The sequence below is a fragment of the Natrix helvetica genome, assembly GCF_964273705.1.
Source record: "Natrix helvetica genome assembly, chromosome: 4".
NCBI lineage: Eukaryota > Metazoa > Chordata > Lepidosauria > Squamata > Natricidae > Natrix > Natrix helvetica.
Window position 1 is genome coordinate 31,923,897 of NC_138550.1, and position 495,000 is coordinate 32,418,896.

General features: G+C 38.6%; 14 protein-coding genes across 29 annotated transcripts; 8 read left to right on the forward strand and 6 right to left on the reverse strand.

Moving 5' to 3' along the window:
* Positions 1 to 63,596: 63,596 nt before the first annotated feature.
* LOC309391228 (protein spire homolog 1-like) lies at positions 63,597 to 88,318 on the reverse strand. 4 transcript variants are annotated; one of them, XM_081951450.1, is made up of 13 exons: positions 88,003 to 88,318; positions 86,955 to 86,998; positions 84,284 to 84,448; positions 82,267 to 82,392; positions 82,035 to 82,091; positions 80,308 to 80,433; positions 79,827 to 79,956; positions 77,971 to 78,011; positions 76,903 to 77,034; positions 74,907 to 74,968; positions 70,140 to 70,167; positions 69,699 to 69,835; positions 63,597 to 63,976 (listed from the first exon to the last, which is right to left on the reverse strand). In XM_081951450.1, exons 1-13 carry the CDS (start codon positions 88,235 to 88,237, stop codon positions 63,799 to 63,801), a joined length of 1,461 nt encoding a protein of 486 aa, XP_081807576.1. In that variant the 5' UTR covers positions 88,238 to 88,318; the 3' UTR covers positions 63,597 to 63,798. The 4 variants fall into 4 exon arrangements, with proteins under 4 accessions (XP_081807576.1, XP_081807575.1, XP_081807574.1 ...); XM_081951449.1 differs by having other exon boundaries at positions 76,903 to 77,013; positions 87,970 to 88,318; XM_081951448.1 differs by having other exon boundaries at positions 87,970 to 88,317.
* Positions 88,319 to 90,403: 2,085 nt separating this feature from the next.
* RMP64 (ribonuclease MRP subunit p64) lies at positions 90,404 to 99,681 on the forward strand. Its single transcript, XM_081951447.1, has 9 exons — positions 90,404 to 90,873; positions 91,988 to 92,142; positions 92,769 to 92,845; positions 93,879 to 94,010; positions 94,301 to 94,378; positions 95,385 to 95,755; positions 96,787 to 96,854; positions 97,911 to 98,164; positions 98,555 to 99,681. Exons 1-9 carry the CDS (start codon positions 90,774 to 90,776, stop codon positions 98,928 to 98,930), a joined length of 1,611 nt encoding a protein of 536 aa, XP_081807573.1. The 5' UTR covers positions 90,404 to 90,773; the 3' UTR covers positions 98,931 to 99,681.
* Positions 99,682 to 100,052: 371 nt separating this feature from the next.
* Positions 100,053 to 105,155, reverse strand: TAF13 (TATA-box binding protein associated factor 13). The gene is made up of 4 exons (XM_081951452.1): positions 104,954 to 105,155; positions 103,503 to 103,581; positions 102,280 to 102,377; positions 100,053 to 101,665 (listed from the first exon to the last, which is right to left on the reverse strand). Exons 1-4 carry the CDS (start codon positions 104,978 to 104,980, stop codon positions 101,495 to 101,497), a joined length of 375 nt encoding a protein of 124 aa, XP_081807578.1. The 5' UTR covers positions 104,981 to 105,155; the 3' UTR covers positions 100,053 to 101,494.
* Positions 105,156 to 107,818: 2,663 nt separating this feature from the next.
* GTPBP8 (GTP binding protein 8) lies at positions 107,819 to 117,080 on the reverse strand. 2 transcript variants are annotated; one of them, XM_081949930.1, is made up of 7 exons: positions 116,987 to 117,080; positions 115,777 to 116,187; positions 111,684 to 111,782; positions 110,714 to 110,844; positions 110,144 to 110,243; positions 108,367 to 108,485; positions 107,819 to 108,040 (listed from the first exon to the last, which is right to left on the reverse strand). In XM_081949930.1, the coding sequence occupies exons 2-7, from the start codon at positions 116,122 to 116,124 to the stop codon at positions 107,956 to 107,958; spliced, it is 882 nt and encodes a 293-aa protein (XP_081806056.1). In that variant the 5' UTR covers positions 116,125 to 116,187; positions 116,987 to 117,080; the 3' UTR covers positions 107,819 to 107,955. The 2 variants fall into 2 exon arrangements, with proteins under 2 accessions (XP_081806056.1, XP_081806055.1); XM_081949929.1 differs by having other exon boundaries at positions 116,961 to 117,065.
* A 7,117-nt stretch (positions 117,081 to 124,197) lies between these two features.
* Positions 124,198 to 138,347, forward strand: CD200R1 (CD200 receptor 1). Of its 2 annotated transcripts, none has more exons than XM_081950626.1 (6): positions 124,198 to 124,455; positions 128,185 to 128,490; positions 130,618 to 130,860; positions 132,689 to 132,803; positions 133,366 to 133,426; positions 137,942 to 138,347. In XM_081950626.1, the coding sequence occupies exons 1-6, from the start codon at positions 124,371 to 124,373 to the stop codon at positions 138,023 to 138,025; spliced, it is 894 nt and encodes a 297-aa protein (XP_081806752.1). In that variant the 5' UTR covers positions 124,198 to 124,370; the 3' UTR covers positions 138,026 to 138,347. The 2 variants fall into 2 exon arrangements, with proteins under 2 accessions (XP_081806752.1, XP_081806753.1); XM_081950627.1 differs by having other exon boundaries at positions 133,369 to 133,426.
* A 54,259-nt stretch (positions 138,348 to 192,606) lies between these two features.
* CCDC80 (coiled-coil domain containing 80) lies at positions 192,607 to 210,677 on the forward strand. Its single transcript, XM_081952924.1, has 8 exons — positions 192,607 to 193,066; positions 193,581 to 195,449; positions 201,464 to 201,620; positions 203,147 to 203,283; positions 204,320 to 204,468; positions 206,360 to 206,463; positions 208,127 to 208,207; positions 210,108 to 210,677. Exons 2-8 carry the CDS (start codon positions 193,587 to 193,589, stop codon positions 210,461 to 210,463), a joined length of 2,847 nt encoding a protein of 948 aa, XP_081809050.1. The 5' UTR covers positions 192,607 to 193,066; positions 193,581 to 193,586; the 3' UTR covers positions 210,464 to 210,677.
* Positions 210,678 to 210,814: 137 nt separating this feature from the next.
* Positions 210,815 to 226,084, reverse strand: SLC35A5 (solute carrier family 35 member A5). 3 transcript variants are annotated; one of them, XR_014175374.1, is made up of 8 exons: positions 225,805 to 226,084; positions 223,588 to 223,740; positions 222,701 to 222,799; positions 221,739 to 221,872; positions 219,826 to 219,893; positions 218,356 to 219,145; positions 215,934 to 216,056; positions 210,815 to 215,204 (listed from the first exon to the last, which is right to left on the reverse strand). XR_014175374.1 is itself a non-coding variant. In XM_081952925.1 (7 exons), the coding sequence occupies exons 2-7, from the start codon at positions 223,715 to 223,717 to the stop codon at positions 215,988 to 215,990; spliced, it is 1,290 nt and encodes a 429-aa protein (XP_081809051.1). In that variant the 5' UTR covers positions 223,718 to 223,740; positions 225,805 to 226,084; the 3' UTR covers positions 210,815 to 215,987. The 3 variants fall into 3 exon arrangements, 1 of the variants encoding a protein (XP_081809051.1); XR_014175375.1 differs by having other exon boundaries at positions 210,815 to 213,646; positions 213,682 to 216,056; XM_081952925.1 differs by having other exon boundaries at positions 210,815 to 216,056.
* A 239-nt stretch (positions 226,085 to 226,323) lies between these two features.
* Positions 226,324 to 243,556, forward strand: ATG3 (autophagy related 3). Its single transcript, XM_081952926.1, has 12 exons — positions 226,324 to 226,555; positions 230,722 to 230,763; positions 232,418 to 232,467; positions 233,036 to 233,106; positions 233,943 to 234,050; positions 234,335 to 234,384; positions 235,706 to 235,784; positions 236,533 to 236,567; positions 236,732 to 236,890; positions 238,684 to 238,811; positions 241,135 to 241,203; positions 243,269 to 243,556. The coding sequence occupies exons 1-12, from the start codon at positions 226,484 to 226,486 to the stop codon at positions 243,348 to 243,350; spliced, it is 945 nt and encodes a 314-aa protein (XP_081809052.1). The 5' UTR covers positions 226,324 to 226,483; the 3' UTR covers positions 243,351 to 243,556.
* A 6,507-nt stretch (positions 243,557 to 250,063) lies between these two features.
* F5 (coagulation factor V) lies at positions 250,064 to 305,092 on the forward strand. The gene is made up of 25 exons (XM_081952706.1): positions 250,064 to 250,365; positions 251,756 to 251,847; positions 254,947 to 255,069; positions 264,368 to 264,580; positions 267,318 to 267,461; positions 267,544 to 267,765; positions 269,456 to 269,621; positions 270,845 to 271,022; positions 273,712 to 273,814; positions 277,348 to 277,559; positions 278,952 to 279,102; positions 279,342 to 279,554; positions 282,031 to 283,984; positions 286,612 to 286,771; positions 287,563 to 287,799; positions 288,399 to 288,606; positions 295,315 to 295,494; positions 297,108 to 297,224; positions 297,592 to 297,663; positions 299,044 to 299,138; positions 300,374 to 300,529; positions 301,801 to 301,945; positions 302,201 to 302,349; positions 303,460 to 303,642; positions 304,690 to 305,092. Exons 1-25 carry the CDS (start codon positions 250,199 to 250,201, stop codon positions 304,834 to 304,836), a joined length of 5,787 nt encoding a protein of 1,928 aa, XP_081808832.1. The 5' UTR covers positions 250,064 to 250,198; the 3' UTR covers positions 304,837 to 305,092.
* A 4,109-nt stretch (positions 305,093 to 309,201) lies between these two features.
* On the forward strand, positions 309,202 to 321,907 carry SLC19A2 (solute carrier family 19 member 2). Its single transcript, XM_081950202.1, has 6 exons — positions 309,202 to 309,550; positions 311,642 to 312,250; positions 315,723 to 315,945; positions 316,772 to 316,964; positions 317,821 to 317,962; positions 319,894 to 321,907. The coding sequence occupies exons 1-6, from the start codon at positions 309,353 to 309,355 to the stop codon at positions 320,017 to 320,019; spliced, it is 1,491 nt and encodes a 496-aa protein (XP_081806328.1). The 5' UTR covers positions 309,202 to 309,352; the 3' UTR covers positions 320,020 to 321,907.
* Positions 321,908 to 328,098: 6,191 nt separating this feature from the next.
* On the forward strand, positions 328,099 to 339,382 carry CCDC181 (coiled-coil domain containing 181). Of its 5 annotated transcripts, none has more exons than XM_081952712.1 (6): positions 328,099 to 328,186; positions 332,026 to 332,186; positions 332,780 to 333,766; positions 334,777 to 334,923; positions 337,273 to 337,424; positions 338,233 to 339,382. In XM_081952712.1, exons 2-6 carry the CDS (start codon positions 332,049 to 332,051, stop codon positions 338,393 to 338,395), a joined length of 1,587 nt encoding a protein of 528 aa, XP_081808838.1. In that variant the 5' UTR covers positions 328,099 to 328,186; positions 332,026 to 332,048; the 3' UTR covers positions 338,396 to 339,382. The 5 variants fall into 5 exon arrangements, with proteins under 5 accessions (XP_081808838.1, XP_081808837.1, XP_081808839.1 ...); XM_081952711.1 differs by lacking the exon at positions 328,099 to 328,186 and adding an exon at positions 328,193 to 328,292; XM_081952713.1 differs by lacking the exon at positions 328,099 to 328,186 and adding an exon at positions 328,193 to 328,228.
* On the reverse strand, positions 338,882 to 353,711 carry BLZF1 (basic leucine zipper nuclear factor 1). 2 transcript variants are annotated; one of them, XM_081952721.1, is made up of 8 exons: positions 353,572 to 353,624; positions 352,992 to 353,094; positions 350,300 to 350,367; positions 347,546 to 347,979; positions 345,807 to 346,006; positions 344,120 to 344,248; positions 340,739 to 340,961; positions 338,882 to 339,860 (listed from the first exon to the last, which is right to left on the reverse strand). In XM_081952721.1, the coding sequence occupies exons 3-8, from the start codon at positions 350,325 to 350,327 to the stop codon at positions 339,678 to 339,680; spliced, it is 1,197 nt and encodes a 398-aa protein (XP_081808847.1). In that variant the 5' UTR covers positions 350,328 to 350,367; positions 352,992 to 353,094; positions 353,572 to 353,624; the 3' UTR covers positions 338,882 to 339,677. The 2 variants fall into 2 exon arrangements, with proteins under 2 accessions (XP_081808847.1, XP_081808848.1); XM_081952722.1 differs by lacking the exon at positions 352,992 to 353,094 and having other exon boundaries at positions 353,572 to 353,711.
* Positions 353,712 to 353,759: 48 nt separating this feature from the next.
* On the forward strand, positions 353,760 to 425,767 carry NME7 (NME/NM23 family member 7). 4 transcript variants are annotated; one of them, XM_081952718.1, is made up of 13 exons: positions 353,760 to 353,916; positions 376,699 to 376,806; positions 380,097 to 380,263; positions 383,209 to 383,319; positions 383,738 to 383,788; positions 386,267 to 386,474; positions 390,038 to 390,143; positions 395,896 to 395,960; positions 398,002 to 398,070; positions 399,987 to 400,088; positions 411,959 to 412,066; positions 424,031 to 424,124; positions 425,496 to 425,767. In XM_081952718.1, the coding sequence occupies exons 1-13, from the start codon at positions 353,914 to 353,916 to the stop codon at positions 425,612 to 425,614; spliced, it is 1,311 nt and encodes a 436-aa protein (XP_081808844.1). In that variant the 5' UTR covers positions 353,760 to 353,913; the 3' UTR covers positions 425,615 to 425,767. The 4 variants fall into 4 exon arrangements, with proteins under 4 accessions (XP_081808844.1, XP_081808845.1, XP_081808843.1 ...); XM_081952719.1 differs by lacking the exon at positions 353,760 to 353,916 and adding an exon at positions 354,033 to 354,054; XM_081952717.1 differs by lacking the exon at positions 353,760 to 353,916 and adding an exon at positions 364,135 to 364,245.
* Positions 425,573 to 450,207, reverse strand: ATP1B1 (ATPase Na+/K+ transporting subunit beta 1). Its single transcript, XM_081952723.1, has 6 exons — positions 449,647 to 450,207; positions 445,150 to 445,278; positions 430,930 to 431,082; positions 430,266 to 430,450; positions 429,263 to 429,343; positions 425,573 to 427,189 (listed from the first exon to the last, which is right to left on the reverse strand). Exons 1-6 carry the CDS (start codon positions 449,744 to 449,746, stop codon positions 426,923 to 426,925), a joined length of 915 nt encoding a protein of 304 aa, XP_081808849.1. The 5' UTR covers positions 449,747 to 450,207; the 3' UTR covers positions 425,573 to 426,922.
* Between the last annotated feature and the right edge of the window lie 44,793 nt (positions 450,208 to 495,000).

The window sequence follows — 495,000 nt, forward strand, 5'->3', positions numbered from 1 at the left end:
TTAAGACTTGTGGACTTCAACTCCCAGAATTCCCCAGCCAGCCATGCTGGCTGGGGAATTCTGGGAGTTGAAGTCCACAAGTCTTAAAATTGCCAAGTTTGGACACCCCTGAAATAGAGACTACAAGTAGCTAGTCCTCACAACCCCAATTGAGCCCAAAATTTCTGTTTCTAAGTGAGACATTTGTTAAGTGAATGTTGCCCCATTTAACTTCCTTTATTGCCACGGTTGTTAAATGAAACATTGCACTTGTTAAGTTAGTAAAGCGGTTGTTAAATGAATCTAGCTTCTCCATTGATTTGTCAGAGGTTTTGCAAAAGGTAATCACTTGACCCCCCAGGACACTGCAACCTTCATCAATGTGAGTCAGTTGCCAAGCATCTGAATTTTGATCCCGTGACAATGAGAATGCTGCATAAGTGTGAAAAACAGTCATAAGTCACTTCTTTCAGAGCTACTGTAACTTTGAACAGTCCCTAAGTAAACTGTTGTAAATTGAGGACTTCCTGTAGTATTTGTACTGTAAACAAGTGGTTTGGTTTAGCTTATTTTATACTTTGCCTCGTTCTGTGTGTGTGTTCTTTTAAATAATGGAAAACCATGAGGAAAATAAGGAACACTTTAGAGCTGTGATTTCATGTCTATTCGTTTTTTCTACAGTAGTCCAAATATTCACCGAACCTGTGTAAAAGGCTGAAATCTGAGGAATTACAATCAAGTGAAAATACAACTAGGAAGCATTTTGGCTGTAGAATGACTGCCAGTTAGCAAATTTCTAATGTGGATTAGGGAATATTCTTCTATGCTGATTTTTTTTTAATTACATGGTTGACTTATTTGAGTCTTTAGTGCATGTTGTTCATGAAGGGATTAAAGAGATTTCAGATTTCATCTTGAAGACAAGCTAATCTGAGAGAAGCAACCTGCACTACATAGAATGAGAAGTCATTGCTTCTTCTGTAAGAGAGGCAAGATCTCGTTCATAAAGACATGAATAAGAAACCCTCAGCTTAAAGATTTTAGAAGTTGGTTTCACTTGTTTATTTCTGTTTTAAAGCTACTTGTTGGTTTGATAATCTACAGGAAATGGGATTATTGTTTTCTTGAATTAAATAAATAAAACTTTGATCAGTGAGAGGATTACAAAAGTGTTTTAGTGCAGGGACTCAGGACCTAGATGTAGTTTGACTTAAAACCAATAGAAAAGGCAACAAGAGAAAATCAGGGAAGGGAATAGTAATTGAAACAGTATAAACTAAAAGTTAATATTTTGTGGAAGAGTTCTCTTCCGGCTATATGCCTCCCAGATCATTCATTGAGAATATTTTATTTATGGTAGTCATTTTTATCTGCATTCCTATAAAAAGCAAGCAATATCACAGATTTTAAGAAACAACATAAAGCATGACATTTAAATGTGTTTGCTTTAGATTGTAGATATCTAGTATGTAGTAAGACTACTTTAAAATTAATTTGATTGGAAAACTCATTTACGGTTTTTAACCTTCAGTAAAACCAATGCCATTGATCTATTCTAAGTAAGTACAGGTAGTCCTCAATTTAGAACATTTGTTTAGTGACCGTTCAAAGTTATAACAGCATTGAAAAAAAGTGACTTACGATTTATTTTTCATACTTCCAACCATTGTAGCCTCCCATGGTCACATGATCAAAATTTGGGCACTTGGCAAATGGCATGTAATTTATGACAATTACATTATCCCTGATCATGCAATCACCTTTTTCCATCTTCTGATAAGCAAAATCATTCAGGAAGCTAGAGTTACTTAACAACTGTGTTACTAACTTAACTGCAGTGATTCACTTTACAACTGTTGCAATAAATGATTGTAAAATGGATAAAAACTCACTTAATAGTCTTGCTTAGCAGTGGAAATTTTTGGGCTCAATTATGGTCATAAGGTCATATGGATTAGTTGTACATAAAGTAAATCCATGCATGTTCTGTGCCTGTGTACATTATTAAAGACTGAACAGTGTGTTCAACATTTACGTAATGAAACAGTGAGCTGAAAAAGTTATGGAAGAAAAGGCAAATAAGTCCCATACATATTTTTTGTTGAATTCTGATCAAATCAGCCTTTTACTGTCCCCGTCCCTGAAACAACAACTTAAAACTGTGGCTATAAATGGTCTGAAAGATAATTAATTTCTTTTTCATTTGAATATTGCACAAAATCTTGCCTGTAATAGTTCAATCAGTGGAAATAGGAAAGTTTAATCATATATACTTGAGGTATCAACAAGATTATGAATGTTTAAACAAAGGAGTATTTTCAGAGTTTCAGTACAGTGCATACACCGTGTACCATGTTGACTTGCAAGGTTATTTTTGGATTAAAGGTGACATCTTGCGTAGATTAGCATTAGCATTCCTGGGCTAAAACTGGACTTCAGTTATGCATGTGGAATAATGGTCAAAATACGTCCCAAACTGAATAGCATTGTCATTTTAATGTTACAAGGTATGCAGCATTTGACATGATACAATTTAGGTGTGTAATCTCATCTATTTTTTCCTTTACCTTTCTAAAAAGCATTGTGAAGACCTTGATATACACATAGCAAAGGAATGAATGTACATCTTTTAAAAATTATTCGATTGTTCAAGATGAGAGTGAGAGTTCAAACCTTTCAAACAATTATTGAAAGGTACATGGGTAATGAGAGGTTCTGAACATTGGGCAAACCATTTTTAAGTAATGTCAAGACTGGACCTTGAAAAAAAAAACAGGGGAAAAATAAGCACAATAAATTAAACTGAAAATAGAATAAAATGCAAAAAAGAAAGAATGAGATTTGTAAAAAAATAACTGTTAGAAATTAGATTCAACTGGCTAATGGAAAGTGGGTATTAAAAAAGGACAATGTGGAAATGTCTTCTCCATTCTTTTTGTTCCATCTGAATGTGAATCATAGCTGAATTAATCCTTCAGGAAGCACATTGAGCTGCATACTCAGTAAATTTTAGAATTCTGATGAAAGCAACTTTGATGCTTTCCATTAGCTATCTCACAGAAATAATATTGAAAAACTCCATCACTTCATGTACTATACTGCTGTGGCAGTCTCCCACAAAACATGAGAAAGAGAGAAGAAGAGGGAAATTAAAAAAAAAACCACCACCTTGATAGGGCCCTCAGCCTACCTCAAAAAAAGAAGAAGAAAAAAATCTTTGCGAAAACACCTGTCTCTTTCTTTCAAACTAATCCAAAACATTCCAAAGACTGGAAAATGACCTGCACAATTGCTAGGTCAAATCAAATTCCATCACTTCTCAACCAGACGGTTGCCTCGGCAAAGCTGCCCTAAATGGTCTCTTTTCTATGTTGTGACTAGGGAGAAAGGTATACAGGGATGTTAATAGGTTTTCCAATCCCTCAGAATAGGAGGTGAAACAGACGTCCCAGGTCTCTTAATTCATCTTGAAATGGAGAATATTTTCTTTGCATTTTCTGGTTCTGCTTCAGTGCATCAGCTTTGCCAGATCTCCTTACACAAGGGAGCCTGCTTCGGTTACCTGACTTAGAAAAAAAATATTGGCTGTTCATTTGAATGTGGTTGCTTTGCCACAGGAGTTGTCGATCTACTTTGGTTCAGAGATTGCAGTTCAATTTTTGACCTACTTTGGATCAGAGATTGCAGTTCAATTTTCTCAGAAAATTTATTCTCAGTTCTAAGTTGGGTCTCTCCTTGATTAGTTTCCACCCATTGCTTCTTGTTCTACCCGTAGGTGCTTTGGAGAACAGCTTCTTAAAGAAATCTGTCAGGCTGATTTTCAGGAATTTTAGGTCAAGGAAGTGTTAGAACAATTAATTAGTGGAACAACTTGACTCCAAAAGTTGTGAATGCTCCAACACTGGAAGTTTTTAAGAAGATGTTGGATAACAATTTGTCTGAAGTGGTGTAGGGTTTCCTGCCTAAGCAGGGGGTTGGACTAGAAGAGCTCCAAGGTCCCTTCCAACTTTTTTATTCTGTTCTGTTCTGTTCTATTCTATTCTATTCTATTCTATTCTATTCTAGCTTCTGTCCAGTGTCTATGCCTGTTTAAGAAAATCCTGTTCTAACTGAGGTTAAAGTTACTTCATGCCCTGATGTTAGAACTGGCTAGCAAACGTTTCTGAAAGGAAGAATCAGACATTGTCATCTTGTCATTTCCTATTCACCCTCAAATAAATGTCGGTACATATTTTCCTGCTCTCCTATGTTGTTTATTCAAAAATATAGATTTCTGCCCTATCTCGGTTCACATGCTCCTGTCTGGGCTACAATGCAGGGGTGAAATTCAGCAGGTTCTGGAGAACCAGTAGCAGACATTTTGAGTAGTTTGGAGAACCGGCAAATACTACCTCTGGCTGGCCCCAGAATGGGGTGGGAATGGAGATTTTATGGTATCTGTCCCCCAGGAGTGAGGAGCGAATGGGGATTTTGCAGTATCCTTCCCCTGGAATGAGGTGGGAATGGAGATTTTGCACTATCCTTCCCCTGCCACATCTACCAAGCCACACCCACAGAACCGGTAGTAAAACAATTTGAATTTCACCACTGCTACAATGCTTCAGTTTGCTACAGATCGGTTCACTCGGTGCTTTGCAGCAGACAGACTGCTGCTTCAATTGAGTCATGGTTTATCATGAAGGGTAATAAATTCTATAATCTCCCCTCCTCCCTATGCCACCTGCAAGCAGGATGCATTAGTCTCGAAAGGATAGGAATATTTGAGGCTCCAGCAAAGTGTAAGTAAGAAGTACAACAGAGAAATGCACCCTGGAGTCATTTTGATGGTGAGTGGATGATTAATAATGGGTGATATCATTCATTTCTACCCTCCAGAAAAAAAATGTTGCATGTTTTAGTGATGGACAACAGGCAACCATGGAGAAAAGCCCTTATTTGATAAAGTTTATATCCACAAACCACTTAATATGATCCACAAATGCTTAGTTTTCTCAAGGCAAATGTACTGCTTGAGTCAAAAAATGCTGGTTATTCTCAGTTTAAAAATGCAGCTGATGTTCTTTCCACAAAGAGTGAATACTATATGGAGAAAGAAGGAGAAGATGGTGTTATGGTTCTACTGCCACTTCCTTTATCACAGGAGGCTGAGATACTGAGCAGCTACTATTTACTAACTGCAGCATTTCAGCAATGTGATATAATTCCCAGCTAACAGGTGGGCAGAGCAGGATTAAATCTAAAAAAACCAGCAAGGAAGGGTACAGTATATGTCAAGAAACATTGCTGGAGTTGCAGTCTGTTCATAGCTTCTTGAGAACAAACTCTTGAATTCTGCAGACCTAAGTCTAGCAAATTGTAGGAACTCAGTGGCTAAGAAGCTGAGCTTGTCGATCAGAAAGGTTGGCAGTTCGGCAGTTCAAATCCCTAGCGTTGCCTAACGGAGTGAGCTCCCGTTACTTGTCCCAGCTTCTGCCAACCAAGCAGTTGGGAAGCATGTAAAAAAATGCAAGTAGAAAAATAGGAACCACCTTTGGTGGGAAGGTAACAGTGTTCTGTGCGCCTTCAGCATTTAGTCATGCCGGCCACATGACCACAGAGACGTCCTCAGACAGCGCTGGCTCTTTGGTTTTGAAATGGAGATGAACACCGTCTCCTAGAGTCGGGAACGACCAGCACATATGTGCGAGGGGACTGTTTACCTTTATAAGTCTAGCAAGCGTACATAGAATGTTACTGTTAACCTTATCTTAGAAGATAAAACTTTTTCTAAAGACAGTATATTACTAATGAAGTGTTTGCCTGTTGAAAAGAATGATTATGCCCTTATTTTATGCCACATGAATCTGATATCTGTGTGTTGATGCTGTAAACAACTGGACGTTAGGCACCAATGCAAATGGAAATGTGTATGTCTAGACTAGTGTGCGTCAAAATACACACAACTTTTAGTGTAGATTTTAAAAATCTTTTCTCAAATTCACAAGGATGCAAATTTGAGAACTCCGAAAAAATTTAATTTAACCATTTGGCAAAAATAGGAAACCAAAGTTCTATTTGTTGTCTTGAGTTATTTGTCAAAATAATAAAGGCAGGAGACAAACAAACAAACATTCTCCCATTCCTAGCAACAATAAAATCTTAAACCAGCCTCAAAGCCCTGCAAATCTGAAGAACACAATGTTGGGAAATCTACCTTAAGTAAGTCCATTATATCGATTTGTGCTCTCCATCTCCTGGACAATGAAGAATAAATCAGCTTAGAGTCCTTTAGGGATACAGCATGCTTTGTTAAAGAATATTAAAAGAAGTCATATGTTTCTCCATGCCACCCAGTAGGCTCAACCCTAAAATACCTTTCAGGCCTCCCTTTCAAAGCAGTTAGGGGCATCAAATTTCTTCAAAACGTCAACAAATATTTCTGTCTTGGACTTAATTCTAAGGAACTTCTGATACTCTGCCTACATTTTCCTTTGCTTCATTTCATTTCATCATATTGCTCCAAGTTCTTACAAATAAGGGCCACCCAAAGCAAATGCTTTTTCTTCTTGATGTCTACACTTGCTCAGTCACCTATGTTTATTTAAGTATTACATCTTCAACATTTTGGAATAATGTCAATTTGGATTGGCATGAATATAAAATAATATAGGAGAAGAGAGAATAAAATCCCACCTTACGATATAATGGTTTTACATAAATAAGTCGTTTCTCTGTACTTTAGACATCTTTGCAAGCCAAAATGTGATACCACAACAATTCAGCCAAGCGTTGGGAATAAAATGTCCTTTGAAGTTTCAAAATGGTTGGTACAGTAGCATTATATCGCCTTGTTCCAAGTGAAGTCCAAGATGTACAAGGACATGTAATGGACTTTATTTTCAGAATTTAAGTCAACATGAAGAAAATATCTTTATTTCAAAACACAACACTGATACTGGTTGGAAAACATTGGGCCCATGTTTCACCAAGAACGAGCAATAGGAACTATGATTAGCTGACATTTAAATATTTTCATCTCAACTAAGGAAGATCATCATTTCATAATTGTATTTATAATTGTATTTTATAGTATTTGTATTTTATATTGTTTTATTCTTATTGCACACATGTTGTTGCATTGATTTATTCTTTTTAAGACTGTAAGCCACCCAGAGTTACCAGAGCGGCAAACAAATTTAATAAATCAAAATAAATAATAAATGTAAAACTGTTGGGGTGCCAATTTTTAAAAAATAGCAAGAAAGCTGTGTTGAGGTGGCAATGTTAAAAATTTTGTGTACCTGGATACTGGATATGTAATCTGCTCTGTTCACACTTTTAGGCAGTGTAAGAGTTGATTTCCATATTAGATATAAACATAAAAACTTAAAAAAAACTTGTAATACATGAAATAGGTTTTGTGTGTATCATGTGAGATCCAGGATTGCTTTTAAAATTTGAGTTGTTTTATTCATAATTGTCTTATGGAATTATTGTACATTGAATGGGTTAGGAGCAATCAAATAAATACATTTATTTCTTTTTACATTTGCAGAAAACTAATGTACTATATACATAATTCACACACACACATATTCAACATCAGGGGTGTCAAATTCGTGTTGTCACAGCGTTGTCACATGACATATCAGGACTTTTCCCCCCTTTGCTAAACTGGGCGTGGGCAAATTTAATAAAAATTAAATTGGGCGTGGGCATGGCAAGCACATGACACATCCGGCCCTGGCCAAGAGTTTCACAGCTTTGCTCAACATGAATCACAAACTATAAATCAGCTGGTCATATTTTTATCTGATTTGTTGTGTGAAGCCAATTTATGGACTTGCATCTTGGAAACGTAGAAAACTATGTCATCTGAATAAACCATTTGTAAATGAGAAGACCCCATTTGTTATATAACACCTATGCATAATGCAACTCTGCATAGCAGCTAGTTTCTGATCACTCAGCTCACTGGGAAATCTCCAACTGAATACATGTTAGACAAGTGTTTCTCAACTTTGGCAGCTTGAAAATATATGGACTTCAACTCCCAGAATTTCCTTGTTAGCATGCTGGCTTGGGAATTGTGGGAGTTGTAGTCCAGACATCTTCAAGTTGCCAAGCTTAGAAACACTATGTTAGACTTTCTGGATTATCATTCAGCATTATAAACTGTGGACCACTGGTTTTCTTAGCATTCTAAGAGCAGCTGCATGGGGTCTATTTATTGTAATGTAAATATCACTGTTTCTATACTCTCTTACTGTTATGTGGAATATTAAATTGAACACTAGAAATACTGCTATCTATGCTGAAGAGAGATGTTGCTCACTTTTTGTCATATATACCAAACAATCTATCTTTTAAAAAAACGTGTGTGTGCACGCGCGCTTGCATATATTCAATTATTGTTCATATTTTAATAATTGCAGTAGGAATTCCTCCAGATTGTTCATTGGTACCCTTCTTACCACCAGGCTTCCCAGATAAGCTTATTTAGAATTGTATTTCTTAAAGCATTTATTTATTTATTACAATTTTATGAAACCCATCTGCCCTATAAGGTGACTCTTTGACTCTCTCTCCATTGTTCTAAATTCAGTAGGCCAATGTTTCTCAACCTTAACAACTTTAAGATGAGTGGAGTAGACTTCAACTCCTAGATTTCCCCAGCCAACCATGGGGAGTTGAAGTCTACTTATCTTAAAGTTGTTAAAATACTGAGTGTGTAGCCTTTTCTCAGATTAGGCATGCATAGGAGTGAACTAGGAAAAATTTGCATAATCTGGAGATGATGAGAACTGTAGTTGGCACATCTGCCCAGTGGTGGGATTCAAATAATTTAACAACCGGTTCTCTACCCTATGATTTCTTCCAACAACCAGTTCACAAAACTGCTCAGAAAGTTAACAACCGGTTCTTCCAAATTGGTGCAAATTGGCTGAGTCAGCCTCTCTGAGTTAAAGGAGACAACTCTGGTGATTAGTTTTTTTCCTGCGGCTTTCAGATAAGCATTTCTCTTGCTTCTTCTGTAGAAGCCCTGCGACCAATCCGCTCTCACAGAGAGGGACTCCCCCGGGTGCCGTCCACTAGGCAGTGCCAGAGGGCGGCACCCAGGAGTAGGGCCTTCTCTGTGATGGGCCCAGCCCTCTGGAATGACCTCCCCCCAGATATCAGGATAACGACGGATCTCCGCTCCTTCCGCACGAAACTCAAGACCCACCTGTTCCAACTAGCCGGCCTGGCTTAATCAGAACTTCTAACCTCCCTGGCAATTTTAAACTGTATATTTAAATCTTTTGGGTATTTTAATTGTTTTAATTGTATTAATTTTATTGTTATTTATTTTAACTTTGTGGCTTTTACTTTTTGTATTGTTAATTGTTGATGTATTTACCTCCTCCATGCCACATGCCTTTATATTTGATTGTACGTCGCCCCGAGTCCCTTCGCGGAGAGGGCGCGACTGATAAATTGAATCAAATAAATAAGAAGGCCTGAAGGTTCACATTTGGAAATATTTTAGCAAAGTTTGACTAATATTTGCCATTCCAGCATCATGCTGTTCATTCTTTGATCAAAGCGCACAGTTTTAATGATAGTTACTGTGTGACACCATTTAAGATCTGTAAATATAATTGGAGGTGTGATATAGAATCAAACAGGAACGTATGAGCAGCACGAAAAACGTCTCCTGTACTGTTGTTTCCATCTCTATCTGCTGATATTAATGTGAGCCATTGACAACTAGAATACAAAGTTTTTAAAAATATAGTAAAATAAGCTCTCGTTTATCCCTTTTAGTATCTTCAGTCATTTCCTTTTTTTCTTTCTTCTCTTCAGCCTTAATCCAAGCTAATGCCTTCCAGATGAGGTGTGAGCAGCTGGTAATTGCACTTGGATCCATCTTCATTTGTGCTTCAGTCAGCACGGCACCTCACTAATGGAACTGAGTTCTGGCAGAGATCCCTGAGACCCCTGTCAAAGAAAACACACTGAAGGGGGAGAAGGAGAGCATATTCAGAGGGGAAAAGGAGGGGGTCTAGCACAACTAGAATCTGAATTCCGATAAGGTCTGGGACTCCTGCAAGTGAAACGGTATGTGTGGGATTTCAGACAGCACAACTTCACTTCTTTCTGCAGGCAGAAACCTGACACCTGCTTTAACTGGCCCTCCATGGCTCTTTGCAATCACTTGGCAAGAAATACTTTACTCTGAGGGAGGCTCATGTTCTAAAGCTGACAGCCACACAGAGCTATAACACACCTGGATGTTAAGAAACACTAGTCCCATGCAGGGCCTCTGCTGGCTTGACCTACTGGAAATGGTTTTCTTGGAGCTGAGCTAAAAAAGAGGCCTTTTCAAGGTGTAGGGTTGTGGTGTGTGTGTGTGTGTGTGTGTGTATGTTGCAAACCTGAAGCTAAAGCACTTTTCCTTTTATCAATAGCTAGCATTCATTGCTGTTTATAAGCTCAGCAGCAGAAGATAACATCAAATTAGTCCAGGAAGATTTAATTCTGTTCTCCCAAGACTTGGGGTATCATGATTGTAGGCCTCTTGCTAGATGCGTTCTTGTATTTATAGTGTGTTGTTTAGGCACATCCTGATCTTGTATAACTTTACATTATATTTTCAATTTTCCATATTGTTTTTTTTTAAATTGTGAGCCTACTAGACTTGTCTTGGAATTGAGTGGCACCTAAATTTAATGAAGAAAAATCCCAACCAAAAAATTGTAATTGAATAGAAGGGGATTCTATTATTTTACTTCTGTTACACCCCTTTCAATTTTCTTCCTTTTTATTATTGTAAACTGCTGTAGAAAGTTAGCACCCACCATTCTCTTAGACGAATGAAAGGCAGAATATTTCCCCTAAAAGAGAAATAGAAATCTTAAAACAGAAATTCAGCCCCAGCACCCTGCCCCCAGCAGATATTTTGGTTATCTACAAGACAAAAGTCCTCCACCCTCACTACATGGCACCTGGGAAGATTGCATCATTCAGCAAGGTTCAACCAAGCCTGTGACTAAAGACAGTCAACAAAGTTACCCCTGCATACCCCCCTGGGCGTCTGACAACAGATCAGAATACATGCCCTTGCCACAGGAACAGGAAGTTTAAATTCAAAGCCCAAGACAAGGGGGTCTCTCCCCCTCCCTCCCACCATGTGCTCATTTGCCCAGGACACAAAAAAACCATGCGGTCCTGTCCACCATTAAACCATCTTTCCAAACAGCCTCCATGTTTCTAGTGTCTTTCTTTCCACTTGGAACTGAACCCAGATGGACATTTCTTCCAACACTGCCTAGAATAGCCCCATGGTGACATAGGTGGCAAATAAGTTTTATAAATAAACAATATTTCGTAAATAGAAAAAGTTCATTTCCTCCTAATATTAAGAAATGGATTCAGGATACTAGTCTTCTCTACTTCTGAAAACAATTATTGTTCTAAAAATGAAAAAGAAAATGAAGCAATATTGTTTCCATATAGTCTAAATTAAATGATAACCTTAAGGATTTAATAATTTTGTACTAATACTATAGAGATAGCATTTGTTTATTTATATCCTGCCTCTATTATTTTAAAAATAGTCAGTGAACATATCCTGGACATTTTTTTCTTTTTTAAATTAATTTTTCTAATTAGTCACTACCAATATATGTTGATTTTTCTTACTTTATAATCAACACTTTAATAATTTAAAAAATGACAGGTGTGATTCCTGAAGGGTAGCAACCTGTACTGCCTGGACCACTAGACCTCTTCTGTATATTTATGTGCACACATCTTAGCAAACTGTGAAACCATACATTCATGATTCCATATGTCTTTACTTATACTAAGCCAACAGAAACTTACAAATATTCTTGCTTGAAAAAATTGTTCTTTCATCAACTTAGCAATTGTTGGCAGATCTTATAGGGAGTTTCCACTGTAGACTGTGATTCATTTACCAGATGAAATCTGATCTTGGCCAGTAAGAAGGAAGAGGCAGAAAAACAGACAGACACGCTACAGAGTTTTAAAGTTTTAGAAAGAAAAAAAAAAGGCAATCAGAAGAGCAAAAGTAGTATGTTTGGATACAAGAGCAGTAGAGGATTACAGAAACACCTCAGTCTGAAGATATTTGTATGTACCTATGAATCCGTCCATCTTCCAGGATTCTCCAATCCATTTTTCTCTCTCTACAAAGGGACACTAATATTTTATAAGTATTGAACAATCTCACTCTTACTGATCTTTACAGATGGGCATTTACTTGGTGTTTACATTTTTTAACTTTATTATTTATATTTCTGTAAACATTGACATTCTTTCCAATAGTTGTAACCATAGAGCTATCAAAACTCTGATAGTCTGCTGGTGTATTGCTAATATAATAGTTGATAAATAATATTTTGTATGTATGGCGTTATCTTATGTGTATCACACCTAATAAGATTCTAAAAATGGTCTCTTTTCAATATATAAGAAATGGTGTTAAAATGTGAAATGAAAAAATGTCATGATGAAATTGACTTGCATACTTTTAGTTTTTCCCTTGAGAATGTCCATCTCTGGAAATCTTTAGTTGTTCTATGCCCCTTTGGTCTACTCTTAAAATTTTAGAAAAGTTGTTAACAGCCCAGTGTAAACATCAGCACAGTATTAAGGGTATTAATGGACAAAATTATAGATTATGTCCAAGGTTCATAGTTTAATATTCAAAATGAGCAAAACCTAGTACCCAATGTTCAAGGGACAAAGCAGAGAGTTTTGTCACATTACGGTGAAGGGCTGAAATTTCTAGGCAGGCAAGCATGAGTTCATACAATGTGTTTTGTCACAGATAATGTTCCAACATTTCACTCTTCTCAGACAGAGTCCTTACATGGAAGTTCTCAGTCTGTAATGATGCTCATTCAGCTCTGATTGAACTTGGGCATAACATACTTCTCCTCAAGACACATCTCTACGCTACCAGGTGCTTTTGCACCTCTTCTGGCTTTTTATTTAAGGACATGATGGTAGCAAAGCTGTCAATAGTTGGCGAGTTGGAATCAGAGCCTGCAGTTGCAAAGTCAGAATCAGTGGTCGTACCTCACCTGTGTTGCGGCCAAGGACTTAGACATGTTTGCTTATTACCACATCTTGGTTTTCCCCTTCCTCGTTCAGTAGTGATTCCTATGTCAGAGGCATGAGATATATCATGGTTTTTTTTTTGAAGGCACATATTTCTGGTGTGAGGCCTATATTCATTAACACTAGGGACAAGCTAGTTCACCAGATGTAAAAGGCAGTAGAGCATGCATTTTTATTTTTTTTTAATAATAAAATTTTATTGGTTTTTCAAGATTTATAGGGAAAAGGGTAAATGGACAGGTATACAAATTTTGGCAGTTGCAAAGTGTGTGAGGACCCCCTCCCTCCATACCCATAGTATACATTAATATATAATGCATTAGTATATAATTGATTACAATCAGCATATTAGTTCTATTATTAAATTCGATCAAATTAAACATTACAGTATAAAATCCAAATATAATTCCATTTTCACTTTCGGTCAGTTTATAATAATATGATTTTCTTGTTTATTTTTGTGATCTGAGTCTTCTTGCTATTGCCCCATCTCCCTCCACTGGCAGAGCTCTGGCCCCTCCCGTGTCCTGCGTGTCCGTTGTGGTGTCTGGTGGTTTCTCTAGGAGTGTTTTATTTTTTTCCATAAAGGCCTGCGCCTCTATGGGTGAATTAATTCTAATTCTTGTCTCGTCCCAGAATATCAGCATACCTTCAGGCATCAACCATCTAAACCACACCCCTTTCTGGTATAATTTATTCGCTAATTGCGAATAATTTTTTCTTTTTTCTCTAATGTTCTTAGGGATCTGCTTCAGAATGGTTATCTCCATATCATGATATGTCAATGCTTGCCCCCTTTGTACACCCAGAATTTCATCTCTTGTGCTTTTTCTAAGAAATTTAATGTGAACCTCCCTGGGTACATTGTGTGTTCTAGCATAAGCTGAGTTCACTCTATAAACCAGGTCTATATCCCACCCCATCTGTTGTTTTTCTTTGTGTGTGTAGTCAGCCAGGATGTTTGTCATGATGTCCCTTATATTTTCCCCATCTTCTTCTATAACATTTTGAAATCTAAGATAATAGGACATTCTCTCAAATTCTAATTTCATCTGTTGGATGTCAAGATCTTTGTTCCCTTTCTGCACAGCTTCCACCCCCCCCCCCTCACCTCCTCCACCCCCCCTTCCACAAGATCCAGTCTCTGTGAGTTCTTATAAATTTGGGCTTGATTTTCTTTAATTTCATCTTTCATTTCCCTTAGCTGTTTCTTGATTTCCTCCTGGCCCTGTAAAATTTGTTGAAGCATTTGTTGAAAGTCCATCTCTATAGTCTTAGGTTGCATCAGTTCTGTTATCTTTGACTGTGTGGCTGGACTGGATGTTACAGATGTTGGAGCAGACGTGGCAAAGCCAGGTTTCCCAGGAGGTGGTCTTTTGGATGCCATCCTTTATAACATTAGAAGTTCAGTCCATATATAAGATAAACAGTTAGAAAAGAAGGGTAGCCAGGTGAGGTCCGGGAGCAGAAGAACCAGGCAGAAGAGAATCTCTCTAATAAGTCTGGCAATAGATGAAAGGTTATCCCTAGAAAGTTCAAAAAGTACCAATCCACAAGAGATTCCTCTGGGAGACACGGAGACAAAGACCGGAAGCCTGAATTTTAAAGGTGGAGTCAGGTTTCACAATTCATAAAGACAACGGAAGTGTGCCATCTTGCCCTGCCAGTTTTGGGCACAGAGGCATAACAAAGTTTTAAAAAGTTCCAAAAGTCCTCAAATCACAGTAGAAAGTGAAATTAAGTTGAAAAGAAAATCATCTCAACCTGGGTGAGGCTTCATTCGTTGGCTCTCCCCCCTCCTCCTTCCCCGGGGGCTGAGAGCAAAATTATTCCTTAGCGAGGCGCGAGGCGCAGAAACGCGAGGCGCCCTCCGATCTAGCTCCCCGGTGCCTTGGGCGCGCGAGAGACCTCCCGCCGGCCGCCGCCGCTGCAGGAGCTCCCCGCGATGCCGCCCCTCCGGCAGGACCCCTCTGAGGGGTGTCCTGTGCCCCCCAAGGAGTGGGGAAGCCCACCGGAGAGCCGGAGCGGGCAAAGAGCTGCCCGTCGCCGCTGCAGCCGGAACCGGAACTCAGTAGAGCATGCATTTTGTACTTGATGGAGATAGCTGTGTAGAATTGGGTGACAACTTGGACATGTGCAGAAGCAAGGGAATATTGGACTAAGTTAAGAGTGTGGTTAAAGAAAATGTTATAACAAGAAATAGAATTTAGACCACTGATATTCTTATTAGGTATTATTCCAGAGAAATTCAAGAAAGGGGATACTTATTTGATTATACACGTAATTACAGCAGCAAGAATTGTATTTGCCCAAAATTGGAAATCAAATAAGCTACTAACAGATAATAAAAAAGATATTAGATTGTGCAGAGATGAATAGGTTGACAATGAAAATAAAGGATAAAGAGGAATCAGAGTACTTCAAGACATGGGGAAGATTCTATGACTGGCTAGAGAAAGGAAATTAGAAAAGAAAATAGGGAGAAGATATAGAACCCAGACGAGGCCCTGTTAAATGGAAAAGGGGGGGGGTGGAAGAAGGGAAAAACAGAAAATAAAATATTAAATATATAAATATACATCCAAAAGCGAGATATAAAGGGAGAGGAAAATATAGCTAGGATAGATTAATGAAGGTAAGGGAATAAGAAATGATATCAAATTATATTTGAGTCTGCGGAAATGCCATCCCAAGGAAATATAAACTGAGACCGGAAAAAGACACCTACAATAATAGAAAAGAAAGAGAGAAAGGAGGAGAACATGAAAGGAAGATGGGGGAAAGAAGAAAGAGGAGAGGAGGATGGAAGGGAGAAGAAGAGAAGGGGAGAGGGTAGGAAGGGGAAGAGGAAGAGTAGGAGTGGGAGAAAGGTAATGGAAGAAGGAAGGAGAGGAAGAAGGAAGAAAGTAGAGAAGGGAGGGAGGGAGAAAAAAAAGGGAAAATAAGGTGGTGTTACAACAGGAGGAAGGGATGGTAAATAAAGCAACCCAAACGGTATATTATAAGCTATTAAATGAAATAACAAATGTATAAGAATGATAAATGTATAGAAGAATAACAATTATGTGAATGTATACTTAAATTGCTATGTAAGAGAATAAAAAATAAAAAAAAATTCTGGAAAAAAAAGAATTGGGTGACAATGGACCTCAGTGTGGCATTGGCAATGTGAATGAAATAAGGTAGCTCAGACCAGGAATGCTGGAGTCTTAGAGCACCTGACGTCTGTGGGTTGCTGACTGTGGGAAAAGGTTGATGTCTGTGCTGCTTGTTTGACCTGCATCCTGAGACTGCTTTACCATTTTACAGTTTGGAAGTGTGTTCATTTTGTTACCATAGTGTGGATCCTGGAGTGGGATATAATGGAACGCCTGCCAAGGGTGTGTTTGGCCACATATCAAGCCTTATAGACTTTTTCCTCTTCCCTTGGAGATCACTGGTCTTTTATCTGGAGGAATTTTGTTCTGAGATTAGAGCAGAGGTGGGTTCCTGCCAGTTCTAACCTCTTCTATAGAAGAGGTTCCACAAATCTACAGTGCCGTTTAGAACCGGTTCCAGCTCCCTCCCCCCGCCCTTCCGCACATCATCAAGATGAAGAGCGAGAGGAGGAATTCTGGGAGTTGAAGTCCACAAGTCTTAAAGCTGTCAAGTTTGAACACCCCTGGGTTTTTTTTCTAAAGGGTTAGTGGTGCAAGGGTCTTGTAACTTGACAGCTTTAAGACTTGCGTGCTTCAAATGCCAGAGTTTCTGAGCCAACATTTTGGTTGCTAAGCAAGAGCGTTGTTAAGTGAGTTCCACCACATTTTACAAGTTGGCCACGCCTACCCAGTCACATGGCTGGCAAGCCACTCCCACACGGTCACATGACCAGCAAGCCACTCCCGCAAAGCAGGCCACACCTACAGAAGAGGTGCTAAAAAAATTTGAAACCCACCACTGGATTAGAGGTATTGTAAACTGGATTGGGAAAGGTTGAGTGTGATGCTATAGGTGTCTCCATGTGAGTGAAAGGAGGTGGAGAGGAACAGCAGCCTGTAACTCACTTTTGGGAGAGACTGTGCATTCTTAAGGGCCTGGTGGGAGCAGGCATAAAGTTGGGGCTGCACTGTGTGTGTAGGCATGTAGAGTAGAATTACCTAATATTTTAGAATGGTAAATTTAAGAAAGACTAAGAAGCAGCATGTAATGTTCCAATTATTTTCAGAAGACGTTCAAAGATACAGATGGAATTACAGCTCCAAGCAACCCCGTCCCCCCAAATCACCCTTCTAAAATTAGCAATAAAGCCACCAATTGTTGGCAGCATGATGTTCCTTTTTTTCCTCTCTCACTAAAAAACACAAAAGAGGGATGCTAATTTTTTGGAAGGCTTAACACTATTTTGTACTTTGCGTTTCCAAACCACCAGAAAGAAAAAATAAATAAAAGGATCAAATATTTCCAGTCTCTCTCCCGTGGAGGAATTGTGTCACTGGATATGCATATTGCAGCCCACGAAAGCCAAAGAAGTCATTTAAAAATGCCCCAAAGTTATTGTAAGCCAAATGGGACTTGCTGTCTCCATTTCATCATTCTTGTTTTGTAAGTGATTATTAAGTTATATTGAGACTAAGTAGCTTGAATTAAGAAAAATCTATACCAAATTGTTCTTCAGATACTCTAGATTATTGTATGTCTGAGAAAACTTTTCTCCCCTCTTCATTTCAGGGACGTTGAGATTTTACTACACTGTTTCTTTAAAATTACCCTAAGCTTTCTTGATTTATTGCACTATATTTTTAATAACCAAATACTTATGGAGAAGTCATCTGTGCTTGTGAGAAAGGGGCCTTGTGTGTATGAGAGACAGAAACAGAGAGAAAGGTTTTTTTTTGCAGGAGGGCGGAAAATGATGATTTTTTTTTTACTATTTTTGTGTATCATTTTTTGTAAAATGTTACGTATTTAGATACAACATTAGAGAATTTTTAAATTGATATGTTTATTAAGATACGATGAGTTCTGCACTTGAACTCAAAGTCCTTAGCTCGCATCAGATAACAACCTACAGTATACCGAGTAGATGCTATTAGTCCATAGACTTCATAACATATTACATATGTGATCCTGTATAATACTTAGATAGCTGCAGCCGAATATTTTGCTTTGGATAGTAAATTAATTGGTTTCAATTGTGTTATTAAATTAATACTAGGCCTCACTGCTACTCTTCACAAGTGTTGGCTTTCAACTTCCATTTCTATCCAGGGCAGCCAATTGCACAAATTCATCCAGTGAACAGCCTCTTCATTATTTATTATTACAATTATTATTTATGTAGTTCATATCTTGACAGCCTTACTGAAGGCTGGCAGGTTAAATGACAACCATATGCCAGGAAGTTCATTCCATATTTCTTTCTTTATCCTCATTTTTGGAAATGTGACTTAGATAGCCTTATCAAGGTGAATGAATGGGATTGGTTCTCCCAGGTATCTTCATAAAGGCTTCAGCATCCAACAATCTCTAACTTTTATACCAATGGATTGGTGCCATTTGTTTTATAACTGACTCTAATCCTACCCTATCTGAAAGAAAACATTCTCTAAGAAAACTTCTTTCTCCTTCACATTCAAGAATATTCTGTTTTACGGGCTTGAAGTTATAACTGTTGGTGCATAGCCCTTCCCTTAGTCCAGTTCTTCAGATTTGCCAGATGTTTCAGTGCCAACTGGCATTCTGCAGCAGAAAGAGAGAGAGAGAGACTACTTCATAGTGAATTGGCAGACATTATTGTATTTCTAGACTATGAAAGAGTAAAGGAAATTCTGCCTCAGCAGGCCAAGTTAAGCTGCCATGATAACAGAAACCGTGCCAAAGAAATATTAGCACACCCACCCACAGAGACATCTACCCACATGCATTTTTGTCCTGAGACATGGATAATACTGAAGGGATAGTGAATGAAAATGGGAAGGGTAGAAAAAACAAGGCACAAGTAACTTCGGGTAATTTCTGATTAATTAAAAAAAACATGTCAGTGGACTATTTAGCTAGAACTATCTTATAAACTGTTCTTTGGCACTGGGCTTATTTTCATAGACCAGTTCCAACCAGTACATTTGGAAACAGGTATAAATATATTTTTCTAGCTTGATTATAATCCAGGCTACCTTGCCTCCACTTGTTTTTTCCATCACTGTACATGTACATGCGACTCTGAGTGTAAATATTTTTGATGTTCTCCCAAGCACTTTCTAAGTGACAGGAAGTTCTGGGCAATTTTACATAGGGATTTTACTTTTATGGATGAAAGGACAATGAACAATTATTGCTTTTTAAAATAATATATAATATACATATTATATGGATAGGTATCAAGCAAACAGGCAAATGCTTTGATTCTTCCAAGACTACATCAGTTCAAAAGCAATGCACTGACTTTGAGCCTATGATTGTGTCTCCAATTAGCTTTTCAAATATAATTCCCACTAAACTGTTTTTGGGTTACCTGATCTGGATAAAATTATCTTTTTAAGTCCTCAAAGACCACAATTCTTATTGATAGCTGATTATCTCAAAGGTGCAGGGACGTGCGGTCAGGGGAGGCAGGGGAGACAGAGCCTCACCGCTCTCATCATGAAAATTTTAAAAAAGGGAAAAGGCGCAGAGGAGCCTTCTGCACACATGGTCCGGGAATGGGACCACATGTGTAGGAGGCTCCTCTAGCTTCAGCCTCCCTCCTGCACACGTGATCCCATTCCCCTCCTTCCTGAGTCAACATGAAGGGGACCGCGGCTCGCACTGATGACATCACCAGCCTCACCAGCCATAAACCTCACCGCACGTCACTGCAAAGGTGCTTTTTCAAAAGGCAACTGGACATTTCGCTTCTCATCCCAAAAGCTTCATTCAGTTCTGATGAAGCTTCTGGAGATGAGAAGGGAAAGTTTTCTTCCTCAAGGAAAAACATAGTCCAGTTCTTTTTGTAAAAGCACCTTTGAGACAACCATGACCTGGATGATTGAAAGACATTGATACTTGACTAATTGATACTTTACAGTTCTTTGGAGAAATTTCCTTAGAACTGTTTTATTAATGCTATTACAAAGCACACTCTTGTTATGTAGAAATAATTAATTATTAAATTTAAACAAAGTTTTGAAATGTGTGGTGCATTATCCTAAATCATTATCTCTGAGTGCAAAAGAAGGGGGGGCACATGAGAATAAAATATGTGAAAAAGGTACAAAGGAAATGTATTCCAATATTTTGATAAATACTTTTGGAAAACTTTCCTTTGAAAAAAGAGGGCAGGAAAAACTCAACCCTTTATACAAGTAAACAGTTAAAGAAAACACCATGCCACCTTAACCCAGGTAAGAAATTTATTTTAAAAATTCAGAATTATAACAATTAAATTTATACTCTCTTATTCCTTATTATTGATTAGAGTTTCTGGACAAATACATAGTAACAAGCATAACTAATTAGGCAGCTGTAGCCACTACCTTTAAAACTCTTTATGTGGGGATGAGGGAACAAGAGGGAAAAAAATGGAAATAGGTTATTTTTTTTAAAAAAGCCTACTATTATCTCAATTTGCTTCCTTTCAATTCTGTTAGCACATTATTGAGAGATCTACGGCTGCTCATTCTCTCCCAATCCTATAATATAACATTTTCTCTGTTATTGCTGAACTGATGGAGATCAGAATCACGTGAACCAATAAGACAGCTTAATTGGATTTATTCTGAAACAGTTCTAAATTAGAAATAATTAGATAAATAGAAAGAGTCATCTGCTTCCTTGGTCAAGAACCTCGAACCTTTGCACTGGCAACATATAATCACAGATGACTCAGTCAGTGGTCTCATAGCCATCTTTTTAATCCTCCAAGCAGCTGCTAAGGACACTGGGAGGATTTCACTTTTCAGTTCCCTCCCCCACCCTTTGAGGAAAATTCCTTAAAAACCCACAACAACAGTGGCACAATTAGTGTTGATGCCACTTTGACAGTTTAAGGAAGACTTATCCATTTCTCCCTCCCTCCCTCCTTTTTCCACACTTCCCATGTGGTTGTGGGGACATGAAAAGAACAGTTAAACCTCTGCTAAGTAGTTTGCATAACACAGTTGATTGGCAGGAGTTAGTTTAGCCCCAAACAAACCCAATAGTGTTTGGGGTTAAAATTAACCTTTTCTTTATCAATTACCGGTATCTGCGTTAGAATATTTGTACAACACCCTAATTTCTCTATTTCTTTATTCAAGCAAAGCTGCTATTGAATCCCATAACCTCCCAACTGTTTTCTGTGTTTTTCAGAAGTCTCCCAGAGTGTTGAACCCCAAACAGTTCTACCACACTCCTGTTTTATAGACTTCATGAGCTTTGATAGAATGTCCTTTATGGGTTACCTATTATATATGCCATCTTGCTAAGAAAATTGCAGTCACTAGCCCAGGCAATCCCCAGGACTCAAGACTGAATTGAAGGCATAAAATAAATAAATATAGCCACTGCCAATATATCCCTACACTGAAATGTTATTTCATTAAGATGTATTTGCCCTCCTTGTTCTTGGAAATGATAGTGCTACCACTTGCGTCTTAAACGCTTGTCCTTGGGTTCAGGGGACAGTAGATTTTTCTTTGACTGAGGAATTGGTTTCACAGACTTTGAAGGAGATGGTATGGCATCCTTTCATGAGGTAGCCACCTGTGGACCCAGAAGCACTAGATAATTTTTAATTATTCAAATTGCCTTTCTAGGGAAGTGGTAGAGGAAGTAGTAGGGCTGTAACTATAGATGGCCATGGATAAAGAGGACCTTTTGCAGCCAGAGTTCAGGCCTGGGTAGAGTACTAAGATTACATCATCTCTGTCTGAATCAGGAAAGGAGTATGGCAACTTGTCTAAACTGAGTTCAGTACCATAGTTTGTAGTATTCGTCTAGATCAGGAGTGTCAAACTCTTATTTCATTGCGGTGTCAGGGTTCCAAATAGCATCCGAAAGTAAATCAGAGTCCAAGGCAAAGTATTACTCAAAGTTCCTATTTATTAAGAGAGCCATGTTGGCACATCTGGGAAAACCCGAATCTGAAAGCTTCCCGGTTTTCCCCACCTAGTTGAAAGTTCAAGATCTTGGCCCCCACACCCACAAGTCCATCACATGATCCAATCTCCCATTACCATGCTGGCAGTTCCACCCCTCCAGTTCCAGTCAGATGCAGAGACAAAGGATGACCTTGGCGTTCTAGAAAGAATTTTGTTATGGCTACATAGTATGTAACTCCTTACAATCCCCCCTCCCATTTCCCCACAATAGAAAATGCATAGTAGAATAATAGAAAGTGTGGCAGGCCAAAGATCCAAAAAAAAGATGGCTGCAGGGGAGACATCAGGGTTGTCTTTGACCTTGGGGGCGTGGGGGCGTGACCAGGGTAGGTGTGGCCAGCTCAACGTCACTCATGTCCTATGGCGGTCCAACTGCTCTGCCATCGAAAACGGGCTCCTAAGCTCCATTTTCAGCTGCTATGGCCTCCTGCAACCCTCTGCCAGCAAAAACACTTGCATTTTTATGCTTGTAAACACAAGGTAGAGAGCTGTGTGCGGTTCCATTTTCCAAGTTCCATTTTCACTGGTAGAGACACTGTGGAATGGTCCTTCACTGTTTCCAGGGCAGCTCTGTGGGCCAGATCTAAGCACCCTGCAGCCCAGATGCAGCCCCTGGGCCTTGAGTTCGACACCTCTGTTCTAGATTATCCTTGACTGATTGAAATAGAAGATAAAAGTATTAAAGTGGTTCTCCTTTATTTGGGATTAGTTGGGGGAGAGGAGGTGATATTGCTGTAACTTCATATAATATAGTAAGTCATTTTCTCTTGGAGAGATTTTTGCCAGTTTCTTGCATCAATGCACTTAGCTTGACTTTCCCATTTCAATGGGAAACAAGGAAGGATAAAGCAATTGTCCTTTCTCCATCCACATAGATCTTCAATACATTAGCTTGTTGATGAAGCACTCATGTTCTCAGTTTTGCAGCACCAGCATATTGCCCCCAACAATCTGGGTCCTCATTTTACGAACTTCGGGACAATGGAAGGCTGAGTCAACCTTGAACTGGTGACATTCGAACTGACAAATTGCAGGCAGCCGGCAGTCAGCAGAAATAGCCTGCAGTACTGCATTCTAATCACTGTGCCACCATGGCCCATGGTCATAAGTCACTTTTTTCAATGATGTTATTACTTTGAATGGTCACTAAATGAACTGTTGTAAGTTGAGGACTACCTATATTTTTATTAAAGTTTCTGAACGTGGTTCTAAATCAGGATCTTTAAGCCCTGAAATAGTTTCCTGGCCACATCTGGAAACCATCAGTTTTAGAAAACTATATTAGTCTTTACTTACTGATTATTGTTTATACCCAGTGTAACCTTTCTCCTACCTTAAAATTCTTTTTAGTCAGAGAGAATCCAGAACAATTTTAAAATGCTGACCTTTGTCCAGAGAGATAAAACTATATGACAGTAAAGATAAATGAGAATTTATTCTTCCTCTTTTCCACCTGTTTTGAGTATTTATCTCCCCTCCAACGTGCCCTCCCTTTCCTGTCCTCAATTTCGGTTCTTGGAAATAAATGGCTCCATGCAATGTTATTGGCTGCTTTCCAGAAGCTTATGAGCTCTGCTCTGGGCCCCTGGCATTAACTGAAATTTGAGTTCCATAGGGCACTGAAATCATGGTTATCAAGGCTATAAAAACATTAGTGTCTCCTGGAAAGAGGGTTGTAAATTCTTCAGAATTCCCACCAAGAGTGTTAAATATTTCTTTCTTTTCCCCAAGCGCCATGAAAGAGGCTCTGCAATAAATTTGGGAACTGCAGATGTCATTAATATATCTGAGCATTTGTGTTTTTGGCACAGCAAATATTATGTGCCTTAAAATGTTAATTCATAGTCTTATTCTTGAACAGGTTTCAACATTGCTTTGATGGATCCTTCCCCCAATGCACATGTTTACATAACCACACATTTCTTACAAACACACATTATAATTAGATGCAGTATAATGTTTGACAAAGGTATCCTAATATAATAAAAGGTAAGCAACATATATAATGTATATAATTTTAAAAAAAATCTTAACATTTGCTTTCCGGCAAAAATCTACCTAGACCCACTGGATAGATTGATTCTTCCTTCTGTATAAACAAACATAAAAATGATTTGTAAAAATAAGACAACTTATATATTAATAAATCAGGTTCCTTTGGAAAAACTCTGCATAAATTTCTTTCAATTTAAAAACACAATAGATTCCTCCATGCAATATGCTAAAATAAAATGTTATGTTCCAGAAACCCAGCATGATCTTAACAATAGTAATATTATGATATTTACATTCCACAATTTTCCCAAAGATTTCAGATCACTATATGAGATCCTTGTTTAATCCAGTCTTTTTTAATCTATATGAGGTCAATTCAAACATGACATAGGTGTCATTCAATTTCATTAGTACAATGACTTCTAAGAACTATATTTATCCCTCTCTGCAACTTTAACTTTTCTTCAGTCAAGTATTGCACATTTTCTTTATGCATTCCTGTTTTTTACATGATAATCTTTGACACTGTTTAAGAAAAAACACATTGATAACTGTACATGATGCATGGGAGCTTAATGGTTGGTGCAATTGTACCTCAGATATGTTTAATGGTTGATAATAATCATCTGCCCCATCCTAGACTGGAAATTTAGAGGCACGCATAAAGGTCTCCTAATGGTTATAAAACTATAATGACTATCCTAATTAAAGCAACAGTGGCCTTCATAGCTGCTCTGTTTCAGTTAAAGTTTTGGTGACTTTACCCAATTTATTCAGAACAAAGAATAATCATATATCAGCAGAAAGCTCCTTTTCTCCTTTCCTTCTCAATTTATCTCTGTCCCTGTGCCCCCTCTGCTCTTTTACCTCCCCCTCCTCCCCATAAAGCATGCATCTCAATTACACAGTTCCCAGAGTAATTTCTTAGTTTTGCCTCAATCTAGTAGCAAAATCAGGCACAGCATATCTCTAAACTTGAAGGCAGGAAGAGTTTTTCTGATTTGGACCAGAAGAACGAGAAAGGGCAGAGCCTTTTCTCTTGCATCATATCCTCCCATCCCTTTGCCAGTTTTTAGAAGAGAATTCTCCATTAAACCAGCCTCTCTGGCTTCAACAAATTCCTTGCACATGTCAACAAGAAATAGTATCGTGGAATTTGCAAGGATCTTTTGTTCTCACTTTCCCTTTGTTTCCTAAACTCCAAAGCTCCCTTCACAAATGGTTCTCAGCAGTATTCCATTGGTCAACTTATGGCAATGAAAAAGTGCAGTCTAAGCTTACTTTCACTTAACAAAGTCAGTTGCTTCTTTGTTTATTTGTTTTTGAAAGCTGGTATTTCAGTGATGTTTCCAGCCATTTCAGAATCAGGAACGAATCTTACAAAATACAAGTGTTTTATTTAAACTCAATTGTTTCTACCACTACCAAGACTCTATTAAAAGACTCAGCATGCCATGAAAATCTAAATGTTTCTGGATTATATTCCAATTAATATTGGCAATTTACCTTAAACAATCTATACCATATGGTCTAAACCATGAAGAAAGAGGGAAGCGCAGTGTTTAATGCAGTGTTTTTTCAATTTTGACAATTTAAGAGTTCAATTCCCAGAATTCCCCAGCCAGCATAGGGAGTTGAATTCTGCATGTCATAAAGTTGAAAAAGTTGAAAAACGCTGGTCTAGTAGCTAGACCCAAACATCATAGAGTAGTGTAGTCCTGCAAAAATAGTGTCCTTCCAAACACTTTAGCTCTATCCCTTAAAAAAAAATCATTTTCAAAATCCCTTATGGTATGCAGGGGTAAGATGATATCTGGGTAGAAGGGGAGTAGGGTTGGATATGCCTTGTCCCATTCTTCCAGAGTAGCTCCCTTCTTATGCTACTGCAAGTTTCAAAGAATTTTTCTCCTTTAAACTGGATAATCACCATTTTTGAAAGTGAGATCATTGGTGAGATAGTTGAGTTACCTTCCACTACTACATAAATCAACATAGATCTTAGTTTGTTTGATGATCTAACTACCGATAGATCATCAAGAAAATATTATTTTAAGAATAACACCATTCCTTGTTAATGAGTGCTGCAAATTTGTGAGCCACAAAAATATGAATGACCAACAAACATGCAGCAAAAAAGTATAAAAATTCTCTGCCTGTGGTCCAGATCTTTGTAATCCAAATGCAGCAATCCAGTTTAGTCTCTATAGCAATGAACATATTTTCTAACTAATAACCATTTCTGCAATTTGTGTATCTAACTTGCCCTTTCTATCTTCTACATAGTTCTGCCTATATTATTATATCTTCCTTTCATAATATTAAAAAATTAAAATCCCATTACTTATATAGCTTCAAATCCCCCCTAACCTTAGGCATAATTCCACTTATCTTGGTCCAATTGGAAATGTTTCCAAATGTTCTCCTAGGCACCCCCAATTTGTTTGCTTTTGCTTCATAAGAATTTCTCTTCATGAATATAATCTCAGCTATGTTCTAGAGAATAAAGATGTCAGCAAATGTCTGAAGCCTGCACACTCACTTTGAGGCAATTTTGGCCATCTCTATTCCACTTCTACTCTTAAACTGGCAGTAAAATCAATGTATAGGTGAATCATAGATCAATATAGGGGAAGTGTCCAGAGAGAAGGTAAGTGACTTAGAAGTTTCTTACATGCTGTACAGTATATGCATTATATTCAAGAATTATGCATGCATTGCTTTAAAAAGGAATGAATAAGAATATAAACCTGAAGATACATGCATAGCCTGAATGTCTTAGACTTCAGCCTGAATCCCTGTTACCAACCTCTAATTAGGCATATTATTGTTATGACACTTCTGACTGCATGATTGGAAAGTAATAGGTACTGGTAACTTGGTTTCTCTTACAATAACTTGAGTTATAATGTTTACAGGAGCTGAAGGAGAGGCTATTTGTGTGTGTGTGTGTATTCAAAGCACAGGGACGGGGACAGAAACTGATGCACTCCTTTAAATCTTAATATTCAGGTGCACATAGCACTAGGTTCCTGTACCTCTATATCTAAAATCTTGCATTTCATCTTGTCTCTTATCCACATGTACTGCTGCATGGCAATAGTTCCACTAAACTAAACACCATATGGAAATGAGAGATCTCATATGATAAATGCTTATGAGAATTACCCAAATACTCTATCAATAGAAATAGTGAGTTGACACGAAGACACCACTATTTCCATGAAGATGGGTTTCTGTTCACATAGCCTGATCACACATATACACAAACCACATAATGACTTTTGGCCACTTCTGACCTCGGCTTGACTCTGAAAAAGTAGCCCAGATGTGAAAGTGACCATATAATGTGGCCTATTAATGACATAAGAGACCAGTTCAGACTCTGAATACTGAGTCTTGGGATTTCTGTTTGTTTTCTTATTTGATAAACTCAAGTCTTAAATGCTAACCCTTGAAAGCAATGCACAAGAGTCCATGAGCTGAGGAGGCAACAGGCATACCACTTTCTTTTTCAAGTTCACACACACACACACCTCACCTCCACATCTTCTATACTATAGCATAATACAAGAGAAATGGGGAAAGGAGACAAGGAAGGCTACCCACCCACCCCCATGCTGAGCCTGAGTAGACTTTGTGAGAAAACTTCACTCCATCTGCAGCCTAGCCCGGTGGGAGTCAATTAATTCTGAATAACCTAAACCGACAGAGGTATTTGCATTCACAACCTGACTGATGACCGTATAAAATTGATTTATGAAATGAAGTGCTTCCCCACCCCTTATCCCCGATTCAGGCCATAATTGATTATATGTGCTGCAACGAAATTAAAGAAAAGGGGGAAAATTTAAAAAAAAAAGAAAAGAAAAAAGGGAGGCCCCCCAGACATTGCTCTATATTCTCAAAGTTTCCTGGGATTAGCTGTTCTATTCATCACTTATCATTTTTTATTTAAAATCTTGCTTCCCATCCCCATCGCTGATGCCCAACCTTTGTTACATTAGCTGCTTCTCACGATAACGTGCTGCACAGCGAAAACTGCAAACAAAAGCTCTAGCAATCAGGATAACTGCAATTTGGTTGGTTTAAGAAATAAGAACTTTATTTGATATGATCTCATGTTGCATGAATGTGTATCAAAAAGACTTTTCAGCATGACGCGTCAGGTAGTGCCAAGCGATACTGGCATGATACTATGGTCCTTAAACTTGGACAAGCTGTCTTAAAATGACACATCAGTGGAGTGCTTCATGCCAAGTTGCCCAAAAGTTTTATGGTATGGCTACCTTTGTTCAGCATGTTGGTGAAGGTTTGTGTGGCTGTTATCCTTACAAATTTTTAAAGATTATTTTGAGAACTGCATTTTTATGCTACCCAGAGGCACAAATTACTCAACTTCATATTCTTTAAGTGCTGTTAGAAGAACATCTGATTTTTTCCCCCTCATCCATCTAATGAACCACATCCATACACAAGTGGCTCAAGAGGTCCAAGAGGACTTGCTGTTTGATGCAGGAGAATCGCTTGCTATACACTTGATCTTATGCCACAGTGGCAGCACTGGCACTTAGTCTCCAGCTAATTATTCTAGATGCATTGCCTAGAAAGGGTGGCTGCAGAATGAAGCAATCCTCACAACCGTTGGCAACAAGAGGATATGGCTGCTGGTGAGAATCTAGCATCATTTTGCCTTGTATCAATCTGCTGCCTGTAGAATGACCGTTTCACTCTACCTAATGGTGGGCTGATTTCATTGTAATGCCAGGACTAATAGACCAGGATATTTGTAGCTTGGGGTTGTAGTCCTTGGCATTCTCTGACCTTCATGGTTTCCTTGCAGACGTTTCATTAGTTAACTAGATAATAGTGCTAGGAACGCTAACATTGATGTCACCTAAGTGGATAAAGAAACATCTGCAAGAAAACAATCAGCCTCAGCGAGTACCAAGGTCTCTACAATGCCAAGATTTTTATTCAGTATTTTATGTGTGACAGAATTTATACACAATGTTACATGGGCTCATTACCTCTCACTAACACCAAACCAAGTGTTTTGTGTTTATCGTGATATGTGAACAAGCGTATTGCTTGCAGGTATAATTTAAAAACATATAGTGGAATTACATTTTGTATAAAACTGAATAAAACCAAAGGCAGGGTTTTTTGTTTTTTTTTGCAAGGGGAGATAAGCTTAGTGTATTTGAAATAGCCACAACAGTCCTCAAGTTTAACATAAGATTTATTTTCCCACATTTATTCTACATTTTAACTTTCTAAAGTGGACAATAAATAATTTGATAAATCTGGATGGTACATTTTAGCCTGCAGAAAATTATTTGGCATGGTTAAGTTCCAGGGGAAAGGGATTAATATCCTTGCAAGTATAAAACTAATACTGTAGATGTTAATATAGCATGCTTTGTTCTGGGAATTTAGTTGTCTGCATTTAGATAGATCTTTTCTTTCTTGTAAACTGAAGTTTGAAGAGGACCCAGCCTTGGAATGATTTTAACCAGTTTCTCTATTTGTTAGAATTATCTCAGGGGCTGTGCTTCGTTACTATTGTGAGAAGTTAACGGCTGCTCATACTCAATTCAGGAGTCAGCCTGTAACAGTGAGACAACAAGTAAGGAGGAGGGAGAAGAGACAATAGGCCCAAACAGGCTGATCTCATGCAAGGAAGGACAGCAATGCTGGCTTGAGACACTGGCTGCCTCAGCCAGACTCCCCTCCCTCAAGCCAGCACTCCTAAAAGTTTTATGGGAACATGTTACCGTAGATACTTTTCAATGCTACCCAAAGCAAGCTACATCCCCTTGTTTTATGTAGGCAGATTCTAAATCAGTGGCCCCCAAACTTTTGGGCACCAGGGACCAGTTCCATGGAGAGAGGTTTTTCCACAGACTGCAGGGCCATGGTTTCATGTGCTGCCTGCATCCCACACATGGGGCTTCACTTGTTTGCATGTCCTGATTTCTGGCATGCCGTGGCCCAGTGCTGGTCCACAGACCGAGAGTTGGGGACCCCCTGCTGTAATTGACAAAGTTTGCTTTTGTATGGGAACCCTCCTGCCCCAGTTTAAATCCAGCCTAGAAATTACCCATCAGCCATCTCAGAAGGGTACTGTGGTCTCCCAAGAGAACTCTTAACTTCTGCTCTTCAGTTGATTGAATGTAATAATGTAATATTTTCCACGCATAAGACTTTGCATCCCTGAGGTTGGAAAGCAAAGTGCTATTGAAGAGAAATAGTTGGCAACTATAAGAATATCAGCTGAAGCAATTTATGTCATCTGTGCAAGCCCAACAGCAACTTCGTCACTAACGTTAAAATGATTAAGAAGTCGCCGTTCTTTCATATCTGCTCTGTAAACAAACAATAGGTTTTCTCTCTATGTTTATTGCTGTCTCCATTTCTCTCTGCCCCAAATCTGAGGTCTGGGAGTTGTTGTTTTTTACTGTTAAAGGGTCACCTATAGGGGATTTTCAACCAGTGAGGTCTGTTGTCAGCAAAACGTCTTCCAATTTAGACTATTCTCAGTTGGATTTGGGGTGGGGGTGGGGGGCTTGTGAGGAAATTCCAGCTAGGGATACTTTCTTCGGATTGCATTCTCTTTAAATGGAAATTCCATCTGTTTCTTCCTTAGGGAGGTCGACTGCCATGGAACCGAATTACCATGGAAAGCAGACAAAAAGCGTGCAGCACATGTGTTGCTTAATTTTAGAGAAATCATGTTTCTCAGAAGTAACGTTGCTGCTTAGCTCTCTTCTTTTGCCTCTGATTTCTCTTACAAAAATGGGAAAGAAAAGAATTTAAAGGGCATTCTTTATTTTCCCTACAGCTGCCTCCTGAGCCCCCCCCCCTTGCTCCTTCTTGCCCAGGCATGCTGGGTAATGCCATGTATTCTTAGACTCCCAATGGCCCTCCATTCCTGTCAATTAGTTACGGAACGCTCTTGGGATTCATGCCTGACAGCTCTGGCAAAGCAGGAAAAATGGTCTCAGTAGGGAGCAAGGGGCCTGCCTTCTTTCTTCCACAAGAAATACCTTTCTCAGCAAGGCTTTGTCACAGCTGCCCCTGCCCCCCTATCCACACACATCCACACACATATGTGCATGAATATTGTGCCTGATTGTGAGAACTTCTGGTACGATACAGAACCAACTGAAGAAGAAATGTTGGCGGGCTGAAATAAAAGTATCTAAAAGCCTCCTGGTTTCCCTCAGCTCCTCTATGGTCACTCTTACGAGTGATTCCTATTACAAAACTTCCTCTCAATTATGCAGCCATAGGACATTTATCTCCTTCAGTGTCCGTGATTTCCACTCAGTTACAAAAATAACGGGGGGGAGGGGTTGTTAGATGAGTACAGGATCTTTCTGATTGTTAGAAAACCAATTTTAAAGTTATTCTGTTCTTTTTCAATAGAATGTAATTCAAATCGAGGGTAAGAATGTGTTCCTATAAGTCAGTGATGGGTAACTTTTTTGTTGTCGCGTGCCAAAAGCAATGAGCGTGCAACTCCCTGTGCTCCCCCATCCCCTAACCATGCACGCATGACCCCCCCATGCTCACATGCACCCTGCATGTGTGAACAACCCCACACATGTGCGCACACCCCGCACACACACAGTGCATGCCCACTGCTCTCCGTACATGCACGGCAGAGACCCAAAAACCAGCTGGCCAGCAGGAGGAACTGAGTTGGGGCATCGGCTTGCGTGCCCATAGAGAGAGCTCTGCGTGCCATAGGTTTGCCATCGTGGCTATAAATTATAATTAGAAAATGTTCACTTCTTTGTTGCTAGTTTGTTTCATGTACATTGACTTCTTTTGCATTATTTCTATTACTTCTCTCTTAATTTCTAGATCACCTATTCCTTTTTGTTTGGATTTTGGGGAGAGTTTTTCAGACCCAGGTCCCATGTCACTCATAAAAATATTGATAGAAATTTCCTAGCAAAGAAGACCTTCACCCATCTGAAATATATTAAGATAATTTTAGTTTTGGGGAAAGTTTTATCCATATTTCCTTGCCATTTGCCTCTCAACACCCCCTAATTATGCTGCTCTATACCCTGCCCCAGAAAACTCACAGATGTCATCTTACTCAAACTTGGGAAAATGGCTGGGTTAAGGAATTTGCCAGTGAAATGGAACTTCAATGTGCCTTCTCCCAATCCCCCATGACCCAACATTAGCACTGCAGGTGGGTTTCTACAAAATGAGATGCTCTCTTCTTCAAAATATGCCCTCCGCATTTCCACAGAACAGTTGAAGCCACTTAAACCACACAGGGAAAATATCCAAAGAACCGGTGAGATTCTTCCTTGTTAGTGTCCATTTATTCCTATCCTCAATTTAGCCAGCTGTCTATCAGTGGGAAGACCTCATCTCTTCAGTCACAATTACTCAAAGACCTTGTTGAGGGACTCAGTCAGAAGCTTTTGGGGAGTATGGCATCCTCTGGTTCACCTGTAGTTCCATGCCAGTCATTTTCTCAAGTAGTCCTAACTTTCCTTTGTCCCCTACTCTCTAGGCAAAGAAGGCCTCAAATAGCATAGAAGAAGGAGAATGCTGGTCTGTTATTGCTGTGATGCTATTAGAGCTTCCCAGTGTCATGCGTATGTAGTAGTGTTCGGACCTAGGCTTCCGGATACAGTAAAACACACATGATTAAGTAAAAAAAACTTTTTATTTGAAAGGCTGTGAATTATATTCATTCACAGCCTGTAATGAGTTTCAAATAGTAGTAAACAGTTCTACAGCAGGCTGCCAAAGTCCTTCGGGATAAGGCTGATAAGCACTCACCTTTATCTTGTTTGAAAACACTGCCAAAGGCTTAATTTGCAATTAACTTGGCAAGGCCACACAGAGTAAAGAGTCCAAACGTATTTTCAGAAGGTAAACTGACTAGCATGAACCAAGTTGTTTCCTGCAAAGGCTCATGTGCCTTTGCTCCTTCTTTATGTCCTATGGGAGGGGCCAATCACCTCCAAATCTTACTCCCGAGTCGTCCCTTCTGTTTTAACTGTTCTTGCCTTATGGTAGCTCTGCGCATGTGTGCACTGGGAACAGGGGGAGCCTGTTCCTCTGTCTCACTGCTGTCCGACTCTGGAGGTTCTGGAGGCAGCACATAATTCCCAGATGGCACAGGCCCCCCTCTCTGCCTCCGACACAGAGCCCTCGTCCGAGACTCCAGGACTGGCCCATGTTCCTCCCCAATCTCCTCACTGTCCAACTCTGCTGTGAGTTCCGCAGGCCGCCGGCAAACCACAACAAGTAGCAGGGCAGCCATGATGGCAGGGAAATATTCTTCTCAGAGCTTCCTCAGTCCTGACAGATGGGAAAAGGAATCTGACCTGATCAGGTCATACTAGATCAGTGATGGCGAACCTTTTTCGCCTCGGGTGCCAAAAGCACATGTGCGCGTGCTATCACATGAACTCGAGTGCCCACCCACATAACTTAATGCCCCCAGCCTCACCTGTGTGGACCACGCATTTTTACACAAGGCTTCCTCGCCACTCCCTGCTCTGGCTGCTTCCCCTTGGCTAACACCCAGTGAGGGGAGAAGTTGCTCTGCCACAAACGGGCAGAGATTGGGGTGGGGGTGGGGGGATGCTCAAGTGTGCTCCTGTGTCAAAAAAACCTTCCCGTATCATTCTCCTGTGTAAAGATTGGGCCCTTTTTACTATGGCAGGTGTGATTCCAGTTGCTAAATTCTCCCCTTCTATTAAAGAGGATCCTGGGCACTACAAAGGGCAACAGCAGCCACGTTGAATGAAAGAAGCCTCTTTTCTTCTTTCCTTGCCGCTTGTCTTTCCCCATGCTGGCAGCTCTCTCCTCATTTCCCTTTGGATTCCAGCGATCAGGCAAGATCATTTTTAGTAGCAGGGGGAGGGGGGAACAGAGCAGCCAGCATGAGTGAAAGAAGCCTCTTTCCTTGCCGCTTGTCTTTCCCCCATTCCAGCAGCTCTCTCCTCATTTCTGGTTTGCATTGGGCTGTTTTTCACCCTTTGGAGGCTTCAGGGAATCCTCCGGAGATAAAAAAAAACCTATTGAAATCAGCTGGCCAGTGGGCGCATGCGCACTGGAGCTGACAGGGCAATGCCTCGCGTGCCCTCAGAAATGGCTCTGCGTGCCACCTGTGGCACGCGTGCCATAGGTTCGCCATCATGGTGTCAGGCCTGTAGTTATGTTCTTTTTAGGATCTTTGGCCTGCCACACTTTCTTATAATTTTCTATGCTGTTTCAATAGTGTAGTAGTTGGGAGGGGGGAATAGAAAGGAGTAGGATTGTAGAATGGATTGTTGACATTCTTTTGTAGAAGCCAAGGTCATCTTTTGTCTTCGCATCTCGACACCTGGCCGGAAGAAGATGGGTGTACATGCCAGCGTGGAAGGATATGATTGGAACATGTGATGGATTTGTGGGTGTGGGGAGAGATCATGAACTTTCAACTGGTTGAACTTAGAGGATGTAATTTAGAGTTGAAATTTCTATAGCCGTACTAACATGCCTGCGGAATAAATTGCACCATTAAGGATGTTTTGCCTTGGACAATGATTTATTTCTGCATGGTATTTAGAACCCTAACACATGGTACTAGATGGTGGATATGCAATCCAGGAAGCTAAACAGTTAACCTTTTTTGCAGTTTTGGGGGATAGCTACCAGAATAAAGTGTAGTTTTGCTTCACTATTCTTTACTACACCTTGTCATTTCTTAACTTCCTTTATTAATCCTTACCATTTTTTTCATCCTATATTTTTTCTCAGGGGAATACTTAACAATACTACAGCATAGTCCCTGGTCAAAATATCCCTCATATAGAAGTGGAAAGAGAGGAAGAACTCATTTTCATTAGTCTTGCATTTAAGTGTAGCTTCTTTTTCCAGTCTATCATTTTTTAAAAAATTGTAATCCCCACTTTCCTGCTTAATTCTATTCTCCAGCAACATACTGCAGCCTGAAGCTGTCAGGAAAGATGACACATATGATCCTTATCTCTATTTTCTCTCACTTTTTGAATTTAAAAAAAATCCCTCTACCTCTTCATAAGATCACAACCTTTTCTGATAATTCTCCATTCCCAAGCTATGCTGTTTCATATGAAGTGTTCCCCTTAGCATGTGTTTAAGTGGGCAGCTCGTCTTGTCTTTCTCACTGCAGCATGAAAATGTCCTGTGATTTTAGACACCTGACACAATACAGACTTCCTTTCACTTCACATCATTCCTCCTCTCCAACCTCCAATTTTTCAACGCAGGTGTATTGGTCTTCTAGAAAACTAGTAGATCTATGTTTAGAAATTGCTCGAGTGACAGATTACTGGCACAAAGCATACCCACGTTAACATCCTGTCACTCAAGCAGCACAAAAAAATATCTAAAGCTGCTGTCCTACTTGCTAAGGGGAAAGACTGCAAAGGAGTTTTCCTGATGGTTAGAAATAGATGATGAAGCCAATAAATGGTTACTGTTAAAGTTTACATTAAAGTTACTTTTAGTTGTCCCACAGTAAAATGTACAGTAAAATATATAGGGACAGGACCAGAGCACATTCAGCAGGTTCTGACCAGTTCTGGAGAACTGGTAGCAGAAATTTTGAGTAGTTCGGAGAACCGGTAAATACTACTTCTGACTGCCCCCCCCCCGCCATCTATTTTCTGCCTCCCGAGTCCCAACTGATTGGGATGAAATGGGGATTTTGCAATAATCTTCCCCTGGAGTGGGGAGGGAATGGAGAGTTTACAATATCCTTCCCCTGCCACACCCACCAAGCCATGCCACACCCACCAGGTCATGCCAACAGAACTGGTAGTAAAAAATTTTTGAATCCCACCACTGGACAGGACCTCTGATGATTAGATTAGAATTGACAGTTAGGAAAGCACAAATTATGCCAGCATATTTTTTGTCAACTCATGGATAGCAGGAATGCATATTAATATGATTATGAAGAAGAACCCTATGTGTGTTTGTGTGAATGCTGGCTCTTAACCAGTCTCTTGAACCACGGCAAGAAGGATTAATTCCCAAGCTTATACTGTACTTTTCAGCTTGGCTCCACCTTAACCAGAAGATGAGCTGTCTGTTGAGTCTCTATTTTTATTTCTCTAAGTTCTCTGCCTTTAGCTGAATTATGTGTATACTCCATTGAAGTATAAATGGACCTCAGCAACTTTGCTAGTCTCTGCCTTTGCTAGTTTTCATCTCCCCTCTTTCTGCAGTGGGTTTAAAATGTGCTGGCTGCTGTATTCAGTTGGTTGCCCATAGTACTATTAACAATTTGTTGGGTTAAAATTCCTGTTCCAACCTGTCCATGGTTAATTGTCATGACTGATTGTTATGCAATTATGTGGTTGCCTTATATATCAACTATTTATTTATTAGCAGCAACTGTATTCATTTTTGCACTTAACCAATACTATTTCCCAAAGCACTTGAGGGTAGGAGAAGAAGCAACGGGTGGAAACTAATCAAGGAGAGAAGCAACCTGTCAGGCCTGCAGCCATGTTCCTTTTCGATCTTTGGCCTGCCATACTTTCCATTATTCTACTAGGGCTAGGCTGTTTCTATGGTGGGGAATTGGGAGGGGGGAAATAGTACGGAGTAAAATGCTATGTAGTCAAAATAAAATTCCTTTCTAGAATGCCAAGGTCATCCTTTGTCTTGGCACCTCTGCACCTGACCGGAACTGGATGGGTGGAATTGCCAGCATGGTAGTGGAAGATTGGACCATGTGATGAACTTGTGGATGTGGGGGCAAGATCATGAATTTTCAACTGGGTGGGGAAAACTGGGAAGCTTTCAGATTCGGGTTTTCCCAGATGTGCCAACATGACTCTCTTAATAAATTGGAACTTTGAGCAATACTTTGCCTTGGACTCTGATTTAATTTTGGATGCTATTTGGAACACTGACGTTAACAGGCTCTTGCCCAACCTCAGCTGCAGGGAGTGATCCAACAAGCAGGGCCACTGCCCCAAGCAGCCACCCAACTGCCCGCTCAAATTCAGCCACCAGCCCCGCCGGCTCCCATGCCCCCTCGATTTCAGGCAACGCTTGATGGGACCCCAGGGAAGCTAGCTCATTTCTAAATTGAGTCTGGGCACACATTGATTCATTTGGTGATCAATACCCTTCTGATAGAGAATTGATTTCAGCAATATCAGAAGGGATGAATGTGACAGTTAGAACAATTAATCAGTGGAACAGCTTGCCTCCAGTAGTTGTGAATCCTCCAACACTGAAAGTTTTTAAGAAGATGTTGGATAACCATTTGTCTGAAGTGGTGTAGGGTTTCCTGCCTAAGCAGGGGGTTGGACTAGAAGACCTCCATGCTCCCTTCCAACTCTGTTATTTTATTCTATACTTAGGCCTGTTTAATAAAGTTGAGGATCTATCCCTGCTCATCTTGCAGTCCTCTGCATTATGATTTCTCTGTTGTCTGCTGGCCTTGTACCTTCAGATTGTTTAGGACTCCATAGAATACAATGGTCAGCTCAGTCTGCAACACTGTAAATGATTGTGGGGCTGCAAAAGGTGTGGGAGGAACCTTTCTAATGATCAGAGGCAACTGGGAAGAATGGGGTCCAATGCAGTTGCATAAGTTGTCATTCCCTTGAATTGCCACTGCTGGAAAAAATTTTTTAATTAGAAATAGCAGGAGGTAATGATTTCCCCTCAAATGCATGATCAGTGCCTGTAGTTGGTGCATTTTTCTTAAACAACAACAACTCTGGAGGACATCTTGACTTTACTGTACATGTCATATTTACTTGTACCCTGAAAAGGCTCCTGACTGGAACCAGTTTGTACATATAATAGAAGTAATTGGATCCCGTACTACCTGAGATGCTTCAGAATCAAATCAACAGCTCTCATATACCTTAGTTCCATGCAGTTACTGTAGTTAATAGATGTAGGTAGACCTCGGCTCCCAGGATTTTCTAATCTAGAGACAGAGAACTTCCAGACCTTTGCTGAAGATGGCTTGCAAGGTCCCTGATGCAAAGACCTTCCCCTCTAAACTCAAGACCACCTATTTAAACAAAAGCCTGAGATATTTGCCCTGCCTGTGTTTAGGAAAGATGGCCAGAAGGGGGAACAGATAGGGTTTCTTTTCATGAAGCCATAGTTTCTGTTATAGTCCATCCTATATGCAGAGGGACATGCAGCTCTTAAGCTGCATTTAGTTCCTCAGCCATAACAATTCTTATTTAGGAACCTGCTAAGCATGATGCTAAGGAACTTGGTGGCTCAGTGGCTAAGACACTGAGCTTGTCAATCAGAGAGGTCGGCAGTTCAGCGGTTTGAATCCCTAGTGCTGCGTAACAGAGTGAGCTCCCGTTATTTGCCCCAGCTTCTGCCAACCTAGCAGTTCAAAAGCATGTAAAAATGCAAGTAGAAAAATAGGGACCACCTTGGTGGGAAAGTAACAGCATTCTGTGTGCCTTCGGCGTTTAGCCATGCTGGCCACATGACCACAGAGATGTCTTCAGACAGCGGTGGCTCTTTGGCTTTGAAATGGAGATGAGCACCGCCCCCTAGAGTCGGGAATGACTAATGCTTATGTGGGAACCTTTACCTTTACTTTTAAACATGATGATATCGGTCACATGTGAAATCCTTCCTTTCTTCTTAGATGGTGGAAGTTTATTGGCCAGAAGGAGGGGAAAAACTGGAGGCTTTTCTTCTGCGATTAAGACCTGCTTTACATGCAATATTGGATTGTGATATTGAAGTAAAAGTAGATTAAACCCATTATCTCTGTGTGTGGCAATTATATAACTTTTCTCTGACATATACAATGGCACACATGCAATTTAAAAAACATTGATGTCATTCCAAATGTTATATATAACATTATAGCTACGTTTACCCTAAGCCAATAGCTGTCCCTCATCTTGTGACAGTTAATTCTCAAAGTTCATTATGTATTTTATTTTATTTTATTGGGATAAAATGTTTACTTTAGATTGAGCAGTATCAACTGGTGGTCTAGTTCAGTTGGCTGACCCTGAATTATGAGACACCAAAGATAAAAAAACATTTTTTACGATATATTTGTCCAAATGCTATTAAACGTGATCATGTCACCTTTATCCTAGCTGTGGAGAAACATTTCCAAACCATATATTGGAATGTATTTTATATGTATTATGTTTGCTGCTAAATAAAACCCATCAGACTTCAGTATACAGTATTTTCATCTTTGTTCCAGAGGATCTAAAGTTGCTCCTGTATATCTTAATCCCATCATCATTAATATAATATAATCATTTTATTAATGTTTATTCATTCCAAACAAAACAATTCATTGTGGAAAATTCATGGAATTTTATATGAGTTTAACATGAAGTTAACTCTCCTCCTACTTCTTCATTTTTTTCTTCTCAGTTTAGAAACCTGCTAAAGAAAGGGGAAAAAATGCCTCCGTGATATATATCATTGGTCAGATCAGGTGTCCCTTGTTATCCCGGCTTTATAGATGTGACTAGTCACTAATAAATACAGGTAATCAGGGCCGGATTTTCCTATAGGCTAACTAGGCTTCAGCCTAGGGCCTCAAGATCAAGAGGGCCCTTTTATTTTTATTTATTATCCGTGCCACATTTTTTATAAAGGTTAGTACCAATTACAACATGTTTCATTTAATATATTGATATATATCACAGTAATGATGTATTTTATTATCTCTCATGTAATTTACAAACTTAAAAATGGGAGGTGAAAGGGCCCCATAAGTGGAATGGCCTAGGGCCTCTTTTCATCTAAATCCGGCCCTGCAGGTAATCCTTGACTATGATCACAATTCAGTCCCAAATTTCTGTTGCTTAAATGACATATTTGTTAAGTGAGTTTTGTCCCATTTTATGCCTTTTCTTGCCACTGTTGTTAAGTGAATCACTGCAGTTGTTATGAACATCGTTGTTAAGAGAAACTGGCTTCCCCATTGACTTTGCTTATCAGAAGGTTGCAAAAGGTCTTCACATGATCCTGGGAGACGGCAACCATCATAAATATGAACAATTGCCAAGCATCTGAATTTTGATCATGTGACCATGGGGATGCTATGACAGTTATGTGAAAAATGGTCATAAGTCACTTTTTAAATTGCCATTGTAACCTTGAACAATCACTAAATGAACTGTACTACTACCTGTACTTGCCTGGGATTTCTGCTTTCAAAGACAACCAACAAACTATAGACGAGTGAGAGAATTGTGGGAAATGTATTACTTCATCTTGATTGTTCCCATATGAAACATACTGATTTTCAGGACTTCAGCATATGATTTAGTATGAAATGTGCATCTATTGTGCTTTTTATTCCTCAAGGCAAGACTGTCCCTATCACACATCAGTCTTTGTTTCCTGGCATGGACTAGAGCCAAGAACATGAGGGAACAAAGGAGGCTCATAGAAGAAGGAATTCAGAAGAAATAATATCAATAATAGTGATGCCTCTGGAACTGTCAACGTTTCTTCAAAGGCAGTTTTTGTAATGAATACAGATATGATGAAAAAACCTCAGCAGGCATAGTTGTCACAAGTCTGATTACAGGGGCAATCTGTAATCTGGTATGAATAACTATAATTCCCCTATCATACAGGATTCTTCTGTATCTTTGACAAATATTAACCTTGGGAAACTAACATTTGCAATACAAAGTGACTATTTTTACTAGCATATCATTTGGTAAGTTTTTGTGTTTTATATGTAAGTAGATATCTTTTCATTTTATCTAATTTTTAGATCAGGAATAATTACTTCAATAAAATATGTTAAACATATTGAATGAATGTTCTGAGGAATTGTTTCAGCACAAATTTGATTGAAGCTACTTAATATTGTAACAGGATTCACAGATCATTCAGTTCATGCTACCTATTCTGAAAATATTTGTAACTGCTGTTTGATAATCCACCATTTCTGAGCAGACACATCTTCTTTCAAAAATCAAGCAGTCCTTGACAACTACAAGCAAAACTGAGTGTGTTTATCCTTTATCTTTTACTCAGTTTGGTTATGTTAAGCAAACTGAACAAAGTTGCCATCTGGCCAAAAAAACAAGCAATATCAGTTGGATGTAGAGAAAGTTGACTGTGGCTTTTCATGAAACAGAGCCCTCTATGTAGAAGAGCAAACTAATCAAGGAGAGAACCAATTTAGAACTGAGGAGAATTTTTCCAACAGTTAGAACAATTAATCAGTGGATTGACTTACCTCCAGAAGTTGTGGGTGCTCCAACACTGGAGGTTTTAAAGAAGAGATTGGACAACCATTTGCCTGAAATGGTATAGGGTTCCTTGCTTGACTAGTGGGTTGGACTAGAGTACCACCAAGGTCCCTTCCAACTCTTTTATTCTGTTATGTTGTGTTTCAGATGTGGCCCTGAGAAAACAGAGCATACTTAGCCCATAACTTGGTTTATTTACTCTCATTTTTGTCATTTATGACCTAAAATGTTGTGTGAACCTAGCTAATAGTCAGGTAATAATGAATTGTGGTTCCAATATACTTGGTTTGCAAAGCCCATAGATGACATTGGCTGGTCTATAGGCATCTACTGTAAATCCTTGGCAGGAAATGTAATTGCATCAGCTCAAAAATATTAGCATTAAAATATCCTTAAAATATCCTAAAATATCCATTATAAATATATATTTTATAATTAACAGTTAAAATGAGAATGTTTTTATTAAATTTCCTGGTTCAACAGGCATTCTATGCCCCCACCCCCACCCCAAAAATGCAAGCTGATTCTTGTCTATTAGGTGAAATATTGGAGATTTAGTTCTCTGAAGCTGTCTTAAAAGAAATGTCATCAAATCCTAGCTCCCAAACTTTATCTACCTCATATATTTCCTAAAGGTGGAAATCCTAAAGAAACATTATTGTGAAAACTTTGCCCCAACTATTAATATTTTCATGAATTTGCATAGCATGATGGGGTCTGAGGCCTAAAACACAAATATACTTGCTTGGTCATGGGATTTGAAGATTAGATGAGTGGGTCATTGTGAGTTTGCCTTTTCTGTGATTGGAATTAAGTTTCTGGCCGCCATTATTTTTTTCTATATTGTCTATGTCTGTTCGTCAGGTTTGTCGACATGTGCTATATAATCAATCAATCAATCAATCAATCAATCAATAATACATATTTTAACTCATTCTCCATGGGAATCTTCTTATGTTTGGGCAATCTTCCGTGGCTTTCATAGAAATAAAAAATTCATGGAATGGTATTAAGATGATATTATTGTATTGTATATTGTGTCATCTTAGGAATTTGAAACAAGGTGCTTATTTAAAAAGAAAGCAAAAAAGCCTTGATTTTAACCTAACTATGCTCCCTTCTTTAGTAGAATATTCGAGCTATCATATTACAATGGAAATGGGTACATAAGAAGTACTAACTATTATGGTGCCAAGATAAATGTATGAGTATTCATCTGTCAAATGAAGAAAGATTTAAGAATTTGACACAGTCAAAACCCCATATCATACAAGTGGCAAATTTGAAAATAAAGGTAGTATGTCAACTTAATTTTTGAAGGTTTTTTTCTGGAAACATTGTATTGCTTATTAGAGCTTATAAAATTTATGCTAGACCAATTTTAGATGTTCAACTGTTTGGACTCCCCACTATATATCTGACATCAGTACAATCGAACGGATTAAGAAATACTTCACAAGAAAAGTCTTGCACTCTTCTGTACACAACTTAATACTGTGTCGCTTGCAGTCAGACCTAAGTATTGCATACAAAATTATATGTAGTAATGTTTTACCTTTAAATGACTTTTTCTGTTTTAATTGCAATAATACATGCGTGAACAACCGCTTTAAACTCAATGTAAATCATTCTAAACTGTAAAAAATGATTTCTGTAATAGAGTTGTCAAAGTCTGCCTGATTCAGTTGTCTCAGCTACAAATTTTCACAGTTTCAGTCACAAATTGACTTCCGTGGACCTTACTTCATACTTAAGTGGTCAGTAGAGAGGGTGTGCATAAGTGCACTAATGTGTCTATCTTCCCTGTCTTTGTATTTTTATTCTCTTATTCTTGTTCTCATTTTTGTTTGACAAATTCCAATAAACAAACAAACAAATAAATAAATAAACAAACAAACAAACAAATAAAATTGAATAGAAGGAGAAGTGCTGGGGGGGGGGAGAATCACAGACCCATAAAATGATAAATTGTATGTATCTGAAAGGGGAATAAAGAGAGTTGGACCAAGTAAATGCCAACAAACAATTTTATTTTTGTTGACTGCACTCTTCTTAAGATATTTCAAGCTCATTTTGTATCTTTGGTGTTAAAAATCTCCTTCTCACCACCTTTTACTGCGGGGAGGAAAGGGAAATTGCAGAAGGAAGGATGAAGATTGCGCAATCAGAGTGGAAGTTAAGAAAAAAAATAAAACCTCCCTTCTATTGACTCCTGAATAGCAAGAGATAAAGAGAACCACATGGGAATCATTGTTTAAAATGAGAGCTCCTAGCCTCCCCTTTCTCATTATTGCGCTATTGCCCCCTCCCCAGTCCCTACTCTTCTTACCCAACCTCTGGACATGGCCCACCCTCACCCACCCCCCATTTTCTCTTGTAAGTCCCAGAAGTTTTTTCTCCCTTCAAAATTTGCACAACTCCAGGCCCCTCAATTTAGCCTGAAAGTCCTATTCAGAGTCACTGGATTGGGGAAAATCCCTTATTCACTTCCCTTCCCAATTTGCCTCATCAGCTGAGTTGCAGTTCAGATCCCACACAACAAAACGAACAAAACCCTTTGCCATATAATTGATGGCTCCTGTAGGAGGACTCCCTTGCTCTCAAGGGCTCCTGCTGTTGTTTCTTCTGTTTGCAGTTGCTTCTCTCCCTCCTCTATTTTGTGTTTGTGTGTGTGTTGCCCTTTAGTTAATCAGAGTGTACTGTAGAGATAAGGCCTGCCCAATCCCATTTTTTATTTTCTTTTGCATCTGACTTTAAGAGTTTGGCAATGTACAGACAACTTTTTTCCCTTTTACCCCTGGCTGCTGTCCAAGTGCCAAGAAGCCACATTTCATTGGGCAGAGCAGCATAATGTAGCCTGGTGATGGATGGGGAGACGCATAGAGGACCTACCTGAGACAATAGAGGAGACAAAAGGGAAATATACAGTAGAACGTGGCACAAGGGAGAAAGCATTGAAAGGCAGCTTGGTTAATGGCCTGGATCAAATTTTGCTGAGTTTGTGTCTCTGTTTGGTGCTTCTGTGCTTCTACTTAAGATGAGCAGACATCTGGGGGGGAGGGAGGGGAATCAACATTAAGGTCATCTCCTATCAGGCACAAGCAACCAAACCCACTCTTGAAAGGTTCAAATCAGTTATTTTAGTGCATTCTACTTCTATTACAGGAGGGACGCGATGGCTCAGTGGCTAAGAAGCTGAGCTGGGTTTTTTAAAAATGTGTTTATATCCTATCTGACCATTTCTATGGCAATGCCTGGCTAATTTCAAGTTACTCTGAAACTTCTCAGGCTGATTTAATTCTTGCCAGAAGGCAATTCCACACAGCAGCCTGAGCTCCTGGTTTCCATATTGCTCCAGGCACTTTCAAAAGCCAACTTCAGAAATTCCAGTCTGGCGATCTAGATTGTGGTAGGTTGGTTTTTCAATCCTACAATTCCTCTTTAAGTCTATAGGAAATTCTGCAGCAAGAAAGAACTTGCTAGAAAGGAAAGAAGTAACATTCCTATTTTGCAATTTACATATTTTGTATGTGTGTCTCTGTGTGTGTGTGTGTGTGTGTGTGAGAGAGATGATAGATAGATAGACAGATGGATGGAGGGATGGATAGATAGCTGAGAGAGATAAAAGGGAGGGCAGCAAAATTTTGCAATAAGAGAAGCAAGTGAAGATGGAAGGGTTGAATGGAACATGAATTTCTAATGCTGTGGATAATTATCCCTAACCCTAACTCTCATGAAGTTAACAGTCAACTATTGAAAAAAAACCATAATATTATTAATCACAAACTAGGGAAGAACATCGCTAATTGGCATCCCAGGACAAAATGGCTGTCCAAGTCAGCAACCAGAAATTCCCAGGAAGGAAGGAAGGAGCGCAGATGTACCAGAGACAACATCCAAGTGAAACTGGTCCTCTACTAGAATGAAATGAATCATTGGAGACCATCTTCTCTGAATTGCTTGGACTGGAAAACAGCAGTTTTGAATTGTAGCTGGGAATGACAAGTGTGAGATGTATTTACAATAGCCTTGGCATTGGAGGAGGATGACATCATCCATTCCTGCTCTTCGGCAACAATGAGCAGCCAATTCTTCTGGTAGGCCAAACAGGAAGCATAGATTTGCCTAGGCCTAGAATTACTCTTCAGTAGAATTACATATGTAGAATTCACCTGAGCGTAGTATCAGTTGGTGGAGGAAGGATCTAAAAAAAAAAGTTCTAAAACATTTTGTCAAATCAAACTGTAATCAATTTCCCCCTATGGATGCAATCAACATTTCCCCAATATCGGGATCTCCTGTGTCGGCGGCGGCTGGGGGGGCCCCTCCGCATTGCCCTAGGCACCGGGAGGCAAGAGGGGAGGCGCCGTGGCGTCTTCGCGTTGAGGCAGCCGGATGAAACTCAAGATTCGAAGGACGCAGTTGCTGTCCGGTGAGATGGAGATTCCCCCCGTTCCCTTTGATGATTGAACGAAAATAAACAGACTGTCAGCTATTTGGAAAGATCTTCAATTCGTGGCTGGGAAGTGTGATTGGAGGGAGGGGGATTTCCCCCCCCTTGGACAAGCGGCTTGAAACTGTTTTGCTCCCTGCCCCCAGAAGAGGAGGGGGGGAGCCTTGGAATGGAATCACCCTCGTAGCAAAAAGCAGATTTCCTTTACTGCAATTGTGAAATGAGGTGATGATCTGTTGTATTTTGAAAACTTTGAAAACTTTTGCCTTGGGATCCCGGAGCTGGCAGGGCAAGATGGCACACTTCCGTTGTCTTTATGTACTTTGAAATTTGACTCCACCTACAGAAGTTGCTGGCATTTTGTCTTTGTCTCTGTGGCACTCAGAGAAGTCTCGTGTTACATCTTAACCTGGAGTTGGAACAAAGGACTTTATTGCTTTATTACCTAGGTCCCTATTTGTCTGGGCTCCTCTACCTCGTGATCTCTCTCGGCTACCCACCTCCTTAGTTGCTTCTTTTCTGTATTGACATTTTCATCTCTGAGCTTTGATTACCACAATGCCACCCAAAAGACCACCATCGGGGAAGCCGGGATTTGTGGGCTCCGCCCCAACATCCTCAACATCCAGCCCCAGCGGACAACAGACACTAACTTCTTTGTTCCAGCCCAAGCCCTCTGAGGTGGATTTTCAACAGATGTTTGAACAACTCTTAAAGGGACAGGAGGAATTAAAAAATCAACTGAAAGAAATGAACGAGCAGATCAGAGAGAATAAAGACCATGTGAACCAAAACTCACAGAGACTGGAACTTTTGGAGGAGGGAACGGCTGAGATGAGAAGAGAGGTGAAGGGAGTGCAGAAAGGAAATCAAGAACTGGAGAACCACCAGATAAAAACGGAATTTGAACGAATGTCCTTCCTTCTTAGGTTCCAAAATGTAATTGAGGCTGATGATGAAAACTTGAGGGATATTATGGCAAATTTATTGGCTGAATTTATTGGAAAAGACAGACAACAGATGGGGTGGGACATGGACCTGGTTTATAGAGTAAACTCAACATATGCTAGAACACACAATGTCCCAAGGGAGGTACACATCAAATTTCTTAGAAAGACCACAAGAGACAAGATTCTGAGTGCACAAAGGGGGCAAACATTAAAATATAAGGATAGAGAAATAGCCATTCTGAAACAGATCCCAAAGAAAGTTAGAGATAAAAAAAAATATTCGCTCTTAGCAAATAAATTATACCAGAAAGGGGTGTGGTTTCGATGGCTGTTGCCAGAAGGTATGCTAATATTCTGGGAGGACACGAGAGTTAGAATCAACACGACCACTGAGGCTGAGGCCTTTATGGAAAAAAATTAAGTCCTCCTAGATAAACCTAATGACACTACACCAGACATACAGGACACGGGAGGTGCTGTGGCCCTGCCAGGGAGGGGAGAAGAGGCAACATTGAGAAAACTCAGATCACAAAAATGAACTTGAAAATCTGTGTGATATAAAATGATTGAAATTATCTTAAGATAAAAGTTTATTGCTGACAAAATAGTACTTAGTAATAACAAACCAATGTGTTAGTAAATGAAAGTTATGAGAATGGGGGGGAGGGCCATTTCCTGCATAATGTAACTGTCAAAATTTGTACTTCATCCATTACCCCTTTCCTTGAATATTTTGTTTTAAAAACCAATAAAATTTTGTTTTAAAAAAAAAAAAAACATTTCCCCAATATTTCCCCCATGGAAATTTCCTTGCATGACAACTGTGTTTCATGTTCACATCTGTTAAGTAGTCTATTGTTTTAAAGAATTCTGTTCATTCAGAAATAACATTTATTTTATTAAATATTCAAAAGTCATGGCCTCATTAATGCATTATTATTATGCCTAAATACATGGACTTCTCCATAGTTATTAATAATAAACTGTTCTTTATCTCATGCAATTTCTCTTTCTTAGACTGTTCCATTACAGAGATAGTAGTGTGTGCGCACACACGTACACAAACACGCACACACACAAACAAACACACTTTGTCCAATGTATCCGTCGGCTCCCTGAAGCTGCTGACTGACATACTCCAAGGGCCTTGTCTGGATTTCACAAGAGGTCACTTGAATTTGGACTGTAATATAGTAGAGTCTTCCAGGATTGGCTGAGGTTTGCAAGAAATGTCTGACACTAAGGAGTTGGTGTCTCCACATTATGGAATATTTGCCATACATGGAAATCAGTAGAAAATTAGGGAAGTACTTTATTTGAAGGAATGAAAAGTTTATAATAGAAAATGAGACATAGACTCCGGCAAGCATTTTTGTTTTGTTTCCTCTTTTTGTTGTAGCTCCAAACTTTATAAACATTTATCTCTTTTTCAGTGGGGTCTAATAAGTTGAACTAGGACTGCTCGCTAAGCCAGTTGTCTCCCTGCCCCCAAATCTAAACGTGTACAAATCAGTGTAGATGTGTTCTGTACCACTCTTTTGAAAGTTGAATATTTTTCATCTCCTGCCAGGCATTTTCTGAACACAGAGTTCTTTCTTCCATCCCTTCTAATTAGAGTAAACAGGAGAGTCCTGAAAAATAATCTTTATAAATGGGGTTTAATGGGCTTTTGACATTGTAGGAGTCAAGGAAGACATCAGACCATAATCTCAGTGTATTATGTGGCTCAACTCTTGATTAAACTGTCTCCTTTAAAACAAAGCAAAACAAAACAGCAAAGAAAAAGATCATTACTTTGCAAGGCACAGCAGATGACCTCAAACACAGCAGGTTGGGGATTGGACACACATACACAAATCACAGATTTGAATCCCATCCGTTTCGGCAGGCTCGAACAAGAACTCTGGTAGGAAAACGAAACAAGCGGTTCTCCTATTTCCCAGTGAACTATTTGCAGTTCAATGACTCTCACTGTGGATATTGGGCTATTTTGAACAAAGCCACAATATAAACTTTTCACCCTAATTGCCAGTGATCCTACTCAAGGTATTATGATGTAATTAGTAATGAAACAACAGTGATCTATTTCTCACCATTGACTGCTGATCAAATCACTCGTAGGAAAAATGGTCAGGATGCACTTAGGTAATCCATGGGCCATACTTTTTGGGAAAAGATCATCATGTCAATTGCAGGATACGTGGTGTACTGCCAATAATCGTTTTAATATAACTTAAAATAAAAAGGAATCATAGTCATATTGGTTCATAGGGGGAAAAGATATCTAAAATCCATACATAGGTAAACTTATAAGATGTAAGGTTACAAATTAAAGGATCAAAGTGACTAAGCGATCCAAATTTGAGTTCCAAACTGCCATTTGTTCTCTCAGCATTTAATAGTTCCATTAAAAGACAAATTTGGGGGAAGCTCATAAATAATGCATCTTATCCAGCACAGGTGATTTCACCAGTGATGTGCGGTGAGGTTTATGTCTGGTGAGGCTGGTGATGTCATCAGCGTGAGCCGCGGTCCCCTTCATGTTGACTCAGGAAGGCGGGGAATGGGACCACGTGTGCAGGAGGCTGAAGCTGCCTCAGCCTCCTGCACACGTGGTCCCATTCCCCTCCTTCCTGACTCCTGAGTCAACATGAAGGGGACCACGGAGTGTGCTCCGCGGGACCGTGGCTCACGCTCCGCGGTCCCTTTCATGTTGACTCAGGAAGGTGGGGAATGGGACCACGTGTGCAGGACGGAGATTGAGGCTAGAGGAGCCTCCTGCACATGTGGTCCCATTCCCGGCCCACGTGTGCAGAAGGCTCCTCAGCACCTTTTCCCTTTTCCCTTTTCCCTTTTTTTATTTTCATGATGAGAGCGGTGAGGCTCTGCCACCCATGCCTCCCCTGACCACACGTCCCTAGATTTCACTATAATAAAACATGAATGATCAATTTTAGGATTGTCTCCTTCAAAAAGCAGATATCTCCAATGAATCAGATAATTTGAAAAGCCTAGAGAAAAAATGATTTGACAACTTGAGATGTAGCTGAGATTTTCATTCTCAGAGAGCTGACAGAGAAAGATCATGGGTGCTGAGAGCCAATCTGGAAGGGACACAAATGCCATATGTGGAAATTTTCATGGAATTCCTGAAGGGATCATCCAATGAAGTTAATTGATGGAATACTGAGGAGAAAAAAAAGGTGGGGGAAGCCTTTTCAAACAGCACCCAATGTATGGAATTAATTTCTATGAAATGCAGCAATGGCCATAAATTTAGACTGCTTTAAAAATGATAAGATAATTCATGTAGTAATAATTATTGTATATTATTTCTAGTCTTGGAGACTGCAAGACTCTAAACACCAGTCAATGGTGAACCAGAACGAAAGAAACTAGGAGATTTTGTTTTTATTTGTCTGGCCACTATAAGAAATAGGACGCTAGAATAGACAGACTCTTCCTCTCCTTATACTGCTAGATTATTCCCATAATTTTAAAATTACATTAAAAATCCTTCTTTCCTCCTTTGAGTACAATAAACTTTTTGATTGTATTAAACATTTAATAGCCAATTTATCACAATTATTAATTGAGTAATAATTAATTTAACCTCTCTAAAGAGACTCAAATTTTGACTTTGATTTTCAAAGAAAAAGTCTGTTGTTGAAGAATACATTAGATGAAGAGTATTTCTTTTCCATTTTGGAAAATATAGGAATTTAGATTTGACACCTGCATAGGAATGAATGAAAAGAAGCAGTCACAAAAGAAAAGCCAACTTTCTAGTATTTGGACCCAACTAATTTTTAAGATTTAAAAACTTGTGAATTCAATACATCTGAAAAGTACTGGAGTAGTTGGTATAGGGCCCGGTCTGGCGGTATTCATTCCTAATGGTGGTGTAATCGTTAAGGCACACAATTCAGTTTTTCTTGGACACAAAGCTAACTGGTCACTCTTTCTGAGCCCTAAGGAGCAGGCAATGGCACACTAAAGAAATCTTGCCAAAAAATTGCAGAGACATGTCTAGGCAATCACCATAAGTGAACAATGACTTGAAAGTGCACAAACCCATAAAAACAACCTAACAATTAGTCCAATGCATCTTCAGATATAATATAGTTTAACTTGCCCCCAAATGCACATTTTTATGGACATTTCGGTAGATAGTCTGAATAGTTGGGAGTAGCCTATTCCAGATGTGAGGGAACATGACCAAGAAGGCAGGCCTGTAGATGATATCCTAAGTACTTCTCTTCCCCAGATCTCAATGGACACATTGAAAAGAGTTTGCCAAGAAATAGAAAACATATGTTGCTTTACTGAGAATGACAATGTTATAAAGCATCAACTATCCACATTCAAAACTTTTTTCTAAAGACTGAACATTACATAAAATGTTAGACTACTGTAACTATGAGCCTTATCCCATATGGGGGCAAAAACCATGAATAAAGTCTGAGTCTTGACCTCTATAGGAGAAACAGCTTCTTCTCATGTCTTTCTGACTCACAGCTGGATGCAACATGTGTTCTTATGTGTTTCTATTTTTCCTTAATTAGAGTAATACATTTCCATGATTAGCTGCTATGCCACCCGCCCCATCACAGTGGCATTGACAGTTTTAGGCATCACTACCCTTTGAGCTCCCCACTATTCCAGATATATCTGAGATCCTCTAAAAGTGAGATTATCTGGGGAAAACTGGACTTGAGCTGCACTGGAGGCTATCTGGTAGAGTCCAGTGACTCAAACTTTAAAACAAACAAATAGAAAGATACAAGGGGAAGAGACTGAATTGAGACAGTTGACATTGACACTTTTAGGCATCACTACTCTTTCAGGACTCCAAATTAGTCCTGATGCAAGTTGCCATTCTCCTCATTTGGGATGAAAAAGGCAAGTATTCCCAAATTGTTTTCATTGCACATCAAGGGGTTATTGGCCCTTTGGAGGAGGTATGATTTCAATCTGGGAAATGGAGGAGGCGAAAAGGTTAAATATCCCATCTCTCAATGTCATTGCCCAAATCCTGTTCTCATACTCATAAATTCTCCTGCAGGCAGCTGTTACTGAGTTTTTCAAAAGCTTTCAGGAAATTTAATCACAGATCTCCCACATGATGCATGATTTTGCTGTTATTTTATAGTCCAGCCACATGGAATATATTATTCATGCAGCAGCTGTAGCCAAATATAAAGTATGTAAAGTAAATATTCAAGGAAGAGGGATATTGTAACCTGATACAGAGATTACAGGGTAGATTGCACTATAATCCCCACATTTTCCTCATAATATAAAACTAATATATTTTCTAAATCATTTATAAGAGAACATGGATTCTAATAGTATCTCCAACAATGGCCACACAATCAGATTTTGGACCAAAAGATTTTTTTGTGTGTTTTACTAAACTTGCAGCTAGTAACTCTTAACGGATGAGCAAGCTTGTTGGAACTGAATGCTTTAGAAAAATAATGGTGGGAAAAAACATTGGTTTTGTGGATCACTGTAGGAATATCATTCTCTTGGTTGAGATTTTGTCAGTCTTTGTGGTGTACTAACATTATGTGTCCTTTTTGTAAATTGGAAGGGACCTCAGAATCCTGCTCAACTTCACATCCCATGTTTTGTCAGTGTGCAGCTTCCAGAAGTCTTATGTCATAATTCCTAGGATTTCTTTCAGGTATGACCACCGCCTAATTTTAACACTCCAGTTCTAAGAATTCCTTTTTGAGTATCTTCATAGCTATGCATATCCTTAAAGTTTTTCCTCTCTCTATTAATTTACTTTGCAGCTAAACCCACATACCTGATTGTTATTAAAGACTTTTTAAACAGAGTTTCCTCCTGTAATGTGATGTATATATTATCTGTAGGTCAACCTGAATCTTACCAGTGGAAAGAAATAATATCAATGCACTGAATCAGTCTTCTCTTACTCAAAGTTATCCTGATAGGATTGTTTTACAATTCCCATTATTTCTAGCCAGCCCAGGTCTCCCTTCCCTAAACAGGAAAATGTTTTATCAATTTGCAGAAGGAAAAAAAATCAAATCAAATTATATACAATGAAAAGACCCTTTTCCTTTTTAAGCGTATTTCTGTACATATGCCAGAAAAGTGGTGAAATAAAGATGATCTTATTGGTGCACTAGAGAGCTTGGAATTCAGAGGGAGGACAGCCTTTATCTTAAAGATAAGTTAATATATGGATGCCTCTTTCTTTTAGAGCTATTTCTGCATCTCAATACAAGCATGCCTCTATGTCATGGGTTCATATCACATGTTCTCATGATTTTGCTGCCATTTCATCCCTTTCCCTAGTGGATGCAGCTGAAAGTTGTCTTCAACTGTTCCAGTTTTAAACTAGTGTTTCCCTTTTCTCTCCACTAATTTTTGCCATAGACATTTGGGATCCTTGATGCAGTCAAAGGTTGTTCAGTTTCTATTGACAACCGTAGCTGCTGTACTGTAGGCATAATCCCAACCCTCAGTGTGTGGGCATTGTTTTCCTTCGATCTCTTTTATGAGACTACAAAGCCTATGTTTAAAATAGCAATAAAACAGCTGCAGGGTGTGTGTGTGGGGGAGAGGTAATCTGGGAAAGAGCTGAAGAGTTCAGTGCTCTTCTGAAAGAGTACTAAATCTATGTTTCAAAGTAGTCTGATATAAATTGACAAGACTATTCCTATCCTGTCAGGTATTTGAGCTGGATGATAGATGCTTATGAACCATTGCTTGGCTTCTTTTTCCAAACTGGGATGGGTGGAAGGCAAATCTAGGAGTGGTCACTTTTTACCTGCCATGCAACCGATCTCCAAGATGGGGAAGGGCAACTCTTGGGTCTAGCTGTCCATCTTGCCTCCTCCTTGAGCCTTAGCTCATATTAGGGACGGTGATTGGTACTTGTTTTCCCTGCTGCAGTGATGCTTCATGGAAAGGTAAACAATGCTGGTAGCAGCCATCACATTTCTTTAACTTATCTTGTATTAAACCTACTTTAAAAAGCATTGTTTACTAGCCTCATTCCTGAATCAGAGTAGGAATTACGGCATAATCTACATGCTAATCTACATTTATCTTGGTTCAAGGACTGAATGACTGTACATTAATGTAGCCATCTGGCAATGCCCTTAAAAGCATTTGCATTCAAAACAGTATCATAGTTCACTTTACTGTTTGATATGCTAGCCTGAGACTGCTATTATTGTGTACTAAAAGAAATCCCTATTTTAAGGAAAACAATGCTTTAGCCATCCCTACTTTCCATTCCATATCACCACACTTTCTTTATAACTAGTCACAATAAATGGTAAAGCGAGTAAAGCCTTCACAGTGCCTTTAACAGACATGACTGTGAGCTTGATTTATCTCCACAGATTAGTTTGACAGATACGGTCTCATAAAAACTCCAGACAACAAAAGAGCTCTGGGTGAGAGCTTATGAGCTAAGTGGTTATGAGCAGTACTGGAATCAAGCTAGAATGTGTTTCTCGGTTATTTTGCAAAGCTTTGTGCTGTCGATCTTTCTAGAAAAGCAATGGAATAGAAATGTCTGTAACAAAAAGATGGGGCACATTAATAATTGGAAATTTTTCTTTCTGTCTCATGCTACTTTGCATATAGTAGTTTTTGGCGTTTTGAAATTACACAGAACCCAAAAGGAAAAGTTGTGGAACACACACAATTTAACAATAAAATAGATTTAACCCATTTATTTCTCCATCCCCCTAATATTTAAAGGCTGATAAATAAAATGCAGCAACCAAGGAATAAAAAGAAAATGCAACTGCATACAATAGTGAGCTTATGGAATGTATTGCTTCCTTCTATATATTCTGTATTATGTCCTCCATTTGAAAAAGCTATTAGAGTATTTTTTTTAAAGAGCAATCTTGCCAACTATATGAAAACAGATAAAGAATTATTCTTCCAAGCCTTATCGGGGCTATGTTGGGGTCCAAACTGAATGAAATTGGGGTCCCCACATATTTACCCAGACCGGTGCCGAAGACGTCCTCAAACTCCTTAAATATGGCCTCAGCGCCGTTGTCCTTCGGAGCGTGCGATGTAGGAGCGTTCGTCATGGCATTGATACCGGTTACCTCGAAGCCCAGGGCTTGGAACCAATCTAGCCCTAGGAGGCTTTGCAGGTTGCCGCTGACCACTGTTACTGGGAGTTTTCTGCTGAACTGTTTGAAGTTTATCCAGAACGTGCCTTGGCCCACGATGGGGAGTCGGGTCCCCTGGTAATCTCTTAGGCGGATGTCAGAGGTGCGAAGGTGTTGCTTTGTGAGGCTAGGGATAGCCTTCTTCAGGGTTGACCATGGTATAATAGTCAGAGAGAACCCCGTGTCTATGTCCATTTCACACGGAGAATCCTCTATGAGGACAGTGACCCTCAGCTTTTTTTGGCCGCCTGGTGCGGACTTTTATTTATTTTATTTATTTCTTGGATTTCTAAACCGCCCCCTCTCCCAAAAAGGGACTCGGGGCAGTGTACAGTCAAATGCAGATAAAAATACAATAATATAAAACAGTTAAATACATTTGGGTGGAGGAGATAAGGCTGTACAAGAAATAAATATACCATAAAAACCCTAAAAACATCCCCAATTAAAATACCCAAACCCAATTAAAATATATCCCCAGGAGGTAAAACTAAGAGAGTGCCAGGCCAGCTGATTGAAATAGGTGAGTCTTTAATTTTTGACGGAAGGAACGGAGGTCGGTGGTAGTTCGAATATCAGGGGGGAGGTCATTCCAGAGGGTTGGGCCCATCACAGAGAAGGACCTACTCCTAGGTGTCGCCCGCTGGCATTGCCTAGCGGACGGCACCAGAAGGAGTCCCTCCCTGTGTGAGCGGATAGGTCGCAGGGACGTGTGTGGTAGGATGCGATCTTGCAGATAACTAGGTCCTATGCCATGGAGCGCTTTAAAGATGGTAATCAATACCTTGAAACGCACCCGAAAGGCCACAGGTAGCCAGTGCAGCTCGCGCAGGAGAGGTGTTACGTGGGAGTAACGTGTACTCCCCATGATAACCCCCGCGGCTGCGTTCTGAACTAACTGCAGTCTCCGGATGCATCCCAAGGGAAGCCCCATGTAGAGGGCATTGCAGTAGTCCAGGCGAGACGTCACCAGCGCATGAGTGACCGTGCGCAGGGCACTCCGGTCCAGTAGGGGGCGCAATTGGCGCACCAGGCGAACCTGGTGGAACGCCCCCCTTGCCACGGCTGCCACATGGTCCTCCATTGACAGCCAGGCATCAAGGAGGACGCCCAAATTGCGCGCCCGCTCCACAGGGGACAGTTGTTCGCCCCCTATGGCCAGCGATGGTGTCAGCTGACTGAATCGAGGTGCCGGTACCCACAGCCACTCGGTCTTGGAGGGGTTGAGTTTGAGTCTGTTGTCCCCCATCCAGACCCCGACGGCTTCCAAACACCGGGACATCACTTCGACAGCCTCGTTGGGGTGGTTTGGGGTTGAAATGTACAGCTGAGTATCATCAGCATACAGGTGGTACTCAACCCCAAAACCACGGATGATCTCACCCAGCGGCTTTACATATGCGTTGAACAGGAGAGGCGAGAGGACCGACCCCTGTGGCACTCCACAAGTGAGTGGCCTCAGGGACGACCTCTGCCCCCCTGTCAACACACATTGCTTCCGGTCGGAGAGGTAGGAGCCGAACCACCGCAAAACGGTGCCTCCGACTCCCATCCCCTCCAACCGGCGCAATAGGATACCATGGTCGATGGTATCAAAAGCCGCCGAGAGGTCTAATAGGACCAGGATAGAGGAACAACCCCTATCTCTGGCCCTCCAGAGATCATCAACCAACGCGACCAAGGCTGTCTCTGTGCTGTGCCCGGGTCGGAAGCCGGACTGGCGTGGGTCTAGATAGTCGGATTCGTCCAGGTGTCGTGGGAACTGCTGCGCCACCACATTCTCAACAACCTTCGCCAAGAAGGGGAGGTTGGAGACTGGACGGTAATTAGCTAGCTCCATTGGGTCGAGCAAAGGTCTCTTGAGCAAGGGTCTCACCACCGCCTCTTTCAAGGCGGTTGGTAAGTATCCCTCACCCAATGAGGCGTTCACCAGGCCCAGAAGCCAGCCTCGTGTCACCTCCCAGGCTGCCAGTACCAGCCAGGAGGGGCACGGGTCCATTGAACATGTGGTGGGCCGCAGCCGTCTACGCAACCTGTCCAAATCCTCGGGGGCAACAGAGTCAAACTCCTCCCAGAATGGTCTCTCAAGACTCGCTGTTGACGGCTCGTCTGGTCCACTGATGGAGGTCCATCCGCTCTGGATCTGATCGATTTTGTCCTGGAGATATTCCCCAAACTCCTCTGCTCTTCCCTGTAAGGGTGTCTCGCGCGTCCCTTGTGATAGAAGGGAGCGGGTCACCCGAAACAGGGCGGCAGGGCGGTTATCCGCGGACGCAATAAGGGCGGCACAATATCTACGCTTGGCCGCTCTTATTGCCACAAGGTAAGTCCGCAAATAGGCTCTTACCTGTGTTCGATCAGATTCGGAGCGTGAGGACCTCCACCTGCTCTCTAGACGTCTCCTGTGGCGCTTCATCACCCTTAGCTCCTCAGTGAACCAAGGAGCCCAAGTGGGTCGATGTCGCAGGAGAGGTCGCAAAGGCGCAACCCGGTCCAAGGCCCCAGTCGTCGCCCTATTCCAGGCAGTCACTAGGTCCTCGGAGCGGGAGCGGGACAGGGCTACAGGTATTGGCCCAAGCTCCGTCTGGAATCTGTCCGATTCCATCAGGTGCCTGGGGCGGTACCAGCTTGTAGAGTCTGGTTCCGCCTCCTCGCGGTGGGGGATAGCGCCAGGGAAGTCCAGCCGGAGGGATGAGTGATCTGACCATGACAGGGGCGTGATGACTAAGTCCCCTATTCCCAGATCACTCGTCCACTGTTCAGATACAAAAATGAGGTCCAGTGTGTGGCCCCCTTCGTGAGTGGGGCCCTGAACTAATTGGGTCAGGTCCATGGCCGTCATGGAAGCCATGAACTCCCGAGCCACCTCGGAAGCCGCTCCCGTTGACGGCAAGTTGAAGTCCCCCATGACCAAAAGTCTGGGAGTCTCAACTGCCGTCGCTGAGATTAGCTCGAGGAGCTCGGGCAGGGCTGCTGATGCATAGCGAGGAGCCAAGTATACAATCAGCAAGCCCCACTGCCTCCCTGGGCCCCAGTTCACACCAAGGGACTCACACCAGGGTATCTGAGGGACAGTGAACTCCCTCGGCTCTAAACGTTCCCAAATAACCACCGCCACCCCACCACCCTTACCCAGGGCCCGGGGCTGATGGAATGCCCGGAAACCTGGTGGGCACATTTCCACGAGGGAGTTGTCCGATCGATGTGTGGTGGGTGACTCTGTTGTGTTTGAAGGTTTCAAATCTTCCTTTGCTAGGTTCGATTTTCCCGCCGGGAGCGTGAAAAATAATTTGAGCGGAACAGCTGCATGGAAGCCAGGTATTTTATTTTTCAGGAAGGAGGTACAAGCAGCAAGGTACAAGCAGCAATGACATCGTTCCTGGGCTAGCTACTCATCTGGGATTGACTCGATATTTTTATACTCTTTTTACCTTTTGAAGTCTGATACTAATGATTCTGGCTTTTGCGTGATTCCTGTGTTAATGGTTTCATTCCTGCTTTGCTCTTTGATTGGCAAGGAGGTGTTTGCTAGTTTGTGTTTGTAATTTTAGCTTTATTTGCCCCAAGTATGTTTCCCAAAACTGATACTATCTTTATAACCTGTCTTCAGCACCTTTTTTCTTTCTTCCTTGTCATTCTGGCCTCTCTTTAGCACCTTTTGCTTCCCCCTTGTCACCTAGCCCGATCTCCTCTTTCCTGTTTTGTTTTCCTCCACTATACTGGAATTTTAATTACTTTGGTCTCCCTTCTTGGGCTATGGGGGCTTTAGATGATTATCTATTCCAGTGTTTCCTGTTTTTCCTAAAAAGCTTCTAGTGGTGCCTTTGTTTCTGAATTTAGGATTTTATTCCTTTTTTTCTTTTAGTAGTGGTAATTTCCTCCCATTTCCTTCCTACAGTTGTCCCCCTTGGAACGCCTTGGTGGCTTCTGCCAGGCCCCTTGACTGGGCTTCGGCTAGCGGTGTGGTGCGCTTCTAGTCTGCCAGGCTGTGGCAGGGAATTCACTCCGGCACACCTTGGCGATGTGCCCCATCCAACTGCAGCGCTGACAGGTTGCATCTCTGAAACGGCAACCCGATCTGGCATGATCTCCACCACAACTAGCACAAGGCGGGAGATGCTGCTTGAATTTGTGCACCGGCTGGGCGCGGCTACTGCGCATGCAGCAGCTGTCATCTTCTTCCCCCTCAGAACTCTTGGGCTCTGCGACCTCACGATGAACACATGTGTTCTTCTGCACCTCTGAGGCCGCGCTCTGGCGCTGCAATGCCTCGGTCGATTTGAGGGCTGATTCTGATGCCCTGGCTTCGTCCAGGGCGATTTGCAGAATGAGGTTTGACCTTGCCAGCAACCTCCTCTGTAAACTAATGTCCCTTATGCCACATATTATGCGGTCCAGAATCAGCTCATCCAGATCTTTGAACTCACAGTATGCAGCAGCCTTACGGAGTGCCGCCACAAACTCGTTTATTGTTTTGCCCTCTCTCTGGTTTCTGATATTGAATTCATGCTGCCGAAAGTGCTTGTTTGTTTGTTTGTTTGTTTGTTTGGATTTATATGCCGCCCTTCTCCAAAAGGACTCAGGGCGGCGTACAACATTAAAAAACATACATCCCAAAAGTTAAAAAAAAATTTAATCCATATCCAAAAAAACAAACCGAATTTAAAAGACAATACATTTAAAATAAGTTAAAAATTAACAGGCCAGGCCGGATGGCTTCGGTGCATAATGTGTTTTTAGCGTTTGCTGGAGCACGGACCAGGCGACCGATTGCAGCGGTGTTGGCTCCGAAAGGTTCTTTGCCATTTCGAACACTTCCTGGCCACAGTACCCAAGGAACATGTTTTTTTTTTTGGCCGTCAGGCAAGCCCATGAGGTCGTTCCCCTCTAGGAAGCAGTTGAATCAAAGCATGTATGATTCCCAGTGCTCGGTGACCGGGTCATACGGAGTCGGTGGGGCATGCATAGCCATTTTTGTGTATAGAGGGCGATTCAAGTTTGCCGCTCAAAAATGGCCGCTTGAAGCTGCGCTGAGCTCTGGGCTGGATATACTTGCTGGATTTCTGCGCTCTTTTTGGTTTGCCTAGTTGCCTTCCAATCCCCCCTTCGTCGCCAGTGTTAGATCGGGCAATGGATAGATAGACGCAGGCTAACAGTAACAACAGCAAAGTGTGAACAATCCAGCGAAAGCCTGGGTCTGACAGCAGCCCTTTTATAGGGAACTGTCAGACCTCTCGACCAATAGAATCAAACCTCTGTTCCCGCCGAAACAGAGGACCTTGGTGGAAACCATAGTTGCTATTGTAGATATCTAACAGGCAGGATGCTTCTTATGTACAATTACATCTATATTAAAAGTGCTCCTTTAGTAGGCTTCCTGGCCAAATTCATATTGCTGGTTATTATTGTAGGAAGTTAAAACTCATCCCTCTCCTAGAAGAATGAAATATCCTAGGAAATATTGAAAAGGCAGAATATTATATTTTCCTGGATGTGAAAAGGGAGAAACATGTTTTAAAGACAAAGTAGTTCCCTGCAGCTTCCTGCCCACCTCCCTTTGTCAATGGGCCATTAAGAAGCCCAAGCCAGTCTATTCTACATAATAAAGAGTTCTCCCCTTCAGCTCGAGGGTGATGGGATTAAGGCATGATAGTATTAGCCCTTTACCCAACTCACCACATGGCATCTGAGAACTCAACCCAACTTGAAACTCAAAACACAGTCCAGAAAGTTGCCCCTGCATGGCCCCATGGAAGTCTGACAACCAGTCAGAATACATTTTCTTACAGGAACAGGAAACAGAGAGGTGGGGCCGAACAGAGAGTATAAAGCCAGAATTTTCAGCATCTCATCCTCTTTCTTTTTCTTCACCCAGCATTGAAGCATGTGATCACCTTTTCTGTTCAGGATTCAAACCATATGGTCCTGTCCATCATTAAACCATCTTCCCAAGCAGCCTCCATGTCTCCAGTGTCTCTTTCCCCACTTGGAGCCGAACCCAGAAGGACATTTCTTCCAACATTATCTTCAAGGCATTATGAAGCACCCATTTTTATTAGTCGATGCCTTACTAGAATGGATTTTCTGGTCATCTAGAAAGGGTCTGTTGAAAATGTCCCATCCTTGCAAAATAGATAGTGTGTGGACATTGCTTTGTTTGTATAATCTCCATCCTGTGGAATATACTTGCAAAATATATTCCCAAAATTAATTAAAGGCATTTTATTTCAATGAGCTTTTGACCCTGGCCGATAGGCCCAGAACATTTATTTTGGTTTTGTATCAGATGTTACTGTTATAGGTTCGTGTTCTCTTTTGCTTACTTGTTTTTGTGGATTATTTTTTACTGTATGCTGTGAGAGGTCCTTTGGATTGAGGCAGTTATTAAACAAATGTTTTCATTAATACAGATCAAGCTAAAGCATGCTGTGTTCATAGACATGTGGAATGCCCTATGCACTAACAGCAGGCAGATTATTAATCAAAGAATAATTCCACATGTTCTTTGGAAACAAAAATATTGAGTGAAGTGTAGTAATATAATTTTATTAAATGCTTTTCTTGGTAAACCTTTTCCTTTTCCTTTGATGTAAGACTTGTGTAGAAATGTAGATAGTTCAAAAGACTGCCTATTGTTCGGTATATTTTAATTTGATATATGCCATATACAATAGTTATTGATAATTTCAAAACTACATTCCTTTTGAAACAGAAATATCAAAAGCCTATTTTAAACCTCTGCTTTGATGGGCACAAATGGATCAACTTTATCATCTTCTAATTTGCTGCCTCTCAAAAAATTCTAGCAGCTGTTTGACCAAGAGGTCTAGATTAATATCTGTAAAATGCTGAACAGCATAAGAGAGATCACAAGGCCCTAAATAGCAGAAATGAAAATTTCAGGGTTTGTTGCCCTCTTGTGGAGAACTTCCCATCAAGCATTTCTGAAAACAACAGGCTGGTGAAATTAGTTTTGTATCAAAAAGCCCCACATGGAATGTTAAATAATTTTAATTTGTTCTCTCAGCACACCATGGTTAAATCTTGGAGAGTTGATTTTCAACCTGTCAGAGGAATACATTATGCTAGGTATTTTTCCCCATGTCTAATCACCAAACTCAGAGAGTGGCTCAGTGGCTAAGAGGCCTGAGCTTGTTGATTAGAGAGTTTGGCGGTTCGAATCCCTAGCGCCATGTAACATAGTGGGCTTCCGTTACTTGTCCCAGCTTCTGCCAACCTAGCACTTTGAAAGCACGTAAAAATGGTGTTTCGTGTGCCTTCGGCCTTTAGTCATGCCAGGCATATGACCATGGAGATGTCTTTGAACAGCGCTGGGTTTTCGGCTTTGAAACGGAGATGAGCACTGCCCCCTAGAGTCAGGAATGACTAGCACATATGTGCGAGGGGAACCTTTACCTTTTTAATCACCAAACTCATATTTCTTAGGTTGCCTAAGAATTTTTTCTCAAAAGGAAGACTGGAGCTTTTGCCCCTCCAGATATCTGCTGACTCTGTTTCAGCCTTCCTTCCCCTTAGCCACCCTTCTGTAGTTGCGAGAAATTATAGTTCAGCAATCTATGGAGAATTCCCTTTCTTATTCTAAATCAGGAACCACAACTGTAATGGCTATGCCAGTTCTAGAGAACAACTTTACACCAGTGGTATTGGGACATGACAAAAGACGTCAAAATCCTGACTTTACTAATGAATGTTTTTACTATGTCAAATTCAGATTATGGGATTACAAATAAATTAGAAAACAATGCATAGAACACTGATAACATGTACTAAGAACACATGTAATGTTCATATTTCGAGGCAATACACCTGTAGCGGGATTCAAATTTTTTACTACCGGTTCTGTGGGCATGGTGTGGCTTGGTGGGCATGGCTTGGTGGGCATGGCAGGGGAAGGATACTGTAAAATCTTGGTATTTACCGGTTCTCTGAACTGGTCAGAACCCGCTGACTACCACCTCTGCAATACACCATTTAATTGCTGGAATTCCAGAGTGGAGAAAAATGTATAACCTAAGACAGGTGTCTAACTCACGGCCCAAAGGCCAGATGTGTCAAGCGCTGACCATGCTCGCCCGTTTTAGTAAAGGGGGAGGAAAGTAGCGATATGTCACATGACAATGTGAGTTTGACACCCATAACCTAAGATCTTCTTTTACATTTTCCAAGGTTTTGTTTAAAGTGACAATTAGGAAGCTAAGTGCTAAACTTCATGGTGTCTGAAATAGCCAGGAATTGAAATCTGAGACATCTGGAGGACATAAATTTAGAAAGGCTATTCTAATTTCTTAAAATCCTTATTGCAGTCCATCAGAGCAACTTAACAGTAACATATTTAAAGTCAATCAATTAATACATTCTGATAAAACAAATTTACCTTAATTTTGGAGGCTCTTATCCAAGCAAATGAGAAAAGGCAAAGAGACACTTAACATTTAACTACTCTATAATCTTCTATATCTTTCCTTGGTGACAGTCCCTTATTTTAAGTGTATAGTGGCATGCACATAGGCTTAACATTAAATGCATAGATTTAAATTGTGACAAAAGACTTAAAGCAAGGCTTTTTAAAGTATTTATTGATTACATGTAAGAAGATCAAATATGTATAGGAAGTTTTTCATTTCTTTATGTAGTTTTCCAGATCAGGTTAATAGAATTTGTCCCATTGGGTGAGAAGAGGGGAGGGGGAGTAATAAGGATCAATTTGTTTAAGTCTGTAAGATCACTGGTTTACATTTGTCCAATTTCACACAGCAGTAAAAACCATTATTTCAATTCAGTCCATGACAGGCGTCTTTTTCTACATGGAGGATGATGGGACAGCATCTCCAGAAGGTATTGCTCACATTTGATACAGATGTCCATGGAAGGCCAATCCATCATACTTTTTATGCGGCAGGCAAAGGGTGGTGTTAAGCAATGGGGTTCAAACACAAGAGGTACTCTGGAAGTCATGAGAAGAATTCAGATTATTTTCAAATAGGTCTCTTTCATATCTTTATGTTTTGAACATCTAGTAAGGGTATACATTTAAAAAATGTTTTTGAAGAAATGTGTGAATGCATATGAGTGCAGGCTAACTGTCTTCATTCAAATAGGCATATGCTTCTACAAAATGAGAGAGGTTACAGGATGTCCACAACATTTCTTCCAAATTATTATTATTATTATTTTTTATTGAAAAGTTTTACACAAAACAAAAAAATTTTTTAGACATTTTCTCCCTCCCCTCCCCCTCCCCCCACCCCCCCCATTTCCCCACCCTAACCCTCCCTAACCCAACCCCTGACTTCCCAGATAGAGACAGAAGCACAGTTACCAGCAAATCTGAAAAACAAATATCCCAATAATAATATGCATATATCAGAATAAGAACAGGATAATACAAAAAAGACAAAAAAGGGAAAAAAACCATCATAACCTCCTTTCCAAAACCATTACTACATATTTATGAAACATTTCTCAACCAAATCCCATAGACACTTCCTTTGAACCGTACCTTAATTTTACAAAATCAATCCAGGGATACCAATCTTTAATATACTTATCGTAAGAGTGATCTTTTAGATATACAGAAATTTTATCCATTTCGGCAAGATTTGCTACCTTAAGTATCCATTCTTCTATAGAGCATAATTCTGCTTTCTTCCAATATTGTGCTACCAGCAGTCTAGCTGCTGTAATCATATACAATATTAATTTAGTTTCAGCAACAGTGCAGTCAGGTACTATGCCCAATAGAAAAAATTGGGGAGCAAATTTAATTTTTCTTTTAAGAATCTTCTTCTGCATTATCCACCATATTTTAATCCATAAAGCCTTAACTTTCATAAATCTACAGGCAAATTACATCATTTTTATGCTGTTTCAAATAATAGAAAACCTTTCTTCTTTTTTGTGGGGAATTGAGTCCATTAACATTCCAGGTCCGCAGCCTGACCATCGTCAAGCTTAGTTTGAAGCTTCTGAAGCATAGCCCTCATATCAGTAGGAAATCTCTTAGGCCTTGCTCCTCCCACGGCTTCAGATTGTGTAGGTACATCAACAGAGATACTCGAAGTTTACTGTATAGTCTTCTCCATTTTCTTTGCCGTTGCTCTAGTAATTCTCTGTTCTTTAAATTCCAATCCCAAGCCTACTGCTTCTTCCAGTCTCTCCACAAGCTGTTTATCAACTGACGCAAGTGCCGAGGCTGCTATCTCTATTGGCTCCTGCTGAACAGGCTGGGTCTTTTCCGATTCCAATCCTGGCTCGTCAGCATTCAGAACCTTGGAATAAAAATCTCTGGCCTTCTGAGTAGAATCCAATCGATATCTTTTCCCAGAGTAAATCAAAGTAACGCCAATTGGCAACTCCCATCTAAATTGCAGGTTACGTTTCTTCAGCTCATCCGTCAAAAATTTAAACTCTTTGCGCAGCCTAAGCATTTTCAATGGTATTTCTTTCAAAACTTTCACCTCCTGATCTCGCACAGTACATCTCTGATGATATGCAGCCTGTACAATCTCATTACGCAGGTATCTCCTTTCCAGATGAACCACCACATCTCTTGGCAAGTTTCGCTGTCTTGCATACCAGGAGTTAACTCTGTAGGCTTTCTCAATCTGTTGGAGAATCTCTTTTGGATCCACTTGTAGAAGGGGGGCAAAAGCCTCCGCGCAAATCACCCTCAAATCTTCTCCTTTCCCGCTGTCTTTATCCTCTGGCAAACCCCTTACCCGCAGAACAGCCTCTAACTGCTTGTACTGGAATAGCAAATGCTCAAGCTCAATTCTATCCGCCCTCTCTTCCAACTTGTCTGCCCGGTATTCCAATTTTCCAACATCCTTCTGAGTCTCTTTAACCGCATCATCCAGGAATTCCAAATTTACAACCAGTCCAGAAAGGGCAGAAACTACATCATTTCTAATATCTTGATTAGCCCGAGCTGCCTGATCCCTCATCTCTTCCATAGTTTGGTTCATTTGATCCATTTGGTCCTGTTGGCTTCTCATTTGTTGTTTCAAATCCAACATATTTTTCTCCATATCACCAAACTTAATGTTCAAAGTCTCCAATATTTCTTTATTGGTAATTGCTGCAGGTGGTGGATTTTGGGATTGAGATTGAGGTTGTGCCAACAAGGACAGCTGAGATTGTTGTAAAGGAGAGGAGGTGCCCTTGGGCTTGATACCTCTCTGTGCAGCCATAACTTGCCAAGGCGTCAAGCAAGTCAAAAAAAAAAGGAAAATCCTCTTTTCTTTTTTCCCCCCCTCTTTTTCAATTCCAACCACCAGATGGCACTGTTGTATAAGGTTTCAGTAAGAGTCAATTAAGGAGAACAAGCAGAGAAAGAAAAGTAGCCATTTTAAAAGGAAAAAGTTCTCCGTTTTTTTTCCCCCAAAGTGAAAGTCTTTGTTATAGAGCTGTAGAATAATAAGAGAAAGCAGAAAAAAAAAACCAAAAATACTTGCAGCCACCGTTTCAGTCTCAGTCTGTCCGTTACAATTCAGCACCAATCAACAATGTAAACGGAGACGTGCCTTCCAGAGCTTGCCCTGCAAAGCAGGGGGATCCAGCTGTTGGAGCTTCCTCTCGGGCTACATGGGGAGCACCGCTTCTACCTCCAGGAATTCCTTCCTGGAGGGTCCAAACGGGCTCAACCCAGCCCGAAAAAGCTCTCCTCCACCTCTTTGCCGGAAGCAGAGGATTTTCGCCCCTGGGAATCGCCGATGTCAGCTGTAGATCAGACGCTCTAAAGGGAGCGTCCTTTGCCCTGGTGGCATCCGCCGGAAGTCCTCTTCCAAATTATTATTAAAGATAAAGATAAAGGTTCCCTCACACATATGCGCCACTCATTCCCAACTCTAGGAGGTGGTGCCTATCTCCATTTCAAAGCCAGAAGAGCCAGAGCTGTCCGAAGACATCTCCGTGGTCATGTGGCCGGTATGACTAAAGGCCGAAGGAACGCTGTTACCTTCCCCCCAAAATGGTCCCTATTTTTCTACTTGCATTTTTGTGTGCTTTCGAACTGCTAGGTTGGCAGAAGCTGAGACAAGTAACGAGAGCTCACTCCATTATGTGGCACTAGGGACTCGAACCGCTGAACTGCCGACCTTTCTGATCGACAAGTTCAGCATCTTAGTCACTGAGCCACTGCGTCTCACACCATTATTATATATGTTTAAATGTTTAATTTTAGACATGGAAAGTCTAATTTGGAAAACAAGAACAAAACTAAAGAATTTTCTACTTTGTAGTTTAATTTGCAACACGACAGGAACCAAAAGCTACTGTCTTCACATATCACAATTATAATAAGTTTGTTTGGCTTAGACTCAGCACAACTGGTGAACTCAGCCACTGTAGCTCTAAAGCAGGGTTTATGGTAGAGCACAAAAGCTTCACTTTTTTAGGACATGCAAAAAAGTAGAAGCAAAACAAGTAAGTGACAGTGACAAACATCACATTTAAGTTTAAATAGTAAATTAATTAAAGTTAGTAATTCCCTGAAGGCAGATGAACTAGTTAGAAGTTACTGATTTATCCTACCTCATTAAAATTATTATTTGATGCCAACTTTTGGAGAGTCTCTGGATGCTTTTGGAGATCCTTTTGTGGCCATAGTTTATAGCAGCGATGGCGAACCTTTTTTGGCTTGCGTGCCATAAGTGGGGGGAGTGCAGGGGGGTATTGTGCGGGCATGCCGCACCCATAATGCAATGCGCAACCCCCCCCAGTGTGCATGCACGCACTACAGGCGCTCCCCCCCATTTTTTGCATGCTATTTTTGCCCTCCATAGGCTCCAGAGGCTTTATAGGAGCCTGGGGAGGGCAAAAACAGCCTCCCCCCCCCCGGAAGCCCTCCGGAGGCTTGAGGGACCTTCAGGACACTTCCCTGAAGCCTCTGGAGCACTCAAAACGAACCTCCGAGCAAACCGGAAGTGACTTCTGGTTTGCCCGTAGGGCCGTTTTTTTGTGCTCCGGAGGCTTCAGGGAAGCTCATGAAGCCTCCGGAGGGCCTCCGGGGGGGGGGAGGCTCTTTTCACCATCCCCAGGCTCCTATAAAGCCTCTGGAGCCTGAGGAGGGCAAAAAATGGCTTTAAAAAAGGGTGAACTTAGCTGGCCAGCGCGTGCGTGCGCACTGGCCAGCTGACAGGGCAGCGCCTCGCGTGCCCTGACAAATGGCTCCACGTGCCACCCGTGGCACGCGTGCCATAGGTTCGCCATCACTGGTTTATAGCATAGCGTAATGTGTAAGCCAGGCCATTAGGGCTTATTCAACAAACAGAGACCATTTTTTAAAAGGATATAAAGTCATATTTTAAATATTCCACTGGATCTTTTAAGTATGCACAATAGTACTTTTTCATGCTACCAGATAGAATATCTGTCACAGGGGAAACATGGATGTACACTTTACAATGGTTTCTGTGATTCTTTTATAAGGTTCTGTGCTATGCTTGCACAAAAGGCCATTTCAAGTGTGAAGGTCAAACCCTGGGATGGCAGGTAGAGGTTCTCCAGGACAATAAGCCAGGGGAACGCCACTGGGAACCCTGAGATGGCCACCACCAAGTCAGGCAGGAAGGTTGCTATGTAACAGTGGTTTAATTTCTATTAGAAATTAATAAGTAGATAATAAATAATATATTTATCTCTAGAAATAAAAAAATAATCAACACCATAATTTTCTGATTTATGAATCATGGAATGCGGAAGCCATTTTCTCAGCATAGAAGCATCATCTTATCAGCACAAGTTTATTATGGACTACCAGTCAGTGTTGGCGAACTTTTTCAGCACCGAGTGCCGAAATGGGAGAGTACGCATACATGCGCATGTGTGCCGGAAACCAGAAGAACAGCTGCCCAGTGTGCATGCACATGCTGGGAAGATAATATTCCCGGTTTCCAGCATGTGCACCGGCCAGCTGGTCTTTGTGCAAGCATGCATGTATGCCAGAAACTGGAAGACCAGGTGGATGGTGTGCATGCGCATGTCATAAACCAGAACATCATCTTTCCGGCGCATGCATGTGCATCGGGCGGCTGCTCTTCCGGTTTCCAGCACTCCCTCGCATGTGAAGACCATTTGGCGGGCACACCGAAACCTGGAAGAGCAACAGACGCCGGGTCACATGCCCAGAGAGATGGCTTTGTGTGCCACTTCCGGCATGCATGCCATAGGTTCGCCATCACGGACTAGTAGATGTGAGATTTGGCAAGGTAGAGAAGAGAATGCCTGTATTATTAATGTACTGTATTTTTCAAAGTATAAGACGAACCTTTTTCCTTCAAAAAAGAGGGTGAAAATCTAGGTGCGTCTTATACACTGAATACAGTGTTTTTGGCCTTCCGAAACCCCGCCCCCTTTACAAAAATTCCCGCGCATTGCCTTTAGGAGCCTTCCAGAGTGCTCCTGGGGGCTGGGGACGGCAAAAATGAGTGAAAAATGGGCTGTTTTTTGCTCTGTTTTGCCCCCCCCCCCCAGTCCCTGGGAGCACTCTACAAGCCTCCAAAAGGCTATGCATGCCCTTTTTTTGACAAGAACCAATGTTTTGGAAGGTCTGCAGAATGCAAAAACTTTTTTTAATTTGTCTCTTCAAAATCTTTGTACGTCCTATACTCCTGTGTGTCTTATACACTGAAAAATACGGTAGTTTCATCTTCACAACAAACTCTCACCTTGATGAATCCCACTTTTCTACTTCAAGCTGTGCAGCTTTCTGGTTGTGCAGGCCCTGATCATCTTCCTTGCCCAGTTGTATCCCTTTAAAGAAGTTAAGCGGAAGGCGTACACAAGCTCTGACTGGCATAGACATCTAGAGAAAAATACCAGGATAATTAACCCATCGATCAAATCCTTTAAATCAGTTAATATAAAAAATGAAAAAGGGCTTCACTATTAATATTAAATAAAAAATGAAGCTGCATGTTATTAAATAGGACAATGCAACATCACTCAGATACAAAGTACCATCAAGCGATTTGATAAATGCTTTATACATTAATTGCTTGATGGCTCCTAAACAAAACTTTATAAATATGGGTTAAATTTACACAATGACTTATTGGTCAATTAGACAAAGAGAATTAATGAAAAAGAAAATAAAGAAAATAACTTACTTTGATGCAGCAATCTTTGCAGATCACGCTAAAATTAAAAGGTAATGCCTGAATTATATCAATAGCAATCGAATAAAATGAAATAACAGGAGAATTGAATACAAAGAAAAATAACAAAGGAATTGAATAAAAATAAAACAGGAACCGAATAAAAGGAAAAAAAATAACAAAGGAGTTATAAAATAAACCACAAACATAGGTACAAAATAAGTTGCAGGACTGGGAAATTGGCTCGTTATTTTTTCCTTATGCCTGCATGATCAATTGCAGGCTTTCCCACAAAGAAAAGATCCCAAATGCCACAACGGCGAAGTCTTTTATGAAATGCTTTACTGCAATTAACTCTGAATTTAATCAACATGTGCTGAGGAATTAAAATCTCGTCTCATTTGGGAGGAAACCAAACAATAAAAATAGTATTTGCTATTGCAGTGGTAAACAATTATTTTTTTGGCTTTGAAACAACTGGAAGAGAGTGTCAAATTTTCTGGGAAATACAATAAAAGAATAGGGTTTGGAAAGCACCACTTAGGCAGTGTTTTTTCAAACTTGACAACTTTAAAATGTGTGAATGTCAATTCCCAGAATCTCCCAGCCAGTTGAAGGGTGCTGATGTCCAGATTTTGAGCACAGAATCCAATCCCTGCTCTGTTGAGGAATCGCTTCAGATTTCATAACAAAAGGCAACCATGTTGTATTGGGGGAAATAGCCAAGACTTTTCTTTTCTAAAGTCTTGGTTACTTTAGGATGGCAGATCGAGGCTGGGAGTGTACAGATAGTCCTCGTAATACGACCACAATTGAGCCCAAAATTTCTGTTGTTAAGTGAGACATTTGTTAAGTGAGTTTGTGCCCCATTTTATGACTATTGCAGCAGTTCTTAAGTGAATCACTGCAGCTGGTAAGTTAGTAACCTGGTTGTTAAATGCATCTGGCTTTCCCATTGATTTTGCTTGTTAAAAAGCTGCCTAAGTTGAGCACATGACCTTGGGACACAGCAACAGTCATAAGTATGAACCAGTTGCCAAGCATCTGAATTTTGGTCACATTTTAAAAATAGAATGACAGAGTTGGAAGGGATCTTGGAGGGTCTTCTAGTCCAACCCTCTGCTTAGGCAGGAAATCCTACACCACTTCAGACAAATGGTCTGAAGGTCATGATCATGGGAATGATACAAAGATCATAAGTGTGAAAAATGGTCATGTCACTTTTTTCAGTGTTGTAACTTTGAAAGGTCACTAAATGAACTGTTGTAAGTCAAGGACTACCTGTGCTTTGATGCTCTCCAAATATTTCCCCTTGGGAAATAAAAGCACAGCCATGGTAAATATTTCTCTGCTGTTATTGCATATTCAGAGTGCCGCCTGGCAGTCCTGTTTAGAGCTACCCAATACCACTTTTGGTAAAGGGCCTCTGAGGCTCATTTTCAGGGCCTTGCGGAGGCATTTTCAATAAACTGGGGGATAAAATTGCTCAGATCCATTCTCAGATGAAGACCGAGCATGGGTCAGATCCATTGGAGATCCTTGAAGAACACTCTTATCAAGCTATTTGGGAATGGTTTGATCTTGTGGGATCTGAGGAAATGGACAGGTTCCTTGGGACTGTATCCATGACCTTGGTCTTCTGGAGAACCAGTAGTGGAAATTTTGAGTAGTTCGGAGAACCTCTGACTGGCCCCGCCCCCATCAAAATAGATGGGGGCGGGGTCCCAGCTGATAGGGAGGAAATGGGGATTTTGCAGTAACCTTCCCCTGGAGTTGGAAGGGAATGGAGATTTTACAGTATCCTTCCTCTGCCACGCCTACCAAGCCATGCCCGCAGAACCAGTAGTAAAAAAATTTAAATCCCACCACTGGTCCTAGTGACAATTAATTCATTCTTGAGAGAGAAAGTGTTCCCAGTACCATTTAAAGAGGTGTTGCTGCACTCCCTCCTCCAGAAGTTCTTGATGGACCCTACTGCTCTGGATAACTTTAGTGCAGCCTCTCATCTTCCTTTTTAGGGGTGATAGTTGAGAAGCTGGCCACATTGCAGCTCCAGGGGATTCTGAATAAATTACCTGGACCTCTTCTAGTTAGGTTTCAGGCTCAGATATTGGATGAAAACAGCATTGGTTGAACTTTTGGATGACCACACATCTTAAAGTTGCCTTTGTTATTTTCTTCTACATTAATGGAAGTTTGCTGTATTTCCCTCATTCTGAAATTTTTCAATTCCCATTTCAGAGAGGCTTCCTGAATTCTACTGCATATTTAGAAGAGTGTCTAAGAGCAGGAGTGTGCTTCAAAAATTTCAGCAATGGGTTCTCTGCTGGGTTGCTGGGTGGCCGTACCCATGATGGGTGTTCTCCCGCGCCATGGGGGAAGGGGGTGTTTTCGCCTTCCCCAGGCTCTGGGTTTTCCTCCAGCCTCTGGGAGGGTGAAAATTGCCTCCCCTGGGCTCTGGGGGATTTCTGAGAGGCCTGTTTCACCCCCTCCCCAAGCCTCCGTGTGAGCCCTGCACTTACCTCACATCAAAAATAGACTGTGTGGAAAGTCCTGAGGGGTGGGGTTGGGTGGCAGGGGCGGAGTGTGGTGGGCAGGGCCAGCCAGGGGTGGGATTTGGAGGTTCTCCGAACCGGCCATAACATTAGCTATGGGTTCTCCCAAACCCAGGCAAACCTGTAGCAGCCTACTCCTAAGAGAAGTAATATGTTTCCCCACTAATTCTGTGTTGCTGGCAGGCTGACAGTCCTAAATTAATTCACAGAATATGAACTCTGTTTAATAGTTTTTTTTATCTTTCTAGTAGAGTTTTCTAGATGAAATATGAACAACTCACTCCTACATTTGTATGCCGACCTTCCTCATTTATCATCCAGAAGACTCAAATTCAGGAAGTTCCCACTCGTACTTTCACAACTTCTGCCCCACAACTTTAACATTGATTTCTAATTGCAGCCAATGCTGAATGCCCAGATATAGGGAGACATATAAATGACCCCACAAAAAAGCTGCCAGGCTTCGAACTACCATGTCAGCAATGGACAATCCTAAATAAGATTCACACCTCACATGGTGTCTGCTGGGACTCTATGAATAAATGGATCATAATCTCCCTTCAGTGTGACTGCGAGGTCAATCTTGGTGATGTCAAACTCTAGATCATATCATGCCGGCTGTAAATTGAGGGCTTATACCAGTCCAGTATCTGATTTTTTAATATGCATGATGCTGTGTTTCAATGGTTAGATGGCCTAAGGCAAGTGATGGCTAACCTTTTTCAGACCGTGTGCCAAAAAGCAGGGGGGGAAGCACAAGGGGGTCGCGGGCGGGCATGCCCATACTCATAATGTTATGCGCACAAGCCCCCGTTTGTTCTCAAACTTCCGGTTTGCGCGTTGGGTGGCTTTTTGCCCTCCGGAGGCTGCAAGAAAGCCTCCAGAGGGTGAAAAGTGGCTGAAAAATAAGGCCAAAGTCAGCTGGCCTTTGCACGCATGCGCGCTGGAGATAACAGGGCAATGCCTTGTGTGCCCTAACAAATGGCTCTGCTTGCCACCTGTGGCACACGTGCCATAGGTTCACCATCATGGGCGTAGGCTTAGACATTGGTATTTGAACTTATATATTTTGAACATTTATATTTTATTGTGTTTTAATAAGCTAGATGAAACGTTAATATAGATTGCGAGTCCATGTATAACATGCCATATGCTAAATAAATTAGAAGGGAATTAGAAAATTGAACATTTAAAACAGCAAAGCAATTACTGTCAGAGGAAATTTCACCCTGAGCTAATGAGGTGTAGACTGTCGGCTTTCCTAAAAAGCATATCTTCAGAAAAAGCGAAAATAAGACCCGATAACATGTTCTAATTAAAAACAAAATCTTAATATGAAAATAAAATAAAACAAATCTATCTAATTGTTACATTTTGGCAAGAGCAATTGTCGCCCACCTTCTTGGCAGACGAACAGAAGATTAAAAGGGCAGAAGTCTCTGGAATGTGTGATGTATTAAGGAACGTGTTAAGAAGCATGCGCAGTAAATCATTGTCAGATAAGGCCTATGACCTGCGCAGTAACTCTTCAGTTCAGCTAGCAAACAATTAACACAGTGACAATTACTACATATCAGTAAATAGGGTGGCACAAAAATTTTGAAAGGGTGCTTCTTAAAAGGTATTATTGCAGGGGAGACACTCGTTCTTGACAGATTAAAACTGTCATATCCTTTCAAAAGCTCAGGCAAGTGTTTTAAAGCTTTCCCCAGTTCTTTTAAATGCTTTGCGTAGCCCTAATAAATGATAGCGCTGTTATCCTGTTTCAGATACAGGAGTGGTAGAATGTATGTGAGTATGAACATAGCACCCGTTTATAGCTCATTTGCCAAGATTGGAAGCTTCTTCTAAGCCAGAGTTTCTCAATCTTGGGGAAGTTTCTCAAGCATGGGGAATGGCTGCCCGGGGAATTCTGGGAGTTGCAGTCCTCAGGTCTTAAAGTGGCTAAGGTTGAGAAACACTGTCTAAGCATCCACGCAGTCCTGGAAAATGACATAGCTACTTTAATCCAAAGAATTCAACAGCCCTAATAAATAATAATGAAAGACATGAAAAGAAATACATTTAAAAGCTATTACCCGGGGTAACATAAGTATTTGTTTTGCCCCCCAAAAAAGACTTAACCACACAAATTATAGGTAAAAAGGAGAGCTTTTCTCTTACACAGTAATTTAATAAGAATTTTAAAAAGTATATAAATTATAAAAAGGCTCTGTTTACTTACCTACTGCAGAGATGACACACATAAGGCCATATAAAGAATTGATTGTGACAAAGGGGACAGAGCTGTAGATAGAAAGTTGTGACAAATGGTCCAATTTCTTTTTATAATATGATAAAAATCAATGCAAGTAATAACACACTCCACACAAAGAATGAAGAATGTTTGGAGATTAAAATGTGAGCTGCAGTTTCTGCAGTAATTTTATAGCTAGATAAACCATCCCTTCCAATCACTGAAAAGACTGAAAATAGCTTTGCATTATGGAAGCTTTCCCTGCACGCAAATGTAAAATGAGAAAAAGACAATCAATCAATCAATCAATAAATCCTATGCTAGACTAATTGCCTTCTTCAAAATATTTCCACCAGAACATTGACATTATTTTGTATGCTTAATCAGAGTGGGAAAAAAACCTGTATGCGATACAAAAACACTAATAGGAGTTCATAAAAATTAAATAGGATAATAAGGGGAATGGAACTTTTTATCTCATTTTCCTCTCTTCTGAGATGGTGGGTGGTTTTCTTTTTTTAAAAAAATAGGGCATATTAAACATATCTACCTGTTATTGGGGGAGGAGAGTAAATGGTGAGCAATCATAGGAAAGAAGCTTCAGAGTTCTACAAAAAAGTGAAAGTAGGGACAGCCTATGATCCACACATTGTTCAACCTGCTCTATTGGCAGAAGGATTAGTATAGGACAGCAATGGCGAACCTTTTTTGGCTCGCGTGCCATAAGCGGGGGGAGCGCAGGGGGGTCGTGCGCGGGTGTGCCACACCCAAAATACAATGTGTGACCCCCCCCAGCGCATATGCGCACATGATAGGCGCTCCCCCCAATTTTTTGCATGCTTTTGCCCTCCCAAGGCTCCAGAGGCTTTATAGGAGCCTGGGGAAGGCAGAAACAGCCTTCCCCTCCCTCCTGGAGGCTCTCTGGAGGCTTCAGGAACTTCCCTGAAGCTCTGGAGTGCAAAAAACCGCCCCTGCAGGCAATGTAGGGCCGGTTTAAGCCCTCCAGAGCCTTCCAGAGGCTTCCCTGAAGGCTAAGGAGGACGGAAAATGACCCTACGAGCAAACCAGAAGTCCAGTTTGTCTGTTGGCCCATTTTTAGTCCTCCGGAGCCTTCAGGGAAGCCTCCAGAAGGCCCCTGAAGGCTCCAGAGGGCTTAAACCGGCCCTACAAGCAAACCGGAAGTCACTTTCAGTTTGCTCGTAGGATCGTTTTTCATCCTCCGCAAGGCCCCTGAAGACTCCAGAGTGCTTAAACCGGCCCTACAAGCAAACCGGAAGTCCATTCCTGAACTTCTGGTTTGCCCGTAGGGCCAGTGTTTTGCGCTCCTGAGGCTTCAGGGAAGCTTCTGAAGCCTCCAGAGGGCCTCCGGGGGGGGGGCTGTTTTTGCCCTCCCCTGGAGCCTGGGGAGGGCGAAAAATAGCCTCAAAAAAGTCGCGTGCCCTGACAAATGGCTCCGTGTGCCACCTGTGGCACGCATGCCATAGGTTTGCCATCCCGGGTACAGGAGAACAAAGATAACTAGACAGATCAGTATTGCAAAAACAAGATTAATTACTAAACATTTAACTGTATGAATACTCATCTCTGTTTTTAATAAATATTAACAAACCAACGGACGAGTGGTGGGATTTCCAAAATTTTTACTATCAGTTCTGTGGGCATGGCTTGTTGGGCGTGGCATGGATTGGTGGATGTGGCTTAGTGGGTGTGACAAGGGAAGGATACTGTAAAAATCTCCATTCCCTCCCCACTGCAGGGGAAAGTTACTGCAAAATCCCCATTTCCTCCCAATCAGCTGGGACTCGGGAGGCAGAGAATAGATGGGGGCTGGGGCCAGTCAGAGGTGGTACTTACTGGTTCTCTGAACTACTCAAAATTTCTGATGCCAGTTCTCCAGAACTGGACAGAACCTGCTGAATACCACCTCTGCAACCAACCAACCAACCAACCAACCAGCCAGCCAATCCTCTTATTAGAAAATTACCTCAGCCCTTGAAAGAAATTTGCTTGTTTGTCGTCGGCAGGAATCTTTAATTTCTAAATATCTTGTTCCCATTAAATCTGCAATGCTTGGTAATGACCATCTTGGACATTTCTGTTTGTAAGTAGGTGACAACTATGAATCAAATGAAGACATTCATGAATTGCTCACTGTCTTTTGGTTTCTGGCCATAACCACTAGACCAGTGGTGGCTAACCTTTTGTGCAACAGTGCGGGCGCGTATGCCCTCACCCATAATTTAATCGCCCACTCACCCACCTCTGTGCATGCGCACATGACCCCACGCCACCCTAAAGCCTGGAGAGGGCAAAAACAGCCTCCCCCCCCCCCCCGAGGCCCTCTGGAAGCCGGAAGCACCCTATTTCAGAACTTCCTGTAGGCCAGATAGGTCCATTTTTCACGCTCCCCATGCTCCGGAGGCTTTCCTGAAGCCTAGGGAGGGTGAACACAGCCTCTCCCGGCCCTCTGGAGGCCTTTCAAAGGCCAAAAATCAGCTGGCTGGCGCATGCATTCGCGCTGCAGCTGACCTAGGACAACAGCTCGCATGCCCTTAGAGATGGCTCCGCATGCCACCTGTGGCACACGTGCAATAAGTTCGCCATCACGGCACTAGACTATATTGGCTCTCTATTTTATAATATATTAAATGAATAACTGTTAAGGTAATGCTATGTTAATACCCTCTATTTTAAATTCCAAGGTTTGTACGTCTTTAATTATGTGCACATAGGGAAGACACAATGCATTGTAGGGATTTGTGTGGCTTCAGAGTCAAATCCCAAAAAAGAGGAGCAGTAGCCGCAATAATTCCCCAAACTACTGGACCTTTCTCTACCCTTTCAATATGAAGATTTGGATAAATGAATGGGTGTTGAGAAAGAACAGATAAGTATCATTTGTTTGTTCTTGCTTTGGTTTCTGATCCCCTACCATCCTCCCATAACTCTCCTGGTTTTATTTTTAGTTCCAAATCTGAGTGACTGCTTCTCAGTTGTGTTTTTTTAGTTTTTGAGAAGTTAATGCTGATGTTTTGTTCAGAGATTATACTACCGTATTATGTGGAGAATTCAAGACGAACTTCTGAGAATCTCCTGTAGAAAAACAACAACACAGAATCAAAAAATGTAAACAGAAATTTTAAACTATTTTGACTTTCTTCAGATGATAAAATACTTACAGTTAGTTCTCACTACATACAGCACAGAATATATGACATGATGATGTACAATATGTCTGGTTCAAATATTTCATTTCATTTCTGTTATTTAAGATCCTCTTATGTTTCTTCCAGGATTCCATGTGGATTAAGCATTTTTTAATTTTTTCCTTTATTAATATGTTATTATTTTATTTTGTTCCAGTAAGTGTACACATTTGATTTGGGAGAACTGTACAAATATAAACTATTATTTGTAGTTTAGAACTTAATTCTATCAAATGGATATAATTTTTTTCAGGTATATGCTAGTTGGCTTTTTAACTAACTAACTAGAAATAGTTAAACTATATCTGCAAGAAAGCTATTCTCATTACTAGACAACAACTGACACTTGAGCCGTATGAGGATATTGTAATTTTATTGTTGTATCACTTAATTTGAGAAAAAAACATATGCTTGGAGTCAATAACTTCTCTCTATAATTGTAGTTCTAATGACTTAGAGAAGTTGAGAAAATAAAGGTTTGCATTTGATTTCCAAAGATTAAAATAATGGATAGGATAGTGAATATTCTAGAAACTAAAAAACATAATTAAAAATAATCTACCTAGGTTAGATAGGCTATATAAGTGAACTGAAAGTAACAGAGTGAAATTCAGCAGAGATATAGGCAAAGTTCCTAAGAAAAAGAAATAAAATGTACAAGTATAAGAAAACAGAAACATGACTTGGTAATAGCATCAATAATTCCTGAAGGGGTGTTACGTAAAAGATAACCATGACCAAGTCTATTGTCCCAGAGTCCAGGACATAGAATTAAGGCCCTAAAGTATATCAATTTAATTATATGTTGTTGTTGAACACAGGAAAGGAATTTGAACATGGTACCAGTTACCAAAGGTGGTAGCAAATTTCTTTTCACTGTATGTTTTTCAACAGAGGCTCTACAGTCATCTACTGGAAATATTTTATTTTGGATTCTTGCATTGAACAGGGCATTGGATTCAAAGTTCTACATGCTTCTTTTAAATTATTATTCCATTTTAAGGCATTTGTTTATATAGACCAAATTCATGTGAGGATCTGGTAAGCATCACTCTTGTTTTATACCATATCAATATATTAGAATCTTTATCAACAATATTTGCATATGCTAGCTATAATATATCTTGAAAGCAAAGTTCTTAACCAAGAGGAGAAAGATAGAGAAAAACTTAGAACTGTTCCATTGAATATGCATTGGATATGCTGGGATTTCTACCCATAATTTTGATTATAAAAGAAAAATTCATTGATGAAAAAGCAAAATGATTTATGTATTTTTTTACCCATTTACTGGTGTAACAATTAAAACTTAGATCTTAAAAATAAGTTTATTAACAGAGGAGGGATTTTTTTTAAAAAAAATGAAAAAACAAAGGAACAGGTGAAAAAGATTGGAATACTGCCTGCCCTGTTCTCCTTTTTAGCCCAAGTGAGAAGAAAAATATTGAAATGGTGTTATTTTTCAGGATGGTAGGAAAAGAGGTATCCATCAATCAAAATAATCATAAATGTGTTATGGATGGGACATGGCTGGCTAAGCCAAAGAAAGAGATTTTTAAAGTTGGCTTCATTTCCAGCCTGTTTATCCACTGACTGGAAACGAAGTTCAACAGCTTCAGTTTGCTGAAAGTCCCTGAAGCTCTAACCAGAACACAATAAAAATTCCAAGACATCTACATTATCAAGAATGTTTCGAATATACCCTTATAATTGTTGACACTTTTCTGTTCAAAGATCGGTCGAAGTTTAGGTGGATTTTTCACTTCCATCATAAGCTGCTCATGCAGGCTGAATTCTTGACAGGTCTTCTCCTTCAATTTCCGTATGGATACCTAGCGAATAACAGTGAGTTATAAATGAAAGATGGCGGGAATCTAGGGCCCTGCAGCCCAAAAGATTGCCAAACCCAGCACCATACTGATTTTTTTTTAAAAGAAAAGAAAAACACTCTCTGGCATGACAGGAAAGTCCAGATAGAGAGAGAGAAAAAAACATAGTCAGCCAAAGAAGCTAGTAAAATTGAAGAGGGAAAAACTTGCATATGGGGTGCCAGGAATCAACCTGCCTGGGGCCACTTCAACCATCATCACATTGATAGAAGATGTCTCACAAATGAGAGAGTCTCACATATACTGTGTATCTCTCACATATACACAATAAATCTGATATGACTCAATACTTACTGCATGGAGGCTGTAGCGTTCGTTTTTGATATCATCAACCACCATACTGTAGGGTGAAAGGATACCTTCTCCTGGAGGAATGCTGTGCAGAGTTTGCCCCATAACCTTCTGCAGCCTCGTACTTTTCTGTAAATAACCAAATACATCTTACCACAAACCATCCTGAAATGGGGAAGCCCAACCTGAAGGATTTATATTAGCATGCACGTGTAACATATTGCATGAGTCCTAAAATACAAATTGCACGTATTTTAAGAAATATTATTCTTGTGCACACCATCTTATAATATTTGGAATATAATATGCTAAAATGTTAATAGATGGAAGGGAGTCATAATCTGAAACAAAAATCATTGGCCTTATTTCATAATGCAATCTTTTTTTTTCCTTCCTAGCATTTGCCTGCAATTGCTGGATTGAGATTTTTTTTCCTGGCTCTATCAAGTATTGAACAAGGTTTGGAATTAAGAACTGGAAAGTTCATAGGCTCTTTGTAATTCTCTCTGAACAAGGAGAGGACTTGAGAGTGTCCACAAGTGCTCCATACACTTGCTCCTTGTGAGAAAACTACAAGACAGTGGTCTCCACTGGGTTTAGAGCTCTGGGAGACAAAGGAATCCTTGTCTTATCAGTTAAATGGGATATGCAAATAACATACCAAGAAAGGACCTGGATAATTTTTCTATATTGGATTTACAAAAGAGACTTATTAAAGCTATGAAGAATTTTATGAGATGGAACAAAAAAAGAAAGAAATCAAGTTTTAGGACATTATTTGAAGGGACTAAAGATCAAGACTGTTAAAAGTAAAAGGAAGGAATAAAAATCATGTTTCCCTGAAAATAAGACAGGGTCTTATTTTCTTTTGACTCCAAAATAAGCACTTGGCCTTATTTTCGGGGAGGTCTTATTCTTTTTGAGGTGCAGGAAGCGGCGAGCGTGGTCACCTCACGGCTGCTGCTGTATTGCAATATTTTTGGGGAGAGATTATTTTTGGGGAGGGATTATTTTAGTGCATGCATTCAAAAGCCCAATTGGGCTTATTATCCTTATTATTTTCAGGAAAGCAGGGAAGTTATTTAATTTGATCAAGGATAAAACATGTGTTGCTATCTCTTAATGGACTTTTGCTGCTGATCAGAGCTGAACAATGGGGTTTTACAGATTTGTTTTTAGGTATGAGATGGGATATGGAAAAAAGAGATCATTTATTGTATTTTATGAAGTGATAAATTACTAAAATTGTTTATACTACCCTGTTTCCCTGAAAATAAGACCTCACCAGATAATAAGACCAATCTGGCTTTTGAGTGAAGCTGCTAAAAGAACCCCTCCTCTGAAAATAAGTCTTTCCCCGAAAATATTGTAACACAGCAGTAGTCATGAGGTGGCCACGCTTGCCGCCTCCTGCGCCTCAAAAATAATAAGACCTCCCCGAAAATAAGGCCAAGCACTTATTTTGGGGGTCAAAAGAAAATCAAACCCCGTCTTATTTTTGGGAAAACACAGTGGTGACGAAGGGGTTCACTGCTTTTTTATATTTCTTCCTTTTTTTTTACTATATACTTTTTCTTCTTTCTATTCTTTCTGTTTTTCATTGCTGCAATTTTTTTATTCATTTTTAGTTTGTATTAATTTTTAACCTTTTGAATTGTAATTTTTAATAAAATTACCATTAAAAAAAAAAGAACACTGGTATTGAAAATAACAAAGTAGACTCTCCCTACCCAATTGTTTGTCTTCTGTCTGGCAGAACAGTCTTCTACATCCATTCTTCCCAAATACTGAAATACATTTTAAAAGATTTTTTTGTCTACTCAGCATAAAACCCTTTGATTGCCTTTCCAACCGTCTGCACATTTCCCCTCCAATTTCAAAAGAAAAATTATGATGTGATGAAGTTACTGAAGTAGTGACAAAGAAAGATTTGGCTACTGTGTTCTCGCATCCCCCAAATACCTCTTTGCAACTCTGTATGGTTAACATAAGTTTCTGAAGCTCAATGTACTCAGAGAACAGCATTTGGCAGATGACTGTATAATGACTGGCAGCTTCGGATGGTCTGTGAAAGTGATCCTCACAGATCTAAAATGAAGAAACATTTAATCAGTTCTGGACACACATTCAATGAAATTCATTAAACTAACCAAATTTATAGACCTGAAATGCAAATCATGCTCCATTTCCACTGAATCTCTCTCTATTCAGGGAACAGCTTATAACAATAGATTAAAAAACATTAGAAATTAGAAATGTGTTTTGGCAACTATGGAGCATAGCAGCTTTTGAATGTTACTCAGCATATAAACCTGTTTGAGACCTACGTATAATACAACTTTCAATTTAATACAGTTCTATAAGAGACACAGTAAAAAGAAAACTGAACATATTAGCCAACATATTCTAGAAGAAAATAAAAGATTAGACACTGCAAACCATCAGACTGCCTTGTCTGCTGCATTTCAAAACTAACACAAAAAGAGCAAATAAAGAAACTTCATATCAAGAGGTTTTCTTGCCTTGGATAGTGTACTAAGGAAGTTCTCTAAAACATAGGCAGAACCAAATCAATAAAGGTTCAGATCAAGTGATAAACTTGAATTTATATAAAATTAAATGTTAATAAGTGCAACTTTTATGTTGTATCTTAGATATTTACCAAACAGAAGTAGAAATCATTAAATACTTACAGTATAATAATTACAGTTTTATTGGAAAACATAAACATGGACCATAGGTCCATTTTATATTGGTTTAGCATATAAGCCATAGCTTGTAATGACATAGGAAGATATTTTAAAAAGCAACCATCTTCAGCTTCCAACAGAAGAGAATATATGTATTTCAGGTAGAAATGTGGTCCTTTCATTATCCAACTAGGTTACTTCATCAATGCTAGGGAGTGTGGGGTTTGCTCCCTGTTTATATCTGGTAGCTTGCCCTGTCAGTGTTGTTGCGGTATAGCTTTCTCCTTGATAACTCCTTGATATTATTGGGTTTTTCCCCTGTTTGATTATTTTTTCTGTTTTTAATCTATTCTTATCTGAGTAATGTTTGCTGGAGAGGATGTATTCTAGTCTTTTTTTTTCCTTCTTAGCTTTTTTGTTGTCTTTTTTGAATGGCATGTAAATGCTGTTTATCTCTGTATGTCTATTGATCAGGGTAAGCTACTTATTAACTAAAGATGTTACCTAATCAGGTAATGAAACATGTACAAGCAAACAATCAAGCTCAAAGGACTCTATATATCCAATTTGCTGCTCTGCAAATGTAGTAGACTATCAAATCAGTAGGAATTCAGGGCCAAACTGCCACACACACACACACATAAACACACACACACACACGCGCGTGCACACACACACACACACACACACACACACACAAAGAGAGAGAGACTTCAATTCTTTATTCAAGAACTACACTAAAATAGCAAAACTCCAGATTAGCAGATCTACATTGAACACAGAGGGTGTGAACAAAACAAGTGAAACAAATCTAAACAATCAATATGCTATGAGATTTAGTATTGGCACAGTTTTCTGTTTGACTATTTTTATTTTCCCAACCATTGTGGGTTGAAATGAATTTATAAAACAAATTGCCTTTATAAGTATTTAATTATGTTATAAATGTACATACTTCAATGTGAAAACATGTTTAAAGGTACTACATCAGTGTTTTCCATTAATTAAAGTATTTAAGTTAACTCATTGCTAAAGTTAAATAAACAATTATTCTAAAGCTGAACTTTAAATCTAATGCATTCAAAGGAGATTAGCATATTTAAGGAAGGAAAGAAGGAAGAAGGAAGGGAAGAAAGGAAGGAGCTTTTTCCTATATTGACAGATTCATTCCATCTCCGTTCTTCTTTAAACATACTTTATACTGAATGTGTAACATTATTTTTTCTAGTCATCCAAAGAACATTTAGAACAAATGGCTAAAGATATAAATTATGTGAAACATACAAGACCTTGATTACATCCTGTAAAGCAACTGCAGTGTTTGAAGTCTCTGCGTTCAGTTTGAGCATAAATGTTATTAGCTTTGCCAGGGACTCGCTCAGCTCTCTCTCCATATGGCTCTCGATTCCCCAGTCCAGAGCTTTGTAGATCAATTTTCCTAATGATTCTGTCAACTAGAAAGGAAATACTGAGTGATTAGTCAATTCTGAAAATCTAGGACAGTTTTGACAAAATCAATACATGGCAAAAAAAATGGCTTCCTGGGTGACTGTTTTAGAAGAAATTAGCTACCGATTTTCATCTGCCTAGGCATTTTTAAAACAAAATTATCAATAAAAACAAATACAAAAGTAAAAGTAAAAAAACGTATTAACTAGAACAGTAACTTGAGGCAGTTGGCAATGTTAAAACTAGAAGATAGTTAGAGCCTGGAAATATCCTGCTATCAACTGGGCGAGGAAACTATTTCACTGAGATCCCATCTACTCCACTGCCAAAGAGTATAATCAGCCACACATTAAGCTTAAACTAGAAGGAAGGTTCTGTATCCCTACTTCCAAGTTATCTTATAAGACACCAAAAATGTCTTGAAGATATTCAGAAAGGATTAAGCAACAGGTACAGTGCCACTAGCCCAAGTGTTCAATATACAGCATGGAATTGCCTTGAGTAATCTACCTCTTCTGAAATCATTTCAAGAGCACACCCTCATACAGCTTGTTACAATAATCCAGTCTTGAGATAACCTATATACAAAATTATTGACTGAACTCTGATGCTCCTCTTCATGAGGACTTTATGACAATTCAGAATCAGTTCTAGATCTGTGCTATTATAAAAACATGAGCTGGAGTTGAGAATGAAGAGGTTCTTTTCCTGAATCTGCTGTGATATATCTAAAATCAAAGCAAAAGTAGTGTTTGTTTTGGTGGTTCTTTTTCAACACTGAAGCTCTGTGGCCAGGCATTTTTTTCCATTGTCAAGAGCTCTTGATTGATTCCACTTCCCAGCTTGTGGATTCAATTTAGCCTCTCTTCTAATAACGTATGTTTCTATTGCTTTAAAAAAATGCAACAGAATAATGACATGATGGCTTGATAGTTTTTCCTTTTACCAACTAATATGCTTCTATGCTGCATGAAATAGCAATAGCACTTAGACTTATATGCCACTTCATAGTGTTTTACCGCACTCTGGTTTACAGAATCAGCATATTGTACCCCACAATCTGTGCCCTCATTTTGCCAATCTTGGAAGGATGGAAGGCTGAGTCAACCTTGAGCCAATCAGGATCAAACTCCTGGCAGTGGGCAGAATTCGCCTACAGTATTGCATTCTAACCACTGTTCTACCATGGCTCCTGAAAAATGTTTCATGGGAGAAAAAGAGCAAAAGCATCCATAGAATGAAGGGAACGGAAATTTATTTACCAGTAGTAAGTATGGATAGGATGCTGATCAGATTATATTTCTTAGATTTGAGAATTATGAATAACAATTATTGCCATCAACTGTATAAAAATAGAGGAGTGGAAACATTATGGATGTGGAAATATTCTCAGCTTTAGCTATTCCATTAGATTTTTTTGCCATAATGCTACACGGGCCGTCACTAATTAAGACAAGTTCATGAAAATCACAGATATTTATTCATGGTTACAAGAAGAATGAAATCCAATCCAAGATAAATGAATTATCTAACAGCCAAACCTAAGTATAGTCATACCAAATCACTACATTATTTTGCAAATGTCAAAAGTATGCCATCAATTGTGTCAAGCACCTGTAGGAAGTTAGCACCCAGCCCTCTCCTAGAAAAATGAAATATCCTAGGAAATATTGAAAAGGCAGAATATTATATTTCCCTTGATCAGAAATAGATAAACGTGTTTTAAGCAGGAAACAGACTCACTCTTAATAGCCCCTAATGAAGACTGGACTGATTAAGAGACATGGAATGGCTGAGGTAAGTAGAACAGCTTTTATTGCAACGGAACAGCAACTAGAATAACTATGTACAGAGTTCAGCACCTCACCCTGCTTGATAGCTATTTATACGCGAGCTGTCAAGCAGGGCGACAAATGGAAAGGGTGCAAACAGCCCGCACTCAACCAGCCGCGCCTTAGCCAATCAAACACGGCTGAGTAGTTGCCGGCTGTCAATCATAAGTCAAGGACTTGCGGCCGGTCATAAGTCAAGGACTTAGGACTGGTCGCAAGTCGAGGACTTAACAGTCCCACTTTCCTTAATGGGCCATTAAAAAAGCCTGGGCCAGCCTATTTTACATAACGAAGATCTCCCCCCTTCAGCTCCATGATGAAGGGATTAAGGCAGGATAGTATTAGCCTTCCACAGAAATTCACCACATGGCATCTGGAAACTCAAACTTGGCCCCAAGCGATTCTGGTAACCAATCAGAATACATTTCTTATACAGGAACAGGAAACAGAGAGGTGGGAGTGAACAGAGTATAAAAAAACCAACAAGCCCCTTCTTCTTTCTTCTCTTCTTCACCCAACATTGAAGCATGTGATCACCTTTTCTGTTCAGGACTCGGGCCATATAGTCCTGTCCACCATTAAAACCATCTTTCCAAGCAGCCTCCATGTCTCCAGTGTCTTTTTCCTCACTTGGAGCTGAACCCAGAAGGACCTTTCTTCCAACACACCATAATCTTACCTTATCTTCTAAAATCTCTCTTGGCTGTTGATTTATGTGATCATCTGAAACAAATGTTTTCATCAATTTAAATTTAATTTGCATGTTCAGGGTGATCCTAGAAGATATTGATAATATATTGACTCCTGATTATTTTTTTAAAAAAGACATCTGAACAGCACTCTGTGGATCTAGTGCAAATTGGATAGGCACACATTCCCTAGTTATTATGTGAAGGTGTACTATACTTCTATAATAATTACTTCTATAAATCAGCATAAATACATTATCTGAATACACACATTTTTCTAGCTCTTAAGTGTGATGATAGACTTCCAATTTTTCGATATATAATGCATACTCCACTGTTTTATTAAAGTTTTTATATAACATAACCAGTATAATTTGTTCCTATGATTTAAAACGATATATAAAACTTGAAGGCTTCTAGAGGTATTTTTGAAAGGAAAAGTTTATCAGATACCTATCATTTTAAGAGAAGAAATGAAAATCAAGGTTTTTAAAATACTTTTAACTCTCCTATTCTTACTCAGTGGAGCCTTCAAACAATAGCCTGTCATTATCAACAAATCTGAATGTAGAACTACAGGTACAAATTGCTGCCTTGATTACATTAAAAGCAAATATTCAAATCTGAATTAACAGGAGTTGCTCATATTTAATATGCATTTTTCTCTACTATAAATACATTATTTTTTCTTTAGATCTATTAACAATTTAACAGAATTAGATTTTGGAATTCTTATTTAAGAAAGAAAAATAAATCAACTTAGATGATGTAAATACTACTGCACTGAAATTTCATAATCTGTAGTCACAGAGAAACATTTGCAATGATCTTAAATTCTATGACTTATTCTATTTCCCATTGTTTCCAGGTACGTACATTAAAAATAAACATCTTAATTAAGGTAACTCATAATACATTGAAGTATTAAGGAAAATAAGAAATTGTAGAAACACATACTTGTAAATGGAAAGAGTAACTTCAGTAATTTTTGTTGCAATTTCTTACCATAGTTATGTTTGATAGTGAAAGATATACTACCGTCAGAATGAATATAGAGCTCGTCAATATCTGGAATCTTCATCTGTACTACAGAATCCAGTCCCTGCGCTAATATCTGTTTCATTTTACAACAACAGTGAAAGCAAATAGCCCAGGCTTGTTCTTCACTTATGGGCTGTTTATAAAATCTTAGAAACTGAGCTAGAGAGACCTTAGTGATATCCATTGTATTAACCATTGTAATTGCTGGCTTTGTCCTTCTTCCGCTGTTCATAGTACTAAGTGAAATCTTTACAACTCAGCAAGGACTTTCACTGTGTCGAATTTATATCCTTTGATATGGTCTTTTCAGGTTTAGTTGTTTAGAGAAAATGTGGATGTATGTCTTAAAGGGAAAGTAACTCTATACAGAGTTACTCTAGTCTATACAGTATTAATTTTGCCTGGATGAAAAATTCAAGGTCAAAAAAAGCTGAGATCTCTGCAACAGTTTCCTATAGAGGAATAGATAGATAGCTAGATGTATCTTACAAAAATATTTATTTATTAAAATAATTTTAGTTTTGATAAACCCTACATTCATCCAACACCTGAAATTTCTTACATTAATTTGCGTACATACTTGTAATCTAATTTCAAACATCACATACTTCTTTGTAACTCAAAATGTTATGGGAACTCATATTAAACAAATATATAAATAAACCATCATTTATATATTAGCCTATTTGATTATGCTAATTGCAATTTATTCAACAAACTGTGGTTCAACAAACTGTGGTTCAACAAACTGTGATTCACCATGCATGATAGTTATTTTATTATGCTCCATGAAATATAATAAGACATTTCTTAAGTGTTTAAGAAGTTATTGTTGAAGCAAAAATGTCATAGTATCAAAATTACAGCTATAATTATAATAAAATGTTTATTTTATTTTTACAAAACGGAGAGAAAAGAACTTTAAAAGAAACTCAGCAAAGACCATGTGATACCTCTTCAGGAGGCATGTAGAAAACCAGGTGAAATTCATAATGGTATAGAACATCTCATCCTCAGCCCATTGTAAAGAGTAAGTTGTCTCGGTTTATTCTATTTGGAGTAAGCTGTCTCAGTTTAAAGTATCATTTCCCTGTTATCTAAATACGCCTGTGATGATGCTGGGGTAAGTGAAGTCAAGGGATTAGTTCTGCCCAGTTTTTATTGGCCTTATATGGGCAGATCTGTTTCCCTGACCTGGCAACAAATTTTTCGCTGCTAGGATTCAGAAAAGTGGCAAGAGAGGAGGCATTGTGAAGGAAGTTCAGCAATTGTCAGCTCAGTTCTCCATTCCCATGGAAGTGTGGGAACTTGGTTATTGCCTTGTTTCCTTGATTTTCCTTCATACTTATCACCTCCTCACTTTGAACCCTTAGCAGTAATGGACAGGCTATACAGTGGTTTCTATTACAGTTTGGTCCATAAAGCTCTTAAGAGACTTAGCAGGACAGCCATGGAAAGATATCCAGAGTTCATGATTGAAGTAAATAGCAGATTCTATGAAGTTGCGGGATTGTAATTCCTTTTGTAATTTCAAAAGGAATTTCAGATTGCAACCTCTGTAGTGTAGTTGCTTTCAGAGAGGAATTGTGATGGTCTACTCTGTAATAAATTCAAAAGAAACAAAGCAAAACAGAGGAGTATTTTTTTGTAGATTACATATCGAAATGTATGTTTTAGTTTCCAAAAAGTGATGCCAAATTTCGGTATCCTTGTTGTTTGCCCTCTGAGCCAGCTTCTGTTTGGCACTTCGCAGAGATCTCATATTTTATGTCGTATCATACACAACCAGCCCTAGAATAATGGGAATTGCAGTCATTACACTTTGGAGAAATACTGTGCAAAGTTGATTCTCTTTCTCTAATCTGATTTGTCAAAATACATCTTCCTCAAATGTCTCCCTGTACCTGTTAATGAAGGTTTTCCTAATTTTTTTTCTTCTTTCAAAATTATTCTGTATCACTTTACGATGTAACTATTGTTCCTTTATCACCGCACTGTTGAAGCTAAACCTTGAGTATGCAGGGAAGGGGGAGTAAAATTAACCTCTACAGTAATTGCTATGCACCAGTTAAAGGAACTAAAAGGTGCCCTTAAAATATATGTTTAAATTTTAAATACAGCAATACTAATCTTGGGCTATTTGTGAGTTGCAAATATCTGGATGCAAAACAACCTCAGCTGGAAGCAAAACATTAGTTTATTATTTAGTCTGCTTCTTCACTGCTTTTACTGTTTGTTTGTTTACTGCCTCTCTTTGGTGCTATCTAGATCAGGGGTCTCTAACCTTTACAACTTTAAGCTTGGCGGAATTTCAACTCCCAGAATTCCCCAGCCAGCAGCTTGCTGGGGAATTCTGGGAGTTGAAGTCCTCTAGGCTTAAAGTTGCCAAGGTTGAAGACCCCTGATCTACTTGGTCGTCACGATTCCTATACCAACCATCAACAGAGCAGCATTTTTCACTCTTGATATTTTGGAGGAGAGGTGTCGAAGTCCCCAAGTCTTAAAGCTATCAACAACAGAAATACTTCGACAGATGAAAAAGGGGCGAGGGTGAAACGAAGAGAAAATACGCCACAGGAGCCTTCCCCGTGGATCAAACTAAAGCGCGCTTCCAGGTCCCGCCTCTCGGACGGAACAGCGAATCAGAAGGAGAGAAGTTAAAGGAATCCCCTTTTGTGTTCTCCCTCGCCCTATTGGGGGGAGGGGTCGTCCGTCAATCGTTCTCCTTCCGGTGACATCTCTTAATCCGGGATTCCCCGCCAGGCAAGATGGCGGCGCCCGGAGCCGGCGAGTTGGTGTGGAACCGTTGGGACGTGCCTTGGCCTGCTTGTAATTCGGCCGAAGTCGTGCCGGCCGAACATGCTTCAGGTTAGAGAGATTTCAATGCGGGACGCTTTATCTCGGGATAAAGCGGAACATCTTTGCATTCCGCGTTAAATTTGAGTGATAGATAAAAGCACGCTTGCTCCGTACTATCCTGTCTTGTCTTTTTATTATTATTATTAGTTAGGAAATGTCGTTTAACTGACAGGCTTTTGGCTGGTGGGACTAAGTTATTATCCAGCAGATTTGATCTTGATATTACATACCATATGCGTACGATTGTAAAATAAAAAGGGAGATAGCTCATTCCGGTAATAAAACTTTACAATTTTTTGCATGTATGGGATTGTAATTTGTTTCTGATTGATTTTAGGGGAAACATCTTCCTTTCTTAATGTTAAACCAGTTGTGTCTTACAAGTGTTTAACTTGGATGACTTAATACTATTAGTTTTTTCAAACGATGATTAATATGGGGATAATTGACTAAACTGGACTTAACTTGAGGGATAAACTTGTGAATAGGCACAACTCGGGGGGGGGAGCGGGGGACTAACCACATTCTACTATCCTACTGCATGGTCAGATTTTGGTGATACAGGGATCACTGTAATGCAGGGATAGAAAATTGGATTAATTGAATGAACCATGGTTTAATTAAACATACATTAAATGTGCCATGCAAAAAAACAGTAGCTATAGATGCAGCAAGTATCTGGAATTCCATGCCAGGAAGTAAGCAAAGTAGCAGAAGGATACAAGATCCTGGACAGAATCCAAATGAATTGCTGAAAGGAATTTTTTTCCTTATAATTCATAATACTACAGCTTCTTTGCTAATCTCCTGCAGACAACTAACTCTGGGTTTCTCAAACTATCAAGTGTACCTCTCTTGAAGAGATACTGACAGAATATGCAGGGAAGATGGAAAGAACTTTTTAGATGTACAATGTTACAATAAATCTACCTTTCCTAATATTGTATTTTATTGTCATTGTTTATTTGTGCTCAAATTATTTTTAGGGGGATGTACATTACATTTATACTAAAGATGTGGCAACTGAACTAACTGATCCTGGAATTTGAGAGCTTGCCTTGTTACTGGTTTATTGGGTGAATTTTTGCATCTGCCTATCAATGCATGTTTTTATATTTTCTAGTGAGATGCCTTTCAACTGCTTTGAAGAGGTGTGAGGCTGTTGGCAGCATGTTAAACAGCAAAATGCTGGTTGCAGAACAGAGCCTTCTGCATTCAATCATTTATAATTACCATTATCAGATGATTCATCAAAAGGCATATGGGAGTCTTAAACAGGTTGGTAGAATGTTGTGATCTTTTTGGAAATCTTGATTAAATCATTTTAATCTGTAGGAATCATGCATATGTGGCATCCAGCAATTCTGCTTTATGGAATAAGGCCTTCCATAATTAAAAAAATGCTGAATTTGCCCATTGTGCCATCTTTAGAACAGAAATTATTCAAGGAGTGAAAAAAGTTCCAAAAATAAGATTAAAAACAATTTAGCTAGCTATAGCCCAACAGTTAGAAATTTATATTTTTGCCATGGGAGTTATGTAATACTGACTGTAAGGATTTTGCATCTATTATATTTTATTTTGAATATATAAATAATTTCAAATAAATAGCATGCATTCGATTCTGCAGAAGATTTGCTTAATTTTTGGGAAATGTAGATTGTTTCTGTTCACTTATGGAAACCTACATTGACACTTAATTTTGAACGAGAGGAGTGCTCACGAGTATATATGCTAGAAATATTATAGTGCATATGAAGAATCTGGTTATAATTAATATGAGTTATGGAAAAAAAGATTCACTTACATCTAGAGCTAAGCATATTTATTGGAAATAATGCTATCAATTTGCTTGCTTTTTAATACAGCCCAGTAAGCAACATTTTTTATCTTCATAATTTCAGGTTGAACAGTGCTTGAAACGTTTCAAGTTAATGAATCTGGAAAAGTCGATTCAAAAAATTGCTCAGACGTGCCTCATGTAAGTAGCTTGCTTAGCATGTGCTTGTTTCTATAGTTTTATTAATACAGATTGTCCTTGAAATATGACTGTAATGGGGACATAGCACAACGATTGTTAAGCAAAATAGCATCAATTAACCCACTGGCTACTCTTCTTGATGTAACCATTAAATGAACATGAGAATTGTTAAATAGAGCACAGGGTGTCTTAGGTGGGGGAGGCCCTGATGGCCTATACAGATTTCCTGCCCTGAGCCTCTCAAGGCTACTTCCACCCTGTGCTCTACTTCTCTCTGGGGTCCCCATAGTCCTTCAGCTTCCTTTCCACCCAGCAAGCAAAAGAGAATAAGCTATCTGAAGGTTGCAAGCCTCCAACTGCCTTCACACCCAGCAAGCAAGGGGAAGGCAGTCCATACAGAGTTTTTAAACTCCAGCAAACAAGGGAAGGTTAACTTCTTCACAGAGTATCAACACCATACTCATCTGGAATTCCTTAAAGCAGATTTTACTAATACAGGTAGTTCTCAACTTACAACCTTTTGTTTAATGACCAAAGTTACAACGGCACTGGAAAAAAGTGACTAATGACCATTTTTCACACTTACCGATTGTTGCAGCTTTCCCATGTGATCAGAATTCAGGTGCTTGATAACTGGTTCATATTTATGACAGTTGCAGTGTCCCAGGATCATGTGATCACCTTTTGCAGGCTTCTGACAAGCAAAGTCAACAGGGAAGCCAGATTCACTTTATAGCCATGTTAGTAACTTAACAAGTGCATCATTTACTTAGCACTTGTGGCAAGAAAGATTGTAAAATGGAGCAAAACTCACTTAACAGTCTCATTTAGCAACAGAAATGTGGCTCAGTTGTGGGGACTACCGTCTGCAGCTACCATGTGATCCAGAAACAGCTCATTTGATTTAAAGAGTTGCAGACAGGTTGTATTGCATAATCTGTGTCATTAACATTATTACCGTATCTGTTTGTCACAAAGCAGAAGAGTAGCATTTGAGCATATATACATTTTCTTCTTTATTTATTTTTAATAGAGAACAGAAATCTGAAAATTCTGAGGAGTCCTTGGTGCCCAGCCAGCCTGTAATAGAAGTTGTTCTGGTGAAGATACTCGGTAGTTGCAAGCTTATACTACGTTTACTTGAATGTTGTTGTACGGCATTTAGGTATCCTTCCCAAAAGATACTTCTATAGTTGTTATTATCCTGTTCATTACTGGTTGTGGTGTATAATTTTTCTCATCTTACGTTTTTGCAGTTTTCCGACATCATAATTTAGCATAAATTACTTTGATTTTTACTGAATTAAAAATATAAATAACAAAAAATAAACGTGTTTTACTCTTAACTGTCTTAGGACTGAGCTCACTGAGCTGAGTAACTGTAAAATAGACATTTAACTTGGATCTCTAGCTTTTTGGGAAATATTATTTAGCCTTAACCCTCATGTTTCTCAGTTTAATTGTTAAACATCTGTGTTTGGAAGAGTATGTATTGTTCAATACTTTGATTCTGGGGTTGCTGAGTCGGCTATGGTATGTACACATCTTAAATATTTTATTGTTTCATTTACATAGTTATAATAAAGATTTTGTTTAGCCAATTTCACGCCAATTAGATTGGGAGGGGGGATACCAGTGGGTATTGTATCACAGCACAATTTATAAAGTTCCAACTGCATTTATTGCTATGGTGGATCCAGAAAAAGTGGTGGGTGAAGGAGATTAAACGGCATCTTCCGAAACTCTGGCGCTTTGTTTCAGCTGGGATAGGGAAAAAGAACATAATTTTTTATAAACTTTTATTTATTTTTCCTTAATTGGTTTGAGTGGAAGAAATTTAAATATGGCAGGTGCCATTAGTGTAGACCTGATTGTGGGTACTGTATGTGCAATGGGTTTTATATGCAGATCCCTTTTTCCAAATGCTCAATTTGGGATCTTCCTTCTATACAAAACAATGCCTGGTCGTATATCTTAATTTCAATAAAATGTTAGAAGTATACAGATGGGTTTGGCAATATGTACTGCCCAACCATTGGAATTCATTTTTTCCAAAGATGGAACTGTAGTCTTTCTCACTGTGTCAGAATTGCTCCATTATCTGGTAACTGGATCTCCTTTGTTTCAGATAAATAAAATTGCCAGACATTCTGACCAAAGTAGATAACTCATTCTTCTATGCATCCATCCTTCTTTATTTTTGATTAATGAATATGAATTCTGCTTTATGTGTGCATATGTTTTGTCTATTTAAGTAAGGCTCATAGCATTTCAGATCCTTACATTAGTAACTAGCATCTTCAAAAATCCTTGGTTGCTGTTCTAATATTTAGAAGCTACTCACCTCTTTCAAGTGACAAACCTTTTTGACATTTACTGTTAAATACTGTTAATTTTATTGCCAAAGTTTATTGTGAGTCAGCATTGGTTAATTCATACTAAATTGGAGATCTTAGTAAAAATCAGAAGCAAACACGGAATTATGTTAACCAATATCAAGTGTTACATCTCTCTTTGTGTTTTTCCTTTATTATTCTAGGATTCTTTATGAAGCAGTATTAAAAAAGCTTAGTACGTTATATAAGGATCTGTTTGAATTGCTTCAAGAAGTAGCAAAAATGCACCAAAGGCCATATATTAAAGGATTTGTTTTTCCTTCTCAAATAAATGATTTTCTGGAAACCAGTTATTTAGAGATTAAGAAGAAAATACCTAAAGCATTTATAGAAAGGAAAGCTGGCACTGGATGGATAAACACATTGTTTTCAGTACCTAAGACTATATCCCACTCTCAGAATCTGAGTGTAGCAGTTCCTCCAGCAGTCAGGAAAAAAAAGAAGAAAAAGAGGAAAGGTACCCAAAATAGTTCTGATATTGGAAAACCAGTTTTGATCAACAGAACTAATCAAGGTAAATAGTAATGGCTGCTTAATTTACTTCAGTGTTAGTAACAGTCACACTCATGCTTATATTACAACATTGTATACATTTTTAATGCTTATATAACTTGTATTAAGTTGGAAGATCTGTATTGATTACCTTTTCTCTTAATAGTGTGGAGAATGCCTGAAAAAAAAGATGGGCAAAAAGTAGGGAGGGATTAAAATTGCAAATGCTATTACCGTATTTTTTAGAGTATAAGACACACCTTTTTCCCACAAAAAAGAGGGTGAAAATCTGGATGCATCTTATACACAGAATATAGCATTTTTGGCCCTCCGAAACCTTGCCCCCTTTGCAAAAATGGACGTGCAGAGGGTTTTAGAGGCTTGCAAAGTGCTCCTGAGGGCTGGGGAGGGCAAAAAATGGGCCAGCCAGTGTCTCTCTCCCCCCCCCCACCGCCACCGGGAGCACTCTTCAAGCCTCCCAAAGCTCTCCATTCCCTTCCCCCCCCCCCCCCCAAAAAAAATGAGGCGTGCAGAGTGTTTGGGAGGCCTTTAGAGTGCAAAAAGCTTTTTTTTAAATGTACCTCTTCAAAATCATGGTGCGTCTTATAGTCCGAAAAATACAGTAATTATCTAATGGCAGGAGATCAGGATATCTGTTTAGAAAGTCAGTGCAGAGTGCACTATCTAATGTACAAAATAATAATTTATTCAACTTGCATGTTCAATTTCTAACAATTGTGCCCTAGCCTACAATAAAAAATTACAATAGAACTATTAAAATATGGCAAGCATGACAGATAAGACATTTAGTCTCACTGTCCCTCTTCCAAGGCCTGGGTGAAAAGCCAATTTTGCTTTTGTGAAAAACAACAGAAAAAGCCTGTTTTGGAGATCCCAATAGATGATATTTGTTGATGAAAGGAACCTGGAGCATGCTGATCCTGAAAGATCGAAGTGGCCAGGCTGGCATTATAGCAGATTTACTGATTTAAACCTATGTTGTTCAAGGTTATGTACCTGTTTTAAGTTTAATCTCTGTGCTTTTTCTTTTAGGTCTTGCAGAGAAGTTGGAGTTTGATCTTAAGACATTATGCAAATATCCTAATCCTGTATCACAGGAGGTATGTCTATTCTATTCTTCTAGGCTTGTATTTATTTATATTTGATAGCCAGTTTGATGTAATAGTTAAAACATTAGATTAGAACTGGAAGACCATGAGTTCTAGTCTTGCCTTAGCCAGCTGGGTGACCTTGGGCCAACCACTTTCTCTCAGCCCTGGGAAGGAGGGAATGGCAAACGACTTCTGAAAACCTTGCAAAGAAAACTGAGGGAACTTGTCCAGGCTGTCTCCAAGAATCAGACATGATCAGCTAAAGGCAATTACATAACTAATAATCCTGTTTTCTGTTTTATCCATAACAACCCTATAGAAAGAATGTAATCCAGCTGGTACAGTCTGTATTATGTTTCTTTAAATGTCAAAAGTACTATCTTGTACTTTGTAATTTCTTATGTATATGAATAAACAGATTTATCTATCCTGCCCTTGGTAAATAGGATTTAGTTAGATTTAATTGCTAAGTTTGTGTAATGGAAGTTTATTCCATTGAATATAGATTTATAGGATCTCAAGAATATTTGGGAATAGTTGATTATAGCTGGATGGTCAGAAACACTTTCATGTGGAAAGTTTAATTTTAATTCCTGTCTCATTCTTGTTTAGTGTCTTTAGAACGTGTGAAACCTTTGAGGGAATCTACTCCTAATTAAAATAAGCAGCACTAATCAATTGTTTAATTTGGTCCTAGACAATTTCATAAGTTAATCAGGTCTTCTGTGGAATTTTCTTGGTCACAAGAAAGAGTGCTGATTTTTTTTTTAATAAGAAGAGATAGCATTTCACAGTTCTTCTAGAAACTACTTTGATATGGATTTTAGGAGGCCATTCAAAAAGCAAATTTTGAAGACTCCCAAGGGGATATTTGTTCATGGTCAACATTTATCTTGTATTAATTCTGATTCCTTTTAATTCCTTTTGAAGTGGTTAAAACTGTAATCTATTTAATTTTTCAACTTCTATGAACTTTTTAGCCAAGGGTGCTGTGTGTTAAAGTTTATTCTGAGTCTTAGCTTTTTAATTGTTTTCCAGTGTTAATTTTTTACTATTTTATTTCAGAATTCTAAATTCAGCAATATGCTTCCTGAGTCAAAGAAAATCACATCTATTTCTCCTAAAGACCTGAGATCTTGGCATCTTCACTCTTTTGTGCCCAGGTTTAAAGCAGTGCAGTCCTTTGAAGAACTGTCTCAAACCCTGAAAACAACAGTTATCTGGTGTAAAAACAATAAATTTAGATCAGGGGCTTTCTTCTTAGGAATGAAGCTTTTAAAAAGCAAGAGGCTGCAGCATGTGGAAGCCCAGGGTTGCAGGTATGTAGATTGTTATTCCTTGTCTTTCCATACCTTCTAAACAGGCTCTGTGTAATCCTGAAATATGCCACTTTTTCAAAAGTGACCACTTGTTCAGCAACTGTTCAAAGTTACAGTGGTACTCAATAAAAGGGACTTACCGCCATGCCACACCCGCCACACCACGCCCACAGAACCAGTAATAAGAAAATTTGAATCCCACCACTGGTGTTAAGCTTTCTTCTGTAACCTGTTTCAGATTTTGATTAGTCAATTCAGCTCTTCCAAGCTCACTAGAACTTTGACATGTGAAAAAACAATTATGCAAAATAAATGACTGTTGGTTTTACAGACTGTTACATCAAACAATTGCTCTTTGCCGCTTTAATTGCTAATCTTTTTTCTCTTAAGATTGCAGCGGAAACTTAGATGTGTTAAAGCCACTATTTGTAAATTCCTTACGCTCCAAAATTGCAGAGAGAGGCCCATGCAACTTCTTAGAAGTAGTCCCCGGCGAAATAGTAGACTGTCCCGGAAGCAGAGCTCTGTTTCACAGGCTACCTCTGTACATCGAAGGGGTCCTCTCTTCAAAGGAACTGTATCTCCTTTCCTCAATCAGTGCTTTCTATTTCGGACTTTGGATTCCAGTGATACAAAGAGTTTTGAGGAACGTATCCATGACATTTCTCGCCCTGCAGTGTTGGAGAATCATCCCACCCATATACAGAAAGAAGCCACTGAACAGAAAGATGACATTGATGATATTTTTAAAGCTATAGGTCTCTAAGGCTACTTTCTGTTAAGTAATCAAAAGTGATGTTCCAATGTTATTTCTATTCCATTATAGCAAATGCAGGCAACTGTTCTTAGGTTTTGAGGTTTCCTTGAGGTTGTTGAAAAGCAACTTGTAATTGTTGGTGAACTAATTTGAATCATCCCTCAATTACTTATTTTTATGACAACGTTTTACTCTTTAATATCTGTAGGAGTGTTGCTACAGATCATATGAAACTTAAGTTGGAGCACTGCCAAACAAATGCTGATAAGAATAGTTGAGTAACAGTTTCCTCAAATAATTCTTTGAGGTGAATGGACAGTGAGGACAGTGGAGGGGAAAAGCACCAGAGCTAAAATGAAGTGTCTTCAGAGCTTACAGCAAATACCTGGAAGCAAAAGGTCACTTTGCAATATTAGATGGTTGCAGGAACTATCCATTTTAAAATATCCATAAGAATGTGGCTGTGAATTAGTATTCTTTAAAGTGATACACTTTGATGGCCAGTCCTAAGACGGGACAACTTAGGTGTCTCAGGTTAATGTTTCATCTCAGAAAGAAAAAAAACCTTTTTAAGGAGGAAAGCTTGCATTTTTAAAGTTATGTATGACATGTTTATACTTCCTATGACAGCACATAGAATACAGTGAAACGGGATTTGTTTATTACTGTCTTCTATTTGTTTTGTTATGCTTGCTTGTCTAGTTACTTGGACTATTGAAGTGCCTTATACATTGAATAAATACCTGCAATTTGTTAATAACTATTTTTTTTTCAAATTATCTCATTCTTCTCTTACATAAATACAGAATGTAATCTCATTGGTAACAAAGAGCACAAATACATTTTTATCAATTTAGTATCAAGTGATTCAGCTAATTTACTGCTTAATTCCTCAAAATATTTTCTGATAAATGTGATGTAATTCTCCTCTATAAATTGCTCTAGTCTAGTCTCTACTCCCCTCTGCTACTTTTGCTGATTTTCTAGTGGTTGCCATTGTGATACTTTAATCCAAAATGAAAGTTTCAATTACAAGGGAAAGAGTAGAAAGCAAGTCCACCCCCTCCCTATTGTTTGTCTTCCCAGCCCCTTAATTCTTTAAAATGGCATTCCATAATGTCAACATCATAGTCTGGCTCATTGTTTATTTTATTTTATAAAATTCACCAATTATCTGCACTTTTTAGTAGAAAAGAAAATTCCCACAAAGATCCGGTTTGTTTGTCTATTTTAATTCCATTTTTTTTTCAAAAGCACTTTCATTGAAAAACCTTTTAAAGATTTAAAACCTTTGTTTTAAACTTTCTTATAACCACTCTTTGTTAAACTTTTTGCCAAAAGTTTAAAATCTTTTATTTTCATTTTAATCCAAAAAAATTGTTGACGCAACAAGTGGAATTCTTTTCCTATCACTCACAAATCACTTTAGCTGTAAATTAAATTCAAAAGCATTTAAAAATTAGGCCTGTGCAAACTTTTTGTCCATATGAACTGCATTATAGCTGTGGACGTAGCTAACTTACAGCTGCTCAACTCAGCTTATCACAAAAATCTCAGTTCCTAAAATCTACTCACAAGGAGCAGCTGTCCAAAATGCAACTGGGTGCCCACAATCAAACTTTTTTTGGAAAGACTATTGGAATTTACTGTCCGGCCACCATAATTGCTGTACTCTCCACTCTTTCAGAGATGTTTAATTTGCCATATGTCTTCACCAGAAGTCCAATTCCTTGCATTTTCTTATGTTAAGTTGCTATCCATATAGACGACTTGGCCTTGATGATCCAGCAACTATCACCAACGTAATGCATACATTTATATAGTTTCATGTTAATGCAAAATGACTGATACATAGCACCCAAAATACTTCTGCAGATTACCATTGTAGAAGGAACCTCATTATTTTAAAATTATGGTTAATGTTTTTGGTGGATTAAATAATTATTTCTGTGCTAGTGATTTAGTTCCATTTGTTCCATTTCCTTCTGATTGATTAGCTCAATCAAACTAAACTATTCCTGCTTGTTAATATGTGAATGAAGCATAGAGTAAAGAAAGATTTAAAGCACTGGTGTCAAACTTGATCGCGTCATGTGACATATCACGTTTTGTGCCTTTGCAGAGCTGGGGTGGGCATGATGCCGGTCTATGGGCTGCCAGTTTGACACTCCCGATTTAAAAGTATTGAGATTTACAAGCACGTTTTTTTAAAAAAAAACAGTTTAATGCGAAGGTAAAAGATAATAGCTATATGGCCCTTAGAAATCTTTAGCAATATTTGAAAAAAATTGTGAGCTAAATAAGAATATGAACCTAGAATTATGACACTCAAATGGTTGCAGTCTAAAAAAATCAAGATATAATAGGGAATAATGTCCAAGAATGAATAGTTTTAAAGACAAGCAGCACAATACAAAGAATCTCTTAAAACAGTCCCCAATTAAATCTATTTCAATGTGCAGCAGTGTTCTCAATTGTTTTCCCCAGAACTTCCTTTTATGGAAAGGAAGAGTAAAAAAAATGAGATGACTCAAAGGGTGAATCAAAAAATGAGATGAGCTCAAAAAAATGCCTCAGGAGCCATAGTTTGCTTCATCAAATGCTTTTCGAGCCCGTTTTAGTTCTTCATTCATTGTTAACAAGTCCTTCACACGAGCAAATTTTCGTGGGTCTTTACGAATCAAGAAGACAATATCTTCAACCTGTACTCGACCTTGTCGTCCAATCGACATTGCTTTGTGGGTCTATTGGACAAAAAGAAAATCCATTTCAATTAAATCCAATTAAAGACATTTTCTGTGATGCTACTGAGTTGTCCTCAGTATTTAGACAATATACTTGCTTATGAAAAAAAAAACTAGAAGCTGATTATCCACTGACTGTGGCTGAGGGGAGAGACTAAAACTTGAGATATTTCTGCTTCTAGTCCAACACTAATCACTATGCTATTTGGTTCATTAATAGTCTGAGAACCAGTTTGGTGCACTGATTAAGGCATCAGCCCAGAAAACAGGATACTGAGTTCTAGTTTTGCCTTAGGCATTAAATCCGGCTGGGGTACTTTAGGCCAGTCACTGTCAACCCAACCCACCTCACAGGATTGTTATGGGGAAAATAGGAGGCGGAAGTAGTATTAGATATGTTTGCTGCTTTGAGTTACTTATAAAGGAATAAACATGTGAAAAACTAAAACAAATTGTTATTGGAAGTTAAGATGGTTGTCATAACAGCTTTTATACATGTCTCTGAACTCTTCTTGGTTTTACATAAAACATAGAACTGCAAGGAAACAAAAGCCCAAATATAGCATCTGTGGTATCAACTGTCTAATAAGTAGTAACATATTATAAGAGCCTACCATTTCTGTGATGAATTCTATGACTAGATCTTCAAGAATATCCACAGACTCTGTGTAAGGATTCTGATCATCTCCAAATCCATACATCATACACCTCACTGGAATTAAGAAAGCAAAAATCATCTGCAGGAGGGAACCGAATGAAAAAGCCTGCAAGACTTATAATCTACACAATTATTCACAGTCTTCTAAATTCTCCATTTAAGCAAATTTTAATCATATTTTTAAAAATAAATCTACTGGGGAAGGTGTAGTTCAAACTTGTAAGTAAGGGAAAACAATTGACACTATCTTAAAATATCATTTTAATAGAACATGTTGAAGGAGGAATATTCTGAGAAAAGCCTTTTATAACTCAAATGATTAAAGTAGCCAACGAGTTCTAAACTCCAATTTATGGTTCAGGAAACTTGCACCTCTTACATTATATAAGCTTTAGTACAACACTTCAGTTTTCATGCAAATGATATTTTACAATGAAACTACTTGGAGAGGCTTTTGCCTTACTATTAAAACAGTGGGCTGAAAAGCAATCTCTGCCCTTAGAACTGTCATGGAAGTATTAGCAAACACAAAAGCCCAGAATACAAATATACTGCACTGTAGTAAAAATTTAAGTATTTTATGGGTAGTTGATGCACAGTTGTTCATCACTAACTCACTGCAAGACCAACTGGCAATGAAAGACATCTTACATGACTCATAAAATGTGAAACATTATTCAATGGATATTTCATTTTTTGTGCCACAAATTGTATCTAAGGACACATGAGCAAATGTAGATAGCAATAGTACTTAGAATTATATACCTCTTCACAATGCTTTATAGACCTCTCTAAGTGGTTTACAGAGTCAGTATATTGTCCTCAAGAATCTGGGTTTTCGGAAATAAATGATATTAAGTATAACTTAACCATCTCTTAACCAATTTTTTTTACATAGTAATGCAGATTGATAGGATACAGATGCTAGACAAAAATCATTCAATAATTCCCAGTAATACTGGCATTCCAAAAGTGTACCACAAAAAGAGATTCTTCAAAAGTGGAGACTATAAAAGGGTTAAGTTTCCTTACTACCTATGAAAACAGAAAACTCCCTTATAAAAAATTAGATCATTAAAACTAATATATCTCTATTTCTTATACCAATAGATGGCAGTTCTTTGGTATTTTCAGCATGCAAATAATCTACTCTTACTTGTAAAGCTGACATCAACTTACATTCTTTGGAGAACAACCGTTTCCTTTTTCCCTGTCCACCATCTGACCCTCCTCCAGTGTCTTCAGTATCTTCTTCAAACTATAGATAATAAATCCAAAATTTTGTGTGAAAAAAGAGGCATACCCCACAATTAAGCTAAGAAACAAGGAGTCTAGAATTATTAGGATGGTTAAAAGCAGACAGACAGCAAAGAGTTCTAAAAAGATCTCTTGAAGTTGGAGAATTCAATACAATATGAAAATAAGTTTACTGTAAGCAAAGATGAAATTAGGCTTACAGACATAAACAAAATCACATTGATAAGATCTCAGTTAGAACCTTGGGATGCTACAGGCAAAGTTCATAAAAACATCAAGTATGGCAACTGAAAAAGGCATTTTCCATGCTACATATATTTTGAAGAATTTAACAAACTTATCAACAGTGCAATAATGCCTTTATAAAAGTATATGAATACTATACAGTTCTGTCCACAATACATTAAAAATGATATTAAAAACTAGAAGGGAAATCTAAATGACTAGACTGGAGTAAATTGATTTTAGAGAAAATTGTGATAAGTAAGAAAAAGAACTGAGCAAAAATAGAATACTATGAGAAAATGGATAGGGACAACTCTATATACTCCTAATTCTTAGCAGAGAACTGTGCAGCAATTTGGAATGAAACACATACATCTGTACTAAATCAAAGGCAGCCCTATGGAGCAAATCTTATTGTGGATGCATTTGAAATTAGTTTGTAAAGCATCATACCACTATGAAATGTGATTCTTCTCAAATGTTCTGGATTATAACTTCCAACAATTATAGCCAGCATAGCCCATGGTAAGTGATGAAGGAAATGCTAAACAGATGTGAATGCAAAGCACAATAATAATAATAAGAAAGCAGAATTTTAGGATCTGTAGGGAGTACATTGCTGGCCCACATCTAGTACACATTAATTCCACAATAAACTTCCTGAACAACCATTTATCTGGAATGTTAAGGGGCTCCTGCCTTGACTAGAGGGTTGGACTAGAAGACCTCAGAGTTCCCTTCCAGCTCTATGATTCTATGATTTATGAGATTACTGGGAATTACCTTGTATTTACAGGATTACATCAGAAAATATAAAACCCAATTCGAGTTTATCTACCTGTAAATTTCCTAATGCCAGGGAATCGTATTGCCAGTTTTGTTTTCATAAAATGAATTTAGATTGGAATCCTAGACTCCGAGATCCATGAACAGGATGCAGCTTTTAATGCGGATAATACCCACTGGATTAAAATTTCAGGCGTCTCCAACCGGTGGATGCGATTGACTCCAGCATCCCCGGGGAATTTAGGGGAGGCGGGAGCCGCCACTTTCCTTTTCCCAAGCCAGCCCGGCCAGCATTCTATTTGGTTCTTAATATTTTCACATATTTTATACTACCCAACACCTTATGCTTCAGCTTCACTTACAGGCGGGTCTTCTTCCTCGTCGGCCATGTTAGCATCAGGAATTACCTCCTTCCAGGTATAAAAATCTTAAGACCGTTTCTGACTAGCAACTCTCCCCCTCCGCTCCAATACGGAAGGCAAACGTTCAACTGCGCATGCTCCTTTGAGCAAATGACTCTGTAACAGGCCTTCGGTTCCTTTTCCTCCAGCTTCATTGGACAAGAGTCACGCATGCGCAACCCTGAGAATGGCCGGCGGCGGAAGGTATTCTCCAGGGGTTTTCACATCTGTTTGGAGGCACCTGCCTAGGCGCCTTAGAGTGGCGAAGAGATACAGAAAAGGCACTCAGGGCTGTTTTCTTGTGATCATCTGAATCTTTCCAGCCCTGACTTATAGCCCTAGTGTTTAGGTACAAAGAGAAAAGTAACTTTGAAATATTAAACAATGAGCGATAAATTAATTAAGGTTTGCTGTTTTGATTTCTCTACCTAAGATACCACTATCCAGTGTGCTGGTTTCATAAATACAATGCTGTGTTTGGCTTAATAATGGAATACTATACACATAAAAACTGAGTTCATGTAATAATCCTACGTAAATCACAAGAAATTCGGCTTAATGTGTTATGTAAATACAGCCACACTACTTTATTTGCCATTTTCAGTCTTTTGCAGTAGCTTTAAAAATAAAAACCATAGTGTGAGATATTAAAACCCAATTTTTATGCTCACAATTCAAAAGACAAGTCTGGTTCACAATTCAAAAGTTTTTATTGCAAAGAAATTGAAAAAGCGGTTGCAGGCGTGGCCTCCCAGACTCTTCCCAATGGCTTGACTACAAAGAGCGCAAGGACAGACTTAGTAATAAAATTTATACCGTTCTAATCATTACGCGTGATGCCTAAGAAGAACCCCTCTCCATTTCCAAAATCATTCTTTGAGGTTAATTCGCATTCAAGAGGACAGCATGACTTTTCCTGCAGATCCCTTTATCTTATCTGTGCCACTTTGTTATTTCATTCTAGATGGCGGATGTTACCATCTCACCAATTTAAATAGTATTATATTTACCGTAAATAGTAAAGGAATTTTAGCAAGTCCTCCTGTATTGACTTTACTGCTTTGTGCTTAATTTACAATCAAGAAAAACAGTGCCAAGAGTCTTACACCTTTGTGCTACATGTTACACTTTATATGAAAGAGTAACTTATTATTTACTTCCTTCAATAGGCTTGCATCAAAGCTTGTTATTTAGCCTTAACAGAATAAACACCCTTTATGTGTTGCCCCAGCAGCATATAGCTAGTATAGGAATTAAGAACGGTCTCCTTTAAGAAACGACCGCATGGGAAATGTAAGCAGACTGCCTTATGGGAAATGTAGCCCCATGACATGTGATCACATCTCTGCTTATGATTGGCCACTGGGGCATCTTGCCCACATGCAGAGTTTATAGCGGGGCAGTTTGTATGCTTTTCTGAACCGGAATAGTAGCGTACATCTCCGCTGAGCATGGGGATAAAATCATCATCTCTGCTCAGCATGGGGATAAAATAATCTTTTTACACCACGTGATGGGACAGATTATGGAAAGTCAGAAGTATCTTAACACTGAATTGTAAGTTTTGCTATTAAGAATGCCTGATAATAAACTTGGTCTGAAAGAGATTCCTAAGCATGGAGTTAACTGCATGCCCCGAGCAAGCCTACAACGCCTGAAGCAGAAGACTTTATGATTTTATATTGACATTTTTGGGGAATACCTATCTCCTCCCTGATATTCCAACTATTTTGAGCATATGAAATTAATATATCTGAGCATGCATTAGGATGCTGGAATTATACCCTGGAATTAATATTCATTGTGATGAGTACATGTGTGAATGTATGCAGGGTAACACATATTACCTCTAAATGTAAATATGAATTGCTTCTGTATTGCTCATTTTGAGTCCACAAACTGGACTTCTTTCTGAAAAATCCTGCCATAATTAAATCATTTAGCTACTGCATTTGATTTTAATTTCAAGAAACAAAGAGCAGGCTGTGCTAGAAAGGGAAAAGAGGATTGGAAATTAGAATGACAGCAATCAGGAAATGACTGCTAACCATCTGCTATTAAAAGTTAATAGAGTTGAAAGTATAGTTTTAAGCAGAGTAAAGTACTTAGAACTGCAAGCCTGAGAAGCATTAGCCATTTGGATGCTTTAGCCCTATCATATGCCTCTGCTAATTAGAGGAGTTGTGCATTTCAGGTTGTCAGATTTGAGTAGTCTTATTAACGAAGCTGACCACTTTAAAAAGGAATGCTTTTGATTGTTTTAGAAAGTCCACATTGCCTGCAGTAGAATTGTGCTGGGTCTTCTATTTTCACATAAATATATACATTTATTTTAAATAATTCAGTGCAAATATTTCTATTTTCTCTTGCTGTACAAAAAAACCCAAGCAAATTAATTTCTCTCTTTGTTCTGCCTAATGCCCAGGCTACATAGATAGGGAATTCCTAAATAGATAGTTGTTTTTGCAAAAGCTATCACCACATATCTACATAATTTGTAGAATATCACAATTATAGAATTACAGAACTGAAAAGGACTGCAAAGACCATTAACAGCAGCCGCGAACTCAGTCTACTGCAAATTAAAAGGACCTCAATGATGGCAATTCAATCTTTGCTTTAACATACAGTATCTAATAAATGAGGCTTATTACCTCACTTGTAATTGATTCCAGTCAAATGATTATTGAATGTATTTTAAAATATTCTGGAATTTGTCTTCTTTAGCTTAAATTCTTTATTCTGAGATTTGCACTCTTGAGTTGAAAGAAAAATGGTTTTGAGGTTTTGTGTTATCCATTCAGAATCTGATTGTCATGTCTTTCATCTTTTAATGTGTTTATTTACAGTATGTACATATAAAACAATATTGAATTTACATAGCATTTATTGTTCCAAAATAATTTATATTTATACTGCATCTAGCATGAAGTTTGAAACAAGATAGTTCCAAATATAATCCTTTATTCAGTGGAAGATAATGGAAGATTTCCAGTAACATGAGCTATGAAGCATCTCAATACATGGATTCCAATATAATTCAAAGAACTGTGGAAATAAAAACAGAATTATTATATTATCAGTCTCATAAAAATAAATTTGCATTTGTTCTCTATTCTTGCTCTTGCTGCCTTTGCTTGAGGAACAACTCTTCTTTAGAGTTTAGGTTCAGCTAAATGGAAGCACCTAGTCAACCTTGGCTGATATCATGATCCTGAGCAGCTTTGGTAAATATTGGGATGGGAAACCAAGATTGTAGGTTGTAGATTAGATTGATAGCAAGTAGCAACTGAAACTCACACTTCAATACAAGGCAATGGTAAACTACTTCATATTATTGCAAGAAAACAACATATGACTTTGATATCTGTTACCTGATAGGAAAAAGTTGAGGAAAACATGTATGAGCATTTTTCTTTACATAGTCTTGAATCTGTAGCACATGTTTTGCCATCACAGATTTTGGTGCTTTGTCAATTTTGGTTAATACAAGCTGTCAAAAGACAAAAACATACCCACCAAAAGTAGCTTAGAACACGTTTTTGAAACTTTAAATTATTTTTAAGTTCAGCAATGAATTACGGTAGGTTAGGGATCCTCACAGGTTGCTCTTTAAAAGAATAAGACCCCGTCCTTTCCTTTTCCAATATTTTTTTACTTTAAGATATATTTTTTTAATCTGAATTTCACCAACAGGTTTTATCCCTGCCTACAAAGCACATGGCTTAACTGAGCAATCTATGTGGGTCAAACAATTAACTAATATGATTGGATGCAGAATAAATTATAGTAGCCATATTTGAATCCTGCTGAAAGCACTAGAACAGGGATATCAAACTGGCGTCCTGTGGGCCGGATGCATCATACGCAGGCCACACCCATCACAGCTCCGCAAAGGCAAAAAAGGTTTGACACCCATGCATTAGAAAAAGTAAGTTATAATTGTGAAGTCAAATAGAATTAACTAAATTCTATGTATTTACAGTGGACATAAAAAGTTATACACCCCTCTGAAAATGAGTTTTTTGAGATGTAAAAAAAAATCAGACCAGGATAAATCACCTCAGATTATTTTTTCATTTTTAATATAGTATATAACACTTACAATTGAATTGAAAAGCAAACTGAACAGGGTGTGAGGAGTTTTTATATCCACTGTATACTTTTTAAGGAATGAAGTCCACAATTAAGTGATAAAGGAAGCACATAATATTAATTTAGTTAAGTGATTAAAAATGCATTTCTTGCAGGTAACACCATCTTTTTTAAAGCTAATATTTAGAATAGATTATGTTGGAGCAAAAGGCTTTATGTCAAGATTAAACAATTTATTTAAGATGGACGGAAATGTTGTATTCATTATGCCATTATACTTCCACATTAATTTCTATGAATATGATGGTTAAAATACTGCATACATTTTAGTACAATTTTAAAAACCCCGTTAGTGAGAGCAGCATTTTAATTACAAATTTTATTGTTTGCATGCACATCTCTGACTAAACTGGAATATAATTCTTAAAAAATTGGCTGCTTCTGTTTCTTCACAAGTTTTTTTTTAAATTATCCGAGACCAATGTTTCTTAACCTTAACAACTTTTAAGAAGTGTGGCTCGAAGGCGGGGCCTGACGTCGGTACAACACGACATGCAATCTTGGGGCTCCAGGAGTGCTGTCGAATCTCTGTTGCTGGACGGTTCTTTTTGGACCTAAACTGCCCCGAAGAGACTGTGATAGAGAAGGGCATGTCCTGCTGATCTCAGGGACATTGCAAAGTCCCTGATTGATGCAAGAGAAAGCTCTTTTTGCCAGCTACAAGAGAAGCAGCCATTTTAAGCTGCATAAGGTTGGGACAGACCCCTGAACGGAAGATGTGCAGGAGAGTGTATGTCGGAATTGGTGAGATAAACTTTACTATTTAAGAGAGAAGAGAATACCCAAAAGACTTAAAGTAAAATTAAAATTGAGGCCTCCTGAGGGCTATTCATGTCCTTTTTTTAAAAAAAGAAACGGGCCATTTTTGGGAGGTTTGCAGAGTGCAAGAACTTTTTTTTTTAATTTGCCTCTTCAAAACCTTGGTGCGTCTTATACTCCAGTGTGTCTTATACTCCAGTGCGTCTTATACTCCGAAAAATACGGTATGCTACTTACAACATAAGGGATCCCAAATTCTTCTAACATTTCTACAGCAATGTTATCCATTTCATGAATTCCTTCTTTAGCATCTACTAATAAGAATGTACGCTTCAAGCTGCAGTAAATAGAAACAGAGTCATAATTTCTCACAAACATAATACGAAAAAGATAACAGTCAAGAAAGAATGAGAAATAGGTGATTTTTTATTCTAATTTTTAAGTTCAGAAATATTTATATTCTCTCATTCTACCGTACATTTATACCATTATTATGTGGTAAATTCTCCTTTGGCAGAACAACAGAGGTAAGCATTTTGAGGGAAGATACGTTTTGCTTTTTTGAGAAAATGTGCTGCTACAGATAGAATTGAAATTAGAGCAATATGGCTTCACCCATAGTTCAGGAATTACTTTAAAATTTAAATAGTGATTATAACAGCATTGTATCTTATTCAAATTTAATTGTTGTTTCATCTAAACATTGTTTTGTATGCCCAAGCACATCTCTCTAAATTTTACAACTCTGTTCCCCCTTTCCTAATCCCACAGAAAAAAATTCCAAGAAATTATAATATTCAATCTTACTTTGTGCGTCGACTTAAATAAGGCTCCACCATCTCTGCAAAATCTTTGGGTGCTTTAAACCCGTAGCCTGGCATATCAACCAAAGTGAAGAATTTTCCCACTTTGAAAAAATTCATTTTCTTTGTGTGACCCTGGAAAAAAAGAAGAGGAGCTTTTTCTTCCTGACTTCTTTCAGGTGAAGCATTATGGAATCTATGAACTTATTTAAAATATACTTTTAAAAATATCGTAAGTTCATGACAAAGTCTAAAAAAAGTATCTGTCATATCCTGAACATGAAATAAAATATAACACAAATCTCTAGATTATTGCATATAATCTGCAACTCAAAAGACATATACAGCAGATTCATTTTTAAAGCAATACTGTAGTGTACTGCAAAACACCTAAAATGAAGTAAAAAGTGTCTTATTTATATGTATCTCACTTTGACATTCTATTAAAACAACTGAAGTAGTTTCAGTTTTCAGCCAGGATAGCCAATGGATGGGTTTAGTTTGGAGCCATATCCAAAATATCTTGAGAAAACTAAGTTTTTCTATTAAACTGTTACTGACGTAACAGAAACTTTATACATATATATATTTTAGATCTCACTGTAATAAAGGAATACACCTATGTAATATTTACAGGTCTGTCATGTAAATTCTCAATCTTACCAAGTCAAGCAGAATTTCTGTTTAGGTTTTACACACTCTCTGTTGAATAAAATGTAAATAGGTTGACTGGACAGAACAACATAGATGTTATTTGTATATTCTGTAATCCCTCATTAACACTTTAAAATGTTCACCCTGTAATTATGAAACTCTGACCAATTTAGATGTGTACGATGCACTCATTTGAAAATTTTACCTGACCTTAAAATTATATTGTTTCAGGAATAAAGTTTCACAATACAGATATAACTTGTCCTGCTTATGCTCTATTCACTTTGAAGAAATGTAATCAATCCTCACAGGAAACGTACAGGATGTTTGGAAATTCTGACTTCAACATCAGGGGCCAATGAAAACAATGCTTTAATTAAAGATGATTTGCCGACATTGCTTCTTCCTAAAAAGCAAACCTGAAAGAAAAAGTTCTAGTGATTTTACTATTCCGTTCATGATGCAATAAAGGATATATCATTTAAACAAGGCATATCAATAGTAGCCTGGTGCTCTCCAGATGTGTTGGTTAGTATCAGGAAGCTGGAGTCTTTAATACCAACCTAATATCTGCAGTATCCTGAAAAGGGGCCTGGGTCCAGCCATGGATACAGAAGGAATTGCTGATGAAAACACTTTTTTTTTGTAGCCATACAGAAATCTCAAGGTTTGCAAAATGTAAGAAGATCTATAGAAGACATGTAGTCCTTCTAGGAAATGGAAAGCATTGAGAAATTCTATGGGCTATCCAAATACTCCAGAAGCAAATTCTTAATAGCCTGTCTAGTAAAGTGAGCACATGGAAACCATATTCTAATTTTATTATTTTGTGAATCTTAGGCTGCACTGTAACATTGTATTCAGGATTTTTTGAAAGAGGAGCCAGCCAATGGGAGGCATTTTATCTTGGCCTCACATGTGGGGTTGGGACAACTGGGATCTAATCATATATTTTAAATAATTACAATTATACTTAAAACATTCCTACTGGTCTCCAATAAATGGTCCTGACACAAATTGGTTATGTTCCCTCTTGCCACCATCAAGATTTAAACTTTGCTGCTACCCAATGGAGGCTAAGCTCTCATCAGTAGTCACCTTAAGTGACTTCTTCCAAAAGACAGCCTAAGACCGTGATGGCAAACCTATAGCACACATCCAGAGGTGGCACACAGCCGTCTCTGTGGGCACAGGCACTGACGCCAGCTGCACTTTTGGGTTCTGTCATGCACATGCGCACTGGCCGGCTGGTCTGGCATGGATGTGTGTGCGGCCAGCCGCTCTCTTCCAGATTCCATTGCATGCATGCGTGCAGGACCAGCTGGCTGGCGCACATGCCTGCGACAAAACCTGGAAGTGCAGCTGGCCGATGCACGAATGCACACCGGCCAGCTGCTGTCTTTCGGGTTTTGGTGCTCCGGCACGCGCGCATGCACAAACACACACACACACACTCCTATTTCGGCACTCCGTGCCAAAAAGGTTAGCCACCACTGGCCTAAGAAATGTATTTTTTAATTACTAAAAAAATAGACTTTCACTAACTGACAGAGGTATAATCTATAAGCAAATGCTAGGTAAGCAACAAATCAGGTTGTTCAGTATTTCTTCTGGAACATAGCAAGCTGTAAGTAGTTTTCACGAGGGTAAGATTGTTGGTCCCCATTTTTGTGATCAGAAGGTGCTTAACATAATGCCTAGTACTGTTCTTGAGGACCTGATGTTGGAGCTGACAGGAATGGGATTGTAAAATGGCTTGATGTCAGTATAAATTAAGCACTCTCTTTGTAGATGAGACCATCTGAAGCTATCTTTGCAGATACAAACTTTTCTTTCAATGTTTAGTAAAGATACACTATTGATCCAGGGAAGCCATGCTGTGGAACTGCTGATGCAGTGATTTTTCTGACAGAGCAGGCTTCATAATATTTATTAAATTTACGTAATAATTATTTATTAACTTATTAAATTTATATGCTGCCTGATTCCCAAAGACTCAGGATGGTGTATGCCCTTTGGCAACCTTTATGTTTTTATGTAGTTTATGTAAAAGTGCTATGACTTGTGCTAGTTTTGGTGCCAATTTTTTGTCTAGTTTAATCAGAGGAAACCCAGATGTTCTGTTATTCCCACTGACATTACCATCACCATCTGAACAGCTGCCAAATTGACCATAGCATCTACTGTACCTAGCTGCTGGACATTTAGATATTAAGATGTTTTCTATTGCTCAATATAATAAGCTAGTGTTACATTGAGGCATAAAGTTTCTTGCTTTCTGATAGGGGAAATGGTAAGACACTATCCTTTGGACTTGTTCTGAGGCCAATCAGAGGAACCTCTGAACTTAGACATGCCATCATGGCTTTTGACCATTCCAAAAATGTTATAAGCATTGAGGATAGTTCCATTTGTGATGCTGCCTCCCTTGATGGCTGGAGGATTTTAGAGAGTCCCTTCTGTAGGGATACAGATTGTTTCCATTGGGAAACTGCTTTTCCCCAAGTCCCACAGAACCACCCTACCAAGACCAGGTATGACTTGGATTCCCCCCCCCCTCTTTTTTGCTCTGTCTACCTGTTCTTAGCAGGTGCCAACTTAGTGAAGGGAAGGCAGCAGATCTGCTTACGTGTTTTGCTTCTCTTAGGTGGGAAAAACCTTCCTGATGATCTCTGATGCTACCTCTATCTCTGTCCGCTGGTTAACACTTGGATAGAAAGTCATTTGGAGATCAAGCCTGGACCATCTGCAGACTCCTGTTAGGGAAGGGAGGTATCTGGTTTGGAAGGTGCTATAGTTGGAACCAAGCAGTTCCAACCCTAACCCTAAACAATTTCGATGTATTTAAGTACAAAGACGATAACGATTATACTTATACTACCTATCCACACCTCAACCACCGCCATAAGTGCTGATTACCTAGATCATCTTTATGCCACTTTCAGGGGGGGGGGAGAGAGCTGCTCCTGAGCTCCAAGACTTTTCTGCTTACCCTCAACTAGTATTGCTCAAGAAAGAGCAGTGAATCAGGTGAGAAAAATCTCCCCTCCCCCAAGAAGTTAAAATTTAAGATGTTATGCTCATTGTTAGCTTCTTTTACAAAATGACATTCCCATCTCTGCAACCATTACCCACCAATCCATCTCTCCTCATGACGTTATTGTGAACAAACATCTGGAGTCTTGTTTTTGTTTGCCGTCGCACATAAGCAAATACTTGGGTTGTTTCCCTATGCTTCCATCCTTCTCAATAAAATTCCTAAATCTCTCTTTTTCTCAGTTCTCAATTAAACTAAAATGAAGCCAAAGAGAAGTACTTCCTCTCTTGTAAAAGGTAGAGCTAGGACTGAGAGTTTAAACTTTCTAAAGAAGTGAACTTAACTGATTTCTGATGTTTTAGCTAGCCAGGATCAATATTTTTTTTTAATTCAAGCTCACAAAACTTGCTGAGCTGCAATAAAACGGTAGGAGTTATCTTAGTGTTTCAAGCTTGTTCCCAAATTCCTGTAAGACGAAAGTAATACTGATGTACAGAGGTTGAAAGAAAAAAATGTGGGAGAAATCATGCATTAAAATAATATTTTCACTCCTGAACTATAATTGTTTTCATTGAATTGCCAATGTTACAAGATGAGCTTTATTTATAGTTGCTATCATTTTGTTTTGTGGATCTTCCCATTTAAAAACCAAAGCTACAACAAACAAAAATGAATTTTGATTATATTTTTTGCAAAGCCAGATATGTACCTGAATGATAACCCTGATGTAAAATAGAAAGAGATAAACAGACAGTATGAATCAGCTTCTGTTTATCTTTGAGTCATTTATAAAGAAACAATAAATGATTAACCAGAAGTTCTTTTTCTTGGATAAGAAGCAAAAGTGCTTCAAAGAAAAAACAGAAAGTGCAGTTGACTCTTGAAAAAGCACTTTGGGACAACTATGACCTGGATGACTAAGAATCTCCATAGACAATAAATCATTAATGCTACCTCCTCTAGCCACACCTATATTTATTTATATTTATATTATGTATATTTATTGTTTTAATATGACTGTACACCGCCCCGAGTCCCTTCTGGGAGAGGGGCGGTCTAGAAATCAAATAAAAGTTAAAGTTAAAAGATTAAGTAGATATTTAACCCCTTAATGGTCCATTAGCTGGGTTACCTTTGCAAGACTGCTATTTGGGCAGCATTCACATCACAAGGACTAAAAATTTGTTTACAATAGAGATATTCTGCAGTTAAAAAACCCCAAAGATTTCTACAATCTGGACTTTTAGAAACTTTTTTTTTCTTCTGTATCCGAACCTCTGCTCGACATGTCAAATAGCATAATTTTGATACCTTTTGTCCTCCTTCCTCTTAAAACCTAAATAATAAAAATGGAACCTCCTTTTCACTGATCTTACCTCAGGTTCAGGCATTTCTGGAGCATGATCCATCCGGACCGCAGAAGTGGAATAATCAATGATATGTTGACGAGATGGAATGAAAAACATCTCTGCTGTCTGGATGTCCTTCTGGTTAGGTTTGAACATGTAGAAGGATGATTTGTCCACATTAGGAGACAAGAATTTTGCCAGATCTTGGAGAGGAAATGTTATGGCAGTAAACTGTTTTTCGGGGAGCTGCTGAACTTCTGTAAATGAAGCATACTGTACAGGAGTCCTGCTTTGGGCCATAAGCCGTTTCTGTAGCAGGCTGATATATCTGCTAGATTTTGACAATTGATGCACCTTCACACATAGATTTTCCATTACCACGGCAACTCAGTAACTATAGATATGTGTCTTCAAATGGGGAGTTTCAAGTCCAAATTTCTAGTGAGAAAAAAGGAAGAAAAAGTTAGCAATCATGATTGCTTTAACTCAGCTTTCTCTAACCTGGTGCCTTCAAATCTTATCATAACCTGTCCCCTGTTTTCAGTGGATGATGGAAATTATCATTCCAAACATCTGGAGAACATTTGGGTTGGGGATCACTTCCATGGGTAGTTAAAAATTGTGAGCTAGAAGCTGTACAAATCTAATAACATAATACCACTAACATTTTACTCCTGCCCCCTGTAGCATTTTTTCCCCTTTAACATATGCTGGCTAAAAGTATAGATCAGGGGTCCCCAAACTTGGCAACTTTAAGACTTGTGGACTTCAACTCCCAGAATTCTCCAGCCAGCATAGTTGAAGTCCACAAGTCTTAAAGTTGCAAAGTTTGAAGACCTCAAACTTCATGTCACATCATGTCATCCTGCATTTGCTCCTCGTGAATAAGATTCAATCACGACAAAGAAATAATTTCCTTTTGCTAGATAAAATCGGATATTTAACGGCAGATGGTTTTATTTTTTTTGGGGGGGGGGGAAGCTGCAATAAAGATTAAGCAATAAACAAAAGATAATCTGCAAGACGGTGCAGCAACAGTAGTTGTAATTATTATATAAAATCCATACATTAGAAGAGCTAAGTATTTTTTTTTTTAAGAAATGCATTTGAGGCGGCGGAGTTGCTTCCCCAATGCGATGTCCTTCTTAGGACAGAACATTAAATCGGCAAAGATTGAACACGTGAAAGAAACTTCAAAAGAAGACACGCACGATCACAGCAGAAACGAAGGTCTCACCATTCACGCTTCTATCAGTACGGAAAGCCGTGAGCACGCCTTCCCCGGAAGCCGGGATTTGCTTGCTCCGAAGTCTTTGACCCGGACACCAGAGAACATAGAGATAGAAAATGATTAGCTTAACGATCCTCTTTGAATAGGGATATTCAGACATTATTCGCAAGGCAGTTTAAAAAACAAATCACGTTTTATATACCCGTGATGGAACCTGAAGGAATTCAAAAGCATTTCCCTTCCGAAATTTTTACAGATGTGGGAGTTTGGCTTTGGCAATGATTACGAGTTCAGCTTTAGATTGATTCACCTTCTGCTCTTAGCCAGAACTCGGTTTTCGCGTAGCATGTTGTGTGAATTTAATAGTTGTGGCTTATCCATCAAACAATGGATAACTCCATAAGAAAGAGGTTATAGAATAATAGTACCATACATTTTGATGGGGGAGTATGTGGCTTTTCATGTGTAAGCAGGCTTCATAAGTTATTAAAAATAAGGTGACCAACTTTTTTACAATGAAAAGGAGGACAAAACACGTTCTATTGTCCAAAATGCTAAGGTGACCAACTTTTTTACAATGAAAAGGAGGACAAATAAATTGGAAAAAATATATCGTAAATAAAAGAAATATTTTATTCATTGCAACAATAATACACTAAAATATGATATATGCATAATAAAAACATTTGCAACATTTTATATTGTAATTATGCTTACATGCCTGTTAATTATTATTTAAATGAGTACTTTTCCATTGAATTAATATTTTTGTCAATGTATCATCTTCTAACAATATATTGGAAATATCTGAAGAAGAAATATCCTTCATATTGAATTTTACGGCAAGTGCTGCAGCTAGAGTATCAACATTCAATCTCGATTTCTCACTTGTCGAAAAATCTTTGGCAATTGAAAAAAACTCTTTCAACTGCTGCATTAGTTCCAGGGCAGCACAACATAAATTGAACAAATATAAATAAATGTTCACATGGAATATGTTCATTTTTGAAATGGCTGAAAATATCCACCCTCTTTTATCAATTTCAACATGTTGATTTTCCCATTGTATTAATTTTTCAGAATTTAAATATACATTCAGTCTTCTAATTTCTTCAGAGACAATTGTCGTCTATTTTAATGTCTAGCATTTCTTTAGATAAAAATTCAACACAAGATTCAGTATCTGTTCAATATACTTGCGATGAAGTAAAAAAAACACCATTAAAAACTGTTTAATAAAACATGAATTGTACTTACCTCTGTATAATTGAATATTCACTGAGAAAGAAATAATTTCCGTGAGTCATTCAATTGCCGACGTGCCGTGAGTCTACTGCGTGCGTATGTGCCGTGTTGTGTTTCGGTAAGAAGTAAACAAAGCCACTTGCACGCGGCGCTCTCTCTCAAGGTCTCCCGTGCGGAGCGCATGCATCTCATAATCATGTCTTATATTGCACTATACCGAGTCTTGACGAATTGTCATGTCAAATACAAATACGTCACATAACGCGCAACAGATTAGTCTTCAAATATTGAAAAGGAGGACATGTAGGAGGACACTTTTCGAGGGAGGACAGAACTTGCAAAAGAAGGACTGTTCTCCCTAAAGGAGGACGGTTGGTCACCTTATTAAAAATGAACTTATGCCATATATAAGCAATAGGAAATCATCAAAAGTAGACAAGTCTTGGAACATTTATAGCATTAATAAGACAATGGTTTAACATGAAATATGCAAGGTGTTTTCCCTACAGTCAGTGATTATGCTCAGCAACTAGCTTATCAAGGTCTATGTGTTCACATTTAACTTTTATTCAGAATTTTATTACTCAAGCAAAGCATATGTGCTCATGTATCATGTCCACCCTAAGCCAAACATATCAAAATATGATTTAGGGCTTATCAGCATTACAGTCTTAAACTGCCTGATTTTTGTATGTAAATGAAGCTGTCAGAACAAAATGTTTGATTTCAAACACTTCTGAGTCCCTGTAAGCAGTAACACAATAATACCGTAATTTATTGTTTGACAGCTAGGTGGCAATACAGGCAAAAAAGCATTTTGGGGGGAATGTAGCTATTGTAAGGAAAAAAGTTGTTGTGATGGGGAAAACTTGAAAGTTTGTGTCTGGTTGTCAATCGGCCTGATACAAACCTTCAAATCTATTTTGCTTCTGCTGGCTGCCTATATCTTTTTTTCCTATGGCAAATCTTGATCAAAAACACTATTTGGATATATTCTGGTAGTCACAAAAAGTTTTCAGGCCCTTTATCTTTCAAGTGTTTTTAATTATTAGGGATCTCCTTTGTCCTTGTGCAAAACTTGGGCTTTATCCAATCATGTTAATATGCCCGTGAGTAGGAATAACCCCACCTAAGAACTGGGATGTTAGTAAATAGACGGAACAATGATTATTATGCAGTAAATTTAATCTGGTTTACATTTGTGAATAGATATTCAGGAAAGGAATAAAAGAAAGACATATTTTTCAGAAATATAAAGTTAATATTAAATATTTGTCATTAATGTTAATATTTAGTATTCAATTATGTGTACGTACTATTTTCTATAATAAAACATCTATCTAATAAAAGATAAATCCACCATATACCTAATAGTTTCAGGTAGAATTTATAAATTTATAATTTTTATAATTTATATTTTTTTCCCATGAGAATTGTAGAAGCAATTTTCAACAAGAAGCTAAATTTGTTATCTATTTGATAATGCTACAACTCCAAGTGACTAGGGAATTCCAAGAGTCATAGTCCATACATTTTAAAGTTGATGGGGTTGAGAAGCTTGGGGCCACAATACAAGCCACTGTAGGAAATTCTGAGAACAGAATTTTTCTGCTAATGCATACAGTATGTATCAAAATGAAAGAGGAATTTTGCCTGTAAGTCTTGGTTGCTTTTTATAACTTCTCAGACAATTTCTAATTATAGGCAGATGACACAGGCATGACATGGCAAATATAGAAGCCAGATTCTGGTGGAGAGAAAAGCATTGTCAAACAGATAACAATTTTAGCTTCTTGTGGAAAATTGCTTCTGTAAGTCATATGGAAAAAAGAAATTATCACTATGTCTTTCTCTTACGTGAACACACAATGAATAAATTATTTTAAAACACTCATGCTTTTTACACAATGAAGCAGTAATGTGTATATTGTTTGTCTTTGCTTCAGCCACAATTCTTGCAGGCCTATGTTCCTTGCTGCTGTGGTTAAACTTTTTGTATATAAGATACATGAAATTTTGGGGCTTTTATTCAGCCAATAATAATAAGCCAACTGAAGCTAAATTTGAAAGTCTGAACTCTTTACCAACAAGGCTAAAACCATTCCTCCCAAAAAAGGGAGGCAGCTATAGAAATGTGTTTTTCAAGACATTTATATGTCAGTTGACATTCCCGGGTTGAGTGAAATGGAAATGCTTTCTGATATGCAGACTAGGAAAGGGGAAAATGATATCATTTTACTCATCAGAGCAAGACATGGGGAGGCAAAAACTAATGGCTATATTTGATGTTTTGGAGTAGGGATGGGAAAGAGGGACAGAGTAACCTTACAAAGTGAACAGGGTTTCATCATGTAAGTAAGCAACCAGGATTTTTCTGTTTGGGGTAGAATGGGTTGTTTTAATTGTGGCAAGCCTTTTTTGGAGATTATGTTGAACTTTTGTGCGCTTGGAACCACAAAATGGTGGGAAACCACATCATTCATACTTTTGGTCAGATAATGCTCAATCTACAACAAAAATAAGATTCTGATTTCAGCAAAGTGGAATCTCAGATAAGCCATTTTGCCTCAGAATGTAATAATAAATAATATCTATCCAGACTTAGGGCCTAAGCAAATAATGTTGAATGGGTTGTGTCTCACAAGCACTAATAAAAATATATTTGACCAAAGACAGTGATCTCAGGAAGGCTTTAAACTGAATGCTGTGGGGATGAAAAAAGAAGGTAAAGGATCTTAGATAAAGCCTTGATTCTTGTAGAGGGATATGAGAATCATGGGGTCATGGGGTCTATTAAACTCAACAGAATATCAGGAAAAAAAGACTCATGGTTCATGATCCTTACTATCTTATACTGATTCACAAGAGCACAAGAACACAAAGGCATATATAAATGGATGGGATATCTACCACAACTGCAGTATGGCAATACAATAAATTCACTTGATCCAAGGAGACAGAAGGGAAACAGAAATTGCATTGTGTGTTAAAAGTATTTTTACTGATTTAAAAATCAAATGAATGAACCTGGTGATACTCTTAGAGAGCAAATAGGTTTAAAAAAGTAGAAGAGCAAATAAAATAAAAATCAAAGCATATATAATAGCAATATTGTTAATATTAGATTTTATTCTTGAACAACTTCATTACACAAATAATTACAGTTAGGATATAATAGATAAGAAGCATTCATGGCATACTCTATGCAGCATCCAGCTTAAAATAAGTGGAAGAACAAATATCTTAAAAGGCAATTCATAGCAATCTTAGAAAACAAGAGAACTAAGCTAAAATAAGCAGGTTAAATTTAATAGAAACAAATGTACTTATTCAGTTAGGAAACTGAATCCGAGACATGAATTTCTTTTCAACTAGAGTTTGTCTTCATTTTGGTGTGCCCAAAGATAGCTTAGCGTTTGATTTAACTACCTAATTTCTTACTAATATTCCGCAAGTTCTGGAATATCAGAGCCACTATGTGAGCAATGTGGTAGAAAAGAGACAACTCTTGTCATGACCTAGTTACGTGACCAGGTCCAATGCTCCTGTGGAACTGGAGACTTGTCTAGATGGTTCTCCTTTCACCTTATTGTGGTCTTTCTATATTTAAGGTTCATGCTGAAGATGCAGACCAGATAGAATAACCTATCAGGAAGCATTCCTGAGGGAGTTTCAGGCAAGGACATTGACGGGTAGAAGGGAGAAGTCAAAAAGTGATGAGGCTTGAGTTGAAGTTGTGAATATTAATACTACACACCAAGGGCCCATATGCTGCCCAAATTAATTAATGAACTTGCTCTCATATTCCTTACTACCTACTAGCCTTTTTGCCCTACTTATTTTTAAATAATAGTTAAAGAACAGAAAGGTAGAATGCTGCAAAGCCACAAGATTAATCTATGCTTCTAACAATGTCTCTGAAATAAATGAAGGCAGGCCTCTGTTATGTTTATCTTATTGAAGATGAGCATTTTGTACTGTGGAAAGTTATCACCCAGCCCTCTCCCAGAAAAATGAAATATACTAGGAAATATTGAAAGGGCAGAATATTATATTTCCCCGGATGTGAAAAGGAAGAAACATGTTTTAAATTGAGAGTAGCTCCCTGTAGCTTCCTGCCTCCATCCACTTTGTCAATGGGCCATTAAGAAGGCCAAGCCAGTCCCTTTACATAATAAAGAGTTCTCCCCTTCAGCTCCAGGGGGATGGGATTAAGGCATGATAATATTGGCCCTTTACCCAACTCACCACATGGCATCTGAGAACTCAACCAAACCTGGATTCAAAATGCAGCCTAGAGAGTTGCCCCTGTGTGGCCCCATGGGAGTCTGACAACCAATCAGAAGACAAGCTCAAGATCAAAGGCCAGAGAGGGCATAAAACCAGGGACTCAGCTTCTCTTCCTTCTCTTCTTCTCCACCAACATTGAAGCATGTGATCACCTTTTCTGTTCAGGACTCAAGCCATGTAGTATTGTCCACCATTAAACAATCTTTCCAAGAAGCCTCCATGTCTCGTGTCTTTTTCCCCACTTGGAGCCGAACCCAGAAGGACATTTCTTTCAACAGTACTTTGTTACATTTGCTATGGCAAATATTCTATAAGAGCATCCTTTTCTTCCGCAAAAAAGGAAAAAAGATTGGCAGTGCATAAAAAAGTGTGGTCATATCATATGAATAACATATTTAAGCATACTAGCAGAGATTGGCTGCTGCCAGTTTGGACTGGTTCGGGCGAACTGGTAGTTCCAACAAGCAGCTATGCCCGTGCCCTGTCCTGACGCTATCTCGTCCTATGTAATCGACGTGTGTTTGAAGTGTGTGCGCTCATGTTTTTGGCTCTGGACGAACCACTTGTTACATTATATGACACCCACTTCTGCATACTAGGATCAGAAATAGCAAAGAGTGAACACTGTAAAAACTAATTTTAATTTCCATTTAGTGGTCTCTGCTATTTATATATATATTTATCAAAGGGTACCTTGGCAGAAACACTGTATTTCTTAGAAAACTAAACTATTGTATTCTTTTGAATCACATTAGTGGAAATTAATACAGTTATTTCTTTTCTGTAAACTTGTTTTGAACTTAAACACCCACCAGAAGCATAGAACCATTCTCAGTATCCAATTTAAGCACTGGTTTTTTTTTAATCGCACACTTTATTGTCCTACTTCATATTTTTGTTCAGAAACTGCAAAATATAATACTGTATAACCTTTTTAAAAACCTTTAAAATATTTGTAAAGATATAGAAAAAAATGTCAATAGTGACATTTTTTGCTTGACAATTGATTGTATGGTATTTTTACTGTCCATAACATCTTTCATCACACCCAAGGCAGCAAGCTAGTCTACGGGACGCTCTCTCTAACCTTGGCAACTTTAAGCCTGGTAGACTTCAACTCTCAGAGAAGTCTGGGAGTTGAAGTCCACCGGTCTTAAAGTTGCCATGGTTGGAGACCCCTGCTCTAGGGAGCTTAGAGCAGGTCATGTAGCTTCTCCTGCTCTTCTCTTTAACAGACAAAATGAGGTAGAGAGCTCAGGAGAGGTAGAATGAGGAGAGAAAATGAGGTAGAGGGCCCTCTCCCTATGAAATAGAAAACAAAGTAATTGCTTCTTATCTGTTTGGTTTTTTAAGTTGTTTTCAAGTGTTCTGATGTTTTTTTAAATGGCCAGTAAATTTATGATTGATTTATATGTTTTTATGTATTCAATCATAGCCAATTTGTTATGTAACAGCTTTTCAATTTACATGAAAATAATGTCAGAAAATGTTTGTGGAGATCAAATAGAGAAGTAGAGACTGCTTTGAGACAGCGCCTGGGTTCAGCTTGGCTGCCTTCTTCTTTTTCTGAATTTTACTGGAAAAACTTATCTTCATATGACAGCAGCTTTCTTTAGGGAACAAATGAGAAAAATGCTTGATCTGTTTCCTCAGTGATCACATTTTGACTGTAAGCACAGGAAGTCTTGCACAGTACAAAGGCAGCTGACAGATGCAAAATTGTTCATCAGTTGCTGCCGAAATGAAAGGATGTTAAAAGCAGGAGAAATGCCATCTGGAGTTTAAAAGATGCTCATGAGAACAACAAATAGTCGTACTATAGAATGGGTCAAATAGAGAAGCAATTGTGTGAACCATGGAAGCAAAATGCAGTGATTTTATTATGAAGATTTGGGGTGCTGGAACCTTTCTCACTATTATGATGGCCATGGCAGTATCTGGTAAGTTCAATATCTTAAAGTAAGTAAAGATGTTGTCTTTCCCTGGAACATTTGCTTCTCTGTTTTGGAAAGGAGTAGGATATTTTGCAAAAGATCTGGGATATATTTAAACAATTTTTAAAGATAGAATATTTTTTGTAAGTCATTGTCAACACCTACGTTCCTAAAGCAATGACCCTTGCTTTATCTTGTTGAAAGTAAGTGGTGTTATTATACGAATGTAAATTTATATTATAACCCAAATAATAACGATAGAGTGAGAAAAATGGATAATCATTCTAAGTTATCGTGATATATGTACGTAGTAATTTATTTTACTTCTTTATTATTTTTATATTATGGTTTGTTTAAGTTTTTATTCCAAAATTCTTCCAGAGTTGCACATATTGTTCTTCCTTCACACGTTTTATGTTCGCAGCCATCCAGATTATGTTAATAGTTGGGAAATGGCCATCTATTAACTAATGCTATAAACTTTACAGTGAGTAATTAAAAAGTATCACCTTAGTAATCTAAACATCATGCCATATTGACTTTGCATCACTATGTATACATGCCTAATTTAATGTAAAAACTATAGAATCCAGTTGAATGATTCTGGAAGCCACTTTCAAATTTGACCTTAGGAAATAAGATGCCTTGTTTAATATGTTTCTGAATGCTACTTGCTAAATCAATAATTTATTTAGTTTTGTAGTATAACTTGGACATTATAGTAAAAAGTATAAATTTATGCTTTCGTATTGTAAGTTTTATAGGGCTATCCCTATCAGGAGAAATTGTTTGAAAGAGTATGATATCTCACAAACATTTTATTTAGATCAAAGATGTTCTTCAAGGGTGCTATTCTCTTTGTAGGAGGTAATGCAAAATTTATTAATTTATTAATTTAATGATGTTATATGTTAAATCAAAATTTCCTTTATTAAAATAGTTATTGAGTCAACCCATGCTATGGAAAAAAGTAGGAATAACAGAATTAGAAACGACCTTGGAGGTCTTCTAGTCCAACTTGGTTTTTAATTTATTTATTGATAAATGTATAAAGAATGTTTGTGAAAATGCTAGGAAAATATTTATTGAATACGTAGGCCACCAAATAATTCAAAAATCCAATAGGTTACATTACAACAAAATAATACACAATAAAAACATCCTTCAGAGTCAAAACCAAATAATAAAACAGCTGTGATAAAAAATAAGAAATTATGCCCTATCCTTTATAATACAAAGAACTAAAAAAGCCCTAAGTTAATAGTTACAATAAAAATGAAAGCATGTAATTAAAAAGGGGTGACGATGAAGGATTATGTCCCGTAGACGCTCTGTATAACTTTAGCCTTTGGTGATTTTTGGAAAGCTATTGTGGAAGGCAACAGCCTTACTTTTGGAAAGAGATTGCATCATTGATAAACAACACTTTCTAGCCACAGCTGTCCTGACATCATGAAAACAAATGTGTGTGTTCTCTTATATAAAGATAATATGTTTGCTATTGAAAATCTGAATGACATTTAGGAAATGTTAGACACATTGCATAATGCCACAAACATGAACCTCAAAATTAATGTATCAAAGGCAGTTGTCTTTGATGGGAAATGTGAAATGAAACTTGGAAGTTATATATGCGAAAATGGTGAAAAATTAGTTATGTGGTAAAACTAGAAGATGTAATATCATTAATAAATGTGTGCTCAATAATACAAAAGTGAGTGATCAATGCAAAAGGAGTACATTCAAGCGGTTTGGCCATATAAAGGGATTGAATGATAATTGAACTTGAAAGCAAGCAAATGAGGGAAGAATGAATGGATTGAGAAAAAGGGCTGAACCATGGTTGGATAGAGTGGGTGAGATCCTCAGAAAAAGAGGAGTGAGAAGGCTAATGTACAAAATGGCAGTGAATTAATCAGTGTATCAATGTGATAGAAGCAAGAGTGATTTGCAGGCGTAGAAAAGTGGAGAGAAGTATAGTGAATGGTTTGAGGTACATTCAATTTAGTTTGGCTTCTGTTTCTTTTCTCTTTTAAATTTTTATTTTTAGTACTTTTAATATTTTTCTATTCTTTGCATACTTTAGTTTATACTGATAGGGTGTAACACATTGGGTTCTCAGAGGTCACTGTAGGATTAGGCCATTTGTTAACCATTGTTTTTAATGTGTTGCTAGGCACTGAGAATTTCATTTGTTAAATGGGTGGCCATATAAATCAATTTAACAAACAAGGAAATAAATATTGGCCTATTGGTACTCTTTTGTGAGTAAATCTTGCTATGCTGGTAGCAAAATCATCTTTTAAAATTATCTTTTGTGGGTACCACCAGGCCAAGTTACTCTGCAACATCTCTCTTACCGCCTGTTTACTTATAATAATTGTATGTATGTATGCATATATGTACGTATGTATGTACATATATACGTTTATAATATAACATACAAAGAGAATATTTGGGAAATATTAGGGAAGTTAGGGAAGGAAAAAGGGGAGTGAATAGTGGGAGAAATAAAGAGAAAAAGGGAAAAAAGGCATTGACTTCCGACTCCTTTGGTGCAGTTGAATAAGGCATTAAGATCTACGCTCAACTTTTTACTTTGTTATAATAATTCTAGAAACTAGCCATTTCTGTAACAACAAATCTATCTCACTGGTAAAACCCAAGATCAAAATTTCATCTTTTTCCACCTCAAGCACAGAAGTGGTAAAGTTATTTGTGTTTTTTCTTTAATCAAAGCAGTCAATTTAGCTAAGTCCATCAGTTTTTGCAGCCATTCATCCATTGTAGGGCTCGCAGTGACCTTCCATTTTTGTGCATAGTCTTGCTGCCGTTAGCACAGGGGTGTCCAAACTTGAGAACTTTAAGACTTGTGGACTTCAACTCCCAGAATTCCCCAGCCAGCATGGCTGGCTGGGGATTTCTGGGAGTTGAAGTCCACAAGTCTTAAAGTTCCCAAGTTTGGACACCCCTGCGTTAGCATATACAACATCAATTTTCCCCGCAAGTTTTGTTCCATTAAACCCAAAAGAAACGTTTCTGTTTTTTTCCATATTCACTTTAATAATTTTCTGTATTAAGATAGGAATCCTACTCCAATATTTCTTTGCTTTATCATATGTCCACCATAGAGGATAAAAAGTCCTTTCTTTACATTTACATTTCCAACATTCATTTGACAATTCTTGACAATTTATCTGGAGTTAAATAGCTACGGTACATCATCTGATAAAAAATTCTTTTAAATTATAGCTTAATGTAAACTTTAAACCTTTATTTCACATATTCTCCCACTGTTCAAGCATTACATTATATCCAAAATTCCTTGCCTTCTGAATCATACAATGCTTTACTTATTTATTTCCCAGATTTAAATCCAATAACACTTTATAGACTTTTGCAATAATATGTTCATCACTACCACACAGTAAAGTATCCAATTCATTTTCAACAAAGTTAAACCCACGATTCTTTTTATCTAGTTTAAATCTTTCTTTCCATTGTAAGTATGTAAACCAATGACAAGCATGATCTTCTGATTCTAACTCCTCCTTAGATTTGACGGTAGTATCTCCTAAATTAAATTATATTATTTTACCATAGGTCCACCAGTTTGGCCTTGTCACCATTTATTTTCTAAAATGTGGGTTTCCTCCTGTGGGGAGGAGCATCTTCATGGACAACGGTGTTTACCTATAATAATTCTTGATAACATTTCTTTCTACATCTTTCTAGATAAATCCAGTAAATATGCAAAGCTTGGAACAACCATTGAATTGCACTGTCCTCCGGAAAGATATAATCTGACAGTATGGAAGGTGAACTTTAACAATGGACGACATTGCCATTTATCATTTAAGAGAGAGAACAATACCATAGCCAGAAACTGCAGTAAGGACTTCATAGATTGGGTATCTAGACCGGAAGAAGATTCTGCTGTTCAGATAAAATCATTTCAAATGTCCAGTGAAGGAATATATAGATGTTTCATTGCTACCGCTAAAGGAATGTTAAACCATGAATATAAAGTATCTTTATCAGGTAAGAAACAACATATGATATTTAAAACCATTGTCTTGGATTTTTATAGTCAGAACTATTATATTTATTTTTCATACATTTATGTCATTTTGAAGGATATCTCAAAACAGTTTATAATATTAAAATGCAAACATAAAATATATTCTAATGATTAATACATTTTCTTGTACTTGTAATATCCTGTTTTCATTAATGTGCTTAACGCACAGTAGTACCTTCAGCATTATTAATGTAAGATGATACTTGGTAGACTTCCCTCAGGTGTTTCAACTGTCCTGCTTTACATTTATTACTAATGTTTGCAGTCAGCTATCCCATTTCCTGGCATTTTCTAGGAAACTCCCACCATCCTTCTGCTTTCAGAAGTGGGGAGGAGCTGCAGATTGTTATGAAGTATCAGCCGATTATTATCTTCATTTAAAACTTGCAAAATGTAGGCATTGCTCATTTTTGAAAACCTAAAGAATTTGAAGTTTCATCTTCCATATTTTTCAAATGCCAACATATATATTCAATATTCCTATAACTCATCAACAGATCTTAACCAGTTAGTTGGCCATGTATAAGAATAGAATAGAATAGTTGGAAAGGACCTTGGAGGTCTTCTAGTCCAACTCCCTGCTTAGGGAGGAAACCATATACCATTTCAGACAAATGGTTATGCAATCTCTTCTTAAAAATTTCCAACGCTAACCATCAGGTGCTTTGGAGAATAGCTTGACTCCCTCTTCTTTGTGGCAGGGAGACATTGGGAGACATCCCAATGTCTCCCTGCTCTGAGCTGTTGGAACACTGTTGTCAATGTTGCAATCTTGCTGTACCATTTCAATTCCTATTGATATTCTTAAAATATTTTGGGATCATAAAACATTTATATTTATCTGCCCATCATGGCCCCAAGCAAGGCTAGACCTCACTTATATTATCTTTTTATTACGCATGCAATGCTCACACACGGAACATTTGGCAAAACCTCCAACCCTCATGCTATTTTCCTTCAACAATCTGGGGAGAGGCTTTCTGTGATGGTTTTTATGAGCAATAGAGTAATTTTATTATCAGCACTGCAATTAACCAAGGGGATTAACTGATGATTAATTTGTGATGTTGCAAGAATGGAAAACCTGATAAGGGGAGGGGATGGAAAGGAGGGAGGGAGGGAACACCTACTTTTTTCTATATTCACAGACAGAAAACCAAGCTAAGAAAAGAAAAACTCATGCAAAACTAAGTATGTGGCAGCAATATGAGGGTATATATTATTGATTGTAAGGCCACATCTAGAATTCTGCATCCAGTTTTGGTCCCTACATTATAAGAAAAGATGTTGAGACTCTAGAAAAGAGTGCAGAGAACAGCAACAAAGATGATTAGGGGCCTGGAGGCTAAAACATATGAAGAACGGTTGCAGGAACTGGGTATGGCTAATCTAGTTAAGAGAAGCACCAGGGGTGGCATGTTAGCAGTGTTCCAATACTTGAGGGATTGTCACAGAGGAGGGGGACAACCAGTGGCGGATTGCTAAATTTTTTACTACCAGTTTGGGTGCGCATGCGCAGAAGTGTCCAGGCAGGTGGGCGGGGACTCCTGCTGCCATTACTACTGGTTTGCCATATCCGGGCCAAACCAGGAGCAACCCACCTCTGGGGACAACCTATTTTTGAAAGCACCCAAAGGCCTGACAAGGAACAATGGATGGACATTGATCAAGGAGAGATTCAACCTAGAAACAAGGAGAAATTTTCTGACAGAACAATCCACCAATGTAATGCCTTCAGAAGGGTGCTTCATCATTGGAGGCTTTCAAGAAGAGACTGGACGGTCACTTGTCAGAAATGGTATAGTCTCCTGCTTGAGCAGAGGGTTACATTAGATGACCTACAAGGTCCCTTCCAACTCTGCAATTCTGGTTGCTCAAATACATGCTTTTTTGTAGTGACCCCTACTTCTCAACATTATTTGGTGCATTTCTTGGAAAATACATGGGTATTTTCATTTTATTCTATCATGTGCTTACTGATGAGTAAATGTGGCTGGAAATCTGATAATAAGATGCCTCTCACACTAAATGGGTGCTAGCTTGGTAAATGTAATTAATTATTTCTTATATGTCCCATTTCATTTTAGTGTCTCCAGAAGTGTCCTTGACTCATGCCAATGGCACTGCTGTGTGCAAGGCAGCTGCAGGAAAACCAGCTGCGGGGATATCCTGGCATCCACCAGGAGACTCTCAAAATGTGATTGAAATATTGCCAAATGGCACAAAGACCGTCATCAGTACATATAATATCAAAAATGTTAATGAGGATAAGCTTACATGCATCATCTCCCATCCTACTGGGAGAACGTCACTTATCTTAACTCTATCAGGTAAAATTTAAGCATTTAATCATCAGTTTCAAGTCATATTTGGTTTACAGTAATCTGGAGGTCTCTGTTCTTTGCTGACTTTTTAAATAAGCAAATAAGTAATATATCAGGCTGTCTATTTAGCTCAGAGCTATTTACTCTGATGGACAAAGGGTCTTTCCTATCATCACACATGGCCTACTGCTAGGCCCGTGATGGTGAGCCTATGGGACACGTGCAGGGCCGGATTTTCCTATAGGCTAACTAGGCTTCAGCCTAGGGCCTCAAGATCAAAAGGGGCCTTTTATTTTTATTTATTATCCGTGCCACATTTTTTATAAAGGTTAGTACCAATTACAACATGTTTCATTTAATATATTGATATATATCACAGTAATGATGTATTTTATTATCTCTCATGTAATTTACAAACTTAAAAATGGGAGGTGAAAGGGCCCCATAAGTGGAATAGCCTAGGGCCTCTTTTCATCTAAATCTGGCCCTGGACACGTGCCACCTGTGGCACACCGAGCCCTTTCTGTGGGCTCGCCCCAGCTCAGCTCCACCGTGCATGCGTGCACGCCTCCCACTGGCTAGCTGATTTTTGGGTCTCTGCTGTGCATGCACAGGGGGTGGGGCGCATGCATGGGGGGTGCATGCGTGCATGAGGTTTTGCTCCCAAGAGGCTGCAGGGAGGCCTAGGCCCAAAATGGGGTGCTGGGAGGGGATCATGTGTGCATGCATGGTGGGAGTGGGGGGGGGTTACATGTGCCTGTATGGGGGGGTGTCTGTGTATGTGCAGGAGGGTGGGGCACATGGGTTATGTGTCTCACAGATTTCAATTTTCTCTAATTATTTTTATGTTATTTGCTTAAGCCATGGGAATTGAGGAAAGGGTGCGCTTATTATTAAACTATTGATATAGGTACTAATTATGAAATTATTTAAGCAAGTAAGTTGGAACTAGTAATGAATGCTATTTTTTTTATTGTTCAAATTTTTATTGGTTTTAAAAAAAAATTCAAGGGAAAAGGGTTATAGGGTTATAAAACATTTTGACAGCTACATCGTGCGGGGGGGGGAGAAGCCCCCCCAGGTCTTGCAACTTTTACAAACAATGATAGAAAAATATCAACATTTACCTAAGTATTAGCAGTTTTAAATTTAACACAAAATCATCAGTATGTTTCAGTCATTTGTTTTGTATCACTTCCATGAAAGTACATTGTAGCAACAATTGCAATAGTGTTCCAAATCACTTTTGTGATCTGAGTCTTCTAGCTGTTGCATCCTCTCTCCCATCCACCGGCTGAGCCTCAGCCCCTCCCTCCCTTGTTTCTTATGTAACATCCCCCATTTCACCTAAAAGAGCACTGTGTTTTTTCGCGAAAGCCTCTGCTTCCACTGGTGTGTGAATTCTAATTCTGCTGCCCTCTCAAAAAATCAGCATAGTAATGAATGCTATTAATACTAGAAATAAAGTACTCATTAATATTTCCTTCAAACAATTAGGGTGGCTAGATAGTGATTGCCTCTCTGCTTAAATTGCAGAGATTGAAAGTCCCAGTTACTTTTGTAGAAAGGTTGGATATTTGCATTCCTATGTGTATTTATTGCCAGGACTTCTTATAGCTTAAAGCAATAAAGATTTCGCAATGAATACTGAGTCTTGTATACAAAGTCTTAAATAACCTTTTAAATTAGAAAACACGACTTTGTCTAGGCACATATCTAAATGATAATTAGTCATTCTATTTTCTTTTCTGACCCCTTTTTGTTTATTTAATGTATTAAATAAGGGCTTTAATCTCTCCTACTGATTATTTCTCACACTTTACACTTTTCTCAGTTATTAATGAAAAAAAGGAAAGTTCTACCATGATCATTCTCTATAGCTGTCTTACTGGTCTTTTGGGAATACTTGGATTTTCACTTTCCATCTATCTCTGGAGGTTCTGTGGAAGGTATGTATACCAAGTTTTAATTTAAATCCATTCATGGTTCTTTCATTATTTATCGGAGTTGATCACGGAAACATTTGTGGGAGTAGAGACATTGGCAAGATGGCAGGCAGAGCATTGCAATACAAGCCCCTCCCCTTTAGAACCCACACAAAAGGAGCAGAGCTTGTAGCATGTCACTCTGCCTTGCAGACACTGCCGGAAGACTGGGTCTACTACTGCACTAGTGAAACCATTGCACTTTGAATGCTGCAGTGTTGCTTGTGCAATGAAGTGTAAAATGAGGGGAAAAGCGAAAGGGGAAAGAGTTATGGCAGAATGATGGTAATTCTAGAGCAGGAGACAGGACTCAGAACACGAAGGAAGTGGTAAACTGTCCCTTCATTTTAACTCTGCAACCTTGCATCTTTTCTTATGAGGAAAGTATGGTTAAACTGAAAAGACACTTTGTTGTAAGTGGTATAAATTTGAACTGCCTTTTCTTAAAAATTGAACAAAACTCGTTTGCGGCGGCATTTATTGAGAGAAGGGGATCTGACTATTTTCCTTCTTCCTCCTGTCATAGCAGCAAAAGAAAAATCACTACAACTACAAATATAGAAACAATTTCAGGACAAACCATCCAGGTAAGACCGAGGAAACAATAATTGATCTGTTTCAAACTAGCCTTTAATTTTTTTAAAAAATGATTGTTGCATTGTAAAGCTCACAATAACTTTTAGGAGGATTTACCTGTGCTTGTTTATGCCTTGACCTAGCCATCTTTTCGGAATACTGTGTCTAGCAATGCAATTTAACAGATAAAAATCACTCTTGGCTTGAAAACAAAGTACCAATATGCAAGCAATTCTAATACCAAAGTCTAGAGCTGCTGAGTCACATCCAGCTCTGTGGGTTGCAAGCACTACAGTTTCAGTCAATAGAATACTTGTAGGCCCAAAGGCCTTATCTGATGGACCACTGAAAGTGAGATACAAGAAAGGAAGCTGTAATTCTTAAGATGCAAGCTCCTTTTCTGAGTCAGAGATGTACAGTTAGTCCTCGACTTACAACAGTTCATTTAGTGACCATTCAAAATTACAACGGCACTGAAAAAAATGACCATTTTCACACTTATGATCATTGCAGCATCCTCACGATCACATGATTTATATTTGTATGCTTGACAACTGACCCGTATTTATGATGGCTAGAGCGCCCTGGGGTCATGGGATCATCTTTTGCAACCTTCTGACAAGCAAAATCAAGAAGGAAACCATATTCACTTAACAACGGTGTTACTAATTGAACAACTACAGTAAAATGAGGCAAAACTCACATAACACATTTACCATTTAGCAACATACATTTTGGGTTCAATTGTGGTCGTAAGTCAAGAACTACCTGTAGTGGATTGTAGGCACCATGCAAAAACAAGTATTTGGCAAGATGATGCTCTTTCCAAAGCAACAAGGAGACACAAGCTTACAGTTACAGTATGTTAGTAAACATACTTAATTATTATGCCATATTTCTGAGCTGTTTTTTAGACATTCTTCTTAACATTCCCTCCCATTCCTCCTTCCTTTTTAATGAAACATCCTTTATTTAATTCTTGTAACAACTTTCAAGTTTAAATGCAGAATCTGATATGTTTTGTCAACCCAAGTTTCATAAAGGAAATAAGTGCAACAAGCAATCAAGGCTGAATAATCAACAGCAAGCTTTAAAAGAATCAGCTTCCTGTTAAATGAATTGTTAAGCTATTAATATTTATTGACATCTTAGTTTTATCCATCTTATCCTTAATTTACGGTTTGAGTATTTTATAGATTACAGTTATATAGGCTTGACTCTCTGCTGTTTATCATAACTAGTTAGATGTTTGCTGATACATTCTAAGAGTTAGTTAACATCTTTCTTTGAATAAATGAATACTTTTGTCCCATCATCAATACTTCCAAATGGAATGCAGCCATATACTTTTATTTATGCTTTATAAATACGATGTCAAGCATGCCAAGTTTTTATGTTTCTTAAACACATTATTTTCTTAAGCACATGATAATAATTTCAATATTTTCATTCACTTTTAACAGAATAGTTTGCCATTTCAATTATATTACAGCCATTTCATTTATTAAAAACGTTTGATCGACAAAGGAATTAATTCTAAACACTTTTTGAATCTCTAGTAATTAATCTGCATCAAAATCCAAATAATTACATTTTGTCTTTTCTTCTTGTCAAGTAAGCTTTCCCTTCCAAAATCTTCTTGTAATTAAATATCTGCATTTCCTTGTTTGCTGTAAACAATTTTTGCATTTTTTTCTTTGCTATGCTTCAATTTTTGTTGGATAATGTCATCATATTTATTTGTCTTACTTTCAAGAACCTCCATCTGATTTGAAAGAATAGCTTTTAACTCTTTCATTGTAGACAGTGAAATATCAGTCTTGATTCTTACTGACTTTTTTCCTTTTTCTCTCCATCCAATTTGGAAGTTCTTGCAACCAGTGTTTTCCTGCTCATCAATAATCACTGGTTTCCTGTTCATTAATAATCATTGGTTTCCTGCTAATTAATAATCACTAATAATCACCAATTATCAATAGTGATGCCCTTTAGAACAAACAAAAAGCAAATCAGATAGTTATCCCAATAATACCTCTTCAACCAACAGGACAGTATTTGAAATAACATATAATATGGACCCCAATTTAATTTTTATATATAAGCATACAAGCAGAGAATAATAAACAGTTTGAACAAGCTATAAATGTCATGCACAATAATAACTTGAAATTAGTACATGAAAGCTGTTAAGATTCTGCTTTAATTCACTTAATTAATGTTATGTATTGAAGTTTCTTCAATGTTTACTTCCTTCCTGATAAACTCTGAATGCTGGATTCAACTTTCTTCAGTTTAGCTATTCAACCAACATTGTCACCTTTACCACAACTTATGCTTAAAGCATACCCACAATAGCAGTCAGCAAAGATTCTTACTTATCACTGCCATAACAATAGAAACAGTACTTTAGAATTAATACAACTATGGAGGCGGAGGCCTTCATGGAAAAAAACAATGCTCTCCTAGACAAAGCTGTTGACACTATACAAGACACGCAAGACACGGGAGGTGCCGGAGCCTTGCTGGGGGTGGGGGTGGGGGGAAGAGGCAACATCGAGAAAACTTAGATCACAAAAGTGAGTTAGAAAAACACTGCAATTGCTGATACAGGGAATTCTTTTTTCTGTTGGATATAAAATAGATTGAAAATATTGGAAGATATAAGGTAAAATATGCTGTCAAAAATTGTTAAGTAGTATTTTACTTAATGTATTAACAAGTGAAAACTATGAGAGTCGGGGGGGAGTGCCATTTCCTGCACAATGTAGCTGCCATAATTTGTACCCTTTTCCACCACCCATTTTCCTAAAATTTTTGTAAAACCAATAAAATTTTTGTTCAAAAAAAAAAAAAAAACACAATAGAAACAGTACTCTATTAGAAAAGGAGTACCACAGCAAGTCAAAACTGGTGGGCACAGTACATACGTAAATCTATCCTCCAATGTTTTCATCATGTTATCAATCATACATAACTGAGCCCTGATGGTGTAGTGGTTAGAATACAGTATTGCAGGCTAACTCTGTCCACAGTCTGGAGTTCAATCCTGATGGGACTCGAGTTGACCCAATCTCCTATCCTTCTGAGGTCAGTAAAATGACCCACATTGTTGGGAGCAATATGATGACATTGTAAACTGCTCAGAGAAAGCTGTAAAGCATCTTTGGGTGATATATAAGCCTACGTGCTGTTGCTGTATTTTTTTTCCTTTTTCTCCATATAAAAAAATGAAAATAAATTAAAACTTGTTTCTAACAGCAATACTGGACTCAGTTAGATGACTGGGCTGTCTTCCAAAATAAAATCCCCCACAGGCTATGAGGATTATGGTCTACTTTTAGTCTAATTGAACCTAGTTACAATCTTAGATAACAAGCAAAGGGGTCACAGCTTAACTCTTGTCTCTAATTCCAAAAGGATCTTCCCTATTCCTCCAGGCCTGCCATCCACTGTAGTTAATTGCCATTAGTAACACAAAGCACTGTGACAGAAAATAACAATTGGAAGACTTTTTACGTTTAAAAGATGTTCTAGTACCGTGATGGTGAATTTATGGCACGCGTGCTGGAAGTGGCACGCTGAGCCATCTCTCCGGACATGTGAGCCATCGCCTGTTGCTTTTCTGAGTTCCAGTGCGCTGGCCAGCTGGTCTTGTGCGGGAGCACCGGAAACTGGAAGGGCAGCTTCCCAATGGGCATGTGCGTACCGGCCAGCTGGTCTTCCAGTTTCTGGCACATATGTGCGCCAGCTGGCTGGTTAAGTTGTAGAGGAATGTCACCTTACTGGAGTGGCCAGCTGGCCTTCACACACTCATGCATGCCAGAAACCGAAAGATCAGATGGCTGGTGCATGTGCTGGAAACTGGAAGAGCAGACGCCTGGTGCGCACATGTACACTGGTTAGCTGCACTTTCGGTTTCTGGCACATGCGCACACATACATTCTCCAGTTTTGGCACTCGGTGCTGAAAAGGTTCACCAACATTGTTCTAGTCTCTTCCAGTAAGATGCCATTTTCAAAGTTTTCTACAACTTAATTCCAGGGTACCTCTACTTTCAAATATTCCAAACAAAATTGCTTTTAGATCTGAGAATACTAGGATTAAAAAGGAATGAAAGAAAGAATAAGTCTCTTTTGGTAAAAAAAAGAAAACAAAATTGAAATGTTTATGCTATTACCCACACTATGTAACGATGCTTGTTCATAAGGTGTCGGGGTGTAGTTTTGTAGGGCTGGAGGATGTTTAATGAGAACTCAAAATGTCACCTGTGTTATAAAACATGGATTCAATAACCAATTACAATGATTAGTATCTCAGTGTGTTGTGTAATGCAAAAATCCAATCATGGAAAGGTGATTTATGCCATATTGTTCCCATCAGGTATAAGTGCAATATAAACAGTATATATAAAATGAAAGAAAAAAAATAGACAGGGTTATTCATGCTTCCTTTTTTAAAGAATGTTTTAAAACTTTATTCAGAAGATGTCATGCCTTTTCTTCTCAAAATGTTTTCTTGTTTTATAGGAAAATGACGTGGAACCATATGCCACCTTTGTGCAAGTGGAAAATGTATTATATGATAAAGCATGTAATTTCTCATCAGGTTAACACTTACGATCTTTCATCTTCAACGTAAGACAGCATCAGATCTGAAATGAGAGGAGAAGTACGTAAGGGCAAAATGTGTTAATTACAGTGAATGGCAACTTATTTTTTTCTCCAATTTCTTGGAGACTACCTGGACATGTCCCTGAAGTTTTTCTGGCAAGTTTTTTCAGAAATGTTTTGCCATGACTGTTTTCATGTTCTCAAAATCACCAAGCGGGCTAATTTATGCTGAAGGCAGGACTAGAACTCGGTTTCTTCTAGCATGATGCCTGGACCACTACATCAGACTGGCTCAACATGAATGGCAATGGCAGTAACTTTAAACCAGGGGTGTCCAAACTTGGGAACTTTAAGACTTGTGGACTTTAACTCCCAGAATTCCCCAGCCAGCCATGCTGGCTGGGGAATTCTGGGAGTTGAAGTCCACAAGTCTTAAAGTTCCCAAGTTTGGACACCCCTGCTTTAAACCAATCTTTCCACTGAACATGAGGACATTTGCACAAATAAGTAACTATTTCTCTTTAATCACCACAGATTCTTCTAAGAACTTTACTGGCCTCTTCTGTACCAGGCACTTTTTCCTCACAAAGACTAAAATATCAGTTTAGAAAGCTGATGTGAAAATCATAAAAAAGTGGATATTCTTCTACCCTAATTCTGCCTAAGAGTGAGCTGAATTTAAAGAGCTCCAAGAATCAACTAACCACAAGATTATTATTCAGGAAAAAATTATACTGAAACCTGGCTTGCTTCCTCTCTCTGGATATGTCTAGTTTTCTATACTCACACACTGCAATCAAACACGTGCAATTTTTAAGCATTAAGTGTAGTTTGTTGCCTTTTGGAAAGCATGAGATTTTGTAGACTTTTGGACAGACTGCCTGTTTTTTGTTTACAGTGGATGAGATTAATATTATTTGAAGTGATTCAAGAAGCACACAATATACTCTAAATGACTTGACATTTACAGTCAGAATAAATGAAGTTCGTGGAAAGAATGAAGAATTTGGTCAAAACATTTTCCTTGATATTTGGTCTTGTTCTGGCATTTTTGAAGTGTACATAATTACACAAAACTAGATTAGGTTAACAGGAAGTCTTAGGCCAATTGCTCATTATGTGTAAACACATATAAATAAACCTTAATTGCTACCTTTTGTAAGTGAGATCAGTTTTGACAGAATGTGATTTTGAATGTACAGAAAGTTTGTTCAGAGAGCTCTAAAGGAGGATATACAGTGAGATTTGTTTGGACTTAGAATTTAAATGAATTTTTCAAAGTAGCTTGCCAATTTGAATGGAAGGTCTATTTGAAAAACATTTCCACAAACAGATACATAACTATAAAAGTAATATAACATGCAATCAGTTAATTTGCTTGCAAAAAGTGTACACATTAGGGAAATTGCATATACAATTTATATGATAAATGTGCAGCAATCTATGATCTAAATTTATAGGAGGAAAAATTAAAAATCAAAAGAAAACAAAGCACGTAGATTCATTCACCTGTACTTTCCTCCCTCCACTGTTCAAATACATTGTTCAAAATGGTTCCACAAATGACTTCTGGCCACTGGTCTGCTTTCTTCTGAAGCCCTTCTGGATAGATATAGGTTTGAATTCTGGGAAGGAGAGTGGCAGAATATGGAATGCATGAAAAGAACAACAAACAAAATAAGAGAAAAACAGCCCTTTTGAGATGCCAGCAGATTGTTACGTCAACAATAATGGAAACACATTATTTGCCAAAACACTGTTGCTGTGATTGGATTCAAACCTGACTTTCAATAACACCGTATATCATATCTGACTTCAAAGAGATTATTTTTTCTCTCCACAAATGATATGAATTCCAACTATTTATATGGCAACCTCTGTACCTTTTCTACAGTAAATGTTTGCACAGGAGAAATTCATTCTCTCTCTTTTGGGAATTTCTCCATGTAGAAGCCTGGGGAAAATAATTTCTACAGAACTTTTGAGAAGGGATTATATTTCCCCCCCTCACCATCGTTTCCCTCCACGGCTTCCTAGACACACTTGGCTATGAAAGCTAAATTTAGAAAGTAGCTTTGTTTTCGTCATGGTGATATTTGTTATTAGTACATTGCAACATTTCTTTGACAATATTAGTTAGACAATTCATGAACCTCTCCTATGTGATGTAGGAAGATTATAGCAGTGATCATTCACATTATCACTATAATCAGTGAATGACTATATGTTTTTCATGGAAACCAAAGTGTTTCAAATTGAGTTGATTTTTTAAAAAATGTATATCTTGCAGTTGCAAAATTACTAAACATTATGCTTTGGAGGAGAATGTGTGTCACCGCAAATTGACATTGAACTTTTTTTCTTGGTTTTACTTTTTAGAGGAAATGAAATAAACTCAGACAAATATCTGTGGAAGAACCAGGGCCTATAGATACCCAAATATACATTAGAACCTAAAGATATTTCAAGGGTTTTTGAGGCCTGTAGAAGCATTGGTGCCCAATGTGAACCAAGACAGCAGATAAATAAGGGTACTTAGGGAACTCAACTGTATTACTTTGTTTGAAAGGAAAACAGAAATGTTTAGTCATAGTACAAAAGTATACAGATATATTCTTCAAACTAACAAGGCAATGAATGGATCACAGTGTGTGCGTGTGTGTGTGCGCGCGCGCGTGTGTGGGTGCGCGCACACACACATTGTGATCCATTCATTGCCTTGTTAGTTTAAATAATTTTTGTGAAACAAAAAGTAGGATATTACAAGCATGCACCCCATTTCTAAATAGTAAACTAACGTATACAGGTAGTCCTCGACTTATGATCACAATTGAGCCCAGAATTTATGTTGCTGAGAAATTTGTTAAGTGAGTTTTGTCCCATTCTACAACTTTTTTTCCCATTTGTTAAACGAGTCACTGCAGTTGTTAAATTAGTAACACGTTTGTTAAATGAATCTGGCTTCCCCATCGACTTTGCTTGTCAGAAGGTCACAAAAGATGATCACATGAACCTGGAACCCTGTCATAAGTAGGAACCATTTGTCAAGCGTCTGAACGTAAATCACGTGAGCAGGGTGATACTGCAGTGGTTGTAAGTGTGAAAAATGGTTACATGTCACTTTTTTCAATGTAATATTGATGGATTCAGAAACCAGTCATAGCAGGGTATCCAAAATGTCTCTCTGCCTTCGCAGAGTTTATTGCTTTTTATACAGTTAGAACAAGCAGCAAAGAGTATATAGCAACAGCATCGTTATTGGTGTATTCTCCTTGTCAATCTTTAAGAACATCCCAGCCAGGGTAGAGTCTCGCATATCTTGGTGGTGCCTGGTGATGCTAATTAGGCGAGCTCATAGACATTTGAGGTAAACAGATACTGAGGCGTGGCAGTTTGCTGCACACGGCCCCTACGTAACTTTTATATGACCTCTATCTCTACATAATATGTCACTTTTTTTCAGTGTAACTTCGACCGAACTTCGATCATACTTCTGACTTAGCATATGGAAAGGCTCTCATAACCTAATGGAACATGAAACTAAATGCAACCTAGGGCTCTTCATGATTTGAAACCCATCCATTTTCTACAAATTTCAGTATCTCAGCTTACAGATACAGAAACAGTTCATTTAGTGACCATTCAAAGTTACAACAGCACTGACTGTTTTTCACACTTACAACTGTTGCAGAATCCCCTTGGTCACATGATCAAAATTCAGGTGCTTGGCAACTGACTCATATTTATGAAAGTTGCAGTGCCCCCATGTCATGTGATCATTTTGCGACTTTCTGACAAGCTAAGTCAATGAGGAAGCCAGATTCCCTTAATAACCATGGTACTAGCTTAACAACCACTGTGATTCATTGAACAACTGTGGCAAGAAAGGTAAAACGGGACAAAACTCACTTAACAACTATCTTGCTTAGCAATAAAAAAATGTTGGTGGTAAGTTGTGGTGGTAAGTCAAAGATTGCCTGTACTTTGTCTAGTACTTCCTTTTCTTTTAAATTGAAGAACTGCATGGCAATTTTCTGTGAATATTAAAGGGGAAATTACATATTTTGAAACTGTAGAATTAGAGTAAATTCACATTTAAGGACAATAAAAACACAACCCTATTACCTAAAAGATTAGGTATCTCAACTGTATCTTTTTCTACAACTCAATGGATCCCTTTCAAAACAGATCTTCTTTATTTAAAAATGGCTTCTGAGTAATTTGCATGTAGTGTGTCATTAGCCATAGCCTTCCAATTAATATAATCTAAGTTAACCTACTAGAGCAATTGAGAAATTGCTGGGAGTTTTGCCTTCCTTCTGCATTTAGGCTTATACATAGCTGCCATTATGCTTGCTTATTCCTTAAGACTTTGTGCATCAAATCACCCAGAGTCTACTGCATGTTGTCAAGTTGTTTTTAAAGGTAGCAATGCATATTTGTTGTACTTGGGGCTCTGGCAAAGCATGAAAAGAAATCTTTAGAAAGCTGTAAATAATTCACTGACGCCAAACTCTTCCTTAGCTCAAATGTGCTTATTTAGACAGTCTATCCAGAACCTTGTGAAATCTCAGTAAGACTGTTGCTCTTTTGAAAAACAGAACACTAAATTTAATTCTTGCAAAGATTAACCATTTTTATGAAATTGTTTGAACACAGAGGTATAGACATAGGCACATACAAGATGTAAAAAGATGTCATCATGAATTATTCTGGACACGGACATTTTACCCCAGTGGAATTTATGGCTGTATAAATCTGAATGTGAGCAAAGGGGGTACTCCCCTTCCTTGCCTGAGTGTTGCCATTACATATTTTTAAGTGCACAGCTGCAGAAACTCTAACACAGCTTGCTTTTCTGCCTTTTGGATTTACAGTATGAAGAAGTAAAATTCAGATGAATAGTCCAGTAGACGCCAGAGAAGGTTGAAGCCAGCATGCAAAGTATTTAATACAGCTGTACCACAAACATCCTAGGCTTTTAAAAGTTTAAGCAGAGGTAGTTTTTTTTGTTCTTCAACTATTTCACGCAATTTTTGAAAAATTTGATTTTGAACAGAGTTGTGAAAATTTGTAGGACCAGTGAAAGTGATTAAGATAAACTACACATAAAAGAATAACATATATTCCTTGTAAAAATTCCAGAAACAAACTAATAAACAAACAAAGTAATAAACAGAAAATGCTGTCTGGAAGAAATAGAATAATAAGATGGCATTTGCCATTTTTATGCTTCTCTTTGTGCTATTATACAAGTATGTGATCACCAAATCCCCCTCTAAGACCAAATTTGAAGGCTTATTCAATACTTGTCTATATTTTAATACAATTTTTTATATGTAATTTTTGGTTTGGACTACAGTGAAAATGGGCTTCCCTGAAACTGTTTTAAAAATTGTAATCCTACCTATGGTATATACCTCATAACTGAATAGAAAAATATTCAGACTTACAAATCCTAACCTGAGATTCATTTTCTCATCTTTGGAGATGTGGTGGCTGGTTTGCAGGACATATTGAATCACAAATTAGCAATAGCAATAGCACTTAGACTTATATACCACTTTACAGTGCTTTACAGCCCCCTTTAAGTAGTTTACAGAGTCAGCATATTGCCCCCAACAATCTGGGTCCTCATTTTACCCACCTCGGAAGGATGGAAGGCTGAGTCAACCTTGAGCCTGGTGGGATTTGAACTGCTAAATTGTAGTCAGCCAGCAGTCAGCAGAAGTAGCCTGCAGTACTGCACTCTAACCACTGCATCACCATGGCTCTTAATTAGCCCATTATGTTTCAGCCTTGTATTTTTTATGAACCTAATCTGTGTGGCTAGGTAATAGTTTGGTGAATTTGGATTACAACCATGGTGTTTTTATAGCATGCGTATTGAACAAAGTGACTGACCATGTAAAGGATGTTCTCACAATTAATATTTCAACAGATTTCTGATTCTATCAGATTATTTAAAAAAAAACCTTACTGCCGTTTCAACAAAGTCAGCTTTCTCTTTCCTTTTGTGAGTCACCATCCCTAACGGTGACTTTTTGCTACAAAAAAAGGATTCATTCTTTCCCGTCTAGTGGGAGAAGAAAGGATGAGTAATTTCTGCCCATTAGCAATGTCTTATTGGAGCCTCTTAGCTCTCAGTGAATACATTGCAAGGAGATTAATTGCGGTTATCTGCCCTTGTTACTACTTAAGATGTATTGCCACAGAATAGCATTCATATTGAGAGAGAGCTACTCACATGAAGTACAGAATCTGGAATAATTTAATCGGAAGGGACTGATAATTTATCAGTCTATAACAAACTACTGCTGTGAGAACGCACATTCATACAGTGCCTGCCAACATGAGGGCAACCAAGAAAAGAGATAAACAAGCAAAGCTAAAAGAAAAGCAAACTCTTGAAGAGTCTGAGTTCCAAAATGCAATCCAACTTCACAATTCTGAATTGTGAAGTTGGAGTTGGCTCATGCTCCAAATCCTCTTTCTCATCCCTCAATCTCTCCACACAGATCACACTCCCTCCAATCATTCCTCTTGCACCCCCCTCTCCCTCCCTGCCTGCCCCTCTCCCTCCCCCCACTCCATCACCACCACCACCACCTCCCTCTCCATCACTTTCTTGAACTTTCATTCTTTTAGTCATTACCAGGTTTTTTTTTGTTATTTATTGCACTGGCCATGTAACACTGCTTTGCCATATTTCTTTTCTACTCTTTATTTGGTCTTTCTTGTAGGTCTCTTTGATTTTCAGTAGGCTTTCATGGTGTACTACTTAATTGCATATTCTTCACTGTCCTTCAGATATTCTTCCAATGCCTTTTTTATTTCTTTAAGTGTCTGGTCTGCTTGCAACATTCTACGCCAATCTATGCTCCTTGATAAGTATTATTATTTGCACTTGGGTGGTTAGAATCATTTCACAATAAAATGTAGTGTAACAATAGCCAGAATTTCACTCGGAAACAAGTAACCTACCAAACAAACAAAACAGCAGACTCTTTTCCATTTGAGAGAGAGATGTTTACATATCATCTACATCCAGGATTAAACAAAGTCTACATTTCTTGTCTATACACAATTTCCTACTACTATTGTATCTAATACAAATAACAGGGAAAAAAGGATGAAACATTTTGGGCAAGTTTAGCCAGTAATACATATTTTGATTTTTTTTCCTGCAATTCTGTTAGCTCAAGCAAAGGCAGAAATTTCATCCTCCAGATGTTGGATGTCCAATTTCATTAATCCAAAAGAGCATGGATAATGGCCTGAGGTGATAAAACTGCCTCTGTGAAGCCACACGTTCCCCATCTCTGTTTATACAAAATGTGCAAACCATATAATAAGGCTATTCCCTGAACAGTTTATTGTTCTCATCACCAGATTAGAAACACAACTGCTTTTTCTAAAGAAATATCGGAAAGTGAACTCCGTGTTGATCCATTTATTTTATATTCTCCTGGAGGTTAGTTGGCCACGTTTGTAAAATAAACCAATTTTAAATTAATTTAGTGTTTGAACTTACAACAGACTAATTCTTCCTCAAATCTTTTGGGATAGCTCTCCATTCTCCATTATCATTTGGGAATGAATAAGTCTTAGTCTTACTTCAAAGAGAACAATTTATTGTATCCTGAATACATGCTGAGGTAATATACAGTATATTTGATGCCTAATTGCATTTCTCTGGGCTGGGGCGGGGGAGGATAAGCAACTTTAGAAGAAAAGTTTATTTCTCTTTAAAGAGTTATTTCAGTTAATATGAGCTTGTGTATAAGTCAAGGTGAAACATGTAATTAATGTTATTAAGCAGAAGGGTTGGAAGACATTCACTCTTTTATTCTAAAGGCAGTTGATGATACTTCTGGAAAATTTACTGGTTTGTGTGTGAGTATATAAGCTAGCAGGGACGTGGTGGCTCAGTGGCTAAGAAACTGAGCTTGTCGATCAGAAAGGTCGGCAGTTCAGCGGTTCGAATCCCTAGAGCTGCGTAACAGAGTGAGCTCCTGTTACTTGTCCCAGCAAACTGCCAACCTAGCAGTTTGAAAGCACATAAAAAATGCAAGTAGAAAAATAGGGACCACTTTGGTGGGAAGGTAACAGTATTCCATGCACCTTCAGCATTTAGTCATGCCAGTCACATGACCACGGAAACGTCTTTGGACAGCGCTGGCTCTTCGGCTTTGAAATGGAGATGAGCACCCCCCTCTGGAGTAGGGTATGACTAGTACATTTGTGCGAGGGGAACCTTTACCTTTACCTGATATAAGCTAGCAGTAGAAAGAAATAGAGCACTGCTGGAAATAATGTTGGATGTATTGGAGTATTGCACTTATTTTTTCAAAGGAACCTCATACCACCCATTTCAACAGTAATAACAGAGCCTGATTTCCTTTCAAATGGAAACAAGTCATTTTGAGCAAGTCACTGCACAGAAATATGCTTTCTACATTTTAGACAATATATTTCTAAAGGAAAACCCAGTTTCATCCTCAGAAAACCAAAACTCTGCCCACCCCTCTTTTTGAAAGATGAATGGGGTGAAGTGTATAGCAATTTCCAACAGTGTAATTATGTCACTTTTGATCATTAAAATCTGACATGAACAGTCTTAAATTCCCTTCTAAAGGTAACTTTTTTCACTTAATGCATCAAATAAGATTACAAAGGTACAAATTAATGTAGAACTCTTTTAAAAGATGATAGGCCTAAAAGCATAAGTGCAATCATGTTGGATCAGATCTACTCTTAAAGACAGTTGTTTAAAATGTTTCTAGCACATTTTGGCATTGCAACAAAAATACAGTTGAATGCATGGCAGAGCTCACAGGCTATATACATTTGATAAATAAAATAATTAAAATAGCTGTATGCATCATGAGCTAATCAAAGCATAGAATATGTATACATTTTTATTTTGTAGTTATAAAGAGCAAAAGAAGGGGAGTCTGATTCACTTTGTGTTCTAGCAAAAAATTCACTGAAATTGGGGGGTCTTTTGGGGGGGTCATTCTTAAAATCATTCTGTAAAGGAAATATTATTGCCATTTTATAAGCAGAGTTGAATTCAGGTTTATTTAAAGATGAAGGTTTACGTATACGTAAAAATACGTAATTATTTTTAAGAGGCACCTTGTTGAAAAAAATGAATGTTGAAACACACACACACACACACACACAAATGTCTACTTCTGGATGCACTAAACTTCTCAAAGATGAATATCTCCCATCAAATTTAGCAAGCACTTACCTAGAACACTGGCTAGTACGTCTGTTCATGTAAGTCTAAGACAGTCTTCACAGAAAAGAATACTTTTTATTCTAGAGATGGCTTAGTTAAAAAGTTTGCATTTCATATAAAACTGAAAAATTATATCTTTTCCTTTTCCCCCCATTTCTGAGGCACCTATGGCAAAAACATGATAAACCTGCCACTGGTGAATTTGCAGTCGTATGACAAATATGTTGATTGAATCAGGAACCTTCCTGGCTTGCCTGGATTTGGCTAATGTGGTGTTTTCAATTGTTACATAGCTAATATAACTTCATATGTGTTAAAATAATTTAATTAAAGGAGATTGGAGCTTGGAACTTGGGTTCAGCTGTGAGAAGTTGTTTAAAATGCTTTAGAATAGCAGCAGTATCAGGATTTCCCCCCCACTGTAACTATATTCCCACTAGCTATGTTCTCCCCAAACATATCCAAGGTTGTTACAACATGACCTAAATGTAGGCAGCTTTGCTGGGAGCTGAAACTTTATTCTTACAAACTGACTGCTAATTTGCTAGCTAGCATCACTAGAGGGAAGTGATTTGTGCTTGACTGTAGAATTAAATATGCTGATGGAGGAAAATGTATTAATCTATGACAGCATAAAATCAAAATGAGCCTACTGGAATATTCTAACCAGCAGCTAACAATAAGATGCAACAGTTCCTTGATGCATAGGAACAGTTCCTTGATGCATTTCATTCATTAAGCAACTCAAGGCCCTAAATACTATGGACATCACTTGGTAGACGTGACTACTGAGCCGAGCTGGTGCAGTGGTTAGAGTGCAGTACTGCAGGCTACTTCAGCTGACTGCTAGCTGCAGTTCAGCAGTTCAAATCTCATCAGGCTCAAGGTTTACTCAACCTTCCATCCTTCCAAGGTGGGTAAAATGAGGACCCAGATTGTTGGGGGCAATATGCTGACTCTGTAAACCGTTTAGAGCGGGCTGTAAAAGCACTATGAAGCTGTATATAAATCTAAGTGCTATTGCTATTGTTAGAATATTCAAGGTAAAAAGGGTTTTGAAACAGAGAACTTCTATAACAGACTAGGAAGATCTACATCTTGAACTCCTATTTGATGATGTAATTAATAAATATTACAGTACTGTATATCCAAAATAGTTATTCATTAGCCATTCCTTTTTTAGGTATCCCAAAATTTACTGAGAACAATAAACTTCCCACATTGCTTAGAGGGAAGGGCAAAATTTTTAATATAGGTTGTGAAAAGATTCTAGAATATTCTAAATCTATACAAGACAAAACTCTGAATTAAAGAGTATAGTCCATTTAGGCTACCTATGAGAGGCATAAATTTATGGTAGACTGGTCTCAAAAACATGTCCTGCTGAGAACATTTCCTGTATCATGCTGAGCAGAGCTAATGTTTGAAACAGTTTTTTTGCATTAAGTCTTGTTTTCCTCTGCACCTCTAGGATCCCATATACAGACTACTGTCTGAAGCAGTCATATATCCTCGTCTCAGGGAAAGAAGGAAAAGTGGAAAGTTGTGGAAGATTTGTGGGGAAGACAAATAAAATAAAATAAAAATGCCTCTACCTGAAGAAAAAAGCTGTGCTAGTTTTCCAATATTTATTTTATAACCACAATATGCTTTTATTTAACAATTTTGCATTACATATACATGTTTTTTTCTGAAACAAATGTAAACATTGGTAACTAAAAATTCTAAAAACCACTCTTTAGTAAATGGATTGTTTTTTTTTCCAAATCTTATTAGTTTGTATTTAAGTAATATTCTTGTTTTTCCTTATTTTTAAAAGTATTTCATTTCAGCAGATGTGTTCATTGTCCTGGATTTTTTTTAATTATAAAGAAGTATAGTAAACTACATAGAGGAAGTTCTAACAATTTTTTGCCCAGTGATATGATCTGAAATAACCAAAACAGTTTTAGCATAAGGTACGTATGTCATTTCATTATTTTCCAAAACAGAAAAAAGTTATCAAATGTAGCTTGTTTATTCATCTTTTCTTGCATCACTGAAGTAAAAATATTTTGTTTTTATCAAAGTTGGGACCATAGTTTAGCTTTATGTTTCTACATTTTAATGAGCCAACAGAGAAAACATTATTTTTTATCTAGTTTTGCTTTCTTATAAATAACTTTAATAATAGACAGCTTTGCTTTATTGTAACTGACTGAACTGTATTAAATTTATAGTTTTCATACTTCTAAATAAGTCTGATCAAATTATAGCTAATAGTTTAAGAACAAATAAAAATACATCTTTCGTTTGTGAATGGACCTATATGCTAATGAACCTATATCGTGATTTATCCTCTGAGATAGTGGATAACCAGAATATTTAAATATTTTAACGCCTTCTGTACTACAACCTTCTGAGAACCAAGTGAGTAAATTTGAGCTAATCATTCTATGACTCATTAAAGCAGCTACATGTTTCATGCAAGTGTTTAGGTCTTTTTTTTCAGGCATATGCAGACACCTAGAAAGTATGTGTCTGTTTTACAGAAGTATTCCACTCCCACACATTCCTCTAAAAAATTCTGAATCATTTTTGAAGTAGGAATAGTTCTAGTAAGATATGCACTACATAAGCTTTGCAAGTTTAAAATTTGAAAATTAATAAAAATAAGTGCAGGAATGTACAAAAGATGAAAAAAAATCGTGGAGCCCCTGTAATGTTTATCCTTTCTACTTCTCAACTATTCTGAAACTTACTCCAAGTTCATGTCTCTGCTGTATTGAACTAAATAATAGCAAACTGGAATGGCCAAGTATCTACAAATTTCACAAAAACCCTGAGAAGAAATCGCTTTATGTACATGGAAATGCTCGTTATGTTGAACAACATAATTTGGTAAATCCAAATATGGTAGAAGAAAAAAACTCTACCAAAAGAACCTATGATCTTCCCATATTCATAGAATGCTGATTGAAACTGGGACAACATAACAAAGAAGATATTATTTCGAAATGGGAAAACTGAAGATCTTAGGGTGCTTTAAGATGGATAACACTAATGAATGATGAGCCTTGATATGGCAACTCAAAATATACTGTAGTATGTATTTATTTATTAGCAACTACTCAGCCATTTCCTCCTTAAGATTGTTTTTGTATGGAAATAAAATATACAGTAATGGAAGGTGACATTTTATTGTTTGATCCCCTCCCACTCCAACTGTGTACATAAAGAGGGCATTGTTTGGTCCCCTCCCACTTCAACTGTGTATATAAAGAGGGCAGCTTAATAGTAAAAGCCACATTTGGAAACCTCCATAAACAGGAACTGTTATGCAATGCAAATTAAGTGCGGAGACTTATAAGATCACAGATTCAAAATGTGCTGGTAACAAACAAATCATGTTCAGGCTCATACAATATCTGAATAAACTAAAGAAGTCTTGACAGAAAAACCCAGCCCAGTACAGCCTAGAATAGATGATGATAACTAAATAAACTAAAAGCTTCATTCAAATCCAGCATGAAGGAAGATGGCTAGAAAACAGATGTGTGAGAGATTTTCATTTTTCTGGCCAAGAAAGAATAATGTTTATACTTCCGTTCTGTTTGAAATAAAAACCAAAGGGCTTTATTTAATGCTTCATGCTACATTTTGGAAAGCCTTTCATAAGAGCCAGACAAACAATCCCAATCTAGTAGTTGAGAATTAATGCATTTTTCTGTTAAATCCTGGTAGCTTAAGTGAGATGTAGGCTGAGGATTTCAAGAGCTAACTACAGAGAATGTTTGCGTTCCCATTTGATTTTCACAGAGAAACATTTCTTGATGAGAGGTTAGAGCAATGATGGCTAATTTTTTTGTCTTCCCGTGCTGAAAGCGTGCACACCCATAATGCAATGTGTGTGTGCCTTCCTGAATGCATCCCACCTCTGCGCATGGGTGCATGACTCCCTGCATGTATGCCACTTCTGTGCATGTGCATGGATCTCCCGCATGAGCCCCACTCCCACGCATGCAGAGCAGAGACCTGAAAACCAGCTGGCTGGTGGGAGGCCCAAATGCATGCATGGTGGAGCTGAGCTGGGACGACGGCTCACGCACCCAAAGAGAGGGCTATGCATGCCACCTGTGGCACGCGTGCCATAGGTTCGCCATCACAGGGTTGAAGAATTCAGGTTTTCCTGAGAAACAGAGAAGTCTTGTTTTTATACCCATGTAGATAAATTTATCATTATGATTAACCTTGGAAATAGATCTTATTGGAACTTGATAATCATTTATTTCCTCATCAATAGCAATGGGTCCATGCAAAGTATCAAAAGATTAACACAAGGAAAATGTGAAACATAGTTATATCAATTATATTCAAACAAAGAGAGAGCTTCTCATACAGGTAGACCTCGACTTAAAACAGTTCATTTAATGACCGAAGTTAGAATGGTATTGGAAAAAAATACCGTTTTTCATACTTACGACCATTGTAGCAACCCCATGTCACATTATCAAAATTCAGACATTTCAGAACTGATTCATATTTATACAATACAATGCAATAGCAGAGTTGGAAGGGACCTTGGAGGTCTTCTAGTCCAACCCCCTGCCTAGGCAGGAAACCCTATACCATTTCAGACAAATGGCTATCCAACATGTTCTTAAAGACTTCCAGTGTTGGGGCATTCACAACTTCTGGAGGCAAGCTGTTCCACTGATTAATTGTTCTGTCAGGAAATTTCTCCTCAGTTCTAAGTTGCTTCTCTCTTTGATTAGTTTCCACCCATTGCTTCTTGTTCTACCCTCAGGTGCCTTGGAGAATAGTTTGACTTCCTCTTCTTTGTGGCAACCCCTGAGATATTGGAACACTGCTATCATGTCTCCCCTAGTCCTTCTTTTCATTAAACTAGACATACCCAGTTCCTGCAACCGTTCTTCATATGTTTTAGTCTCCAGTCTCCTAATCATCTTTGTTGCGCCTCTCTGCACTCTTTCTAGAGTCTCCACATCACTTCTACATTGTGGCGACCAAAACTGAATGCAGTATTCCAAGTATGGCCTTACCAAGGCATTATAAAGTGGTATTAATACTTCACGTGATCTTGATTCTATCCCTCTGTTTATGCAGTGAAGAACTGTGTTGGGTTTTTGGGCAGCTGCTGCACACTGCTGGCTCATATTTAAATGGTTGTCCACTAGGACTCCAAGATCCCTCTCGCAGTTACTATTTTTGAGCAAGGTACCAGCTATACTGTACCTGTGCATTTCGTTTTTCCTGCCTAAAGTCTTTTCACCATTGAATTTCATTTTATTAGATAGTGCCCAATGTTCAAGTTTGTCAAGATCCTTCTGTATCTTAAGCCTGTCTTCTGGAGTGTTATGACAGTTGTAGTGTCCTGGGATCACATGATCACCTTCTGTGATCTTCTGACAAGCAAAGTGTCATGGGGAAGCCAGATTCACTTAACAACTTTGTTACTAACTTAACAATTTCAGTGATTCATTTAACAACTGTGGCAAGTAAAGTTGTAAAATGGCGCAAAACACACTTAACAAATGTTTCACTTAACAACAGAAATATGGGGCTCAATTGCGGTCACAAGTCAAGAACTACCTGTAGTTTCTCAAAGGACACTTCTATATTATGACTTTAATGTAGAATTAGTTTAAGGCAGATCACAAGTTGTCAGCTGCTTTTGAAAACTGGATTAATTTATTTCTGACTCATCATGCATTTGAAACCAAAACTGTTATTTTTGTCTTTCTTTGAAGGCTTGGCTCTCAGACTTCTCCCATGTAGTCTATTACCTTTGGCTGGAACTCTTGTCTCATTCTGCTTTCCATTTCTTAGATTCAGAACATTGTATACAAAAAGCCAATTTGAAGGTATTTTTAGAATATATCTTTTCCTTCCTTCCTCCATCTGCTGAGCAATATTTAATCAACCATGGCTACAGTGATTAGTGAATTGCCAGGCTCCAAAAACCAAGAAAAACACACTGAGATTCTTCTTAGCAATTTCCTTTATTGTTCGTCACCTATAGACAGAAATCTTACCAAACTAAAACAGACTACTTGCACTATAAAACATATACTCTGGGAGTATATTAGGGAGGAGGAGGAGGAGCCATCTTCCTCCTGTTTATCCTACATCAGGGTGTCAAACTCATGTCGTCATGGCAGCGTCATGTAAGTATTGGGACTTCTCCCCCTTCTCTAAACTGGGTGGAGGTGTGGCCAACACATGACGCATCTGGCCCTTGGGCTGGGACTTTGACAGACCTGTCCTACACGAACTATCTAAATTGCACTGTTACTCCTCTGAAATGCTCTTCCTCCCTCCTGGAACCCAGATAACATGCCATCACAAAAATAACTGCTGACGAACTGTAATTTCATCATCACAGATTTTTGAAAGCAAGAGGTATTTTGGCTCTGAAATTAGAAAGCTCCATGTATAGGATTCAGGATTTTTAAAATTCATCTCCCAAAGATACATGGGTAATAATTCCTACATGGAATGGGAACATGGAGTTCTTGTTACTCCAATGAAACTTAGATTATGGCACTGATTGAATTACGTTCTCTGCCTCTCCTGTTAGTTAGCTGGAGGACTCCTGATTGGCTTTTAATGCTCTCTGTCTCTTCTCAGCATTTTGAGGCCTATGGAAATAAAGATGATGAGAGGTTGGAGGCTGGCTTCAGACTGTGCACAGGGAGTACAATTTCTGGTGTGATGGAAGTGTCACAAATTTAACCAAGCTTGTCTGACCTCCTTGACACATGAGTAGTAAGTGTGTCCATACATTATGTTGAAAGAAATGTCCATCTGGGTTCAGTTTCAAGTGGGAAGAAAGATATTGTAAACATGGAGACTGCTTGGAAAGATGGTTTAATGGTGGACAGGACGGCATGGTTTTGAAGTCCTGTCCTGGCAAAAAAGAGCACATGAGAGAGAGAGAGAGGGAGAGAGGGAGGGAGGGGGATATTTTTATACCCCCTCTTGGGCCCCGCCTTAGAGCTTTCTGTTCCTGTGTAAGAAATGTATTCTGATTGGTTGTCAGAGTCCCATGGGGTCATGCAGGGGTAACTTTGTAGTGTCTTAAGTCCCAAGCTTGGTTGAATCTTGGTGCGTAATGTAATCTCCCCAGGTGCCATGTGGTGAGTTCTGTTGCTAGATGGATTAGGGCTAATCCTACCTTTGTTGGATCTTGAGTAAGAGTATTTGCTTATGAATAGACCTAGCTGTCTCTTTATCTCTTGAGTGCTGACATCTGCTTTGGGCTGGAGGAGGGTGGGGGATATTATGAGTGAGTTTGCTTCCTGCCTAAAAAAAACATGTTTCTCCATTTCTCATACATGAAGTATAATATTCTGCCTTTTTAATATTTCATAGAATATTTCATTTTCCTAGGAGAGGTGGGTGGGTGCTAACTTCCTATAATTATTTATTTTATTCAATTTATAAAGCAACAAATTACAAAACAAATCCATGCATTTTTTAAAACCATCTTTAAAAAAAATGTAGACATAAAACTCAAGAGAGAGACCAATTATAATAAAGAAAGAAGAATATACCATACCAAGAAATACAAACAATGACATCATCATACATTTCACTGGGTTTGCTACAAAATTTAGGTTATTAGAGCTTTCAGAAAAAGTAATGGGTTGTAGCTTCTGAGTGGTCTTCAAAGACCACCTCATATACTTCATGGCAGTAATTTACGTAACAGGATATCCTTCAATTTTGTTTTTTGCATTACCTTTGCTCTCTATTGTGTCACCTGGTTTTGCTCCATATACTGTTTATTGTGCAAGTGGCTATGCAAAGAACTCAATTTACAGGTATTTCTGCAGTACAGATGGACATGATAGGAGGGCTTTTTCATATTGTAAGGCTAGTTGGAGAGCTATGTGACATACCTCTGTTCTCTCTATATATTTTATTACTATGTATTTTTTTCAGTTGAAAAATGGTTTTATTCCCCATTGAATCTAAAACTCAGAAAAGTTAATAAAAATATGGTTTAGATGGTTATGCAGAGGAAAGCCAGAATTTGGAGATGATCTGGCTTATTAGCTTTTTTTGCTACTCCAAACCCACGCCAACACTCTAAAATACTTATTTTAAAAAAATCTATTTACTACAATGGTTCTTCTTCTTAAAGAAAGTGATGAATGAAGAAATAAATGTAGAAAATACACGTGGCTTTTTAAAGTTAAAGAGGAGAGGAATTTGTGGATGCACATTTATGCAATTGGACAATGTGTCATAAAAATTCGATTCAGAATTGAGAAATCTACTGGGTTTTCCTTTTAAGTATTTTTATTTTCCTTCTTTAAGTAGGAAAATAAATAAATCAGGCTTCTCAAAATTCAGGGAAAAAGAGAGGTGAATTTTTGGTTCAGGGTCATTGTTTTTATTACTTCTGAAATATAGCAATAACATTTTGGCAGGCATTTTGGAAAATATTAAATATGTATTTTTGCCCATATCTGCATTCTTCAAGTATTTGGTATGATAGAGCATCTTCATTCTCACAATTAAAAAAATATATTATATAAAGCCATCTGTATTTTCAAAAATTGAATATGATTTATGCCAAGTTGACTTCATTTCTGTGGTTAAAACATGCATGCATGACAGCCAAACCATCTGTAGTCTCATTCTATTCCAAATATTCATGCCAGAGTCCAGATCATCTCTCTTTTTGTGGGTAAAACATGAATATGAGAGTATGACCACGGAGTGGCTATAAGCAAAACCAGATGGACATAAATCTCAGAAGCCTTTAACTGAAACAGTTAACTGTACAATAATGAAGGTTCTGTAAGGCAAAGGCAGCTGAAAATTGATCAGATCAATGAACATTTTTCGGAAATGCATTACTTAACCCCACAACATGGAAATAAAAGACGAATCTTCCTGGATTTTAGGCATGAATAGCTGTCTGACTGTCTGACTAATTAACTAATGAACTAACTAAATAGGAAGAAAGAAGATTTTTCCTACTCAGAGGCACCCCTAGTATTAATGCAAGTTTGGGAGGTTTAGGATAAACTGTCATGTTGCTGAAGAGGGAATCAGTGGCTCCCAGATATTGCCATCCCTGTACCTCACTGCTGTTCATGCTTTTGGGAGATACAGTTCAGTATCCCTAGACATTAGTTCTTGCAGCATAATAGGTGAACCATTGTTATGTCATCTGAAGGAGAATCCATCTGTGCTAAATAATTCCACATTGACTTAATTTGCTGCATCCATAAATTTGATAAATGTATAGGAAGTGTATAGCTTTCTGAAAAGAACAATCTACAAGATAGCTATTCAAAGTAAAAAAAAAACCTTTGAATTGTGAGAAATAAGGAACACTTATGATCTCGCTGTTTAAGAAAAATTTTTACCAAATGAAATGAACTTAGCATTTCCTTCATAACTCAAGTTATTCCAGATGCTTTATATTTTCTGTTCTTCTTGGAAACCAAAATTGGGTTGACTCTTAGACTCTACATGAATGCTAAACAGCTTTTTGCTTTTTAAAAAAAGCAAACAACAAGTCTGTATATATTACTTCCCAAGCAATAGGGAATTATAGCATCCCTTCTCAAGCATGCATTGCCAAACAGGGGGAAACTATTGTATATAAACCTTCCAGAATAATTTGACAGCTAGTAGAACACCTTGTTCTATTTCCACTCTCACAAAGATGGGCCAATAAGTATGATGTTGTGGATTCCTTTTGCCTTCAGAGAAAAGGGGGAGATGTGAACGATAATAAAACAATGCTTTTCCAACCACCATTATTCCTTCCTTTATATTGGCGTTGCTCTTTTTTCCTTTGGATTTTTGGGTGATCTTTGAGATTGGTTCTTTGCTTGTAGACATTTAATTATCCAACTCCATAACTTCAGCAGTGCTATGAATATGGAGTTTGCTTCCTGTTTATATACTGTAGTTTGCTCTGCCAGTGTTGGTGGGATGTTGTTTTGTCCTTGGTAGTTCCTTAATTGGGTATTATTTTCTGATTGATTGTTTATCTGGTGTTAATTCTTTATATCTATGGGTTGGTTGCTGGAGAGGATATGTTTTGGTCTTTTTGATTCCAAAGCATCATAGATTTTTTTTACTACCGGTTCGGTGGGCGTGGCTTGGTGTTCATGGCAGGGGAAGGATACTGTAAAATCTCCATTCCCTCCCCACTCCAGGGTAAGGTTACTGCAAAATCCCCATTCCTCCCGATCAGCTGAAACTCAAGAAGCAGAAAATAGATGGGGGCAGGGGCAGTGAGAGGTGGTATTTACCGGTTTTCCGAACTACTCAAAATTTCTGCTACCGGTTCTCCAAAACTGGTCAGAACCTGCTGAATTACACCTCTGGTTGAATTAAAATTGATTGCCGGAATCAGGAAATAAATAAGTTAAATCTAGCTGTTTATCAATGGATAAGGGGCAAAAAGAAACAGACAATTTACAATTTACAAACATTTGAATGACTACTGTTGTGAAGATGTCCAAGACAAAAACAAAACAAGACACTTAAAAAAAACCAGACAATATTTGATTTTAAGGCTCTGCGTTCTGAAGACCGACAGAAAGAATTATGTACATTGCCTTTAGCTCCTGAATGAAAATGGGATATACATCTAATAAACAAATAAACAAACAAGTCAGAGGTGGTATTCTACCAGTTTGGACCAGTTCGTCCAAATCAGTAGCTCTGACTTCAAGCTGAGAATGAACTAGTTCCCTGTTTCTGTGAAAGTGGGCCCACTCGCCCGCCCCTGAATTATACAAACCTTTATTTCTGCTTCTGAAGCCCAGCTGATCAGGGGTAGCAGATTGAATTGCACTCCTCAGCTCTTTTCCTTACCCCTTTCCTTGTTTTCAATGTGGAAGTTCAATTTTCTCTTAACTGCCCGCGTGCTCACTGAAACAGTAATGAAGCTGGTAGGATCCCACCCCTGAAACAAGTGAATGGAGCTGGATTTGGTTTAGTACACTAAGAAAACACTCTGTTGTGCATAGTACACAGTGTCTACACCTGCGAAATAAGTTGATCTTTTTTATAGTTTCTGCAAATAGTAGCATAGAGTTGAGATGCTAAGCAGAATTGGATCTGGATTATTCTGGATGCAAGATGAGTGGGAATTGAAAAAAAATGGGAAGAAGGCAACCGCAAATAACTTTTCTTAGTCATTCTTGGGCTAAAGGCATAAGCATGTTTTACAGAGAAGACAATTTTGTCCAAATACTATTCTTTTTAGCTATCTAGCTCAGCTGCTTCTGCAATTTTAACACATTTTTGCTATTTCACTTAAGTATGCCTGGGTCAACTTATTTAGAGATGAGCTGCTTTTTTTTTGCCATAGATACGTGGTAGGGTATAAACTGTAAAACTGGTGTCTGTTGTAGTTATGATATATTATTCCCCCGAGGAAGAAAAGTTAAGCTCACTAATGGATTTAGTCAGATTTCTGTGGTATGAGGTAATTAAAACAGAAGGAATTCTGCCAACTGCAGTGTGAGTCTTTTAGAAATAAAAATTCAATAGGCACTTTATAGATTTTTTTTCTCTTTTTGTTCAGCCTGTAAGAATTTATTTTAGATCCAAAGTATAGGAATGTATTGAAGCATTCCCCCTGATAATATCTTTGATTTATTCACAGTTTAACAAATTGGTTGAATCTGCTAGTCATGTTAACTTCAAAACCAAAGCGCAAATACTCTGGTGGTCTCTATATACATTGTTAGCAATATTAGAATTCATAACCAAGGTCTTTTCTGATGTTCAGAGCTATAGCGACATCCTTATAATATATGTATGAGGAGGGCACTGCAATTCTATGAATATTCATTTAGGAAGAAGGATCCATTAAATTAGCAAATATAACTTTCTTCTGAATAAGACTGTATTCAAAAGATTAGAAATCGTGAATACACAATAATGAAAAATCAGTGAAGGAATAAAAAGCGCTAGGGAACTATTGATTCCTAATTTTTGAATATTCTGTATAAAACAAGAGTAGATGATAGTAGTGAAAACTACTATAGATATGGGATTCTGTGATGATCATTATTGACTCATTCATAACTGTTTACCTCTATAACTAACTTTGATGGTTTTGTGTAAGTAAATGTAAGACGCATAAAGTAAATACAATAGTTTTTGCTTTAACTTTTATAAACCTATATTGTTTTTAATTAATGTATCATTCAGTTAAAAGCTTTAAACTTGTACTAGGCAATTTACATTTATATTCTACCCATTTTGTGAGAATATTCCAATCTCTTGGCCATGATTATTTCAGATATGTTAAGGAAGAAGTTTGCCGTTCTATCACCATTCAAAGAACGGACTTCACACAATAATAACTTTTGTTAAAATAGACTTACAGGAAGAGTTTTTCTGCCTTTTTATCCGTTCCTCCAAATCCCCAATATAGTACTTTTCCAGAGCAATTGCCTTAAATGTCAAGAGACTACAGAGTTGTATAATTCCTAGCCAGTGAAGTCAGCTTTGTAACCATAGTAGCTGTGACTGTAAAGCTGAATTGTACAAAAGAACCCAAGTTGACAAGGCAGTTTGGCATATATAGTGAGATACACAAAAGTGAAATAGAGAAAGAATGGATAGTTGATTAAGATTATCCTTTTCCTTAACATTTCATAGCTACCTGGAACATAATGTTGCCATAGACGAAAATATATTTTTATTACCCCGATGTCACCATTTGATTATTTTTTTTAAAAAAGAGTACATGAATCAAAATTGTATTTCTAACAGAATAATAGAGTTGGAAGGGACCTTTGAGGTCTTCTATTCCAACTCTCTGCTCAGGCAGAAAACTCTTTACAATTGCAGACAAATGATTGTCCAATATCTTCTTTAAAACCTTCAATGTTGGAGCACCCACAACTTCTGAAGGCAAGCTGTTCCACTGATTAATTGGATTCTAACTGTCAGGAAATGTTTCTAGGTTGCTTCTCTCCTTGATCCATTGCTTTTTGCCTTGCCTTCAGGTGCTTTGGAGAATAGGTTGGCTCCCTCTTCTTTGTGGAAACCCCTTATATATTGGAACATTTAATAATATTGCACCAAACAAGGTAAAACAATTTTTAAAAGTCTATCCCTGGCAGAGATAAGGAGAATACCTTTGGCAGAAGCACCAGTGATAACCAAAGACAAGCTGATGGAAAGAACAGATGAAGGGTTTCAAGTCTTTAAAAGATATGCAATGAACAACAAGTTGCTAAGAGAAGTCACATAAGATTTACTAAGAAAACAATTAGAATACAAATTTTACAAATGGCAAGAGATATTGGATGGCACTATTTGTGGAAGGATACAGGATGACGAAATGAAATGTTACAACAAAAATTAAGTTAAACTTAGTTAAATTTTGAGTATTAAGACAAAGTAATAATAGTTATAGTTGAATAAATGATTAACAATGATAATAATGTATCTATATATATTAGAGGGATAATATGGAATTTAATATAAACTGTAAGTGAGAATATAAAGATGTAATACCATTGGATGATTCCAGGATGATGTAATGAAGTGCCATAATATATAATTCACTTTAAATTTAGCTTGCTTCACATAAAAATGAGGTAATAATAGTTATACTCAATGAATGTTTTATAATCATAATAATTGTATATCTATATATTTGATTGATGATATGAACAATGGAATGTGCTGAAATGAGTAAGTTGACATATGAAATTAGAGAACAAGAAGATAAATAATTGTATAGGATATGGGATTTATCTTATCTGTGGTTTGATTTAAAAAATAAATAAATACACATGGAATTGAAAATTATTAGACAATGTTACCAAAAATGAATCAGAATAGGGTATAAAAATATTTTATTATTGGATATATTGGAGATGATATAATGAACTACGACAATATGAATGAACCCATATTTAGAATATTTTGTTTAAAATGAGGAAATAATAGTGAAAGTCAAATAAATGAAGTACTATAATAACAATGTATATAAACATATTTGATTGACAATATGTGACTTTATATAAAGTTTAAGTGATGACTATGGACAGGATGCACAAAATCCTTGTAATGAACTGACACACTGTATGTAATGGAAGGTATTTTTATGTTATATGTTTTTGTCTGTCTATGTTTGTTTAAAAATAAAAAAAACATTTTTTAATAAAAAAAGTCTATCCTAATGTGGATGTCATTGGATCAGCAATTCTGATACAATAAAAAAAATGGAGGAATTGCTACCTAGGCAAAAAAGGAGCCAAAATATTCTTAAAATCCAGAACAAGAAAAATTCAGAAACCACTTCAAATTCACAGGAGGATAAAGAGGAAGAAAAGAAAGAGAAGGAAGAAGAGAAAAGCACAGACTTGTATGATTGTTATTATAGCCAATCTTAATAGAAGTAGTTTTAGCCTTCCTATAAAATTGATTTCCTAGTGTGATCTATCTAGTAGGGCTGAGGATGAAGAAGTAAATTACCCTCTAACTTAATTGCTCAACCTCTCAAATATTAATTAGCCCCTTGTATGCAGTAATACACTGCTGATTACTCTTACAAACAGTATGGATCATTTAAATTGTACGTAGTATTTTAATTAAACTCTCCTTACAATTAATTAAGGATTTTAGATAAACTTAGCTGGTAATCACTCATGGTTAGCACACCACTTTCTCTGCAATATATTTCATGCTACTGGAATGTATTATACTCTAAGAAGGCCGTACATTTGGGATTATGAAGCTGCCAAAGTGTTTTCATGTTTGAGAATAGACTTCTGTAAACTAAATCCACTTTTCCTGGTAACTGTTGAAATGAAACCCTCCTGAGTATGAACGGAATAATTACATAACAGCAAAAATGAAATGACACATAAATCAAAACTCTGCCTAGTGGTGTGGAAAGCAGGCCAGTTTTCTTCTACATTAAAACTGTTCCCATTTGCTCCTCTCAGTTCCTCCCCTTCCTTTATTCTCATGAAATCTCATTTGTTTGTTTTTTTAAATAAAGATGCTTCAAGAGATGATGAGTTGGAACACTACAAACTATATGAGTTGGTACATCTGTAAATCTATATATATAAAAGCCAAATACCACTCACTCATCATAAAATGTCCAGAACCATAAAGCCTACAAACTTGAAATTTGGGGCATGTGTTCCTCTTGGCTTCTAGGTGCTCGCTAAGAAAGGATTTTTTGAAATGACCATTAGATCAATAGTATTTATTATACATTAATTAACATACTCTGATGCTAAGGAGTTCTACTCCTCCTCCCCACCTGAAAAGAACTCTGTTCCAACTGCCAGTAGTCTTATATTAACACGGTCTGATGCTAAGTAGCTAGACATTCTACTTCCCCTCCCCAACTGAAAAGAACTCTGTTCCAACTGCTGGTTGCCCATATTCTCTTACTTCAGTTCAAACTGGCAGACATTCCACTCCTTCACTCAGTAGCGGTCTGGAGCTCCTTACAGTACTAAACATTGGTACCTTACCAAAATGTCTATGCCTTCCACCTATGGAACTGCTTCTGGACTCAAGTGGCAGGAGCGATATTCCCTTATGTGTTTCAATCACCGATCACCACTGAGCCAAAGGATTGTGAACTGAATTTCTCCTGCATAGCCTGATCACATAGTTTCGTTGTGAAGCACGGGTATCCAGCTAGTCTGGAATGGGACCTGACCCATAACTGGATTCTTCACCTAGCCATAATTGTTTCTCACCAATATCCTTGGATAACATGACTATTCTCAGTGCGCTGAATCTGCCTTTCCAGTTGGAGTAGAAAAACAAATGGGATAGCCTGAAAAAATATTTTGCTTCTGTTGTCTCTACAATGTAAACCATGCAAATATTTGGCCCCAACTATCATCTAACATTTGTTTCAGTTTCTACTGAATCCTGAAACTTCACTAATCAATCTTTGCTTTAGTTTTAGTTCTTTTCTTAAGAATGCATGTTCAATATTAAGAGGAAAGATCATGTGTTTGCCCCTTATTTAATCGTAACCTTACTTAGACATATGTTCTCCTCTGCAATTAAAAAATGGAACATATTTAATCTTATTCTTTAGTCTTCAAGTCAGTTTTTGGCTCCTGGGAACTTCTACAAGTCCCAGCAATTTTCTTCTTTTATTGTAATGTAAATCAAACTATGATTTCTCTTCAGATAATATAAATCTTTAGCCTGCATCCCTGCAGTTTCTTGGCAAGGTTTTTCAGAACTGGTTTGCTACTTTTGCCCTCCTTCCTAGGGTTGAGAGAGAGAGAGAGAGTGGCTGGCTCAAGATGATCCAAGATGAGCCTAAAATGGGATTAGAACTCACAGTCTCTCAGTTTCTAGCCTGATGTTTTAATCACTACATCAAACTGCCATTCATATGAACAGATCCCATGAAAAACATCAGAACAATCTGTCCAGAAGAGTGGAGTGTTAGGAACAGCTAAGATATAATAAAATCTCCCTCAAGCCTCTTGGTCTCTGATAGAGGACTGGAGATTGAGAAAGACACATACTAAAAATATGGGTGGGGAAGGCATTATTATTTTTTAAATTCTGCTTAATTTTTAATTTTATTTGCAAGGAGCAAGACTTCCATCAAAGCACATATTTTACATAACTTTTCTGAATAATTCTTGGTAAATTTAACAAGGTATATAAATGCTGCTTGCTTAGAAAACATTTCACAATTTTTTTCCCAGTGAAAAAAAGTCCAAGTACCCCAAATCAACAAAGGAGATGCCTATCTTTCCAAAACCATTTACTCAAGAATTTTTTCATTACCATAACCAGAACTGATGCATAATTAGTGGTTAAGAACTACTATTATAAAAGAAAAACTGACAAGCTGTAATGGAAAATATTTTAAGATAATTCTATAAAAGCTTATTTGAGGTGAGAAAACATATTTCCATCATTCTGAGGAATTCTTATTCTATATATTTTAAAAGTAGCTTTTATTAAAAGATGTAGTAAATATGCAAGATAAAGAAAGTAAAGAGGACAGGTCAGGACAGGAAAGGAAAGGTAAATGAAAAAAGATAGAATATAGAAGAAATAAAATAGAAAACATGAAAAAATATAAAGCAATGACTTCTATCTTCCTTTCAGCAGTTATGCAGTACATGTAACAGTGGTGGGATTCAGCCAGTTCACACTGGTTCAGGTAAACCGATTGTTAAATTACCCACCCCTGCTATCAAAGTGGATCCTGGGTGCTGCACTTCACTGTTCCCTCTTTCTTCTCCCTGCCCCTCCTCCTTCCCTCGTGCTGGCTGCTCCATTGCCTGTTTCTCCATTGCAGTGCAGCTCAGCACCCAGGATCCATTTTAGTAACCGGGGTGGGTTGGTGGGTGGGGTTGGACTAGAAGACCTCCAAGGTCCCTTCCAACTCTACTATTGTATTGTATTGTATTGTAATTTAACAACTGGTTCGCCCAGAGTCCGGTTAGACCATACCTCCCACAACAGCCAACCTAACCCTGGGAAAACTGGTTGTTAAATTATTTGAATCCCACCACTGACATGTAACCCTAATCAAATTTCTCAAGATTACATCATAATTTCCTTTTTCTATATGCTACTCTTTCTAAATTCCAAAGCTATAAATCATAAAATATTTTTTTTACACAAAAAGTCCATAAAGTGTTTCCATTCATTGATGAATATGAATAATGACCTTTCTCTAATCAAAGAGGTCAATTTGGCTGAACTGTGTGGAGCTTAGCTTCCTATGACCATTTTTAACAACAGTCACAAGTAACTGCAACACCCTAAGCATAACCAAAGTACACTGTGACAGGTCTTCAATATGGTTCAAAAACTCATCAGCATTTAAATCATCCCATCCCTCCTAATAGAAAAGAATGAACTACTCTGCTCATACATTTACATATCTGATTCCTTAAGCCTTTTTTTCAGTTGAACAAAATATATCAGAAATGTTTACCTTCTAATCTTCTATGTTTTGCATTGGATATAGAGAGCTGGAGATTCATTAAAAGGGAGGCTGGCAAGCAAGCTTCCTTAATGGGATTATGTAATATTTTATTTATTTATTTATTTTATTAAATTTGTCAGCCGCTCCCTCTCCACAAAGGGACTCGGGGCGGCGTACAATAAATAAAACACATATTATAAAAATTACACATTGTACACATTGTACAGAGGAGGTATAAAACACAATACAATATTATAATAACATATAAATATTAAAATAAGTTAAATTAAAACCCCAATAGAGATTATAAGTTTAAAAATTGTCAGGGGGAATAAAATGGAACTATGGTTGAGCCAGGCCTGCTAGTTGAAAAAGGTGGGTCTTGAGTTTTGAACGGAAGGAGCGGAGGTCGGTGGTAATCTTAATATCCAGGGGGAGGTCATTCCAGAGGGCTGGGCCCATCACAGAGAAGGCCCTACTCCTGGGCGCCGCCCTTTGGCACTGCTTAGTGGACGGCACCCGGAGAAGTCCCTCTCTGTGAGAGCGAATTGGTCGTAGGGATGTATGGGGCAGGATGCGATCCCGCATGTAGCTAGGTCCTGTGCCATGGAGCGCTTTGAAGATGGTAATCAATACCTTGAAATGCACCCGATAGACCACAGGAAGCCAGTGCAGCTCGCGCAGGAGAGGTGTTATATGGGAGTATCTCGTACTCCCCATAATCACCCGCGCGGCCGCGTTCTGGACCAGCTGCAGTCTTCGAGTGCATCTCAAGGGAAGCCCCATGTAGAGAGCATTACAGTAGTCTAGGCGGGACGTCACCAGTGCGTGAGTGACTGTGCGAAGGGCATCCCGGTCCAATAGGGGGTGCAATTGGTGCACCAGGCGAACCTGGTGGAACGCCCCCCTTGCCACGGCTGCCACATGGTCATCCATGGACAGCCGGGCATCCAGGAGGATGCCCAAATTGCGCACCCGTTCCATGGGGGCTAGTTGCTCGCCCCCAATGGCCAGTGTTGGAATTAGCTGGTTGAACCGGAGGGCCGGAAGCCACAGCCACTCCGTCTTGGAGGGGTTGAGTTTGAGTCAGTTGTCACCCATCCAGACCCATACGGCTTCCAAACACCGGGACATCATTTCAACGGCCTCATTGGGGTGGTTTGGGGTGGAGATGTACAGCTGTGTATCATCAGCGTACAGATGATATCCCACCCCAAAACCACGGATGATCTCACCCAGCGGTTTCATATATGTGTTGAACAGGAGAGGCGAGAGGACTGACCCCTGTGGCACCCCACAAATGAGAGGCCTCAGGGACGACCTCTGCTCCCCTGCCAACACACGCTGCATCCGGTCGGAGAGGTAGGAGCAGAACCACCGTAGAACGGTGCCCCTTACCCCCAGCCCCTCCAGCCGGTGCAGGAGGATACCATGGTCGATGGTATCAAAAGCCACTGAGAGATCTAATAGGACCAGGATAGAGGAACAACCCCTATCCCTATCTACCTCCAGAGAACCCCTATCTACCTCCAGAGATCATCAACCAACGCGACCAAGGCCGTCTCTGTGCTGTGCCCGGGTCGGAAGCCGGACTGGCGCGGGTCTAGATAATCATTCTCCTCCAGGTGACGTGGGAACTGTTGGGCCACCACACTCTCTACAACCTTCGTTAAAAAAGGAAGGTTGGAGACAGGACGGTAATTGGCTAGCTCCGTTGGGTCCAGGGAAGGCTTCTTGAGTAAGGGTCTCACAACCGCCTCTTTCAAGGCGGCCGGTAAGAACCCCTCGCCCAATGAAGTGTTCACTAGTACCAAGAGCCAGTCTCGTGTAACCTCCCAGGATGCCAGTACAAGCCAGGAGGGACACGGGTCCAATGAACATGTGGTGGCTCGTAGTTGCCCGCGTAACCTGTCCAAATCCTCGGGGGCAACAGAGTCAAACTCCTCCCAGGATGGTCTCTCAAGACTCGCCTGGGGCATCCCTCCTAGCCCACTGAGTGGGACCCATTCCCTCCGGATTTGATCGATTTTATCCTGCAGATATTTCCCAAATTCCTCTGCCCTGCCCTGTAAAGGGGCTTCCCGCGGTCTCTGTGAAAGAAGAGAGCGGGTCACCCAGAACAGGGCGGCAGGGCGGTTATCTGCGGACGCAATAAGGGCGGCACAATGTTGACGTTTGGCCGCTCTTATTGCCACAAGGTATGTCCTTAAGTAGGTTCGTACCTGTGTTCGGTCAAGTTCGGAACGGGAGGATCTCCATCGGCTCTCTAGGCGTCTCTTGTGGCGTTTCATCACCCTTAGCTCCTCGGTAAACCAAGGGGCCAGGGTGGTTCATTGCCGCAGGAGAGGCCGCAAAGGCGCCACCCGGTCTAAGGCCCCGGCAGCCGCATTATTCCAGGCGGCTACTAGGTCCTCTATCCGGGGGCGGGTCAGGTCTACAGGAGGTGGCCCAAGCTCCGTCTGGAACCTTTCCGGTTCCATCAGGCGCCTGGGGCGGAACCATCTAGGACATTCTGGTTCCGCCTCCCCGCGGAGGGGGTAGCACCTGGGAAGTCAAGTCGGAGAAGTGAGTGGTCTGACCATGACAGGGGAGTAATAGCTATGTCCCCTATTCCCAGATCACTCATCCACTGGTCAGAGACAAAAACAAGATCCAGTGTGTGGCCTCCCTCGTGTGTGGGACCCTGAATTAACTGAGTCAGGTCTATGGCTGTCATGGAAGCCATGAACTCCTGAACCACCTCAGATGATTCTCCCACCGATGGCAGGTTGAAGTCCCCCATGACCAAAAGTTTGGGGGTCTCAACTGCCATCGTTGCGATCAGCTCGAGGAGCTCAGGCAGGGCCGCTGATGTATAGCGAGGAGCCAGGTATACAATCAGCAGGCCCAACTGTCTCCCTGGGCCCCATCTCACGACAAGGGATTCACACCCGGATGTCTGTGGCACAGTGAACTCTCTCGGCTCCAAGTCTTCCCGGATAATTACCGTTACCCCACCGCCCCTACCCTGGGCCCGTGGCTGGTGGAATGCTCGATAACCTGGTGGGCACATGTCCACGAGGGGTACACCCCCCTCGTGGCCCAACCAGGTCTCTGTTATTCCTGTGAGGTCCGGCTCCCCCTCCAAAATCAGGTCATTAATGAGGGGGGCCTTGTTAACAGCGGACCTCGCATTGCATAACATCAGCCTAAGGCCCTGGCTCTGTAGATCCTGGCCACCTAGCATGCGGGGGTTGGTACAAGCGACCGGGTGTAACCAACAACCAGGGTCTCCCAACCAGCTGCAGGTTCTTAGTCTGTCCTCGCACCCACCCCTCCCCACGACCGTTGGTATAACAGAGCCCTGTACTGGAATGTTATTATCACTCTCCTCCCCCACTCTGCTCCCTCCCCTCCCGACCACACCTGTTTGCCTGGCTCTACTTTCCCTCCTGGCCTGAATCCCCTTCCCCCCTACCCTGGAACCCCTTAAAACTGTTAAAAAATGATTAATTAAAAAACCCCTTAATTTCCGCTTCCTCCACCTCTCTGGGTTAACAAACCCGTCATCAAGGTGGGACCTTGAAAGGTCTGAGGGCCATACCTGCAAGAGGGGGGACTCTCGCAGTAGTAGTAGGTCTGACCTGGAATATATAGAGTTCATAGGTTGTCAGAGGGGCGAGCTCATTTTCGGGTGCTGTTGTTAAAATCATAAGTTTGTTCGTGAGCCAGGGTTCCCCCACAAAAGGGGTGTGTAGATGGTGGTTATCCTTACCCTGGATGGGAAGGGTAGGTTGGTGAGCTGGCAGGCTAGCCAGAATGATCTACAAGTGGAGCCTCAAGGGGGAACTGGGGAGCAGTTTGTAACAAGGTGGCACTAAGGAGCAGTTTGTAGCAGGGCGTTAAGGTAAGCCTTAGTCAGATAGTAATTTGAATAGAGGAAGGAAAGTTATCAGCAAGGGTGAGAGAGTAAAAAGTCAGACCTTCAACAAATGGCCACCAGCCTTCCAAGCGTCTCTCTCCAGTCTCAGACATGAGTGGCCATTTGTCTCCTCGGCAGCCTGGCCACCCAGGGTTGTTGTTTCTGAGCCCGCAGGGCAGTCTCAGCTTTCCTGAGCTTCCCTGCAGTCTCCGCTGGTCTGCTAGCATTCTTTGGCGCCCAGAAAGCGCCTCGTTCTCACCTCTCGCAGCCCCCCGCTGGTCCGGGATTTATGGTGGCCAAAAGGTCTGGCGTCTTTAACCACCTCCACCACCGTCGTTGTCCAAAATTCCACCGCCTGGGCTGCATAGGTTGTCCAGGATTCCTTTCCTCCTCCGGCTGCCTCCGCACTGCTCCATTCCGCTCCGTTTTTTCCGTTCCGCACACGAGCCGGAAATCCCAATCGCCAGCCCCAGCCCCAGCACCAACTAGCTAGCGCATTTCTGCCTCACCGTCTGGCTCTCCGACCACCCTGGTGAACCAGCCCAAAGCCAGGGCGAAGCCAGGGTGGTCATATATGTCATATCTGATAGGTAAAAACATCATAATACACCTTATCTGGCTTTACTCTATGATGTCTATACCACATAGATTTTTGATTGTTTTCTTTGATGGCATCACTAAGGAAAACTCTTGGCAAACTCCTATTATTATCCCACCATAACCAGAAAGACCACTTTTGCTAGCAGAAATTTGGAAAAAAATAATGGGTGGTACGGAGTCATGTGTTGGGTTGAACATTGTGCATTCATATCACTGACAAACAATGGTGGAGCATTTTCATGTTAGGTCATGCAGGATGTGAGAATGAGTACTAACCAGGAAGAGTGTCTTCATGGTCAAAATAATAAATACAGGTACTGTTTAAACTTGGGGTTTTTTCATCCTTCCCCTCTAAGTCGACAGTAAGGAGTATCACAGTCTCCCTATTTCTTAGCAACTCAAGAAGTTTTTTTTTTATAAAGCACATAAAGAAATGCAATAAATAAATGTAGCTGTGCTTATCCTCCAGATGGGCAAATTGTAATTTTGCTGGTTTGTTAGTAGGCTCTTCTGAACTCACTGATTTAATTTTACTCTGAGGCTTGGCATTCTCAGTTGTTGGCTATTAGAAATCTTCACTTCTTTCTTAGGTGGTTCCAGAATTTGGGCTGGGTGGGTAGGTATAATTTTAGCCTAATACTTAAAGCAAATACTGCCTGAAAAAAAATAAACAGCAGGAAAAAGCACCTCTTGTTTCAGGATTGAAATGCTGCTTTGATTCTGCTTGACTGTTATGAAATATGGCTGGAATAAAGAATGTTGCATTAATTTTAGTTCAAATAGCTCTTAAGGCAGAGAACCTTTAAATGCTAACATTCTAAAATAAATGTTTTGTGTCTGTTTTTCTTACTTACAGCTAAGCAACCCTGGGACTTTGAAGACTTGAAATGGCTTTAAACGCTTTAAATGTCTCATGTAGGTTGTTCACATTTATTATTTCATTTTGAAAGGACACAAATTTGCACATTGTCGTAAGTCTATTTTTCTACTTTTGACATAGTGTTACCAGCCACTGTCACTTATTCTTGTTAAAAACAGCATGATTTTGATGATATTCTAAAACCCAGTAAAAACAAATATATCCAAGAAAGATTTGAAAAGTAGTAGGTAGTGTGTCTTGCACAAGGAAGATCAACATATGGAATTTGAATTATGGCCAGTCATCTTCTTTTTCTTCTTCCTAATATCTCACTACCCCATCTTCAACATATACAACTGATCTAACAAAGTTTCTAAGCAAGGTAGTGAGGGAAGTGTACCAATAGTTCATACTATTATGATGGTTACAAATTATGGCCAACTATTAATGGTCCTAAAGGGATGTGGTGGCTCAGTGGCCAAGACGCTGAGGTTGTTGATCAGAAAGGTCGGCAGTTCGGCAGTTCGAAGCCCTAGCAACATGTAATGGAGTGAGCTCCCGTTACTTGTCCTAGCTTCTGCCAACCTAGCAGTTTGAAAGCACATACAAATGCAAGTAGAAAAATAGGAACCACTTTGGTGGGAAGGTAACAGCGTTCCATGTGCCTTTCGCATTTAGTCACGCTGGCCACATGACCATGGAGATTTCTTCAGATAGCACTGGCTCTTCGGCTTGGAAACGGAGATGAGCACCGCCCCCTAGAGTTGGGAACGACTAGCACATATGTGCAAGGGGAACCTTTACCTTTACCTTATTCATGGCCCTGCTAGTTGATGACATTAAAGATCAGTTAATGCAGTCTTCCCTCAAAATGTTATAGTCTGTAGGAAGTTATCACCCAGCCCTCTCCCAGAAAAATGAAATATCCTAGGAAATATTGAAAAGGCAGAATATTACATTTCCCTGGATGTGAAAAGGAAGAAACATGTTTTAAAGATAGAGTAGCTCCCTGCAGCTTCCTGCCCACCCCCCTTGTCAATGGACCATTAAGATGCCCAAGCCAGTCCATTTACATAATAAAGAGTTCTCCCCTTCAGCTCCAGGGTGATGGGATTAAGGCATGATTAGCCTTTACCCACTCACCACATGGCATCTGAGAACTCAACCAAACCTGGATTCAAAACACAGCCTAGAGAGTTGTCCCTGCATGGCCCCATGGGAATCTTACAACCAATCAGAATACAAGATCAAGATCAAAGGCCAGAGAGGACATAAAACCAGGGACTTTCAGCATCTCAGCCCTTCTTCTTCTCCACCCAACATTGAAGCATGTGATCACCTTTTCTGTTCAGGACTCAAGCCATGTGGTCCCATCCACCATTAAACCATCTTTCCAAGCAGCCTCCGTGTCTCCAGTGTCTTTTTCCCCACTTGGAGCCGAACTCAGAAGAACATTTCTTTCAACAAGTCTATGTCAATTTCCAGAATTTTTGATTAACTTAGCATCTACAAGACCCAGATTGGGAGAACCTGAACTTGGGAATTGTAATTCTGAATTCATTTATGATAACTCTCTCATATTGTTACCTGAGTCCTTTAGAGCTAAAGGAAGCTCATGAGGGTAATTTTTTTTTACCATCAAGGTTTCTTCTAAAGAAAACATTTCCCATTTTATAACCCTGCCTGTCATACAATTTCATGTGAAATTCAGGTGTCATAATTTTCCATTTTATATTGCCTGTGTTTCTCCATCACATTTAAAAACAATGTCTGTGGAGATTCTCAGTCACCCAGGTCATACTTTTCTCAAAGGTGCTTTTTCAAAAGGCAACTGGACTTTGTTTTTCCTTGAAAATGATTTGCTTCTCATCCAAGAAGTTTCTTCAGTTCTGACTGAACGGTGAAGGATGGAAGTATTTATATTCTTGCAATCATCTAGTCACTAGCACTGATTCTGGGAGTCATTGAGGACACTTGGAGGACATTTAGATACAATCTATTAATTGTGAAAAATACAGACTAGTTGCATGCATTCAATTGAAAAGATAGCACTGACAACTCAATAACTGGAAGCCCACTAAGATTTTATAAGGTACTTGCAGAACTTTCCTATTAACGTTGATGGAACCCAGCTCTTATTGGGATGAAAGAAAGAACTGTAGCATAATATCAGAAGCCTGAAGATGCTCTGGGATTGTCTTTTCTTCTATCAACCTCATAGCCTTGAAAACAAGAAGCAGGGAATCACTGCTCACTGCTGTAAGTCCTGGAAAAATAAAATTGTCGTATCCCAAATTGCGAAAAAATAGCTTTTTACTGTGGTTTCAAAAAAAAACAAAAAAAAAACCTGCAGCTGAGCCAGGAATAAATGTACTCCACCCTTAAATAGTGCTAACGTTGCAGGTTCGTGTCAGTTCAGATATGAATTAAAACTGGCAGAGAAGCATGTAGATGTGTTTTTAATACTTCAGTTGCACTGGCTTAGTTAATAGTTCATATTTTGAGAATAAAGGGAGGAGGCTATTGGGTTTAAATGAAACCTGGTCAATTTGGGTAATCATATTTAGTGATGCTTCTTCACAGCTTACACTCATTGGTAGCTCAGTAGATAATATGTAAAGGAAGAGACTTTTTAACATGGCATGATGACCATATAATGTCCTCCCAACCAGAGGTGGGTTTCTATGATTTGCACCAGTTCGGGTAAACTGGTAGTGGTAATTTGGCTTGGGTCGCAGAGCCAGCAGTGACCGAAGCTGGCCATGCCCCCGAATCGGTTCCCTAGTCTCTGCTGCCATTGCCGGCATTATTTTTAGTAGTTTTCTCACATGCGCAGAACAATTTACAGTGAACTGTGCACATGCATGAAGCGAACTGGTACCAATGCCAGTAGAAACCCACCCCTGCTCCGAACAGTGAAACTGTGGTGTAATTCTAAGACTGCAGTCCTAAATATGTACAATTAACACAGAGGAATTTCTGTGAATTCTCGTATTGTGCTGGGCATCTTATCAGCTTTTCGGAAGGGTGAAACACACATGAGAAGAAAACACATGACTGGGATGAAAAGTGGAACACTTGGGTAAGCAGTATAAGCATTTCAAGAATGAAAGATATCTGCCGATGATGTATGAAATATTTTACAAGCTATTGCAATAATAATTGAATTTAAGGTTGTTTTTGTTCTTTCCAAAATCTAAGGTAACATTGTGACCTTGTGTCTGAGTAAAGATTGTCACAGCCCTACAAAAATAATAATCCAATATACTTAGGGCTGTGATAATTCTTTCAATTCTATGTAAAGTTCCCAAACCACTTTGATTTGTAGAAACTTAATACAAATTTTATTATGGTATGGTATCCCATTTTGCTTTGAGATAACTTTTCTACACAAGTGAAGGGATACAGGTTACAGATCCCACACTAAATAATAGGTGTTTTTTTAAAAAAAAAACTAGAGAACATTTTAAACTAGAGAAATAAGAATGCACTGGAGAAGAGCCGAATGCTGGGAAAGATTGAGGGCAAAAGTAGGGGACAACAGAGTGAGGTGGCTGGATGGAGTCACTGAAGCAGTAGGTGTGAGCTTAAATGGACTCTAGAGGATGGTAGAGGACAGGAAGGCCTGTCCATGGGGTCATGATGGGTCAGACACGACTTTGCAACTAACAACAACAGAGAATATTATTTTGGATAGACAAAAAAGAAATGCATGACTTGGAGTCTGAGGCCAAACAATAAAGGAGCTGAATAACAACAACCATCCAATACTTAAAACTTAAAAATACAAATGCTATAAGACCTTTAAAAAAAATTAGCAGAATATTGTTGTTTAGGGTACACTTCATTTCTTGCCCATAGCTAGAAAATGAAAATAAAGATGTACTTTAGAGGTTGAAGCAAATGTTCTTGCAGATGTTGCTTAAATACTATGTTCACCTCATACTTCCTTCTCCAGGCATTTGAAAAATAGATCATGAAAATCTATAAATAGCCTTAGCATTCCAATAAATTTTGCTTTTAACAACATAGAAGAAACAAGACGCTGTCACAGAAAAAGGATGGGGTGGAAAGGGGACAAATTAAACATAGGTAAATATGTTTTTGAGTGGCATCAGTTTTGACAAAAAAGGCAAAATTGGCTTCATTTTAATGACCTCATTTAGCTGCCACAATTGGGACCAGCAGTTTGACCGTTAAGTAAAGTGACTGCTGAATGAAACTGCAACTGTGCTTACGATGTTACTTCAGCTTTCCATTGTTTTACATACCTGTGAAAATGTTGTGTAAGTATTAGTCATAAAGTTACTTTTTTAACACTATTGTAACTGTGAACAATAGCTAAATGAGGCATTCGCCACTACCTGAATCATACAATTTCAAACCCTGGCAAGTAATTTTCATTATACCCAAAAGTGCTTTTTCAGAAGGCAACTGTACTCTTTTGTTTTTTGTTTCTTTTGAAAAAAAGAAGCCCAGTTGCCTCCGAAAAGCACTTTTGGGACAACTATGACCAGGATGACTGAGCATCTCCATAGATTTTCAGTTTTCATTACATTTTCCATAATGCTTGGAGACAGCAGCACAATAGCATCAGGCAAGGCAGACTACAGACTGGATGGAAGGGCTAGGAGCTAGCATTGGTCTGAAGTGGACCATTATAGCCTCTCTGGCCTCATCTGCTACTGGCCATGTGACTTTATCCTGATGTGCTGACGCCCAAGGTACTTTTTATAGCTAGTAACTACATTATCCATGGATTCTATTTGCTTAAGGAGTCCAATATCAGCACAATCAAAGATCGCATACCTGTAAGCTTTGCAAGTCCATAACTGACATGGCCTGAGACATGATAAGGCATATGTGTATGGCAGTGACGTGCGGTGAGGGTTATGGCTGGTGAGGCTGGTGACGTCATCAGGAAGGCGGGGAATGGGACCACGTGTGCAGGAGGCTGAGGCAGCCTCAGCCTCCAGCATACGTGGTCCCATTCTCCGCCTTCCTGAGTGAACATTAAGGGGACAGCGGAGTGTACTGATCCGCGTAGCATTGCTTCCTCCACCGGCGCCAGTCCCTCCCCCCCACTCCTTCAAGGTCTCCCACCAACCCAAAGCCCGATCCCCAGTTCCCTCGGGCAAGGCTTGAGCGGGGTGAATGGGAAAGCAACAAAAGGGGCTGCGCTTTCACCCCACTCAAGCCTTGCCGCCTGCAGCCACCGCCCGCCCTCGCTGCCCCTTTCATTGCTTTCCCATTCAGGCGGCTGCCCTTCCCATTCCCATTTCCCATTCAGACGGCTTCCCATGCAGGCGGCAAGGCTTGAGCGAGGTGAAAGCGCAGCCCCTTTCATTGCTTTCCCATTCAGGCGGCTGCGCTTTCATGCCTTTGTCATCCGGTAGCGCCAACATTTCTGCCTCCGCCCTCCGCAGCTCCCGGGCGCGCCCGGACGGAGGTAGCCAGAATGGCGCCGAGGCAGTCCGGCGGGCGAGCGACCGAGGATCAGGCTGCTTCGCTCGCTCGCCCGCCGGACTGCCTCGGCGCCATTCTGGCTACCTCCGTCCAGGCGCGCCCAGGAGCTGCGGAGGGTGGAGGCAGAAATGTCGGCGCTACCGGATGATGACATATGTATATAATATTATAATATTTTATATATATATATAATATTATATATATATAGTATTATATATAATTATATACTATTATTTCATGAAGAGAGGTGAGGCTCTGCCTCCCCTGCTTCCCCTGACCGCACGTCCCTGGTGTATGGGGATAGTCCCACTTTTTGTGGGATCCTTGGTGGTCTCTGAGTTCTCTGCTGGCTCTGTGATATTGTGATATGGGTGCTACCTGATTGTGGCTCAGCAGTAGGTAGGATCAGCTCATGGAGCAACTTTGTGATACTTTGACTACACTGGTGTTATTGGAAATGCAGGTGAAGAAAGTATGTCTATGAACTAAGTTCAACATAGAACTCTGAGAGGATGGCAGCTGATTTCTTTCCCCAGAATGCCTCCATTATAGAGTTCATATGCTTTAAATATATCTTAATTATAGGTTGTTTAGAAATATATTTCAATGAATTTTAATGGACATTAAAATTTTAATCAAATAGAATAAGTATATCACTTTTTTCATAATTCTTCATTCCAAGATGCATGTATTTGTTGGAACCATAGATTAATAATTTCAAGTATATTGCATTGTAGCATGATATAGTCCATTCCATTCCATTCGACCCAGTCCCGATCTTTTCTGTCTTTCTTGGGATAAGATAACTATGTCCTCTAGTAACTACCAGATCTGAGCTGCAAAAATCTGGATTACTACAAAATGATAACCAACAGATGAGTTCTGGGATTTCTGCAGTCTAGATTAAGTAGCCCTCACTTGCCGGCCAATGGTTTTCTTTAGTTGGCCTGAGAAAAGCTATTTATAGCAGCCTTACTAAAGCAGTTATGGTCCTAATGGCCGTGTACAGTCTGAGTCACACAAGGCTCAACAAACCAATATTCCAAGATAAAATTAGAGACATTTGTCTTCTTAAGTATCTTTTTGTAGATATTTAGATGTCTTAATCTAAACTGTATGTCTTCCCATATACAAAATAGCTAGGGTTAAAATTGATTGTTCCATAAGAAATTAAAGAAAATTCTATGGTTGGAAAGCAGTTCATTGAAATATGTTGCATAAACCATGAATTATATTTTTCACTACATATTTTTCACAGCAACCCCAGTTGCTCCTGTAGACATTGTAACAAGACTGTTGTAACAAGAAGGCTGAGAAACACTGTCCTATATTGATATTGCTGTGGAAATGGAACTTGCTTTAAGTAGTGGATTAGATATATTTTTCTTTATTGAAAAAGTTAAAAAAACAAGTAGTAAGTACATGGAAAAAGAACTGCATATCAACATCACCAGTGTGTTATTTTAATTGAGACTATACTGGAATTTATAGAGAAAAAAGATAAGCAATATCTGATACATAGGATTATAGAAGTATACACAAAAAATTGAATGGCTGAAAGAGATATAGACATGGTTTTCAGTTTTTTTTCTGTACTTTGTGAATTCTCTTCAGTACAAACATGATTTGCAAATGATTTCAGTTAGCTAGTTGGGTAGTTTACATACAAAAATTAATTAAAAGATTGATAAAATTCACCAGGACCAATGTAAAAAGAGAAAATAAATGACAAAGGATTCATTCATAAGTACTTATATGTTTTGTATGTTTATGAGTATAGAAATGAATAGATCTTTTCCCAATACAGGTAGTCCTTGACTTATGAGTGGTTACTTAACAATACTTCAAAGTTACAATAGACCTCTCCAGAGCTACTTAGGATTCATTTTTGGACTTACAATTGTGGCACAAACCCCCCAAAATCATGTGATCACATTTTTTTGGCACTTGACATCTTGGTAACTGGCTCATCTTTACAGTCATTTGTAGCATCCTTTGGTCACATGACTGTGATATCCAATCTTTTTTACCTCTTTCTGGTAATTACTTTGTGTTCAGAATAAATGCCTATTTGGGGAAAATGGATTTATTTAATGACCATTGCACTCAATTAATGACTTCAGCATTTGTTTAATGACCATCATAAAAACAGTCATAATTTTGAATCTGGTCACATGATGCCTCAAGTTACAGCTGCAATGATTTATGACTATAATTCCAGGCTCAATTACAGTGATAAGTCAAGGACTGCTTCTATGATATTTATGTAACAAATTTATGTATGTTTTTTAGTTGTAGCTACTTCTAGCTGGAGAATAATTTTAAAAGCAATTCATGTCACTAAATAGAGACCCTATTTTAGAGCACCCAAATAAACAAAAGAGCCTACAGTACAAAATGTAAGGTGATTGCTTAATATAAAATCCATCTGTTAAACTACTGAAGTTTGCAGATGATACAACAGTGATTGGGCTCATTCGAGACAACGATGAATCCGCATATAGTCGGGAGGTTGAACAACTAGCCTCGTGGTGCGACTGGAACAATCTGGAACTGAAAACACTCAAAATTGTAGACATGGTGGTAGACTCTAGGAGAAACCCTCTCATACTACCACCTCTTACAATACTAGACAACACAGTATCAACAGTAGAGACCTTCAAATTTCTAGGGTCTATCATATCTCAAGATCTAAAATGGACACCTAACATCAAAAATGTCATCAAAAAAGCACAACAAAGAATGTTCTTTCCGCGCCAACTCAGAAAGCTCAAACTGCCCAAGGAGCTACTGATACAGTTCTACAGAGGAATTATTGAGCCTGTCATCTATAACTGTCTGGTTTGGTTCTGTAACCCAACAAGACAGACAGAGACTTCAGAGGATAATTAGAACTGCAGAAAAAACAATGATTATCAACCTGCCTTCCATTGAGGACTTGTATACTGCATGAGTCAAAAAGAGGGCTGTGAAAATATTTACAGACTCCTCACATCCTGGACATAAATTGTTTCAACTCCTACCCTCAAAATGATGCTATAGAGTACTGCACACCAGAACAACTAGACACAAGAACAGTTTTTTCCCCAAACGACATCACTCTGCTAAACAAATAATTCCCTTAACCCTGTCAAACTATTTACCAAGTCTGTATTACTATTAATCTTCTCATTGTTCCTATCACCCATCTCCTCCAACTTATGACTGTATGACTGTAACTTTGTTGCTTGTATCCTTACGATTTATGTTGATTGTTTCCTAATATGATTTGATTGCTTATTTGTACCCTATGGCTATCATTAAGTGTTGGATCTTATGATTCATGATGAATGTTTCTTTTCTTTTATGTATACTGAGAGCATATGCACCAAAGACAAATTCCTTGTGTGTCCAATCACACTTGGCTAAAAAGAATTCTATTCTGTTCTGTTCTATTCTATTCTAAATACCACTAGCATGTATTCAATAACACAATTTTTAACAGTTTTAAAATGTTAGATTTGCCAAATACATTACAGAAATGGAAATGGAGCGCAGATTTGCTGTATTCCATAGAACATCTTAATAAGAACAAGGGAGATGGTGAAATGAATAGATCAATCTAAAGTAAGAACAAGGAGAAGCAGAACATCCACAGAAATAGAACACACCTTGTTTCACAGTTAAGAGGAACATAAAGAAATTCATTACTAATTTGGTCACAGAGTTTATTCCAGTATGGGAATTAAAGTATTAGCTGCCTTCTCCTGGGTCAGCAAAAAAGAACATTGTCACAAAATTAACTGTTTTCATTGCAAATCCCTAGGCTGCCTCAGTTGTGTCTGTTCTAAGTTACTGCTGAATACGGTGTCCTGTGTGTGGGGATAAATAACTTTCTCCTTGCCTACATGAGACTGAAGTGCTTATTAAGCAAAGCAGGCAAACTGAAGCTGCCTGATGACCCTGGAAAGAAGGGAAGAGATAACAAAAACCAAGTTGTTATCTTTTCTGTGATGAGAAGGGAGCCAATACATGGGCATAAAAAAAAACATTGTTTATGTTAGACAATGTTCATAGAAAAGATAGGTGTCTTGTCTCCTTAAAAAAGCAAAATAAGAGATCAGCCCATAGTAAGGTCAGCCCGTGTTATTATCAGATCCTACATTCTTGCATCGGAGGTCATGTCATAATTTACGCTGCTTTCTTATGTATCTTTTGTATCTTTTCAGTGGACATGCAACCCTATTGTAGATGCCAATGATGGATCTTTCTCCATTTGCTTTGATTCCTAATTTAAGTGTGCATTTCCCCACAAATGGTTTGTGATTTTTAAAAAATGTGCTTTCAAGTCAATCTTGCCATTGCCTAGAAACCAGCCCTTGCAATTTTCTTTAAAATGTTTTTGCCATTGCCTGCTTCATAAGGCCAAGAGAGAGTGACTGGTCCAAAATCACCCACTTGGCTTAATAGTGTCTAAAGTAAGATGAGAACTCATAGTCTTCCAGATTCTAGCCTGATGTCTTAACCACTACACCAGCCTGGTCCCTTGTGAATTACAAGCAGGGTGATTCATCCCCCCACTTCTGTTTCATTGTTCTTCTCCACCAGCAATGAAGCATGAATGGTAAGTTTTTACTTGGGACTCTGTGTGGAGAAGAATGGCTTGGGTGCCCATCAAATAATGTGATACAAGAGAAACATATGACAAAATACCACATTTCATTGTTTCAGAAGGATAGGAGGCATAGCTTGCCATGACTATGCAAATAGCTAAGTTCTGCAAAGCAGGGACAAATTGATGGGTTCAGAAACTAGTCATAGCAAGGTATCCAAAAAGTCTGTCTGCCTCCACAGAGCGTATTGATTTTTATACAGTTTTTCACAAGCAGCAAAGAGTATATGGAAACAGCATCATTATTGAGTATTGTTTTTGTAAATCTCTAAGAACATCCCAGTCAGGGTAAAATCTCACATAGCTGGATGGTTCCTGGTACTGCCTGGTGGTGCTAATTAGGTGAGCTCATAGACATTTGAGGTAAACAGTTACTGAGGGGCGGCAGTGTGTTGCACACGGCCTCTATGTAATCTTTATATGACCTCTATCTCTACAACAAGTCATCTTGAGAAGCTGGTAGAGTGGAGAAAATAACCTACCTATGTTACTTATTTATTTATCAAATAAATGTAGCCATCTCATGTGTGAATCATACATGACTCTGGACAGTGTACACAATTCAAACAAAGCATTAAAACAAGAGCATCAAAAAAACATTAAAACTAAAAATATGTACAAAACCACAGGAGAGTGCATTCAAAATCCTACGGACAGTATGACCATTTTGCGGGTTTCCTATTTCCATGTGATCATCAGTCTGCTGACAAAACCATATTATTTTCCTGAATAATCTTAGAATAATGTAACATTAATATGGAATATACAAATACTTTCTTCTGCAAATAACAGAAATCTAATCATTTCAGAATAGTGTTTGTATAGAATTATATAAATGTGTTCCCCTTTCTTCCCCAAATGAAATAGGGGAAAACTGCTCTCCTTTTCTCTACCAGAATGGAAGCCTGTGGAGAAATTGAGTTCAAATGGAGAAAGAAGATGACTCCCAAAGAAACTCTGGAAATGTAGTGCTAGTAGAGGGTATACACCAGAAGAAAAATGGCTGCAATAGCAATAACAACAGTCAAGGGGGAAGCCAGCAAGAAAGATTACAGGTTGCCCCCTTAAGTTGCTCCCACTACTTTTTCCTCTGAGGAGCCCCACTATGGTCCACTCTCTAGCACCCACCGACTCATGTCCTGTAGCATATGCCCATGTATTTATTTCCTCCCTAAACTTTGATATTCCTTGTTTTACTTCCAAGCAGCAAATATTGCATATGGTACACATAATAGAAATTATTAACAGAAAATAATGCATTTATTATAAAAAGAAATTATTTACTGGATTAGATTAAGAGCATGCTATCAATTGCAGACACCTGTTTTCAAACAGGGACAAGGTAGGTCTCCTGGAAGTTTTAAAATTGATGACTGCTGTATTCCCAGAAATGCACTCCCCTAAAGCTCAAAACCCTCTGTACATCAAAACTACTTTTTTACTCATACATGCTGTACACATTACCAGAAAAAAATAAAACGCTGAAAGAGGACAAAGGAAATTATGCATTACTACAATGCATGGAATGCTCAACTCTTGGCCAAATCTTTAGATCCAAATTCTGGCACATCGTTCAAGGAACTCAATGTTCCACTCAACCATTATTTAGAATGTGGAAAACATAACTCTTTCCTTACCAAAATCTTCAAATTTCACCCACTTCTAATTTGTTTTGAAGATCTGATTAGAAAGTGAAAAGATTAGAAGTGGGTGAAATTTCCTAGGAACAAGCAAAAAAAAAAAAAAGGAAAATAGCTGCTGAGCAAGTATCTTTCCGGCAGTCAAAAAGAAGACTGCGATGGAGGCACTATGGTGTTGGCAAACCTTTTTGTCCCCGAGTGCTGAAATGGGAGCATGTACACAGAGGAGCGCCAGAAACTGGAAGATCAGTTCCCCAGCACACATGCACGTTTGATATTTTGTAGGAATGTTAACGTTCAGCATATTCATTATCATTTTGGTTACCAAGAACAGAATGCTTTTGAAGTCCTCGGAATAGGTTCTGCAGTTTTGTCTGACTTATAGCATTGCAAATTGGTCAGTCTATTATTTTATTCAATATCCAGTTAATCAAATTATCCTTCTATTCCATTTTATACATTATTTCTTACATAGAGCAGCAACTCTGGATTGATTGGTTCAAAAATCTATTTGTTTGTCTTCTTGACTGTCCACAGTATCCTCAGAAGTTTTCACCAAAACTAAAGTTCAAAAGTTTAAATACTCCTTCTATCTTGTTTCTTCAGAGTACAACTTTAATTTGAATACCAAGTAATGTTATATTAAAATAACAACATTTTGATTGCATACTGAGGGTGGGAGTTAAGATAAGGCCACTAAATACACAGGGATTGACTTCAAAATAAAGCTGCGGGTCACACTGCTTCAAATCCAGATATAAAATGCCTTGTTATCTGCTTTCTATATTAAACACAATTTTTCAACTAATGCTTTATAGCTTGACTTTACAAATTTGTATGAAAAGGGACGTAGTGGCTCAAAGGCTAAGACGCTGAGCTTGCCGATCAGAAAGATCGGCAGTTTGGCAGTTCAAATCCCTAGTGCAGCATAACAGAATGAGCTCCCATTACTTGTCCCAGCTTCTGCAAACCTAGCAGTTCGAAAGCATGTAAAAATGCAAGTAGAAAAATAGGGACCACCTTTGGTGGGAAGGTAACAGCGTTCTGTGCACCTTCAGCATTGAGTGATGCCTGCCACATGACCACAGAGAATTCTTTGGACAGTGCTGGCTCTTTGGCTTTGAAATAGAGATTAGCACTGCCCCCTAGATTTGGGAATGACTAGCACATATGTGTGAGGGAAACCTTTACCCTTACAAGTTTGAGGAAAGTAATCTCTAGAAAAAAATAAATTCACCACCATATATATTGCTGATGAACTTCTCAATTCACCTAGTTCTTCTGAAAAAATAAGGGATGCTATGTAAGGACTGAGACGTTACTGTTCAGCCTTCAATATATCTTAACTTCTGCATTTTTTCAGGCACAAAGAATTTGAGGGCACGTTATCATCACAAACACTGATCCACTTCAGTAGAAACACAGGAATTTAATCTAAAAGAAGATACACATAAATGAAATGCAGGAAGTGTGGGTTAAAATTGCCTACCATTGGTGACAACGATTGGATGTTGTACAGGCATTCTTATATTGGTGGGCTAAGCTGATTATTATACTGGCTTCTTCATATAACTTCATAAATATAATGTTGCTTATTTGATTTTGGCATGAATCCAGTTTATCGCTTAGGTTTATGAAGGAAGTAGTGTGTTATAGCTTGCTCAACAATCATTGTTAAAACTGAGTGAGTTTGATGTGTGAATTCAGAGGGTTTTTTCAATTTAATGTAATAGAAACAAATTTATTTATGAATCCTAATCCAACTGTTTCAGTTATTTCTTTGTTCTGAGTTCAACTGTGATATAAAACCCCTATAATAATCTTATCATGTTGCTATCCTTTCATTGTTTATTTTTATTGTTTCATTGCTTTACTATTGCCAAGTCAAAGCTATCCACCAGTCCTTCTGCTTTGCTCATCATGCAGATGGTACCAGATGAGGGAATTGGGATTGGCAACAGGGACAGCAAAGTCTTTGCTGTTTTGTTTTCTACTAATTCACATATAGGTGAAAGAACATGGGGAAATCCACGGATAAGCATCAGAACATGAGAAAGTCCCCTAGTTTGATTTTTCCCTGCTGCTATAGATATTGCAGCCTTCCCCCAAAGCAGCACATTGCATGTACAATTGATATTTGCTGCCAATGTCAATAAAAAGCAGTCAGAAGGAACCTGAATGCATCATCACAATATAATGTCCCTAGTTAAGTCAACAGATAAGTGGTCTGTATTAGCATTATATTAATGTGATATAATCCTAGACAGATCCACTCAAGAGAAAATTATAGGGGGGAAAAAAACCTGTAGCTTGGTCTATGATCCTTCAGTGACAACAATTCTCCTAGTTCTTTTTGATGTAAGATTGCCCTTATTCAATTTCTTACCACTAACCTTTGGCTCAACTTAAAAAAAAAATTCCTCTGCCTCTTTTCGATTCAGAGTTCATCTCTTATTTATCTGTCAAGGTGCCAAACTAAACATATTTAGTTCTTTTAATCAATTCTCATAAGTCAGTGCTCTAATCTAATTACTTGTTCTAACTGTTTACAAAAAAAAGGTCAAATCCTTGTTTTTAAATCACTCTGACCTAGGACATCTTTAAGTGTGCTCCGAAGTTTATGGCATAATTATCATTTAGCTGATTTCCCAGTGCACTGTTATACATGTGCACTGCCAAATGTTATGGTCACTATTAGAAACACAGATTGTGAATGTCAAATTTTCATAGACTTAAAGATAAGAGGTAGGCCTACATGATTTCACAAGAATCTGCAAAGATCTCAGTATTCATTTATAGGCTAAGATTGCAGTGGCCAGGACTTTCTGTTTCCTGTTTTATCCGGAAGCTTCATTCTTTTGCTCCTTTGCTTCATGCTGAAAGAAGTGGAAATGTTATCAGTCACTTGGAATTTCCTCCCCAAAGGGGTTAGAGAAAGCTATCTCTGTCACACAGAATATTGCAATTCAATTTTTTGACCATGATAACTTTGTCAGTCAGCCTGCATAATAAAAAAATAAAAATCCGTGATAGCATATTTTCTCATGAAGAAAAAAAAAAGAGCAGAATCCATAGCTGAGTAATATCAAAGTGACATGAAAGAACATGCTAGATTACCCCACTAGACAAATATATGTTTTTTTTTAAAGTGAGAGAAAGAACAGAAATTTCCTAACATTAAGCTTGTTGATGCAGCCTTGAAATCTACTTGCTTAAGCCCACAAGATGGAGGCTCTAAATCAGTGTTTCTCAAACTTGGTGACTTTAAGTCACAGCACAGCTGGCTGGGGGATTCTGGGAGTTGTAGTCCACAGGACTTAAAGTCACTAAGTTTGAGAAACACTGCTCTAAATGGAACACAGTGAAACCTTTCTTCACATGCATCTAACCATAAGGTGATCCTACTTATTTTGCTGTGTCCCCATGATACTGCCTTAATCTTATTGTCACCCCGCAAGTGAGGATAACTTAAATCATTCTAATCTGTTCTGTTTTAAAAGTAGGGTTTTGGCCCATCAGTTGCTACATATTAGCCACTTCAAACTAATGTAGCCATGCTCCGCTTGCTCTGTTCCTTTCCAGGTAGAATTAGCTATGCACCTGGCAGGTCTCTTCTGCTTATTGATCAACTGTTGAGTGGGATTGGGAGTATACTGTAACTTTAGTAAGGTAAAGGTTCCCCTCGCACATATGCGCTAGTCGTTCCCGACTCTAGGGGCCGGTGCTCATCTCAGTTTCAAAGCCGAAGAGACAGCACTGTCTGAAGAAATCTCCGTGGTCATGGGGCCAGCATGACTAAATGCCGAAGGAGCATGGAACACTGTGACCTTCCCACCAAAGGTGGTTCCTATTTTTCTACTTGCATTTTTACATGCTTTCAAACTGCTAGGTTGGCAGAAGCTGGGACAAGTAACGGGAGCTCACTACGTTACGTCGTACTAGGGATTCGAACTGCCAACTTTTTCTGATCACTGAGCCACTGTGTCCATGTAACTTTAGCATTCTTCAAAAGGACAGTTTTCATAAATGAAAGATATGCTTAATTTTTGTAAAATGGATGTAGAATAATTACACTCTGATATTGTGAAGGAATGCCGTTGCTTGCTTGCTGACACAGAGATAGTCATGGCTATTGGAGAAAAGACTGTGGAGTTAATAAAATTATGGAATACCATTTGATCCAATAAATATGAAGAATCATTTTCAGAGACAATCTTCAACAACAACCCCTATTATGGAAAATCCTTTGAAGGCTATAAAATCATCTTCAATGAGTATGAATACTTGCAAACAGCTTTTTGGGTGATGATAGGAGTTGCCTATTATGACTGCACAAGTGATTTATACCCTCTGCTTCTTGGAGATTATCTGATCTCTCTACCTGTCAGTTCACACTCCCTTTCACATTCAGACAAGTGTCTTTGGATATAAACCAACAGACATCCTGCCAGGTTTAATCTGCTCACATTCTTTTAGTTTGTAGAGTACAAAAATGTGACTGAGAGGCCTTTCAGATTACTTTTTATCACACCAACAGAACTTCACATTTATATAGATTTTTTTTAAAAATGACTTAACTAGTCCAACAAGGTCCAATATACAAAACCTCAGTATTTCTACATTCCTTCTCTTAAGTCTGATTTAATTAGCCAAATTTTCTTCCTTTGAAGCTCACTCCATTTCAGACATCTGGATATTCACAACATTTTTCCTTTCTTTGCTGCTAGTTTTTCTATTACATTTTTTGAGAGAGCGTTTGAATGTTCCACTTTTTCAATGCCTTTACTGAGTTCTTATCATATCATTTTGGTGCTATACAGAGTACATGTACCAATAAAAAGGTCTTTGCAACATTTCTTCCGGAGCAGGAATAGATAATTACTTTGGCTTTCCCTCATCCAAGAAACCTCTTGATGCTCTGTGAGTCATAAGGGAGGTAGCAGTCTCAAATCAATGCGTCCCTGCATATGAAAAAGACCATAGATAAACTTTGGAAGTTGTAGCCATCACTTGTGATGTCTGACACAAGTTTAGATGGTATAAAAAGAAGACTGGACAATTTATAGAGGACTAAGTAGCTTTTAATTCTCAGTTAGCATACCATAAACAACAATTCAAATCCTGGTGACTTTTCTTAGCAACAGTATGGAAGTAGCTTGCCACTGTCTTCTTTCAATACATTTTTTCAGATTCTAGCCATGGGATTTCTTTCCCTCCAAGTACTAATCTTACCCATCCCTGCTTAGCATTTTGATATAACTCAAAGCCAGATAGTGTTACCACCAATTGTAGACATTGCCAGCGAGTGATTTCAATTAAATCTACAACATACCCTGTTTTCCCGGAAATAAGACCTTCCTGGATAATAAGCCAAATTGGGCTTTTGAGCGCATGCGCTAAAATAAGCCCTCCCCGCAAAATAAGCCCTCATTGAACATATTGCAATACAGCAGCGCAGCAGCCATGAGGTGACCATGCTCCCCGCCTCCTGCATCTCAAAAATAAGACCTCCCTGAAAATAAGGCCAATGCTTATTTGGGGGAAACATGGTAATTTGTTTTAATTTTAGCGCGATGACTAAACATTTCTGTTGTGTTTAAAACACCCACAATTTAAATTACCCATCTTTGATACCCAAAATTTAATAATCTTGATTTAGCATCTATTTGAGTACAGAGAAAGGTCTATATTTTGTGGCTAATATACAACTCTTAGATGTTTCTGCACTGCAGCCTTGAGCTGCTGGATGCCTGTGTATAAATAAAGCAAGCTTAAGAAATCTATTTTCAGATTTTACCCCTTTCACTGCTTTGGCCAAAGGATGACCTGAAGTTCTGTCTGGAGCATATTTACCATAGCTTTACTTCCTGGAGTGACAGAGGAAGAAAAAGGCTACAGCATTGTTTTACCATTTTTCCTAAGCTAGAAGGGGAACGTAGCAGAAATCTCATCCATTTCACCCAGTTTAAAAAGAAAGGAAAAGAAAACAGCCCATCATTTCAGTGAACCTATAAACAAATACGCCAACAAAATTCCTAGCTTTTCACCATTCAATTTGTGAACTTGGGAATAAAAATCACCATGGAGGGCAGAGAATGGTAACTGGAGAGGACATGGTACTCCTGTCCCAATAGTGCATAATAATCAATAGCAGTGAATGAGTTATCCTACAATAAGTGGGGCAGATGAAAAAACAGTACTGCTTTAATTGCACATGCCGGAAAACACCTTTTTTGATGTGTAGCACAAAAAGATAGGCAAAAATTGTTTCCTCTGCCTTCCATAGGGGAGATAAAGGTGATAGAGGTCAATGCTGTGCATTGCTGCCCTTGAAAAACAGTCAGTGATTTGTACTTAAGAATAAGAGTAATAACAGACTTGGACTGGACCTTGGAGGTCTTCTAGTCCAACCCCCTGCTCAGGCAGGAAACCCTGTACCATTTCAGACAAATAGTTGTCCAATCTCATCTTAAAAACCTCCAATGTTGGAGCACCCGCAGCTTCTGGAGGCAAGTTGTTCCACTGATTAATTGTTCTAACTGTCAAGAAACTGTCAACTTGTGCTGGAGCTTGCTGGTCAGTATGTGACTTGTCCACAAACTCAGCATCAGTTTATTCAACTCAAAAGAGTTGAATAAAGAAAAGAAAAAGAAAGAAAAAGAAACTTATGTATGTATAATACTACAGCCTCCCCTTTCTGCTAGAAACACACAAGGTAAGAGTATTCTGCTTGCTTAATGAACTAGAAGGGAATATCTAGGTTAACTTGGGCCAAGACATGTGTGCTAAATTTCGCATTTTTAATACAGACTGATTAATTTTGGGCTCTGTTACATCTGTCATAGATCTCTTGCAGTAGGTAAGATGAATGAACAGTGATGCTATAAGTACTGAAAATGTACACTCCCAGAAGAGTAGATCATAAAATAAGGATTAGATTAAATACAGTCTATTGGAAGAAATAAATAACCATTTATAACCAGAAATAAAACCCATTTCAGTATACGGTGAGGAAACCAAATAAACATTTGCAACCAGACCATTGTCAATATAATGCAGGGATAAGTCCTCAAGATAAGAAACTATGTAATGACTTACTGGGGAAGAACAAGAGCAGATACAAGTAGTACTAATGCTTCTTTTATTTTAACAACTTATATGGTCATTCATCTCACAAAACTACCCATAAAAACAATAAAAATTAATATTACCAAACAGTAAAATACTACACTGGTCACTAATAGTAAATCCAAGCAAAGAATCAGCCAAAACTTTTCAATTGGATATCTAACCACCCAATTCCAGGCTCTGGAGCACATCCAGGTCTTCAATGTTTTTATAATGGATGGGTGGATGGAAGCTGAAAGGATATCCAGCTGCCGATGTCACAGAAGGAAAGGAAAAGTTTGGAGCTGCAAATTCCAGATTGGCACATGGAATGTCAGAACTGTGAATAAACTTGAAGAAAACTCGAAGTTCTCGAGAGAAAAATATAAGGTCTAACATTGGCATTCTGGAATGCATGAGCTACATCATTTCAGAAGAGCGGCTACTCCATGAAAGAAAATAATAGAAGAAACTGAGCAACCATTATTATAGCTTCTACTAATAGGGTGCCATAATCAGAGCTCACTGCACCCTAAACATGACAGAAATTGAAAAAGATGATAACGATTTTGCTTTCTTTAGCTTAAGTTGTGATTTTGCAAGGAGCAACTAAGTTGCATGTCAACATCAAGTTCCTCTCCTCCCCCTCCCTCCTGACTCAATACAGCTTCTTCATCTTTGCTTTCAGAGTATATTATTTGAGTTTTGTATTGTCAGTCCAGTGACATCCATATGTAGATCATATTCTAGTTCAGGGGTGTCAAATTCAAGGCCCGCTTGCCAGAGTCGGTCCATGGGTGCTTACCAGTGGGGCTGACCTGGAATCAGCAAAGGACAGGCCTGCAGTGCCCCTGCCAGCAAAAACAGAGCTTGGACAATTGCACACGGCCCTGTCAAGATCTGTTTTCAGTGGCAGAGTGTTTCAGAAGGCTCTTGTAGACAAAAACGGAACTCACGAAGGCCCCAGGTGGCCCTCCCATACTTCGTTTTCGCTGGCAGAGAGTTGCAGGCCACCGCAGCCGAAAACGGAGCTTGTGAGGGCCACAGGCTGACGGTTGCAGGAAACTGTTGCAGGCAAAAATGGAGCTCGGGACCCTGTTTTTGCTGGCAGAGTGCTCAGGCCACCACAGGTACCCCCGACACAAGTAACGCCTAGCTTGCCATGCCCCCTGGCCACACCTATCTCCCCCCCCCCCCCGAGGTCAAACACAACCCTGATGTGGCCCTCAGTGAAATCGCTTGACACCCCTGTTCTACATTGTTGGAAGATGATCTTTGATGTAAACATTTTTGTTTGTTTATTTTGTTTGTATTCTATCTGTATTTCTCTGAATTCATTTTGGGTGCTACAGACATATGTTCCATTTACCTAGCATAACATACCAGTTTACTAAAATTAGTAGGACATGTATTTTTAATGCTATGTCAACAAGTTTAGGTTTTAAATAAAGGGTTCCCATGTAATTATTGTTTACTGTAATATTTGTAAACCAAAAGGAATTTAATGTAGCATTGCATAGTAAGTGATAAACGTATACCGGTAATAGGTAGTAGCCCAATAAATGGAATGCTAGAAAGTTTCTAGCTTAAGAAAGAAGTGCAAGTGGATTGGAAATTAAATTACTTCTTGCATTGTTCAACTTGATTATGATCTATAATTTTATGGGGGTAGCAGATATTAACTTGATAGCATAGACTCTCTCTCTATGATTGTTTTAAAAAGAGTAACAGATTGCAAACCATTATGCTTAATATTAAGAAAGGTGTTGCTTGTTTGCAACATAACCTTTGGCAGAGTTCATACATATATGCATACCATATATATATATATATATATATATATATATATATATATATATATATATATATATATATATATATATATATATATATATATATATATATATATATATATATATATATATATGGGGTCTCTATGATTAGATCCTGATTTACTTGGATTATGGGTCTTGGATTATGTTAAATTTAGATTCCTTTTTTGTACAAGGAAGGGGAATATGTGGAAGGAATATATGGCTTTATGATGTACCAATAATTTCATTACAAGACAAATAGTGAATGTTTGGTCTAAAAATCTCCTTCAGTTTCTGTTGTGAAGTTTATTAAGTAACTTTGGGTCTAAACCAGGGGTCACCAACTTTTTGGACCTCAGGGACTAAATTCATAATTTTAAATCCTGCGTACCACTAATATGATTTAAAAAAAAGATAAATAGTATTTAGTGCAATATAAAAATGCAAATACTTTTTCTGTGGACCACCAAAATTTTCTCATGGACCACCAATGTCCGCGGACCACCAGTTGGTGACCGCTGGTCTAAACTACTTCACAGGGCTGTTGGCATATTAACACTGGGAGAACAAAGACCTATTTAGTAGGCTTTTAGTAGCAAATCAATGAGTTACTATTATGTAATGTTTATTATGTATAATTTAATAAACTGTTTTATTCTGTGTCAAATTTAGATTATATTTGTAACTTGCTTTGGGGGCCATAAATAAAATTGATTGAGCTAAATTACGGATATGGACTGTCCAGCTATCTAAAACATCATAAAAGTCTTGCTTTTAGTACATTGTTGCTTTGAAGAACATTATAATCAAATGTAATACTTGCATTTTTATAAAACAATTGGTAACAAAGCTGTCATTAGAAATCAATCGAACAGTCCATTGTTACTCCTCAAATCAATAGGTCCAAATTTGGTTGTGAGGAGTTCATCCAGATGATTTCCATCGGCTACACTAAATCTCAAGAAGCCTGGTCCTCACCCAAGTCACTTCTGCTGTTTTCTTTAAAAGTGAGGACAAGTGGAAAAGAAGATAATGAGTTTTCTATCAGTTCAACGGACTGAATCTCAATCTCTCTCTCTCTCTCTCTCTCTCTCTCTCTCTCTCTCTCTCTCTCTCTCTCTCTCTCTCTCTCTCTCTCTCTCTCTCTCTCTCTGTCTCTGTCTGTCTGTCTGTCTGTCTCTGTCTCTCTGCACAAACCCCACACATACACCCACACCAACCCTGGTGCTGTTTCTTCCCCCCACTTTGGGTTGGAGCCGGGTTGAAGTTATCCCAGTCTTTCTGGGAGGAAATCCAAAAGGGGGAGGACGGAGGAGGGGAGAAAGGGTGAGTGGGAGGGAGGGAGGCAGACAGGCAGGCTTGGGAATGAAGATTAGGAAGGTAAAGAGAAGCGCGCTATGTTCCTCGCTTAGTGCGCGCTTAAACCGTTTTGCCTGGTAAATGTATTAGCTCTGATGCTTCGGCTCTGGAGGGACAAAGGAGTCCCGCTGCAGGCCAGAGAGCGGCACTGAGGTGGAAGCGGCCGTGAAAAGTGTGGAAGAGAGAGAGAAAGCGCCGAGCAGGAGCGAAATCTGCGAAATGTGCCTCTCCAGGGTTGCTCCCGAAAGGAGGCAGAGCTGCGGCTAGATGGAGAGAGGAAAGCTCCGGGCGGCAGCGTCGGTTTGCCTGCATCCGCTTCCCTGAACACGAACAAGCCTTTCGGGGGGTGGGGAGGAATCTGTTTGGCCCCCAGCGGAGCTACAGGGCAGCCTCCGCCGTCTGAAAGAGGGGATCTGAAAGGAAGTCTTGGAGAAGAAGTTTGCCACAAGAGTAAGTTTCACTGCCGTTCTGAGACTCTTGACGTCTTGTACGTGTGTAGGTCTGGGAGACGGCCAGACAGGCTGTACTAGTGGTGTGTAGATTATACCAATCTTTTTGACTTTTCTGTGTCAAGTACCCCCACGTATTGAAACTGTCATTATTGTTGAAGGATGTCTCACACCCGTTCCGTGGGACAAGAGTGCTCATCTTCTTTCAAATCATAGGTTCATCTTCAGAATCTGGATTGTGTCCCTGTAACAGAATCCGCTTAGTTTTCTTCTCACTGAAGGGGTTGCTGTTGACACATATAGCAATGTTAAGGCTGAATCTCACTTCTAAAGAGAAAAGTGGCACAAAAAATCAGCAGAAATGTGTAAAGCCGTTTTTTTTAAATATGTTTTGGGAGGATCAGCAAGGTTTCTCTTGGTGACGACTCGCACTAAGAATGTTGGATATCTTTGGTCTTTTCTAAGAACCCAGTAATCGTGTGTTTCTCCTCCCAATTTCTTTTCTTTTTTTAAAGGTCACGATGAACTGGACACCCCTTGTGAGCTTAACCGTGTTGTGGGCAACATGGCTAGTGTGTGGCTCACATAAGCCAGTGAGGCAAACTGAGAAAGGGAGTCTTGGAGTCAGAAAAGAACCTGTGGCCTACAGGAGCAGTATCAGGAGACCTGCTTCAACCCAGGCCAGGTTAAGCAAGGTCCCTCGGAGACTTGTATACCTTTCTTTGAGGCATGGGCAACGTCCCCTTGTTAAAAGGGATTCTTTGGAACCTAAAAATCCAGCAGCTTCTTCCTCAAAAAATTCATCTCGGGTTCAGAGAAGGACTGGCGAGACAAAAACACGCCAGATGAAAAGACCTAAGCTGGAAATGATTAAAGATGAAGGAACATCCACTGCAGTCCAATCACGGGTTGTGCGTTTCTCATCAGGGTCCAGTTCTCCCAATATTCTGGCTAGCTTTGCAGGCAAGAACAGAGTCTGGATCATCTCTGCTCCCCATGCCTCCGATGGCTATTATCGGCTCATGATGAGTCTGCTGAAGGACGATGTCTATTGTGAGTTAGCGGAAAGGCATGTCCAGCAGATTATACTGTTCCACGGGGAAGGTGAAGAAGGGGGTAAAGTTAGGAAGATATCCCCTGAAGGGAAAATCCTGGAGCAGCCTCTAGATCCAAGCCTCATTCCCAAACTCATGAGCTTTTTGAAATTAGAGAAGGGGAAATTTGGAATGGTGCTGTTAAAGAAGACGCTGCAAGTTGAGGAACGGTACCCTTACCCAGTAAGGTTGGAAGCTATCCATGAAGTCATTGACCAGAGTCCCATCAGGAAGATTGAGAAGGCAAGGCAAAAAGGCTTCATTCAGAAATGTAAAGCAGCTGGAGGGGAGGGTCGGATCATCAAGGACGGGCTTAGTGGGGGCAACACCACAAGAGCAGCTCCCAGTGGTGGTCGTGTCCCGTCATTCCCGAGAAAGGAGGAAACAAGGAAAGGCAAAATGCAACCAACCAGGGTGAAAACTGTGAAGAAAGTGGTGGCAGCTACAGTGCCATCTCCTTCCCCCATGACATCTACAGCCACTACTTTCCCTCCAACAACCACAACTCTCAGGCCAGTTGCCAGAATAACGACAATACCAAGCAGACCCACAACCACTATCACAACTACTCCAACTACACAGAGAACATGGACCACAAAGTCACTCACAGAGCTTCCTACAGAGCCCAAGACAACTATTGCTCCTGAGACAGAGGCCTCCCTTTCCATATGGAGAGAAAACCGCAGAGGAAAGCATCCAGGCCACACACAAAGAAAACCAACAGCTACTAAAAGACCCAGGAAAGCCAGTCATTATGACACTTACACAGAAATGCCAAGGGCCACCTCAGAGCATTACACCAGGGCAAATGCTGGCAGATTCAGAGACAATCGCACAGACAAGAAGGACAGTCAAGACCCCAGCATCACAGCTGGCCAGCAGAAGCCTCCTAAAAGCAAGCAGCCCAAAAAGAAAGCCCAGGACAAGATACTGAGCAATGAATACGAGGATAAATATGACTCGGGGCAGCTTGCCATTCCTCATTTAGTGGAAAGCATCCCCATAGGAAATATTCCACCCAAGAAAGCCAAAGAGTCAAAGAAACGCATCCCTTTAAATAAACCTGACAAGAAGAAAGAAAGGTACGACAAGAAAATTGAGAGGCAGGCCAAGAAAGACAGAGCTGAAAGGAAAAACAAGCAAGAAAAAGAGCGCAGCAAGAAAAACAAGAAAGGAAGCAAGACGGAGAATGATGGAAGCCTGAAACCTCCCACTAAGTCTTTCACACAGACCTCCAAGAAATCTGTGACAAATCTTCTGAACTTCTTTGAAGGCAAAAGACGACTTTTGGTAAGTAGATTATCCCTGAACATACGTCACTCACATTATGAATTATGAATAAGTCTAAACTTTAGTTTGGCTTCTGAAAGTTTTTGATGGCACTAAGTATTTTGACATGTTCATTTTGATGGTACCATAATATTAACTTTCCCCTTACTAAATCATGATGAACCTATAGTTTTCTAGGTTCTCTGTTATTCAGGTCCTATCATCCCTCATCTTTGGCCCTGTTAGCTGAGATTGTTGAAAATGAAGTCCAGCAATATCTGAAGGATTCCATTCCTCTGCTTGAATGGCCTTCTGAGAAAGCCAATACTATTGGAAGAGTCCTTGGGAGTGACATTTGACTGTTATACAGACATACTATCCTTGCACCCTCCTCCCCACGTCCTTCTCACTCATATTTGTGTATATTCCCGGCCTTCTCTCTATTTTCATTCCTTTTACAAGCATTGGGAATCTTTCTTTCACCAGCATGTAACTTTTAAAAAAACTTGGAGTCACCACAGAACATTTCTGCAGGGAGCTGCTAAGTTAAAGAGCATGAGAAAGGCAGGATAGGGCCTGCGATCAACTGTGGACCCCTTACTTGGTGCAAAGTCTAGATCTGTACTTAGCCGTCTGCATCCAACTGCACCACTGTAGCAAAAAAAAGTGCATTGATAGCACAGTTCTTAGGAAAAGCTTTTTAAAAACTTTTTTGTGGGAAAATCCTGTGTTTTTGTAGATCAGCCTTTACTGTCTATGTTATTGAAGTATATTAGTCAAGTCTTTTAGTTAGCTGAATCGGGGCTCCTTACCAATATTTCTTCACTGTACTCTAGTGCCAAATCTCCTGCTGAAGGGAGAGGACTTTTCAAAATAAACCGGAGGCATGGGCAGCAAGAGAAAAATGTCACATTGCACAAGTGGAGGTTCACGCATGAAATATTGTACATACCCCCCATGTTTAGGGTTTTAAAATGCATTAACTGAATTCTCAGAAACAGCTGTTACAATCTGCTACTTTTTTTCCTAGAGATTGCCATATCCAAGAAGGCTTTTCATATTCAATTTTATACCTTGGCCACCATACCTTCTGGAATAATTGACTAGGAACTATGACAACTACCAATAATGGATGAGGATAGACTCAAGAGTGGTTGGGTACCTTTCTGTCTTCATCTGAAATTTTATAAAAGAATTATACCATCCCCCGTTCACATTTTGTTTCTGCCTGACAACCTCTAGGGCAGTATTTTCAGGTGCAAAATTTTCAGGTTAGGTGCATTTGGCCTTCCCCCACTAACAGTTTACTTTGCCACTTAGCTCTCAGTCAGCAAAATAAGCGCCATTGCAAATTTGGGGCATGGCCTCCATACTGGGTTTATAGTATTTTGCTAGCCCAAATGCCTTGTGCTTCCTAATTGGGAGTCGATATTTTCAAGCGGCATAGTCAGTGGTGTGGCTGATGTATCTTGAAGCCAGGGAGCTCAGGGCAAGGAGTCTAGCCACACCTTTCACATCTTCCAAAAGTTGCTTGAGTTCCTTTCCTAACTGTTGAACACCAGTTGTTTCTATAACAAAAGGAATCAGTGTAAGAACATTTAAAACACTTCTGGATTGAGGACAGGATGTTAGCATATGAAACATTAGCATCCTCTGATTAAGAGGGAACACAGATTGCCAAGGAGTGCCAATGTAAGCTGCAAGTAAGAACAGGATTTAGAGTGGTGAGATACAGGCTTCATTTAAAAATGGATAGGTCCTGGAATTAATAAAGTACAATTAATACGATTATGTCTTATATTTTTAATAATTCCCTTCTGTCATAGGGATTTTTAAAATATAAACATTAGTTTAAAGACAGTGAACTATTCACATTCTATAACTTCATAAACAGATTATTTCATGTTCCTAAATGTTAGACAAATTAAACTAACCATTTGTTGCTTTTTCAAGCACATGAGTCAGCTTGACTATGAGATATGAAAAGTAGAAAAAGGACCTCTCCCTGTGCATGGCTAATTTAGGAAAAGAATCATAATGCTCACAGGGACCCAAAATATTGCCTACCATGGTACCTTATGATGGAGGAGGACAATATGTTGCCTTACATGTTCTCATCATTAATATACTTAATATACTTAATATACTAATAATATAATAATTAATATACTTGTTAAGAGTGATAGATAAAATTTTGAAAGATAAAGTTTTCTATCCCTACCTTAGTTTGACATTAGCATGACATGTTTCTAATAACATAATTATAAATCTTGTAGAGCAAATCATTAAATATTTTCTCAGTAATTTGCACAAGTTGTCAGAAAACAAGAAATAGAGATGGTAGAATCTGTTACCCAGCAATAGGAGGCAATGAATTAGCAATAGTTGAAAACAGGATGTTGTATGTTTATTGTTTTATAGTTCATGCTGAACATATTTATATATATTTCAACTTCCAGCTTTTCTAGTGCTAGTTTGTTCACCATATTGGTGACATCTTCTAGATCTTACTTTTTTCTGGCATTATTCTAGGATATGAATGTATATATTTGCAATATTTTAGCATGGTATCAGGAAGAGGAATAGAGTTCTTTTTCTATATAAAGTATGTGGTATCAGTGATATGATGAATTTCTGAGACCATAATTCTTTATTACCTGTTTTTGCCTTTCTCAAAATTTAACAATTGTATTATATAACATTAAACTCCCACCAAACATTATTTAAAAGAAACATGGTAACCTCCTCAGATATTTTCCTAGACAAATAACATTTAATTTCATGTCATATTGTGACAATTCATACTTTATTGGTTATTATTTATGCAAAAAATGGTTACTATAAACACAAAACAAAATACATGATTATGCATGATAAGTGAAACACAAATTTTATTTTGTCATGTTTTATATTATTAGAAATTTATAGAATAGATTTTCTTTAGGCAATTAATTTGTTGCGATATTTTGTTAGTGGTTTGTGCACTAACAAATAAACCTGCTGTACTCCCTGTATCTTTTTATTGTGAATTTTAAAAAAAAAGGAATATAGGTGCAATATTATTCTATATGAATTCTGGAGGAATCCTTAGAAAATAAAAATGGTGACAGTTGCAGCCAACTCCCTCATTCTGAAGCCTGACTTGCCATCCAAAAATAAAACATTAGTTGGGAAATACACTTTGAAAATCTAAGGGAGTAATTTTAATAAAGTATAGATGCATAAATGGGTTTTGTCTGCTTGTGTGTGTCTGTTAACTATTTAATGTGTTAAAGATATCCAGATGCATTTCTACAGAGTAGAGCTAACGTATTTGAGTGAAGAGTATTCTGATTCCCATGATTCCCAAGACACTTAGTTAGAAGAGAAACGAGGAAGTGTTTTTTGCAGAATGGGTCCATGACCAACCAATACAAGTTTGATCTTCTATGAGGAGAACAGAAAAGAGAATCTTGGGATTACTCAGTTCCCAGACTACCAGCTTCTGGACATACTAATGATGCCTGTAGATAACATGTAGGCTCATAAGAGCCGTGGTGGCACAGTGGTTAGAATGCTGAACTGCAGGCTAATTCTGCTGACTGCTGCTTGCCTACAATTCAGCAGTTTGAATCTCACTGGCTCAAGGTTGACTTGGCCTTCCATCCTTCCGAGGTGGGTAAAATGAGGACCCAGATTGTTGGGGGTAATATGCTGACCCTGTAAACCACTGTGAAGCTGTATATAAGTCTAAGTGCTATTCTATTTGCAAATTCTGACTTTGCTTTCCTCTCTCTTGTTTGTGTCTGTGGTTTTGCTTCAAGCTCGTTTAATCTGCCTTGGCCAAGTTGCATTTGTTTGCTACTCTGTGGTGTGGAAGTACAGTCTAAAATTTTGTGTGTCCTTTTTTATCCATAAACATAAAAAAAATCATAGCCAGGCAGCATTTTAACCAAATTTTAAACTTAATCCACTGACAACTTTAAATCAAAGTATGATTTCTTTGCCTCAGAAATAATTAAATTTGATTTTTAAAAATTGATTTTAAAGAAGAGCTCCATGATTAAATCCTAACTACTATCATTCCTTTTAAAAATGTACTTATATATTTTGCAGAGCGAAATAGTAACCATTGGAAATGATCTGGAATTAGGAAGACAACTCCATACAAGGGAAATAATTATTCTTTGACTGGGTACAGACAGTAAATTTCCATGATTTATGTAATTTAGGGTTGCTATCTCAGGGTTCCTGATGTAGCAACTCTAACTTAGCTATGGTTTCTCAAATAATTCATATTTTTTTCTGCACTTGTACAACAAAAGTTCTTGGTTTGTAATCCCCCATGAGAGGACTCATACAATGTGTTCATCCAGAACTAGATCTATTAGATATGGGCTGAAAAATCTAGAATGGCAATAAAGAATAAACATGTTCTTCATTGCATGACTGCCATCCAGTGGCTATCAGGATTTTTGCAATTTAGATTTTGTAGCAACCTAACCAGTCACATACCATTTGTTTAGCAAGGTATGTGTAAATCAAGTCGGTCCATCCTAACTTGATTATGGTATAAAAAGGAATACATTTTATTTATTTTATATTTCTTAAAGAAAGGCGGATCATACATTTATCAATGTAACATTCTAAACTACAGATATAGTTTGTATTTCAGTGACAGAAATTCTAGGCTTTTATCAAGTTTATTCCCATCATAGGAATAATCAGGCAAGCAAACAAGGCTGGCCTTCAAACAAGCTTGTTTTTATAACTGGACTCTAGTTGAAAAAATAATCAGGAATGATTTCTAGAGATGAATGTACTTAATTAATTATTAAGTTCCAATTTTACAAATTCAAAAGGGCTCCTTTTCTGTATAATTTCAAACTGATCTTTTTTTAATCATCTAGATTTGCAATATGTAATAAATTCCAATACATCAAAAATTCTATTTAGGAAGACACTTATCATCCACTATCAGCCGTACAACTATCCTGAAAGAAAGGATGTTTTGCTTAATTAATGCCATAGTATTTTCTCACTGTATGGTAATGTTATAGGAGTACTAGACACATAACCAACAATCTATCAAAACATTTTATCATATTATTGATTAGAATATTGGCCCAGGAAACTTTGAATTCAAATATGCATTCATTTGCAAAGCATCATTTCTCAGCCTAACCTAATTTACATACTTTGTTATGGGAAAATAACAACTATATTTATGAACTTTGAACTATATTTATGACTTTGAACTGACTTCCAAAGAGCTGTTTCTATGTCTGTAGTTTCCAAAATAAAATATGATACTTTAATGTGTACTGAGAGATGCTTCTATCTAAGATACGTTGGAATTCAAAAAAGATGTTATTGTTAGAAAATGGCCTATTGTCTTCTTTATTTGGAAGCCTTATATACTGTCTAGTTCAAGGGTCCCCAACCCTGGTCCATTGACTTGCACTGATCTACATAGCATGTGAGAAACCAAGGCACGCAAACAAGTGAAGCCCCATCGGTGGGATGCAGGCAGTACATGAAACCACATCCCCTTCTTTCCATGGAAATGGTCCCTGATGCCCAACAGGTTGAGGGCTGCTGGTCTATGTAGCCAGTCAAAGGTCCTGGGCAAAAATATCCAAAACTATAACTCTCTCAGTACTGTCTTTTTATTCATATTTTGTGTTCCTGCGCATCCATGTCCAATGCCATGCTCAATGATTTTGCCTATGTTATCTTATGCCTGAATACTGACTACTTCTTGGCTATGTTATTAGTTTAGGAATGACAAGCTAATACACTTGTCATTCATTTTCCTGGCCTTAGACTCCCTGTGTCTGGCTGTGTTTTCCCCCCAAAACTGATTCTGGCAGAGCATTATGATATTATGAGAATTGACTTGTCACAAATGACATCTAAAAATCCAACTAGTAAATATTGTTTCTCATCGCTATTAAAATAGAGGGAAAGGGAAAGGAAAAGCCTTGGTGGGTGGCATATGAGCTATTGGACCTTGTGTTTACTTTTCTGAAACTAATGCTGTGTCATTTTATTAGCTGATCACAACACCCAAAGCTGACAACAACATGTATGTGCAACAGAGGGATGAATATTTGGAGAGCTTTTGCAAAATGGCGACTAGAAAAATTTCAATTATCACCATCTTTGGCACAATGAACAACAGCCATATGAAGATCGATCATTTCCAGCTAGGTTGGTTTAATTTTATTAAATAGAATGCTCAAGGAGTTTAGCAACCATGAAATATATAAATACATGTATGCATTTAAAGGGATTGGGTGTGTGTATGTGGAAAGCTACCCAGAATCACAAATGTGAGATGGACAGTTGCATAAACCAAGCATATAAAATCAACCCAACTCTGGTTGGGAAGAATACAAGAACCCCTCTCTCTCTTTGACAACATGACTCCCTTATGTATTTGTATTCCGCTTTTGTATGTATACAGGTGACTCCAGTATTTCCTTTGGATTTTCCCCCCTAAGCATCATATTCAGATTTATTGAGTATCTCTCTAATAACTTACAAACTAGTAAAACAATTGAAAGTTCAAAAGTGTGATTAAATCACAAAATAGATTCAAAATCCTTTAGCTCATGAATATGTGATTAGCCACTTATTTTGTATCTAATTATGTTATGTAATTGAAGTTTACTTAATTTTTTCACTTGTATGAAGGGTCAGACAACAGTGAAAGAGACAACATACATACAAACAAAAGATTAGTATAGGAGGGCCTTTAATTTGTTTAGGTTAACAACAACAACAACAAAAAACACAGCGTACAGCCACCAGTATTATGGCATGAAAATACACTCATTTTGTAGCATGTCTGTTCATTTAAAGTTACAGACAGGAGAATAATATACTTGAATTATTTTCTGTTTAGGAAATTTAGGAATGAATAGTTTCTTGAAATCTGTTTCGTGAGAACAAATTTTTATTGCTATATGAGAACGAACAAAACCACATACCATCACATGATTAATTTCATATTTATAAATTCACGAATAAGAAAAGTGGTTTAAATAGATCTTGGAATTTAGCATATTTCCCCACGGATGTGGTGATCTCTCCAGTCTTCTCAAATTCCATTTCTGGTTAGATTTTTGAACTGCTCATTCTTGATTTTAAGTTGTGCTGCATATACAAAAATACTTAAAATGATTCAGTGATATTTAAGTATAAAGAATTAATAAAAATACCAAATCAGATCTTTAGAGAAAGGGAATGAAAAACATGCCATTGGATGATATATCTCAGTTAATTTTAATGTTACAACACCAGAAATCCAAACCTATTTTCTTGGGAAGGCATAACATGGTTAAAAGATATGCAGACCTCCTCTTTTAATGGTGGAGAAGAAAATCTGCCTACTTTTCACAATAGAGATAGTTCTAATAAGTATTTTTAAAAGAAAGATACACATCAGAGATCCCTAGATAAGTTCATAGATTCTTTATCCTATGATCTATAATATTGCTTTGTCTATATCAGACCATCTGCCTTTTGCTTGATACCATTATGATTTGCACTATTGTTTGGGCTTCTGGTTTGCCCATTAGTAGTATCTAAGGAATAATCTCCACATGCTTGACAAAAAGATAGCAAGCTTTCACCATTATTGCTTGCGTTAGTGAAAATTAATGTGATATCTGATAGGTATCTTTCAAGAGGACAACAAAGACATCTGCTCATCCTTGTTTCATTTTTTTAAGATAATGAGAATCCTATGAAGGTGATAGAGGATGAAGATCTGGTGGACCAGAATCTCATCAACGAGCTGAGAAGAGAATATGGAATGACCTATAATGACTTCTTTATGGTGTTGACAGATTCTGATATGAAGGCCAAGGTAGGAGGAAGTATATTAGTAAAATTAATGAATAGGCCAGATGTTCTGTGGATGGTTTGGATTACTATTGGATTAACTGATTATTATACTATTGGATTATTATGAGCCACGGTGGCCCAGTGGTTAGAATGCAGTACTGTAGGCTACTTCTGCTGATTGCTGGCTGACTGCAATTTGGCAGTTCGAATCTCACCAGCTCAAGGTTGACTCAGACTTCCATCCTTCGGATGTTGGTAAAATGAGGACCCAGATTGTTGGAGGCAATATGCTGACTCTGTAAACTGCTTAGAGAGGGCTGTAAAGCAGTATATAAGGCTAAGTGCTATTGCTATTACAATTACTATGATATTTTAACTAGTGTGACCAACTAAGAGTAGAGATGAGAAGGGCAGAAAGGAGAGTTGATTGCATGAGAGATACGGTTCAGGTACAAGCATAAAACGGAGTTGTTTTTATAGAGAAAAGTGGAGCAGCAGATTTTTTTTTTTAAATGTCTCATTTCATTTGAAAAGACTGTGCCAGGCGTCTCAGTCATCCAGGTCATGGTTGTCCCAAATGTGGTTTTTAAAAGGCAACCAGACTTTGTTTTTCGTTGAAGACATTTCGCTTCTCATTCAAGAAGCATCTTCAGTTCAGTTCAGGGAAGCAAAATGTCTTCAAGGAAGTCATTTTCCAGTTGCCTTCTAAAAAGTACCTTTGGGTGTACCAGGCAGACACACTAACAGGACACGCAAGTCTAAAATACCATAGAAAGATTTAACATGGTTTTCACCATGTCGCCTTTAGCAAAACAAAGACGGCTAACTATATCTATTTCTTCCCTGCTGGAATTCAAGATGCCATGCAAAAAGCTCCCAGTTAAATTACTGCTCATGGTCTGCCTAGACCTGACCAGGAACAGCTAAAATTTATTGCTATATAAACTTTTGGATCATGATAATATTAAACTGCTTGTATTCATAAATCAATATCTGCGTTGGGAAGTGCCAAGAGATTTGTTTGCAGTTAAAACTCATCTTAATGCTTTGTTTTATAGCAATACTATGAAGTGCCTATCGCCATGAAGTCTGTGTTTGATCTGATAGATACTTTCCAGTCACGTATCAAAGAAATGGAAAAACAGAAACGGGAAGGCATTGTTTGCAAAGAAAATAAGAAACAATCTCTGGAAAACTTTTTGTCCAGGTATTTCCTAATTACCTCACAGAGCTTATTTTCTTTTAATAATATAAAATGAGGGAAATGTTATAATGCCACCAGCCGATGAGTTTGAGGGTTTTTTTTTCCTTAAAAGAAAAAAGCCTATATATTCAGAAATAAATGCCTAATGAGAACATTGCCTAAACTTACTTCCTCCCAGCCATAGTGTATCGTTTTGTGAATGAAGGCAAATGTAAGATAATGTTGCAGGATCCAACCTGAATCAGTCCACACCAGAGATTTATTCTTCTAAACTTTCGAAGTCATGCTGGAGTGCATCCTCAGAGAACTTCCCACTCTCCAGAATGAGTCAGATTTTCAGATACAAAACTCTTCCCCCCCAAATGTGTTGACATAAGGTAAAGAACCAGACTGGACACCAAGCTTGTGTGATGTATTTTGTTAGAAGAATTCTGAAAGTCTAAAAAGCAGCAGGACTTCAGCTGTCCAATTTTGCCAGCCTTTTTGATATCAGTCAGCAACTATGGCTATCAATCCAGGAATTTGAGAACAACTGTATTTCCAGAAGAATTAATTACCATATTTTTGGAGTATAAGACTCACTGGAGTATAAGACGCACCAAGATTTTGAAGAGGCAAATTAAAAAAAAAGTTTTTGCATTCTGCAGACCTCCCAAAAATGTCCCATTTTTCACAAAAACAGGCCTGTTCTTTTTCAAAAAAAGGGCATGAATAGCTTTTAGGAGCTTTTAGGAGGCCCCCCCCCACAAACAAGCAAAAAATGGCCAATTTTTTATTAAAACGGGGCCATTTTTGTCAAAAAAGGGGCATACACAGCCTTTAGGAGGCTTATAGAGTGCTCCTAGGGGCTGGGCGGGGCAAAAGTGAGCAAAAGAAATGGCCCATTTTTTGCTAATTTCTGCCCTCCCCAGCCACCAGGATCACTCTGGAAGCCCCCTAAAGGCTATGCACGGCCATTTTGGTGAAGGGGGCGGGGTTCCAGGAGGTAAAAAAAAATGCTGTATTCAGTATATAAGACGCACCCAGATTTTCAGTCTCTTTTTTGAGGGAAAAAGGTGCGTCTTATACTCCGAAAATACGGTAACTGAAGAAAGTGTTTTGGACTGTTGATAAATAAGATTTTTCCCACTTTTCCATGCGAGAAGCTCTTTTATGGACAATTGTGGTTCTTTCCAAACCACCTTTGGTCCATAATCCTCCAAATCCTGCCAATTTTTCATGTAGCCTTTTAATCTTTTACAGGGGAATGAAGAGGATATAAATTAATAAAACAGAGCTGCAACAGATAGGAGAGTTTATCAACAACTTATCAAGGCCAACTGAACCAAAAATGTGGATTATTCCTTCCCTTAAATAGACTCTGCTTCATGCTTTACTACACAGGAGTAGATAACCTGCAGTTTCCAGATATCTGTGGAGATCCTCAGTCATTCAAGTATTAGTTGCCTCAAAGGTGCTTTTATTCCCTTCAAAAGGTAACTGGACTGTTTTTTTTTCCTTGAGGAGGAAGAAGAAAATGTTTTTCTTCTCATCCAAGAAGCTTCATCAGTTCGTCACCCCGCACCATCAGAACTGATAAGCTTCTTGGGTGAGAAGCAAAACGTTTTCTTCTTCCTCGAGGAAAAAACAGTCCAGTTGCCTTTTAAAGGAAAAAAAAGCACATTTGAGACTGTAGTTTCCAGCTGTTGCTGAATAACTCTCAGCATCCCTCCACATTGACCATTAGAGCTAAGTCTACAGGTGCTGAATTCACCAGTATCTGGAGCGCTATTGGTTGCTTTACAGTGTCTGTCGCAAATAGGCAGAAGCTACGCAGAAAGCTGTAATGGCTAACTGATGGATTCTACCTAGTAACGTGGGGACTTCTTTTAGTATGTCCTCTTTTTCATTCCAGGTTCCGGTGGAGAAGGAGACTACTGGTAATATCCACTCCCAGTGAGGAAGACTGGGCTTATTCACAGCAGCTTGCAGCCCTGAGTGGGCAAGCATGCAATTTTGGTAAGTAATAATTTTGGTAAATAATAAGAGCCAGTTTGGTCCTGTGGTTAAGACACCAGGCTAGAAACCAGGAAACTCTGAGTTCTAGTCCTGCCCGAGATATGAACGCCAGATGGGTGACTTTGGGCCACTCATTATCTCTCAGCTCATCTCATATCAGAGGATTGTTATTATGGGGGGAAAATGAGGAGGAAAGGCTATTAAATAGGTCCACTGTCTTATTTATAAAAGTAATAAAGGTAGGGTTAAAAAATTGTTAGAGGTAGTCCTCAATCTATCCTCAAATTTCTGTTGTTAAATGAGACAGTTGTTAAGTGAATTTTGCCCCATTTATGCCCTTTCTTGTCACAGTTGTTAAGTGAATCACTGTACTTAAGTTACTGACACGGTTGTTGAGTGGCTTCCTCACTGATTTTGCTTGTCAGGTTTCAAAACGTGATCACAGAAGATTGCAACCGTTATAAATATGAGTCAGTAGCAATGAGTCTGAATTTTGATTAGGTGACCATGGAGATGCTCCGATGGTCACAAAAGTGAAAAATGACCATAAGTCACTTTTTTTCCATGCAACTTGGAACGGGGACTAAATGAACTGTTGTAAGTCGAGGACTACCTGTAGTAATAATTGTCCCCTTTCTCGTTTCTTTTTGGGGCTTTAGTTATGCTTGTAAAAAGAAATTCCAGTACACCAAGTTTCTTAAGCTTCTGGATCATTTTGAGATTCTTCCAACTGCAGGGCTCTTAATGCAGAGGTGGGCTCCTACCAGTTCGGACCGGTTCCGCCGAGTAGGTAGTAACTTGGCTGGCCACGCCCCCAAACTGGTTCTATCGTGCCTATGGCAGCGCCATCTTGTATTTTGCTTCTGTGCATGCGCAGAAGCAATTTCTTTACTACTGCGCAGGTGCATACAAACGCATAGTGCTCACACCTGAAGCGCATCTCTGAGCAAACCGGCAGTAACAGAAGCCGGAACCCACCCCTGTCCTAGTGCTATCAATCAAAGAGCCATGTGGCCAATTTCATAATTGCCTCCTTTTTGAAATCAGCCGGTAGATAAATTACAATCCTCCTTTTTCTCAGGTCTTAGTGAACAATTGTGATTAAATGATGGCTTCAAACTGCAATCTGGCCCTGGAAAACCTAAGAATTGATTTCTGAGTAGACATCTATAGATTGCACTCGAAATGTTTCCTATTAGATTCTTACAAAGCAAACATCTCCAGGGTTAATCTCAGACTCTGAATTATGAAGGGAAAAAATGACTGCTCGTGAATATAAATTTTCCCAATATTCTTTCTCAAGGTTTAACCAAATTATGGTATCTCTATAAACTACTAAAACAATGGATTGTCTTCCCTTTGTATTTTTTGGTAGTGATTTGAACAAATCTGATACAGAGTTACTTAAAAAAAACAACATGTGAATTCTATTTACTGGTATATAAACTCTGTTAGAATCCAGGATTGGGGAGCTGCCGGAAGTAGTTCTAGATACCAAATGCTCAGTGGGCTACACCCATGTGAAGTATAAAAATTATGATTATATAACTGAAATAATCTTTTGCAAAATGTTGTATTTAATTCTATAATTGTTGTATATTTTGCATTATCACAATTATTGACATCAAGATGTTGTTCGGTAATTAATGCCTTTCTGCTATAGGTCTGCGACATATAATTATCCTCAAATTGTTAGGCCTGGGAGAAGAGATTGGTGGAGTTCTAGAACTATATCCAATCAATGGTAAGAAATCCTTTTCAGATTTTGACTGTCCTAAATTGCCAAACACAAACGTGATGTGTAGTATGCCTTATGCTGAGCCATTATTTATTTGTTTGTATTTAGAAATAGTGAATTATCTTGAGATTAGGCAGTACAATATTATTAGTAACCTCATATAAATGCAAAATAGTAGTGTCATCCTTCCCTAAGCCTTTGGGTTGTGAGCCCCAACTGAAGCCCAATGTTATTGCTGTTCATATTGACATTTGGTTTTTCCATTACTTTTTGTAGACATACGTATTATTAGATTTTTGTTGGATGTTTGCTTGGTTTTTTTTGTTTGTTATCAAAACAGCAGATAATACTCTGCTAAATACATTTTGGAAAGCAGATTTTTAAAATTTCTTCCATACACGTCGGCTCAACTTCTACCATGTTTTGTTACTATAGCTATTATTGTGAATTCTGGAACTTTTCATAGTCCTATACCACATGCTCTTTAAATACTATCAGCATCACCACTTCTACATGAGAACCATAGACAATCTTGCAGATTCATCTGTTATGCTCCATTTCCTGAATGGATATGGCTGCTGCCTACAAGGGTCTGGGGACAAACCAGAGAGTATTATATTCTCAGAGTCCACAGGCCAGAAGATAGCAAGATGCTGTCTCAGTCATGACATCATGCTCTGCCCATGAAAATCAAGAGTTAAATGAATCTGAATAACATGCAGTGCAGCAGTGGTGCAAATCAGCCGGTTCTATCCGGTTTGGTTGAACCAGTAGCGGTGGCGGCGGGATGCTCCACCCACCCGCCTGGACGTCATCATGTCCTGTTTTTGATGCTCTGCGCATGTGCGGAAAGTTCTGTGAGCGAAGCGAGCACATATGCATGCTCACATTTGCGAACCGGTAGCAAAGGTAAGTTGATTTCACCCCTGCTGTGCAGGGTGGTTGTAACCCTTAGAATTAAGTTTACATCTTTGTCTACCCCTGCTCTGGGCATTTTTCTGATGTTCAGTATTTTGGTATATAGACTTTAAATTTAAATTCATCCAACAGAGAGATGCCACTAAAACAATCATGTCAACTGCTTGGGTCACTTCCTATAGCCAGAGCTGCATTGAGCATTTAACTGCCCACGATTGCTGGGGAAACCCTATTGAAATCATTTGAATCTACATGTCTGTGGAGATTCTGTCATCCAGCTGAAGAAGCTTCTTGGATGAGAAGCGAAATGTCCCAAAGGTGCTTTTTCGAGAGGGAACTGGACTTTTTGGTTTTTCTCTGAAGACATTTTGCTTCTCATCCAAGAAACTTCTTCAGCTGAAGAAGTTTCTTGGATGAGAAGCGATATGTCATCAAAGAAAAACCAAAAAGTCCAGTTCCCTCTTGAAAAAGCATCTTTGGGACATTTGAATCTATAGTTTGCTAATTTTGTTCTTCAGAGAATACGTATTTGTGTACCTAGGAATAGGTTCTCAAACCTTTTAAATTACAATGGACATTAGTAAGAAAAAATATATGGTATTGGGAAAATTTGCATTTAAAAAACCTGTGGTATGATTGTTTTGCACTAAATTTACTTATCTCAGTAGAGATTTTGTAGGAAAGTAGACACGCTAAAGAGCCATTGCTAAAGAGCCATTGCATTGCAATGACTACTGGAAAAATGTCTTTATTTCAAAACACTAAAAAAGAGGGATTTTCTCTTTGATGATACGATTATGAAATATTCCTTTTAGCATCAAAAAGCATTTCTGCTACAACTAATCCAATTCCAGGTCAGTTTCAGCAATAGCAATTATCTTAAATAGTAAAAAATCTATACAATTGATTAAATATGCTATGCTTTCAAGACCAACTTATCTGCCGATCTGAAAATATTAACATTTTCCCCAATTCTGACCTTCTCTAGGGAGCTCCAGTGTGGACAGGGAAGATGTACCCGTTCATTTGGTGAAAGACATCCGCAATTATTTCCAGATTAGTCCTGAGTATTTTTCCATGCTTTTGGTTGGCAAAGATGGGAATGTCAAATCTTGGTATCCTTCCCCAATGTGGTCCATGGTGATTATATATGATTTAATTGACTCTATGCAACTTCGACGACAGGAGATGGCCATTCAGCAGTCACTTGGCATGCGATGCCCAGAAGATGAATATGCAGAGTATGGCTACCATGGTTATCACCAAGGTTATCAGGAAGGTTATCAAGATGATTATCATCATCATCATGAAAGTTACCACCATGGATACCCGTACAGAAAGTAGCAATTTAGCCTTTGACTGTTTGCATCCTACTAATCTTTCAAGTCACAAAAGGCCACATGTGGAAATTGCTTCCTGATTGCCTGAACATTTTCTATTGCTTCAGTGTTCAGTGTATAAAATTTTGGCCTTCTCTGTAATGCACATTTCCATGAACTGAAAGAGGTGAAATTAATTTCACTGATGCCTTATGAAATAAAGACTCCTTTATATTTTAGAGCCCTTTTAACTTGAGGTATTTTCCTTGTGCTATGTATATTTAGAATAAAAAACTCCTTTCTAATAGTGATTATTGTATGATAGGTAAGATATAACATAAACAATAGACATCAGTTCTTGTCTAACTACATTCCCATTCCCCCAGGAAATATATATTTGAAAACTGTGAATCTTTATTGAAGAAGAAAAATGGTGAATTATGTTGCAGAGTATGATCTTCACACTGCAGTTTTTCAGGAGGGTTTATTAGAGTTGTTACAGAAAAAGATTTCTAGATGACTTTTAAAAACGCTTTGTCTAAAATGACTTTGTTCATGACATCGCTATATGATTCTGTCAATTACCAATCTGAAGAGCGTCTAGAGTTAACTATTTAAATATAGTCTATGATTCTGAGTGAAAATCTGAGAGAACAAAGACTTCAGTTTTAGCAATAGCAAGACTTATATACCGCTTCATAATGCTTTTCCAGCACTCTCTAAGCACTTTACGAGTCAGCATATTGCCCCCCCCAAAAAATCTGGGTCCTCAGTTTACCAATCTCAGAAGCATAGAAGGATGGATCAACCTTAAGCCAGTCAGGATCAAACTCTTGGCAGTGGGGAGAGTTAAGACTACAACACTGTATTTTAACCACTGTGCCTTCATGCCTCAGTATATTTCTGGTTAAAAAGATATTTCAGCTTTTTAGCCAGCAATATATTTAAGCAAAGCCACAGGGAAGAACCTTAATGCAAAAGCATTAATGTTAGATATTATTTTGCCTAACATCTTTGGGCCAGTCCCTCTCTCTCAGCCCAACCCATCTCATGGGATTGTTGTTGTGTTGTGGAAAACAGAAGGAAGAAGTTGTGTTAGGTATGTTTGCCACCTTGAGTTTTTTGTAACGATAATAAAGGTGGGGTAGAAATAAAATAATAATCTATACTTTGTATGTACCAACCAAGTTATACTTGGAAACAAGTATAACATTTCTCTATATAGGTACAATATACACTTCTCAATGAGAAAAAAAAATCTTAGCATGCCAGAAAAACCTTTTCCTAATATATCATAGCAATTGCTGAAACTTACATGAGGCCTAAAGGCCAACAGTTCCAAAGTAAATAGTATTGTCCCAGTTTCTATTTCCTAGGCAGAAAAGAAGAAAAGGGAATAATTTATGTGGTTTAACTTGGAATTCAAAAGCTCTTCAATCTGCAGTGTCCTATATATGGATACAATTAGCTTTTCTGTCGTCCAATACCAAAGGAAGGAAACCTCAAAAGCAGCTGCACATACCTTATCACCACTGCCAATACCAATCTGAATGGACTATTGGAGAATACTTGTGTAAATTGGCAAAGAAGACATAGTGAGCTAAATCTAAATAGTAAGATGAGTTTTAATTGATGTTCATGTGCAACTTGTAAAACAGGAAGAAGTCCATATATGATCTTAAAATTTCACTAAACGTGATTAAAAGTTAACTTGCAAAACATGCGAGGCAGATTTATCAAATGTTTTGCGAGAGGAATTTTTCCGGACATGATTAAGTTAGTTTTCTCTCTGTTTTGTTTCTTTTAAGTGTAATGTAATCTAAAACTAGCAATTTCAAACTTCCTGAAAACATCATGCTAGGAATAACTGTCATGTTAAAATAAGTAAGACCAAACCAATCAAAAGACACAACTGAAAATAATGTTCAACACCAGCTTTACATTGGACAAGCTCAGTTTTTATTTATTTTTGTTTTGTAATTAGATATTTGCAAAAAAAAAAAATCAACCTTACACACCGCTAGTGCAAAAAACCTTCAGAATTTTCTTTCAAGAAATGTCTTGTTAAATTCCACATGCGCCAAACAAAGCAGATTTCTTTCTCAAACACAGACAAACCACATATTTAGCGGACACATATGTTCCCTAAATGAGTCTGCCAGGACACATGAATGCAAAAGGGGAATCCTTCGAGGAAGACTGGCGAACAGATGAATATTTAACTGTTTACATATTTGTATATTCTATTTAGAAAACACCCTTTCAGATCATTTTCACAGGAGAAAATCATTCAAGTACTCAATGTCCAACCCAACAGCCATGCAGGCAATAATAATAATCCTTTGGATGTATTATATCAGGAATGCTTGATCAGGTACTTCTAGGGTATCCAAGACCTTGAAGTTGGGTAGCATTACGTAGTTGAGGCAACAGTTGATGTACCCTAAATGACTCCATTAAAAGTCCAGCACAAATTCATACGTTATTGAGAGCATAAGTATATATGTATGATATTAGCAATTTTTAAAAATATGTATTTGAATATCGGTTTTTCTAACTGTTATGGAAAGTTAGAAATTGGTCACTATAAAGTATTAATTTTTCTGTGTCTAATTCTATTGGTGTGGATAAAATCAATATCCATTTGCCTAGTTTTTTTCTGGTTTGGAAAACAATTGAAACTCAACTCACCCATCACCCATCACCCCCCAATTGTAATTTATTCCAGGCACTGGTAGGTAAGTTAGGCAAAGTTTGTCTTGCAACTGTATTTAAACAACTGCTGTTAAGGAACACTGTTATGTTAGAACTACTTCTTCAGAGACTATCAATAAAAGCACAATGGATACTTGCGTCAATAAAGGTGGTAAAAGTAATCCTTACTTCAAACAGTATTTCTGAATAAATGCAATAAACATAATATAAAGCAGGGTCAAAGGGATACTTCATTATACCAGGTTCCAGTGTGATAGCGATATTACAGAAAAATATCAATTAAATGTTACAAAAACAAATAATAGAACCACCTTATATCAACACAATAACCATAATTGGAATATTTGCCTAGCATTTTCATACTTTCCAATAATTTCTCAATATTAATTCTTGCCCCTGCAGACATCTTTACAAATGAATCTTAAACTTAAAATTTAAACTGAAGTGAAACTTCACATTACAATTCAAGCATTGTTTTATATAATTTAGAATTCTCTGTATGTGACAGTTGCTAAATGTCTTAAATACAATTGTACCATTTTCTTTATACATTTCCGCTCCAAAACTGAATCTCAATGCCGGAAAAACAGAAATTTCTTTATCGTATCCACAGAATATTTTGCATGCAAAATATTGTAACACCTTTAAATATATATCAGCACAAACTTTTTATGTTGCACTGCATTTTATGCCTGTACTTCTTTTGCCTTTTATGGAACTTAACACAAACATGAATGCGTACAAAAGACTGAATATCAAAGACAATCCAAGGGAGACACTCCAATTTGCTACTTCCAAGCTGAAAGCTTAGGAAACATTTATAGGGTAGGTAACTTTTCTTTAAGGAATCGACATTCCTAGTACATAACCTAGATATGACCAAAATCTTAAAGGCATTACCTGATATAAAAGATGCCCCATATTTAAAATTTCCATTAAAGTTTAAGAAATACTGGATTACAAATTTTCCTGGCCCACATGCCATAAAAGATTCTTCTCCAAACTGTTGACTTCCATGTATTATTGGATTGCAATTAACCATCAAGGTTAGTAACTGAATAAATTAGTCAGAAAAGATGGGAGTATTTGTATAGCACCAACATGGGATAGTTGCACATCACTTATTTACCAGGGAAAGTAATTCATTTGGAATACACAGCTTGTGAACAATATGCATGTAAAAGGAGATAAATGCAGTTTTATCCAGTGTTACATTGTTTATACTAGAAGTAGAAAGCTTTATCACCCAACCCTCAGATGTTAAGAGTGCAATTCCCTTCATCCCTTTAACTACATTGGCTAAGAATGAATAAATACTTGGAACAATATATCTTTCTGGATCCTGTTTTGCATTATCCTGGAAGGATGATCCAGTTAGAATATTTTGAAAGAAGTAATCTTACATTTTATGCTTAAATATACAATTCATCTATTTTTTAATGTAGCAAAAGTAAAAATAGTACCCAAATTGTACAGAAATGTGCAAAATGGCTAAAAGGTAATGTTATTAATTTCCTATTCATTTAATGGATCCATCAGTTGGATAACTCATCTGAATTGTGATGGTAGCACTTAGAAGAAATACTAGGTGCCCAAATACTGGTTTTCATATTCAAATGATATCCTAATTACTGTAATTTTAAGGCTCAAACATATGCAGATTTTAACACTGGATATCACAGGGGTAGTCATATAAAAAGATTGATGATTTACATGGTACCCAAGGCATACAATACAAGATGGCAACAATATTTTCCGAAGCTTAAAGGGTAAAGTACATTTTACACATAAGAAATGTTACCATTTATCTCTTTATTTGTGGTATGCAATATTTTGAAGACTTTGCTTCTGGATTTCCACAAAATGGTACCTTCCATAATTCCATCACTAAATTCTTCTCTCACATCTTTGAACTGAGATATTTTGGTCAGCATTAGCACTCCAGTCTCTTTATTTTAAGGTGGAAAAAACCCCCAGCTGTCTCAAAATACATGGTTCAAAATGATGCTTCCCCTTCTGCAGCCAAATCTTCTGAATTCCAATGACTCTTGCTGCAAAAATAAATCTTCATTTTAGAAGATCAAGTACACAGAAGCATGAGCAGTTCTGCTGGATCACATAAAAACTCACTCCAGTATCCTATTTTCAACAATGACCAACTAGTTGCCTATGGGAAGTCTACTATCAGAAGAAAAGGACAATGATTGCCCTGCAATAATTTCCAGCAATTAATATTTTGATAGCATTCTAATAAATCAGTGCTTTATGACTGATTATGTGAATAGTAATTTGTAAATAGGAAAACTATCCTGCTATCATCCAGTTGGCAAGAATATGTACTGTAGATCTCCCCAAAATTTCAATTGCATTTAATACTCAGAGGTGTATGGTCTTCAACACTATTAGTAGTGCATAGTCATGAGGATTAGGAGAAATTATAACCTCCATCGATTGTTCTAAGCCCACCCTAATACCCTTTGTTTGGTGAGTAGTTAAAATATCAGCAGAACTTGATTTTTTTAAAACAAAAATCCCACCTCAGTGAAAACAGTAAGAGATTTCCACCACTTCCGCTGTGAAAAAGTTTCCTGCCCTCACATTCTATGCTGGGAAAGAGCCTTCCACAACCAGATGGAAGAGTTGGAACAGAAAATTCATGAATGATTGGGGTGGGTTGGAGGACTGCTGGTTACATTCTAGTAATTTTGTGCTTTATGCCTGATTATGTTACTTATAGGAGATATTTTGTGAATTGGCAAAGGCCTCCTCCCATTATCTACTTGGTATGAACGTCCAGCCGATCTCCTCCAAATTTTAGTTGTGACCACCATTTGCTATAAGGCCTCCTCATCTGAATCATGATCACTGCCTGGTTTGGTGAGTCTTTCAAGTTCTTCTCCATCCTATAGAAAATAAAGGGAAGATAAGTGAAAAATTAATAAACAAGTCCTTAAATGGATAGATTACATCATTTGTCTAATGTTTACCATAATTTGAAGCATAGCTACTTTTGGTATTGGCTCTATTGTGGTAGTAGAACTTCATTAGTCCTTGTCCTGTAATAGTGTTTCTTTCATTGGAACTGGATTACAACTTAAGTTACCTTTGTTAATTATATCAGAGATAGGAAGTACAACTTTTGTTGACTAGAAGCTCTACCAGGATCCTAACTAGGAGAGTTCTTACGTTATCACTCCAAATTACCACTAGACAGTTCGGTCAATTCTAGTATAGGATCTGGAACTTGCAAAAAAAGTTACTGGTGAGTCATACATGAGCCATGGGCTCCAATTTTTTATATCCTTGTCACACGACTATGTCATAACTAATAAATACAATTTAGTGCATTATGAAGGCCTGACCCTGCAATATATACATCTACACAATATTAAGTCCTTCCTAATCAGTCACTTTGAAAAGCATTGTTCTCTTCTTTCATAACAATTATGTATTTTATATGCCATGCAAAATATTTACCCATGTAGAAAAGAGCAGGAATTTGACCTTGTCAAATGTTCGTCAAATATATTTATTTAATCTATATTACATATTTTTTGGAATGGCACCAGGCAAAAATTTGGAAAAAAGAGAAACCAAATAAGTCCAATTCTGAAATCTTTTCAAGTGAAGCCAAAAGAAAGTTAGTAAAAAATTTGTTGCTTTTTTTAGGCTTAATGAATTTACAAATTCACATGAAAATTATATATATTTACTTTCACAAATACATACACATTAATATATTAACTTTTGCATACAATCTACATATTTATTCAAATATGCTTGAAGCATACCCATGAACACATCATAAGTGCACCTTGTTTGTCACTTGTGCCCTCTGGTGTTCAATCTTTTTAAAAAAAAATCACTTCAATTCAATAGAAAGCTAAGCAAATAGCCACAAATACATTGAAAAAAAGAACTTTATACATTCAAAACTATTCTAAAAATGCACTTTAGTGTTAATAAGGAATGTATCTGAAAAATACAAAATATTCCTTTAAAAAGTTCACTAAAATCACACTATACTATTGTAAACTTCTTGGGACACTAGGATTTTAAGTTGAAAACCTGCGACAAAATGGAATGCCCCAAAATGCTTTGATTTATATCATGTCGTCAAATGATTCTGGATCCCAGAGAGATGCACATCCCAAATCTAGTGTGATGTGATTAGGGAACACAAATATTGCAAATGCAAAGGAAAGAAATGGCTCATAGCGGGATACCGCAGTAAGACTAAGCAGCTTCCAGCAAGGGCACAGCCTCCATTCTAGTTTTCTGAATGAACCACATCCTTTATTGCAAAGAGCAGTAGCTCTTTGGGTCAGCACATAGAAGTGTTTCTCTGCTGTTTCCCCCTCCCCAAAAAGAACAATTTTTCAAAATAGGCAGAAAAAAATAGCAGTGTTTTCTACTACATTCTAAGAGTGCAGCAACTACTTTACCAGGACTGCCCAACAACATGTTTCAACATAGCATGACTTTCCTTTATAGTTTGCTGTGAGTGCATCCAGTTATATGTACAGATTTCTTCAGCAGCTACACAGGGCCATAACTAACTTAATTGGATGCATTCATAACAAACTGTAAAAGTTAGCATGTCATTTGGACGCACTCTAATAAGCAAACAAATATAAAGGAAGCAGAAGCATAGGTAATCCTCACTTAACAACCACAGATGGGTCCGACTACTCCATTGCGAAGTGACACAGTTATTAAGTGAAACATGACATGACCACGACCAATTTACACCAGCTCCACTGCAGCCATTGAGTGAATCACCTGTGGTCACTAAGTGTGATGTCATGTGAACTCAACTTAAGGCTCGTTGCCAGCTTCCTCATTGGCTTTGCTTGTTGAAAGCCGATTGTGAAGTTCGCAAACAGCAATCACGTGACTTGAGGACTCTGTAACCACTGTAAAAATTCCCCCGTTATCAAGTGCTGCAATCATGTTTATATGACCATAAGGATACTAAGACCATCATGGGTCCAAAAATAGTCAAATTATTTTTTTTAGTGTTGTTGTAAGTTTGAGTGATCACTCAACATGCAATCATAACCAAGGGCTATTGTACCTACTAACAGTATAATGCTATTTTGACAATGATGGCAAACATTTATATTCACATCACAATCAGAGGTGTGCACTGAAATCAATTGGCCCACAGAGTATCTATAAAGGAAACCTTTCAAACCTTACCCCACTAGAGCGCTCCCATGCACCTCCATTATGTTTGCCCCTTTCCCACTGAACAGTGTGTTCCGTACAACGAGGGCCGCTGGAGTGATAGATAAATATAGACAAAAGAACTACAGGTGCTTCCAAGAAGAACTCCATGGAAGGCTTAAAGTCAAATACAAAAACTGACACAGTGGTGATGATCACTGTTGTAACTTGTGCCGTCAAAACATGAAACATGTTGTCTCGGAACTTCAGAATGAAGGCCACGGAGAGCCCAAGGAAGGCAGTGACAAAAATAAGGGCCACGGAGAATATGTTGTGGCCATAGAAAAAACCACAATACTCAATCCGGCGCCTGTTTTCAGGGCGGAAGCTTAGCATCAGAGCATTAAACATAGCTCCAAAGAGGTACAGCTTGGTATTCTGCACAAAGATGTTTTCACTGAATTGGCCTCCTTCTTTCAGTATTTTTTCATTGTAGATGTTGGCTAATGCTGAAATAAAACACTGCACTAGTATGAGCAGATGCCCTAGTCCAAGACGAACTGTCTTCATGGGTCCTGCCGTAGTTGTGACATTCCAGGTAAAGCCAGGGAAGGACCATCTAAGAGTGCAGTTCTCTTTCCCCCAACATTCTTCTTCTGATTTGGTATACTGCAGGCAACTGTTTGAATGGCTGAGAAAAATGTCATGATGAAATCCATGCACAGCCAAGCTATGCTCGTTGCTTCCTGTCCCTGCAGTCAGAGCTACAATAGATAGGAACAGAATCAGCAAAGAGGCCCATTGCACCCAGGAGACCTGCCGCCTGCATGGAGAAGAAAAATGATGTACGTTGATTCAAAGAAGCACAAATAATAGGTAAGGGGGGGAAAGAGTTAACTTCTTTTGCAAGGCAGCAGTGTGACTTCTGTTCTAGTATCATATGAGGAAACATTCTTTGGGCAATAATATTGAAAGCCAAATGCTTACAATGCCTCTTATACCTAACAGGATGATTGACTCTGCACACTGAATTATTTTGTATCTACTGAAGCTGTGCCAATGTTCTTTCACTTATTTATTTATTACATTTATATGCTTCCCATCTTGCAGTTCCAGACAACTATGGGCAGCTATTGTTCTTCCAACAATACCCTACACTATGTAAGTAAATATTAGAACATAATGTCTTTGAAAACAACCATTTGGGAGAGCAAATGCAAGTATGAGCCAGTTTGATAAGATTAACATATTTAGGACTGCCTTTTGAGTCATTAACAAAATGAAACCACAGAAAGTACACCAAACTCAATAGCTATGTATTCATTAACAAATGACAATAGTAGTATTATTAGTATTATTAGACAATAGTAGTAATATTATTAATCGTTTTGGGTGTGCTTTTAATTTTCATCACCTTTAGAGCTTTGTTTAAAATTGCTTCAGAAGAGAACTTTGAGGAAACAAAGAAATGACAAAAGATAACATGTTTCCATAATTACTCACTTCAGCACTATTCTGAATAGAAGAGCTGTTGTTATGATAACAAAATTTGAGAACAGAACCGCCATCGCCTAGAAAAAGAAGAAGAGATATTATGTTACAAGTCCAATGCAGCCTAAAAATAAGATATCCACTAGCGTACTATCTCCTTAATGCATGATGGTTTGTGGAACCAAATTTTATTGAGCTAAACAGCACTTTTATTTTAAAAAACCAATCACTGTCTAGAGAGGTCCTGAAAGCAAGCATTCCTATATTTCATAGAATCAAGCAGAAAAACAAAACCTTAACATTTATTCCCCAAATTATTGACCAATGTTTTAATGCTTTCTTTCTGTCGATGGAAGGTTCTTTGCCATTAGAGGTGTTCATAAATGACAAGAGATACTCTTTTCATATATTTCATCTTGAATGGCAGATTCCAATTAATTAAAGGACATTTGGTGAGATAATCATAATTTGTTCAGTTTATGACTTTCACTATATGGTATTCTATAGAGAAAATCTTGATTTCCATTTGAGTAGAAAGAGAAAGTGAGAAGAATGTGAGAAATAGTTTCCCTCCTTTGAACCTACTGGTTAATCAAAATGAGTAGTGATTCCTCTCAAACCTGCTCTAGGGCAAACCTGATGTGGAGGAGTGGATGGAAGGAACCAGAGAAGATCAAAGATCTCCTTTGCAAATGGAAATCAGTCTGTCATATTGAAAGTAGCCAGCATTCATTCCCATCTTTATAAATCATAAAACTACATTCAACCCTATTTCTTGCAACACTGTTCTTGTCCTTATAAGTAAAACTGTCTTCAGACTTTTGACACTATCATGAAAATATGTACGCACCCCCAAATTACTCCTAAGCATCAAAAATGCAAAATACTTATAAGTAGTCCTCAGATCATTCAGTGACTATTCAAAGTTATAACAGCGCTGAACGAATGGTAGTTACAACCAGTCTTCAAAGTTCCAGCTGTTGCCAAGGCCCTTGTGGTCACATGATCAAAATTCAGATGCTTAGCAGCTTTGCTCGCATTTATGACTGCAGAGTGCACTTCAATTCCACCCCCACCCCTATCTCTTCCTCCCACCCCCACCCCTCTTCTGCCCTTTTGGCCACTGTGCACTCTGCGGCCTAATCCTGCCACTGCACCCCTCCCATCACCAGCTGCCTCAGCTAGGCATGCCTTCTCAGCAGTGGGAGACCAAGACAGCAAAGGTCAGCTGGGGGTGGCAGAGGCAAGTGATGACAGAGTGCAGGGCGGCGAATAGGGCAAAGATGGGAAGCTGAAGCAGAAAGGATCATGGTAGGGCAGGAGAAGCATGAGATCCTGTCTTAACAATGGCACAGTCCTGGCCTAACAACTGCAACTAGGACTACAGGAACTTCTGTTACTAACAGTCATGTGATAATTCATCTAACAACCACTTCACTTAGCCACGGAAATTCCAGACTCAATTATTGTAACCCAAGGACTACCTAATCTCACGCTAAGCCAATGTTCAATGGATTCTGGTTAACTAAAGTTTACTGGCTCTAATTAAAACATTTACTTTAATTTCCTTGGGATTACTTATATGTTATGCTTCATACACAAATTTATGTACTAACAATTGAAAACACTCTTTACAATACAGATTTTTCATCTGAAAGATTTATGAAAGCACTGACAAAACTTAAGAATTGAATACAGTCATCTAGCCCATGAAATTTGTATTCTGCTTATATTATAGCTCATACTGAACATAACATCTCTAAAATATCAACTCAACTATTGAAATACTATTCAGCAGGAAGTAATCCTACCTATAATCTCCTAAAATAACTGAAATTTGATATAAACACTTAATATGATAAAGATATATTCACTTTCCATTAGAACACATAGAGACTATTCTGCATTTCTGAAGTGATACTTACTGGTTCAAGATAGGACAACACATAGAAGACAATCAGATTATCTAAAAAATAAAGAAAAGCTGGAATTGACCACTTTATATAGCTATACAATTGCCTCCAAGAGCTGCAGCCAAATCCACTATGGGAATATCCTCCTAAAAAAGAAAAAGGAAGATGAAAAATAGTTCAATGCATTTAATTATCAGTACATATCTACACTGTCTCATCACACATTATTATTGTTGATTTTAAAAAGAACAAAGCACTATAGACAAACTCCTTAAGAAATTTAAAATTGGAAGCTTCCTTATTAAACACCGATATGAAACTTTACCAGGCTTTCTTAGAAAGATTTTGAATGATATTCAAATTGAAATTTTGATCTCTGATCGCTATAATTTTCTTATTTTCTTTGTAAATTAAACATAATTTATGTTTCATTTGGGTGTTAAATCATCTTGTGCGGTCAAGTTGAAGGCTGCTTTAAACACTCTCTATTCCAATAACCTTTTTAAAAAAATTAAAATTATATTTTTTCTTAATAATTTAAATATAGTTTAATTATCTTAACATTTTAAATTTAATAATTTAAAAATCAACAGCTATGAATAAAAACATTAAGCACTAAAATAAATTATATTCACATACATATACCAGACATTTTTCAGCAACATTTTTAATTTAATTTAGTATCTCAAATTCCTCAATCATCTGCAGAATTTAGGATTTATATTACTTCTGTAAGTAAATTAATTAATGTGATTTTGTTACAATAGAATACAATATTCAAAATATGCCTTTTAATTTCTCCAACGTAATGTTCCTATTTTTCATTTCATTTTTCCAGAGATAATTCATGATATACTTTACCTCCCCTTTATTTTTTATTACCAGCCTCCCCAAAGAAAATATCCTCCCTAGAAATTACATATACTTTATCCTTCAAACCTAAATATCATAACAATTTAGCTCTAGCAGCTTACCTTTTCTGATTACCCAGAGAGCCATTATCAAGCAAAGTACAAGCTTAACTAATTCTGAGCACACATTCACAGTTGCAGGAAGATAATCATACTTATTATCTGAAAAATATTTAGAGAACTCACATGAATATTGCATATATTAAATATTAACCTTAAATAAAGTAAAAACACTACAACAGGCAGCCAATACAGAAATGTACATTCAACAATATGTATTTAAGAAAATCTCTACTTTTATATCCAGATAAGAATTTTTCATAAAAAAGAAAGAATTAAAATATATCTTCTTCTTTTGGAAAATATTTGGTATTTTTAAATATTTTAGCATTAACATTTTCAATACTTAGGAGAAACATTCTAACAGTGAGGACAATTAACCAGTGGAATAGTTTGCCTTCAGAAGTTGTGAGTGCTTCGTTACTGGAGGTTTTTATGAAAAGACTGGACAGACATTTGTCTGAAATGGTAGAGGGTCTCCTGCTTGAGCAGGAGTTGGACTAGAAGACTTCTAAGGTCCCTTCCAGTTCTATTCTGATTTTGGTAAATAAGGGGTTTCAGGGAGTGAAATTCAAAGTTGAGGCATTTTTGTACTATAAATTAGTGTTCTGATCCTAATTGTGTAGTACTGTATGCTTTTTCACTTGACTAGATCGCTAACAGAAAGTGCTTCAGTGCTGTATTTGATGTCATAAAAGAGTTTCTGACTATATGAAATATATGTTCTTTACTAAAATGGCTATGGGAACCAAACTCATATTGAAAAACAATTATGAAAAGCAATCAAGACTCTACAAAACCTAATTATTTTAACTCCATGTCATAGACCAGCAAAGAGCATGCCAACAAATTCAGGTGGTATCTATACAGAAATACGTATTCCAACATACCTTCATTGACAGAGTATTTCATCAAAAGGATACGACTTGAACCCAATGTAACAAAGGTACCTCCTAGAAGCAGTGTATAAATTGCTGACTTGGACCATCGAGCAGACTGACTGCAACATTTGGAATCCATGCTGTTGCTGTGTTGTCAGTGCACTTTGAACCACAAAGCAAAACACTATATCAGGTATGTCCTTTAAATTACAAATGTCCTTTTGTAATGCATATTTTTCTGAGGCATTAAACATAAATTTAGCGGCCTTTATTTATGGTATGCGTGAGTACTATTTTAGTAAACCCTTTAAATGTAGTACTATCATAAAATTAATAAAAAATGTTCCCTGATCTTGATGCATCTTATATTTAGTCCTTACTGAATAACACATTTCAACTGAAGCAATCGAACACACCACAATACTCTCCTGAAATTTATTATCAATTGTAGGCATCACCTTCTACAATAGTGGAATAGGAATATTAGTTAAAAAAAGAAATTAAGTATTGGTTTCACCATGCATCATATTTAAATATGCTAAAATAATCTCAGATTTTCCCCCCAGTTATATCTCTTTGCTTGTTTTATTCTAAAGTAAATGATACAACTGCTGAACTATTCATTGTTTGGAGAAGCTAACTTTTCTACCAGGATTTTGAGATAGAGCTTTTAGGGAAGAGTTTATCAATGCAATAGGCAGAAGGAATAATTGTAACCAACACAATGGTAAGATAAAAGAAACTTAAGTCCAGGCCAGATCTGCAATCTGAGTAAGCATTTTCCACAAAATCCTCTTAAATTCTAACAAAGATAAAGGGGCAGAAGGAGGGAGGGGAGAAGTGCATTCAGACTTGTGAGATTCTGTTATTACCACCTCATAAAAAAGTAGCATTAGCTTGTGTGACTTTGGTGACCACAATATGCATGTTTTTTTATTTTTTTATTCTACAAGTTACTTTAAATGTCAGCGCAAAACCCCCCATAAGGTTCCATTTAGCACAGGACAGAAGTGCAAGACATACTGTTCAGTTAATACACATTTCCTTTGTATGTGTTGCCAAGCATATAATGAAGGGAGGTCAACCTCAAAAGGCAATAATCTCTCAACATCTTTATAGCAACTCTTAAAAATCACTGGAAATAAAGTATTAATTTCTTCTTTAATACAAGGGTTTCAATATAATTACATCAGCACTATCTCTAAGATTCAAAAGGCAACAGGTTAGACTTATTCTAGTTAAATGCGTACCTAGAATATATTGTCCTATAATTTCAATAGGTTTTTATAATTAATACCGGTAGTACACAATAATTTATGCTGTGTCAATTTACATTCAAGGTGTACATTCCTTGAGATTGTCTCAAATAATGGTTTCCAACGTGGGGCCCATGTGGAGGGGGCAATTTGATTTTTAATGGGGGCGATTTGAACCTTGTTTAAACCAAATTAATGGCCTTTTAGGTTTCCTCCTTGTGAGTAGAGTTCACTTTTTGAGTAAAGTAAGAATCATATGCCATAGGGTGGGCATTAGGATTTGGGACATGGCCAAAAAAAGGTTGGGAACCACTGGTCTAAAAGAAGCAGCCAATGGTTTAAGATCCAACATGAAGATGGTAGTGAAGAGGCGTGGAATATCCTTGTTGTACCACAGTGCTTTGCAAATATAGTTGTGAATGAAATGCCATGTTTAGCCAATTGAGATACCAAGCCATCACACCTAAGACTATTTATAACAGTGGGTTGTTGTATACATTGGGTTTATTCAATAAAGACAGTTAGCTACACAGCCCACATCTTAGCCTACGCACAGCGAAAACCAAGTGAAATGTAAGTTAATCGACAAAACAACAAATGATAGTTAATCAAACGATGGTTTAACATGTGTGAACCAAGCCTCAGCCACTGTAAAACACCCTGCACTAATTCTTTGCCTTCCAGATGCACAGCTGTCTAGCCCAACTGGAAGTAATAGAGGCTGAAATCTGACACAACTGGAAGCCACCACGAGCCTGGCACATGCAATGGTTTGCCAAAAAGCCCGTTTTTTTCTGGCTTAGGACTCTGGAGCCCATACAACTGAGCGAGAATCAAACGATGGAGCTCCCATTTCCCTTCTTGATGGAGCTGCAATTCCCCCCAAAAGAGCAGGCTTTAAAAAATTGTGCCACATAGGAGCAGCGCTCCATCCCATCTGCCCTAAACCTTTAGCCAAAGATTCGGTTACCTGGCAGCTGCGAATCTTCTCCGGGCATCGCCCCCTTGCCTTAGTCTACCTGCCACTCAGGCACGCACGCGCAGAGTTGAGAAGGCGAGCCGGCACTTCCCAGCCGCCTCCTTTCTCCCATGATGCACCCGGTGGAGAAGCATGCGCAGTGACTCGAATGAAACGGCATCCATAGAGCTAAGAAACGTATAGGCTAAAGACTTTCGAAAACTGGCAAGAAGTAGCCGTCGAGCGCTGCTCTGATACCCGTTTAAGCATTATCTTACAGCGGTACAAGTGGGACACATGGGTCAATCTAGATATACCACCCTGGAGACGTGTGACGCACAAGCCAAGTAAACAAAGTACAAAGACGTAGATCTATGGGTGATGCGATTCAGCCACAAACTCAGGTCTCTATTCCCACGCAGGCGCAGTTTGTGAGGATGCCGCCGGGCGGAAAAAAAAGGGCGGGGCGGATATCTAGCAGGTCACATGTCAAGAGAATTCACGTGATTCCCTGCTTCCCCCCCACCCCATTGAAGGTAGTGGGCCGGGGGGGGGGGGGAGCGCTTGTTGGCTCTCAGCTCCCGGAAAGGAAGGCTAAAGGAGGGAAGAGCGACGGCGCAGCTGAATTTGCGGCTCGGCTGTTGGTGACAGGCACTTTCCCCTCTCTGTCCCCCTTTCGGAACAAGGCACCATGCAGAACGTCATCAACACGGTGAAGGGAAAGGCGCTGGAGGTGGCCGAATACCTCACACCTGTGTTAAAGGTGAGGCCCCGCCTATCGAGAAACAAAATGGGGAGGGGAGGAGCCTCAGGCGGTGACACATCTATTACTTGATAGCCCTCTTCCACTTGGACTAATGAGGCCATAATCCCTGACTGGGCCGATTGTGGGAATTGGGAGTCCGATAGACTTGGACAGCAGTAGTTTTGAAGCATGTGTAAGGTTATGCAAGGGGAGGGAGGAAGAGTCAGTTCCCTGTTCCCAAACTTTTTGTCTTGATCGTATTGTCACTTAGCAACATAAATGTTGGGCTCAAATGTGGTCATAAATCGAGGACTAGCTGCAGATCTTGTTCATAACCTCAAGGAACTGCTGGCGTATAAAGTTAAATAAAGTTAACTTTATTAAATTTCTATAACTCCCCATCTCCGCTTGTCTGGAATGGTATAGGGCAGTGGTCCCCAAACTTGGCAATTTTAAGACTTGTGGACTTCAACTCCCAGAATTCTCCAGCCAGCTGGGAGTTGAAGTCCATAAGTCTTAAAGTTGCCAAGTTTGAACACCTCTGGTATAGGATATCCTGCTTGTACAGAGGGTTGGACTAGAAGACCTCCAAGGTCCCTTCCAACTCTGTTATTCTGTTATAATAATGTGTCGATCTGAAGAATGGTAGAATTTAGAAAGATGCTTCTTTTGTCAGTGGGGAGGGCTCTCAAATTTTTGAATTCTTGGGGGTGAATCTGTGGTCTTCAGCTGTTGATGGAGGACAGTTTGCAGAATTTCAGGCAATTGAAAAAAATATGAAATTTTAAAAAACTGGGATTTTATTTAGCCGCTTTGGAGGAATATGATTTCCCCTAACTAGACTTGGGAGTCCCAAGAGCCTGGGATTCTGTGGCCCAAAGATGAACTAGTTCCTTATGTCTTGAGTGTTTCACTCACTCTTTCTGCCTCACCCACAGAAAGGAATGAGGTGGGGGACCGTTTTGCTCAATTATCCTTTGTAATACCGTGTTTCCCTGAAAATACGACCTGTCCCGAAACTTAACGCCTTGCCACATTTTTCGCTGGGTCAAAAATATAAGCCCACACCCGAAAATAAACCCCCTGGACAACTCCTCCCCCTTTGGCCAGGCAGAGCACCGCTCACCGGGCGCCAAGCCACAGGAGCCGAGAGGGGGGGAAAGGCGCTCACATTGCTTGCTGCCTTCTGGATACCGCTAGGTTGGGGAGTGGCATTCTGCCTGGCCGGAGGGGGGAATTGCCGGGCGGCTGCTTCCTTGCGAGCAATCAGGGGCGAAGCAGCCATGAGGTGACCATGCTCACGAGCAGCTGCCTGGCAAATCCCCTCTCCAGCTGGGCAGAGCGCCATTCACTGACCTAGGGGGTATCACTAAGGCGCCACGCCATGTGGCGTTCTGCCCACCCCCCAGCTCCCACGGCTTGGCACATTTGGGATACACCCTAGGTCAGTGCATGGAGCTCTGCCCGGCTGGAGAGGAGTGTTGGGTGAGTGCCTGTTCCATCCCCAGCCTAACCAAGCCCTTGTGCAGCTCTCCCAGGGCGCTGCCGCCACTGCCACACTCCAAGCATAACTTCCAAACTCCAAAACTCGGCTGCCGAATCTTCCAGCATCGGCCGCTCTAGGAGTGCTCTCTATGGTGGGCCAGCTGCTGGAAGACTCTCTGTCTGGAAGACTCTTTGTCTGGCAGCCGGCCCACCATAGAGAGCACACCTAGAGCGGCTGATGCTGGAAGACTCGGCAGCCAATTTTGGAGTTTGGAAGTTATGCTCGGAGCGTGGCGGTGGCAGCGGCTGGCGGCGGTGCCCTGGGAGAGCTGCACAAGGTCTTGATGAGATTGGGGGCGGACCAGGCACTCGCGCAACCCCCCTCTCCAACTGGGCAGAGCTCCATGCACTGACCTAGGGGGTATCCTGAATGTGCCAAGCCGCGGGAGCTGGGGGGGCGGGCAGAGTGCCACGTGGCTTGGCGCCTTAGTGATACCCCCTAGGTCAGTGAATGGCGCTCTGCCCGGCTGGAGAGGATATTTGCCGGGCGGCTGCTCGTGAGCATGCTTACCTCATGGCTGCTTCACCCCTGAAGCTGTGCCCGGCTCTTCGGGAGTCCGCTCGCAAGGGAGCAGCCGCCCAGCAACCCCAAAACAATAAGCCCTCCCTGATAATAAGCCCAAGGCCATATTTTGTGGGGCAAAAGAAAATAAGACCCTTTCGTATTTTCGGGGAAACACGGTAGCAGCAAGGGTCTTGCTACTTTTTCCAAACTGAACCAGTGTCTAAAAATCAGTGATAAGGCAGTAGTTATATCTAGGAAAAAGAAAAAAATAATAATGGCTGTAGAAATGAGTCTGATAGGCTTACCAGGCAAAATTAAAATGTCCATTTTCTGTTGAAAAACAAAGGATCTGAACATTCTCTAGGTCAAAATTCTCTAAAGGCATTGCTGGCATCACAGGATTTTGTCACAAGATACAATAGTGGGCAAAGATGCATATTTCTGGAGTGAGCATATGGTATGAATGCATGAGCATGTCAATGTTATCTACTTGTTCTTGTGCCACACTCCTTATAAAGATATTTATGCTTTCATCTTACGTTTCTTTAAATATGGGCCAAAATTGCAATGGAATAAATACAATTAAGGGGATTATTTTGAATATATTAATGATTCACAGATCCTTTATATTAAAAATGTTTTGATTCTTGTACAGTAGGTTAGATAAGTGGAAGTAGAAAAAGGCTTATTAGGGTAGCAAAGTACAATGTTTTAATATTTTAACAATAAAGATACAGGAAAAACTAAGTAAGGTGATACTTAAAGATAAAAACATTTCCAGGCAAAATTAACGTGCCTGGCATTTGTGTCTCGGGAGAAATCTTTAATGCACCTGTGCATACACACACACATACACACACTTAGTGTGAAAAGCAGTCTATCTTTAGTTTGGTGCCTACACTCACACTATGGAACAGTTTCTTGTTGGATATCAGGAATGACACCCCTTCTCCCCCAATTCCTGATATTCTGAAATAGTTAAAAATGGAATTGTTTCAGTGGAGAGGGCTAAAATGACTGAGATAACATAATTGTATACTGAAGGCCCTGAATTATATTTTTTAATATTGATCTTAACTTTTACTGTTTATTGTACTACTGTATATTGTTTCTAACTGGTGTGTTTGTTTGTTTTTTTGTTGCCTGGGGCAAAATGAATAAATTTGAAACATTACAGCCAAAAATTTACCCTTTAACTTTCTCACCAACTTTATTATAATTCCTCAAGTACTTTCTTTTAATCAGTTGCCCTAAAACATGATTGGGGATTTGGTGCCCTCCAGATGTTAATGAATTAAAAATAATAAATTAAAACTCATGCTCTCCTGGCCTAGGTGGCCAATGGTGAGAAATGTTAAAGGTTATGGTTCAGCAACAAAGGGTTATCCACAGATTTTTCTTCTCTTATCAAATGTATCTCTAGAATCTTCTACCATACTATTATTTGAATAATGTGAAATAGTTCTTTTGGATAATAGAATTTTTTTAAAAAATGCTTTCCAACAGGGCTCTTTAAAAAGACATTTCTAAATGTTAGTTATATTTTATTTTTGCTTATCTGTCTGCCTTATCATTAAAATCAAATGTCACTTTCTTGGCAATGTGCATTTTCAAAAATTCATTATGTGGCAATACAAGAGAGCAGATATTTTTGCCTTGAAAGTTCAAGTGTGGTGATTCTGACACTTTATAAAATGTCTAATCTCCTTCTGAGCCAACATTTCATATGGATGATTAGTATACAGTAGTAAAGCTTGTAAAGTGTTTTATTTTTTATGTAAAAGTAGTTTTCCCTCATTGTGAAAAAAACTTAAATTGTCAATCTATGTTTCATTAATATAAAAGTTGTTATATGAGCAGTAAAAGCAGTGATTGCTGGCGTCTGCCTGGGTTCTTAGACAAAAAAGCTATTTGATTTCTGTGGTTCAAGTACCCTTGAATAACCTCTTGTTCTATGTATTCTATTGTAGACAAGGGCTATTGGGAAAAGTTTCAAAGTAAAGACTGTTACAAAGTTAAACTAAGGAAATATTTGGCCAGATAGAATGAATACAGGTTAAAAGCATTATGATTTTCTTTTCATTATCTTAAAGTCTTTGGTTTTAAATGTTTACAGACATTTTTTTTTCTTTAGGAATCAAAGTTTAAAGAAACTGGAGTTATCACTCCTGAGGAGGTATGTATATAATGATTTATTTATTTGTTGAAGTAAATCTTGAAAAACAATAAAATGAAATTTCTGTGGCAGGTTTTGCTATTTCCTATTAAAGCTGCCTAGAATCATGGCATGTTACTAAGATCTAAGGTTTACAGCTAATGTTGTAGATGTAGGCCTGTTGCTGGAATAACATCCCATTGAACATTCTTGGAATTGCTTATGTTTTACATTATTCATAGTATTCATAGGAAGTTAACATCTTGTGGTTTATGTAGGCCTATAAGGTAACCTGTGTAGATACTTCCAGAAAGTTTTTAAGACAGTAGGCTAAACAAATTGGAAAGCCATATTGGAAAAAGCAGCTACCAATTATTTTTCTATTGCTATCATTGCAATTTTATTTACATCTTCATAAAATAACCAATTGTTGAGGTTTATCTGAAGATGATTTTATTTCTATATACTGGTACTTCCTTCGGGATTACATTGCTGAAAAGCTTAAGGGCTGTTTGTTAAAATAATGCTACCAGCTATTTGGAATTACTAGACAACTTGTATGAAAGGAAAGAGACAAAAACCTGTTTGGAAGCTTTATGATATCAGCCCAAAATATATTTAAGTACGTGTAAGAATTTTCAGTATCCCAAGATGTGTTTCAATAGATTTAATTACTGTGCAGCTTTTTACACTGAAAAATGTATGGCCCACTTGGGAAAGAAGACTACATAAAATAATTCTTCCTTCCCACTGCAGTTAAAAAAGGGAAACTTGTTTGTTAAGGAAACTAACTGCTGAGGAAGTAGATTAATTAAGTCTGATGTCGCAAATTAGTTCTCACAGCCCCAAATATGTGCTTGAAATCAGAAGGGGAAATCACCAAAGTGTAGTTTTATCTTCACAATACTGGTTACCATTATTCCATGAAACATAAGATCTAAATCTGCCTAACAATTAGAATTATTACATGAGCAACACAATCTTACATAATTTAGATGTAAAATATGTTTTATAACTTTTTTATGACTATCTGTATGAAGGCTAAATAAGGGCTGGCCAAATAAGGAACATATTGAAATAGATGTTGGATATGGACAGTTAGTGGCCCATTTTTGATCTGAAGGATCATTTTTCAAACAAATATTGGCTCTTAAGAATGTAGAGACCAATTGAATTAAGATCTACCAGACTTATTCTTATCTCAGGTACAACAGCTTCCATAGAGGCTCATCAGGTATCTTACCTTTTATCTTTTGTTTCTTAGGGCCCAGACAGAGGTCTCTATAATTTTCCTAGATCTTTTAACTTTAATATATTTTAATAATCTTATTAGTGCTTTAATAGATCTATTAATTATTTTATTAATAATATATCATTATTTATTATCATTATATCCCAGAGCTTTAAAGAAAACTGGGATATAACCATGTTATGAAGAAATGTATATGTATGTAAATTGGGTAGATACTTTTATAATTTATTAACATAAACCAGACAAACTATTTTCATTTGTTCATCTTCAGGAATTGCTGTAAGAGCTGTTGCTTGTGAGCTGAACAAATGAATGAAGTGGGTGTGATTTGACATTTAGTCTGCATACGTACAATTCATCATAATAAGGTTAATAAAACTAGTGTATATAAATATATATACATTTGCTGTTTTGTTTTGGCAGTTCATAGCAGCTGGAGATCATTTAGTTCACCACTGTCCTACTTGGCAATGGTAGGTAAAATTCTGCAGAATCTGCTTCTTAAGAGCATTTAGTTATGTTCACTATATGAAGTTGCATCTATTTCTTATAGTAAGATATGAGCTAACAGAGGGGGGGGAATCATCTGAATTCTAATGTATTTTCTTCTTTGGTAGAATTAAATTTGGCTTTTGATTCCTTACCTGTGTGGTTATCATGTTTTTATAGCTTTATGTTACTTAGGATTATAAAAATGATAAGACAAAAAGGCCACATAATTACAATTGTTCTGACTCCAAATTCATAATGCTTTAGTTTCCTTTCATACATACTCCAGATTTAGTTGTCACTTAGTAACATTTTGAAAATATTGGTGTGATGTAGAGATTCAGACTGAGATTCGCAACTATTAAACTGCAGTGGTTTGTTAGTTAGACTCTAGGGTTATAGTCACTTTCATCTCCCAAAGCAAATAGCAAACTATTTTTTAAAGCTGTTTGCACTGTGTTTCTACCAACTTCAGCAGAAACTTAAGGGTTCTGAACAAGAAATAATTTGCTGTTTTGTTGCTATTATTATTGTTTTTGTTTGCATTTTAAGGGCTATTGGAGAAGAATTAAAAGTCAAGGCTTACCTCCCAACAGATAAGCAGTTTTTGGTTACTAAAAATGGTATGTCTGTGTTTGTGCTTTTATATCCTGCTTTCTCATCAATTATTTCTTATAACTGCATAATTCTGGGTAGCACAATATTAGTATATTTTGAACATCATTACACAATACTTTGCTTTTGGTTTATTTGGCTGGATTAGAAGAAATGGAGCAGTGGTGGGTTCCTACCTGTTCGGAACGGTTTGGCTGAACCGGTAGTGGTATGGCGGCCTGGGTCGCTGGAACTGGGAGTGACCCATGCCTGCCACACCCCTGAAGCGTTTTCCCGGTCCTTTCTGCCGTTTCCGGCATATTTCTGTGCATGCGCAGCAACACACAGCATGCGCGCAAAACACCCTCCCAGCGAACCAGTAGTAAACCGGTTAGGAGCCCACCACTGAAATGGGGGTATGCTATTGCTCTCAAGGCAGAGTATTCAATTAAATAGCTTTTTTTTTTACTCTTCATAACCTTGATTGATCACATCTGAAGACGTTCCATGTACAGTAATCCATTTCATCTAGGATGCTGTGAAGTTTGTTTGCCACCACTGTCTCAACAAACAGCCTAACAAGGGAATATTGGAAATCTGATGGTAGTTGTCTAAGACAGGCTTTTCAGAAGATGGTCCACTGCTGCTGTTAAGTGGCATGGTCACATGATGTTTGATAATCATTTCACTTAGTGACAGAAATTCCAGTCCAATTAGGATTGTAACCCAGGAACTGCCTGTATTAACCTACGTGAAATGCATTTATCAACCATAGATGCTATTGCACTTACAGCACAGTCCTAAAATGTTGCAGAAGTTTATTTCCTATTATTCTATGAATGAACACCAGATACTTTTTATGCAGTGCCCTGCTACAAGCGATGTAAACAGATGGAGTATTCAGATGAGTTGGAAGCTATTATAGAAGAGGATGATGGAGATGGAGGATGGGTGGACACATTTCACAATGCAGGTAATTTAGCTTTTTTTTCTTATGCATTCCTCTTATATTGAGCTTATATTGCATTGACATTGTGATCAAGACTCTTATGAACTTTAAAGTGCTCCAAAGTGTATAGGTGTAGCATTTTCATTTTGACATTCTTCACTGAATTCTTAAATACTGTATATTAGTTAACCTTGAAAATTCAGAGTCAAGTTTGCTATCAAAAGGGTTGGTTTGTAAAGTGATAAGTATTTACAGAATTACAAATTAGTATTTATCCATACTCCTGACTCTATTAATATTTCCAACAGGTATTACTGGAGTAACAGAAGCCATTAGGGAGATCACAATGGAAAATAAGGTATTATCTGATTTACTTAACTGATTCAGAGATGTTTTCATATAGCACAGTTACTGAAATAACCCCTCTTCATAAAAAGGCATTTTTAATGCAAACTTTATTTAAATATGTTACTGAATTCATGATTTTTGCAGATGAATAGTTATACAATAAGTACACAAAACATATTTTTACCCTTGTTCTTGATACTAGAGTAAATTTATTTCAGCATTGTACTTTCTCTTCTATACATACATATACAATATGTGGATAATTAACACTTTTAAAGAAGATAAAAGAAAGAAAGAAAAAGCAAAAAATATGATAAGAAAATGTTAGAAAAGAAAAAAGTATAAAGAAGTAGCTTCCAATATTCTTCATAGCAATTATAAGTACAAATATATTTTGACCTCTCTCTCTAAGATTACATCATATTCTTTCTATAATCTATCCTGTCTAATCATCAAAATCATGCTACAAGTTTACTTTTTTATTTTTATGCATGAGTCAGTAATAAATAGCTTTTCTTCTATTAATCCTAAAAGGAAAAGTTCTAGTTTTAATTGAATATTGCTATTTAAAACCCTTTGTTTCAAAGTATGGATCCAATTTATTTTAGCTTTTTTGTCCACCAAGCATAATAAAATGTCTCTTCATGTTGTTCACATTTTCAACATATATTTGAAGCCTCTATATATTCTAGACAATGTCTCTGGTAATATGTACCAACAATGCATTGTTTTATAAAAATTATCTGAGATCATAATACAATGTAAATTTCAGCTCTTTTAACAACATATTTTCCTATTGATTCCTAAACATATTATAACCAAAATTCTTAACTCAATTTATCATACGTTCTCTATCTTCTGTTTTAAATCTCAACAAATGTTTATACATTTTACTAATTACATGTTCATCATCAGTGCACAATTGTATTTAAAATTCTAACTTACTTTGCTCCATACTGCAAGTCTTTTCATCCATTTTAAATCGGAGATAACTACATAGGCGAATCATATCCTTCTGCTATGAATAGTTCTCTTAATTTGATTTTAGATTCGATTCCCCTTGATGATTTTCCAATAGGAACTGATATGTAAACTATTTATCTGCCATATCTATTCATAAATTTAATCCCAGGCTGTGTCTGAAAACACTTTTATGGTATCCACTTAAGAAGCATATTATAGCTTATGATTTTAAAAATCCACATTAAGTTTAACTTTATCAGGGTTGAATTTTTTCATAGGCAGCATAACTTGAATTCACCATATAGACATTCTGGCCTGGGAGTCTGTTGATCATTGAAAGTCTTTTTTCCCCCTTTATGCTCTTTAAGGACAATACAAAGTTATCTGAATGCTTAGCTTCTTGTGAAGATGATGATGATGATGATGGAGAAGCAGCTGATATGGAAGGTACATTTAATATGATATTTGAAGGCAGACATATTGCGTCATATTAAACAAATGAAAACCAAACTTTGTCTTGCTTTCTTTCAATATTCTATAACGGGGCATGTTTTAATCCATTTTTCTCATCACTTCCTTTTTAAGAAACATGTCATATTTTTAAATATGCAAGCCAGAAAAGTGGGGAAGAGAGAGAACTTAAACAATCTGGAAGTAAACAAGTTGATGACATACTCCTCAATGAGACACCTCAATTAGGTGACAAATTTATTCTAGACAAGAGAAAGGTGTTGGCACATAAGGATATTCCATTAAAGGATTGCAATCATTAACTGAATGAAGATACATAAATAGCCTGACATTAATGCATGTCTGTCTGTACAATGTGGAACAATGTGCTTCTTTTTTTATGGGAGTAATCAAATCAAATTTGTTTTGTTCTGAAACTCTCATAAGAAGCACTGTACAAGTCCTCAGTTCCTTGCCTTTCTCATCTGTGGTCTCAGACATTGTTGTGATTGTGTCTTTTTCTCTTTGGATCTTTTCCGGTTTCTTCCTGCTTTCTGATCAAGAATGTTCCAGTGTAATCTGGGAAGAAACAGATTACAATAAGTTATTGATATGCGTTATATTTCATACATGTAGACATAAGAATATTTGTTTAACTCCAAGGGATTTGTTTTTAAACATTGCTTCCTATCCTGGGATAGGTTAACAAAAATACTGATGTGATTTTTTTATATTGTCCTTTCAGAATATGAGGAGAGTGGACTGTTGGAGACAGATGATGTAAGTGTGATCTGTTTAATTAGGGGTGCTTGTTTGGAGTTCAACAGAATATTCTTTAAAGTGACAAGGTTAAATAGAAATAGCATAATATTTCAGCAGTAGCATTTGACAGCAGTAAACACTGAACTTGAATCATTGTTTTTTTTTTTTTGAATCTTCAACAGGCAACATTAGACACAAGAAAAATAGTGGAAGCTGCCAAGACTAAAACTGATGTTGGAGGTGGAGAAGAAGCTATTCTACAAACTAGGACTTATGACCTTTATATTACGTATGACAAATACTACCAAACACCCAGGCTTTGGTTATTTGGCTATGATGAGGTAATTTCCCTCCTTATTTGGAAATGCAGATCTCCAGTAATAAAATACATTCATAATTGGCTGCAGATAGTCCACAACTTACAACCAACCTGAAAAAGGGAGCTAATGACCTGAATTTGAAGTTCCAGGCCTCCTTTGTGAATTCATGACCAAACTTCGGGCAACAAGACTGCATTTACTGCATTTGCAATGTCCTCTGGTCACATGACCATGTTTTACTCTGGTTTTGCTGAAAACCAGCACTTCTGGCTTTTGGCATTAACCGCACCCACAGTGAACCATTGATTTACTTAATGACCATAACATTTGCTTAACCACAGCATTATCTTAATGACAGCCACAAAAAAAAGTAAAACCCATATGGCCATGTGATTGACTCATTTTACAACTTACAACATATGACTGTAATGAATAGGCTCCATTATGGTGGCATGTGGAGCACTACCTGTATAATAATAGCCCTTGGGTAGAAGACCAAGGATTATCAATATCCAAATATGGGGAAATAGTAGTATTCTTTTCTCCCTGATTCTTATTACCTGGAAATAACACCCCCCCCCCTTTTTTTTTTCCAGAATAGCCTCTATGAAACAGTCTCATGCATATATTCCCCAGCATATTACTTCAAATACATTACTGGAATAATAGCTATGCTCAGTTTTACATTTATCTACCTGTGTATGGTAATGGAAGCTACAGTTGTAATAAGCACTCTGTTCCCATATAGCTCATTCATATGTTAGTGAGAGGTTGAGAAAGTTGATATGCAAGGACTTGTGTATCTTCTACTGCAAGGGATGAAGCAGAGACTTGAATATCTTGACCTGGTGGGATCCTAAAAGTACATATTTCAGCCAAGATGTTGTTAGCCTGTTACATTACAAGATTTTTTGTTTATTACATTACCATTTAGGCCCTTTTTATATTGATTCTGCAGATAGCACATAAAGTTTCACAAGCCAACCCCATTGATTTTTGAAAGTGTCTTAAAGTTTGCAGCTTGAAAAGATCCCAAATCACTAAATAGCTTTCAAAAAGCTAGTAATGAGCTCTATTTACAGAGATTCATTACTCCCCTTCTTGTTGTCATGAACTTGAAATGTCCGGTTCCCTTTCTGAGCTGTGCTTTCCATGAGATAACTTGGCAGATTCCAAAACTGAATCCCTCAAACCAATAAGTAAATGAAGGAGAGACATGAGTAGTCCAGCTCCAGAAGAGATTTGTTTCATTCTATTTTGCTTCCAATCGGGAGCATTTAGATCTAGGAATTATCACATCAAACCTGGAATGGCAGCATGGAACATTCTAGAGTTTTCTGGAACAGTCTGTTCCTGAATCAGCAACATTTGCACATCCCTAATTTTTTATTTAAAAAGCAAAGTTTATTTAAATTAAAAAAAATCTATGCTCAGAAAAGTATGCAAAATATTGCAAACCATCTTAAATGAGAAACATTGCAAATTGCTGCTGCATGTTTGTAGATGAATGCAAACCACACTTTCCAATTGAAAACACTTCTACAGGGTTAGGAAAAAAATCTCATGATCTGTGATGTTTGAAACGTTTAACACATCTCTAAACCTAACCAAAATGCTGCATCAAGAAAACCTAATTTTTTTCAACATTCATAAATTACATACAGTACATAATTACGTTGAATCACAGGAAAGAGCAAAATGAACATGAGAAAATTAAATAGGTTCCAGAGATTCTTACAGTTATTCAGTTTTACTGGTTTTATGTTTCTGTGTAAGTTTAAAGAGGAATCTGAGCTATGTCCTTTTCTTTTTAGCAACGGCAGCCTTTAAATGTAGACAGTATGTATGAAGATATTAGTCAAGATCATGTCAAAAAGACTGTGACAATTGAAAATCACCCCCATCTTCCTCCACCTCCAATGTGTTCGGTTCATCCATGCAGGTATTTTTTTTTAATCCTTGCTTTTAAATAAATAGTTAACATAAACAAAGATACACTCATTTTCTAGGCTGGCATCTTTTCTCTGTTTGATTATCTTTTAGCAACAGAAGCTGTTTGTCATCTTTATAGATAGTCCACACATAATTATCAGTCACTTAACAACTATTCAAAGTTAAAACACCTCCACACACACCCACACACCCAAAAAATTGCTTAGCACCTGTCCTCAAAGTTATGACTGTGGCACATAAACACACTCAATGGTCACATAATCACACTTCAGGTGCCTGTCAACCAGACTACAATTATTGCAATATTCCGTAGCTTTGTGTTATTTTTTTTGCTAGTTTCCAGGAAAAAATGTCTATTCAGGGGAACGGATTTACTTAAAGACCGTATGATTTGCTTACTCGCCATGTGATTCACTTGACTGCAGTGACTCGCTTTGCGACTTGTAAAAATGGTGATAAAATTGAATTAGGTTAAGTAGTGGCTTGCTTAATGACCACAACAATTTATGATGAAAAATCTGGACTCTATTGTGATGGAAAATAACTGTGCAAACAGCTTGTTTTAAACCTGAGATTTTCCAGATTTGATATGACAGTTAACTGTGCTAAATAGCTCTCTATCGGTTATATAGGATCAGTGTATAGCGATACGTCAGTGCATTCTCAAGAGGAGAAAGAAATGAAAAATAGCTTGTGTCTATGTAAAATTCCAAACTTAAGTATTGCAAAATTGGTCCAATTTTGATATTTGTATTTTAAAAATAAGGAATAAAACGGAATAAAAATAAAAGAAAGCTTTCTTGCTTTTTCATTTTAGAAACAAACCAAAAGCAAAGTAGAATTCATTAAAAACAAGCAATACATTTGGATATGCAAAATGGTATTATTGCTCTTCTAATTTGGAGTTTGTCTCAGCACCTTTGCCATTTAGAACTAATGCTAGATAAATATGCTTTATTCTGATTTGCCATGGCTTTTTTTTTTTTGTTTTGCAGTCGAGGAGATCTGTACTGATTTTTTTTTAAGGATTGACCTATAGGCAACTACTGCCCAAGATTTCGTAGAAATAGAAGCAAAGGCCATGTGAAAATATCATAGACATGTTGAAGTCAATATAGCAAAAAAGAAGCTGAGGGAAATTAGCAGTAACACCAGAAAGAAAGTATAAAAATCTTGCTCAGTATTGCCTTAGTCTACATTTTGTACAAGTCCTTTGCTCCTTTTGCTTCAGAATATTAGTCTAAAAAGTGTGGCAATCGTTTCTGTAGAATGCTTCCTGTCAATTATTCTTCGATCATCAGTGAAGTGGTGCAATCTGCAGGATTTGAAACCAAAGCTTGTATTTTGAAATTCCAGCAGTTTGAATCCTTGCTGTATAATTCCTTTAGATTTTTTTCATTAATCCGGGAAAACCCTGGGTTCGTTGAAGTGCAGAGTAGAGTTGTGTAAGTTTTCAGCTTCACTGTTGTCATTAATATTATTGATTGCAGCATGTCAATCTGGTTATGTTAGTTTTGTTGTTTCTGTTTAGCTGACCTTCTGTGTTTCCTGTTTCAAGAAATACATGACAGGGTTTTCTGAGAAACAGCTTGAGGAAACGATTTTTAAAAAGGCGATTGCTTTGTTCAGCCTTATAGTCTAAAAAATATAGTAGGGAAAGTAAAAGGGCAGGGAGGGGAGCAATGTCAGACACCAAATCTTGAAATTAAAAACCAGTTCTTAAATAATAAGTCCTCTCTCCATTACTGAAGATGTTTGTTTATTCGTGTATGAAGTATCACAATTAAAGGTAAAGGTTACCCTCGCACGTATGTGCTAGTTGTTCCCGACTCTAGGGGGCAGTCCTCATTTCCTTTTCAAAGCCGAAGAGCCAGCGCTGTCCAAAGACATCTCCGTGGTCATGTGGCCAGCAGGTGACATGGAACACTGTTACTTTCCCACCAAAGGTGGTTCCTATTTTTCTACTTGCATTTTTTTGAACTGGTTAGGTTGACAGAAGCTGGGACAAGTAATAGGAGCTCACTCAGTTATGCAGCACTGGGGATTCGAATCGCTGAACTGCGGACCTTTCTGATTGACTTAGCCACTGAGCCACCGTGTCCCTATCACAATTAAGACATACTATATTAATTTTTTAACATAGCAGATGAAATGGTTTGAACCCCTATTCATCTCCTATGGCAATCTGATGAAGGTTTGGTGCAATTGGCAATGAAAAGAGTAACGATGGAATTGGTATAACTGAAATAATGCTTTTAAAAAATTAGGTGAATGGAACTTATTTTCACTTTATCTCACTTTCACTTTCTCAGGCATGCAGAAGTGATGAAGAAAATAATTGAAACTGTGGCAGAAGGTGGGGGTGAACTTGGTGTTCATATGTATCCTTTTTACAATCAAACTTTTTTTTTACTTCAAAGAGAATAATTTAAAGGGCTCAGTAACTATTTTTTATTTAGACAGATAAAGCTCAAGGCATAAATTTCTAACTTTTCCATTTCTATTTATCTACCGCTGCCTTTTATTTTTATTTATTTCTATCCCACCTTTATTATTTTTACAAGTAACTCAAGGTGGCGAACATATCCAACATATCTTTCTCTTCTTATTTTACCCGTTACAATCTTGTGAGTTGAGTTGGGCTGGGTGGGAGTGATTGGCCCAAGGTCACCCAGCCAGCTTTCATGGCTAAGGCAGGACTTGAACTCTTCTCTTTTTCAACTACCGTATTTTTCAGAGTATCAGATACACCTTTTTTCCTCAAAAAAGAGGCTGAAAATCTGGGTGTGTCTTATACATCGAATACAGCATTTCTTTGCCTCCCAAAGCCCCGCCCCTTCACCAAAATGGCTGTGCATAGCCTTAGGAAGGCTTTCAGAGAGTTCCTGGGGGCTGGGGAGGACAGAAATGAGCAAAAAATGGGCTGTTTTTTGCCCCCAGCCCCCAGCAGCACTCTATAAGCCTCCATAAGGCTATGCATGCAATTTTTTTGACAAAAAACAGGCCCGTTTTCACAAAAAACGGTCCATTTTTTGCTCTTTTGCCCCTCCCCCCGAGCACCCTGCAACCCCCCCCCCAAGGCTATTCATGCCTTTTATTTGAAAAAAAATGGGCCTGTTTTTGTGAAAAATGGGCCAGTTTTTGCGAAAAACGGGCCATTTTTGGGAGGTTTGCAGAGTGCAAAAACTTCCCCCTTTCAGAAAGCTCTTTAGTTAGAGTGATTGATGAGAATTACATTGATCAAGTGCTATGCCAGCAGAAACAAGTCTTAGGTGCTGCAGGTTGTCAGATTTCCTTCTCCAGCACATGGATAAATACGCCTGGAAACATCTCCCTACCTACCTACTGTATTTCTCTCACACACTCTCTCTCCCTCTCCCTCTCCCTCTCCCTACCTACCTACCAGTGGTGGGTTCCTGCCGGATCTCACCGGATCGCGCGCTCCCTTTCAGCGCTGAACCCGGAAGTACGTTCTTGCCCCGCCCCTGGCGACGGGACGACGCTTGCCTGCGCTCCACCAGCTCGGCTGGGACCGGAGACGTTTCCTCAACAGAGTGGAGCGCCTGAAAGGGACGCAGGCTCAGCCTGCCAGGCTGCCACCGCTCCACTGAAGACATTGCTGAGCAGAGAAACGTCTCCGGTCCCAGCCGAGCTAGTGGAGCGCAGGCAAGCGTCGTCCCGTCGCCAGGGGCAGGGCCAGAACGTACTTCCGGGTTCATCGCCGAACGGGAGTGCGCGATCCGGTGCGATCCGGCAGGAACCCACCACTGCTACCTACTGTATTTCTCTCTCTCACTATTCCTCTATCTACCTACCTACCTACCTATCTACTGTCTCTCTCTCTCTCTCCCTACCTACCTACAGTATTTCTCTCTCCCTGTCTCTATCTACCTACTTTTTTTTAATTGCCTCTTCAAAACCTTGGTGCATCTTATACTCCGAAATATATGGTACCTTTTTCAAGTTTTAGATGCTTTGTTTCACTCAAAAGTAAATGAGGATAGAGCTAACTTTAGAAGAAGTGAATTTGTTTTTCACATACTTTTAGTTATATGATGAGGGGAAAAATCACTTGTATCTGTTGACAAGAACATTAATGCATGCTTTTTTTAAAAAAAAAAGTAGCATTAGCAAAAACAATGGAAGGTATGGGATAGAAGACTCAAAAAAACATTTGTGATGATCAGCAAATTCCTCCTGTCTTCAGTAGTAGCAATGACTGTAACAAAAACTAATTGTTAAGTAGGATTATCTGCAGACTTAAGACATGCTACAGTGTATTAGTCATTAAACCATTATATCAGACTGAATTCTAGGAAAGATCCAGATAAGGAGAGATAACCGTGTTTGATTTTGGAAGAAGAAAAGTGTCTTTTTAGCATTATTCTCTTGCATTTCAGAGGAGAGAATGTGAAACTAGGTTTATTTTCCTTAATTAAATTTCAGGTACCTTCTGATTTTTTTGAAATTTGTACAAGCTGTCATTCCAACAATAGAATATGATTACACAAGACACTTTACAATGTAATTAGTGGAAATAAAGTTTATGGAAATAAATATTGGTTCTAATTTTTAAAAAGAATAACCCAAACATGACTTGACTTGTTGATCCACCATTGTGTGCAGCTTCTGTAATGTGTCACTCTCATCAAAATAAAATTCCTCTATCAGCCTTACTTTTTAATAAAGATCTTTATGTGTAAAAAACAATAAATCACTTTTTTCATTCCTGTGCTCTGGCTATAGAATTGTGTTTTTCTTTTACATAATGCAAAGAATAATAAACATAATTATATCAGTTGTAATCTAATTCTATAAAATATTCATTAATTATATAATTAAAATAATGTCTAATTAAAGCTAAAAATGTTTAATCTAAATTTATAATCCAGCAGTTTTAATCTATGCACACTTTTATAAAATTTATACAGGGTCCCAGTGTTCATCTCATTAATTACTCCTCCTACCCCAAAAGAACAATCTTAAAAATGTATAAATTTATTATTAAAATTGGAAATAAGTAACAACTATTCCCCCTCCCCCTTGTAGATTTTAAAAACTCTTGAGATGCAGATTTAGTTAAACAAATCAAGAAATGAACTTTGAACATAAGGTGGATTCCTATCCTATAGAAGAGATGTACTGAAGATGGTACATTGCTGGCATTTAACTCTAGGTCTAGGACAAACAGCTCATAATTCATCAAAATGTTGGAACAGTTATAATCAGAATGAATATTTTCCCTATGTGGTAAACTTAAGAAAAGTGCCTCTTAGTGGAACATAATATTCAATTAAGTTAAAATACTAACTGAAAAAAGAATGTGTTTCAGAGTTGGGATAATCACACATGTTTAATTCAAAGAACAAAGGAGTTTGTAGTGTTTTTACCGCTGTTTGCTAAACTAATAAATGTTCAGAAGTGAACATTTTTAGATAATCTTTCATTGAACAATTGGCATGCTACAGAGGTGGGTTCCTACCAGTTCAGCCGAATAGGTAGTAACTTGACGGCCTGGGTCGCTGGAACCGGTAGCAACAAAGGCCTGCCACACCCACAAACTGGTTCCCCAGGTGCTCGCCCCACCTACCCATCCTCACTCCACCTCCTGGGCAGCTTCCCTGCCTACTCTGCCACAGGGTACCTGCCCTGCGCCCCAACTGAGCTGCATCTGCCTACAGGTAAGTCTCGCTAGCCCCCCCCTCCCCGGAGCTTGCTGCACGCCCCTCTCCTGTCCCCACCGGGGTTGCAAGCTTACCTTCCCCGCCCTTTCCAGGATCCCCACGAGCCCCATTTTGGCTGCCAGCAGGCTTCAGGCAAGCCTGCTAAGCCCAAAATACGGCAGGTTTGTGTGTGCCTAGCAAGCCTCCCTGCAGCCCCCTCAGAGCAAAAACGGGAGAAAGAAACAAATCCTCACCATTTGGGGATCCCCAGGTGCATGGAGCAGAGATCTGCAAACATGGCAACATTAAGACCTGCTGGCTGGAGAATTCTGGGAGTTGAAGTCCACAAGTCTTAAAGCTGCCAAGTTTGAAGACCTCTGGCATGGAGCTTGAGTTGAGAGCTTATTGAAAGTGCAACTATCTATCCTTGCTCAGGCTAAGCTAATAAATAGTGGAGTTCTAAGAATACCAGATGATCAATGGGCATGTTCTCAGTTTCAAAATGTCTGGCTTTTCTTCCTCCTACCAAAGAGACACGGGGGTTCTTCACAGGAAGGAAGGAGGAGGAAGAGGAGGGAGGGAAGGGAAGGGAAAGTGAATGAGATATGGAGGGAGGGAAGGAGGAAGAAAAAGGAGAGGAAAGAAGGACCACAAACCTGGCACTAGACGCAGCATCAGAAGATACTTTGAAACAGGACAGCAATGCAGGGCTGGAATGGGCCTCAGAGGTCATCAAGTCCACTCCCTGATCCAGCAGGAGACCTTATTTCATCTTGGTTATTTTAGTGCCTCCAACACAGAGGAGAAATTCCCAGGCATTGCCAACCTCTTCCCACTAGTAAAAAAAAACCTAGAGCAAAAACTTCATGCAGTATTCAAAAGAATAGAAAAGGGGGCTGCTGTGTATTGTTTAATGGACTGCTAAATGGCAAAATGGACAGCTAAATTGGCCATGTCCATCCAGTCACACATGCCCATCCAGACTGCCAAGCCACTCCCACCTGGTCACATGACTGCCTAGCCATGCCGCACACACCCCAAAATAACCCTCGCCCACAGAACCGGTAGTAAAAAAAAATTGAAACCCACAACTGGCATACTACAATATGATCAATTGCTTATTGAAAAAGTTACTGATAAAATTAGGATACTGATGCATAAGGGATGAATCACAATTGTTTTTGTTCTGGAAAGATAAATTCAGCAATATATGTAATCCATGACTGAAGGTTGCAATTATATTGATCATTATATTGATGGCGAACCTATGGCACCTGTGGGCACATGAGCTGTCTACAGGCACACAAGCCGTCACCCAGATCAGCTCCACCACACATGCATGCTTGCGTCCTGCTGGCCAGCTGATTTTGGGGTCTCTGCCATGCATGTGGGAAACGTGCGGGGGTCATGTGCATGCACGGGGGAGCATGGGGGTGAGGCGTCCCCCCCACGTTCTGTTTTTTGTGCCAATTTTATCACATAAGGAGAAAAAGGTTAGCCATCACTGTTCCAGGCTATTATCTTGCCTTGTTTCTTACTTTATAAACTATTAAGATCAATAAAAATAAAAATGATGCAGTTATTAGTATTGTGAGCACAATAATGCAATGGCCAAAATGAGTTGCATATGTGAATCTTCTGGATAATAATCAGTGCCAGTTGTAATCAATATAGTGCCCTCAAAAATGTTGAACGACATCCCCCATTATCCTAGATAGCAATGCCATAGTGGCAGAATGAGAGAAGATTAGGCTAACACATCTAATCAGTATCAAATGAAGGATAAAAGTTTCTCATATGTTGAGATTTAGTACTTGGATTCCAGTGGTGTGAAAGATTATGGAAAATGTGGGAAAATGAGATTGTGCCCTGGATGAAAACAACAACAACAACTTTTGTGATTTCCATTATTTCTTCTTTGTTCAGTAAATATGCTATTATAACAGCACAAATTAATATGTCTTCTATTTTTAAAAATCTTGCCAATTACAATTACCTCCAATTTCCAGGAAGTTCAGCCTTTTGATAATATTCGTGCATGGAAATTATAGAAGTGATTAGTTTTTGTACAGATTATTTGAGCCAATTTATTGTGTTGGTATTCTCTATTTATATACTCCCCAAAGATCTGGATTATTTGCTACCAGTAAACATTAACTTTTCTGTTTGTTATAATGGGGGTGGAAGAGAGAAAATAAAAGTTAAATTGTTCTTTGCATAGAACGTGATGTGCTCAGGACATGGCTTGAACTGGTTTCTTTATTTTTTTTTGGAAAAAAGTTTTTTATTTCTCATACATACATTCACAAATATACATTCTCATAGCTATTATTAATATTATGTGTTACCTTTTAACATTTATAACAATTCATTTCTCCGACTAAAGATTTAAAAATATAACCGGGATTGCTTTCCTGCCATCCTATACATCCATCTTGTTTTACAACAACCGTGCTTCTTCCCTCTCCTTTTTCCTTCCCTCCCTTCTTCTCTACTTTCTTCTTTCCTCTTCTCATTTTCCTTTTCTTCTTCCCCTTCCTCTCCCCCACTCCTCCCCTCTTCTTCTCCTTCCTGCCATCTCTCCTACTCTTACTTTCCCTCCATTTCTTCTTCTCCCTTTCCCTTTCTTCATTCCCTCTCTTTTCCTCTCTTCTCCTCTCCTCTTCCTACCTTTCCTTCTATTCCTCTCTCCCTTCCCTTTTTCCGTTGTTTACATATTTTCCTCTTCAATCTGGTGTATTTGATGGCATTTGATGGCATTTGAGCAAACCCGGTTCTGTATTTACATAACCATCTTAAGTGGCTTGAACTGGTTTCTGAACACCTTAGAAAGCATCGCATAATTGTCTTTTTCTATAAGGAGGGTCATTGTTCAGTGAAGTAAATTTGATGATTACATCGATAGAATATAGTATATCCAGAGACATGTATCATAGGTAACCAAAGTCAAAGAAGCCATAATATTCAACTCTGGTGATAAATGAATGGTTAAAATATTGAATTACCTTACAGTTATAAATAAATCACATATTAGCTATTAGTTAAATTTATTTATCAAAGTTAAAGACTGCCAAGAAATTAAAAGACGCTTGCTCCTGGGGAGGAAAGCTATGGCAAGCCTAGACAGCATACTAAAAAGCAGAGACATCACCCTGCCAACAAAAGTGTGTATGGTCAAGGCAGTGGTTCTCCCAGTTGCAATGTATGGCTGTGAAAGTTGGACCATAAGAAAGGCTGAGTGGCAAAGAATTGAGGCCTTTGAACTATGGTGCTGGAGAAGACTCCTGCGAGTCTCTTGGACTGGTCAGTCCTAGAGGAGATCAACCCTGACTGCTCTTTAGAAGGCCAGATCCTGAAGATGAAACTCAAATACTTTGTCCACCTAATGAGAAGGAAGGATTCAGTGGAGAAGAGCCTAATGCTGGGAAAGATTGAAGGGGATGACAGAGAATGAGGTAGCTGGTTGGAGTCACTGAAGCAGTAGGCGGGAGCTTAAATGGACTCCAGAGGATGGTAGAGGACAGGAAGGCCTGGAGGAGCATTGTCGATGGGGTCACGATGAATCAGACATGACTTTGCAACTAACAACACTGTTCATTCCTAAGAATTTTATAAGTTCTGTAAACTCCCAGTAGAATGCTATAAATATCATTGTGGGTGCTATTCCACAAATATATAGCATAAATGAAAGTAATACAGCTACATGATAACCAAGAAGCTAATTGCAAAATTGAACATATACAACAGGTCAAAGAAACCTTATCTAGAACATAATAAGAAACTATATGTATTACTTCTTGCTATACATTCACACTCAAATAATCTCATGTAGGAGTTTCATGTCAGAAAGAGGGAATTCTACATAGGTTTCTGTTTATTGCAGTCTAGGTTTTGAGAAATTCTTTAAAATAGTTGCTTAAAAACATACAAGGACGTGCAAAAAGCACCTCTTTTCCAAATGTTATAGCAGTTGCCTCTTTCTTCAAGTTTGTAGAATTGTCTCAGAAGATGCTTCTAAGCTGTTTTCATTCCAGGCTAGGGGGTGCTTCTGAAGCCGTCATGTGAATCTGGGAAAAGATGTGGCTGCTTTATTGAAAAAAAGGTGATTCATACATACTAAAAAACAATTATCTTGCAGGATTTGTCCCAACTTTTAGCTGCATTTTTAGTGTAGCAGAAAACAAATAAGCAAATCCTAATCTGAAGAAATATATCCCATGTGCCTAGATCCTGCTTTGATGAACACTCCCATACAGCTAGAATGGTACAGCAGAAGCACAGATTTATGAGATCTCAGTTTTTGGTGCTGGAGATGACTCCTGCAAGTCCCTTGGACTGCAAAATTATCAAACCAGTCAGTCCTTGAGGAGATCAACTCTGACTGCTCTTTAGAAGGCCAGATCCTGAAGATGAAACTCAAATACTTTGGTCAAATAGGATTGAGGGCAAAAGAAGAAGGGGATGGCAAAGAAGGAGGTGGCTGGATGGAGTCACTGAAGCAGTAGGCGTGAGCTTAAATGAACTCTGAGGGATGGTAGAGGACAGGAGGTCCTGGAGGAACATTGTCCATGGGGTTGTGATGGGTTGCTCACGACTTTGCAACTAACAACAACAAAGACTCACAGAGCAACTCTGAACAGGGTACAATTCAAAACATAAAAACCATATGAAAACCATATTTCAGTAAAAGGAGGGAGGAATAATTAAAATTAGGATTATGTTTTTTTAAATGGGGTGAGGGCCTTCAAAGCACCCAATTTCGAGATTGCTTGCTCCTTTGTGAGCCCTGTGCATTTGGAAGAACCAGGCCTTCAAAGGCCAGGACAGTGGAAGCCCATGTCACTTCTGGGGGGCAGGGATGGGGCAATATCCTAAAAGGGCAGGGAGTGTTGGCAGGGAAGGCTCTTTTTGTGGACTCCATCAGTTGAAATTCTTCACCTTCATATGTTCTCTACCAGATCAGGTGGGTGGGAGAGTAGGTTGATGTAATGGGAGAGAAGATGGTTCCATAAGTAACCTGCCTCCATGGCATGTAGGGTTTAAAGGTCAACCAACCAACCAAATTATGTGTGTTGTCTCTGAATTTACCAGGTTGATTGAAAGATGGCTCTAAGTTCTTCCTTAAATCAGTTTTACAAAGCTGTACAGTATTTTATGCAGTTGCTCAGAAAACTTTGCAAACAGGAGGAAAAAAGCGTCAGGTATGCTACTTTTACAAAATAAAGGCAGACTATTAATAAGGAGGAGGAGAAGGGTGAGATAAAAATGCAATTGGTGCAATAAAATATATATTTAAACGTTAGGCTTCTGGGGAGAGCAGCTCCAGTCTCCAAATTAGCAGAAATAGCTGGATCTTCCCTTTATTGAATGATGTGCTGTCCTGGTCTTTTAAGTTTTCAGGTATTCATCCTCACAAGCTTTAGCCTTTGCCTTTGTCCCGGCTCCTAATCTTTTTTCTATCCACATGGGGAAGAGTCCGAACAGGTCACCTGCTTTGCCCTAACATTGTTCAGCCTGTCTGAGCAGAGAAGGAGTCAAGACACCAAACAAATTCAGAAGTTGCTTATCTCAGTTGTGGGAGGAGGAAAAGAGCACAGCGTCACTGAAGCTACTGTCCCTTGCAACACCAGCCTCCTAATACATTTCTGTGGGGAAGTGACAAATTGCTGCAGGCAGAACTGACTTCCGTGTGTCTTTCAGCACATTAGCATCAATGGGAAGATACAGTGTGAGCCCTATCCCCAAATGTCTTCTACTGGTGTTCCTGGGTTGGTCAGGGCTGAAGTACTACCAAGTGAATGCAGCTCAGCTCAGGGAGTACCATATAGCTGCTCAGGTGGAAGACTGGGACTACAACCTCCAACCTGGGGGGCTATCCAGGTAACAATAAATAGGGGGCAAGATAAGGAATGTAATGGGGAAAATATTCAGAAGATTTGTTTAGTGAGCAATGTGTTGTGAAGCTTGGGGAACTCAACCTGTGTGGTTGGAAAGCCAAGTTTAGTCTACTATGGTGCTTATTTAGTAATCTATAATTAAAAAAATAAAGTGTTTTGGGAATACAACCAGTAAATATAGAAGTAATGGATTAGGTGGCTTTGGATTCATTTCAAGATGGGGTATGCTATGACTTTCACATTGCTTTGACTGAGAGGCATTGCTTAGCATTTTCCTTCATAATTCATATTTTCCAGTTTGAAACAATTGCTGAATTGTGGTATATTAAGCAGAACATTCAAGCTTGCAGTCCTTAATGCTTACCTTGAACTGGAATTGTTAAAATGTAACTAGGCTTGGCTAGTTCTTGTTTTTACAGTGATAATTCAGTTCTATGATTTCCAATGGATGTTTTTATTTCCTCTGTGCATATATAATTCAACAACTGTAGAAGGGAAGCATTTTAAATGAACAATGATAAGCACAGCTCAGGAAAAGCGTTTACCATTTGGTTTAGGAGATACATTTTGGTTTGCTTTTTCCTTCTTTCTATAACAATTACCAAATGTTTTCATTTGCTTAACAGCCTCTCTACTCTTTGCCCTTTAATCTCTACATGCTTTGCAATAACTCCTTATCCGATACTCGCACCACTTATCTAGCCTACTATAGTCTTCTCACCGGCATTCTATCCTCTTAGCTTTGTTAATGTTATGCTGCATGTTAAATTTGAATATTCCAGTTCTTGTGTTAAAGTTCTGAATATCTTGTTTTCATTCCTACTATTTTCACAGATGGCTCCATTCCATTTTTACTTGGCATCTATTCTGTCCTCTTTCTTTTCTCCTATATAGCTATATGCCTGATTGATCCAAAACTTCTTGTGTACCCTGATACGATTTCCAGGTGTGATAGAGTCTCTTTACAATATTTCTGGTTTCCACAGCTGTAATAAATGAGTTTGCATCAATCAGTGGGTTGACTTCTATATATAGATGATTAATAGGACATTCCATCAGCTAGTTTCAGTAAATTATAAAGTGTTGCCACAATGCAAACTAGTGTTTAGAGGTAATGTGTAAGTGGATGGCATGATGTAGATTAATTTCAAGGTATTGATGAAAGTCCAGATATTTACGTTTCCTTTCTTCCCAAGTATTTCCTCTTGTCAGTGAAAAACTCCATTGCAATATTTCTTGTTCATTCACTGCATTGGGTCAAAGACATTATAGAGACATTGATAATGTATGGAGATGTGCTTAATTTGCATAGTGAATTTTCAGCCAAAGAGTTGGAATATATTATTTTACTAAATTATTTTGTATGGTTTCAGATTATCAGAGTCAGATCTTGCATTTAAAAAAATTGTCTATAGAGAATATGAAGTAGATTTCAAACAAGAAAAGACAAGAGATGAACTCTCAGGTAAAGGCAATATTTTCAGACTATATTGAATGTATAGTGTACCTATGATTATGAACCCAAATGAACTGCAATTGTAAACCATCCCAGGTTTATCCAATTCCTAGAGGTATTGATTAAGGACAGGGTGATATCTGGAGATGTTGAAGGAGATCTCAATATGTAGATTCTTGAAAACCACCATACCCAAATAAGCAGGGAGAGTATGTGTTTAAAAGTCTTATTTTTCTGATTCTACTCTTGATCCGCAGGAAATAACCGCCACTAGCACTTGAGATAAATGCAAAAGACAAATAAGAACACAAAAGAGAAAGTTAAAAAGTGCCCCACCTCTTTCTCACAAATATACTTCATTACATTTTAGACATGACTTTGTTTTCATGAACGCTTGTTCTAAAGACAAATAATAATTTATTCATTTATTGCATTTTATGATATGGGTAATCTACAATTAGAGTCGCACTCAGACAAAGATGGAAACTTAATGATCCCAACCAAGGACCGATCAATTATTAAGGTGACACCTAAGAATATAGGCAGTTCCAAATAGGATTTTTTAAATTTTGTAATATTAGAGTGTTCAACTCTGATAAATTCAAATTTCCAGATATCAAGGAAGTCCTTTAGGTAGTGCTCCAAGAGCTCCAATCACAATTAACATAGCAATGGATTTTTTTTCCCAAGAAGTTCAATTTCAAATCTGCAAGTCCTGATATTTTGTGGGTTTTTTTCCAATTGTTTTTTCTCAATTCTAGCATCATCTGGAATAGAACATAGCAACATTAAATACTTCCTTCTTTTCAATAACTGCTATATCAGGCACACTATGAACAAGATGCCTATCTGTTTGGATTTTAAAGTCCCATAAGATCTTAATCTACTCATTTACCAAATCCTTCTCAACTTAATTGTCCCAGTAGTTTTTACTACATTTAAATCCAAGACTCTGGGAACATTTCCAATGGATAATTCTGGAAATGCTTCTATTCAGCTTGTAGAATGTTGCTGTAGCCACTGATCAAATGGTCAATTGTTTTATCCTTTGTACAACAAAGTTGACATTTACAGTTGTTTCTTACAAATTGATTTTTCGCCTTCATGCAATTAGTAATCAAAGCAGTTCTTGGGGCACTAAAGTAAAGCCTTCAGTTTCTTTAACACTGCTGATGTTAACCATCATACTTCTCAGCAATACAGCTGACAAAGCTGAAATAGATGGACAGACCAACAAAGTTTGAAGTATCATTCTATGTTCATAAACCTGTAATGTTGGATGGGAACCCTATCCTGCCTGTGGATGGTACAGTGGTTGCAACATTGGGTTTTCTAAAGGTTACTATGATCTAGTACAGGAGTGTCAAACTCAATTTCATTGAGGCCGCATCAGAGTTGTGTTTGACCTTGGGCGGATGAGTGGATGTGGCTGGGGTGGGCATGGTCAGGGTGGGTGTGGCCAGCTCGATGTCCTGCAGCCATCTGTCAGAAAAAAACAGAGCCCAGGAGGGCCGGTCCTTTGCTGTTTCCAGGGAGGCCCTGTGGGCCAGATCTAAACACCCTGAAGGCTGGATTTGGCCTTGAGTTTGACACCCCAATGTAGTAGCTAATGTCTTCTGGACAAATCTCTTGTGCCTTCATTTTTGATATCTGTATTGTCTGAACAAGTATGTTTAATTTATTTATGAAATTGGTCACACATTCTTCAATACAGGTAGCCCTCGACGTACGACCACAATTGAGCCCAAAATTTATGTTGCTAAGGGAGACATTTGTTAAGTGAGTTTTGCCCCATTTTATGTCCTTTCTAGCCACACTTGTTAATCATTGCAGTTGTTAAATTAGTAGCATGGGTGCTAAGTGAATCTGGCTTCCGCATTGACTTTGCTTGTCAGATGGTCGCAAAAACTGTGCACATGACCCCAGGACACTGCAACTGTCATAAATATGAATCAGTTGCCAAGCATACAAATTTTGATCACATGACCAGAGGGATACTGCAATGATCATAAGTGTGAAAAATGGTCACAAATCACTTTTTTCATGCCATTGTAACCTTGAACAGTCATTAAACGAAATGTTGTAAGTCGAGGAATACCTGTATAGCTAATGCAGAGGACAAATGAAGCAAGTTAAAGTCTTGTGTCTACTCATCCAGCCTCTGTGTGGCTGCTCCATTTCTCCATTCATGCACTATATTGCCAAAAGTATTCGCTCACCCATCCAAATAATCAGAATCAGGTGTTCCAATCACTTCCATGGCCACAGATGTATAAAATCAAGTACCTAGGCATGCAGACTGTTTTTACAAACAACTGTGAAAGAATGGGTCTTTCTCAGGAGCTCAGTGAATTCCAGCGTGGAACAGTGATAGGATGCCACCGGTGCAACAAATCCAGTCGTGAAATTTCCTCGCTCCTAAATATTCCACAGTCAACTGTCAGCTGTATTATAAGAACGCGGAAGTGTTTGGGAACGACAGCAACTCAGCCACGAAGTGGTAGGCCACGTAAACCCATCCAACATCAGTGTGCGACCTCACAAATGCGCTTCTGGAAGAATGGTAAAAAATTCCCATAAACACACTCCTGAACCTTGTGGACAGCCTTCCCAGAAGAGTTGAAGCGGTTATAGCTGCAAAGGGTGGACCGACGTCATATTGAACCCTATGGATTAGGAATGGGATGTCACTTGCAGTAAGTTCATATGCCAGTAAAGGCAGGTGAGCGAATACTTTCGGCAATATAGTGTATGCCAATGTGCATCTTACAATATGAAATGCTAAGCCACTATCTCTTTGCCTGAGTATAATTTGTCAGGTAGATTATTTTGGAATTTAAATGCTATGATGACCTTCTTGGGGGGGGGGAGATAGGGATGGATAGATAGAGAACAAAATAAATAAACCCCTGCTCAGAAGAAAATATGAAGGTGTTTATTAGCCATTAAAGCACAGATAATTGATTTAATAGGCAGGCTTCTGTCTTCACTTTGTGTACCTTTGCTGCAGTTTACGTGCAAGCCAGAAGAAAAAGAATATTCTTTCAAGTATCATTTTTATACTTTAATTGTTCTTTTTAAAATCATTTGTTTATGTGCTTTGAGCAGGGCTCCTCGGGCCAACACTACGTGGCGAAGTGGGAGACGTCCTCGTGATTTATTTCAAAAATTTTGCTACTCAGCCTGTGAGCATTCACCCACAGAGTGCTGTCTACAACAAGTGGTCAGAAGGTAAACATTGCCATAATATTGCCTGAATATCCTGATCATTTTTATGTTTGGTAGGTTTAAAAAATGGAGCTAAATTCTAAGTAAACATAAGGTGACCCTTTAGGGAGGACAGTCCTTCTTTTGTAAGTTCTGTCCTCCCTCGAAAAGTGTCCTCCTACATGTCCTCCTTTTTGATATTTGAAGGCTAATCTGTTGCGCGTTATGTGACGTATTTTATTAAACAGTTTTTAATGGTGTTTTTTTTACTTCATCGCAAGTATATTGAACAGATATTGAATCTTGTGTTGAATTTTTATCTAAAGAAATGCTAGACATTAAGATAGACGACAATTGTCTCTTTGAAGAAATTAGAAGACTGAATGTATATTTAAATTCTGAAAAATTAATACAATGGGAAAATCAACATGTTGAAATTGATAAAAGATGGGTGGATATTTTCAGCCATTTCAAAAATGAACATATTCCATGTGAACATTTATTTATACTTGTTCAATTTACGTTGTGCTGCCCTGGAACTAATGCAGCAGTTGAAAGAGTTTTTTTCAATTGCCAATGATTTTTCGACAAGTGAGAAATCGAGATTGAATGTTGATACTCTAGCTGCAGCACTTGCCGTAAAATTCAATATGAAGGATATTTCTTGTTCAGATATTTCCAATATATTGTTAGAAGATGATACATTGACAAAAAATATTAATTCAATGGAAAAGTACTCATTTAAATACTAATTAACAGGCATGTTAATTACAATATAAAATGTTGCAAATGTTTTTATTATGCATATATCATATTTTAGTATATTATTGTTGCAATGAATAAAATATTTCTTTTATTTATGATATTTTTTTCCAATTTATTTGTCCTCCTTTTCATTGTAAAAAAGTTGGTCACCTTAGCATTTTGGACAATAGAACGTGTTTTGTCCTCCTTTTCATTGTAAAAAAGTTGGTCACCTTAGTAAACATGGGTAGGATTGTGCCTGTGGGCAACAGCTGGCTAGGATGGAAGCAGCACCCAAATGTTTCTGAGGATATTATTAAATAAGAGAAAGAGGCATATAATTTGAACGCTTTATAGATGCGTTTTTTTGTTTGCCAGCTGTGCCTCAACTCTAAGACATACGGTAGACTGATCTGACTCTTATCACTAAACTTACTACGCATGTCCACACATTCTTCCACATTCCTTCATCATCATTATTGCTTCTTTTGTTCACCTGCCAAGGTGGTAGGTAGGAACTCTGCCAAAATGTAATTATTAGCTAGTAAGTTTTGTTTTTTATTTTCTTTACAATAAAATGTGTTTCTTAGAATATATCTCGGGTTTATTTTGCTTAATTATCAAGTATACTTCAAGGAGAAGCCACGGCTCATCCCTCATTAAATACAGGGCTGAATTTACACCCTGACAGCCTCAACCACAATTGAGCTCTAAATTTCTGTAGCTAAGTGAGAGAGTTGTTAAGTGAATTTTGCCCCATTTTGCGATCTTTCTTGCTAAAGTTGTATTTTTAAATATTTTATTTTGTTTGTACAAACTTCACATCTTTGCAACGCATTACATTTTTTTACATATCTGTTGTGATTCTTTTATCTATACAAATACATCTTTTATAACTATAACTTTCTATATTTGTGCATTTACATTATTTCATACCTTTTTTTTCTTTCTATATATAATATATTCTATATAAAATAGTTTCTAGTACATTTAAATCATTTTGTATAATATTTATTTGGTATAGTCTATCTCATATTTCTATCTTTTATTCATTTTCTGGTTTTGTAGTTGTCTATTGATTTGTTGATCTTTCTTCCTCTCTTTTTTGCTTTCCTGCTTCCCCCCACTTTCCTCTAGCCAATTGTACAATAAATCCCATTCAGAGTAGTATTCAGATTCTTCTTTCTCTTTTAGTTCTTTCTGCACATTCCAATATTTTTATTACATTTTCTTCTGTTGGTGTATAATTATTTTTCCAGTTTTGAGCAAATGTAATTCTCGCTCCCGTAATTATGTGTAGAATTAAGTATCTAATATTTTTTTTCATAATTTCCTTTTATAATTCCTAACAAAAATAATTCAGGTTTTAGTGCAATTTGATGTTTAGTAATCTCCTCTAGCCAATCTTTTATTTTTTTCCAATGCTTTTTCACAGATTGCACGTCCACCACATATGGTAGTATGTTCGATGTTGTTGGTTGCATTTCCAACAGATAGGTGAACACTCCGGGAACATTTTTGCAATTCTCACTGGTGGAAGGTGCCATCTGTAGAACATCTTGTACATGTTCTCTCTATATGCCGTTGCCATTGTTAATTTGTAATTTATTTCCCAAATTTTTTCCCATTCCGCCAATTCTATACTATACCCAAAACTATACTCTGGACGGTCCCTGAAGCCTTTGGAGTGCTGAAAACGATCCTCTGAGCAAACAGGAAGTGACTTCTGTTTTGCTCGGAGGGTCGCTTGAGTGCTCCGAAGGCATCAGAGAAGCTCATGAAGCCTCCGGAGGGCCTCCGGGGGGGGAAGGCTTTTTTCGCCCTCCCCAGGCTCCTATAAAGTCTCTGGAGCCTGGGGAGGGCGAAAAATGGCTTTAAAAAAGAGTGAACTCAGCTGACCAGCATGTGCATGCACTCTGGCCAGCTGACAGGGCAGCGCCTTGCATGCCCTGACAAATGGCTCTGCATGCCACCTGTGGCACGCATGCCATAGGTTCACCATCACTGCCATATCGTCCGCAAATGCATGTGTTTTATATTCCTCTTTTTTATTTTTAATCCTTTTATTTCTTGATTGTTTCTAATTTCTGTTAATAGAACTTCCAGCATTAGTATAAATAATAAAGGTGACAACCCTGTCTCACTCCTTTCCATATTTTAAATTTTTCTGTAGTGTCACTATTTATTATTACCTTTGCTGTCTGAGCCGAATAAATTGATTCTATCATTTTTATAAATTTTTCTCCAAATCTCATCATTTTTAACTGTGTGATAATGAAATGCCAATTCAAGTTATCAAAGGCCTTTTGGGTGTCTAAAAAGACCAGTGCAACTTGTTTTCCCAGATTCTCTTCATAATATTCTAGTGTGTATAATTATCCTCATATTGTTTTTTAACTGGCGCTTTGGTAAGAAGCCGTTTTGGTCTGTATGAATGATTTCATTTAATATTTGTTTTAATTTGCTCTGCCATTATTGATATAAAGATTTTATAATCTACATTTAGTAAAGAGATTGGTCTGTAATTTTTTATTTGTTGATGGTCCGAATCCTTTTTGGGTATCAATGTTATATATGCTTCCCTCCATGATTTTGGTAGCTTCGCTTCTGTAAGTGCTTCATTAAATAAATCTAGAATCACTGTTTCTGTCTGCTCTTGCGTGGCTTTATAAAATTCTACAGGTATACCGTCTGGGCCTGGAGTTTTATTATTTTTTTGTTTCTTCAATGCTTCCTTAAATTCTTTCACTGTGATTTTTTGTTTAGCATTTCACTTTTCTCTTCCTCAATTTCATGTAGATTCTTTTTATTTAAGTATTGTTCGATATTGTCTTGTAATATATTTTATTTTCTGCACAGTTTCTCAAATAATTTCTGTACTATATATTTTCCCCCTCTTTCCGGTATTGTTTCCCCTTTCATCTTGTAGGTGATATATTATTCTTTTTTCTTTTTCTTTTTTTAATTTGTGTGCTAACCATCTTCCCAGTTTATTAGCATTTTCAAAATAGTTTTGTTTTGCAAATTTGATTTTTTTGGGGGCCATCTCTTCTTGTGTCATCAAATTTAATTTGTGTTTTATTAGTTCTTTTTTCTCCTTTATTTTTGCTTCTTGTGGATTTTTTTGCAGGTCCATTTCCAATTTTTTAAGTTCTTTCTCTAATGTTTCTTGTTTTTGTCTCTTTTCCTTGTTTATCCTTGCCAAATATGCTATTGTCAACCCTCTTGTAAAAGCTTTTGTGGTGTCCCACAGGTTTTGTAACGATGCTTCTTCTTTCTTATTTAGTTTATAGAAAAGTTTCAATTCCCTTTCTATCATTTTTATATATTCTTTATCTTTCAGTATTCTTTCATTCATTGTCCATATCTTTTTCTTTTTTGGTCCTTTCATGTTATTTTTATTGGATTGTGATCTGCCCGAGTGTTTATCATTATTTCAATCTCTTCTGTATCTCTTCTCAATTTTTGGGTTGACCAAATCATATCTATCTTTGACCATGATTTGTGGGGATTTGAATAATATGTAACTTGTTTGTTTCCTATGTTTCTTTCTCTCCATACATCTTTAAGGTTCAGTTCCTGCACCATTTTGAAAAAGGTAAATGGTAGCATTCTTTTTTTCTTATTTCTTTTGTTACTCTTGTAGTCATCGTTGATATCTGTTATAGCATTGAAGTCACCAATTACACATATATCCTCATATTCTATTTCTGTTATTTTTTGGTGTATCTTGTAAAATTCTTTTTGATTTTTATTTGGAGCGTATATTACTGTGAGAATTTTTCTTTGTTCTGTTTCTATTTCTATCATTAAAATCCTCCCCTCTTCATCTGCATTTTTTTGTGTGTTTATCCATTATTTAATGTATATTGCAATTCCTCTTTTTTTGTTGTGCTAGTGTTGTAAATAATTTTCCTAACTTTGGATATTCTAGTAGCTTGTTATATTGGCTTTTGATATGTACCTATTGAAGGCATACTATGTCCATATTCATTTTTTGTAATCTAGTCAAAGTTTGCCTTCTCTTTTCTGGTGAGTTTAATCCATTTATATTTAGTGAGAGTAACTTAATTTCTTGTTCCACTGTGTTATTTGTGTGCTGCTCTTAGTTTCCTTGCGTTTCTTGTCTCTATTCCTATTCTACTACCTTCTTGTTCTATTTGTTCTCTTTCCTGTCTTCTTATTTCTTCCCTTTCTCCTCCCTGTTTTCAACTGACTGTTCTTCTTGGCTTCTACTCTCTGGCTCCTCTCTACTCTCTTGTTCTTCCTCTGCGGTGAAGTGATGTTCAAAGAACTCATGCACTTTCTTGACTGTGTCTATTTTATATCTTTTATCTTGCCAGGCAATCATCACTCCCTCTGGTGTTAACCATCTTAACATTACATTGTACCTTATTAATTGTTGTGCAAGGAATGGATATTGGCTTCTTTGGTCTCTCACTATTTTTGGGATTTGTCTCAGAATTTGTATCGCTCTTCCTTTATATGTTATTTGTTCTTCTCTCACTTTCTTATATACTTCATCTCTTACTGATTTTCTAATAAAGCGTATGTGGATTTCTTTTGGGAGCCTGTGTCTCCTGGCGTAATTTGTGTAGATTCACCTCGTTTATGTCCCTTCTCGTTTCTTGTTTGTTTTTTTGTAATATGTTCGCAACAATCTCTGTAATTATTTCCCCTAAATCCTCCTCCTTTTCTTCTACTATATTTTTAAAGCGCAGAAAGAAGCCAGCTTTTTCTAATTCAAAAAATGCTATTTCCCCCCTAATTGTATGTTTAGTGTAGTCAGCTTCTCATCTATCACCTCTATTCTCTTCTCCATTTTTTCTACCTTTGTTTCTACTTTTTGAATTTTTGTTCATTTTTTATTTCACTTTGTATTTTCCCTATTCTATCATCTGTTCTTCTAATCTCACTCTTCATTTCTCCCATTTCTAGTTTAATTTCTTCATGATTTCTCCTAGTTTCTTGGTGATTTTTTGTAATTGTTTCTTGTGTTTTCAGCATTGTTTCTTGTATCATTGCTAATGCATCTTGCATACACTGAAGGTTCGTTGTTGAGCTCGTTTCTCTAGACCCAGTGTGCTCTCAATTGTGCGCTGGTTTGAGGTTGAAGATGTTGCTGATGCTGGATTGGATACTGCCTTCCTATTCATTTTACTAATTGTACTTGTCATTTTTTATTTTAATTTCCTTACAATTTTTCCCCACAATAACATATACCTCTCTGCCCACTACTTGTTTCCACTCTCTTATACCAGCCCCTTCAGTTTTTAAACTTTCCCTCTTCCATGCGCATTTCAATTCAGTTCAATATCATTCAATCCTACAATCTAGCAACTTAATTTCTATATGTTCAGGTTAATATGCAAGTCAATCCACATAATATTCATGCAATATTGAATATATTTAACCTAACACGTTCTTAATTTGATTCAGTATACAATCTTATATCGTCTCTTTAATAATTACAAACTAACACCCCCCCTTTCAACACTATATTACTTTTTTTTTACTATTCTCTAGGTATACAATATGTTTAGGCTAATTAATCCTTAATTTTAATTCTTATATAATATTATGTCCTCTATTTATAATGTTGATAATTTCAAAGTATCACCGATAGTTCATATATCCTCTACACTCTCTCTTCCAAATATAATATGGTTCAATACCATTTAACAATATTTTATCTCACCACAGTTCAGTTTACATTTATATTTCTTCTTTCAATGTTCTCCTTCAATTTTTTAAATCCGAATTCAGAGATCACAGAAAAAAAGAGTTTTTTTCTCAGATTGCATCAGCAGGCTTATCCTGTATACCAGTGATGGCGAACCTATGGCACATGTGCCACAGGTGGCACGTGGAGCCATTTGTCAGGGCACGCGAGGCACTGCCCTGTCGGCTGGCCAGCACGCATGTGCACGCTGGCGAGCTGAGTTCACCTTTTCAAAAGCCATATTTCACCCTCCCTAGGCTCCAGAGTCTTTATAGGATCCTGGGGAGGGCGAAAAGAGCCTCCCCCGCCCCCCCCGGAGGCCCTCCGGAGGCTTCAGGGACTGTCCGGAGGCTTCCCTGACACCTTCGGAGCGCTTAAAATGACCCTCCGAGCAAACCGAAAGTCACTTCCAGTTTGCTCGGAGGGTGGTTTTAAGCGTTCTGAAGGCTTCAGGGACCGTCCGGAGGCTTCCCTGACGCCTTTGGAGAGCTTAAAACCACCCTCCGAGCAAACTGGAAGTCACTTCTGGTTTGCTCGGAGGGTGGTTTTAAGCGTTCCAAAGGCTTCAGGGAACGTCTGGAGGCTTCCCTGACGCCTTCGGAGCGCTTAAAACGATCCTCTGAGCAAACACTTCCAGTTTGCTCAGATGGTGGTTTTAAGCGTTCCAAAGGCTTCAGGGAAGCCTCTGGATGTTCCCTGAAGCCTCCGGAGGGCCTCCGGTGGGGGTGGGGGAGGCTCTTTTCGCCCTCCCCAGGCTCCTATAAAGCCTCTGGAGCCTGGGGAGGGTGAAAAAAGCATGTAAAAATGGGGGGGGGGTGCTTTGTGTGTGCATGCGCACTGCGGGGGTCACGCATTGTATTATGGGTGCGGCCCACCTGCACACGACCCCCTGCGCTCCCTCCCTTGTGGCACGCGAGCCAAAAAAGGTTCGCCATCGCTGCTGTATACTGTTATTTAATTCGTATTTCTTTCTCCACTAGGTGACAGTGTTACTCTTCTTTCATATAGGCTTTTTCTTTTCCTACTCAGAAGTCCAATCAAAAGTCCGATGTTTGCTTCTCTATATCCCACTTTCTCTCGAGTATTCCAAAATAGTTCTCTCTCCTTCTTCACAATTGTCACTGTTTTGTCTGGCTCCAATTTCTGTTTATTGTCCAAATTGCTCCAACAATCCTCCCCCCGCCTCCTTGTTGCGTTCTGTTCTCAGGTCACTCCAAACCTTCTATTGCTACAGGAAATCACTTGCTTCTTCTCCTCTTATAGCTGCCGATATTAAGCTGTATCCAGCTAGCTTCAAAGCTTTGAAATTCTAGCTCAATGAGACTTTAATAGAATTTATATCTTTTTAGTTGTTTTAAATATTCTCACCAATGCTGCTGTGTTGCTATTTTCTCTCCCTCATGTGCGGCAGTCACCATCCAAAATTGGCCAAGGACGCCAATTTCTTCTCCGGTGATTTCAAGGGGTTTTTCTTCTTCCGATAGGGAAGTTGCTTGCTTCCTCCTTCGGCTCCCCAGCTCCCTCTCACTCCTGTTGATCCCTCTAGGTTCAACTCGTCCTTTTTCAGGATCTTCACCACAGAAACTCAAGCAAAGCTAGTAGAGATACTATTTCTTCACCCTCATGGAAATGACATCACCACAGGAAGCCCCTTGCCAAAGTTGTTAAGTGAATGACTGCAGTTGTTAAGTTAGTGACACAGTTGTTAAGTGAATTTGGCTTCCCCATTGGCTTTCTTTCTCAGAAGGTTGCAAAAGGTATTCACATGATCTTGGGAATGTTATGTAAACCCCAATGAGTTAGATGATGTTGATATAAAAGGTTCTATGTGTGATAAGGGATGCATTATGCAATGTATCTTGAACCTACATTATGTACTGTATTGTGTGTTAAAGAAATACAGAAATCATTACTGTGATGTTTATGGATTAAGAATGTAAAGTTGTATGTAAATACATTGACAACCCAAGAGGGGAGAATGTTAGGGATGTAACCCTAGGCTTGGCTTGCCAATGTATATAAGCTATGATTACTTTACTGTTACTTTAAATGTTAGAGAGATGTAATTGGCTTGTTACCTCAAGCAGCTATAAGAGGGAGCCAGAATGGTTGTTAGATCGCTCTCTCTCTCTCTCTCTCTGTTTTGTTAGAAGCTGATCAGGTGTATTATTGAGGTATTGTGGTTTGCAACTGTTATCTACTTTGTTTGTTAAACTGAGACTATTTGATAACTGAATTACTGAACTGTGTATGACTTGGTCTGTTAACCGGACTCTGAATACCTCTGAATACAAATGAAAGAGCTCTTGGACTGTTCACATATAGATTCTGAGTAGCAAAAAGAAAAAGAAAAAAGGAGCAGTGAGGTATAGGAAAACTGAAATATGAATTAAGATGTCTTTTTTAATCATATGTGGAGAATCAAAGAAGGACCCAATTTGCAACCAGATCTGTAATAGAATTAGCAAGTGTTACCTTCCCACCAAAGGTGGTCCCTATTTTTCTACTTGCATTTTTACGTGCTTTCGAACTGCTAGGTTGGCAGAAGCTGGGACAAGTAATGACAAGTTCACTCCATTACACAGCACTAGGGATTCAAACTGCCAAACTACCAACCTTTCTGATTGACAAACTCAGTGTCTTAGCCACTGAGATACCACATCCCTCTGATCCTAGGTAGAGGCAGATGTTTCTCTCTCTCGGCATGCTGAGAATATATCTGCTGAATATAACTCCGGCCAGTAATCTGGCCAGTAATCACTCAGACTCCACTCCGCAAGGGATTATGGGGTCATTAAAAGATGATGATGATGATTGGTAATTAATCATGATAACCCCTTTCCTTTGTCATTGTAGGTGCTTCATACTCTGATGGGACATCAGATGTGGAAAAACTGGATGATGCTGTACCTCCAGACCATTCTTTCAAATATGTGTGGAATATCACTGCAGAAATTGGGCCAAAAGAAACTGATCCCCCCTGTCTCACTTATGCCTACTACTCACATGTAAACATGGTGCGAGACTTTAATTCTGGTCTCATTGGTGCTTTGCTGATATGTAAAGAAGGTAACAAAATATGTTAAAGAAGCTGAAGCCTGTTTAAGTATTAATCATTGTTGTGATTAATCTGTAATATGCTATCTTTCTGTTCACTTTTGTATTTCTATCTGTTTAATCTTTATGTTTCACAGAAGGTTTTTTTGTTATAAAGATCAGGGCAGAATTATGAAGGCTGCTACATAATAGAAAATTCTGCAACTTAGTTTTCAAAAGCAAGAAGGTCTCTTTAATTAGAGATGGTAGGAAGAACCATATAAGTCCAGGGCGACAATGCTGACATGCAGCCTAGTATCACCTTCAGAGTTAAGTGTGCAATTCACTTCACATAACTCATAAGAACTTAAAACTAAATAAATCTGTTTAATCTTGAAAATACTACCAGACTCCGTATCAAAGATGCATAGGGACAATTTCTGTGCTGTGAGGAGAAAATGGTCCTGACAATATACAGCTTGTCCTTTTCAGGCCCCCAAAACATGTATCTTTATATTAAATTGTATAAACTTCTCTGTTGGCAAAGCAATATGTCACTACTGCAAAATCTGTGCTTGAATGAACTCTTCAGAGTCCGTCTAAGCCAGCGGTCACCAACTGGTATTTGTGGACCACTGGTGGTCCAGGAGAAAATTTTGGTGGTCCACAGAAAAATTATTTGCATTTTTTATATTGCACCAAATACTATTTATCTTTTAAAAAAATCATAGCAGTGGTCCACGGGATTTGAAATTATGAATTTAGTGGTCCTTGAGGTCCAACAGGTTGGTGACCCGTGATCTAAGCCATTCTGCTCCTTGGAGCAGAAGTGAGATTCCACACATGCAACAGTTACAAAGGTACAACATCTTAAAGGGTTTTACTTCATCAGGCAGACATTGGTTCCTGCCTTTACATTTTTTCTATCTTGGTGGCAATGAAGCATATGAATTCCTCATAATAAACAATTCATATTCATGCTATTATGGCTAGCTTTTCCTTATTTGGGAGGTTATGGCATCTGCAACAGACAATATACTTTGCCCCTTAGTTCAGTTGTGATTCTAGTTTTTTGATTTTGCAGTGAAGAAATGATCAATACAATACAATAGCAGAGTTGGAAGGGACCTTGGAGGTCTTCTAGTCCAACCCTCTGCTTAGGCAGGAAACTCTATACCATTTCAGACAAATGGCTATCCAACATCTTCTTAAAGACTTCCAGTGTTGGGGCATTCACAACTTCTGGAGGCAAGTTGTTCCACTGATTAATTGTTCTAACTGTCAGGAAATTTCTCCTCAGTTCTAAGTTGCTTCTCTCCTTGATTAGTTTCCACCCATTGCTTCTTGTTCTACCCTCAGGTGCCTTGGAGAATAGTTTGATTCCCGCTTCTTTGCGGCAACCCCTGAGACATTGGAACACTGCTATCATGTCTCCCCTAGTCCTTCTTTTCATTAAACTAGACATACCCAGTTCCTGCAACCGTTCTTCATATGTTTTAGTCTCCAGTCCCCTAATCATCTTTGTTGCTCTTCTCTGCACTCTTTCTAGAGTCTCTGCATCTTTTTTACATCGTGGCGACCAGAACTGAATGCAGTATTCCAAGTGTGGCCTCACCAAGGCATTATAAAGCGGCATCAACACTTCACATGATCTTGATTCTATCCCTCTGTTGATGCAGCCTAGGACTGCGTTGGCTTTTTTGGCAGCTGCTGCACACTGCTGGCTCATATTTAAATGGTTGTCCACTAGGACTCCAAGATCCCTTTCATAGTTACTACTACTGAGCAAGGTACCACCTATACTGTACCTGTGCATTCCATTTTTGTTGCCTAAATGTAGAACCTTACTCTTTTCACCATTGAATTTCATTTTATTAGATAGTGCCCAATGTTCATGTTTGTCAAGATCCTTCTGTATCTTAAGCCTATCTTCTGGAGTGTTGCCAGCTTGGTGTCATCTGCAAATTTGATGAGTTCTTTATTTATTCCCTCATCCAAATCATTGATGAAGATGTTGAAAAGTACTGGGCCTAAAACAGAGCCTTGGGGTACTCCACTGCATACTTCCCTCCATGTAGATGCAGTTCCACTGAGGACTACACGTTGAGTGCGGTTGGTCAGCCAGTTACGAATCCATCTAGTGGTGATGCTGTCTAACCCACATTCTTCTACTTTATCTAGTAGTAGGTTATGGTCTACCTTATCAAATGCCTTACTGAAGTCCAGGTAAACTATATCGACGGCATTCCTCTGGTCCACTAATTTTGTCACTTTGTCAAAGTATGCAATAAGATTAGTCTGGCATGATCTGTTTTTGACAAACCCATGTTGGCTTTTGGCTATTACTTTGTTTACTTCTAGGTAATCAGATCAGCTAATAATAAGAATTTTTGAAACAAAATAATTAACCAAGTTAATAGAATTAGTAAATTCAAATTTCAGTTGTGACAATTATTTGTTTAAAGCACAAGACAGTTTGCTGAATTTTTGTAGTATAGTCTTGGGGGCTTGGGGGCTCCATGGCCTGCTAGCCAAGGTTGCCCAGCTCTGTAATAGGTAATCTTGTAATAGGTAATCTTGTAATAGGTAATCTCTGTAACCTTTCATTTATCCTTAATCTGTGTTCTCAATTCTCTTAAGAGTCAGGTGGCATAGTGAAAGGTTTTGTTGCACTAGAGGCTGACAATTTAAAATAAATTTGTTATTCACGAAGTTATTGTGTATTTGATAATTTATTCCATCTTGTCAATGTCCTATCTTTTCTTTTTAGGAAGCCTGAATGCAGATGGGACACAGAAACTCTTCAACAGAGAATATGTGCTGATGTTTGCTGTGTTTGATGAAAGCAAGAACTGGTACAAAAAGCCCTCCCTCCAATACACAATTAATGGGTTTGCTAATGGAACATTGCCTGGTAGGTCCTCTTCCATATTATTGATTGGAATGAAATTATGGTCATTTCTATGAAAACTACAGCAGCTGTTCTTTTCTTCCAGATATTCAGGCTTGTGCTTACGATCGTATTAGTTGGCATTTGATAGGAATGAGTTCTAGTCCTGAGATCTTCTCTGTCCACTTCAATGGACAAACCCTGGAAGAAAACCATTACAAAGTGTCAACCATCAACCTTGTTGGAGGTGCTTCAGTAACAGCCAACATGTCAGTGAGCATGACAGGAAAATGGCTAATATCTTCTCTGGTTGCAAAGCATCTACAAGGCAAGGTTATCTTTATTAGGAGGCAAGCTGTACAATTACAATTAAAATTCTCATTCTCTTGTATAAAACTCATACAAAGTTATCATATCCCAGAGACAGTAGCATGAACGTGAGGTGCCATTTGCAAAAGGATTCTAGAACAACAGGAACTATAACATGTTCTATATGACAGCTGCCATACATAAGTCCTACATGCCTAGAATCTGTAACTCCAGCATTTCATAGCCCCCTAAAGCTATGCTTGTGGACTAGGTTGGTTTATTTTTGCTCTAGGATGATGCTAGGAGAAAAATGAATAAATATAGAAAGACTAATTGCATTCACTATACTTACTTTGATTATTATTTTTTTCATTTAGGCTTGCCTATCTCTTTTTCACGGCTCCACCCAGTTTTCTGAAACCAGTTTCCAACCCTAAATTGTTAGACCACCTGTTCTCTTTTAAACCCTCAAATAAAAGCCATCATGCAGAATTTGTATATGTGTACATGTATATGTATAGGTGTGGTGTATGTGTGTGTATCTATATCTATGTCTATGTCTATGTCTATGTCTATGTCTATATCTATATCTATATCTATATCTATATCTATATCTATATCTATATCTATATCTATATCTATATCTATATCTATATCTATATCTATATCTATATCTATATCTATATCTATATCTATATCTATATCTATATCTATATCTATATCTATCTATCTATCTATCTATCTATCTATCTATCTATCATCTATCTATCTATCTATCTATCTATCTATCTATCTATCTATCTATCTATCTATCTATCTATCATCTGTCTGTGTGTATGCATACTAGAAATGCCTATTTATTATTATTATTTTGATTATACAAAAGAACATGTCAGAGACACTGTATGATGGCTTTTATTAATTTATCAATTTATTTCTTCACATTTAAGATTACCCACTGTCCAAAAGACTTTGGGTAGCTAAAAGAACATGACAGCACAAAATAAAATATCAATAAAACACCATAGGAAGCAAATAATTCCCATAGTACATAACTAAAACAGATTTACAAAATATACTAGCCGAGAGTCTGCTCTTCAGGGCATACCTGGTCATTCAGATCTTGGGGGGGAGGGGGACATTTTCCATAGGGAGATGTGGGGCCAGAGAAGACATGTTTGACCTATTGACTATTAACTTATGCCCTCCAGTTGTAGATGAGTTAAGATGAAGGGAGTTAGAGTGCAATACATTAGAAGGAACAGATTATGAGTGTCTGCATTATCTTCTACTTTTTCCATATCTCAAGAATAAATTATACCTACTGTATACCTATTATAATATGAGGCCTGGTTTATATGCAATTACTTTGGGCTGGAAGATACTTCTTTTGTGAGCATACTTCAGGTCACTGAAAGGGTCTAACACAAAATTAAGTGTCAAAAGTAGTTTGGAACATATTCTGTTATTCCACATGTACCAACTTGTTTAAATGTATAAGAATTGTGTATCATTCATAGATTTCTTTTTGTGGACTTAAGAGAAAGAAATTCTTGTTGCTTCATGGAAACATACATTTTAATATAAAATGGGAAATATTTATTTTTAATCTGAACAGTCTGAAAGGTAGATGAAGAACAAGTAGATATCTGTGTACCATAACTGTTAATATGTTTTATTATCTTTGTCCCATCTATTTATTAATTTAGCTGGGATGTATGGTTATCTAAATATCAAAGACTGTGGAAAGCCAGACACTTTAACAAAAAGGTTAACCTTTAAAGAACTGAGGATGATTAAGAATTGGGACTATTTCATTGCTGCAGAAGAAATCACCTGGGATTATGCTCCAGAAATTCCTAGCAGTGTTGACAGGTAACTTGACTGAATGTGGTTAAATGGATGAAATTATGGCATAAAAATTCATGGGATTTATCACAAACTAAGGCCTTGTAGACTAGGGATCCCCAACCGCAAGTCCATGGTCTGGCACCAGGTCACGGCATGCCAAAAACTGGGCCATGAAAACAAATGAAGCCCCATCCACAGGATACAGGCAGCATATGAAACCACGCCCCCTCTGGTCCGTGGAAAAACCTTTCTCCGTGGACCTGGACCCTGGTGCCCAAAAGGTTGAGGACTGCTGTTATAGACCATTTCAATTAAGTGAAACACATTTTCATCGTGTTAAATTATAAAGTACGAACTGCTCTCTTGCTTCTTAATTCCATAAAATAAATGTCTATTGTTACACTGTATGTAGAAGTCATTTCATATTACATCATATTACACTTTTAGTTAATCTTTCTATTTTCATGCAATTATGCAGGGAAAACAAAGTGGCAGAATGAAAGAATGAAAAATTCATAGTACAAGTTCATTCACAATGCTGTCATAGTTCCATTCTCTCTCCAATAAATCATCATCTCATTCACTTCTTAAATTTAGGAACTAAAATTTCTTTGTCACCAAGATTTCCCAAAAGATCTTTGAGATTTTCAAGGTATTATATTGTCGCAAAAAGAATCTCATGCCACTATTTCAGTTTTTAAAAACCTTGTACAGTGGGAGGGGAGCAATTCTGAAAAGAAAAAAAGATATTTGAAGAAGATTAAAGCATCCTATTCTTTAGCACTTTTTCATATTTGTTCTGAAACTAATTTCCTTGTCCTGGATTAACTATCCAGTGTGTCATATTTTTCAGTTTGTTGACATATACGTAAAAAATCACAAGAAACTGAAGAGGATGTTGATGCAGCCAATTAAAACAATAAAGTTGGAATACAGTACCCATCAACCCTGTCAGAATAGCCAAGGGGTATTGATAATAAGAGAAGTGTCTGAGCAAAGTCAGGAATGAAAATGCTATCATCCAATAGCATTTAGAGGGTCTAAGGTCCATCACCTGATTCTGTTCTTATTTGAAATCTATGTATACAACTTTTCTGAGTTTTTTTTTAACTATGGTAGTTGTTTATCATGTAGATTTGTAAAAACTGACTCATGCAAGCTTCTGGGTTTGGTTTTTTTTTGGGGGGGGGGATGTTTCTGTATAAGAAATCTTACTAATGTCTATTTTTCTTTTCTCAATTCTAAAGAAGATATAAAGCTCAGTATCTGGATAATTTTTCAAATTTTATTGGCAAGAAATACAAAAAGGCAGTTTTCAGGCAATATAAAGACAGCAGCTTCAGTAAACCAACCTATGCCACTTGGCCCAAAGAACGTGGAATTTTGGGCCCTGTTATCAGAGCTGGAGTCAGAGACACAATAAGTGTAAGTATTGATGAGCAAGTAGAAGGTAAATAGATTACAATCCCATTTTATTTCATTTGCACACAATAATAGGATTACCTTTAAATATATTTTGCTTATCCAAAATACATATATAATCTTAACTGATATCAAGACTAAGCTCATCACATTCAACTGCCAATGAAAAATAAAAGAACTTGGATATGACTACATGCTTATATTGATTTCTATGAAAGTTAGACTTAATTTCTGCAATTTAAACCATGTGTCTCTTGTGGAGTTCTACACTGACAGAATACTTTCTCTGTAACAGCCTTTAGTTTATCTGCATTCATCAGAAGCCCAATATCTACTTATCCTGCATATGTTATTCATCTCTTATTCTTAGTAATAATAAACTGAAGTGAATGAGTTTCAGTATCTTCACCTCAAATGAAGTACAGGTGATCCTTGCTTAGTGACCACTTATTAGTAATTGTTTGAAGTTATGGTACTGCTGAATGAGTGGGACTTCCAAGGCCATCCTTGTAGTATCCCCACAGTCATGTGATTGCAGTTCAGGCACATGGTAGCCAGCTGACAGTTGTGATGAGGAGGTATCCCAGGATCACATGATTTCCATTTGCGACCTCACTGCTGGCTTCCAACATGCCAAGCCAAAGGGCAAGCCAGTTGGAAGGCAATCTACACAACGTCACATTTGACGACTGTGTGGGTTTCACTTATCAACCGCAACCGGAATTATGGTACTTTATAAGTCATCATGTGACATTGGCTCTTTACAACTTTGTTGCTTAGCAACAGAATTGCCAGTCTCAATTACCATCGTTAAGCGAGGATCAGCTATAAATTCAGTATGGTCACTCTGAAAGCCAGTTTGGTCTAATGGTGGATGCACCAGGTTAGAAACTGAGGGACTGTGAGTTCTAGATCTGCCATAGCCATGAAAGGCAGCTGGGTGACCTTGGGCCAGTCATTCTTTCTCAGCCCAATTTACCTCAGAGGGTTGTTGTTGTGGTTGTTGGGAAATAGGAGAGGGATGATGTGTTAGATATGTATGCCGCCTTGGGGTATTTGCAACCCCGCCCAAGGCAATAAATAAATAAATAAATAAATATTGAGTAGATATTTTGCATGTATTTTACACTAGTGCAGGGATGTCCAAACTTGGGAACTTTAAGACTTGTGGACTTCAACTCCCAGAATTCCCCAGCCAACTGGCTGGGGAATTCTGGGAGTTGAAGTCCACAAGTCTTAAAGTTCCCAAGTTTGGACACCCCTGCACTAGTGATATTTGGCATCATCTGTGGCAAAGTAAAACCTGGATACTTATAATGTCATAGGAATGGTTGCATGGTGCTGTAAACGGCCTGTATAAAACAAATAGCAACTGTCTAAATTAAAAGAAAACAATAATATATTTCAACATAATCTTATAACATCAACTTCAGGAGTAATAAGATATTCATGGCTATGGGGAGAGGAAGGGGTCCAAAAAATTAAATGTTGAGCAGGCTGTTTAGGTTATCATTTACACCTATGATTTATAATGGCTATATTACAAAGAAAAAATAAGTGACTCTTCAGAAAACAAGGATGTGCACCCTATTTTCAGCCGAGGCCCAAGATGCTATGGACCTCCCTCTAAGAAACCGGGAGATAGCTGGATACAAAATTTAAGTTAATTTAATAAAAGCAATATGAGTAATTCCATTTAAAAAAAAATGTTTTCTTTCTGCTATGAACTACAATTCCTGCCAACTTAAAGAAGGACTGTGAGAAAAGCATAAAAGCTTTAGCAGGCATTGGGGAGCTTTGGATTATACACATACCTGTTTTAGGCACTGATAATATACTGCAATTGTTCTTCTGCAATATTCTGTATTCACGTATAATATTGTCTATGCAATCATATTTGTTCAGACAAAACCCTGTGGAAAAAAATGTCATAGATAAAATTTACAATTGTTGATGCTTTAACTGAGTTTGAATTATATATTTTTGCAATATAATTGACCATTACGAACAACTTTGTATTTATAGTGAAAATCTAATGAAACAAGAAATGCTTTATACTTCATGTTGTGGCAATCTTACTTTGTTTTTCTACAATGAAGCATATAAGATCAGAATTTTCTACTAGGATTCTTTTGGAAAGGAAGTGGTTGTTTGTATGTATGTATGTATGTATGTATGTATGTATGTATGTATGTATGTACATACGTATGTATGTACAGTATATGACCCAAATATATGTGTGTGTGTGTATCTTGGGTTATATATTTTTAATTATTCATAGAGATTTTCTGTGGTATTTAATAGGTACTCATGTCCAAAACAATTTGGAAGAACTTGTGTAAATGTAGTACCTGTTTATTATTCATTAGAGCCGTAGAACTTTTTAGGCGCTTCAAGAGCCATATTAACTTTTTAAAAAGTTTGTGTGAAAGTCTGAAATAAAGTCAGTCTGTTTAATAGATACCAGATAGGTATTATATTCACAAGATAGCTAAAGCATTTTTCCAAATCATTTTTGAAATCCTGTCCGTGTGTTCTATTTTAATGCTGCATGCTTTTACTATATTTTATTCATTGATAGTTCTATTAGAAAATGGGGATGTATATAAAAAGGATGATAATGCTAGCTAAATTTTGTATAAAAACCAGCAGTATTGTGATACTAAACACATTGGATTTCCGTTTTAAACAGATTGTATTCAAAAATTTGGCCAGTCGACCTTACAGCATTTATGTGCATGGTGTTTCTGTTTCAAAAGATGCAGAAGGAGCTGTTTATCCTTCAGATTCCAAAGGTTGGTTAATAATTATTTCTATGTTCCTTCTCTGCTGTAGGCTCAGCAAAAGTCTGGTCTTATTGTTGGCTCCATTTTAAATAATAAAAAGAAAATTGCAATCTATTTTAAGAACTTTTCAATTAATTATAAACAGTGAACTAAGAATCAGAAAGAGAGGTAGGATCATTCTGGTGAGGGGCCCCACCCCTGCTCAAAGCAGGAATCATTGTTCAACTATCTGCCTACCATCCACATGAATACATCCAATGAAGGAACCTACCATGAAGGTCATTTTAAATGTGGAAAAAAATCATAGATGGATGAATACTTCTAGCTAGATCATAGATGGGAGACAGTGAAACGAATGTATAAAAGTTATTGGCATACTTTTATCTATAGATGCCGATGCTGGTGAGTCATAAAAATTGTATATATATATATATATATATATATATATATATATATATATATATATATATATATATATATATATATATATATATATATATATATATATATATATATATATATATATATATTTGTGTTACAACCCCTGGTATGCCTATTTATCAGTACAATATATATATATATATATATATATATATATATATATATATATATATATATATATATATATATATATATATATATATATATATTTGTGTTACAACTCCATCTATGATTTTTTTCCACATTTAAAATGACCTTCATCTTGACAATATTCATGTTACATTTAGCATAAAAGATAGGTAGTCGATATTGCATATCAAACATTTTGTATATCATCTTAAAACATGCTCACTAAATATTGGAATTCCATATGATACCAAACAGAAAATTCTTTTTCTTATAAAAAATTGTACTGAGAAAATGGAATTCATTGCATCATATTGTACTTTTAAAAAAATTTAAGATGAATGATAATCAAACTAGTTTCCTCCTCTTGTTTTCTTAATGTTATCAATTGCTTAATGTTATCAATTGCTTAATGTTATCAATTGCTTTCTTGCTTTCTTAATGTTATCAATTGCTTAATGTTATCAATTGCTTAATGTTATCAATTGCTTTCTTGCTTTCTTAATGTTATCAATTTCAGAACCTAAAAAGCCTCCGGTATTTGATCGACCTCTTAAACCACTGACAATAGATAAAGGCAAGATCCTGCAACTTGCTTGTCATGTAGTTGGATCACACAGCCCATTAAGATCCAGTGGCTCAAAGCTGGGAGAGAGCTTAGATCAGTGTTTCTCAACCTTGGCAACTTGAAGATGTCTGGACTTCAACTCTGGGAAATTCTGGGAGTTGAAGTCCGGACATCTTCAAGTTGCCAAGGTTGAGAAACACTGGCTTAGATCCTCTGATAAATGCAGCTTCAGGTTGGCAAATGGAACAGCTCTCTTAGAGATCCAAGCAGTTACTAAAACTGATTCTGCGGAATATGTGTGCAAAGTCTCAAACGCAGCTGGAAGTGATTCTTCTAAGTCAAAAGTGGCAGTGAAAGGTACAGTTAAATTGAATATTTAGAGAGAGAACAACAATTCAAAGGCTGCCTGATCCTCCATCTCTTGCTCGCTCTTTCGCCTGCCTGGATCACCTCGGCGCCACTCCGGCTACCTACGTCCATCCTCCCCCAGCAGCTGCGGCAACGTCATCAAGACGAAGTGGCTTGGAAGCAAGGGGCCTCGGAGCCCTGCCGAAGCAGCGGCGGGGCCCACTCCTGCCGGGCTCTTCCCTCTTGCTCTTCATCTTGATGATGTTGCTGCAGCTGCCGGGCGCAAATGGACAGAGGTAGCCAGAGCAGTGCTGAAGTGGTCCAGGTGGGCAAAAGAGCGAGCGAGAGATGGAGGATCAGGCAGCCTGATCTTCGCTCACTTGCTCACTCGCCGGGAGGCGCAGAGAAGAGCACAAAGTCCAGCAGAGGCAGGAATGCAGAAATGATGTCTACTACATTGCAAGGGGAGCGAAGGAAACCGCCTGGGTCTCTGTTCCCCATCTCACCTGCCTGGAGCCGTCGAAAGCTTTAGACTCTGGTGGCGGTGCTGGTTTCCCGCCACTTCGGCATCCCTGAAAGGCGATTCCACATTCTCCCTTTCCTTCACCCCTCCTCCCTTCAAAAGCTGTGAGGCACTTTCTTAGCGCTGGTTGCCCAGCTGGCACAGCCCTACGCATGTGCCTCCTCCTCCTCCTCACTCCCCAAAGGCTCTTCTCCTCCTTCCCGGAGCTCAGTGGGAGCTGGGCACAAGGGAAGGGAGGCTGCTTTTGAAACCACACCTTGGAAAACTTTGCTGGGAAGGGAGGTGGGAAACCAGTGGGGGGGCGCCCTGGAATGCCTCCATACTTTGCTGGCAGCCATGCCTCCTAGGCAAGTTCAAGGAGGTCCTAGGAGGCCGGCCGCACAAGATACCACCCGCAAGCAGTGATGGAATGGGCGGGGGAAGCGAGCGAGGGGGGTGGGGCAGGCGCTCCGTGAGGAACCTCTTCTAACTGGTTTGGTAGATTTGTGGAACCTCTTCTACCGAAGAGGTTAGAACCGGCAGAAACCCACTCCTGGTTCAGTGGTGGATTTCAAAATTGTTTAGACCCTCTTCTGTAGGTGTGGCCTGCTTTGTGGGAGTGGCTTGCCAGCCATGTGACTGGATGGGAGTGGCTTGCCAGCCATGTGACCATGTGGGAGTGGCTTGCCAGCCATGGGACTGGGTGGGCGCAGCCAACTTGTAAAATGTGGTGAAACTCACTTAACAATGCTCTTGCTTAGCAACCAAAATGTTGGCTCAGAAACTCTGGCATTTGAAGGACGCAAGTCTTAAAGCTGTCAAGTTACAAGACACTTGCAGCCCTAACCCTTTAGAAAAAAACCCCAGGGGTGTTCAAACCTGACAGCTTTAAGACTTGTGGACTTCAACTCCCAGAATTCCTCCTCTCGCTCTTCATCTTGATGATGTGCGGACAGGCGGGGGGAGGAAGCTGGAACTGGTTCTAAACAGCACTGTAGATTTGTGGAACCTCTTCTATAGAAGAGGTTAGAACTGGCAGGAACCCACCCCTGATAGGGTTCACTAATAAAGAGCTGTTGTTAATGTTAGCCTGAGTCTGCTTCTTCAATTCACCTGATCTAACAGTTTAGAATGAAATATGTATCAAATCACTATCCTGTAGCTCAGCCTACTTCATAATTTGCATTGTGAAAATAAAATGAGGGGTGATCCCTTGTGCACACTATGTTAAAAAAAAGAAGAAGAAAAAACATCCACGGACATAAAAATAGGTATAGAAAACAAAACGATTAAATAACTAAATTGTTATATAATAATCCAAGGGGAGACAATATAATAGCAAGATCCAAACTGTTTCATTCTTTGGTCTGCATGGAGTTTTACTTTACTTGCTTATGGTAAAGAACTATAATTCCCCATGTATTGTTGAACTACAATTGAGAACAACCTTCATTGTTGACAAATTAAGTCTGTAGTTTATAGAAAATTGAGCAGCAACTGGAATTTTTCATTTCCTTACCCATGCTTTACATGATCTTTTTTGCCTTTATGTTTTAGAGAATATAACTCAGGGCAAAGCAGTTGAACCAGGAGACGTCTACACATATAAATGGACTGTGCTTGATACAGATGAACCCACAGCAAAGGATTCTCAGTGCATTACTAAGTTATATCATAGTGCTGTGGATATGACAAGAGATATTGCCTCAGGACTGATTGGGCCACTTCTGGTTTGTAAACGCAAGGCGCTCGACAACAGGGGGGTACAGGTATTGTCAACTATTTCAATTGAGGGAGCAGAATGATTGATACAACTTACTTAGATTCAGGGGCAGTGTGGCTCTGCAGTTATCATTTACTGGGGAACCTCAGGGGGTTGGGAATGCTTTGTCTTCCTTTTCAACATGGGCTTTCAATATGAATTGTCAGGCTCCCCAGACCATGACTTTGTAGTAAGTGTTTAAATTTAAAAGATACAGATAAGAGATGGCAAGTGTAATGGGGTATCCCTCTCCCTCACCAAAGCCTGGGTAAAGAGCTAGATATTTATCACCCTTCTAAACAACAGCAGAATAAAGGGCCATCTGGATCTTACAGGGAACCTCATTCCAGGGGGCAGTCACTACTACAGAGAAGGTGTGGTTTCAAGTTCCTGATAAAATACATTGCTTAATTGTAATCGAAGGACTCTTATCACCAAGAGATAATAGCTAACACAGGCATTTACATTATTGGTCAGGCTCTGAATCTTCCTCAAACAGCACTATAGGAGTCTCTTCTAGTTCTTCATCTCCTAGAGCTTCTTATTAAACTAAGGTGCACCCCAAGATCAGCACCCCAGAGGAGGCCACATAGGAGTGATATGATCCAAGGCTCCAGCCACCTGCCCATTCCATGCAGGAATGTAGGCCTCAGCTGTACCACACCCCAGATATTCAGAAAAAGCCCCAAGTTTTCTCTGAAACCCCACTGGATCTATAAATCCCCATGGGTGGGCTGATTGACTGGGCCTTGGCTCCCTGCAACTAGGACAGATGTTGATGTCTTCCATTGCCAGATCAATCTCAATTGCTCTGAGAGAAAAAAGAGATTTAACATGTGGCCTCTAATATGGTTGGGCTATTGATAATTTGGGGACAAATCCATCATTCACATAGAGGCCATGAACTCCTGCCCAGCCCTTGATTCAGTGTCACTAGATGGCATATTGAAGTTGCCTTTCACCAACAGCCTTAGGGACCCTATTGCCAACCCAGCAATGGAATCCAGTAGCTGATGCAGGAATGCCGTGGGCAATACAGAAAACCATACACCAGCAGCACTCCCAGCTGTTCACTTAAACCCAAATCAGGTTTCATATAATCTGTTACTTCAAATACAATCTAAACAATCTGCCTTTGACGAAGAAAGCCTTGCATATAATATGGTTCAGCATTACAAAGACATCGATAATAATACTCAGGCTATCTCTGTATACAAATAATTATTTTATTTATCTGTTTCTAAACAATCCCCTTTTGTTGGTCATTCCAGCTTTATTTCATTTGAATGTTATAAATTAGGTTGTTATACTGTTGCTTTTTAAAACAAGGAAATGCATGTCAAATGGCGTATCATTCTATTAGTTGAACTCAATCTATTTTCTGCCTACTGCTGTGTAGAAAAAAGCTGATGTGGAACAGCATGCCATCTTTGCAGTGTTTGATGAAAACAAGAGCTGGTACTTGGACGACAATATCAAGAAATACAGCAGCAATTTCTCCACTGTCAAGAAAGATGATCCTAAATTTTACAAGTCCAATGTTATGTACAGTGAGTAGTAACCTAAGTCACTATTCTGTTTTGTGTTAACTCAACACCATTAAGATTAAATGAATAATGAAAATAAAAATAAACATGGAAAATAGGCTATTTTTACAATAGTAATTTTACGTCTCTAATTCTAAAGACATTTAACTTGGAACAGCTTCTATTTAATGATTGAGATTCATTTTTTTTAAGTAGCTATTCTTAAGATTGCACTCCTAAATGCATTTTAAATTTTATTTTAGCACTCAATGGCTATGCATCGGATAGAACAGAGGTTTTGGGGTTTCATCAGTCTGAAATTGTTGAATGGCACCTCACCAGCGTAGGTACAATGGATGAGATTATTCCAGTACATCTTTCTGGTCACACTTTCTTATCCAAGGGAAAACATCAAGACATTTTAAATCTTTTCCCCATGAGTGGTGAATCAGCTACTGTAACCATGGACAATCTAGGTAAATAACAATAGCTCTTTGTTTGATTATTTATTTTCAGACTGTATAGATAGTTCTATAATTGAGCTCTCAGAATAGCTTGCCACATTATTAAAAACTTTATAAAATTCATTGTATAGGAAAGCACAAATTCTACCAAATAGCATTAAAACACTGAAGAGAATGAAAATAAAAATAGCATGGATTAAAATAAATAAGCACTATCAAATTATAGGTGAAATCTAAATTGACATCAGCAGTCTTCCTTATGATACTGCAAAAATCCAATTTATGGAAGTGACTGATTATTCATTTGTTATTATATTCACTCAATTCCCTCCGATTTTATTTTCAAGAATTACAAAAGGAGCTTTGCTTTTGCATTCTTTTTAAAAACTTTGTCTATGCATTTATACAGTGTCAATTATTCTCTGTTCCATTTTATGAGAACTTGCAAATATCTATTGACAATAACATTTAGTCTAATAATAGACTTAGTAGAAAAAGCAATTTAATAACCATGAGCATAATATTCCAAGGTGCTGAAGGACCTGAGTTTATGGTATGTTTCATGCCTTCTCCTAAACCAGTGTTTCTCAAACTTGGCGACTTTAAGTCCTGTGGACTTCAACTCCCAGAATTCCCCAGCCAGCTATGCTGGCTGGGGGATTCTGGGAGTTGAAGTCCACAGGACTTAAAGTCGCCAAGTTTGAGAAACACTGTCCTAAACTCTAACAAGGGGAAAGGAGGCAAGGGGGCGACCTCAGAATATCTGATTTATTATGGAGAACATAGAATTAGTTACCGTATTTATATTAAATGTATCTGTGGCACACAAGATGATCAATTGGGATGCAGTAGACAGTATGATAATTTGGGCCTGAGCCTTGTATATGCTACTGTAGCAGTTTGAATTAAACTTGAAAAACAGTCAGTAGCCAGGGCAAATGTTTCATTGTGGTGCTTTGTGTCATTTATCTTCTGTATTGCTGAATTCCAGGCCAGTGGACTTTCAGACCCCGCTCCAAATAATTTATTTCATAATCCACTCTTATCAGTTCATGTATTAATGATGCCAAATCAGTGTCCATGAATGGCATGCCTGGTTTATCAACTGAATGATACAACTTACTACCATATGTGTACTCTGGTTTTACAACATCATTGTTCATTCAGGAGTAATCTCCAAGTTGTGAATATGAACCTTAAGATTCAGATTCTGAATCTGTCCAGATCACATATGACAGCAAAGTTCCAAAGTCTAGCTCCTGGAATCAACAATCGCTTCATGTTCAATTTTAGTTTTAAGTGTGTTCTTAGTAAGTCCTTTATAGCCAAGAGATGCAGAGTTCTGAAAACTTCCAACCTTAAGCTTTGAAGAAAAGGAGAAGTAGGTTATTCTGCATAATAATAAGTAGTTCCATACGGATTTAATGTCTAACTATAGAGTTTACATCTTTCTTCAAAATAAAACAGTAATAAAGCTTAAAAGGAAAAGGAAAATCAGGGCTAGATGCCGTTCTGAAGCTCCAAGGCGGTAACGGGTATCACATGTTTTTAATTGTTGTTGTGTTTATAGCTCTATTTTTGGTATCTGTTATATTTCCATGGCATACTAGAAAGACCTTCCTGTCCTAGTATCCTCTAGTTATTCTGGATTTCTCTCACAATTCCTAATCAATTTGGCTTTACCATACTAATTTAGTCTATACTAACATTTGTTAGGGTTTTTTATTTTTTTTTATTTAAACATTTCATCTTCCATTAAACAGTGTGTTGTCTAGGTACAAATGTCTCTGTGCAGTTACCGTCAAAATTTACAGTATTTGTTACATTGATAATAATTCTCTAATCTTACAAAAATAATAATCAGCATTATAGCTCTATTCATTTTTCCCTCTTATCATATATACGAATGAAAACATAATAATTATATTCAATATAATAATCTTAACAATCATATTAGTAAGAATCATCATATTGTTTACATCGCATCATATATTCTTTATTCTCCATTTATTTCTCACTTCTGTTTTTATTCTCCAACCATGTCATATAATATTCAGTTTGTTCTTTCTCCTTTATAGCAAGCACTAATCTGTTCATTTCTGCACATTCTAATATTTTCCTAACTACATTCTCATCAGTAGGGGTCTCATCAATTTTATGCAAATACAATTCTAGTTGCAGTTAATACATGTATAATTAAATATGCATTTCCTTTACTGAAAGTTTCAAGCAAAATATTTCGACAAAAATATTTCTGGTTTTAAATCAATGTGCTGTTTTACCATCTTTTCCAACTACATTTGTAATTTTGTCCAATATATTTTTGCTTCTACGCATGGCCACCACATATGATAATATGACCCAGGTATCTGGTGGCATTCTAGACTAACTTTGTTAATGGATTGCAGAACTAACACCAGCAATCAGGTATAAGCAAACTATAAAACACAAGTTGGTCTGTCTAACATGAATTATTTTGCATTTGTAGGAACCTGGCTTCTGTCATCATGGGGCTCCCGTGAGATGAGCAATGGCATGAGACTGAGATTTTTGGATGCCAATTATGATGATGAAGACGATAGAGATGAAAAAGAGGAAGATTATGATGATATTGTTGCCAACATTGTCAGTTTTGACCCTTCAGAAGTAACAGAAAAGAAAGAAGAGAAAGAAAAGGACCTCAGAAAAGTAGTATCAGACCCAGAATCAGATGAAATAGCAAAACAATTGGGATTATTAGATGACGAGGATAGTACATATAAGTCAAGCAATGAACAGGCAGAGGACGATGAAGAACAACTTATGATAGCTTCAATGCTTGGGCTTCGATCATTTAATGGGTCAGTTGCTGAAGAAGAAGAAGAATTGAATCTCACAGCTCTAGCTATACAAGAAGATGCCGATGCTTCTGGTGATGTATCTTTAAACGATTACATAGCGTTGAATAACAGCAGTGATGCTATGCTTGGTAATGGTGAATTGGGAACTCAAAATAACTCTTATGTAACTGCATCTGAGACAATATATGCTAATTGTACATCTTTGGCAGGAGAAATTTTAACTTCAAATATCACTGCAGTGATTGACATCTTGCTATCTAAGATAAGCCAAAACGAAGAGAATATTACTCAGATTTCAGATAGCTGCAAGCAATTTCTTGCTGCTGAATATTTAAAAACCGATAGAGGACCACAGAGCAAAGATATAGAAGATTTAATGTCCCTTGAAATAATCTCTTCTATGAAGGAGCAAGAAGAAAATACATTTGAAAAATATATTTGGGATAAAAAGAGAGAAACACAAGTTCTGACAGAGACAACTTTGTATGCACTTAAAGAGATGTATGCTCTATTCTTTCATGTACAACAAAAGAGAAATCTTTCTGCTTTTAACATCACAAGTGAGGACATGAAATTTCTTCCTAGTACAGAAAATGACTCTACCTTAGATGACTCAAAAGCCAATTACTTTCCATATGAATATGATTATGATTATAAAGAAGAAGCAACAGCAGCAGCAAATGTTGAGTTTTCCAAAGTTATAATGAATATAACTTCAGCTGATAAAGAAACGGTGGAAAACAATGGATCTGAGCCAAACCTTGTTTCTGTACCTTCTATAATGCCACAATCTGAAAATTTGACTTCAAATGCCACATTAGATAATTTTGTTTCTACAACAATTTCAAACTCTACAAAGACTTGGAAACGTTCATCTCCCCAGAGACAGAAATGTTTCCCTAAGAACACAGACAAGGAATGGAATGTTGTTGACAAGAAAGAAAATTATGATATATTAGCCGATATCACTAATGATGTTGATAATAAATTCCAGAACAGCAGCAGAAATGCCTCATTTTATCAAGAAAATGCCTTATTCCCTGGCAAAAGAAAAGAGAAAACAGATAACTCTAATGGTCAACTTGAGTTGGGCCAACCAGGAATTAATAACAAAAATGATGCCCAGAAAGACGAGAACTGCACTATCAATATATCTCAACCTTTTGTAAAAATCCAACGAAAGAAAAAAAAGCCAAATGTTTTAGCTCCAAGGACTTTCAAGCCTCTAGAGTTACCTGCTAATCTCAACAATTCCCAACTTTCCAATAAACTCAACCACACAAAGTTGTTAAATGAGGCCAAATTGACACAAAAACAGGACAAGCCAATTATTACAATAGGTCTTCCAGTGGAAGATGGTGGCTATCAGGAGTATGAGATAGATAATACAGACAACGATGAAAGTAGCAGTGGTTCATTTGAATATGAGTTAATGTATTATGATAATCCATATACTACAGATTCTCGACTTGACAGTAATATTGCACGTAATCCTGATGACATAGCTGGACGCTACCTACGTACTATCAACAGAGGAAATATAAGGAGGTACTACATTGCAGCAGAAGAAATTGTGTGGGACTACTCACCATTCAGAAAAAGGTTTGACTGAATTATTTATTTTTAATTATTGCTGAATTTCACATTGCTGGTTTAACAGTAACATACTAAGATGTTAAAGAATCTATTAGCCATGAACGAGTGTAATTTGTTATGATGAAATGCTAGACATAAAGAATTGGACTGTTCAGATTTTATCACAGAAATATAACAAATTTAGAACTCTGGAATCCAACCTGGATGGATGATTTCCAAGTTCCTTTTCTATCACATTCATGCCAAAGCATTTCCAAAACCTTAGGTTTATGATGTCATTTAAATCTAGCACAACCTCATTTTAATTTATAAAAAAAAATGTAATTGCGATTTATTGTAGATTGAAAATTCTATTTTCTATAAACTCAAAATAGTTTTACCTAACTATTTGCTTTAAAATTGTTACTACAGTATTGCGTATGTTTTAACTGAAGTTTTTGGATAGCGTGTTATGAAAATATACCCTTTTTTAGTACATGTGTTTTGGTATTGCTTTTTTGGAATTTTGAATACATCATAGTTGAGTTAGAAATTATTTGTTCAGCAGTCAAACACAAATGGTATGGGAACATACTAGAACTAATTCTGAAAAAACCCCAAACCACGATATGCAAGAATCACAACAGTGTTTTATGAACCCAGGCATTATAATTATAAACTATTGTATGATCCCAGCCAAAAGCATTTTTGGAAAACAGAAGAATCTGAAGTGGAAAGCAGGAAAAGAATTGAAAAAGATAAATATGCTTAAAGTAAAGAAAACATTAAGAAAATAGGTAATTTTCATAACATCTTCTTAGACTTGTTAAAGAAAACAAGAAATTGCAAAGAGGCAGCCAAAAGCATTTCTCCCATGGTTTTGTGCTCATACCCAAGTACAGATACAAGCTACATCAAGGAGGGGCGGGGGGGGGGGAGGATTATAATAGCAGCATGGCAGTGGCTGTATATGGCAAAGTCAGAAATTGAATGGAATTAACAAATGACCGCTTAAATTATCCTTTACAACATTACACAAAGTTCTTGGAAGAAGACTGTAATGCTAGGAAAAGTGAAAAAGAAAGTAAAAATGATGACAAGGTAGATGGATTCTTATATTGGTGATTGGTGCATTTTTGGAAGAGAAAAATCTATGTGGTCATGAAAGTCAATCAGGTGACCTCCAAATAGGCATCCAGTTATGATAAGAGACTATGAAACTTCCTATCAGTGAGGTAATATCTTGGTCTGGAGCTTTCTGGAAGGAGAAAAATAAGATTTTCTCCATGAGTATGGAAAACTACATTACATTTAATGCCACTACCCAGAACTTGCTTTCATTTCCTTGTTCCTGAAGGAAAACTATGCACTGATTGTAGGAGAGTTATGGTTTACTCACCTATCAGCTCCTGTTCTTTTGCCAGAAAAATGGTTTTATGGACTGGGAACCAGGTAGAACTAATATTGAAGCAAATTTCAGATAAAAATAAGGGGAGTTTTCAATTACTTGTTGAAAACAATGAATAGATGGTTTCAAGAGATAAGATTTTTGTTTTTCTTTGGAGTTATTTAAGTTGGTTAAATAACTTCAAGAGTTCTATTAAGAGTTAAATTAGGCTGGACAACTTTTTGACATGATGTCATACTGACAAGATCCTTGTAAATGGGCAGAGCATTGATTTATATTACCTCCAAAAGCACCTTGGGCTCTAACAGTCTAATATATTTTCATATAGTACTAGGTATGAAGATATGATTGCACACAATGCACAGTTACAAAGGAATGCACCTATCGAACACAGTGGGACAACATTTTCATGTAAGCACGGTATGATTGCACTCATCAGTCAATTGTGTAAATCTGTTTTTAGTTCATGTTCTGGAAATAGAGGAGTTAGATATTACGGTAATCATTTTTGTGTAAGCTTAATAAGTGTTTATTAACTTATAGCATTAAAAAAAGAAAAAAAACTAATTAATTCACAATTAAGAGGAACAGAGTATTGTCTCTAGCTGTGATTCATGTTTATGTTTATCAAAGAAGATCCCCCTTTGTTAGTCAATGAACTAAAATTTGTACATGAAGTGACGCTGAGTGTCACATAAAACAACAGAAAACCAATATATATATATGAAATAAAAATCCACATTAAAAGATAAATATTATAAAAATAAACATACAAATCATAGGCAAAGTGAAGATAGGAGTAGTCACTTCAACAATGGAACCATCTGAGCATGTCACTGGTGGCAATGGACCTGTTTATAATGGTTTGCAACTGGCTGGGTTCATACAACACACAATAATTCATAATCTGTGATTTATAAATTATAATGGCTGGGTTCAGATTATACATTAAGGCAAACAATAATAATATTAATAGGTAACCAAAAACACAAATGCCAAATCTAGTCTAAACAGTTGACAGATAGTGTGATGAACCATAATATTAATAAGAAATGAACAAAAATGCAAAATTCAGTCTAAATATCTGGCTGACTACAACCAACTGTAATTATAATAATATATGTCTGCCCATTTCAGACCCTAGGAAGTATTGATAGATGGACAAAAATGCCAAGTACTTGATATATAGTACATGCAAATTTTTAAAATTCCACTTTTTCCTTCCCCAAATCTTTCGTATCCTTAGTACAGTGAGAAGCCGCCCTCTCAGGACCACATTCAAAAAAGCTATTTTCCGAAGTTATCTTGATGATACTTTCCAGACACCTAGTCCTGTAGGGGAATATGAAAAACATCTTGGTATACTGGGTCCTATCATTAGGGCTGAGGTGGATGATGTAATCCAAGTAAGTCTATGTTCAAAATATTTCAATAGAAGAGTACTTTGGATTTTTAACAATATTGAACGCAAAAAATGTTTGAACTGTAATAAACAGAATCAGTTTCAGATTTTAAACAGCCTATTTTAGATTTTTCTGTCTTACAACTGTATGTTAAGTAATTAAATTATTTATACAAAGGATGTAACAAACATTTACCATAGACAGTTCTGGAATCAGATTAGTGCTTTTCACATTATTTGGGATGAGCACCAGCAGAAATAGGGCCAACGAACATACTGGGAACACATCTTGAAATGTATGAAGCTGGGGATCTTAGCTTCTTTTCTCCCCTTTTCGTAGACAGGAATTCTCAGCTTTCCTCCGAGATGGCTTTTTCTGTTTTGAAGTTTGAATGAACCTGTTCTCATACTCAGTCCCATATCATCAATTTGGGAAGCCCTGAGGAAGGAGGAGGGAAGCACTTGCTAGACTGCAATGGACATTTTATATATAAAAAGGAAGAACTGCCAGAACAGGCCTTTAACTCTAAGGGGACTGCAAAGTTGTACCAGCATATTTTATACAATCAGGATGTATCTATCTAGTAAAATAGAAAATAATAAATTATACTTATTGTAATTTATGTTATTCATATGACATTTAGAACAACTGTTTCAAGGCATGACATGGTACTTTGAAACACTCTACTACAATCTTTGACAGAAATTCAGGCTATAAAACTGCAAACGGTTGAAACTTTTCTGTGCATCTTTTTTTTAGCCTCTGTATTAATCATTGACTCTTCAACTCTTTAGGTTCAGTTCAGAAATTTGGCCTCTAGACCATACTCACTTCATGCTCATGGCCTTCTTTATGAGAAATCTTCTGAAGGCAGAAGCTATGATGACCATTCTCCTGAATTTTTCAAAAAAGATGATGCAATTATGCCAAACAGCACATACACATATGTCTGGCAAGTCACCAAACGGGCAGGGCCAACAGACGACACGGAAAAATGTAAAACATGGGCCTATTACTCTGGTGTAAATCCGGTAAGATAAACGTCATAGAATATTTTAAAAAAGAAAACTGAATAATCAGATAATACATTTTATTTAACCTTAAAGAAGAATATATACTTATCTAACTTCTAGCATATGCATTTTGCTTTTTAGCTTTATTTTACATTTGCAATTCCTTTCATGAAAAAGAATGATTTCTGTTTAGATCACCATTTTTTTTAGTATTGTTTGTAGGGTCATGAATTGTGGTTTTGTATTCTTTTCCTTAAATTTTGATCTTTTTTTTTGTAAGCCAAATAGTTTGAAAACTTTAATGAAGGAGAAATAGAATTGAATTTCATCACCATTTAGTAGCTATATTTTCCAAACAGATAATCTCTTTTACTACCTATATTTTGTATAGAAATATTGATTGAATATCCATGTTTATTCCTCTTTAAATATATGTATGTTGTTCGTATTGCCAAATAATTATTTTTCATACTGGGTTTGGTTGATTATTTTTATCTTTAATTACATATGCTATTACTAAATGTTCATTTTAGTATGTTACTAAATATTACTAGTGTTCGTTTTTGTGTTTCTTTTTTAACATGAAAAATTAAATCATATTAAAATATATTTTGCAGGAAAAAGATATTCACTCTGGCTTGATTGGACCTATTTTGATCTGTCACAAACACATGATTGATGAGTACAACAGGCCAATAGACATAAGGGAATTTGTCCTGCTTTTTATGGTCTTTGATGAGGAGAGAAGCTGGTACTTTGAAAAATCTGACAAAAGGACTCGTACAGAGAGACTTCTAGGAGTCCAATCTCGCCACACATTTCCTGGTAGAAATATTTTCATTTCTCTTGTATAAGATTTCCACGTACAATAAATCATTTTGATGCTAATGGCAACATAATACTCAATGTTATCTTTATATATATATAGCAATAGCACTTAGACTTATATACTGCTTCATAGTGCTTTACAGCATTCTCTAAGCAGTTTACGGAGTCAGCATATTGCCCCCAACAATATGGGTCCTCATTTACTGATCTCAGAAGGATGGAAGGCTGAGTCAACCTTGAACCAGTCAGGATCAAACTCCTGTCAGTGGAATGCAGAGTTAGCCTGCAGTACTGCTTTCTAACTACTGCGTCACCACAGCTCTTAAGAAAATAAGAATTACATTTACATTTTTTCCTATTTTCCTAATAATAGCATACTCCTGTATTTATCCATTGTTAAAAAACAGTCAGCTCAATTGTTAACTGATTGCTTGTGTTAATATCAAATCTATTAGAGCTTACTTTCTCTTCTAGTCTTTGTATCTAAATAAAACAAATTTAAATGTATATCTTTTTAAACTACCTTACAGTATACAGATAAGATTCTTTCCCACTTCCTAGATTCTATCATTATCCTTGTACTCTCTTAAAATTTCAGACATGCTATTTGATGAGAAACACAAAAATATATATCTTTGATTCCTAAAGATGACTTTGGCTCAGTCCTACAGGGTAGATATGGAGTGGGGTGGGGTTCACTTCACAAATGTGAGCATGCGCCTCACCTGCACATGCACATTGCCTTCTGTGCATGCGCAGTACTCGCACATTATGTCAGGGTGGGTGGATGGAGCCTCCTGCAACCGCCGCTACCAGTTCACCCGAACCGGCGAGAACCAGCTGAATACCATCTCTGATATAGAGGATGGGAACAGAAGGAGGGATTGCTATGAATGGTGCATTGAACTCCTATAGCATAAAGCTTGTGTCAGAAGCACCGAAGCGTTTCTGGGTTGAAAGGATTATCTGGTGACATCACCTTTGGGGATGCCCCCTTTGGGGCTCCCTTCATATTCTCAGCAGGAGCTAGAGTGAAAGACAGGAGCTCAACTTCACCCCACAACAATACATGGTCTCAAATGCAGGCTTGCTAACTTCCTACGCAGTGTCCTAACCACATGAGCCACCACGCTCCATTAACTCATATATAACAGGTGGAATCCAACTAATAATGATAAAGTTCCCAAATATTGTGTTAACAGTTCTGTGACTGAGATTTTCAGGGAAACTTTTTTATTAACACAACTATATTAGTATAGACTTTTTATTTGATAGGTGGTTACCGATATATCAAAGCACAGTATAAGATCTAGTTTTCTCTGATAACAATCTATTGAGTTATGCTGGGCTGCCAGAATGACTGGCTCAAAGCTTGCATAGTGGAGTGTGTGGGTGTACTAGAATATGAGTCTTCCTCTTTTTAATCCAGTATCTTATTGACTGTAACACAAACAGCTGTGGAGCTATTCAAGTCTAAATTGTTTTGCTTGGTTATTTTCTCTCCCTTTCTATGGCTGCATCATAATTCTAAAATAACAGAGTTGGAAGGACCTTTGAGGTCTTCCAATCTAACCTCCTGCTCAAGCAGGATAAATCATGATTCTCACAACTGATTTTTCAAGAAGCTTTGTATAATTTGCTTTGATAAAATACATATTTAAACTATAAGTCAACTATACTTCCACTGGAATTTCCAAATTTGGCTATATCATATTCCTTAAAGCTTAGAAGGTGGCTCCAAGTAACTACAAAAAATGCAAGGTGAACTTGTAATTCATCTTTCTAGTATTGCGGTATTGTTAGATACTAGCTTCAGTTATAGTGGTTTGCACCAAGGTCCTCTGTTCCAGCGGGAACAGAGTTTTAATCTCATTGGTCGAAGGGTCTGACAGCTCCCTATAAAAGGGCTGCTGTCAAACTCAACCTTCGCTGGATTGTTCTTACTTGTTGTGTTATAATAGAGCTGTTGTTGCCTTTAGCCTTGTGTGCCTTTCCATTAACCGATCTAACGCTGGTGACGAAGGTAGGATTGGAAGGCAACTAGGCGAACCAAAAAGAGCGCAGCAATCCAGCAAGTACATCCAGCCCGGAGCTCAGCGCAACTTCAAGCAGCCATTTTTGAGTGGCAAACTCAACACGCCCTCAGAACGCAAAATGGCCATGCACGCCCCACCGACTCCATATGACCCAGTCACCGAGCACTGGGACTCGTATATGCTGAGGTTCAACTGCTTCCTCGAAGCCAACGACCTCATGGGCCTTTCTGAAGGCCGCAAGAAGAACATGTTCCTCGGTTACTGTGGACGGGAAGTGTTCGAAACTGCCAAAGACCTCTCTGAACAAACGGCGCTACAATCAGTCGCTTGGTCCATGGTCCAGCAGACGCTGAGGACCCACTACGCTCCCAAGCTGCCTAAGCACATTCGCTGGAACGGATTTAATATATGCAACCAGAAGGAAGGTGAATCGATCAACGAGTACGTTGCGGTGCTACGAAAGGCTGCAGCATACTGCGAGTTCCGAGACCTAGACGAACTTATTCTTAACTGTATTATATGCAGTGTGCGGGACATTAATTTACAGAGGAGGTTACTTGCCAAATCCAACCTCACTCTTAAAATTGCCTTGGACAAAGCCAGAGCATCAGAATCGGCCGTCAAGTCCACAGAGACCATGCAGCATCAAAGCACTCTGCAAGATGTGCGGAAGAGCACACGTGTACGTCGAGAGGCTGCAGAGGCCGAGAGCTCTGAAGGCGAAGAAGATGACAGCTGCCGCATGCGCAGTAGCCGCGCCAAGCCGGCGAGCAAATACAAACCATGATTCCCACCTTGTGCTAGCTGTGGAGGAGACCATGCCCAATCGGCTTGCTGTTTCTGCGACACTATCTGCCAGCGCTGCGAGCAAAAGGGGCACATTGCCAAAGTTTGCAGAAGTGAGCACCCCACGATGACCTGGCAGCCAAGAAGCCGAGCTAACCGCCAGCAGAGGCCCAACCAAGGGGCATGGCAGAAGCCACCATGGCACTCAGAGGGTGACACTAGAGTCACATATCACACCTCAATCAGCCAAGTCCACACTAGGCGGCCAAAAAAGCTGAAGGTCACAGTCCTCATCGAGGACTCTCCATGTGAGATAGAGATCGACACGGGGTCATCACTGACCATTAAGCCATGGTCCACGCTCAAGCAGGCTATCCCTAGCCTGAAGAAGCAGCATCTATGGACCTCTGACATCCGTCTTCGCGATTACCAGGGGAACGGAGTCCCCATCATGGCCAGGCAACTTCTGGGTGCAATTCAAGAAATACAGCAGCCAGCTCCAAGTGATGGTGATCAACAGTGACCTGCAGAGCCTCCTGGAACTTGACTGGTTCAAAGCCCTGGGCGTAGAAGTGACCAGTATCAACACCTTGAAAGACGAGACAGCCGAAGCAATTTTTAAGGAGTTCGAGGACGTCTTCGGCATTAGTCTGGGGACTCCAATCTCTTTAGATTTGGCCCCCAACATAGCCCCCATAAGGCTAAAGCCCAGAAGAGTACCTTTCGCTCCCTGCCCCAAAATCGATCTGGAAATTGACAAGCATGCTGGGAGACCCCTATAGTAACACCTGTCAAATCTGATGGGTCTGCCCGCATCTGCGCGGACTACAAATGCACAATCAATAAAGCGTTACAACAAAGCGCTTATCCTGTACCTATTGTACAGCATTTATTACATTCATAAGGCCCCGGCAAACTATTCACAAAATTGGACATGGCGCAGGCATACCAACAATTGCCTGTTGATGGCACTAGGGAGGAGGCCCAAACCATTGTGACGCACAGGGGTGCATTCAAATGTCACTGCCTGCAATTTGGAGTTAGTATCGCCCCTGGACTGTTCCAAAGCATCATGGAATGGCTTTTGCAGGAGATTATAGGAGTCGTCCCCTATTTTGACAACATCTTGGTATCGGCTGCAAATGAGGCTCAACTTTTCAAACGTTTACAAACTGTTTTGGCTAGAATTAGAGACAAAGGCCTCCGTCTCAAAAAAGAAAAATGCCAAATTAACGTGCCAAGGGTTGAATTCTTAGGGTACCTAATCGATGGCTCAGGGATTCAGCCGACCACGAGAAAAATTAAAGCAATTCAGGACGCCCCTACACCTCGCAATCAAACCAAGCCTCAGGCTCCTTAATTTCTACAGCGTCTTTCTTAAACAGAAAGCCACCATTGTTGAGCCCTTACACCGTCTCCTGGCAAAGAACGCGACGTGGCCCTGGGGCAGAGCTGAGGCTGCTGCATTTGCCGCGGTAAAAAGACTTCTGTTGGCGGATATGTTCCTGGTGCAGTACAGACAGACCCTGCCACTGGTGTTGACCTGCGACGCTTCTCCGTTTGGCGTCGGTGCAGTGCTCAGCCACCGCATGCCCAACAGAACCAAGGCTCCCATAGCCTTTTACTCTAGGACCTTGTCTGCTGCCGAACAGAACTACAGCCAGCTGGACCATGAGGCTTTGGCTGCAGTGGCCACAGTAAAATGGTTCCATGAGTATCTATACAGCCGTGATTTTGAACTAATTACGGACCACAAACCGCTACTGGGCTTACTGGTTGGGGACCGACCTACTCCTGTATCATTATCACTGCGGATGACCAGATGGACCATCTTCCTAGCTGCCTACCCTTACCGTCTCATCCACCGACCAGGCTCCACTTTGGGACACGCCAACGCTTTGAGCCGCTGCCCGCTGCCAGAACTTCTTGTTGACCCTACCCCCGAGATGCCAGTCCTTCTCATTGACTGCTTAGAGACTGGTCCTGTTTCATCTAGTGACGTTGCCTGCCACTCTGCAAAAGACTCCACCATCAAACAAATTTTGAACTGGGTGTGGAGGGGGTGGCCCAAGGGACCTGTTGTTGTCTGATTTCAAAATGTACCATTGTAAGCGAGACAAATTGTCTGTTGTTAATGGCTGCTTGCTGTGGGGGGAACGGGTCGTTGTTGCACCCAAACTGCCCGTTGCAGTATTAGAGGCTTTACACGTAGGGCATCCTGGAATTGTCAGGATGAAGTCTTTGGCCAGGAGTTACGTGTGGTGGCCTAACATGGACAGGGAGATTGAAGAATGGGTGGCTACCTGCACACCATGCCAGGAGTCCAGACCAGCTCCCCCAGAGGTGCCCGCTAAGGAGTGGGAGCGACCTCAAGCACCGTGGTTTAGGGTGCACATTGATTTTGCTGGCCCAGTTCATGGCCAAACATTCCTCGTAGTTGTGGACGCCTACTCGAAATGGCTAGAGGTAGTCCTGATGACCTCCACTAGGGCAGAAGCGGTCATCAAGGTACTACAGAGACTTTTCTCCACACACAGCCTGCCTGATGTCCTGGTCTCTGACACGGGCCCCAATTTATGGCCATGTAATTTGAGACCTTAGCAGCACAGGGAATCAGACATGCCCTGGTCGCACCATTCCATCCGGCCTCCAATGGTCAGACAGAGAGAATGGTGAGATCTGCAAAAGAGGCCCTATCTAGGATGGGCCAGGAGATTGGCAAACATGGGTTGACCATTACCTGCTAATTCAACACATCACACCAAGTGCCACTACAGGGAGAAGCCCCTCTGAGCTTCTCATGGGTCGCTGGCTAAGGTCCCACTTAGACCGGCTACACTCAAACTATTCTGCCGCATCGCCCTCAGACTCCAGAAGCAAAATTCGGAACTTTAGCATAGGGGATTCAGTTTACACCCACAACTATGCCAGGGGACCTCTGTGGATTCCTGCCACAGTGATAGGCATTACCGGGCCTCACTCTTATCTCGTAGAGGACGGTCAGAATTGGAGAAGGCATGTTGACCAACTCCGTGGCCGCCTCTCCAACTCCACTCTTAGGCAGCCAGAGGTAACTCCTGCACGAGTTAGCCAAAGCCCTACCCAAAAGGAGCACGAAGTCACTCCTTCCAAAGGGCAACTCAAACCTGAAGTCACTGGGATACTTAGCTTCTTGTGTTGCAGGCTGCAGCAAGCTCCGAGCAAACTGGCTCTAGAAGCTCCAGCCGCGGCCTATGAAAGGTTCCAGGAGCTTCCACCAAGCGGAGCTGCGGAGCAAACAGGTCCGTCCGACCTGTCCGAAGAACACCCTCCGACTGAACTGCGCAGGTCAGGCAGAGCTACCAAAAAGCCCGCCTACCTGCGTGACTACGTAGCCAGTAGGATTATTCCATCTAAGAGGGGAGGGGTGTTAGATACTAGCTTCAGTTATAGTGGTTTCCACCAAGGGAACAGAGGTTTAATCTCATTGGTCGAAGGGTCTGAAAAGGGCTGCTGTCAGACTCAACCTTCGCTGGATTGTTCTCACTTGTTGTGTTATAATAAAGAGCTGTTGTTGCCTTTAGCCTTGTGTGCCTTTCCAATACCTAATCTAACAAGTACCAATATTTATTTAATCTGTCTTATTTTTAATGACTTTTATTGTATTTTATTAAGACCAATCCATGCTAGACATTTGTGAATGAAGCAGTTAAAAAACAAATATTTTTTCTATTTCTTCTTGCACTACTATACTTAAAAGCAGTTGAAAACTTAATGAGAACTAGGAGAAAAAAATAAGCTTTCCTTAAATCCCCACAATGCTATTGGATTTTTAAACTGATGTCTGCTATATTAAATTGAACTGCAATGCTTTTGTTTAATCTGGTCATATTTTTATTTTTAGCAATTAATGGGATCCCCTATCAGCTGCAAGGCTTGAAGATGTACAAAGAAGAGAATGTCCACTGGCATTTGCTGAACATGGGTGGGCCCAAAGACATCCATGTTGTTCATTTTCATGGTCAGACATTCACTGAAGAGGGAAGGGAAGATAATCAACTTGGGGTCCTTCCTCTTCTTCCTGGTAAATATATTCAGATCCACACATCTGTTTCTTGCTTAAATGACTTGAAACATTTCTAACTCATTGCACTGAATATAGATATATAAGGCATTCATTAAAATATATTAGCCAAACAGAGTATTATGAGTATTATGTATAACGTCTTGAGTTGAACAAAAGAAATATGGGAAGTAAATGTAACAAGTGTGTAATTCACAATACATTTCAAGTTGTAAACAATCTTCAGTGAAATAGGATATTATTTAAATATAATAGCATTAGTTACAATCACACTGCTACTCTTCATTTAAGGTAGTCTGTTGAAGTAGCATTAAACAGCTGTATTACATTGGAATTTTAATAGCACTGAAATTAACAGAAATTTCGTTATATGAGGTCCAATGACAATAAAGTAAAGGTAAAAAGTAAACTTAAATATTTGAACTTCTAAAATGCAGAAATGTGCAAAATAATAGCACCTTACCTTTTGTAAGATACATTTTCTTTATGATGTACATAGTGGCCATATCTCTATGTATGTACAGTATTATTAAAATTGTTGCAATGAAATGTGTTCGTTGTAAATTTAGAATGAACTGCTGCCAGGAGCTTCACAGATGTGCTTAGTTCTCCATCTGGATAATCTGGGAGAATTATGGCTAGAAATACAAACATCTCACATATATGTGAAATAATGATCATAAAAGCATTCATAGTATTCATAGAATACTTGAGTTCTGATCAGGTTTGATGGCTGCCTATGGGATAACATATTCATGTGAATAGGAGGGAGACAGGCTTGTTCTGTTTGTTTATGCTGTAAAATAAACCTTTATAAATAGAGAAACTAATAAATTAGGATTTAGGACTGTATAGAGTTCCAGTTCTCATTCTTACAAGATCTCATGTCCAATATTGGAAGAGTGAAAATATTTAAGGGACAAGTGCTGAAAATCTCCTACTGTAATATATAGGGCAATCCCAGTTGCAATGTATGTTGGCCCATAAGGAAGACTGAGCGCCAAAGAATTGAGGCCTTTGAACTATGCTGCTAGAGAAGACTCCTGTGAGTCCCTTGGACTGCAAGACAATCAAGCCGGTCAGTCCTAGAGAAGATCAACCCTGACTGCTCTTTAGAAGGCCAGATTCTGAAGAGGAAACTGAAATACTTTGGCCACCTAATGAGAAGGAAGGACTCACTGGAGAAGAGCCTAATGCTGGGAAAGATTGAGGGCAAAAGAAGAAGGAGATGACAGAGAATGAGATGGCTGGATGGAGTCACCGAAGCAGTAGGTGTGAGCTTAAATGGACTCCAGAGGATGGTAGAGGACAGGAAGGCCTGGAAGAATGTTGACTATGAGGTCTTGATGCGTTGGACATGACTTTGCAACTAACAACAAAAAATATATAGGGCATCTCTTCCTGGATGGATGTTCCCCAAATTAAGTGACTTTCTTCTTGTATCAACCAATAATTTGTTCCATTATCTTTAAGTATAATTATAAATCTGCATTTGCTATCTGATTTCTGGTTAAATTTAACATGCTATCCTACTCACCATATTACTATATGATTCAAATTCTTGGAATGTAAACCTACTTTAAAAACTAACATGTTTACACTCTGCTTTCAAGGTACATTCACGACCATCAAAATGAAACCATCCAAAATTGGCACCTGGCTTTTAAAAACAGAAGTTGGCGAATATCAGGAAAGAGGAATGAAGGCTCTCTTTACTGTCATTGACAAAGGTAACAGAGCTTAACCATACTAATTTTACAAGGCACATCAGCTTCACTACAAGTTTGTGCTACAGAAAAAAGGGGTAGGGACCAGTTCTGAGATCCCAGGTTTTTTTTAATAGATAACATGTAGATGACATCACTAGCACATTCCCTAGTTAGCAGGCATTGGAAATATTTCCAGGATTTGGGGGAAGGCACATGTCCCATTATAATATCAATACTATATAATCTGCTTGTGTCTTTGCCTCTTCCTAGCTGCGCATACTTAAGATAGGTTCTCTCCTGTTGGGTTTAATAAGGAGTATTCTGCTTAATGCCAGAATTTAGGAAAATGTAATAAAACACCTCCATGCTGTCTGTTCTCCCTCTGCAGATTGTAAATTACCAATGGGGCTGGAAAGTGGGATAATACAAGACTCACAGATCATTGCTTCAGATCATCTTGGTAGGTTGAATTTTAAAGCTGTTATGCCAAAAATCTTGTTATTTAGAAATCCTATTTCCAGAGGTTCATCTACTGAATTGTGTGGCTCTAATGAACACCCAGTTCTATAGATTAAATTACATGTGGGGCATATTTTATTTATATGGTGCTAGAAATAATTATATCATAATATCAAGAGGCAGGAAAAGATACAATACAATACAATAGTAGAGTTGGAAGGGACCTTGGAGGTCTTCTAGTCCAACCCCCTGCCTAGGCAGGAAACCCTATACGGTTTCAGACAGATGGCTATCCAACATCTTCTTAAAGACTTCCAGTGTTGGGGCTTTCACAACTTCTGGAGGCAAGCTGTTCCACTGATTAATTGTTCTAACTGTCAGGAAATTTCTCCTCAGTTCTAAGTTGCTTCTCTCCTTGATTAGTTTCCACCCATTGCTTCTTGTTCTACCCTCAGGTGCCTTGGAGAACAGTTTGACTCCCTCTTCTTTGTGGCAACCCCTGAGATATTGGAACACTACTATCATGTCTCCCCTAGTCCTTCTTTCTCTTAAGCTAGACATACCTAGTTCCTGCAACCGTTCTTCGTATGTTTTAGCCTCCAGTCCCCTAATCATCTTTGTTGCTCTTCTCTGCACTCTTTCTAGAGTCTCCACATCTTTTTTACATCGTGGTGACCAGAACTGAATGCAGTATTCCAAGTGTGGCCTTACCAAGGCATTATAAAGTGGTATTAACACTTCACGTGATCTTGATTCTATCCCTCTGTTGATGCAGCCTAGAACTGTGTTGGCTTTTTTGGCAGCTGCTGCACACTGCTGGCTCATATTTAAATGGTTGTCCACTAGGACTCCAAGATCCCTTTCACAGTTACTACTACTGAGCAAGGTATCATCTATACTGTAACTGTGCATTCCATCATTAGATTATTAATCATCAGTATATATTGGGCTCCCAATACATAGCATACAGTATTCAAAGCATTTTTGGAACATTTCAGGTTTTTTTTGTTTTGTTTCTGCTTCTTGGTTCCAGTTCTTTTATAACAGACACTTGATAATTGATAATTTTCAATATTTTATCTGTATTTTTGACCTTGGGCCATTCATCCTCTCTTAGCCCAACCCACCTCACAGGGTTATTGCTGTGGAGAAAATAGGAGAAGGAAGGATTGTTAGGTATGTTGATTGCCTCAAGTTATTTGTAAAAATAATTCAAGTGGATACAAATAAATATAAATTAAAAACTAAAAAAAATATTTCCTGTTATGAAAATAATATATTTTTTACAATTGTTTTAGTAAAAAACGAAACTCACCATGGAAAGCGGCTGTATCTTTTTGACGTTGTTCTGCAAAAATGACTTTTCCATGTTTCTGTACAGGATTTTGGGAGCCTAAGCTAGCAAGACTGAATAATGCTGGAAAATATAATGCTTGGAGCACCATAAAGAAGGAAAATGAACATCCATGGATTCAGGTACAACAGTTTATTGCAACACCACAATGTGATTTGGTTGTGGAAATCATCTTGGAATGCCCTGCTATTTTTGAGGCATTAATAATATTAACATTTTAATCAGTGGTTGGTTGCCAATTTTTTTACTACTGGTTTGGACGCGCTTCCGTGTGCTCCCCCTTGCAAGACTTCTGCACATGAGCAGAAGTGTACGGGCGGGTGGGCAGAGCCCGATCCAGGCCAAACTGGGTATAATCTACCTCTGATTTTAATATTAAAATGTTGTTTTTGTCACCTTAAACTATGGGAGATTGTGAATTAAATGCACAGGATAAGGAATATTTGAAAACTGAGTTCCCACTTGGGAGAGTTAGAAAGCAAAATCTTGATATGCACTTAATTTCATTACATTCATCTCTACAGCAGAGGTGGGTTGATCCCTGTTCAGCCTGGTTTGGCCGAAACGGTAGTGGCAGCACGCGCGCACGAGCGAAACGGTAGTAAACCGGTTAGCAACCCACCACTGCTCTACAGTAATCAACTTATTTCATTTACTTATTTAGTCTATTGGTTTAGTCTACTTCCTTGATAGCTCTGCAAATATTTATCAAAGCTGTAAAATAATATGAGTGTTATATTTTAATTTGCATAAGTAATGAATCATTTATTGTTTTGATTTTCTTTGTGAAAAGAAACTTGATTATTACAAAGATACTCAGGTTCTGCATATTATTTCATACATACAATCAATTTTATATGTGGTTACTACATTGTGTTAAGCTATAGGTTTCTAGGTTCACACATTCTATATATAATTATGAGATTACAAAAGTGTAGCAATTTAAAGAATATAATATTTGACACACTATGGCTTAGTGTCATACATGAATCCAGTTTTCACATCACTATATTTCAAATCAAGAGTATTTTGGTTGGTTCTGATTTTCGGTTGAGAATGATAGTGGTCTTAGACAACAGATGGTGAAGACTACAAGACAGATTAGTGTAGAACATATTATTTACCTTGGCTTACATTAGAGAAGATGTTCTTCTACCATCAAAGATAAACTAGATTTTAACCTTCAGTATGTTTTGTGTTTGTAAATTGATAGAGGTGATAAACTTCTGCTCATTTATCAGAAACAGAGTTCTTGAACCAATCCTGTATTTCCATCCAGTATGGTACAGAATATATTTTAACCAAAGAAATAAAACTGGGATAATACAGATTCATATTTTTTGTTTTTATTGTATAGGTAGACCTACAAAGAGAAGTTGTCATCACAGGCATTCAGACCCAAGGAGCCATGCAATTAGTGAAACATTTGTATACTGTGGAATATTGTGTTGCCTACAGCAAAGATGGGCGAAAGTGGATTACTTTTAAAGGAAGACATCCCAAAACAGAAATGGTTTGCATGTTTCCTCTATCTGAAATCTTCATTCTTCTTTTCTGTTTGAAAATACGTAGAAGCAATGTTAAGAGTTTTTATCCTTTCAAAAGTTACTATATGAAAGAGAATAGTATGAAAATTATATATTATTTATACATCTCTTAAACTGATAAAAATGTTCTATTTACTATCTTGTCCTTTTTCATTTTGTTTTCTTTTAAGGAAGTAGGTTTCTAAATCCAGGTTAATTTTTAATGAGAAAAAGAGATGTAAAACCTGGAAAATATTTAATTAATGTATAGGAAAGAATGTAAATTATGGGCAGATAATTTCCTCTCTTCCTTCTTTTAACTTGTAAACAATAAAAGAAATTATTGAAAGGAGAATTATAGCTGGGAACAACGTATGATTTAAAGTAGTTTAATATCGGTATATTTATTGACAAATATATAAAGAATGCTTGTGATGACATTAGAGTTTTGTTGAATGTGGATAAGAATTCCTGTGTACCTTTGTTTACAGATGATGTATCATTGCTGTTTTACAGATAGATAGATAGATAGATAGATAGATAGATAGATAGATAGATAGATAGATAGATAGATAGATAGATAGATAGATAGATATGATAGATAGATAGATAGATAGATAGATAGATAGATAGATAGATAGATAGATAGATAGATAGATAGATAGATAGATAGATAGATACTGGAATACATTGTGTTTGACAGGGAAAATAGAGAGAACAATTGTAAGTTATAACCAGTAGTAGCTGGTAAGCTATAACCAGTAGTAGCTACTGGCCGAACCGATAGTAGCTTGGTGGCCTGGGTCGCTGGAACCATCAGTGACCCAGGCCTGCCACGCCCCGGAACTGGTTCTCCCAGTGGCGCCATAGGCCCCGCCATCTTGTTTTTGGCTTGCAACTTTTGTTGTACTGAGCATGCGCATGCAGGGTGCATCAGGTGTGCGTGGGCAGGGCATGCCCCTGAGTGAACTGGCAGTAGCGGCTGCCAGAACCCACCACTGGCTACAACCCTATTAAAAACACCAAGAAAATAAAGCAAATAAAAGTAGCAGGACTCTTGCAATATGAAAGAAACTTTCTGATCCACAGTTCTCACTGAAATAATTCAGTGCTTGTTTTGATGTGCAATCTCACTGAAAACCAATAATTGCTAAAGAGTGAACAGGCTCAAAAGTCACTTTAATTTTCCAGATGCAAATATTTTTATTTTAAAATGTGAGGCATAATTTATAGAATGTGGACTTTTTTTTTTCCTCAGCATTTTGAGGGTAATTCAGATGGTACCAAAGTAAAAGAAAACCACATTGATCCTCCTATTATTGCCAGATATATTAGGCTGCATCCAACCAAGTTCTACAACAGACCGACATTCCGCATTGAACTGCTGGGTTGTGAAGTTGAAGGTAAGACATAAACAGACATTTGGCACGTACCATCAAATGAGGAAAAACAGATGGAAGTTCAGTTTAATGTTATATCAAAAAGATTGGAAGTGCAAGAGAAACAAGATTTTATACAAGGGATGAATATTAAGGGGGGGGGGGAGATTAAATTACTTGACCAAACCATCTGTAGAAATATAATTCCAATCCTGCTGGTATCTTTTCCTGAATATGATAGCATTAGAAAAACCTAACAAGGATATGTACTTAAAACAGGGTGCTCTATGCCTTTGGGAATGGAAAGTGGGGCTATCAAGAATTCAGAGATTACAGCCTCTTCTTATAAGAAAACTTGGTGGAGTTCATGGGAACCATCCCTTGCGCGACTCAATTTGAAAGGGCGAACAAATGCTTGGCAACCAAAGGTAAAAACAAAACCAGCTAAGTTACCTGATTATTTTTGTAGTTGCATTTTTTAAACATTTTTAGGTTTCCATTAAATTAAATGCTATCGGTGGCATCAAACCATCAAAGAGAAGAGAGACCAGAGAACACAGGTGATATGATTGGTATATTTTGAATGATGTTAAATTGTTACTTACGTAGTACCCTGTTTCCCTGAAAATAAGACCTCCCCGGATAATAAGCCCAATCCTTTTAGCATGCGGTAAAATAAGCCCTCCCCCAAAATAATGCAACACAGCAGCAGCCATAAGGTGACCACGCTCGCTGCCTCTTGCACCTCAAAAATAATAAGACCTCCCCAAAAATAAGGCTAAGTGCTTATTTCGGGGGGGGGGGGGTCTAAAGAAAATAAGATCCTGTTAAACATGCTAGTTAATATTTCTTCTTCCCACACTTTTATTTCTCCTTAATAAAGATCACTTCACAAATTATATGGCAGCAGTTTCAGGGTTGTATGTCCATTAATACTGTCTCTCTGATTGGTATTCTTGTATAATGTAGGAGTCTTTCAATGATTGCTTATTGTATTTATGAAATCATTGAAACATCGAATCATAAGGCTGGAAGGGACCTTGGAGGTCTTCTAATTCAACCTTCTGCCCAGGGCAGAAGTCCTTATTCGATCCCAGATAAATAGTTGTCCAATCTTTACTTGAAAAGCCCCAGAGATGGAGCACTCACAACTCCAGGAGACTATTAGTTCCATTGATAATTGTTCAAATTAGAAAAAAGTTATATTGCAAGAATTAATACAAGAAGCATCTTTGAATAAATTTGCGTTCTAAGCACTAAATGTGTTCTATTTTTATAAGAAAGAAAAGTAAAACAGAGGGAGAAGAAATTCCATTAATTCTATAGTAGTTAAGGTCTTATATGATTGGAGATCATCTTTGGGTTTGTGTTGTTTAAATTTATGTGTTCTCTTGGATTTTTAATAGCATTTAATTTACATATTAATGAGTTCAGATTTCCTGTGCACTTCCATGTGACTCAATTATTTGCAGGTTGTAAATAATTAGGGTTCAATTGCTAAGAGGAACATGATAAGATGAACCTTATTAATCCTTTAGGTAAACAACAAAGATCAGTGGCTACAAATTGACCTGAAACATCTTACAAAAATAACAAGCATAATAACTCAAGGAGCCACATCAATGTCTACAGAAATGTATGTGAAAACATTTTCCATACATTATTCTGATGAAAATTCAACATGGAAGCCTTATTTGGATGTTTGCACTTCCACGGAAAAGGTACCAATTACTTATCTTACAGATGGATTTGATTAACTAAATTGTGTCTTCCAACTTTATTATTTTATTACCATATGTATGATATTATGTTGGGAACATATAAGTCCGAAAAATCCTCATATCCCTTTTCATAGGTTTTAATCTATCATTTGGGAATTAGTAACTCTGTACTATGAGGTTTGGTTTTGTTACAGCTCCTACAGTTTCCCATAGTACATTGTTAAATTTGTAATTTGGTGGGTATCAGAGGTCCCTTTATTAATTCAGGTGAAGCAAAGGGTACAGATGGAGGAGTGGTTGATAATAGTGAGACAGGTTAGCAGATCATTTTGCAGGCTATTTCCCTGGAAAGATCACTGCTTAAAAACCTGGACAATCATGAGTCCTATCACAGATCAATTATAGTTCATGTATCCTGTGGGTCATAGTCCTAGTATTCTTACTGTAAAAATGACAAGCCAATGCTGGTATCGTTTCCTGTGCTTCATGAACATTCTCAGAATCAGTTTGGTTTCTCTTGCATTCCAGGCATGGCTAAATTTTAATATGATGGGGTTTTTTTTTAGCCTCATACTGTTTTACCAACAAAGGAGAAAATGATGATAATGTACATCAACCCAGAAATCTAATGAAGCCTTTCCCTTCCCTAAAGGGCCTGGAAAGATTGTAATCACCAAAGTCATGTCCCCTATTTTTCCCTATGGCTGATTTTTTCCTGGAATTCCAGCAATATGAGATTTCTCAATTAAAAGCCCTTGACTGTGCCATCAGTCAGGACAATACATGCTTCACAATTTGCATGAGTTTGACATAGCTCACTGGCAGTCAGTAATAAGATGTGTTTCAAATAATGGAACAATAGTTGAAATCATAAGGCAATTGATAGGTTTATTTATCTAAATAAGCCCACAAATAATGTGTTATTGAGGTGATCTGAGACAGAAAATAATTTTCCTGATGATATTCTGTGGGGATTTTGAAGATTTATGTTTGAAATGTTCATTTGTTTGCATATGATGCAAATTTATTCTTTTGCTTTATATTTAGGTTTTCACAGGAAATGTTAACACTGATGGACATGTCAAACACTTTTTCAAACCACCTATATTGTCCAGGTTCATTCGTATCATCCCCAAAACATGGAATCGATATATTGCACTCCGGATAGAACTGTTTGGTTGTGATGTTTTTTAAGGCTTGGGCAGAAGATTATCAAATCAAGCAACTTCAAAGTTTCAAGTTTTCTTATTACTAATTCTGCTTTTTAAAAGGAAACAAAAACAAAAGCATAATAAAACTGTAGTAGCGTAAAAAAGCTATCCTTCTCAAAGACTTTTCAGCTACAGCTTTATCAATCAAAATAACTGAAGTGATTTTACAATGAATAAATTGTACTGCCACTTTAATCATGAATGTACATCCTAATACAATAAAATCTTATTTTTTGCGAGTACCATGTTTCTTGTGTTTTCCTCTTCTCAAACAGAAAACATTTCAAAAAAAATTATTGCACTTTCTCCTTATGGCCTATAATGACAATACTACATTAATTAAATTTCAGCAGATAAGATCCTCTAGTAGTTCAACTAGATTGATCTAGAAAGTTAAACCAGGTTGGACCTGGTTAGTATATAGATGATCAACTGAAACATCTATGCCAATAAGATGGATTGGGAAATTGAAGAAGGCAATGGCATTTAATGGTGCTAGGAAAAGTATGGATGTAGTTATGTAAATCATCAGGAGTTGAAAGGGAACTTTTAATGAAGACAGTCAACATTAACTGTTAGATCAGAGGAAGAAATGCTGATATCAATGGTGCTTTTCAACAGTCTCTATGCAATAATCTTGGGTCTGAAGAATGAATCAAAATAACTAATATACTCAATTAAAATGATTCATTTGAATTATCTACCATACACAACAAATGAATCAATTCCAATGAATCAAGGATAACCATACCCAAACCCATTATATACCAAAACAATTCTTTAACAAACCCCGTTTATTAAAATATCCCTGGTTATTTTTTCAAATTTCCATATTTTAACATTTTTCCAGTTTCTGCAGAATGTATGATTTTTGAGCATTCTCACAATATTCATTTTTTCTCGAGCACTAAATGTTATCGCATAAACTTAAATTCCAGACTTTCACATTATCACCTCCATTTCAATAGAGATATATTTAGTATTCCTTTCAGCATTCCTTTAGTTTCTTTCCAAATAATTTCATCATATTTATTGTCATTTCCATTCACCTTCTAACATATTTTAGCCCTTTCAGTCATGGACACCTGGAAACGTCCGCTGCTTTCATGAAAGTAGTAGTTAGAGCCAGTTTAGCATAATGGTTAAGGTGCTGGCCTAGAAACCAGGAGACTAAGTTCCATCCCACCTTAGGCATGAAAGCTAACCGGATGACTTTGGGCCTATCATTCTCTCTGAACCAGTGGTGGGTTGCAGACAGTACGCCCAGGTAAGGGTGTACCAGTGCCTGCCCGGAGCACCGGGTACTGTTCTAGTACGGTGCTCCGGGGGGCCCACCAGCCCGCCCGAGCTCCTTACTTGTATTTGAGCTCTTCGGCACTTCTGCGCACATGCATGGAGCACACGGCACTTGTGCGATGCTCCGCAGAGCAGCTGGAGCATCGCAGAGGCATTGTAAGAGGTAAGGATGAATGCGTGCACTGTGCACATGCGCTGTGCGGGCTCATGTGGTGGACGCTTGCAACGGGATCCGGAACCCACCACTGCTCTGAACCCAATCAACATCACAGGGTTGTTGTCACGGAGAAAACAGGAGAATGTATATGTTTGCTTCTTTGAGTTATTTATAAAGTAATTAAGGTAGGATAAAATCTAATGAATAAAGTGATGTTATAATGAACATAAAATGGAGTGAGGCATGTGTTGTGATGAAGCAGTATTTCATCACTGATCCATTTGAACATATCTGTTATGCTGATGCTTTGTTTATAGTTAAGCCTATACCATAACTTCCATACTTCCTGAAATCAGACATTTCCATTCAGATCAATTTAAATTTTTCCTTTTTCTTTAGTTTCAGACACAAACCATATCTATCTATCATATATCTATCTATCTATCTATCTATCATCTATCTATCTATCATCTATCTATCTATCTATCTATCTATCTATCTATCTATCTATCTATCTATCTATCTATCATCTAACTAACTAACTAACTAACTAACTAACTAACTAACTAACTAACTAACTATCAAGTTATTTATTCATTGTCTGTAAAATTTATTCCTCTTATATTCCAAGTTAAAGTCCTCCATACATTATGGTCATCAACCAGTGGTGGGTTTCATATTTTTTTAGAACCTCTTCTGTAGGTATGGCCTGCTTTGTGGGAGTGGCTCGCCGGCCATGTGACCTGGTGAGAGTGGCTTGCCAGCCATGTGACTGGGTGGGAGTGGCTTGCCAGCCATGTGACTGGGTGTGCATGGGCAACTTGTAAAATGTGAAGAAACTCACTTAACAACACTCTTGGTTAGCAACCAAAATGTTGGCTCAGAAACTCTAGCATTTGAAGCAGGCAAGTCTTAAAGCTGTCAAGTTACAAGACCCTTGCATCCCTAACCCTTTAGGAAAAGAAAAACCCAGGGGTATTCAAACCTGACAGCTTTAAGATTTGTGGACTTCAACTCCCAGAATTCCTCCTCCAGTCATGTTGGCTCAGCAACTCTGGCATTGAAGTGTGCAAGTCTTAAAGTGTCAAGTTACAAGACACTTGCATCTCTAACCCTTTAGAAAAAAAAACCCAGGGATGTTCAAACTTGACAGCTTTAAGACTTGTGGATTTCAACTCCCAGAATTCCTCCTCCAGTCATGTTGGCTCAGGAACTCTGGCATTGAAGTGTGCAAGTATTAAAGTGTCAAGTTACAAGACCCTTGCACCCCTAACCCTTTAGAAAAAAAAACCCCAGAGGTGTTCAAACTTGACAGCTTTAAGACTTGTGGACTTCAACTCCCAGAATTCCTCCTCTCACTCTTCATCTTGATGATATGCGGATGGGCTGGGGGAGGAGCTGGAACCGGTTCTAAATGGCACTGTAGATTTGTGGAACCTCTTCTATAGAAGAGGTTAGAACTGGCAGGAACCCACCCCTGTCGTCAACACAAAGGATCCACCATAAGAACCCTAAGCACACTTATATTATTCTATGCAAGCTATGATGCAGGACAATATATTGCTTCTCATAGGCCTGTGATGGTGATCCTATGGCATGCGTGCCACAGGTGGCACGCAGAGCCCTCTCTGTGGGCACGCGAGTCATTATCCCAGCTCAGTTCTGCCATGCATGTGTGTGCGCCTCCTGCTGGCCAGCTGATTTTTGGGTCTCTGCATGGGGGGGGCGGGACGCATGGGGGAGGTGTGTGCGGGGTACATGCATGGGGGGGCAGGGTGCACATGGGGATCACGTGTGTATGCTGGGTGTGCACGCTGGCTGCTTTCGGCCCTCGGCGCCAAAAGGGTTAGTCATCACTGTCATAGGCTATTCAATTAACTAGGAAGTACATGCATGTACATGTTCAATATTGTGAAATCCTTAAAAAAAAAATTTATCTCCTACACGTGAGGTTTTTTGATTTATTCTATCTGTTCTCATCCCCACCAGTGATCCCAGGACTAGGATGATTGTTATTATTGCTACTTTTATATGCTTAGTACTTATCTGTCAGGCACAAACAATCCAGTGACTCGGAGATTCAGGTCCATTAAGTTCCTTTACTGTCGACTCCACTGCACACAAGACTGTTACCAGGTTGCCTGCTTCCTCCCGGGAAAGCCCGATAAAGACTTAAACAATTGTTCTCACACATTTCCTGCCACCTATGGAGTCCATAGTGGCATACTTCAACTGCCCCCACCGTGACTTACTTCCTTTCGGGCGTTGATTCCATCTATCTGCCCAACACCACGTGTAAGACTTGCGATAATATGAGAAGAATGCATGGTAAAGAACTCAAGAAAGCTAAAAGTAATAATCGCAATAAATCGCTCCTAAAACAGCGTTTGAGCACGTTTTTAGACTCTGGTTTGCTTGTCCAACTTGTAGCACCCCCCTCCTCCACCACACGGGAGATATTCCCTACGCAGGAAATATTCTTCTCCTGGTTCCACTGATGTCACAACCATGAATGCAGTCCTCTTAAAAGCAGGGGTCTTCAAACTTGTCAACTTTAAAAGACTTGGGGACTTCAACTTCCAGAATTCTCCAGCCGGCTGGAGAATTCTGGGAGTTGAAAGTCCCCAAGTCTTTTAAAGTTAACAAGTTTGAAGACTCTGTCTTAAAGCAAGGGGTTGGACAGCCCCACCTACGAAACTACTCCAGTTTTTTCCGCAAAGCGCGCCAGTTAAAACAAGAAACGGCACGAACAGGGAAAAGGCGACCTATCAAAATAAAGCCAGCGGCGGTGTGCCCTGAATTCAGCAATCCGATTGGCTGCTCTGCAATCAACTCGTAACCTCTCCCCTCCGTTGATTTGGACGTCCTTCTTTCCACCCAATCGCAGATGCGAGTAGTCGGGACTATTTACTGCGTAGGGCTAAGGTGCCTTTGGCCGCGTGGGTTGCTGGTAGGATTTCTGGCTGTCCAGTCAACTAAGCGACTACAGTCCGGAAGCCGCGGCTGAAAGCGGGATTTTGAGTTGCCCCATTGCGGGGCTCGTCAGATGGAAACGCCGGGTATCTTGGACGGACTCCGGTCCCGGTTGTTCCCTGGCCGCGCGAGGCGGCCCCCGCGGCGTTTTGGTTGGGGATTTCCTACGACTGTGCTGTGCGGCTACGGTTTCTTTGCCAACCTGCGACCTTCGGAACCTTTTCTCACACCTTACTTGTTGGGACCGGACAAGAACCTCACGGAGACCCAGGTGAGATCTCCTCTCTAATTGGCCCAAAAGTGATACCCCCCCCCCAAAGGCAACTAGACTTTGTTTTTCCTTGAGGGCGTTTCCTTCTCATCAAAGAAGCTTCTTCCGCTCTGACAGAATGGTGGAGGATGGAAGAATGGAGGGCACAGATAAACCTTCAAGGAGCCTCGACGACTCTCAGAAAGAATGCTTACCAGCAGATGACTGCAAGGAATATAATACAATACAATACAATAGTAGAGTTGGAAGGGACCTTGGAGGTCTTCTAGTCCAACCCCCTGCCTAGGCAGGAAACCCTATACCGTTTCAGACAAATAGCTATCCAACATCTTCTTAAAGACTTCCAGTGTTGGGGCATTCACAACTTCTGGAGGCAAGCTGTTCCACTGATTAATTGTTCTCACTGTCAGGAAATTTCTCCTCAGTTCTAAGTTGCTTCTCTCCTTGATTAGTTTCCACCCATTGCTTCTTGTTCTACCCTCAGGTGCTTTGGAGAATAGTTTGACTCCCTCTTCTTTGTGGCAACCTCTGAGATATTGGAATAATGCTATCATGTCTCCCCTAGTCCTTCTTTCTCTTAAGCTAAACATACCCAGTTCCTGCAACCGTTCTTCATATGTTTTAGTCTCCAGTCCCCTAATCATCTTTGTTGCTCTTCTCTGCACTCTTTCTAGAGTCTCCACATCTTTTTTACATCGTGGCGACCAGAACTGAATGCAGTATTCCAAGTGTGGCCTTACCAAGGCATTATAAAGTGGTATTAACACTTCACGTGATCTTGATTCTATCCCTCTGTTGATGCAGCCTAGAACTGTGTTGGCTTTTTTGGCAGCTGCTGCACACTGCTGGCTCATATTTAAATGGTTGTCCACTAGGACTCCAAGATCCCTTTCACAGTTACTACTACTGAGTAAGGTATCACCTATACTGTACCTGTGCATTCCGTTTTTGTTGCCTAAATGTAGAACCTTACTCTTTTCACCATTGAATTTCATTTTATTAGATAGTGCCCAATGTTCAAGTTTGTCAAGATCCTTCTGTATCTTAAGCCTATCTTCTGGAGTGTTGGCTATTCCTGCCAGCTTGGTATCATCTGCAAATTTGATGAGTTCCCCATTTATTCCCTCATCCAAATCATTGATGAAGATGTTGAAGAGTACTGGGCCTAAAACAGAGCCTTGGGGTACTCCACTGCATACTTCCCTCCATGTAGATGCAGTTCCATTGAGAACTACACGTTGAGTGCGGTTGGTCAGCCAGTTACCAATCCATCTGGTGGTGATGCTGTCTAACCCACATTCTTCTACTTTATCTAGTAGTAGGTTATGGTCTACCTTATCAAAAGCCTTACTGAAGTCCAAGTAAACTATATCAACGGCATTCCTCTGGTCCACTAATTTTGTCACATTATCAAAGAATGCAATAAGATTAGTCTGGCATGATCTGTTTTTGACAAATCCATGTTGGCTTTTGGCTATTACTTTGTTTGCTTCTAGGTGTTCGCAAATTCGTTGCTTGATTATTTTTTCCAGAATCTTTCCTGGTATTGAGGTTAATCAAAGTCAATAAATCAAAGTCAAAGTCAAAATCATTTCTGGTTTCAATTGTGTACTATTTTTTTAAAAAAATTCTGAATTAATTAATTATACGTGGGTGTGTATGTGTGTGTTTCTACGGGTTCATCAAACACGATAAAAGGTCTCCTTATTCGCATTTGCAACATACATTTGAAATTCCTTCATACACTTTAGATAATATTCTGGTCGCAAATACTAATGATACATCATTTTATAAAAGTTGTCTTTAAGACACTAATGTGTGAATTTCAGTCCTTTCATCCACTTATTCTACCATTGTACAGTTTGTATATTATAACCAACATTTCTACTCTGTTTTGTCATGCATTCTTTCACTTGTGTTTTCATTTCAAATTTTAATAAAAGTTTATATATGTTAGCAATTATATGTTCATTTCTATGTAATTCTGTTCTAAATTTATTTTTACAGTATTCAAAACCAATATAGATATAGACATAGAGATATATAAAGGGAAATTTCCATTTTATAAAGATAATATCCCTTTTTTTGTAGGTCTTCAATGAAATTTATCCAGTATGGACATACTCTTATTTGGTGCTGCTGATCCCAGTCTTCTTGGCAACCGATTATCTCAGATACAAGCCAGTCATCCTTCTACAAGGACTAAGCCTTATAGTAACATGGTTTATGCTTCTCTACTCTCAAGGAATTCTAGCTGTTCAGTTCTTGGAATTCTTTTATGGATTAGTGACTGCAACAGAAATTGCTTACTATTCTTATATTTATAGTGTTGTGGACTTGAACTTGTACCAGAAAGTCACAAGCTACTGTCGAAGTGCTGCCCTTGTGGGCTATACTGTGGGCTCTGTCTGTGGACAAGTCCTAGTGTCTGTTGTAGGTTGGTCCCTGTTCAGTTTGAATGTGGTGTCACTTACTTCTGTATCTGTTGCCTTTGCAATAGCTTGGTCTCTGCCCATGCCACAGAAAAGCTTTTTTTTTCACCGTCGCTCAAGCCTCCAGGTCAGTAAGGAGATGAAAGTTTTAAATTATAAAAATGGAACAATTATCCAACACGATCCTGCCTTAAAGAAGATTCCTGGGTTGGAAGATGTGGAATTGAAGATTCCATTAAATATAGAAGAGCGTCCTGCAGAGGAGCAAGTAAGTACTAGTCCTTTTGCATTGAGGGGTATGTGGAAAATATAGTGGAGCACTTGTTTTCAATTGGATTAACTTGCGCTGATCAATAGCCTGTTCCCCTTTGATGCTTCTGTTTGATCATTTAAAATTCTGGTGATGAGATTTTAATCAGAATTGTGTTGGTGAGATCCTATTGTCTGCCAAAACAAGGACATTTCAGAATATAGACAAAACCAAATATGCCAATATGCACAAAAATAGAGTTATTTACGGGAAACACCATTGGGGGGGGGGAGCTAATCCATTTACCTTGGAAGGCAGGCTCCTAGCTATATAATAGATTCTTCCAAGAAGAATTAAAAAAAAAGCTATGGCTAGTCTTAGCCCAGGGCAATCTAGACATCATTGAATGAAAATCTGAACATAACGTTAAGGATTAGTTGGGGTGGAAAAAGGGTCATCTTGCCACTTACATAAGCTTAGCTGGTCTGGTTAGAACAGAGGTAGAAAGGCTTTTCATTTTCCCTCTTGTCTGATTCAGAACAAATCTCCTCCCCCCCTTCCCCCCCGTCCCTTTTTTTTGTGTGTGAAGAAAACTACTTGCACTACAATGTGACACATTTCTTAGATTTCTTAATCACACAATGCACAATGAGATAATAAAAATTAGGCTACAAAGTGGCAGACTGAGTTTAAGTCCCACCTTAGCTATGAAAGCCAGCTGGGTGACTGGGCCACTCATTCTCTCTCAGCCCAAACAACCTCACAGGGTTGTTGTTATGGGGAAAAGAAAAGGAGGAAGGTGTGTTGGATAACTTCGCCTCCTTCAGTTATTTGTAAAAATAATAAAGTTGCAGTACAAACAAGCAGAATAAATAAAATGATGACTGGAAAATAATGTATACACTTCTATATTGCCAAATGCATAAGTTTCTAGTGGTAAGAAGTGGTTTCTTCGCTTTGTGTTTCTTTGGCTTGTATATCTCAACCCATTTTAAGTATAATTGAGAAAAGACAAGTTTTTCTTGCTTAGTGTTTCTATCTGATGTATAGTACCTTATTCATGGGCAATAAATGTGCCTGTTTGTCCCTCTAACAGATAGTTTAGGGTTGCTGTTTTAATGTAAAATACTAGAAATATTGTTAATATTTTGATAATATTCTGAAACCAAATATGACAGCATGTTACTTAAATGTAATATTTGGTCATTTGTGGTATACTGGCTGCTAATTTACCTTTGGTAACTCCTTATTCTATAATTATGGAGCAACCATAGACAGATGCTCCTTATCATTTGGATTGAAGAAAAGAGAAAAGTTGGGTGGTGGGAAACTAACCAGAAGAATGTTGTAGCAAGCCATTGATACATTGTTGCTAAGAAACCTACAGTACATATCTACAAAGTAAGGATTTTGTAATATTTTATGAAGGACTGTGACATTTACTCATTTATACTTTTATTCTATTTTGAGATAAAGAACATAGCTGTAATTTTAATGATAAGTAATAATCATTTGGCCTAGGCAAGTCAAAAAGTTGGACAGTCATGCACTATATGTTTTTTAAACCTGTGTACAAAAATTGATTAATTGTAATCTCAACATTTGCCTGATTCAATTGTGGATGCAAAATTTTGGCTTTTTTCATAGATTTATTGAAATTCATTTGTTGGATTTAATATAATTATGTACAAGCAACTAACAGTGACGGCATTACTATCTCTATGTTCAGAGACTTTACTCAGAATGTATGATAAGTTTGTGCGGTGAGCTCTTTCTAGATTACATATAGTCATTGGGTTAGACTAGCAGTTGGGATCAGAATTTTTATCACTAAACAATGCAGGCATAAAGCATGATGTCACGTGACCATGCCACTAAGCAACTACAGTTTGAGCGCTTCACAGGTCATTAAGCAAGGACCTCATGTGAATGTGCATTCCAATTCTTTCTGGCTTCCGCACTGACTGCTTATGGGAAGCTAGCAGGGAAGATCACAAATTGTAATCACACGACTGCAGAATGTTGCAATGGCCAAAAGTATGAGCAGGTTGCTGAGTGTCCTGGATTATGATCATATCACTATAGGATTGTTGCAATAGCCTTGAACTTCAAGGACTGGTCATAAATACAACTTACTCACTTGACTGCAGACTGAATGGTTGTTAAATGAAGACCACTGTACTGAAGGATTTTGTGAAAAATGTTCTACATATCTCTCTTTGGCCTACACAGTACTGAGTGTGAAAAGAACACTTGAATTTTTTATGTTGATTGTAGTCATGGTGATCCTTTGAGAGAGCCTGTAGTTGTTTTTAATTCATGGAAAGTAATTAAAGTACTGAGAAGTACCATTCACCTAGCAACAAGGTCATTTACATGGGAGAGATCAGTGATATGAACATCAAACTTTATTGTTCAAATGTATCATATTTAGAGTGCCATTAATTATCTTATCCAACTATATTGTAAATGTTTGCCCACACTGAGCTGAAGCAAAGTATTATTTGCACATGCTAAATAGTCCAAGCTAAAATAGATGGACCTATTATTTCTGCAGCAGTTGGTGATCGTTTTCTTGTGAACCATTTCTATTATTATCAAGCATCGCTTAGCCATCATGTTATTCAGCCTTTTTATGGAATTACTCAACAGATTTATTAAAAACCTGACCATTGCTTGCTTTGTTTTTAAAGTGGTAAAAGGAAAGAGAGTTTTTGCAGAACTGCGCAAAATAATGTTTGAACTTGTATCGATTTTTATGAAATGAAGGTAGTCAGTGGTACTGTATGCTTCTGAAAGCCTTGGGAATAATTGGGAGCCTACCTGATGCTGATGTATGAACTGTATGAAAAAAAATGTATGAACTGAATACCAACTTCAGAACAATTGCTTAAAATATCCTCCTGTGTAATAGCAAATGTTTGCGTAAACGTAACTAGTTTACTCATAGTTTAATTAAGTAAAATGGTCCCAGACAATAGAAAGACATATAGGGTGAGGAAAGCAATGTGTCTGCCCCTTTTACAGTTTAATCTGTGCAGGATTATTGATTGGCAGAATGCTGTCCCCAGAATTGGCAATACCAAATCTTTCCACATTTATTAGAATACAAAGCTGTATTTAGTGTTACTTTTGAGTATTTCATCTAGTGATACAAATAAGCCCAAAAGAAGAGTTAAGAGCATATTTCAGCAAGCAGAAGTATGGTCAGAGAATGATTTGCTCTGTGGACAAGCATTCATGAATGAAAATTATCCCTACTTGCCACATAGGAATGATCATTGTCTTCAACTAATACAAAGCTCCAGCATTTTCTCTATACCTAAGGAGAAATGAGAACTCTGTGATATTTGTTGTGAATTCTTCTGAAATATGTGAATAATATTCTCAGAGTTTATCTGGATCAGTACTATTCCAGTTGTACTATGGCAGACATAAAAGACAATTCTGGTATATTTTAGTTTATTTTTTATTTTTTTAATCCATATAGGAGCAAAAGGTGAACATTATGGATGTAATCAAAGACCTCTGGCAGGACTTCTTACAGTGTTACTCTTCCTGGCCTCTGGTTTGCTGGTCTGTATGGTGGGCCCTGTCAACATGTGGCTATTTCCAGGTCATCAATTATATTCAAGGCATGTGGGAAATTGTGCTGCCTTCTCAGACCTCTGAGATCTATAATGGTGCTGTGGAAGCGGTTTCCACATTGTTGGGTAAGTTGTTTCTTAACTTGGCTTTCTTCTGATCAACGGAGCATATTGTTACATTTTGGAATGGTCAAAACTAATATTTACTAATTTGTATAAGGAGCATTTTGTTTAAGAGCACTCTTCTACATTGCTATTAAGTGAATCCATGTGGTATTGTTTTTATTAGCAATTTAGTCATAGTTTTGAACTATTATATCAGGGGTGTCAAACTGGATTTCTTTGATGGCTGGATCAGCCTTAGTTATCCTCTGTAGTTATCCTCTGTGGGACGGCTGGGTGGGGGTAATGGGACTGGATGGATGCTCCTGCAACACCCTGCCGGCCTGTAAATAGCAAAAGACTGGCCCATGGTGCCTCTGACAGCCAAAATTATTTCCAAGCTGGCCCTGCAGGCCGGATTTAAGCACTCCGCTAGCAGAGTGCTGCAGGAGGCTGGCCAGGCCAGGCACAGGAGTGTGTATATAGCCTTCTGCGCCCTGTTTTGGCTGCAGAGGCACCACGGGCTAATCCTTTGCAATTTCCAGGCCGGTCCTGCAGGCTAGGTTTAAGCACCCTGGGGCTGGATCCGGCGTGCGGGCCTTGAGTTTGACACCCTGTATTATATGGAGATGGTAGTATTTATAGAGCCTTCTGCAGAAGATATCCATAAGAAATCCTAGTTTCCTTCTTTCTGCTGATGTGATAAGAAAATACTTAGCAAAACTATTACTGATTTGTATTTTCTGATTTTGATCCCTGGAAGATTCCCTTTAAAAAGTATTCAAAATATACACTATACTGGACATAATTATTCTTGTACCCTTAACTTGTTTGGATTTTCTATGTATAGGTGCTGTGGCTGTATTTGCTGTGGGACACATAAAAATATCTTTTCTTACTTGGGGTGAAATAGTCTTAGCCATGTTCTCCCTCTTCATTGCTGCAGCTGTGTATATCATGGACACTATTAATAACATTTGGGTGTGCTATGTTTCATACATGGCATTTCGAATTGTCTATATGATGCTCATTACAATTGCAACGTAAGTACACTTGCATATTTCATCATTTTATAAATTTTCAATGTTCCCATTGCTCAGATATCATACATGTATGATCAGATTGCAAATCCTCAAAATTCTAAATAATTTAATGAGAGAGGTCCAGTACATATGGAATGTACCATGTTGAGGAATGTTGTCATATAGCTTTTGGAGTAGATTCACTGTGTTTGTCTAAAAGCTTCAATTCTGTCACAATGAAGCTATAAAATAGCCAAATAGCTAAAATAGGTTCGAACCTGTTTTCACCACCTGCTGAATTACAACGTAACAAAAAGCAGTTAAAATGGGGATGGAAGTTGGGAATGTAACAAAATGTATATCTTATAAATTTGTAAATGTGCTGCTTGTGGAGAACCACATAGGAAGAAATTAGGAATGTTTTCTTTTTTCCATAAAGCAGAAAACGTGTTCCTTATTTTCTATTTCATTCCTTCTAGGCCTTCTCCAAGGGGAGATAGGATACAGCTTCAGTATAAGGAATGGTGCTTTGAGGAAGGGGGTTATTGGTTTCCTAAACCTTATATCAGTTGAGCCTTCTGGGAATGGAATAGTGATAGGGAGTTCCTCACTTCTGGTCTATGAAAATATGTAAAGACAAATTAAATATAGTTTTTTATAGTTGATTCTCATTATTCACAGATTCTTTACTTGCAAATATGCCCACTCTCCTACCTCGTGTTTTCTTTAAGGTTCAGAAAGGTCTGTGTGCAAAATAAATGAAACTCACAATAAAAAATTTATATAACCAATATGGTTACATTTTGATGATAACCTGCAGGTGATAAAATGAAATATGTTGTTTCTTTAAGTTCATCTTTCTTTTCTTTTTGTGAAGGTTCCAGATTGCTGCAAATCTAAGTGTAGAGCGCTATGCCCTTGTATTTGGTGTTAATACTTTTATTGCACTGGCATTGCAGACAATACTCACATTGATAGTTGTTGATGCAAAAGGTCTTGGCCTTGGCATAAGTACACAGGTAAGATTCATTGATTTTGATTGGGTGGGAAGAGAGTGGACAACTTTTCATAACTTGTTACCTTGCAAAGAAATTAGACTTTAGTTCTCATATGTTCCATAATCAAATATTCTCTAATATCATCATTGATATTGGATAACCTTTTAAGACCATTTAGAAAGGCTACTTTTGAGTATCTTCAAAATGTGAGAGGCCTTATAAGTTGCTTTTGGAGGTTTAAAAGTACATTTCCCCCTCTACTTTAAGAGATATTTTTTTTTACATTCATAATGCAGATCAGAATTGTGACAAATTATGACCCATGTAGCTCAAGCCTACATGGGAAAAAATAGACATGTATGTCCTAATCCCCTCATGACCCATGTAGTTCTATATGGACTGCCCTCAAAATTCATCAGAAGCTATAGCTGGTCTAAAATGTATTGGTATCAGCAGTAACAGGTTTTAATATATGCCTGGTTATCATTGCTGCTACATGAGCTGCCATGTAGCTTCCAGATGCAATTCAAAGTACCGGGTTTCCCCGAAAATACAACCTGTCCTGAAACTAAGGCCTTGCCACATTTTTCGCGTGGGCAAAACTATAAGCCCCCCCTGAAAATAAGCCCCCTGGACAACTCCCTCTCCAGCCAGGCAGATCATCGCTCACCGAACTACTGGTATCCCAAAGGCGGCAAGCCACGGGAACCGGGGGGGGGGGGGAAGGCGTTCATGTTGCTTGCTGCCTTCGGGATATTGCTAGGTTGGGGAGTGGCATTCTGCCTGGCCAGAGGGGAGAGTTGCTGGGTGGCTGCTCCTTTGCTAGTGGGCTCCCGAAGAGACGGGCACAGCCTCAGGGGTGAAGCAGCCATGAGGTGACCATGCTCACGAGAAGCCGCCTGGCAAACCCCCTCTCCAGCTGGGCAGAGCGCCATTCACTGACCTACGGGGTATCCTTAAGGTGCCAAGTCATGTGGTGCTCTGCCTGCCCCCCAGCTCCTGTGGCTTGGCATATTCGGGGTACCCTCTAGGTCAGTGCATGGAGCTCTGCCCGGTTGGAGGGGGTGGTTGCGCAAGCGCCTGTTCTGCCCCCAGCTTGCATGCCTCCCAGCCTCACCATGCCCTGGCCCAGCTCTCCCTGCAGGGCCAGGGCGCCACCGCCACTGCGCTCTGAGCATAACTTCTCCGGCTTCCAAACTCCAGAACTCAGCTTCCGATTCTTCAATCAGCGGCTGCTCTAGGAGTGCGCTCTATGGTTGTGGGCTGTATGGCAGCCGCCCAGCAACCCCAAAACAATAAGCCCTCCCCTGATAATAAGGCCCAAGCCATATTTTGTGGGTCAAAAGAAAATAAGACCCTGTCTTATTTTCAGGGAAACACGGTACAGGTCATCACTTATACAGTCCTTCATAAGATAGGTCTGGTTATCTACAGGATTAACTATCTCCAATAATTTCTGTCTACCTGGAATGGATGCGCTACAGATTGAATGTTGCTATCTTGTGGGAATGAGGAAATGTGCCTTTTCTGTCACATCCCCTATTCTCTGGAATAGCATTCCTAAAGACATATGTAAGGTTCCTCCTCCCTTAAGGTACTGGGAACACTTATGACCTGGCTGTGTTTCCAGACTTGGGGTTAGCAAACCTCCTATCATGGTATTAATATTTTTCCTTAATATTTTTTGACTGTTTTGCTCTGTTATTATATTTTTTATGTTTTTGGGACGTTGTAAGTCGCCCAGAGTCTTCTGAAATTAAGCGGCTATAATAAATCTAATAATTAATTATGATTCTTGAGACAGAAGGTCTAAAGTGCCTTTCTCCAGTTGTGTTTAAAAAATCCACAGCAAATTAAGTTATTTTTAACCTGTTTTGTGATTGTACCTGTTATGAGAGAAGTTAGTGAACATTTAATTCTCCATTTTCTAAATCTTCTTTTGTTTTTTGTAGTTCATGATCTACGCTGGCTACTTTGCTGTCATAGCAGTATTGTTCCTGATAAGTGGCACATACAGTATTATCAAGAATTTCTGGAGAAAGGAAAGGAGAAATGATGCTGTTGCAGATGATGCTTAAAATACAAAGGATGAACTAATTTGATACCTGGTGGGGCAAACCTATATTTAAATATGATGGTTCATATTTATGGAACTATTGTTACTTTAAAACCACTATCTGTATTGTATTGGACTCTATTTGTACTATATTAGTAGCATATGTTAGTAGAATACATTCATCTTATATAAGTAAGAATGCTGTATTTAACAACATTGGATCAACGTGCCTTTTGTAGACAAAGTCTACATAGGGGGAAAATCTGTTTTTTTCTTTAGCCAGACCATAAAACTGTAAATGAAAAGTGATGGTTTTTAAAAAAAAGCATAGCCTAGCTATCCTTTCAGTAGTCTTTATATGTTGACTTTTAGAAGCCTAAAACTGTGGCACAGTGATAGAACTGCAATCAGCAGCATCTTTTGAAACAAATTGGCCATGGCAGGATACTGCTCAGGTTTGGTAATTGCACATTCTGAATAACATTTAGACTTTTCTGTATAAGCAATCAAAATATTTTTCACTCTGTAGAGTGATTTTGATAAATTTAGAGATTTTAGTTCTCTTTTGTTGCCATTCCTGAAGTGTCAAGTGTATATCCTAATTTATTAATATTAAAAGGCAATGATTAACAGAAGCAGAAAACCTCCTGGGATTCAAATATAGGTTGTCATTTGGATAATTTCTATTGGTCATATTAAGCCTTTCAGCTTCTCCAAAGAAACTCTTAAATTTATGTATTCATGCTGTTGTTAGTAGACTTTCACAATGTCTAAGTAAAAGAAATGGCAGCTGTATCATTCTGCATTATCTGTCCAAGTAATAGAAATTGTCTTGACTGCTGTTTCTGCCAATGATGATTGTATTTTTGAATTGTGGAACCAATGCAATGGGCTTCCTACTGCGCATGCCCAAGATGGTGTCCTGTCGCGTTTGAGGAGAACTTCGGGTATATGATTTTCCTTCTCAGGGTATGCAGGGGGTACCCTATCCCATCATCGGCTCCAGGTCCAGCTATGGGAACTTCCTGGAACCTCGGGGGGTACCCCTGAGCTGTGATTTCCTGTCCTGTAGCCGGAACGTTGTGAGTGAAACGGGGTGGTTGGCTGTGAATGGAGAATGGAGAGCGTTTTTCTGCTGCCGGCGTGGGTGTGGTCGGCGGCAGTGGCGGGCTACCTGGGGTTTCTGCCACCATCACTGCCGCTGCCCATGCCATGGTATTATCCCAGTTGCTCCCCCCCGCTTATGGACGTGATAGACTGGATTAACGAGGGAGTGGCTGAGGCGGCTGGCATGGGCATTGATGCCAGCGGAAAATGGCTTCGTTAGTTGGCGTGGGCGCGGTTGGAGTGGGGGGGGGGTCCTGTGTTGTGCCCCCCCCGCTATCACCGCCATTGCCTGGGCCACTGTACTGTGCCATTTGGCCCCTCCCCTTGTGACACTATGGACTGGGTTAACGGAGTGCGGCCCCGGCGACGGATATGAGTGCGGCTGACATGGACAGAGCTCAGTTGTTGGAGCAGCCGCCGCTGTCCTCACCGCCGCCATCATTGGCTGCTTCACCAACCCACAATTTATCATCTGCTGCGATTTTGCTATCTGACCGTTTACCCTTACATATTGTCTTCAACATCGACTATGGCTACAATGGACATAAGCCTCCCGCTACCTCCTTGAACACTGTTGGCTGCGTCCCCGTGGATATGTCATCTCCCCGTTCCATCTCCCTGTGATGTCACTCCGCTTTGGTTGATGCCACACACTCCTCTATATTATACTGCGACAGGACTTTACTCCCTTTGGGAACTCCCCCTTTCCTGGGGATGGCCTTCTTGCTTATCAAGACGCTTCCTTAATGACGGATCTTGGGATCCTGAGAGGTGGCATGCAAAGAAGAGGCTTCTTAGGGGTTTTTTACAAGGTTTTTAAAATCAAATTTTAAGGGGTGGGCGTGGGGGGGTTGATTCGGATGGCTCAGACAGACTTGAGGGGGAGTCTGCCAGGACACAGGCCAGAGCTAACTAATGGGCGCAGGTCAGAAGTGCTGGAATTGGGATTCCAGGGGAGACATTAAATCATTGCATTGGGGGGGGGGTTGCCATTTCTACTGTATGTGGGAGGGGCAGATACGGTGGGGGCCTAGGGCCAAATTATGTCTGGGGGATACGGGGTTGCTGTTTAAGAGCGATCATGCGCTCTGACCCTCATTGCCCCTCTCGCACCCCTGGGTGCTCGGGATTACAGGACCCGGGTCTCTGGCTGGTATCATTTAATGCCAGGTCCGCGGTACATAAGGCTCCCCTCATTTACGACCTCATACAAGAGGGGAGAGCGGACCTGGCATGCATTACAAAGACCTGGTTGGGCCATGAGGGGAGTGTTCCCCTCATTGAATTATGCCCACAAGGCTTCTGGGCATTCCACCAGCTGAGAACCCAGGGCAGGGGCGGGGGGATGGTGGTGGTTATTAGGGAAAGTCTTGGACCTCAGGAGGTCACTGTGCCTCTTGCGGGTGTGAGTCCCTTTTTGTGAAGTGGGGCCTTGGAGTCCAGGTGGGTCTTTTTGTTAAGTACCTGTCTCCCTGCTACGTTTCATCGGCCCTGCCGGAGCTGTTAAATATATTAGCCAGATTGGCGGTTGATTTCCCCAGGCTTATGGTCCTGGGGGATTTCAATCTGCCTTCCATTGGTGAGACATCCGAGTCAGCTCGGGAGTTCATGGCTTCCATGACGGCTATGGACCTAACTCAGTTAATTCAAGACCCCACTCATAATGGGGGACACACGCTCAACCTGATTTTCGTCTCTGTACAGTGGATGAATGATCTAGATTTAGGGGATATTTCTATCCAACCCTTGTCATTTCCTCCTTAGGCTTGACTTCCATACCGCCACCCCTTGCCGCAGGGAGGCGGAACCGATTAGATGGTTCTGCCCCAGGCACCTGATGGACCTGAAAGGTTCCTGTTGGAGCTTGGGACTTTTCCTGAATCCCTTGCTCACAGTTCGACTGAAGCTCTAGCGGAAGCCTGGGATAGGCGGCCACTGGGGCCTTGGGCCGCGTTGTGCCTTTGTGGCCTCTGACCCGGTGCTGATCCCGGGTAGCTCCCTGGTTTACCAATGAGCTCCGGGAGATAAAACGCTGGAAAAGACACTTAGAGAGTGATTGGAGAGCCAGCCGATCCGAATTCGACCGAACACTAGTAAGAATTCATATTAAATCCTACTTAGTGGCGATCAAAGCGGCAAGACGGCAACATTTTTCTGCTCTTATCGTGTCCGTAGATAACTGCCCAGCCGCCCTGTTTAGGGTGACCCGCTCCTTACTTAATCAAGGAACTGGGGAAGACTCCTTGCAGGGTAGGGCTGAGGAATTTGTTCAGTATCTGCAGGATAAAATCGCTCAGATTCGGACAGGCTTGGACTCTGACTGGGTAGATTCGGGCGAGTCGACGGGGATGAATCTTTGGGAAACTATCTGGGATGAGTTTGACCCTGTGACTCCCGAGAGCATGGACAGGATTATGGGGAGACTCAGTGTTGCCACTTGTGTGCTGGACCTGTGTCCCTCTTGGTTAGTTTCGGCTTCCCGGGAGGTGACACGAGGCTGGCTCCAGGCAATTACCAACGCTTCATTGAGAGAGGGGTTCTTTCCCACCGCCTTGAAGGAGGCGGTGCTGAGGCCCCTCCTTAAGAAGCCTTCCCTGGACCCAACCTCATTTGCCAACTATCATCCGGTCTCCAACCTTCGCTTTCAGGCCCGGGTACAGCACGGAGACGGCATTGGTCGCATTGGTTGATAGATCTCTGGTGGGCCTGGGACAGGGGTTGTTCCTCTGTCCTGGTCCTATTAGACCTCTCGGCGGCTTTCAATAGCATCAACCATGGTATCCTACTGCGACGACTCAGGGGGTTGGGAGTGGGGGGCGCCATTTGCGGTGGTTCTCTTCCTACCTGTCAGATCGATCGCAGTTTGTGTTGACTGGAGGGCAGAGATCGACCCTGAGGCACCTCTTGGTTAGTTGTGGGGTGCCCCAGGGGTCGGTTCTCTCACCCCTCCTGTTCAACATATACATGAAACCGCTGGGCGACATCATCCGTGGTTTTGGGGTATGGTATCATCAATACGCTGATGATACCCAACGTTTCATCTCTACCCCAAACCACCCAAATGATGCCTTTGATGTGATGTTCCGATGCCTGTACGGATCTGGATGGGGACGAACAGGCTCAAGCTCAATCATTCCAAGACTGAGTGGCTGTGGTTCCTGTCATCCCGATTTGTGCATCTTGTACCATCTTTGATGATAGGGGGAGAAATTTTAGCCCCCTCAGAGACGGCCACAATCTGGGAGTCCTCCTGAATATGTGGCTTAGTTTAGAAGGATACCTGACGGCCGTGACCAGGGGGGACCTTTTACCAGGTTCGCCTGGTATGCCAGTCGCACCCCTTCCTGGATCGGGATGCCCTGTGCACAGTCACTCATGCCCTCATCCTTTCTCGTCTGGACTACTGTAAGGCTGTCTACATGGGGCTGCCCTTGAAGAGCACCCGGAGGCTTCAGCTGGTCCAGAATATGGCCGCACAGGTTCTCATGGGATACCTAGGTGCTCCCATGTTACACCCCTTTTAGGCGGCCTGCACTGGTTGCCGGTTGTTTTCTGGATGCGATTCAAGGTGTTAATTATGATCTTTAAAGCGTTCCACAGCTTAGGCCCAAGGTACTTTTGAGACCACCTACTGCCACCATTAGCCTCCCACCGTCCAGTACGATCCCACAGAGTTGGCCTCCTCAGGGTGCCGTCGGCCAGGCAGTGTCGGCTGGTGACCCCCAGGGAGAGAGCCTTCTCTGTGGGAGCGCCTTCCCTTCGGAATGAGCTGCCCCCGGAGTTGGCTTTTCCAGCAAGCCGGCCTGGCCTGAATAAAATAAATTATTAATTTTAATTGTTAATTTTAATTTAATTTCTAAATTTATTGTAAATGCCTATTGGGTTTTTTGGATATTCTATTTAATCTTTCTTTTAACTTTTGTAATATGTGTTTTTATGTTGTATGCCGCCCTGAGTCCTTTGGGAGAAGGGCGGCATATAAATCCAATAAAACTAAACCTAACCTAAACCAATGCATACAACAATACCAGATAGGACATCGTTACTTTGATTGTTTTGGTGTTTTCTAATACATCCATAATTTGCATTTATTAAAATTCTCTGGGGTGATTTCTGTAACCTTCTGGAGTTACCTAAGTAGACTATAGATATTTCATAATAAAGAAAAAAAAGTGCAGAAAAATACAGGAAGTTCTATTTGTCCTTTAAATTTGGAGAAGGAAGAGTTCATGTGTACTTTTTGGCTTGGGGGGAGGGAGTTGAGTTTTTTGTTTTTTATTCCCTTCCTACCCAGTTATATTGTCTAGCCGGATTTGCTTCAGGGTGCTGGATTAGCTGGTGACACCATCTACTACTGCTTACTGCTTACATAACCAACATACATAATTATAATTTAAAATATAACTAAAATTATATGTACTTCAGCCCTTTGTGTTTCTTCTCTTGATAACTCTGGAGGTTGATACAGTAACTATGAAACCTCATTTATGTCAAAGGTATTGTTAATGGATGAATTAAAACACTTTCCTTGTTTGAGAATTGCTCTGTGAACACACACACACACCACCACCACCACCACCACACCACACCACACCCAGATATGACATACTAATACAGTCGATTCTTTTTGAGGATATATGTTTCTTGCATTAATATAATTACCTTAGGGTACAGTGTTTTAAAGAGAAGTTTCCTTCTCAAAGGAAAAATAGCAGGAAAGCTAAATACAAATTTGATAGGAAAAACATTTTAATCAAACTGTAAAATGATTTTAAACAAATAAATATATTTAATAATTTTAAAGTTTGTTTTTCATCATTTTTGCAACAATAATTCTAAAATACTGTATATCATTTTAAAATCATCCACATCCTCTTATGCTCATTTAGAATTATGCAGTGTTTTCCAAAATTTGTACCTGATTCTTTATCATCATGCATTACTGTACTCCTGACCAGCTTTCATATGCAATTTTAACAGAGATTACATTAATATATACTTTCTGATATGTATTTTAGTATTTTATGTCCTAGCATATATTAATCAGTTCCACTCCAGAAGATCAGAACAATTTTATTTACATCTCTCTGCCATAGTCATCTGACACGCCATAGTCATCTGACACTTGTTAAAGTAAGCCAGGAGGTTAGACCAGGCTACCAGTCTCAGCTACAAAGCCACCAATTGCTGCCATCCCCACTAGATCTAAGGATAGTAACAATCGATTGATTTTGGAATACTTTGGCTAGTATGACACAAGTAGAACCAAACATCTTCATGCTATTATATGCCAACCAGGATCCCCAACAAGACCTTGCAAACCAATATACAGTACCGTTGCCTATAACCCACCAAGTAAAAGATGTATAGTGTATATTAACACACAGTCTGACGCAGACATGCACTCAGGATTCAGACAAATAGAATAGAATAAATGAGCTGGAAGGAGTCTTGGAGGTAATACAATAAATACAATAGCAGAGTTGGAAGGGACCTTGGAGGTCGTCTAGTCCAACCCCCTGCCCATGCAGGAAACCCTATACCATTCCAGACAAATGGCTATCCAACATCTTAAAGACTTCCAGTGTTGGGGCATTCACAACTTTTGGAGGCAAGCTGTTCCACTGATTAATTGTTCTGTCAGGAAATTTCTCCTCTGTTCTAAATTGCTTCTCTCCTTGATTGTTTTCACCCATTGCTTCTTGTTCTACTCTCAGGTGCCTTGGAGAATAGTTTGACTCCCTCTTCTTTGTGGCAACCCCTGAGATATTGGAACACTGCTATCATGTCTCCCCCAGGCCTTCTTTTCATTAAACTAGACATACCTAGTTCCTGCAACCGTTCTTCATATGTTTTAGTCTCCAGTCCCCTAATCACCTTTGTTGCTCTTCTCTGCACTCTTTCTAGAGTCTCCACATCTTTTCTACATCACGGCGACCAAAACTGAATGCAGTATTCCAAGTGTGGCCTTACCTAGGCATTATAAAGTGGTATTAACACTTCACGTGATCTTGATTCTATCCCTCTGTTGATGCAGCCTAGAACTGTGTTGGCTTTTTTGGCAGCTGCTGCACACAGCTGGCTCATATTTAAATGGTTGTCCACTAGGACTCCAAGATCCCTCTCACAGTTACTACTATTGAGGAAGGTACCACCTATACTGTACCTGTGCATTTCGTTTTTCTTGCCTAAATGTAGAACCTTACTCTTTTCATCATTGGATTTCATTTTATTAGATAATGCCCAATGTTCAGGTTTGTCAAGATCCTTCTGTATCTTAAGCCTGTCTTCTGGAGTGTTGGGTATTCCTGCCAGCTTGCATATTTGATGAGTTCCCCATTTATTCCCTCATCCAAATCATTGATGAAGATGTTGAAGAGTACTGGGCTTAAAACAGAGCCTTGGGGTACTCCACTGCATACCTTCCTCCATGTAGATGCAGGTCTTTTAGTTTAGCCCTCAAGCAGACAACCTATATCATTTCAGACAAGTCTGTCTAGAGTCTAGACTCTTCTTAAAAACCTCCAGTGATGGAGCGCCCACAATTATTGGAGAGAAGCTGTTCAACTGGTTAATTGTCCTCACTGTTAGGAAGTTTCTTCTTAATTCCAGGTTGCTTCTCTCTCTGATTTGTTTCCAACCATTATTCCTTGTCCTGCCCTCGGGTACTTTGGAGAATAATTTAACCCCATCTTCTTTGTAGCAGCCCCTCAAATACTGGAATAGTGCTATCATGTCACCCTAATTCTTCTTTTCTTTAGACTAGCCAAATAACATGTTATTTTCTCAAGTTGCAACCTAATCTGTACCACTTTCTCCCCTCCACTAGTTTGTTAGTCGTTACTCCGCATCGGTGCATATTTAAAGTACGTATGCCCAATAACACATTTCAGAGACATTTCTCCACCATTCGCAAATGCATTTCCCGCCTACGCGTCACTTTTCCCTCAAGAGGCACGAGGGCTCCGTTCTATCGTCAGGTCGCCCCCCTCCCCCCCCCGGTTTCTAGGGAGACGGGAAGCGTGGTGTACGGCAAAAGAGCTCCGTTTGATCCTTTACAGCCGCCGTCCTTTCTCTGCTGGGTGAGTGGTGGGGGAAACCTCGGGAGACATGGCAGGACGCCGGTGGGTGCAACAGTTACCATGACGACGCCCTGGCGGTGGGGTTGCTGCTCAGCGCCGTCCAAAGGTGGAAATGAGAGGGAAAGTGCGGCAGGGTTTAGGAAGCCGGCGCTTTTAGAGGGCGAAAAAGGCCTGGGGTTATGACAGGCGACGCGCAGCACCCCCGGCAGGCTCTTAGCTGGGGAGAAAAACCCGACGAAACTTGCTTCGTTGGGAAGCGAAGGCTGAAAAGTTACTGGCTCGATTGAAGTCGGCGTAGCGTTCCCTGACCAGAAAAAAGAATGGGATTTGTTTAGCTAGTTAATTAACTTGTCTGAATAGAATTTTTCGTTCGGAGGGCGTCAATTCTGCGGTTAGTGTTAAAGAGCAGGCAAGCTGGCAGGCAGGCAGGCGTCCGAGATAGTCTCTCTCTCGTGTATGTGTTTGTGTCGCTGTCTCGTAGTTCGGGCAGCTTGAGCGTCATGGGCGGGGGGGGGGAGGGGAGGGTGTCCGAGTGGAATCTTATTTCGGCGAGGACCAAAACGGAGATTGGCGATTGCCATGGCGACGGGTTTAAAGACTTGGTTTACTGCTTAGTTTCCCCCCCACCTCAAACGCTTAGCGAGCGTAGGCAACATCAATCTGCCTTAATCTGCAAGTTATCCCTCGCTCGGTTTTGGGTTATGTAACCGGAATCCAGAATTTGCGCGGTCTGTTAAGGAAAGCTTTGTTATCTTCTGTCTCAACGAACTTGGCAAATCATACTGGTGGGAAAAAGGTCAACCTCTTCTCCAAAGCATCTGAAAGCAGGACAAAAAGTGAAGGATGGAAATTTATCAAAGAGAGATTCAACCTAGAACTGAGGAAAACTTTTCCTGACAGAACAATTAACCAGTGGCACCTTTTACTTTAATAAAAGACAGGTTGCAGTTTTATGATATTAACACAAAAGTCAGTTTTATATGCGGCTACTACCCTGTTTCCCTGAAAATAAGACCTCCCGGGATAATAAGCCCCATCAGGCTTTTGAGCACAGGCGCTAAAATAAACCCTCGCCCAAAAATATTGCAACACAGCAGTAGCCATGAGGTGACCACGCTTGCCGCCTCCTGCACCTCAAAAATAATAAGACCTTCTCGAAAATAAGGTCAAGTGCTTATTTTGGGAGTCAAAAGAAAATAAGACCCTGTCTTATATTCTGGGAAACACAGTACATGCAAGAACATATTTTAATTGTTAAGTTATCCATATTAGTGATTAGTTATATCTCCCACCATTCCTTAACAAGTGTTGTATGTATGTGTTGGTATATATACAGTGAGTGTGTGTGTGTGTGTAAGACACACATTTCTACAGAGTATACTCAAAACATTTGACTAAGTGGGCTACACATGGAAATTAATGAGATAAAATCTTTTATTAGGATCTTCTCGGAAGAGCTGAAAAGTATAACTAAAGGAGAATCAAGTATTTGTCCATATAGTCAGCAAGACTAGAACTTGACTTGATGCCTCTCTCATTTGTGTACAGGGGGTCCTTATTTAGTGAATAGCAACTGTTTGTAGTTATGACGGTGATGAAAGTGTAACTTTATGACCAATCCTTAGTTTTATGACCTTTGCAGGTCTGTAGAGCAAAGGAAAGTAGAAGTAAGATCATAAGATGGTTGTGGTTTCACTTAACAACCTAGATGCTGGTCCTAATTGTGGTTGCTAAATGAGAACTACTCTAAAATGGCCCATGTGACAATACCCATATTGTATTGAGATAGCCAATGGACATCTCAATACAATACAATACAATACCCTATTGTATTGTATTGAGATATCCATCATTCTGATCAATTGAAAGAAAGGAATAATAACATTGGAAGATGGAGCTGATAGATCCAATATATTATAATCCTGCTTTTCTGTTTCTCTAAATACATTTTTAGAAAAGGCATTAAGCTCTCATTTCATTATACTATCTTAGAGAGTTCAGTGAAATTTAAGTATAATAAAAATCAACCTGTACTTTTTGAAGATTACAGTCCTGCATATACAAGTAATCCTTGATTTATAGCGACAGTTTGAAGTTATAACAGTCCTGAAAAAGTTTTTCACACTTATGACCATTGTAGCATCCTCATACTCACATGATTAAAATTCAGATGCTTGACAACTGACTCATATTTATGATCAATGTCCTGGGGTCATTTGCTACATTCTGACAAGCAGAGTCAATGGGAAAGCCAGATTCACTTAACAACCATGTTACTAACTTAAGTGAACTTGATTCACTTAACAACTATGGCAAAAAAGTTCATAAAATGGGGCAAAACTCATTTAACAACTGTCTCTAGCTACAGAAATTTTGGGCTCAATTGCTGTCATAAGTCGAGGACTACCTATACTTACTTTGGAATTACAGTTGAACTTCTGAATAGATATGCAACTTTAACACTGGCCAAGGAGGTCTACCAGACATGCAGATTTTCTCCAAATAGTTACTTGGGAATGTAGGGTGTGAAACAAAAGAATGAGCAAAAGCTTCATATATAAAAGGGTCAAATGACTGTACACAAGTCTGCTGGAAAGTGTAGATACCCTTGATGTCTTTTTTTTGTAATAAGTTTTTATAACATACAAAAATTCCAATTTCAACTGAACAGTGTGTTATCTGGGTACAAATCATTATAGGAAATAATAATCAAAGTGTTTACAACAATATTCATTGCATTAGTAGAAATAACAACAACAACCACCATATTTATTTAACCAATTTAACATACCTTCCTTATATCACTGATCCTTCCAATATATTTCAGTTTCTAACTCCTGTTTTTGTCAGCTAACCATTGATAAAATAAGTCCCAAGTTGAAAAATATTCAGTTTCTTTCTTTTCCTTAATTATAAGTTTTAGTGTATACATTTATGCACATTCTGATATTTTTAATCATTTTCATCTGTTGGGATCTCTTCACTTTTCCATTGTTGTGCAAATTCTATTCTAGCTGCAGTCAATACATGTAAAATCAAGTATGTATTCCCTTTATTGTACTTGTCTGGTAAAATGCCCAACAAAAATGTCTCTGGTTTCAAATCAATATGCTGTTTTATCATTTTTTCCAGCCATGTATGTATTTTTGTCCAATTTTTTTTAACTTTTTGATATGTCCACTACATAGCCCTTGATGTCTTGAAGTTTAGAATGGAAATATTGATTAGGAGCATTGTTTGCCTGATCAATGTACATCTTTTTGTAGGATCTAAACAGGGTTTCTTGTCTTTCCTTCCCTCTTCAGTTGAAGTATGGCTTCCAGCAAATGTTTATTCACACAGACATACATGAGTGACTTATATTTTTAGAAGCAAATTTCAGTTAGATTGCTTTCAGTAGGAATTAGTTTCCAAAGTTGTCATGGGAGAAAATGAAGTATTGCACAAGATTTTGATCTGTTTCTATATAATAAATCTGCCTATTCTCCTTTGAGGGGAGTGTATAGCACTCAGGATTGTTTTCATTTCAAATAAATAGTACTTTTCCTTGGTGGAACTGGGCAAATACTTAGATGCTGTGCTATATTATATTGCTAAACAATTGTCTTACCATGGTCTTCTGTAAATGTGCTTGTAAAACTTGTTATAATTTAATTGATTCTATTCTAGTCTATTTTAATTTTCTGTTGCCTTAACATAAACTTGTAGAATAAGATGTTAGTATTTTGAGATAATTAGGACAGATATTTCATTGAGTTCCATTTCATTGCCATTATTTATTGAGTTACAACATAAAGTGGTATATGCTATTTGTAATTTTATGTTTTCTACTTTTATAGTTTTATTTTAAGAAACATCCACAATGAGTGACAAAAAAGAAACCAGTGAATCTACAGACACGGGAGATACCACAGAAGGTGGTGACTATGAAGATGATTTTGAGAAAGATCTTGAGTGGCTAATTAATGAAGAAGAAAAAGAAATTTCTGATGATATACAGGTATTAAGAGAATATAATCTTATACCAGTATACATAGAACAAAGATATGTAATATAGATTGAGTAGAAGAATTGCTGATTAAATGCCAAATGGCAGTCAGCTATTAAGTCACCATCATGTTAATTAATAAGGTGTTTGCTTACTTTTGGGTCACTGTGTTTTATGAGTCTAACCACTGCAATTTGTATACTATTACAATTTAGTTCAGTGGTACACAATTTGAAGCCCCAAGGATTTGAAGTCCCTCCAAAGCTTTTGTGAGTCCACCAAAAATTGTTACTAAATTATGTGATGTTTAATGTGATAAAGGGAAAAATATTAAATGCATAACTGGAAAAGTTTATGTTAACTATATTTAATTTCAATTAAATATAAATGAAAAAATTTAGAAATTTGATGCATAGACTACTATGCAAAATCTTAGAGCAGTCCTCAGATCAGAAAATTATGTATTCCCAGCTTAGCATAGTTTAAAAATCAATTGTCATCCAATAAATCATGGTCAAACAAATTGTGCTTTAAATAGTACGTGAACCATGTACTGTGCATATTGCCTCCTACATTTTGTATAAATATTATCTTTTTTTTCATAGAATCATGATGACAATGAAGAGGATTTTGAAACTAACACTGACAAAGACTTAGAAGATAGAAAAAATCCTTCACAAGAGTCTCTTGAGCCTGAAGAAATACTGAAGGACGAGGAACGAAATTCTTCACAAGAACCTCCTGAGCCTGAGGAAGCTATAAATGATGCATCACAAAATGAAATACATTCTATATTTGAACTTGATCCTAAGGCATTGGAACCAGCATCTGATACAGATAGCGAAAGCTCTGGTCAGGAATCAAGGCTAGAAGACAAGGAGGAAGATGATGAAGAAGATATAAAGCGTTATATCTTAGAAAAAATTGAAGAAGCTAACAAACTTCTGTTGGGTCAGGACCCTTTAGATGAAACAAAAGAAAGAAAACTAAAATTCAACGATAATATAGTAGAACTAGAAGTACCATCTTTGACAAATACAGAAGTGGATAAAAATGATCCTAACAGGGAACAAAACATTGCAGGTAGATTGTCTCAGTTGCGCATTTCTAATGAAACAGGGCAGGAAGATATAGCTCTGTCCATTAATGGTGGTATGGATGATGAACACAAAGATGGCAAGATCCTAGTAGAAAGAGATGGGAAATTTGAACTCTTGAGTATCCGTGACATTGAAAGTCAAGGCTTATTTCCTCCTCTGAGTATTTCTTTCAGTGACATTGAAACGCAACATGTTTCTTCTAAAAGTTCGTATGCTAGTGCTTTTGGTCCAAAAGACGAGTCCTTCTTGCAAACACCTATAACAACTTGTTCTCCTTCCAAAGAACGATATTTTTTTTTCCCTCAACCACCACCTATTCGACCAAGCTCTGCCATCAATATTACGAGGTATATAGAACGGGGAAGAAGCCCTCGCAGGGTCCAGTCAGCAAATATGAGACTTGGTGTAAGAAGTTCTACATTCTGCTTATCACCCAGACAAAAAGAGCTACAAAAACAAATAGAGCAAAGAAGAGAGAAAATAAGAAGAGAGGTGAGAATATTAATGATGTGATTACTTTTACAAATCTACAATTAGGATATTGAAACAAAGAATACCCTTCATATTTGTTCCTCTTGCAAATAATGTTAAGAGTACAGGTTTTATATATGGGGACTGTTTAACTATCAGCGTCTTTTATGCAGTCATTTGTGTTTGAAAATTCCTTTTTAAAAACTTCTAACAGGAGTGACTTGAGAATAAATGTTAAAATAAATCCTGCTGGTCCATATCTTAAACTTAGTATGTTCTGTTTCATCTTTTAAAACATTGCTAATGCTATTCCCTTTTTAAGTCTGTGTCCAGAGGTCAGTTTCCCTTATGGCTTTGTTCTTGTTATGCAATGGTAGTTTATTTAGTGTACCTCAATTTCCTGGGCTTGCACAATATACCGAACCACAAATTAACAACATAAACTTGATTCATAAAACCACATACACTAGTGTTTGGTTTGTGATTCAGGGTATTGTATGAACACATATTGTATGGACTGCGTTGCAGTTCTTAAAGCAGAAATGGTTTAAGGGAGGAGGGAAGCCATTTGTAATGAATCATCAAGTAACATGAGGCTTCACTGCAATTTTACTAATTTTGAAATTCTACTGTGTTTTCCATTATTATAGTATCTTTGGATAAAAACAAAAAATTCGATTACCTCTAATTTCAATTTTTTTGTCTTCTGGTCCTGTAGAGTATCTCAGAATGAGAGATCACGTGATTTTGGGCATTTCCTGCTCCTGCTTACAATCTTTGGGCCAGTTTTCCTTTATTCAATGTTTCCAAGTTTTCAGAGGACCTTGAGATGGGGGATAACTTGTGGAAGAATAGCTGAAAATCACATCTGTTTTGCCTATTCTGTATCAAAATCAAAATATGAAGCTCCTGTGATGGAAAACTACTTAACTAACCGATTTACAATTTCCATTCTGAAAGTTCATAATTCTTTGTATTTTGAATGGTTTTTGCCCTAAAATTGTCATTATTTGTTAATGTTTTAATGCAAGGAAGAAAACCATAAAAAGATGCTAGAAGATGAAAAAAAGAAAGAAAATGACCGAGTCTTCCAGGCTTGGTTACAAAAGAAAAAAAACCAAATGCTGCAGGAGAAAAGAGTTCAGCGTGCAAAGGAAATGGAGAACTTAAACAGCAGGGTAAGGTGAAGTTTCCATTATTCTTCTGTGGGTTGGTTCAGTTTTAAACGTTTAAAGCAAGTTTTCTTGATGAGGATGGATAGAATTCAGCTTTTTATTTCTAGATGCAGCTACTTGTATGTCAAGGATAAATCTAGGATCACATACTTACAGATAATATAATGATCAGCTATTTAGAAGCCAAATTGGCATGGTATTAAACAATATTGAATTTTTTGTTGTGCAATGTGTTGTTTGTGTGGATATCTCCCCAACCTCAAATATATCCTAAACAAAAAATGCAAAATTTCAGTTTCTAGATGCATATTCCTTGCTTACATCAGAAATAGTCTAGAGTGCCATTTTGTTATAAAAAGAATGGAATGTTAATTTTGTAAATTAATAAATATATTTATGCTAATATTTTGAAAATAAAATTGGGTTATGTAAATTGAGTTATGTAAAGTATTTAAAAGTTTATGAACCATTCTGAATTTTCAATATTTCTGCATAAATATCTGCTGGAATGTGCACATGGACAATCAGTGGGTAAGAGTATGGCAACACACAACTCCTATCTTAAGGAGGCAATAAGTCTCATCAGAGAGAAGCCCAAGTTAAGAGACTGTGCAGTCCCCAGCTGGATCAAGGAAGAAGGGTTCAGGGTAGTTATAGCCCCTACAGTCTCTCAAGATGTATCTAATAAATTAGAAGGTTATAGCTTTAGTTAAATAAGATTCTGATGGTTGAGTGTAAGCAGATAAGGGATTGGACTCAGCTGGATTTCACTGTGAACTCTTTGGGTTTGGTCCTGACAAATTAGACCTAACATGAGATATGTTCTCCACACAAGTGCTGAAACTAGATGGAGATAATAAATGAATGAGTCAAAAACATACTTATTGATTTTTTGAAGAAAATAACCAAAAACTAGATACATGTTTGTGTGACTGCAGTATACAAACCTTTGGGATCCATTTGAAGGGAAAATTAGAGCCAAGTGTTTCAATCAATGGGATGATAATCAGCTATAAATGTGGGATTTCCTGTCTTATTAAAGAACAGAATAGTGGGTATTCCCTATCAAAGTCTGATTTTCATAAAACATAGATATGTGGAAATATGTCATGGCTTGAACTAAGGTGATTTCTTAGGACTTCCCAAAAACAGTTGTTGATGCTGACTAAGCTGGAAAAAATTTGTACAAACAAATGTCACTGTTCATGAGACCATCATGAGGAGAACATTGAACAATGCTTTACATGACAAGAGTTGCAAGGAGAAAGCCATTATTGTCCAAAAAGAACATTGCTGCCTGTCCAGAGTTTGTGAAAGACCATGTTAGGGTTTATCCAATCTGTGAAACATGGTGATGACAGTATCACGATTGAGCCTGCTTTGCTGCCTTTGGACCAGGACAATTGATAGAACTATGAATACTGAGTTGTACCAGCAAATTATATAGGAAATTGTGAGGGTATCTATGAACTGAAGCTCAAGAGAAATGAATCATGCAGCAAGGCAGTGAATTTAAACACAAGTTGTACAACCCAAGAATTGAAACCAGAGCCAGTTTGTCCTAGTGGTTAAGGCTTCAAGCTAGAAAGTGGTAGTTGTTGCGTTCTAGTCCCATTTTAGGCATGAAAACTAACTGGGTGACCCTGGGCCAGTCATTCTCTCTATCAGCAAAAGCCACGTCAGAGAGTTATTGTTGTGAGGAAAATAGCAGAGAATGTTATGTATGTACTTCACCTTTAGTTATTTATTTGTATCCTACCTTTATTATTTTTCGAAATAATTCAAGGCCACTAACATACAACATACCTTGCTCCTACCTATGTTCCCTTCAGCAACCCTTTGAGGTGAGTTGGGCTGAGAAAGTGATAGGCTCAAGGTCACCCAGTCAGCATTCATGGCTAAGGTGAGACTAGAACTCAGTTTCCCGCTCTTACCTGGTTTCTTAACCATGAGACCAAACCACCCATTATTCATAAAACTAATAAAATAAAAATGCTAATTACAAGAATTAAAATGCTTCAGAACACATGCAGATGACTGGTTTTGTATCCAGTGTATCACTCTCACTAAATATGGAATAATGATTAAGATGGGATTGTTAGTGTGAATTATTTTCAGGTTGTGTTTATGATGTAATCTCTTCCCTTTTCCACTTTTCTGATATTATTCTGGAAGGCAGGTATACATCTACAAATCTTAACCATATCATGAATACCTTCTTTTTTATTTTAATAGATTAGTGTCTCGTACCTTCATCTTAGGACATACTGCTATAAAATTATTCTCATGACTCTAAGAATCAGTATACATTTCAGAATTTTAAATATACATATATTTTAAATTTTTAAATAGGAGAATAGAAATCCAGAAGAAGCTTTCAAATTGTGGCTTAAAAGAAAGCAGCAGGACCAGATGAAAGAAAAACAGATGCAAACCCTGAAGGAGCAAGAAGAGGGCATGTTCTTCCTTCCAAGAACAACTGAAAATGACAAAGCTTATAAACAGTAAGTATTTTTGTTTTTCATTTTAGGAACCAATGTAATATTATTTTAATAAAATTTGGATGTTTTAAATCCAGGAAGCAGATGAATTTTGGTCCCTGTTGGATTTTCAACCTCTGGAGCCTTCAGGGGCCTTCAGGCTTCCCTGAAGGCTCCGGAGGCTGAAAAACGACCCTATGAGCAAACCAGAAGACACTTCCGGTTTGTCCGTAGAGTCGTTTTTCACCCTCCGGAGGGTGAAAAACGGTCCTACGAACAAACCGGAAGTCCATTCCTAAACTTCCAGTTTGCCCATAGGGCTGATTTTTCGCACTTTGGAGGCTTCAGGGAAGCCTCCGGAGGGCGAAAAACGGCCTCAAAAGAAGGCCGAAGTCAGCTGGCCAGCACATGCATGCGTGCTGGCCAGCTGACAGGGCAACACCTTGCGTGCCCCGACAAATGGTTCCACATGCCATCTGTGGCACATAAGTTCACCATCATGGCCTTAGATCATGGCCCGTAACAATAGAAATGAAATCTGGTTATGCTTGATGAAAATAGTTTCAGATTCAACATTCACTCTTTTACCAAAAAGCTTATATGTTATATTACTGAATAAGTTCACTATCATCAAAAGATTCAAAATACTTAACTGGTCTCAATATTATGAACTATAGTCCAAATCACAGTTATTGTCTAATAAGACAATTATCTATAATTCTATCCCAGAATATATCTGTTTAGGGATAGGTTATCTGCTTGTACTACATAAGCAGCAAAAATGAAGTATCAGTTCATATTCAGTTTTAAACATGATTTCATTTCTCTCTAGATGGCTAAGGAGGAAGAGACGCGAGAGGCGAGAAGAGCAACTAGTTGCTAGAGAACGATCCAAACAGTTTAGGCAAGAAGCCAGAAGAGCAAAGCAAATAGAAAATATTCTGCATTCAATTTCTGAACCAAAGTCCCTTCGCTTTCCAGATCAGTACTGCTGAGATTTAAAAGCCCTGGATCCCTAGTATTCCAGAATATCTTGCATTGCTTGAGATTGCCTGTTGGAAGTGGTTTCTCTTCTGGAATGTTTTGAAGTCCTTCAATAATGGCTTAATTTTCTCTATCTTAGTAATTTTTCCCCATCTTAAACTTGGAATAACTATCTATTTGTGAATAGATCGGGATTGCCTTCTCAGTTCTATAAAACCTACATAAAATAAATACTACTCCTGTAAATAAGGTGTATTTTTTTAAAGAATTCGTCTATCTCCCGACTTACCATTTTCACACCTGGTATTTGGTTAGCGATGCTACGCCACCAAACACAGCTATATCAAACAAAAAAATGGCTGCATAATACTATGCCATAGCATTATCTGGAAGTCCCATTGTAAATAATCCAGGGTATTTGGTGTGTTATTGGGAAATTGCAAATTATGCCACCAACCCCATCCCCACTGTCAAGAAATAGAGATTTACAAAGGAAGTGTTTTTTTAAAGTGATGACAGTATATTTTTGCCTATTTACAAATTAGAGAAAAAAGTTACAAGAAGAGTAGTCAAACCACATTTAATAGCACCATTAAAACCTTTTCACATAATCCCTCAGGGATAGTCATTCCCACTTTGGTTTAAAAAAAACCCTTCTGTAGAAAAGGTGAACTCAGAGGCACATCTCCAGTAGTTTGAGCATAAATGCTGTTGCTACTATTTCACATAAATGTTGTGCATTAGATTTAATCTGACCAAATCAGCTCCATCACTTAAGATCTTTAAAGTACAGTTTATAGCTGAAGAAGCATTTTCAATTTTCATTAAAATATGCATTTTAACTTGCCCATGTAACAGTTCTCTAATACTGGAAATCAATTGTAGAAAATACTTAAACACCCACCCTAATTTTAAAATAAAATAGTTCACATATAGAAATAAGTTGCATCTTTTCAAGGAAGAAAAAAATTGAGGTTCATGGGATATTTCTAATATTCTCAAGTGTTCTCTTAAAGAAGAAACATTGATATGCAAATTCTATAATTCTTGTTACAGTATGGAATATTTCTCTAATACATTCTTGGTTGGCATTGAATAACTGACATTGCGTTACAAATTCAATCTGCCACAAAGAAGAATTTGACAGCAGAACATTAAAGTCCTGAAAGCTTTATGAAAGACATAATTCCAGCACAAAATCCAATCTTCCTTAGATAAAAGTACAGAAAATAAAAGTGCACAAAGATCGTATGCTTTATCAGAATCGAAACCATTGCTACCAAATAGATTTTTTTAAAGAACAAGTAATTCTCCCTTGCAGTGATTACAACAGTTGAAAGTTATGTTCTCATATCTAGTGTAGGGATGAAACCGTCCAATATTTTTCTTTGGGGAAAGAAAAGATGCTGTTGAAGGCTCAGAAAAAGAAAGTTCTGATACTTCTGTACATTTGCCAGAATCCAGCATTCTTAATACCTGGAAAATAGTAACAGCAATGAATCACAGTGGTTTCTTTTGGTAAAAATATTTAAAACATATTTAAAACAATCTGAAATATCTAGATAAAGGGATATCTAACTTTTTAAAGTTAGAAAGTTCAATTCCTACACAAGAGAAAGGCCTCTCTTTTATTTACAATTTCTCTACAGAATAAAGATTTTGCTTCTTAAAGCTGTTTATTATCTTAAACATTAACACCAGCAACTTAAATTGTGAACAGAACCCAATGTATTATCTTAGTATCACATATCAGTATCATGAAGCTGCCACTATTACACCAATTGAACTTTGCACACATTCTTCAAGAGTGGTCTGTATTAACTGAACAATAATGCAGGAGTTGCAAAGATTATTATAATTCAGATACAATTAGTTTGGAAATGATTGCATCTGACATAAAAGGCACAAATTCCTTCTACTACTGCTATCTGGACAACAAGCAGGAATCCAAACTTGTCTGCCCAGCACAAGCCAAACAATTCTCAGATCAGGTTTTCTCAGCTACTGCAATTTAAACTACAACCATAGTTTAGATTACGTTCAAGGCAAAACTTCCTCGGGTCTTTCCACCAGCAATCTACTGTAGAAGTGGGCAATTACAGAGGTATAGCTCTAGGAATCAACTGCCACCTTGCTCTAACCGTCCCCGAGTATGTATCTACGAACAGTAGAAAACTATACTGCCAAGCAGTACAGTAGAATATTAATACTGAATAGTAGAATGTGGAGGCTTATTAAGTCATAGCATTTGTTATTATGCAATAAAAAGGTACTGCTTCATGTTTCTAGAAAGTAAATCTGAATTTTTTTAATGCACAACAGAATAGCATGCTATTGTGTAAAATAGTTTTTACCATTTCAGCCATTTTCTCAGCAGGAGTAGTGCAGAGTTCTGTAGATGAAGAGCCATTTTTTGGATTGTTAGCAATACTAGAGTTTCCAAGTAGATGTGAAGTTACTGCTCTAGCAAGCTTATGATTCACAGCAGCTAATTCCACCGTACTATGAGGATGTGCACTAGGGTAGTATGTCTGCTGCCTTCCCCACTGTAGAGAAACTAGGAGTTCCTCTAATAATCTGCAATGGAAATAAACCAGTTTCAATTACAAATGTTATGGACCATGAGAAAATTTGGTGGACTACAGAAACAACAGGATAAACAAGGAGAAGGAGGTTATAGTTTTGCTAATGATGCAAAGAAACAGACTACATAGCTTCTGGTTAAAATTTTGGATGGGAAAAATTAGTGTAACGTTGAATTATGGCCCTTGCATAACAGGAAGGGCAGAAAACTACAGACCAACTCTGGATTATTTTCAAAAGACATAAAAATCATTGGGGGGAAAATATTTTCCCTAGCATAGGTAGCCCTGAAGCTCACATCAGGCATATGGGACAGAAATTTCACCCACTCCTATTATCCATTTTCAAATTTTGTTAGAATGAAGTTTCTTAATTGTGGATAATTTGAGAACAAAATGTAAGATAAACAGACTATAGAACAAAAATTTAAATTACACAAGCACCTAATAACTAGGGATGGTAGATCTCTTGTCATAGAGAATGGGTTTTGCTCTAACTTTATAATCTGCTACTAAGTACATTTTAGAGTAATGACACTGCTTTCAGTTCTTTCTGTATACATCTGTCATTCTCTCTATACAAGCAATATGCGCCCACTTTTATCTATCTATCTATCATCTATCTATCATCTATCTACAGTATCTATCTATCATACTGCATTCAGTTCTGGTCGCCACGATGTAAAAAAGATGTGGAGACTCTAGAAAGAGTGCAGAGAAGAGCAACAAAGATGATTAGGGGACTGGAGACTAAAACATATGAAGAACGGTTGCAGGAACTGGGTATGTTTAGCTTAAGAGAAAGAAGGACTAGGGGAGACATGATAGCATTGTTCCAATATCTCAGAGGTTGCCACAAAGAAGAGGGAGTCAAACTATTCTCCAAAGCACCTTAGGACAGAACAAGAAGCAATGGGTGGAAACTAATCAAGGAGAGAAGCAACTTAGAACTGAGGAGAAACTTCCTGACAGTTAGAACAATTAATCAGTGGAACAGCTTGCCTCCAGAAGTTGTGAATGCCCCAACACTGGAAGTCTTTAAGAAGATGTTGGATAGCTATTTGTCTGAAACGGTATAGGGTTTCCTGCCTAGGCAGGGGGTTGGACTAGAAGACCTCCAAGGTCCCTTCCAACTCTATTATTGTATTGTATTATTGAATCTATCTATCTATCATCTATCTATCTATCTATCTATCTATCTATCTATCTATCTATCTATCTATCTATCTATCTATCTATCTATCTATCATCTATCTATCTATCTATCTATCTATCTATCATCTATCTATCATCTCTATCTATCTATCTATTTATCTATCATCTCTATCTATCTATCATATCTATCATATCTATCTATCTATCTATCTATCTATCTATCTATCTATCTATCTATCTATCTATCATCTATCTATCATCTATCTATCATCTATCTATCTATCTATCTATCTATCTATCTATCATCTATCTATCTATCTATCATCTATCTATCTATCATCTATCTATCTATCTATCTATCTATCTATCTATCTATCTATCATCTATCTATCTATCTATCTATCTATCTATCTATCTATCTATCTATCTATCATCTATCTATCTATCTATCATCTATCTATCTATCTATCTATCTATCTATCTATCTATCTATCATCTATCTATCTATCTATCAATCATCTATCTATCTATCTATCTATCTATCTATCTATCTATCTATCTATCTATCTATCTATCTATCTATCTATCATCTATCTAAATGGCTGTGTGTGTATGTGTGTGTGTGTGTATGTTCCAGCATAACTCTGGAACACCTTGAGCAATTTCAACCAAACTTGGTACACAGATGACTTAGTATCTGAAAAAAATATTGTGGGGGTAAGACACCCCTAAAACCCCTCAGAGTGTGTGTTCTGTTAAGATACAGCCTGTTGTGCCTTAAAATGGCTTCTACTGTACTGCTGTAAAATGGCTTCTATTGTGCAGCACAGTGGAGTTGCCATGGTAATGGCTACACAGTACTCCACAAGAGGGCTCCCTCTGGTAAGGGGGAAAATCCAACATTAGAAAATACGTTTGGTCTGGAAATTTTCTCTATAAATAAATACCCAGGCAATGCCAGGTTATCAGCTAGTACACTACTAAGACTCTTGTGTTTGTTTTTCTATTTGTAACTTCAATTGGGCAAAACAATGTATCTTAATCACAATAGTTTTTGAATCAAGGTAATTCAAATGGTCTAACTTATAAAATCCGGAACCCTTTATTCTACTGAGATTGGAATTTGGAAAAGCTGTGACTGTTTCAATGCCGCTGCACTGCCACACCAATGTCCTGTTGTACCAATCACAGTCCCATGACTCTCATTTCCAACATTTCCTGTCAGCTTCCCACAAGCAAAATCAGCAAGGAAGTTGGCAGAAAAATGCAAGTCCAAGGCCAGCAGGCAGGTAAAAAGAGTGGCAATGGTTGGGAGAGCGCATAAGAGGCGCAGCAGGTCAGGGTGTGTGTGTGAGAGGGGGCACAGAGGTATACAGGTTGCTGGCATGGCGTAAGTACATAGGTAGGACGCACATGTGGGGGAGACTTGCCTGAGCACTTCGCAATGTTCCCTGCTGGCTTCCCCATTGACTTTTTCTTTCCAAACTCCCAAAAACAAAGTTAGTGGGAAAGACAGCAGGAAGTTGGAAATCATTCTTGCTCCCAAAAATAATGGGACAACTGAAACAATGACACAACTGAAAATGATGACATGCCTGGAACAATGACTCAACTGAAACAATAACTTAATGGGTCATAGATTGTTTAGTGTGCATATGTTTTGTCAACTGAGAACAGCTTTACATCCATATGATGATTCTAATACAATTATTTTCTAGTTGCATGTTATTGTTTTCACTAAAGTGTTTTAGACACTTATAATATTTGCCTGTATTTTACTGATAGAAATTTGATTGTATAGAATTTTTATTCAGTCTATGGAATTAGAAGTAAATCTTTAAATAAAAGAGATTATAATTAAGACTTATGCAACAATAAACATATAGGTGTAAGACTATTATTTATAAATATCAATAATCCAGAGCTGCTACGTAAAATGGCTAAACTGGGATTTAAAGCAATGTCTTTCAGATACTACAAAAACACATATATTCATACTTTTGTGCAGCAATCATTTCTTGGCGAAACTGATCACGTTCATTTAACAGATCCTGAATTGCACTGTGTGCCTCTCTGGCCTGACGCTGGAGAACTGCTCTGGAGTTAGTCAACTCCTCAGACATGACTCTGTAGAACAAATTTCAGATATAACCTAATTAAAGATGATTCAACTAATTAACACTGTGTTCCTGTTGTACATTAGCAGTTAATTCAATGGTTGCATTTTCATGCTGCACCCTAAACAGATTATGTACATTATATGGAATAAAGGGATAATACATCTTGAACAAATAAATGTGATATGAGGTACAACTTTCTTATGAATGTTATCCCACTTTTCCCCAGGAGCACTATTATAATATTACAATGGAAATAAGTCTGTAAAATATATTACGCTGAAATATGGCATTCTAGGACCATGGAGTGAGCTTGTTTGTTAAATTGAGATTTAAATTCTTACTTTAGACCCGTTTGGTTTGGTTTGGTTTATTTGGATTTATACGCTGCCCTTCTCTAAAGGGACTCAGGGCGGCGTACAACATTAAAAAACACACACCCCAAAAGTTAAAAAAGATTAAATCCATATCCAAAAAAACAAACCGAATTTTTTAAAAAACCAATACATTTAAAATAAGTTAAAATTAAAATTAACAGGCCAGGCCGGCTTGCTGGAGACCCGTTCACATATGGTACCAGTTACATCGTAGTAGCTTTCCCAATTCACAATCATATTAATATCAAGTGCTCTTCCTTTTGCAATAATTTAGGAATGTATAAAACATCAATTAAGTTAATAGATAATATTTGTCAAGACAAGCTTCTAAAAGCCTACATAGATTTATTTAGTTTTTTTTTTTAAAAAAAGCATACGCTATGAATTTTTCATTTGGTATGTTTTCGTTGGCATAAAAATATTCATAATTATCAAAATTAACACTTTATTAAAAAATTCTAAACATTATTACAAACTATAAAAAAGTTTAAGGAAATGAAATATTTTAAGCCTCAGGCAAAATGTTTCAGTTTGCACTCACCATGAATTAGCTGCTCTAAAACCTATTAGTGTTTTAGACTGCAGAGATGCCCCGTTAAAAATATTAGGACATGGATATTTAAAAGTAATTTGGTTTCAAGACCTACCCAGTTTTGTATAACAGAGTGAGTACCCTGAATTGGAATCAGAAAATTATTCAAGTTTGCATACCTGCTTTACAAAAGGTGTGTTGTGACACCTCCTAGAAGCACCAATCATGTTGCTTCAGTCTGGACCAATTGTTATTGTTTTCAAGAGGCACTCCATAAATAGCAATGTGTAGTAGTAATCCAGCCTCAAGGTTACCAAACCATACATTACCAATGTCAGTTCTCTCTCCTCCAGGAATACCCAACTGGTTTATCCGCCCAGGCTGATGAAAGTGTAGCCTGCTACTGATGTGTATCTTTGGTTAAAAGCAGTCACCAGCTGGAAACCTGATCTTTAAGGGAAGCATGGCCCCATCCAGAGCAATCATGTCTGTTAAACCTTAAAGGTTGGTATCCTGAATCAACAAGGATTCTATGAGGTGTCACAACACGCCTTTCATAAAGCAGGTAGAGAAAAGGTACTTATATGTCTACGGTTGCTTAGGTAGATGTACATTTATTTATCAAGACATCCTTTAAAAGGCAGCATCATTAACAGTACCTGCTTGCTAGAAATTTGCTTCGCCAAACATCACATTGTATAGACATCCGTTCTAACTGCTCAGACAGCTGAGAGACATTCCGCCCAAGGGCTTCATTTTCAAGAAGCAGTTGATTTTTTTCACGTGCCATACGCTCAAAATGGTATGGCAAGTCATCTCCAACAGAAGCAACAAGTAACTTTTTCAACTCCCGATTGACCTAAGATAGGGAAATGAGTTCAACATGCATTGAGTTGATTAACCTATCGCAGTTGAAGAACTGGGTTGTTTTGTGTAGCTAGATAAGTGTAGTAGTTAAGTACAGCATATATATATATATATAAAAGTTGAGTGCTGTGCATTTCAAAATATTATGGACATCAAACAAAGCTTGTTACTGTTTGTGTTACTGTAGAGTGGCTGCATGAACACATTTACTTATGTCTTAATAAGAAAAAGACAGGATTTTATACACAGCTGAAAATAAGTTTACGTGCTCTTCGTTTTCATAATCTAAGACCAGTAACTTTTTATCCCATAGTAGCTTTGAAGAAGCTCCTTCAAAACGACATATCATAATTTTGCTCAGATGAATGTTGACTTTTTCCAAGGGATAGGGAGCTTAAAGTCTTAGGGAATAATGGCATATTCAAACACAGCAGCTACCCACTTTATCAATTTTCAGATGGAGAGTATAGTTCTCTATTTATACAATTATGGTTTATATACATATTTGGAGACTGCCCTTCTCTTTTATAGGGAGACTCTATAAGCCACTTTATACGGAATACTTTCATAGTCATTGCTCAGAATAATCCAATGATGCAGACTATAACCCTTAAAGGATTGAATTAATTATTAGTGAAATTAGTGAATTAATCATTGAGTGCAATTTAATTTAATTCTGAATGAAAATGAATAGAAAATAACCAAAGCTAGGGGGAAAATAACCCTGAGTATAAATTATTATATGGGGTTGAAGCTGCATTGTTATCCCTGAATAATTATTTCTATACACTGCAGTTATTTCTTCCAAACAAATGGTATAAATATATTTATACACTTATATCTCGGAGGAGTTCTCATGGACTATGAATGCTAACATGCTTGTGAAGAAGGCACAGAAGAGGCTGGACTTCCTGAGAATGCTCAAGAAGATAAATCTATCTCAGCATCTACTTCTGTCCTACTATCGCAGCACTATTGAGAGTGTCCTGACATATAGCATTCCTGCATGGTATGGGAACAACTCTGCAGCGGACAAAAAAGCTCTACAGAGAATCATTAAAACTGCCCAGAATATCATCAGGCTCCAGCTACCAGCCCTGGATGACATCTTCACATCTCGCTGTTTGAGGAAGTTGCACAACATTCTCGGAAACTCTTCCCATTCTGCTTACAATCTTTTTGGACTGTTGCTTTCTGGCAGAAGATACAAAACAATTAAAACTCGGACCACACATCTTCTGAATAGTTTTTATCCCAGAGCTATAATTGCACTCAACAATGAACTAAAGGGCCACCATCAGTGAGCTGTTGTACAGCAGTTCTTGGTCTGTTGTGTGGATGCTTGGGTGGTTTATGGGTGGGGAATTTTTGGTAGGTGGAGGTATGTTTGGGGATTGTCATGTTTGTTGGGCCTACTCTCTAAGTATTATGTGAATTTTGTTGTATGGGCATACTGTGCATATATGTACAATGACAATAAATTAAATTAAAGTCCTCTTTAAAAGTAATTCAATCAAGTCTATTTTCCTACCTCTGTTTGCACATGTAGTTGATTGGAAAGGCCTTCCTTATCCTGTAAGAGTCTCTTTTCCGAATTTTTAAGCTTCCCTATTTCACTTCTTAGCTCCAGCAGTTCTTTCTTAGTATCTGATGAAATCCCATCAGACAGACTGAGGGGCTCTTTTTGAGGACCTGAGGATTTAGATCCTCTAGCATTTTTAACAGGCACCGCATGGTTTATAGAAGCTTTAGGAACCACTATTCGTACAGCTTCAATTTCCACAGCCTTGTCACCATATACTTTCCCCAGCTGAAGAACTCCAGGACTCAGTGACTGAAGATGTTTCTTGTGTGGGCTTCGATGGGCATGGCTAGTTGGGTTGGGGATTACTTCAACAGATTTTGAAGGCTGCTCTGTTTCCATGCCATCACCAGGTCCACGAATGGGTGAGGTAATGTATTCACCTTCAGGTTGAGGCAGAAAATAGCATACAAAATCAGAAAAACACGATTAATATAATCTAATATTATTAGGAAAGCCAGTTTGGGGTAGTGGGTTAGGCATTAAGCTAGAAACTGGGAGTCCATAAATTCTAGTCCCACATTAGACACAAAACCAGCTAAGTGATCTTGGACGAGTCACTTTCATCAAGCCTAAGAAGATGGCAATGGCACTTCTGAAAAGTCTTGCCAAGAAAACTGCAGCGACTTGCAGCTTCAGAGAATCGGACATGACTGAATGGCAGAAAAAAAATAATTACAGATAGTTCTTGACTTACCAGTGGTTAACAACTGTTTGAAGTTATGAGGGCCTTGGGAAGGGTACTCTATAGCCTGTAAAGCACTTCTGGTCATCATAAAACGTTGCACTGCTCCCCCAGTCATATGATCATGATCTGGGTGTTTGGCAGCCTATTCACATTTATGACCGGGTTCCATATGTCCCACAATCACGCGATCGCCATTTGCAATATGGTGGCAGAGAAGGTTGCAACCTGGCACTTCCTGCCACACAGTTGAGATTCCCTCCCCAGCAGGCAGCTCTTTAGGAGCGAGAAGGCTGCCTTCCAAGGGGAAGGGAACTCCTCCAGTGGACTGCAGAGACTGAGCTCTGTTCTGAATGTATACATTTACTTTTGCTCTGCATCTGTTATTTTTCTACACATCAATGTTACAATTCTGGTCTGCTCTGACGTTAGAGATGCAAAAGCTGAAAAGAAAATGTTTGTGATTTTGAATCAAAAAGCTGACTAAGAATGCAATTCTTTTCTCACATAGACAACTACTCCAATGGAACTTGGAATAAACAAGATGCGCTTCTGCAGCCCTTCAAAAGAGGTCTCCTCCACGCACAGAGAGTGGAACTTCTCTAAAGGGCTACAGAAATGAAGGTCAGATCTCAAAGATCTCGAGCTCCACTTCTGCAGCCCTTCAAATAAATCCTGCTCCATACACAGGGGGAAGACAAATTCTTCTGGCAACTGCAGGTATGGAGCTGTGATATTCAAGATCTGAGCTCCTTTTCCCCACCCTGTGGAGTTCATCCTCCCTCCGTGTGTGGGAAATGAACTGAAGTGGAAAAACAGATCCAAAAGATCCCAGCTCCATTCCGCAGACCTCTGGAACAATTGCTTTCTATGCAAGGAGGGGAACTGAACTTGGCAGGCAGCCCTTTTGCTCTGTTCATTTAATAATCTGGGAGACAACTTAACAATCCTAACTGGAAATGCCAGGATGGCATTCATTGAATGAAGCAGTCATGCTTAACAACTGCTTAACTCAACAACTGAGATTCTGGTCAGAATTCTGGTCCTAAATCAAGGACTACCCATATTAGATTACATCCAAAGCTTGCCATTTCCCATAGCATGGCATGTTTGACAGCACTGTGTCAAAAAACTCCTCACTACATAACTTTGGAAGGCTCAGTCTCACATTCCATTTGAAAGTCTTCTAGGCAAATTAAGGAACTTGAGCTAAGGTAGTTTTTGGATTAAAATAGTACCTGGAATTTCCATTGCTAAGTGATAAAGCAAATCGTGAGACCATATTCCTTCGTGGAAGTAATCCTGGCAATTGGGCTGTCCTCACTTTAGGATCAGACAGGTCATTAAGTGGGAAGAGGTTGGCATCCCAGGCAAGCAGGTCATGGGGAGGTGCTGTGGGACCCACTGATTTTGCTTATGAGAAGCCAGCAGGTAATGTCCCTGGAGTTCCAGTCATAACAGTGGCTATGTGATCATAATCTGGGTATTTGGTGCCTGACTCGCAATTATGTCCTTGCAGCAACCTACTGTTACATGATCACAATTTCTGGCATTATCAAGGACCACTCATAAACCCTTCTTGGTGAGTATGTTTGTAACTTTGAATGGTTGCTGAATGAATGGCCATAACTGAGGGCTACACGTAAAAGAAAGCTAACTCCAGATTTATATGTAATACTAATTTAAATGTCTATGGAGATTCTTAGTCATCCAGGTCATGGTTGTCCCAAAGATGCTTTTTCAAGAAGCAACTGGACTTTCTGGTTTTTCTTTGAAGACGTTTCACTTCTCATCCAAGAAGCTTCTTCAGCTCAGAGCTGAAGCTTCTTGGATGAGCTCAGAGCTTTCATGGCACTATGAAAAAGCATGGAAGAGTTTCTGGTTTGCTAAATAACTGATATTCAGTTTCTTCCACGAAAGCTCTTATCTATTTTTAAAATTCGACATGTATTAAAAACCTTTGATTTGTAAATATCTGCAGAATCAATATATAATTCCTAAGAAAGATGAATACTTACTATTTTCTGCATTACGTAGAGCTGCCATTTTATTGACAGGATTGCACACAAGAAAAAACCGTTAAAGCCTAAAACACACAAACAAACAAGTGTTATACCTGTCAGTTCCGTTAAACAGAATATAGAATCATTAATAAAGAACATATTGCAACATACTAATTCAACTTTATAATGCCGTTTCTCACAAAAATAGTGCTTTATATTTTCATAGTGCTTTATTTATTTATTTTTAAAGCTGCAGATCTTAGTCTAATAAAAACAGTTAATATATTAAAACTCTGAAAGAAAAAAAAGGTACTATTTCATTTCAGCAAATGCTGAAAAAATGTCTATGATTTTGAAACAGGAAGTTGACTAAGAATGCTTTTCTTTTCTCATGTAGGTAATATTGGAACTTGGTGCCTGAATAACCAAGATATATTTAAGATATCTTGACCCTCAGAATATAATCAATCACTCATACAATTTAAGACCTATCTCGAGCATAAGGCAAAATGAAGTGATTATTGCAGATAGCAGTTTTGGGGGATTTGTGAATAGATAGAAAATCAATAGTTATTTACTTTACAAACAGAGAGATGCTAGCGAGATTAACAAATTCCACACAATCATGGAACAAATATGTACACCAAGAAGATAGAAAAAAAACAGTATACACCGCACAAATCAAAAGGCAAAACCTATCATTCTGACTTATTGAAAGAGCTTACTCTATACATTGATTTATCATATGACATGTGAACTTTGGTTCAACATGTTTAAACCCCAGTATTTTGGATTGTAAACTAGTTTGCATAAATCCAAATTAGAGTACTAGGTCTGGGCTACACAAATTCAGACAACTCCTGAAGGTTAAGAAAGAGTTAAACATTTTCATAGCTCCTTGTAGCTATAGAACTCCTAGGAGCTGCCATTTTGGCATAGGCCTCAAGTGGGGGGGGTGGGGGGTGGCGGCGGCCAGAGGAGGGCAGGGGCTGCTGCAAACAGGTGCCTGCGATGGAGTGCAAGCAGGCAGGGGTGGTGTTGCTAGTGTCTTACTGGGACAATCTGTAACCTTCCCTAGTGGCTTCCCCATTAACTTTGCTTATGTGAAGGTGCCGACTTGTAACACAGCTTGTGCAATGTTGTAATCACGAGGTAGGCCCCTGAGCACCTGGATCACAATCACACAATCACACAATCACAGGGACATTAGGACAGCTGGAACTTGGAAGACTGGTTGTTTAAGTCCATTTTTTTCCCAGCGCCTCAGTAACTCTGAATGATTGTTGAATAAATGGACATGAGCCACATCTACCCATAGCTTGCCTTGCCAGTTGCCTAAAGCTACCACATATAGACAGCAAAACTCACATTCTCTATGCACTGATGATGTTATCTAGTTGGGTACTGAAACATCTGCAAGCCAACAACCAAGCTCAGACAGTATCAAGAATCCCACACTTCAACCCTGAGCTACAGAAAAATCATATTTTCACTCTCCAATATGCTATACAATATGTTATAGCACCAAGGCTGAGAGATGCTTCCCCTAAAAGCTAGACTAGCCCCTCTGAAGCTGCTGACTGAAACTGAGTTCTTCCAGATGTTTGGGGGGCTAGTTTGATCAGTAGTTATTTCCCCCTTTCTTTTGCAGTTTCTGTGGTGGAGGAATTGTTCCGTGTTCTTATATCATATCATGGAGAAGTAAAAAAACAAACCCATACAACTTTATGGGATGTTTTTTGCTGTAAACTGCCGCGACATTTGGCAGCACACAACTCTCACAAACAGTACAAATAAATCAATAAACCCAGTCGTGGCAGACATCTGGTTTTCATTAACTACCCAGAAAACCTTTCTTCCCAAGTCTGCTTTGCTATTTAATTTAATGAGCCCTTCAACTTCACATCAACTCAAGGCTGACGGGTCTCCAGCACAGCTGGTTACCTTGTGTCCGGGTCTGATGCCAACACATCTCACTTCTCCCTAACAATGATTTACAGAAATACAGGTAGTTCTCAATTTACAACAGTTCGCTTAGTGACTGTTCAAAGTTACAACAGCACTGAAAAAAAGCGACTTATGACCATTTTTCACGTTTACGACAGTTGTAGCATCCCCACGGTCACATGAACTGAATTCAGATGCTTGGCAGCGGATTCATATTTATGACGGTTGCAATGTCTTGGGGTCATGTGATTGATTGCCTTTGGCAACCTTCTGACAAGCAAAGTCAATGGGGAAGCCAGATTTCACAAGCAAATTCCTACATGTCTATGAAGATTCTCAGTCATCCAGGTCATGGCTGTTCCAGACTTTCTGGCTTTTTTCTTTGAAGACGTTTCGCTTCTCCAACTCAGAGCTGAAGCGAAACCTTGGCCACCTAATGAGAAGGAAGGACTCACTGGAGAAGAGCCTAATGATGGGAAAGATGGAGAGCAAAAGAAGAAGGGGAGGACAGAGAATGAGGTGGCTGGATGGAGTCACCGAAGCAGTAGGCGTGAGCTTAAATGGACTCCAGAGGATCGTGAAGGACAGGAAGGCCTGGAGGAACGTTGTCCATAGGGTTGCGATGGGTCGGACACGACTTCGCAACTAACAACCAAGGGAAGTCGTTTTACAGAACAGCGTTCTGTAAAACAGTAAAACAGCGTTCGTTTTACGGAACTATGAATTGCTGTATAAATTCGTTTAAAGTGGAAAAACTAACCAGCTGCGGGATTTCCTCCTCCACTCCTTCCAGCTGCTTCTCATCGCTGGTTCGTTCTTTCTCCTTTTGGGAAGGAAGTAACTTCCGATCGACTCCCTTCCGTCTATAAAGGTATAATAGTAGATTCGCCCAAACCGCGCAACTTCTGACCTCAATTTCAACTTTTTTTTTTAGTTGGGAGACTAACCAATCAAATCACCGGCAATGTTTCAGACTAGAAAAAAAATCATACGACTACTTCATTTTCTGTTTGCACAGCAGCGTTTCCTCACCCTTAGTACTATAGCTTTAAGAAGTATAACTGGAGCGCAGCCAGCTTCTTTTTTCATCTCCGTTTTACAAAACATTCCAGGATTAATGTATGTTAGCCATAGGTCTCCTTACAATCTATAACAGGGGTCCCCAAACTTAGCACCTTTAAGCCTTGTGGACTTCAACTCCCAGAATTCCCCAGCCAGCTGTCTGCGGCGGAACTAAAAAAAACCCCACCACTTTTCACTTGAAATTTAATGAACGCTGCGACTTCTACATTCCTATCTCTACGTTCTTGTACAGAAAAGTAATAATGACGTGTCCTTACCCACATTCATCCTTGCTCAGGCTCCGGGGAATTTCATAATTTCCGGTCTCTTTTTCCACTGACAAAACCCTTTTACGCTACACAGGACTACCGTCACGAGGGTGAACGATACCGCTCCCAACCAATAGGAATTCAAGGCGGGCTTGGTGGTGTGTTTTTTTTCCCTTTAAAAAAAACGTTGAAGCCGCAGAGCAAAAGAAGGCGTGGCCTCGGTTGCTAAGAAGCGGCTTGGGGCTATCGCGTATCGCTAGTCGCGGGTTTTTTTCCCCTCCCTCTCCTGCTTTGAGAGCGCTCCAACGGTGAGGTAGCGATCGCGGTCGAGAAGTCGGAGGTGGCTGGACCATGGTGAGTGGAGGTGGGCTGGGCGCGCTGGGCAAGGAGATCTCCGGCGGGGAAGACACTCCAGTGATGTCAGAGCATTAAAAAGTCTTTTAGGGGAGGGAGGCAACGACCCCTACGAAGCCTCCCCAGAAATGAAGAAAGGTTGGCACTTCAGCTAATAGCATGTCCCGCACCAATAAAAAAAGAATATTTGTAGCCCAGGGTTGAAATGAGGCGTCCTTCTTGCTCTCTGAGCTTGCTTGTTTTCTTGCAAACTTTTCATTACCCTAATAAATATTTAAACAAGAAAGGTAACATCATCAGTGCTAGTATGTCCTGTGTAACTCAATGACATGTTGAGAGTAGAGTAGAATAGAATAAAATAGAATATTCTTTATTGGCCAAGTGTGATTGGACACACAAGGAATTTGTCTTTGGTGCATATACTCCCAGTGTACATAAAGAAAAATAAAATAGAATATATTCATCAAGAATCATAATATACCACACTTGGTGATAGTCATAGGTTACTAATAAGCAATCAAAATGTAAAGATACAAGCAACATGGTTATAGTCACAAGTGGAAAGAGATAGGTACTAGGAAAGAAGTACTAGGAAGGAAGAGAAGAAGAATAGTAATACAGTTTTAGTAGATAATTTGAGAGTGTTGTGGGGATTATTTGTTTAGCAGAGTGATGGCATTCGGTAAAAAACTGCCCTTGTGTCTAGTTGTTCTGGTGTGCAGTGCCCTATAGCGTCTTTTGAGGGTAGGAGTTGAAACAATTGAGGGGTCTGTAGATATTTTCACATCCCTCTTTTTGACTCATGCAGTACACAGGTCCTTGGTGGAAGGCAGGTTAATTAAGGTTTTGTTAATACTACACTGACCATGTTTTCTTGGGGAAAAATAAAGCGCCTATCTAAAATGGGGCAAATCTCCAAACTTTGTTTTACAAAGGGAAATTCAAAAGCAAAATAAATCTAAAGAACAACTTTCTGAAATACTGCAACAAAGGGTCTTTTGTAAATGAACAATTATGTATGTAATGAGATTGCAGTTATAATCCATCTTTCTTCAAAGAAGCCGTATGTAGCATCTATAGTTTTATATATTTTATTTTTACTGTAACCTTGAGAGGTAGGCTGTGCTTAGAAAGTAGTAGGCTACAACCATTCAGTGTCATTTATAGTTAAATGATGTTTCAAGTTAACTCATTCTGCTCTTAATTTGATATCTTTTCCATCCTTTTCACTATATCAACTCTTGCCACCATGGCCAGTAATCAAGGAAGGCCAGAGTTTCTTAGATAAATGTGTGAAAAAAACTTGAGATGATTTGTTATAGTTACTAACCGGTATAATTATCTTCATGGTGTCTTAATAAGCAGAGATTTTATTTAGATTTAGGAAAATGATGCCTACTAGCTTGGAGAAATATAAAGTCCCCTCCATGCAGGACAGGGAAGGCAAGATGGGGAAAAAAAGTAGTAAAGAATTAAGAATTCAGACTGGCATTGGCTGGAGCTTATACTTTGGTTTACACAGCAAGTTAAGCCATTATGTGGTTTGTATAGTTTGGGTATAATGCAATGGACAAACCCAGTTTTGGAGTGATTTATCTCAGTGAGTAAATTCAGGTTGTATGCCTGTTCCTGTACTTTGTAGATTTGCTAGACATTGTAGTATTTTTATATGCAGACACAGAAGCAAAGGCCTATAAAGCCTATAAAGGCCTATAAATCTCAGAAATTGCAGTTGTGAAGCAGAAATTATAGATGTAAAACCATACCACTGTAAAACCAGTGATTTTTTTCTGAATACAGTAAGCAGATTTTGAATCTACCTAATTAAGATTCTGCTTGACTGCAATTTTATGCATATTAATACATTTATAACAATTATGTTGAATACAGTGGAATTTAAATTTGCTATGTATAAATAGGACAACATACATTTTCCCCACTGCTCCCACTAATTAATGATCTTTTACTTAATTTCTCTCAGCTACGTTGTATATAGTTACTTAAGCTTCCAAAGTGGCAGAGATCTGAAGACCAGCTGGCCGGCTGGAGGTGTGGGCGCATCTGTGGTGGAGCTTGGCTGGGGCGATGGCTGGTGTGCCCGCAGAGAGGGCTCTGGGTGCCACCTGTGGCACGCATGCCATAGTTCATCATCAAGGGATTAGGAGATGAATGTATATTCCTAGCTTTTAACAAACAATTTTTGAGTTCTTATGTTTGAACTGAATATACAGGCATAGCTTTGTGCATTGTTTCCAATTCCCGTACTACCAGTGATCATAAGAGGTTCCATGTTTTCTTCTGTGTAGTGATTTCCCTGCCCAAGTTATATGCATTTTTTAAAAAAACATTTTTTAAATTTTTAAACAAACAAGTACAGACAAACATAAAACATAAAAATATCTTCCAATTCCATACAGTGTGTCGATTGGTTACAAAACTTTTTTGTACATTCTCACCATAGTCTTCACTTACACTTTATATAGAATCTCGTATAATCAATCTGGTATATATGTATACAATTATTATCATTATTATACAATTATTTGACTATAATTGTCATTACTTCATTTTATGTGAGATATTCTACATTTTAAGTAAACTTATATTATGATATTTCATTACATCATCCTAAATCCATCAAGTAATAATATATCTTTATAAAATTCTTTGTCTAACCATTGATAAGAGAAGTCCCATGTTTTATAAAATTGTTTATCTTTGGTTACCAAACTTTTATGCATTCTCTCCATAGTCCTCACTTACAAATTATATAAAATCTCATAGTATCAATATATATGTATACAGTATTATCATTATTAATCATTTATTTGACTATAACTATTATTACTTCATTTTACACAAAATATTCTAACTTTAAATAAATTCAAATTAATTTTTATTATAACATTTCATTACATCATCCTGTATCCATCCAATAGTAGTGCAATCTTTTATTTCTTTCCATTTGTGGTATTTGTATTCTAATTGCTTTTTTAGTAAATCTTGTATGGACATCTCTTGGCAACTTATATTTCACTGCGTATGTTGTGAAGGCTCGAAACCCCTCATCCGTTCTTTCCATTATCTTCCCTTTAGTTATCACCAATGCTTCTGCCAGAATTTCTATCATTACTTCTGCCAAATTTTCTCCCTTTTCTTCTTCTGTCTTCTGGAATCTGAAGTAAAATTCTAGTCTATCGTTCTCCCATTCCAATGTTCCACTCTTATCTTTTTCAACAGCACATATTCTGCTGTCAATATCTCCAATTTTCTTATCTCTTTGTTCATCTTTTTCTTCAGTTTTTTGAGATCTGTCCTCATATTTCATCATCGTTTGGTGAGTATTCTCAATTTTTTCTTCTATTTTTTCTGTTCTTTGTCCAATAATCTCCAATCTCTTTTCAATGCTCTCTGTTCTTACTTGTATTTTTTGAATTTCTTGCATTATCATCTGCAATGTCACTTCCTTTTCTTTTCCCTGTTGCAACATCATCTGCATTGATCTTTTCCTTCCAATAGTGTACACTGCCACTGTAAAATCCAAGGCTCTTTTCCAAACAAAGCTAACTCTTCTTTCTCAGTTCAGTGCAATCTTTTTTTTTCCACTCCAAGCTTTTCACTCTAATAGTACCCAGAGAAGCACCTGTATAAACATCCATGCTCTTCCCACTATCATTTTCAATAAACAGACTCAAAGTCCTTGAAGTGTACCACCATCTCTTACTTTGCACAAGATTATCAAATGCTCAAACGTAGAGAAGACAAACAATATTTCCAAGCCTCCAAGCCTCTAAGTGGCAGTGTTACTTCTTTTCATCTATTTTCACTTCCCTGTTTATATTTTTATATTCCAGGAAAGAAAGAAAGAAAAATTTTAACAAGAAAATATAGGGCGTTGAAAAAAGAAAAAGAATGGAAATCTTTAAAAAATGAGGGGAAAAAATCAGTCCAGTTTAAAAAATAAGTGTTTATAGAAATTTCAGCAGTAAAAGGATTAAAGAAAAATAACACACTAGGTTTGACTCAGGCTTAATCTCGCCGCTTGACCTCTTCTGTCTTCAATTTTAACTTTACTTTTAATCTTTGGGTGTTCTCTCATCTAATAGTAAAAAATTATCTCACCAATTTGGCACACTTTCTCTCCTGCTTGTCTTCTGTTTCTGGAGCTGTCCCAACTTTCAGCAGCTTCAATGGCTGCTTCTTTGTCGCCGGAAAAAAAGCTTCTCCTGGATCTACCAGGGACTTTGCGATGTCCCCAGGATCAGCAAGATGTGCCCTTCTCTATCACTGTCTTTACGGACGGTTTAGGTCCAAAAGGACCGTCCAGCAGCAGAAATATCGACGGCGATCCTGGAGTTCCAAGATCGCACGTCGTATCTTTGCGACGTCAGCTCCGCCTCCTCCGATTATATGCATTATTGTTGCCTGTATATGTGTGTGTTTCTGATCAGTGCAGATTCTTATGTAATTGCTTCATGTATTTCTATTTGACCTACTGAGAAGGGAAGATACGTATTTTCTCTGTATAAGTTAGTCCCATGACAGTTGCTTTCAGTTAAGAAAACTGGTTTCCAAGAGTTGCATTCTTTAAATTGATTTAAAGGGACATGCTTAGGTTACAGCATCTTAAAAACGGGTGTCAAACTTGATTGCATCATGTAACGTATTGTGACGTTTCACAACATTGTTTTGCCTTTGTGGAGCCCGGGGTGATCATGGCCTGCACATGACACATCCAGTCCGCAGGCTGCCAGTTTGACAGGTCTGCTTTTAGGTCTTCAACTTTCAGTAAATGCAGGTCCTCTTTGTTTCTTCTGATCCTTTTTTTAACTGTGTCTTGATGCAAAGGAGAAGTTGCCTTTCAACCTTGTCTGCACCACGTTGCATTGCCCTGGAGGCCTATATGGAGCAGCTATTTAGTTTTCTAGGCTTTAACTGCCAACTCTTCTTTGCAAAATTAATGGAATGGTAGTGCCGTGAGATTGGGAAGGGCCATCCCTTGAAGCAGGAGAAATTGGACTCCTGGGAATTCTCAGTTAGCATCTGTGGGAGTGGATACGTAGGTCTTCTGGAATGGAAGTGCTGTGTATTGGAGAAATGTCCCTAGGTGGCAAGGAAAAATGTGGAAAAATCAGGGAGTAGTGACCAAACAATAACCAGTGCTTTTCTCTAGCTAGCAATCTTATAACTCCATTGCTTTGCCAGTTTAATCAAACTCTCCTTTTGGTGTCCTTTTGCTCAAAGGGCTCCTCAAGGCCTTCTGCTTAAATGGCTCTGTGCCTTCCCCAAGTTTGCTTGTGCCACTTGAGCATGCCTCCCTCTCTGTTCTTTATGCGGCAGGCTCCTGAGATAGCCGCCTACAGATCACTACCAGACAGGGCTCATTTTCTGCCTGGATGAGCAAAGATAATGGCAATCCTGTCAGAGTACAGTGTGCAGTCCATCAGTTTTATTCACACAGATTCATTACATTAGTGGGTCACAGCCCTTCAGCATTTGAAATCACCTGTTATAAAGTATTGCTAGCTCACTACCTTAAAGCTAGTCTCTTATTTCATTTTGGGTTTAGTGAGCTTTGTTTGAACTCATATCAGACATAAAATAAATAATGATATGAAAATGGTAATGAACATTCTTCCAATTTTCTTTTTTTTCTTTTTTTTTTGAAAGACATTTTTAAGCACAGTTTTTAAATTGTAAAGTTCTTTACATCTCTAGTTAAATTTCCATGATGTAAACAGTTTTGGCGGTGGTCCATATTTCCCCAAGAACAGTTATATTTAACCACAAAAGGATAATTTATAAAAAGAAGACTAAGTGTAATCAGTAAAAAGATATCATTAATGAAAAAAACCATGATAATGTTGGTATTCTCTGCAGCTAAAAATAGATTGGATTCTTCTTCAGCATTTTCAGAGCAAGTTTATAGAAAACGTAGAAACATTCAATTAAATTGTGTGTGTGTGTGTGTGTGTGTGTGTGTAATATTTTTATTTTATCACTCAATACTTTAAATAAGCCTGAAGTCTGAAAATATATGACCAAGAGATTAACATATATAAAAATTGTGGGCTCATATTTTAGGCTGAATTGCTGTTCACAGCATACCAGTTAGCCCACTGAATGAAGTGGGATTTGTTTCCAAATAAAGGGGTAAGCAGACAGTAAATACAATAATCACATTCTCTAATTGCATTAGGATTAAATATAAAATCAGTTCTTGTTGGAACACTAGGTGGAGCTGTTTACTTGCCAAATATATTTCTCTACTGGTTTCTGTACTCTTTTTAAAGTGCATAAATTGCCAGCATTTAATTAGGATTTCTTTCGACAAGAATATTAACTTGAATCATTTGTAAATACCTCTTCCTCTAGAGATTTTGAAACTGTTGTAAAAAAATAATTATGTTGAAGCATAGAGCAGTCGACATGCTATGAAAATGTAATTTCAGTGACTTAACAGATTTTCCCTAAGTGTGCTATAATATTGTAATGTAGCATCATGTATAATAATACAATTATTATTATTATTGAACTTTCAACCGTATTTAATCAGTATGTTAAGTCAAGCTGGATGCATTACCCTCTGTAAGCCTTGGCCCAAACTATACGAAGACGTTATTTTACTTTTGCTTACTTTTTATATGAATAAGTATAGGTTTATGTATTTTTATTATAATGTTGTCTGTCCAAAAGGCCATATTGAATTTTTACTTGCTTTGATAACATATATTTTGCCTATGCTTTATGATTACAATTGAGCCCAACATTTCTATTGCTCAGCAAGAAAGTTAATTAAATTTTGCCCCATTTACAACCTTTCTTGCCACAGTTGCTAAATTAATCCCTGCAGTTGTTAAGATAGTCACACGGTTTTTAGGTGAATCTGGATTTCCCATTGCCTTTGCTTGTAGAAGTTCGCAAAAGGTGATAACTTGAGCCTAAGACTCCACAACCCTCATAAATATTGCCAAGCATCTGAATTTTGATCACATGACCCTGGGGATGCTACAACGGTAACTCTGAAAAATGATCATAACACACTTTTTTCAGTGCCGTTGTCATTTTGGTCACTGAATGAACTGTTGTAATTCGAGGTCTACCTGTAGACCTCGAATGACCACCTTTTTAGGTTTAGTCTCAGACATCTGTAATTAAAAGAATTAGATAAGCTAAAGATGAGTAAGACTGCTGTGACTCACAAACTTGCGGCCCATCGTAGGCTAGGATTGAAAAACAGAATGTGTGATGACTTGATATATCCAGCATCATTCCTCTTGGTGCTGCCAGGCTTCCTGTAGAACCCGATTTTAATTTTATGTATTTTTAGTGCTTTTTTATAATTCATACTTTCTTCTAAGAATTCTTCTTTGCCTTACAGTAGGTTTTTGGTGCAATTCTTAGGAGAAATAAAATGGGAGGGTCGCAGTCCAGGGCTTTGGAAATAAACTCCTCTTCCAGAAAAAAAGGGAAAGATAAACTATGATGGAAGAGACATGGCAAAAAGACAAGGTAGGAACTAGAGGAGATGGCAGAAGATAATCTCATGGATTTGCTTTCTAGAAAGTATTTTTTTAAAGTCCATGGTTGCAATGTAGCCATTTTGTTAAATCTTTTTCAAGAGAGACCACTATACACTCATAAAATTTCAGTTGTGTCCTTTGACCTCAAAAGATTGCCAAAGCCTGCAATTCAAGATTGTTTGCTACGGGTTCACTTGTATCTCTGCCACTGAATTTTGAACAGAACAAATTGAAGAATTGGATCTTCTGTTTACACTAATTTAGAGGTGGGTTGCTCCCAGTTCAGACTGGTTCGGGAGAACCGGTAGTGGTAATTGGGTGTGGGTTGCCGAACCGGTAGTGATGGCTGGCTGGCCATGCCCCCAAACAGGCTTGTTCAGACGCTCACCTTCGCCATGTGCATCCACACAATTGCCTCCTCCTGCCTACACACAGGTAAGTAGCACTTGCGCTAGCCTAGCTCCCCCTTCCCACCGGCCAGCGTATCCAAAAGCCACCGCCATTGCAGCCAGGCAAGCTTCAAATGCTGGAGAGGGTATGGTGGAAGAAGAGTGCGGTGGCAGGAGAGGGCGGTGGCATTGGCAGGAGAGGTCATCAGCAGGAGAGAGCAGCGGGCTCAGCTGCAGCCCAGACAAGCCGAGGAACTGCAGGGAGCTTCCCGCATGTTGTACCCCCTCCCAGCTGGGCAGCTGGCTGGGAAAGCAGTGAGTGAGTGGGCAAGCGGGACTGACCTGGCTTCCATTCTCCATTTGGCAGGGTCGGCGGCGGCGGGCGGTAAGAGAAGTGAGCCGCAGGCCGGCATCCCTGCCTCCTTCCTCTGAGAGCCGGCTTGGTCAGCCTCCCGTGCTGCTGCACTCTTCCTCGCCTTCCATGCGGAGCCTCTGCTGGTGGGGCGCCTCCCATTTTGCCTTTCCCCGCCACCATGGCTCTCGGAGGAACCAGGCGGGGATGCTGGCCTGAGGTTCACTTTCCTTACCACTTGCCACCGCCTGCCACTTTTCCGCCCAGCTGCCCAGCTAAGCAGGGGAAAGGGTGTGAAAAGGGAGCTGGTCCCGCCGAACCTTGCATGCCCACCCCGGGTGTCAGGCTTGGAGAAAGCCCTCACTTGTCAGCCAATCTCCCCTCATCTCTCTATGTTCCTGTGTGTCTGTGTGTCTGTGTGTCTGTCTGTCTCTTCTCTTACTTTTGCAAAAGCCACGGCTGGGCCAAGTGCTTGCCAGCTGTGGTGGAGGCTTCATTTCAGGATGCCCTCCTTCTCTTCTCCCGACCCCCTGGCTGGCTGTGGCAGGGCGAGGAGGGTGCATGAGCGCAGGGTAAGCCCCCTCAAGTGAGCGCCAAACTGTAGCAAAGGCACATGTGGGGCGCCCAGCTGCTTACTTAAGGAGGCTTCTTAGCAGGATGCACTAAGGCCCCAGCCATCGCCTTGTTGTGTGTCCCCCACAGCTCCTCAACCGAGCGCGGAGAGTGCAAGCTCCAGTCCAAAGTGGCAGGAAGTCTGCCTTACACACAAATGTGGTGTGAAGGAAGGCACAGGGCTGCTTCGCTTCTGCACTAAGCCTCCAGCAACCTTCTTCCTCCTCCTTTCGTGAAGGAAGGGAAAGAATAACACAGCAAGGTGACGGCCAGAGCCTTAGTACAATTTTGGTGCTCGCTTGAGAGGTGTCTCACTGCACACACACACCCTCCCGGCTGCACAAAGCAGGTAGGTGGGGAGGGCTGTGTGCGTGTGTGTGTGTGTAGGTGAGGTAGGAAAAGCAAGGCTGCTTTGCTGGCCTTCCAGCTGGCAAAACAGAAATATTCACTGGTTCTGTGGGCGTGGCTAGGTGGGGGAGGCATATGACTGAGTGGGCGTGGGCGTGAGTGATGTCAAGTTGGCCACTTCCACTCAATCACATCCCCCCCACCTAGCCACGCCCACAGAACTGGTAGAAATTTTTTTTGAAACCCACCCCTGCACTAATTCCCTGTTTAGGCAGCCACCTTACACTTGCAGTTGTAAAGATGTGCCTTAGTGTTCTATAATCCTGTGGTCGCGATAGTTAAAATGTTAATAGGTAGCATTATACATAGCACATTATATATCAATGTGCTATTGAAAAAAAATAGACATTGCTTCATCTTTTGGCCATCAGAATTGGATTGCGATTCAGTTTAAGCTTTAGTAGAAAGGTAGTAACGCTTTTACAATGGGATTATTTGCATCACTAATTCGATTAGTCGATCTGAATTAAAAAGACGCTAACCTTTACAAGTATATTCAATGTAAACGCTATTTAGTTCCTTGGAATTTGTTCCCGTCAAGAAGTATACCACTACAACCCTAAGTACACTATTGTAAGTGGACATTGTATTTGGTTCCGGAAGTAGCTTATAAATTCCAGTTGAAATCCTCTTTGTTCTTACCTGCCCTCCCATTTGTCCTTTTCTTTTTTTGTTACATAATTCTTTACCAAAGATATTAGATAAGTTAGAAAAACCAACACACCTCTGTTCCAATATTAACCTGATATGTGTCTTTGTGATAATAGTTTTACGGGCATGCCATCAAACATTGTGGTAACTGAAATCTGGCGTTCAACTGGATTGCCCAAGAGTTAATATTTTACGCAATCCAAGGTAAAAAGAAGCATTTAATTTTAATGACAGACTGATCAGGAGCCTGTTTGGTTAAACTGTAGTACACAATGAATGCTGGCTCAGAATGTTCCCAGTAGTGAATAAGAAGGGGATTGGCTGAACTCTTTTTCCTTCTTTGCAGCAAGGCAATAAATTTTTAATAGGCCATGATATTCTCAGAATGTTCAAGGTAAGTGCAAAATGTGTGCTCTTTGGAACCGCCTTTCAAAGTCTTTGGCACTAACACACGCTGGTATCAGCTGGCTGAAGGTCACTTTTCACCCTTATTGCAGTTCCAGAGAACCCAACTGTAGTACTTTTCTTATGTTTAGAAAAGTATCAGACGTAGAAAATGATTGTGGCATAGTTGGCTGCGTGTCAATTGGGAACTCGGACACCAAGTTCAAGGCTCATTTGTGCATTTTATATCTGCTACATTGACTCCATTCAGATCTTAACTGTTTCTAACCAGACCTTGCAGGGCCGTTTTTGTTCATAATGGCTTTTAATTAATTACACTGGGCTTGATTTTTATCTATCATTAGTTTTTTCTTCTTCTCATTTTTGTACGGTTTGTTTTTCCCAGCTTGATTTTTATTTAACTGTTTCTGAAAATATGGGAACTATGCGCAATACAGTACTTGGAATGGACGGGGATGGGATATAAATAGTAAAATCAATGCTATAGTCCCCAATTTATGACGATAAGTGGGACCAAAATTTCCACTGCTAAGCAAGGTTGTTGATAAGTGAGTCTCATGCCTGATTTTACAATCTTTTTATTTTGCCATAGTTGTTGGTTTATTTATTTAAATTAATTTGCTGCCCAATTCATTTCGAAGCAAATCTGGGCGGCTCACAGCATAGAAACATTAAAATCAACAGAGATAAATATTCCTAGCACAATAAAATGAAAGTAATTATCAAATAAATTCATAGTTACAAGATGGGGAAGGAGGGACCTGGATGGGAGGGAGATGGATTGGTTTTTAATTAACCATCTCCAGTGTGATACTTTCCTGTTGGGACCCCAAGCCATCTGGCAGAGCTAGGTCTTAAGGCTATTGGGGTAAATCAGAAGGGTGGGAGCCAATCTCACTTCAGGGGGTAAGATACTTACAACAGTTCATTTAGTGACTGTTCAAAGTTACAATGGCACAAAAAAAGGTGACCTATGACCATTTTTCACAATTACGATTGTTCGCTGCATCCCCATGGTCATGCAAAGAAAATCCAGATGCTTCGCAAGCAGTTTATGATGGTTGCAGTGTCCCAGGGTCATGGGATCAGTTTTTACGTTCTTCTGACAAGCAGAGACAATGGGGAAGGCAGATTCACTTAACAGCCAGATTACTAATTTAAGAACTGCAATCATTCACTTAACAATGGTGGCAAAAAAAGGCATAAAATGGGGCAAAAGTCACTTAACAAATGTCTCACGTAGGAACATAAATGTTGGGCTCCTTTCTGGTCGTAAGTCAAGGGCTAGCCATATGCCAAAAGGCTGCTACAGCAGAGAGAGCTCTTCTAGATCCCGCAGCTGAAATTCCTTGACTGACAGGATCTGTAGTATGACTCTCTGATGGCACAGGTGGGGTAGGTTAGCATCATCAGGTTGAGATGGTTCCTCAACTGTTCTGACCCCCCCTCTTCGTACATCAAAGCACTCCAAGACAAGAATACTGCTAGACGATTTATTCACAGTAAATTAACACACTGATTAGACCTTGGCAGCAATCCAGACTTCCAAAATAAGAAACAGACATGAGAGCTTCTCCAGCATTGGTAATTAAGTTGAATCCTGCAACCAGCCTCCTCACAAAGTCTCTCCTTATATACTATCTTGAGAGGAGCCTAATTACAACCACCTGGGTCCAATTATCTTCTGTATCTGCGTAGTTGTTCTCTACGTCTATCAGCCCTCCGTTTCCGGGTGTCCAGGACCAACTCCCTTGTCTCCTCCCCACTGCTCCAAAGCATGACATCAGGAGCACACTCCCTTTGGCTTTCACCACTGCTCCATGCCTCAGGCGCCTCCTGGTGGCCAACCAGCCTCTCTGATCCCTGCTCGGAGTCGGAACCCTGTCCAGTGTCCTCCACATCTTCCAGAGCCGACTCATAGGGCTTCTCGCTGTCGGAGTCTGTTTGCAGCTCCAACGGCTCCTGCTGGGCCACAACACTTAACTAACCTGGATCCTTGCCTTGCAGGGGTTTAAAGATAACCAACACTTTGAATTGCACCTGGAAGCAAACCAGGTACAGCTTGTGGAGCACTGTAACATGGGCCACTCTGGCAGCCTAAGAACTGCCTGCACTGCCGCACTTTATACCAGCTGTAGCTTCTGAATGTTCTTCAAGGGTAGTCCCACGTAGAGTGCACGCAGTAGTCCAAATGTGAGATGACTAGGGCAGTGATGGGGAACCTTTTTCTTATGGCATGCCAAAATTGTGTGTATGCTATCGCATGTGCATGCCCACTCAATCCTCCCCACACACCTGCGCATGCGCGCACAATACCTCCCCAGGCTCCAGAGGCTTTCCTAAAGCCTGGGGAGAGGGAAAACGGCCTCCCCCCTCGGGGCCCTCCGGAAGCCAGAAACTGTTTGTTCTCGAACTTCCACTTGGGCTGTTTTTCGCCCTCCCCAGCCTCCGGAGGCTTTCCTGAAGCCTGAGAAGGGCAAAAACGGCCTCCCCTGGCCCTCCGGAAGGGTGGAAAATCAACTGGCTGGTGCCAGAGCTCACAACTGGCATGCCACCAAATACGGTTCCATGTGCCATCTGTGACATGCGTGCCATAGGTTCGCCATCCTGGGACTAGGGCTTCAATGACTGAGCACAGGGTTGTTAAGTGAATAACTAAGTTGTTAAATGAATCATGTGGTCATTAAGCAAATCCGGATTCCCCCATTGACCTTGTTTGCCAGAAGCTGTCTGGAAAGATTGCAAATGGTGATCACGTGACAATGGAACACTGCAACCATAGGAAATACCTTCTAATTGCCAAGTGCCCAAATTTTGACAGTCATAAGTTCAAGGACTGGTTGTAATTCAATTTTTTCAATTCCTTTGTAAATTTGACTGGTTACTCAATGAATGATTTAAGCTAAGGACTACTTGTAATTAATTAAACTGAGCGTAGCGCAGAGCCTTTAACCTAACTGTTTCCAGTTTGTTTTTAATTGGAGTTCAAGTAAATGTATTCAATTTATAAGGCCATCTGGCATAGTTGCCTTGATCTGGGAATTAAAAAAAATATTCTGATTGTAAATTCCTTTGAATGCAATTTTATTTTGAAAAAATGGGTATAAATGAAGTAATATATTGTTAAGTACATTAGGCCCTTACAAATAAATAATTTGATTTCAAGGAATTCATGATTTCAAATTGAATCAAGTTCCTTCAGATTGCTTCAAACTCAATTTTATTTGATAGACTTCCTGACTTTGCAAAGTCTTGAACATTTTGCTTTGCTGTAGTGCGCTTGCTATTCAGCTATGAAGCATATATTTACAATTTTTCATCGAATTTTCTTTTTTACACAATTGTGATAACATACCAGTTTTTTTTAATTGTTCCTCAATTTTAAAAAAAACACTCTCTGTCCCACTCTCTCCCTCCCTCTCTTTTTTGCCTTCGAACCACAAATTCAAATTAAATAATTTAAAATATTTTTTCTTATTGGAATGTGGTTGATTGATTCATCCTGTATTACATCCTTTTAATTGTGAATTGAAATATACTGAAAGAATAAGAGTTAAAATATTATTGTCTTTCTAAATGTAAGAAAAATTCAACCACAAGGCAATGTAATACATTATAAGAAATTCTGCTTAGCTCCACAAGTCACTCTCCCTCCCCAATTCTGCATATTATGAACTTTAGATCTCCTAAAGATATTTACATATTCCAAGAAAATTACTCTTTAATAACTAGAATTAATTAAGATTAAGCACTGTCAATGTAAACATTGTTTACATAATATTTGTCTTCTATAAATTGTTTTTTAATTAGTGTATTAAATATTATGTTCTAGAACTTTATAACTAACTCATTGTGTACTTCTTAATCATATTTAAAGATATAATTTAGGGGTGCAGTTTTAAACATAACTGAGTGATTCCCATTTAAAAACATGGGACTGTTGTTATATATAGAATTTCATGTCTGCTATTCAAACATCATAGTATTTTTTTTAAAAAAAATTCTAATTAGTTCTATTTTTACAAATTCTCATTTTGCACATAGTTTTATGATAGTGTCTGAATAATTGACTGAATGGCAAGGGATGAGCGATTTTGAGGAGTCTGAGAAGGAAAAAGTAAAAGTTATATTGTTCTAATAGTGTGTATTTTACAACTACCTGATTTAAAGATATTTATCTTATTGTTCACAGTTCAAAGCGACTGTACGTAAATGGCCTTTCTGTAAAACAACCTGAGAGTATCAAGGCAAAGGAAACAGACAAAATATCAACAATATAACATGAACTTTTTAAAAAGGGCATAGCAGCAGGAAATAACACCAGCCAACATTTTAAAAAGCTATTTTTAAAAAGTAGGAAAATTAAACTTGACTGATGTCCCTTGATAGAACTCTAGAAGTTTAGTGCAGTAACTGGAAAAAAACCTTGCCACCTCATTTAGTGAACCTGTAGTTAACTTTGCAGGTTAAAAATTGAACAGGAAGTATGACAAGGAGTAGTCCATAATGTATAGTAGGTTCTGTACATTTAATTCTTTTTAGGCTTGTGCAACTTAAACTGTATTTGTCTACCAGGAATAAAAATTTCCTAGCATTTATCAAAGGAAGATAACAATCGTATGCCACCATAATCATTTAATAGAAGAGCCCGCATGCAACTAACTGATAGACTATGCTGGTTAAATGATGGTTTGTAAGGAGAAAGAATAGATGAATGTAATTCTGTTCATAAGCTTTTATGTCAATCAGAACTGTACTTTTAAATGAGCTTATTTTATTCTCTTCACAATCTCTTTTTCTTTACTAACTCAGTTATACAAAATGAAAGTTTCTAATCTTTATTGACCAGAGGGCACATTTGTAATATTGTCAATGTGGGCTCTTTGGCAAAATAATTATTTGAATTAGCTTCTCCATTTATGAATTGGCAGCCAGTGAGGGTCACACAACCAGTTACAAATTCTGCACCAGAATTTTACTTATGCTTTCGTTGCTCGCTTTGCCCTTCTCTACACGGCCACTTGGCATAGCGTTTTTTTCTGGGAAGGTATTCAGGCTTTCAAAGAAATCAGTGGTCTGCTGCCGCTGGTTATTTTTATTCGAAAATCTTGTAATGATGTTGGAGTTTGATACCTTGCCTTGCAGCAAGCCAACTTATTTTTTTTTAACTGTAAATTATCAGATGAGAGAGAGAGAGCCTAGCATCATTATGGAAGGTATCTACCTTGACACACCTGAGTAAAATGACAATAAATAATAACAGCAGCAATAATATCAACAGTAACCATAAGAGCTGTGATAATAACAACAATTTCAATTGATACCTTTAAAGTATTCAAGTGTGCCTTGGTCTTTGTCATAGGCTGATTTGCTCTTCTCAAAGAATATGGTAGTACTGAGAAGGCAGTGTTCTGTTCCCCGTCATGGATTTTTGTATTTTCTTTTTCCAACAATTTGAAAAGATGCTTCTGTGTACCATTTTAGCATCATATTTTTTTAGCTTATTTGAAATTAATTCTATCACTAACATTGTTAGATACTTGCTTTAACTACAATGGTTTCCACCAAGGTCCGCTGTTCCAGCGGGAACAAAGCTTGAATCCTATTGGTCGAAGAGTCTGACAGCTCCCTATAAAAGGGCTGCTGTCAGACTCAACCTTCACTGGATTATTCTCACTTGTACTTAATAAAGAGCTGTTGTTACTGTTAGCCTGTGTGTGCCTATCCATTACCTGATCTAACACTGGCGACGAGGATGGGATTGGAAGGCAACTAGGCGAACCAAAAAGAGTGTAGCAATCCAGCAAGTACATCCAGCATGGAGCTCAGCGTGGCTTTGATCAGCCATTTTTGAGTGGCAAACTCAAAAAGCCCTCAGAACACAAAATGGCCATGCACGCCCCACCGACTCCATATGACCCATTCACCGAGCACTGGGATTCATATATACTATGATTTGACTGTTTTCTCAAGGCCAACATCCTCATGAGCCTTTCTGAAGGCTGCAAGAAGAACATGTTTCTCGGATACTGTGGCCGGGAAGTGTTCGAAACGGCAAAAGACCTCTCTGAGCCGATGCTGACATTACAATCAGTCGCTTGATCCGTGCTCCAGTAGACGCTGAGGACCCACTATGCCCTCAAGCTGTCCAAGCACGTTTGCCGGCATGAGTTTAACATCAGGAACCAAAAGGAGGGTGAATCGATCAACGAGTACTTTGCAGTGCTATGAAAGGCCGTAGCGTACTGCGAGTTCTGAGACCTGGACGAGCTGATTCTGGACCTCATAATTTGCAGGGTGCGGGACATTAATTTACAGAGGTGGTTACTTGCTAAATCTAACCTCACTCTACAAATTGCCTTGGATGAAGCCAGGGCATCCGAATCAGCCGTCAAATCCACTGAAACTCTGTAGTCCCAAAGTGCTCCACATGACGTGCGAAAAAGTGCATGTGTACATCACGAGGCTGCAGAGGCCGAGAGCTCAGAAGGCAAGAAAGAAGACAGCTGCTGCATGCGCAGTAGCTGCGCTCAGCCGGTGCGCAAATTCAAACCGCATCTCCCGCCTTGCGCTAGCTGCAGAGGAGACGATGCCAGATTGGCTTGCTGTTTCCGCGACGCTACCTGCCAGTGCTGTGAGTGAAAGGGGCACATTGCCAAGGTATGCCGGAGCGAATTCCCTCCTACTACCTGGCAGCCAAGAAGCGCACCAAATTGCCAGAAGAGGCCCAATCAATGGGACTGGCAGAAGCCACTACGGCGCTCAGAGGGTGACATTAGAGTCACCTACCATACGTCAATCAGCCGTCCGCACCAGGCGGCCAAAAATAGCTGAAGGTCACAGTCCTTATCGAGGATGCTCCATGCAAGATGGAGATTGACACCGGGTCATCACTGACCATCATGCCATGGTCTACCCTCAAGCAGGCTATCCCTAGCTTGAAGAAACATCTACGCACCCCTGACATCCACCTACGCGATTACCAGGGCAACCTGGTCCCCATCGTGGGCCAAGGCACGGTGAAATCCAGGTGAAATTCAAGCGTTTCAACGGCCAACTCCCAGTGACAGTGGTCAGTGGCAACCTGCAGAGCCTCCTGGAGCTTGACTGGTTTGAAGCCCTGGGCCTAGAAGTGACCGATATCAACGCCTTGAAAGATGACGGCACTGAAGCCATTTTTAAGGAGTACCTTTTGCTCTCCCCCCCAAAATTGATAGGGAAATTGACAAGCTCGTAGGCCAGGGAATCCTAGAATCAGTTGATCATGCACGCTAGGAGACCCCTATTGTGACACCAGTCAAATCTGACGGGTCTGTCCGCATCTGCGCGGACTACAAGTGCACAATCAATAAAGCGCTACAACAAAGCGCTCATCCTGTACCCATTGTGCAGCATCTACTACATTTGTTAGGCCCTGGAAAAATATTCGCAAAATTGGACATGGCGCAGGCATACCAACAATTGCCTGCAGATGGCGCTATGGCGGAGGCCCAAACCACGCACAGGGGTGAATTCAAATGTCATCGCCTGCAATTTGGCATTAGTATCGCCCCTGGACTGTTCCAAAGCATCATGGAATGGCTTTTGCAGGGGATTCTAGGAGTCGTCCCCTATTTTGACGACATCTTGGTATCGGCTGCAAATGTGATGCAACTTTTCAAACGTGTACGAACTTTTGGCTAGAATTAGAGACAAAGGCCTCCATCTCAAGAAAAAAAAAGCCAAATTAATGTGCCAAGGGTTGAATTCTTAGGGTACCTAATCAATGGCTCTGGGATTCACCCGACCACCCAAAAAATTCAAGCAATCCAGGATGCCCCCACACCTCAAACCGAGGTGCAGGCGTTCTTTGGGCTCCTTAATTTCTACAGCGTCTTTCTTAAACAGAAAGCCATCGTTGCTGAGCCCTTACACCATCTCCTGGCTGAAAACGCGAAGTGGTCCTGGGGCAGAGCCGAGGCTGCCGCATTTGCCGTAGTAAAACGACTCCTTTCGGCGGACTCCTTTCTGGTACAGTACAGCCAGACCCTGCCATTGGTGCTGACTTGCGATGCTTCCCCGTTCAGCGTCAGCTGCATCCTCAGCCATTGTATGTCCAAAGGAACCGAGGCTCCCATTACTTTTTACTCCAAGACCTTGTCTGCTGCAGAGCGGAACTACAGCCAGCTGGACCGCAAGGCTTTGGCTGCAGTGGCCGGAGTAAAGAGGTTCCATGAGTACCTATATGGCCGTGATTTCAAACTACTTACGGACCACAAGCCGCTACTGGGCTTACTGGCTGAGGACTGACCCACCCCAGTGTCATTATCACCGCAGATGACCAGATGGACCATCTTCCTAGCTGCCTACTCCTACCGTCTCATCCACCGGCCAGGCTCCACTTTGGGGCATGCTAACGCTTTGAGCCTGCTGCCTGAACTTCTTGCTGACCCTACCCCCGAGACACCAGTCCTCCTCATTGACTGCCTTGAGACTGGGCCTGTCTTGTCCAGTGACTTTGCCCGTCACTGTGCAAAGGACTCCACCATCAAACAAATGTTGAACTGGGTGGCCAAAGTGGCCTGTTGGGGCTGATTTCAAAATGTATTTTACCAAACGTGATGAGTTATCGGTTGTAAATGGCTGTTTACTGTGGGGGGGGTCGTTGTTCCACCCAAACTGTGCATTGCAGTATTAGAGGCTTTATACGTAGGGCATCCTGGAATTGTCAGAATGAAGTCTTTGGCTAGGAGTTACATGTGGTGGTCTAACATGGACAGGGAGATCGAAGAATGGGTGGCTACCTGCACACCGTGCCGGGAGTCCAGACCAGCTCCCCCAGAGGGACCTGCTAAGGAGTGGGAGTGACCTCTAGCACCATAGTCTAAGGTGCATATTGCCTTTGTTGGCCCAGTTCATGGCCAGACATTCCTTGTAGTTGTGGACGCCTACTCGAAATGGCTAGAGGTAGTCCTGATGACCTCCACTATGGCAGAAGCGGTCATCAAGGTACTACGGAGACTTTTCTCCAAGCACGGCCTGCCCGACGTCTTCGTCTCTGACAATGGGCCCCAATTTATGGCCATGCAATTTGAGACCTTCCTAGCAGCTCAGGGAATTAGACATGCCCTGGTCGCACCATTCCATCCAGCCTCCAATGGTCAGAAGGAGAGAATGGTGAGATCTGCAAAAGAGGCCCTCACTAGGATGGGCCCGGGAGATTAGCAAACATGGGTTGACCACTATTTGCTAATTCAGCACATCACACCCAGTGCCACTACAGGGAGAAGCCCCTCCTAGCTTATCATGGGTCGCCGGTTAAGGTACCACTTACACCGGCTACACCCAAACTATTCTGCCTCATCGCCCTCTGATTCCACAAGCAAGATTCTGACTTTTAGCGTAGGGGATTCGGTATACGCCCACAACTACGCCAGGGGAACAGTGTGGATTCTTGCCACAGTGATAGGCATCACCGGGCCCCGCTCTTACCTCTTAGAGCTCGAGGACGGTCGGAATTGGAGAAGGCATGTTGACAAACTCCTTGGCCGCCTCTCCAACTCCACTCTTAGACAACCAGAGGTAACTCCTGCATGAGTTAGCCAAAGCCCTACCGAAACGAAGCAAACACTCGCTCCTTCCACAGCCAGCTCAAGCCCGAGGGTACCGGGAAACTTACCTGGTTATGTTGCAGGCCCGCAGCGAGCTCCGAGCGAACAGGCACTAGAAGGTCCAGCCGCGGCCTGTGAAAGGTTTCAGAAGTTTCCACCACGCGGAGCTGCGCAGGAAACAGGTCCGTCCGACGCTGTCCAAAGAACACCCTCCGACTGAACTGCGCAGGTCTGGCAGAGCTACTCAAAAGCCCGCCTACCTGCGTGACTACGTAACGAGTAGGATTATTCCATCCAAGAGGGGACCTTACTTTTGAATGCTCACTTTTTAAATCAGCTTCACTGCCATCTGCAAAATATAGGAACCACATCCTTAATTCCATCTTCTCTAGGCTTTTGAAAGAGGTTTTCCTTTCCTAGTTTTATTTATTTATTAAATTTTTATGCTGCCCATCTCCCCTATAAAGTCACAGTGGGAAATATCTAATATTCTTTCTTAACATGGGGAGAGGAAGGCATGTTTCTGAGTTGTATTATTTTCCCGCAGATCTTTCATTACCCAGCTAGATAATGTCAGTGCCCAGCAGTGTGATATTGTTTACATACAGTAACTTGCTCTTCCATTCTTGGTTGGAATAGTTCATCTTTGAAGTTCCTTGTTTAGAGCTTTGTTTGGTATATTTGCTGTTTATCTTAGTACTGGCAGAATATGCTTGGGCCAGAGGTCCCCAAGCCCTAGTCTGTGCACCAACATTGGGCCTCAGCATGCCAGAAACCGTGCCACGCGAACAAGCGAAGCCCCATCCACAGGATGCAGGCAACACACAAAACTATATCCCCTCCGGACCACGGAAACCCCTCTCCACAGAATCGGTCTCTGATGTCCAAAAAGTTGGGAGCTGATGCTCTAGGCTGTTTGTTTTCTTCCTTAACTTTTGTATTTAAATGGTTTGAAGAAAGAGTTGCTCTCTCATGTTCATCCCTGCGTTGCATACATTTTCTACTGGAGGAAGGCATATGTTGTAGTTGACAAAATGTATACAGTACAGTTTTAGTTTGGTTCTCATATTCTTGGAAAAAATAAGGCAGCTCATATATGATTTGGAATTGTTTCTATTTCAATGTACAGTAATGAAATGTGAACACAAATAATATTATTATAGTATTACTGCTAGATCCTATTCAGGACTACTCCCTGGATCTTGAAAGCAAATAAATACTTGTTTTGCAGAATGCAAATAGCTCTACATCTAGAAATATACCAAAATGGATAAAAGAGGAAGATCTTCAATGTCCCTAGGATTCCCAACCCACATTCTTCCTCATTTATACATTCTCCCATCTAAATGGTTAAAAAAAAATATTCCCTGTTCTATTTTATCTCCTACCTGAATATTTATGCTTACAAAAAGTGCTAGTTTTCAATGGAAAAATATTAGCTGATATAAATGGATGATACAATTTTATAGAGCAACCAGGGCAAAGTAATTATACAGTAAGAGATTCGCTTGAAACTACTTTTTAAACCTAGCGTCCCGAATCCCTAGATCCAGGGCCTGTTAGGAACTGGGCTACACAGCAGGAGGTGAGTGGCAGGTGAGCAAGTGAAACCAAAACCATCTCCCTCCCGCGTCCTGGTGCAGAAAAGGTTGGGGACCAGAGGTGGTATTCAGCAGTTTCTGACCAGTTCTGGAGAACCGGTAGCCAAAATTTTGAGTAGTTCAGAGAACCGGTAAATACTACCTCTGACTAGCCCCACCCTCATCTATTCTCTGCCTCCTGAGTCCCAGCTGATCGGGAGGAAATGGGGATTTTGCAGTAACCTTCCCCTGGAGTGGGGAGGGAATGGAGATTTTACAGTATTATTCCCCTGCCATACCCACCAAGCCAAGCCCACAGAACAGGTAGTAAAAATTTTTGAATCCCACCACTGTTGGAGACCATTATTTAAACTATTGTTTTAAAGTGTGAGACTTCAGACAGCTAATGCAAAGTACTGAATTCATTCATTTTTGCCTTTAGTGATAAATAGATATAACAACTTTTGTTCAATCTCTGTTGGTAATGACTCATTGCTTTTTATAGCAGTGGCAAAAGTATACAAGCTGCTTCTTGGACAAAAAAGCTCTCTTAGCAACTGCTATGTCTTCAGTGAGCCACAAATAATATATACTGTGTGTTCTTTTGAGCTTTAGAAAATGAGTGGCTGACAATTGTCTCTTTGTATGTCATCAGCTGCTTTTGAATACTGAACATTTAAATTCTCAATATTTGATTAATCCCTGAATTTTAAATAGTCTGGAGAAGCTGAGAGTATGAAGCTCTCGAATATATATATGGAATTCTTTCTTTCTCTCCCCCCCATCTTTCTCCCCCTGTATGTATGTATGTATGTATGTATGTATGTATGTATGTATGTATGTATGTATGTATGTATGTATGTTTTGTTTGTTTGAAAAATAATCTGTGGAAATGCTTACTACAGTTTTCTAGAACTCTCTGAAAAGTCTGAAAAGATAAGAGTATAAAATTAATAAACTATGTATTTTATGGGCATCTACCTTGATTTTATACTATGATGTCCAGATAGGACTAGTATGTACTGCTGTACATGAATAGCAATAGTTGTCAATGAAGAAAGTGAAATGAACCATACTTTTGGAGAAACACTCAAAAAAGTAATGCCCCTATTTTAAAATTTCAGCTTTTGTGCCAGGTTGATAAATCTTGATGTCTTTTAACGCAAATAACTAAGCAGTATTGTTATATCAGGTCTAAGTGGAAGATATATTGAATGTATTGTTTATTCTGAAATTGTTACAAAACCCATACATTTGATTTTTGTTTTCCAGAACAAAGAGGAAAGATTTGCTTTCATTGCAGAATGGTATGATCCAAATGCTTCACTTTTTCGGCGCTATGAGCTTCTGTATTACCCTACAGACGGATCAGTGGAAATGGTAAGATTATTTTTTATAAAAGTATTTTATAAATTAATTGCTTGAAAGCAACAGTAAGCTAAGTTTAATAATATGGATTATATGTTACACACATGAGAAACTGAAGAATTGCTTTCCTTGCCTAAGAACTGCACAATGTAGAAGAAGAATATAGCATTATTTCCCCTTTTCAGAAATCTACATATAATTGCAATATATTTTCATACAAAGAAAATGTTATTAAGAAAAACTGAGTGTGAGTTTGTACTCCACTCAGTAGAATATTAATTGTAAAAAATATGAAACTTCACAACAAATAAGGGCAGTTTGAACAATCTTGCTCAAGATAACTTGAGCTAATTCACTTAGCCATTAGGTTTGTTTCCTCTTTTTCTGCCTTTTCCAGAGGCCTTTTCTATGATCATGGAGATGAAATCCCCCCAAAATATGTCCTTTCAAAGTTAAATCTTACCTGTTACACAGGATTAGTATGTAAAGTCTGCTTATCCAATTTTTGGCTCTTTTTCTCCCCATGTTAAATATTAATGAGTTCAGAACTTGGATTATTGAATTGGTGTGTTTTTTATGTTTATTTATGATCAGAACTTGGATTATTGAATTGGTGTGTTTTTTATGTTTATTTATGTACATGGATATGATCTGCATAGCTCTTATTAGCTTAAAGATACACATAAGGTAAGAGGGATGGATAGTGTTGGTTTACTATCACAAACCTTCATGTACATAACCAGGGATTATTGAATAAACCATAATTGGCTAAATTCTCAAACTATACCTAGCAATAAACTTTTTTAAAAAAAGTTATTTTGAAGAAAATTAAACAGAATCTGTAAATAACATTTTAGAAATTCAGATATATTTATCTAAATAATACAAGGTAGGAAGTAAAATCAATGCAAGAAATAAAATATAATAATGGGGGGAAAGGAATGAATAAGAATAGATTAATATTTACCGTTTTTCTGCATTGCAAAATACTATTTTTTCATGAAGAATATATTATACTTTTTAAACATGTAATCTAGATCATGTGGAATCATATTGACTGATCTTTCTTTATTGCTACCATAAAGTTAATTCAAAGGTTGACAATTCACAAATTTAATTACTCTAATCTATAAACCAGAGTTTACAACCACAGTGACTGAACACACACAATCTACTAATCTAAACCCCAACAAACTACATTAGTACGATGCATGAATGTGTGCTTTTGTTGTTGTTGGCAGTATGTCTGGTATTTGGTCTTGTGCAATCTCTTCTTTGATGAATGAAATGTCTTTCTAATGAAACATTTCAAGAAAGAATAGCAAGAAAACCATCAAACTCAGAGAGCACCAGGGACCCCCACAGCCCAACCCTGAGCTACCAATATCATCTTCTATCAATCCCTTCTTTGCTATTAATACAATTGCCAGATTCTTTTGAGACTTCATGGGTCTGAAAGAAAGATGCCACAGATTTATGAAACTAAGTTTATTATTTTAATGTAAGACTTTTCTATTGGAAGGGGAAGCATGTGCCTAAGGCCCTTTAATTCTAACACAGTGGGCTTCATTTGGTCATGGGCCAAAGAGAATGCAAAAAAAGGGAAAGAAAGAAATCAACAAGCTGTGTTTACACATTAGGATATTCTTTTTACTGACGTTAGTCTGCACCTGTGTTTTTGTGTAAACAGATGCATAAATAATTCAGGATGAACAGGTGAATTATATATACATGTTTGTATTAATATTACAGTTTTTCAAAGGTGTTAGCAGTTGAAAATGGATTGAAACTTTGCAATAATTATCAGAAGAAATGACAAATAATACTGAAGCATTCTATGGCATAGTGCAGTGGTGGCAAACCTCTGGCACACGTGCTAGAGGTGGCACACAGAGCCCTCTCTGTGGACATGTGCGCCGTCCATCCGGTCTTCTGGTCTTTGCACGTGCCAGAGCTCCTGAAGACCAGCTGGCCGGCACTCTGGCGTGCGTGAAGACCAGCATGCGCGTGCCGGAAACTTGAAGAGTAGGTGGCCGGCACATGCATGCGCAATGACCAGCTGGTCTTCGGGCTTCTGGCACTCTGGCATGCACACATTGTGGTTTGGGTACTCGGTGCCAAAAAGGTTTGCCACCATTGGCATAGTGACTTATAAGAATTTCCAGAATGTGAGTCCATAGGAGAGAAACTTCATTATAAACTACGTAATGTGCGTGGTATAAGACAATAAAGGAAAAGCAAACAAAGGGCCATTGCAAGGAGATAGTGAGGAATTGGTAATGGGTGACAGGGAGAAGGCAGAACTTTTTAGTCCTATTTTACACCTGTCTTTTGTTAGAAATAAAATAGAGCCCCAGTTAATCATCATTAGCAGGGAAAGAAGGGAACTGCACCTTAGGATAGGCAAGCAGAAGGTAAGAAAAAACATAGGCTAAGAAGAGTGATTGAGAGGTGACATGATAACAATATTCAAATAGTTTTCACTTAGAAGAAGGAAATTGACTTTTGTCAATTGTCCCACAGGGTCAAACCAGTGGGTTAAGCCTACCAGGGAGTAGGTTGAGTCTTGAGGGCAGGAAGAATCAATTGCTACACGAAGTGTCGAATCCTTCAAACAGGATGGGTGACCATATGTTGGATGTACTCCAGTGCATCCTGTGCTGAGTGGGTAGTTGGATGAGTGGATCTCCAAAATGGCATCAAAATAACAATTGTAGAATTATTTAATGCAAATGGAACTGGATTGGCCAATTTATTTTTTGTTATATTTTTATCTCAACCTTTATGTAGTACTTAAAATCTCAACCCCAAAATCACCCTTTTAAGTTGCCATAACAGACAGTAGACTAAAACTCGGGGGTCTTTGGCATCTGCCCAATATTTTAAGCACTTCATGACACCGGCGCCTTTTCTGTTGTCATAGCATAATTATAATATGATATTTAATTCGTCTCATGAACACATTTAATTTTTCCATGTTCATCAGAGCCTCATAATCCCAAATGTTTATGCTTAAAATGTGACAACCTACATGAGAACCAGCAAATTAGGCAGGTAACAAGGTAACATGATTTGTTAAAAAAATGAAGCTGTGTGTGATTATAAGCAAACAACAAAAAATTGTCACAGTTTTGCCAATAAAACAGAAAATGAAAAAGGCAAATGGCGATGTTCTATTCCACCTTCTATTTATGACCCTTTCTGGATTTTTTCCCCCTATAGGAAAATATTTTATTATTGTTTTATTGTTATTTTAATTTAACAAAATAAGAACATTAAACAGCTATCTTTTTACTCTTCAGTATGACATGAAAAATCGCTGCCGATTCTTGAATCGCACGAAATATGAAGATCTGAATTTTAAAGATCTCTTTGTGGGCAACAGAATTACTATTTTTTCACGCCACCTCAATTTGGTGGACTATGCAGATCAATATACATCTCGCATGCTGGGCAGTTGCAAAGAAAGGTGAGAAAGTGATGTTTCTGAACTTCTGAAGAATTTTCAATTTTGTAAGTCAATCAATGTACTTTGCTTAGTGATTCATCTTATTATATGCAAGAATTGGAGGCATTGGATTTTCTGATGGATGAAAGGGAAAATGGAGAAGAACATTAAATGGGGACTCAAAAAAACTGGAACCAAGTATGTGAACATAAAAAAGCAGAAGCAAGCTCTTTGTTGTAATCTTGTCTTGTTTTTCATATACTTTTCTACTGCTTTAACTTTGTGTGGTTATATCTCTTAGTTACTCTCAGAGGATTATAATTAAAATGTTCAAAAGTATATTAGATTTGTTACAACTCAGACCATTCACATAGAGCCAAAGTTGGCTGTTTTAAGTTTTATGATAATCCAAATAACACCGTGAAACATAAAGAATTAAGATCCTGTGATAAAATGACAAATAAGATGGAAAATTGCTGCAACAGAAAAATTACCTCCCCCCCAAGATAGCAGTATTATAATAATACGGAAGATTATTTTTCGTCTGATTTAAATTTACTGATGTATGACAGTCATTTTTATTTTTAGCACTCATTCCCAAGTTCCTAGATAATATAATTAAAATGTGTTTGAATGTATAAAATATATTTGTATATTATTTTTATATGCTCCAATGTATTAATCATTAATTATTAATATGTTTATTTTTTTAAAGGAAAACCTGTTTCTTTTGTGTTGATGTCTCTTACTAAGTAATAGTAATAATCACAAATTCTTTTTTTCAGTATTTAGAAAGAACTGCAAATGCCAAACTAGTTTTTTCAGCACTGTCGAAAATATTTTTAGAAAGGAAGAAAACTAGGTTTTCTTGATGACATTTGTTCATTTTCACATTTGGCAATGTGGATAACAATAACAAAAGTAATAGCAAATATCCTTCTCTTAAAAAAAAATGTTTGACATCATACATTGTTGAAATAGAAGAGAAATAGGGTACACATGTGATTTCACTGGCTTCATTAGAATTATTGTTGATCAAGATATTTACAGGCATCATCAATAGGATTACTGACATCAAATTAATATGCCAGATTATGCCCTAAAATACAAATTAGTAATAAAAGTATGTGTCAACTAGCATTTAGAGATTTTTTAAAGTACAGGGAGTCTTCAACCTATGATCATAATTAAGCCTAAAATTTATGTTGTTAAGTGTGTTTTGCCCCATTGTACGACCTTTCTTGCCACAGTTACTAAGTGAATCAATGCAGTTGTTAAGTTAGTAATATGGTTGCTAAGTGAATCTGGCTTCCCCATTGACTTTGTCAGAAGGGCGCAAAAGATAACCACATGACCCTGGGACACTGCAAGTGTCATGAGTTAGTTGCCGAGCATCTGAATTTTGATCACATGACTGTGGGGACGCTGCAGTGGTTGTACATGTGAAAAATGGTCATAAATAACGTTTTCCAGTGCCATTGTAACTTCGAACGGTCACTAAAAAGAAACTGTTGTAAGTCAAGGAGTACCTGTATAGCTAGAAAGAGAGGGGACTCTTTAATTAGCAAAGAAAATATGTGTTAGTATTTTTTAAAAAGGAAGAGAGGCAACAGAGGAATAATGGATGGGCTTGTCTAAAATGGCAGCTTAGCCTCTGAGAAAAAAAACTAAAAATTGATCTGTAATTTCTTTTGAGATATAGAAAATAAAATTATATGGTTTCTAGATCTAAAAGTTTGTATACACTAGAATCTGTCTTTTGCATCCTAGATGATTTCATCCCATAATTTGAGTGGTGGTTTAGATTCCTTTCTTTCCTTCATTCCTCACAGTCAGCCACTGTTCCCAGAGAAAAACAAAAGAACAAAAGCCTCCAGCAAACGCCTCCTTCCCTATTTAACCTCAGGGCAGTTCTTGTTCAGTAGTTTAGCCAATTTATGATAGGTAGAAGGAGATTGGTTCTCAGGTCAATTGTTGAGTGTCTTCTGACCTAGACAAATCTTTAGAAACTTGTATTGTCACTAAATATCCAGCTTAATCCATAGGACATTTGTTAAAACTAAGGCTCTACTGGGTTTTTTTGTTTGTTTGTTTGTTTGAGGTGGCTGTGTTTATCTGGCTTTGAGCTGACCATGGTGCTTGAGCTACTTGATTTCCTGAGGGAAAATTTAGAAAAGCACACAAAAAATGGTACTATTGGTTTCCCACAGTGATTGCACAATCAGTTAGGGGCATTGCTTCCTCTCCTTTTTCTCTTTCACACCAATTTCTGGCATATTCCCCCCCCTCCCCCAGTACCATAATTCTACCATAGATAAAATTTCAATTTAATTGTTTGCCTTCCTGAGTTTCTGACAAAGAAAAACACTCAAGGCATAATTTTCTTCCTTGACTGTTCTATAGCTCAAGAGTTCCAGTTATATTGCAGTTATCAAAGAAATAAGTTCATGGGATAATGGGGGTGACAGGATAAAAGAAAAATCTACTGGATTTCGTTTAGGCTTTTGAAGAACCATAATCTCCCACCATAAGAACATCTTTCCATTTTGCAGCATGAGAATATTAAACATGATATTGCAAAAGTATAATTAGCTGCTCTACCTGCCCTATTTTGGGTCATATATTAGGGTTGTATTTCTTCAGGTCCTTCCTAATATATAGCTGCTTAACAAATAAATGGGTCCTTTATTTGCCTAACATAAGGTCCCTTTCTCCCTAACTAGAATCTGGAGAGGATAAAAGGACAGCAATGTCTAAAGAAATACCCTCCTTATTATTTGTTCCTGTGCAACTTCTTGTCAAAACTCATTTGTATTACTGAAATGTTTGGGCCAAATATTTCCATTATCTATCTGGGCACTAGGAATGATCACATAATGATAATTGATATGATTATGTTTTCCTGTCTTGGTAACGTTGATGCATAAGCTAATATTTTTAAATTTCTCATTTAAATTTGTTAATAGAACCTTGGCATTATTAAAACCAGATGTAGCACTCAGACTTGGAGACATTATCGATATTATTATTAATTCTGGTTTTACGATAACGAAGGCTAAAATGGTGAAACTTACAAGGTGAGATTTTAATCATTATTTTTCAAAAAATAGAAATATAGTTTATATTATAAATCTTTACTGATTTATGTATAGTCTTTAGCTTTTTGTGAAACTACACTAAAATGAGTAGCTGTTGCTAATGTATGTCTCATGATATTTTATTGAAGCATGACTGTGAAACCATCATATTTAGCATTTCCATCTTGAACCATGAAGTAGCTCAAGAATGGAAGAAATAAAGATAAATACAATGAGATCTCACATGAATGATTTAATGAATAAATGAATGAAAAAGACAAAAGGTATCTTGCTTGTAGAGTTTTTTTCAATCTGTTATTAAGAAAATGCTAGAAATATTATTATATATGCATTAATTAAAATATTGAGAATCCATTAATTAAGAATATTAAAAGTGTTCATAAAATATCTTTTATAGAGGAGAAGCAATGGATTTACATGCAGACCATCAATCTAAGCCTTACTACAAGTGAGTATATATTTTGGAATACATAGTGATTTCACTTATTTCTTACATTTCATGAAATAAAAACTCTTACCATGTTGCTTTCTATTTATGTCCCTTGAGTTATTTACATAAACATAATGTAGATAGTATTTGATAAGCATAGAAAACTAGACCTCTTAATTTTATACTGTTTTCCTTGTACAGAATTGGACAGTTAATCTTGACTTTCAGTTCTGTCAGGTTTGTAGTCAAGTCAAACTCAACTCCTGGTGATTTCATTGACATATCCATGCGATTTTCTTGATAACAATAAATCATTTTCTATTGCTACATTCTAAAATGTATTTTTGATTTTAGCATTAAAAAATTCCTGTGGTCTTCTACTCAACTGCTAATCATTTTGGGCCTTGTTTAAATTTTTTTAGTATCAGCTAGGTCCTGCAACCCACTCTGATACTTCTAATAAACAAAACACATTCTAACAACATTAAAATACTCTTTCATCACTTTCTCATCTTTGGAATTTTCTTACAAGAGTATACATGGTCTTATCTTAATACATAGGTTTCATTCTACATTTTATTTGGTATTGCATACTTAGTTTTTTTGCAGTGTATTTTTGTTTCAGAATGGTCTCAATCCTTTTCATTTTCCTTACCATTAAGCAAATTGACTTTATAGTATCATACTGTAGTATAGTACTATAGTACAGTAGTATAGTATAGTACTGTGGACTGTGTCAAAAGATTTAATGATTCAGTCTATGAAATATCCAGTATATCAGTAGAAAGCTATCGTTAGTTAGCATAGACAGATTGGAAATTGAAGGTCAATGATTTGTTTATAGCAATTGATGGTTGTTGCCAAAAAGTGATATTGTGGTGCATTAAAAAAGGTTCTTATTATTGCAAAATATAAAGTTAAGCAGTTCCTCCTTTCCAGGAGACTAGGAGTAGGCAACTTCACAAGCAGCCTGTCTCTGTGTTCCAGGACACAGCAGCATGGTCTTTGGTTTAAAGTCTATTGGGTAGAGTATGGGAGTCAGATGTGCACATTACACCTTGTTATAGGTGTCCTCAACTTAAAACCATCTGTTCAGCAACCAGCTGCAATGACAATGTCACCAAATGAAATGACGATGCCTGAAGTTGTGGCCAAGGTCAAAAGATAAAAACTCAAGTGCTTTGCAACTCACATGCCCTTACAACCTTGGGGATATTGCAACTCCCCTTGCATATCCCCCCCCCCTTTGGCTGCTTGCAGAGATGCATGCAGCAGTAGCAGCAGCAGCAGCAACAACAATTGCCCCTGCAGCCCAGCTGACCTTCACCACCTTGATTTTTCTTCAAACCAATATCTCTTTTTATGTGAAAGCCCTTGCGATGTGCAAAATAAATGGTCCACATAGGATATGGGGAAATGAGGCTCTCGAAGCAAGAACAAGGCTCCAGCTATTCTTCAAACCATACGTCCCGTTTTCATAAGATTTGGAGAAGACCAGAAAGTTTCTAATAAGATGCCATCTTACAGAAGGAAAGGGTTGCCTGCTTGAAGAAGGTAGGGGAAGCTTGGTTGCAGAGGGAAAAGGAATCATATCAATGGCTTCATGTGGTGACAGTCAATTGGGCAGCAGGGGAAATTGGGATCACCGCTGGCAGTACCACTGTCCTGAGCCAAAATAGCATGGATGGGAGGGAGAATGATCCTTACCTAAATTCCACCTAACAATCCAGGTGATCACCTAACAACTGCAACTGGGAATGATGGAATTGAGGTCATTGAGTGAGGTGGTCATGTGAGCACCTCACTTAATGACTGCAATAACTTATGACTTCAATTCTGGGCTCAATTGTGGTTGTAAATTGAGGACTACCTATTTAAAAGTAATGTTAGGAAATTCAATGATCTATACTTATTCCTGATTATCCACTTAATTAGGCACATGCTGTTTCTGGGAGCAGTATTGATGTGCTAAATTTATTTTGTAGTGCTTTATATACACACTGAGGACCAGTACTTTGTTTTTTTTGACGTGCATGTTTACATTTGAACAGGATTGCCCATATATGTACATAAATAATAGATGGAGTTCTACCGAGAGAGATGCCTGACTTGATAAACTTGGCAAGCATCATTTGGCCTCTAAGCTGTCACTTCCTAAGGAGCCAAAAGTTTAGAAATTTTGTAACTGCTTACTCTGCAGTTAAACATAAGATCAGAGTTATTGAGTAGTCAGCAAATCTATTTTTTCAGTTCTGCTTTTCTTAAAATGATTTCGGATATTGCAAAAGATATGAGAATGAACAAAGTATTGTTTTGAAAATAGTATTGTGAAATTATTTCCAATAAGATTTTTCTGCAAATTACTGCTTTACTATAGTAGGTTAATATTTGTGCTATGTATCCAACTTTGTTGTTATTATTCTCTTTAGGACAGAAGAATCCTCTTGAAGCATTTGGTTTCCCAGGTATTCTAACTATTCTATTTTTTGCTTTTAGTGAGCTTCTTGAGTTTATTACAAGTGGCCCTGTTGTTGCCATGGAGATTTTGGGAGATGATGCCATAGGTAGATGGAAAGAGTTATTAGGACCTGCAAATTCCGTTGTGGCACGAAGTGATGCTCCAAACACTATTAGAGGACGTTTTGGAAGTGACAGCATAAGAAATGTGGCTCATGGACCTGATTCCTTGGCCTCTGCTGCTAGTGTAAGTTTCTCAAATATACATATATTTGATAGCCCATTCTGCACATGACTTGGTTCTTGTTAGCATATTCTAAGAATTATGTTTTCATATCTCTCAATTAAATCTATTTCACTGATGCACGTAAATATGTAGACTGAACACCATTTCCTCTTTCTTTCTAAACCCTGTTTAAGTTACTACTTTTGACCAGTGTAGTTCTTTATTGACTAGCCTCCTAATTCCATAGCTTTCAGTTTAGCTTTGATCAAATGAAGCAATCCTGCAAGAGAGTAGCAGATCCTAAGGCATATTTTATCGCTAACACAAATCTCTTAGCATTGGGGCAAAATGTTTGCTTTTAGAAAAAAAAATAGTGATTTGTTATGAAGATTGCTTCAACGAATCCAAGTATTGTCATATCCAATCCTCCACTTTAGATAAGTAAGACCCTCCTGATACAGGGTTTGTCCAGGAAAACCACTGTACTGTATAAACTAATTACGTTTATACCACTTCATCTCATTTTTTTCACCATAAAGCCTCCCCTATATCGTCGTCACTTTGAATAATGGTAGTATGATTTCAGTCAAATATTGTCCTGAGCTGGTAAAGGAGAAATTGCATGATAATACTCTATCTGTAAGATAGTCAATCTTACAGGCTAAAATAAGATATATAATGTATACTTCTTTTTAATTTTAATCTTGTTAGAATTGAAACAATAAATGTTAATGCATAGCCATACAGGTTTTTTTTATAGTTTCCTAACTTTTCATTATGGTGGATTAAATAATCTTAAACAGATCATCTGAAGGCAAAACTTCAAATGAGTCTTTCCAAGGTATAAGAAAACAGATTGGACCGTATATTTGCATTTTACTTTCTGATGCCTGCTTTTCTTTCCATGGAAACATGTTCCTTGATGTTGATTAGAGGAGCTAAGAATAGTGCTGCTGGCAGTGTTTTAATTACTCCCTTATTTGTCTCTGCTGTGTATCCTTAAAAGTATTTTAATGTGGTATTATGTATTTAACTGGGATTATAACTTGTAATGAGTTAAAGAATCCATTAATTTATACATTGTTGAATGTTATACAGCTATAAAATGGTATACCACATGCTGATGCCATTGAAAATTTTTAAGTTTAAGAGATTATAAATTAGGATGGCAAAAAAGGACTAGTCCTTGGCACTTGAAACGTCTTTCTGTTTGCTACTGATTTATCCTTCTCCCAGTTTTCTTATCTTCTCTAGCTTTCTCCTTGTTTTGTGTTGCTTGGAGAAAGAGAAATATTTATACTGAGATTACTTAGCAACTCAGGATCATTGTACTGTAGAAGACAACAGGCATTGCTCCTATTATTGGAGATAAGTGAAAACATCTGCCACGATTGAGTCGAGGTATCTGGGAGAAATAATAGGTGATCCAATTCACAGGTGCCCTTGCTAACCTGAGATTTTACCTTAGGGTCCTGTTCATGAGAAAACATGCCACTAATGGGGAAAAGTGTGTGTGTGTGTATCAGTAGTGGGATACGACCGGTACGCCCCGGTACGGGCATACCAGTGGCTGCTGGGAGCACCAGGTACCGCTCTGGTAAGGTGCTCCAGAAGGCCCACCCGCCCGCCTGCCCTCTTTACCTGTATTTGAGCCGATCGGGGCTTGCGTGCAGGAAGTGTACGGTGCCTGCCCGATGCTCTGCCAAGCAGATGGAGCATCGCGGGCGGTAAGTATGCATGCGTGTGCTGTGCGCATGCATGAGGTGGACGCCCGGTCCCGTTGCACCGTACCGGTTGCAACGGAATCCAGAACCCACCACTGGTGTGTATGTATGTATGAACTGTATGTATGTATGTATGTAGGTAGGTGGGTGGGTGAATGGATGGATAGCAGAAGCTGTATTGATAAAATAGAAGAGCAATTACTTGGTTTGTGAAGACCAACTTTGGGATAAAGAACTGGAGATTAATATCTCTGAATAGGTATTAAAATTGTAGATCTGAGAGAATAGATTCAGGATATGTACATATTGTTCAATTGAGCAGCTCATGCAGTTCCATGAAGATAGATGATTTCTGCTGATTGAATTTTTAAAATCATGGTCCTAAACTTTTCTGTAGCTGTTGGAGAGAGGTTCTAGCACCCAGTCCAGTCTGCATTTTTTTATTTAAAACACCACCACCACAGGAGAAGGATCTCACCTCATCACGAAGAGAACCTCTGCTGTTGTTGATGATGACCTTTCCCTCCCCAATGAGCAGCTAGCCCTGTAAAAAGGCCCTCTGTTTTCTAGGAGGGGGCAGACAGGAAAACCAACAAAAGAGTATCTGTGTTATAACAGATAAATAGGAAGTAGGACTGTGGTTTCAAGCTTATTTTTGTAATTCGGTTGTTGTTGTTGTTTTGCTCCTTTCCCCCCATCTCTTTCTTTCTTTATGTTATTGAATCGCCTCATTCTGCCTGTATTTTTTTTTCTTTTTCATTAAATCATTAGCTCTGGTTGTTTTCTCTCTCCCTTCTTCTGGTTGAAAGACACATATTCTCCCATTAAGATATTCAGCTTGCTTTGGGATTTGGATTGTTATGTTTTTATTGTCTTGGGTGTCTGGCTTTTTCATTTTTTCAGGCTATTAAGTCACCTGTTATAGCTTGCTGTTCTTTTGTTTCTTCTGGTCCACCTGATTCCCTCTGATAATCTAAAACTCTTTCAACAAAGTCAGCAGTCCTGTGGCATTCAGGTTAGAAAGTTCCTTGTTTCCAAGATATGAGCAGCTAATAAGAAATCAAGTGTTATATAATTTATTGTGAGAGATTGAAATAATGAACTCATCTGGTGGTTAAGGATTAATATGTTGTGGTGACATAGGATGATTTTCATGGTTTTCTCCCTGCCTATTCTTGGTAATGCAGTACTGAAATTTGCCTTACATTTCTCAATGTTTTTTTTTTCCTGTGAAAGATTTATTGTATTTTTTTCTTGGCATGCAGGTAGTTCCCGACTTATGACCACAAATGAGCCCGACATTTCCAATTCAACCAGATAGTTGTTAAGTGAATTTTGCCTCATTTTACAACCCTCCTTGTCACTACTGTTAAGTGAATCATTGCAGTTGTTAAGTTCAGTGAATCTGGCGTCCCCGTTGACTTTGCTTGTCAGAAGGTCGCAAAAGGTGATCACATGACAATGGACATACTGCAGCCTTCATAAATACAGGCCAGTTGCCCAGTGTTTGAATTTTGATCACATGAGACAGGGACACTGCAATGTTTTAAGCATGAAAAAAGTTTGTAGGTCACTTTTTCAGTGCCTTTGTAACTTTGAAGGATCACTAAATGAATGGTTATAAGTCAGGGACTACCTGTACTTGAGAATTTTTTGAAAATTGGTATTGGTTTGGATCTTTGTGTTTGGAAGTCTATTGTCTATGCTGAATGATAGAACAATCAGATGAGGCACTTTCCAAAATATGTTAAAAAATAAGGAATGGAAATGAATGGAATGAAAACCAATGAATCTGACTATTGTTATCTCAGTGCTTTGAGACCCTATTAAATTTCTGTATTTAATTCTCATTATTTCCAGGAATTGGAATTATTCTTTCCTTCCAATGGAGGCCGTGGACCTACTGGCACTGCCATGTACACCCATTGTACTTGCTGTGTTATTAAACCTCATGCAGTTAAAGAAGGTTAGTTATATACCTTGCAGAGTCAATACAAATACCTGTTGCTCCTCTTTTTGTCTAGTTAGTTAGTCATATACATAATTTCCAGAATGGTAGCTACCTCAGCCTGATTCTAACAAGCAAAGCTGTTCTTTTTTGTTAATGTTAATACTTATAGTTGCAGAGATAAAGACCTGTTTTCCTGATCATTTTTTTCCTTCTTTGACAAAAGTCTTTTCTACCAGCACATTGTTTAGCAGTTAGGCTCTGATGATTTCCAGCTGACCTGCTTGCAGAATCAGATGGAGATGTTCTCTGTATGCAATTAAAGTACATAAATCACATAAATAATTATTTGGGTTAACAGGTTCTGCAGAGATATTGGCAAGAGACTGCTGTGCAAACCACTTTGACCTTCATGTTTTGTGGCTTCTAGCAGGTCCTCATAGAATAAAGTGATAATGTTTAGACTATGATATGATAGTTTCTTCTTCCCATAATACATCGGTATAATCCTTTAGTACAAAAGATAATTACAGACAGCATATAGGAATAGTGGATGCTTTAAAATGAAAAAGGACTGTTAACAGGGCTTGTAAATTGTGTTTGATCATTTTAAAATCCTTTTTTAAAATTTTGGAATTAATTTGATTTTTGCAAATAAAATTAGCTCATTGCATTATAAGAAAATATTTAACCCTCTGTAGCTTTAATATTAATAACATTTCCCAGCCTCGGCACTTTTCAAAAGTATGGACTTTAGAATCACTATTAATGATCTGCTGGCTGGAATATTCTAGGGAAATTGAAGAACAAAATATATCTGAAGGATATCTGGATTACAGAAAACTGCTATTTTTTACTATTCTTTTTCAAAAGATTTGACTAAATTATTTAAAGTCATTCTTTCTTTCTGCCAATTTCAAAACTATGGTACAGGTAGTCCTCTTAATGACCATAATTGGGACCTATAACTGTTGCTGAGTACCACTGTCATTAAGTAAGACATCATGTGACCATGCTGGACTTGTATATAATATAATACAGGTAGATCTTGACTGTATAACGTTTCATTTAGCAGCCATTCAAAGTTCCAATGGCATTGAAAAAAGTGACTTATCTCCATTATTCACAGTTTATGACCATTGCAGCATCCTCATCCTCACATTGCTAAAATTCAGATTCTTAGCAACTGGCTCAAATTATGACGGTTGCAGTGTCCTTGGGTCCATGAGATCACTTTTTGTGATCTTCTGACAAGCAAAGCCAATGAGGAAGCCAGATTCACTTAACAATTGTGTTATCAACTTAACAACTGAAGTGATTCACTTAAACACTGTGGCAAGAAAGGTTGTAAATGGGGCAAAATTCACTTAACTATCTCACTTAGGATCAGAAATTTTGAGCTCAGTTGTGGTTATAAATCAAGGATTACTTGTGTAATATAGTATTGATAAGAAAGACAAAGTTTTTCCTTTGATCTGCTTTAAATCTTCCAGTGTTCTTCATTGGATGGTATCTGGGCCTAGGGTTTTGAAAGAGTAAAATTTATCCCAGGCCACTTCCTCCATGCAATGAATACATTTTATACCCTGTGTTCATATTCTTCCTATTTCTGTTTTTCTGAGCTAAAGAACCTCAAACATCCAAGAGATATTACAGAGTTGGCAGTGTTATTTTCAACCACTTTCCTAATTCTACTTAGGGTGGCATTTGTCTTTTAACACTACCATACACTGAGCTGACCTTACTGAACCAGTCTACTGGGAGCACCTGTTATGCAGCGACGCTTAAATTTAGAATTTGCAGGATGGATATCAAAAAAGAAGAACCCCAAAGAAGATCTTTTGAGAGTTTATTAATTAAATGTCCCAAATATGGTCACAGTGCTGATTCTGTGGGCAGGTCTTATATCTCTTTGCCCCATTCCCCCATCTCTAAAAATGTTTATCCCGGCACTGAGATAATTAAGTGGAAGGAAATTGGTGTTTGTGTTTATAAATTGTGAAAATGAAAAGAATGCAAAAGTGTTCACAAGTACACAGTTGGGAATTCAGATTGACAGGAATGCTGTTCTCTCTAGCTGTTTGCCTAAAGTGCTCATGACAGCAAGCCACGAGTCGCTCTGGAGGCAAAAGCTGTCAGCTATTAACTTGTTAATGTCAAGGCAGGGATTTTGTTGGTTGCTAGCAGCAGCACAAGCTGCGCTCAAGATAATTAATTTGCCTAAAGTCATGGACTGCAGCTTCTTAACTTGTTTTTCTTAGCGCTTGTTAGGGAGGTGCTGTGTGGTGGAGAAATCCACTCAGGGGAAAAAGTTAGTTTGTTTAATCAATCTCTCTGATTTGCAAGAGGGAAAAATAAATTGCCAATTCATCTAACTCAGGGGTGTTGAACTCAATTTCATTGAGGACCGCATCAAGATTGTGTTTGACTTTGGGGGGGCTGGGGTGGGTGTGGCCAGCTTAACGTCACTCCTGTCGGGGGCATCTGTGCTGGCCAGCACTTTGCCAGTGAAAACAGGCTCCTAAGCTCCATTTTTGGCTGCCATGACTCCTGCAACCGTCTGCCAGTGAAAACGGAGCTTGGAAGCCCATTTTTGCTGACAGAAGCACTGTGGGCTGGTCCTTCACTGTTTTCAGGGTGCCCCGTAGGACAGATGCCTTGAGTTTGACACCCCTGATCTAACGGAAAGATCTTTCTAAAGGTCTTCAATGGTTTTTCGTTTTTACCATCAGAATTAGAGTTACGTGTTTTATATCACTCACATACTAGGCCAGCTCATTGCTTACATCAAGATTATCTATGATTCATTTAAAAATTACTAATCTCAACATAGATCTTTTACTTCTTATTTTCCTCTAAAAAGGAACTTTCCCTTTGATTTCTAGTCATTTGTTTCTGTTTAACCAATTAGCAATTCTCTTATGCCTTGACTGCTAAGTACACTAAACATCTTTTGATGAGAAGCCCTCATCCATGTGCCTACTGACACTCTCGAAGAACTTTGTTAAGCTTGGTGAAGCAGGATTTACCTTTATGAAATCAATGCTGTTTTTTCTTCAGCCAGGCTTGTATCTAATGTGTTTCCCCCAAAATAAGACCCAACCAGAAAATAAGCCCTAGCATGATTTTTCAGGATACTCATAATATAAGCCCTACCTCACCCCCCCAATGCCCCAATTAAGATTGTCAGCCAGATGGACATGTATCGTATTTCCCAGAAAATAAGACATCACTTGAAAATAAGCCCTAATCCGTCCTTTGAAACAAAAAGTAATATGATACCCGGTCTTATCTTTGTGAAAATACAGTATGTATCTAGTTACTTTTTATTTTATTTCCAACTTTACAGATTTATTTACAACAGATGTTAAGTTAACTGGCTTAAAGTCTAATTTATATAAATCACCTCCATATCCCTTTGTAGAAATCTGAATGTAGTTAGTAACACTGAGCTTGATGTAATTTGTTACATATTTCTGTTTTGTTTTTGATTAAGAGATTAATAGTTTCACATTTAATGACTCTTCGGTGACTCAAATTAGGGCTCCCTGATTTGCTATAGTGCAGTCTCTGAGGGTGTCCTAGAATGCAAGGGGGGGGGGGGTTTCCCACACCTTACAATTGCTTATTGATAAACTGTTGACATGTAACCTGAACCTGCATACCAAACTTTATTTTCTTCCCTCCCATCTCATCCCAAAGTAAATCCTATATTAGGCTAACCACTATAAATCTGATGAAATGAGCTGTAGCTTTATATAAACTTTAAGTCTTTTAATAACATTTGTTAGTCAGAAAAGGTGTTAACAGACCTCTGATCATTTGCCACTACAGACTAACATCACTTTCCTTTTATTGGCTTAATGAGTTACATTAACCTATCTAGTTACTAACCAGAACAAAACACATGCCCAGTGGCTGCCATCTTGGCACAAATCTGGATGGCTACAGGAAGTCAAAAGATTCAAACCTCTTAACACTTTTTTGCCATTTTCTGGTTGATAGATCAACAGTAATCATTTTAGAAAAATTGTACTAAAACTAAAATTGTACTAAAAGCCCCACACAGCTTAACAAATCTCTCCAACACACTGAACCCAAGAACATGTATGCAGTAGCAGTTTATGGACAGCACAGATTAGTGCAACCATTTTGTTCAGAGAAATGAACTCTTTGCCTTTATATAATGGGTGATAGGCCAACAGACCTTTGAGGTGGGGGAACTAACAGGATACTGTGCCTGACTTGTACAACCATCACATCAGTGCATAAACTTTAATAATGATTGGTGGAGACAATGTTTAGAAAGTTAAAATTTTAGCCAGGAGAAACCAATAGCATTTCACAACTATAGGGGTAGCAGCAGTGGTGGGTTTCATTGTTTTTTAGAACCTCTTCTGTAGGTGTGGCCTGCTTTGTGGGAGTGGCTTGCCGGCCATGTGATGGTGGGAATGGCTTGCCGGCCATGTGACTGGGTGGGCATGGCCAACTTGTAAAATGTGGTGAAACTCACTTAACAACGCTCTTGCTTAGCAACCAAAATGTTGGCTCAGAAACTCTGGCATTCGAAGCACGCAAGTCTTAAAGCTGTCAAGTTACAAGACCTTGCACCCCTAACCCTTTAGAGAAAAAAACCCCAGGGGTGTTCAAACTTGACAGCTTTAAGACTTGTGGACTTCAACTCCCAGAATTCCTCCTCCAGTCATGTTGGCTCACGAACTCTGCATTGAAGTGTGTAAGTCTTAAAGCTGTCAAGTTACAAGAACCTTGCACCCCTACCCTTTAGAAAAAAAACCCCCAGGGGTGTTCAAACTTGACAGCTTTAAGACTTGTGGACTTCAACTCCCAGAATTCCTCCTCCAGTCATGTTGGCTCAGGAACTCTGCGTTGAAGTGTGCAAGTCTTAAAGCTGTCAAGTTACAAGATCCTTGCACCCCTACCCTTTAGAAAAAAAACCCAGGGGTGTTCAAATTTGATAGCTTTAAGACTTGTGGACTTCAACTTCCAGAATTCCTCCTCTCGCTCTTCATCTTGATGATGTGCGAACGGGTGGGGGAGGGAGCTGGAACCGGTTCTAAACGGTACTGTAGATTTGTGGAACCTCTTATATAGAACCAGCAACCCACCCCTGGGTAGCAGCGATGCATGAGCCTATTCTGGATGCTGTTAAGAATATCATGGTGGCAGCAGGATTATAGAGTAAAAGGAGTCTCACCTGGCTCTGGAACAGAAGATAGTAAAGAGTGGCTGTGTAGTATTTTACATGTGGCATTTCCAGGTAACAGACAATACATGTCAGATTTAATATACAGTGACTAGTGTGCCACAACTGCAACCAAAGTCAAGTTTTATCTCAAGCAAGCTAGGACCTATCAAATACAGACTATCCAATTAGTATTATTAACTAGGAGATACCCACAGGATACCATGTGATTTTTAAAATCTGGTTTGCCCCCACAAGAGCTGAATATCTTAGAATTAAGTGTAAATCATGTTCTTCCTATTTTCTGTAAAGTACATATATTTTTGCTTTGCTTTAAGCAAAGAAGAAATCCTTCCCAGCTGAGCACCTCAGCTCAAAGGTTTAACTAGGTGTCATACTTATCTCTGTGCAGATGTCAGATGCATACATATTAATCCAAATATATTCTGGAATTTATAAAAAGAATTATTATATGATAAGAATACCTAACTCTCAAGCATTTAATATTTAAAAAACTACTCTTATGTAGCTGACCATTCTTCCTCCCCATTTTTTGTTTTAATGCAGGTGTAGCTGGAAAGATTATAAAAGCAATTCTTGAGGGAGGATTTGAAATCTCAGCCTTGCAGATGGTAACTAATTTTCTATTTTCTTTTTATTCAGCTCCTCCTAGAAGTAGGAGGTGGAGAGAAAATTCCACATTTACCAACTTCTGTTTCTACTATAGAGCCACACTTTAATCCATTGCACTTGGGAACAAATATGTCTGCCTGGACTTTCAGTGATTCTTTCTCAGCTGAAACAGCTGCAGTCAGGAGTGTAGCCGCTTCCTTCAGCTTTGTTGTAAATGGTGTCTTGAATCAGGTTTTCACAACGTTATCTTGCTAAACAAAGGAAATCAGTCTTTTCATTTCAATTAAACAAAAAACAGACAGACTTCAAATTTGCTGGATTTATTTTGGTTTTTTTCTTAGAATTTCCAGATTGACAGCCAAAGAAATATGAAAATGACTTAAAACTGGATCAGCTTGTCTTTGAACGTATTCTGTATCAGGAAAGTAGCATAACTAAATTAAGCTAGTGGTTTTTTCACATGCAAAACCCATGTTTGTTCCTTGCAGGAGTTAATTTAGGTAGAATAAAGCATTTTTTGTTGTTGTTGCTGCTGCTAAAGCATTTCAGAATCAGAACTGCTTGTTCCCTTGCTACAGTTTGCTTGGACTTCAGTTTACAAATGCTGATTCACCTTTCATCTGGTAGATCAGGGCTATCAAACTCCCTGCTCACGGTCAGGATATGTCACATACTGGCCATGCCTAGCTTAGCAAAGGGGAAAAATGTCCCAATACGTCACATGACGATGACGTGAGTTTGACACCCCTGTGGGTAGATCATTATACTTTCCCACCAGCACTGACTACAAAGGATACTTTTAAGGGTGACAATTATTCCTGTTGAATTTGTTGAACACAAATCAATAGAATCTTGATATAAATAAGGTATATTGATGAGCAGCTGGCTACTTCTCCTCCACAAGAGAACAAACAAAAGGACCCATAGCCAATCCGAATCAGTTATGGTTAACTTTTTAAGGAGGCAACGATCAGATTGGTTCTGAAGAAATCTAATCTTAATTAATAAGATTATAAATTGGAATTAGCAAGTAGTTTACCCCACTTTCTCAGAGAAATAGATTTGGTGGTTGCCCATCACTTTTGGACATTCTTAAACTGATTTTCTGGATCCGTTCAGGGTAGCTACATGCCTGATTTGGAATTTAAAAAATGGTTTCTAGACTGTGCGTTCAAGTGTCGCATTGTTGGAACTCATGATCTCCCAGGTTCTAGCCTAACTCTTTAAACAATACATCAGGCTGACTCTACAAATACATGCTTAGATATTACAATTAAAACTCATTCGTCAGTGATAACTGCATTAATATTTTACAGGCATTTAAAATTGATTTGACATTAAAATAATTTTTAATAAAGTAAAAAGAAAGAAAACCAGTATACAAAAAACATTTAGGAAGCCTTCTCTCTTTTCCCTGGCCCATTCTTTCCATCTCTCGATGTATTGTGAACTTACTTAAATTTTAATTAGTATAAATAATTGAATTATATAGAAAGTTAACAATAATCATCAGCCTTGTGCAGCCTGAAACTTGACAAAACAAATTTTTGGAGGATAGAGTGAAATTAAGTCTTTTGTGGAGGAAGGTGCTTCTTTATGCATAGAGGCTCTGGATTTGCACCTGGTGTGTGTACTCTGGAGTAGGTTGACAACTATAAGGCTGGGAAAGGACTGTCACCAGCAAAAGGTACCTCCTCCAGGAGCTCCAACAGAATCTATGTGAGGGCTTCTTGCAAATTGTCAGCCCAGATACCTAAATTTATTATTAGTTTGAAGTAAATTTTGTTTGTGCTGGACTTTTTACCATGTTGTTTCATGAGTAGTGTGCACATGCATATTGTTTATCAGCTTATTTGCCAAACAAGAAATGACCTTTGTGGGATTGAGAAACCACACAACTCCTGTCAGGTTTGTTCTTGTGCAGAGAAAGGGCAGCTATAATTGTTAGGTAGTTTTAAAGTATTTATAAGACGATACTAGTTCCATAATTCTGCTCCATAGAAACTCAAGAATTAGACTTTCTTTCTATTTTATATGCAGTTCTATATGGACCGAGCAAATTCAGAGGAATTCTATGCAGTCTACAAAGGTGTTGTTGCTGAATATTCTGTAAGTAAATAGTATGAAATCTGTTTCCCTTCCCTTTTTAATGCAGGTTAGCTGTTACCTTAATGGACCATCCTTTTTGTATAGTAATGATCAGGATTACTACTCATAGTTATGGATTATTTTAAAGTTTGCTATAAAATAAACCATTAGCAATTTATTGGAGAGAGAAACTGTACACATAATTTTTAGTTTTGAATCAACAGTGTGACATATATAAATGGTGTGCATTTTGGATAGTGGTTTTCCAGGCCCATTGGTAACATTATGTTGTGTTTGAGAAACACATCAACATTCTTAATTTTTAAAATTGTGACAAATTTTCAAAAATTCCAATTCCTTGCCATCTTTAAAAACCCTTCTTGCATTTTCCTGCCTTACTTTAAAAATGGATTATATCCACAAACTAGCAAGTTAATCCTTTTTGTGCCCCCTTTTCCCCATTGAGGAGGGACTGCTTGCCATACCTTCTGCCTTCCAGATCTTTCTTCAGTTTAATAATATGCCATTATAGTCTTTGCAATTGGGAAAGAACTCTCAAAAGAAAGTTTTGTTAGTATGCTACATTTGCAATATTTTCAGGAATGCCACACTTTACAATATTTGCTGAAATGCCACTTTACACATTTTGCTCTACAATAGTTGGGTACATTTATGTACCCATTCTGTGTTTATTCTGCCATGCCTCAGTGTGGTTCTTTGCGGTTAACAAAATACACATAACATTTAAAACATCCACAGTTTAAATACCAATGGTAAATTTAATAAAAAATGGTGAGTCAATAATGAAATACAACAAACTGAAGTAATACTTTTCTATTAAGAGCCAACAAACTCAATAGTGTCATTTCAAAGTGTAACCACTCTAAGAAAAAACTCAGTTTCCAGAATCCTCCTAAAGGAAAATAGGAAAGGAACTAGTTTAATTTCACTTCAATTTTCAAGGCCATAGTGTCTAACTATATTTTCTGCCTTAATATTTCCAACATTGGCATTTTAGACTCCTGTCATAAAACAGCACACCGTGCTTTGCATGCTCTTTCAATTTCAAATTGAACTTGATCATAAAACTCATCCATCTCCTTTCTTGTATCCATGATTGGAGCATAAACTTGGGTACATTTATCAGTTATGTCTAATTGATGACATCTGGTCATAGATTGCTTTGTAACCAAGTAGTGTTCTTGCTATTGTCTTCTTAATTATGAAAAGACCATTCCTTGTTTTTCATGTCCTGATAGTAAACAGTGTAAACCTCTGACTTAAAGTATTCAATTCCAGTCCATCTCAATTTACTGATCCTAAGATACCGATTTTTAGTCATTCATTTTCATTTCGTTATGTTGAGCTTTCTGAAAGCTATGGATTCACTTTTCTGCATTGCAACTAGAGATCCTGTAGGCTTTAACTTGGTAACATCTTAAACACACTTAGGTACTCTAAAAGATTCTCAATTCTTGTTCAGCAGGGTGTTGAGTGCCATCTCTTCTGATGGGTCCATTATCTCATTATCTCATCAGTCATTTTATATTCCCTATCTCTGTGGTTGTCTTGGTAAAATACCAGAGTGTTATTATTGCTTTCTGTGCAATATGAAAAAATGTGCAGCTTGTAGTGTGCTGGGCTTTTCAAAATGCAAAATAAGCTAGAAGAGATAACTATCACGCCATACATGTTTATAAAAATAAATTTCTCAGATATTGGGGAGGGACTTTGCTTGTGGTTAGTATTTATTTATCCCAAAATCATCTAGGATAACAACCCAAGTGTAGTTCTAGATGATTTTTTTGCTTGTTTCTGCATCCATGCTTTTTGATTACTTGGATTTCTGTAAAATAATCAATAATAGGGCCATAAAAATTTCAATAATGTGTCTTCAAAATAATGTAAATATCTATTATGTTTTTTTCTGGTTATAGGAAATGGTTGTAGAACTCTGCTCAGGACCTTGTATAGCTCTAGAGATTCGACAGATAGATCCTGAAAAAGTGTTCAGAGACTACTGTGGCCCTTCTGATCCTGTAAGTAATTTATTGAGCAATTAATGTCATAAGAAAATAAGACTGATGAGTGAGATCTGGGAATGTATATCCCCTTACTTTCATCTTTAAAGCAGCTTGAAAAGGAGATCCACTTTTGGCTAGAATGTAGTGTTGTACAGAACTCATCTCTTTTGTTGGGTCAAAATTTCTCTTCCTGTATGAAAAATATATACTGGCATAATAAAGATACTTATTTTTTTCCTTTCCTTCTCACTCTTAAAGAGCTAAGAACAAATTTGCCAAATTGCATGTGTACATATTAGGGCCATAACAAAATTAAATGTTATGTTTTGAATCCAGACAAAATGCTTTCCATAAATTGAGGAATATCATTATTCTTCAAAATAAATAAAATCCAGAATGTCTTGGTTGAAATCCAGAATGTTGGACAAAACAACATTTGGAGGGGTTGCACAGGAGTTTTAGGAGGCAAATGGAATATGGTTAGTGTGTTTCAACTTTTTTCTTCCCTCTTCTCATCAGCCACTCCCAGCATATGACTGATTGTTTTGTCCATCTTCCTTCTATCTGTATTGAGTTTTCACCACAAATGAAAAGACAGCACATCTTCCTGTTCTCACAAGCCTTTTCCATTGCCTCCTTCCCTTGGGTACCACCCTCACCACTACAACCAAGATTCTCAATGTTCTTACCCGAATTACTTCTATTCAGAACAGAAATTGTGAGTCAGATCCAAAACAAAATAGCCACCTGCATCACAAAACATTTTGCACATTCTAGTTACAAGTTGTTAGCATTAAATATCCTAGTGTTGCTTTTCTAGCCAAAATTAGAGCCTTGCAATTATGACTTTAACCTTTTTAAAAAAAAACCTTGGTAGTTCTCCTAACAATTGGCATACTTTTGATGTAGCATGTTGAATTTTTATAACAAGACTATGACAATGTTTTTAGGCTTTTCCTTAGCAAACTTAACACATAATTAGACATGCATAGGATACAAAAATTAATTATTTATGTACAAAAGCCAGCTTTTGTGAATAACTGAAAAAAACCAGTGATTGCTTTGTTTAGAGCTGAATTCTTTTATATAGTGATTTCAGTGGGGAGATTCTAATTGATAATTTCTGAATTGTAGCTTTTAATAGCGTCAAGGAGATAGTTGTAGTCATAGGAAACAAATCTTAAGCTGAAAGCATATTTTATTTTTGGCTTGCTATTATTTATTTATACTTTCAATTCACTTAAGAGAGACTCTACTCCAGCCTAGCACCATTAAATATATGTACAGGGATGGTAGAATTTGTTATTCGGTTATAAATAGAATAGAATATAAAACAAATATAGAATTTGTTATACATGTGGTTGGTGCCAATTTGGAGAAAGCTGATTTATGAAATTGAGCATGAGAGATTTATTTGTTATTGTTAATATATGTAGTATAAAAGATAACAGCTTAAGATGAAAAAAAATGATAATCCTTTGGTTTTCCAGAGGTTTATCAGCTATCCTTATATTTCTGCTACTGCTCAGTTTTAGAATTTTTATCACTAATTTAAGCTATGCAGGATTGTGTAGTTTATGCTTGTATCAACAACTGATTGTGTTAATGTGAAACTAATGCCTGGTATGTTATCCATAGATGATCACAAAATATCAGTGGTTACATGTTAAATATTAAAGGCTAGGAAATATCAACATAACAGTTATATTGCCTAAGAAGCAACCATTACAATATCTGATGTCTCCCCCCCCCCCTCCAAAAGTGAGCTCTTCTATTTCTAGATTAGATTGCAATCCTTAACCTATTTAGTTAGGCTTAAACCTTTAAAATCAGTAAGACCTCCATCTGAACAGACATGTATAAATTTATACTATAAGCATGAGAGAGGAGTGAGGAAGCAAATGATAATACATGTGAGCCACTATCAAATATACATCATGCATATTTCATAATGCCCATTTTGCCATCAGATATCATAAGGTCGTTACATAATCATGCAATGACATTCTGATACATGTGTCATCCTTTTGACATTATTGGTACTGCTTGTTACTGCACGTTATAGGATTACCGCCTTAAATCAATTACTGATATCTGGCATAAAATAATTAACTGAGGTATGGCAAAAAAAGTTTATAATGTCATTTCTGCTATGAACTACTTAGGCGACCTTTAGCTAGCAACTATATCTTAATTTCAACCTCAGTGTTAAAGTCCTAAAGTATTAGAAAACTAATATTTTAGTTTTTTGGGGTGGGACCAATAGGCTCAAACTCAATCCCTCCAAGACTGAGTGGCTATTGTTCCCGTCATCCCAATTTGTGCATCTTGTACCATCTTTATTTCTTTTGAATATTAAAACTTGCATATTGTATACCTTCAAAAGTATATGCCAGTTAAAATAATTATTTTAGGAATCATAACTATTAAAATACAACTATATTAATGACGATACAAACAACTGTTTTCTCTTAACTAACCTATTTCTATAAGTTTCAGAACTTTAGTAACTTCGTTGCAAAGATTTGTACATAAGAAGGTAGAGGTTTTTGTGATTACAACTACAGAGAGCTTTTTAGATAACTCTAGACAACCCGTAACTAATTGGGTTGTGATTTAGAGATACTTTATTAAACTAAGAAACAGACTGATTATAGATGAACAAAAAAGCAGAAGTGATTTCTGACTTCTGCTGGCTTTCCCATTGATTTTTCTTTTTATAAGACTTTATGAAATGTCAATAGAAAATAAAGCACAAGAAAAGAAAAAGAAAAAAAATAAGGACAAAATAATTCAGAGAAAAAGAAAAATTAGGGGTACAGAAAGAAAATAAACATATAAAAAAGAGTAGCTTTCAACTTTCTTTGATACAGATATAAATATAAAATACATTAATCTTAATACATAATATGCTGTACGTGTGTAGTATATTAAATAGTGTGAGATGCTTGACTCAATAGCTGATTGCAAAAACTTCCATTTTGCAATCTTCTTGAGTGACTGTTCAGAGGATGAGTGTGTTATTTTACAGGATTCTTCTTAAATCTAGAAAATTCTTTAGGCTATAAGGTTCCGCCTAAGCCCCACATCAGTTATGGAGTCACTTCCCATTTGAGGGAGCCACTCAATCTGCCATTTTTTCTCACCAGAAGCTCCCCATTTACTTTTCTTATGGGAAGCTGGCGTGTTGGAAATGATTATTATGTGACTGTGGCAGTGTTGAAATGGACACAATTTTGCCAAATTTCAATCCCATGGGAGTAAAGGGTCTCAGATTTTGGATCTGTAAGTTAGCTCATTTAAGGTACATTGGTTCAAACTTGTTTCCCTCTGTAGCAGCATTTTGTCCAATTGAATATTACTAACAGGGAAACAGGAGAATTTTAGTAATATACTAGAAAAACTGTTCCCTGCGGTTAATTATTTCAGAGGTATTTCCTTACCAGATTTCTTCAACAGTGACAGAGCGTCTAATGAACTGCCTTCACTAGAAAAATTGGGATACATTCAGAGATGTGTCTGCCTTGAAAATAGCCCATGTATAGCACAGTGAAACATGTGCTGTATGAAGCACAGAAAATGTTTTATGACATTTTGAATTATGTCATCAATTGCTTTATGATCAAATGTTTTATAACATTTGCCAAATTTCACAGGAGTCTGAGATCTTGGATTTTTGAGGCAGATAGTCCATTCAAGGTCCAAAAGGCCCTACTATGATGCACTGTTTTCCCAGTTAAAGGTTACAGGAATCAGAGTTTAATGATAGACAGACAGATAAATGCATAGCAAAAAAGAAAAGTATTTTGATTCAGTGACGAGGCTATTGTAGGTCAGCATAGAAAAATCAGATCAATATGAGGCTGCAATTAGTATGTCATTCTGTCTCTGTTAAAAAAGATGTGATTAGATTGTCTATAGAATCAGACATCATGATCAGTGTAAGATATAAACACAATTACTAGATTTTTGGCATCTGTTAGGAATATAGTTTGTCAACGATAGACAATTTAATTGTTGAACTCTGAGGCCACACAGACTATAGAATATTTTATTAAAATGTTGAAAACTAATTTCAAATCTCTGCACAATGTCATAGGTTTTCCGAGCAATCTGACATCTCCCTTGCATATTAAGCTACAGTTCTTGTCATTTCTTGGTAAACATATCTGAAAGTTTAGTTCTCTGAATTCTCTATGGTCCAAAATATAAAGTAAGAACCAGATAGGAGAAAGCTGCAATATTGTATTTCTAAGATTGTTTTTTGCCTGAAGTTATGAAGTATATAGAGCCAATTAATAAGATTCACATATTGCCTCACAGGCTTCTATTTTTCCTGAAGGCATATTTTGGTGAGATTTGTTTATTAATCAAATTTGTTTGTTCTCATCTCTAGCTGCCATCTATATATTCTTCTGAAAGCAAACAAGCAAAAAAAGTTTTTTCTACAAATTCCTAGACATATTGCTTCTTACAAAATTGTGTTTCCTATTTGTATTAAGGTAGTAAATTAAAAACAAAGGATTTTTATACTACATATGTAAGCTTTTGTTATTGAGAGATGGAGTTGTCAAAGATTAGTTTTAGAAGATTAGAAGTACAATCAGCCTTGTTGCAAATGTGTATCAATTTAGATGCTGGGGAAATAAGAGCAGCATAAATGATTAATTTAACGTTCTTTTGCCTAACTGATCTAACATATGGAAAATTCTATGCATTTATTTAATTAACAAAGTGTCAGGTACATTCCCCCCCCCCTGTTTTGCTATGGTCACAGTGGCAAGCTCTTAATGTGGCAGTAGACAAGCTGCCTCATTTCAATTTCCAACAGTTTTTAAGCTTAAACCATTTGCCGTTTATGGTGAAATATATACACATAGTCTTTGACTTACAACCACTTGTTTAGCGACCGTTCAAAGTCACAAGAGCGTTGAAAAGTGACTTACAAAACTGGTCCTTGCACTTGCAAACCTCGCAGTATACCTATAATCATATGATCAAAATTTGTGTACTTGGCAATTGGTATGCATTTATGACAGTTGCAGCATTTCTGAGCTGATGTGATTAAGATTTGTGACCTATCAAGCTGACTTCTGACAAGCAAAGTCACCGGAGGATTATAAACCTGAAAACTATTGGAATAATATTTGGTGGATGGATGACACCAAAATAGAACTTTTTGGCTTGAATGAAAAGTTTTATGTTTGGTGAGAGGCAAACACTGCATTACAGCACCTTTAACCTATTATTGAAACATGGTGGTGAACAGTATCATGATTTGGAGTCTCCCTTGCTCCCTCTTGACCAGGACAGCTTGCCATCCTTGATAGAACTATGAATTCTGAAATGTTATCAGCCAATTCTCCAGGAATGAACGATGAACTGAAGCTCAAGCAGGAATGAGTCCTGCAGCAAGACATATAAGTTGCATGACCAAAAATGGTTAAAGCAGAAGCAAGTTAATATTTTGGAATGGCCAAGATAGTCCTGGTCTTAATCCTATAGAAATGTTGGGGAAGGACCTGAAGCAGGTAGTTCATGTGACAAAACCTACCAAGATCCCTAAGCTGAAAGTGCTCTGTAAGACTAAAATTCCTCTGAGCCAAAGTGCAGAACTGATCAACTTTTACAGGAAATGTTTACTTGCAGTTATTGCTCCCCGAAGGGGTAAATCACATACTTTTGCTGCACACAAATATATACAGTAGCTTTCTATCATTTCCCCCAATAAATCAATGAACAATATAATACTTTTGAGCTATTAAAAGTTTAATTGGGTTCTCTCTATCTAGTTGTAGGACTTGTGGGGAAAACAAACCAGGTTTTAGATCATAGTCATGCAGGAATACTGAGGATCCAAAAAGGTTCACAAACTTTTAAGCACCATTGTATGTACAAAAGCAACATTTTCTGTAATCTATATGCCAAATTTGTTATCAAAATTTAAGTGTCATCATTCAACTTAAAAACAAGGCAATACAGCTAACAGAAGCTTTAATTATATAAGCTTAATTAAAAGACTTTGAGAAAGATAGTAGGAGAAGTGTTTTTATATATTTGGGGATTTGTTATCTCTTTCACATGGCATCAGGCAAATACTGGTTTTGATTTCTCTGTAGACTAAATGTTGTTCTCTACATAAAGCTATGATATTTATGATAGTAGTAATTACTGTGTTTTTTGGACTGTAAGATGCTCCAGAAAAAAAATCTGCCTCTGCCTCCCAGCATCCATCTGGTATTCATTTGGACTGTTTGGCGCCACCTGTTTGCCCCCGCCCATTCACTGGTGCAGCCTGTTTGATGGCGGCCGTTCACCACCACCCATTTGACATCACCACTGTAGCCTATTTGCCACCTCCACCACGGCCCATTTGCCACCGCCACCGTGGTCCATTCTAGAACAACTGATCGGCGCCACACCAACCCTCCTCCCCCCCCCGCTGCAATATTCATTGTATAAGATGCACAGACTTTTCCATCCACTTTTTTGGGAGGGGAAAGTGTGTCTTATACTCTGAAAAATATGGTCATACCTTGAAAAAGAAGACTTTATTAAGATACAAAACTGCTCTCATTCCATTTGTAAAGAGAAGACATATGTATAAAAATTTATTTTTCTTTCTTCTTCAAGCATGTTTTTTTTCCAATCTGGAACATTTCTAGGTTTCAAAAGTGATCTCAAATGTCATCAAAAGATTATCTTCCCCGCAGAAAAAAATTACATGCTTATTGTCTACACATTATGCAGATTTGTAGCATGATTCATGCAAGTAGGAGGGGAAGCGATCTGTAAAGTCAATCCTTAAGAATAATATTTTACCAGCCTGATTTTTCAAATGTACACCTCCTATCGTGTTCCATTCCAGTGACTTGGTTGTTAAGCAAAATGGTCACTAAATGAAGATATAACATAGAGATGCTGTGAAGATCTGTTTGCTATAATCTCATTCAGATACAGTTATCTCATACAAGTAGTCCTCGACTTACAACAGTTTGTTTAATGACCATTCAAAGTTACAACATCACTGAAAAAAGTAACTTATGACTGTTTTTCACACTTACAACCATTATAACATCTCCATGGTCAGATGCTTGGTAACCGATTCATATTTTGCAATCTTTTAACAAGCAAAGTCAATAAGGGAGACAGATTCATTTATCAACTATGTTTCTAATGTAACACATGCAATTACTCACGTAACAACTGTGGCAAGAAAGGTCATAAAGTGGGACAAAGCTCACTTAACAAATGTCTCACTTAGCAACAAAAATGTTGGGCTCAATCGAGGTTGTAAATCAAGGCCTACCTCTATAGCGTTTGTTCATAAATGTGCGCATTGGTCAGAAAATGATTTTTATTACTGTTTATTACTATAATATTTTTGAATAATCACTAACCAAGGTAGTTACATAATGAGAGTAGCTATAAGTTCAATACATTTCTCAGATATGTAATTAAAAGACTGAATAATACCCACATTCCTTGACGTACATCTGCATATGAGAAGAAGTTGGTTACATTTGGCTTTGTGGACATTTTATAGAACTAAAAGGCTACAGAATCCCAGAACACTTCCCAATAACTTCCCAATTACCGATGTATTTTCTTTTAAGAATGGGTGTGATTCCAATGACATTACATTCCCAGGATTTTTTTTCAAAAGCATTTGGACACATCTGCTATGTATTCTGCACTAAGGAAACATTCCTGTGTGTGGTTTTTTTTTTAAGGCAATTGCTATGGCTGCAACCACATTGTAAGATTCACTCTCTGGCATTTTTATCATTGTCCTTTGAACCATTAATTAAACAGATTTTTTTCCCCACGCCTAAACAACCTAAGGAGAAATGTGGGTGACTGTTTGGCAGATGAATAATTTAAATTTACTCACTAGTCTTCTCCTTTCTACTGCAGGGCGAGCTGAGCAGAATTATGATCAGTTTATTTCCTTGCAGAACTACAGACATATGTCATTAATTTTTTTTCCAGGAAGGGGTTGGATACTTAAATTGAATTTTTAATAGATAGATTACTGATTCAATATTTTTCCAAAAAAATCCATGATCTCCAAATGCTTAAAAATATTGTAGGCAACTCCCTGGATGATTCCTTCTAGTTACCATGGGAGAGGCATTGCCTAGGGTGCCTCTAAAAAGTAACTTCCTTTTCATCCTTCCTAAGAAATGCAGTTATGACTGGCAAAATGGAGAGCACCGAGGTCCCTTGTAGACTTTTCTGAAGAGCGTCACTACAGGTAGTTCTCGACTTACAACAGTTTGCTTAGTGACCGTTCAAAGTTACAACGGCATTGAAAAAAGTGACATGCCCATTTCCCACACTTATGACCGTTGTAGGACCCCCCATGGTCATGTGATTTACATTCAGAGGCTTGATAGCTGGCTCACATTTTTAACGGCCGCAGTGTTCCGGGGTCATGTGATCCCTTTTTGCAACTTTCTGCCAAGCAAAGTCAATGAGAAAACCAGGTTCACTTAACAGCCGTGGAACAAATTTAACAACTGCAGTGATTTACTTAACAAATGTGACAAGAAAAATTGTAAAATGTGGCAAAACTCACTTAACAAATTTCTCACTTAGCATCATAAATGTTGGGCTCAATTGTGGTCGTAAGTTTAGGACTGCTTGCATATGTCAGCAATTCCTGTCATGCGATACTGAAGATTTTAGATAAGTTTGGCCAAACTGTAATTATCAATTGTATGTGAAATAGCTTTCAGCTACTGTATCATGAGTTTTAATGTTTATTAACACATACTTGTAATTCTCTCTCACTTATTAGTACTAAACATTTTTAAAATAATTTTATAATTACTTATATGACAGACAAAAATGGAATCCCATTTTTCGGGTGGAGGGGGCTCTTTATATTTGAAATAGACTTGTCTACAAAAATACATTATTATATAAATTTTCTGGATTATATAGATTTTCTGGATAAACATTTAAACTGAACAGTGGGGACAGAGAATTAATTGATACAGAACATTTCTGTCCCCCGCAATCTAAAATTCATAGGGTTATCAGTGCATGTAACACAGATGTTTGTATGGATAAGATTATCACTCCCGCCGTCAAGCAAAACCAAGCATTTAATAGTGAGTGCCATACCACGTGCATGAATCATACAAGTGGCAAGAAAATAGGGGCAGTCAGGCATAACACAAGTTATGTAGACAGTAAACATAGAGTCAATCAAAAGGGACTCAAATGTCTATACACCAATGCATAGAGTATGAGGAATAAACGGCAAATTAGAAATTCCAGTAAAAGAGGGCAGATACGATATTGTTGCCATTACAGAAACTTGGTGGGATGAAACCAACAAATGGAATATACAGCTAGAAGGATTTAAATTATTTAAAAGAAATAGACCAAATAAAAGAGGAGGTGGAGTTGCACTATATATAAGAAATAATTACATCTCTACAGAAATAGAGCACAACAATGATAAGAACAATCTTGAATTTGTTTGGGTCAATATTAAAGATTGGGGAGGGAAATGACATTGCCATAGGTCTATACTACAGGCCACCCAACCAAGCAGAGGAAGTAGATGAACTTTTTTGCTAGTCAGCTAACTAAGGTATCTAGGAAACACACCACAATACTAGTGGGGGATTTTAACTTCCCTGACATCAACTGGGAAACACACTCTGCACCAAGTGGAAGATCCAACAGGTTCCTAATGAACCTAGCAGACAACTTTGTTTCCCCAAAAGTAGAGAAGGGAACAAGGGGATCAGCCATATTGGACTTAATTCTCACTAACAGAGAGGAAATGATAGAAGGTGTTGAAGCCAAAGGAATACTGGGGGCAAGTGACCATGCAATATTGGAATTCAACATTATGCAAACACAAGTAGTAAAACAAAGTCAAAGTAGATAAGTACAAAAAGTGGAAAGGAGGAAACATAACTAACGCAGAATATCGGCAAATAGCCCGAGCATATAAAGATGAAGTGAGTAAAGCTAAGGCTCACAATGAAGAAAGGATTGCCACAAAAGTAAAAAATAACAAAAAAAGCTTCTTTCAACATGTTAAAAACAATAAAAACGTTAAGGAAGCAATTGGTCCATTGCTGGGAGAAAGTGGCAAGAAGGTGACAAACAACAGAGAGAAAGCAGAACTATTTAACGCATGTTTTGCATCTGTCTTTACACAAAGGGATAAAACAGTCCAACCTATCAAAAACAGCACCACAAAAATTGGATTAAGAACACAAGTTGAAATAGGGAAGAAAATGGTAAGTGAGCATCTGTCTACCCTAGACGAGGTCAAATCACCAGGACCGGATGGATTACACCCCAGGGTTCTGAAGGAACTGGCAGACGAGATCTCAGAACCGCTGAACTATATCTTTCAGAGATCCTGGAGCACTGGGGAAATACCAGAGGACTGGAAAAGAGCTGATGTGGTTCCCATCTTCAAAAAAGGGGGAAAAACATATCCAGGAAACTACAGACCTATCAGCCTGACCTCAATACCAGGAAAGATTCTGGAAAAGATAATCAAGCAACGAATTAGCAAACACCTAGAAGCAAACAAAGTAATAGCCAAAAGCCAACATGGGTTTGTCAAAAACAGATCATGCCAGACTAATCTTATTGCATTCTTTGACAAAGTGACAAAATTAGTGGACCAGAGGAATGCCATCGATATAGTTTACTTGGACTTCAGTAAGGCATTTAATAAGGTAGACCATAACCTACTACTAGATAAAATAGAAGAATGTGGGTTAGACAGCATCACCACTAAATGGATTCGTAACTGGCTGACCAACTGCACTCAATGTGTAGTCCTCAATGGAACTGCATCTTCATGGTGCAGTGGAGTACCCCAAGGCTCTATTTTGGGCCCAGTACTCTTCAACATCTTCATCAATGATTTGGATGAGGGAATAAATGGGGAAGTCATCAAATTTGCAGATGACACCAAGCTGGCAGGAATAGCCAACACTCCAGAGGATAGGCTTAAGATACAGAAGAATCTTGACAAACTTGAACATTGGGCGCTATCTAATAAAATGAAATTCAATGGTGAAAAGAGTAAGGTTCTACATTTAGGCAAGAAAAACAAAATGCACAGGTACAGTATAGGCGGTACCTTCCTCAACAGTAGTAACTGTGAGAGGGATCTTGGAGTCCTAGTGGACAACCATTTAAATATGAGCCAGCAGTGTACAGCAGCTGCCAAAAAAGCCAACACAGTTCTGGGCTGCATAAACAGAGGGATAGAATCAAGATCACGTGAAGTGTTAATACCACTTTATAGTGCCTTGGTGATGCCACACTTGTAATACTGCATTCAGTTTTGGTCGCCACAATGTAGAAAGGATGTGGAGACTGTAAAAAGAGTGCAGAGAAGAGCAACAAAGATGATTAGGTGACTGGAGACTAAAACATATGAAGAATGGTTGCAGGAACTGGGTATGAAAAGAAGGACTAGGGGAGACATGATAGCAGTCTTCCAATATCTTAGGGGTTGCCACAAAGAAGAGGGAGTCAAACTATTCTCCAAGGCACCTGAGCGTAGAACAAGAAGCAATGGGTGGAAACTAATCAAGGAGAGAAGCAACATAGAACTGAGGAGAAATTTCCTGACAGAACAATTAATCAGTGGAACAACTTGCCTCCAGAAGTTGTGAATGCCCCAACACTGGAAGTCTTTAAAAAGATGTTGGATAGCCATTTGTCTGAAATGGTATAAGGTTTCCTGCCTGGGCAGGGGGTTGGACTAGAAGACCTCCAAGGTGCCTTCCAACTCTGCTATTGTATTGTATTGTAAATGATCTGTTTTTCTTTAAATATGCAATTATCTTCCTCACTTTTCCTTCACATTTTACAATTTCTATTTCATGCAGGAAATAGCCCGTTATCTCCGTCCTGGCACCCTCCGTGCTCGCTTTGGTAAAAACAAGTTCCAAAATGCTGTCCATTGTACAGATTTACCAGAGGATGGACTTTTGGAGGTAAGGCTAAGAAGTACATTTTTAAAATGATACTAAATTACAAGATTTTTTAAACAAAAATAAAATGCACATAGAAAATTATTGGAAAATTATTATAAATTATATTTAACATGACATGGTTTTTTTTAAATCTCTCCCTCCATGTACATATTACAACTAGCTGGAATAGGGAATTTTGTTTTGAATTAGCATTTTATATAATTAATTATGCTGAATGTATCAGTACAGTGCATGCTCCTAATACTCCAGTATACATTGGTATATTCCATGTACCTTTTAGTTGTTAGGGTATAAGCAATAGTATATTGTCTTGGAAACTAGTTTCTCAAATAGAGAACTTGCATAGAACAGTGTGACTATTCATGAAGTAAATCTGAATTTTGGTAGCACTTGCCAAAATACCAAAATATTTCAAAAATAACAACTGCTGTCCTAACAACTGAAACTATACCTTTTCTACATTTTTGAAAAGCATTATAAGAAAGCCTTATGATGGATTTTGGATACCTATGGATCAATCTGATGATAACTATGGCATTGCAATGCTATATTTCTTTTTCTTTTTTCTGATCTAACTTCGATTAAAAATCTTTATTATTAATTTATTTTATTATTATTATTATTTAAAATCATTATTATGGTTTTAGACCAGGATAGAAAGGGTAACTTTTAAAACCTAAAAAAGATTATAAAACACGCAAATTTAAAAATACCATCACACATGTACGGTATATATATATATAGAGAGAAAAATGTGGGTTAGACAGCATCACCACTAGATGGATTCGTAACTGGCTGACCAACCACACAGTCATCAATGGAACTGCATCTACATGGAGGGAAGTATGCAGTGAAATACCCCAAGGCTCTGTTTTAGGCCCAGTACTCTTCAATATCTTCATCAATGACTTGGACGAGGAGATAGATGGGGAACTCATCAAATTTGCAGATGACACCAAGCTGGCGGGAATAACCAACACTCCAGAAGATAGGCTTAAGATACAGAAGGATCTTGACAAACGTGAACATTGGGCGCTATCTAATAAAATGAAATTCAATGGTGAAAAAAGTAAGGTTCTACATTTAGGCAAGAAAAACAAAATGCACAGGTACAGTATATGTTGTACCTTGCTCAATAGTAGTAACTGTGAGAGGGATCTTGGAGTCTTAATGGACAACCATTTAAATATGAGCCAGCAGTGTGCAGCAGCTGCCAAAAAAGCCAACACAGTTCTAGTCTGCATAAACAGGGAAAGAATCAAGATCACACGAAGTGTTTATAATGCTTGATAAAGCCACATTTGGAATACTGCATCCAGTTTTGGTTACCACGATGTAAAAAAGATGTTGAGACTCTAGCGCAGAGAAGAACAACAAAGATGATTAGGGGACTGAGGCTAAAACATATGAAGAACGGTTGGAGTAACTGGGTATGTCTAGTTTAATGAAAAGAAGGACTAGGGGAGACATGATAGCAGTGTTCCAATATCTTAGGGGCTGCCACAAAGAAGAGGGAATCAAGCTATTCTCCAAAGCACCTGAGGATAGGACAAGAAGCAAAAGGTGGAAACTAATCAAGGAGCGAAGCAACTTAGAGCTAAGAAGAAATTTCCTGACAGAACAATTAATCAGTGGAACAACTTGCCTCCAGAAGTTGTGAATGCTCAACACTGGAAGTTTAAAGAAGATGTTGGATAACCATTTGTCTGATGTGGTGTAGGGTATCCTACCTAAGCAGGAAGTTAGACTAGAAGACCTCCAAGATCCCTTCCAACTCTGTTATTCTAGTCTATTCTAACTATTTTAAAAACCTTATAAAAATAGACATGAAATATACAGTATAAAAGTATAAGAATTAATATATAGTTAACTAAATCTGTTAATACAAAACTCAACTAATAAATCAAATACTCATTAAGGATGGGTTGAGGCATGAATTTTGATCGCTGCTGAGCAAAACCTGGCAATAATGTATGTATATTGTGTCAGTGTCTGCAAGCAGCAGGAAGGTTTAAAATTGTCTGGTGTGCTCTGTATTTCACCAATACAGTATTGGTGAAATGAGGTTAGTATCAATGGTTTGTCTTCAGATCATATAAATCTTTCACTTTTACTGGGTTATTTTTGTTGCACTTCGCATAATGTTGCTTAATTCAAAAGGTACACATGTATCAGTGGTGGGTTTCTGCCGGATCGCACCGGATCACACGATCCGGTTGGTCAATGAACCCGGAAGTAATTTCCTGCCCCGCCCCCTTGGCATTTTTTGCATCGGGGCTGACTCCCCGCCGCCACCGCTGCGCTACCTCATGTTCTTTGTCTTCTGGCCCCACTCCGTGGAAAACATAGGCGCAATTACAGCCCGGAGCAGGAGCAAAGCCCCTTTTCCAACTGGCCTTTCCTCGCTTGGAGGGCTTCGGAGGGAAGCTTCTGCAGAAGCCCGGGCAAGTGACAGCAAGTTCCCGCCATTACGAAGTCTCGGAGGCTGTAATTTTCTGAGCTGTGCATGCGCGCCTGTTTTCCAGCGGCGAGGTTCTGCATGGCCGGCAATGACTCCGGAGGCCATCCGGGAAGACGAGGAATGCGAGGGGGGACCGTTGATGGCCTCCGGAATCATCGCTGGCCGCGCAGAGCCTCACTGCTGCTCCACGCCTTGGAAAACAGGTGCGCGTGCACAGGTCAGAAAATTACAGCCTCCGAGACTTCATAATGGCTGGAACTTGTTGTCACTCGCCCGGGTTTCTGCAGAAGCTTCCCTCCGAAGCCTTCCGAGGGAGGAAGGGCCAGTTGGGAAAGGGGCTTTGCTGCTGCTCTGGGCTGTAATTGCGCCTATGTTTTCCACGGCGTGGAGCAGCGGCGAGGCTCTGTGCGGCCAGCGATGATTCCAGAGGCCATCAATGGGGGACAGGGTCACCCCTCGCATTCCTCGTCTTCCCGGATGGCCCCCGGAGTCATTGCTGGCCACGCAGAACCTCGCCGCTGCTCCATGCTGTGGAAAACATAGGCGCAATTACAGCCCAGAGCAGGAGCAAAGCCCCTTTCCCAACTGGCCCTTCCTCCCTCGGAAGGCTTCGGAGGGAAGTTTCTGCAGAAGCCCGGGCGAGTGACAACAAGTTCCAGCCGTTACGAAGTCTCGGAGGCTGTAATTTTCTGAGCTGTGCGTGCATGCCTATTTTCCAAGGCGTGGAGCAGTAGCGACGCTCTGCGCGGCCAGCGATGATTCCGGAGGCCATCAACGGTCCCCCGTCGCGTTCCTCGTCTTCCCGGATGGCCTCCGGAGTCATTGCCGGCCACGCAGAACCTCGCCGCTGCTCCACACCGTGGAAAACAGGCGCGCGCACACAGCTCAAAAAATTACAGCCTCCGAGACTTCGTAACGGCGGGAACTTGCTGTCACTTGCCCGGGCTTCTGCAGAAGCTTCCCTCCGAAGCCCTCCAAGCGAGGAAAGGCCAGTTGGAAAAGGGGCTTTGCTCCTGCTCCGGGCTGTAAGCTTCCCTCTGAAGTCTTGGGATGTTCTGAGGAGCCCCCCAAGGAAAAACGCCGCTGCCAGGTACTTTTAACCATATATTTTGGTCCTATGACTGCAGAATGCTGCAAAATACCATAAATGCAGGCCAGTTGTTGAGTGTTTCAAATGTGATTGGAACACTCAACAAGGTGACCACAGTGTGTGTGTGAGTGAGTGAGACAGACAGACAGACAGAGAGAGGAACAGAGAGAGACAGAGAGGGAGTGAGGGAGGGAATCAGAGAGAGACTGACAGACACACACACACACACACAGACAGAGAGGGGGAGGGAGGGAGGCAGAGAAAGATAGACAGACAGAGAGAGACACACACACAGAGTGAGTGATTAAGTGAATGAGTGAGAGACAGACACACCTACATACACACACAGAGTGACAGAGAGAGAGGAAGGGAGGGGAGACAGAGAGAGAGGGAGACTCACACACACACACAGAGTGAGTGAGAGACAGATACACACAGACACACACACAGAGTGACAGAGATGGGGGAGGGAGGAGAGAGAGACAGAGATACAGAGAGAGAGACAGACAGATAGATACACAGAGAAAATGACAGAGGGAGGGAGGGAGAGAGAGAGACAAAGAGCCAGAGAGAGAGAGAGAGAAAGAAAGAAAAAGAAAAAAAGAAAGAAAGTGGGAGAGAGAGATGAAAGAAAGAAAGAAAAAGAAAGAGAACTTATCACCACAATTGAGCCCAAAATTTTGGTTGCTAAGCAAGAGCGTCGTTAAATGAGTTTCACCACATTTTCCAAGTTAGCCATGCCCACCTGGTCACATGACTGCCAAGCCACTCCCACCCTGTCACATGGTCGGCAAGCCACTCCCACCCTGTCACATGGTCGGCAAGCCACTCCCACCAGGTCACATGGCCGGCAAGCCACTCCCACAAAGGAGGCCACACCCACAGAGTAGGTTCCAAAAAAATTTGAAACCCACCACTGACATGTATGTATATAACAACATTGCCACATTAACTAGAACTTAACGTAAATTTACTTTGTTGATATTGTAAGATTAATACCATAGAATTATTGTCTACGTAAATACGCCAGATGTCCCCAATTTTTGTTACATATTTGTCAGTTGGTTTTGCTGGATAATTAATCCCTAAGGAAAATGTCATGACTTGCTATGCTATCATAACTTCTAATGTCATTAGCTTAGTAGAGCTGGATTTTTCAAGCTTTTTAATTCGCATTCTGCTTTAATATTGTAAGCTTGATATATTGTTGTCTTATTCAGCTAGCACCAAAAAAGGTGTTTTACATTTTACGTACAATACTTCTCATCTTTCAATTGCACCTCATCCAATACTGGCAATAAATGTATATATAACTGAAGTATTGAATACTTTTCAGATTTCTTGATGATTGAAATTCATGATTTGAGATTCTTTGCTGAAATGAATATGCAATATTTTCCCCTTACTTCGGGCAACTGTCAGAAAAATGTGGCTTGTGTTAAATACAGACACTTCAGAATTGGTTCTGTATAGTTAAAATATATTGTGGCACTCGCTATCATCTTCCAGTTTATGATTATGCATTACAAAGTCAAGTTTGTCTAATTGCTGATTAGGCAAGTTTGTACTATAAATAATAATATTATTTATAAATAATAAACTATAAATAAAAATGAGGCTGATGGAAGTGAGGTTTTTGTCCCAGGATAGAATAGCCATAGGTGTTTTGTATAATTATTGATTTAAGAGGTGATTAAATGAATAAGTTTGGCATGAGTCATTTAGGGTTAACTTCTCCAAATGGATTGAATTTCTTTATGAGCTACCATAATTGCTAATAATTCAAATGGCAAGACAGCAAATTGGAAGTTACAGATTTTTCACAGCACATATGATATCGGGTAGTGGTTTATCATGGCCCTTATTAACATTCAGCTTTTCTCAGTGGAAATTAGTAGAAGTGAAACGCTCTGATTAGTCAGGTTAAAAATAAATTAAGATACATAGACAGATCTGGTGAAATAGGGAATAAGTAGTGAAGTATAAAGTTTCTTGTTTGAGCAGAGGGTTGGAGTAGAAGACCAAGTCCCTTCCAACTCTGTTATTCTGTTAAGTGGAGGACTGGTCTGAAAATTTGGACTGGATGTTATAGTTGAGCAAAGTAGTTCTAGCTTCAGGAGGATTGCTTTGAACATTATCCTGGATCAGTCTTGCAACTGAGTTAAAATATACAAGGATAGTGAGTGCCTTGACAAAAAGAAATTATAAGAAAGAAAGTATACCTCAAAATTATGTTTATGTATGTACATGTATTCTATATTCTACACACACACCTCGTACACATGCATATTGATCATCAGCAAAGCCTTCATTATAGTCTGACCCTGAACTCTTGGCTTTCTCCTTGTGAAAATGATTTCATTTAGCAGAGTGAAGTTAATAAATAACTCTCACATGACTTATTTGAGCTGGAAAATAGGAACAGGAATTAAAATGCTAATGGAGTTCTCATTATTAAACCATTTTCATTCATAAAAGTTGAATTGCTACTCTATTTCTTTTTTAGTCTCATTACACCAATATCACATGTATTTCTAGAAGATCTTTAGCTTACTGAATCAAAGACTATAATTAATATGCATATTAATATCTTTTGGATAACATTTTCAGTTGAAAGTCATTAATTGCACTTTGAGCCCAATGTAGATTCCAGAAATGACTGATGATTTAAAATTGGAAATATCCAAAAGAAGTAGTAATATTTGGGTTATGAAACTATATTAAGTATCATTATTATATGTAACTGTAAAAATGTCCCCATATAATAAATCAGTTGAGATGATATTATGCTACCTTCTTATATAAGAATATTTCATGGTTTAGTATTATTGTTTAGATGAAAAATAAACTGATGTTGTAGAGAAATGATTATCCTTTTAATTTTAATCCTGATGTGGAATATAGTTCTTTGAGAGAAAATTAGTCATCTGGGCCTCTGGAAGCAGTTGGGTGTTCTGTCTGCCATCCCAGAGAAGACTTTGGTCCTAAGGGAGCCTTTAAGATCCCTCTTAGGTTTCTTTGCAACATCCCAGGGAATGTTGTAGCCCACAGAGTAAGAATTCTGAAATTCTGAAAGTACATTCTAATTCAATATAAGGAAAATGAAGTCCCATTAGCAAAGGGACCTTGATAGTACTCTGTTTCTCTGAAAATAAAATATTTCCCGAGATAATAAGCCCAATCGGGCTTTTGAGCCCATGCGCTAAAAGTAAGCCCTCCCCCCCAAAATAAGCCCTGCCTTTTGCACCTCAAAAATAATAAGACCTCCCCGAAAATAAGGCCAAGTGTTTATTTTGGGGGTCAAAAGAAAATAAGACCCTGTCTTATTTTCGGGAAAACACGGTAGTACCAGTAGCCCAGACAGATTGTATACTCACCTTCACTGGATTGGTCAGATAATGACCAGTCTTCTCTTGCAGAAACTTTAATTTAGATTTCTATACAAAACACGGGCTTGGATTCAATGGACTAAATGGGCATTTCTAATTCTATAATAGTAGGATTTCATCCTTGTAGGAAAGAAAGTAGATATCATTAATATTATATGGTTACTTTGATATGGTGGCAACATTTTTTGTACATATTATCTCAAAATTACAACTTGGTCCAAGACATCAGATGCCCAGCTGAATCATGGCTGAAGCTCAGACTTAAGACTCACAAATGTTCAAAATAAGATGAGCACTCATTGCATTCAGTGTTAGAGTCACTCAGTGGGTTAAGGATCAACAGAAGCAGGACGATTAGAGAGTATACACTAGAAATGTGCTGAAAGGCACAAATGCCAAAACATAATTATTACCATGAAAAAAGTTGATTTTATTTTTTGCAGTTGTAAAACAGCATTCAGCGTCTCAGGCATTCATGTGTTAAAAAGAGAGCACTTAATAATTTTTAAACTTTACAATTTTCCAGTATGTTAACAGTGCTTTGGCCTTGTTTCTTTGGTCTCTTTAGCATTAGCTATTTACTTTTTAGTAGACCATTTTAAGTTTTCATATTTAATGGATCAATTGTATGATGTACCCTGCCCAATCACTTGGTGATATGGGCAACTAAAGAAATAAAATAAATAAATAAATAAACTCCTTTGGCAGAATTTTTTTAAAAATTAAGCTGGGGTTTTTTTTTGTCAGTTTCAGATATAACTTTGCCCCATTTTTGTAAGTGTTAAGTGTTGATGGGATCAATGGGATTTACAATATATTCTTCTGCTATAGAGATATCTTGAAAAAAATTGAAGCTGGTTTAAATTCAGGCTTATTAGCAAAGAAAATGCAACAAGGATTCTCTAGGCCCCTGCCAAAAGCCGCCTCTCTCAATGCCTCTACCAATGCAAGAAAGCTAATTGGCTTCCTGTCACAATTCGGGGTTTTCCTTGTGGTTTGTCCACATTAAGGTGTTTTCTAATCATGCTCTCATTTCCTTCTGGAGGCCTTGGTGCTCTCTGAGCTTGGTTATTCGCTTACAGATGTTTCATTACCCAACTAGGTAACATCAATCCACAAGGGACTCCACAGTCTAACCCTGAGCTACATATATTCTCTTCTATTGAATCTTAGTTCCTTGTTAGTTCGGGGACTTGCAGGTGTCACTGGGGAGGGATCTGTGGCATCCTCTTGCCATTTTAATAATAGTGCTCTCTGTCTATGTGGTTCTCAATAAACATGAACAAAAAAAATATGATCCTTCTCCACTGAGCTTTTGGTATAAATACATACGTGAGTTTTAGAACTGCTTTACACTTCAGAACCCCAGATGTGGGACTCGGGGGATTGTAATGTTTGTCGAGGAATGATGAGTTTTGTTAGAAAAATATCAGATATCTCTAGTCCTTTATGTTCTTTTGGAAAAGTGATGACACATTAAGTTTCAGTATTTTCTGTGGAATGGCCTCATATGTTAATTCTTATGTATTGTATTGTATTGTATTGTATTGTATTCTTTCATTAGTACAGTATTGGCACTTACTTTACTGTGAAGAAAGAAAGCTAAGTTCCTCATGCCTGCTCTACATATATATCTAAAGATTACTTCTGATGTAATCTGTAGGGCACAACCTCCTAAGTCACCATATATAAGAACTACAATAGAAAATCAGGGAACTGAGCCCAAAATATTGAGGTGGTTTGATACCAATCTTGCTTGCAAAGCAGAATTGTAAATCTTTCGTAAAAAGCCTTTTAAATTCATGATTAAATTAAAATTATAGTTTGAATCCAAAATCTCTACCATTTTTCATGTAAATCAAAATGTTGTAAGGCTGGCTTTTCTTTCACAGTAGTCTTACATGGAAAATGGCAACTGCTTTTAAAGCTGAAGAGGATTTTAAAAGCAGCTTTCAAAAGAAAGTTGGAACAACTTTCAGTAGGGGAAAATCACATTCCACAATGAACTATCTTGCAGCACTTCTAATTTTGAACAGATTTAAAAGGGAGGGGCCCAGATTACAGGAAGGGAAAGCTGAGGAAGCAAAAGTCTTCCCTTGCTGCATGAGCAGAAATCTGTTTGCATTATATTTGATCTAGCCCTCCCTGTGTATCAATTAGACAGCAAGACTTTTTCAGATTTCAGATTAGAATCATAACTTTTGTTGGGCATAATTTTAAGATGATTCTAAACCCTTATGTAAAATAAAGATTCAGTGAGTTCACCTACATCAAAAGAAATATTGGAATCATTTTTGTTTCCTTCAATTTTCTTTTATATAAAGATAATGAAGTGTGTAAATGATTAACTCTACAAAGTTTCAACTGGCCGAAAGCCTACACTTTCTTTGCCTAGCATTCCATTATGTCATATCCTGAACAAAGGTCTCTTAGTGCTATACAGTATCTGTTCAGATGTAAGCTCCACTGAATTCAGTGAGGTTTATGCCCACCCAGGTAAGTGGGTTTAGGATTGCAGCTGAAGGGTGCTGTTACATATTAACTTCGGAGCAAGCATGCAACCGAGTCTTTAAGCAATTTGGAATTTATTCTTCTTTCCTCAGCAGAGCATTCTTATTAGTAAAACAAGAGAATCAATCATGTGAAGTGAAGCAATCCCCGGTCTGTCATGGGCTCTTCCTTTGTACCACATTTTCCCTTTCAGAGGCCTTTAAATAATTAATAACAAGGCCATTGTACTTCCCAGTCATCTGGTGATGTTGCAATACAGCCTTTCATCAAGGGCTGAGCGGTATAATTCTACGTCCGACGCTTTAGATGTTCAGAGAGAAGACAAAATGCTTTGGGGGCTGTTGAAGGCAGTGTCAGACTCTGACCAACTCTCCCTTTTCAATATCCCTACTATTAAACTTTTTTTCCCATTCTGTTGTTTTCACTAATTGCTTCTTTGATTTCTATTTCACTATGGCATTTGGGCTCTCTTTTTTTTTTTTGCTTTTCTCTTTGTATTGTTGTGATTACAATGCAATCTTCTTGTTTTATATTGATTTTGATGTGTTATTGTGAACTGCTTTGTGTAGTTCAAGTGGGGGGGGGGGGATTGCATTTGATTTTTTTAGAAAAATGTAAGAACAGCCAATTCAGCAGAGATGATGTTTGCTTGTGCATCTATTTCATATGCTTTATCATAACTTCTAATTTTGGTAATAGGAACTAAAAATAAGTAAAGTCCTTGTTTGATATAAGATATTAAAATTAGATTTACTATAAATATCACAATCCCTGTGATTAATTCAGCATTTGCTAATAGCATGGGTCTCCCCACTTTGGCCTCTGTGTACTGAGGTTCTTCCTTTCCCCCAAATTGCTGAAATATTTTCTTTGCTTCTATCAGAACAGGTAGAAAAACCTAGTTGACCTTAGCTAAGCAAGGTGAAAGAGACTGCGTTTTGGATCTATCAAGTAATCTGAGGGCTTGTAGGTTAATTTTGGGAGTTGAATTTAAAAAAAAATCTTAATAGTTTTGGGGACAGGCTTTGGTATTACTGCCAGGGAAGAAACATAGGTATTTCCATATAGTCACCAAAAGCTCAATTTAAAAGCTTACTTTAGGGCTCATACTATAGATTTCATATTTATGTCACCAAGACTCTAAACAGTTTACAATACAAGATTAAGACAATCAACAATCGCCTTACTTGAATGCCAGTGGAATCCAGCCCATGGAATTCTAGTAAATAAGATGTAAGTAAGGTATTTCACAGGGTAGAGGCCATCATGAAACTCTTGCCTTTGGGTCAATGTCCCCTGATTTATTATAACCATAGACATGTATATGGGTGTGAATGCAGCAAAATTCTATTTAATTTAGGTATCAATCCTCATATAGTTTCATGGGTTGGTTTAAAGGCAGATACATGTAGTCTGCATGATGATTAAAACATATCCTAGGGTTACCAAGGGTTCTCATTCCAGCTAGGTGCACAACTGGTATGTCACAGCAAGCCAAGTAAAGGCCTTGCCTTTTTCCATGGTTTCTACCTATGGTTCTAGTAGTAGCTGTGAGTCCAGGAGAACTTCCACAAATTTGTTTCTTCAGGAAGACAATGACCCATCAAATGAATTATCATAGAGTCAATTGCTTCTGTATAAACAGTAAGTGAGATTTCTTTTGAGCTTGGTTTGCCCCATCTAGTTCTTCATGGCTTTTTTTGTATGTCATCTTTTTTTTTTCAAAAACGTGGGAGTCAGTTTCTATTGATATGACTTGGGGAACTTAAAAAGAAAAGCAAAGGTTACCACTCCTGAGCTAGTGCAAATAGCTGTTGAAAGGCCAGAACATAGTAGAGCTCCCCTTTTTATTGATTGATTAAATTTATATCCTGCTTTTCTATTTGTCTAAACCTCAAGATAGCATACAGTATTTTTAAAGAGGAAGATGAAAGTCTTGAAAATTGAGTGTAATTGCTTTAAACTCAATTTGATGACTTCCAGATATATTGGAGAATATATATTAGAAGTCTATTCTTCAGATTTACAAAGGGTATTTAAAGAGACTGGCCAAGCCAGCCAGAGGAGTCAAATGGGGAATTAGTCTGGAATCCCTATGTGGGCACAAGAGGACAAAGTCTGACCACCTTGAATGCTGTTGAACTTCATCTAGTCTTATACAGGTGCAAACTGTCAGTCTGAGAATATTATTGACCATAGCCTTGAGCAATAAAAAGGTAATTGAATTATTTAAGTGTGGATGTGGTTGTTTGCACCCAGCATTAAGATGTAAAGAGGTACAGTCATCCTGCATAGGATGCTTCCACTTACCAGCTACTAAATGTGATTTCTTGATTAGAAGAATGAGAAAACGGGTCCTGTTTAAACTCTCCAGGTTATAAAATACAGTTGTTTTGGCAGTTCTATAGATGCCCTCCATAGTAATTTGGTCACTATTTGTGCAATGGAGTTCCTTGGCAATAGAACTCTTTGCATCATAGGAAAATGTATAGTAGCTTTCTCTTTTCCAGCAGGGCTGGGAAATGTCTTCCTCCTCCTCCTCCTCCTCCTCCGGATCAAACCCTTTATGCTTCACTTCATTCCCATTCCTAACTAGGATACCTTATGGTTAGTATTACTGTGCTGTATCTGAGTACTGTATCCAAATATCCTTTGATTAAGGAAATAAACTTGTTTTTTTTAAAAAATGTAAGTGGCTGATAGCCTTTTGTTACACCAACACTCCTTTTCTTGGTAGAATTGATACTTTAACCAGACCTATTTTCAGCTTCTCTGAAGAAATAGTAGATGCTAATTCCAGGGAAGCTGCTATATTCAATAAGGTGAAACAGAACTATTACCAGTCCTCTCTTGCTAGTATTTGGATATGTGTTAGCCTTGGTCCTCATCTTGGCAGCTGTTTTGGAATTGTATGTATGTGTTACCGTGTTTTCTCTCCCCCATAGAAAGAGAATGCTTCCTCAAGGAGCATTTGAACTTGTGACATCCAATTAAATTGTTACTGCCCTACCCTTATTAGTCCTTGTTCTTTTTTGTCAACAAGGTTATTGACCCTGTAGCTATTATATACTTCTAATTATTGCATTTTAAAGTTATCTTTTTGGTTATCACTTCAGCCCCCAGGCTCTGTCATCATGCCTAACTGTAGTAACCTTTTCCATTTTGCACAAAATAGTTACATTCCGAGATTTGCAAATTGGATCTCCACCTTGATGCACTTAGTCTTTCACTACCAGTTAAGGATTCTCCATAGCAAGTCAAGTCTCACTCTACAATCTCCTCAATGACCTTTTTGATGGCTCTTTTTGTATGATTTTTGCCTGATTTATGCAAAGTTCACATCCTTGTCGTAGTCTTCTATATTGCAGTTCAACATAGCAGTTGGATATCAGAACTATGAAAGACGATACATTGGGAACGTGTGTTATTTTTTGATTTCATGTAATGGAGCATCTGCCCTTACCTGCTATTTAACCATGGGTACAATGCTCAGAGTGTACAATACAAGAATATGATCAGTTGCGGTGGTTCTTTAAGTGGTCATCCTATATTTACACAATTTTGCTCCATTCTGAGGTATTCTCATATAGTGTTGAGGCAGCCTTGAGAAGTCTGGGACCATTGGACAAATAGGGATTTCCCCCTGTAATCACATGCACTTACTATGTTTGCTGCCAGGCTCTTAAAAATTCTGATGTGGCGCTGGACTACCCACATGTGCAGCTTAGCATGAAATGTGAAGCCATATATAATAAACTTTTTAAAAAATAATCTAGTTCTCCATGACTATTATGAATCTAAACCATAAATTCCACAGTGTTCAAGTAGAACCTGTGATGGGTTTCAGCCAATATCCCACCCCCACCCCCCAGCAAACTTAGAAAGGGATGAATAGAATGGCAGCTTGCTAGAACCAAATTATGATTCTGTCAATGTGTCGCATGCTCTACAGTTACCTTGTTTTTGTTTCTTTTGCAGGTGCAATACTTTTTCAGTATCTTAGACAGCTAACAGAACATTGTGAAGTAAAACTGCTTAGAAAAAACAAACTGCAGAATGGGAAATGTATGTTTATTCATTTATTGTCCAGTGTTTAAACCTGAATGAAATACAAGGCCCACAAGAGCACTGAACTCCTGGCTATTACATATATTAGAACATAGAGTTTTGCACTTTAGACAACATTTAACACCAATTGATGGGATAACTGCATTGCTTCTCAAAGTTCAAAATAAAGATTTATTTTCAGACATGTGGCTTTGGTTTATTTTTTATACATTACACCTTTTTCTTGCAGAAAAAAAAATTGTACAACTGCATAAATATAAAATTCTTCCACCATGAAAATGGTTAAAACATTCAATAAAGACAGCACCACAGCATGTGATGCTTCTTACAGGAAAAGAAGAGAATATACAAAGCAAAATAATTACTCCTATCCCTAGTGAAATCGATAGGCTGACACAGGTCTCACACACAATTTTAAAACATAGGATGAAAGAGAAAGAAAAAGACACCAATTGCTACAAAGTACAGTACATAATCACTTACTCTCTTGAAGCTTTGTTTCAAAGTTAAAGTAATTTTTTCCCTGCCACCACACTAAATTTATTAACTATTGAGGAATAGAAGTTGGGGGAGGCTTCATGGAGTGCTATTGAATAATCACAGATGGGCCTTTACCTTTTCAAAACAAAAGAGCCGGTTTGATGTAGTTAAGGTGTTGATGTAGAAATCAGGGGGCTGTGAGTTCTACTCCCGTTTTAGGCATGAAAAACTGGAAGGGTGACTTTGGACTAGTCACACTCTCAACCCAATTCATATCATAAGGATGATGATGTGGGGAAAATAGGAGCAAGGAGTATTGGGTATGTTTGCTGCCTTGAGTTTTATATGAAGAAAAAAGGCAGGATAAAAAAAAAATCTTTAAAAAATGAAAAAAGTACTGTGCCAGTTTTAATCCCACTGAGTATTTACACCTTGTGCAGCAAATCTGTGCTCACAGAAAGTAGAAAACAGTACAATAATACATGGCTTGAAAAATGACCAGAATAATGCACCTAAAGTACTGTACACTAAATAAAATTCACATGGCAGCAATACTTAGGGGGCAGAAACACTGCTTACTACAAGTCAGTCATGGAATCATAATTTACAGTAGAAATGGGCGTATCCCAAGGCTCAATTCTGTTTTTCATCATTTACAATAGAATAAATATCTTTGTCACTATTGCTACACTTTTAGGTTTACATTCTAATCTATTTAAATGCAGAAAGCTAGTGTAAAGCATATAGATTATGTGTAGGTCCCATATGTATGAGTTTTGTTCAAGACTAGTAGTTTTGTCTCTTTTTATACTTTTTAAATGGCTAAGAGGAAAAAAGAAGAAACAAACTGCTTGTGATCAGCTGCTTTTTATCTCAATTTTCATATCAAAACGTCCCTGGAAACGATCTTTTTCACTGTAGTCAATATTTTGACCATAGGCCTTGCATTCGATACGCACCTCCATATCGGTTGTCAGATTAGTGAACTGTACTGCTACAAGGGGTTGAAGATATTTCGGCTGAATGAGCTTGCCATAATATGGGTAGTATTGTAGAGGAAAGCCACCAAAGCCGCTAAAACCAAAGTATTCCACAGGGCCAATTTTGTTCAAATCCTCTGGTTTCTGAAGAGATAAATGAAATATATTTTTTTAAATGCATTTTTCCTGACCTGTGCTCCACTTTGACCTGTTCTCTAGCAGAATAAACATCCAATTATGCATCTTTCTAGTACGCTTTAGTGAGTAATTAATTTAGTAATAAATTAAAATAGTCATGTCTTCATCAACCTTAATTGCCTTAAAATATGGTTCCATGATTTTTGAATACCTAAATTTTTACATCCTTTTCACACATTACAATGACATACATGATACAAAAAAGTGAAAAACATCTACCCACATAACAAAGAATGTCTACCCGAAACTAATATGTGGAGAAGCTTTTGTACCATTAGAGTCCCTATTGTTCCAGATTTTTTAGACTAACAATGGAGCATAAATCCAGAGCTACAATCAGTATAGATCTTAAAACATGAATTTCCCAATGCAACGTAGCCGGTCTCCAATAAGACCATTAAATCTAGAATGAATAGTCATAAAATATAACATTAGTTTTTGATTGTGCACATATAGCCCTATCAATTTTACTCCTTAGTGCCTACAATCTTATTATTTCTAGAATTGTTGGATTTTAACTCCTAGAAGGCATACCTGTCTAGGAGATGAAATTCAAAATAGATAAAGGCCAGTTTATGCAGAAATTGAATTGAATACTCTGTCTAGTCATAGAACCAGTGCACGTGAATGTGTCATCAGAACATATTTTCAAAAAGAGAATTATTGAAGAATTATGCAGAATAAATATTTCAAAAACTAGCAATCATTAACTAAATGAAATTTCCAGCTTCACAGGCAATATATCTCTCAAATGGGAAGAGGGGTGTGTGTGTTGCTTTTGCTCCATCTGTATCTTTCAACTTCAACACCATTCAACTTCAAAAAAACTCTGCATACTGCTTCTATGTAAGAATGGGAAGAAACTACTAGATAAATCAAAGCCTTAACTGCCATCCAGCTTTCTTGGCTACCTATAAGCTTCTAGGAAACCCAGACGCACATCATGTTGGCAAGAGCTGCCTCTTGGTATTTTTCCCAGAATTTTCATTGGAAATGTAAAATCTAATATTGGAAGTTATAGATAACCATTCTTATAATAGGCATTTTAACACAGATTTGCCAAAGAGAAACCAGTAGCCACTGGTAGATTTTCAATTCAGTTAGCTTTCTAACCTTACAAAAGGAATTCATAACTAACAAGACTGAATTCTTTGGTTTCATTCTTCAAAAAGGAGAGCACAAAGAGGCAAACTAGCAATGTCTTAAAGCAGTTGCTTTTTCTCCCAAGATAGCTGTTCTGTCTTCTGTTACTGTAGAAAAGTATTACTTTTGCCCTCCTATGGACTCTGAAGCACCTCACCACAACGAGTCCCTGATAAATATTATTCATAAAAGATTTAATGCTGTTTGGTAGATGTTTTCATGACAGCCTTGGGAATTCAGCTAGGCCATCCAATGGTCTGTAATCTGAGGTCAGCGCTCTTCCCCATTCTTTTCTGCATGTTGAAGTGCATATTAAGTTTATAAAAATGTGGGCAGACTGCCAAGCATTCACATTTTTATCAGGTGACCATAGGGGCACTGCATTGGCTATAACTTCAAGGAACAATCGTAACTAGCATTTGTTCAGTACCACATAATTTTGAATGGTTGCTAAACAAAGGGTAGCTGAGCCATGGCAACCTACATACCAACCAAGAGTTCTGATGCCAGAAAATGTCTTGTTATGGCCTCTGTACCTTAGATGGTGCATACATCTAAAGGAGAACCTCCTAGAAGCAAATCAGTATGGTAATCTCTAGTTGTGTTGGATTCCAGCTCCTATATGACTATCACTATAATGCCTCTGAAAACTAATGTGAAGGCAGCAGTTATTTCTACCTCAATTCCATCTCAAGAAAGTTTCCATAGCTAAGAATGAGAACTTGATACGGCTAAGGCTCAAGGCAGGAGTCATCACAGTCTTTTAGCACTAAAAACAGATACGATTCCAATGCCTGATCAAAGCTAACAGTAGTATTTCATCTTTAAGAAGATCCTACAGACAACACATTTCATTAACAGGATTAACTGTTTTACCTTAGCAGTGCAATGAATGGGAATGACATAGGGATTATATTTTGTCAGCAGCTCAGGTGGGATGGAATCATTTTGTGGAAGCTGAAGAAAAGAAACAAATTTCAAGAAAGTTTTAACAAATTTCCAAATTACTGCTAATAAATAACTCCTATATCCAATATATTTATTTCCCACATATGCTTTATAAGCAGTTGTTTAACTAAGAGTTTGGAAATGAAGGTGATAAGGGGAGGGAAGGAAAGAGAAGGAATGAGAAGGAAAGGAAAGAAATCGACATGAGGTTGGAGAAAGATACATAGCATTTATCTATGCATTTGCTGCTCCCTAATCACTTCTGTGGCCAAACCTGCCAATCTCTTGTTCTACACAGGTAGTTCTAACTTCTATCAGAAAATTGGGTTAGGAAAATAGGAGGGCATTTGGAAAAGCAGAAATCAAATGATCAAGACTAACGATGATTTTAGCTGAAACCCAGTAGTTGTGCAATATTAGGCTTCAGGGTTTAGTGACCATGGCCTAGACATTAAATTTTCTGATCTTTCACTAGTAACTTTGATGGCATCTTCAGAGGCCAGGTGATCTGTGTAGCAATGAATATCAAGAAAACTGTTGTCTAGACCATGGACAGTAAACTTTAAATCCCAGTATTGCCCTACAAATACCAGCTGTGAAAACTGATATCTGTTTGCATTACAGCACATATTAAAATTTGTAAAAATATCAAATAAAACTATAGGTGCAGTTATTTCCAGAGGTATTTCTTTTTTGTTTAAGAGATTGATCAGTGAAAATATTGTATAGAATCACCACCATTTTATTTATCAAGATTTCCAACTTCAGGGACTGTATTAATTATTGCTTCGCTGGATGACCACGAGATGAACAGTTCTCAGTTGGGAGAGAGAAAGAAACAAGTTTGTCCAAGCTGAGATACATTGCTTTCCTATGAAATCATGTTACCTACATTTATCTCGCATCTTATAAAAAGAAAAGTAATGCTTACCTTAGGGATATAACCCAGGATTCTGTTGAGTTTGATGATAGTACATGGTTTGCCATCTTCGTAACCATAATTAGGATCTTCTAAGCCAGAGCAATTTCCCAGCCAACTGCGAAAGAACTTGCAAGATGACATGGCACCTTGTGAGCCATCAAAAGGTCCTCTATCTTTGGGAGGAGAAGGTTCAGCTGATGGTGTGGATTGGGGGGGGGGGAGAAGGAGTTGTCAATAATACCTATACACATTGCAATCAATCCGACATTTTTAAAAATTAATGTATAATGGTTATTGCCTTAAGATCCAGAGACTAACAGATTTCCTCCTTTATTTTATTTTTAATCAGAATAACGGTGTAATATGTATTTTATAGTTTTGCATCTCTGTCAAATGGTACAGAATCATTTTTGCCAGTGATTGCATCCCAAAACACACGATACCAAAGCATATAATGCTACTGATCATACATTTTTCAGAGTATACTTAAAAATGGTTGCACATAGAAATAAGCAGCTTTAAGGTTGTCGTTTTATAAAGAAGCTTCTTCAAGGACACTGTTGGAATATTAGATATACAAGAGACTGCTAGCTTTAAGACATCAACAAACTTTCAGATCAATCAAACAAAAAACAAAATAAAAATATATGCAAATGAAATAACATCTACTCACTGCCGCAATTCTCAAAATTGATGTCTTGCTGATTAGCATTGTCATAGATCTTTAATAATTCTTCAATTTGGTTTACATATGGCTTGTATGTTTTTGGATCAGAAGGGTTGAAAGAAATCTCCATTTTATGGACATGGGGAACATTTGACAATCCTGGAAAGAGAAGGAAAATAGCTGTTAAGTTACAGGAAGAGAAGATAACTAATAAGACTTGTGCCAATGAAGCATTTCCAAGAGCAGGAGAGAAAGATGAAAACTATATTCTAACAACTGATTGATAACCAACAATCCATGAAGGTCCATAGTGTTTAAATCTACTTCTTCCTTAGCAAAACTGCCTTTTTGTTCCTGGCCACAAAGTCCTGACATAGATATTCTGGCCACATAGCCTGTGATTCAGGAATAGGTGTCATATTTCAGGGAAATGTCCTTATATGAAAGGAAATTTTGAAAAGAGGCACTATGCAGGTATTCCTCGATTTACAACAGTTTGTTTAGCGGCCATTCAAAGTTACAACAGCACTGAAAAATGTGACATGACCAGGGGTGAAAAACTCTGAAGTGTGCTACCAGTTCACTTCACTACCGATTCGCTTTGTGCGCATGCGTGCCAAATGTGTGCTTCGTGCACATCCGCACCGCAGGCGCTACCACGCAGTGCTGAAAAAGGAGGATTAAGAAGCATTTTCTAGTCTGCAATGGTAAGTAGAGCAGCGGGGGGGTAGGGGAGAACAGCTGTGCCACATGATTTAGATTCACTAGAAAGCAGGATTTTCGGCTTTCTAGCGAATATAAATCGCGCACAGCACAGTTGATTGTCGCACAGCTGATCGTCAGAAGTACCGGTTCACCCAAACCGTTAGCATTTTTAAAAAACCGGTTCGGGCGAACTGGTAGCATTTCACCGCTGCTTATGACTGTTTTTCATACTTATGACCTTTACAGCATTCCCAGGATGTGATCAGGTGATCAAATTTCAGATGCTTGGCAACTGGTTCATGTTTATAATCTTTGCTTGCCAGGATCATGTAATCCCCTTTGGTGACTTTCTGACAAGCAAAGGCAATGGGGAAATCAGATTCACTTAACAACCTGGTTACTAGCCTATCAACTGCAGTGATTCACTTAACAACTGTGGCATGAAAAGTCATAAAATGGGGCAAAACTCACTTAACAAATCTCTCACTTAACAACCAAGATTTGGGGCTCAGTTATGGTTGTAAGTCAAGGACTACCTGGTATTTTTTGCATTTGGATTAGGTTGCTTTATTCATGGAAAAGGCTGCATATGAATTTTTTTGAGTCTTATTTTTTTAGAATGGAAGTCTTCCTATGAATATAGGCAACTCAAAAATATCCACCCCACCCTTTGTATTTGCATCCCAACATTGCATATATTTTTGGCTAGAATATCAGATACAGCAATTAGTAGACTGGAGTTTGAGGTGGGGAAAGAAAGCATAACCTGACAGATTATAGAGGAAAATAAACAGGGTATAATAATAACAATAACTACTACCTTATTTGCTGATTCCTACTTACAACCCCCATGACTTTCCTGTATTGCAATTAACCAGAAAACACACTCTAAAAAATTCTCCTTTTGTATACCCCAGCCCCACATACAATAATTTGTGGACAGCTGAAGGCCATGCTGGCTGAGAGCTTCTCCTTGATTCTGCTTGTTAGAAGCTGGCCAAGAAGCTTGCCAATGGTGATCACATGACTGCAGGCCAAGGAGATAGTTATAAATACTCTCCAGTTGCAAAGCACCACTACATGGTTACATCACAACAGGAATGCTACAACTATCATAACACAAAAAGAAATTTTAAATTTACTTTTTCAGCACCATCATAACTTCAAAAAGGACAGCTGTTAAGCAAGGACATCCTGTACCATGCTACACATACAGCAATAGATCATTACAACATTGTTTGCTGTTGTATCTTCTATAATATAACAGTAAATAGTGTTGTAGTTCAAATTATAATCCAATCAATCCAATCAATTTGATTGGATTCAAATTATAATCCAATCAATCAGAATAGAGCTGGAAGGGACCTTGGAGATCTTCTAGTCCAACCCCTTGCTCAAGCAGAAGACACTATGTCCAGTCTTCTCTTTAACCTTCTGTGATGAAGGTCCCTACAACCTTTGAAGGCAAGCTGTTCCACTGGTTAATTGTCCTCACTGTTAGGAAGTTTCACTGTTAGGAAGTTTAATTCCAGGTTGCTTCTCTCCTTGATTAGTTTCCATCCATTGTTTCTTGTCTTGCCTTCTGGTACTTTAGAAAATAAGTTGACCCCCCTGTTCTTTGTGGCAGCCCTTTAAATACTGCTATCATGTCACCCTTAGTCCTTCTTTTCTCCAGACTGGCCATACCCAATTATTGCATCTGTTCTTCATATGCTTTTATCCACAGGCCTTTAATCATCTTAGTTGCTCTTCTTTGCACTTTTCCCAAAGTCTCAACTTCTTTTTTGCATTGTAGTGACCAAAAGTGGATGCAGTGTTCCAGGTGTGGTTTTACTAAGGAGCAACAACATTCTAGTTTCCAAATATATTTTACAGATTGGAGAAGCGTTACCATATCATTGACTTCTCACATTTTCCCCAGTTTCAGATACTCAATTAGTGCCAATAATTTAGTCAACCAGTCAGTCCTTGCTACCATCCAAAGCTTCAGATGTATGTTGGGAGAAATAAAACCAATTATGAATTTCAAATTTCTTAATTTCTTAGATTTATGTCTGCATTGCTCTGTTTCCACATCATCCTCAGTCACAGAACAAAACATGTGTTAATTGTATATTCATTCCCCTCTAACATTTAGTTTTATATAAAAGTGCAAAATATGCACTCTTTTGAATGCGATTTAGCAAAATATAAGGTAGAGCTGTGGCTCAGTGGCTAGGATGCTGGGCAGTTCGGCGGTTCGAATCCCTAGTGCCGCGTAAACGGAGTGAACTCCCATTATTTGTCCCAGCTTCTGCCAACCTAGCAGTTCGAAAGCATGTAAAAATGCAAGTAGAAAAAATAGGGACCAACTTTGGTGGGAAGGTTCCGTGCGCCTTCTGCATTTAGTCATGTTGGCCACATGACCATGGAGACATCTTCAGACAGTGCTGGCTCTTCAGCTTTAATGGAGATGAGCACCGCCCCTTAGAGTCTGGAACGACTAGCACATATGTGCGAGGGGAAACTTTATCTTTAAGGTAGAAATAGTGCTTTACAAGCATCTCCCCGCACTACTGAGTTTTGGTTCAATCCTAGGAACTTTCAGTAAAATGATTTAAGTTTATTACTATAATGACCGTCTGCTAATCCTGCTCATATTGTGCAAAAGCCAATGACATCTCAGCTCCCAGCATTTCAGTGCACATTTTGCTCTGGCTACATTTTATTACATATTATTTCTCCCTGTGTATATCTTTTCTTTTAATGGTTAATTTCTTTGGAAGTGTAGGAGGGAACAGAGGATGATCTGTGCCTTGCTATTGCATAGTGGCTGGCTCTGAATTACATTTTTGCAAAGGAAACAACTCTGTTTTCCAACTACGAAGGCGCCTGATGCAACTCGGTTTTCCATGCCAAGTACATGCAGAGCTGTGACCAATGGAAGCACTGGGACAACTGGAGAGGAGGGGGAGGTTGAAACTAGATGGCCTCATCTTTACACTGGGATTGTTTTGGATGCTGGCCAGATACACATGTAATATTGTTTGTCCAGTGCAATCAGTTCACTGGCTACTCTACATTGTCTGGGACTCTCAGCTTCCATTTAGAGAGGAGAAAAGCACCATATACTTGGCTCCATTCAGGGATTAATTTATCCTGCACTCTCTTTTTACACTTATCTTATTCCTCATGGGTTGGACTACAACTCCCATTAGTCCAATAGCTACCGTGTTTCCCTAAAAATAAGACAGGGTCTTATTTTCTTTTGACCCCTGAAATAAGCACTTGGCCTTATTTTCAGGGAGGTCTTATTATTTTTGAGGTGCAGGAGGCCCCTGAACCTCGGATCAGCTGATCCAGAGAGGTCGGAAGTTCTGTCTCTGTTTCTGGTGCACTCTTGCCAGCCCTAGCATTGCTGGGCCTGCCGCTCTTTTTGCGGCCGCCACTAAGAGAAGGGGTGTGATAGCTAGGATTTTCCGGAGTGGCCTCCACGAAGCTGTTCCACATGGATGGCAGGTGCATGTGTGGTGCGTGGAGCATGTTCACTCCTCCCCCAGGGAAATGGCAGGGGCCGGTTGCGCATATGTTTAAACATTTTAGGGGAGGACTTATTTTAGGGGAGGGCTTATTTTAGCGCATGCACTCAAAAGCCCGATTGGGCTTATTATCCAGGGAGGGTTGTTTTTTTCGGGGAAACATGGTAGAGTTTACCATATATTGTATATGCAACGGGACAAGCCATGCCTCATTGCGTCACCCATTCAGAGATATTTCCTTACCAGATTTCTCAATGCCTGCAGTTTTTAATGTACTAGAAAAGGTGTTTTTTTTAAAGTTCAAGAAGATATTCTGAGATGTATCTACCTTGAAAGCAGCCCATGTTGAACTGTATACCACAGTGGAACACCACCAGCTGACCACAGGAAATGTTTTATGTCATAAAAGGTTTTATAAAATTTGCCAAATTTGAATTCCATGAGAGCCATGGGTAATGGATTTTGGATGCATTCTGTAAGATGGCCCATACATCATTTGGTACATCATTTCACGCAGTTAAAGGTTAGTGAAATCCAAGTTTTAATGATAGGTGGGTAGGTAGGAAGTAGATAGGTAGACAGATAGACAGACAAACATAGATGGCAGAGATATAGACAGACATGACCCAAGACTGGAGAAGGCTGCTTTATATTCTCCTTTTCCTCAGAAATGCAATAAACACAGTTTTAGCTACAGTACTTTAGCTAAATCTGTATTTATTGCATTAAGAAAAGACAAATCAACCCAGGTCACTGTGTTTCTTATATTACTAAAACTGTCGTCATGACCTTTACCTGAGTGAAACGGTGCATCATAAGGCAACACATTTTGAACCAAGGTACTTCAAAGGGGCTACCTTAGAGAATGTGTCAAAATCCTAGACCTATCACTCCCAAGGGAATGAAATTTGGGAAAGTTCTGGCTGCTTCGGTGCTACTGACTATTGCTGGGCTGCCGCTGTTGTCATGTAATCTTCATTTTCAATATTTGGTGACAGTTTCCCAGTCAGTCTCACAATCCCTCACTTCCTCTCCCACTTAGCACTCAGCAGTAGCCACTGACTTGTCTGCTGGAAAAGGAAGGGGAAAATAGGGAGGAATGAACCCCACAAACTCTTCCCGGCCTGTATCACCTATGTACTCCTCTGACCTGTGCTACCCACCCCTGTGCCTTCCCTAACCCATGCAGCACCTCTTGAAATTTCCACACCTTTCTCAACCCACATCACAACCCCTTCGCTGTCTCCAACCTACAACCTAATACTGTGCCAAGAGTGAGACGCTATCTTTGATGTAAAAATATTCATTCCATGATTCATACATTACAACAAAATTTACATTTTGTTAATAATGAAATGAATTTGGACAAATTGAATGCTTGATTATTAAACATAGAACAGTAATCCTATTTAATTTATTTGTCTTAGGTGAACGTATGCTAAAATTTAGCAAATTAATTCTTCATTTCTTACCTTCCGTAAGTTTGCATTACATGGCTACAGCTACAAAAACAAACCATTCTTGCTTGGCACTGCTAAAGGGCAAACAAGAATAACTCCTTCCAGCAGCCCTACCCTTCTCTGTAATCTTAAGCTAACAATGCAGAATGGGTATGTGGTCAGAAACAGGATGAGAAAGTTACCCTAATGTTGAGAAGGAATTCAGGAAATAAATATTGTGACAATAGCTCATTCAAATCAGTGCAAATCAAATTTATGCATTTACACACACACATGCATAGACTGACTGTTCCAAATCATGAGGCTATTTAAGACACAAATTAAAAGTATATTGTTACATATTTATTATGAGTCTTGCCTGATTTAGTCTCCATATGATTGGCATTGGCACCTTACACAGCGGCATGTGTAAGGCATTCTCTGTGCTTGAAGTGGTTAAAAGAAAATTTATCAGATGGGATGGCAACAGACTGGTCCTACTAACAAAAGACTCATTCTTCTGTCAGGGTGAGACAACCCTAGAAGATTCTAGCCTAACTTGACAACTTTTCTATGCAAGTTTTAGATTCAGGAGCTGACAGAGAGTCCCTGAGTTTTATCTCTGGATTAGAATATTTCTCTTCCTAGTAGTTTCAAGAACTGTGAGTCACAAACGAAGCCAAGTGAAAAGCTTTCAATGGATAATTCTATTAATAAATGCAGTGGTTACAAGCATATGAATTGATTTGATTCCAAATAAAGAGAATTGATGCAACCAGTAGATAATTGGAGGAGTAGAATAGATTAGTTGATGAAAATCCTAAGGCAAACATTTCAGCATGCTCTGCTTTTTTTCCCATTTTTATTCACCACCTTGAGTTATTTATCAAAAATAATAAAAACAGGATGAAAATAAATAAAATGCATGTATTTTTATCTTTGCATTCTGTTCTTTTTTGTTTCTTATCACTATTTTTTAAAAACAATAGAAATAAAATACTTAAATTTGTAAAGATGACTTTTGATACTACAAGGAAACTGAATTCTGTCTTGAAATTTTTTTCCTGAATTTTGATAAACTTTACAGCATCAGTGACTGGTGGGTGTGGGTGGGTGTGTGCGTGCACACACACACACACACACTGTCAAGACAGTTATTACAAATAGTTTCAAATACTATTTAAATACAATGTACAGAATATTTTTTAAAAGTCCAATTTCTGTGGTATTAATTGAAAACTACCGTAAGGATAAAACCACACAAAACATCAATTTGCCAATATGCTGCTTGCTACCTGTTCTGTCCCAAGCCTCTACAATATATACGGACTCAGACTTGGCTGTCTGCCACAACTAAGGAGGGAGATAGGCAACCCCTTGGCTGGGAGCCCAGAAAGCTATCTCTATAAAACAAGGCTTGAACTCACGAAATTCTCCCAATCTTTCTCTACGGCTGGATCAGTAAATTGTTGTTTTCTGCAAAATTCCCCTCCCATCGCCCCACCTATAAGCTCTCCGGGAGGGGCCAATCAGTAGCCACCTGTTCCTATTTCCTTCTGTGACCTTTTTCCAAAGCTGCACCCTCCTCCTCGCAGCCCTATGCATACGTACACCAGGGACAGCCTCCGTCTGTTCTTCCTCACTGCTCCCTGAGTCAGACGCCACCTGGTGGCCAACAGGCCTCTCTAGTCCCTGCTCTGACTCTGAACACCCCCCCCCCCAGTCTTCCTCAGCCTCCAGGGCAGTCCCATAGTGTTCATCACTGTCAGATTCCACCAACAACTCAGCCAGCTGCTGTTAGGCCACAACCCTACCTTTCCCTACCAGCTCCTGTTTCTTTCTTTTTACTTGGAGGATGGAAAAAACCAAGCATAGTAATCCATATTTACTATGGATAATCAATAGTTCATGATCTTATCAAACAAATGTTATCATATGCCAATTTGTATCAGGCATTGGGTCACAAGTTAAAAAATATGGAAAATACAGAAAAGTAAGGAAAATTAGAAAGAAAAATGTAGAAAAAAGAATATGATAAAAAAGACCAAAGAAATATAAAAAGAAATGATTTTCCCATTTATCACAATAAGTATAAACAATCTAAATAATGTGTTTCCTTCTTTAAAATACAATAAATCATCTCTTTCCCCCATATTCCATCTCTTATCTTTAAATAAATCCTTAAAGCATTGTCATTTAATCCTGATTAGCAAAAGAGGTACCAGAGATAATAATATATCTATTTTAACACTGATCAAATAAACCACCTTTATATGCCTTCCTGTTACTTTTAACAATCTTGATCTTTGATCTCATCAAAACCTGTTCTCATAAAATTCTTCAAAGCTTTAACAAGTCTCTTTTGTAAATCCAATATAGGAAAGTTATCCAGGTCACTCTTTTTGCTTGTTATTTTTATATCTCCTTTCATTATTAAGATAGCAGTTGGCTTCATTTGTATGTCCAGTTTTTATATCATGCTTGCAATTTGTCATTTTTCAATCCACTTTCAGATCAATCTCAATTAAGAAAATTAAGCTTTTGATAGTATGTGAACTTTGTGAACTAACAGCTGTTACATCCAAGGATAACTTGGATCTTGTTGCAATTACAGAGTTCAGGGATTCCAATGATTGGGAGGATTTATTATACAAAAAAGACAGAACTAGAAAAAGGGGGGTGGAGTTGCCATTTGTCAAGAACAGCATAAAAGCAATACTACCAGTAATTCTACCAGGTAATTCAGAAAAGACACGATCTACTTCAAACCTTCTGGGTTTGCTTACAGCTAAAAAGTGATCAGCAATCAGAATTGTGTCATATATAGGCCCCCAGGACATTCAAAGGATTATGATAGCATTCTGGTTGAGGAGATAACTCAGATGGCAATAAAAGGAGAGGTTATAACCAGGGGTGACTTCAATGTGCCCGACATTAACTGAAATCTTTGAACTGCACCAGTGGTGAGTTCTGGATCGCGTTGCAACCGGTACAGCATCCTCCACATGAACACGCATGCATCCTACCTTCCAGGACCACTTCCGCTCAGCGGAGCCTCGCGCAGGTGCTGTACAGCGCCTGCGCGGAAGCACTGAAGACTTAAAAGACAGGTAAGGAGCATGGGCGGGTGGGAGGGGGAGCACCATTCTGGAACGATACCCGGTGCTCCGGGCAGGCACCAGTATGCCCGAACTGGGGCGTACCGCCTGCAACCCACCACTGAACTGCACTTACAAGGAGGAACACAGATATTAGGGGTATTAAATGAGACGCATTAAATAATGCCTCTCTAAAATAGTTGGTAAAGTTCCCAATAAGAGGGAACCATATTCTAGGCTTATTTTTGGCAAATAGGGATAGGGTAAAAAAAATTAGGTTACAGTGATTACCAGTGCCTTTGGTTTGACATTTAAACTAAAACTGATATAACATAAACTACAACTAAGGTTTTAGGTTTTCAGTGGACAATTGTTTACTGAAATGGGGGAGTATCTAAAACATAAAGTTGAAGGGTAGCATAAAGTGACAGAAATCAGTACTCAGTACACAGTAAGTGGACACTGATTAAATCTGCCATCTTCAAGACAACTAGTTTCTATGAGAGGCGCATTATTAAAAGCAAAAGACAGACAAATCCACTCTGATTCACAGCAGATGTACATACGATAGTAACCAAGAAAAAAATTCAGCATATGCAATTATAAGAATGGCAGAAGTGTAGCTGATAGGGAGATGTATAAGAATCTATAGAAGGAGCCAAACAAGTTATTAGTGCTGCTAAAGCACAGAAAAAGAAGGAACAGGTTACATCTATTAAAAAGGGAGATAAAACTTTTTTTTAGGAACATTAATGACAGAAGGAGGAAAAAAAATGTTCAATCACCAAATTCAAAAATGCAAACAATTCTTATTTTAAGGGAAACCTGGCTGAGCAAACTACCTAAACCAGGGGTGTCAAACTCAAGGTCCAGGGTCTGGATTCGGCCCATAGGGTGGTTAGATCTGGCCCACGGTGCCACCCTGGAAACAGCGAAGGTCCGGTCTACAATGCCTCTGCCAGTGAAAACAGAGCTCAGGAGGGCTGCATGCAGAGGGTTGCAGGAGGCCATTGCAGCCAGAAACAGAGCTCGAGACCCCATTTTCGTTGACAGAGTGCTCAGGCCTCCACAGGTGTCCCCGATACAAATGAAGTTGAGCTGGCCATGCCCACCCTGGCCACACCCACCCTGGCCCCTCAAGGTCAAATGCAACCCTGATACGGCCCTCAATGAAATCGAGTTTGACACCCCTAACTTAAACAAATACTTCTGCTCAAGCTTTTTAGGAACAAAAATAGGTCGGAGGATCATACTAGTCTTAGCAGGACAGATTCTTTTCCTAGAACTTTGGGTGGCAGGTAAGCTGATTTGCTGAAAGCTTAATAAAATAATCGGTCCAGATGATATTCATCCCAAAATCCTAACGGAACTTCTAAGTGTGCTCTTTGGACCATTAACTGATCTGTGTAACCAGTCTCTTCTAGCAGGTGAAGTTCCCCAGAACAGGTGAGCAGCTAATATTGTACCCATCCATTAGAGCTAGGAAAGAATCTAGAAACTATAGACTTGTGAGCTTAATATTTGTAGTAGTGAAGTTAATGAAATTACTCCTGAAAAAAGGATTAACAAATATTTAAAAGCACACAACTTGATGGACCCAAAACAGCATGGCTTTACCGAGAGATCATATCAAACTAATCTGATTGACTTATTTAATTATGTCACAAATGTTTGGACAAAGCTGGTGCTATCAACATAGCCTCTCTGGACTGTAGCAAAGCATTTGATACAGTTCCACATAATGAACTCATAAAACGTTGTGCAGACTAGGACTTAACCACTGGGTGGTTCAGTGGGTAGTAGAAAGTTGGATCAGGGATAGATCCCAGTGTGTGATTATTAATGGGGCACTATCTCAATAGAGACCAGCCATAAGCAGTAAACCACAAGGCTCAGCCATAGATCCTGTTCTGTTCAATGTGTTTGTAAGCAATATAACAGAAGGATTGCTAGGTAAGGTTTGTCTTTTTGCTGATGATACAAAGTGGGTAATAGAGTTGATGTTCCTTTGGGGTATTCGTAACGTGGAAAATGATTTGACATTGCTGGAAAATTGGTCAAAAATGTGGAAACTGCAGTTTGATGTTTCTAAATGTAAGATTTCATTGTATTTAAGTACAATGACAATAAAGATTATACTTAAGATCATGCACTTAGGAAAAACCAATCCTCCGGCAAGGTATAGCATTGTGGATACAGTGTTGTTAGACAGAACAATAGAAGAAAAGGATTTAGGTGTGCTCATAAAAGATGACTGTAAAGTGAAATAAACAGTGTGGCCAGGTAGATGTGAAGGCAAACAAAATTATAGGATGCATCACTAGAGGGATCAGTGGCAGGGAAAAGGAGGTCCCAATCCCGCCATATAGGTCTTTAGTCAGACCCCATTTGGAATACTGTGTCCAGTTCTGGAAATCTCACTTTTAAAAAGATATTAATAAAATTGAGTGAGTCCAGAGACGGGCAACAAAAATGATCAAATTCTGTGGGACAAAACGTATCAGGTGAGATTGGGGGAACTGAATATGCACAGCCTGAAGGATATGGATGAGGGAGTGGGGGCACGACATGATTGAAATCTTTAAATATATTTAGGTGTGAATGAGGTTATATAAGGAATAATTTTCAATATTAAGCAAAAATCAAGAACACGGGGGCATAACCTCAAACTGTCAGGAAGGACAAAATAAATGCTAGCAAGTATTTTTTCACAGAAGCAGTAAGAGAAGCTTGAAACTAACTTCCAGTAGGGGTGGTGAATCTCTAACTGAGTTTGAACATTCTTGGGATAAGCACATATTTTATCATCTGACAAAAATTTAAAAATAAAAAACCTCAAAAGGCAGATCACTAGGACTTTTTCTGCCAACAGTTCTCTGTTTCTATCTCAATCTTGTTCAGTAAAATGTGTTCCTCTTCCATAACATTTCTGCAATACAGTCTATCTATAATGGCAGACATTTTAAAATTAACATCTAGGTCCATTGTTCAAAAATGTACTCTAGCATGTGCAATGTTAAAATATTGTGATCCGTTCTTATTAGTAAATCAAATTTAAGTGTTATTCCTCTATAATTGTACTCTAGTTCCTTCTGGTTCCCTCTAGCATCCAACCTTCAAAGTCTCAGCCTATTCATGTTTTTTAAAAAGAAAATTCAAAACAAAAACATTTTTGCACAGGAAGTATCCTGATCATTAATTTCAAACTCTTATTTCAAGTACATCTAGGCAGTTTGTAACTTTCAAAATCAAAGTTCTAATTCCTCATTTGCTGTTTATTCCAAAAGGAAAAAAACACAATTAAATCCTCAAATGTATATTTAAAACTTATTTTGCTAAGAATTAAAAGAAACTAGCTCACAGCTGTAAAATCTGCAAATCCAAAGGTTTCTAATAGCTGAAAAGCAGTTAACAAACCCTTTCTGAACATGATTAGAAAAAGAAATATGCAAACTCAGTGTCCTTTAGAAGGTACTGACTGTTCAATTCCCTTATTGCGTATTCCCTCTTCTCTAGAGCTCTAAATCTTCCTGAAACTGCTCATGCAAAGAGCAACTGTATGGAGCACTTGTGAGCAATCTTAAAACCTCTCCTTGTCTGGAGAAGAATTACAAAGAGACAGATTATTTGCCAGCTTTTCATTCTACTGTGGTTGTTGGCTCCACTTTCAGTTGCCATTTCTTACCCAGAGGTCCTCTGAAACACCTCTTCCAGATGTTAATTTATTAATACCAATATATATGCTGCCTAATTCACATCAACCCTGAGTGTTACTATTCAATTGGCAGTCTACATTATAAATCCCTATTTTGCTTCTGTCGAAACTTCCTGCCCAAATCCATTGTTTAAATTTGTAGGTATGTTGTATCATTTACAGGCACTCTCTGGCTCTTGTTACCATCCTCTTCACTTTATCAACCAGGTGGAAAACTCCTATGAATCAGAGTAATGCAGCAGGAATAGAATGGAACTGACATCATTCTCAGTTTCTGCCATTTAGGCATGGTACAAATTAATAATATGAAAAGAAACATTGAGAAGAAGTTTTCTAATTAAAAGCTTACATTATGTAGTGTGTTTTTTTAATTAAAGGAACTGCACTAAACAGATTCTAATTTAGACAGATATAATTAGATATATCTGGAGGATACCAGAACAGAAGTAGATCCAGAGAAAGAGGGGGGAGGGGAAAGGCTTTGTAAAATACCTACATCCTGTAGGGCTGGATAACAGTAACTGCCCAACCTCAATCTTCTTTCTTAGATTACCAATGGCAAGTGATTAAAATGGAAAAAATACAGGAGTATGGCAAATTATAAACAAAAGCAGTTTGATATCTCTCCCTTACAGAATGCTGCAATGGGAAAGAACAGCGACTTTAGAACTGTGCAACTACTGAATTTGAAAAATATGCTCTTTTTCTTCCACAAATAAAGCAATGAAAATGTTTTTCCTCTGCTTAATATGGTTGGAAGCTGGGATATAAAATGATTTTTCAAATGAGGAGCAGGGCGGGATATCTATAGAAGGAACTTGGTTTTTGAGTTGGTTTTTTTAAAATAGCATTTAAATAGCATTAAATCAATGATAGATTGATTTTTGTACCTGGTAGCTATTGCGGGATTATTGTGTGCACAATGATGGGAGAAATTCCCACAATGAAGAAATAGTTTGTGAAAATGTCAACATTTGAAGAAATGGCAAAACCGACCATTTGGTCAGCGAAAAAAACAAAAACTTTTCTGAAAGGCTGACAACCTTATATAGAAATGAATTGATGACTTATGGATTTGAAAATTAAGAAAGATATGGATTAAATGAGTGGGCTGAAGAGACTCGTATAACATTTAAGCAGCAGGCGGGACAATAAGGTTGTAATTATCTGTTGAATTATTGGAAATCATTCATATATGTCTTAGCTATGACTTTTTAAGCACGCTGCCTAGGAATGAAATATATAATAATATGACAGATGAAAATGTTGAACCAAAAGGACAACTTACCTTATGATGCAGAAGGTAAAGTAATATTTCCAGGATACTATCTAACTGTTAAATAATTCCTTGACTTTAAACCAGCTCCCTCAACTTGGTATGCTTCAAATCTATTTTTGATATGCTTCAAATACATTAAATTTCATTTAGCATCATTCTTAGCAATATGAGGATGATAGGATGTATGTCTACACAATACAAGTTTGGGGAAGATTGTTTTAGTAGTTCTTATGATTTTTGCTCTCTCTCTCTCAATAGAGAATATCAGATTTTTTTGAAAGAGGTAGTTAAAAACTAATTGTCCTACTTCTACAACCCTGCAACAGCCCTAAAGATAAACCATATCTATCCCACTGCAACGGGGCATGTAATTAGCTTGCTCTACAGCCCAACACAGCCCCAAAGGCAAACCCATATCCACCCCACTGCAATGGAGCATGTAATTAGCCTACCCAGCCATCCTCATTGTTACCTGGGGGTGCTATTCGGTCCTGATACTTGGGCTGGAATTCACTGATAGTGAGCAACATGACTTGAATGGTCCCAATGAAGATGCCTGTCAGGCAGCCATAGAAGATCACGTAGAAGAGGAGGATCTTAACTGTGACAAGACAGAACAAATACTGCTATTAGGAACAAAGTGTTAATAGGCCACTAGAATACACATCAGCTTTTCAAGGTCACATTAAAATCAACATTAAAGCCAATTGCTATGAAGAAAAGATAGCAAATTCAAGCAATGGTACCTAAATGTAAAGAGATCAGAACAGAATAATTTTTTTAATGTTGTGAGTTGCTTCTCATAGAAACTACCATCCTAAATACATTTACTTAGAAAGGACTTGCTTGTTGCAGGTTGTGGGAATTATAATCCAATACATCTAAAAAGTATAATGTTGGGGAAGACTGGCTGATATTGTTAGAACCAGAATGATGCTTAGCTAAATCTCTGTGTCCTTAAAGGGACTCAGGACAGTGCATTCCCAGCTCCGAAATAACTTCTTCTGCTAGCAAACTTAGTGTTAATGGCTTATACTGCAAAACTGGACCACTGAGAGATAGAGAATATAGACCCTAAATATGGTAACAAGGTGATGTAGCAGTTAGGGTGTTGCACCAAGCATGGAGAGTTCCAGGAAGTTTATTGGGTGACTTTAGGTCAGCCATTTTCTTTCAATCCAACCTACCTCGTGAAATTGCTGTTGTGGGAAAACATAGGAGGATAGAGCACTTCTCTACAAAATGCACAATATAAATCAAATAAATGAATGAATAAGAGACAAATATTGACATTAATCACGTTCACCTCACACCCAACTCGCTGTAATAGTTAAATTAACCTCCTTGTTTTCAATTTTTTAAGTCTCTTTCCCAACATTTATTTGTACTCAAATCCTCTTATGAAGACTTAGTTCTCAACAGTTTCCTCATATTTTGCTTTTTACATAATCTATTAAGAAAGCTATTCCATATTAATCACCCATTTACAATACCAAATTGTAATCAGATTAAACATTGTACCAGAATAAAATGGGTGGGAGAGGGGGGAAGTTGTTGCTGTTTTTCAAGGAAGAGGAGTAAAACTTTATGTGTAATACCGCTTCAGGGAACTTCAATTTTTGAAATCTGGTTTTATCAGTTTTGGGTTTACAGGGATTATCTCAACTGATTAGCAGCAGTGTTACATGCTGTACTAAAGCCGCCCGGTGCAATCCAATTCCTGAATATAAAAGGGGCGGTGAAACTACAAATTACATTTTAAAAGCAGTGATCTTTGGAACCAACATTTGTACCGAGCGACTGTAAAAGAGCAGCAATAAGTAATGCATATACAGAAAGTTTTCTTCTTTTACAAGCCGGTCAGAACGAGAGATAAGTCCTATTAAAATAAGGTGTTTTTCCACCAAAGAAGGGAAAAAATGAAAGTAATCCAGAGAGACCAGCAGCACAATAGTTTTAGCACTCCTGGGTTTAACACACTCTATAGTAACCAGGCAGCAGTAGGCAAATAACTGTGACGTCAGAGAGATTTGAGCATTTTTTCCAGAGTACAGTCATAGGAGGTGCTGTTGAAATGAACTAGAGAAAACCTGCTGACAGCAGAGTGCTACGGGTGGCGTATATGGAGGGCAGTGAAGGGACATGTGTTTAGATGACATTCCTAATCAGGATCTTAATAGTAACCCACAACCTCAAGGTCCACTGTCTTCCTGGGGCTACAGAGAAATCTGTTCTAAAAGGAAAGACATGGCATTTTTAAAGCAACTGAACAGTGTACTATCTAATGCAGAGATAAGATCCTCTACTGGTCTAACTACTCTGAAAGCGATGTAAGGAACATTTTATTGTCCCTTCTGTAATTGGGCATCGCATGACAGTCCAGTACCCCAGGAATAATTGAACCAGATCAACTTAGTCAGAACTAAGCCGTAGCTTGTGATGATGGGAATAATATTATAATGCAAGCCATTTTTCATCTCCCTTTTATGCAGATTCAAGGATTTAAGCCTGGAAATTTCGGATATGCCACTTCCAAAATGACATTAGTTAGATTCAACCATGAAATGGCACCCAGGCAACAAATGCAGGTGGAAATAGCTCTCTAGCTAGAACTCTTAAACTAATGTGTGGATTATTGTGATATACACTTAACCTTTTCTTTTTCCTCTCTAAGCTCTTATTTCATACAGCCATTCTCATTCATTACAAACATATATTTTTTTTACTCCGTAGAATTATTTGTTGCTTCTGGGTATAGTTGATGTTTCTAATTTGCACAAAAACTTTAAAAGAGATTAGAATGTTCTAGAGACTGTACTCTGCAGGATCTACAGAGATACTTAAGTTTCAAACTCCAGCAGTGTTAGGATAAGATTCAAGGGCAACCTATCCTTTCCTTCAAGGACAGTCATATCTAGCATATTACTGTAATGTAAAGGGCCCTGAATGTGCTCTGCACAACCCACATGAAATTTGTCAGACTTTTCCCCTTGGAAACGACTAGAAAATAAATAGCATTAAGTGCTTCTTGGCTGGCACAAAAAGCCTATTTAAAATAAAGCCCAGAAAGTCAGGAAAGACAACAGTGCCTGTTCTGAAATTAATACTTTATTATAAATGGTCAAAATTGACCGGGGAATGAGTGGAACTCAGAGAATGGTAAGTCTCTGAAAATGACTTTTGCACTTGAGCTGGCTTGTGCAATGCAGAGTCGGTGGTGAGCCCATGAATAGGGCCTCACTCCTAGAGTAGTGGCTGAGGCAAGGATGTCTAAGCCAAGCAGCAAATAGAGTGAGTGTAAATTGGAAGGGTGAAAAATTAAATCCTTTTTGCCTGCGTATGTTCTGAACCTTCATGTCCCATTCAGCCTAGGTTTAGTTGCTAAGAGACAGCCTTCAAGGACCTTATTATTTCTAAACTTCTTTTGCTTTCCAATCTGACCTTTCTCTCTATCTCATTTTCCTACCTCTGCAGCTCTTTTAGACCTTCCTCTCTCAGGGAAGGTACATGGACAGCCAGAAAGTCAGATTTTCAAGAGAAGTGTGTCCATCCAAAGGGTCCCTTCTTAAGCCAATTCAGGATTCTCCTTAATGCAGTTGCTCTGCTTCTCCAGGGATCTCAAAGAAGTCTGCCATTACCTCTTTGCTCAGAAGGTATCACCTTGACTAACCTTGAGCTCTGATGCATTATTAACCCTTTGGAGTTGATGGGCTAGAAAACAGTCTGAGCCTTCTCTTTTTCTTTCCCCAATTCCCAAGGATTCTGGAAGCCATTTTAGAGCAGCAAAAGGAAATAGGAGGGCCCTTCACTGGTATGTCCTTCTCCCTGTGTGGTGTCCTTCCTGAGCAAAGCAAAGGCAGCCGCAGTGGCTGCTATGCTGACAAGGAGTGTAGTGGGAGGAGGGGGAGCAGGGTGCTCCCCCTCTCTCCTGGCACCTACCCACTCTGCCCTGCCTGCAGTCACGATGCATTCGTGTCTATCAATGCCCTTCAGTGTGACCTTTTTGGCGGGGGGGGGGGGGGGGAAGGAAAAGAGAAAATGAAAAGAAATGCAGGCTGCTCTTTTAATGCAGAGGCAACAGGCTGCAGCACAGAGATGAAAGTCCACTCTGCAAGGTGACAAAACAGCCAGCCTTCTCCCAGTCGGAAGGCCCTCCAAGGATACCGAATGTCAGTGCTGATCACCCTGCCCAACCCACCTGGGGAGGTTGGCATCACATCTGGAGGTCCCCTCCAGGTTGTGGAAAGCAGAGAGGCAAGCGGAGTCCCAGGTTTCTCCCAGGAAAGTCTGCCATAGCAACACCACTAAGCTAATTCCCGCAAGAAGAAATCAATCTGATCCGTTTAACATGCACAATGCACAAGCAGCATATGATGGCAGCGTTCGCACAACAATTTCTGTTCACATGTTGTTAGCCTTGGTTTGGCTGGGGGGGGGGGGGTTGGCATGTTCCATGAACTCAGCCATTGACTCACACATCTGAGGCTTAAAAATAACCCTCAGCCTTCCTTGTGTTTGTCACAGTTCCTGAAAGGTTCTGCCGTGCTGGAAAGTCTCCCTGGGGGCACAAGACCATTGCTCATCACCTCCCATACAAAGCCTCCTGGGCGTTTGGTTTTTCCCCCCCTCTCAAAGCTGGGAAGTAGCAGGTCTGGTGTGTATTTTTAAACCGGACAGCCCGGGAGATGGGCGGGGAGCGAGGGAAGCGAGCCTGCCACCCCGAGCAAGGAAAGTGATCCGCAAGATTTACACCACGGCGGCGGCATCCCTGCCCTGCCCTGCCAGTCTGGGAAGGAAAGCGGCTGCCGCGAGTCAGGTGCTTCAGACCGAACGATCCCCAGCGGCACACGAGACGGAGGACTTTTCCCCTCCCGCGCCATCAATTAACACCGCGCACGCCAATCGCCTCCAGCCTGAGCTGTTTTAACGGAGGCACGAGAAAGCAAATCGCGGCGAAGGAGATACTCACACCAACTGCCGCCGGTCCTCCCTAAAAATTCCTTCTTCTCCGAGTTCCAGATGAATTTCTTCCAACCGCCATCCCCGTCCTTGGCTTTCCCGCGAGCCATGAATCAGGAGCTTCCTTCGTTTGCCTTAGGAAAAAAAAAAGCTGTGCCGAGGGTCGGCGGGTGGGAGCGGGAAGACGATCTTGCCCTCCGAAAAAGCGCGGCGCCCTCGCCACTAATCCAGAGTACAGATGTTGGCAGCCGCTTGAAGTGCCGGCGGGCGCTGGAGAGGAAAAGCCGCGGTCTTTGTGTGCCGGGTTTAGCAGCGTCCCACCTTCCGAAGGGCGCGAACCCCTCAATAAATCCTTGCCAAGGAGAGAGAGAGAGAGAAAGGAGAGATGTCTGCTTGTATCTCGGGTTCACTTAGAGACGGATGGACGCTCGTCCTCCCAAAGCCGGGAAAACAAGGGAAGCGGGTGGCAAGGAGGCGGCAGAGAGGAGAAAGGGAGCAAGCGAGCGTGCCCGTGTGAGGAGAAGCCAAGGGGTGGGAAAGAAAGAAACGGGGCTCTGCCCAGGGACAGAAATTAGCTCTGTGCCCTCCCACTCATGCTGGATATATTGTCCACGTCCCGAGGCGAGCTCCGCCTGTCAAATGCCGGTAGCCAATTAGAATTGTGGCCAGGCAGGCGAGGGAGCGAAGCTTGGGAGGCGAGGGGAGGGGAGGGGACGAGAAGCAGGGTACGAGGCGCGGGAGATTGAGGGGGCCGGGTGGTTGGAGGGGCAGATTCTCTGCGGCAGATTCTCTCTCTCTCTCTCTCTCTCTCTCTCTCTCTCTCTCTCTCTCTCTCTTCTCCCCCCACCTTTCTCTCTCTCCTCCTTTATTCCTCTTCCCCCTTTCTGCCGGCCTTTCTTCTGGCCGCCTCGGCATGTGCTTGGTGCCACACTGTTGCGCGCAGGCAAAAGGAAGGCGAAAGAGAGGAGGAAAAATCCCCCTGCAATCCCTTCTTAGGCTGGAGGGGGAGGCAGTGGGAGTCCTGCGCATAAAGGAGGGTGGGTGAGTGGAGGACAGAGTCCGGGAACCGAAGCGAGGTTGATCTCTCCAGATTAACAGCTCGAAACGGGAACTCGGCGGCCCCAAGGCGTGGAGGGGAGGGGAGTGGAGGCAAAAGGTGGCCGCTTCGGTCAGGCTGCGGGGCTGAGGAGACCAAGCAAGGAAGCTTTCATGGACGGCGCGGCTGGCTAAGAAAGTGAACGGCCTGCCCAGAGAGAGAGAGAGAGAGGCCGGCCGGCCGGCGCGCTCAACGCACTTGGGACATACAGCTTGAAGAAGAAAAATGGGAAGGGGGGAAGTGCCCTCCTCTCCGCCCCAAAGTAACCGCAAGGAGAACCAGGAAACGCGGCCGGTGAAAAGAAGCGGTCCGCTTGTTTGCCTCCGCGAGATTTCCTGGTTGTTGCGTTGTTAGGATGACATTCGTGAACTGCAAAAGGGCATTAACAAATATTGTGGTGCGGGGAGCGAGGGAGAGAGAGAGTGGGACGCGCGCCTGGCATAATCAGAGTCAGTGTAGCAGTTAAGCTGTGCCCGTAATTGAATCTTCTGTGCCGAAAAAAAAAAGATGAAGCGAATTGACCTTCAAGTCCGGAGCCAAAAAATCCATCCTTTCAAACGTGCCTTGGGCCCTGGGCTTTCCTCCCATTCTTGTCCTCCCCCTTGCGAAGGAGGAGCTGTTCTGCTTGCCTGCCTGCCTGCCTGCCTTCCCTGCAACGTCATCCCTGCAGCTTTCTGTCCTGGGAATGCCCTTTCCTGGGTCAACTTGCTATTGCTGCTGCTTGGAGCTACCGTCACCTCTGCTTGCTGCAGAGAGGTCTTTTTTCCCCAGCAGCTATGGAAGTGAAGCCTGGCTGTATATACAAGGGGCAGGTAGTCAATGCAAGTCCAGTTCTGGGCTATGGAGGCAAGGCAGGTTCTTGAAGGTCTCTCTTTCATTGTAGAACCAAAGGGCTGACTTGGGAGGAGAACAACTCTCAAATCAGGAGGGGGAGCTTGGTGGGAGGGAAACATCACCATGGTACCACCTTGGTGAAGAGCAGCAGATGTGGCTGACCAGAGAAAAAGATGTTGCTAAAGACTAGCAGAATAACATGCTTTCTTTGTGAAAATCTTCTCCCTTTTTTTGTATTTGCCATTTGCCCTTTTCACACAGGCCCCAGCAGAATGCCTGAAACTGAGCAAAGGATACGGTGCTAGTTTAGAGCGGCCACACTTCTTACAACTATTTTTCTAGCTGGAATTCTTCGGCCGTAGCTTGTGTGCTCCTGGTAACATTCTGCTTTAGAGGAGAGCAGAACAATGCGCATTCTAAGCTATGCCAGCATAACCTTTCACTGTGTTTGTATTGGAATACCTGCTAACATTTCAAGGCAAATGACTTGAAAGTGTGGAGAAAATATGGCAATCTGACATAACTGCAAGAAGTTGGGGAAAGTTAATGAAACCATAGAAATGATAGAGTGACAGGAAGGAAAGAGTCATACTCAGAAGCTGGATTGGCAGGGTATAAATTGAGAACAGGTTTAGGAGGAAGAAATTTAGAAGGGACAGGTATTTCTTCCTTATTTGACCTTGACAATGTCATAGGCCTCTGCATCAACGTATTTATAGTGGTTTATAGAATGACAATGAAAAAATTGTTCATATTTACTAATTCAAGTAAAAGCATACCCTTTACACCCTCTTCCCACTGCAAACAAACAAGAATTTTTCATTTCTGTGCTTTTTAGATTTTATCCAGTCACCTTGGATCAGAATTTCCGTTTTATTGCAGGGAAGATAGTCCTGCTAAGTAACGGATGGACTTGTCAGGAGCAGAAATTGTAACGATCATTCTTCATGTGCTATCATGACCAACTTCAAAGAGGAGCATGTATTTCCCACTGTTTAGACTGAAAACAATGCACGTAGCTACTAAGATTCATGAGGGATATTTTTTTGAATTAGCCAATTCAGAACATTGGTGGGGGAAAAAAAAAACCTGGTCAGGGAGGGTAAAATAACATTTGCCTCACATCACAGTGAACTTTTTTGTCCCAAGCAGCCTGCCAGTTTTTGAACAGAACTGAAAGCAATGAACAAATGTAGCACTATTTCTGCTCACTTGTTAGACTCATATAAGTTGCTGCAACAAACCCCACGAGCTTTTCAGAATGTTGCAATCCTTCATGAAGCATCTTGTGAAACCATATACAAGCAACCCAGTTGTACTGCTAGCCTGCCAACTCATTAATTTTATTACGGGGCTTGGAGTCTGGATTCTCTGTATGTATTTCTGGCTTTAAAACAGTGATTCTGGTGATCTGAAATGAAACTGAACATTAGAGAACAGGTTCACACAACCTGCTATGTTGGTTAATTCGTGGTTGTGTGGGAATGAGGAGTTTAGCCAGTAGTGTCATGTGCTGTGTAAACCAGCCAATTTGAGTAATTCATAAATAATGATTCAATTATGAAAAGGGAAGCATGGTGTTTCTGTGGTGCTTTTTATCCTTTCTCCGTAGCCAGATGGAGTCAGTCTTCATGGAATGGGAGCAGGACTAGTATACAATTTGGAGATGATCTACTCACAGCTCCTACTCAGAGAGAAGGTGACAACTATCCCATGGAAGGCCTTTGCAGAAATTCCTCTGCCAATTCCATCCATTAACTGGACTGGGAAGTCCTTAGTACAGTCATACAGGCTTTGATCAGTGCATATTTGCACTATTACAATGCAGACTACATAGAGTTTCACTTAAAGACTATTCAGAAGATGCAGCTTGTCCAGAATACATCATCACAGGCAATTATGGGCATACCATAGAATACCTATGTAATGCCATTGCTTCATGAGGTACACTGGTTATCTATTATATAAAAATGGCTTGCTCTGTGTGTGTGTGTGTGCGTGAGTGAGTGAGTGTGTTTTCCAGTGTAACTTTAGAACTCCTCCAGCAATTTCAACCAAACTTGGTACCCAGATTATTTACTCTCTGGAGACAAATACTGTGGAGGCATGACACCCCTAATGCCAGTAGTGGGATTCAGCCAATTCGCACCTATTCACTAGACCGGTTGTTAACTTTCTAAGCACTTCGGAGAACCGGTTGTTGGAAAAAATCATTGTATTTTAACTATTTTAATTCCTCAAGGTACTCAGGCACCCTGCCTGATTTGTAACTCTGGGTTACAGGTGTTTCTAATCTAATGTATTGTATTTAGGGCAGCTTTTTGCAAGCAAAGAAGCTTTTTGTATTTTTGTACAGGTAATCCTTGACTTACAACAGTTCATTTTTTGACCATTCAAAGTTACAATGGCACTGAGGAAAGTTTTTCACACTTACGTCCGTTGCAGCATCCCCATGGTCACGAGAGGCCAGGCGAGGAGAAGTGCTCCTCAACGTGAGTGATGTTGAGTTGGCCACGCCCACCCAGTCACATGACCATTCAGCCATGCCTACCCAGCTGGTCATTAGGACAGAGAAACGATTGTTAAATTATCTGAATCCCACCTCTGCCTAACGACCTTTGGGATGTGTGTTCTGTTAAGATGCAGCCTGTTGTGCCTTTCAATGACTTCTACTGTACTGTTGTAAAATGGCTTCTACTGTATATCACAGCGAAGTTGCCATGGTAACATCTTCACAGTACTCCACAAAGGGGAAAATCCAACATTAGAAATTATGTTTCGTCTGGACATTTCCCCCCTATAAACAAATACCTGGGCAACCCGGGCTATCAGCTAGTCACTTGTAAATAGGACTTATATAAAATCCTTCCTGACATAGGGCCTGGTTATTTGAAGGACACACTGTCACTCTTCAGTAGTTTCTGCCCATCTTACACATTTGGGTGGAGCTGACATGCCTTATGTTCCATCAGTTAGAGAATGGATCCAAATTGGATCCAAAAAGTTGACTTTTTCTTTTGTGGCAGCACTTGCTCCAGAAATGATCCCCTTCCACGAGTTCTACATGGTGCTGCTGGCCATGATCTTATGTAAATGACCCCTTAAACCTGGCTCTTCTTCCAGCCTGGACTAGAGCTGGTGGTGAAAGTCTTGTGGTATGTTTGATTAGGTAATGCTGGCATTCTTGTATAGTATTCAGAATCAAGATTGAGTTGGCTGGCTTAAAATTAAATAAATAGAGACATTTTTATATTTATATCATAAACAAAACTAAAAATACAGTATGCTTTTCTAGAATTCATGCACTGCACATGACAGCTAAGCATAATGAAATCTAATTGTAAAGTATAATGTAGTTTCAAAACAAAGAAAATACCATGGCAGTAATAAGTAGATAAAATACAGAACATGAAAAACATATGCATACAATGAATCAAATGCTTGGAAAAATAAGTTTGTTCCCATATGCTGAAGTGCTATCAAAAAGGATGCCAAATTTAACTTGGAGCTAAGGATTTATAATTTATGTATGCAGCCACTGAAAAGTCATTTCTTTTCTTCTGACTTGCATGGTAAAATAGCATATATAGTCATGTGAAAAAGTAAATACACCTTCTTTGAGCTCTACGGTTTTACATATCAGGACATAGCAAAATCATCTGGTCCTTAGCAGTTCTTAAAAGTAGGTAAATACAAACCATATATTAACAACAACAGATGACATATTATACCCCCATCATCAATTATTTTACAAAAAGAAAAGCAAAATGGAGAAGCCATGTGTGAAAAACTAAGTACCCTCCATGATTCAATAGCTTGTAGAACCACCTTAAGCAGCACTAACCTGAAGTAATCATTTTCTGTGTGACATTCTCAGTCACTCACGTCATTGTGGAGGAATTTGGCTCACAAGGACCAGAGGGCAGGACAAGAAACAATGGTTGGAAACTAATCAAAGACAGAAGCAACCTGGAATTAAGGAGAAACTTCCTAACAGTGAGAACAATTGACCAGTGGAACAGCTTCCCTCCAGAAATCATGGGTGCTCCATCACTGGATGTTTTAAAGAAGAGTCTAGACAGTCACTTATCTAAATTGGTAAAGGTTCTCCTAGTTGAGCAGGAGGCTGGACTAGAAGACCTCCAAGGACCCTTCCAGATTATTCTATTCTTTACAACATTGCTTCAATTCATTTATGGTTATTTCTTTTTTTTTTTTTTTTTCGTAATAAAATTTTTATTGGTTTTTCAAAATTTATAGGGAAAAGGGTAAATGGACAGGTATACAAATTTTGGCAGTTGCAAAGTGTGTGAGGCCCCCCTCCCTCCATACCCATAGCGTACATTTATATATAATGCATTAGTATATAATTGATTATAATCAGCATATTAGTTCTATTATTAAATTCAATCAAATTAAACATTACAATATAAAATCCAAATATAATTCCATTTTCACTTTCGGTCAATTTATAATAATATGATTTTCATATTTATTTCTGTGATCTGAGTCTTCTTGCTATTGCCCCATCTCCCTCCACTGGCAGAGCTCTGGCCCCTCCCGTGTCCTGCGTGTCCGTTGTAGTGTCTGGTGGTTTCTCTAGGAGTGTTTTATTTTTTTCCATAAAGGCCTGCGCCTCTATGGGTGAATTAATTCTGATTCTTGTCTCCTCCCAGAATATCAGCATACCTTCAGGCATCAACCATCTAAACCACACCCCTTTCTGGTATAATTTATTCGCTAATTGCGAATAATTTTTTCTTTTTTCTCTAATCTTCTTAGGGATCTGCTTCAGAATGGTTATCTCCATATCATGATATGTCAATGCTTGCCCCCTTTGTACACCCAGAATTTCATCTCTTGTGGTTTTTCTAAGGAATTTAATGTGAACCTCCCTGGGTACATTGTGTGTTCTAGCATAAGCTGAGTTCACTCTATAAACCAGATCTATATCCCACCCCATCTGTTGTTTTTCTTTGTGTGTATAGTCAGCCAGAATGTTTGTCATGATGTCCCTTATATTTTCCCCATCTTCTTCTATAACATTTTGAAATCTAAGATAATAGGACATTCTCTCAAATTCTAATTTCATCTGTTGGATGTCAAGATCTTTGTTCCCTTTCTGCACAGCTTCCACACACCCCCTCACCTCCTCCACCCCCCCTTCCACAAGATTCAGTCTTTGTGAGTTCTTATATATTTGGGCTTGATTTTCTTTAATTTCATCTTTCATTTCCCTTAGCTGTTTCTTGATTTCCTCCTGGCCCTGTAAAATTTGTTGAAGCATTTGTTGAAAGTCCATCTCTGTAGTCTTATGTTGCATCAGTTCTGTTATCTTTGACTGTGTGGCTGGACTGGATGTTGCGGATGTTGGAGCAGAAGTGGCAAAGCCAGATTTTCCAGGAGGGGGTCTTTTAGATGCCATCCTTTATAACGTTAAAAGTTCAGTCCAAATATGAAGTAAGCAGTTAGAAAAGAAGGGTAGCCAGGTGAATCCGGGAGCAGAAGAACCAGGCAGAAGAGAGTCTCTCCAATAAGTCTGGCAATAGATAGAAAATTTCCCCTAGAAGGTTGAAAAAATACCAATCCACAAGAGGTTCCTCTGGGAGACACGGAGACAAAGACCGGAAGCCTGAATTTTAAAGGTGGAGTCAGGTTTCAGAGTTCATAAAGACAACGGAAGTGTGCCATCTTGCCCTGCCAGTTTTGGGCACAGAGGCGTAACAAAGTTTTAAAAAGTTCCAAAAGTCCTCAAATCATTGTAATATGTAAAATTAAATTGAAAAGAAAATCATCTCAGCCTAAGTGACGCTTCATTCGTTGGCTCTCCCCCCTCCTCCTTCCCCGGGGGCTGAGAGCAAAATTGTTTCTTGCCGCTTGTCCAAGGGGGGGGGAAGCCCCCCTCCCTCCAGCCGCACCTCCAAAATGCTCCGAAAGCTATTTTAAAGTTTTAAAAGCTGAATAAATCTTCATGCAAAGTAAGGGATGAAGAGAGAGGCAACCTCACCGCACCGCAGCTGCTTCCTTCAATTGTAGCATTCTCCAGTCGGCTTGTAGCGAGGCGCGAGGCGTGGAAACGCGATGCGCCCTCCGAGCTTGCTCCCCGGTGCCTTGGGCGCGCGAGAGAGCTGCCGCCGGCTGCCTCCGCTGCAGGAGACCTCCGCGATGCCGCCCCTCCGGCAGGACCCCTCTGCGGGGTGTCCTGTGCCCCCCAAGGAGTGGGGAAGCCCACCGGGGAGCCGGAGCGGGCAAAGGGCTGCCCGTCGCCGCCGCCGCCGGAACCGGAACTCCCATTTATGGTTATTTCTTTATGCACAGCTCTCTTGAACTCCCGCCACAGCATTTCAGTTGGGTTGAAGTCTGAACTTCACATTGCCAGATATGCCAAGATATTGCCATATCTTGATAGCAATAGCAATAGCACTTAGACTTATATACTGCTTCATAGTGCTTTTACAGCCCTCTCTAAGCGGTTTACAGAGTCAGCATATTGCCCCCAACAATCTGGGTCCCCCACCTTGGAAGAATGGAAGGCTGAGTCAACCTTGAGTCAGTGAGATTTGAACTGCCAAACTGCAGCTAGCAGTCAGGTGAAGTAGCCTGAGTAATGCACTCTAAGCACTGCACTACCTCAGCTTGATTCTTTTCTTTTTTAGCCATTGTGTTGTAGATTTGCTGGTGTGCTTGGGATCATTGTCCTGTTGCATGACCCAATATTGGCCAAGCTTTAGCTGTCAGACAGATGTCTTCACATTGACTCTAGAATACTTTGGTATACAGAGGAGTTCACAGTCGATTCAATGAATGCAAGGTGCCCAGGTCCTTTGACTGCAGAACAAGCCCAAATTATCACCCTTCCATCACCGTGTCTAACCGTTGGTATGAGATGTTTGTGCTGCTGATATGCTCTGTTTGGTTTTCATTAAATGTGGCACAGTGCATTATGGCCAAACATCACAACTTTGGTCTTGTCTGTCCAAAGAACAGTGTTCCAAAATTTATGTGATTTATTCAGATGAAACTTTGCAAATCTAAGCCATGCTGCCATGTTCCTTTTAGAGAGAAGAGACTTTTTCCTGACAATCTTTCAAAAAAACAACAACAACTCCATAGTGTTCTGTCTTTTTCTAATTGTACTATCATGAACGTTTAACATGATGAGGGCTGTAGAATCTGAGATGTAATTCTTGAATTTTTTGCATTTTTTTTCTGAGCATTGTACAGTCTGACCTTGGGATGAATTTGCTAGGACATTCACTCCTGGAAAAATTAGAACTGTCTTGAATGATTCCACTTGTAAATAATTTTCCTCACTGTAAAACCCTTCTCAGATTGATGGCCAGCAACAATTGCTTCTCTAAGATCATTGCTGAATGAAGGCTTTGGCATTGTGTTAACATACACCTCAACGTTGGAGACAGGCCAACTCCTAAAACTTTGGCTTTTATAGAGGTGGTCACACTTGTTGATGATCAATTGATCAAGGTCACTTGATTACCAGCATCTGGATGCTACGTAGCCTCTTCATGCCTATGGAAGTAGTAAGGGTATACTTAGTTTTTCACACATGCCTTCTCCATTTTTCTTTCTGTAAAATAAATGATGACATGGTGTAATATGTGTTGTTCATCTGAGGTTGTATTTACCTATTTTTAAGAACTGCTAAGGACCAGTTAATTTGTACTATGTCCTGATAAATAAAACCATAGAACTCAAAGAGGGTGTACTTATTTTTTCACATGACTGTATGTCCTCAGGTACAGCAATGTTTGCTGCATTAAAATTAATCCTGATAACTAATATTTCTTGTTGACAATTGATAACTGGCCAGTTTCTTTAAAAGAGAAAAAGCAAACTTCCATGTAATATGTTTTTCAACTAAAGAACAATAAAAAAACCGGAAATTGAAACATGCCCTGCTAATCCTTCGTCTATACTGAACAAAAGCTACAGCAAGTAGAACTCCATGCTATAATAGGATTTTTTCTTCTTTGTGTGCCCTTAAAATCTACTCTAGGGAGCTTGGGAATCCCCTACAAAGCAGCTTTTTGGATATATGGATAGCTGTTAAAGATCTGTATTTCTGGACTTTGGAGGACCCAAACATTTTTCTTTCTATTTTCCTGTGGCTGGTTGGAAGGGACACTAGCATATATCGTCAAGAGACTAGTTGGCTTGGGTTGCCTTCCAGATGTTACATAAGTAGACCAGCAATCAATTTGCCTGGTCCTGTAAAAAGACACGTTGTATTCTTATTAAGTTGCATCAAACAACTGTTTACAATATTTGGGTGAGCAGGCAAAAGAACTGCAGTTTTGAACTCACACTGAAAACAATAAAGCTTTTTTATATGTGTATATAAAGAAAAGACATTATCGACTTCCGGTTCCGGCGGCTACGGCGACGGGCAAGCTTTTGCCCGCTCCCACTCTCCCGGTGGGCTTCCCCCGCTTCTGGGGGGGGCACAGGATGCCCCGGAGAGGCGTCCTGCCGAGGGAGCGGCTCGCGGAGGGCCCTGGCATCAGCGGCGGCTGGTGGGGGCTTCTCCGCTTCGCTCTAGGCACCGGGGAGCAGTATCGGAGGGCGCGTGGGCGTCTCGCTCCATGCCGATCGGAGAACGCAAAACTGAAGGAAGCAGCGGCGGTGCGGTGAGATGCTTCCTCTCTTCATTCCCTTACTTTTGAGTTGATGGACTTTTCAGTAATTTTAAAAGTTAATCTTTCGGATTTTTCTTGGAGGAGCGGCTGGAGGGGAGGGGGATTTCCCCCCCCCCCTTGGACAAGCGGCTTGAAAAATTTTTGCTCTCGCCCCCAGGGGAAGGAGGAGGGGGGAGAGCCAACTAATGATGCCTCACCCCAGTAAAAGTGTTTTTCATTGGACTTAGTTCCAGAACTTATTGATGACCTGAGAACTTTGTGAACTTTTAAAATTTTTCCTATGCCTCTGAGCTCAAAGCTGGCAGGGCAAGATGGCACACTTCCGTTGTCTTCATGAACTGTGAAACCTGACTCCACCTTTAAAATTCAGGCTTCTGGTCTTTGTCTCCGTGTCACCCAGAGGAATCTCTTGTGGATTGTTATTTCCTGAACTCTTTGGAGAAAAAACTTTCATCTATTGCTAGACTGATTAAAGAAACTCCCACCTGTTTGGATCTTCTGCCTCCTGGACTCATCTGCCTGCTCTACTTCTCCAGCTGCCCAGCCTCTACACTGACTGATCTCTTTGTTTTATAAACCATGTCTCCAAAAAGACCACCACCTGGAAAACCTGGCTTTGCTACTTCTGCACTGACATCTGCAACATCCAGTCCTGTCACACAGTCAAAGATCACAGAACTGATGCAACCTAAGAGTACAGATATGGATTTGCAACAAATGCTCCAGCAACTCATACAGGGCCAGGAAGAAATTAAGAAACAATTAAAAGAAATGAAGGAAGAAATTAAAGAGAATCAAGTCCAAATTTATAAGAACTCACAGAGGCTGGACCTTGTGGAGGGTGGGGTGGCGGAGGCGAGAGGGGGGGTAGAGGCTTTACAGAAGGGAAACAAAGAACTTGATATCCAACAAATGAAAACAGAGTTTGAGAGAATGTCCTTTTATCTTAGATTTCAAAATGTAATAGAAGCAGATGGGGAAAATATAAGGGACATTATGACTAATATTTTAGCTGAATACATACACAAAGATAAACAGCAGATGGAATGGGAGATAGATCTGGTCTATAGAGTGAATTCAGCATATGCCAGAACACACAATGTACCCAGGGAGGTTCATATTAAATTCCTTAGGAAAAGCGCAAGAGATGAAATTCTGGGTGTACAAAGGGGGCAAGCATTGACATATCATGACAGGGAGATAACCATCCTGAAGCAGATTCCCAAAAAAATTAGGGAGAAAAGGAAAAGCTATTCGCAATTGGCGAATAAATTATACCAGAAGGGGGTGTGGTTTAGATGGTTGATGCCTGAAGGTATGCTGATATTCTGGGAGGAGACAAGAATCAGAATCAATACACCCATAGAGGCACAGGCCTTTATGGAAAAAAATAAAGCGAACCTAGAAAAAACAGAAGACGCTACAACGGTCATACAGGACACGGGAGGGGCCGGAGCTCTGCCAGCGGGGGGTGAAGGGGCAACACCAAGAAAGCTCAGATCACAAAAATGAATAAGAAAACCACAATGTTATAAACAGACCGAAAGTAATAATGAAATTATATCTGGACTATATATCATATCTATATAAATTGATTGAAAACTCTTTTTTCTAGAATTAATATGCTGATTTTTTATGATTATGTATTAATGTTTTATACTTAGATGTATCTTATGAGTTTGGAGGGAGGGGGCGTCTGCCACACTTGCAACTGCCAAAATTTGTAACCATTCCACTTACCCTTTTCCTCATAAATGTTTTAAAAAACCAATAAAAATTTTTTGAAAAAAGAAAAAAAAAAGAAAAGACATTATCAACAATACTGAAGTGAAAAAGAGTCACAAGCATAAATTCTAAATTAAAAGGTATCCTTAGCATGTGTAAAAGTCATTTAAACTAGGTTCTGTTCTGGCTTACTGGAAATCTGTTGGGGAGGGAGAGGGGGAAAGAAGTATGGTAGGTGAAGTGGATCCCCAATCCTTCTCCAGTTTCCTGCCCCTTTCCTGTGATCTGTCACTTCACAGAGTCTGAGACCAGGATGATCTTAAATGTGGTTCTGACTAAAGGAAGACCAGTGGTGGGTGAAAAAAGTTTCCAATCTCTTCTTCACTCATTCTGTTTCTATAGTTGGATTTCCACTCATTGTTTGGCAACTATAATATTACAATTTGGTAAGAATTCTTGCATTTAATGAGAGACTCACTGGTTGGTTTTTCTCATTCAAGATGGAAACAGCATGAAAGTAGCTAATTGGAAAGAAGGGTAGTGCTAGACCTTATTTTTACAGAGACAAGATGATAATACATCAGAATAGAGTAATAAAATTAGTAGTATAGTGGGGTATTGTTGATAGTATGCACATTCCTAAGGATAGTTATTTTCCACTTCAGCCCAAGAAAAAAAAAATGTCCCTGGAGATGAAGTATTGAGAACCTGCAATGGAATAATACAGCCATATTCCACTTCCCAGTTTTACTTCTCCAATTTCAAAGACTATCGGTGTATTTATTTACTTTACTTTTCCATCCATAAGGAATATACAAGTTCATCTACCAATAACACCTTTTTTTTTTAAAAAAAAGAACATCTTCACATGGTATTATAATGGAAAGAAAATATAATTCCACTGTTCAAAAACCTGAAATCTTTTCATTAGAAGAAATCATTTATTTGTCCTCTGGTCTCCAGTGAACAGGCCATAAGCTCTAGTGAATATAACAACACAAACGTTGGAAGAAATTTGATAATGATGGTACCATTATCTAGTGGTACAGTGGGATCTTTTTTAGTTGAGGTCCAAGCAAAAGTTGAGTCATTTCTTGGGAATGTTCCAGCTCTGTACAGGACAGGAAACAGAATTAGCACAAGGTCATCTCCAACTCTATGGCTTTCTGGTTCTATGACTCTCTTCCACACACCTCCAAATGTGCATTGAAGCCACATTTCCAATATCTCACCTGCATTGCCATCAGACCGGTTGAAATGAACTTTCAATCACTTTAATTTCTAACAAAGTTAAAAGGCTGAGAACAAGCAGGGGACACAAGAGAATCAATTTTATTTCCAACTGGCTATTAGAAGAGAGTTCAAATATGGTAATGAAGCAATGTTTCTTTCCTGAAAGTTGCAACTTTGGGAGTGCCCCCATTCCATACATATTATCTTAAAGTCTCACTAAAATTAAGTTGGGCTGCTGATAATTTCATAGACACATTTACATAGGTTTTTTTTTTTTTTGCAAAAAAATATACTTTATTATTACCTTCTGGAATTTTTTAAAAAATTTCCCAGTCTAATCTGCAGTTCTGCTGGTATTTCCTGGTGATCCCCCATCTAATGATAAAACAAGCCTGGTCCTATTTAGCTTCTGAAGCCAAAGAAGATCAGCATGATGTTGCCACACAAAATACAACCACCACCAATAGGAGCAGCAGCACTGAAAGAAAGGAAAAATCGCAAGCACTTTCCTCCAATTTCCAGTGCATGTTGTGTGCATTTTAAAAATCATTTAAAGAAGTCTAAAGTATATGCAAGGGACATGGTGGCTCAGTGGCTAAGACGCTGAGCTTTTCAATCAGAAAGGTTGGCAGTTTGCAGTTGGGATCCCTAGTGCCACGTAATGGAGTGAGCTCCTGTTACTTGTCCCAGCTTCTGCCAAGCTAGCAGTTCGAAAGCATGTAAAAATAAAAGTAGAAAAATAGGAACCACCTTTGGTGGACAGGTAACAGCGTTCCGTGCACCTTCGACATTTAGTCATGCTGCTCACCTGACCACAGAGACTTCTTCAGACAGCAGTGGCTCTTTGGCTTTAAAATGGAGATGTGCACTGCCCCCTAGGGTCAGGAACGACTACTACGTATGTGTGAGGGGAACCTTTACCTTAAAGAAGGTATTATACAGAGAAAGAGAGAGCATCCTGTTGTGATTAAGTTGTTCCTGCTTTTCTGTTAAAAAGCTTTTACTTGCCCTGATACTAAAGACATCATTTCTGTAACTAGGCATTTTTCATATTAGTTCCAAACCTGGTTACTGGTTGCTATGTTGATGCTCTGTACTTGGAATGGTGGAGATGCAGGAAGAGAACAATGCTTTTCCCAGGTCCAGAGGGTTATGAAAGATTTTAACGACATTATTGTAGATAATGTCTTTAAACATTAGGAAAAATCAAACTACCCTAACCTTTTTTTCTTTTTTGAGAGATTATAAAATTGATTAGGAATTCACTACAAGGAGTCATATTGGTTCACTTGATGAGGTTCCCTGTGTTTCTTCCTTGCATCCAGGACGTTACGTCTGTGATAAATGGAACAAAATTAATTGAAAATCCAATAAGCTTCAACATTGTGAAAAGGAACATACAAAAATGTCCAATTTTGCTTTGGTTACAGATAAACTGGTGTTGAAGTCAGAAGAATGTTCATGAGAATACACAGAGACATAGTTGATCTGGGAGCAATGCAGATTGCATATGGAGGATTCAGTGGTGGGTTGCAGACGGTACGCCCCAGTACGGGCATACCGGAGCCTACCCGGAACACCGGATACCGTTCTGGTACAGTGATCCAGAGGGCCCACCCGCCCGCCCGAGCTCCTTACCTGTCTTTTAAGGCTTCCACGTTTCCGCGCACATGCATGGCGCATACAGCACCTGCGCAATGCTCCATGGAGCAGATGGAGCATCGCGTAGGCTCGTGGAGGCACTAAATGCATGCACGCACTGCGCACGTCCATGTGGATGCCAACCGTACCGGTTGGAACTGGATCTGGAACCCACCACTGGAAGGATTCTTAGTATGCACTAACACCAATTCTAATAACCACTATCAATTTTAAACAAGTACTTGGATTCCATTAATGGAAGATGGCAACTATGGTACCTATCTAAGAATTTAATAGATGAAGCACAGCCAATGGGCAATCTTGTTGTGAAGGATTATGCAGATACCTTTGAGGAAGAAATAGATAAAATAATAAGAGAGAAATGCCATCTGTCCCAGGAAAAGGGAAGGCATAAGAAAGAAATTAAAAATAACCCTACCATGATTCTCTTTGATGTAAGAAAGAAACCCTGGCAGGGTTTTAAGATTCCATGATTCATTGATTGACTTATTTATTTATTTTTATTTCTTGGATTTCTAAACCGCCCCCTCTCCCAAAAAGGGACTCGAGGAATGGAACCTAGTTACATCTCTAAACTCAGGAACCGTTTCATCACACTGCCTTGCTCTCCAACTTGCAGCTGCCCCCTTGGTAAACCCTTCTTCCATGGTGGAGATTGCTTCTCTGTAGGAAGGTGGAGTAAGAACCTTTTGGGGCATTGCAGATGCACCTTGTCCCGCTTCCCATCTTGCAGGCCTGGCTTTGGTAATCCCTTCTTCCATGTTGGTGATTGCTACTCTGTAGGAAGGTGGGGTAAGAACCACTTGGGGCCTTGCAGGCGCACATTTTCCCGCCATCCACAATGCAGGCTTCTGTTTGGTAATCCCATCTTCCATGGAGATTTCTTCTCTGTAGGAATGTCTGGTAAGAACCTTTTTGGGCCTTGCAGGGGAGACTGGAACCGGTGGGGAGGTCAATCCCTCGGTTGGCCACTGCCCAGCTTTCTGCCATGGTGCCATCTGCAATTGATTATATGCTACCAAGTTGTTGTCAGGTTTTAAATGGCAGGAGTAAGACAGAATATAAGCAGGGCGAGGATGTCAAATGTGAAACAAGTTCCCAAAAAGGCAGGCAGAGAATGACTTCTGTGCTTCTTTCTAACCCCTAAATAATAGGTCTTATCTGAGTCATGTGACAGGGGGGAGCAAGGGGCTTAGAATGAAGAAGTTGGCAGCAATCTAAACTGTGTTTCACTATTTTTCACAGGGGGAAAGCATTAGGGATTTTTTTTTTCTTTGCTGACCCCCCCCCCCCCCACAACTCGATCAGGTTCATTTGGTTTACTTGCTCTTTCGTTTTTTGCAAGTTACTTTCTGTACATCAAATCTGGTCCTGTTCAGTGTCCAGAGAATTTTCCTTCTGACAAGCAGCCAGCCAGAAAAACAGACAGCTAGGCAGGGTCCCAGAGCCTTTACAAAATTTCTTTTCAGGATTCTACTGAGTGGGAGGAATTAAAAGTAGGTTTATGGGGCAGATCCCTCATGCAAGGATAATTGCAAAGAGCAACAATCTGAGTAATAGCTTTTCCATTGGAGAAATAAATAGAAAATGCATGGCAACTCTCTCTCTCTCATATACATACATGTACTCACATGGACACACAGAAACATGCACTCAGATTAGATCAGGTTTGAGTCTTGCAGTTTTATTTATTTATGACACCAAAGTACAATGAAATCTAGCATGAATACAGGTAATCCTTGACTGTAGTTCATTTAGTGACCACATTTAGTTACAAAGGCACTGAAAAAAGTGAATTATGATGGTTTTTCACACTTGCGACCGTTGCAGCAAGCCCTTGGTCTCATGCTTTACATTTGAATGCCTGACTCACATTTATGACGGTTGCAGTGTCCCGGAGTCATGCGATCCCCTTTTGCGACCTTCTGACAAGCAAAGTCAATGGGGAAACCACTTCACAACCGTGTTACTAATTTAACAACTGCAGTGATTCACTTAACAAACATGGCAAGAAAAGTTGTAAAATGAGACAAAACTCACTTAACACATTTCTCTCTTAGCAACATAAATTCTGGGCTCGGTTGAGGTCGTAAGTCGAGGACTACCTGTAAGTCATACAGCATGATTTGACCCATGTGTGATCTGAACAGCACTAGGCCAATTGCTGCCTTCCAATTGTTTTTAATTAAAAAACCCCACAATCCTTTACCATTAACTACAGCTGCTAGGAACTTTGGGAGGACATCAAATTGCTTTCCCCTGAATTAGAAGTAGGGCTATTTAAGTTCAAAGAGACTTATCTCTGAGTGGCACAACTTAATTTGTTTAACCATGCTTTGTTGACAAAGCCCAAATTGGCTGGATTGTACAATATGACAAGACAAAACCAAACTAACCACATTATGGTTGAAACCAATCCACGAACTCAAGCAATTTATGTTCAGATGATTTTCTTTGGCCCTACGATGGAGATTTAACATGGCATGTATGCAGCATAATCTATGGATGGATAGAACAGCTACTTTGCTGAAATTAATTAGATTGAGATTGGTCTGGAATTCTTATTCATATTAGCTTGAATTCCACGAAAGAAAGACAAGGTATACTAAAATGCATTAAGAAAATGTCAACTTTCTTTTATTGGCAGAGAGAAAATATTTCACAAGTTGCTGTCTATCCATTTGCAAGTACAATATGAAAAGCTTAGAAGCATTGTCAGGGGGAAAAAAAAATCCTGGCACTGATTTAAATAACTATCCAAAGAATTGTGGCTTTGTTCTAAGGTCATTTCAGGAGATCAGTCGTTTGAGGCCCTCCCAGTTCCCAGACTCTAAAACTTGGTAGTATATACAGTAGGGGTAAACTTTTCAGAAATGTCACAATTTTTACAAATTGACAAAGATACTTTTTCACAAGTGGTGCGATGCAGAAAGACTGTAGCTTTCTGCTTTAGCTCTTCCCCAAGTGAACAATTACCTCCCATTCCTTTCATGGTATGTGAGTGGGTGAATGAATGTGCAATCTAAAAGGGGAAATTTAATGGCTGCAATGAAGATGAAAATGCATAGATTATACCCCACATAATGGTTGAGGAATCCTTTTATTCCCTTTAAGGTAAAGATAAAGGTTTCCCTCACACATATATGCTACTCGTTCCTGACTCTAGGAGGCAGTGCTCATCTCCATTTCAAAGCTGAGGAGCCAGCGCTGTCCAAAGACGTCTCCGTGGTCATGTGGCTGGCATGACTAAACGCCAAAGGTGCCCAGAACGTGTTACCTTCTCACCAAAGGTGGTTCCTAGTTTTCTACTTGCATTTTTAATGTGCTTTTGAACTGCTAGGTTGGCAGAAGATGGCACAAGTAACGGACGCTCACTCTGTTACTTTATATATACTGTATTTTTCAGAGTATGACACACCTTTTTCTCTTAAAAAAAGGCTGAAAATCTGGGTGCATCTTATACACTGAATACAGCATTTTTTGCCCCCTGAAACCCTGCCCCCTTCACCAAAATGGCTGTGCATAGCCTTTAGGAGGCTTTCAGAGTGCTCCTGGGGGCTGGGGAGGGCAGAGATGAGCAAAAAATGGGCTGCATTTTGCTAAATTCCCCCCCCCCAACCTCCAGGACCACTCTATAAGCCTCCTAAAGGCTATGCATGCCCCTTCTTTGGACAAAAAATGGGTCCATTTTTGTGAAAAATGGGCCATTTTGTGCTCGTTTTTTGGGGGCCCACCCCCAAGAGCATTCCACAAACGTCCTAAAGGTTCTTCATGCCCTTTTTTTGGAACAAAACAGGTCCATTTTGGTGAAAAACAGGCCATTTTTGGGGGGTCTGCAGAGTGCAAAAACTTTTTTTTTATTTGCCTCTTCAAAATCTTGGTGCACCTTATATACTCTGAAAAATACGGTATATTAAAAAAAATCATTGGGAAATGCAACGGGTAAAAATTACAGGTGTAGATGACTGAGAAAAAGGACTCTGATACTTGGGAAGGACAAGCAGCTATTAGCCATGCCCTGAATGGAAGAAACAGTGACGTGTAACTTTCCTGTAACAGGGTGTGTGGATGGGGACATGCAAGGTAAGCTGTACAGTAATAGACACTGTAAATCAAAGCCGGGTGATATACTAAGAATCACTTTTTTTCACTGAGTACTTGTTCTTTTGGACTGTGAAATACCAGCTAGGATACTTGCAGATCAACTGGAAAATGCTGTCCATGTGCACAACCAATTGGACAAAATATTTTCCCATTTCCCATTAGAGATCATACTTTCCAGTGGATCACAGCAATGTTGAGATCAATAAAGAGCCTGTTCTCCTAGTGGTTTTTTGAGACTTGTGCTAAATCATAATTCTGCTTGCTTGATTTCAGCTTAATATATGATGTGAATCCAAGTATGGTGTTTTTTTTTTTTAATATGGACTACAGTTTAACAGATTGTGCAAATCCAGGCAGTCATGTGCTTTGTTCAATAAGCTGTGGTTAAACAACTTATGACTTAGTGAGGGGTTCTCAATTTTTTTCGGGCCACTGAACCAGTTATTATCAAGAGGCGAAGTTGTAATTGGCTGTATTGGAGTGAACATTTTCGTTGCAGTAATCTCACAGGACCCCATCAAATTCTTGCAGAACAGTTTGAGAAACTCTGGCTCAATACAAAGTGTGACTCGACTACTGACAATAGGATTGGATTATACACCCAACCCATCATTTATTTAAAATGTTCTTCCCCACTACTCTTAATAAGTACACTCAAAAGAAGCAAGAAGTATAATTAAGTATGCAGTAGCAGAGAAGAAGTTGAGGAACAAAATAGCAGAGAAACAAACATTCAATCACATTAAAGGTCTATCTAGAGCAGGGGTGTCAAACTTGCATTGTCACGGCAGCGTCACATGATGTATCAGGACTTTTCCCCCCTCTGCTAAACCGGGCGTGGGTGTGGCCAGCTCGTAATGCATCTGGCTGAGACTTTGACAGACCTGATATAGAGGAATTAAACAATAACTCCTGGCAGCACAAGGAAATTTTAAAAGACTGGGATTTCTCAACGAGAAGAGTTTTATAATCCTGAGGCTGCACTAGTCCTGTGATGGCAAACCTATGGCACGCATGCCACAGGTTCGCATGTGGAGCCATATCTGCCAATACGTGAGCTGTCAGCCCCAGCGTGCATGCATGTGCTGGCCAGCTGATTTTTGGCCTTCTGGAGGGCTGGGGGAAGCCATTTTCGCCCCCCCCCAGGCTTCAGGAAAGCCTCCGGAGCATGGGGAGGGTGAAAAACAGCCCCAACGGACCTACAGGAAGTTTGTTTTTACAAAAGAGATTAAAATATCCTATTTTCCATAATAGACAGCTAAGTCATCCATGAAGGTCACATGCAAAACAGACTGCTACTAAGGTAGTCTGATTTTGATTTCATATTCATATAATTTGGAAATATAAGACATACAATGTGATGTTGATCTATAAACTGACAACTTGCAATTATTGATTTTTGAAGAATTTTGGAATTATCGATGCTAAACTCAGCACTGTCTGCAGCAAGCCTCTATGATGCCAGAGTGATGCCATTAATTCAATGACATAAATCATGCAAAAGCCACTGTTATATATTTGTCTCATAGCATCTGATGCACGTATCACCATCTGTCCCCCAACATGGATGCATGGAATGTAGTTAAAAAGATTGTTCTGCCACAGTAGAAATAAATTGTTGTTTCACATTTAAACTCTGGGACTAAATTCTTGTTTTCATTCTTTGCCTACAGACTTATATTTTGCCAGTATAATGAAAAACCTGAATGAAATTGTTTCATTGTCCAATTGTTTCATTTGGTATCTACAATTCAGTTGCTATTGTGTCCTACTCATCTTCTTGTTATTTTAATATATTGTTTTATATTTTAGAGTAACGTTTTAATCTCTTATTTTATAAATCATTGTAATATATTAACAATAATAATAGCTCTTAGACTCTTGGTTAGGACTTGAACTGTTCAGTCTTTAGCAGTCCCAGACTCTGAATCGAATTGAAGATTAAATCAACCACCACCTCCACTGCCTATGGTGTTCAAGTGCTCTCCAGTTGTTTTGGGATTGCACCTAACATAGTAATAGATACCTTAAGTAAAATCCCAAAACAGTTGGTGCACCACTTGAACACTGATAAAAACATTGATAAAAAGCATTATCAGTCAATTGCAAAAAGCAGTTTTAACTCAGAACAGTTTATATTCTGTGACAATACTTTTAATGCTACTATCTTTAATACTTTAATGCTACTATCCAAGAACACTATCTTCCTATCCCAAGTTCTTGAGAAGGACTTAATAGGTGGATAAAAATGCCAAATCCAATCTAAACATCTGACTGACTCTGCAATAAACCATAATAATAATACTAGTAATATTTTATTCAAAAAGTTTGTGTTACATCTATGCTGATCTTTAGAGAAATACTGATTATGACTATGAAAATACTGATTTTGATTATGGAAATATCATCAAAAACATTTTTCTCTGATATTTGTCTGTATACTATTTAATGCTGTTTAAGATTGGAATCTGCCAAAAGTACACCATGTTTTATTGCCATACAAACTTTATTAGTTTTGTTGTTGTTGTTGTGTTATTATTATTACAATTATTACTATTAATCATCATCACACAATCAGTCAAATATTCAGACTGGGTTTGACATTTTTGTCTACTTATTGAGTCCTTCCAAGGATCTGGTATAGGCAGATCTGGATGTTTGATGATGTTACAGATATGCTTGTAGGATGGAATTGTACCCAGTAAAGCTGCCTTCTGCAATTGACTGATGGTGAATTTGTCAATGCCAATGGTGTTTAAGTGGTGCTCTGGTTGTTTGGGATTGCACTCAAGCAGCTGCTTCTCCTCCTCCTCCTCCTCCTCCTCCTCCTCCTCCTCCTCCTCCTCCTCCTCCTCCTCCTCCTCCTCCTCCTCCTCCTCCCCTCCTCCTCCCCCTCATTCTCATTCTCATTCTCATTAGCATTAATTTTAGTACTGTATTTTTTAAATTAATATTATTTTTGCATGGAGTGCTTTCTATTCAGTTTCATCACTGAAATACAGTTGTACCTTTCAGGGTCAAAATATGTAGGATTGATGGTGAAGTGTTTTCTCTGAGTAAGAAATTAATGAAAAAGTAGATTTTAGAGGGTTTTAGGTTAACAATAACTTTGAATATGAATTTTAAAAAAGCCCTGGAAATGCAAATCCTTGTGATATTTGTTTTTTTTTCTGCCATTCATCTCATGAAAGAAGTTTGGCAAGGCTAATATAGAACTCAATGAGGAGGTCCAAGTCATTAATATAATTAATGCCAAACAGTGTGGTTTCATTGTATTTTGTTTGGTTTGGTTTTTCTGTCCTGGGGAAGAAGGCTTGTCAAACAATCTTTGAGATGTTTACAGCTGGAATGAGATATTTGCTTAGAACATGATTACTCTGACCTGGAAGAAACCATTGCTAGAAATAAAGCTGCAGTCTCAGGGCATCTCTTGAAAATGGCTCTTATGTTGATATAAAGCTTTCTCCCTCTGCTGGCAGCTGGAGGGTGGAATGAAAACTGCATGGAAGCAAAGGTCTGCCCATTGCAGTTGCATGAAAACCATGCAACAGCTTTTCCAAAATATGTTGGGACTGCAATTCCCAGATTTTCCCAAAACGGGTTGTTGGCTAGGATTCTAGCCATTGTTGCATTGGAATAACTGGAACATGAATGGGTGAACCTGTCAACTAATTTATTTATTTATTATACATATATGTATATGATCACCTATCTAATACAAACATAGGTAAAGGTAAAGTTCCCCTGCACATATGTGCTAGTTGTTCCCAATTCTAGGGGACGGTGCTCATCTCTGTTTCCACCCAACGCTGTCCGAAGATATCTCCATGGTCATGTGGCTGGCATGCGTAAACGACAAAGGTGCACGGAACACAGTTACCTTCCCACCAAAGGGGGTTCCTATTTTTCTACTTGCAGTTTTACATGTTTTCAAACTGCTAGGTTGGCAGAAGCCGGGACAAGTAATGGGAGCTCACTCTATTACGCGGTGCTAGGGATTTGAACCACCCACCTTCCTGATCGACAAGTCTTAGTCACTGAGCCACCGTGTCCCAATAATACAAACATAATTGAAAGCATATCCTTCCCCCCGTGTGTCAAACAGTGTCATAGCTCACCCCCCCCCCCCAATCCTTGCCCAATGCTTTGGGGAAGAGCCAAATCTTTACAGCCCTTTGGAAAGCTAAAAAGGTAAGGATCCCCTTGAACTCCAGTGAGAGGCTGTTCCAAAGGGCTGCTTGGCCAGCAAGAAGGGATGCCTCCAAAGTCCTATCGGATGGTAAAAATTAGGGGGAGGGAGCTGAAATACACTCACCCTACTGAGCTTAGATGGACAGGCAGTCTCCCAACTTCAGTTTTCCTGTTTCTTGTATTTGTGACTATGTTAATATCTGAGACTGAGATTTTGTGGCAGCTTGTATGATGCACATATATCAGGTACCATATATTGTACCACAAATGTTTTTTTGTCATTTTACTTAAGGCAAACATTTTTATATACATTTTCTCCTTTTAGTTCATTTTGGTACTTTGTTTTCATGAACACGTACCATTTTGCATATATTGGCAAATTGCAAATTGGAGAACAACAGTCAATTATTGGTTGATATTTTTGCTCAAAGTCTTAAATTAGATACATTTGCATTCCGGGCACTGTGGCATAGTGGGTATAGTGTTGGATAAGAACTGAAGGGACCTACATTCAAATGTGCCCTTAGTAATGGAAGTTCACTGGTTCATTTCGGGCTACTCATGTTCTTTTCGCACCATCTACTTCACAGAGTTTTTGTTGTAGAGACAAATAACATAATTTGGTATTAATTGAATGTAATCATTATTTAAATCAAAGCACATGGTACATTAAGATCAGGATTCCCACAGTGGTCCCACAAATATCTCTTTTGGAGGCTGTTAGTCTGCCTTCTCACCTGATTTGATGAAAAAAAAATTAACTTTAAAAAATTAAATGGAAAGTTTAACGTGCTGGGGAAAAAACCTTTGTTTTATGAGAAGGTTCCTTGGGCTTTGGAGAATTCATAGCAAATAAAAAATGATAGGTAGCTGTAATCTAATGCCTCATCTTTAGGTTGATCACCTATTGCCTCAATACAAAGACTGGGGTAAGCTAAGATAGCAGGAACATCTGCTGTTCAGGGAGGGTGAGGGGATGCAGTCTCACCTGTTTTTTCCCCCCTGGTAAATCAGTGTTTTATGGCAGGTTATGCCCACATGGGGGTAATTTCTGTGAGAATGTTCATCCCATATAATGTAAGCAAGTTTATGCAGCCAAAAATGTTTTGAACTGCTGGGTTTAAGTGCTATAAATTATACATGTGTGTCAAGATGTAAATGCGTTAATAATGCGTATAGATACACGCTCTGCAATTCTGATGTAGAAGTTAACAAGTTACTTCTGCTGTTGTGAATATGACGAGTTCTTTGATAGTGCTTAGTTTTTTTAAAAATTACTATTTCATTTGATTTGAAACACTTTTATTTTTAAAAGCAGGCAAGACTCATATGACTTTGTAATGTCACATTAGCAGACTACACCAGGACAACTAGATTTTAAAAAGAAAGTGCTCTGGTTTTGCCTATAATATAACTCAGTTGGCTACATGCCCATTTTTCTTGTCTTTTTCTCTGTCGAGGCAGACATCACTGTGTAAACAAATGTGCTGCCGCCTAGTTAGATCAGCTTTGCACAGAATGTCTGCAGAAGATATAAACAAAAACAAAAGAAGGTGAAAAGCCATTCTACTTTATACCATGTCATCTTTACATATGAAATCCCTTATGAATAGGGAGCCTACCCTAAAGACAGGCAGTTCAATCCACCTGTATTACTTGGGACCTTGATCTAAAATCACTTTATCTGCCTATTTATCGGACTTTGAAGTCTGGACTTTTTACTGCCTCTAAGACAGTTAAAGCAACAAACAGGAGTGTTAAGCATAAGATAATTAATGCTTCCAATGGAGTTCTAAGAGCAATAGTCTTAGCAATAGAAGAACCCTGTCTTCTCCGTACAGTAAATTCCTAACTAGGGTGCATAGATTTGTAGTTAAACAGACTGAAAGATAAAGCAAAATATGACAGTTGTCCTCTGTTTCTATTATGTACAATTAGTAGTTTACATTTTTGATACCATATTGGCCATCCAGAGTTGCTGTTGTGGCACAAACTGCCATATACAGTAGATATCCTGTTTTCCCAAAAATAAGACCTCCCCTGAAAATAAGCCCTATATTGCAACATAGCAGCAGCCATGAGGTGAGCATGCTTGCCACTTCCTGCACCTCAAAAATAATAAGATCTCCCTGAAAATAAGGCCAGGTGCTTATTTGGGGGGTCAAAAGAAAATATCGTGTTTTTCGGAGTATAAGGCACATTACAGTATAAGATGCACCAAGGTTTTGAACAGGCAAATTTTTTAAAAAAGTTTTTGCACTCTGCAAACCTTCCAAAAACGGCCCGAGTTTTGCAAAAATTGGCACTTATTTTCCACAAAAAGGGCATGAATAGCCTTTATGAGGCCTGTAGGGTGCCCCCACCCAAAATGAGCAAAAAATGCCCCATTTATTGTCAAAAAAAGAGGACATTAATAGCCTTTAGGAGACTTATAGAGTACTCCTGGACGTTGGGGGGGGGGGGAAATTGAGCAATAAACAGACCGTTTTTTGCTCATTTCTTTCAGAGAACTCCTAGGAACTCTCCGAAAGCCTCCTAAAAGCTATGCATAGTCATTTTGGTGAAGGGGGGGGGGATGTTTCGGGAGGCAAAAATGCTGTATTCAGTGTATAAGATGCACACAGATTTTCAGCCTCTTTTTTGAGGGGAAAAAGGTGCGTCTTATAGTCTGAAAAATACGGTAAGACCATGTCTTATTTTCGGGAAAAACACGGTGGATATAAACAACAAGCACACATTATACTGTCACTTAGTAAGGCTGTATGTGTACTCCTCGAATTACAACCATTTGATTAGCAACCATCTGAAGTTGCAACAGCACTGAAGAAAGTGACTTACAATTGGTCTTCAAGCAATATTTCCACAATCATGTAATCCAGGGGTGTCCAAACTTGGCAACTTTAAGACTTGTGGAATTCAAGTCCACAAGTCTTAAAGTTCCCAAGTTTGGACACCCCTGATGTAATCAAAACTCAAGTATTTGGCAACCAGCATATATTTACAATGGTTGCAGTATCTTGGGGTCACATAAATGCCATGTGCAATCTTTCCTGCCAACTTCCAATAAGCAAAGTTAATGGGACTCACTTAATTGCAGTGATTCACATAACCATGGCAAAGGTGATAAAATCTGATTTAACAACTGATTTGCTTAGCAACAGACATTCTGTCCTCATTGTGGTTGTAAGTCCATGACTACTCTAGTGCCATGTCCCTGGATCAGTGGTGGGTTCCTACCGGTTCGGCCCAGTTCGGCCGAACTGTTAGTGATATGGTGGTCTGGATCACTGGAACTGACAGCAACCCAAGCCTGCCATGCCCCCGAACCAGTTCCCTGGTCTCTTCTGCCGTTGGTGGCATATTTCTGCGCATGCGCAGAATAGTTTTTAGTAACGCGTGCGTGAGCGAAGCAAGCAGCGCGCACGCAAAACGCCCTCTCAGCGAACCGGTAGTAAACCAGTTAGAAACCACCACTGCCCTGCATGCATCAGATTCATACTTTCCATTTCAAAGCTGGAATCAGATGCAACTTGAAAGAAGAAATGTTGCTGTTGGAAAGTCTTTCTAAGTGCTCCTGTTAGGGTGAAGAAGAGGCAAAGTGGAGACCGGAAAGAAGTATCATATTTTTTGGAGTATTACATGCACCTTTTTCCCTCAAAAAAGAGGCTGAAAATCTGGGTGCGTCTTATACACTGTATACAGCATTTTTACCTCCTGAAACTCCGTCCCTTCACCAAAATGGCTGTGCATAGCCTTTAGGAGGCTTTCAAAGTGGCTGGGAGCTGGGGAGGGCATAAATGAGCAAAGAATGGGCCATTTTTTGCTCGTCATTGGGAACCCCCCCCTCCGGGAGCACTCTATAAGCCTCTTAAAGGCTATTCATGTACTTCAGGAGGCATTTTTGCGAAAAACAGGCCATTTTTGGGAAGTCTGCAGAGTGCAAAATCTTTTTTTTAAAATTTGCTTCTTCAAAATCTTGGTGTGTCTTATACTCCAGTGCATTTTATATTCCAAAAAAAAAAAAAAAATACAGGTATGTGATATAAAGCTATCGATCTACTGCTTCCTAGCCCATGACCTTTCCAATATCTGTCCAGGGAGAAACATTTGTTTAAAAGAAAAGAATAAAGTAAGGTGAAGAACTGGCCAACAACACACAATGATCTTTTGGCCTTAATCTCACCCTGTTTGCATCAGCCCAGATGGGCTCTGAATACCTTGGCCCTCTGACGAGACGACAAGAATATTTGTTGAAGTGCCTTATTAAAGTAAAATTATTGATTAAAATGAGTTGTTTTTCTTGAACACATGTCTCGGTATAATTAAAAATTTTAATCCTATAATACCATTTATATAAACAAGCTGAACCTGGAACCAAAAATTAACACTTACATTAGAGAATTAAGAGTTTCCACAGAAATAATTGATTAATAGAATACAACTTTTTCAATAAGTCAGAATTACATATAATTTTTCTAACCACAAGTTTTATTTGGCTTTACATTTTAGAAACTTGGCAAAAAAATTATTCAAAAATGACTTCAAACACACTTCTAATTTACCTATGTTTGCTTACTTCTCCCGTACATACGGCAAATGCCATTTTATCTGGGTTTTTTTCCTATATCACATATTTTGACTTATAATAACCAAAAACATATGTGTTTTTGTTTGTATGTTTTGACTTGTGACTGTCACAACATGCTGAAAAGTGTGAATATCAGTGTGCCTGTTCATCTGCAAATCACCTGGGTGTGTTTGTGTAAAATGGTCGCATAAGTCTTTTAGGCATTTCTGTCAACAGTTCTCTCATCTAAAACAAGGAGCTCACCTTGCAATCCCAGCTGATTTTATAAGGCCCTTTCACCCACATTCCTGGCAGCCGGCAACCCTTCAAAGGTGGGGCCCGCAGCTTTCTGAAAGTTGTTACCAGATTATACTTTTAATGGGAAGTAGGAAAAAAACTGGTGAAGAGCACTCATGGGAAAGAATTATATTAGCAGGATTAAATTAATTTAACTCAAATTTCAATTAACTCAAATGTATGTTTTTGTCCTTTGCCCTACCTTTTCGTTCTTGTTTGTTAACGAATCATGACTGAGGTTACCTATTTAGCAAGTTCTATCTTCCAGTTGTTCTGAGTGAGTGTTATCTTTTATTTTGTGAAGAGAAAAAAAGCAATCAAAGTAACTTTTGAGATACCCTGCATCATTTTTAGGCGCAGGCCTTTTGCATTTGGATTGGAAAATTTTCTCCCCGTTTTAGTTTAGACTGTGTCGCTAAGCTATCATTTGATTGTGTCTAGCAAAGAAGTCTCCTCCAGCCTTAAGAAAACAATTTTTTAAAAAATAAACAATTTTGGTTACTGGAAAACTGCAAAAGCCATGAAAAGCCAGAGGAATGCATATTATAAGAGCTGATCCTTCTTTAAAGAATGTTTTGTCTGTCAGTTAGCATCACCTGGCATCAGCAAACAATAATTACATTCCTGAGATGAACTGATTATTGCTTAAGCTGTTTTTCTTGATTTTTTTCCTATTTATGTACAAACTATGTAGAAGCACTCTCTGATCTGGAACTCAAGAATTCATGAAGGCCTAGAGATACTCTCAGGACATGATTTGCTATGCTCTTGCAAATGGTTTTCAAATTTGCACTGTGTATGTTGTTCCCTAAAGTTCAGTGCTAGGACTAACACTTATTCATATTTGAGTCCAATAAACAGGCAATTTGAAGTCCATTTGCCCCACCCCCAAGATATATAATCTCACTGCCAATTTTTGTGGGTGGCATAGTTTCTTACTTGGAATAATAACCTCCCCCTCAATTACATTTAAGCAAAGAAAGAAGAAAAATGTTCCCAACCCCCCCCCCCCCCCCAAATCAGAAAGTCTTGGTCCTGCTATGTCCATGGCATTAATTCATTCAATTTCAAGGCTCTCCAACTCCATTGTGACTCTGGGTGGTATGCAGATAAAAATTCAAATGAAACAAAAACAACAGGGGAAAAAAGAGAAGATAACTGACTGGAAAGGAAACTGTAAAATGTCAAGCCTCCAACGATCAATTGTTGGAAGAAATGTCCTTCTGGGTTCAGTTCCAAGTGGGGAAAAAGACACTGGAAACATGGAGGCTGCTTGGAAAGATGGTTTAATGCTGGACAGGATCACATGGCTTGAGTTCCTGAACAGAAAAAGGGGATCACCTACTTCCAGATGTTGGATAAAGAAGAAAAAAGAGCGAGATGCTGAAAGTTCCTGGTTTTATGCCCGCTGTGCCCTTTGATCTTGATCTTGTATTCTGATTGATTGTCAGACTCCCATGGGGCCATGCAGGGATAACTCTCTAGGCTGTCTTGAGTCCAGGTTTGGTTGAGCATTGCTTCTTCCCAGGTGCCCTGTAGTGAGATGGGTAAAGGGCTAATACTATCATGCCTTAATCCCATCACCCTGGAGCTGAAGATCTTTGTTATGTAGAATAGACTGGGCCAGGCTTTTTAATGGCCCATTGACAAAGGTAGGAGCTATTAAGAGTGTCTACTTCCCGCCTAAAAACATGTCTCTCCATTTCTGATCCAGGGGAATATAATGTTCTGCCTTTTCAATATTTCCCAGGAGATTTCATTTTTCTAGGAGAGCGGAGTGGGTTAATTTCCTACACAACCAAAGAGACTTAGTTCCCATTCTTGCTTAATGCCAGCAAAACAACCAGAAGAGAGAAGTCCGAAAAGTGGGAGAAGTATGAATCTCCAGGGAGACATCATTTCACAGGGCGGGAGCAAAAAGGCCTGCTTCCTAGGTCCTGTAAGATGATACTGCTTAATAGACAGATGGGAAAATATGGAGATAGGCTCTGTCCCGTGCAGAGGGGGATAACAGGCATTTTGAATTGTAGCTGGAAGCCAAATGGCAACTGGTAGAGCTTGTGAAGATGGTGGGACGTATGTGCATCTGTGAAACTCTCATCACTGCTAGTACTGCTGCAGGTTAAAGATGGAAGATCAAGACTCACGGTGTCAAACAAACAAAGCTGAGGGAGATGGGCAGTTTAAAAATGTGAAAAAGAAAATCAAAATAAAGCTACTTAGTCTTTTCAGTATTGAGCCCAGGTTTGTTCTTCTTCATTCAGGCCTGCAAAACCTCTATACTAGTACTGAGTTAGAACTTTGACATGCCCCTTGGTTGGCCTGACCTTATGTTCATCTTATGTTTTTTTCCATCTTAGTCTAATACTTCCAAGATTGAAGGGCAAATCTCCCAACCACATCTAAATGACAGCAAAGAGATATGGAAAATTTGGTGCCATCTAATGTTCCCTGGGTTTTTGCCACTCTGGATCTAGTAATTCTAACTTAGGGTTTTGGTGCTAAAATACTTGGTTGAGTAAATCAATGTTTTATTTTTTAAGATATAATTGTTTAGCCTCCTGCCTAGAATGATGTATCCTTATTTAAAGATCACATCTCTCTATCTGAAAATATTCCTCTGTTTGAAGGGAACTTTTATTCAAAATCGCTTTGTTAAGTATATTTAAATGTTAAAGAGCCCTATGAAGGGAAAACCAGATATCTTAAACTTGTACAGTTAGTATCTGGGCAGCTGATTGAACAGTATTCAGACCCCACTATTGTGATTGTTATTACAGTTACATTATTATTATTATTACATTTGCATCTCTACATAGATTTCATCATGCACAATATTTTTTGCAAATCAGTGTCTAAACTTTGTTGTATTTTTGTGATAAATAAGGCTGAGTATACTCTCTAGTCCTTCTATGACAGGGTGCAGTTGCAGAAGCTGAGTGTTCTTCAATGTCCTAATCCAATTCTTATCTGAAAAAAAGATCAGAAGAAAAGTGTCTCCTGGAGCTTGTGGAGCGTAAATTAATAAATATAACAGGGATGCACAACAGGGACCACAAAAGCCTTGAGCTGGTTCTAAGGGTCTACTCAAATGTTTATTTGTATTGTATCTGTACTGATGTTGTGTTTGAATTGTAATTTTTAACATGTAAGAAAAGAAAACTGATTACATGAAATATATGGACCACAGTGAATTCTTAATTAAACTGAATTTAGTTTGTGTTCTGGATTTAATCATTTTTTAAAGTATAGCTCTTAGTGTATTCTAAAAAAAATCATACATTCCTACTATACAAAACCCAGACTTTTTAAAGCTTTGACAATAATTATCAAATGGCACAGAAATTACTGGTTTTCAGGAGGCTGTGGTTTATCTAACTTGTTTCTAACCCACAGGGAAAAAAGAAAAGCACTAAATGGTTCAAGAGTAGTCTTGCTCTCCCATGTTGCTTCCTAAGAATGTTATGCAGCTTCTAAACCTCCGTTTTGGGTCACTCCTGCCACTAGATATTTGGTGGCAGTACTTAGAACAATTACTTTTTTCTTGTAGAATCCAAGAACTCAGAATTCCACCTAGCGTCATGACCTTTTTTAATCAAGTGATGAAGATGTTTGACTTTATCTCGGCCTCTCGCTTTTACAGAATATTGTTCTAATATGAATCTGTGTGGTGGCAGTCTTTTACAATATGTCTTCATTTAGAATTTTTGTCTTACTGTTTGTGCCCCATATATTTTAAGCATTTGTGCTTATTCGTTTATTTTATGGTAAGCTACCTTGAATATTTGGTACAAGGGTGGGAAAAAAATTGGTGCAAATAATTGATTCTGGCTTGTTCAGATCTTTATAAGCAAGTCCTACAATTAATACCCTGTTTCTCTGAAAATAAGACCTCCCTGGATAATAAGCCCAATTGGGCTTTTGAGCACATTCACTAAAATAAACCCTCCCCTGAAAATAAGCCCTTCCTGAAAATATTGCAAAGCAGCTTCTTAGGGAAGCTGTTTCACAGGATGGACACAGTGACAGGAAAGGCACACTTTCAGTTTCACCAAATGAACATGTAAATATGTAACATCTGTCTCATCTCATTTGAGGGCCAGGGAAAATCAGATCAAATATCCTGGTCATATGCCACGAAGGTCTTTGCGGTTGTTTTGAATTGCATCCAGAAGTATAGCACAGTAATGAGTGTACCCATAACTTCCATTTTGCATTTTTGACCTGTAGTAGCTTGCAGGTGGTTGGGCAGCCCCAGGTAAAAAACACACTGCAGAAATCCAAATAAGACCTTATCAAGGCATGAATTGCTTTGAGCAGAACCTCCTGATCTAGAAAGATCTGATACATAAAGTGCAACTGATACATAAAGATTAATTTGTGCAAAGGTGTGCTCGGCTTTGGCTACCACCTTATTGCAAGAGCCATGCGTCCAGAGCTGATTGCAACCAGTTCTGACTGGGACTTAGTTCTGGTTCTTCCAAAATCAAAGTTGGAAAATCTCCAAGTTCAAGGGGCACAAGGATCTCCAGCCACTCAGTTTTGCTAGGTTTTAACCTAAGCCTGTTTCCCACTCCCGCCCCCTCAAACCCCCCAGTCTCAAGAAACTGAGACAGAACCTTGATGTTATCGCTTCACCCAGGATTGAGATAGACAGGTGGATATCATTAGTGTGTTGATGATAGACAGCATCATATAAATGTTAAATAGAAGAGGGGAAAGTTGTTGAACCTTGTGGCACCCCACAACACAAGGACCTGGGACTAGATATCAACACTACTAACTGGAACTGACCTTGAAAACCATCACAACATTGTGACTCTCACTCTCATCCCCTGAGTTAGTGCAGAAGAGTAGTACTTACAATTAATGGTAGCAAAGGCAACCCAAACGATCAAGAAAGGCCAATATGGATGCACTCCCCCATTCCACTACTACAATAAGCCAACAAGTGTGATAAGTGTCATTTCAGTACCGTAATCAAACCTGAAACCCAACTATCATTCATTGACATAATTTTTTTTTGAAGCTAATATAATCCTATTAATGTTTTGGTACAAACCACTCAAAGACATTTTTCTGTATTACTGATTTTGTGAGTAGACATTAATACCAGTAACACTAGTATTAATATCCAGAGCCTTTCACTTGTGGACATAATAAATAATATAACTTCCATTCTCTGATGCTCAGATGAAAACTGTAGTAGAGTAGTAGAGAAACAGACATTGTTTCACTGATCTTTTCATACCCCCTCCCACCCCACCCCAAATTAACAGATATGGTGCCTACAATGAATCTTATCTCTGCATCCCCTCTTATCCTTATAATCAAATCTATCAATGTGCATATGGCAGCCTATGCAAAACTGTTATTCTTCCTTCAATGGTGTATTAACCATTAAGCAGACTAAGCACGTGCTTAGGGCACCAGGCCCAAGGGGGCACCACAAAGTTGAGAAAGAAAAGAAACTCCAATGAAGATTTGTACAGTACGTACAAAGGAGGGGGTGGCACAAGATTGGTCAGTGCTTAGGGCACCAGTGAGCCTTAATCCGCCACTCGCTTCCTTTGTCTCTTGCAGTTTGGAACAGTATAAGGTAGGAAGAGCCTGTCCTGCTTTGTTCTCAGTGGTGCTACATACCCTAAGTGTGTGGCACAGCGGTAAGCAATTCTTTCAGTTCATACTTATCATACCTACAGTATTTCCTTTAACAAGTGAAGTCAGTATGATTTATTATGGAACAACGGGCATATAATTATATAATATGAATTGCAAAGAGGAAATCCTCCAGATTTAAATCTCATTTTGCTATGATGTCCTTGGTATTCATTGAGTCATTCTTGGAGTGACTTACATGCAGTACAAATAGTCCTCCACTTACAACAGTTCATTTAGTGACCATTCAAACTTACAATAGTACTGAAAAAAAGTGACTTTGACAGCTTTTCACATTTATAACCATTGCAACATCCCCATGGTCATATGATCAAAATTGAGATGCTTAGCAACCGGTTCATATTTATGGCAGTTGCAGTGTCTCAAGATCATGTGATCTCCTTTTGCGACCTTTTAATAGGCCAGGTCAAGGGGGGAATCCAGATTCACTTAGCAATCATGTTTCCAACTGAACAAATGCAATGATTTACTCAACAACCGTGGCAAAAAAGTCATTAAACTCCCTTAACAAATGTTTCACTTAGCAACATAAATTTTTGGCTTTATTGTAGTCATAACTCAAGGACTACTTGTATAGCAACAGTATATATTTTGAAGCCCCAAGACCACGTGGCTCCCCAAATGGTGGTGGTGTGGACCACGTGGTGTAGCCATCAGCACCCTCCAATCGATGTAGAAAATTATAATTTGTAATGTTATTGAAGGGAAAAAAACTATAAAATATTTAGAGAACAAACATATTATACATAGTTAATTTAATACACTTGTAATTACACTTTCATTTTAAATTTAGCTTTTGTTTGAGTCCCACCAATTTCTTTTTCTGGCTCTATACTCTCCCTCTCTCCCCCCCTCCTCTCCCCCCCTCTCTCTGTGTACATATTTGTTTGCCTAGATCATAGTCAATATTAATAGCAAAACAAAATAAATCAAACAGCCGCCATGCACATTTCATCTTCTCAATCTACAAATGTTCATGTAAACAATGAGATTTCTAAATATTAACAGCTGATCTTATTTTTGGAAGGTAACTTTTTTCCACAGGAAGGGATTCCCAGCAAATGTGTGCATCTGAACCCTCTTCCACAACAACCTGTGGAGCACTAAGCATGCATTCTAACAGCACACCATAGATTGGCAGATTCTACTTGGAGAATCTCAAGCCATGAAAAACTTTATAAAGAAAAACTTTATAATAAAAACTTTATTATGATTGCCTTGACCGGTAGCCAGAAACAAACTGACAACCACACTTACCAAACTGGCAGCTCTTGTAGTTCTGGTGCTATACAGTTGGAGAATATTGGTATGTTACTGCATCAGCTGCGGCATTTTGTATCAACCAAAGTTTCAAGTAGTATTCAAAGACAGTAGTGCGTTAGAGTAGACCAGTTGTAAGGTTACAAGAGTATGCTGCCATTCCCTCCAAATCCAGGTAGAATCATAATGGGAGCAGAACTTTTCACACAATGGCTCTAGCATGCCCAACAATTTCTGCAAACTTGCAAATAAGGGTACAAAAAAAAAAGATTTCTTGATTATGACATCCACAAGCTTATCTGAAGGCTACAGGGATATCATTTTGATGCTTCAAGTTCCCATGTCCTTAAGGTAAAGGTTCCCCTCGCACATATATGCTAGTCATTCCTGACTCTAGGGGGTGGTGTTCATCTCCGTTTCAAAGCTGAAGAACCAGCACTGTCCAAAGACGTCTCTATGGTCACGTGGCTGGCATGACTAAATGCTGAAGGCGCATGGAACGCTGTTACCTTCCCACCAAAGGTGGTCCCCATTTTTCTACTTGCATTTTTACATGCTTCCGAACTGCTAGGTTGGCAGAAACTGGGACAAGTAACAGGAGCTCACTCCGTTACATGGCACTAGGGATTCGAACCACTGAACAGCCGGCCTTCCTGATCGACAAGCTCAGGGTCCTAGCCACCGCGTCCCTTATAAATCTTATAAATCCAATAAATGTTCTGCGTAACTACTTTGTCAGCTATAAGATAAAAACTATTTAAATAACATAATATAAATAGAACTATGGTGATTCATAGTGTGTGACTGGAAATAGTCTGATGTTTGCTTCCATTTCTAGTTTAAGGCAGAGGGATTACAGGCAGAATGTGCAGCTTTGTGTTTCATTTTAGGGGACATAATAAGTACTGGTGTTCGTGATGGGATATTTGAATAATTGGAGTGGAAGCCAATTGCTATTACAAAAATCTTTTCAGTCAGCAACTTCAATTTTCTCTGAAGAGCTGGGAGTTCAGCTCCTTTGTCATCTTTTGCATCTTTTCAACATAGAGAATTAAACTGTCAGTTTAATTTGTCTCCGTGCATTTTATTACTTTACAGATTAGAAATTATTTTTTTTCTTTTCAACTTGATAATAAGAAACCTCTAGCTTTAGATGCAAGGCATTTTTTAAAAGCAGAGAACAGATGAGAGATTTTTTTTTAAAAAATGCAACATGTTTCTTTGGATGAGAACTCTGAATCTACTGCGCTATGGAAAAGAGGAACATTTTTCCAAACTCTCATGGAGGCATTCTAATCTAATCTCCCATTATAGAAACATTAAGCTTTAATGTTTAGCACAATTATTATGACTTTATATGGATCACAATTCATTTATTGGAGTCCTGCTGGCTAGAAATGATCAGAATTATGATTCAAAATACCAGGTGGAAGGTTGTCAATGGTTTGTCATCACTGTATGAACGATCATTGTCATTCATTAGGAGACACCTAATTAATTAAAAAAAACTTGAAGAGATGATATAGATAAAAATAATCTAGGGATTTGTTAAATGTGGTACAAGTAAATTGTAATGGTAAATTCATTGCTCCAGGAGTATACTTTATTAAATTTTATTTAAAATGAAGCAACCACATCCAGTCAATTCAGTCCTCTCAAAGTTGGGTTTTGTCTGTAGAGAATTTAGATTGTAAAACAAGCAAACAAGGAACCAGCTTTAAATTCAAAGAATTTCTTTTCCTTGCATTTACTGCTTGGTCCATAAACTTGGGAGACTAAAAAAAAAACTCTTTATATATACTTTTTTTCCCCCAATCCCTTCATTCTGTTTTCAAGTAAATTGTTATTTTGCTTTTACCTGATGCCACCCTGAAAATTAGTTGGATGTGGATTTGTCTGTTCCGGCTTTAGAGCAGTGGTTCGTAATCTATTTGATCTAATTACCGTTTTCTCCAGCCTCAAATAATGCCATTATCTGACAAAAATAATAGAGTTGATGCTTTGCATGAGCATCTCAGCAGTAGCAGTTTCAAACTGGATCCTCAATTCAGAAGAAGCAATTACAAATTGTCCATCACTCCAGAATATGCCAAATTACCCCTTGGAAGTAAGTACCCTCAATTTAAGAACCACTGTTTTAGAATCATACTTAGCTTCAACTAATTTCAGTGGTCCACCTTTAAGTAATTCTGGAAATAACCCTATCTGATTTCTTTATTCTGAGCATTGGAAATTGCAGTCTAATATTAATAATTGTAAATGCATTTTACCTGCATTTTAAAACACATTTTCTGCTTTCCCAAAAAGTCCCAATTCTCTTGTTCAAAAGATAACTTTCCTATTTTTAGAAAATAGAACTTGCATGTCACCAAGTCACCATGGACTGTAGTTCCTTCACTGAAGGTTATCATTTATAATTAAAGTAAGGATTATGTAGATGGGAGAGAGAGAGAGAAAGATTCATAAAATGGATTAGAAATGCATACACATACAGGTGGCATTTTATATCCAAGTAAATTACAAATGTCATGAAGTCTTTTGTTATTATTCATATTACCGCTGTTACGTTTCTTGCAAAAAAACAAAGCTGCATTCAGTGTCTTTTGTTGAACAAGGTTGTGAGGCACGTCCTCCTGTGTGTCTAAGATAAAAAAGTCTAAATGTTCTCACTCCACTTTCTGACAGTAGAAACAGAAAACCATTCATCACGGACAATCCCTACACAGAACTGAAATGAATGTCAACTGCCAGTTGGCAGAGCTGCTCCACTTGGATTTATAAAAGAACAAGCCCTGGCAAAAGTACTGACTGCTACCTTCTATCACCTTCCTGTTGTGTTGGGACCAATTCCCAAATCTCTAGCTAGCCTGGTTAGCAGCAACTGCTAGGGGAAAGCAGCATGAAACTATTAATCCAATTGTCTCCAGATTGGTTCCACCTAGAAATGAAATACTGTAGGTCAATGGTCATGATGGGAATTGTAATCCAATAAAAGGAACCAACAATGAAGGCTAGATAATTGCCTCCTCGTGATAAATATGCAAGGAATAAATTTACTTGATAAATATATGAATAATATATTTAAATAATATGAATTATTTTCATGAAAAAGTACAGCAAGAAATGATAAATATCTTCATGATAAATATACATCAATTATTTTCATGAAAAAGTACGGCAAGAAAATTATAGCAGCAACCATTGCATTAGCTTGTCAAGGACGAGAAACCAAGGTTGACCTTTGGTTTACAGATCTAATTTGTGATGGAATCAGTTTCAATTTCCACACATCTCAGCACTCCCTGAGGTAGCATCCTTTTTTGCAAAGCACCTAGAGCAAGAGTGCTGTGTCACAATTCAAGTTAGGAGAGTGGAAAAATACTGCTATGAGGTAAGGAAAACAGGCATGTGTTCCTTTCACATCAGAGCAATAACGGAGAGTGACATGCCCTCCGGTCTAACACATTATCCCCAATAACTATTTATTATAAAACTAAAATTATGACTTGCTTTTAGAACACGTCACAGAGAAATGAGGGCAGCTAGAATTCTTTGAAGGAGAAACAGCTTCAAGATTTAAACTAGCACGTTGAACAAAATTCAAGCACATACAGCTTGTCCCTGCCACAAACCACAGTCTTCCTTATTTGGTTGGGGTATATTCTATATTAAATGTTGGAACTATTTTTACATTGTAAAAAATTATCATGTGTAGCTTTTTATACAAGCCAATCTTTTGCTTTCTTTTCTGATATTTTTCACATAAAAAATATCAGAACATATTTAGGTATAACATATTTCAAGTGCTTTTACATCTTATTCACAACCATGATAACAAATGACTTTGTTAAAAAACAGAAACACAGATGTTCAGGAAGTCAGATTTTTGCATCAATTCTCCTTATTTTGCATTTTTTATACTTATGTGCAGCATATAGGTGCCCTTAATTTATGCAGAGAATGTGCATGATTAAATTCTTCTGTTTAATAAATAATGACTAAAACTATTACCTGATTTTCTTTTTCATAATTATTGTTATTTTTTATCCTACCGAGAGTTCCTTTTTCCCCCTCTTCTAAATTCTCATACATTTTGTACTTAGCAGTTGAGTTATGTTGGTCATGTTTTTCAGCAACTTGTTGAAACTAATACAAAAATTATACACAGCACACCTACAATATTAATCATTCTTGGGAAAAGGGTTAACTTTTTTTTTCAAATCAGAGATACTATGCAATAATGGGAAAAGATATGAGAAACAGCATCTCTGTAAACAGCGACTGGGTCTCATCAGATCCAAGGAGAAAACAGCCTACTTTGATAAATCAAAGCAATTTGTCAAACTGGCTTGACAATTTGGCAGGCTTCCTTGGCTAAAAACAGCAATTATTTATCATTTAATGTCTCTGCTATTAGAGAGAAGAACACAGGAGCATTGTTTACATATGCATCTGTTCCTATGGGAGATGATGCCGAAATGATGTGCCGTGGCATCATGATACAAATTCTGCACTTTTGTAATTGTGTTACAATATTGCTTATAGGTACATAAGAAGTTTGAGCCATGATGCATGCTTTGTGGTTGCCCTCTCTTATAAATGTTAGCTTCATTCGGTAGGCTAATTATTCTTCCTTTCTCTTTCTCCTCCCAGTGCCTCAATCCCTCTTCCTCACCCTCTTAATCTTTGTGATTTTCTTTTTCTGTTGTTAGAACAAGGGAGAGAAATATCTACGTATGTTGGGTTTGAGTGGTTTGCATTTCAGAGAAAGAATAGATGATATATATATAGATGGAAAAATAAATTAATTTGATGAATGAATTCTACAGGAAATTAATTTTAATGATGAGTTATTAATTTAAATAATCCTTCTCTTAGAATATGGTTTCTGCACAATTCTATTATTATAGCCAATATTGATAAAAGTAATTTTAGGTTGACTGTGTAGTGGATTTTCTGATCTGGTCTGCCTGGTGGGATTGATGTCAATCTTGCAAGTCTCTTTGCACCATCTCTCCTCTAACTCTTGTACACCAGTGAATTAGGGAGACATTCCCCTGAGTTGCTTTCAGATGTTATCTCCTTGTTCTGGCTATTAAAAAAAATATTTCAGCCCCTCTTGCCTGGATAATGCTTTCTGCAGATTTCCATCAGAATAATCTCCCTCAGCCTCTCAAGTAAATGTCTTAAATTACAGGAAGAGAGATTTTAGCTGAATAGTAGGAAAACATCTTAACAGTAAGAATAACTTGATGACTTAGTCATCTCACTAAGTATGTGATGGAGTCTCTTGTTGATGGATACAAATAGAGGCTGGATAACCATCTATCAATGATTTGATTGTTTTGGTGAGTAGGAGACTGAGATCAATATTATAAATGGCTTCTTGTAACTCTAGGTTTTTAGAAATGTGGTACATTGAGGATTCAGCTTTCACCTCTTTACTCCTCTCATTGCTTACTTCAAGGCAGTAAATAACTGAGTATGCCATTAGATTATCAAAATGATTCTGACATGAATAAACTAAACTGGATTATCAAAATGCCATATAGTGCATGCAGCCTGAACTAGTCCAGTTATAACTCCAAAAATATAATAAAATTTCACTTGTTCTACCAAGACATGAACACCAGCAGTGCTTGATATTGGAAGAAGAATAGAAGTACAGTTGAAGCAATAAATTATGTAGCAATACTGGAAGTGTTAAATGCCATAAACCATAAGCAGTTGCAACTGGCAGCCTGACTTCCCTGCTGGATTTTTATTTCACTTTGAAATAGAGTTAGCATGCAAGCAACAACAATTAAAAAACATGCATTATGATGCAAAAGGTTGCTGAAGAAATAAAGAAATTTATTAATCTTAATTTTTAGACTGGCTTCGGTATTTTATGGTGACAGCTAGTATAAAGCAGTAAGTATAGTTTAAGTGCATAGAGAGTAATGTGTAGCAACTAGCTATAGTCTGGAAATATATTATTACGTTATCAGATTTCATGTAACAGTTGCTGATAAATTAAATTATGTATTTCTGTTACATTCGTGTTGACTGTTCATTGCCGTTTGAGATTAGTTGAATATTATTTAAATGATTATTCAATAGTACAGTTGACTTTTCATTAATATTCATAAACAAAACAAAACCCAGAAGCAATAGAAAGGGAAAAGGTCTTCTACTGTACATTAGAAATATAAAATTTTTGCTCCATAATCCAAATGAATTAAATTGGATGTGCTGTGCAGCATATCCGAGTTAAAATAAATGGAACAACAAATACAAGCAAAACTGTTGTTAGTACTTATTATTGTTCTTTCTACTAAGTAGAAGATGTAGGTTATAACTTCCAACAGAAGATCTTTTAAAGAAGCGTGCAATCATAGCAAGTGCCTGGGTAATGTTGCGGTTTTGGTTTTTAGACAGAATAAAACTGCATAGTGAAACACAGATTTTGAATATCAAGAAACCAGGCTGTGACAGTCTTTTCACTGATGTGTTCTCTTCTGCCTTCTTTTTAGTTAATGCGTGAAGAGTGAGGATGTCATTTTCTCCTTCACCTTAGCTGGCCAAATTTCCTTAGTGAGTTCTGAGTATCAGCATTTTATTTCCTTCCTTCTCCCTTTGCAGGCTAGAGCTTGAATCATCTCAGTAACGATATGCCACTCCACTCTATAAATTTTCTTCTTCTGTGTCATTGGGAACTCCTGATGGATGTTTCTCTTGGTGATAATTCAGATGCAAGATACACTATATGAGATACGTCAAATGCTCTCAAAAAGAATGATGCCTTTCTTTGTCCTTATGTGACCACTAAACTGATTCTCAGTTCTGCGTTTTAAAAAAATAGAACTGTACATATGTGTGTGTGTGTGTGTGTGTTTGTGTGTGTGTGTGTGTGTGTGTGTGTGTGTGAGAGAGAGAGAGAGAGAGAGAGAGAGAGAGAGAGACAGACAGACAGACAGACAGACAGACAGACAGACAGACATAAATTCCTTCCTGGCAGTCTACCCTAAAATGATTACAGCTCCAATGGTACAAAGGCTAGCCAATAGTAGGCATTTACACCTTACCTTTCTTTTCGTTAGAAGAATAGTAGGAGAGTAAATTTTATGTGCAATGCCAAGTTGGGAGTAAGTTTGCTAGAAGCGGTAAACTAATGCATACAACTTCTCAGAAGAGCTGGCCTTTGTTTGCCAAATACAGCAGTATTTGGAGTGTTTTAGCTTTGGATAAAGCCATTATGGAAGTATTTTAAGTTAATTATGGGATATGATCAGCTCTGAGCTGAAGAAGCTTTTTGGATGAGAAGTGAAATGTCCAATGGCCTTTTGAAACAGCCACTTTGGGACAACCATGACTTGGATGACAGAGGACCTCTATAGACATTTAGGTTTGAACCTTCTGAAGTTAGAAGATCTTGAGGGGGTGAGCTGCAATTCTACCTGTCCCTCTCAGTTATCCTGCACTGAATTAGGTTGTCCCACAGAGAATTGGCCAGGGTGAGACAGCAAAGCAAGTTGTCAAATTCTGCAGTAAACATTTCTCCTGAGAAATTCCTGCCTCATATTGCAAAAGTTATCAATTTTCTCATGTACGCTGTGTGTATCAAAATTTCAGTCTGCCTTCCAACTTCCTGACTTAAAGTTTTTTTTAAAATGTTTACATCTTATATATCTAAAGGAACATCAGGCTGTAATTCATTTAATTTAGAATGACACTATGACAGTAAACTAAACTTCAGGATGGTGTGAGGTTTTTTTAAAAAATCTTTCAGGCTTTATTTTCTTTGGCTCATAATGCAGTAGAGCAAGATAAAACTAATTTCAGAAAATTGTTAAATTGTCTCCCAGAGACAATGCCAGAGATCGCTGTTTTGTGGCTTTCTTACGGGCAGCAACTGTGTGAAGCACTTATCTGGAGAGGAACTCTGAAGAATCAGTCGATTCATTAGCAATTTGTTCCATTGCGGTTGTTGGATTCAGATTCAGCAGAGAACTGTCTTTAGTTCTCCATTTCCGCTCTGGAAGTTCTCAAGTCCTCAATGTATTTTTTTTAATAAACCCATGTATCCTACCTTCATCTCAGAAAGTGGCCGGAAAACTGGTTTTTCTGAGCTTTTTCAATGCAGTACAATTTGTCATTTAATGTCACTGATCAGTCCAGTAAGCTACATACTAAGCTTTTTTGCTATTATTTTTCAACAGAAAAGAAAGCAAAGGTGCATTTCACAAGATACTATCCAGCATCCTAGTGCTAAGAAGCAAAAGCAAAAACAATCTACTTCTTCCACTTTTCATTATGATGGATTACACTTCTGAGCAAAAGGTCAGATTCGGTGAACTGATCATCTTGGAAGACTCTTAAGGTTCAGTTAGGATTTGCAAACCCACAGTAAACTTTGCAGATACTGTAAATATTGAAAAAAGCTTTCTGATTTAGGCCTTATCCTAAACCAACCAGCAATAATTCATTATGTGTCTTACTGATTTGGGCATAGGAGAAGATTTCTACTATAATGCTAAATAAAACTTCCTATCATTAATTCTTAACTTGTCTTGTCTTTTGGGAAGACTCCTATTAAACCTTTGCTTGATCTGTCCCTCATGGTTCAGGAACCAAATACTTCATGAGAGAGAAGGAGAGGAGATCATGGACTGACTAAATAAGTAAATATTTTATGTTACAATGTACTGAATGGAGCATATTAAATAAATCATTTCCCTATTTCTGATTCTGACATTTTGACAGGTATGATGCTATGCAGTGGGGCTCAGGTGACATAATCAACATAGAAGTTCTTCAATTTATATAAACTTCATGGTTGGGATGCTGTACAATCTTACTTGATCTATTTACCAGAAATAAGTGAAAGTCAATGTAACTTTTTATCTTGATTCTTCTTGCTCTAAAATGATATACTCCTGGAAAGCCATGCTTCTTCCACCTTATTGACTTTTTTCCTAAAATGTTAAAATCCAGTTGTTACATCAGGTTTTGGATTAGAATGGGAATTGAGCCCCTTTGATTTTCTTAGTGTCCTTTTGACCTTTTTTTGTCATGGGTTCATTTTTCAGCTACTTGTATTTCCCACCTCACCTTTTTTTTTATAGTGTGTGTTGTTTTTGTTTTTAATTCTCTTTTAATCTATAACTGCTTAGCTTAATTATGAATCTGGGTGGCCTCAAAACTGAAATGTTGCATCACATTATATTAAAATTAAGTTAATACATAAAATTAAATAAGACACATAATGATCAATCAACAGCGATTTCCAATTTAATTACAAACATACCATAAGACTCAGCTTTTCATCCTTCCAAGGTTGGTACAGTGAGGAGCCAGATTGTTGGGGCAATATACTGACTCTGTAAACCACTTAGAGGGGGCAGAAAAGCACTATGAAGTGGTATATAAGTCTAAGTGCTATTGCTATATCTGTCCATATGGACCTGTGCCTCAAGATTTGTTATTGTTGGGTCAAAGTACAAATGTAAAAAACTATATGAGTAGCAATGTCCTAAAGCTCTCTCAGTCTATTCTTCTAAGACCAGAAAGCCATCTAAAGTGTGATTACGTTTAAAATATTTTTTCAGTAATAGCTCCATTTCACAATGAAATGGAGATTTTTTTTGACGCTGGTATTTTTACCATCTATGAAGAATCTGGATGCACACATCTGTATGCTGTAGAGTAATGGCCACATAAGGTACACAGGGTATCCTTAATGTCATTCTATTTGGGGGGATGGGTCAAGTATGACAAAGGTAAAGACAATATTTTCCTTCCTGTCCTGAATATTCTAAAAGGGTACGATTGTAAGTTGGAACGTTTGCAAGAATAAGTTATTAATGCTTCATTTTTGCTGTAGTACTGCTTGTTCCATGATGTTACTGGCAGATCAAATCTTCTGCAGAAGTATGGAAGCATGACAGTGAGTATTTTTAAAACAAATAACCAAGCAAAAAAGTAAACCTTTCAGGCTGGCCACTGAGATAGTATTTAAATTACAGGGAACAAGTCAAATGGAATTTATCCTGTTTTGACAGACTCATAGCTTACATA

What these genes read in the sequence shown, in the direction of transcription:
- RMP64 (XM_081951447.1), top strand. Translation starts at nt 90,774, where the DNA reads ATGGCGGCGCCCGGAGCCGGCGAGTTGGTGTGGAACCGTTGGGACGTG. An exon ending in CATATGGGAGTCTTAAACAG is followed by an intron (nt 92,143 to 92,768) that starts GTTGGTAGAATG and finishes TCATAATTTCAG; the next exon opens with GTTGAACAGTGCTTGAAACG. An exon ending in TGTTGTTGTACGGCATTTAG is followed by an intron (nt 94,011 to 94,300) that starts GTATCCTTCCCA and finishes CATGTTTCTCAG; the next exon opens with TTTAATTGTTAAACATCTGT.
- CCDC181 (XM_081952712.1), top strand. Translation starts at nt 332,049, where the DNA reads ATGAGTGACAAAAAAGAAACCAGTGAATCTACAGACACGGGAGATACC. An exon ending in GAGAGAAAATAAGAAGAGAG is followed by an intron (nt 333,767 to 334,776) that starts GTGAGAATATTA and finishes TTTTAATGCAAG; the next exon opens with GAAGAAAACCATAAAAAGAT. An exon ending in TGGAGAACTTAAACAGCAGG is followed by an intron (nt 334,924 to 337,272) that starts GTAAGGTGAAGT and finishes ATTTTTAAATAG; the next exon opens with GAGAATAGAAATCCAGAAGA.
- TAF13 (XM_081951452.1), bottom strand. Translation starts at nt 104,980, where the DNA reads ATGGCCGACGAGGAAGAAGACCCGCCT. An exon ending in ACGGTTGTTCTCCAAAGAAT is followed by an intron (nt 102,378 to 103,502) that starts GTAAGTTGATGT and finishes TCTTAATTCCAG; the next exon opens with TGAGGTGTATGATGTATGGA. An exon ending in TAGAATTCATCACAGAAATG is followed by an intron (nt 101,666 to 102,279) that starts GTAGGCTCTTAT and finishes TTTGTCCAATAG; the next exon opens with ACCCACAAAGCAATGTCGAT.
- LOC309391228 (XM_081951448.1), bottom strand. Translation starts at nt 88,237, where the DNA reads ATGAACAGCGGAAGAAGGACAAAGCCAGCAATTACAATGGTTAATACA. An exon ending in CACTATCAAACATAACTATG is followed by an intron (nt 86,999 to 87,969) that starts GTAAGAAATTGC and finishes CATTTGTTTCAG; the next exon opens with ATGATCACATAAATCAACAG. An exon ending in GACAGAAGACAAACAATTGG is followed by an intron (nt 80,434 to 82,034) that starts GTAGGGAGAGTC and finishes GGTTATTTACAG; the next exon opens with AAAAGTACGAGGCTGCAGAA.
- ATP1B1 (XM_081952723.1), bottom strand. Translation starts at nt 449,746, where the DNA reads ATGGCTCGCGGGAAAGCCAAGGACGGGGATGGCGGTTGGAAGAAATTC. An exon ending in TCCTGGGTTATATCCCTAAG is followed by an intron (nt 429,344 to 430,265) that starts GTAAGCATTACT and finishes TCTTTTCTTCAG; the next exon opens with CTTCCACAAAATGATTCCAT. An exon ending in CCATTCATTGCACTGCTAAG is followed by an intron (nt 427,190 to 429,262) that starts GTAAAACAGTTA and finishes TTATCTCTTCAG; the next exon opens with AAACCAGAGGATTTGAACAA.
- BLZF1 (XM_081952722.1), bottom strand. Translation starts at nt 350,327, where the DNA reads ATGGCAGCTCTACGTAATGCAGAAAATA. An exon ending in TCTACGTAATGCAGAAAATA is followed by an intron (nt 347,980 to 350,299) that starts GTAAGTATTCAT and finishes CTCAACCTGAAG; the next exon opens with GTGAATACATTACCTCACCC. An exon ending in GAAATGATTGCTGCACAAAA is followed by an intron (nt 340,962 to 344,119) that starts GTATGAATATAT and finishes TTTCCATTGCAG; the next exon opens with ATTATTAGAGGAACTCCTAG.
- SLC35A5 (XM_081952925.1), bottom strand. Translation starts at nt 223,717, where the DNA reads ATGGATTCCAAATGTTGCAGTCAGTCTGCTCGATGGTCCAAGTCAGCA. An exon ending in TGTTGTCCTATCTTGAACCA is followed by an intron (nt 219,894 to 221,738) that starts GTAAGTATCACT and finishes TTCTTTTTCTAG; the next exon opens with GCGATGGCGGTTCTGTTCTC. An exon ending in CTATTCAGAATAGTGCTGAA is followed by an intron (nt 219,146 to 219,825) that starts GTGAGTAATTAT and finishes TTCTCCATGCAG; the next exon opens with GCGGCAGGTCTCCTGGGTGC.
- NME7 (XM_081952717.1), top strand. An exon ending in ACCTCATGCAGTTAAAGAAG is followed by an intron (nt 390,144 to 395,895) that starts GTTAGTTATATA and finishes GTTTTAATGCAG; the next exon opens with GTGTAGCTGGAAAGATTATA. An exon ending in GTGTTGTTGCTGAATATTCT is followed by an intron (nt 398,071 to 399,986) that starts GTAAGTAAATAG and finishes TTCTGGTTATAG; the next exon opens with GAAATGGTTGTAGAACTCTG.
- SLC19A2 (XM_081950202.1), top strand. Translation starts at nt 309,353, where the DNA reads ATGGAAACGCCGGGTATCTTGGACGGACTCCGGTCCCGGTTGTTCCCT. An exon ending in AGAACCTCACGGAGACCCAG is followed by an intron (nt 309,551 to 311,641) that starts GTGAGATCTCCT and finishes CTTTTTTTGTAG; the next exon opens with GTCTTCAATGAAATTTATCC. An exon ending in AGCGGTTTCCACATTGTTGG is followed by an intron (nt 315,946 to 316,771) that starts GTAAGTTGTTTC and finishes TTCTATGTATAG; the next exon opens with GTGCTGTGGCTGTATTTGCT.
- CCDC80 (XM_081952924.1), top strand. Translation starts at nt 193,587, where the DNA reads ATGAACTGGACACCCCTTGTGAGCTTAACCGTGTTGTGGGCAACATGG. An exon ending in ATTCTGATATGAAGGCCAAG is followed by an intron (nt 203,284 to 204,319) that starts GTAGGAGGAAGT and finishes TTTGTTTTATAG; the next exon opens with CAATACTATGAAGTGCCTAT. An exon ending in TGGGCAAGCATGCAATTTTG is followed by an intron (nt 206,464 to 208,126) that starts GTAAGTAATAAT and finishes TTTCTGCTATAG; the next exon opens with GTCTGCGACATATAATTATC.
- GTPBP8 (XM_081949930.1), bottom strand. Translation starts at nt 116,124, where the DNA reads ATGGAAAATCTATGTGTGAAGGTGCATCAATTGTCAAAATCTAGCAGA. An exon ending in CAGAAATGCCTGAACCTGAG is followed by an intron (nt 111,783 to 115,776) that starts GTAAGATCAGTG and finishes TTTTTCTTTCAG; the next exon opens with GTTTGCTTTTTAGGAAGAAG. An exon ending in TATTTAAGTCGACGCACAAA is followed by an intron (nt 110,244 to 110,713) that starts GTAAGATTGAAT and finishes TATTTACTGCAG; the next exon opens with CTTGAAGCGTACATTCTTAT.
- F5 (XM_081952706.1), top strand. Translation starts at nt 250,199, where the DNA reads ATGGGAAGATACAGTGTGAGCCCTATCCCCAAATGTCTTCTACTGGTG. An exon ending in ATTACTCTGGTGTAAATCCG is followed by an intron (nt 287,800 to 288,398) that starts GTAAGATAAACG and finishes TATATTTTGCAG; the next exon opens with GAAAAAGATATTCACTCTGG. An exon ending in GACATCCCAAAACAGAAATG is followed by an intron (nt 300,530 to 301,800) that starts GTTTGCATGTTT and finishes TTTTTTCCTCAG; the next exon opens with CATTTTGAGGGTAATTCAGA.
- CD200R1 (XM_081950626.1), top strand. Translation starts at nt 124,371, where the DNA reads ATGGAAGCAAAATGCAGTGATTTTATTATGAAGATTTGGGGTGCTGGA. An exon ending in ACTTATCTTAACTCTATCAG is followed by an intron (nt 130,861 to 132,688) that starts GTAAAATTTAAG and finishes CACTTTTCTCAG; the next exon opens with TTATTAATGAAAAAAAGGAA. An exon ending in TTTCAGGACAAACCATCCAG is followed by an intron (nt 133,427 to 137,941) that starts GTAAGACCGAGG and finishes CTTGTTTTATAG; the next exon opens with GAAAATGACGTGGAACCATA.
- ATG3 (XM_081952926.1), top strand. Translation starts at nt 226,484, where the DNA reads ATGCAGAACGTCATCAACACGGTGAAGGGAAAGGCGCTGGAGGTGGCC. An exon ending in CACTGTCCTACTTGGCAATG is followed by an intron (nt 232,468 to 233,035) that starts GTAGGTAAAATT and finishes TTGCATTTTAAG; the next exon opens with GGCTATTGGAGAAGAATTAA. An exon ending in AGAAGCAGCTGATATGGAAG is followed by an intron (nt 235,785 to 236,532) that starts GTACATTTAATA and finishes TTGTCCTTTCAG; the next exon opens with AATATGAGGAGAGTGGACTG.